Here is a 528,389-nt window from a genome sequence, read left to right as displayed (position 1 = left end):
TTGGCTTCGTTACTGTTCCCATTTTATTATCAAAAACTGATTATTGTACCTAGCATAAAAATACCTGTTATATTCAGGAACTGCTGAAGGTATAGAAAATTAAAAACGTTGTTACGGCAGCCACACACGGTGCTCAGTTACAAATGAGCCGTGTTTTTGTGATGTCACATGGAACAAGCGAAAGTGTTTTGCTTTTACAACTTCATTGTTGCAGAAGATATTTACAGCCTTAGTTTAACAATTGGTCAGTGGTGTACCAGAAATTTTGATAAGGGAAAGGAGAGGGGGAGCTCGTATGTTCCACTTTTAACTGCATCAACACCTAACAGTATAGTTAATATAAAACGAAATTTTCTTTGGAGGGGGCTATGCCCCTCCCATGGTTGCACCTATGCAATGGTTCGCATTTTTTTCTGTGGCACTATGAGAACTCAATCTACATACCTTCAAACAAGTACACTACCACACGTCCACGGTCGTCTGCTGTATATTTAGGTCAGGGCTTTTCTACAGATGACCTATTATTGTTGGGAACTTGGTGTTAGAAGAACCTAAGACTGTGGATTAAGCTGACCCTGATGGCATCACAAAGAGCATCTAGCCACTGAAATTCAGTTTCATTTAATAGTAGCATAAGCAAGGAAGACATCAATAAATCGTGTCAAAGGATGAATTTATATATTTTTATTATAAACAGTGAACAAAATCGCCAATCCATCAACGCAGTTAAGAATTTTACAAAATATATTCATAAATAAGACTAATTTTTTTTGTTTACATATTTAAAATAAATAATTTATTTTAGTTTAAATTCATGAGGATTTAGTTTAAATCCAAGAGTATAAAACGAAATTTTCTTGGGGGGCTGTTCCCCTCCCACGGTACAAGAATTTTCAAGATTGTTTAAGAAAATGCAACGCGGTCACTTAATATAAAAGTCATGCAAAGAGCATGAAAGACTGTGTGTCCATGTATAAATGTGAAGGCTAAAACACAAGTCAATTGTAACATAACAGATCACTAAGATAAAAAATTAATAAAATAATTTTCTATTATTATTTTAAGTTTGTAGATTTTTTGTCGATTATTAAAATTTAACTATTCAAAAAATGTGAACTACTTCCCCCCAACACACACACACACACACACTCATCGGGTCTAAAACAGAGGAGACTAATATAATGATTAGAAATACACATAAAGTGCGAACTTAAAATTTTTAAGTTAACTTTTTAAAAATTAATAATTTTTTGAAAGATTACATTTTGTAAAAATATTAAAGCACTTAATGCATATTATTGTCATAAAGCGAAGCAAATTTGATCCGTTCCAATTGCATCGTAAAAAATATCAGAAGAAACATTTATTCATTCTAACCCCCTCCAGGACTGACAGTAGTTAACCCCGGCGGCTCTAACTATGGCCTTTTTTTTTTTTTTTTTTTTTTCCAGTGGTTACATGCTGCAAATGCTATTGGGCCCAGAGGATGATCGCTGCCTAGGCGCCCGGCTGGTCCGCCCTTCCCCTCCCTCTCGCCTCGACCAAATTTATAAATCCTCCTTTGATAAAGCGACTTGCATTCAACACTGTGGAGTTGCGGAAGAGGGGTCTACTATATACAGTATTTGAAAATTGGAAAGGAATGATAATAATATAAATATAGAATGAAATAAGTAAGAAGAAAAGACATAATGCCTAAAGAAACAGTTAAGATTCACTATTATTTTATATTTGTTTTACCATATAATTTATTTTTAATTTACTTTGAAGGATATGTGGACTAATTATGCCTCGGGTATTCGCTCACCTTTTTATCTTCCTGCAGATGGATCATCTGTTTCGTTCATTATATAACTTCATTGATCAACTCCTTCCCTTTTGGCTTCTAATTTAGTATTTCCTCGTGATTCGCAATCTGTTGTGTCTAATCCTTGTTCCTATTTGAATTCAGTAAAAGTGTCTAGATTTTTGTTCATATCAATTTTGTATATCCGGGGACCAATCGCAGCAATTTCATCTTAGTTGTTGTCGTCCTACTTTGATGTTTGGTTGATTGATTTTACGCCAAGGCAGCTAAGGCAACCAGACGTAGTAGTAGTAATCGTGGTGGCATGTGATGCAAGAAAGCATGTGTATGAGCTTATGCAGCATCAGCCAAAAAAAAAAAAAAAAATCACACCATTCTCTCCAAATGCCTGTCCAGATCCTCCTTAAATTTATTCAACCTATCAACTTCAACAACGACAGATGGAAGTTTGTTCCAGCAATTAACCACCCGCTGGCTAAAGGCAAATTTCCGCACATCTATTCTACATCTGTCCTTTCTTAATTTGAATTTATGCCCCTTAGGTTCGTAATCTGAACAAGTGGAAGGATCCCATCAGAATTCAGCGTGCTCAACCCATTCAAGGCTTTATACACCTCAATCAGATCACCGCGCAGTGCATAGTCTCCAGGCACTGCAATTTGCAGAACTTAAGCCTCTCTTGGTAAGAGGATCACAATACACATTAGTGTATTGTGTTCGTAAACTGTATTCTATGATCGTTTTTGCGTGTTTTTTCGGATAAACAACCCAAGTTTATGGGAGAAACAAACTTGGAACTTTCACTCCAGACCAACTAAATCGGTTACGATTACGATGAGAGAAAAAAAACCACATCAAGTTCCTTCAGTCGAGATCCTTTTTTGATTACTACTTTTAGTGTTGTTTTACCAATACCATTAAATAACTCATACCAATAAAAAAAATTTTGTTAAAAAATGTGAAAAAATAAAAAACTCATGAACTATAATAAATACATAAATAACAACGTATAAATACAAATAATAAAACACAAACCATAAAATGATATCAGATTTCATCATGAAAAAACAATTACACTGAAAATTTTAAAGTTCCATTTAATCTTTCGAATTCTCATTTAAAAAATAATTTCAACTAATTTACTTAGACCATAAAATTGTTTTGTTTTTGAATAATTCAGTTAATACTTTTCATCCTTGTGAATATATTAGGAAGTTATGCATATATTTGCTTCGTATTTTTAAATGTAATTTATAGGCCTACAGTATACATAAGTATATTATGAATGAAGCATCATTTATCATAAAAAATGTTTTATTATATTTTTATCAATAAATAGTGTAATTTATATCACTTTTTTTTTCCTGTGAAATGCTAACCATATAACAAGGTGAATCGTACGAAGATTTTTAAAAGAAATCTTGCGATTAATTTATTAATAAAATTTATTTAGAATTATATTACAGTATATGGTAAACCATCACACACATCAACGATATTTATTGAATTTAATAACACATTGAATTTAATTTAATAACACAAATGCAAAATGGTTAAAAGAAATATTTTAAAACTATATCCATCATTACCGAATTATGTTTTTTGGAGGTGGGAACATCTCGAAACTTTATGGCTCCATGCAGGATAACTTTAGAGCAACGGTTTAACCGTTACTTAAGCCATTGCTCTGTTTAAAAAATATATAATAAACAAATAACAGCAAATTATAGCAATTACCAATAGCAACATAATAATAAGCAGTGATTTAGCGTTGGGCTGCCATCTACTATGTTGCATAACAATAGTAGGATCATAGATAAAAATATGAAAAAAATAAATAAAGAAAAATATTTTAATAAACACACCATAGTCTAATACAGGCAAGTATATAAAAAAAATTTCAAATCTACAAAAATATAAACAATTAAAGCAATATAAACACCCATTGCAAGCCAGGGAAAACCAGACTTTAGGTGCTACACATCAAGGTAAAAAATTCCAAATCTACAAAATTATAAACAATTAAAGCAATATAAACACCCGTTGCAAGCATGTTCAGTTTCAGGGCAAACCAGACTTTAGGTGTTACACATCAATGTATAGTTTTCTTTTTTATTTATTTCGTGTGAAGTGAAAAGTGCATCTAAAAATACTTAAAAAGCTTGAATGTAGCCGGAACTGGGTTTTACTACTCTTAATATCAGGACACTCCTCCACAGATAGTTGGTCACGTTCTAAACAAGCACCAAGTGTCAGACTAACTATAAATATGCTCGTAAGCCTTTGAAGTGACAGTAGTGTGAATGAAAGATGCCGCGATCGATGTAGTCAGCAGACTTCCACCACGAAATGATAATCGGGTGCCATAAGCAATCAGTCTGTACGTGACATTTCAATGACAATGAAGATCTCTAGGTCGACGATTGGCGATGTGATCTGTAAATGGGAGCAGACTGATGCTGAAACCATCAGGAAATAAGCCGAAAAACAACCTCCAAAGCTGACCTGGAACGAATCGCCCACTCGGAAGGCAGGTCAACGTTGGTGCAGCACAGACAGTGAGACGATTGGGATACATGTCAGCACAGTGCGGAGGACGATGCATCATATGTATCTTGTGGTCACGTAATGTCCACCAGCTAATAATGATCCCAAATAATGCCAGACGCCATCTAGTTTGATAATCTCTTCCTTTTCCAAACATAGAACAATAGAAAGCTCAATTTTGTAGTGACGAATCATGGTACATAGTCTGACGGTCGTTCTCAGGTGTGGCGGATGTCCAGAGAAAGCTACCTGCTGGAATGTATCATCCTGACAAAGTTGGCAGAGGTAGTGTGATGGTCTGGGACTGTTTTTCACGATTTGACCTGGGATAATTGATTTTTTGAACAAAACCATGATTGCTGTCTAGATGTCCTGGACAATAATGTATTGTCTAGGTTGTGACAACGTGTCGGGAACAGCCCATACTTCCGTCAGCAGGACAACATTCCATGTCACACTGCACACGTTGGGACAGAGTTCTTTGAGGACAGGGCGTAGAAAAGTTGGACTGGCCAGCGCAGACCTCTGACTTCAACCCTATAAAGAACCTGTAGAATTCAAAACTTGTCGCTATTTTGAATGCCGAATGGCAGAAAATATCGGAGGCATTCAAAAAAAAAAAAAAAAAACTGGTAGAGAGTGTTCTACATGGACTAGAGGCTGCCATAAAGGTTTCAGCACACGTTAGCAGTTTTTCTGTAAATAAAAATTATTTGTAGATATGCAGGTGTTTGGATATTAATGGTAGGCCAGTGCATATAGTATTAGGCATAAAGAGAAGTTCACATTTGAAAGTGCAAGATTTATCTTGTTAATCGATAAATCGGTGTCTTCTGTATTATTTTATCAGTTATTGCCTATAAACAACGATTATGTTAACTTACACTCCAAGTTTAGTTTTATTTTAATAGTATCTTAAAGTGGAAATGAATAAAACCAATAGCAAGACGTCTAACGATTTGAAATATATGAAATTCTTGGAAGAGTGAATATCTCCTTAGCGCTACTATACGGTAGAGCAGGAGGCACAATATGATCTAAGTCACTGACACCAATAACAGTAGCGCGAGCAGGGGCTTGCGCTGCTGTATAGCATTTACAATATTAAAAATATAAGTTTGAAAAGTAAAAATAAATTGAGTGGCAAATTTATTAGGTACACCTACTCTTTCCATGAAACAGAGCGCTCCTTCAACCACAACATCACGTGTTCTTACCATACAAAGGAAATGAACAGACACGTAGGGATGCGTATGTGTGCAAGTCAGTGCGAGATTAGGAAATGTAAAAGATTTAAGTGACTCTGAATGCGTCATGGTTGCAGTTTCCAAGATACTCATACCAGCGCGTCTGGCGCAGCTATGAGTCAAAATTTCGGATGTATCGAGATTAATCCAATAACGAAACCAACATTCAGCCAATGGCGATCCTGATGTTGGAAAAAAAAACTCGCTGATGCAAGAGAGTCTGAACACATTCCGTCAGGGTAACAGAACAGTTACAGTCAATCCAATAACAACCCAGGACAATAGTAACAAGAAAATAGGAATTTCAGAACGCACAACTCGTCGTACCTTGTCACGAACGGGGAATCACGGCCGACAAATCGGGTTCTTTAAGCAAAACACAAAAAAGAATGGAAACAGAAAAGAAAAAAATGGGGGGAAGGATGGTAAACAATATGAATCCTTGGACTCATCCTGTTTTCCGTCCTGCTAAGTGTTTGCATCTTGGTGTTTTCCATCCTGACAGGTGTCAAAAGTTCAGCCCTGTAGGGATGTTGTAATAGTGTGGGGAGGATTTTTCTGGTGAACATTCCCACTAGGTGCATCCCATGGCGACTGTAGTGTAAAAGTGTACTTATGTGCAAATCGATTCTTCCAACAAGATAACGTACCTTGATGAATTCGGTCTATTGCAGTGGCCAGTCGCCAGATCTCAATAAAATTCAGCACCGACAGAATGAGATGGAATGAGCTCTTCGGAATATAGATGTACAACTACGCAATTTGCAACAACTGTGGAAATGAAATGAGTCAACATGGACCAGCATTTCTGTGGCACACTTTCGACAGCTCATTGACTCGCCCTATGGCGTCAAAGAGGGATCGTTGAAGTCATAGGATATGTACATACATCCAATGTATATTTAAAAAAAAAAAAAATGAAATAGGCAATATGGAAAAGGTGCGGAAAAGAGCGAAGAAACGAATAAATAAACGAGGATGGAAGGAGAGTGGAAGGAATATGTATCTAAAATTTTGAAAATAATAAATATATGCAAATATAATAAAAGTTATAACCCAATAAATAACACATTTAGGACGGCACACTTTACCACATCAAGGCCAAAAAAAGTGTGAAATATCACAAATACAATATGAGAAACCTACCACAAAATAAAAATAGATATAGGACAAACAACGCAAGAAATAAATAATAGACGACCGTTGTAATAGTAGCAGTACAGTAATCGAGGCATGTGATGCAAGAAAGCAAGCTTATGTAGCATCAGCCCAAAAAAAAAAAAAAAAAAAAAAATTTCACACATCCATTCCCTTTAATGGCTTGTCTAGTTCCTCCTTGAATTTATTTAAGCTATCAACTTCCACAACGACAGATGGAAGTTTGTTCCAGCAACCGACTACCCGCTGACTAAAAGCAAATTTCCATACATCTATTCTACAACTGTGTTTCCTCAATTTGAATTTATGCCCCCTCAGGTTCGTAATTTGAGCAAGAGGAAAAATCCAATCAGAATTGAGCCTGCTCGACACATGCCAGGCCTTATACGCCTCAATCAGATCACCTCGCAAGTGCCTAGTCTCCAGACGCTGCAATTTGCAGAACTTAAGCCTTTCTTGGTAAGACCACCCTTTCGTTCCCCTCACTAATCTTGTTGTTCGCTCAAGCAACTGAACGTCCTTCCTAAAATAAGGCCTCTAGACCTGTACGCAGTACTCAAGTCGTGGCCTGAAACAAAGGGATAATCTCCTTTTCCAAACTAGCAAAATTCCTGTATATCATTGACAAGACCCCATGACCAGCTCTGGCACCCTGTCTGTACTGTTCAGAAGATTTCATATCTGACTACACAATTACTCCCAGGTCTTTTTCATTTTCTACCACCCTAAGTGTAGTACCACACAGTTGGTACATTTCTCTGGGTTTACTTCTACCAATATGCAGTACTTTGCATTTGTCAATGTTAAACTTCAGTTGCCACTTCTCAGCCCATTTGCCCAAATTTTCTAGATCCTGCTCCAGTAGCACACTGCCATTACTGTCACTAACAGTAATGGCAGTGAACAATAAACCCTGCCAACCTTTGTATCTGATGAGATTGTGCCCAATCTCACCAGAGGTCCCCTGGATACAACAGTCATGAATATTATTGCATTATGCTCATGCAGCACTTAGGTTTGTATTCATCTTTTTGTTTATTTGTACTGTATATTCAGTCTATATATATGTATATATATATAAATGATTGTTGTTGTTGTTGTAGTAGTAGGGTTTTTGAGGCGTATCAGCGACTGAGGCCGTATTGCTCCATGTATACTGTCTGGAAATTGCGTGTGTTCTGTGGTCGATTTTCTGTTTGCTGACCGGAAACTTCTAGTTTCCAGTAGAGTCTGTGAGCGGTAGCACAGTGGTATCGCCACTCTCCTCCTCACACCGGGTGAAAAAGACCCGGGGTAGAATCCCGTCGATGACTCCAGGAAGTTTAATGGGCTTTTTTCACTTCGTGGCTGAGTTAGTCGATCTCAGGGTAGATAGCAGGGTTCCTCCCCCCCCTGCAACTCGGGTTTTTCGTCCAGAGAAAAAAAGACAAATCGACCATAGAACCCACGCAATTTAAGCACATAATACACAATGCACGGCAGATGAATTTAATTATTCGGGTGGCCTAAAAATAATGGTTTAGTTTTCAATAGAAAACTATGCTATCCTCGCCTAAGATCGATAACTCTGCTACGTTGTGAAAAAGGCGCATAAAAATTCCTCATGTCATCGACAGGACTCAAACTCAAGTCTTTTCTATCCGGTGTAGGAAGGACAGAGATTCTTCCAACTACTACCCGCGAGGGCTTGCATCATTTGTCACAGCTAATACTTATAGTAATATAGTAAAGTGGATGTAAAACAGACGTAATTAATAATTAAAAGTTAAAAATCAGCAGTAAAAATTCTTTAAGATGCTCATCAACTAATTGATACAGTAGAATAGCTACCATGAGGTACTGTGCGTAGATTGTGGCTAGTAATCGGAATGAAGAGTGAAAATAATGAACAATTAGACAAGACAACAAGAAACACAGGTTGAATCCTGTAAGCATTGGATCACATTATAACCAAACTAAAAATCTTAAATAGCCACGCCGATCGGGCTAGCCGGGTGAGTAAAGTGCCTGCCTAGCAACCCAAAGGGCGCAGGTTCGAATCCCGCCTCGGCCTTGGATCAGAGTAGTGCAAAAACCTTGGGAGGTGCATTATGGCCACAGAAGCCGATGCGCCAACAACTAACAAAAAAAAAAAAAAAAAAAATAGCCACATATCAGAGGAGATATCAAAACTAAAATCGAATTAGTTTATTGTAAAACCATTCTGAAAAAAAAATTAGAGAGTCTGAAGACTAAAATATGATAAAAAATAAGTTCCAAATCTTATTCATAGCTGGACGGACAGAAACAGGCATGCCTAGGTTGGTCTAGCAAGTCCACGCAATGAATAACAAAGAGGTGGTTTCAATTTTATGATATAACTCACTGTGAAACTCCTCTTTCTTGTCAATTGGATGTTTTTTGCTAGATATACCTAGAGTCACCTCTTTTTGATCTTTCTAGCAACCAGTTACCGCAGATACTCGACTATAAACCGAATTCGGGTATAAGTAGATCCTTCGATTTGGGCCTCGGGATGTTATAAAATGTATTAACTCGTGTATATTCCAATATCAGAAATTGTGCTTTCAGAGTATAGCCGACGCTGCACGATTTTGTTTATTTCGGAATAACTAAATGGTGAAATTTGCAAAACTGATCTAATGATCCAAAACCCTTTTTTAAAGTAGATGGATGGAATATTTGAATTAATGATATCAAAATTACTATTTATCGATTACCTTAATATTAAATAATTATGCAAATGTTTGAAATCGTTGGAAAAATTATTTTATTGACAAAAACTATGAAAATGCAGTTTTACTCAATTTAAAACCACCTTCATATGACACTCGTTTTCGATTTATTTCAATCATACTTGCACTTTTTATGAAAGAATTGATAAAATTAGTTTTACGTGATTACCACCAGTACTCTCAACTGCACTTCTGATTAAAATATGTTAATTAATGTACGCAGTGCGTTAAATTTCAGGTGCATTCGATTTTTTTTCTGTGATTAATAGAAGTGAAAGGTAAATATAGTTATCTCCTTATCAAATCACTAAGAGTATAACTTTATACAAATAACACTTAATAAAACACTATTTTTGTTCTCTAAAACTTAATTATAAATATATTTTCATTTTTAATTACAATTGTATTTTCATTTTTAATTACAATTGTATAATATTTATTGCTCTTCTCCCATATACTCTTTTTCTCTCACACACATATATATACACCGATGAGCCAAAACATTGTGACCAGCGAGTCGTTATGCAAATCGAAGAAACTGCAGATGAACTATGGTGCGTGCGCGGGTCGGGACACGGTATGAAAAACACCTGATACTGAGCTCCGTTAATCACTGTTGCTGTTGTTCTTCAGATGGAAAAGGCAGCGACTTGAAGCGAGTTTGACAAAGGCCAAATTGTAATGGCCAAACGACTGGGTCAGAGCATATCCGAAACGGCACGGCTGATGGGATACTCACGGTCAGCCGTGGTTAGTGCCTACCGGAAGTGGTCCGAGGAATGAAAACCCACGAGCCGTCGGCGAGGTGTTGGACAATCACGGCTCATCGATGCTCGAGGTGAGTGAAGGCTTTCCCGGATGGTACGTGGCAACACAAGGGCGACTGTGCCGCAACTCGCCGGTAATTGGAATGCTGGTGACGGTAGTAATGTGCACAACACACAGTACATCAAACCCTGCTGAAAATGGGGCTGTGTAGCCGCACGTTGCTCCAAGTGCCCATGATAACCACGGTTCACCGGCGATAGTGCCTACAATGTGCACGCGAGCATCGAAACTGGACCTTGAGTGATTGGAAGAAGGTCGTCTGGTCCGACGAATCACGTTTCCTGTTACACCATGTGTACGGCCATGGACGTGTGTGTCGTTTATCTGAGGAAGTGATGGTGCCTGGATGCACCATGGGCGAAATCATGCCGGTGGCGGGCGGCGGGCGGCGGTTTCATGCTTTGGGCAATGTTCTGCTGGGATACACTGGGTCCAGTCATCCATGTGCCGAGCACTCTGACGTCTACCGCCTACCTAAACATCACTGCCTAATGGGGGAAACTCCAGCTCTGCTCAGGCAACCCAAACACACATAAACATCACCTCCTGGCCGGTAGGCAGGAATATGTCGCCTTCTCCAAGTTTGCTGAAGACTTGTACAGGAGAAGATGGGACCTGAACGCACACTAGCCACATGATGGCTAGAAGCCAAAATGTGCACAACACCAAAGATGACCTACCGAGAAACCACGAAGATGGACAAAAGATCTGAATGAAGGATGAACAGCAGCCTTTCTGGTGGCCTGAACCAAGCACTGGCCTGGCTCTCCTTTAACAACCGTTCCTGGCAGGGGGATCAGACAACCGGTCGCCTGGCCTCCCTGCTACCCCACCTTTCCTTCTGGTGAGGCCTGGGCATGCCTCACTGACCACCAGGGGGCATCTCCTCTGTCACCACCATACTTCTGCTTTCCATCCCCCAATCTACCTATGCAAGACACGAATGACCTACACACTAAATTTAATCTAGTGCAAAAATAATCTTCACCCACTCTCGGCCTAATTATCCCACGCATGGATTGCCCTGCTCCTGCCATATGAATGCATGCACACGAGCTGTATGCAAACATCCAAAGTAATTACGACTGCATGGATGAGTATATATATATTTATATATACACCTGTGCTGCCACTTCATTAGTTACACCCCCGTTGTGCACACAAATGGTTTGTCCCACAACATTGCAAGTCATATGACCACAGTTGTGGATAAAATGCAGCATAACAACCTTTCTAATATCACTTAAGCATAAAAATCGTAGCAAGAATGGGGAAAAGGAGTGATCTAACGGACTTCGAATGTGGCATGGTAGTAGGTGCAAGACGTGCAGGACAAAGCATCTCTGAAACGGCAGTTCTCCTCAACTTTTCACGCACCACATTTTCAAGGGTGTATCGAGAATGGTGCAACGAACAGAAAACATAATCCCAGCGACACTCCTGTGGAAGAAAATCGCTTTTTGATGAGGGATTTCAGAGGAGGATGGCTAGAATTGTACAAGCAAACAGACGGGCCACAATGTCGCACATCACGTCAGAATACAACCTTGGTGCACAGAATAAAATATCACAACGGACCACTAGTGGCACTTTGTCGCGAATGGGCTTCCATCAACATGAATTCCATCATGTTGATGGAAGGCTCAGAATTTTTCGAAAACAACATGAATCCATGGACCCGTCATGTCTGACTACTACTGTGCAAGGTGGAGGGGAATGTTTTCTTGGCACACGTTGGATCTATTTATACCCATAGATTCAAGTCTGAATGCCACATCGAACCTAAACGTCGTTGCTGACCAAGTGCATCCGTTCATGTTGACGGTTTATCCTCAGTCAAGAGGGTTACTTCCAGCAGGATAATGCACCGGTACACAAAGCTCGAATCACTATGGAATGGTTCCAGGAACATGACAATGACTTTTCTTTGCTGCAGTGGCCCGCTCAGTTCCACGGATCTCAATCCTATTGAACATCTTTGGGATGAGCTAGAAAGGGCTGTTCACTGCAGACCTACACCTCCGTCGAATCTCAAGGAACTGCGTGACTCACTCATGTCTGCATGGTACTCTGTTTCTGCACAAAATATTGAGCATTTTGTTCAATCCATGCCTAGACCAATTCAGGCTGTTTTGAAGGCTAAAGGAGGCTCAACACACTACTAGGTAGGTTTACCTAATAAAGTTGCAGCACAGCGTATGTATCACTGTTGTGTATATGTGCATGTATATGTATGTTCTTATATGTTTATGTGTACATAAGTTTTTTTTTTTTTTTTTATAGGTACTAGCCGCTGAAACCTCAGGAAATTACATGGCAGGACCTGCCAGAGTAACTTAAGACTACTGGGTTTCTAGTCTCCCTCCAGGGTTGAAGGTGGGACAACGCTGCGCGCCAACAGGAGTCCGGCGGCTAAATGACCAGATGATCAACGGTACACGACATTACACAGGTACAATACCCACACACTTTTAAACCTTTGGCATTCCCAGCAAACTGGTACGCCCACAAAGAAAGCAACGCAGAGATAGGGGAAAGCCCTGGTGCCGCATGACAACAATATACCTTACACCTTACCTAAACATCATTGCTGACCAGGTACACCTTTCACCGTCTTTCCCTCTGGCGGTGCCGTCTTTTAGCAGGATAATGCGCCATGCCACACAACGCCGGGATTGTTCGAGACTGGTTCGCGGAACATGAGGAAGACTTCCAGTTATTGCCCTGGCCATCAAATTCCCCAGACATTAATCCCATCGAGCATCTGTAGTTTGTGTGGGAACAGCAACTCCGATCTGCGGCGTCTCAACCATGGACCTTGCAGGAGTTAAAGTATCTGCTGGTTACGTATTGGTACCAGATACCACAAGACATATTTATAAATCTTGTAGCGTCCATGCCTCGCCGGGTACGAGCTATTTTGGCTGCACTTGGAGGACCAATATCATATTAGGTAAGTGGTCATAATGATGTGGCTCATCGGTGTATATGCAACTCTTTACAAGTATTAACTCGTCCTCGAATTCTTTCATAACCATACATGTGAAACGTGCGGACCGTCTAAAGCTAACAATACTGCATCATTAAGACTACATTAAATCAATTAATTTCTTTTTTCCATACAATTTGTATGAAAAAATAAATAAATATTAATTGCCTTAAGTATTAACTTAGGCTATGTATATAAAGTGCTTAGCATCATAATACACAGCCATTTCTGTATAAACAGAAAATTTTTAAGGTGGCATCGTTTTAGGTTATACAGAAATGGCTGTGTATTATGATGCTAAGCACTTTATATACATAGTCTAAATTTGTTCGCAGCTTGAGGCTCTAGCCCTAAATGCGCCTTAGTATTAACTTAGGCTAATTTAAAAATAAAGTAAACTATTGCAATTGGAGAACGCACAGAAAAACGGATTCATGCTATCGGGAACAGCCTACTGCAGCATTTTGTGGCAATCGGAATTGTTGAAGATCTATCGTTCTTTGTAATCCCTTATAAAATTCATCGTTTACAAGCATGACTAACAATGACCATTGTGTATATTTATCCCCATATCTATCTATCTATATAAAAAGAAAAATAAATAAGAGATAAAGAGGGAAAGATAAAAAGAAGCGAGAAAAGATATATAATTTAATTAGGAAGGGATATTGCTGTACACCTCGCAACCCCGACGTCTTCATCAGGTGTCAACTACCGCAATTGCAAGAAATAACAGCAACATTAATGATGATGTAAAATTCGTGTCAATTCTGTTTGTTTCAGTTCTATTTCTAATGTAAAATTCATGCTAATAAGGATAAAAAACAAGTTAGTTTCTGCTTTTTATTTTATAATAATTCAGTCTGATATTTGTTTGCATAAATAATTTAGTCCTATATTTGTCACCATTAATTTATTTACTTTTGCACGTTTTATGACATTATAAGGTTAATTCTATTTTTCTTTCTTTTTCACTTTATAAATTTAGACATCTACCTTAATATAATTTCAGTTCTATATTCAGCTTTATATATATATTTCACACATTCGTAACTATAATTTTTTAATATATATATATATATATATATATATATATATATATTCAGATCTATATTTGTCTCTATTGTGTCAACTGCCAAAATACATGCCATATAAAATTTTTCCCCTTCTCTCAGCTATTATTTTAGTTTCTGTTCTTTCTACCAATTTTAATCTAGAACTAACTTTTCTTCTTCATCATCTATTCATTCAATTTCCGTTTTCTGAAATAACCTTCCTTCATACCTATTTCCTAAAAATTACAATCTACAGAAATTCAAGTCTAATGTCAACAAGTATCTTCCTTCTTTCATCATCTCAACCTTCAGCCCACTAGATGCTAATGCGCCATAAAACAAACAAACCTTCAGCCCATGTGCGGTACGAAGTACTATAGGTTCTAATACCTCTCTATTTGAGGATTTCATTAAAAAAATAATAATAATAAATAATCTAAAATTTATTTTTATACTTATAACTTGCTTTTACCCTTATCTGCATGAATTTTACTTTGCATATATATATATAATTATCTCCCTCTCTTTACCTCTTTTCTCTTTCTCACTTTTTTCACTCTTTATCTCTGATCCTTTCTCTCCTTTTTTTATCTTTTTTCTCTTTCGCTTCCTCTCTTCCTTATTCTCTCGTCTCTTATTCTCTCTCTTATTTTTTTTATTATCTGTGCATTGTTAAGGTTTAGCATTAGCTGTCTTGGGCTACATTCACTTTCTTTCTTTCTTTCTTTCTTTCTTTCTTTCTTTTTTTAAATCTTTATCTGTAAAATAAAGAAAATGGACATGAAAAACGTTTGCATATTCCACTAAAAGTGAGAAAAATATGTATAAAAGTCAGCAGTCAGGTCAGTATACAAGACTTTACTTATTAGGAACACCCTTAATTTTGCGCAGATTGGATACACACTGTTGCATTGGGCATACACTGATGAGCCAAAACATTATGACCACCTACCTATTATGATGCTGGTCCTCCACGTGCAGCCAAAACAGCTCGTATCCGGAGAGGCATGGGCGCTACAAGATTTCTAAATGTGTCTTGTTGTATCTGGTACCAACACGTAACCAGCAGAAACTTGAACTCCTGTAAGGTCCGTCGTTGAGACGCCGCAGATCGTAGTTGCTGTTCCAACACAAACCACAGATGCTCGATGCGATTGATGACTGGAGAATTTGGAGGCCAGGGCAATACCTGGAAGGCTTCCTCATGTTCGGCGAACCAGTCTCGAACAATCCATGCGGTGTGGCATGGCGCATTATCCTGCTGAAAGAGGGCACCGCCAGAGGGGAAGACCGTTGCCATGAAAGGGTGTACTTGGTCAGCAATGATGTTTAGGTAGGTGGTAGACGTCAGAGTGCCCGGCACACAGTAGAACATCGCCCAAAGCATGACACCACCACCACCACCACCGGCTTGTGTTCATCCCACGGTGCAACCAGGCACCATCACTTTCCCAGGTAAATGATACACACGTACTCGGTCGTCCACATGGTGCAACAGGAAACGCGATTCATTCGACCAGACGACCTTCTTCCAATCACTCAAGGTCTAGTTTCGATGCTCACGTGCCCACTTTAGTCGCTGTCACCGGTGAACCGTGGTTAGCATGGGCACTCGGAGCGGCCTGCGGCTACGCAGTCCCATTTTCAGCAGGGTTCGATGTACTGTGTGTTGTGACACATTACTCCCATCACCAGCATTCTAATTACCGGCGAGTTGCGGCACAGTCAACCTTCTGTTGCCACGTACCATCCGGGAGAGCCTTCACTCACTTCGAGCATCGATGAGCCGTGGTCGTCCAACACCTCACCGGCGGTTCGTGGGTTTTCCCTCCTCGGACCACTTTCGATAGGTACTAACCACGGCTGTCCGTGAGCACCCCACCAGCCGTGCCGTTTCGAATATACTCTGACCTAATCGTCTGGCAATTACAATTTGGCCTTTGTCAAACTCGCTTAATTCCACTGCCTTTCCCATCTGAAGAACAAGAGTAACATTGATTAACGCAGTTCAGTATCAGGTGTTTTTATACCGTGTCCCGACCCACGCACGCGCCGTATTTCACCTGCAGATGCTTCGATTTGCATAGCGACTCGCTGGTCATAATGTTTTGGCTCATCTGTGTAGACTGCAATAATCAGGAAGCAAAATAGTTGATGTTTACTGCAAGCAGAGCCAGTGAAATCCCCTATGAAACTCAGTGCAACATTGCAAGTTTTAATGGAAACAATTTACTTCAAAACAGAATTCATTATATTAGGTGATGCATCCACTGCACATGCTTAACGCCAGCTCTGACTACAAGACGGCATTTCTGAAGTTATTCAATAAAAAGGCCATGAACATCTTTTGATAGGCAGAGGAATATTATATACATTGGAGTCACATTTATATTATATATATTGTGACCCCAATAGCACATAATGTAACATAATCTGGCATATTGATTAATGAGATAATCTGAAGACAGAAGCGGATTGACAGTAACGTGTGTCACAGAAAATATTTTGAAGGGCCATTCACTTTTTATTAACCACAGATATCCTTACTAATCTGGGACTACGGGCTGGCTAACCCCAGCGGGAAGTACTTAAAGAAAATAAAGGTTGGGGGATTATGTTCTGTGCTAGTTTGAAAATACAGATGTAAATTTTAAGCAACAGAAATAGGGAAAATTAGTAATGATAAAAATATGCAAGTGCTAAACTTACTAATCCAAAGAAGACTATGCACAAGGCGGATACTCTGGTAAATGATAAAGGACATTTTTCGGTGGAAAGGCTGGATGCAGAGGAGATAAATGCAATGGAACTTGCTTCGGATTTCCAACTGCTCATCACGTGCAAATCGGCCTATGAACACATATTTCGATCATAAGACAGGATAAACCATATGAACCAACACATTATGACCAAAAGCAGTCGACGCAACAAAATCCCCACGAAAAAAACAACCGTAATACATTTGCAGCCAGCATTTTTTTCATAAATTTATCTTTTAATAAACAGTTATCAGTTTATTGATTGGTATTTCAGATACAGTAATACCAGCCAACCCGGACAGCACTCGGATTAGAAGGGTTTACATGGCAGGATTAAAATTACCTACATAGAGAAAAAATTGCATACTAATCACAAAAGAAAATATGCATCAGATAATATTATAGCTTTCAATAGCCAGATAAACATCATGTTATAGGAACACAAGAACGCGATGCAACAGAGTTAATAATAAGAAACGAATACTTAAAGTGAGGACGCGTAATATGATAAGCACAGCTACATATTGTAAACAGTTAGGAAACCATATAAATCATTAATTTTTAGGAAGTCGAGAGAAGATTAATAATATCCTCCACATAATTCTATTCAGTGGCATAGAAAGATTAATTTCAAGCTTATTTATGAGATTCATGAAACGATAAAAGAATCTATCCATGGAATGGATTCTACTACGCAGTGAAGTTAATTTTCGTTGTAGGAGTGTCCGAAGTTGAACTGTACAATTTAATAAAATATTTCATAATTTCCGTTTGAATAAACTTGTCGATGGGTGTACCGCTGCTCAGTTTCTATAAATATGCGGTCTGGATCTGGTGTACTCAAATCTGGAATTTATCTTAATCCACTTAATAGTGTACTCTACTGAAGAGATGTCATTAAAATTAGAATTAGCAGCAGCAGTCCAGATCTCACCAAAATGAGATTTTACATATTTCATTACGGTGTATACAGTTGAGACATTGGAAAGATTTTGTTTAAGAGCCTATACCCTATTCAGTGCATTACTCTTTAACTTTCTGAATATGTAATTTAAACAAGAGCTTTTCGTCAAAGAAGTCTTTGTGAACAGCAACTTTCTTGATAGTCTGATTGTATTAGCTGGCGATTAAACAAATGAAGCAGCTTTTAAGGGATGGTCATATGTGATATAATTTTAAGGGAACCATGTACTTTAAACTTAATAGTTGCAAGTATATGCGTACCTACAGGGGCCTTATGGAATTGAACACATTTTGTTCTATACTTTGTTCCGTATTTATTCTGTATTAAGTTCCACGTTTTGACCTAGTTCTAGTTATTGACCAAATTTTTTCAAGTCGTGATATTTGCAGTATTTAATATACTGAACTATTCAGCGGGGGGGGGGTATATATTTATGTATATATATTTTTAAAAATATACTTTCATAGGCATAAAATAGCCTACTAAATGTGCCTAACGGGGTAACGGCCCTTACACTATCAGTTAGCACACACTGCAAAAACCGCCCGAAGTGCAATTACAGAATTCTTTCGATCTCGAACTAAATCAGACCGATTTCTGAAATACACAGCCATCTAAATTATAATGGATAGGGCTTACAATAACGAGATTCCGGGATCCCTGTTATTTTTTTTTTTAAGGAATTTAAATACCGGTATTGATACAAAAATGCCTGTTTTTCGGTACTAATTTATAAAATAGCTGTTTATGATTTATTCGCATAAAGGTTATAAAATCGACAACAACTTGCATTACTGAATATTATTGAATTTGTAACTGAGGGATTGTTATACACAATATAAATGAAAACGTCATGAAACCATAAGGAAAAGTGTTACAAATATATTTTTCTTAATAAGTATAGTGTGTGGAAGTAAAGCACTTAAGGAATAAAGAAAACATCATTACGGAAATATTTCCATTAGTCAGAGGTGGTCTGGTAGGGCACTTAAGGAATATGGTAAACAATTGTATGGCAGGTGCAGAAGGATTAAAATTAAAAGCTTCAGAACAACAGTTTAATCCCTCTATTACACCGCTACTTGAGGACGCGACACTTAGTGCATTTTGGGAAAGTGTGTCGGCATGGAACAGTTCAAAAGTATCATCAACAGGTGATTTAGAGGTAAAGGATCCCGTTGTATGGGACCCTTTACCCCAAATGTTTTTCCCACACAACGGGAGAAGAGTGAGTTTAAAGAATAACAACGTGATTCAGGTTAAAATCTGATAGGTAGAGATAAGAAAATGAGATAGAAATAAATAAGGTTGTTGTCCTAAGGGGTTGCAGACTTGCAGTGGTAGTTCTGGTTCATTTCGGAGTCCAGTTCTGGGAGAGTCCCGCTGGGCATGTTCCTGTGCTAGAAGTTAATCTGTAAGCTGAGTAACAAGCCAGTCAGATAGCTCCTTGAGATCTACAGCTGCTATGGTAATTTCCTTCAGTATTAACAGAGAACTATTCCCGAAAATAAGACAGTACTGGAAGAGCTATAAGTAGAATTCAACTAAGAAGAAAGACCTCACAAAGATTTCACCGCACTCCGTGGAAGGAATTATGTGTGTGTGTGTGTGTATAATATATGAGAAAATCCCTCAGCTCCTGGAAATTCTGATATTTTGAGGCATTCAGGCACTTTATGGGCCTTAGGGCTTGAGAGGAGCTGTTGTACAAAAATAATAACAACAATTGCTACTGACAGCGATACTAAGGTACAGGGAAATAAAAATAAAAATTAATAAATAAATAATTCCCCGCCCACAACTGAGATTTGGTTTCCTCACCAAGCTTAAATGTCAATCCCTTTCTTTTGTTAATACGGATATGGGGCAAAAAAAAGGTCAAAAAGGAAATATTTTTTAAATTTTTGATAAAAAAGGAAATAAGATTTTTTAAAGATGAGGGAATGAGTGGGGGGGGGTTAACCTGCAACTCGTCTATGGCTATCTCAGTACAATAGCACCGTCCAGCATAGTATCTAAAAGGGCGTTTTCTTCCGCTAATCAAATTATGTACCAAAATTAGATCCATTTTAAACGATCATACTATTGATGGCTTATAGGTAGCATAGATGCTTAAACATAACGAAATTTGCAATATCAATATATTTTGTTTTTAGAATAACTGTATGTTTAATAATTTTTTATCAGAATATTTATTATTGTAATAAAGGTTTGATTTAAAACATGAATTTAAGTAATTTCTTGTTTTTTCCTTACTTTATTGCACTTAATTGTTATCAAAATTTATGGAGAAAATTTTTTTTTTTATTTTTTTTTATTTATGAAACCTGGATACCGCTATTAATACTGGTATCCAGGTTTCATAAATTAAAAATACCGGTATTAAAATTTTTACCGGTATTGTGAGCCTTAATAGTGGATCATCTTAACAGGTATGGAATTATGAAATATTAACGAAATTACAGCATGGGATTTATGCGCAGTAACAACGGAACTGATGTAAATAAAATTTTGATTTGTGTATTTAGATTTCAGTAAAGCTTTTGACACTTTCAAGCGAAAGACTACTTGACAAATTGGAGTAATGTGGCATTAGGGGAAAGTTATAGCTATGGATAAAGTTGGGCGGCAGAAGTTGAGCTGCTATTGATAAGGTTGAGTGGAGGTTAAAGGTTGTTAGTGGACTCCCTCAGGGTACAGTGCTGGGTCCGTTACTGTTCACAGTATTTATTAACGATATTAATGAAGCAATATCAATCTTATTGTCTAAGATTGCAGATAATACGAAGGTGGCAGGGTGCTTAATGGCAGGAATTAAGGCTACTACTTCAGCAAGACCTAGAGAAATTAGGCAGATGGTCGAGAAGTGGCATTTGGGATTTAACATTGATAAATGCAAAGCATATATATCAATGTTAAATCAACTACATATGGGCAGCGAGATTCCCAGAATAACATACCAGTTAGGTGGTACCACACTCGGGATGGGGGAGAACGAAAGCGACCTGTGGTAATTGCATATTCTGACGTGTTCTCTGAGCAGTGCAAATGGGCTGCGAGGGCAGCTCATGAGTTTCTGTTGATAACATATAGAAAAATTAGCAAACAGTTACAAGGAAGTGATCATCCCATTGTATAAGACAATGATCAGGATACATCTTGAGTCTGGAAGCTTGATTTAAGAAAGATGTGGACCTCTTGGAACAGGTGCAGAGAAGAGCAATCAGATTAGTCGAGAATACAAAGGATACTCTTACCACAAAACACTTCTGTTCTGCAAACTGCGTCACATGGAAACTAAGCACTTGCAAGGAGACTCGATTAAAGTGTTAAGTGGATTGAGTAAACTTATTGATGATGGTATTCTAACTCTTTCTCGGACAGCACACACACACACACACACACACACACACACACACACACACACACACACACACACACGCGCGCGCGCGCCCGCGAGGATATAAACTTGAACTAAGAAAGGATGGCTGCAGAGTAGATGTACGAAAATTTGCGTTCACTCGAGCAATAAGTGATTATTGAAACAAACTACCATCGGATATTGTGGAAGTGGATAGTTTGAATAAATTAAAGGAAATATTTTACCCATACGAGGGGTTTCCGAAAAGTAAAGTAACCCATTTTTTCTCTCGCTGATGTTTAATAATACAAAGTTGAAATTACACACCAAGAAATAAGTGAACATGCACTACTTCTCCACAAACTCTCCAGTTTTATTGATGCACTTGTCCCAACGATGGATCACTTTATCAATACCAGTACTGAAGAAGTCCGTGCCCACACGCAGTAACCAACATCGCACCGCCTGATGAACATCCTCATCCGTGGTGAAATGCTTTCCTGAAAGGTGTTTTTTCAGAGAGCCAAACAAATGGAAGTCTGAAGGCGCTAAGTCTGGGCTGTAGGGGGATGTGACAGAGTTTCCCAACGACGCAACCACTCACGAGTGGTGTGGGCAGTGTGTGGAGTTGCTTGGTCGTGTAGCAAAATCACACCGCTTGTCAGGAGTCCTGGTCGTTTGCGCCGAATGTTGGCTTTCAGTTTTTCCAACGTTGCACAGTGCATTGCTTGTTCTTCCCTTCGGCAAGAAATCCACCAAAAGAACCTTAGCCTTAGCCTTAGCGATCCCAGAACAATGTGGCCATGACATCAGGTTTGCCGCCTGATGTTAATATTCAATGTCAACACGGCCCACTTTGAATTCATTGCACCAAAAACACATCTGTTTCTTTGTCATGGCCTTTTCACTTGTAAAAAGCGAATAACTTAACGAACACCTGTTTTGGACCACACTCGCACGGTAGCCGCCATTTTGCAACTGGAATCTGCTGTGAGAGGACAGTACCACAACACTGCAATGGCGATATTTGTGAACATTATTAACGGGTCTATCTGTCCACCGCGTTTCATCTCATTCCCTTTCCCCATTATTAAGAAAAAAAATGTGTTACCTTACTTTTCGGAAACTTCTCGTAGTATTAGAGGGATTGGACAGATGATGAGGTGGGAAGTGTTTTTATTGATTGCCAGTCCTACTATTACTGCTGCTACCACTACTAATACTACCACTAACATTAATACTAACACTAATAATGATGCTACTACCATTATTAACAATAGCAATAATAATAAACTGATCGGAAAAGTGAAGCTCATCCTAAAGAAAATAGCACCAGGAGCAAACACGAGACCAAGAATCAGAAGATAGAACTGTACCTAGATTACCTAAAGCAGTAGCTTCCCGCATCCAGCAAGAGACTACACCAATACACCGAGAGAGAGAGAGAGAGATTAAAACAAACAACCAGATCTTTAACGAATACCAAAAAGCCTTGTTGTTGTTGGTCTATATAATATGTCTGTAAATTACGTGTATTCTGTTGTCGGTTTGAGGGACAGAAAATCTGAGTTTCCGGGAGAAAAAACCAAACCATAATACCCTTGCCTTAGACTGACTAACTCGCACTCAACTAAGCTGCGAAAAAAACCTCCAAAAATTCCTGGCGTCAATGACGAAATTCAAACTGGGTCTTTTCTACCCGGTGTAGGATGGAAAAGACTGAATTCTCCAACTGTCCTACCCACGAAAGCACTATTTAAGTATACAAATAAATTTCGTAAATTGCAAGTTTACTGTTCATGACAAGACGTGGTTAATAGCCTACAAATGTTGACGATATATATAATTATTGATAAAACAAACCAAATAAAAAGATAATAAGATATTTTGAATAAGAATCATAAACAAAAAATTAATAACAAAAAGTAAAAATAATAGATAAAATAAAGTTAAATTTTAAAATAAAAAAATAATTAAAAAAACCACACAGAAGTGAAGTTTGATTGAGTTTGTGTAACATTGAGATAAAGAGCTCGGCCTCAATCAGCGAGAAGAATAAGATCTAAAATACAAACAGAGAATTTTTAATCAGTAACTGCTATCCACAGCAGCAAATCTGTTCAGGTCCATATCAAGATTCGGTGTCTGATTAAGAATTTGATACGGCAAAAATTGGTTAGTAAGATGAAATCTTGTTGAGCACTGGAAGAGCTAGGATTGGCCCTTTAGGCAGCAGAGGAATCCTTCAGCCACAAGTCGTTCAGAACGAAAATAAAATAAAAATAAATTTTCTGCTTATACTTGGAGAGAAGTATACTCCGCTTAGAGGAGTTCGCAATACAAGAAACAGCACCGTATTTAACGCTTGTCGCTGGAAGGCGCTGAGCATTAATTATAGTGTGAAGCCATTGGATTCCCAGAACGTTAGTCAGCTCGGTACAGAAGGTTGTATTTATTGTTGGTCCAATACAAAAAAATAGCATCTCCTATATATCACTAATAATTTGATAATAGTGAGGTACATTAGAACAGCCATCTTTCCACCATTACTTTATGCATTTAAGATTTGAGTCTCACTGGCACAGACGACAATTAAACCGTTCTTAGCCATGACATTCTGGCTCTTGAAGTAAGTGTAAGTGTAAGTGTGTGTTGTTGTCTTACGGCACCAGGGGTTTCCCCCATCTCCGCGTTGCTTTCATTGTGGTGAACCAGTTCACTGGGAAATGCCAGAGATTTAAAAGTGTGTGGGAATTGTTCATGTGTTGTGTTCTGTACCGTTGTTCATCTGGTCATTTAGCCGTTGGACCCCTATTGAGGCCCAACGTTGTCCCACTTACGCCCCGTGGAGGCAGACCAGGAACCCAGTAGCTGTAGATTCACTCTGGCAGAGTGAATCTACAGCTACTGGGTTCCTGGTCTGCCTCCACGGGGCGTAAGTGGGACAACGTTGGGCCTCAATAGGGGTCCAACGGCTAAATGACCAGATGAACAACGGTACAGAACACAACACATGAACAATTCCCACACACTTTTAAATCTCTGGCATTTCCCAGTGAACTGGTTCACCACAATGAAAGCAACGCGGAGATGGGGGAAACCCCTGGTGCCGTAAGACAACAACACACACTTACACTTACACTTACTTCAAGAGCCAGAATGTCATGGCTAAGAACGGTTTAATTGTCGTCTGTGCCAGTGAGACTCAAATCTTAAATGCATAAAGTAATGGTGGAAAGATGGCTGTTCTAATGTACCTCACTATTATCAAATTATTAGTGATATATAGGAGATGCTATTTTTTTGTCCGTTAGAGTCTTGAGGTACGCCTGAGGTGCACCTAAGTGAATATTAAAACAGAGTTGGGGGCAGGAACACTACTCTCATATCGCTATGACTGGAGACAATCAGGATGAGAGTACTGTTGACCAACGTTCGGAATGATGACTGTCCGGCTCCGGTGACTATACCATGAATTCGGACTTTGCAGGACTGATTTTTAGCACAAACTGTTCCAGAGATAATATGCTGATGTGGTGAATGTATTATTAATTTCTATTTTTACCAAGTCCACGTTTTTAAGTGGATTGACAGTAGTGAGTATTTTATTGTTATCTACATAGCTTCGCAAGCATTGAGTGTTTGTAACTAGTGGCGAGATTACAGCAGTAAACAGAAGGCCAAAGAGAACACCTGCTTGTGATCTCCTATGGATCGGATCGTGTTAGGATTCGATCCATCGAATGAAGTTTTACTACCTTGTTTAGCAAAAGAGATAATAAAAATGAAAGCGTGTCTCCTTTGATCTGATAGTGGTTTTCTAGTATGTTGAGAATTTAGTACACTTGGAACAGCATCGAAAGCAAACTGGATTTCTTAGTAAGTGGCTACTTATAGCATTTCCTGCATCTATATGGTACATTAGAGCAGTGTTTCCTCAAGCCTTTTTGTTCGCGTACCCCCAAAGAACCACGTTCTTATTTTTGTACCCCTATATATGTCTACTATATTTTACTACAAGTAAATCTCTACACTTGAATTCTAAGTGCTTACAGTGAGACAATTTTTTTTGTACTTATATAGTAAAACAGATGATAAGACCCCCTTTTATGCACATGTTTTGTGTCGAAATACAGACATTTATTCTCATTATAATATCGCTTCTACAAAAACAAAAGAAATGCAAACATTGATTCTCATTATAAATAACAAATATTAAAAACTCAGTGAGATTGTTGGGCTTGTTTTGTTGAAGTCCACAGTTCAATTCGTGGCCGAGTAAAAGTTAGGGGAAGAATGATCAACCTACAGTAGTATCAGAAGTTGGTATGCTTTTTATTATGTTTGAACACTTTTTGTCTAGCATTTTATCAGTGATAATTAAAGCACCAGGAGTGTTTCAACCGCTGTGTACGCCTTTTTATTTTTAGCAACCAATAAAGCTAATTCGTAAGATGTTTCTAAAGCACCTTTTGAATTCGAAATTTGAATTCAAAACTTTATTCGAAAACTTTGAATAAAGTTTTGATTTTTTATTACAAAGTTAGCTTTCTGCTTAAAAAAAATCAATAGCTTTGTCTTTCAATTCGACATGATTTGTTACAAGATGTCGTTCTAATAGAGAAAGGGCTTTATGCCATTATTAGACAAAATTTGATTGCATATTACGCAGACTGTAAGAGGTGGATCACACTTGTTCGAAATGAAATCATAATTAACATAACTTTCGTCATAATAACGATATTTGGGTTTAGTCTCAGCTTTCAAAGATTTTGCGGTATTATGTTTAGTTTTAATAGATTTTCCAACGACATTATCAATACCATTGTCTTTCAATTCGACATGATTTGTTACAAGATGTCGTACTAATAGCGAGAGGGCTTTATGCTATTATTAGACAAAATTTGATTGCATATTACACAGACTGTAAGAGGTGGATCACACTTGTTTGAAATGAAATCATAATTAACATAACTTTCGTCGTAATAACGATATTTGGGATTAGTCTCAGCTTTCAAAGATTTTAGTTTTAATAGATTTTCCAACGACATTATCAATACCATTGGGTCCAGATGAAGGAGTAACAAGTGTGACTTCATTAGACCTTTGCAATTCATTATTTTCACTACATACAACGCCGTTCTCACTTTCACGTTTTCGCTTTAAAATAAACTTATCCGTAATGGGATATTAAAATAATCACATTAGCATTAGTAGAGGCATTTGATGGAAGAAAGCAAGCTTATGCAGCATCAGCCAAAAAAAAAAAAAAAAAAACACTTCCACTTCACCCCTCTGTTCGTTCGAAATACCTGTCCAGCTGAGCCTTAAACTTATTTAGGCTATCAACTTCCACGACATGGGATGGAAGTCTTTTCCACCAACCAACCACCCACCCACTGGCTAAAGGCAAATTTCCGCACGTCTATCCTACATCTGTCTTTCCTCAATTTGAATTTATGCCATCTCAGGTGATTATTCTGGGCAAGAGGAAAAATCACATCAGCATTGAGCATGCTCAAACCATTCAAGGCTTTATACACCTCTATCAGATCACCTCGCCCGTGCCTAGTCTCCAGACACTGTAATTTGCAAAATTTAAGCCTTTCTTTGTAAGAGCAACTCTTTGTTCCATTCACTAATATTGTTGCCCTTCTCGTTTCAGCAGCTCTACATCCTTCAAATGAGGCCTCCAGACCTGTATGCAGTACTCTAGGTGTGGCCTGACCATTGCAAGGGAATAATCACCTCCTTATCCCTGCTAGAAAAATTCCTATATATCATCGACAATACACCATGAGCTACTCTTGCAGCCCATCTGCACTGCTCAGAGAACTTCATATCTGCCTGCACAACCACCCCAAGTCCCTTTCATTCTCTACCACTGTCAGTGTAGTACCACAGAGTTGATACGTTGCTCTGGGGTTGCTGTTTCCCATGTGTAGTACTTTACATTTGTCAATGTTAAACTTCATTTGCCACCTCTCAGCCCATCTGCTCAACTTTTCCTGCTAATTCTTCCAACATGGAAGAATTAGCAGGAAAAATTACCACACAACTGCAACCGTGCGTGCACAACCGTGCCCACGAGCTTATAGAGAAGAACTAAAACAAAATAGATGGTGAATGGCTGGAAATCCAACAACCATCGGACACAGTTCGAGTGATTTCGTAAATATTCGGTAGTACTGGCAAAATCCGATTATACACACATTACGTTTTTGGAATAATTAAATTTGATTAAAAAATGTGGCTAAGAACAAAATTGGATTATATGTATTAATACCCCCCAAATTATGGGGCAGTAATTTTTTAACCACTAAATTAACAATAATTAAAAAGAATTTTTATTATAAAGTATCAATTATACTTAAAAATATCATAATTTCTCATTTCTTAATAGCAATATATATATAGAGATAAATTATTTTTCTATTAGATAATCTAATCATGCATTTCGTTAATTATTATCTCCATAAAGTCTTAAAACATCATTTTTTTTATAAATTTTTCGAAAATATACATCATCTCAATCAGAATTTTTACCATGCACTCTTACAAAATTTTTCCATTCTCTGTCTCATGGACGTTCAATTTCTGCCGTGTGCTTTTTTCTATAGACAGATAAAAGCAGCAGTTACGTGCAAATAACCGAATGGTGAGCACGATTGTTACAGACGTTCGATTGGTTTCATATAGTGCAACAGACAACGAAATGGCCAGTAGATAACATCTGGATGACTTTACCCGTTGTTGAATAATTGGGAAGGTCGAAGTGCGAGGAGTGTGGCTGCAGAGTACAGTATCGCCCATAGCATCGTCTCACGTGCGTGGTCGGCCTTCACAACAACAGGTACAGCTGTTCGAAGGACCAGTGTTAATCGATCAAGAAAAACGACGCCCAATGATGACCGCTATATACTCCAACAGGCCAAGAGAGACCGATTAAAGATAACGGGATCCATTGCAAACCAGCTGCACAGGACGCAGGATATCGCGGTTTAATGTGGCCAGGCAACTCCACAAAGGTGGACTGTTTGCCCTACGGCCATACGCTGTGTCCCTTTAACACTGGCCCATCGGAGACATCGTTTACAGTGGTGCATCGAACCCAAGGACTGGACAGCAGTGCAATGAAATAAGGTACTCTTTACTGATGAAAGTAGATTCAATCTCAGCAGCGATTCTGGACGTCAGCTAATCTGGCAAGAGGTTGGCACACGGTATCACCCCGCAAACATCACTGAAAAGGATCGATATGACGGTCGAGGTATTCTCGTCTTGGGAGGCGTTATCTAGGATGGACGTACACACTCCAGATACTGGAAGGCGGTACTGTAATCGGTGCACGCTACTGTACTGAGGTAATCCTTCCCCATGTGCGTCTGTTCCGAGGTGCCATTGGCCTCGAGTTCGTGTTAATGGATGATAACACCACATCCCATCGCACTGCAGTTGTTGATATGCTTTTGGAAAGTGAGGGCATTGTTCGTGTGGATTGGCCTGCCCGTTGCATCGATCTAAATCCCATCGAACACATATGGGACGCTCTGGGGAGACGCCTAGCGGCACGTCCACACCCACCAGAAAATGTTCACCAGCTGAAGATGGCGCTGACAGAGTAATGGACGATGTTACCGTAATAACTTATCAACAACATTGTTCTAAGTATGGACAGCCAGTGAAAAGCCTGCATCAAGATTAGGGGTGGCTATATCTCCTACTGACGACCACCTCTTCCCTTTGTTCCATCTTTGGCAGTGATGCATCTGTATCATGGCAGTCAGTGCTATGTTCCCATTTTTGAATAAAGTCTCTCCGTACCGTTTTGTTTCAGTTGTTGCGTCGGTGTTGTTTCCTTCATCATTTCTGCGCCTCACAAGGTTCCTTTGGTATGCTTTTCCCATATCCAGGCCACTCCTATGAGAAGCTATAGGTGCAAACCTGACTAGTCCTTAAGTTTTGCATACCAGTGTAGTAGTAATGGAGGCATGTGATGCAAGCATATGAGCTTATGTAGAATCAGCCAAAAAAAACCAATTTCACACATCCATTCCCTTTAAAAGTTCGTTCATTTCCTCTTTGAATTTATTTAAGCTATCAACTTCCACAATGACAGATGGAAATTTGTTGCATTAGCATTAGCATTAGTAGAGGCATTTGATGCAAGAAAGCAAGCTTATGCAGCATCAGCCAAAAAAAAAAAAAAACCCACTTCCACTTCACCCCTCTGTTCGTTCAAAATACCTGTCCAGCTGAGCCTTAAACTTATTTAGGCTATCAACCTCCACTACAAGGGATGGGAGTCTGTTCCACCAACCAACCACCCACCCACTGGCTAAAGGCAAATTTCCGCACGTCTATCCTACATCTGTCTTTCCTCAATTTGAATTTATGCCCTCTCAGGTGATTATTCTGAGCTAGAGGAAAAATCCCATCAGCATTGAGCATGCTCAAACCATTCAAGGCTTTATACACCTCTATCAGATCACCTCGCTGGTGCCTAGTCTCCAGACACTGTAATTTGCAAAACTTAAGCCTTTCTTCGTAAGAGCACCCCTTTGTTCCATTCACTAATCTTGTTGCCCTTCTCTGTACTCGTTCCAGCAGCTCTAAATCCTTCTTGAAATGAGGCCTCCAGACCTGTATACATTACTCTAGGTGTGGCCTGACCATTGCCTTATACAAGGGAATAATGACCTCCTTATCCCTGCTGGAAAAATTCCTGTATATCATTGACAATACTCCATGAGCTACTCTTGCAGCCCGTCTGCACTGTTCAGAGAACTTCATATCTGCCTGCACAACCACCCCCAAGTCCCTTTCATTCTCTACCACTGTCAGTGTAGTACCACAGAGTTGATACGTTGCTCTGGGGTTGCTGTTTCCCATGTGTAGTACTTTACATTTATCAATGTTAAACCTCATTTGCCACCTCTCAGCCCATCTGCTCAACCTTTCCAGATCCTGTTGCAGCAGCATAGTGTCAGTAGTGTCCTAGACAACCCTGCCAACCTTTGCATCGTCTGCAAACTTGGACATTAAGCCCGATATACCATCATCAATATCATTTATAAATACAGAAAACAATAATGGACCCAACACTGAGCCCTGAGGGACTCCACTAATAACATCAGTCCACGATGAGCAGTGTCCATTGATTACCACTCTCTGTCTTCTCCCCCTCAACCACCCCTTTATCCATAGCAGCAATTTGCCTCCAATGTCACACTGCTCCAATTTGTGTAGCAGTCTTCCATGTGCAACAGTATCAAAAGCCTTTCTAAGATCCAAGTATATAATATCAAAGTTATTCCCTGCATCCAGTTCTTTTGTGACTGCATCATAGTATCCAATCAAGTTGGTCAGGCAAGACTTCCCCTTAACAAAACCATGCTGTGTCTGAGCTATAACTGAAGTCTTGTCTAAATGATCCTGCAGTGCTTCTTTAACCAGTGCCTCCATTAATTTTCCTGGAACAGAAGTTAAGCTCACAGGTCTATAATTACTTGTGTCAGCCTTTGATCCTCCTTTGTGAATTGGGGTCACATTTGCACATTTCCAGTCTATGGGAAGCTCTCATAATTATGGCTAAGGGTTTGCTTACTTCCTTTGCTGCCTCCTTTAATATAACTGGATAGATCCCATCCACCCCGGGTGCCTTTCTTCTGTTTATCTTCAACAGTTTCTCCTCCACTTTACTCCCAGTTATTTCAAGATTCTGTAGCTTACTGCTAGAGTTGCGTACACCTCTGGCATTCCCCTCGCTGAATAACTCCTCATGTGTGAATGTCGATGCAAAATATTCATTTAGTTTGTTAGCTACCTGAGCAGGATCATCAACAATTGACCCATCAATATCAAGTGGACCAATCTGATTCATCCCCTTCCTTCTAGAGTTTACATAAGTAAAGAACTCTTTGCTGTTTTTCTTTGCATCCCTTGCCAAGGATTTCTCGTAATCTGCCTTCGCCTGCCTAACCTCCTTTGTAACTTGGTTGCATATCAACTTGTATCTATCATAGGCTTCTGTGTCATGTGTTAATTTGTATGTATCCCATGCATTTTTCTTCTCTGCCATATGCCTCATTAGTTCATCTGACATCCATTTTGGCCTAAACCTTGCATCCCTTGCCAAGGATTTCTCGTAATCTGCCTTCGCCTGCCTAACCTCCTTTGTAACTTGGTTGCATATCAACTTGTATCTATCATAGGCTTCTGTGTCATGTGTTAATTTGTATGTATCCCATGCATTTTTCTTCTCTGCCATATGCCTCATTAGTTCATCTGACATCCATTTTGGCCTAAACCTTGAACAATATTTCTTAGTTGGTATGTAAAGCCTAGTAGCTTCCAAGATAAGTTCTTTGAATGCTTCCCATTATAACCCTTCCCTTTACCCCTAATGGTAGTTACTTCTTTGAGTAAATCCCACTTCAGCACACTGTGATCACTGCCACCTAGTGGTTCATTTATCTGCAGATTCTTAATGCATGAAGAATCACTGCTGATAATCAAATCAAGAGTACTACTCCCTCTAGTTGCCTCCCGAACATGCTGCTGCAGAAATCAATCATCCAATAAATCTGCAAAAGTCCTGCTAGTGTGTGAGTAACCAGCCCCCAAATTCCAGTCAATATCTGGGAAATTAAAATCTCCCATTATAAGACACTCTGATTTACTGGCCCACTCTATTTCCCTGTACAGTTTCTTATTATACTCATCAGAGTCATTAGGCCTATAGCACACTCCTACTCTCAATTTTGATCTCCCAATGTTTATGTCACACCAAACTGACTCCACACTGCACTGTCCAGCGATGTCGACTGGCTTCACTTCCTTGGTTTTTATGTGTTTCCTAACTAATAACATAACCCCTCCTCTCTTCCTATCCTGTCTATCCTTTCTGTAGACGTTGTACTCCCCAAATTGCAGTTCTGCATCCCTTATATCTGTGTGACACCACGTCTCTGATATCCCAACAATATCTGCCTTCGATGTTTTGAGCAATACCTCAAATTCATCAAATTTATTTACTAAAATATCTGGGAAATTAAAATCTCCCATTATAAGACACTCTGCAGCAATCAACAGCCCGCCTCTGGCTAAAGACAAATTTCCACACATCGATTCTATAACCGTCTTTCCTCAATTTCAATTTATGTCCCCTCAAATTCATAATCTGAGCAAGCAGAAGAATCACATCAGAATTCAGCTTGCTCAGTCTAATTGATTCACTTATACACCTCAATCAGATCACCTTACAGGTGCCTAGCCTCCAGCCGGACTTCAGCTTTTCTTGGTAAGAGAACGCCTTAGTTCCCCTTACTAATCTTGTTGCCCTTCTCTGTGCATGTCTCTCAAGAAACTCTACACCATTCTCTCAAGCAACTCTACATCCTTCCTAAAATGAGGCCCCCAGACCTGTAGACAGTACTGAAGGAGTGGCCTGACCATTTCCCTATACAAAGGGACAATCACCTCCTTTTCCCACCTATCAAAATTTCTGTATATCATTGACAATATCCCATGGCCTGCTCTTGCAGCCTGGCTGAATTGCTCAGAAAACTTCATATCTGACCGCACATTTACTCCCAGATCTCTTTCATTTTCTACCACCCTAAGTGTAGTGCCATACAGTTGGTACAGTTCTCTGATGTTACTTCTACCCATATGCAGTACTTTGCATTTGTCAATGTTAAACTTCAATTGCAACTCCTCACCCCATCTGCCCAAATTTTCTAGATCTTGCTGCAGTAGCACATTGCCATTACTGTCATTAACAACCCTGCCTACCTTTGTATCACTGCAAATTTCGGCATTAAGCCTGAGGAGCCCACATCTGGTAATTATGGGCTTGGCACACCCAAGGTCCTGAGCTGAATATCATAATTTTTCTCTTTCTTAATGATTCCTTTCTACTTCTGACTCTTTTTTTCTCTTTTTTTTTTTTTTTTGGCGGGTAAAGCATATGCTTCAGGCGTCCTTGCACCATAAGGCTAATAATCATAATAATAGTAATAATGTACCTTCTTCAATATAGTTGAAAAAATACAAAACAACAGTCGGCCCATCTCCGGATCCTGAGGGCACCCCTACTAACATTAGTCCATGAAGAGCAGCGTTCATTGATTGCCAGTCTCTATCTTCTCCCACCCTTTTATCCATTGTAGTAACTTACCCTTAATACTATACTGCTCCAATTTGTACAGTACTCTTCCATGTGCAACGGTGTCAAACGTTTTTCTGAAATCAAAGGAAATGATATGAAAATTTATTTTTTCCATCCAGTTCTTTTGTAACCACATCATAGTATCCAATCAAATTTGTCAGACAAGACTTTCCCTTAACAGACCCATGCTGTGTCTTAATTATTACTGCAGTCTTGTCTAGATGATCCTGCAATTCATCCTTCACCAGAGATTCCATTATTGTTCCCAAACGAAAATTAAACTAACTGGTCTGCAATTACTCTTGTCACCCTTCTATTCCGCTTTGTGAACTGATGATACATTGCACATCTCCAGTCCGTGCAGACTTCCCTCGAGTCCAAGGATGCTCTCATATTTATGGTTAAGGGTTTGCTTACTTCCTTTGCCGCCTCCTTTAATATAACTGGATAGATCCATCCACTCCAGGTGCCAAACTTATGTTTAACTTCAACAATTTCTCCTCCACTTTGCTCCACTTTCCTGCTATCTGAGCAGGATAGCAGGAAAGTGGAGCAAAGTGGAGATAACAGTCGAACCATCGATATCAATTCCACCAATCGGATTTATCCCCTTCCTTTTAGAGTTTATATAAGTAAATGAGCCCCTGCTGTTTTTTTAGCATCATTTGCCACGAATTTCTCGTAATATGCCTAATCTCCTTTGTGACTTGATTACAAACCAGCTTACATGTGCTAACACTTTATTAGGTACACTTAGCTAGTAGCGTGTTCAGCCTCTTTTAGCCTTCAAAACAGCCTGAATTCGTCTAGGCATGGATTGAACAAGATTCTGAATATTTTCTGCAGGAACGGAGTACCATGCTGACATGAGTGAGTCACGCAGTTCCGTGAGATTCGACGGAGGTGTAAGCCTGCAGCAAACAGCCCTTTCCAGCTCATCCCAAAGATGTTCAATAGGATTGAGATCCGTGGAACTGAGCGGGCCACTGCAGCAAAGAAAAGTCATGTTATGTTCTTGGAACAGTTCCATAGTGATTCGAGCTTTGTGCACCGGCGCATTATCCTGCTGGAAGTAACCTTTGACTGAGGTAAACTATCAACATGAACGGTTGCACTTGGTCGGCAACGACGCTTAGGTACGATGTTGCATTCAGACTTGAATCTATGTGTATCAATAGATCCAACGTGTCCCAAGAAAACATTCCCCTCCACCTTGCACAGTAGTCGCCAGACATGACGGGTCCATGGATTCATGTTGTTTTCGAAAAATTCTGAGCCTTCCATCAACATGATGCACCAGGAACTTCGACTCGTCAGACCAAGCAACTGTTTTCCAATCCTCGGTAGTCCAGTGCTGGTGTTGCTATGCCCACAGGAGGTGTGCTCTCTTGTTCTTCATTGATAACAAAAGTATGTGATGTTGCTGTCGACTGTTCTACCTCATTCGCGACAAAGTGCAACTAGTGGTGCGTTGTGATATTTTGTTCTGTGCACAAGGTTGTATTCTGACGTGATGTGCGACATTGTGGCCCGTCTGTTTGCTTGCACAATTCTAGTCATCCTCCTCTGACCTCCCTCATCAACAAGCAATTTTCTTACACAGGAGCGCCGTTGAGAGGATGTTTTCTGTTCGTTGCATCATTCTCGATACACCCTTGAAAATGTGGTGCGTGAAAGGTTGAGGAAAACTGCAGTTTCAGAGATGCTTATCCAGCACGTCTTGCACCCACTAACATGCCACATTCGAAGTCCGTTAGATCACTCCTTTCTTGTTACGATTTCTATGCTTAAGTGATACTAGAAAGTTGTTCTCCTGCATTTTTATCCACAACTGTGGTTATGTGACTTGCAATGTTGTGGGACAAACCATTTGTGTGCACAGCAGGGGTACCTAATAAAGTGGTAGCACAGTGTATATCTGCCATAGGTTTCTATCATCTGATAATTTATATGCATTCCGTGTATTTTTCTTCTCTCCCACGAGTCTCATTTTTTCCTCTGTCATGTATTGAGGAGTAAACCTTGAACAATATTTTTTAATCGGCATGAAAAGCCCAGTAGCTTCCAAGATTAATTTCTTGAATGCTTGCCACTTAGAATTTGCTGGTGGTAACACCATCAGTAGGTCCCACTGTACAGAATTTAAAAACTGTCTGAGACCACTGTAGTCACCTTTACGGAAGCAAAAACCCTTCCCTTTATCCTTGATGGTAATTATAAGTAAATCCCTCATCAGTAAACTGTGATTACTGCCACCTAGTCGTTCGTTGATCTACAAATTCTTAATGCCCGATTGGTCACTGCTGATAACCAGATCAAGAGTATTACACTTTCTGGTTGCCTCTCAAACATGCTGCCGCAGAAAACAATCATCCAATAAATCCACAAAACTCTTGCTAGTGTGTGAGTGACCAACCCACAAGTTCTTGTTAATATATTGGAAGTTAAATTCCCCAATTATAACAGTGTGATTTACAGGCCCATTCTATTTCTCTGTAAAATTGTTTGTTGTACTCATTAGAGACATTAGGCCTATAACATACACCTGCTCTCATTTTCCCTTTCCCAGTGTTTATGTCACACCAAACTGACTCAACATTTCACTGTACAGCTATGTCAACTGGTTGCACTTCCTTTGATTTTATGTTTTTTTTTTTCAGAAACCCAATTTACAGGCATATTACATAAGGCGCCTATGTTGCTGATTCGCCTAAACCCTTCTACAACAACTGTCTCGATATAACAGGGGCAATAACTGTAGCAAGATTCTCACGCAGTGTTAAGGCCAGGCGCTTCCGGTTGTTTCCCACATCTGCTCAAGCTCTTCATTCAGGGCAGATGCTCTAGAAGTGCATCACCATTGAGCCACTGACTACGAGCAGCTCTTTAGAGTGCATGTTTGTCTACAGTCGTTGCTTGCCAATAATCTGAGGCATTACATATCATGTAATCAAATCTAGGCTGCGTTCTTACAATGTGGTTATTTTGTATTTGCCTCTTTTCTTTTAAGAGGTATACGTACCTCCGTACATATACCTCTTACACCTAACAGAATAGTAACGGTCGCTGTGTGTCCAGATCGTGTGTAAAACACCTGGATTTGAGTTCTCATCTAGAAGTGAGAAATTTTTATGGGCTTTTTTTTTTTTTCACACCGTATATGAATAAATTGATCTCAAACGATAGTTCGATCAATTTAGTTTCCGGGATCTAGGGTTTTCATCCAGCAAGCAGGCGAACTGACTAGAAACGTAATAGAATGGCACCCTATGGGATCACTTATTATGTCTATAATTAGTTATTGCACATGTTAAGTTCATAACTAATGCCACACAACTTTTAGCATATGCCTACTGAAACTTCATTAAAAATCTGTTTGTACTTGTTTATTGAACTTTATTATCACAGAAATAAAATATTTACTCAACGCAGAAATGATTTGAATTGCAGAGTTGGGCTATCGAATTACAGTCTGCGCAATAGGAGCACGTGTCACTAGTCGATAAACCCTAGGTAGAATCGCAGTCCTCCCCGCACTGAGTGGAAAATACCCGAATTTTTATGGGTCTTTTCACAATGTGGCTGAGTTAGTCGGTCTCAGGCGACTGTAGCATGGTTTTTTCTCCCAAAAACTCAAGTTTTTCGTCTAGCAAACAGAAAATCTAATTCAGAACACATGCAATTTACAGCCAAAATACACGGGGAAACGTGGTCTTAGTTTTCGATGCTCCTAAAACCCAACAACTAGTCGATAAATTGTCTAGTTCTACAGCCAGAGAAATTAAGGTAACTAATAGCCTGTATTTGATTTTGCATTATTGTGGGCAGCACAGTTTTTATGTTCATTCTCGATCCTAAAAGCATGGAAAAGGCCTAATTTCGAATTTTGCCAAGATATGAAGAATTTTTGTGAGATTGAGCTATTCGCTATCTGACAAAAGTTGCACAAATTTTCTTTAGACAGGTTTGTTTCTTCATCCAAAAATAATCGCACTAATAACAAATAAATGCAATTTACAGACAAGTTCACTGATACGTCATAAACTTACTTACCCTCTAGCAAAATAAAACAATTCTCTTTTGATCTTCAAGGAAAATGCCTAAGTTCTAATTTATCTATTTTGCTTATACTTTTTAATGATAATAATGATAAACATACCTTTGATCCATGAGGAATTTGGAGATTATGGGCAGATGGTTGATTTAGCATTTATTTACTTGTATTGTTATCTTGGAGTCTCGTCGAAAAATTCATGGTCTATAATTTTTTAAAAATTTAAACGTTCGCTGACTGTATTCCCCTTTGCTCTTCTGATCTTCCTCCGATGGTTTGCAGACAACAATCGGGGTGCCAGCAATCTTAATGTTACAATATTGTTAACATATATTATTGTTAAAGATACCTAGAGAGAGAGACATGTAAAGCGAACAAATTGGAGAATGTAGATGCATCAGAATAAGGGTTGGAAGAAAGGACGTTCATTGCTTGCAGTAATAAAAAAAAAGAAGATTTGTCCTTTATCCTCCTATTGCTATCACCTTGCATTTATTCTGAGACATCCAATCACCCTTTCTTGTTGATATTTATCCTTACACCGTAAAAATATTAAGAATTGGGGTTTTAGAATCATAATATTACAGTCGTATTATTACAGTCATAATAATTTTCAAATATATGATTATTGAAATATAATAATCAAATATTGATATATAATTTAATGTGATATAAGATATTAAAATATAATTATCGTATTTAGAAAATATGATCATATAAAAAATAAATCTTTTAATGTGTCCATATTGAATACCGTGCTCTTTATATTTATGACTATCCTGGCATATACAATATTTTTTCTTAAGCTTTTAAATCAACTGTCTTTTATTGTTGTTTTATTTTATTTATTTATTTTTATTATTATTATTTTTTTCTCTCTCAGTACATTTATACGGCTCGTTCATTCTAATAACCTTGGTACTGTTTTATATATTTTTTAAATCCCTTAAGAAATAGGGCTAATATATGATATTAATTAAGGGAATAGGTATGACAACAAATCACATGGGCGGTTACGAAATGTAGTTATTTAGTCCTCACGGAGATGAATAATGTGTTATAAGTTGATTTATAATGTAAAATAACAGATATATTTAAAGTATATAGTGCTATTTATATAACTACACTTATTTGCCTATTTATCTCTGTGACTGCCAAATATTCTGCGTAAGTTTCGTAATGCATATTTTCAAGAAGGATCCGTTTCATCATATGGATGGGGGACGTGAGTATCTGATATCCATAGCTTTGTTTTGAAGGCAGTGTTATGAACGACGTGTATGTTTTGAAGGGTTGTTTTTCAGTCGGAGAAATAAGTATCCTGGGTGTCGTTACTTGTGATAGTAATTGATGTAATTTGGAATGCATCATGGAGGAAGCGAAAGAATCATTAAGGCGTCGTGTTTATTACGCTGCACGTGATGGAATGGCAATTACACTATATGCTTTGCTAGCTGATAGAACTACTGAAGAGCTTCCGGAATATTTGGAGTGCTTAGTCGAAGAGGATGGACAGAAGTGCACGCCGTTAATAATTGCTTCTAAAAATGGACATGATAATGTGGTAAAAATGTTGTTAAATAAATTTGATCCGAATATCGAGCAAGAAGGTACTGTCCAATTTGATGGTTACGTTATTGAAGGCGCAACATCTCTTTGGTGTGCTGCCGGAGCAGGTCATTTTGCCGCCGTGAAAACGTTAGTATGTCACGGTGCTGATGTCAATCATCCTACATGTACCAACTCAACTCCATTAAGGGCAGCATGTTATGATGGCCGTTTAGACATTGTTCGTTTTCTTGTAGATCATAATGCTAATATACACATAGCCAATAAGTATAATAATACTTGTTTAATGATATCGGCGTACAAAGGCCATTTAGACGTTGTGATGTACCTCTTGGATAAGGGTGCTGATCCAGATACGAAAGCACACTGTGGGGCTACAGCAATGCATTTTGCTGCAGAACATGGTCATTTAGAAATAGTTCAAGAACTTCTGAAATGCGGTGCGAGCGTTACAAAAAATGTTATAGGTATGTCCCCTCTTATTGCTGCAGCAGAGAGGACAAAGGCTGAGGTTGTGGAATTTTTTATTAACCAGCCATGGTGTACAAAGATAGAGAGAATTGAAGCATTAGAACTTTTGGGAGCATCATATGCAAATGATAAAGATAATTATAATCTAGATAAGGCATTTTATTATATGGAATGGGCAATGAAAGAAAGGTATAGTGAGGCATATAATTCCGTACCAAAGCAGGTATTATCACCAATACCTGCATACGATAACAGAGTTGAATGCCAAACTCCGTATGAATTACAGTCAATACGCTACAATCCAAATGCACTGCACATGGAGTCCTTAATAATTCGGGAACGTATCTTAGGTCCAAGTAATCCTGAAGTACCACATCCGATAATATTTCGAGGTGCAGTATTTGCTGATGGTGCGAGGTTTGATCGCTGCATCCATTTGTGGCTCCATGCCCTTAGGCTAAGGCATAAAAATAATATGACAGTTCGAAAAGATCTTTTGAGATTTGCACAAGTTTTCTCCCAGATGATATATATTAGTGTTGATTTACCTTTTGTTTATGCAGAGGAAGTTGTAGAGACAGCTGTGAAAGAACTGGAGCGGAATCTGGCAAGTATTCCGACTTGCTGTTCAGGAATGTTAGAAGCACATCAGGAGGAATTAGAAGATAATATTCACACAACATTATACTTGCTTGTAATAATTACAAAATTATTGAAAAGATGTTCTAAAGAACAAGAAATGCATATCTTCCAGCTTGTATATAAAGTCAATCGCTTATCATTAAGAACACGAGACGGCTCAACATTACTGCATTTGGCAGTTAATGCTGATACACCTGTTGATGACTTTCATACAAAAAATGTATGTAGTTTCCCCTGCTCAGCAACAGCTCGATTGTTGATTCAATGTGGTGCTGATGTCAACTCTGTAGATTGTGACAGAAATACTTCACTTCATATAATTGTTGGATATCAAAAACCTATTAGTGACTTCTTAACATTGCATTCAATCATCACAGCCTTAATAGAAGCAGGAGCACATATGGACTCGGTGAACAGTAATGGAGAGACCCCATTTGATGCCGCAACCACTGGAGTAGCAGAAATAATCCTTCGGACTCAGGCAAAGTTAAGTCTGAAGTGTATTGCAGCCAAAGCAGTTAAAAAATATAATCTTGCATATGAAGGACATGTTCCACACACCCTTGTTGGTTTCATAGAAATGCATGGAGTGCCAACTAAGCCGAAACTAGGAGTATGTTAATATATAGAAACTAGATATTAAATATTTTCTGTTTCTTAGGATAAATTTAATTATTATATATTTTTTTTTTGTTGGAATTTTTGAAACTGTCTATTTGAATATCTTTCTTACCATATCAAGGAGTGTTCGTAGGTTTAAGTGTGTAGTATTTAATCTAGTTTTGTAAAAATAATTTAAGAGTAACATGTATATGTTTGATAACAGCTGTGAATTCATTTTTTAAAAACATCAGGAAAGTTCAGAAAAATAACTGTAAAAGATTTTTAACATTAGAATAGAGTTGGAATATTTAAATCATAGTCTAGATTTTTATCTTCTATGTGCCTGTATGAAGTTTAGACTTTCATGTACATTTGCACTGCAGTTTTATTTTTTGAGATTATCAAAGTAAGGTTTTATAGATACTTAGCTTGTTAGGCAGCTGTTCTCTCTTAGTGGTCAAATTGTCCAGTGTAACTAGCCACTATTTGAGTTGAAGTAAACTGTGGAAGATCAAGATTTAGAGAGTGAGAAATTCAGTAAAATATTTTGATACTTTGTGATTCTTCCTGCCAATCAGATTATTTTTACATTGTCCTTGGTCATGCAGAGAGTACAGAATACCTACAAGTTAAGTATGCAAGAATCTAATAAAAATTTTCATCTTTATTTTTAGTAGCCCTATTTATATATTTGCTATTTGGTAATTATATAAATTGTGGTTTCTTGTAATCAGTTATCATTTTTGATTTTTGCTTACAATATTTTGTAATAACCTCACTTTCTTTGACATGTAACACAAGAAGATAAATTAGTGCTTGTCACTCTCGGAAAAGGGAAAAGAAAGTTGTATTTGTTACTTCATATTTAATGATTTGTAGCTAAGGTTCTCCACTTTTTCAGAGACTGTTTCAGAAGTAGACAGCATTAGTTATAAATCACAAAGTTGAAAAATATACGTTCTGGTTAACACTTTCACTACTGGCTTTTCTGGGATGGTTTCAACCCAGGATTGAAAACCATGGGATTGAGGCAATCTGGATTGGAAAGGGCAGAAACATTTTTAGGCTTTCTTAGTAAACCAGCGAGGGGTAAAAGGTAAACTGCAGCCATTATCAATCCACTGCAGGTTGGAAGCCTCCTCAACAATTCAGGTTAGGGAAATGGACTGTAATCTGTCATCCTGGTCCAGTGTGGGTTGGCAGATCGACTATTTAGCAGTCAGGGGCTTGAACCCCAGTCTACTCAGAGCATGTGCCACTGCACTCCTGCCCATGACCACTCAGCTACAGAGGCTTGAGTGAATTAATCACTCAAGTACCCCCTCACTGGGGTACTCAAGTGATTAATTCACTGAGATTGAATTAATCAGCCTCTAGTGAAGGCTGCTTGACAAAAATATCCAGTTTTTCTTCTATTAAAATGGAAAGAAAGTTCTAGAAGTAGGGTGTTTCCCCCTCCAAGTGGATTAAAATCTGAAGCTGCATATTTGTGTTCAAGAAGCAGTGAATGTGTTAAAATTGTTTGTGCCAAATTCTTTACTCTTCAGAAAGCTACCTAAAATATTAGGAAAAATGAGCCCACAGTTATGAACTACAATAAAGGAAATGTGACCATTATATTAATCTTTTTTGGAGATAATTTGTAATTAATATTTACTATTGCGAATGTAAGTTGTATTGCAACAATAACTTACACTTTGGAATAGTGTCAGCTTTAATAAGTCATGTAATAGTTTTTTTTAAATTACTGTATATGTAATTTTAAAAAAAAAAGGATAATTGTAGTATTAGGGTTTCCCAGTCTGTTACATACTTACTTGATATCTGCAAGTTATCCATTGGTTACGTATAACTTAAATAGTTAACAACTTGTTATATAATATAGTACAGCCAAAATGAGTAACTTTTTAATTTTACATATTGTTTGTTAGTGAAGAAGTGTTATGCTTGGAGATTTGCCGACAGAGAGAATCAAAGTATTCGTACTTTCAGCCTCAAGGTATTATTCACGGAGCAGTATATTTTTTTCCATATAGTTTACTTAGAGAGAAAGCAAACCTTTTTTTAAATTAATTGTAGCATTATGAATGTTGAGAACTTTCTTTAAAATTTTTATTTATTTTATTTTTTTACCATCTTAACCAATCAGGCAACTATGGTATCATCAGTGTGATGTAGTCTGATCATCAGTTGTAGAATATCTTAAGTCCCTGATGTTACAATTATACCAAAAACTTATTGTTAAAAGTTTCAGTTAACTGTAAATTAGATGCCATAACAACTTTACATAACTACAATCCTTGGAGTTTGGATTATTTTGTTATTTCTGCTTTATTTTGGGTACATTGTGAATTTAGTCTGTTATGTAGTTTTAAGCATGAAGACAATAAAAAAAAAAAATAATAATAATAAAAAAAAAGCAGTTCTGAATAATGCAAATCTTTTTCTGCATCACATGATAAACTGATTAAAAATTGGGTTACCCCTGTTAGCCATCCATTGTAAACAGTCACGTGTTGAAATTCTAGAATAACAACCATACCCCAAGTTTATTTCTGTTTTTAAAAGGATCATAGCTAATAATCAAAATTACACATGCTTGCTAATAAGATATCATTATATAAATTGAGGAAGAGTGTTGAGCTATAAAAGTTCTTCTTAATGTGTGTTTTGAAAATATTTCAGAGTGATTCTAAATTCTTATAAAATCAGTTTCTTTTGAAAATTTCATACTTCAAACAAAAATACATTTGGGAAATAATCCTCTATTCTTTGGGAGACTCTCATCTTAAATGCATCTATCAAAAATATTTTAAAGAATTTTTTTTTTTCTTTCATATAATTTTATATCATACTTTGAAATGTTATTGTACTTTGATAAGAATTCAAATCAAAGAAGAATCCTAATATAATGAAATTGCATGCTAACAGTAATGAATTATATTTGATTTATTTAGGATTTAGTTGTTCACTGCAGTATTTTAGTCTATTAACTTTCCTACAGAAATATGGATTTTTTTACATACATGTTTCTTGTGGTTAAAATTAGCATTCAAATCACACATAGTAATTTTGGATGAGTCTGCCATAGAGAAGTCAGTTTTTAGCAATTTCAGTTAGCTTTTACTATCATCATCAGTTCTTTTTAATCCACTGCAGGATGAAGGCCTCTCCAGCAACTTTCCAGTTTCTTCTGTTTTGTGCAGTGGCCATCCATTTACTACCCACGAGCTCATGAATTTCATCTATCCATCTCTGTTGTTGTCTTCTTGGTTTTCTTTTAGCTCCTCTTGGGTACCATTCTGTTATTTTCTTAGTCCATCTGTCATCATGTCTTCAAGCTATGTGTCCTGTCCAAGTCCATTTCAGTTCTTTATTGATAAGAATGTCCTTACTTGCATTTGTTGCCTAATCCATGTTCCTCTTCTTATCCAATAGTCTGTTTCCTAATATAATTCATTCCATTCTTCACTGTGTAGTTTTCAGCTTCTCTTCCATTCTTTTGGTGAGTGCCCAAGTTCCACTTCCATAAGTCATGGTGGGGAGTATACACATTGGTTCATTATTTTATGTTTCAGACAAATTGGGATATTGCTCCTCAGTATGTGACTATATTTCCCGAATGCTATCCATCAGAAATTTATTCTTCTCTTGACTTCCAGTCATTTATCATTATTACAGCTAATGACGTGTCCCAGATAAGTATATGACTTCACCTTTTCAATTACTGCTCCTTCAATCATAATTTTCCTTTCTGTGGCATACTTGTTCATCATTACTTTTGTTTTAGCCATATTCATCTTTAGTCCAAAATCCTTACTAACTGTGCATAACTGATTAAGATTTTCCTCTAATTATTTGGGATCGTGGCTTATGACCACAATGTCATCTGCAAATTGTAAATGGTTTAGGTACTCTCCATTCACACTGACTCCTTTCTGCGACCAGTCTAATCTTCTGAAAGGTTCCTCAAGGCCAGCAGTAAACAACTTGAGAGATATTGTCTCTTCTTGTCGAACTTCTTTCTCAATTTTAAATTTGCTACTGTCTTTGTCTAGTCTAATAAAGGAGGTAGCATTCTCATATATTTTCTTCAAAATCATAATGTATGGGGTATCTATGCTTTGTAGCTCATTCTATCCTGCTTTTGCTATACTGGATGTGAACTGCAATTAAAAATCATTATTAGCATTAGCATTAGTAGAGGCATTTGATGCAAGAAAGCAAGCTTATGCAGCATCAGCCAAAAAAAAAAAAAAAAAACCCACATCCACTTCACCCCTCTGTTCGTTCAAAATACCTGTCCAGCTGAGCCTTAAACTTATTTAGGCTATCAACCTCCACTACAAGGGATGGGAGTCTGTTCCACCAACCAACCACCCGCTGGCTAAAGGCAAATTTCCGCACATCTATCCTACATCTGTCTTTCCTCAATTTGAATTTATGCCCTCTCAGGTGATTATTCTGAGCAAGAGGAAGAATCCCATCAGCATTGAGCATGCTCAAACCATTCAAGGCTTTATACACCTCTATCAGATTACCTCGCTGGTGACTAGTCTCCAGACACTGTAATTTGCAAAACTTAAGCCTTTCTTCGTAAGAGCACCCCTTTGTTCCATTCACTAATCTTGTTGCCCTTCTCTGTACTCGTTCCAGCAGCTCTACATCCTACTTGAAATGAGGCCTCCAGACCTGTATACAGTACTCTAGGTGTGGCCTGACCATTGCCTTATACAAGGGAATAATGACCTCTTTATCCCTGCTGGAAAAATTCCTGTATATCATTGACAATACTCCATGAGCTACTCTTGCAGCCCGTCTGCATTGCTCAGAGAACTTCATATCTGCCTGCACAACCACCCCTAAGTTCCCAACCTTATATATACAGTAACACTCAATTTAATGGACTGTAGAGGTAAAGGCAAGTCCTTTAAATCCAGTTGTCTGTTAAACTTGAAAGATATAAATATTGTCACACATTTTGCTAGAATGTTATGGAAAATACTGTACTATTAAATAAAAAAAAAAAAAACATTAAATGTTGTATAGTGGCAGTGGAAACTCCAATTGAAGCTTATTCAATCTGAAATGCATTCCAGAACCCTCATTGGGGTGCTCGAGTGCTCTTCAGATTGAATAAGATGGCACCCACATTGATTTCTGATATGCTGTTAGAACTAGTGTGGGAGTGGGGCTTCCCACTCTGACCATAAAAAAAAAAAAATCCCTCCTCACCCGAAACCAATCTATTGGTTGGCCTTGGGTGAGTTTTTTTTTTTAATTTTTCCTCTGGAAACTAGTTTATTCTGCACAAACAAACAGATCAACACAATAGAATATATAGAATTTAAAGATAAGTTATTCTGACATCTATGGCCTTACATTATTTTAAACACAATAATTCCTTTTGGATTGTTGTGTTTAAAATAATGTAGATTATTGCACTTTTATTTAGTTCTGTGAACTTAAGTGTAACATTTATTTAGCATGCATAATAAATGTTACACTTAAGTTCACAAAAATGAAAGTTTTAGAACTTTCATTTTTGTGCCCATTTTCTTGGTTATTCTTGTGACAATTGTAGCTCATCCTATCCTGCAATTTTCATTTGGTCTGTTTTTAGAAGGTAAAAGTGCTAATCTGTCTACTTCTGTGTGCCCTGAATATTGTTTTTAAGTCTTGAAAATGTAGATGGTTTTCCATTCAACAGCAGCAAAGGTTGTCAGAAATTCTCATCCTGTAACATATTGCATTTCCTTTCTTTCCATCAGAAGACCAATCTGCTTTAACTTTTTGAGTTACCTTATTTATCTACTATCCATACTCAGTGCTTTGCTCTTAGCATAGCATATAACATACTACATGTGATTAACTTTAAGCTGTCATAATTATATTTTATTATCCACTCTTCTAGTTTTTCTTGGTTTGAACTGGACATTATTTTGGTTGGGCATTTTCATTCACATTTGTTCTCCCCCACCACAATGTTTTATTTCAAAATTTCTGTATTCCAACTTTTTTTGTTCTGCAATTCTTTTTGACATCTGTCATATTCATTCCATTTTTTGTCATCTTATTGTCACATTTTGCAGCCTTTTCTATTGCAAAATATTTACCAGTCAGTCAGAATCTGGATTTGTGTTTTTCATTTTTTTCTTTTATTTGTTGATTCACACAATTAGACATTAGAATTCTTGTAGTTGCCATTTCCCAATATAGTGAATGCCTGTTATAGTGGTTTTGAAGGAACTAGCCCTAAAGAGCACCATAATTGGGAAAGTGGTACAAGCAGAATTGCTATTTTTTTTGTATTTCTTCAATAAATTTTTCTAAATAACATTGATATTTCAAGTTTTTTTTTTTTTTTGTTTTTGTTTTATTGCACTGTTTATGAAGCAGTGGCTAATAAATTAAACCCTGCACACAAGCATTTTAAACAGTAGTGCTAGAGACTATGAAAAATGCATGGTATTTCAGAGGATTGACGATGGGACCAGAAGAAAAGAGCATTTAAAAGCAGGAGAACACTATTAAACAACAGTGTTATAATAGGAGTTTACTATATATGTTCTCGGTGCGTGGTTATCATTTTGCCATATACTTATCCTAACATAGATTGCTTGACATACATTTTATTTTGGCTCTAAAATTTATTGATTGCCTTAATGGATTGATGAGAGTCTATGCTGTATAATTCTTATTGATGAAGAGCTGTATTATGTTATCTCAGTTCCATTTTGGAATGTTTCCAATGTCTGGAGAGAATTGTTTTGTGAACAAGCTTTATCCTACCAGTTTCCCATCTCTTCCACTATGCATTTACCCCCCCCCCCCATTTTTTTGTACAGTCAAAAACTTAAATATGCCATAAGATTGTTACATACATATATGTACATTTGAAATTCACATAAAATGTTTCATTCATGAGAAATATGAATAGAGAGGCTGAATATATTGATTGATTCATAAATTATCAATGAAACCATGCTTGACAGAATAATATTAATCAGCATCAGTTAAAGGTCACCATTAAATATGAATTATTTTAAATATATATTAGCAAGAAACTTCCTGACAGTGTTGAAATTGAAAATATTTAATGATTGCTATCATGTTACATATCATATCTATTTTTGTCTAATGCTATCATGTTATTTGCCCACTTAAAAATACTTATTACCATACATGTGTACCCTAATTTAACATCTATACTCAAATAATATTTTTAGGTATGAGTACACATGTACTGGTTCATCTTAATATGACAGAACATACAGCAAATATCTTAGATGACCTTGATAAAAGTCGGCACCATCAACTATTACTGAGCTCTATCTTTGAGCTGGGTACTTTAAAACCACTAATGTTACATTGCACTCCACTTGAAAAAACTTAATGTCAATCATTGCTTAGCCTTTAAAATTTTGACTTTAGGTTTGTTTCCACTACATATGTATGATTTAAATCAAATGTCTAAATTTGCTTCTACACATTGTTATATTAAAATATCAATATTTGTTAAAATTAATTATTTGTCTGTAATGAGTGGGTTTGTATAATTTCCTGTAAATTGTAAATCTCTTTTGGGAAGTATGCTTAATCCAAACAATTTAATGTTAATACAAGATGTCTCCTCAGTGATAAGACAGCTGTGATTTTTAACACACAATATTTATTTATAGGTGATTGGATATGTTCTAGTTTTTCCTGTTCTTATAAAGAAAGAGCTATTTATAATGTATATAATGAAAATCTTTTATTCTCTTCACAAATAACACATAATTGTAGTATTTTGTATGTTTAATTAATATCATTTTAAATGTACTGTTGTAAATAGAAGCTCACACATGGAAAAACTTTCATATAGTCTGCAACTTTTCTCTGAATATGCAATTATTTTATTTTCTAGTTTAATTTCATTTTTAATATGAATTATAAACATTTGTAAATTTGGAATTACTATCGCTAATTAATCTATTTGTGTTTCTAGTGAAAGTAGATTTGTTTTAAATAAAAAAACTAAGCACTGTTAATATATATATTTTTTATTAATTTGTTTGCCAGTCAGCATATGAGTCAAGTTTAAGTTTTAGGAAATTATTTTATTATATTTGGTATTTACAATATTCAGTATCTTTATCAGCGGTGCTTGAAAATTTTATATAAATATTAGCACTTGTAAGACAGTTGTTCTCAATCACTTGTAACCGTCCCACCAACACACTGGGGGGAGATTAGACCTAAGCAGTGATGGGTGTAAAGAACCTTACATATAGAATCTTGAAAACTAAGCCAAAAAAAAAAAAAAAAAAAGTCTGAAATCCATTTTTTTTTTTTTTTTGTAGTTAGAACTAAATCCAACAGCAAACTGTTTAAACAATACAAGCCCCAAATAAATGCAAACATATTTTAAAACATCATTAAAAAGAGCCATTCTAAACCACTATCATATTTTTTTTTATTGTAATTAAAAAGAGTCATCTCAATATGGCTTTTTTTAAATTAGGTTTAAAAATACGTTTGTATTTATTTGGGACTTTGCTTTTGTAAATAGTTTTGGTTTGGGTTGGATTTATTCCTTTTTAGAAAAAAATAATTGGAGTCTAGTTTTTATTTTAGATTTTAGGTACAAGTTTCTTCACCCCATTAATAAGCAATTTCTGACACATCTACAGAAATAACTAAATAGTATAATGTAATTTTATTTTAAGATCTATTATTCATTGGGTTGAAGTCGAGGGGAAACTACTGCTATGATTCCCCTAAGGAGTCTCAAAAATACCCTCTGGGATCGCCATATAATAAATAAATAAATAATAAAGAAACATTGAAATGTAGAAGGAAACTGAGCTTCATACAACCGGTGAGAGGTTGCAAAGTGGTTGATTTAAGTTCATTCAAAAGTTTAAGAAATGCCATTAAGATACAAAAATAACAGTAGCAATAGTTTTCTGTGATAACTGTTCAGTCCAGAAGTAAAACTTTTTAAAATATGTGTTAAATAAATGTTATTAATGATTGTGAGCTTGCACTGTGATCTTTGAAAGTGGTTTGTATTTTTACATTTCTTTCTGTCTAGCTGTTAAGTGAGTGTTTTAAGGAGACTAGAAAATAATGGCCTTCAATGCATTCATGATGAAATAAAATGCTTGAATGTGCCTATATATTCTTGGATATCCAATATCCAAGCATTTTATTTCAGTAAGTATTGTACTATGAACCAGCTAGGTACTCTGACTGTCATGAACCATTTTCATTTATAATAACAGGACAGAATATGTACAGGACTGGATTATGTGTTTTTTAATATTGGCATAAACCCTTCAGTACATAAACATAACACATCACAATAATACATGCTTCTTTTAAAATAAATAGCATGATTTTTAGCAAAGAAAGTGGGGTTAATACTGAGTTGCTTTAATAAGTGAATGTTATTTTTCATGTATTACTGATTTTTGTTTTCTTGCTGTCAAAATGCTAAAATTTATGGAATTAAAAGTTGTTTTTGTGCAATTTGCTATTCAGCACAATATGCCAATAAGCATTTTAACATGCATGCAAAGTGATAAGTAGTTTGTATTTTATGATCAAAAAAGTTTCAACCAGTTTTCTTATCTGTCATGTGTCAGATTGTATCCAGTAATAGATTTTCTGAAATATTTTATATTAAAATTCATTTATGTTTGAAGAAGTGTGGTTATCTTGTATAAGAATTGATAAAAATAAAATACTACTGAATTTTTTTTTTTTTTTTTTTTTGGTAGTGTTTAAAAGAAGTAACTGCTTAAATTTTATTCGTAAGCTGTTCCAACTATTATTCATTCTATCTTTTAGCAAAACAGTTGACAGCTATTCCTAGGTGTCAGATGCAATCCATAGGGGGGGGGGGAATTCAATGTTACTACACTTTTTCCAAACCTCTGCTTAAAATAATACCACTTCATCTATGAGGAATAATAAAAACATTCAGGGATTAAACTAATAACTCAGGTCACTGACGAACAGAATGAGTATTTTGCATCTACAATCACAATCGACGAATTCTTTAGGGAAGGTGATGCCGGAAGTTTGTCAAACTCTGACAGGGAGCTAAATGATTTTGTAAAAACTTGAGAGGAAAGTGGAAGAGAAATTGTGAGTTAAACTTAAGAAAGGCACCCAGGGTGGATGGGATCTATCAAATTATATTAAGGGAGATAGCAAAGGAAGTAAGCAAACTTTTAACTGTAATTATGAGAGCATCCTTAGATTCAGTGGAGATCCCCATGGATTGGATGTGCAAATATATCCCCAATTCACAAAGGGGGATCAAAGGGTGACACAAGTTAGACTTGTTAAATTCTCTACCAGGAAAAATAATGGAGTCACTGGTAAAAGAAGTAATACAGGAGCAGCTAGACGAGGCTACAATTACACTTCAGACACAGCATGGGTTTGTTAATGGGAAGTCTTATTTAATCAATTTCATAGATTACTACAATGTGGTTGCAAAGGAACTAGAAGCAAAAAATAATTTTTATATCATATACTTGGATTTCAGGAAAGCTTTTGATACTGTTGCACATAGACTGCTATACAGATTGGAGTAGTGTGGCATTAGGGGCAAGGTGTTGCTATGGATAAAAGGATGGTTGAGTGGGAGAAGACGAAGTAGTAATTAATGGACATTGCTCTTTATGGACTAATGTTATTAGTGGGGTTCCCCAGGGGTTTGGTTCTGGGCTCATTGTTGTTTTCTGTATTTATTAATGATATTATGAAGGCATATAAAGCTTAATGTCCAAGTTTGCAGATGATACAAAGGTTGGCAGGGTGGTTAATAGCAGTTTGCTACTGCAACAGAATCTAGAAAAGTTAGGCAGATGGGCTGATAATTGGCAATTGAAGTTTAACATTAATAAATGCAAAGTACTGCATATGGGTAGCAGTAACCCCAGAGTAATGTATGAACCGTGTGGTACTACACTCAGGGTAGTAGAAAATGAAAAAGACCTGGGGATAACTGCTGTCAGATACCAAATTATCTGAGCAATGCAGAAGGCTGCCAGGATAGCTCAAGAGGGATTTTGTCAATGATAAATATGAATTTTGCTAGTAGAGACAAGGAGGTGATTATACCTCTGTATAAGGCAAGGGGTCAGGCCACACCTTGAGTACTGCATACAGGTCTGGAGGCCTCATTTTAGGAAGGATGTAGAGCTGATGGAATGAGTACAGAGAAGGGCAGTGATATTGGTGAGTGGAACAATGGAGTGCTCTTACCAAGAAAAGCTTCAGTCCTGCAAATTGCAGCTGACCTGATTGAAACATTTAAGGCTTTGAATGGATCAAGCAAGCTCATTGCTGATGGGAATCTCCCTCTTGCTCAGACCATGCACAAGGGGCCACAAATTTAAATTCAGGAAGGATGGTTGCAGAATACATGTGGAAGTTTGCCTTTAGCCAGCAGTTGATTGATTGCTGGAACAAACTGTTGTTGTGGAAGTTGATAGTTTAAATAAATTCAAGGACTAGAAAGTTATTAGAGAGAATGGAAGGTGTCTTTTTCTTTTCTTTTCTTTTTTTTTTTTTTTTTTTTTTTTGCTGATGCTGTATAAGCTTACTTTCTTGCATAATATGCTAATGCTAATATTTGGGAAATTATTATTCTTATTGGCTATTTGGTTAGCACTCTCTCCCCCTTCAAAGTATGAAATGATTATAGTGCTTCTGCAACTTCTGGAAGCATTCCCATTAGGCTTGTTTTGGAATTGCCAATACTTCCTGTGTTTCATTCTGAATAATTTCCTGTTGTTGCAAATCTGTGACCTTTAAGGAGTTTTTTAAGTTTTGAAAACAAAAGTGCAGGGATCTAAAACTTGTAAATGTGGTAGATGGGGAACCACAGTGGTGGAGCGTTAAACAACAAATTCTTATTCTTGAATGGAAAGTAGAGTGAGTGCAAGGGGAAATTATCATGTATAAGCACATTCAGCCACTTTTCTCTGAATATAACTGCACAATTTCTGTAGAAATGTATTCCTAGTTCACTCTGGCCATGTGGAACTTTTGTAATAAATGATGTATCTTGAGTTGATAAATATGATCATCGCATTTTAATAAAGATGCTATTATGGGCCTTGGAAAAAGTATAATCTTCCAGAACATGGCCTTTGTTTCTGGGTTATAGCCAAACACCTATGGTTCATCACGAGCAATGACGGAAGAAATAAAGTAGGTTAGCAATAGCATGTAGATCACCTGTTGTGAGAACTAGCTGTCCTATGGTCATCCGTGAGGATGCAAGGCATAAACCTAGCTTCAGTGTTATTCCCAAATCTTTTGGTAAAATTTGTTGACATGTCCAATAAGAAATATCAATTTCATTGCAAATTTGTGGATAATGAAATATTAATCACCCCTGATCAGATTATTAACACAAGTGATTGAATTATTGGTTTTTGAATTAGTGAGGATCACCTTCAAAGGAAAGTGGCCCTCTTTAAACTTTGCAAACCGCTGAAAAGTCACTGTTAACATCTCTGACATCTGTCTTGGTTAATAAAATTGCCCATTTCAAAGTGCACTGAACAAAATACTGATTCAACATGCACTAATTTAGACCAACTGCTAATGAATGGTGATTCGTGCATTACTGTGTATAGGTGAGTTATCGAATGTGTGACTTTGTATAAATTGCTACAACACAATTCTGAGTTATAGTCAGTCCCTGAACATAATCTGAGTTGAGATAAAAAAAGATCTCAATTCATATTATGTTCACATGATGTTCAATATTTCATTGTAATATTTTGGTAGGGATTAGAGCAGTGTATGATGCTCGCCTAGGAAACCACTGATCAGTAAGCATTCCTGATAAACATATGCATGAATCTGCACCACAATAAATGCCCAGCCCATTTGTGGTCTTTAGCAGTGGTATGGCAGAAGTAATTTTGACAGGTCTTAAAATGCTAATGGTTCTAAGCTAACAAATGTCACATGCAAACTACGTTGATTTGAATGTGTGTAGATTTCTTTTCACGGTAAGAGGAATTGTTATTATTGTTAGTAGCCATATGTGCAAGGAAGCCTGATGCTGCACCAGCCAAAAAAAAATTCCTAAATTACCCTGTGTGAGAGAGAGAGAGTCAGAAGTAGAAGGGAATCACCAAGAAAGAGAAGAATGATGATGATATCCAGCTCAGGACCCTGGGTGTGCCAACCCCATACTCACCAGACAAGACAAAACACCCCTGGGGTTCTGTCTTGTTATAGTTACCTCCACAAGTTTCCACCAGATGACTTGCATTTCTGTTACCTTTAATGAAGCTTCAGAATAGGTGTGTTTAGCAGTGAGGGCCATGAGGCATCAGTATATTATCCAAAAGCACAATTGGAGAAAGGCAGTAAGCAAAGGCCAGAGAAATATTTAAGGAATTTACAAACCAAGCCAGGCAGGGTTGGTAAGGTTTATTTCCTGGTGATGGGTGCTTAAGACTATCACAATGATGCAAGTACAAGTGTGGATCTAAAGAGGCAGTTGGCAGTTCAGATGTGTATTGTAATCAAAAACATCCCGAGGATTCTTGCAGATTTTAACTTGTGCTTGGGTAGGAAGTCAGTCATATCCTTATTGAAATAATGCCAGACAACCCTTATACCTAAAATCAGGGGAAGTTCATTACCATTGGATTTTTCACTCCTCTGCTGTTTTTCAAAATTTTTGTGCAAAAGCTAAATAATACACTTGAAGCTTACCAAGGGAGAAGAGCTTTTTCAAGAGTTAATGGCTGCACAGCAATACTGATATTTACTGCCTCTAATTTCAAAAGTGCCAAGTTGAGAGATCCTGAGTGAGTAATCTTTGCTGTATTGGGGAAGATGATAAATTGGTAATACAGCCCTTTGCTGTATTGGGGAAGATGATAACATCTTCCACGCCTCTATCATGCTACTGTTATGCTGCTACTGCAACAGGATCTGGAAAAGTTGGGCAAATGGGCTGAGAAGTGGCAGTTGAAGTTTAACATTGACAAATGCAAAGTACTGAATATGGGTAGAAGTAACCACAGATAAATGTACCAACTGTATGGTAGAAAATGAAAAACACCTGGGAGTAATTGAGCAGTCAGATGTGAAATTTTCAGAGCAGTGCAGACAGGCTGCCAGAACAGATCATGGGGTATTGTCAATGATATACAGAAATTTGCTAGTAGCGAAAATGAGATGAGTATCCCTTTGTATAATGCAATGATCAGGCCACCTTGAGTACTGTGTACAGGTCTGGAGGCCTCATTTTAGGAAGGATGTAGAGTTGCTTGAGCGAGTACAGAGAAGGATAACAAGATTTTTGAGGGTAACGAAGGGGTGGTCTTACCAAGAAAGTCTTAAGTTCTGCAAATTGCGGCATCTGGAGACTATGCACCTGCAAGGTGATCTGATAGAAGTGTGTAAGGCCTTGAATGGGTTCAGCAGCCTTAATTCTGATGGGATTCTTCCCCTTGCTCAGATTACAAACCTGAGGGGCCATAAATTCAAATTGAAAAAAGACAGTTATAGAACAGTTGTGTGAAATTTGCCTCTAGCCAGTGGGTAGTTGATTGCTTTAACAAACTTCCATCTGTTGTTGTGGAAGTTGATAGCTTAAATAAATTGAATGAGAAACTGGACAAATGTCTGGAGGGAATGAATCGTGAAATGTTTTTTTTTTTTTTTTTTTTTTTTTTTGCTGAAAGCAAACAAGAAAGAAAGCAAGCTACGTAAGCTTGCTTCCTTGCATCGCATGCCTCTGCTATTACTATCATACTTCCTTTGACAGTGGCATATACAGGTTTCATTGTAAGGGGTGCGTGGTGACCAGGTTCAGGTATAATCGTAAGGGTGGGCATGGCGACCAGGCTTTTGAGTATTTTTTTGACTAAGGCATATGCCCTTTCTGCCCGCCCCTGAATATGCCCTTGCGACTGCCATTCCTCTAGGATTTGTTGATCGCGTGATTCTACACTGGGTATGAAATCATCTCTGAGAAAAATTGGTTTTGGTTCGGCAAGAAGAAAACATTTTTGAGTTCCACAGCCAATATTTGTGCCAAAAACTGGCTGTAGAACTCAAGGACCCTAGCACTTTACCTGCAGTGATAGTCCCTGGCTTTTCTCCACAAGATCTTGTATCATTTGGGCAACCAAAGATAAAAATTTCTTAATCCAGAAAATGACCATTTATAAAATATGCATTGTGTCTTTTACCCACTCCTCCTTGCCTAAAATCCTTATGTGCTCCAACTTCTACAGCAACTTTCTATGAGGGACCTAGTCGAAGCTCTGTTAAGTTATACAGAAGCATAAATAAAGTACGACAAATGTGGTAGTGAATGCAGTTGGCCTTACAATAACGATTTATAATTGATTTTAAAAATATTAAATATTTACTATTTAAATCAGTTATAAGAACTTCTTTTAATAAAAAGTACCACCTTGTAGATGATATAATTATTTTTATAATGTAATTACAATTTATTTTTATGAAAACAAGTGATTTCTGATAGTTGGTTATAGGTGTCAAAATTCCTAGTCGTACTTCTGTAGGTTTTGGCTTTTGAGGTCCCACCCATTTGCCTCTGGGCTGTTTCACGTACTCTTGAACTCTCTTCAAAGTTCTTTGCAACTTTCCCTCACGGTACTTGTTTGCTATCAGTCTCACAGCCGTATTTAGCTGTAGGTAGAGTTTACCACCCACTTAGGGCTGCACTCGCAAGCAACCCGACTCCAAAGAGATCTCAACCAACGGAGATGGCATCAGCTATGGATCTCGCACCCACTCTGGATCACGGCCTTGTTCAGGGCGACTTGCGACACTGTCAACCAGTGGAATACTTTCTCCTAAACACCACATGTTTCAGATGTCTGTAGGGGACGTGGAATTGATGATAGCGCTGTTAGTATAATAGCTAGCCTCCCTGCACCTGGTAGAAAAGACCGAAGTTAGAATCGTGTTAATGATGTCAGAAAAAAATTTTTTTTTTTTTTTGCTCTTTTTCACAACCTGGCTAAATTAGTTGGTCTTGGGTGAGAGTAGCATATTTTTTCTCCTGGGAATTTTTCGCCTAGCAAACAGACAAATCGGGCACAGAACACGTGCGATTTACAGACATAATTTATATGATTAAATAAGACCTAAGTCAGTGATGCACCTACAACTAAGATAATGTAGGTATATAACATTCTTTGTATGCAATTTCTGTGTGATTGTGTTATTGTAGTTCATGAGGTTGGTCAAACAGGATTTCCCTTAAAAAAGTTGTGTTCTGGTCCGTTTAGGATATACTTTTCAAAATTATTCTTAAGAAGAATCACTGACCACAACTTTCATTTACTTCCCTATCACATTTCACACTGACCAGTTTTATTCTTAGCTTCCGTTTTGTTGATTAGTGAGATTTTGGCACTTCACCAGTTCAAGAGATTTCCTGCAAGTCAGCAATGACCTCGGTTTGACCTCAGTACCTGGGGCCTTAAGCACTTTCAAGGTTGGTGCTTTTTCTGTTTAGCTCTTTCTATAATATGAAAATCATTGCCATATAGTTTCCAGGTATATTAGCATGGTGTGGGAGAACAAATTATAATCCCTGTTCTCCCACACCATGGCCAAGGTAATTGAACGAGGCTATCATGATTTTTCTCCTGAAAACTGCTATTTTCATCCTTCAAATAAGCAAACCGTTTTAAATTTACAGAAATAAAAGATGACTGGTCTGGGAGCTAATTGCTTGGATAACTAAATTTGAAATGAGAAGATCGACTGAAGTATCCACCTAGCTCACCCTCCACATGTGCTGGATAATCTATTAACTATTTCCAGCACAGGTGTTATCTGGTTTACTTTTCTGTACATATCTCCATATGAATAAAATTTCTGGTCTCCGTTATTGAGCAAGCTACGATTTCACACATTCAAACTGTCTAATCTCATCTGTGATTTTGTTATAGATCAAATTATGATTATTATATGAGTCTCAATCTGCAATTGTTCTTCATTGGGTTCTGCACTATTTAGAAAGCAGCCCCCAAATGATAATCTCGCTTCCTCCAAATGAGTGTTTGCCAACAGTGGTTGTTGGTACCATGCGCTACAGCAGCTGATGTTTTCCAAGCATCCTACACACCCATACCTGCCCACCTGATTGGTAAAACAAAGTGTCATATCAGGGCCACCACATTTAATTCATCTGTCCATGTGCAATATGTCCATAAATTGAGTGTGTTCTCTGGTCGATTTGCCTGTTTTGCTGAATTAAAAAAAAAAAAAAGTTTCCGAGAGAAAAACCTTGCGTCCTCGTCTGAGACCAACTAACTTGGCCACGGAATGGAAAAAAAAAAAAAAAAAAATCAAAAGTTCCTGACATCATTAACTGGATTGGAACCGGAGCTTTTTCCCCCTGTTTGTGAGGATGGTAATTTAACTACTGTGCTACCGTGCAGACTCCTCCCAAGCTCTGGCTCATAAGAGACATACAACTCATTTGTTTGAAAAACTCGCAACATATAAGTTGGACAATGTATATCAACTAAACAAATGGAGACCACAAATGGTCAATTTAAACTCCTTCAACCATTTAGTCTCCTGGTGGGAACATGCCATCATATCCCACACCAAAGATTACCATCCCCACCACAAGGTAGGTCACTACTATCTTAAAAAGACTCACCTCACAAAACTTGTCACAAATTGACAGAATCTTGAGAAATCCTCTCGAGAGCTGCGCAATACATCCAGTTATGTTCATAATTTAGTGTCCTTTGGTCCAGCTGAAATCTCGAGTACTTATACATGGGATGATATAACAGTGTGGAGGACAGTCGCTAGCTCTCTGCAGAAGTGCAGCTCAAAATTCTCTTGGCCAAGCTGGCATGGTCAAATTGCAGCAAACATCCCAAACTGGAGTCATGGTTGTAACTCAGGTTCACAGTTAGAACAGAGTAGTAAAGCATAAGTCATTCTTTCCTTCTCAGAGTTAGCCCATTGGTTTTCTGCCAAATGGTATCTAACTCATCACTGATGTAATTCTCAGTTGTTAAAACCAAGCCATTGACCAGTAAAAATCAGTAAAGTCTCTCATAATCCATTCGTTATGTGGAAATTTTCTTCTTTCTACAGAAACTATTTTATATATTCGATATCAAACGACACATACACTTTGAGGATGAAGTATACGCTCTACTTCTAGAGGTTTTCAAGTCAACTCGTGCTAGTGCTCTTGGAGTGACGATAATGTAGGTTACTAGACATTTAGATGGAGGTAGCTCGACAGAAAGTGCGGAAAAGATGTGGATGATATTATTACATTTGAGCACAGGGCCCTGTTCGACAGAACAGGTTGAACATGCTTGTGGCTGGCGCTGTACAGAGCTCGGTACGTAGCATTCATATAGATCTCAAGGCCTGTTGATGTCTTAATACTTCTGGTTATTCTGCAGGGATGTCTGACGAGATTGTTATTCTAATCTTCCGAATATCCTATGGTCGCGTGTAGAGCGTGTTTAGTATCAAATGGCACAAGGGGTTTCCCCCATTTCCGCGTGCTATGCATTGTGGTTGTGAAACAGAACACTGTCAGTGCCAGAGTTTTAAAAGTGTATGGATTTTGTACATGTGTCGTGTACCGTTGTTCCTCTGGTCATTTAGCCGCTGGGCTCCTAAGGGGACCCAACGTTGTCCACACTCTGCCCCGTGGAGGCAGACCAGGTACACCACTATTATAGTTATTTACTCTGGCAGGTCCTGCCACCTAATTTCCTGAGATTTCAGGAAATTAGGTGGCAGGACCTGCCAGAGTAAAAAATAAATAAAATAAATAAATAAAATAAATAAATAAATAAAAAAATAATAATAAAAATTAAAAAAAAATAGAAGTACTATTTATGCAAATAAATGTTAAGCTTTTGGGCATAGGGCTCAAGCAATTTAACAATGGTTCAGACACTAATAATTAAAAGAGAGAGAGAGGGGTGGGGAGACTGAAAGCTGGGGGGAAAAAGACAGAAATAAGGCGTCCATTTTGCCATTTCTGACAAAACATTGCAAATCAACCATCCACTCTACTATCCCGAAGTACCACCAGCAGAATTTTTCCTCTTTGCCGAGGTTAACCTGTCCTCAGAGGAGAGAGATTTCTCCTCTGACGAACTGAACGTAATCTATTTGGATGCCTTTGCTGACTTCAGAAAATTTTAGAATGCCATAATAAGTGTATCCATTCAGGTGGTGATTACATTGAATAAAAATACCCCCAAATCAGTGGAGCAGGCCCATACCCCACCAGAGGGAAGAGAGGGGCGGCAAGGAGAGGAGGAGCCCAGAAGTTACCTCCCCCTCCTGCCCGGGGAGTGGAGGCAAAGGGCCACGCAAGGGAGCGTGGCTTAAAAAAAAAATTCTATAGAGTCCCAAAGGAAGGTCTTGTTTCTGGGTGAGAGCCAATTTCGTTGAGTCCAAGGATGGTTAGTTTAGTCGTGGTGCCTGTTCTTGATCCCTGTAGATAGCAATAAGTGTCCTCCTTTGGGTGAACAGTCCCTTGGCGAATTTTGTCAACTCCTTATACTCGTCTTGCTAGTCCAAGAGGTTTGATTCCCTGTCGCGAGGGAAGTAAGTCAGCTTTGTCATCAGGAGGCAGTGGAGATCCTCATAGTTTTCACAGTTGTACATTATGTGAGACCACGTCTCCACTTCCCCACAGACACAGCGGGGATCGTTTACTAATTTAAAACTGTTCAGTTTGGCATTCAGGGCCCCATGACCTGTTAAACGAAAGGGAGTGTACAGTCCAGGGTAAAACCATGATGGTGCTTTTGGGTATAATCTTCCGACATCAGGCAGAAATTTCCTCGTTATTTCCCCTTTTGTGGATTCTGACCACCTATCCTCCTGTAGGTGGGTGGCGAGTTTGTTTTCTCTCTTTTCAGGTTTCCTGTAGGGCCAATGGAGTGGCACAGGAAGGTGTAGGTCGGTCGCATGTAGTGAGTTTTCGTGGCGCTGGTACTATTGTGTTTCCATATCATGATAACATTACCGACTATCGATTTTGGATGTCAGATTTAGGGTGTCAGCAAGTGTATGGAGCTGCAAACAGGAAGTATGACATCCAACAATATATCACCTCTCTAAATATTCAGACAGAATAGAGAGGATAGGAAGGGAGGAGGGGTTATGCTATTAGTTAAAAAACACATAAAATCCAAGGAAGTGAAGCCAGTCGACATCGCTGGACAGTGCAGTGTCGAGTCAGTTTGGTGTGACATAAGCATTGGGAGATCAAAATTGAGAGTAGGAGTGTGCTATAGGCCTAATGACTCTGATGAGTATAATAAGAAACTGTTCGGAGAAATAGAGTGGGCCAGTAAATCAGAGAGTCTTATAATGGGGGATTTTAATTTCCCAGATATTGACTGGAATTTGGGAGCTGGTCACTCACACAGTAGCAAGGCTTTTGTGGATTTATTGGATGGTTGTTTTCTACATCAGCATGTTCGGGAGGCAACTAGAGGGAGTAATACTCTTGATTTGATTATCAGTAGTGATTCTTCATGCATTAAGAATCAGCAGATAAATGAACCACTAGGTGGCAGTGATCACAGTGTGCTGAAGTGGGAGTTACTCAAAGAGGTAACTACCATTAGGGGAAAAGGGAAGGGGTATTGCTTTCGTAAAGGCGACTACAATGGACTGAGACAGAATTTAAATTCTATACAGTGGGATCAACTGATGATATTGCCAACAGCAAATTCAAAATGGGAAGCATTCAAAGAACTTATCTTGGAAGCTACTAGGCTTTACATACCAACTAAGAAATATTGTGCAAGGTTTAGACCTAAATGGATGTCAGATGAACTAATGAGGCATATGGCAGAGAAGAAAAATGCATGGGATACATACAAATTAACACGTGACACAGACGCCTATGATAGATACAAGTTGATGTGTAACCAAGTTACAAAGGAGGTTAGGCAGGCGAAGGCAGATTACGAGAGATCCTTGGCAAGGGATGCGAAGAAAAACAGCAAAGAGTTCTTTACTTATGTAAACTCTAGAAGGAAGGGGATGAATCAGATTGGTCCACTTGAGATCGATGGGTCAACTGTTGATGACCCTGCTTAGGTAGCTAACAAACTAAATGAATATTTTGCATCGACATTCACACATGAGGAGTTATTCAGCGAGGGGAATGCCAGAGGTGTATTCAACTGTAGCAGTAAGCTGGAGAATCTTGTAATAACTGAGAGCAAAGTGGAGGAGAAATTGTTGAAGATAAACACAAGAAAGGCACCTGGGGTGGATGGGATCTATCCAGTTATATTAAAGGAGGCAGCAAAGGAAGTAAGCAAACCCTTAGCCATAATTATGAGAGCTTCCTTGGACTCAGGGGAGGTACCCATGGACTGGAGATGTGCAAATGTGACCCCAATTCACAAAGGGGGATCAAAGGCTGACACAAGTAATTATAGACCTGTGAGTTTAACTTCTGTTCCCGGAAAATTAATGGAGGCACTGGTTAAAGAAGCACTGCGGGATCATCTGGACAAGACTTCAGTTATAGCTAGCAGTTATAGCTAACAGCATGGTTTTGTAAAGGGTACGTCTTGCCTGACCAATTTGATTGGATACTATGATGCAATCACAAAAGAACTGGATGCAGGGAATAACTTTGATGTTATATACTTGGATCTTAGAAAGGCTTTTGATACTGTTGCACATGGAAGACTGCTGCACAAATTGGAGCAGTGTGGCATTGGAGGCAAATTGCTGCTATGGATAAAGGGGTGGTTGAAGGGAGAAGACAGAGAGTGGTAATCAATGGACACTGCTCATCGTGGACTAATGTTATTAGTGGAGTCCCTCAGGGTTCAGTGTTGGGTCCTTTATTGTTTTCTGTATTTATAAATGATATTGATGATGGTGTATTAGCATTAGCATTAGTAGAGGCATATGATGCAAGAAAGCAAGCTTATTCAGCATCAGCCAAAAAAAAAAAAAAAAACCCTCTCCCATTTCACCCCTCCGTTCGTTCGAAATACCTGTCCAGTTGAGCTTTAAATTTGTTTAGGCTATCAACTTCAACAACAAGTGATGGAAGTCGGTTCCACCAACCAACCACCCGCTGGCCAAAGGCAAATTTCCGCACATCTATCCGACATCCGTCCTTCCTCAATTTGAATTTATGCCCTCTGAGGTGATTATTCTGAGAAAGATGAAGATCCCATTGGCATTGAGCATGCTCAAACCATTCAAAGCCTTATACACCTCTATCAGATCACCTCGCCGGTGCCTAGTCTCCAGACTCTGTAATTTGCAAAATTTTAAGCCTTTCTTCGTAAGAGCAACCCTTTGTTCCATTTACTAATCTTGTTGCCCTTCTCTGTACCCGTTCCAGCAGCTCTACATCCTTCTTGAAATGAGGCCTCCAGACCTGTATACAGTACTCAAGATGTGGCCTAACCATTGCCTTATACAAGGGAATAATGACCTCCTTATCCCTGCTAGAAAAATTCCTGTATATCATTGACAAGACACCATGAGCTACTCTTGCAGCTCGTCTGCACTGCTCAGAGAACTTCATATCTGCCTGCACAATTACCCCCAGGTCCTTTTCATTCTCCACCACTGTCAGTGTAGTACCGCAGAGTTGATACATTGCTCTGGGGTTACTGTTACCCATATGTAGTACTTTACATTTGTCAATGTTAAACTTCATTTGCCACCTCTCAGCCCATCTGTTCAACCTTTCCAGATCCTGTTGCAGCAGCATAGCGTCAGTAGTGTCCTTAACGACCCTGCCAACCTTTGTATCATCTGCAAACTTAGACATTAAACTTGATATCCCATCATCAATATCATTCATAAACACCGAAAACAACAATGGACCCAACACTGAACCTTGAGGAACTCCACTAATAACATTAGTCCACGTTGAGCAGTGTCCATTGATTACCACTCTCTGTCTTCTGCCACTCAACCATCCCCTTATCCATAGCAGCAATTTGCATCCAATGCCACACTGCTCCAATTTGTGCAGCAGTCTTCCATGTGCAACAGTATCAAAAGCCTTTCTAAGATCCAAATATATAATATCAAAGTTATTCCCTGCATCCAGTTCTTTTGTGACTACATCATAGTATCCAATCAAATTGGTCAGGCAAGACCTGCCCTTAACAAAACCATGCTGCGTCTGAGCTATAACTGAATTCTTGTCTAGATGATCCTGCAGTGCTTCTTTAACCAGTGCCTCCATTAATTTACCTGGAACAGAAGTTAAACTAACAGGTCTATAATTACTTGTGTCAGCCTTTGATCCTCCTTTGTGAATTGGGGTTACATTTGCACATCTCCAGTCTATGGGTACCTCCCCTGAGTCCAAAGAAGCTCTCATAATTATGGCTAGGGGTTTGCATACTTCCTTTGCTGCCTCTTTAATATAACTGGATAGATCCCATCCACCCCAGGTGCCTTTTTTATGTTTATCCTCAACAATCTCTCCTCCACTTTCCTCTCAGTTATTACAAAATCATCCAGCTCACTGCCAATGTTTACTTTACCTACATCATTCTCCTTCCTGAATAACTCCTCATGCGTGAATGTAGATGCAAAATACTCGTTTAGATTGTTAGCCACCTGAGCAGGATCCTCAACTGTTGAACCATCAATATCCAGTGGACCAATCTGATTCATCCCTTTCCTTCTCGAGTTCAAGTATGTAAAGAACTCCTTTCTGTTTTTCTTTGCATCCTTTGCCAAGGATTTTTCGTAGTCTGCCTTTGCCTGCCTAATCTCCTTTGTGACTTGGTTACAGACCAACTTATATCTATCATAGGCTTCCATGTCACCCATTAATTTGTATGTATCCCATGCATTTTTCTTCTCTGCCACATGTCTCATTAGTCCATCTGAAAACCATTTAGGCCTAAACCTTGAACAATATTTCTTAGTTGGTATGTAAAGCCTGGTAGCCACCAATATTAGTTCCTTGAATGCTTCCCATTTTGAGTTTGCTGTTGGTAACATCATCAGTTCGTCCCACTGTATAGAATTTAAATACTGTCTCAGACCATCATAGTCGCCTTTACGAAAACAAAAACCCTTCCCTTTACCTCTGATGGTAGTTACCTCCTTGAGTAAATCCCACTTCAACACACTGTGATCACTGCCACCTAGTGGTTCATTTATCTGCAGGTTCTTAATGCATGAAAAATCACTACTGATAATCAGATCAAGAGTATTGCTCCCTCTTGTTGCCTCACGAACATGCTGATGTAGAAAACAATCATCCAATAAATCCACAAAAGCCTTGCTAGTGTGCGAGTGACCACCCACAAATTCCAGTCAATATCTGGGAAATTCAAATCCCCCATTATAAGACTCTCTGATTTACTGGCCCACTCTATTTCCCTGTACATATATTATTATACTCATCAGAGTCATTAGGCCTATAGCACACTCCTACTCTCAATTTTGATTTCCCTATGCTTATGTCACACCAAACTGACTCGACACTGCCCTGTCCATCGATGTCAACTGGCTTCACTTCCTTTGACTTTATGTGTTTCTTAATTAATAGCATAACCCCTCCTCCCCTCCTGTCCTGTCTATCCTTTCTATATACATTGTATTCCCCAAATTCCAGTTCCGCATTACTTATATCTGTGTGACACCACGTCTCTGATATCCCAACAATATCTGCCTTTGATGTTTTGAGCAATACCTCAAATTCATCAAATTTATTTACCAAACCTCTAGCATTGGTGTACACGCAGGTATACATGCACCTGTTTCTATTCTTAGCTACCCTAACACAACCCATGTGTTTACTTGTAACGCAATGACTACCAGCAGTCTCTGAAATATCCTGCATCTTGTTTTTCAGACTTCTGCTCATTTGAATAGAAGCAGTGCAAGAATCACTTCCACCTCTGCCAGTGGCTACTGTTAATCTATTAGTCCTTGTATCCCCCCCAACTAGCAGTTTTCCGACCCACCTAACACTGCCTCGACAGCATCAGCAAAAATTCTTGCACCCTTTCTATTTAAGTGTATCCCATCCCTGTAGAAGCAATCTCTCCTGTTAACAAGTACAGTCCAGGCTGAAAAAAATTCTACCCCTTGAGCCTTGCACAATCCCTCCAGGGCCGAATTGATCGACGAGGCTCTCATCATATACTCCCTCCTATCGTGTCTGGGCAGAATTGCAGACACTTTCAAGTTCAACCCTAATTCACGGCTTTTTTTCAACAGTGACCTGTACTTGCTAAGTAATTCCGCCGGTCTCCTACTCTTAATATCATTAGTGCCAACGTGTACAACTATATCACCCTTTGTGCCCTTAAAAGATGATATCCGCTCTACAACGTCATCAACCTTTGCCCCCCTATCATATCAGGCTTAATGTCCAAGTTTGCAGACGATACGAAGGTTGGCAGGGTTGTCAAGGACACTACTGACACTATGCTGCTGCAACAGGATTTGGAAAGGTTGAGCAGATGGGCTTCGAGGTGGCAAATGAAGTTTAACATTGACAAATGTAAAGTACTACATATGGGAAACAGCAACCCCAGAGCAACGTATCAACTGTGTGGTACTACACTGACAGTGGTAGAGAGTGAAAGGGAACTGGGGGTGGTTGTGCAGGCAGATATGAAGTTCTCTGAGCAGTGCAGACGGGCTGCAAGAGTAGCTCATGGTGTATTGTCAATGATATATAGGAATTTTTCTAGCAGGGATAAGGAGGTGATTATTCCCTTGTATAGGCAATGGTCAGGCCACACCTAGAGTACTGTATACAGGCCTGGAGGCCTCATTTCAAGAAGGATGTAGAGCTGCTGGAAAGAGTACAGAGAAGGGCAACTAGATTAGTGAATGGGACAAAGGGTGCTCTTACGAAGAAAGGCTTAAGTTTTGCGAAATACAGTGTCTGGAAACTAGGCACCAGTGAGGTGATCTGATAGAGGTGTACAAAGCCTTGAATGGTTTGAGCATGCTCAATGCTGATGGGATTCTTCCTCTTGCTCAGAATAATCACCTGAGAGGGCATAAATTCAAATTGAGGAAAGACAGATGTAGGATAGATGTGCGGAAATTTGCCTTTAGCCAGCGGGTGGTTGTTAGGTGGAACAGACTTCCATCCCTTGTCGTGGAAGTTGATAGCCTAAATAAGTTTAAGGCTCAGCTGGACAGGTATTTCGAACGAACAGAGGGGTGAAGTGGCAGTGGTTATTTTTATTTATTTATGTTACTTTTTTTTTTTTTTTTTTTGGCTGATGCTGCATAAGCTTGCTTTCTTGCATCAAATGCCTCTACTAATGCTAATGCTAATGCTAATATGCCAGCTCTATTCTATGCGCCATGACGGGTACAGTAACTTGGGTGGGATGGCTAGTTCTAGGGTTTTAGTCACATCAGCAACTTAGGTCATATTGTTGTACTGCATATAGTTTGCTGGATGAAAAACCTAAGTTTACAGGAGGAAAAAAACCATGTTACCCTTGCCTGAGTCTGATTTACTCAGCAACGCTGTGACAAAGGCCCATAAAAATTCCTCATATAATTGACGGGATTCGAACTCAGGGCTTTCCACCGTGTGTGGGGAGGACGTCAATTCTACCATGTCTGTATGGTTACATGATTGCCTAATGCAATCATGTAACCATTCACTGCCTGCAATAAAGATATTATACCAACTGTAATGCCCATGATCACCTCATCAGAAACCCAGTTATTATGACAAATATGATACAGGCAGCGACTAACCACAGCATTATAACGTGGGCAATGACAAATTAATTTCTAATTACAGGTAAGGGCAGAGGTCGTCATTTCAAGAAAGAGTATTATTGTGTGTTAAGAAACTTCACTTTATCAATTGAGAAAATACACAAGCGCAAATATGTTCATACAAGATGTGGCAATAAATTCCCGGACTGATGCTATTGTGGTCATGTCATATGAATAAGGAAATGATTCGTCAAATTCTGCAAGATTTAGGGAAAAGTTAAGATCTGGGGAAAAAAAATTATGCACAGCTGCATGGATAAGTAGAAGCATCGAAGGGTGTCGGGTGCATGTGAAGATCATCCAGACTTGTCAAGATAATACTGTATTGGAGACAAGTGTTGGGTGTTTCGTTATGATCCTGAGACAAAGCGACAGAGCATACGGTGGATTTCAAAATCATTGCTTAGGATCAAGGTGATGCTGTCCATATTTTTCGACAAATGGTGTGATTCAAAAGGAATTTTTAGCTGAAGGGGAGAGAGTGAATGCTGCGTTATACACATGGATGCTTCAAAGACGATTGACGCCCATTTTCCAGGTGAGGCCACAATTTTGAGACAAAGGCAGCTGGTTCTTGTTCCATGACAATGTCCCCATCCATTTCTCACTTGTTTTGAAGCGATTTCTGACAAAACATTGCAAATCAACCATCCACTCTACTATCCCGAAGTACCACCAGCAGACGTTTTCCTCTTTGCCGAGGTTAACCTGTCCTCAGAGGAGAGAGATTTCTCCTCTGACGAACTGAACGTAATCTATTTGGATGCCTTTGCTGACTTCAGAAAATTTTAGAATGGCATAATAAGTGTATTCATTCAGGTGGTGATTACATTGAATAAAAATAAAACCATTTTTGAGCTCCTTCAGTTTATATTCTATTTATTGTACTATTTATCGTACTATTGTACTATTATCTAGTAAGAACCTTATCGCCACACTACGTACAAATATACCAGTGCGTTGGAATCTGGGATTAACATTAAATCATGCACAAGTGAATTCACCCCAATGAGGCGGTACCGTACATGGAGGGATGCCAAGATCAACGAAGTTTATCATCACTGGTTCCCTTCACCAACATGGGACAATGCCGCTCAACAATTGGAAGAAATAAAACCCCTGCTATTTAGTCCCTAGTACTTGTGTGAGATAGCTGTAAGTTCTTCGGTGGCTCTGAGCTATGGCCCAAGTGGGATACAACTAGGGTTGCCAGATTTCAATGACTGCATTAAAGGACACTGAAAAATAATTAATGCTACCACTCACCAACTCTCACTCCACCCCCTCCCACCCCAAAAAAGGAAAATTGAATGCTTTTTTTAGTTAATAATTAAACATTTTGTTTATATTTTTTAGATTTTGGTTTAAAAATTATAGTTTTCATATTGACAATAAATATTTGCAAAGTTTAGTTTAATTTAGAATTTAAAATATTTAATGGTAAACCATGGCTTTCTATGGGGAAGGATATGAATTGATATATAAGGATAATGAATGATATGGATGATATAAAAAGCATAACTTGATCCAAATATTTTGATGCAAGTTTAGTGCATTAATTGACATCAAGCTAAAGTAAGTAATAGGTAGATGGAAAAAAAAAAAAAAAAAAAACGGCACTGGTTTAATAGCTATAAATCATTCACCCTGAACATATTTTGTGCTACTTCGAGTAGCCTTAAGAACTTTGGCATCATTTTTAATTTTCTCAGAAAAATCTAAACAATTATCTTTAAAATTGAAGTAGCTCATATGAGTTGGACAACCATTTTTAAAACTTAATTTGCCGAGTTTCAAAAAAGGGGTATTTTCATTAAAATAAAATTTCTTTCCTAAATATTTCAATGCAACATTATAAAATGCTTTGAAATAATTTATTACTGTGCTTTTAACTACAGCGTCTAATTTCTGAAAATGCTGAGGAACTTGATATCCAAAAAATTCTTGATCAAGACAGATTCTTCAGTGAATTTTTTAGATCATTCATTATATAAAATATATCACGGGCACACGTTTCATTCTTTTCAAGCTCTTTTATTGCTTTGCAAATTATTTCGATCGACTACATTGAGAAAAGAAAATATAATTCTATAATTATAGGGATCCTGTTCAATTTTCATTAATTTGAAGGATTTTAAAAAGCTGTTTGGAACAGGGTTTTGGTCTGCTTATGAAATAAAGGCCCAAAGCCTTCCGTGAAAGCAAAATTCGATCTATACATGGTTGTTAAGAAAGCCATCTAGTTGGAACGTGCCTTAAAATTTCCTTGAACTCTGTTTCGGCAAACTCATGAAATCCTTTAAGGTTATCCCTTCTTTTAGCTTAAACAGAAAAATGACCATATATTTTCAAGACAATATTTTCTATATCAATATCTAAATTATGAATAATGTGAGAATGGCAGTTTGCTCTAATTACGTCTTCATTTAATTTCTTAATATTTTGGAATAAGGATTTATCAATCCCAAAAGTAGTTGCATTGTCTGCACTGAAACTAGACCCCCTTTGCCAATCAAATCCTAAATTACTCATTGAATTTTTTGGGCACTCAAACATTCCATCTGCACTTTCATCAGCATTTTCAAAAAAATCAACTAAATAGTTTGTAGGACCATATTCTTCGTTGAGTACTGAACTGACAAAATAAACATTTTCATATTCTTTCTATTAGAAGCACCAATCTGTAAACAAAAAAATAATGGTGTATCACGATGTTTTAAAAATTCCAAAACAATTTGCAGTGCTTTTTTACCTAAAACATTACAAACAATGGCAGCAGATTTAGATCTTCCACATGATAATATGTTTGGTGCAATTTTTGAATCATTGTAAAGTTTAGAGTCCAATTTCATGCTACAATCTAATGAGTTATATGCAGTGGCGGCTCGTGACTCTGATGTTTGGTGATACTACGTCTTAAAGTTACATTAAATTGCCTTGGTTATAAGACATGTAAACATACACAGTAATAATAATAAGCAAGTTAAAAATACTACAAAACATTAACTAGACATTTACCATTAACAGATTTGAACTTTTATTTAAAAACAAAATCGATTCTTCGGTTTTTATTTGTTGAAAATAGATTAATAATTTTTTCATTCAAGTTTGGTGCACTGTTGACCAAGCTTTTCTCTATTGAAAGCATGGCTTGAGCATTTAGCCTTTCCTGATTCAAAGTGCTCCTTACAAATGTTTTTATTCTTTTTAATGTTGAATAGATTTCGGGCTCAGAAGTAGTCATCGGAATGGTCAAAAGAACTTTTATGAGTTTTGTAAGTTCACCAAGAACTTCAGCTAGAGTATTTTCTGAGTTAAATTTCAGCAAGTCAGTTAATTTGCAATAATTGTGTAGATCATGTCTGGTATAGGAAACTTGTAATTCCGTAAGAAGTTTTTCTCTTTCAATTATGGGATATGCCTCACAGTCTCCCCTACCTCTTCCATGGGCATTTTCTTACGAAGAAGAACAAAGCTCTCCTTGTTAAACAATTTAGCAGCAATTAATTGCTTTGTAAAAGAATATCTGTCACCTACGTCAACACTCATATAGTCGCATACTTCTTTCGCTTCAATTATGAGTGTTTTTGAAGGATTTTTCACAGTACATTGAATTCCTGATTTTTAGAATGGCATTTTTAAAGTTTCTTATATATTCATGTATTTTAACTGCCTGAATTTCTCGAGTTTCCATTTGATTATAAATAACTTCCACGTGAGGCATTATCTGATGGAAAAGTTCTAACCAGAACTCGAATTTTTCATTACTCAAGATGTGCAAAATTCCAGTTGCTTCTGAAATCGTGTTATCAACGTTTGCTGTCGCTTGTAGTTTCCTTATGCACTTTTTTAAGGATTCAAAATTTTCATAAACGCTGTCACGGTGCATATATTGAAGTTCCATCTTGTAGGAGAAGGTCGGGCAACATGGCTGTCCATATGCTTTGTGAGAACAGAGAAACGGTGTGGTGATCTCGAGAAAAACGTTGAAGTCGATATGAGGTTCGAAAAGAATATTCTTGAATCTCGGGTACTACTTGCTGCATTTCTCATAATCAGTTGGTGTGCATAGCAGTGAATAAAATGTGCATTTTTGTACACTTCTTTTAATTTAGCCTGACTCTCCCTTTCTTGCCTTTCATCACACTTGCGCCATCAAATGTCTGAGCAACCAGTTTTTGAGTATTTCCCTCGAGGATTATGTCTAACTGATCTAGGATGCACTTCGATATTCCGTCTGCCGTTTGGTTTTCCGAAGTGAAGAAAACCTCAAAAATGTCTTCATTCAGTTCATAACTCAGAACAATTACCATTTATATATGTTCTGAAACATCTGTTGTGTCACCAGCCATGACAGCTACGAATAAAACTTCTTTAATTTCTCTTTTTATTTCATCCCGGCATATCTGCAGCAAACAGTCAAGAATAGTTCTGAATAATTTTTGAAATTAGCATTAGCATTAGTAGAGGCATATGATGCAAGAAAGCAAGCTTATGCAGCATTAGCCCCAAAAAAAAAAAAAAAACCGCTCCCATTTCACCCCTCCGTTCGTTCCAAATACCTCAGCTCGTCTCAAATACGTCCAGCTCAGCGTTATATTTATTTACGCTATCAACTTCCACAACAAAGGATGGAAGTCTGTTCCACCAACCAACTACCCACTGGCTAAAGGCAAACTTCCGCACATCTATCCTACATCTGTCTTTCCTCAGTTTGAATTTATGCCCTCTCAGGTGATTATTCTGAGCAGGAGGAAGAATCCCATCAGCATTGAGCATACTTAGACCATTCAAGGATTTATACACCTCAATCAGATCAACTCGCAGGTGCCTAGTCTCCAGACACTGTAATTTGCAAACTTTAAGCCTTTCTTTGTAAGAGCAACTCTTTGTTCCATTCACTAATCTTGTTGCCCTTCTCTGTACTCGTTCCAACAGCTCTACATCCTTCTTAAAATGAGGCCTCATATCTCAAACTTCATATCTGCCTGCACAATTACCCCCAGGTCTTTTTTACTCTCCACTTCCCTGAGTGTAGTTACACTCAGTTGGTACTTTTCTCTTGGGTTACTGCTACCTATATTCGGTACTTTCCATTTGTAAATGTTAATCTTCAGTTGCCACTTCTCAGCCCATTTGCTCAACTTATCTAGATCCAGTTTCAGTAGCATACTGTCTTTACTGTCATTAACAACCATGCCATTTGTATCATCTGCAAATTTGGATATTAAGCCTGATATACCCTCATCAATATCATTGATGCATACGCAAAACAGCAATGCGCCCAGCACTAAACACCGGGAAACTCCACTAATAACATTAATTCATGAAGAGCAGTGTCCATTGATTACCACTCTCTGTCGTCTCCCACTGAACCATTCCTTTATCTATTGTAGCAACTTGCCCTCAATGCCATACCACTCCAGTTTGTACAGCAATCTTCCATGTGCAACACTATCAAAAGCCTTCCTGAAATCCAAGTACAGTATATGATATCAAAATTATTTTTCGCATTCATTTCCTTTGTGACATCATAGTATTCTTGTCTAGATGATCTGCAATGCTTCTTTAACCAGTGATTCCATTATTTTCCCCAGAACACAAGTTAAACTAACAGGTCTATAGTTAATTGTGTCACCTTTTGAACCCCCCCCCCCCTTTGTGAATTGGTGATACGTTTGCACACCTCGTCCATGGGGACCTCCCTTGAGTCCAAGGAAGCTCTCATAATTATGGCGGCGCTTCTGTAGCCAGGTGGGAAGGAGTAGCAGTGCGTAGCACACGCTTCTTGATTAGACCGGGGTTCGAGCCCGTCACCACCAAATACGGAGGATGCGGAAAGGTCAGGGAATGACCACCGCATGTCCCGGAGCAATATAGTATTAGTAGTAGTGGCATGTGATGCAAGAAAGCAAATGTATGAGCTTATGCAGCATCAGCCAAAAAAAAAAAAAAATACCATTCCCTCCAAATGCCTGTCCAGTTCCTCCTTAAATTTATTCAACCTATCAACTTCCACAAAGACAGATGGAAGTTTGTTCCAGCAATTAACCACCCGCTGGCTAAAGGCAAATTTCCGCACATCTATTCTACATCTGTCCTTTCTTAATTTGAATTTATGACCCCTTAGGTTCGTAATCTGAACAAGTGGAAGGATCCCATCAGAATTCAGCGTGCTCAACCCATTCAAGGCCTTATACACCTCAATCAGATCACCGTGCAGGTGCCTAGTCTCCAGCCACGGCAATTTGCAGAACTTAAGCCTCTCTTGATAAGAGGATCCCTTCATTCCCCTCACCAATCTTGTTGCTCTTCTCTGTACACGCTGAAGTAAATCTACATTCTTTCTAAAATGAGGCCTCCAGACCTGTACGCAGTACTCAAGGCGTGGCCTAACCATTGCCTTATACAAAGGAATAATCACATCCTTTTCCCTGCTAGCAAAATTCCTATGTATCATTGACAAAACCCCATGACCTGCCCTGGCAGCCTGTCTGATTTGCTCAGAAAACTTCATATCTGACTGCACAATTACTCCCAGGTCTTTTTCATTTTCTACCACCTTAAGTGTAGTATCACACAGTTAGTACGTTTCTCTGGGGTTACTTCTACCCATATGCAGTACTTTGCATTTGTCAAGGTTAAACTTCAGTTGCCACTTCTTAGCCCATCTGCCCAAATTATCTAGATCCTGTTGCAGTAGCACACTTCCATTACTGTCATTAACAACCCTGCCAACCTTTGTATCATCTGCAAACTTCGACACTAAGCCTGATATACCTTCATCAATATCATTGATAAATATACAAAACAACAGTGGACCCAACACCGAACCCTGTGGGACTCCACTAATAACATTAGTCCAAGAAGAGCAGCACCCATTGATTACCACCCTCTGTCTTCTCGCACTTAACCATCCTTTTATCCATTGTAGCAACTTACCCTTAATACCATTCTGCTCCAATTTGTACAATAGTCTTTCATGCGCAACAGTGTCAAAAGCTTTCCTGAAATCCAAATATATGATATCAAAATTATTTTTTGCATCCAGTTCCTTTGTAACCACATCATAATATCCTATCAAATTTGTCAGACAAGACTTTCCCTTAACAAACCCATGCTGTGTCTGAATTATTGCTGCAGTCTTGTCTAGATGATCCTGCAATGCATCTTTAACCAGCGACTCCATTATTTTACCCGGAACAGAAGTTAAACTAACTGGTCTGTAATTACTCGTGTCACCCTTCGATCCCCCTTTGTGAATTGGGGATACATTTGCACATCTCCAGTCCGTGGGAACCTCCCCTGAGTCCAAGGATGCTCTCATAATTATGGCTAAGGGTTTGCTTAGTTGCTTTACCGCCTCCTTTAATATAACTGGATAGATCCCATCCACCCCAGGTGCTTTTCTTACGTTTAACTTCACCAATTTCTCTTCCACTTTGCTCTCAGTTATTACAAAATCATTAAGTATCCTGCTATAATTTGATAACCTTCTGCCATTTTCAAACCTTAATAATTCCTCATGTGTGAATGTAGATGCAAAATACTCATTCAGTTTGTTTGCTATCTGAGCAGGATCATCAACAGTCGAACCATCGATGTCAAGTGGACCAATCAGATTCATCCCCTTCCTTTTAGAGTTTATATAAGTAAAGAAACCCTTGCAGTTTTCCTTAGCATCTTTTGCCAAGGATTTCTCGTAATCTGCCTTCGCCTGCCGAACCTCCTTTGTGACCTGATTACAGACTAGCTTATATCTGCCATAGGCTTCTGAGTCGCTTGATAATTTATATGCATCCCATGCATTTTTCTTCTCTGTTACGAGTCTCATTAGTTCATTTGACAACCATTTAGGCCTAAACCTGGAACAATATTTCTTAATAGGTATGAAACTTTTAGTAGCTTCCACGATTAATTCCTTGAATGCTTCCCACTTAGAATTTACCGTTGGTAACATCGTCAGTTGATCCCACTGTAGAGAATTTAAAAACTGTCGGAGACTACTGTACTCGCCTTTACGGAAGCAAAAACCCTTTCCTTTACCCCTGATGGTAATTAAATCTTTAAGTAAATCCCACGTCAGTACACTGTGCTCACTGCCACCTAGTGGTTCTTTTATCTACAAATTCCTAATACATGAATGATCACTGCTGATAACCAGATCAAGAGTATTACTTTCTCTGGTTGCCTCTCGAACATGCTGCTGCAGAAAACAATCATCCAATAAATCCACAAAAGTCTGACTAGTGTGTGAGTGCCCAACCCACAAGTTCCAGTCAATATCTGGGAAGTTAAAATCCCCCATTAAAAGACATTCCGATTTACTAGCCCACTCTATTTCTCTGTACAATTGTTCATTGTACTCATTAGAGTCATTAGGCCTATAACACACTCCTACTCTTATTTTTGCTTTCGCAGTGCTTATGTCACACCAAACTGACTCAACAGTGCACTGTTCATCTATATCAACTGGATGCACTTCTTTTGATTTTATGTTTTTCTTAATTAGCAACATAACACCTCCTCCCTTCCTATCCTTTCTGTACATATTGTACTCCCCAAATTCCAGTTCGGCATTCCTTATATCAGTGTGACACCACGTCTCTGATATCCCAACAATATCTGCTTTTGATGTCTTGACCAACACTTAAAATTTATTTACTATACTTCTAGCATTGGTATACATGCAAGTATACATGCTCCTACTCCTATTCCTAGTTACCCTAACACATCCCATATACCCACCTGTTTCACGATGACTGCCACCCGTCCCTGAAACCCCCAACACGCCTCGCTCCAGGTAGCTACTTATTCTAATAGAAGTTGTGCAAGAATCACCTTCACCTCTGCCTACGGCTACTGTTAAACTATTAGTCCTTATATTCCCCCAAGCTATCAGTTTTCCGACCCACCCAGCACTGCCTCGATAGCATCAGCAAATATTCTTGCACCCTTTCTATTTAAGTGTACCCCATCCCTGTAGAAGCAGTCTCTCCTGTTAACAAGTACAGTCCAGGCTGAAAAAAATTCTATCCCTTGAGCCTTGCACAATCTTTCCAGGGCCGAATTGATCGACAAGGCTCTCATCATATACTCCCTCCTATCGTGTCTGAGCAGAATTGCAGACACTTTCAAATTCAACCCTAATTCACGGATTTTTTTCATCAGTGACCTGTACTTGTTTAGTAATTCCGCCGGTCTCCTACTCTTGATATCATTAGTGCCAACACGTACAACTATATAACCTTTTGTGCCCTTAAAAGATGATATCTGATCTGCAACGTCAACAACCTTTGCCCCTGGCAGACATACCCTGATCCTGTTCCACCTATCCTTTTTACAAAGGATGTTTCCCGTTTCCCTGACAATAGAGTCACCAACAACTACTAGTTCCTGAGGGACCAGCGCATTCTGCCTGGGGGGTTGCCGCTGTGCTGCGTGATGACCAAGTGCAAGCTCTGGCGTTGATGTGGGCAGCTGAGAGCCTGATGGGCCCCTCAATTTAGATCTTTCGAGGGCATCCACCCTGTCCTTCAAACTCATATAGACCCATAACAACGCTGAGTTGTCACCTGATTTCCTTACATCGTGCACACACAAAGACATCCCCTATGGCAATATCATGTTCCGTTCCAGAAGTTCGGCAAACATTTCACAAGTTGCACATTTTTTTAGGCTGTGATGCGTTGGAGAATCGCTCCCCTCAGTTCTCCCCCGAGTCACAGCACTCCTGCCACTTTGTGCCCGTTGCTTTGCTGCTCTAGTTTGGGGCATGATATTTTAAATTAATAAAATCAATAAATTAAATTAATTAAATGTCAATACTACGCTATCTAATAGAAACAGTGAAGCGTATTACTGTTTCTATAATTATACGTTAGAGCTACCTAGCTACCTCAATTAAAAATTTGAATTCCCTATCACTATATACAAAAACAATGCCTGCAATATTCGAACGCAATAACGGTTTTATAAAGTATTACGTATATTTACAAAAACTGTTTATATAAATTAAAATAAAAATAACCAGCGTAATTAGAACTATAAGACTACGTATTAAGTACAATATAAAATAACAATTATGTAAATAAAAAGCAAACACTTATAGCTTTCTTCGGAGCCTGTAACTCGCAACTGTACTTTCTAAAGAGAGTCAGCGCCCTCCATATGGCCTTAGTTGCTAATGCTCCTAAAAACCAAATAACAAACAAACATAATTATGGCTAAGTGTTTGTTAACTTCCTTTGCTGCCTCCTTCAATATAACTGGATAGTTATATTGAAGGAGGCAGCAAAGGAACTGGATAGTTATATTGAAGGAGTGAGCATCCACACCAGGTGCCTTTTTTGTTTAATTTCAACAATTTCCCCTCCACTTTTCTCTGTTATTACAAAATCATTTAGCTCCCTGTTAGAGTTTGATAAACTTCTGGCATTCCCCTCATTGAATAACTCCTCATGTGCTCATGTAGATGCAAAATACTCATTCAGTTTATCTGACTTTCATCAACCGGTGAAATACCACCACTTTGCTTATTGGAGGCTTGAAGTGGTGAAACCCATGTTTAGTATCTAGACCAAAGTTTCCGGCATCCCCCCCCCCATACTTCTCCTTCAACCCTTGCACGGTACTAAGTACTATAGGTTTTGATACCTTTCGTGTTTGGGGTTTTCATAAAAAAATAAAAAAAAGCTACCTTAGCATGGTCATCAGTAGTCAACCAATCTATGTTAAGTGGTCCAATTTGATTCATCCCTTTCCTTCTAATTTATATAAGTAAAGAACTCTTTGCTGTTTTTCTTTGCATCCTTTGCCAAGGATTTCTCGTAACCTGCCTAACTTCCTTTGTGACTTGATTACAGACTTGTTTATATCTGCCATAGGCTTCTGTGCCACCTGATACTTTATATGCACCCCATACATTTTTCTTCTCTTCCACGAGCCTCATTAGCTTATCTGACATCCATTTAGGCCTAAACCTTGAACAGTATTTCTTAGTTGGAATGAAAAGCCTAGTAACCTCCAAAATTAAGTCCCTGAAGGCTTCCCATTTAGAATTCAATGTTGGTAACATCATCAATTGATCCCACTGTACATAATTTAAGAACTGTCTGAGACCCCTATAGTCACCTTTACAAAAGCAATAGCCCTTCCTTTTAGTTATATCTTTAATTCCCACATCAGTACATTGTGATCACTGTCAGCCAGTGGTTCCTTTATCTACAAATTCTTAATGCATGAATAATAACTGCTGATAATCAGATCAAGAATATTACTACCTCTGGTTGCCTCTCAAACATGTTGCTGTAGAAAACAGTCACCCAATAAATCCAAGTGACCAACCCACAAGTTCCAGTCAATATCTGGAAAATTTAAAATCCCCCATTATAAGACATTCTGATTTACTGGTCCACTATTTCTCTGCACAATTGCTCATTATACTCATCAGATTCATTAGGCCTATAACACGCACCTACTGTTATTTTTCCTTTCCCAGTGCTTATGTCACACCAAACAGAATCAACATTGCATTGTCCACCAACCTCAATTGGATGCACTTCCTTAGATTTTGTTTTCTTAAAAGCATAACCTCTCCTCCCTTCCTGTACACATCGTACTCCCCAAATTCCAATTCTGCACTGCTTTTGTCTGTGTGACACAACATCTCTGATATCCCAACAATATCTGCCTCATATCTTGACTAGCACTTCAAGTTCACCAAATTTATTAACTATACTCCTAGCATTGGTGTACATACAAGTATACATGCATCTGTTTCTACTCTTAGTTACCCTAATACAGCCGATGTATTTGTTTGTTCCACTATGACTCCCAACAGTCGTGAAATCTCCATTGCCTTGCTTTCCAGGCTGCTGCTCATTCTAATAGAAGCAGTGCAAGAATCACTTTTGTCTGTGCCTGCAGCCACTGTTAACCTTTTAGTCTGTGTCCCTCCCAAGCTAGCAGTTTTCCGACCCACCTAACACTGCCTCGATAGCATCAGCAAATATTCTTGCACCCTTTCTAAGTGTATCCCATCCCTGTAGAAGCAGTCTCTCCTATCAACAAGGAAATGCTACATACAATACTAAATATTGAACAATGGGTCTATTAACCTTATCCTATTTACAACAATGTTTATCTGATAATAAAAGTTTTGTCGTTTTTTGCCTTTTAGTTCTGACAGATGTTTTCGAATGCCTTCCAGGCTCTTATTTCTGTAGCATTTATTTTTAGTACTTGGAATAGCAGTTGATTTGAGGGCCCACAAAAACTCCCTTTTATGTTGGCCTCACTGATTCAAGGAAACTTTTGCCCTAAACAGGAAAATCCTAATTTTTTGTCCATCACTTTCACAAATATTTTTTTTTTATCAAACCTAGCTTGATGTGCAATGGAGGTAAATAGATTTTTGACTTATCTACCACAGGAGGATGTGCTACATTTTTCTGGCATGGTATAGTTTCTGAATGGTCAACCATTTTTTTTATCCTGTAGTGTCAATCCTTTGTTTGGCTTTCCCACTCGCATAAAAAGCAGCAGTACTTGTGTATCCATCTTGCAGCTTAGTCAGCAAAGCCACCACTTTTATTGTCAGTACAGACATTCCATTTGCATTCTTAATAGCATATTTTTTGCAAAAGAACCTGTAAGTTCTTGTACGTTTCCTCCACGTGAACTGCACAGACAAATGATAGAGATAGATACTTATTTCCATTATGGAGTAAAACTCCTTGCAAACTGACCTTGGATGAATCAATGAAAATCCTCCACTGCTCAGGGACATGCTCCAAATGTAACTCTTTCATTAATTCCTGGACATTGTTACTATTAAACAAAGCACCATCCAAGGAGTAATAGGTCATTATGTTAGATTGCCTCTTCCTATAAAGACACCTTAACACCCTTTTCAAGAAGATTCCACTGCTGAAGCCATGATCCTAGTAATTGAGCCTTGGTTTTGGAGAGGTCCGAATCATTAAATTCTGCCTGATTAGTTGTGCCTTTGCAGTCTCAAGATTTGAAAATTCTGGATCTGTACTCATTCTGGATTCTGCATCTTCTGAAGAATCCTTTTCCGATCCTGAATCAGAGTCCAGTCCATAAGTTTCTGGTGGCTTTGGCACTGTGCCATTGTGAGGTACCAGCCTAAGAGCAGAAGGTATGTTGGAATACTGTACTTTATCCTTGGATTTCCCAGAAAAACTAGAAATAATGGTTATCCAAAAGTAACAATAACTTATGTGGTCACGTGGTTCTAACCATATAACAGGAACAGCAAAAAGCATCAATTTATGACCACCTCTAAACCAGCCTGTTAATGTCCTTGAACATGAGCCACAGGAAATCTTTGAAGCCCATACTTTATCTTGATCTCCAACATTAGATCACCTGCGCGATCTGATTGAGGTATATAAGGCCTTGAATGGGTTCAGATTACGAACCTAAGGGGGCATAAATTCAAATTAAGAAAAGAGATGTAGAATAGATGTGCGGAAATTTGCCTTTAGCCAGCGGGTAGTTAATTGCTGGAATAAACTTCCATCTGTCGTGGAAGTTGATAGATTGAATAAATTTAAGGAGGAACTGAACAGGCATTTGGAGGCAATGGTGTGATTTTTTTTTTTTTTTTGGCTGATGCTGCATAAGCTCATACACTGGTTTTCTTGCATCATATGCCACTACTACTACTACTGTTACATCCAAAATAGAGTTCATAGGCTCTTCTCATAAGTTGTGACAGTGTCCTCCACTGCAATTTTAATACTACTTGTACAAAAATGTTGCAAAAGCAATTAGGCTTATTTTGGCAAGAACGTGAAATATTTCATATATGGTTGAGGTGCACATGAAATAAGAACTTGTAGATTTTTATTTCTAATTCAATCACAGTTCACGATTTACACTAATGCACACACTTGTTTACCAATCGCTCTATTAAACACACGTACTTTTTTGAAATACAAAAGTGCTTGCTTAGTGCAAGCACTTTTGTATATATACTGGTAGAGAAGTTTCTAGTAGGCTTACAATGTTTCTAGAACAGTCTAGAAACGTCTCAACCTTTCTTCTGCACATAACAATATGCTAGAATATTCCAGAACATTCTTGAATGTTGTAGAAAAAAATAAATAGATAAAATAGATGGAAAAGATGATTAAACCAACTACAGGTCTTGGTTTTCCATCATTAACCTACGATATTTGAAAACTGATGGTGATGAGAACTTTTTAAGCACACATCTCAGCTTTTGTCGAAATTATTTCAGGGAGGAATTTGATGTCAGCAGTTAATAACACTGCTGAGAACATAATGCATAAACATGGAACATGCAGTGTTTTTTTTTTCTTTTTTTTTTAAATTTAAGTTTCCAGCTAGGTTATTTTCCTTGCCCTCAGAGAAATATTCAAAATATTCCAAATTTTTGAGGTGATACTATACTAGTATATGCACTAAGCTATCAAAAGAATCTGGACACTCCTTCTAAAGTAATGTAAATAGTGCAAATAAGATGTACGTAAAGTAGAAACAGGTCTGAGTGTACAGGTAATAGCCCAGATATAAACAGAGTTATTCCAAGGGGTTTAGGTATTTCAAAGAATCTTGATCATCTAATGTCATATCAGCAATTTATCAGTGAATGCCAACAGCTATACATTTGAACCTACAAAATCAACCACAGAAAAGATAGAAGAAAGAGGACAACATACAAGTGTATGTAAATGGTCAGGTAGGCCCAAATTTTTTGGATAAAAAACATCGATTCCTTAAGTGTTAAAAAAAAAGCCGAGCAATGTTCTTGGAAAAAGTCACGCTGTAGCTTCAGATGTCGACAGGAGTTATAAGTGTACCCACAGCAAGATGCAAAGCATGGATTTTCATGGCTGCTAACAAGTCCCACATCAAACTAATGAATACAAGATTTCATTTTCAGTGTTGCCCAGCCTGTCATTTTAGTGGACTTTGAAAACAGGTCCTATGGAGTGAAAAGCCACATTATACCATTTTCAAATCAAAGGAGTGGTGTCAAAGTAGAAAATACCTCTATAGGCCAGAGTGAACTGTTCCCATAATGAAGTCTGGTGCAGATGTGGTCATGGTGGGAGCTACTTCTCATTGTTCACTGTTTCGTTATAGTTCCAAACATCAATGTTAAGTCAACACCTTGGATGATTCCACTGTGCTAGTTCCACAGAAATGGGCTCTCCATGTTCCATCCCAATACAGTGAGGGGTGCAAAAGCCTAGTTTTAGGAAAACAAGACCAACAATGTGGTTGGCTGGCTTAGACTCAAATCTTGTCAAAAACCTTTGGGATTAACCATAATGGCAGATCAGAACAAGGTCAACACAACCCCTTATAGTGGTGACTGCACTGAAGGAGAAATTTGTTCAAAAAATTTTCACAATGGATTGGTGCTGTTAATGGCGCCAAGGGGCCCATCATACTACTGCATTAATTTGTTCATTAAAAATACATGTTTTTTCAAATATGGTCTGAATACATTTTGGGAGATTCTGAGGGATACGTCTAGCAAAAAATTAGCCTCTTTGAACTATGTTTTAAAATTTGAGCTAGTGACACCCAATGAGGATATTTTCAAGTCAGTTATGTTAAAATATTTTTAACATAACTCGGGAGAATTTTAATTATATCTGAAAAAAAAATTGCAACTATTTCAAACTAATATTACATTAAGGGTTGAGTTGGGCTGTTTAGAATATGCACTGAGTCAACTAAGGCCACAAGGTGCCACACCAACTTTGCCAGATAAAGATAAAAATCACATAACCCTTACCGAGGCCAATTTTGCCATGCCATAAAAAGGAAACCCCACAGAATTCACCCCACCCCAAATGAGAGTATCAGGTAAGGAACACAGCTTTCTTTCTGAAAATTTCAGTTTTTATCCCAAAAATAAGTAATCTGACCATAGATTAAAAGCAATTTACAATTACAAAATTTTTCATCTTAACTATCTTCAACTTCACTTTCAATCATGTTCCAAATCTGTTTCTTCCGATTTTTTTTTTTTTTTTTTTTTTTTTTAACTCAGTCATATCAGTCCCTAAAAAGGAAAATATTGACCAACATTCAGCAATATTATTAAAACAAAGAACAAAATAAAAAGACAGAAATTTTATCTAATAAAAATCAGACTCCTGCAATTTCTGAGGCCACAGAATCAATAATATGTAAATCCCAAAAGAGAAGGAACAATAAAAGTAGTTACTTGCCAACTAAAATTTAAATTGAAACATTGCTTGACCAAGAGTCTGTATGAATGTGAATAGCTACTAATGGGCATAGTCCAAGATGTATGGCTGAAATTTAGAATAAAACTCTTTCCACTTCCCTGGGCTAAGATTGATATATACGATGAAAATATGTATTTTTAATAGCTGAACTATATTCAGGAATAACAGTTAAGGGGTTAAGACAATTTTTATTTCGATCACATGTAAAGATTTAAAAATCTAGAATCAAAAACAATTAGCCATTTTTCATGCTAAAGTTATTAACAGTTTCTCCACCTAATTATATAAGTTGTTTGTCTGAATTTCAAACAATATATATTTCTTAATGTTTTAATTTTCAATCTTTTTATTGAAGGGCATTTATTTCATAAGTTTAATAACTACTATTTTATTTGGTCAAGTGTAATATTAAAATAAAGTTTTAAATTAGGGAAATAAGTTTTCATTATATATTATTCCTTAATGATGAATAACTTCAGAAGCCTGTTTAACATCTGATATACCCTGGTATTTCTTGCAATTGACTATCATGAATATCAAAGGTTTCATAATGAATCTTGTTTGTGTATTTCAATGTAAAATTCATAAACTAATTATTTAAAATAATGTTTTATTTTCCCATGATGTTAGCAATGTGGCAGTACTTAAAATTGTGACCTGAAGTTTTAGCAGCTTTAATTCCAGTTTTACAGTAATGAAATTTCATATTTTATAAAGGGATTATAAAAGTTTTTTTCCTATTAACAAACCTAGGCCCATCTACATCATCCTCAAGGCCCATGGTTAGTGAATACAGATTATGAGAACATGACATGCCACATTGTTTTTAATAGAAGCACAACCTATCATTTCTTAACTGCTGACACAGGCTGATGATACATGGAAAAGTGGAATTCATATACAAATACACAAGCTGATAAGCAAGCAATACTCTTAATAACCAGTAAGCTCTGCAAAAGTCTGGTCCAGATCATCCGAGATGGATTTGTATTTCTCCTTTTCATGAAGTAACTCATCTGTAAACAAAAAAATATATATATATTATTAAAACAAAGAACAAAACACAAATATACAGAGAAATTTTATCTAATAAAAGTCAGACTCCTACAATAATTCTGAGGTCACAGAATCAATAAGATTTAAATCCTGAAGAGAAGAACAAGAAAAGTAGCTACCTGCTGAAAACCAAAACAGTATATACAAACTTAATCCCTTTATGCTGAGATAATGCAAATAGACCTTTAGTACAAACAAGAAAGGCTCCTTCCATCCATGTTTCACAGCTATGTTTCAAATAGAAATAATAGCTTCCTAGTTAATCTTTTTCATATTATACAGAAAAAATAAATGTAAAGCCTGTATGATAAGATTATGATTTTTTAAATTTTTACCACACAAGGAGACAAGGTCCTCCAAAATATGATTATTTATTTTAACGTATTAGTTAAAATAGGATCTTACAATACAGTGTAGTGTAGTGTATTTTTTCATCTAACTGTTACTTTATGCATTAGTCATCATTAGGAAATCATCATATTCTGCAGCTCTTGAACTTGAGATAATTAAGGATATCTTCAAACGAAAAACTATGACATTTCTCTTGGTAATAATATAATCTAATTACTTGCTGTCACAATGAAAAAAAGACCTGTCAAAAATAATGATACCACTTTCAGCCTACCCTTACAATTATGAGACTTATTTCGTAATTCTCACAAGTACAGCAGACTCTTGATTTACGGGGGTTCGGATTAACTGGGAAGCAGATTAACCAGGACACTTAAAGACTCCAAATAATTATAAAAAAAAAAAAAAAAAAAATCAGAAATCATAAAATTCAAGTAATAACTAGAATAGGTATAAACAAATGATTTCAAAGTCATAAATAAGTGATGTTATAAGTCGTAATTGGGAGATTAGTGTGCCTATTATCTTGCAACCCCAGCTGTCTTCACACCCACCGCTTAAAAAAAAAAAAAAAAAAAAAGAAAAAAGGACCAAATGTTAGTTTGTTTTAGTGCGTCGATTGTTGTATTCTGCCACACCGCAAAAGGACAAATTTTGTTTTAAGTCAGGGATGTCGGAATTTTTTTTTTATGGAAGCTTTTTCTTTCTTTTTTTTTGTGTTTAGAAGAGTTGTGCTTTCAATTAAACAAAAACTTGAAATTATTCAAAAGTTTGAAAATGGTGCATCTGTTAAATCTTTAATGAACCATTATAATGTTGGTGACCAAACCATACGTGACATATTGTAAAAAATAAAGGGAAACTATTAGATTTAAAATCAACATTGTAAAAAATAAAGGGAAGCATCGCATTGGACACGCGAGTAGTGCATGGTAAGCTTTTTTTTTTTTTTTTTTATCTGTTGCCATACTTTTTATGTAGGTTGCTGAACATTTTTTGATACAGTAAGTCCCCGACTTATGTAGCTTCGGACTTACATTATGTTATTTATATATTTTTTTTATATGACTGAAGATTTCAGTGAAGGGGACACACATTTCACCATAATAACCCACAGTAAATGTGGGTTACCACATTTACTGTGGGTAAATGTGGGTAAATGCGATAGAATTCCAGCTATCGGTATTATCACAAATGCAATAAGATCGAGTTTACTACCTGTTTATAATGAATTGCACTAACAGAAAAGTCCAATAAACAGGAGACTGCAAATTGTTTTTGTTTTATGGCAGTGACCTCCAGAAATGAGCTTTAGTAAAATGTGAGCTCGAGTGAAGTGATAATAGTGAGTTTTTGCCTTAATTATGTGAAGTTCTTTTCAGAAAATTTAATTTTGACTGTTATCATGGTGCCAACTAAGAAAATAAGCGACAGTAGTACAGTAAATCTATCAAGAAAAGGAAAGCAACTCAGTTGGACCAGAAAATTTAAAATAATAAGGATATATGAAAATAGCCAAACATTAACAAGTATCATGCAGAATTCAGATTTGTCAGTGGAAATGATGAACAAAATAAAGGAGAAAGACAGAATATGAGAAGCAGTGAAGTGATCGACACCAATGAACTCAACTATAATAAACAGGGCTATGAAAATACATATCAGTTTTTACAGTACAATAACGTGTTTTTTCTTAATTTTGTTTTCTTTTCTTATATGCCACTCTGGCTACTTCACTGCTGTCCCCAGATAAAGTTGTTAACTGAACTAATTAAAATATTTTCTTCTGAAAATTATTCTGAGGATATTATGTGGTTTTTGTAATTTTGGCATATCAAGGATATAGTAGCAACATTTTTTTTGTCATTCCCGAGTTACGTAAAACTTTACTTACGCAAGAAGTCCGGGAATGTATCTATTACGTATGTCGAGAACTTACTGTATTTTTGGATTAACTGGGAAATCGAATATCAAATGCCTTTAGGCACTTCAGATCACAACTTGGTGATTGTCTCTTCTCCAATGGAACCTTATCTCGTGGCTATTCCCAACCTCGTGTTGTTTGGCATTACAAGAATGCAAAATGGGATGACCTGCGAGACTTCTTTTCTTCTTTTCCTTGGTCGGATTACTGTTTCAAAACTTCTGATGTCAACGTTTGTTCAGATCGTGTAAGTGAAATTATTCTTGCAGGAATGGAATCCTTTTATCCCACACTCCACTTTAAAATCTCGTCCTTTATCTAAACCTTGGTTTTCCAATAAATGTGCTAAGGCTGTTCAAGAGAAGAATGTTGCATATCATAATTGGCTTGTTTCTAATTCTTCAGTTTCATTTTCTGCCTACACCAAAGCTCGCAACAATTGTAAAGCAGTTATTAATCAGTCCAAACTAGAGTTTGAACAGGCTAAGAGTAGAAAATTTGCTTCTTGCCCTAATGGTAGCCGAGCATTCTGGTCTCTTGCCAAAGCTATTGGCCGCAACTTTTGCCCATCTCTGCTCCCACCTCTGTCCAAACCAGATGGTTCTGTTGTCACTTCAGCCAAGGATAAAGCTGACCTGCTAGCATCCCATTTTCTTCCAGCTCATGTATTAATGATCTTGGTAAAACACCTCCCACCATTCCCAACACGGTCCATTCAATGCCTCCTATGGTTTTCCATCAAAAGGATATCAGAAGGATTTTGATGAATCTGGATGCTAAGAAAGCTCCAGGTCCTGATGGTATTTCTCCACTTGTTCTCAAAACCTGTGCTCCTGAACTTACTCCTATTCTTTGCCACCTTTTTTCACTTTCTTATTCCAAAGGTGTTTTTCCTTCTGCTTGGAAATTTGCTCATATCCAGCCAGTTCCTAAAAAGGGTGACAAATCCCTCCCATCCAATTATCGTTCCCATTGCAATTACTTCTACTCTTTCTAAAGTAATGGAGAAATCAATTAACTGCCAACTCTTAAACTACCTTGAAACCTTCCATCTGATCAACGATCGCCAGTATGGATTCCGTCAGTGTCGATCCACTAGTGATATTCTGGCTTATGTTACCCATTTATGGACTAATTCAATGGAAAGGTTTGGTGAAACACAATTAGTTGCTCTTGACATCTCAAAGGCTTTCGATTGTGTTTGGCGTAAAGGTCTTCTAAACAAGCTTCCATCTTATGGTTTGCCAACTGTTTTTAGTAATTGGTTATCCAGTTTTCTCTCTGATCGCTCACTGAGGGTGATGGTAGATGGCTCTCTGTCTTTAACTTCTCCACTAATGCCAGTGTCCCCCAAGGTTCAGTTCTTTCCCCCACTCTTTTCCTCTTGTACATTAATGACCTTCTTCCATTAACTGGAAATCCTATCCATAGTTTTGCCAATGACAGCACGTTGCATTCCACTTTCCATTTTGAGAAACCTTGCCCTGCTCACTCAGCTTCAAGTTCTTGAAAATCTGCTACCAATTCCTTAAATGCCGATCTTCAGGTAATTCTCCAGTAGGGCAAAGACAACTTAGTTGATTTCAACCCTTCTAAAACTCAATCTTGTCTTATATCTCGCAAAAAGGATTCTTCTGCTCCTATGCTTATCTTTAGTGACACTCCAATTTTTAGGCAAAATGATATATCTCTTTTGGGGATTACCCTGACTTCTAATCTCTCTTGGTACAAGCACATTACAAATATTGCTTTCTCTGCATCTAAAAAACTAGGTTTTCTCTTTCGCTCTCGGCTTTACTTTTCTTCCAAACAGCTGCTTACTCTGTATAAATCGCAAATCCGCCCTGCCATGGAATATTGTTCCCACATCTGGGGGTGGTGCCCCCAAAACCTCTCTCAGGCTTCTTGATTCCATTCAGAAGAGGGCAGTTAGGTTAATTAATGATTCATCTCTAACAGAGTCTCTCCACTCGCTTTCTCATAGACGTACTGTTTCTGCTGCATGCCTCTTCTACAGATACTTTCATGGGCACTGTTCTTCTGAATTGGCTTCTATAATTCCCGCTCTCTCTTTCAAAACAGTCCGAACACGTGCTGCCAGCAGCCAACATCCATATACTGTCCAACTTCAAACCCACAGAACCAACTTTTCATCTTCCTCATTTATTCATTCAACTGCTGTTTTCTGGAACAACCTTCCTTCATATGTATTTCCTGAAAATTACAATCTACTGAAGTTCAAGTCCAATGTCAACAAATATCTTCTGTCTTCTCAACCTCCAACCCAAGCACGGTACTAAGTACTGTAGGTTCTAATACCTCTCGTGTTTGGGGTTTACAAAAAAAAAAAAAAAAAAGTTTCTAGTTCCCCAGCTTGGCCTAAAACTGAGGAACTAATGAAAACTTTGTCTATTTGAGTCTTTCCAGTTGTTGTGAATGACAAGGGTGGGAGAAGCCACTTGCAGGTGAGGGCCGTGCAAGACTGTGCAGGCGCCTCCCCACCATCATCACCTCAACACTGGCTCTCCTTGCTGGAACAACCCCAGCTTTGAAAATTGTTAAAAAATATTTCTCGTCGAAAAATTTATAAATGACCTTTATAGAATTATTATCTAACTATTTAGCAATCTTTTTGTCACCAAAAGGAGAGTTACTTAGTACAAAGAAGTGCACTATCCAAGTGCAATAAAAATTTTTTTTTAATTTTAACACAAAAAGTAGATGATAGATTTCAATCGGAATAGTTTTCCCTTGATAAGCATAGAATAACGCATAGCTAATGCGATTTTTAAATTTTTAGCTCCATTAGCGACAGAAATAGAGAGGGGGGGACACAAAAATTACTCACATTTTCCTATCTGGTGCCGCCATTTTTAATTTAAAAAATATTTTAAAATTTTAAACCTACTCGTTGAGCTCTTTCCAACTGTGCAGTGTATAATAAGCTATAGCAGGGGTGGCCAACAAGTCGATCGTGGATTTAATTTCGGTCGATCACGAAGAAATTTAAATATACAGTCATCCCTTGATTTGTGCACCTTGTGCAATGAAATTTTTGAGATGGTAGATCGTGGCACATTTTGAAGGAAAAAGTAGATCGCATCACAAATTAAGTTGGCCACTCCTGAGCTATAGGTTGTCGACAACACTTTTTGTTCCCCCACATTTACCACCCCCACATTTCTCAGACAAATTTTGCCAACAATGATCAATACGGTGTTATGTTGGCCCACACGATGTACAAACCCATGCAAAATTTCAAGTCAATAGGTTGAGTGGTGCCAGAGATACAATGTTGTGACAGACGGACGGACAGACAACCAAGTGGCATTATAAGGATCCTTTGTTAGACTTCGAACCCTAAAAAGTACCTGTACATAACAATGGTCCTTGAGAATAAAAAAAAAAAAAAAAAAGTACAGAAAACATTTAACATGATATACTATAAGATAGTAAACTAATTATAAGGAATTGTGGGGAATGTGGTTTCTTTCTTTGGCAATTCTTTACTTTTTATTTAATTTAATTTTACTTTGTTTATTATTAGTTATATTTTGTAGTTTACAATAATATGCCTATGTAAACCTAAGTAGAAGCCATTATAGAATTTTTAGTGCGAACCCCCTGGAATACTTTTGCAAACCACCGGGTGGAAACCGCTGTCCTAGTGGAATGGTACACCATCATGCAACTTCTTTGCCACTTCATCTTGATGGCTTCATATATTTTCACTATTACCTGCTTAATATTGGCTGGTGATCTGCATCCCCAATTAATAAACTCCCTGGGAATTCTAAAAAAAATGGAGATTATCTGATTACCTTACCTGCTGAATGGGCTGAATTTTTTCAGTGGTGAGATGTGCATTTCCTAGGTCACATTTTGATGACTGGACTTGGGATTAAAGTGATTGCACCCATGTCATATCCTTAGATATAAACAAAAAAAAAAGTCTTCGGGTTTTCACCTAAATCTCTCAAAGATATTTTGAAGTCATCACTTGGTGGGTGTGAAGCCTAGGAGGGCAATGTGCACTGCCTTCAGATATGTTAACACTCAGCAATATGTCTATTCACAGTTCATTCACTGCCATTTCTTCCAATATTGCTATCATTTCTGAATTGACAGGAAACTCAAATGATACTAGTTTTGTTTAACTCTTTCACAGTTAAAATTTGCTACCAATTAGCAAAAGTAGAAAAGAATAGCTGCCAGCACATCAGGACGAACCTCTGTTGCAGATATATCTTTTCAACATGAATACTTCATATGAGAATGAGGGTCAGATTTCTCCATTGTGGTATTTTAAACATACATGGCTTACATATATTCCTGAAGGAAGGAGGCCCTACTGTTAGTACAGTGATACCATTACACAAAGGTGCATCTATTGAATGACATTCATTAAACTCACATTTTCCTGCACATAATATTTCAAAAACTTTTTTAATCACTCTTGGTGTTATTTGGTTTTTAGGAGCATTAGCAACTAAGGCCATATTGCTCCAGGGATATGCGGTGGTCATTCCCTGACCTTTCTGCATCCTCCATATTTGGTTGTCACGGGCTCGAACCCCGGTCTAATCAAGAAGCGTGTGCTACACACTGCTGCTCCTGCCCACCTGGCTTGGAGGCGCCAATCGATCACTCTTGTATTACTTCAACAGCTTAGAAAGTTTATAATTTGATTCAAATGTATTTCTGAAAGTTTCTCAGCAATGAGAGAAAAGGCACAACAATTAGCATTAGCTGATCATAGCTCCCTTTGTTCATTTTTCTTTCAGATGGTCTTCTACCTTACTGATACGTTTGGGGGGGGGGGAAAGAGAGAGAAAAATGAATTAATAAAATCCATCAATGAAATCTGTATGTAACACTGGGCCACCCTATACATTGGTTATGTTAATTTTTAAACATATCAAGACTATATTAATTACTGTTAGAGATAATGTAGCTAAACATGCAGATTATGTTAATAAAAAATGTATCACAACTGAATTAAAACAGAATACAGTAAAATCCCATTATAGTGAACTTTTCAGAAGTATATAAATCATTTTGTCCTCCGAAATTTTGTTAAATGAATACTAACTCAATATTATCTTAAAACAGCCATTATTTCTTCACATAACTTCTAATGCACTTTTCTAACATATAGAAGTAGTAGTTTCTACTTTTATTATTGGTTTAAAAAAAAAAAGAGTAATAACAAACAATATCCAGAAGTGGTACCAGATATATAACTTATCACCAATTTTCAAGTAATAATTAAGAAGCCAATTTTTGTTTATAAAGTTTACTTTTTTTTGTGGACTAAAATTCAATTTTAGTACATTCTAAAATGTGTGATATGAGAGTCCACTAAACTTGAATAAGATTAATTGTAATGCTTTTTGTCAAGCAAAAGGCTTTAAAAACTATGAAAATTAGGCCTCTTATGTTATGGTCTCCACTGGGGAATAACAATATACAAATCTGTCTCACAGCTATCATCATCACACATTTTGTTGAAATTATGCCAGCACCACTGCCACACACAAGCATTAAATTAAGTCTTCAAGTGAATGTTGTTTATGTTTCTTCACAATTCTTTCCTAAGCCGCATTTACAATATGCAGTGTATTTACATTTGAAAGTGTTTCATATAATGAATTGTGCACTACAACAAAACAAAATTAGTATTTATTTGCTCCTGCACTCATTCATGATTTTCACATACATTTTATACAGTTTTTTTATTTTTTGAAACCAATAACACGTTTTATTCATTATAAGGGAAATTATAACCTGGAAATATATTTGTTAAAACAGTATTCACCATAACAGGATTTTCACTGTATATATATGATTTAAGGGGTGGCATCAAATTAACTTCAATGCAATATTTTAAAAAGAACAACAAAATGCAAATCTGCTAGTTTATTTTAAAATATTAAAGTTTAAGACAATACAAAAACATGCTGTAAATCTAGCATTAAAACAGATTATGAAATCAGGCATGGTTAAGTGATTAATTAAAGAATAAATAAAAAGTAATAGTATGATATAAAATTTAGTTTGGTTACATATATATACATGCAAACCTTCTGGGCAGCAGGATTTCATACATCAACCATCACATTCACATAGACTGAATATCTTTCAAAGTTGTTTCCACCTCTTCCCGTAAAAGGTGGCTCTTTTCCTTCTCTGAAACTAATTCATCTGCAATACACATAAGCATGCATCATATATTTCATATAATATTACATATAAATTCTAATCAGATGACAGGAATTTCCAATTAAAAAAAAATATTAAACAATTCATAATTTATTTATACTTCTTAACTGTATCTAAGTGGAAAGATTTATGGTTTTACAGAGAAGTGAGTCTTTCAGAAATTGATTCCGTCACCTAAAGGTGAAGAGTGGATGATGTGCACACGCAACTTCATTTTAAATGCAGCATCATGTATCTGTACTTTAAACTTTTCACAACAAATAAATTTTATAAATGAACATTTAAATTCAAAATGGATTTTGAACTCTAGTAGGATAGGAAACCTTACCCTCCAATCTGTCCACTTCCTTCTGCAACTTCTGCACTGATCTTTCAGCAAATTCAGCACGGGCTTCAGCCTACAAATTGAATAAAGATTCATATATTTTGAACAAAACCACATGGATTTACATGTACTCTGTTACAAATAGCAAAAAAAAAAAAAAAAAAAAAAGATTCATTTCTATATTTGAATAGCAGCTTGTAATTTCAATTCATTAAAAATGATAAATATACAACCTCAATAATAAAATATGAGGGATGGTCAAAACATTCTGAGAATAGTGTATATACAGTGTATATAAAGTATACTAATAAATTATAGAATAGTTTATTTTGATAAACTATTGTCTTTTAAAATCACATTTTTTTATGTTGGTGGGTGGAAGAAGAATGAATATCCATCAAACTGAGCATCATTCAGTAATAAAATCATTAACCAAAGATGACAGAAATGCTAAAGAAACCCATGAAAGAATGATCAGAATGTTTGGGGAAGTATCACCTGGTTATGCCACTGTTGCAAGATGAAGATAGGAGTCAGCTGAGGATGATCCAAGGTCCAGCTGGCCACCTGAAGCAATTAGTTTTGAAACAATTGTCATCATTAAAGAAAAAATTTAGAAAACAGAAGAATTAAAGTGTCATGAACTTGTACACTTGTCTCACAATAGGAGAACTACAATCGCTCAGATCAACTATTAAACTGCTTTTAATTACATTATCAGATGGTGCTAGAGAAGGAAAAATCCCATTTAATAAACCATTATGATGATAGTGTCACTCGTGAGTTGAATGGAGGAAATAACTTTGACAGTGCATTAACTTCAGCAAAGCATTTGACTCTCATATAGGAGATTTCTATATAAACTGGAACTATCAGAATCATGGATAAAATCCTTACATGGCTACACAAAAGGAAGAAAATGGTTGGAGCTGTGACTGTTCCTATTTCTGATATTCTTAAATGAGATTATTAAAGAGAAAACAGGGCATGATGTCAAAATTTGTTGTTCTCCTGATGTGAAGATCAAAAGAACAAGGAATCTTTGCATCTTTGCATCTCATTATCTGAAAGAGTCTGGAGGCTCCTAGTGGTATAAAATTAAAATTAAGTTTATGACTTGCATTAAAAAACATACACACTATCCAGTCAAAACATTATGGCTACCCCTGTGTTTTAGCAATCAGCCGTTCCTTCCCACCTGGTGGCATACAGTCACAGCATGAGCCAGTAAATGTGATACTGCAGGTTTGTGGCAGGGGGTCCAAACGAAGTGCACAATCAATATGGTCAAGGGATGTGATCTGACAGACCTTGAAAAAAAGGGTTGATGACTGTCAGATATCGGCTGAAGAGTGGCAACATTATGGAAATTGCAAATCTCGTGGGCTGTTCATGAAGTGCTGTAGTTAAGGTGTTCCAAGAATGGACAGAGCAGCAGTTGCTGGGTCAATTGACAAATCTGGCAAACTTAGGCTATACCACCCTGTGCAAGCCAATAGATGGAAAATGGTAGAATGACTGACTGTGAACTTGAAAAAGGGATGACTAGTGGTGTTTCTGAGAGCACAATCCAATGAACCCTTCCCCATATGTACCACTGGAATAGGTGCCTGGTCAAGGTGCCAGTGCTTATGGCCAGCCATTGCCAATGATGCCTAAAGTTTGCATCTGAATGGTGTTGTTGTACCAACACCATTCAGAATGCAATTGATGACTGGATAAAGTTGCCTTTTCCAACGAATCATGCTTCCTGCTATGCCATATGGCTGGTAAATAGAGGGTACAGCAACAAACTGTGGAGAGGAATCACTCCAATGTTCTGGTCCAACAGAAACAAGCAGATGGCAGCTGTGTTTCAGTATGGGGAATGTTTTTCTGGGAATCATCTTAGAGCTCTCATATTCCAAGACCGCACTCTGAATGCTAACAACTACCTATTCATTGTGGTGGATTAGGTACACCCTTTGCGGTGCCTGTCTTCCTGGATGGTACGTGTGTATCTTCCAGCAGGATAATATGTCCTGCCATGTTGCCAGTATTGTTCAAGAGTGGTTCGCTGAACACAAAAGTGACTTTCAGGTGCTATCTTGGGCTGCCGAATATCATAAAAACATCTCTGGGATTATGCGAATTGACAAATCTGGCATCTGGATCCTTCAGCACATACTATCATAGAACTAAGGGATGCAATCCCAGTGAAAGTTCAGTAGCCTAACAGAGTCTGGCTTGCCACATGACGACGGTACTGGAGTCAAGAGGAAGACATACCCACTATTAAGTAGGTGGTCATAATGTTTTGACTGAACAGTGTATATGACTCGTATGTATATAAAAAAAATAATAAAATAAAATGGGCTTAAACACTTGCCTGCATAGTACTAACTCATGGATAAGTGTCACTTCTAATGTGAGCATAAGCCCAAATCTTGATGGTTGCTGTTAACGGAGGAACCAAAATGCCTCTTCCCCTCACTCAAGGAGAGAAAATGAATGCAGATATGCATATAATTTTCAAATTAAATTTTTACAGCAGAATAATACTGCTACAAGATTAATCCTTACAGCATTATAAATATCACTGCAAGATTAAATCGCCATGGTAGAAAAAGTTCCTTTACAATATTAACACTTATAGCAGATCAAATAAGATTAAAACATACTGATATAGATGAGGTTGAAACTCACCTCCTTTAGTCTGGCAGTCATTGTTCGAATCTGGTGTTCATAAGTTTCTTCTCTTTGATGAGCCTAGAAAACATTATTATTAAAATTAAAAAAGAGCAAGAAAGGAGAAGCTATTTTTTAGCAAGGCATTCTTAATGCAGTTAACAAATCTTATTTACTAATTGTTTAGAAAAAATATTTATTTTTTTCACACAGTAATTCACTGTCCTGGTGATTCATAAAAAGGTCAACACATCCAACTTTTAGAAACCATACTAATACCAAGAATTTAAAGGGACACAACTCTGGTTCCACCATCGCTGACTCAGTGATGAACAGCGGAGTTGTTTCTGCTCAACCCAATCTTTGCCATAAGAATTAGCAAACTGACAACAAAACATGCAGCATTTATTTAAAAAACAGCAAATAATATGAATGCAAATAAATTCACAGGAACAACTCTTAGCAATGCTGAGTAAACTATTGACAACTGACAAGATTTAATGACTTATCTTTTACATTATGCGGATGGTATGAAACATGCATGACAGAAACATGAGACAACAGACCCTAATATACATGGTGAACAATATAGGAGCTGGTAAACTGATATCACAGTCAATGTTCTGTTGAGGATCCCTGATATGCATGTAACAACACCTTATGGCCATGGACCACTTCAACATTCTTGCAAATCCTATATACTATGCCAGTCAGTCAGAAATGTGGAAATGAAGATAGCCTATTTTCGGCTCATCACTTCCCTTAATCTCAACAAAACTAAACATTTATGAGGTGTTTAGAAATCTGGTTAGGGTATGGATCTGCTACTATCAGCCACACTACAGATACAAAACTGCAGGCAATATGGCAAACTACAGCTCAGATAGTAACTCACCATCTCATGGAGCCAAGGCCTAGAGATGGCCAATATAATAATAGATCGCCAAATACAGTAGAATCTGTATAGATTCTACTGTATAGAATCTATACAGATATAGATATAGAATCTCTGTATAGAATCTTTGTAGAATCACAAAGGAGGATCAAAGGGCAACACAAATAATTATAGACCTGTTAGTTTAACTTCTGTTCCTGGAAAATTAATGGAGGCACTGGTTAAAGAAGCACTGCAGGATCATCTAGACAAGACTTCAGTCATAGCTCAGACACAGCATGGTTTTGTTAAGGGGAAGTCTTGCCTGACCAATCTGATTGGATACTATGATGCAGTCACAAAAGAACTGGATGCAGGGAATAACTTTGATATTATATACTTGGATCTTAGAAAGGCTTTTGATACTGTTGCACATGGAAGACTGCTGCACAAATTGGAGCAGTGTGGCATTGGAGGCAAATTACTGCTATGGATAAAGGGGTGGTTGAGGGGGAGAAGACAGATAGTGGTAATCAATGGACACTGCTCATCGTGGACTAATGTTATTAGTGGAGTCCCTCAGGGTTCAGTATTGGGTCCATTATTGTTTTCTGTATTTATAAATGATACTGATGATGGTATATCAAGCTTAATGTCCAAGTTTGCAGACGATACGAAGGTTGGCAGGGTTGTCAAGGACACTACTGACACTATGCTACTGCAACAGGATCTGGAAAGGTTGAGCAGATGGGCTTCGAGGTGGCAAATGAAGTTTAACATTGACAAATGTAAAATACTACATATGGGAAACAGCAACCCCAGAGCAACTTATCAACTCTATGGTACTACACTGACAGTGGTAGAGAATGAAAGGGACCTGGGGGTGGTTGTGCAGGCAGATATGAAGTTTTCTGAGCAGTGCAGATGGGCTGCAAGAGTAGCTCATGGTGTATTGTCGATGATATATAGGAATTTTTCTAGCAGGGATAAGGAGCTGATTATTCCCTTGTATAACGCAATGGTCAGGCCACACCTAGAGTACTGTATACAGGTCTGGAGGCCTCATTTCAAGAAGGATGTAGAGATGCTGGAACGAGTACAGAGAAGGGCAACAAGATTAGTGAATGGAACAAAGGGGTGCTCTTACAAAGAAAGGCTTAAGTTTTGCAAATTACAGTGTCTGGAGACTAGGCACGGGCAAGGTGATCTGATAGAGGTGTATAAAGCCCTGAATGGTTTGAGCATGCTCAATGCTGATGGGATTCTTCCTCTTGCTCAGAATAATCACCTGAGAGGGCATAAATTCAAATTGAGAAAAGACAGATGTAGGATAGACGTGAGGAAATTTGCCTTTAGCCAGCAGGTGGTTGGTTGGTGGAATAGACTTCCATCCCTTGTCGTGGAAGTTGATAGCCTAAATAAGTTTAAGGCTCAGCTGGACAGGTATTTCGAACAAACAGAGGGGTGAAGTGGAAGTGGTTATTTTTTTATTTATTTATTTAATTTTTTTTTTTTTTATATTTATTTATTTATTTTATTTTATTTTATTTTATTTTTTGGCTGATGCTGCATATGCTTGCTTTCTTGCATCAAATGCCTCTACTAATGCTAATGCTACTGATAAGCGTTAACCAATCAAAATACAATATCTGGATAAGAAATTCGTGAATAAGAAAATTTCCCCTGTACTAAGTTTGGTTTCTTAAGTGCCAATTTCAACTCTATATGTTGTAATGTATTATTTTCCAGCGTAAGAAGTTTCCCGGGTAAAATGTTTGTGATAAAGAATAAACAGTGGATTAAATGACGTCTTCCCACTTAAGACGTTTTTTAAATATAGAAATTATTTATTTTTAATATTAAATATATACATTTGGTAATCGAACAAGTTAGCACAAAGCATCAATTTAGTTCATAGTAAACCACCGAAGTAGGTGAAATGGCATTGTTTCTGTTATATTTCATATTGTGAATGCCTTCACAATGAGTTGCCCTGATATTGCACTACCCCCAATAAGCAACGCTTCACCAATGGAGAAGACTAATGTTACTTATTCTCTGTGGATACCACCACCCAACCACCTCTGGGCGATATCTGCCGAGAATAAGTAACATTAGTCCTCTCCATTGGCAAAGTGTTGCCTGTTCGAGAATCCATTGTCGAAGCGTTGCTTATTTGAGGTAGTTCAATATCAGGGCAACTCATTGTGAAGGCATTTGCAATATGAGATATAATAGAAAAGATGCCATTTCATCTACTTCAGCAGTTTACTCGAATTAAAATGATGCTTGGCACTAACTTGTTCGATTAGCAAATTTTCTGTAGTCTAAGGCTTTCAAGCCCTAAAACCTTTTTAGTATAAACATTTTGATATAATGGAAGTGACATATTGCAATTGTTTTCATCAAAATTCATAATTGGATACATAGACCACATTTAAGTGTTAAGTTCTGATGGTTGTGAAGTAATTCAGAAGTAATTCAGTTCTCTGAATTACTTCGTGGATTGTTGTTCTGTCTTATTGTAGTTGTGACTTTTTAAGGTATGTTTAAACTCCAAAGGAGCTTATTCTTCCAACTTGGTAATGAGTTTAATGAACAGAATGTTAAGCGATTAAAAATTATAGAAATCCTCAGTTTAAAAATTTCCCATAAGCAGAGTAAAATATTTATAAATTCTGAAATAGTACTTAAAAATCATCTTTAACTCATGTATATGTATCTTTTCATTTTTTTTTGTGTAGTTAATATTTCACACCCTTAGGTCATTTCCCTTCTAAGAAGTTCTAAACCTCCAGTCCCTTGGAAAACTTCTTATCCAGGTTCTACTGTATATTTTACAAATGAAATGTTAGTCAAGAAAAAACTTGGCCATTACAAATCTATTGAAAGAAAATTTACACATAATTTAGATTTATTATCTTTTATGCAGTGTTTTAAAAATTTTTAAATTTAAAAAGGCTATGTACAAGTGATAATTAACATGCCTACATCAGTCATATAGGAGAACTAGACACAAGGATGAGTAGATTATGCACACATTATTTTAAAAGGAACTCTTGCATGATATAGTGTATAGCTGGTGTATTCTACAGCAATAATGTCTTAAACAAATGTGGTAAACCATGCTGTGTGCTTCGACCTGAAAAATGTTATCCAGTAATCAAAGAATGCTCTCACTACCAAGACCCGGATTTATCAACAAAATACACAGAGAAAACATTATCTCACTTGTAGAAAGAAGTGAGTGTTTTCTCTATAATCTTTCTTATTGCAATAAGAGATAAAAAAATTTGATAAGATGACTGGGATATATTAATAACGTCCCTTACCTAAGAGAAGTGATAAAAAATGCCACATGGTGTGAGTTCAAATATCTCTATTTGATGAAAGAAGATCTATGAGATTGCAGATAAAATTGAGATTTAAATGAGTTATGAGAAAAGGGAGGAAGTTAATTGCTAGTGTGTGCTATTTGGTGCAATGATTTTATTGATCATAAACAGTTACCACCATTCAAAGTCATCTTGAAAGAAGGACAGCCTACAAGTTTGGGTTTAATAAAAATTAAACAGGCATATTTTTAACAAATCAATAGAGAAACTGTGGCAAAAAAAAACACCTTTGGAAAGCATTGAGTTCTTCCAGAGTGAACAGAATGGTCTTCTAGTGAAGTCAGAGAGAAAATTAAAAATAATAATATAGAATGGGGTCAAAATGATCCCACTGGTGAGTTAAAGGCCTCCTTTAACTCACTAAAATATACACAAAAAAAAAAAAAAAAAAAAATACATTCAATGTAATATATTCTACACAAAAATAGCTTGGAACAGGTAAAAAGGACCAGGAATGTATTGTTTTAAGGTGTATAAAAAGAGAATACACAGTTTATTCTTCATTTATTATAATATTTTAGTTATTTTGAAGCATTTTAGCAGTTAATCTTTTTTTTTATAAACTCCATTGCTCTGCTTTTATAAACTCCATTGAACTGTGTTTTCATTCAACTTCGTTAAAAAAAGTGATCAAAATTATCCTTACGCAAATAGAATTTTTGCATGACCAATGACAAGTTCATAAGCATGAACTAAAACAAAATGAGAATGAATGAAAACAGTAATGCTACAGCAGAACTTAAATTCACTTCTAATTAAACACTTGAAAATAATGGAATTTAGGGAATGGCATACCAAAGCAACAAAATTACCACATTCACATCACACTCAAAAGGTAGCAAATTTTTCAAATTTAAATTTTACAAATGTGACAAATTTGAAATACAATTATGGGCACAGGGTGGGTAAACTGACCTATGAAAAATAAATAAAGAAATAAATACCCTGTCTAAAACTATGTTCTGAAGCACTATTCATGAAATCATTTGAAAGTATTGTAGCAGTAAAGTGTTCTTTTTGTGTATAGTTCAGGATAATAAAACTAATAATTTTAACAACATACTGTTCTCTTGCTGTTTTAATAATGAGACCCCAATCCTAAAATAACATTGCAACCCAATGTTATTTTAGGATTGGGGAAGGAAGGGGTCTTAAAAAAAAAAAAAGAAAGAAAGAAAGAAAGAAAAAAAAAAAAGGAAAATTTAAACATACCTTTTCCTCACTAACTTCAAGGGATTTCAAGTTATTGCCTACAACCTTTAGTTCTTCTTCAAGTTCTACAATTTTGCTGTCAAGCAAGAGAAGAGCAAATTAAAATCATCAAAATTACTGAATAAATATTCACCAAATACAGGTATCAGAATAAAATTACCCATTTTATTTCTGTAAGAACTGCTTTCCCAAAACAACTTTGTCAGTTTTTCTTTTTATCTTTTTTTTTTTTTTTTTAATCAACATAAAATTAATACTGATGAAGTTCCTCCAATGAGAATTAGATATGACTGTAGAGGAATGACTATTTGCTCATTTAAAAAATGGGGAGGGACAACTGCAGTTTTAACATTTCGCTCAAAAAGCAATAATGCCACAATACAAAAAAGAAAAAAGGTCACTTTTTTTTTCCATCTTGATTTGTTTCACCTTTTTTTTCCATCATGATTTGTTCATCTTGATCATCACACCTGATCAAAATGAACAAATCATTATTTGATATTACCAATGGCTGAAATACTTCTCTTCAATGCAAAAACAAATAAGGTCCACAATAATGAAAACACAACGTACACATGGTTTTATCAACAAATGATTAATCAAATTAAACACTTTTTATACTACACAAAGGAAATCCTCTTAACTACACTAATTATGTTAGTAAAGAATGAAATCCTTTTGGAATTCACAGGGCATAATTCATCAAATGCCTATCAATGAAGCTGTAACTCTAGTTCTCCTAACTTTCTTTTGGTTTATGATATTATTTCTTTGATAGCAGATATCAGCATGTGCATTTGGGTTTGTGCACAGTTTCCTTGCTCATTCCAGGTTGAAGTTTCACCTAGTACAGCAGAATTATGTGCTATTGTACTTCCCAGAGTGAGTACTAGTTCTTTCTTATGAACTTTCTCCCCCGTCTTTTGGTAATTTTATTTAACTGCTCAATTTATTTTACTTTATTAATCTACAGGTGACAGTGGCACCTTGAAGCATAAAGTTGCAGCTGCAGCAATTTCCACCTGTAATATAGAAATGTTTAATTTGATTGATCATAAGATATCGCAATATTTAAATTTGAATCTTTAAACTTACTACTGATGATGGTCCAGTGTGGCTGGGAAATGCCAATTCAATATCACTGTTTTATTATTGCTCTCTTTTGTCAAAGCCTTTAAGAGAAGCAAGTTATCTTTAATGACATGGCTACAAAATGTCTACTACAGGTCTACTACTATGTAGAAAAATTGTGTTGTTTACTGATAGCATAATTCCAAAGATCCCCAGAACCTTTGGAATTATGCTATCAGTAAACAACACAGTTGCAGGATCTTGATTGCCTAAATCTTACTATTATGTTTCTATTTAGTTGTTTTATCAAAACAACTAAATAGAAACATCTGGTGAGATTGAGCAAAAGACTGTCCTTATGAGGAAAGAAAGTTATTGTTGGTGACTATTGTCAGGGAGACAGGGAATATATTATGCAAAAAGGATAGGTGGAAGAGGACCAGGGTATGTCTGCCAGGGGCAGACGTTGTTGATGACATTCTAGGGCAGATATCTTTTAAGAACACAAAAGGTAATATTGTTGTACACATTGGCACTAATGACCTTAAGAGTAAGAGACCTGCAGATTTACTTAACAAGTACAGGTCAATGCTGAAAAAAAAATTAAGGTTAAATTTAAAAGTGTCTGCAATCTTGCCCAGACACGATAGGAGGGAGTATAAGATGAGAGCCTTGTCAATCAATTCGGCTCCGGAGAAATTGTGCAAGGCTCACCGGGAAGAATTTTTTTCAGCGTGGTCTCTGCTTGCTAACAGGAGAGACTGCTTCTACAGGAATGGGATACACTTAAATAGAAAAGGTGCAAGAATTAGGTGGGTTGGAAAACTGCTAGCTTGAGTGGAGTCACAGACTATTTTTAAATTTGAATCTTTAAACTTACTACTGATGATGGTCCTGTGTGGCTGGGAAATGCCAATTCAATAGATTAACAGTAGCTGCAGGCAGAGTTGAAAGTGATTCTTGCACTGCTTCTATTGCAATGAGCAGCAGACTAGAGAGCAAGTTTCTGGGGATTTCAAGAGCTGCTGGGAGTCATCACGGAACAAGTAAATACATTGGCTGTGTTAGGGTAACTAAGAGTAAGAACAGGTGCATGTATACTTGCATGTACACCAATGCTAGAAGTATAGTAAATAAATTTAATGAATTTGAAGTGCTGATAAAGGCATCAGGCACATATTGTTGGGTATCAGAGACATTCTCTCAGATATGCCAGACAAGCTGTACTTGCTACCTGGGAGTCTAAAACGCTGATGGAACTGATATTCGGGTGACATTCGAGTCAAGCGGACCCAATTTCAGCGAAGTCTGGACGGTGTGTGACAGCCAAATCCTCTACTTGCACCTTCACAATGGTGGGACTGTTAGTAATCCTGGGTATGACCTCCATGCACAAGCACTGTGGGTTACCACTCAGGTTTGAACCAACGTAGCAGGAGTCGAGTTGTGGCGCCCACACCACATGGAGCAATGTCGCTCCTCTGTGTTACCAGGCAATACTAGGTGGTAGATGACTCTCATCAACCGGTGCAATACCACCACTTTGCTTATTGGAGGCTTGAAGTGGTGGAACCCATGTTTAGTCTCCAGAGCTAAGTTCCACAGTCAACCCTTCCCCATCTTTTCCATAATGAAGTATGACTGATGACTTTTGAGATTATGATGAACATTATGGCAAGATCCAATCTTCCTTATATTTTGAGGGTACAGCTCTAAAATGGTGTTCGAAGGCCGGCCGCTAGTTAGTACGCCGGGCAGAACCTATTGGTAACTCTCTAGGAGGCTTCCGGATCAGCTAGTGTATAATCTTGCTACCTCTACTCTGCCAGATAGTGACTGGAGGGAGTCCAAGTAGTGTGTATGGGGGGGGGGGCATTGTCAAGGATCTGGGTATATTCTTACCATGTGTATGCCATATCCAAAAATTTCATTATTTCATACAGCACGTCCCCCCCCCACACTTATTCTTACTATTGAATACACCACGAATTGTCAAACTAATAGAGTAAGCTTCTCTGTGAAAAGATCTAAACCTCCTAAACACTTCATAATTCATTTCACAAATATACGTGGTTTCAATTCTAATCTCAACGATGTGCATTTCCACTCGAAGTCTGCCAAACCCCCACGTACTTTTTCCGACAGAATCTCAATTATCGGTTGATTCAACTACGGCTCATCTCAGTTGCCCAAATTATTCGCTGTATGATTCCTTTCGCCTCAAAGATGGTACCTGTGCATATGTCCGTTCTGATATTCCCCGTCAGAGACTTGGCAATTTGGAATCTCCTCTCTTCAATCTTCTCTAGCTTAAAATCTCTCTACCTCATTGTGTCAAATTCATCTTTTGTCTCTACCATTCTCCCAACTCCACTAATCACTTGGAGCGCTTTGACTTCTCTTTGCAACTTGAATTTCTCCAGTCCAACTTTCCTAACAGTGAGGTAATTTTCCTGTGATTTTAATGTTCACAACTTCAGCTGGCTTCCATTTTCTAGTCACACTGACTCAACTGGTCGAGATGCTGAGGCTTTTGCAATTACTGACCTTGCACGGATCGTTCATTTACTTACAAGAATACCGGACAATCCTAACCATACAGCCAACACGCTTGATCTTTTTCTCACAAACAACCCTTCTCTAAGTACACGGTCAAAGTGAGTGGTCCTTTAGGCACCTCAGATCACAACTTGGTGATTGTCTCTTCTCAAATGGAGCTTTTAACTCATGCTATTCCCAACCTCATGTTGTTTGGCATTACAAGCTCTCTCTTTCAAAACAGTCCAAACACGTGCTGCCACCAGCCAACATACATTTACTGTCCAACTTCAAACTCACAGAACCAACTTTTCATCTTCCTCGTTTATTCATTCAACTGCTGCTTTCTGGAACAACCTTCCTTCGTACGTATTTCCTGAAAATTAGTCTACAGAAGTTCAAGTCTTAAGTCAACAAATATCTTCTTTCGTCTTCTCAAGCTCCAATCCAAGCATGGTACTAAGTACTATAGGTTCTAATACCTCTTGTGTATGCAGTTTTCATAAAAAAATAAAAAAAAAGTGGAGTTCCCCAAGGATTAGTACTTGGACAATTGTTTTTGATTTCTTAAATGACATCGATGAAGGAATATACTAGTGTGAATATACAGGTCTTCACAATTCTTAATTGCCAATCAATGTGATCTTAAAAAAAAAAAAAAGGGCATCTGGCTAGTGGCATACACTTTAAATAAAAAGCAATTTATTTCTCCGTTGAAACAATGCTTTTTATTTAGATACCAAAGCAACCCATGGCAAAGTGTCTCCATAATGAGATCAATGCACGGCAAACTCAGTTTCTCACAGCAACGTGTAGAAAGAGGTTATATTCAAATGTACAATGCCTGTTTATAGCTTTCACAGCCTGAGGCCTTATGCCCAAAGCGATTATGTTACTTATGTTACTAGTAATTATAATACTGTATTTTATTGAACTTGTGGTGTGAAGTAGAAGAGTTTGAAATTTTGCTGTGCTATACGGTGGAATGTAAGTTCTCAGTAAAGCTTATTCAAAGTCTGAAGAGCTACTGGATACCCTTGCTGAAGGTTCAGGTGATTTCCTACTCATGCCCGACCTGCTCGGCACTGCGATGAAGATGATGAAAATCCCGGCTTCCTGACACTCTGCTGTATTGTGAAAATGTTTAAATTGATAAGAAATACTATCAGACTAAAGAATTTATATCACCAGGTCCCATACAGATAAAGCCTGGTTCAGAGGATGCTGTCTATTGTTTCTGAAATCTGATAAAATAAGGGCTTCTTACTTTATCAGATTTCAGAACCTGATCTATATTAACCGGGGTTAAAAAAAAAGAAAGCACATACAAGGTGTTTTATAACACATGGACCATACTTGTAGGATTGTTGAGTCATGGCTAGAAAACAATGATAAAAAAAAAGTTTATTATGCTGCTGCAGAAAACAAAAGCTTGCTAGTGTGCAAGTGACCAACCCACAAGTTCCAGTCAATATCTGGGAATTTAAATATCACATAAGACATTCTGATTTACTGGACCACTATTTTTCTGTATAGTTGTTCAAACTCCTACCCTCATTTTTGCTTTCCCAGTGCTTAAGTCACACCAAACTGATTCAACATTGCATTGTCCATCTATGTCAGGGGTCGGCAACCTTTTTGAGTTAAGAGCCATTTTTGATCTAATTAAAAAAAAAAGAGAGAGAATCCGAAGAGCCGCACCTCAGCTCAAGGACGGTGGAAGTTTTTTAAGAAATGGAATAGAATGGGAAGGTGTTTTATTAAAAATATATATATTTTCAAATATCATTTATTAATACTGAAAAAACAAACATCCAATTAAGTACAAATTAATGTGACTTTTGCTGCTGAACTTCTTGAGCTAGTCTCTCAACATCAGGCGAGTATGCCGTAATTTCCATCTTTAAACATACTGAGAGACTCTCATTATTCGCATGGTTTCTTGATTTATTTTTAATATAGTTCATTTCGAAAATATTTGCCCGCAGAAATACGTCCAACCAAAAACTAAGAGAAGTCTAAACACAAATATTTTAAAATTTATATACTTGTCTGGTAAGTACTCCACACATCGAACACAATTTGGTCTTGCATTTTCAACTCATCTCTCGTTGTCCATTTGTGTAGAATTGCAAGGGCAGCCTTTTGCCTCTCCAAATCCTCAATTTCATTTTTAAAGGTATTTTAGTCTTGCACTCCACATGTCCTTGATTTTTAAGTCCTCTTAAGTCCATTTCAAATTGTGCTTCATGTGAACTAAAAGTTAAAGAGCCGTAGTTACATATTCAAAGAGCAGCATGAGGCTCGCAAGCCCAGGCTGCCGACCCCCGATCTATGTCAACTGGATGCACTTCCTTAGATTTTGTTTCTTAACCAACAGCATAACCCCTCCTCCCTTTCTATTCTTTCTGTACACATTGTACTCCCCAAATTCCAATTCTGCATTCCTTATACCTGTATGACACCACATTTCTGATATCACAACAATATCCACTGTTGATGTCTTGATCAGTACTTCAAATTCATCAAATATATTTACTATACTCCCAGCATTGGTGTACATGCAAATATACATACACTTGTTCTTACTATTAGTTAACCTAACAGCCCATGTATTTACTTGTTTCATGATGACTCCCAGCAGTTCCGAAAATCTCCAGCAACTTGCTTTCCAGGCTGCTGCTCATCCCAATAGAAGCAGTGCAAGAATCACTTCCCTCTGCCTGCGGCTACTGTTAATCTATTAGTCTGTGAATTCCCCCAAGCTAACAGTTTTCCAACCCACCTAACATTGCCTCAATAGCATCAGCAAATATTCTTGCACCCTTTCTATTTAAGTGCATCCCATTTCTGCAGAAGCAATCTCTCCTGTTAACAAGCACAGACCATGCTGAGAAAAATTCTACCCCATTAGCCTTGCACAATCTCTCTCTCTCCAAGGGCTGAATTGATTGAAAAGGTTCTCAACATATACTCCCTCCTATCGTGTCTGGGCAAGATTGCAGACACTTTCAAATTTAACACTAACTCTTGACTTTTTTTCAACAGTGACCTGTACTCGCTAAGTAAATCCACAGATCTTCTACACTTAATGTCATTAGTGCTAATGTGTACAACAATATCACCTTTTCTGCCATTAAAAGATGATATCTGCTCTACAACGTCATCAACTTTTGCCCCCTGGCAGACATACCCCGGTCCTATTCCATCTATCCTTTTTTAAAAATATATTTCCTGTTTCCCTGACAATTGAGTCACTGACAATAACTAGCTCCTGTGGGACCAGCGCATTCTGCCCTGATGATTGTAGCTGTGTTAACTGGTGCACAAGAGTGAGCTCTGGAGTTCAGTTGGGCAGCTGAGAGCTTGATTGAGACCTCCCATTTTAATTCCTTCAAGGGCATCTACCTGGCTCTTCAAACTCTCATAGATGCTCTTCAGAATGCTAAGTTGCTGCCTGACTTCTTGACACTCTCTGCACCTGGCACACACAAAGACATCCTCCATGGCTAAATCACATCCTGTTCCAGAAAGGTCTGTAAACACTTCACATTTTTTTGGACTGTGATGCATTGGAGAATCACCTCCTTCGGTTGTCCCATGAGCCACAGCACTCCAGCTACTTTGTGTATGTTGCTTTGCTGCTCTAGTCTGGTGCAGGATTTCTGTTTAATTACAATTTAATTAACGATAAAAATTAATAAGATTTATAAATTTAATTGATTAAATGACAATACTATACTAAGCTAACAGATTCCTAACACAGTGCTATGTATTACGCTATCTGGTTTTACATTATACTACAATGGCGGCAAGTTTCAAACGGTAAAAGGTTCTGTCACAATAATAAACTCGTACACCAACCGTTTAAATTGAATTAAGAAAATTAATTTTAATACTGTAAAATAAAATATAGTACAATCTATTTACAATAAATATATATAACCTTTAAAATATATAATAAGATAAAAGCGCTAAAACTAGACTGTAGCTTTCAGAAGCATCCACTTCCTTTCTCAACAGTGAATTAAAACTTACACAACACATCCTTAAATAGCAGGCTAACGGCACTTCCACACATGGTGCGACGAGTGCATGGGCGGTACTCCTTTCATACGTATTAGAACCAGAAGTGGCTCGGGAGCGAGGAAAGCAAAACCGTTCATCCATACTGAGGACCACAGCCTCAAAGAGGGGATGCATACGCATACCCCATCTCTGTTAATAGTATTATTGTCTGATGAACAGATTCGCAAGCTCTTGAGCCACTTGCGGTTCCAGAACCCATGCACCAGGTCAACGATAACCGAATCCTCTGGGGAGATCTGGTGCTGCTTCTCCCAAAAATGTTCAGCCACAGCAGACTTTCCATAATCTGCGGCTTTTATGGCATTCATGTGCTCCCCCAGATGATCCTTGAATCGCCGCCTGGTTTCACCCACATAACACTCCCCACAATCCGGGCACTTTATCACGTATATGATCCCACTACTGAAATCATTCGTTATAGGGTCCTTAAACCTGGGACACCACTGTGTGCAACCTATGCCTTGACAGCTGCACACAGCGTGTCTGGCATTCACGAAGCACTCTTGTTATACGCTCAGTAAGGCCCGGATAGTAGAGAATGCATGCAGTGGCAACTGGCACAAACGGTTCACTTTGCCTGGGCATCACCCCTCTTATATATTTGTCCATGACCCTCTGGGGGTAGCCGCATTTCTTAAGGTCTGCTGTGACTCATCTAATTTCCTTTTCTCTATCCTCAGAGGTACTGCAGTGGAACTCTACCCTATCTAATAATGACTTAGCGATGCTGTTCTTATGTTGCATAGTTTGCACTGAACTATAGTGGATGTATTGGCTCCAGCACATAGGTTTTTTAAACAATGTTGTTTTAAGCCTATGGCTCCAGCACATAGGCTTAAAACAACATTGTTTAAAAAACCTATGTGCTGGAGCCATAGGCTTAAAACAACATTGTTTAAAAAACCTATGTGCTGGAGCCAATACACCCACTATAGTTCAGCACAAACTATGCAACATAAGAACAGCGTCGCTAAGTCATTATTAGATAGGGTAGAGTCACACTGCAGTACCTCTGAGGATAGAGAAAAGGAAATTAGACGAGTCACAGCAGACCTTAAGAAATGCGGTTACCCCCAGAGGGTCATGGACAAATATATAAGAGGAGTGATGCCCAGGCAAAGTGAACCGTTTGTGCCAGTTGCCACCACATACATTCCATACTATCCGGGCCTTACTGAGCGTATAACAAGAGTGCTTCGTGAATGCCAGACACGCTGTGTGCAGCTGCCAAGGCATAGGTTGCACACAGTGGTGTCCCAGGTTAAGGACCCTATAACGAATGATTCCACACATCGTATACGTGATAAAGTGCCCGGATTGTGGGGAGTGTTATGTGGGCGAAACCAGGCGGCGATTCAAGGATCATCTGGGGGAGCACATGAATGCCATAAAAGCCGCAGATTATGGAAAGTCTGCTGTGACTGAACATTTTTGGGAGAAGCAGCACCAGATCTCCCCAGAGGATTCGGTTATCGTTGACCGGGTGCATGGGTTCTGGAACTGCAAGTGGCTCAAGAGCTTGCGAATCTGTTCATCAGACAATAATACTATTAACAGAGATGGGGTATGCGTATGCATCCCCTCTTTGAGGCTGTGGTCCTCAGTACGGATGAACGGTTTTGCTTTCCTCGCTCCCGAGCCACTTCTGGTTCTAATACGTATGAAAGGAATACCGCCCATGCACCCGTCGAACCACGTGTGGAAGTGCCGTGAGCCTGCTATTTAAGGATGTGTTGTGTAAGTTTTAATTCACTGTTGAGAAATGAAGCAGATGCTTCTGAAAGCTACAGTCTAGTTTTAGTGCTTTTATCTTATTATATATTTTAAATGTTTTATATATTTACTTTAATCCATTAAGTTTTATATTTATTGTAAATAGATTGTTTGTACTATATTTTATTTTACAGTATTAAAATTAATTTTCTTAATTCAATTTAAACGGTTGGTGTACGAGTTTATTATTGTGACATGAGTTTTCCCAACCTCAGAGGCCTATTTCAAGGTAAAAGGTTTTACCAACACTAAGTAATAATCAACAAAATAAACTAAGTAGCATAACTAGGACTATAAAGCTACTTCTAGAAAATAAATTAATATACCAATTAAACAGCAAAAATTGAAGAAAATCTTATCGGTTTGTTGAAGTTATAAAATCTTTGCCTCCACGTGGATAACCTTGTTCCTCCAGTTTTGTCCACATATTAAGCAAAAATAACTATCTTCCCAGACAAGGAATGTTAGTACTTAAAAAGTAAGTAAATTTAAATTAGCTGATACTGTTAGCGCGCGTGTGTGTGTGTGTGTGTGTGTGTGTGTGTAGTATTAGCAATGGCCACATGGTGCAAGGAAGCCTATGGCTTATGCTGCACCAGCTAAAAATAAATAATTAATAAAAGAAAAGGAAATAGACAACCTATGCCAGTGGTTTGACTATTTTTTAATAACAGCACCCCTAAGTAATTTATTTTATTTTGTGGCAACCCTACTCAATTTTCTGCTTATGAGATCCGATTCTCTCTCTCTCTCTCTCTCTCTGTGTATACACATACATACAAATAAATACAAACTTGTATATTTGTATTTATTTTAATTTACATTATTTTTACGCTGCATAGGGACTACCTTGTCTACTAGTATTACGATAAAGGCTGCATATTTTCTTCCCTCCCTTTCTAATACTACAGAAAAGTTTGAAAATGTAGTGCCTGGTACATGGTCAGGAGTAGTCCCCTGATGAATTTCTTAATTATGTATCTTGTTTTCATCTACTATATTCAGATTTTGCATACTTGCAATCCCCTGATTCAACCTCTTGCTAAAATTGCCCACCCATATCTGAATATAGTGTGATTTATTTATTTAGGTTTTTTGCTTCCTCTGTCCCAGTTCATTTTTATACTAGGTTTTTCAAATTCTTTCACCTGTTTAACCACTATTTCACATCCACTTTCAACTCTCCCTTAAACTTCTTAGTTCAGGCACCTTGTGTACTTTTCATTTCCATTTTCACAGACACTATTATCTATTTTACAAACCACACATTATTTATTTATTTATTTATTTATTTATATATATATATACATACACACATATATATATATATATATATATATATATATACACATACACACACATAAATGTTTATTTTCAGTGTAATAATGATAATCATTATTATTTTTATGTTAATCTAATTTAATTTCAGGTTATCTGCTTTTACCTAGCTGGCATTCTCAATTTTTCCATGGTGATTACACAATTGACAGGTCAGCACCCCTACACAACACACTGAAAATAAGCATTTGTATATATTTCATTATGGTTGCCGGGTATTTCTACCATAATTAGTAGTGCCCCAGATCCATAACCCAGTTTAATAATTTAATACTTTTTCTTGCTTGCTTAGTCATTCAGTAATGTGATTAAATCCTATTATTTTTATCAATATTATACACTGTGCTGCGACTTTATTAGGTACACCCTGCTGTGCACACAAATGGTTTGTCCCACAATGTTGCAAGTCACATGACCACAGTTGTGGATATAAATGCAGCAGAACGACCTTTCTAGCATCAGTTAAGCATACAACCCGTAGCAAGAATAGAGAAAAGTCCAAGACGTGCTGGACAAAGCATCTCAGAAACAGCAGTTCTCCTTAACATTCACACACACACACCGCAGTTTCAAGGGTGTATCGAGAATGGTACAACAAACAGAAAACATCCTCTCAATGGCACTCCTGTGGAAGAAAATCGCTTCTTGATTAGAGAGAGGTCAGAGGAGGATGGCTAGAATTGTGCAAGCAAACAGATGGGCCACAATGTTGACATCACGTCAGAATACAACCTTAGTGTGCAGAACAAAATATAGCAACGGACCACTAGTCACACTTTGTCGCAAATGGGCTACAACAGACGACAGCCACATCGTGTACCTTTGTTATCAATGAAGAACAAGAGAGCACGCCTCCTGTGGGCACAGCAACACCAGCACTGGACTATCGAGGATTAGAAAACAGTTGCTTGGTCTGACAAGTCGAAGTTCCTGGTCCATCATGTTGATGGAAGGCTCAGAATTTGACGAAAACAACATGAATCCATGGACCCATCATGTCTGACGACTACTGTGCAAGGTGGTGGGGGCAGTGTTATGGTGTCGGGAATGTTTTCTTGTCACATGTTGGGTCCACTGATACCCATAGATTTATGTCTGAATGCCACATCGCACCTAAACATCGTTACTGACCAAGTGCATCCATTCATGTTGACAGTTTATCCCCAGTTAGATGGTTACTTCCAGCAGGATAATGTGCTGGTGCACAAAGCCCGAATCACTATGGAATGGTTCAGGAACATGACAATGACTTTTATTTGCTGCAGTGGCCCACTCAGTCCGCAGATGTCAATCCTATTGAACATCTTTGGGATGAGCTGGAAAGGGCTGTTTGCTGCAGGCCTACACCTCCATTGAATCTCAAGTCCTGCGTTGAGTACCATGCAGACATGAGTGGGTCACTCAGTTCCTCGAATCTCAAGGAACTGCGTGACATACTCATGTCTGCATGGTACTCCATTCCTGCAAAACGTTTTCAGCATCTTGTTCAATCCATACCTAGATGAATTCAGGCTGTTTTGAAGGTGCAGCCTAATAAAGTGGCAGCACAGTGTATATATATATATAATATATATATATATTAAAAAAATATGTTATATGATAATTACAATAATATAACTATAAACAAAATTACAATTCACAATACAAATTATATATATATATATATAATTTTATTTTTTATATAGAGGTACTAAATAAACATCGATTATAGATCGTTACAAAATTAAAAAGATACCATATACCTTTTATAATGAAATAAATATATAAATAAAAAAAATAAATAATAAAAGTTTAAATAATTTAAATCCAAATTATGTGGCATCCCAGTTGAAAACTACTGACCCATGCATTTCCTCCCGTAGGCTGACCTTTGAATTTCCCCAAACTGCGAGCCTCTACCATTCATGTAGGTAACTTATTACAGTAATTTATAACTCGCTGGCTAAAATAGAACTTTCCACATTCCAGTCTAACCATCTCCCCTGTAACTTAATTTATGGCCCCCCATAGTTCTAGAATCATTTATAACCATGAAAATTTTTTCCTCATTCATTTTACTTCTGCCTCTCAGAGCCTTAAGCACCTCAATCATGTTTCCTAGATGCCTAGATTCCAAGCTCTGCAATCCCCATTTCGAAGTCTTTCCTCATATGGATACCCTTTTGCCGATCTCACCAGGTGAGTTACCCGTCTTTGGACCCTTTCAAGAAGCGCTTTCTTTAGGTGCAATCTCCATACTTGAACACAGTGTTCCAAGTGTAGTCTAACAATAGCCTTATATAATAAGGCTATTGTTAGGCTAACATTCTATTTTGACACCTTTCTGTTAGCCTTCTGAAATGGGAAAATTTTAACTTAAAATCTTTTAGTATTAGTAATGGCCACATGGTGCAAGGAAGCCTATGGCTTATGCTGCACCAGACAAAAAAATAAATAAATAATATTAATAAAATAAAATATTTTATTTTATTTTATTATTATTAAAAAATAATAAAATAAAATACCAAAAAATACATAAAATATATAAAATAATAAGAAAAACAAATTAATAATAATAATAATAATAAAAATTAATAAGAGAAAAGGAAATGGACAACCTATGCATTTCCCCTCCTCTCTTAGGTAATTATCCAGCTGACCTTTGAATTTCCCCAGACTGTCAGCCTCTACCACCTATGTAGGTAACTTATTCCAGTAATTTATAATTCGCTGGCTAAAATAAAACTTCCTGCAATCCAGTTTAAACATCTCCCCCCATAACTTGAATTTATGGCCCCTAGTTCTAGAATCATTTATAACCATGAACATTTCATCCTCACTCATTTTACTTATGCCTCTCAGAGCCTTAAGCTTAAACACCTCAATCAAGTCTCCTCTAAGGTGCCTAGTTTCCAAGCTCTGCAACCCACACATTCAGTCTTTCCTCATATAGACGCCCTTTTGCCGATCTTAACAGGCAAGTTACCCATCTTTGGACCCTTTCAAGAAGAACTTTATTTAGGCGCAGTATCCATACTTGAACACAGTATTCCAAGCGTAGTCTAACAATAGCCTTATATAATGTGATTATGACATCCATATGTCTACTAGCAAATGTTCGATAAATCATCGATAGGACACCATGGGCCTTCCTTGCAACCTGTCTACAATGCTCGGAGAACTTCATGTCTGACCGTATCGTAAAACTGAAATCCTTTTCCTCCACCACTGGCTTTAGTTCAATCAGTTTTGCTGAAATCCAAATAAACAATGTCAAAATAGCTAACCAGATTAGTTAAACATGATTTCTCTTTTACAAAACTATGCTGAGTATCCTTCAGAATTCCATTTCTATCTAAATGATCCCGAATTCCACACTTGATCATTGCCTCCATGATTTTCCCTACTACCGAAGTTAGACTAATATAAGTTGAAAAGGTTGTTTATGCATGGGTAATGTACTTACATAAGTAACATTAGTGTTCTCCACTAGTGAAGATTACTTATTCAAAACAGTGCAATACCTAGGCAACTAGTTGTGAAGGTATTCACAACAAGATAAAATTAAACGATGCAAGCATATTACCTGGGTAGTAGAAATGATGGAAGTGCATTACCCATGCATAAACAACCTTTTCATATTCTTAGACATCTAGTCAAGAAATATATTAAGTGTACAGTAATACCCCGAAGTTACGCGATAGGTGGGTCCGACGAAAATCGCGTAAGTCGAATTCGCGTAAGTCAGGGTACAACTTTGCATATAAATACATATAAATTTTGCTTAATTGGGACCAAGGACTAACAAAAACACTAGTTTAGAAGAAAAATATTAATAAAATTGCAGTTCTTTATACATATTAATACAAAATATGTATTAAAAAAACAAATGACTTATGTTAAAAAGTTATTTCGATGTCGATGGCTTCATAAAATCTAACAAATTCATCTGACGACACAGCGCGTTCTTTTTTTCACGCAGAATTTCTTCGTAGCAAGCTAATAATTTTTTTATTCCTTGCTTTGTAGCTATAACGAGTTCTTCATTGGAGTCGATGTTTTCTAAAATTTTTAAGCCCTTTACAATTGAGCCCTTTTCAATTTTCAACCTCTCAAGTTGCAATTGTCATGTGCTTTTCGTCGTTGCTTCATTTAGGCCTGTAGCACGTGCAATATCACATGGTCTTTCATTTCGCTCAAAGCGTTTCACAATTTCATATTTTTTCTCTATCGACAGAGGCGGACTGGCCATAAGCCTTACCGGGGAAACCTCGGTGGGCCAGTGTGATTTTGGCCATAAACCATAGTATGAGGCCACTATAAATTTTCCCGGGTAAGAATTTTTGATCCAGTCCGCCTCTGTTTATCGATATTGCTTTTCTTTTTCTCTCTGAATCTGCAGTGTCTTCACCAGGACGCTTCCTTTTCACACCTTTTAATTAAGTATTTTACTCATTTTTAGGGAATAAAGCACAATTACAAAATGAGGAGGCACGCTTGATAGGCATAAACAAAGCTGCGCGCATGTAGCAACTGAATAAACAACACCATAAAGGCAGAGATACACTATTAACACCTCAAATTTCTAGGGGTTACTACCATAAAACAATAAAAATCCAGTTGCATTTCTGCTAGTGAAATCTGTTATAAACTGGTAGTAAATTCGATCTAATTGCATTTGCGATTATACCGATAGCTGGAATTGTGTTGGTTTTTACTTTATTATGGTGAAATGTGTTTCCCCTTCACTGATATAAAAAACATAAAAGCAGCAAAGTTGAATTTTGTTCATCTTTCGCTCTCATTCTCCGCCGTCGCACCGTATATCGATAACATATGAAAAACGACCTTGAAGATAGTGGGCGGCAGCGTTGCCAAACGAAAAAATCAAGAACCGCGTAACTCCGAGTTCGAGTAAGTTGGGGTAGCGTAAGTCAGGGTATTAATGTACAAGTTATTTTGATGTTACCGTTCCCCAAGTAATGCCTTACACTTTGCTGGATTAAAACATAGCTGTCATTTTTCTGACCATTCCTGAAGTATATCTAGGTATCTAGTATCCTTCAGAATTCCATTTCTATCTAAATGATCCTGAATTCCACCCTTGATCATTGCCTCCATCATTTTCCCTACTGCTGAAATTAGACTGACTGGCCGGTAATGTCCCACTTCACTCTTAGAACCCACTTCTTATTTATAAATTTCCCAAAACCTTTTCCTTTTCCTCTGGAAAAGGAAAAAGTTTTGGGAAAGTGTAGCTGTAACTGTGATGTGCTGTTCAAGTTTAATGTGCATCCAATAATATTTTACTTTATATGCACTTTTTTAAAATTTTATAAGACAAAGATTAACTCCAGGGAAACAAACCACATTTAAATGTACAGTCAGTCCTTGTACTGCACGATAGTTGTGTTCCTAGAAACCCTCGTGCAATATAAACAAGACCTATGGGAAAAATAGGGTTAGGTGCTGGCCACCCAAGATTGAACACACATTTGTAACCAAAACATTACCAAACACAATAAATAATCATAATAAAATATTGCTAATGCTTTTGCTTCTATCATAAGGAAACTTGTTTTTTGTTTGATTTTCTATCCAAACAGATGACAGCTGTTCCATCTCTTCCAATTCTTTGTGTCTTAATCTAATGGATTTTAATTACACTTTGAGTTGTTCCTGCTATGAAAATTGTTTTTATTTTCTCTGCGTTCTTTGTAATTCTCGGTGTTGCCTCATTTAGATCTGTAGCACGTGCAATATCACATGGTCTTTCATTTCGCTCAAAGCGTTTCACAACTTCATATTTTTTCTCTATCGACAGAGGCGGACTGGCCATAAGCCTTACCGGGGAAACCTCGGTGGGCCAGTGTGATTTTGGCCATAAACCATAGTATGAGGCCACTATAAATTTTCCCGGGTAAGAATTTTTGATCCAGTCCGCCTCTGTTTATCGATATTGCTTTTCTTTTTCTCTCTGAATCTGCAGTGTCTTCACCAGGACGCTTCCTTTTCACACCTTTTAATTAAGTATTTTACTCATTTTTAGGGAATAAAGCACAATTACAAAACAAGGAGGCACGCTTGATACACATAAACAAAGCTGTGCGCGTGTAGCAACTGAATAAACACCATAAAAGCAGAGATGCACTATTAACACCTCACATTTTACTAAAGCACATTTCTGGGGGTTACTACCATAAAACAATAAAAACAATTTCCAGTTGTGTTTGTGCTAGTGGAATCTGTTATAAACTGGTAGTAAACTCGATCTAATTGCATTTGTGATTATACCGATAGCTGGAATTGTGTTGGGTTTTACGTTATTATGGTGAAATGTGTTTCACCTTCACTGATCTAAAACACAAATACATTTTCAGAATCTTCTCTTCATTCCTATCGTGTTTTGCGTTCAGTTGGGGTGATTCCGCGTTCAACTGCCATTTCTTGTAAACACAAAGACGAATCGTGCATAAGCGAATTCGGTTCGTGTTATATAAGATATCGTTCCCCTATTTATAAATCGTGTATAATCGAATTCGTGTAGTGTAAACACGTGTTATACGAGGACTGACTGCACTTTAAATGTTATATGTACAGTTCTTCTGTCAGTGTTTTTGTGCATTTATTTAACATGTATTCCTAGTTTGTGTTTAATACCGTTCCCTTTCACTGGTGCAATTAAACTTTAACAGAAATATCTGAAGATATGTTTACTCAACATTTGAATAGGTATACCATGTACCAGTTGACATCATAACGTCTTGTATTAAGACTGCTGTTTCCAAATTGTGACCAGTGTACGTCGCACTAATATACCTTAAAAAAAATCTAGTATTCAGATTGTATGCAGTTTTGATTAAACATTTTTTTTTATCTATCAGGGCAGTATTTTATTTGAAGTTTTATACATATATAACTCTAAATTAACCTGCTTTTCAACTAACGCCAATTAAATGAAAGTACACTGTACTTTCTTCTGAACGTTTACAATGAAGAAAAAGCATAGCAATTAAAATTTTGGAAAACATAGTAAAAAATACATATCCACAAGCATCTGATTTCTAAGTAGTTAAGTTCAAATAACAGAAATTAGCACCATTCACATAATTTCATGATTATACACAACATTCTACTTTAATTTAAAAAATTATTCCAATTAGTGAGTAAAAATTAACACAATACAAGTTATGTTTTTGGTTATATATAAAATTTAATGCATTAACATTTCAAGAATCCTAATACAAATTTCCATCATCAGATAACTTGGACAATGACATATCATGGATTAATGAAAATTTCCAATGAATTAAATTTAACATGTATCCAACATAATGTATAGTTAGTTATCAGGTGATATTTGTACATAATGTTGTAAAAACTTATATCAGTCCCAATTAGTGGTTAATTTAAATCAAGTAATGAACAAATGCCTGATTTTATCTCACCTCTCTCCACTTGTTGCCTTTTCCTCTGCTCTCTCTAAATCAGCTTCCAACATGGCAATTCTTCTAGCCATCTAAATTACCATGTGTATACATGCACATGCATAAAGAGTTTCATGGCACAGTCAGGAAAATAAATAAATGAAATAAATTAGTATGAACACTCACATGCATCATTTATATTTACACAGACCTCAGAGAAAAAATAATGCTGACTTCTAAAATTCACAGAAAACGATAATATAGTTAGCAATAAATATTAAAAATCAGCAGCTTAAATTTTATTCATTCAGGCTATATGACTAATCTGTTAGTAATGCCTATACAAGATTTCGAAGTCAGCATTTTTTCTCAACTCTTAAGGCCAACTTACGATTCACCCGTCTCTGCACGCTCCTCTGCACGTTCCAGATCAGCTTCAACCATAGCCAGTTTACGGGCAACCTGCATAAGCATAATGTAATTTCAAGATGATATCGAATTTTCATAAAGAATACATTTAACCAGTCTATAACCTTTACGTATTTCAATGAGTATTTATAATGAAATAATTTAGAACAAACGCTTCAGGCTTACTAAAGTTATAAACTATTAAAAAAAAAAAAAAAAAAAACACCAGTACTTTCTGTACATCTTCATAAGAAAGTATATAATATCTATTTCCTATATTTTGATATTTATACTTAAAAAATTATTATAATTTTTCATAAAAAAATCTTATACTTTTAAATTCAAATTTGTGCATTTTTAAAATGTATACAAATACATCAATGTTTAAAATAAATAAAAATTTTAAAGGCAATAAACCCAGATGAGAAATAAGATAATACTTGTAAATGAACTCACCTTTTGTAAAACTGCTTGAGGAAGTGATGAATAAAAAGCTGAATTTTAAAGGGGATACTGAACATAACTAACGAGCACATGAAACCAAGGCTAGTGTTAATCCACTTTAATCCACATAAGATGATAAATAAAAAACCTGGTTGGGTCAAGAAACCTAAATGTGAGGTCTTTGACTGGTTTTGCATTCAGTTGATTCTCTTCAGTGGGCATAATTTTAGTTGATGCCATAGTTCCACAGACTGCATTTGCTGCCTAGTCACATACGTTATACCTTCCTGTTCATTATATGTAGCTTGCAGTTTATTTTACTGTAATTTTTTTTGAAATTTTCACTTTATTAATGGATAATAAAAGAGAAAGTGAAAATAACACAATATAGAACTGCATGACTCATATATGAATGGCCACAGATAATTCCTCTAGGTCAGGAGTTCACTACTTATATAGCCTGCAACACATATTCCAAGGTCACTTGTACAAAGGGTACTAGGAAAGTTTTGCAATACAGCTTTGTTTATTTAATTTTTTCAAAGTAATTTCCTCTACATTCAATACACCTCTCCATCCTCCGAAACCAATCTTTAAACCAGTTCTGCCAAGTTTCACTAGAGAGTAAAGCACACTCATTGTCCCAAGCCCGTAGAAGGGCCTCATCACTGGAAAACCGCCTCCCTTTTAGCTTCATTTTCACATGCAGGAACAGTGCAAAGTCGCAGGGAGCAAGGTCTGGACTGTAGGGAGGGTGCTCGAGAAGTTTCAGTCCTGTCGTGGTCAAATATTCGGTGCAGGCTTTGGCGCGGTGAGCTGGAGCATTTTCGCGATGGAGGTACCAGGTGTCCATTCTTGACTTTGGCCGCAGGTTCTTCATAGATCCAATGACTTTAGGCAGGCATTGTTCAGTACACCACTTAGCTGTGACTGTCTTCTGCGTGTCCAAAACGACACGTTCCACAATTCCACTCGATTTGAAAAATACAGCTATCATTTTCTTCTTTACAGATCGGGATTTTCTGACAATTACGGGTGTGTCGTCATCATCAAAGACCCAAACTTTGTTTTGAGCCTTGGTCGGCAGATCGTAATAGTACAGCCAAGTCTCGTCACCTGTCACGATGTTGTTCACATACCGAGATTGTCCCTTATCAAACTTTTTTAACATCTCCCGGCACCAAGTCACACGTCGTGTCATCTGCTCTTCAGTCAGTTGATGCGGAACCCAGAGAGAACAAAGTTTCGTCACGTGCAAATGATCTTGCAGAATCGAATGAATTGCTGGTGCATTTAGGCCCAAAGTATCCTCTATCTGTTGGTAGGTCACTCGCCTGTTTTCGTCAAGCATTTTCCTCACAGCAGTAACGTTTTCCTCAGTAACTGACGTTCGTGGCCTTCCCGGCCTCTCAGAATCCTCCAGAGTGAAATTTCCCCTTTGGAATTCTCTATACCACCTGAATATCGTTGTGCGATGTGGACAATCATCATCTAGTGCAAGAGTCATTTCTTCTAAGCACTGGTCTATGGTTAAACCACGCACGAAATTATACCGCAAAACTGTCGTTATCTCATTTCGTGACCACGATGCCATCACAAGCACTTTACACTCTCACTACTAATGAATAACTGAGCCCATCGACTTGGCACGGCGGCTACTATGCATGTATGAACATGTCTCAACATGCAGCAACAAGCAGCTTCCTGTGATTCATTGTTGCGTCATATTGCAAAACTTTCCTAGTACCCTTTGTAAATCATACGTCTGGAAACATTATCCATCTGTGTCCCAGATGTATGGTGTAGCAAACAAAACAGATCTTGGTACACTGCTGGTTGAAACTGACTCACTGAGAAAGTGGAGCAGATGCCCTAGATTTGCTCTACGTTCCCATACCATTCACATGAGAATCTACAGCAAAAGATACTAGGCTCCTTGTCAGACATTCAATTATCCAGTGAAATGACACACACACACAGGCACACGGCCCTGATTCATGCCTCCTTGGGGAGGGGGAGAATTGTGAAGTGCAGACTGCTATGGTTCAAGAGGATGTAGTTTTATTAGGGAATTACTTGAAGGGTGTCTGGCATGGTAATTCATGATGTAACAAAGATAATTGAACAGAAGAGGTGCAAGAGCCTTTGCTAATGTCACAGATGAGGTAGCAATTTAAGGGGTCCAAAAAGACTACTTTTTAGATAATTAATATGGAAACTAACAGCACTTATTGCACATGAATTGATTTTGTGAATAAATATAGGGTAATGCTGAAAAGAATGCTACATGTTAGGTCAGAATGTATTTGTGCCTGCAATTCTATCCAGGTATGATACAAGGAACTATATTTTCAAAGGCCTTATGGATTAATTAAAGACTCGAGGGCTTTACAAAGAGCTTCTGTGAAGGAATTTTGCAGCATGGACTGTTCTAGTTGGCAGAAGGACTTCTTTAACAAAAATAGGAAATACCACCTCCTCCATTCAAATGAATGGAGGAGGTGATATTTCCTAATACCATAGAGGCGACCTTAACTGGGAAGGAGAATTAGGAGTATCACTAGAAATATTCAGATTAGTGGCATGGAATAAAGGTTACACCTACTTGTATACAACTTTAAATTACCATATTCACAGAAAGAAGTAATGAAATAGGCACACAACTAACCAGCAGATATGGTCTACAAGAGAAAAAATTGCTTAAGCAGCTTTAATAGACGTATTAGAATAGTAAACGGTATTTAAATATATAATTTAACCTGTTCATACAGTAACAACAAAAACATTGTAAATGAAATGAAAGAAACTGAGCTTATGATCAACTAACACTGTATGATTAAGACAATACAATATGGAGATAAGGGAAGAATTTCATTATGGTAAATACAATGTGCTTAGGAAAAATGAACAAAGATAATGAGGTGGGGCATTACTTTACAAGGGCTGCCTGTAAAGAGTGGAATAAAAATCTCTTTAACACAACTTGAATGGGAATGCAAGTATAGATGCTTCATTACGAGTGACTTTAACTCACTCTTACAGAATGCTAACTTAGAACTGGACACCAAGTGGGATCAGATATTTGATTCTTTAAAATAAAAACAATTGAACCAACTGAAAAGTAATAATTTAGTTCATAACCTCAGTGCCAGATGACACAAGTTCCAACTAGGTTATCCACATAGCTAATAGAAGATATAAGATTATGTAATAATTTAAGATGAGCTTGAAGATTTATTTCTTGCATTTCCACTGACTTATTTATGGAAAATCTTGATTTCATCAGCAAAGTAAGGATTCCAACTAGATATTAAGAAGATGAAGAGAAGATACCAGAGAAGGTGGAACCTAAACATGGTAGAAAGAAACTACTTGTTTTTAAAAAAGGAGACTTCTATTATTAAATTATATTAATTTAATTTAATAATAGAATTTAAATTATTAATTTAATTTAAAAAGGCAACTTCTATTATTAAATGTTCAAATTTGTACTGATATTTTAATAATGGTAAGTCCATTATTAAAAATGGACATTTATGTGTACAAATAATGTACAAAAAATGTGTTATTTGGATATATTAAATAGATTCAAATTTATTGCACATTTTATCCATCAGTCCAGTGCGCAATGCCCTCAAGTGCTAAATGTATTAGTATTTTTGATATAACACTTCACTTTAAAAATGACTAATAAAAAGAGAGTTCAGTGTTCAGGTGAAAGTATTGTAGAGAAGCATGGCAGAAAAACCATCATATTAGAAACAAAGAAAAAAAAAAAAGTGATAATAAAGTGAGAGGGGATCATTAAAATTCAAAGGTCAGCTGGAATAGATAGGGGTTTTTTTTATTTTATTATTTATTTATTTTATTTATTTTTTTGCTGGGATAGCAAAAGCCTTGGGCTTTTCAGAATGCAACTGAACATTAATGGTATAATGCTGCAAACAATTCTTAAAGAAACATTTAATAATATCTATAAAAAGTTGCATATTGTCAGAAGAACTGGCCAGAATAATAACCCCCAATTAGATTAAATCATTATTTATATTGAAAAATTCAATAATTTATGCCACATTTTCTAGAAATGTAATTCAGAGGAATTCTCTAAATGCAATCCTGCTGTCAGTCAAAGGACTTGCCTACATCCACCATTTAGTTCATATCCTATTTTCTTTCATGAACCATTCAGTTCATAAAAGAAAATACAGGTCTAAACTGATCCTACAAACTATTTTCTATGCAACTTAATGCCTCTGAGATGTTCCAATGCTCTAAACATTAAAACTTTATGCATTGGCTAGATCAGTGTGAAACTATATCAATCATATAATACTGTACATGTGTATGAACTTTAACTTATGTCACTGTTTTCTATTTCTATTATAAACCAAGTTCCTATGGGAGCAAAATTTCATGAGTGTCACAAAACAAAAACACTATATTATTTGCTTTAAGGGAGAATAAAATCGGTTCATTTGGGTTGTCACTTGATAATGATAATCAAAAGCAAGTTTAGCCTTTTCATAAGCTGAAAGTTAAATCTGTTTACTGTAAAATTAATTTAGCTGTTCCATGCAAAACATGTGGACATCTGAATGACCAATATTCCAATATATAACTTTACTATGAGATTCGACATGAAAAATAAGTCATTTATGCAATTTCGACTTTAACTGAAAACTTCCTATTCATCACTTCAAGCAGCTGTACAGATAAAAAAAAAGTACAAGAATTATATTATTTCTTATCTGTGAATTTGCAAATACAGATATTAGAATTTCCATTAACCCCCACTAAGAGGTAATAAGCATTAAAATTAAATATGTTAATTTTTTTTTTCATGCATATTTTGGAAAAAACAATATTGCATGCCTGTTAATTTTTTTTTTTTTTTTTTTGGTTTAAATTTCTGATGAGGAGGTTACAGAGACGGACAATGCCAAGTGCTTAGCATTCAGTACTAACATGGAATAAATACACACCTTCAAACACACTTTTCATTTATTATTTAATATAATTTAAATGTTATGTAGTTAAAAGTAAGCAAGCAAAGTAAAAAAAATTCAAACCTCACAGTTCAAAATTATATTAAGTAATTCTGAAGTATAACTTTGTTACTTCCAGTGTAATATCTAACTGAAAACTTACTTCACATTAGAAGCAACAAAGTTATCAGAATACTGCAAGCTAATCTACCTGTAAACCATCTAGCAGCATGCCATTAGATTATCACAAAATAGAGGTCAGTGAAAGGGATGCTCAAGGCCTGGTATTATCAACTATTTTGAATGTCACCTCATCATATTTCCTGTCAGCTTCCTCTGCCATTACTCTGGCTTCCTTCAACTGACCTTCCAAGCCATCCATACGCTCTTCATCCCTAATGCTTGTATGTTCCAACATCTTCCGCATACTACCAGAATAAGAAAACAGCACTAATGGTTACTTACATTTGGTATATTTTAATTTGTAACTTTTATTTTATAAAAAAAAAAAAAAAAAGAATAAAGCAAACAGCTTCATAAACAGCTTCATCCTTATTTGGGCAAGCATATCTGACAACAGCAAAAAATGCTGAAACAGTCAGAATTTATTTGCCCTGTATCACATTCTCTTGAAAAATGATAAAGATCTGAAACTACTATTTTTTGAACTGACATTTTTGCTTCATCTGTCAAAGGTCTGGAAAAAAAAATTGTTATTAGCTGTACTGTTACCACTCACCTCCTCATACTTTTTATCTGATTCTTCAGCAATTGTACGAGCCTGTCCTAGTTGGCTTTCTAACATAGTTATCCGGTCATCTTCCATATTTGTACGATTTTCCAAGGCTTTTCTGATACTGTATTTAATACAGATATATATTCAATATATTTATTTTTGATGTATATTAAAAAAAAAAACTATTATAGCCTGTGTCATTAAAAAAAAATGAAGAGGTTTAAAAGAGACCAGTGAAGGAATTATAAATGTATTTTTACAAACTACATTAAACAGTATGAGCATTTTAAGAATTCCAAGAAATATAATTACAGCAGAATAATTTTATCTAAAAATCAATGTTAAAATATACTTCATAGGCAATGTTTTCTGGCTGTACATTTTTAGATCTGAAGCACTCCACAACAGAAGTAAAGAAAGAAATCTAAAAATACATAATTGTACTTATACACCGATGAGCCAAAACATTATGACCACCTACATAATATGACGTTAGTCCTCCAAGTGTAGCCAAAACAGCTTGTACCTGGCAAGGCATGGACACTACAAGATTTCTAAATGTTTCTTGTGGTATCTACCAACACATAACCAGCAGATCCTTTAAGGACCGTGGTTGAGATGCCACAGATCGGAATTGCTGTTCTAACAAAAACCACAGATGCTCGATGGCATTGATGTCTGGGGAATTTGGAGGCCTGGACAATACCTGGAAGTCTTCCTCATGTTCCGCAAACCAATCTTGAATAATCCGGGAGGTGTGGTATGGTGCATTATTCTGCTGAAAGACGGCACCGCCAGAGGGAAAGACCGTTGCCATGAAAGGGTGTACCTTGTCAGCAATGATGTTTAGGTAGGTGGTAGACGTCAGAGTGCCTGACACATGTATGACTGGACCCAGGGTATCCCAGCAGAACATCGACCAAAGAATGACACAGCCGCCACCACTTCCCCAGGTAAATGATACACATGTACCTGGCTGTCCACATGGTGCAAGAGGAAACGTGATCCATCGGACAGATGACCTTCTTCCTATCACTCAAGGTCCAGCTTCGATGCTCGCATGCCCATTGTGGGCACTGTTGCCAGTGAACCGTGGTTAGCATAGGGACTCAGAGTGGCCTGTGGCTACACAGCCCCATTTTCAGCAGGGTTCGATGTACTGTGTATTGTGACACATTACTCCTGTCACCAATATTCCAATTACCGGCTAGTTGCACCACAGTCGCCCTTCTGTTGCTGCGTACCATCCAGGAGAGCCTTTGCTCACCTCGAACATAGATGAGCAGTGGTCATCCATTATCTCACCGGTGGTTCATGGGTTCCCTCTCCTTGGACCACTTTTGGTAGGTAATAACCATGGCTGACTGTGAGCACCCCACCAGCCGTGCCATTTTGGATATGCTCTGACTCAGTTGTCTGGCCATTACAATTTGGCCTTTGTCAAACTCATTTAAGTCCACTGCCATTCCCATCTGAAGAACAAGCGTAACACTGATTAATGGAGCTCAGTATCAGGTGTTTTTTATACCATGTCTTGACCCACGCACGTGCCATAGTTCACCTGCAGTTGCTTCGACTTGCATAATGACTCGCTGGTCATAATGTTTTGGCTCATCGGTGTAATATATCTAAACATTTTATAAATTAAGAATAAACAGAAGATGATTGTGTAATGTGACATTACAGAATTTTCCTTTGAATGGCAATCTACTTAATAGTAATGAAAAATAAAAATGTAATAATAAAGTTAGTTCTACTTTAATTAACCTTTATGGCATAAACAGGATGGTATATTCAAGCTTGTCTGCATCAAAGAACACAAACAATGCAGTACACATTTCATATTGTACTGCTACACAAATTTTCTCAAAAAAATTAATTCTTATTTTACTCTTTTTAGTTATAGTTTAATACAAGGAAAAAATATTCCTTATTTAACTATGCAGCCATTATCAATCCACTACAGAATGGAAACCTCCTCAACGATTCATGTTGAGGGAAATGGACCATAATCTGTCAAGCTGGACAAGTGCAGGTTGGTTGACAGATCGACTGTATTTAGCAATCAGGGGCTTGAACCCCAGTCTACTCAACAAGCACATGCTACTGCACTCCCACTCCTGACCACGTGGCTATGGAGGCCTATATTAGACCTTAAGCTCCCTAAACTTAAGCTTCAATTTTCAGAAAAAATCAAAAATATATAAATGTGTTTATATGTATCTACATATAAAACCACATTTTTCACTGAATAAGAACATACAAGGAATATTATTCACTATGTTGCAAGCAATTAAATCCTATTGTTTACCAGTAATATTTTCTAATGGATAAAGATCTCAATCTTACTTTTGTATAAGAGAAATGTACATAGGAACCACAGGGCTGATTACTGCCATAAACAAATTTCAAAATATATAACAAACAATTTAATCACTGAATGATACTGTTATTGACTTAATGATCTAAATGATATAGAAAGAATTACAGGGTGCACCACACTGCAATTCTATTAAATTTTTATCTTGTATCTACTGTCCAATTTTGCCCTAAATCATAGATAACAAAAAATAATATTCAACAACCATAAAGTACATCTTTCCTCAACCTACAACTTGTGAGCAGTGTTGTGCTCTTGGTCAGCCAGGTGGTATTATACTACAGTGCATGCTTATTTAAAACAGTGTATGAAAGTTTTGGTTAAGCTTTTTTTTTTTTTTTTGCGCTTCGTTTTAATATGCAAATAGTTTGATATCAAGATCAAAAACAGAAACCTCTATCCATTCAATATACTGCTATCAGATCATCCCTTAAGTAATGTCTTTTAAAAACTCCCTTTTCAAAACAAAAACACAATTACAACAAAATCAAGTATATATTTTCCTTTGCTTTCAAAAATTTTCTGCTGCCTTCCTACAAGAATTTTAATACTATATTTATAAAAAATTCTTTTGGTTTTGAAGCAAAAGAATGCAGGCTTCTGAAAGTACTCAAACTTTCAGAATTTCTTTCATTGAAATAAACATACTTCTGAACAGTGCTATGATTTAATTAAAAATCAAAACATTTTCCTATCATCGTGATACTTGTTTCCCATGTCTTTCACAAAATCTTCCCAAGAATTTCCTTTAGTTGCTTTCATTCATATCTCAGCCCTCATACTTTTCTTTACATTGCAGCCAAGTATTTCTTCTAATAGTTTTGCTTTTCTTTAACTTCCTTTGGGTCCAGATATGTCTCATTTTATCTTTAAAGACCTTCCCACATACCTCTTTTGCAGCTTCCACTAAATTTCTATTAAATTTTTGCTATTCTTAGTGATCATTTTGATTCTGATGATTCAGTGATTTAATTTTTAGCAAAAAGATGTCTATATGAAATGATTACTCTGATAAATCTGAGAGCATTCCAATATTTTTTATTTTAAGACCTCTTTTTATAACACTTATTTTTGGTAGTGATTAACATTTTTCAATTGTTCAATACACGATAATATTTCCTTCCAATCTCAAATTCTTTACATACCTTTGTAACAAATTATCTGTTCAAAATCATTTTCTGTAAAGACACAGTAAATTATAACTTTATTTTGAAAAACTTTAAAATTGTATGCCATCAATCATTCAATCAAGCCCAAGCCTTGGTATTCAAAAGTCAGCTTCTGTCACCAAACCAAAGCATCCCCAAGATAGAAACCACATAGAATTATATACATATATTTTTACTTTTCTTTTCTGTTTTTTTTTTTTTTTTTTTTTTTTTTTTTGTATACCATTTCCTGTATAAATTCAAATTATTTTAAAGCAAGAGTTTGTTTCTCATATCCATATTGTATATTTTGTATGTACAAGTGCATATCTGTGGACCAATATGTATGTGGTGCAGGCTGAAAAATCAGAAATAACTCAAGTAGAAAACTGACTTCCTCCACCTGAGATTAGATAACTACAACCTCAATTGAAGAGGACATTAGAAACTCTTCCAGTCATCAACAGAAATTGAACCCAGAACTTTTCAAATGAGTGGCTGATGTCGATGTATTGCTCCAATTAAGCTGCCACTAGAGACATTTCCAATTACAGTAGGCCCTTTCCACATGGTTTGCTATTCAGTTTGGTCATTTGTAAAAAATATCTTGATATTGTACCCTGTCCAATGCAGGTCAAGTGTTTTCAAATCATTTTATCACTTCCATAATGCACATGTAGTTAGATGTGAAAGAATATATACATGTTCCATTTACTAAATGAATCATTCCTTGCATATTTTAAGCAATAATTCCTTCAAAAGAATATTCTTATTATGAAGAATATCCAAACTCTTCAATAAGGAAAGCTCTATATCTCTACTCAGTAACTACACTTAACAAAAATTAACTAAAATTAATGGTTAGTAAATGTACTACGTATATTTTATACAAAAATATCTCATGAGGCCTAGCACCTTTTCTCATAAACTTTGTAAGGCAGGTGCATCCAACCTTTTTTGGCCAGGAGTCAAAACAGATAAAATGCTGAAGGTCACTGGCTGCTACGGCAAGCAGACCTAGACCGAGCACAGTACTAGTTTCTTACCACTAACTATGCATTTTTTGAAACAGAATTAAATTTTTGTTTTCCACATTCATATTCACATATGTTTTTGTTTACATTTAATAATTAAATATAAAATCTAGCAATTATTACATAATACTAACAACAATCCTATTATAAATAAATAAAATTTTTTGTTTATACTCCGGGACGACCAAACGGTCAGAGGAGTTCACAAGATAGACAAATTACAAGAAACAGCACCGTATTCAGCAGTCACAGACTTGAACCCCAGTCACTAAAGGCACGTGTACTTATGCACCCGCGCACCTGACCACTAGGCTACGGCGGCCTTGTATAGTTATAATAACATTGCTCAATTCTGAGGAAGATATAAAAAAACATGAGAAAGCAATATAGAAAAAAATTGAATATTATTAAAAATGAATATTTTCAAAAATCAATGTGAAACTATTTTATGACACTAGTTTTAAACTTTGGGAGTGCACAACACTTGAAGACCATTTAAGTGGCCACAACGTGAAGGAGTGGGCTGTGGGACACAGGTTGGGCACCTGTGCTTTAAGGCTTGCTGCTGTGGGCAACTACAAAGATATCCATAACAGCAAGCATAAGAGATTGTGTTTATTCTTTCAACAATCGCACGTGCATGCATACAATAAAAATAATAAGGGAGAGAAAGACAGAGTAAGGAGATGAAAGAAAAGAAATAGAAAAAAAATTGGAAGGAATGACAAGTGAAAGGAAAGAAATAATGGAGGTAAAAAAGAAGAGAAAGAGAGAAGGAAGGAGAGATAAAAAAATAAATAAATAAAAAATTATATAATACCTGTAAATTTAATCAAGAAAGGATGTTGGTTAATAATTCAACCCCGGTGTAGTCATCAAGTGTCAACAGCCAGAACTGCAAACAATAACAGCAACATTGTGTGACTATTTCTGATGTAACTTGCATGCCAATAAGGACAACAGCAAGTTATAAGTATAAAATGAAAATAAAATAATTTGGTAGAAATTTTAGATTAAAATTAATAGAAACCAAAATATATATAAAAGAATATATATATATATATATATATATATCTGATAATTAAAATAAATATGATATTTAAATAAAATCATCAGCCAGTAGTACGGCAATAATGCAGAGCGAAATGAAACGCAAAATAATATAAAATAAACAAACAGGGAAGGGAAAGTAGAGATAATAGGACAAAAAGGTAGTCGATAATCCCCTGTATAATTTAGTCAATTAAGTCATTAAACCTAATTAATAAAAAACGATATAAATTTAAATAATGTCAATTATAAATAATTTAGCGGTACCGCCCTTGAAGGTACCAGTTCCAAAAGACGTGAAATATCACCAAAAAAGGGTTAAAGAACTACCAAAAAACTAAAATATCAAAATAATAGACTGACCATCATGCCCCATATCGACAGAGGACCACGAGGCCAATAATGGTCATGGAATCGCTGCATTTCAATCGTCATACAAATCATCGCAAAGGCAGAAATATCGAAGAACCAAACCACCCCTCCATTCTCCGATAGATCAACCAATGCAGAGGATTTGCATGGCGGTGGTCCTTATGCAGCGAAAAATAATCTATAGAACAGACAGCACTCTTGATCAGAGCCACACCACTGACATAATGCAAGCTTAACCAGCTTATATAATAAAAAGGAAAAGAATAGATGGCGGCACAGGTGCTGCTTATTTAGCATATCAACCCACTACTACCACTAATTTATATTATGTGAGGTAAAAGTTAAGTAAAAGTAATAAAAATAAAAATAAATAAATATGGCTATGTAGCTATCATTAGAGGCAGCAAATGCACATCCTCCACATGATGCCTAATTATATCTGATAATTAAAATAAATATGATATTTAAATAAAATCATCAGCCAGTAGTACGGCAATAATGCAGAGCGAAATGAAACGCAAAATAATATAAAATAAACAAACAGGGAAGGGAAAGTAGAGATAATAGGACAAAAAGGTAGTCGATAATCCCCTGTATAATTTAGTCAATTAAGTCATTAAACCTAATTAATAAAAAACGATATAAATTTAAATAATGCCAATTATAAATAATTTAGCGGTACCGCCCTTGAAGGTACCAGTTCCAAAAGACGTGAAATATCACCAAAAAAGGGTTAAAGAAACTACCAAAAAACTAAAATATCAAAATAATAGACTGACCATCATGCCCCATATCGACAGAGGACCACGAGGCCAATAATGGTCATGGAATCGCTGCATTTCAATCGTCATACAAATCATCGCAAAGGCAGAAATATCGAAGAACCAAACCACCCCTCCATTCTCCGATAGATCAACCAATGCAGAGGATTTGCATGGCGGTGGTCCTTATGCAGCGAAAAATAATCTATAGAACAGACAGCACTCTTGATCAGAGCCACACCACTGACATATGGGCATGATGGTCAGTCTATTATTTTGATATTTTAGTTTTTTGGTAGTTTCTTTAACCCTTTTTTGGTGATATTTCACGTCTTTTGGAACTGGTACCTTCAAGGGCGGTACCGCTAAATTATTTATAATTGGCATTATTTAAATTTATATCGTTTTTTATTAATTAGGTTTAATGACTTAATTGACTAAATTATACAGGGGATTATCGACTACCTTTTTGTCCTATTATCTCTACTTTCCCTTCCCTGTTTGTTTATTTTATATTATTTTGCGTTTCATTTCGCTCTGCATTATTGCCGTACTACTGGCTGATGATTTTATTTAAATATCATATTTATTTTAATTATCAGATATAATTAGGCATCATGTGGAGGATGTGCATTTGCTGCCTCTAATGATAGCTACATAGCCATATTTATTTATTTTTATTTTTATTACTTTTACTTAACTTTTACCTCACATAATATAAATTAGTGGTAGTAGTGGGTTGATATGCTAAATAAGCAGCACCTGTGCCGCCATCTATTCTTTTCCTTTTTATTATATAAGCTGGTTAAGCTTGCATTATGTCAGTGGTGTGGCTCTGATCAAGAGTGCTGTCTGTTCTATAGATTATTTTTCGCTGCATAAGGACCACCGCCATGCAAATCCTCTGCATTGGTTGATCTATCGGAGAATGGAGGGGTGGTTTGGTTCTTCGATATTTCTGCCTTTGCGATGATTTGTATGACGATTGAAATGCAGCGATTCCATGACCATTATTGGCCTCGTGGTCCTCTGTCGATATGGGGCATGATGGTCAGTCTATTATTTTGATATTTTAGTTTTTTGGTAGTTTCTTTAACCCTTTTTTGGTGATATTTCACGTCTTTTGGAACTGGTACCTTCAAGGGCGGTACCGCTAAATTATTTATAATTGGCATTATTTAAATTTATATCGTTTTTTATTAATTAGGTTTAATGACTTAATTGACTAAATTATACAGGGGATTATCGACTACCTTTTTGTCCTATTATCTCTACTTTCCCTTCCCTGTTTGTTTATTTTATATTATTTTGCGTTTCATTTCGCTCTGCATTATTGCCGTACTACTGGCTGATGATTTTATTTAAATATCATATTTATTTTAATTATCAGATATAATTAGGCATCATGTGGAGGATGTGCATTTGCTGCCTCTAATGATAGCTACATAGCCATATTTATTTATTTTTATTTTTATTACTTTTACTTAACTTTTACCTCACATAATATATATATATATATATATATATATATATATATATTATTTCTTTTGGTTTCTATTAATTTTAATCTAAAATTTCTACCAATTTAATTTTACTTATACTTGTTTTTACCTTATTTGCATGTATTTTACATCAGAAATAGAGACATGATGTTGCTGGTATTGCTCGCAATTCTAGTAGTTGACACCTGATGACAAAGTAAGGTTATGATTTCTATAGCATCACCCTTTCTTGATTAAATTTATGTTTTATATATATTTATTATACAATTTTTTTTACCTGTCATTCCTTCTCACTTTCTCCCCCCTTTTATCTCTTTTTTCCTCCATTATTTATTTCCTTTCACTTGTCATTCCTTCCATTTTTTTCTCCTTCTCTTCTTACTCTCCCTTATTAATTTTATTTTATTCTCTGTGCATTGTTGGGATTTAGCAATGGCTGCCTTGGACTGCATTAGTTTTACTTTTTTAATTCCTTTCTTTCTTTCACTCATTTTTATATCAAGAAAGTTTTTATATCAAATATATATATATATATATATATATATATATTTTTTTTTTTTTAATCATCAGCTTCTATTTGCTTAGAAAATTATTATTTATGTAGGATAATTCAAAAGTAACTACAAGACTACATATCTTGACTTTAGTAAAATATATAGCTGGGGTTGAAAAGATTTGATAAGTGGTTACAAGTTTTGCAGTAATCAGCATGTATGTGATGAAAACACAACAAATAGTTATTTTCAGTAGAAAAGAATGGGCATAGTGTTTTTTTTCTCTCTTTGAACCTCAAATCTGAAATGCAATTTTGATTATCTATTGGAAGATTGTTTTCCACATCACAGAAAAGTGCTTCCTGGTAGATATTCCATTTATAACTGAAACAACTTTTCTTCACATAAGTTTTTCTTTGCCCTATTCCAAAATAAAATAAAATAAAAAACTGGAAGAGCAAAAGCTGTTCTTGTGTTTTTGGAAAGCATGAGAACACCTTTTGTCTCCCAGTATTAGAAAATCAATATATCAAGCTAGTTATCAACTCTAGCACATCTTACTGTATGGAGAATTTTAAGGAAACAGCTGCATCTTAAACAGTGTAAGATAACAAATGCTACAACCCATCACAAAAAATAACAGGGAGAAACATCAAAATTTCCATGTCAACATTTTGTTTCAGATGGACAATAAAGACTTCATCACATGACTGGATGTTTTCCATCTCTTTTAAACAATGAGTGCACTTCTCATCTGAATGGTCAAAACTGAATAAACAAAATGTTACAATCTAGGAGAGAGAGAGAAACTACATGCTTAGGCTGCAGTTTATATATATATATATATATATATATTTTTTTTTTGTCCTCACTTTTTCCCATTATATACAGGGTCAGCGTTTTTTTTTTTTGTTTTTTTTTTTGTTTTTTTTTTGTTGTTTTGGCATGCAATTTTTACGGCCAGATGCCCTTCCTGATGCCAACCCTCACCCTTTATCTGGGCTGGGGATATGCAGTGGTTGTTCCCTGACCTTCCGCATCCTCCGTATTTGGTGGTCACGGGCTCAAACCCCGGTCTAATCAAGAAGCGTGTGCTACGCACTACGACTCCTGCCCACCTGGCTACGGAGGGGCCTTTGGCTGCAGTTTATATATAACATTCCCAAAGTGAACATTTTTGTTATTTTCAGTCAAACTAAGATTTGTGGTGCATTTTTTTCCATAGAAAAAACTATAACCAGGGCTTTTTTTTTTTTTTTTTTTTTTTTTTAAATGTAGGAAACTTTCTTCTACCCCATGTCGCCAAAAATAATTCAGATCATCAGACCATAATATATTAACAAGATAGCATACTTTCTCATATTTCTCTTTTCATGTTGTTTAATCACTAAATACAAACTTTACAATAGATGCATGGCATCAGGTGGTCTGATTCCAAGGCCAGCAAAGTTTCTAGACCTTGCACAGTTGATTTAGCTCTGAGACTTTTTAAAGATAAGTTTAATGATGTAATACCTGATATTTAAGAGTATGCATAGCAGGCCATTTGCTTTTTGCTTTTTTTTTTTTTTTTATGGAAATCAACTCTAAACATTAAAGGCGTAAGAACCTATAGTATTGGTACCGGTTCATGGGTTGAAGGTTGAGAAGATACATCTCTTGTTGACATTAGACCTGAATTTCTGTAGATTGTAATTTTCAGGAAATAGTACAAAGGTTGTTGTTATTTGTTATTTGGTTTTTTTAGGAGCATTAGCAACTAAGGCCATATTGCTCCGGGGATATGTGGTGGTCATTCTCTGACCTTTCCGCATCCTCCATATATGGTGGCTCACGGGCTCGAACCCCGGTTTAATCAAGAAGCGTGCGCTACGCACTGCTGCTCCTGCCCACCTGGCTACGGAGGCACCTATGTGCAAAAGGGAGAAAACAGAAGTTGAAGGGATAAACGAGGAAGAAGACTATTTACTGTCCTACTTCAAAATCATCATTTGAAGTAGGACAGTAAATGAACACTGGCTGGCTGCAGCAGTCAGCAGTCAGCCAATTCAGAAGATTCATGGAAGTATCAATGGAAAAGGCATGCAGCAAAAGCAGAATGCCTATGAGACAGAGAGTGGAGAGACTTTTTTAGAGATGGGTCATTAATTAACCTAACCACTTTTGAATAATCCAGAAGCCTGAAAGAAGTTATGGGGACAAGATCCCAGATTTTCAGAGAGTGAGTAGCCATTTAAGAGAAAAGTAACACCAAGAGCAAAAGAGAAAAATTCAGTTTTTTTAAATGTGGAAGAAGCATTAATTCAATGTCTTATGCCAAGAGAGATCAAAAGTCAGGGTATTCCCTAACAGAGAGTTGTGAGCCTAGAAATCTGAGTGTCATCGAAGATAAACATAGAAATAGAAGAATCCTTTTTGCGAGATAAGACAGGACTGAGTTTTAGAAGGATTGAAATCAACTGATTTTAAGAACAAGTGGAGAAATACCATCAACCTGGTACATCAAGATTGTTCAAAATTCTTCTGACATCCTTTTGATGGAAGGCCACAAGAGACATTGAATGGAGTGTACTGGGAATGGGAGATGGTTTACCAAGATTGTCAATACAAGAGTTAAAAGAAAAGTAGGATGCTAGTAAATCAGCTGTATCTTTAACTGAGGTGGCAACAGAACCACCTAATTTTAACAGAGGTAACAGTACAGATGGGCAAAACTTGCAGACAATGATTTTGGCAAGAAACCAGAATGCTCAAACTTTTGGATGCAAACTTATCTTGAACAGCCTTAGCATATTTATTGAAAACCAAGGTTTAGATAAAGGTGACATTTTAAGGTGGAGTGTGGAATAAAGGATTTCATCCTTATAAGAACAATTTCTCTGACAAAATCTGATCGGATGTAAAACAGTAATTCAAACAAAATAAAAAAAAAAATAGAAATCTCATATATCATCCCATTTTGCATTCTTGTAATGCCAAACATTCTCAAAATTCTCAGCCAAACATGAGGCTGAGAATGGCCATGAAAGGAAGGCTCCACTGGAGTAGAGATCATCATCACCAAGTTGTGATGTGAGGTGTGTAGAGGACCACTCATCTCAACACTTTACTTGTTCATGAGAAAAAGATCAAGAGCATTGGGTGTGTGGTTAGGATTGTCTGTTATTCTGGTAGGTAAATGAATAATCTGTGAGGGCATTAATAATTGCAAAAGCCTCAGCATCTCGACCAGCTGGGTCCTTGTGACTAGAAAATTGAAGCCAGCTGGAGTTGTGAATATTCACAACTCCAGTTGGCTTCAATATTCATAATATTGAAGCCAGCTGGAGCCTTAGGAATATTCATATCGCCAAGGAAAATTACCTCACTGTTAGGAAAGTTTGACTGGAGAAAGATGGATTTCAAAGAAAAGAAGTCCAACAGTTCTAAGTGATTAGTGGAATTGGGAGATCAATAGAGGTAACAGATGAATTTGACAGACTGGGTTAAAGACATTTTAACCAAGAGAAGATAAAAATGAGGAGATTCCAATTTACTAAGACTGTGACAGGGAATATCAGAGTGAAGATATATACAAGTTACCACTTTTTAAGTGAAAGGAATCATACAGCAAATTAAAACAATTGAGATGAGCAGCGGTTGAATTAACTGATAATGGGGATTGTTCAGAAAAACAATTACAGAAACGGTCATCACTGAGACCACATATATTTGCGAAATGAATAAAGTGTTTAGGAAGTTCAGATCTTTTTGCAGATAAGTTTGTTCTATTGGTTTGACTGTTCATGATGTATTCAGTAATAAAGAAAAGCTGTTGTATGAAGTAATGAAATTTTTGGATGTGGCATACACATGCAGCAATATATCCAGCTCCTTGACATAATGTGGCCTCAACAATGCCCCCCTTCACATATACACTATTAGTATATGTCTCCCTCCAGTCACTATCTGGCAGAGTAGTGAGATTATACACTAGCTGATCCAAATATCTCCTCCTACAGAGTTGCCAACAGGTTCAGTCCAGTGGACTATATAGCAGCCAACCTGCAAACAGTTTAGAGCTGTATCCTTGCAATGTAAGGAAGACTGGATCTCGCCATCATAACACCAAAAGACACAAATCATACCAAATGATGGAAGAGATGGAGGTTGCATGAGCTTTGCTCTGTTGACTAAACATGGATTTCACCTTGCTTCAAGCCTCCAATAAACAAAGTGGAAGTATTGCATAAGTTGATGAGAGTCATCTACCACCTAGTGTTGCCTGGTAACACAGATGTGGCATTCCTCTATCTGGTGTGGATGTCACACTTTAACCCCTGTTTACGTGGGCTCACACCTGGTGGTCACCTCCAGTATACTATTTGTTGTATTTTAGGAATTACACATGGAGGTTATACCCAGGGTTACTAACAGTCCCATTTTTGTGAAAGTGGGAACTTTCGCTAGGATATATGTTTCTATGACTGATGGTAATCACACTGAGGTTTTATTGCTACCAATAAAAACCAAGTTCGTGGCTTTCATTTAGTGCACAGTATATTTTCCTAATTTCAAAATACAAAAAAGGTTTCAAATGCGTACCTACTACTGTTTGAGAAACACTGTTGTAGATTGATTGGGGGACTAGTGATCAAATATTATTATTATCATTAGCTATATGGTGCAAGGAAGCGTGAGGCTTTTGCTGCACCAGCCACAAAAAATCCTGAGTTACTGAGAGAGAGAGAGAGAGAGAGAGAGAGAGATGCTAAAGCATATTGAAATAATGACTCAGTATTAAGCTTTTAAATTAATTTTGCAGAAAAGGACTAACATTCTATTTTGACACCTTTCTGTTAGCCTTCTGATATGGGAAAATTTTAACTTAAAATCGTTTAGTATTAGTAATGGCCACATGGTGCAAGGAAATCTATGGCTTATGCTGCACCAGCCAAAAAAAAAAATAAAAATAAAATAATAATAAAAAAAAAAAAAAATACAAAAAATACAGCCAGGCCTCGCATAACGCGAGTTCGATTAACAGATTTGAATCGCACGTTAAGCTTACCATGCTCGGACGGGTAATAAACAAACGTTTGTTTGCTGCCTGCCTCAGTGTGTTCCATCAACCATCGGAAGAAAACGTGTTACTTGTTTGTCTCCCGCTAATAAAGCCAATGCAGACTTGCATTTAAAAATTCAAATTTTTAAATGAGCCAGATGAAAACGTTACCGCAAAGGAGATAACCGTAAAAGAACTAGATGAAATCTTTCGTATCGCAGAGAACCTCAAACCTTTGGTTTGAGGTTCTCTGTGATATTTATTGTGCCAGGGCCCAGAGAAGCTTATTGTCGGCTATCGGAAATTGATTGATGAAAAGAGAAAGTCAACGCTGTTCAAATATTTCCGCAACAGTCATTTCTTAATTGTGTATTTTATGTCACAGGTTCCCAAATTTTCTCGGTTCACGGCGCCTTAAAGTGTCTCAGTAATTTTCACAGCACACCTAGACCAAAAGAAATACCTAACAGTTCCATTTATTAAGTAGTTAGGTCCAAACAACTTAATAAGAAATGTTGAAACTGTGAACTACCTTGAGCTAATAGTTTGCGTAGTATCCGACTAATGTCAAGTATTGCTGTGTTTCCCTCGAAAATTTAAAATATTCCGCAGCACACAGTTTGGGAATCACTGTTTTATGCAATAAACATTTAATTACATAATTATTTTCATTTTCTTTTACATTGTATACAGTTAAAAAGTTATTTAAAAGGTATTTTTAAAATTCTTTATGGACATTCCAGAAGGTCAAGGACCAATTATAATTTTCCCTATTGGTTATTATATTCGATTAACGTGTTTCCGTTTCGCACGATGCGCTCACGGGACGAATTAATTGCGTTAATCGAGGCCAGCCTGTATATAAAATAATAAGAAAAACAAATTAATAATAATAATAATAAAAATTAATAACAGAAAAGGAAATGGACAACTTATGCATTTCCCTCCTCCCTTAGGTAATTATCCAGCTGACCTTTGAATTTCCCCAGACTGTCAGCCTCTACCACCCATGTAGGTAACTTATTCCAGTAATTTATAACTTGCTGGCTAAAATAAAACTTCCTGCAATCCAGTCTAAACATCTCCCCCCCCATAACTTGAATTTATGGCCCCTAGTTCTAGAATCATTTATAACCATTAACATTTCAACCTCACTCATTTTACTTATGCCTCTCAGAGCCTAAAGCTTAAACACTTTCTATTAGAATAAGTAGCGACCTGGAGCGAGAGGTGCTGGGAGTTTCGGGGACTGATGGCAGTCATCGTGAAACAGGGTATATGGGATGTGTCAGAGGGAATAGGAATAGGTGCATGTATGCTTGCATGTATACCAATGCTAGAAGTATAGAAAATAAATTTGATGAATTTGAAGTGTTGGTCAAGACATCAAAGGTGGATATTGTTGAGATATCAGAGACGTGGTGTCACACTGATATTAGGAATGCAGAATTCGAATTTGGGGAGTACAATGTGTACAGAAAGGACAGACAGGACAGGAAAGGAGGAGGTGTCATGCTGTTAATTAAGGAAAACAAAATCATAAGAAGTGCATCCAGTTGATATAGATGAACAGTGCACTGTTGAGTCAGTTTGGTGTGACATAAGCACTGAGAAAGCAAAAATAAGAGTAGGAGTGTGTTATAGGCCTGATGACTCGAATGAGTACAATGAAAAATTGTACAGAGAAATAGAGCGGGCTAGTAAATCAGAATGTCTTATAATGGGGGATTTTAACTTCCCAGATAATTGACTGGAACTTGTGGGTTGGTCACTCACACACTAGTCAGACTTTTGTGGATTTATTGGATGATTGTTTTCTGCAGCAGCATGTTCGAGAGGCAACAAGAGAGGGTAATACTCTTGATCTGGTTATCAGCAGTGATCATTCGTGTATTAAGAATTTGCAGATAAAGGAACCACTAGGTGGCAGTGATCACAGTGTACTGATGTTGGATTTACTTAAAGATATAATTACCATCAGAGGTAAAGGAAAGGGTTTTTGCTTCCGTAAAGGTGAGTACAGTGGTCTCAGACAGTTTTTAAATTCTGTACAGTAGGATCAACTGATGATGTTACCAACAGTAAATTCTAAGTGGGAAGCATTCAAGGAATTAATCGTGGAAGCTACTAAAAGTTTCATACCTATTAAGAAATATTGTTCCAGGTTTAGGCCTAAATGGTTATCAAATGAACTAATGAGACTCGTGACAGAGAAGAAAAATGCATGGGATGCATATAAATTATCAAGCAACTCAGAAGCCTATGCCAGATATAAGCTAGTCTGTAATCAGGTCACAAAGGAAGTTAGGCAGGGGAAGGCAGATTACGAGAAATGTTTGGCAAAGGATGCTAAGAAAAACAGCAAGGATTTCTTTACTGATATACACTCTAAAAGGAAGGGGATGAATGTGATTGGTCCACTTGATATCGATGGTTCGACTGTTGATGATCCTGCTCAGATAGCAAACAAACTGAATGAGTATTTTGCATCTACATTCACACATGAGGAGTTATTAAGGTTTGAAAATGGCAGAAGGTTATCAAATTGTAGCAGGGTGCTTAATGATTTTATAATAACTGAGAGCAAAGTGGAGGAGAAATTGTTGAAGTTAAACATAAGAAAGGCCCCTGGGGTGGATGGGATCTATCCAGTTATATTAAAGGAGACAGCAAAGTAACTAAGCAAACCCTTAGCCATAATTATGAGAGCCTCCTTGGACTCAGGGGAGGTCCCCACGGATTGGAGATGTACAAATGTATCATCAATTCACAAAGAGGGATCGAAGGGTGACACAAATAATTACAGGCCAGTTAGTTTAACTTCTGTTCCGGGTAAAATAATGGAGTCACTGGTTAAAGATGCATTGCAGGATCATCTAGACAAGACTGCAGCAATAATTCAGACACAGCATGGGTTTGTTAAGGGAAAGTCTTGTCTGACAAATTTGATAGGATATTATGATGTGGTTGCAAAGGAACTGGATGCAAAAAATAATTTTGATATCATATATTTGGATTTCAGGAAAGCTTTTGACACTGTTGCGCATGGAAGACTATTGTACAAATTGGAGCAGAATGGTATTAAGGGTAAGTTGCTACAATGGATAAAAGGATGGTTAAGTGCGAGAAGACAGAGGGTGGTAATCAATGGGTGCTGCTCTTCTTGGACTAATGTTATTAGTGGAGTCCCACAGGGTTCAGTGTTGGGTCCACTGTTGTTTTGTTTATTTATCAATGATATTGATGAAGGTATATCAGGCTTAGTGTCGAAGTTTGCAGATGATACAAAGGTTGGCAGGGTTGTTAATGACAATAATGGCAGTGTACTACTGCAACAGGATCTAGAAAATTTGGGCAGATTGGCTAAGAAGTGGCAACTGAAGTTTAACCTTGACAAATACAAAGTACTGCATATGGGTAGAAGTAACCCGAGAAAAACATACCAACTGCGTGGTACTACACTTAAGGTGGTAGAAAATGAAAAAGACCTGGGAGTAATTGTGTAGTCAGATATGAAGTTTCTGAGCAATGCAGACAGGCTGCCAGGGGAGGTCATGGGGTGTTGTCAATGGTGTATAAGAATTTTGCTAGCAGAGAAAAGGAGGTGATTGTCCCTCTGTATAAGGCAATGGTCAGACCATGCCTTCAGTATAGGTCTGGAGGCCTCATTTTAGGAAGGATGTAGATTTGCTTGAGCGTGTACAGAAAAGGGCAACAAGACTGGTGAGAGGAATGAAGGGATCCTCTTACCAAGAGAGGCTTAAGTTCTGTAAATTGCAGTGGCTGGAGACTAGGCACCTCCGCGGTGATCTGATTGAGGTGTATAAGGCCTTGAATGGGTTGAGCACGCTGAATTCTGATGGGATCCTTCCACTTGTTTAAATTACAAACCTAAGGGGGCATAAATTCAAATTAAGAAAAGATAAATTTAGAATAGATGTGCAGAAATTTGCCTTTAGCCAGCGGGTGGTTAATTGCTGGAACTAACTTCCATCTGTCATTGCGGAAATTGATAGGTTAAATAAATTTAAGGAGGAACTGGACAGGCATTTGGAGGGAATGGTGTGATTTTTTTTTTTTTTTTTTTTGGCTGATGCTGCATAAGCTCATACACTTGCTTTCTTGCATCATATATCACTACTACTTCCTCAATCAAGTCTCCTCTAAGGTGCTAGTTTCCAAGCTCTGTAACCCACATATTCAGTCTTTCCTCATATGGACACCCTTTTGCCGATCTCACCAGGTGAGTTACCAGTCTTTGGACCCTTTCAAGAAGCACTTTCTATAGGTGCAGTCTCCATACTTAGAATACTGTGAATTAGTTAGACTAATTCACAGTATTCCAAGTGTAGTCTAACAAAAGCCTTATATAATGGGATCATGACATCCTTTCTAGCAAATGCCATCTCTACTAGCAAATGTTCGATAAATCATCGATAGGACACCACGGGACTTCCTTGCAACTTGTCTACAATGCTTGGAGAACTTCATGTCTGACCGTATCGTAACACCCAAGTCCCTTTGCCCCACTACTGGCTTCAGTTCAACTCCATCAAGTGTATAAGTTATTTTGGGGTTACTGTTTCCCAGATGTAATACCTTAGGCAGCTTTGCTATCTATATGTATTTCTTTCAACTTTAAGTGTAAGGTGAAATACCTTACACTTTGCTGGATTAAAGCATAGCTGCCATTTCTCTGACCACTTCTATCATTCAGAAGCTCTGCTTGGCAGAAATCATTAACTACTCTACCAATCTTTACATCATCTAGAAATTTAGACATCACTACCTCTATCCCTTCATTGATGTCATTTATGAAAATCAAACAACAATGGTCCTAATACTGATCCTTGGGGAACCCCACTTCTTACATCAACCCAATCTGAGGAATAACCATTTATCACAACCCTCTGCCTCCTGCCCTGAAGCCACCCTGCTATCCATCTAAGGACTTTCCCTGTGATTCCAACCTGTTGCAGCTTATAAAGTAACTGCTCGTGTGGGAATGAGTCAAATGTTTTGCTGAAATCCAAATAAACAACGTCGAAATTATTCCCAAAGTCCAGCTCTTGAGTGACCCTGTCAAAATAGCTAACCAGATTAGTTAAACATGATTTTCCCTTTACAAAACCATGCTGAGTATCCTTCAGAATTCCATTTCTATCTAAGTGATCCTGAATTCCACCCTTAATCATAGTCTCCATGATTTTCCCTGCTACTGAGGTTAGACTAACTGGCTGGTAATTTCCCACTTCACCTTTAGAGCTGCCCTTATGTATTGGATATACATTGGCACTTTTCCGATCCAACGGAATCACTCTTGAGTCCAGTGATGGAATTTTAGATTCAGAGATTACATAAATGTTACCTTCTTGCTAACAAAGATTAATAAAAGTAAAGTGAAGGCTTTTCTGCATGAAAATAGTAGCACTCTGCCACCAGTTGTCCCTATTCTGTGGGAACAGGGCACCTGATGGCAGAGTAGTGCTGTTTCCTCACTGTCTCCTCTTGCTTGCAAATCAGCTGGAGGTTGGTGGATGTGGGTTGGTTGGGCTGTTTCTTACAGGCAGACTTAATCGTGGTTATATCAAATGTGAGAGAATTCTCTATGGAAGAGTGCTGTATGGCAGGCTGTGTGGTGACCATCCATCCACCCACATACGCAAGTAACCGAGAATGAATGACCTGTGTGGTGAGCCATTGGTTAGGAGCAGGGGCAACTAGGGAAGACGAGTAGAAATAGAGCTAGAGAAAAGGATTTTCACATGGTAGAGAGTAATTCTGCCCCCACCACCATTCCTACTGATATTTTTGTGGGAGGTCCCTTCAATGATAAGTGCTTCTTTCTTTCACTCACCCTGACAGAATTAGCATCCCTTCACACCCTCCACCAGGGCAGTGCCGAGCCATTTTAGTACCTGAGGCAAGAATGAAAAATTGTGCCCTACTGTTAATCATGGCAATATTGGCAATTATTTAATCTTTCTTTTGGCGCCCCTTTCAGCTTTTAACCTGAGGCAAGAGTCTCGTTCACCTCACCCTTGACATGGCTCTGCCCTCCACTATGGTTGTCCCCATGGTGGAGAAGATGAAAGAAGCTGGATTTGGGTGATGTAATATCACTCCTATCCAAATATCTGTCAATCAGCATTTATTCACAAAGAGTCCTCCCAACATCTGAGTCTGACCACTAGTGCCTACCTTGCTTCACTAGACTCAAAGGATCAACTAGGATCACTGACAGGCAAGAGCATTTCAGTTAATCCATATATACCAACCTCTCGATTAATTCACAAGCAACCAGCAGAAGAAGTAAAACAGCCCCCAAACAAGAGTAAACATCGGTGCTCGGCACCAGACGTTCCCATTCCTAAATTTCCACAGAGCCTTTGTTTCACTGTCACTCCTCTTTGTTAGCAGGAATGTAGCAAACAAAACTGCAAGTGTAAACGTTTAAGCTTAAATTTTCTCATTTCAGAAGAAGGCATATAGAGAAGTACCAAAGTGCAAGATCTTTTAGTGGTATTGTTAATTTTTTTAAAAATTTTCAAAATTAAACAGTCTCTTAATGCAAGAGAAGTGTCCTTATTTCAGCAGTCTAACATCTGCATTAAATATACATTTTCAAAACTATATTAGATGTTAAAGCACATTTCTTGTGTAATAATTATAATAAGCAGTACTTCTTTTATAACTAATAATCATATACTCCAAATCTGAACTCCCACAATCTGGGTTTTTTTGATTTATTCAAAGTTTATTTTATTTTTAACCTTTTATTTAATAATTACACTTAACATAATCATGAAATTAACATTCCAACACTTCCATGTTAAGAAACTTAAGATCATTAAATTAATGTGTAAGGCCCAAGAGCCTTGAAGGTTGCTACTTTCTGTACAGCAAATCACAGGCTAAATGTCATTATACAAGGTGTGACTACTAAATAGACTGTTGGAATAAAATAAATATAATGAAACATTTCGTACCTTATAAGATATTCTCTTCGAAATAATTGCCTTGGGCATGCACACTGTTCCACACATTTCTTCCAACCACAGAAACATTCCTGGAAGTCATTTTCTCTAAATCCTTTTGACACTTTGGTTTTTTTTCTCTGAATGTCTTCAATGGACTGAATACTGATTCCCTAAGTACAATTTGCAGTTTACGGAAGAGAGAAATGTCACAAGGGGACAGGTCTGGCAAGTAGGGTGCATGTTCACACACAGGGATTTGTTTTTTGGCCAAACCAAAAAACAAATCCCTGTTTTACAGTCATACAGCCAATTTGCATGTTGTATGGGCTGAAAAAACTGGAATAACTCACTGGGATATCCTACAGCTTCTGCCTAAGATTGGCTAACTATAGCCTTGAATGAAAAGGACTTCAGAAAGAATTCCTCCAGTTAGCAACAGAATTCAAATTCAGACCTCTTTAAACAAGTGGCACATGGCAATGTATCATGCAGATAAGGCTACCACATAGCTTGACACTGAGACAGCAAGTCTTCATATTTACTGGTGTTATGTATACATTCAATTACAGAGTAAGACTACCAAGCTATTCTTGCACTGCACTGACAGAGCTTGAAGTAGGTAGATATTCATTCCTGTTTGCCAGCGTGGACAGCAAATTATGCTCCCAGAGTATGAACTTCATAGTCTTCAATTGTGCACTTTTTACTTTCTTTCTACTAAACATTTCAACATTCTGGACTATTAGTTATATAGCACAAATTGCTATATAACTGCTTTTGACAACAATGCAATGTCTAGACAAAACACATAAATAACAATCAATACACACAAACACATGCAAACTGCTGAAAGAGTTAAAGATTACCCAATTCATGAAGATGGTAATGTGTAAACAATTTTAATCTGACCTTTTATATACTAATATTTTGTTGGCTTATATTATTATAAAAGGGGAAAAAAATATATATATATTTACCGTTCACTCTCATCATTTGCATGTGAGGCTTCTTCTAGCTTTTGAGTTGCAATCTTGAGACGTTCTTCTGAGCGTTCCAAATCTTCTTCTATAAGTTGAATACGTCTGTTCAAAGCAGCAACTTCACCTTCTGCCTGTAATACAGAAAACAGTTCATTCAGTGTTTGCTTAGTTCTTGTTTATTAGTATAAGACAGTTACGATGCTCAATATGTTCTACATTGCATTTCAATATTTGTAGAAGAATAAGAGAAATTTACCTCAATATGATACATAGAACACTTCCTAATGACACTCTCCAGCAAATAAACAAAAATAAAATTAATGTAAAATTATTACAGTAATAAAATTAATAAAAAAACAATTAAAAAAAGTTAAATGCAAATTTTGAAAAAAATTCATATTGAGGTAAATTTCTCTTATTCTTCTACAAATCTTATATAATCTGATCCAAGGGATGTCAATTTCAAATCACTCGGCAAGTCATTCCTTGTTTAAAAGATGCTTATAGGTCAAAATTTTAGCTATTCATCTGAATTTACCTATCTATGATTCTTTCAGTGGAGGTGGTTAAGCCAGTATATTTTATTTTTAATTCATGTTTTTAACTTTAGGCTTATTTGAACTACGCATTATCAAGAGATTATTCAAAATTATTGGGTAACAGGACATTATAAAACATGAACAATTGCTTACTGGCAAGGTAAAAAAATATTAAGTGGTAAATACCTCAAGCCTCATAATGATAATCATTTAAGAATATAGGGAAAGCTTATTTCTGTTTTTCAATTCACTTCTCATTTCATGTAGTTTGTACTTACAGGCCTGAAGTAAAAGGTAATAAAAAAACAAAGATTTAAAATAGTATCCCCTTTGGAAAGAGTATGCACATTTTCATGTTTGCCAAAATAAAAAAAAAATTCCCAGAGCCAGCACAATAATAAAATTAGCTCAAAGTATAAATTAAATATGGTGTGATAATTAAAATCACTCATATAATTTATAAAATTATTGCTGAATGCAACAAGAAATCTCCTTGCCTTTTATATGCCATATAAGAGTGGTTTTAATTTACAAATTATTAGTTTATCTTAAATTGTTTTTCAACTGGAAAGGTAAAAAAAAAATATTTTTTTTACCTTGATAAAATGGCAATATCTTGGCTTATATTACTCATCACTGGACAAATTCTATAGAAAATTTCAGAGGAACAAGTAGTTTGCTCTTGAAACTGCACCGGTAAGGTTTTATCTAGAAATAATGCCATTGTTGAGCTTCAATAATGGCATTACATCCAGAAATATTTCCAAACCATGTTATATAACTATTTGGTAATGTCACCTGGCCACTTCAATCACTATCTATCAGTGCAAGATTTTTATACTTGGGTTTACAGAAATAATCCAAGAATAACTGAATTTCTTAAAAACACAGAAAATGCAATAGGTAATATGCATCCAAAACAGCACACAAGAAATTCTAGTAATCTCAAAGAGATTCTTCTATAATCCTATTCCTTCTTACATTTATATTATATGAAATTAAATTACTGTTCAATATTTTGTATGCCATTAAAAATCCTTGATTGTTCAAAAATAAAAAAATCAATCAATGACTCTCATTGTCTCAACGTCTCTCATTAGTTTACCACACACACTTAAAAAAAAAAAAACTGCACGCCAAGCACGCTAGCGGATGTTAAGTGAAACTTCTTTAGGTGAACATTTGTCACTTGACCGAGGATCCCGTATTGACTGTATGAATGCTGCAGGCGACGAATCTGCACGAATGGGAGCCACGGAGATATGAGATATTCTGTTACCAAATCTAGTTTCGGCAAGTGCTGTGGCATCATATGATATTTAAAACCATTTGACTTTGATAGAGCCAGAATCGCTTTGTTCTTGAGAGAGCCATGACAGCTGTTACAGGTCGACATTTGACTTACATCCTCATCTGGAAATGCTGTTTGCAGAAGAACGTGCTACAATCTTCACATTCTTGAACCAAAGCCGATCACACATGGAACAGCCTGAAATTGTACGTTTAAACTTTGTGTGGATGCTTCGGTGTTTCTTAAAATCCTGTTGCTGCTCCTGCTGTATATTACACCCACCATGTTTTGAACAATTTAATGGAGTACATCTGGCAGTCGGTTTCGGCTTCTTCGCCTTTCATTTATGATTGGGCTTCAAGGACCCTTCATCATTTTCATTTGCAGTATCAACTTCGAATTCACTTCTAACATTTCTGGGGAGATTTAAGGCTCTGAAGATGAGGATGGACCTTCTCCGGCTTCTTTGCTCAACTCCATCACACGCTGTAATTTCTTCGACTGTTAAAATAGCTTAGATCTCTCCTTTGCACTCAATGGAGGTGGTATCAGTGGTCACATTGCACATATACGTGCTTTATATATATATGCCTTACAACACTCGCTTTTGGTCTTCAACACGCTTCAAAGCATGTGGAAGACTAAAAGCGGGTCACACATTACAGTAGTTTATTTCATGCAGCTACAGTAGTTGTAGCTGCATGAAATAAACCATAATTATTGACATAAATTTTGAATTATAAATTTTTTATTAAATATTAGGTGCACCTTCCTCAGAATTCATCAATATTATTATAACCGTATAATAGGTATGTTATTAGTATTATGTAATGATTGTTGAATTTTTGTATTTAATTATTAAATGTAAAAAAAAAAAAACTAAACTATAAATACAAACATAGATAATGAAAATTAAATTACATTTCAAAAAATGCATAATTAGTGATATGGAACTGGTCTTGCAGCCCAAAATCCACTTGCCATGACAACTAATATACCTTGCAAACTTCAGCATTTTGTTTAGGCTTCCACCCAAAAAAGGCTGGATGCTCCTAGTTTAAATATTTTAAAGAAAGGCAAGTTGGATGTAGCAGATAATTCTCAAAGTGGATGATCAAAAACAATTTCCCCACCCTGAATTGAACAAAGTGCACAATTTACTAGCAAGTGACCACCAACGATTAACACAGAGAATGTTAGCAAGTAAGTTAATGTGCATAAGGAATCTGTAAGGTGCACAATTACCAGACTTTAAAAAAAATTGCAAAGTTTGTTCCGCACTGTTTGTGTGATAAGGAAAAATTTATACAGTGAGATGTTTGCAGAGATATTGTTCAAACAGATGACAGTGAACCTAGTTTCCTGCACAGCATTAGGCTATAGTAGCCTTTTTTCCATTTCCAAAGTTTAAACTGAAATTGAAAGGATGCCAATTTGACAGCATTTATCGAGTTCGGAAGAATGTGACAGCAGAAATAAATATCATCACAGCAAACGAATGTTCTTAGGCTTGTATGAATAGAGTAACAAGTGTATTCGGTCCCTTGGGAACAATTTGGAGAAAGACGAGTAAGAAAATATCTTCCTTATCTGTATTTTGCCTTATTTGAATTCACTTTCATTACTTTTTTTATCACTGTGTATATACTTCAACACATTTAATCTCAAATATTGAAATAAAATTGATGAAAAAAATTAAATTAAATAAAATTGAATTAAACCACCATGTGCCTCTCCAAAAAAAAAAACAAACCAAAGTGTGTCCCCTAGGGGGTCACACATTGCGAACCTCTGAGTTGGATTAATTAGACCAAATGAATCTGGGTCAATTAAAAAGTAACAACATTAGAATACAAAAGTGAACATATATAAGCATTGTGCATATAACCACTGAATATATAAAATCACTGTCCCTGTTGATTCACAAGCTGACCAATGAGTGCACATTATAAATCTGGCTGGCAGCATTCCATGCAAATTGATGAGTGACATATTGTTACCGAGAATGGGTTTATGGGAGTTAGACTGCTTCCATTTGTTACTTCTATTGTATACCTCATAATAATGTTATTAGCGGAGTCCCACACGGTTTGGTGTTGGGCCCACTGTTGTTTTGTATATTTATCAAAAATATTGATGAAAGTGTATCAGGCTTAATGTCCAAGTATGCAGATGATACGAAGGTTGGCAGGGTTGTTAATGACAATAAAGGCAGTGTGCTACTGCAACAGGATCTAGAAAAGTTGGGCAGATGGGCTGAGAAGTGGCAACTGAAGTTTATAACACTGACAAATGCAAAGTACTGCATATGGGTAGAAGTAAGCACAGAGAAACGTACTAACTGTGTGGTATTACACTTCGGGTGGTAGAAAATGAAAAAGACCTGGGTGTAATTGCGCAGTCAGATATGAAGTTTTCTGAGCATTGCAGACAGGTGCCAGAGCAGGTCATGGGGTATTGTCAATGACATACAGGAATTTTGCTAGTAGGGAAAAGGTGATTATCCCTTTGTATAAAGCAATAGTCAGGCCATGCCTTGAGTACTGCCTCATTTTAGGAAGGATGCAGAGTTGCTTGAGCAAATACAGAGAAGGGCAACAAGATCGTTGGGAGGAACAAAGGGGTCCTCTTACCAAGAAAGGCTTAAGTTCTGCAAATTGCAGTGCCTGGATGCAAGGTGATCTGATCGAGGTGTACAAGGCTTGAATGGGTTGAGCAGGTTCAATTCTGATGGGATTCTCCCCACTCCCTTTCTCAGATTAAGAACCTGAGAGGGCATAAATTCAAATTGAGGAAAGGCAGTTGTACTAGAATAGATGTGCAGAAATTTGCCTTTGGCCAGCCGGATAGTTGATTGCTAGAACAAACTTCCATCTGTCATTGTGGAAATTGATAGCTTAAATAAATTGAAGGAGGAACTAGGCAAATGGAGGGATGCGTGAAATTGTGGGCTTTTTTTTTTTTTTTTTTTGGCTGATGCTACATAAGCTCATACGCTTGCTTTCTTGCATCACATACCTCTACTACTACTACCATTTCTAAAATCAATGTTCGTCTCCAAAACTAATTTGAATAAATATCACAGCTAAAGTTTAATTCCTAATTTAAGAAAATAACGTTGCTTCCTCTTCATTCATACCTTCTACTTTTGTTGATCAGAATAAAAGAAGTTTGTGGACAAAACTAATATTTGGATGGATCTCTCAAAGTAATCTCCTCGAACTACATACACCAATTCAAATGTTTCTACAACTTCTAGAAGCATATCTTTTCCTGATATGCTTCTTTTGGCATTACTAATAGTTCCTGTGTTGAATCAGGAATAATTTCCTATCATTGCAAATCTGTGAACCTTTCAAAGGAGCTTTAAGCTTTGGAAACAGGAAGGAAAAAAAAAAAAAAAATCACAGGGCAGTAAATCCATTGAGTTTGGGAGAACAGGACTACAGCGATGCTTCCAAATTCTTGAACAAAAAGCAACAAGTTAAAAGGGCACTGACATGATGCAAGCACCAGTTTTCTAGCCATTTTCTCCAAACAGTATTACTCAATCACTCTAGAACTATTTGGTGATATTCCTGGTTCATTGTTTGACAGTGTGGGCCAAATTCATAATCAAATATCAACTTTTTGACTTGCAAGGCATCATTGCAGGACAATTTCAGTCAACCTTTGACTGAAATTGTCCTGCTTTTCTTAACCTTGGAGAAAATCTTCCACTGAGAGAACTGCCTTTGTTTCTGGGTTATACTATACAACCATGATTTTTCACCACTAATTATAGAAGAAACAACGTACGGATCAGCAACAGCAGCACACTGAAGAAGATCCTATCATGCAAGAATTTTCGACCCTCGATGATTATCAGTAAAGATGCAGAGCATAAACTTTGTTGAAATGTACTGCATTCCCAAACATTGTGTGAAAATTGATTGACATGCTTCACAAGAAATACTAATTTCACTAATAACTGTGAATAATTAAATATCGCTTCTTCCCGATCAGATCATGAAAACAAGAAACTGGATCACTGGTTTTTGAAGTTGAAAGGTAACCAGTGCAAATATCTTAAACAGACAAGCAGCTTTCTTTGAACTTTACAAACCACTGAGAATCTCTGAATGACACAGTATCTTCTCAGAAAGATAACATTTTGTGGGTTTCTGTTCACTTTTCTTTAACTTGAAACATCTGATGCAAATTTGGAGTTTAGTAAAATCATGCATATTAAAATGTAGCAAAACAAAATATCTTCCACTCAATGCACGCTAATTTGGACTGATTGCAGATAAACAGGTGAGTCATGCATTTCTATGTCTAAATGAGCCATTGAACTCATTGCAGTTATACTAAAAAAAAAAGTGGGATCTAGCAGCATTACCTACAGTAGCCGCATGAAATAAACTATAATTATGGACATTCAAGTCTGACACTTATACCCACTATCAGTATTAAAATGTGAGATTAAACTGAATCTCACAATTTTTCCATATTTATATACATATATATATATATATATATTTTTTTTTAATTTTATAATCCACAAAAATTCAAGTTCAATGCTAAGTTTTCCTTTCATATCATTCTTAAATTCACACAATTCCCACAATGCTGTAAGTTCCATAATCCACTCTTTGGCATTATAAGTAAAAATAAAGGTGTAAAAAAAAAAAAAAACCCATAATTCTGGGTGGCAAAAAGCTATTGATAGCTATTAGAGTGGCTTTTTCCATTAGAGGTGCTTTTGCAAAATTAGTTTGAAAAAAAATAATAATAATAAATAAAATAAATGCCAACATATTCTATGTACTCAGTCTGGTAAAAGCAAGTTACTGTAAACCGTTTTTTCATGGAAAAATTAGTAGAAATCGTTTTAAACAATAATGTGAATAACACATTTCAAAGTGGAATTAAAATCCATAACAATCAAAATATGAAATGGTACAGAAAAATCTATAAAGGTGACAATATTTTATTAATATTATCATAAATTCTTTAAATTTCACAAAATCGAAAATTTCTTAATCGCATAATACAGTTCCGAAGCAGGTGTCTAAAATTTGATTTTCAAAATGGGAAATTAAGATTTAGTTTTCCGAAAGACTGGACTCTTTCGGAAAACTAAAACTAAGATGAAAGTGAATAGAATAATTACTAGGAATAACGACCCAAGGCTGGGAGCAGTCAAGCATTAATAGTACAACCATCTCATCACCTGTTATTACGGGAAGTTCCTGTGAACCAACTAATCCTCTATAACCTTAATAAAAACAATAATTCGGTGAATGAATGAAAACACATCAAACAACAGCGTATTATTACTTCATGTTTAATTACGTTAGCTGCTTCACTTGTTGCTGCTTCATATAAAATATTTAACAAACATTTCTTTACCCTTTTTGGTCATTAAGAATATCAACCAACTTTTAAATTGTATCATCATGTAATAAGTGATATAAATTAAATTACAAAAAAAAAAAATCAGATTTTGCTATTAAAAAAAAATAAAAATAATCGCCTAGTGAAGGGTTTGATGATTTCTGACTGTCACATACAAGGAGTTTTTGAAGTATGGGTCAACAGATAATGAGTCTAAAATCATGGTTTACAGGTATGCATTTAACATACGCACAAAGAGATAACAAACATAAACATAAACATAAAAATGTAACAAATTTATAAATATAAAAATTTCTTCAAAGATGTTTTAGCTTTATTTTAGAATATTTTCTGATCAAGTGACGGCCCATTTAAAAGCTTATGTCTACATTTTAAAGCCTAGAGGTTTTAAAATGTAGACATATGGAAAAATTCCATTTTTTTTTTTTTCGCAAGCCCTTAGAAACGCCTCCCACATCCTTTGAAATATGCGTACAGGGGCAAATAAATTTGAAATCGGCAAATGAATCATCAATAATGCTATATTTGAGAAAATTAAAGGACATAATGATTAAAACACACAATGAATTCAGCTTACAATCAAAAGCAGTATTTAAATTTTTTCAAGAAAAGAATTATTCACAGGTTATCGGTTTACATAATTTCTTTTAACCTTATGAAACATTTTAAGTCCTTTGACCTCGCATCAATGAACTGTACACCTGCACGCGCAACACATAAAGGCGGCATTGTATCAAATTTTTCACATCAATGGCTACCAATCATACCGGCATTCTATCATGTTTATCCATATATACAGGACATATTTATATGCCACCTTAACCTGGAAATGTTCAATCTGATAATGGACATTTAATGTTCGCATTTGTATTATTTGATAATAACACGGTTTACAGATCCTTCTTATATTCCTTTATTCTTTTCTCTCTCTCTCTTTTTTTTTTTTAATTTTTTTAAAATGTACTCTTAACTCACTTCCTCCCGTCGACGAATTTCCTCCTGAAGGCGTGCCTGGGCTTCATCGACAGCTTCCTTTGCTATTTCCAATTCTTCTTTCATAGCTCTCATTTTTTTCTTCAGTGCCTCCAGTAATGTACCTTGTTGTACTGAAGCCATCGTGCTGTATTAATTTAATTCAACTTTTTCAAATGAAAAGCGTGCAACTCACGTAAATAGCAAGATGCTCTCAACGTACTAAAATTTGCTCAAAGCCACATAACAAGCAGGGATAGCCAACCATACAGCGGACTGGTATGAAATATGAAGGCAAGTAAACGCTTATAAAACGATTCCGCAAATACAAGTAGGGCACAAATGGCGTTTCATGTCAAAATTTCGGCATTTCTGTAATTTTAACTAAATCGCGAGCAGTACTTTTGTTAGTAGGAAACGCTACGACAGCAAGCGCAATAGTAATAAGAAACCGTCATGCGGCGATCTAAAAGAATCACTATTAGAGTACATACCGCCGTTTCACACATGGGTGGAGACGATGATCACGTGACTCTCCATGACTTCGCATGTATGCCAACAGGTGTCCGTTGCGCTCGTAGGTTAAGTCACACAACCTAACCTCCGCTAAGATTTGCAATCAAAACACGTTTTCGCGATGTCAAAATGTTACCGCGCGTTTGCCAAAAGTGGCGGCTTTAAAACAAAGCCTTTAAAATTTTTAGAACTATTTGCTTTCAAAGTGCACAGGCTCACAAACTACTAACTCAAAAGTACGAATGAACCAATTAATTCATAAATCGCTATAAATTTTAAAATACAGGGTCTCCCAAAAGTCACTATCTATTTGGCTAAATAAGATGAATTTCATAAAAATGTCCAAATGACAGGATTATACCCATATTTTTCTAGAAAACATAGATATTTACATTGTTCTACAACTTTTCATAATTTATTATTATTTTATCTTTCCAGAACCACGTATAATACTGGCATTAAAACATTTTTTTTTTTTTGAAATTCGCCTTATTTAGCCTAATAGATAGTGACCTTTGGGACACCCTGTATAAAGTTTATGACATTTTATATTACTGATAACGCAATGATTTAATTCATTTGGTAAAGTTGCATTTGTACGCCATGAGAATCGGAGAGCAGCGAGACCACCCAATCTGACCTAAGAAACAGCGGAGAACCAACAAGAATTTTTTTTTTCTTATTTATCTTTCTCTGGTTATAAATAGCATCATATCAACAACACATAACCTGAAAAATAAGTTCAATAAATACTTTCTGCAATTACTCTGTCTGTTTGGAGGAAAAAAGTAATCATGGAAGGTAGCGAAGTGCTTACCATTTTTGGAGGCGAATGTGTGTCTGGGGATTGAAGGAATTTGTCACTTCCCTTCCCCCCCCTACTCTCAGCCTACACCCTACTGAAACATTTTCGCAGGAAGGCATTGTTGAGCGTCGCCTTAAAGTTTCGGTCGCTTCACGGCAGATTTCTCCTCCCGCTGTACTCTGACCTGAAAAAATCCTGAGTCAAGTTACTCCACGTTCTTTCCCCTCTCTTACAAGAGAACAAGTAAATTAAAAAATCTCTATATGAGGGGGAGGGCACAAAATATTGCATCAGCTCGCAATCTTCCATAACGAAATTTCCGAGTGTGCTACTTGTTAAAATGAATATATAAGTGGAATTAACGCTGTAATTTGAAATTTCATCTTAACAGTATTTATACATGAATGTGTCAAGATTTTTGCGTTTTTTTTTTTTTTTCCATTGTGTTTCTAATTTGCCTGTTATGCAGCAATGTGCTTAATACATTCCATTAACCTGTTACTGAATTATCTAAAAATAAATTAAAATCAATTAGAAATTCTGTTGTACATAGAAAATAACCTAATAAAAAAACGATCCAATACTGCTTTGCTCTCTTCCTTCCAGTACTGCTCTATTTTTTGTCAAAGCTTATTCTCAACTGATATGCTGTGTAGAATGAATGTTTTTAGATTATTACAATATACTATATGATATCTATTTTATCATCACTTCAAGATCTGATGAGTCCTTGAAGTACAGTTATATGATAACAAGATAACTGGATACAAATAATAATTTTAATATGATTTAATTATCATCATTGTTGAGTCCTGGAAGTATAGTTGTGTTTAATCCATTCATTATTATCATCACTATTTAGTTATCATAGTGGCATCCACAAATTAATTTACATCCATAGTCTGGATAACTAGGCCTGCCTAGTCCAATGCCCTATAGCAGCACAGTTGGTATAATCACCTCCCCACACTGAATGGAAAAGACCTGAGTTTGAATCCCATCAATGATGGCAGGAATTTATAGGCCTTTTTCACAATGTGGCTGAATTAGTAAGTCTCAGGCAAGGGTAACATGATTTTTTTTCCCTCCTAAAAATTCAGGGTTTTTAATCTATCAAACAGCAAAAGAAATTTAAAAAATATGGAAAGAATATTACCAAACACTGTTCAAAGGGGAAGGAAAAAACACTCTTGCCTTAGATAATAGAAGAGATAAAGCATCCTTGATAACAAAAGAAGAAGTTCAGAAAGCAATTAGCCAAATGATGAATGACAATGATGGTATCCAAGCAGAACTATGGAAATTTGGAGGCGATGCAATGTTAAAACACCTCGCACAATTGTTTAATTTTATTTACAGGTGATATACCAGAAGACTGGAAAAGTGGAATAATAGTACCTATACACAAAAAAAGGAGATAAAGAAAATTGTCAGAATTATAGACCCATTACCCTTTTAAACCATATATATAAAATATTTATAAGGATCTTACAAAATAGGATACTTAAAACATATGAAGAAACAATAGGGGAAGAACAAGCAGGATTTAGAAAAGGCAGAGCAACAAGAGACCAAATATTCACACTAAACATCATTGCAGAAAAATATTGGAATAAGAAGAAACCTCTTTATCTGTGCTTCATCGATTTCAGGCAGGCATTTGACTCTGTAAACAGAGAAAATTAATAAAGCAACTAAAAAAAATCCCACTTGATCATGAAGTAATCATGTTTGTAAATAATTTCTATAAAAATACAAGAGCAATAGTAAAATTCAACAACCTTAAAACAGAGAAAGGAGTCATGCAGGGATACCCTTTATCCCCATATCTATTTAATATCTACCTAGAAGAACTAATGAAATCAATTGAATTAAAAAGAGGCACAATAATAAATGGAAAAAATATAAACCACATAAAATATGCAGATGATATTGTGATTTTAACAGAAACCAAAGAACAACTAAAAGAAATATTAACAAACATCAATAAAGCAAGCAACAATTATGGAATTAATATAAATAAAACCTAAGTAATGCAAATCGGAAAAAAACATAGAAGACATAAACATCAAAAATCAAAAAATAGAACAAGTACAAAAATTTGTATACTTGGGCTCTCTAATAACCGGAAACCTAAGTAATATTGACCAAATTAATCACAGACTGAACATCGGATGGACAAACATGAACAAACTCAAAAACATATGGAAAAGCAATAAAATCTCAAATAGTTTAAAAATTAAACTAATGAAACAATCATCATACCCACAGCAACATATGGATCAGAGAATTGGAGAATAAATAAGAAAGAAAGGCAAAAAATAATGTCATTTGAAATGAGATGTCTAAGGAAAGTCAATAAAACAAATTGGAGAGAATATAAAACTAATGAACAAGTAAGGAGAGATCTAAATTTTGAATACAGAATAATAGAGCAGATATAAAAAAAAAACAACTTCAGTGGTTTGGACATGTGAACCGGATGAAACAACACAGGCTGCCTAATATAGTACTGACAAGAATAATTGGAAATAAGAGACCACCAGGAAGACCCAAAAGAGAATGGCTCCAATGCCTAAAGGAAAACACAGGCTTTCAGAGTTATCAACAAATGATTCAAGAGATCGACAACAATGGAGGACGATATCTAAATAGGGACTCAACCCGTGCCAAACGGAAGAGTAGAATGATGATGATGATGAAACAGCAAAAAACCATAAACACACAATTTACAGATATATATATATAGCACAATATGACCTAAGCTGCCTAAAATCCTATAACAACCAGCAGTCCAATTCTGGAAGCAGATCAGCAGAAATATCGGAATTCATACTGAGGAACAGAGACCATAACTAACTGTAGACTACTAGTTTTCCTAAACGAGGATAAATATTGGAAGCTTCCAGCCAAAAACTCTGCCATCCTTGCCCAAGATAAACAAACTTGGCCTTTAGGGCCTTGGCCAAAGGACCCAAGAGACAATCTGTCACCAGGCCACAGGAATGTTGAGAAATTTAACTCCCAGGACTGAGGCTTTGGCAGAAAGGCCTCAGTCCTGACCCTTCTTGCAAAAACCTAGAAACAGCATGGTTATAGTATCCAACATTTCCTTCAAATGGCAGGGGGCAAGTATAAAACTGACCTAGCCAGAACAGACATGTTCTTCCTTATGAAAGTTTGATGGCAAAAGCAAGCCTTCAACAATCATCTGCTCTGAATTATGCTATGTACACTGGCCACTTTATTATATACACCTACCTAATTGTGAGTAGATTCCCTTTGCCCACATCAGCCTTCAGAACAGCCTGCATTCATTGTGATATGGACTCAAATAATGCTAAAAATTCGTTTTACTACTTTTTCTAACTTTTTTTTTTTTTGGCTGATGCTGTATAAGCTTGCTTTCTTGCATCGTATGCCTCAACTAATGTTAATCTCCAGTTTAAGACTTTTGAGTCTTAAATTGAACTGTATATACAAAGAAATTTCACTTCCTGACTTTCCATTTCAAATTTTGCCCATATAACTACACCAGATAATGCTTCCCAGCCAGTGCATGCTAGATTTAGGCACAATCCAAATAAGACATGGTTTGGGGCTTTGTTATTCAAGATGACTGCGATTTCTTTTTGTGAGAATCAAAATCTATAATTACATATTTTGGGGCCTCTTCACTATGTTTTGGCCTAGAGCAGTGGCAATGCATAGAAAGTCCACCATGAGAAGGCACACTTTCTATGCATTACATGAAACACAAATGAGTTACACAGAAGTTATAGATGATTATGAATCAAGTGGAATGCATGCAGACATATTTTTAATTTTATATTTTAAATCTTTGTACTTGAAGTGTGGAAGGGCAAATTTTGAAGATGAGTTAGAAATATTTTTGTTTGTCAATCACATTGTTTTATTACTGAGAATAAAACAAACAATATTATAATTGGGGAGGGAGATATCCACCAGTAAAGCTAGGAGCCAAAAAGTATCTGGACCAAAAAAGTTTGTGTAACACTGGCTTAGAGCCTCATATATCTAAATCAAGCCCAATTCCCATCCAATACAACTTATAAAACTAGTTATAAAACTGCTGCTACATTTTATTTTTTCATTTTAAAATTACATCTAGATACATTATTAGCCACAGTTTCTTTTGATGTCTCCAAGCAGGTGGATTCACTGTCACTATTCCAAGCTGCAGGTATTAGGTTAATATTCCTGCAGCATACAATTGCGTTGTTCTGACCTTGGGGTCCTAGAGCAAGCATGCCATTGGACCTCAGTAAATTTGGTTTTATTAACTTCTCTGGTTATAATGTGTCAGTATGTATGATAAATGTGACCTTTATCATATCTGTATACATGTGTTCACAGGCTGATTTGGATATACTGCAGGCTGGAAAACCCAGAATAACTCATGGTCAATGGTGGTGGAGGAGGAGAAGAGAAACAGCTATTCTCTCTCTCTCTCTCTCTCTCTGATCGTCTACTACCACTCTGGGTCAAAAGAGTTAAGAATCTCTTCAGTTTCCAACAGGATTTTAATCTCGACCTCCAAATGAATGATAAGTGGATCCACTATACTATAACAAAGGATGATTTGGTCCTCTAGCTGAAAAGGGCAATAAAAGGTCATTGCATATAGACATTCTAACAACTATACCAGAGCTGCTAGCAACATCAGTATATGATGGGGGGGAGAGAAACAGCTATTCTAAAGACAAGGAATAGCTTTTAAATAAATTGTATTCATTTTTGCAGTCAGTCCTAGAACTAATACATGTATTGCACATTCTCTCTGCCAGCATCCATCTCTTATGATCTTAAACACTTAGATTATAAGAATGAGGGCAGAATCTACAAGTATATATGAATGAAACCAACCGGCATCCACAGAAGATAAAGTATGTATTCCGTTATAAGATTAAAACATGCTACAAAAAATTAAATAAGTTATCATTTTAAAAGAGAAAAAATAAAGATATTCCAGTGATGGTGAAGTTCATTTCATAAAATTTTATTCCTTGCTAGTTTTAACTTCTGGTTAAGCTTAGTGGAACTTAGCTTTCTTAGTATTCCACATTCATAGCAGTATTATGAGGTTTGGTTTTTTGGGTTTTTTTTTTTTTTAGGAGCATTAGCAACTAAGGCCATATTGCTCCGAGGATATGCGGTGGTCATTTCCTGACCCTTCCGCATCCTCTGAACTTCTGTAGATTGTAATTTTTGGGAAATACATATGAATGAAGATCATTCCAGAAAATGGAAGTTGAATGAATAAATGAGGAAGAAGAAAAGTTGGTTCTGTGAGTTTAAATTTGGACAGTAAAAGGATGGTGACTGGTTGCAGCATGTGTTTGAACTGCTTTGGAAGAGACAGCAGGAATTATAGAAGCCAATTCAGAAGAATTGGCCATCTATAGAACAGGCATGCAGCAGAAACAGAACATCTGTGAGACAGAGAGTGGAGAGATTTTGTCAGAGATGAGTCATTAATTAACCTAACTGCCCTCTTTTGAATAGAATCTAGAAGCCAGAGAGAGGTTTTGGGGACATTGCCACAGATGTGGGAACAATATTCCACGGTAGGGCAGATTTGTTGTTGTTGTTTGGTTTTTAGGAGCATTAGCAACTAAGGCCATAATGCTCCGGGATATGCGGTAGTCATTCCCTGACCTTTCCGCATCCTCCGTATTTGGTGGTGACGGGCTCGAACCCCGGTCTAACCAAGAAGCGTGTGCTACGCACTGCTGCTCCTTCCCACCTGGCTATGGAGGCGCCGTAGGGCAGATTTGTGATTTATATAAAGTGAACAGCTATTTGGAAGAAAAGTAATGCCAAGAGCGAAAGAGAAAAAAACCCAGTCTTTTAGATGCAGAGGAAGCAATATTTGTAATGTGCTTATGCCAAGAGAGATTAGAAGTAAGGGTTAGCCCCAGTAGAGATATATGACCTTAGAATAACTAAGAGTAAGATGCATGCATATATATACATATGCATGTACACCAGTGCTAGGAGTATAGTAAATAAATTTGATGAATTTGAAGTGCTGGTCAAGACATCAAAAGCGGATACTGTTGGGATATCAGAGACATGGTATCACACAGATATAAGGAATGCAGAACTGGAATTTGGGGAGTACAATCCTCCCCAAATTTCCTATCCTCCATCCTTTCTGTACAATGTATACAGAAAGGATGGAGGATAGGAAGAGAGGAGGGATTAGGCTGTTAGTTAAGAAACAGAATCTAAGGCTGTGCATCCAGTTGACAAGGTGAACAGTTCAATTGAGTCAGTCTGGTGTGACATAAGCACTGGGAAAGCGAAAATGAGGGTAGGAGTGTGTTATAGGCCTAATCATTCTGATGAGTATATAGAACAACTGTACAGAGAAATAGAGTGAGTCATCAGAATGAGAGAGAGAGAAATAGAATGAGTCATCAGAGAAATAGAATGAGTCATCAGTGAGTAAATCAGAATGTCTTATAATGGGGGATTTTAACTTCCCAGATATTGACTGGAACTTGTGGATTGGTCACTCGCACACTAGCAAGACTTTTGTGGATTTATTGGATGATTGTTTTCTACAGCAGCATGTTTGAGAGGTAACCAGAGGAAGTAATACTCTTGATCTGATTATCAGCAGTGATTATTAATGCATTAAGAATGTGCAGATAAAGGAACCATTTGGTGAGAGTGATCACAATGTACCGATGTGGGAATTACTTAAAGATGTAACTGCCATCAAGGCTAAAGGGAAGGGCTTTTGCTTTCTTAAAGGTGACTACAGGGATCTCAGACAGTTTGTAAATTCTGTACAGTAGGATCAACTGATAATGTTACCGATAGCAAATTCTAAATGGGAAGCATTCAAGGAATTAATCTTGGAAGCTACTAGGCTTTTTGTACCAACTAAGAAATACTGTTCAAGGTTTAGGCCTAAATGGATGTCAGATGAACTAATGAGACTCATGGTAGAGAAGAAAAATGTACAGGATATATATAAATTATCAGGTGATACAGAAGCCTATGGCAGATATAAGCTATAGAAATTCTTAGAAATTGCTTCAATTAGAAATAGTTAGCCATTCTCAGGTGAAGGAAGTAGGGTACTCCTACGAATTATATTGGGTTTTTCAGGATGGACAATATGTAGATTGGTCCATAAATACACAATAAAGTTCATGGAACAGCATGCCACATGAAGCAGTGCACTATGCCCAAAGCAGCTGATGTGCACAACCTTCCAAAACAATAAAAAAAGGGGAAAGAGATATCAGTATTTATCAGAGTATTCCAACTTCTTATATGTATTTTGTGATTTAAAAAAAAAATGATTCCCTGCTATTTTGGAGTGTGCTGAAGATGAGTATTTTACAGTTTGATGCCTAAGGCAGAGATTCCCAAACTTTCTCGGTTCACGGCACCCTTAGTAGTAGTAGTGGCATGTGATGCAAGAAAGCAAGTGTATGAGCTTATGAAGCATCAGCCAAAAAAAAAAATCACCATTCCCTCCAAATGCCTGTCCAGTTCCTCCTTAAATTTATTTAACCTATCAACTTCCACGACAAATGGAAGTTTGTTACAGCAATTAACCACACGCTGGCTAAAGGCAAATTTCTGCACATCTATTCTACATTTGTCTTTTCTTAATTTGAATTTATGCCCCCTTAGGTTCGTGAGCAAGTGGAAGGATCCCATCAGAATTCAGCGTGCTCAACCCATTCAAGGCCTTATACACCTCAATCAGATCACCGCGCAGGTGCCTAGTCTCCAGCCACTGCAATTTACAGAACTTAAGCCTCTCTTGGTAAGAGGATCCCTTCATTCCCCTCACCAATCTTGCCCTTCTCTGTACACGCTCAAGCAAATCTACATCCTTCCTAAAATGAGGCCTCCAGACCTGTACGCAGTACTCAAGGCGTGGCCTGACCATTGCCTTATACAGAGGGACAATAACCTCCTTTTCCCTGCTAGCAAAATTCCTATATATCATTGACAAAACCCCATGACCTGCCCTGGCAGCCTGTCTGCATTGCTCAGAAAACTTCATATCTGACTGCACAATTACTCCCAGGTCTTTTTCATTTTCTACCACCTCAAGTGTAGTACCACACAGTTGGTACGTTTCTCTGGGGTTACTTCTACCCATATGCATTACTTTGCATTTGTCAAGATTAAACTTCAGTTGCCACTTTTTAGCCCAACTGCCCAAAGTATCTAGATCCTGTTGCAGTAGTACACTGCAATTACTGTCATTAACAACCCTGCCAACCTTTGTATCATCTGCAAACTTCAACACTAAGCCTGACATACCTTCATCAATATCATTGATAAAGGTATATCAATGATATTGATATTAGTGTCTCAGTAATATTTTTCATGGTGCTCCCAGGCCAAAAGCAATACCCAACAGTTCTGTTTATTAAGTAGTTAGGTTTAAACAACTTAATAAGTAATGTTGAAACTGTAAACTACCTCGAGCTAGTAGTTCGTGCAGTGTCCGACAGATCTTGAGTATCGCTATGTTTCCCTCAAAAATTTAAAATATCCTGCAGCTCCCTGTGAATTTGCTGTGGCTCCATGGGGTGGCACAGTGCACAGTTTGGGAACCACTGGCCTAAGGTGCAAACCAACCAACATTTAGTTCCAATAAAATTGCCTTTGAAAATTTTCAATTAATCTATTAACTCTTCATTATTCATATATTTATCAAACTACAATGAAGTATGAACTACTACTGGTACAAAACAAAATATGACTGAAAACAATAATTAAACATCAAGTGAGATTAGTATTGGATGCATACGCAATAATGACTCTTATAAAAAAATCATTCTATATTATCTAACTGTAAAGATGAAAACTATGACTCTTAGGGGTTTGACATATTTAGGAAGACAGCCAAATAAATCACCATTATAATAAGCATTTATCAGTTATTTCAATAATGTTTAAATAAATGGCCCAATTATGTTCGAAAATGTAAGATAAGCTCAAGCATATAAAGAATATCAATTCATCTTTATCTGCCTGGAGCTCACCTTACTTTAGACTTATGTAACAATAAATTCAAAGTGCTCCTAAACCTACTTCTTTTATCGACTGTATTGGAATTAATACAGGCGATAAAAGAAGTAGATTTATACTGGTACTGTATTAGAATTAAAATTGCAGAATGCTGCAAGAAAGCAATTCTTATATGTTGTCAACCATAAAAATAAATAAACAAATAAAACTAATAAAATAAAAATGAGTTAAAATGTCTTCAAAGTTTCATATTTTATCTATTTTTTAATAAATATTTATCCAATCCCTCTTTAAATCTACATAAGCTGTCTGCCTCTACAAGGCTATCGATAATTTGTTTCAACAGTTGATTGCTCCTTGACCACAGGTAAATTTTCTTTCACCCAATTCACGATTATTTTTTCCTAGTTTAAATCTATGCCTCTTGGTTTGTATTATCCTAGAAAGAGAAAATATGTCTCCATCATTAAGTTTGCTCAAATCATTTAAAACCTGAAACAGCACAGTCAGATCCTCATGTAGATGATAAGTTCTGAAATTTTGCTTATAGAATTAGATTCTCTTCCTTTAGGAATATCTCTTTGCCTTCTCAACTAGTCTCATTGTCCTCCTTTTTATACTTTTAAGAATGTTGATATATTTCCAGAAATGAAGCCTTCTGCCTTATATAGTATTCAGGATATGGTCTGACCACTGATTTATACGGTGGAATAATTACCTCTATCTTTATTGGAAAAATTCCTGTCTATCCTAGACAGTACCACATCCTTGCAACCATGCTATACCGTTGAGAAACTTCATATTGGACTATATTACAACCCTCAATACTTATCAAAATGTGTGTCATTTCAAGTTAGTAATTTAACTTGGGTTACTGTACTTTGCATTTACTAGCATTAATGCTTATCTACCGTTTTATAGACCAGTTGTATAATTTTTCAAGTCTTGTTGTAGTAAAAACATTTCCTGGTTCTTCTTAACAATCTTGTCCACCTGAATTCATCAAATTTTAAAAGACAAGAAACTTATGATACTATCATCAATATCATTAATGAAAATTAAAAACAAAGGCCCTAGAACAGGCCCCTGATGGAACCCACTTGTAACAGTGACATTGATTTGGGGCAACGTTACAGAGCCCATTTATAATCTCTCTATCTACCAGTTAACCATCCCTTTACCCACTGTAGCACCTTACCCCCAACTGTCTTACTCTTAACTTACGCATGGGGAATTCATGTGGGACTGTGTCAAAAGCCTTTCTAACATCTAAATAAATTATTTCAAATTTATTCCCTGCATCCAGTTTATTTGTGGCTACTTTAGAATACCTCACTAGATTTGTCAGAGAAGATATTCCCTTAACAAAACCATGTTGAAAATCTCTTCTAATATTATTACTGTGGAGGTGAGCATGTACGGCTTTTATGCATCATGAATTTCTGCCCAATTACTACTTAACCTGTCTAATTCAATCACCTATCGATAATTTATAGAGGAAAAACTTGTACAAGACCTCTATAAATATTATAATAACCAAGTTTCATTCATCTAAGAACACAATATTTTACACCACAGATATCAGACTTATATGTCTATAATTGCTTTGAAACTACCTTTGTGCATCAGAAAGATATTTGCAAACTTCCAATCTTCATTAATTTCACCAAAGCCTAAAGATACCTCCATTATAACAAACAAGAGTTAATAACTACTTTAGCCTCTTCTTTCAGTATAAACAGATAGAATCATAGATAGTATTAGTAATGTCCACATGGTGCAAGGAAGCCTATGGTTTATGCTGCACTGGCCAAAAAAAGAAAATAATAAAATAATAAGAAGAAAATTTAAAAAAATAAATAATTAATAAAAGAGAAGGAAACAGACAACCTATGCTTTTCCATCTTCCCGTAGGTAACTATCCAGCTGACCTTTGAATTTCCCCAAACCGTCAGCCTCTACCACCCATGTGGGTAACTTATTCCAGTAATTTATAAATCACTGGCTAAAATAAAACTTCCTGCAATCCAGGCTAAACATCTCCCCCCCCCATAACTTGAATTTATGGCCCCTAGTTCTAGAATCATTTATAACCATGAACATTTCATCCTCAGTCATTTTACTTATGCCTCTCAGAGCCTTAAGCTTAAACACCTGAATCAAGTCTCCACTAAGGTGCCTAGTTTCCAAGCTCTGAAACCCAAATTTTGAAGTCTTTCCTCATATAGATGCCCTTTTGCTGATCTCACCAGGTAAGTTATTCATCTTTGGGCCCTTTCAAGAAGCACTTTCTTTAGGTGCAGTCTCCATACTTGAACACAGTATTCCAACACAGTATCCTTATCTCTACTAGCAAATGTTCGATAAATCATCGATAAGACACTATGGGCCGCCCTTGCAACCTGTCTACAATGCTCGGAGAACTTCCTGTCTGACCGTATCATAACACCCAAGTCCCTTTCTCCCCCACTACTGGCTTAGTATTAGTATTAGTAATGGCTGCATGATGCAAGAAAGCCTATGGCTTATGCTGCACCACCCAAAAATAAAAAATAAAAAAACCCGAATAAAACAATGATAAAAAAAAAAAATAAATAAATGACAATAATTAATAAAAGAAAAGGAAATTAAACCTATCATCCTATGTGCTTCCCTCACCCCAAGGTACTATCCAGATGACCTTTGAATTTCCCCAAACTGTCAGCCTCTACAACCCAGGTAGCAACTTATTCCAGTAATTTGTAACTCGCTGGCTAAAATAAAACTTCCTGCAGTCCAATCTCAACATTTCCCCCAGTAACTTGAATTTATGTCCCCTAGTTCTAGCATCATTTATAATCTTGAAAATTTCATCCTCATTCATTTTACTGATGCCTCTCAGAGCCTTAAACACCTCAATCAAATCTCCTCTAAGGTGCCTAGTTTCCAAACTCTGCAACCCACATATTCGAAGTCTTTCTTCATAAGGACACCCTTTTGCCAATCTCACCAGGCGAGTTACCCGTCTTTCCACCCTTTCAAGAAGCTCGATGTCTTTCTTTAGGTGCGGTCTCCATACTTGAACACAGTATTCCAAGTGTGGTCTAACAAAAGCCTTATATAATGGGATTATCACATCCCTATCTCTACTTGCAAAAGTTCGATAGATCATCGATAGGACACCACGGGCCTTCCTTGCAACCTGTTTACAATGCTCAGAGAATTTCGTGTCTGACCGTATCATAACGCCCAAGTCCCTTTCCTCCAGTACTGAGTTTAGTTGAACTCCACCAAGTCAATAAGTTATTTTGGGATTACTGTTTCCCAGGTGTAATACCTTACACTTTGTTGGATTAAAGCATAGCTGCCATTTTTCTGACCATTCCTGAAGTCTATCTAGGTCTCTCTGAAGAAGCTCAGCTTGACAATGATCATTAACTACTCTACCAATTTTAGCATCATCTGCAAATTTATATATCACGCCCTCTATCCCTTCATTAATGTTGTTTATGAAAATTAAAAACAACAGTGGTCCTAATACCGATCCTTGGGAAACCCCACTTCTTACATCAACCCAATCTGAGGAATAGCCATTTATCACAACCCTCTGCCTCCTGCCCTGAAGCCATCCTGCTCTCCATCTAAGGATTTTCCCAGTGATTCCAACCTGTTCCAGCTTATAAAGCAACCGCTAATGTGGGACTGAGTCAAAAGCTTTGCTGAAATCTAAATAAACAATGTCGAAATTATTCCCTAAATCCATGAGTGACCCTTTCAAAATAGCGAACCAGATTTGTTAAACATGATTTTCCCTTTACAAAACCGTGCTGAGTATCCTTGAGAATTTCAATTCCACCCTTGATCATTGCCTCCATGATTTTCCCTACCACTGAAGTCAGACTGACAAGTCGATAATTTCGCACTTCACTCTTAGAGTCACCCTTATTTTAGTTCAACTCCATCTTTAGTTCAACTCCAGCTTTAATATAATAAACTTTAGTTTATTTTAGTTCAACTCCGGCTTTAGTTCAACTCCAAGTGTATAAGTTATTTTGGGGTTACTGTTCCCCAGGTGTAATACCTTACACTTTGCTGGATTAAGGCATAGCTGCCATTTCTCTGACCATCCCTGAAGTCTATCTAGATCACTTTGAAGAAGCCCTGCTTGGCAGTAATCATTAACTACTCTACCAATCTTAATGTTTTTTATTTTATAGTACAGCACTTTTTTATAACATTTTAGCAGCTTTGGTATCTATACGTATTTCTTTCAACGTTAATGGGCAATCAGATTTAGCAGATTTTTAAAATTTGGCCATATTATTATAACTGTTATAGGAAAATTGAACAACAGATATATTAATATGAAATAATTTTAAAAATATATAAAAAGTAATGCAAATTATTGTTTCAAAGACTGAAAACGTGTTTAAGACTGATCTATTTTCTTCTTCACACACAAAGTGAAAATGCAATGCCACAAATTAAATCAAATATGCATAATATTACACCTTAGTTAGACATGATTAAATTTCTCTCTTGAGAAATTAAATTTATTATATTACAATTTAGCAATGCATTACTTTCCATAAATATGCTATTTACACTGGTACTGAATACTCTCCCATGATATTCAGAGAAACAACACTTTATAATATTGTATTAGTAATTCTTCAGTTTTCTGTAAAATAATGTGTTAGTAATTGTAGAATGCCATCTGTTTACAGGTTAAATAATGGAATAGGTTATAGTTAAATAATGGAATAGGATCCAAATTATTCATTTGGCAATATTTATTATGAATAAATATAATATTACATATTTCATTAAACTATCCTCAGGGGCTCATATCTGGTGAGTATAGGCTTGGCATATCCAGGGTCCTGAGCTGGATATCATCATTCTTCTCTTTCTTGGTGATTCCCTTCTACTTCTGACTCACTCACTCACTTACACTCTATCTCTCTCTCTCTCTCTCAGGGTAACTCAATTTTTTTTGGCTGGTGCAGCATAAATCTCAGGCTTCCTTGCACCATATGGCTAATAATAATAATATATTATATTCTTAATATCACTCATTTCTAATCCCAAGGAACTATAAGAAAAAAAAAAAATTTTTTTTTTTGAAAAATTCATACTTTCAGAGTCAGGGCAAAAGTATGGCGGTACCCTGGTACCTTGAGGAGGTACCAGGGTACCTCCTCAAGTGTAAATCTGGAGGAAGGGGAGGAAAATTCAAAATATCTGCCTCAGGTGAATAAATATCTTATCCCAACTCTATCCAAGTTCATGCATGGTCAAGATCAGTCATTAAAAATTAAAATTATATATACCTGAAAGATTTTATTAAATGAAAAATTTTGTTTGTATTTATATATTAAGTGCTGATAATAATGATCTTTGATAATTCTGATTTTTCTGTGTTTATGATTCAGAACTTTGTTTGTGGCAAAATTTAAAAAAAAATGCAAAACTGTGTATAATATTATTTATGGTTGTAAAAAATAATAAATAATTTACTTTTATTTTTTAAATGATGTCACATAAAAAGTTGGTAAATGCAGAAAAGAAGAAATTCTGTAGTTATGTGTGAAGGAAATAGTTTTATTCCACCATTATGTGAAACAAACACAAAAATTAACAGTCAGAACTACTGAATAGCATTACACATGAAGATCCATAGAAGTGAAACCAGAGATTCTATATACTTCATTAGTGAGTAAAAACTTATAGAAAACATAAGAAAATATCCTATTTTGTGTAAGTTTTTATCAGTGATGAAGTATAGAGTATATTGTATGGAACATTTTAGGCACCTGCTTTACTCATATGGATTGTCTTTTTGTGCTCGTCACCTAGTAGTTTTGAATATTGTATGCACTTGTCTTATATCCCAGAAGAATAAAACTTGAGCATTATAGCCATAGTAGCTTATGTGCCATTAAACTCCCATAACAACGAATAAAACTTATCTCCAGATGTAGATGCAAAACACCTTCTTTCTCACATATACAGTATTAATTACTTAATTTCTATTTGTTACAGACATTTTATACAGTTAAATATAATCTCTGCATTCATGAGTGGCAAGAGCAGGGAGTTCACCTGCTCTGAGTCTGGAAATCATGTGGGGAGGGGGGGGCAGACAGATCTTGGAAACTGCAGAAAAGAGGAAATGGGGCAAGCAGTTCTCTGGGACCCATGCTGGCTCTTGATGCTCCAGACATGGGGGCAATCTGTCAGTGGGTTCCAGAATATATAGTTCCACCACTGGTTATACATAAACAATAAATAAAAATCAAGAAGTTACAACAGGTAGATTATGAAAAGGACTTGACGAAGAAGCCCAAGAAAGACAGTAAGTAGTTCTTTTCACAAGCAGCAAGACAATTTAAAACTTGTCTTGCTTGTGAAAAAAACTAATACACGAAAATATTTGTTTGCATTGAACAATTTTTTCATTCATATTCAATGTTTGAGTACATATAACAAGGACTACAGTCTTCTCTGCTTTTCAAGGGAAGAAAGCTATTAGTCCAGCTAGCAGTTATTCAGCATTAAAAGAATTTGTGATAACTGAAAAAATCTCTACAGGAGAAATTCTCAGGTGTAAAAGTGAAGAATGCACAGGAAGCTGATGGTATCTATCTAGCTATACTGAAAGTTATCTAGATGGATACCATCTATCAAAGGTAGTTACTAAACCCCTATCTATAATAATGGAGGCATCCTTAAACCCAGATGAAGTTCTAAAAGATTAGAAATGTGCAAAAGTCTCTCCCATACACAAAAAGGATGCAAGGAGAGAGAGAGAGAGAGATTCAGAAAGCTATAACATCTGTGGAATATATGATTAAGGATAGAGTGACCTTGATAATGATATTATAAGAGTCTCACCATTGTTTTGTTAAGGGAAGGTCATATCTGACCAATAAGGGATTGTGAGGTAGTCACAAAGGAAGTGGATGCAGGGGAGAATAACTCTGATATGACTTAATTAGATTTTAAAGAAGCTTTTCACACAATCCTACATGAACACCTTGTGCATAAGCTGAAGTGACATTTGGGATAGGGTGCTACAAAGGATAAAAGGATGACTGGGTACTCAATAGTAAACTTCAATAATGAAGTAGGTAGTACAAAAATCAAACACAAAATACTCATAATTATGAAGTGCATTCAAATTCCTTTATAGTCAGATGCTGACAAGTATATGCATAATCTATTCACATGTAATCATTACGGAAATGACATTTTGACTATCTATTCGAGTGATTCTCAATCAGTTGGTTCTAAAGGATGTGTCATGACATGCCACAATAAATTAGAAACACAAAAATGGCTTTCAAATAAAGAAGAAGAAATAAGCTAGTTATAACTAGTAAGGGGTTGCAGAATATTCATGGATTGTGGTTTATTCAAAAAGGAACTGTCACAAATTAAGACACACTGATCTATGATGATAAAAGTTGGAAGTTTTATTCAGATTTCAATGATTACAAGTGGATAGTACTCCAAATGGACCAGTACAATGACAGAAAAAGTTTTTAGTTCAGAGAGTGTCAACCAGAATTGAGTTTTAATTTCTTTTCACTAGTTACTTCTCAGAAGTTTTTAGTCATCATTGGTGTGATGATGATGACTAAACAGTGAATGATCCCTCATATCAAAATCATACAGAATCTACAATCATAGAGAAAATAATATATTACAGTGATAAAGTTTTGCATCAAAAATATTTTAGAATCATTTAGCTCTTTTTATGGAATTCAGACTTGGAAATCAACTAGCAGAAAGAAGACAGATAGACAGACACATATACACATAAAAAAAATAATAATAAATTAGTCAAAAGCAAATATAAAATAGACAAAATCCATAGCTGGCATTTCAAAATAAATCAACATAGCCTGTGCTTCCAGACATGTTATTTTACAAAGGTACTCACAATATTCTATATAATTTTCAGTATTCTGAAATCCAGAAACTGCTAAAAGCAGAACTCAGGAGTAGTTTATAAAACTACTGTTTGTGCAAAAGCTTAAACACCAGTTGATTCATGGCCATTGAGTTATGTAGTTTTTTGGATTGTAATTCTTTAAAACACAGCATGGAAAAAACATATAAGATCAAATAACAACAATAGTTAAGTTAGAAGTAGTATAAAAATCAGAAAATACTCACAATTATGATTAAAATTTAAATTCCCTTAGAATTATATGCTGACAGTTAAGTGCATAACCAATTCACATGTGATCATTGCGATGTTGACATTTTCACTATTTATGCATATGATTCTCAATCAATTGGTCCTAAAGGATGTCCTATGGGTCATGACACACTACAATAAATTAGAAACACAAAACACACTCTCAAATAAGGATGAAGACAGTTATAACTAGTAAGGCTGCTGCAGAACATTCAGTTTTTGGTTTGTTCAAAAAAAGTGTAGTAACAAGTTGGGAGATGCTGATCTTTGATATATATAGAAGCAAAACAATGTGAAAAGTTGAAGATTTCAACTCCAATAAAGGAACTCTGAAGCACAAGGCCAATCTGCAAACTTGGTTGTAATATCCTGTGGGTGGTTTCAAGAATACCAATTCCTATAGTGAATGAAATGGCCTTGATATCTCTCCCTTCTTCCACCCTAAGCATTTCAAAATCTATATAAAAATCTATTTACTGTACCACTAATCAGGATTAATTCATCAGAACATCATGTTTAATGAATTACTTGAAAACAATTTTTTCTAAATACCTAGAATTAGTACAATTATTGTTATATAGCAGAGATACCAAAATAATTACATTACGGTAAATTACCTGATCAGTAATTAATTGTCTTTAAACCAACTAGCAAGCATAACCATGCAACAATAAATATAAAATGATAAAATGGCAAAATAAAACAATTTTTATAATGTTATACCAATCAGAATCTGTATTTACATTTGGGTATGAGCAAAGTGTAAATATAAAATATTTATTTTTATGTTTTTACTCTAACTTCATGTGCAAAGTAATTTATGTGTATCATTGGAACTGTTATGGTTATTTGTTTATATCTGTTAGTAGTGAATGGATATAAAATGTATATGTAATTCACAAAACATTTGTGAATTGTTTATACTTTGTTAAATCTATTATAAAGTGCTTGTCAGTTCCATACTAAAATCAAAGTACAAATGAAAGCTTTCATTTGATCATAATATAGGAAAACTGCAAGCTTTGTTTTTAGAGAATTAACTTTTAAAACCCAAGAAAACAGTAACCCAGTTGTTTTATGAAAGCAATTAAAGGTTATTTCGTCTACTGTTTCAGCCAAACTTTGCTTGTACTAGCTGTGTGACACAACTGTACTGATATTACCAACTAATAAACCTTCATAAAGAGGTCTTGGAACGTTTTTTAAATGTTATTTTGGTTTTATGAGGTGTGGCTAATTAAAACTTTCATTAAAAGTTTAATTGAAACTATTAGTTGAAAATATTAAAACTTGTAATGTTGGTCACCAGAGTTTGTGGGGGAAGGTGAGGAACCGAATCTGTTACCAACCTTCAAAAACAAGGTCTTTGTAAGTTTATATCAATTAATTTGGTTTTGTGATGTACTGCTAAATAAAAATTCACAAGTTTCGGTTAACGGAAAACATTAAAACTTAATATGGTGATCACCAAAGTTTGTAAGAGAAACGGGGGGATTAATTCTATTGTCATTTGATAAGTACAAATTCATAATCTTGATAATTTAGATAATTTTGTTTTATTATGAAGGTAGCTGAATAGGACTGCTATTTACACAGAAGTTAAATAATGTAGTTACCCTTTTCAGTTGTACATTCATGATATTATGAAGTTCGTTTGAAATAATACTAAACTTCATCATTGTTCCCGAAGTAAATAAAGATGAGCCAAATGCTAATCCAGGATATCCGGCACTTGGCTGCCTATTTCGTCTATTTCGTTCGCTAATCACTTCCGTTTGTACACTAGAACAACGTAATCGTGCCCAATCTTCGTTTTCTGGATCTTCAATTTCATTTCCATTTGTTATGGAATAAGAGGATTCTTCTGTTGAATGCACTGGGTCTTCAGCACCATCAGCTGTTCTATCAATGATGTTTGCATCATTTGATGCAACCGAAGTGACCAAGGGATTCCTCCTTTGCCGACTGGTTACTTCTCCAGAATCTTTCATAATTTCAAAGTTTATTCAGGAAATAATAAAATGAAAATATTTCCTCACCCCCAAATGTTATTGTGATGTCAAGGCAAGCGTCATATATTTCTGATTACATACCAGTTAAAAGGTATTGAGTTCCTCATTCATATTAATGAACATTAACTAATAAAAACAATTGCTCAAGTGTTTACTTAAGTCGTGGACATCTTTACAACTTCACTTCGACATATAAAAAAAAACTTCAAACAAAACGCGTTCCCATTGACTAATCCATCCCGATTGTGAGCCACGTGTAAACAAATTGAGTCAAAAAAATAAAAAAAAATAAAAGGCACGTAAATCACATAAGCCTAAAAGTTGATCGTTACGCCCTCGCTGTAAAAATGATAGCAACTCGAGTCAGGTGATAGAGACAGGAAATTCTTGAAAGTTTCCTAGAATAAACGTACTGCGTTCTACGCATACGCGAACAAGTATTCCATCAACAACTTCCCACGAGAGTGCGCAAACTCAATGCAGGATAACTTATGCGCAGACACAAAATGGGGCGGCGATGCGATGCAATAGAAACCGTCAGGCAAGCGGCGGTTGCCAAATAAGGAAAAGAAATGAGTTATTTTAAGACGTTCTGACTCTCTCTCTCTCTCATTACTAACTGCCTAAGTGAAACTGCAAGTTACTGGGTACACGTTTAGGCACATTTTCACATTTCTCTGCAAATCTGCCATTCAGTTAAAACTGAGAAAGCTCATTTACTTTGGTACTAGATTATTTTAAATGTACTGTGATCACACCATCTTGTCTGTAAACCTTTTATTTCAGAGCATATTTTAGAATTCTAATAATTTTTGACACACTTCAGGTATTGCTTAAAAAAAACGAATTGAAACACTTTTCTGGTGCGTATACACAGCGCAATGTCGTTGTGCATGCAACTATCTTCCCTTAGGTGCTTATTATCAATAAGATTGTCTGTTTCGTAACGTATTGCAGTACGTACTTTGCTTGACCTAAAGAGTAAATGGGTCAGACAGAGTCAGCCGATATTTAAGTATCAACAGTTAGTAGCACTGGCTAGCATTCCTAAAAGAAATAGTGCTCGTTTTGCATTTAATTATTTGAGATTAAGGTTTTGTGTATTTTGGTAGAGGCGATGCTATAAATTGGGCCCCTGCGAGATTCCGAAATTCCCACAAGTAATTATACCAAGCTAGCCTTATGCTTCCGTAGCAATCGGGAGTGCAGTAGCACGTGCTCTTTGAGTAGACCTGGGTTCAAGCTCCTGACTGCTAAATACGGTCGATCTGCCAATTCGCACTGGACTAGCGTGGCAGATTATGGTCCATTTCCCTCAACGTGAATCGTCAAGGAGGCTTCCATCTGCAGTGGATTGACAATGCAGTTTACCTTTATAGCATTATGCGCACTCACCTCCCCCCCCGCCTCCGACTTAGGACTTGGCAATGTGGTAGTTTGGCCGCTGTTATTTTGGACACACTAGCAACAACAATGGAGCCTTTTCGGCTGTCCAGTTGCTTGCAAAACGATCAAGCAGGTTTGGATTGAGGTATGTTGGTGTCCTTGGTCAATCCCTTTAAAGCAAAACCCCCCTCCCCAAATCGAAAACTTGTAACAATAAGAAAGGGCGTTCTTCGCATACTGTCTCAAACCGTGAGATAAAAGTTTGATTTCCGTTGCTGATGACAGGAACTTGAGAATGTTTTAATATAAGAATGAATTAGTATGTTCTAAACAGAGGTAGTAGGATTTTTTGGCGAGTTAGCATATATGCTTAAAGCGCCTATTGCCTTCACCATGTCCAACCATCCCATGTAATAATTGCACGAAATTTTATATTTGGTTCCTTTAGAAAGCTTTGTCGAGCCATCCAAAATTTAATTAAAATCGTATAAATGGAAATCCTGCAATTATTATTATTATTTTTATTTTTTTTTTTTCATGCATATCACATAGCCATGTTTTTTTCTGTGCACTCATTGGTTAAATGAACGGGCAATATGGCGAATGCACAGAAAAGAAATGTTCTTGGTTCGTGCATATTATTATTATTATTATTATTATTATTATTAGCTATATGGTGCAAGGAGGCCCGAGGTTTATGCTGCACCAGCCAAAAAAAATTTCTGAATTACCCTGAGAGAGAGAGAGAGAGAGAGAAAGTAGAAGGGAATCACCAAGAAAAAGAAGAATGATGATATCCAGTTCAGGACCCTGGGTGTGCCAAGCCCATACTCACCAGATGTGAGCCCCTGGGGTATGAAACTCATTTGTTAATAAGTCTTTTTTTTTATTTATTTATACAGTACAACATTAGGTTACTGAACATATAAATCATAAATTATTGCCATTTTCTTTCCATAAGTAGTAATCTATTTTTCACTTCTAATAGGAACGTGAAATTCTTTCAGTTGGCATTAAAATCTAGGAGGAAATAAAGTATTACAAAACGTTGTGAGATATGTGCGGTGCATTAATTCAACTCCACATACCTCACAATGAAGTGAAAACAGTTACTTTTATATAATTATAATTTTAGTTAATTAATTAGCACTTAATTGATAACAAGATAATTAGTTATTTATTTTTCACTTTATTAATCAAAAAAATAAAAAATTCAAAGAATTTATGAAATAAAAATCTAACGCGTCTGAAATGTTATGCGCACATCATATAATTTGTTTTATTTTTAAACCACCTAGAAACCGTGGTTTTAACTTATAGATAAGCAAAACGACTGAATTTAAATGTCACTTGAATACTGAAAAAACATAAATAAATAAATAATAATAAATCTAACTCAAAGGGTTTATTCGCGAGGGTTACACGCCGAATAGATCGATCACTCGCTCATTCAATCAAACTGGTGTTTTAGCTATTGTCTCTTCATCACCTGATGACTAGGCATTAGTACCGATTCTGAAAATTAGGTGCTGAAATCAATTCACAATATCAGAGATACTAAAAGGGATAAAATATTAAAAAAATAAAGTTAAAGTTAGAGGCAAAGGCTGCAGGCATACAGGAACCATAAAATATTTATATATATAAGTTGGCAAAAGCCTGTCCGTTTGGGTATTGACACACCATAAACAGAATCTTTCTCTCTTTTTTTTAGAGAGAGAGAGAGAGAGAGAGAAGTGCTGTTTATGTGAAATACAAGACCGAGATAATGCATTTTGTAGCAAATTTGCTGTCAGCTACGTACACATTGAGATGTTTACCAATTCATGGAGATTAATGTTCTATAGATAAAACGTTAATATGCAGTGTGCATGAGTTGGTAAAAGCTTCTGGTCTAAATTTACTTGGATCAATTAGGAATCTTAATAGGCCAAGTTAAGTTGGTGTCTTCATTACATTAGGTTATAACAATAAAATGAACATTTTATTAATTTATTAACTTAACTCGCCTTGTCGATTATTTACGTTACCTACTAAACGAGGTGAATTAGATTAAATGAATTTTGGCCAAGTACAACATAGCAATGCCTGAAATGTAAAGGAAATGAATCTGTACCGCAATCTGTTTTCTTATAAATTCCATTTATAATGTATTATGGCTCCAAGAAACCAGAGGAGTTTCCAATTTCATCGTAGTAGTTTTATTACAGTTGATATACCAGCATAGTTAACAATAGACACTGCATTTTTTGCTTGATCTTGCAATATATGTATCTATGTAGTAGTAGTAGTAGTAGTAATAGTGGCATGTGATGCAAGAAAGCAAGTGTATGAGCTTATGCAGCATCAGCCAAAAAAAAAAAAATTCACACCATTCCCTCCAAATGCCTGTCCATTCCTCCTTAAATTTATTTAACCTATCAACTTCCACAACAACAGATGGAAGTTTGTTCCAGCAATTAACCACCCGCTGGCTAAAGGCAAATTTCCGCACATTTATTCTACATCTGTCTTTTCTTAATTTGAATTTATGCCCCCTTAGGTTCGTAATCTGAACAAATGGAAGGATCCCATCAGAATTCAGCGTGCTCAACCCATTCAAGGCATTGAACCCATTCAAGTGTCCACGTGCATTACTCCAGAACTATCTACCAGTGTTCCAAACTAACCAATAAGATGAATACTGCGTACCGGTTGATTGGCAGCATGGATGGTGAATCACTGATGGCACATTTTCGGTTGAGATCGGACCGAGTTTTCCCTCATCTCAAAAATGATAATAAAACCACAGTAAATAATACATATATACAGCACTCTCCTGCTCAACTTCGGGATTGTGTTCAAACGATGAATATTCTGAAAGTGAGCTGTTGAGTTAAACTTCTTCAAATTTTGAATGTTTCCACTTTAAGTAATATTTCATATATTATATTTTTTGTTATTTTTTGTTGCACGAAATAGTTATAAATTCTCTTATAAATACCTTTAGTCTGAATGCATGTCATATCAACAAACAAGTGATTTCCACCGAGGATCAACTACATAAAGACATAGTTCACCCTGTCAGCGGCATGCTGAATACACTGAAATAACTCATCCTGAGTTTATACCTTCAGGTCTGTTGTTTTTAGGTGTTTCTACAAGTAAAATTGTAATGGATTTTGGAGAGATCATGTAACCGGTCCTCCATGAGATACTATTGATATTGATAAAACTAGCAAATTTTTAAGAAGATTTAGAAGAACGCATTTTCTGCTCTATCCATTCATCCTGGTCCTCAACACACTCCCAAAGTTTGGCAAAATAAGTTAGAAATCACTTTAAATAGGCAGGACTCAGTATAAATTTATGGATTCATATACACACACACACACACACACACACACACACACATATATATATATATGTATATATATATGTGCGTGTGTATTTTTTTTACATATATATATATATGGAAGAAATTTCATGAAATTTTATTTTTAGCTCTCTTAGAAAAATATGTCAAATCATTTCAAAAATCAATGAAATCGGACAAACAGAATTCCGCCATTATTATTATTATTATTATTTATTTATTATTATTTTATTATTATTTTTTTTTTTTCCATACATATCGTATAGGAACTGCTGAAGCCCTGAATATTGTGTTTGTTGCCATGAACTTATTGGAGAAATAAATGATATATGGTAGATACACGGAAAAGAAGTTTTCTCGGTTCCCGCAAATGAAACTCTTTTTTTTTTTTTTTTTTGTTATCAGTTTACTAAGCATATAAAGCATGAATTACTACTATTTTTTTTATTACACTAATCACAGTAGAAACTGAAATACGTGTTATATTTCAATTGTTATTAAAATCCAGAAGGAAACAAGCATATTACAAAATCTTAAGCTGATGTTTTGTTGTGGTACGTGCAATGAAGTGATAATATTTACTTTTATATATTATTAGTTAATTAATTACTAATTAAGTGATAACAAGCTAATTAATTATTTAATCTTCACTTCTTTTTAATCACAGAAATTAAATATTCGATAAATTTAGGGAGAAAATAAATCAAATGCGCCTGAAATATAACGCACCGCGAATATTACCTAATTTGTGTCTTTCTTTCGGACACTCCCATCGCTGATATATCAACATAACTTATGTTTATTTAACAGCAATATAAATCTAAAGCGGTCTCTTAGTAAAGTAAAAGTGGAGCTCTCTTATCAATTTTGAATGTCTAAACATGGACTAAGCAACTGCTAAAGCTTGATAGTTCTCAAAATTGCACAAGACTTTGAAAGATAATGTAATGAGAAATGGAATCGTATATCCATCCTGAGTAGGGCATATTTGTATATATTTTCTGAAGGCCTGTTATAAAATAATAATAATAATTATTATTATTATATGTTATAAAGTTATAATATTAATTTAATATTATTTATTAACTGCATCTTATTATCAATTTAAGAAAAGCATTTAGCTGGAAAACTGAACATTGGCATGTCCCAAGTAAGATTGCGAAGTATTGTGACTACCAGATTTACTATTGAAGTGTATCATTTTTCTTTTCTTTTTTTTTTTTTTTGAAGGTGGTGGGTTAACCTTAGCATGAACTTGAACAATGATAATTGTTCTCTTCATAGCGTAGGAATCCTTCGTGATGGCATGACACAATCATTCGGTACGAAAATCCAGGACAGGATGTTGCGCATACATTTAGTGACGGATGTGAGAATAGCAACAACATACATCTATAGTTTTGGTATATCGGTCACCTAGTTCGCAATAATGTCCTCAGGTCTGTGATTGTACGGAGGCTTCCATGATATACTCGAGATTTCAAATAGCTCCACGTCAGGAATCTGCTGACATGCTGAATCTCATTGACTGTGAGTTACTAGTTTCGCTTCAGTTGGGCTGGAACGTCCTTCCGGTTGCTCAGTTTACTTTTTAAAATTAGCTCAAAGCGTTCCTTTGATAAATTTCTCCTAATTTTTTTTTTCTAAAATGCTAAATAAGATTAGCATTGCAAATTAAAAGTTTCAGCACAATTGTAATTATTTGTGATATGAAATGGTGATATGAACCAATAAGAAATGGTGTATGAAGTTTTGCATGTTTTGTCAAAAGTTTCTTTTGACAAAAAATATATTTGGTCTTATTATTGTTACCAAATATTAGCATTCCGGTTGTTGATATTTTCCAATTCAAGTGTTGGTGCATACTATCTGATTATCCTTCGCATGCATTAAGTGCGGCCGTCTCTTTAAAACCTTCTCGTTAGATCTCAAAGTCCAGGATTTAACGATGGATAGAAAAATCTTGTGCTCCTGTCTTAATTGTTTATTCATTAATCAGTTAGAGATTCTGGTACACGTTTTTGATATAAAATAATCTGACCTCAAGACTTCCACTTTACTTTAACACTTCAGATGTCAATTCATTTCCTTGAAACGGAATTAAATATCTTAATCGTTGTACATACTGTACTATTTGATTCAAATCGGCATCCTGCTCACAATAAGACCATTGGGGTAGTAGTAGCATGGTCAGTGTAGTCAAGTGGTTTTTAATCTTTTTTGTTGAACCCTTACGGTTTCATCAAAGAATATTGAACCCCGCGTTATATATTTTTTTTTCTGCGAAATTTGTGCTTAAATTTCTTTTTGAGATAATCCAGGTTTATAATACCGATAACGGCGAATGAATTAATACAAACACACGATTAACACAAATAAATTTTCCAAACTTATAAATAATTCCTGAAAATGTAAATTAAACGTGATATAATCAAATCATCATTTACAAAATTAAACACTATTATACCACTTTGCTGTTGTGAACTGTTGAAGGCATAAGAGGTACCAACTGTATCTCTTAAGCCTTCATTCGAGCGAAATTCAAAAAAGTAAAATTCACCTGTTGGTTCAGGTACAGTGGGAGCTGGAGAGCTTCCTCACTTGTTTCCAGCAGCAGTTACATTATTCTATACGCAGGAGCTCAGGCCCCTGCCCATACTCACCCAGTTTTATGTTTTATTTGGTAGTTTAGTTTTTTGTTTTTTTTTAATTTACTTGAATGAAGGTGACAGTTGACGCATCTTCAGCATTACCTGTTGCAGTTTGCAGCAATTCCTTTAATGTACTATAATAATAGTGTTTATTTTTGTAAATTATTATAAATAATTTTTTAGTGAACCCGATTTTGCATGTCAGCGTATCATCCCCTGAAAGAACTTCTCATACTCCTAGAATATATATACCACCGGTCGAATACCATTGGTGTAAACAATGAATGCTGCAAACATTTGATTGCCAAGCTGATACAGTTCTGTATCCAAGAGATCCATTCCATCGAATGCACAATATACACCGATGAGCCAAAACATTATGACCAGCGAGTCGTTATGCAAATCGAAGCAACTGCAGGTGAACTACGGCGCGAGTCGGGACACGTAGAAAAAACACCTGATACTGAGCTCTGTTGATCAATGTTACTCTTGTTCTTCAGATTGAAACGGCAGCGGACTTAAGCGAGTTTGACAAAGGCCAAATTGTAATGGCCAGACGACTGGGTCAGAGCATATCCGAAACGGCACGGCTGGTGGGATGCTCACAGTCAGCCGTGGTTAGTACCTACCAAAAGTGGACAAGGAGGGAAAACCCACGAACCGCCGGCGAGGTGTTGGACGACCACGGCTCATCGATGCTCGAGGTGAGCGAAGGCTCTCCCGGATGGTACATGGCAACAGAAGGGCGACTGTGGCGCAACTCGCTGGTAATTGGAATGCTGGTGACGAGAGTAATGTGTCACAGCACACGGTACATTGAACCCTGCTGAAAATGGGGCTGCATAGCCGCAGGTCGCTCCGAGTGCCCATGCTAACCACGGTTCACCGGCGACAGCGCCTACAATGGGCACGCGAGCATCGAAACTGGACCTTGAGTGATTGGAAGAAGGTTGTCTGGTCCGATGGTTCATTTCCTGTTGCACCACGTGGACGGCCGGGTACGTGTGCGTCGTTTACCTGGGGAAGTGATGTCGCCTGGATGCACCGTGGGACGAAAACAAGCCGGTGGCGACGGTGTCATGCTTTGGGCGATGTTCTGCTGGGATACCCTGGGTCCAGTCATCCATGTGCCGGGCACTCTGATGTTCACCATCTGCCAAAACATCATTGCTGACCAAGTATACCCTTTCGTGGCAACGGTCTTTCCCTCTGGCGGTGTCGTCTTTCAGCAGAATAATGCGCCATGCCACACCTCCCGGATTGTTCAAGATAGGTTCGTGGAACATGAGGAAGACTTCCAGGTATTGCCCTGTTCACCAAATTCCCCAGACAGTAATTCCATCGAGCATCTGTGGTTTGTGTTGGAACAGCAACTCCGATCTGCGGCGTCTCAACCACGGACCTTACAGGAGTTAAAGGATCTCTTGGTTATGTGTTGGTACCAGATACCACAAGGCACATTTATAAATCTTGTAGCGCCCATGCCTCGCCAGGTACGAGCTGTTTTGGCTGCACGTGGAGGACCAGCATGATATTAGGTAGGTGGTCATAATGTTTTTCTTTCAAATTTCTTTTAAAAATTAAACACGATCTGTCAGTTCTAGCTACGAATCAGAACTGATTCATTGTAATCCAAGAATCCCTGAAGTAATCTAGCTTTTACAAATAATCAATTCTTATTTTTTCTGGTTTTTTTTTTTTTTTTTTTTTTTGCACCGTTTCTGCACCGACTTTTTTCATATTAGGAGCCACTATTATTATTATTATCTTTTTATTTTAATTTTTGCTGTTTTTTATCACATGTTTTAGTTCCCTCGGCTAATCAAAATTTCCCTTTTGTTTAAAATCATCACTATATTTTTAATTTTGTCTTTTTATTGAAAGAACAGTAATGGATTATTGTTATTCAGTGAAATAATGTTCAGTTGATTATGTATTTGTTTATTATTATTATCGTTATTTATCTTGGGACAGCCCTGCTTCAATAAAGCCGATTTCAAATATCATTGTATTCCTTGAAAAGACCCCGCTTCCCCAGGGTTACGTGTATCTCTATGGATATGGCTGGTGTAGAAAATGAATTGCTCCTTTCACACTCCGGCGGAAATAGTGCTGAGGCCAAACGAGTGGTTTAGTTTTGAACGTCCTGTTGGACTGCCGGCCACCATCTTTGTACTCTGTGTAATGTATTTATACTTTTCGAAATATTTTTCGAATACATTACACATTTCTAGTTAACACGAATGTGTAATTGACCTGCCTCTATAATGTTTTAAGAAATATTTAAAACTAGGAAAATTGTACTATATGTACTCCTTTCTTATTCATTATTTTTTCATTAATTATTCTTACTTTAGAATATGCATTCCCAATTTGAGCTATAGACGTTTTTCATAGATAATATTATTTTATATACCCGACAAAGATTTTATTTATTTAATATTAATATACGAACATTCAGGCGTTTTTTTAATTTACAAAATTTCATTAGCTTTTAATTTATATAATTTCACGTAATCTTTGAAAGACACTCAGGAACAAAATTTTCAGAGGAACTCCTGCTGAAGACTCGCAAAACACTGACGCTAATGACCTCAATTAAGCCTAAAAGCAGGAACTGGTTCTGCAGATTGTAAGAAAGGTCTTTAACTTTATTTTTCACTCTTAAAAAATGAATAGATGTTTTACATCTTTGGATTTTTTTTAGGAAAATAAAGCTGCAAAGTTCAAAGAAGTGAGAAGTGGTAACTTTCTGGGAAAAGGGAAGTTTGGAGTAAATGACACCTAACATGTTTATTTATTTGTTTATTATATATTTTTTTGTGTATTCTTTTTGGCCAGGCTTCAGAAAATGAGAAGGTGAACACCCTCTTCTTGAAATTCTTGTGAATGTATTCTAGAAGGATCTTGATTTCTTTATAACGCAGAACAACTTAAAAAAAAGTAACTAACGTCTAAAGATGCTATTTTGAAAGGCGAAATTAAACTGTGATGTTATCTAATAGAGCAATACTGAAATGTTCTTTAATTTAACCTTACCGCTCACTACTCTGGACATGTTTTCATATTTTTTCATCTCTGGCCCGTTTACTACCGAAAGCTTACAATGTCTTATTACCGAATAATCCCTGCTAATATTTCTATAAAGTATGTATATTAGTAAAAATTAATTTTCTTAGATACAGGATCAATGTAATGTTTATAATATTTTTGGACATGTTTTCACATTTTTTCATCTCTGTCCCGTTTACTTTTTATGAAAGCTTACAATGTCTTATTACCTAGTAATATCTGTTGATATTTCTATAAAGTGTGTATGTCAGTAAAAACTAGTTTTCTTAGATACAGGATCCATGTAATGTTTATAATACATTACTAAGCTTTTTGAAATGCACTTGCTAATCATTTCATTTTATGATTAACAAATTCAAAAATACATGTACACTTACTCTGTTGAATAAACATGTTTATTTTTGCAAACATTTCGAATTGGTTATATTAGCCCTCCTTCAGTGCTTTGAAACAATGAACATGAAAAAATTTCATCAGTGCTTGGAAACGATAAACATGAAAAATTACCTCAGTGCTTGAAACAACGAACGTGAAAAAATTACACACGCCAGACGCATAAGCGACTTAGATTACATTGCGCCAGTTTGTATTATGTCTGTGTTCATGGATCGATTTCCTGTTGTACGGCTAAAAGCTCGGAATAACTCACGGGGGAGTCATATTCCCCCCGCTTGAGCTCTGCTAGCTACAGTTCTGATTGAAGATGCCTTTAGAAATTTCTCTGTTCTAAGATGAGACTCGAATCCGATCTCTTCGAACGGGTGACAAATGGGGAAATTACTGTTTAGAACAGATGCGTTTTTGTGATGGATCAAATGCTTGTTGACTGTCAACAATAAGTTACCTTGGCGAAAATGAAAACGAACTAGAACGAAATCCACATTAATTCAAAATAATACTTGATGTATCAAGCGATAGATGAATACAAATTACAAAAATAAGTAAAAAAGAAAAGAAATGAAGTCACTTCTTGCATTTAACCGATTAATAAATAATAATCAATAAGGCGAATTCAGTATAAGCATTTTGAATAGCTGCTGTATGTGATACAATTTGAAACTGGGGCATTGAATCTTTGGCTTCTGAACAGAGATACCATAGCTCTAGGTTCCTGATGCTACTTCTTTTTTTTTTTTTTTTTTTTGGAGAAGAAATGTGTAATTTTATCCATCCAACAGCATGTCTAACGCCTTGTGCCAAGAAAATCAGGATAGCAGACGTGCCCCTTCTATATCCATTGAAAAGAATAATGTTAAGTATCACTATTGAGTTTCTTTTGGCAGATGATCAAGGAAAGTGCTTACCTTGAGCAACAAATCCAATGTATTTTAGCTATCTTGACTGAATTCTTTTGGCAATCAGCATCGATGCAGTTTAAAACCTAGAAAATGCATTTCCAATTGCATTTTGCAAGGTATAAAATTAACGAGTTGTTCTTGAGGAAGACATCAAAAGAAACAGAGAATTGAGAATTTTATTTATAAGAAATTATAATTTTCAGGGCTTAAGAAGTTAAATAACTAAGAATAAAAATAACTTTGAGGAATAAAATGGAAGGATTAGCGTAGAACTGATTATAATTCAAAACTTATTATGTTTGCATTAAATGTGATTTTTTATGATATGAGACTTACGGCCAAAAGGGTCTTGTCCTTTTCTTCCAACTTGAGATTGGTCTGAGCGAGCTGATCAGTTGTCGAATCAAATTCGTTTTCAATTTGTGAGATCTTCTTCTGCAGTGCTCTGACTTCCTCCTCGGCCTAGTGAAAGAAATATTGAAATAAGTGAGAAGAAATATTTTGAAACAATAACTTTTTACGTGTATTCAAAGGCAGAACCAGAATGTCGTTATTGAGGTGATTATTTCCCCCCTCCCCTCCAAGATTATTCTAAAAGCATACTTTTATATTTTAATGCTGTATTTTTGTAAACAGAACACTTTTCATATACTGTTACTGCACTCTCGAAAATTGAAGTATGACAACATTGTAAAACAAAGGAGCATCCTTGTTATTTTCCATGTTGTTATCCTTCCCCTCCACCTCAAATGAAGGATGGATCTGTTCTTGCGTGTACGTGATACCTCACTCTTGTGAATAGATGTTTCAATATACAGTAATTATTTAATCATAAACTTATACATTAAAATGTGTTAAAGAAAGGATGACAATAGTGGATTTCTTAAGTATGAATGAATTAATGATCTCCCATACAACGGATCTGGAGGTGTTCTTTGGGGAAAAATAAGATGCTTAATTTTCTATATTTATGAAACTCTTCGCTCTCCCACCCCATTGTGGGATCTGCGGGCTACCTGCTACTTCACCACCCACCCTCCCTCAAGAGAATTTAAATGCCAAATTAGGAATTACGCTTTGGAATCCCAAAGACATATTTCAGATCTGGAAACTTCGAAATTTCCTAATTGATATTCGGAATTATATTGGTGCGGGGGTACTATACTTCTGACGGCTTACCACTAGCTAAACTAAAATCGAATTACTTGGGGGAAGCATCATTCTTTAATTCATTAATTCACACTTTGGGATTAATTTTAAATGAATAATGATTAAAAAACCTATATGTTTTCCATTGTTTTTCTGTCTCTATATTATTCATTACATATATTTCACGAATCAAACTGAAATGTATTCAATAATTGAGAAAAGAAAGTTATTAATTTTTAACTTTTATGAGATATTTTTAAGCAATGAATGTGTGACGCTGCAGTCGCATGTATGTTTTGTTAACTGATGGAAGTGTTATTTACTAGTTATATTTTCTTTAAAGAACATGTTTAATGGTCTACATTTCTTAAAATTAGGCAAGACGACTCGACTCGACCTCTTAGTTCTACCGTCACCGTAAGTTTAAGTTTGCGATTTCCTCATATTTTCTGTTTATTCAACACTCTTTTAGGCTTAGTACCTTAACTCTAAGCCTTTCGATGCTGTTCGTGATATGTGTAAAAATGTTTTTTATAAGAAGCGTTGCTTGTTTGATGGCAAAAGAAATTTCCCTAAAACAGGAAATAATGGCCAAAATAGAACCCCCAACAGCAAAAATAATATGCTGTTTTTCTGAGATTGTCGAAATAATCAGCGTAGGGATGACACGTTCACAGTGATCGCTATGAAGCACTTCAAATACTTGTGCTATCTGATGGAACTTCGTTTATGAATTGATCAAATAGCAATGATGTTAATGTTATATCAGTGTCATTTATTACATACATATTTGCATATATTTATTTTTACGATTCGGCTTATTTATTTTTACGATTTGGCTTTAACTAAATTATGAGAAATACCGAGTGAAATAATGAATATTGTAATTAATTTCTCAATTTATTTAATTAGGTTATTTATTTCATACCCATTTTGAAACTTTCACAAATTTTTTTTATAAGAAATAGAATCTGAAATTGTTCTTCGGAATTAGGATTGTTTTATCTTTTATTCTTGAATATCATTTATAAAGAAACAAAATAAAATTAAAATAGATTTTATTATTAATTTTTAAAATAAACCATATTAAACTTTCTAAGCCAATGAAAAGCATTTCACTGGATTAGAAAGATAACGAATAATATTTCGAGTTTCTAATTATATTATATTATAACAGTATAAAATACATGAAATAACAGTAGATTAAAGCGATTTAAATTTTTTAAGATCTTGCAGTAATATAAATGCATTGTAAAGGAAATGATATAGATAAAATTGTGAAGTTAAGGCAAATGATTTTGAGCATCATTTCTAATAACTTTTCGGTAAACTTTTAATTGGTTTATTTTGAGACCTAAATTTTAAAAAATAACAAAATATAAATAAATATAATATTCAAAAAGTTAATATAAAATTATATACGCTGTGTCTTATAATGAAACCGAATATAAATGGAACTATTTCAATTGTGGATGTGTTAAATATACACGTTTGTATATATATTAAGAAACAACATTAATAAATTTGATAATTAAATGGAAATGTGGTTATACAAATGTATGAATTTGAGTAACGAGAAATAGTGAATGTGTTTAAATTGTTATTTTAAACAGAAAGTTTAAACGATATTTGGATTTGGGGATTCTGCGCATTTCTTTTCAATCCGCACGATGTCACAAATACTCGACCCGAGAATACATGACTAATTTTTTGATAAAATCCTGTTTCTATCTAATCAGGCATCACGATTATGCAAATCATTACTACATTGTATTCATTTATTGTAACCATTTTTAAGGATACTGATACCAATGGCTGTGCATTAAATAATAAATAAGTAATATTTATTACTTAATAAATTCTCAGTAAATTTATGTGACAATCCTTGAAGAAGGTTCTGCAGCCAGCCTAATTACACGATTCCCCAATTTTCATATATAGCTTATGTGTCATCTAAAAATAAAACTACTTCATCTGCCCCTTGGTGTGCTGTGCAAAGCACATAACATTTTTAGTTATGAGATTCGGTAGTATATCCGATTGGACTACAGTTTTCATGACGTTTACTCTTAATAGCAAACACATACATATATTAACAAAACACCTATTTTTGCACATTTATAAGTAGTTCTTACACATACAGAAAATGTAGAAATGAAGTTGACTAAAAATATTTGTAAACGTTAAAAATTAGGATTTCTGTGCTGTATTAAGCGGTTGAATTTTGTAAAATAGTATTTGTATAGCCAGTGTAAAATTATTTGTTAACATTTTTCAGAATTGAGCAATTATATAATTAACATTAAGATTTTAATTATTGTAATTTAAATTTTATGACATTCCACCTTATAAATATAAAAAATAATTCAGACACGAGTATTTACCAAATTATTTTAAAGTAGTTTTTTTTAAGCTTAGAATAATTAAATTTTTTTGTATTTTATTTATATCAGAGGTTATCAGTTTTTCAGGAATTATTACAAATTTAATAGTTTATAAATTTAACTTGGTAATTTTAATTTCATTGGAACTGTTCTTTTACAATCATATGCTCACGATTAGGATCATTTTCATTGGTTAACATGAATGGGATTCTTCTTCTTAACATAAACAAATTCGAAGTCAGATTTTATAATTTTTCTTTTTATTCTTAAGAAGGAAAAAAAAATGAAAAATTTTGGATTTTACAGTGTTTCAAGTTTATTTTCCGTTGCTTAGTAATGAATATATCTGTATACTAATTAACAGGCTTTGTTTTATAGCCGTATGGGAATGACTTACTTTATAAACACGGAGTTCTGCCTCGCGGGCTTTAGCCTCTGCTGTGTCTGCTTTATCGCAAGAATTATCCTTCTCCAACTTCATAGATGCCATCTTCTTCTTGATAGCCTCCATCTTGGCGGATTATTGGAGTTATCCTGTGCTAGAGAAGAACCACAGCAAGAAACCCAGCGAGCTACTAACCCGAGGAGCAACAGTAGCAACTGTGCCGAGATGCTGAAGAGACGCTAAATGCTAGCGCTACTTTGGGACGTCCCAATATACTTTTCCCTCTCTTCCTTCTTCCTATAGGATGACCCACACATGCACGAGAAGGTTGGAGCTGTACGACGGGGAGTGGAGGGGGGATAGCGGGGGATATATTATGTTTCCGTTGCTGTTTCTGGAACTCACCTCCTTTTGATTGGCTTTCTAGCCCATCCTCCCAATAGTGAGTGGATCTCTGACAACACGGCGGGCAAAATGTAAGTGTCAGATTTCCGAAAACTAAACATAACGTGAATATGGATGGAGTGCAAAGGAATAATAAATGTTAATACATTTACGTTCAAGCACTATAACTCTTATTACTAAAGGCAGTTTTAATTGGGAGTTTGTATCAAGAAGATTATAAGTGAGAAAATGGATGTAAAAACTTTTATTGCTTTCCTATTTTTTAAAATTATCTTACGTTTCATAAAAGTTTTATGTTTAATTAAACATAAATGTGTAATGTTTTATGTTTATAAATGTTTTATGTTTAATTTGATAATTAAACAAAGATTTAATTATCATCATGTGCTAACATTTTGAAAGTGCTTAAAGATTACCTAATATTATCTCAATATTTTCTGTCTTTTAGAAACGTAGCTACGTGTGTTATGACAGAATGGACAACCGAACGTAGGAGAAAAAAACAAAAAAAAAAAAAAACGAAAACTATACTCCTTGATATATGCCACAGAGGTAAGCTTCTTATTTGTAAGGTTTATATTATCGAATTTAGAATAAAGGTCAGTATTTGTATCTGAAAGCCTAATGATTAATTTGTAAATAGAATATTATTTATCTCTAGGAAATGTTGCATATTTCGAAAAATATATATTCTTCGTCCTCATTTCGTTATACGTTGAGAAAATTGATAGTAAGTAATGAATTGCCTTTTTTATTTCGTTTGATTATTTTTTCAAATAAATGGCGTGTTCCTGTAAAGACAGCTCGACCGCATAACAGTTCAGTAATGCAGAATCTTTCTCTTAATTAACAATACGATTTGACTTATTATTAGTTTTTAACTTTCACTTAAAAATATTCATATAGGGGCCCGAACTACAGAAAATTTAATTCCTTTTCAAGTGTTTCTTTACCGTGCATCTGTATCATTTAAGAATTCTGCGGCGCTTTATATTTGGTCCTGCCTTCGCTATGTAGGTCAAAATTGACAAACCGCAATGTTGCTAAAAATACTATACTTAGCTCTAAATATTACAGGTAAATGCAGTTAGCAGGGACTAAGGGCATTAATTATCAGTTAAGGATTCTTTATAATTCCTCAGATATATTAGGAATTTAAAAATGTTTATATTTAGAATTATTACAAGCCAATGTTTATATTCTATGAATCGGAATTTCAGCTGACCTTGAATTTCGAGGCATCACCTGACGTAATTAGTTTTCAAGATTTACAAACCAACTAATTATTTTATCTATGTACGCTTATCCTCTTTTAAAATTTTAATTAAGAAAATGACTTAATTAATTTCTGTTACTTTCTTCTTTCATTTAGCAATTTACTTGTATGCAGAATTACCGAACTCAGAAATAATTGGAGGCAGCTCCAACACATCTCTACGGTCTGAAGTGGCTACAGCACTCCTTTCTTAGTTTTCGGTTGGTAATAGCAGGATACTTCGTCTGCCAATTCCTTTTCAGAAAGGATTGTTACATCTCTTTCATAGCATGAAAGACGGGTATTTTGCCTACTTTCCAAAAATTAAAAGTGGGCTCATGAGATCACTGTGCTTCGGTCTTCGAGAGTCTGTTTCAATCCCATAACTTTTATGTTTACTGTCTGATCAACATATTTATAGCATAGATTTTATTGCCAAAAGTATCCGTACACCTCAACAAATCGCCCTAGTAATTTGGAAAAAAACCCGCCATTCATTAGCGATTTCCAGCGGAGTCATCATAGGATGACATATTAGCAATCAACCTGTTCGTGGCATTACAACAAAACTGCAGTACCCCAGATGACATAATCATCCGATGGCCACAGTTATAGTGACCCCATGGAACCACTATAGCCGTGAAACGTTCGTGTAGGCCGCTGAAATAAGGGAAAGAGACTGGAGGACTATGAAACTGGAGTTGAAAATGGCTGCAGAAACTGATATTAGCGCAAGGATGATACTTGGATGAATTGAAGCACAAACCAAGCGTCATAGCACACAATGCGTGGACTTGCCTGATGCACAGTCAATCATAATTGGCCCCTGGAAAGTTGGAAATGTTATGGAGTTAAGAATCACGGTGTACAGGTTTCCGATCTGATGGTCGTGTTTGGATTTAGCAGATGCTGGAGAACGTTATTTACCACAGTGTGTCGTCACAGCTGTGAATTTTGGAGGAAGTGCTGCCATCATTTGGGGTTGGTCCTCTTGGTTTGGCGTTGCATTGGTCGCTGTTCTTGAATTCCATGCAATGAATTCCATGTGGTACATTGATCTTCTAGACAATTCGTTTCCTTCTACACTGTGGCATCAGTCTGGGAATGGTGTTTTTCTGCTTCAGCATGACAGTGCACCATGTCATACTGCACAGTCTGTGGTGAGTTGGTTTGAAGACATGGGAGTGCAAAAGCTTCATTGGCCTGCCCATGGCACCGCTCATAACTCCACTGGAACATTGGCTTTGAGCCAGGTCAACACGCCCACAATAAGTTGCTTATTTGGCGGCAGCGTTTATGGAGGAATGAAACAAAATACCTCCTTCCTAATCAAAAACTTATTCTGAATATACCGACGAAGTTACAGTATGTAATTAAAACCACATCGGCTGGGAGATTATTAAATATTGTATAAATAAAACGTTCATTGAAACACGTATATGTTCGATTACCTTTCCTATATATATTGTATGTGAAAGGATGCTAGGCTACCTTGACGAGAATGACTATACAACAAAGCCGTGAAAATGGATCCTGATTAAGATGTCTTCCTGCTTAGGAAGTCCAAAGTGATATTGACGAAGGGCATGGTGCCAAACTTTGCAGATGACTTGAAGGTTGGAGAGTGGGTAATGGTGGGCGTCAAGAAGTACTCCGTGCCGACATAGATAGACTTCAGGTATGGTCAGATAAGGAGTCGTTGCATTTTAGTGGCGCAAAGTGGAAGGATTTACACTTGGGATATAAGAACTCCAAAATAACATACACTATGAAGGGATTGAATTAAAAACGGTAGAGGAAGAAGGGGATTTTTTGTGAAGACATGTGAAAAGGAAAGTCCACATTGTGTTTTGTCGATTATTAAAAGGGCGGTTATAATTCTACTGCATAAAGCAATTGCGAGACCGCACTTGGTCTTTTAGCCACATCTAAAAAAAAAGACATCAAGTTTTTTTTGAAAAAATTCCAAAGACGGGAAACACGCCCGGTGAGGTCGAAAAAAAGAGAACCCATATGAGAAGAGGCTTCGAATATGTGGGGTACAGAGCTTGGTAACCAGATACCTTAGAGAGGATCTAATTGGGTTATGAGAGGAGGGCGGTAAAATGAATGAAGGTAAAATTTTCATGTATTATGTGACACTAGAACAGAGCCCATAAATTCAAATTAAGGGGGGGGGAATTATAGACTGGACTGTAGAAAGCATCTGGTCCAAAAACTATCTTAATTTATGATGGATTTTTTCCTATTTAAAATGACACCCCCTTAAGGGGATTACCCTCCTAAGAAATTCATAGCGGTGGTGACACACCGACATTTTTGTCATATAATGTATTTTTTTTATTAGTCTGAACATTGAATACTGTAAATGTTAGTTTATCATGCAATATGTTCTTTTCCTATTCGAGACGTGCAACTCATGTATTGCATTAGAAATGAAAATATGTTTCCTTTGTATAGGTTTCTCTTATGGAACACTCATAACCATCACAGTGAGTTGCCTTTGTATTACACTGCTTGAAATAAACAGCACTTCGCTATTGAAGACAAGCCTATCTGATACCACGATGTCCTGATTTTCCAAATTGTGGAAAAATCCTGGTTTCGAAATTCGTCAAGGTGAGAGAAATATGAGGAATTCTTTAGGGAAATGGATGCCAGAAGTTTATAAAACTATAACAGGGAGCTAAATGATTTTGTAATAACTGAGACGAAAGTGGAAGAGAAATTGTTGAAGTTAAACTTAATAAAGACATCTTGGGTGGATAGGATCTATCTAATTGTATTAAGGGAGACAGCAAAGGTGGTAATCAAACCCTTTTCTGTAATTATGAGAGCATCCTTGGAGATGTGCGAAAGTATCCCCAATTCACCAAGGGGGATCAAAGGGTGACACAAGTTACAGACCTGTTAGCTTAAATTCTGTTCTAGGGAAAATAATGGAGTCACTGGTTAAAGAAATAATGAAGGACCATCTAGAGAGTGCAGTTATACTTCAGTCACAGCATGGATTTTGTTGGTCTTGTCTGACCAATTTGATTGGATACTACGATGTGGTCACAAAGTAAATGGATGAAAAAAGTAATTTTGATATCATATGATTGGATTTCAGGAAAGCTTTTGATACTGTTGCACATGGAAGACTGCTGTACAAATTGGAGCAGTATGAAATTAAGAGCAAATTGCTACAACGGATAAAGGGATGGTTGATTGGAGAAGATAGAGAGCGGTATCAATGAACACTGCTCTTAGTAAACTAATGTTATTAGTGGAGTTTGTCAAGGTTCGGCGTGGGCACATTGTTGTTTTCTATCTTTATCAATGATGTTGATGAAGGCATGTCAAGTTTAATGTCCAAGTTTGCAGATGAAACAAAAGTTGGCAGGGTGTGAATGACGGTAATAACAGTATGCTACTGCAACAACACCAAAAAAAATTGGCAGATGGTCTGAGAAATGTAATTGAAGTTTAACATTGACAAATGCAAAGTACTGCATATGGGTAGCAGTAATCCCAGTGTCAATAACGTGTCAACTATGTGGTACCACTGAGGTTAATGTAAAATGAAAAAGAGCAGTGGAGACGCTGCCAGGACAACTCATGGGATTTTGTCAGGAATTTTTCTAGCAGGGATAAGGAGGTGATTATCCCATTATATGAGGCAATGGTCAGGCCACACCTTGAGTACTGCATATAGGTGTGGAGGCTGCACTTTAGGATATAGAGCTGTTGCAACGAGATTGGCGAGGGAAAAAAAAAGGTACTCTTACCAAACTTACATCTCTGTTGCGGAAGTGAAATGCTTGAATGAATTCAAGGAAGTACTATACAAACTATTGGAGGGGATGAATAGGTGAAATAGGAATTTTTTTTTGTTTTGGCTAATGTTGAATTATTCTAGGGTTGAAAATAAAAAAAAAAAAGCAATATAAACTTGCATTCAATTCTGAACGGTTAAGAAATTTTGGCAATTTCGATCTAAAAAAATGACTGCAGAATTTTTAATTCAAAAAATTATAAAAGTAATAAAATTTAAACAATAATAAGCAGGTATGTACCTAGATAAAATGTTTATAAATATGTGTTGCTTATTTCAATTTATTATTTAAATTTTTTTTATGTTTATTGTTTTTTTTTTTTATTATTCCATTGCCATTTAAAAAAAAAATTAGAACAGCCATAACCTTTCAGATTCGCACACATGTTTTTATGATTTTTTTTCTTGTTCTAGATCCAAAAATACGTCAACGAATTTTTTGCACTTTAAGAGACAAGATAAAAGTTCTTGAGGATGAATCAGAACTCAGTAAAACTTCAAATTATCCATGACAAAAATGAAACTCGAAAAACTAAAAACAAAGCCAGGAACATGAAAGTTGTTTTTAAAAAATCAACAAAATTTAAACTACAAAGGTTGCTGCAGGGTTTTAGTGCATAGCACACGCTTCTTGATTAGACCGGGGTTCGAGCCCGTGACCACCAAATACGGAGGATGCAGAAAGGTCAGGGAATGACCACCGCATATCCTCGGAGCAATATGGCCTTAGTTGCTAAGGCTCCTAAAAATTAAATAACAGCAACTAACAATAGCAGGGTTTTAGACGCATTAGCGACTTAGACTATATTCATATACAGTGGCGGACAAAAAAACTGCATCACCTTAAAAAAAAGTAACATTTGTAGTGAAACGTATAAGATATTGTTCGATTCATTTTGTTTGTCGCAAAGCAAAGGTATTGCGTCAGATAACGCTTCTATTGCATCAGACACTAATTGCAAGATATTGCATCAGCCGTTTCTATAAATACGGCGTTGGAATGGTATACACGCTCATTAGTATTCTGTTTAGCAGAGGTGTAAGCATGGCTCCATATGTTCAGTTGACACCAAGAAAAAAAAAGTGTAACTGTTGCTCTGTCCCAGGAAGGGCTTTCTACGCATGCTATTCCTGATAAAATAGGCTGCCACCAGCCAACAGTATCCCGGGTGCTGAAATTGAAGCGTGAAACCGGTGATGTGAAGAGAAGACCTGGATCAGGCCGCAAGAGAGAGTGACTACGCCTTCCTAAGATCGATATTTGAAACATCTAATACAGTTTTAGATCTCCTGATCTAAAACTGGATTAGCCGTTTCGGCCCAAGAAGAAGCCTTTGTTGACCCAACAAATGAGGAAGAAGCGACTTGCTTGTGCTAAAACGCATGTTTCACGGACAAAAGAGCATTGGGACACCGTCATCTTTTCTGATGAATCGAAATTCAACCTGCATGGTTGATGGAAAGCGATATATCAGAAGACGAAAATCGGAGGCATACCATCCTGACTGCATAACACCAACTGTAAAGTTCCCTGTCGATCAGATGGTCTGGGAATGCATAACAAGTAAAGGGCTGGGGCGAATTAAGTTTATTAACGGAGCGGTGAATGTAGAAACCTACACTGCTATATTGGAGGAATGCCTGAAACCCATTATTAGGAATCACTACGCATACGTCCAAAACTGCATTTTTCAACAGGACTCAGCACCTTGCCACACAGAAAAATTGGTAAGTTTTATGCTATTTGTATTTAATTATGAGTTTGTCTTCTTGTCTCACAAGGCTTAAAACATACACCAATGTTTTCCCTCGTTTTTCTCCCTTAAGTTGCAGTCATACCTCAGAAATTCTGGTATTACAGTGTTGGACTGCCCCGGATTTTAACAGTCCAGATTTGAACCTTTTTGAAATTTGCTGGTACATAACGTTGTCTAAAATTGCTCAGAAGAAGCCAACAAGTAAGATTCAGCTACAGGAGAGCATTGTAAGGGTGCGGTACCACGAAATTGGGTAACCGTATATCCAGAAGTTGATTAACTCTATGCCAGATCGTTGCAAGGCTGTAATTGCAGCTCTAGAAGGAACAAAAAAATATTGAAGACTTATTTTGCTGATTCACAGTACATAATACTATTACGTTAACTTCACAGTACATAATACTATTACGTTAATTATGTCGCCCTAGACCGACTAACTTAGCCACGTTGTAAAAAAAAAAAAATAATAATAAAATAAATAAATAAAAATTTCTTGTACGTAATTCTAACTCGGACCTCTTTCAGCCGTTATCGGGAGAACAGTGTTTTTATACGCTGTACTACCACAAAGGCACGAAAGGAGTGCCTTTGTGGAATGCCAACTGAATAACATAACAAACTGTTATGGAGTACAACAGTGCAAAATTCCGTTTTGGGGTTCTCCCAGCGGTTTCCCCCATAAGAATGTCAGAGGCACTGAAAATAGATCTCCAAAATAGACCAGTTCACCTCTGATCAGTCACAAACTTCTTGTTTGTAAAATGGAATTATATGAGTACGAGGGGCATCAATTTAGGGATTAGTGCTAACGTTTCTACTAAGTCATACGGGGAGTGATGCGCAGAATCAGAGACAATATGGCGTTCACAGTGACGAGTGCATCCAAGCTAGCGCAGCTCAGCCTTGTTCAGTATCGTTGCAACAGAGAACTCTTCAGCAGTAGAAACTGATCGGTGTATAGAAAAGGTGTACATCGATACTCTGTCACGCCTATTAAATGGTAAAGTATACGAATGATCAAACCATTAGCGTAAAAGGAAGAAAAAAAAAAAAAAGACTGGACGATGGTTCTCGGACAGGACAAGCTCACACAGTTGTGACAGAAATAAATGTTGTCTTGGTAGACAATGTCATCAGAATGAATCGAATCGGTGTACAGCGCTTGCTGACGCCCAGGAAACTAGTCGTAGATCTGCCGTCCATGATCCCTAAGAGATATTAGTTTAGCAAAGTATGTCTGAAGGTCTCAAGTGTCTCAATGAAGAATGGGAATTTTGTGATACACAAAATTTCTGTGCTCCAAACGCAGTATGAAGAGGAAGGAAATGAGTTCTTAGTTTGCATAGTGACTTTGGATGAGATGTGGTGCAAGTAGTTTGAACTAGAATGCAAACCAAATATCAATCGTCATCACGACCAAAGAAATTCAACATTTGCGACTGGAAAGATTTTTCTCATTTTGTTCTTCAACTCACAAGGATTGCTGCTGTGCCGCTTCATGTGTAGAAGTGAAACAATTAACTCGTAAAATTCTGCTTGAATCTTCAAAATTGAACTGCGACGTGCCGTTGAAATGTAAGTTGTGACATCTAAAGACTTATCTTTGGGACACTCTTTTAGAGTTTTATGCATGCTGCCCCCATTTCATCGGAAGGGAGCGGGAAATAGAAATTTTGCCACGGGCTCTACTGCTCTTAACTACACTGTGGGCTGTCCTTTACATTATTGGCCGAATTCTTTTGGTGAAACTCGTATGCCATTGAACTTAATGCCAGTATGAAAAAAAAAAAAAAAAAAATCAATTTTATATATCAAAAGTTGGTAGAATATTATTCTGTTTTAGCGTATTCTGTTAACTTGAAGCGTTTTGTATTTCTGGATGTTATGTTTCTGTAGTAGTGATATTCAACCTCTAGCTTTCTCCTCGTAAAGATGTTTTCTTTCTTTTTTTTTTTTTTTTATTTGTTCAGCTATAATCTTGCTCTTATTCCATTCCGTGCTATTTATAGCCGTTTATCCTTTGCAATTTCTATTTCTGGTCACTTCACACTTCGCATATTCTTTCTATTTTTCCATAACCGGTTTCTTGTTTTCCTCTTTCTTGTATGCTTTTCCTTTTCACTTTCCTGTGAAACAGGTCAAGTTCTTTAAAGCAGCGGTCCCGAACCTTTATGCAAGTGGGCTGTATTAAATGGTCAAATGTGTAATGGGACCGTGCCTCCAACCGGAAATATGAGGTCAAGGCCGCACCTCCAAACGAAAATATGGCCACCATCTCGAATATTTCTGTGATTGTGTGTACGTTTGTGTGCGTGGGGGGATTTTCCATTACGAAGTCCAGTGTCTGTTGTTGATATTATTAAAGGTATGAAAAGTATATACACAATCCAGGAGGACAAAGTGCCCCCTCATCTTACTACTCACTGACAACACCCACAGACGGAAGTGTAGGCATGTCTAGTTAATAACATAATCGCCAAATTAGAAAATTTATGTGAATACAGTTGTCTGCAGAGGGAAACAGTGTTTTGCTGTTTTCATCATAACAGTGTTTCTGTTTTCACCTGTTATCAATTCAATATCTCCATAGTTTTCTTGATTTTATTCTTTCGGGTGCCTTTTTCATTTAAGAAAACAATATCTTTTCACCATCATACTTTTTGCCTTTGTTTACATTCTTTTTGACCTCCTAACTACCCCTGCCCCTCTTTATTTCCCATGATTAATTACGTCTTTTGTTTTATTTCCTGCACAGGTTCAAGCCACTCTCACATAACAAATGGTCTTCTGTTCCATGTTCCAATCCGATATATGCTGTAGTATTTCCTCACTTCTTTTCGTTGACATTTTGGCTTTTTTTGGCGAGCACCTCTTTTTATTTTTCAACGAAACTTTTCTGTCACGTTCATTTTTTTTAAACTTTCTTACTGGGAATGTAACAACCTAATAGCGTTTATTATTTCTGTCTTTAAAGTTTAATAAAATATTACGATTGCTTTTTTTAAAAAAATGGATGCCGTATTTAATAATGCATCTTAAATTCTGATTTTGGTATATTTATCACTGAAATTTACTGAGAGTTTTCAGAAATAGTTATTTAAAATGAGAAAAATTATAGATTTTCACTAATTAGTGAACTTCAAACATACTAATGTCACATGTACTGATTGAATGAAGTAAAAGATAATCCTTCAGTATACACAATTTTACCAAAAGTTCGAAACACTGGAAGGAGCAGACTAGACTTTGAGCATGGACAGGTGGTAGAACAACATGCGATTTGCGACGGATTTCAGAGTTTTTCAACGTTTGGAAGATCTTTTGGAACATCGTACGTTAGGATAAGGCATTTGGCCAAGCCAAAGTTAAATTTCGAACACGGAGACTGCATATCTTGAGGAAATCTCTGATGAAAACCGCACCTAAAATTGCCGGAAGAACACCCAGGACGCCTGGGAATATACAGAATAAGAAAGTGCCATATGTCCAGTGCGCATATTGCACACAGTTGCACCCATAGGACATAGTTGCTGCTCATAACTCTTTCATCACGAAAAAAAAAATGTAACACAACGGGTAAGTGATGCCTTGCTTGGAGTAACTGGCTGTAGAGGAGTGGAAAAGGGGTCTTTGAAATGACGAACCTTGGTATACGCTTTTATTTATCAATTTGAGGAACTTGGTGTGGTACCATCTCTGGGAAACATACGATCCCAACGATGCAGCAAATTGACGGCAGTGTGGTGGTTTAGGCTTGCTTTTTATGGTATGGTGTTAGACTGATGGTTTTTGTAAATGGTATGTTGACAGCGATATTGTGACGTATTCGATAGCGCCGTTCTTCTAACAGTGGCGCAACACCTTGCAGTTTTCAACAGTACGATTCCCCTCTATGAAATATTGGTATGTATGGAAACTTAGTTTAGTGAGAATAATATGATATTGATAGACTAGTGTCCTGGGCGCGATAGAACCATTGCTACACGAACTGGAAAGACGTGCGAAGCAATCATCCACAAGGATTGCGGATGATTGCTTCCACATCATTTGTCCAGTCAGAATCTGTTTGATGAAGGGGTGGAGAAATATTTAGGTCGATACTTGTCATGATTAATGAAACATGTTGAATGCGTATTACAGGCCAAAAAGAGGCTCTACGCCTGATCCTAAGCTTGTGGTCTTTTGATTTTATATTATGTACGTTCATTCTGCAATATAATGTTTGGGACTTAATTATTATATTTTATATGGTCTCAGTTTAAGTCGAAAATGCTGACAAATTACATTTTCGATTTCAGATTGTAATAACACCCTGAATAAATGTTAACCCGCATGAACGGATCCAATGAACTTGGAAGATTTATGTCATTTCCCATATACCGCACAATTGCGATTAGCGATTAAATAAAGAGTTTGCTAACAGATTGTTGGCTACACGTGTAGGTAGAAGTGGAAGTAATGCATAAAACACATATAATTTGAATAAAAGATGTGTAGATTAAAAATTTATTGCAGAATTAATTATGTAGTCTTAGTAACACATCAGGCATGAGATCGTAATTAAAGAAATTAACACTGCTTTACGAAGATTAAACTGCAAACAATTACTATAAGATTAATTATTTCTTGTTTGGTGGTTTAGGTCTGCGTTTCGTGATATGGTGTTGGACTGATGGTTTTTGTAGGTGGTGCGTTGCAGAGAGACTGTGACATTCGATAGTGCTGGTATTAAAATATCTCAAATTGCGTCTAAAATCAGAAAACTTCACAGTGTAGTGACTGGTTGTGACAGTGTTCGGACTGGTTTCGAAGTGAGAGAGGACAATTAAATAAGCCAATTCAGAATAGTGCCCATGAAAGTATCTATAGAAAAAGGATGCCCAGCAGAAACAACATCTATGAGACAGAGTTTTTTTTTTTTTTTTTTATGAAAACTTCAAACACGAGAGGTATTAGAACCTATAATACTTAGTACCGTGAATGGGTTAGAGGTTAAGAAGATATTTGTTGACATTAGGCTTGAACTTCTGTAGATTGCAATTTTCAGGAAATGAATGTGAAGGAAGGTTGTTCCAGAAACCGGAAGTTGAATGAATAAATGAGAAATAAGAAAAGTTGGCTCTGTGAGTTTGAAGTTAGCATTAGCATAGTAGAGGCATATGATGCAAGAAAGCAAGCTTATTGAGCATAAGTCAAAAAAAAAAAAAAAAAACCCCTTCACACGTTCATATCCATTCCGTCTAAAAGGTTTATCCAGTTCGTCCTTGAATTTATTTAAGCTATCAACTTCCACAACGACATTTAGAAGTTTGCTCCAGCAATCAATTACCCGCTGGCTAAACGCAAATTTCTGAACGCCTATTCTACAACTGTCCTTCCTCAATTTGAATTTATGTCCCCTCAAGTTCGTAATCTGAGCAAGAGGAAGAATCCTATCAACACTGATCCTGCTCAAGGCCTTATACACCTAAGTCAGATCACCTCTCAGGTCCCTAGTCTCCAGGCACTGCAATCTGCAGAATTTCTTTCTTGTCATTTCAGTCTTTCTTGGTAAGAGCACCCCTTTGTTCCTCTCACCAATCTTGTTGCTGCGTCATAAGTAAGGGCTGGTTGAATACATCGATAAATTGTGTGTTTTTATATTTTATTTTGATTATTTAGAGTCTCTTGTTACCTATAGAGTTACCCATGGAGAACATTGTGTGCTATAGATTTTGGTGTAGTGGGAAGTAATTCCGGTATGTTGTAGGTCTATTTGATTATTTAGATGGGCCTGTCTGATGCAGGTTTTTCAATATCATATTGGACCACAGATGACTAGCTGAATACTATAAAATTGAACTGAGGATACGAGACAATACATAAATAAATTTTTACTTTATGGTCTAGGACAGTTGTCTCCGAACGTTTTTGGTCGCAAACCCTTATTTTACTTAAAAGGACTAGCGCGCACCCGGAATAAAAAATTAAATATATATAATAATTAAATAAAAAATTAAATAAAATAAAGTTTTTTTTATTTATAAATTCATGAAAGGCATTATATCTAAAATGACATATAATTTTAAAAGATCACAAATAAAAAAATACAAAACAAAATTAAATTGAAGTTCAAGTACACAATGCATGTACTTGAATGTGCATGATCGATGGCATGATCAAATAAAGCCGTGCGATCAAACAAAGCCGCATATTGAAGTATAAAAAAAACATTTATTTATAATTTTTATTTTCAATTACGTTTCGAAAAATTAAAGTTTTCATAATTAATAAATATTGATTTATTGCAGTTTATCTCGCGCACCCCTAGGGGTGTGTGCACCCACTTTGGAGACCAATGGTCTAGGACATACACATAAGATCAAGGAATTTGAAAGAAGTTAGCAAACGTTTCCCAAACTGTTTTGTGTTACTATGTGAATTCGAACATACACTCCCGCCTAAAAGTTTGGAGACACAGCATATGACAACAGTTTTGGTTAAATTTTTTGAAATTAGCTATAACGATATAAGGTTTAATATAAAAAACAACACACTACAAAATATTTTAAGATTTTTTATTAAGCATTGAAAAACTTACAGCAAAAAATATTGAAATGGTCAATATTAACAACCATATTAAGTTTTCATCAAAATACCCTCCATGGGATCTTTTCAATGCCTTACACAGATGTGCCTTTCTGGATTAATTTTATAATAGCGTCTTCACTAATATTTATTCCAAGCGATCTGCAAAGTTTCCTATAAAATTTGTGAAGATGGGCAGACTTCACGGACTTAACGGTCTAGATCAGCGTTTCCCAAACTGGGGTCCGTAAACCAGTTCCAGGGGGGTTCGCGAAACGAACCCTCTGGAACTGGTCAAATTATTCGTTCTGTGTATAGCAAATTGATGATAAATAAAGTTATTATTATTATATATTTATGTAAAAAAAAAAATAAAGTTGAGGAGTTGTTTTACACATAAAGCTTTGAATTTTCTTTTTATATTTTTTTCCTGACTATCTATTTTCTATAAAATAGATAGTCAAATAGACAACCATTAATGACCCCAGAACATGTCGACGACAGTCGAATCGGATACTAAGAGGATATCAAAGACACACTCAATAATAAGCTGACTCAAAAGACAGTGGACCGAACTGGAATAAGTGTAGGACCACCAACCATCCGAAAAACATTTTAAAAATTGAGTTATCCTGCTCTGGAAGCTGCACGTAAGCCTTTATCTCTGCAGCATCTTATGTCACCGTCTGTCCTGGTCTAACAATGTGGCACCATTTTTTCTTTACGTCTCACATAAACTCGACGCTTGGATCCAAAAATTTCAATTTTTTGGATTCATCCGTTCACAGTACATTTTTCCGCTCTTCACTTTTCTAATGTTGATGGCTCTTAGCTCAAGGCCAACTGTTTCTTTCCATTTTCCGGTTTTAATAAGGGTTTTGGGATTGCTACACGACCATAAAGTTCTACTTGTTTAAGACGAAATTTTACAGTGGATGTTGACACGGGAGTTTCTCTGTTTCTATTGAACTCAGCTCGGATATCAAGTGCAGTAAATCGTCGATTACTTTTAGAAATCAGTGTTATAGTCTTATCTTGTACCTCCTTTGTTACGTGCTCTCGCCCTAGTCGTGGCTTGTCCTTTAAACTTCCAGTCTCCTTGAATCGCCGAATGGTAGTTTGTGTTCCTTTAAATGAAAACCTATTGATCACCAATAATTTTCATGGAATAACTTTCTTTATTCAGAGTTATAATAGCACTTCTTTTTTCAACACTCAGTTACTTATTTTGTTGCCATGTTTATCACGAAACACACAAAACTTACATGAAATACTCTTTCTGAATGATGGGTATTCAATTTTTTGTTTCAGCTCTTTTCCCCAATTTATATTATTGCAGAACACTAGAATCATCTACAGTCTTCTATCATATTGAAACAATACTGCCACTTTCTAGTATATTCTGGAATTGTCTGCAACTTTCTGTGACATTCAGGAATCTTCTATACCTTTCTGGAATATTCTTAAATATTATTTCAGTTTTTTGATTTTTATACATAACAGAAAATATTTTAATAAAAATTGGCAAACAAGTTGGTCCTATTCTAATAAGAATTTTGAAAATTATAAAAAATGAAATGTGATTCCAAACTTTTAGGCGGGAGTGTACTTGGTGCATAACTTTGTATTTTCACGCTACTCGGCTACTGACGTACTAGTATTATTTGTATATCGTTAACAAAGTTTTCATTTCGGCCAAAAAACTAATTAATTTGGATTTAAAAATATCAGTGAATTTTCGGGGAATTTTGCGCTCCCTAAATTGTGGTGCCCTGTTCAGGCTGCCTATCATTTGTGTGAAGGTGTGTGCAAGATGTATACCTTTTTTATATAGGTATTTGTACAAGATTGACGCTACGAACATTGATAGAAGAATGAAAGAAAATATGACTAGAACGATCAGATAGAAAGTTATCTGATAATATACCGCAATAATTCAGTTTGAAAAGCGATAAATAGAGATAGAATCTTGTTTAAAATATTCTAGGGCTCTGATACGTAACATGCATAATGCAAAACAGGCGTTTCCTGCTGAAAAGAGAGGTAGGTGGTTAGTGCCGCTTTGACCTGACTACAACCCTGTTAATAACCATAAGAAGAGTTATTGTACACCAGTAACCTCGTATACGAAACAAATAATTATCCGACTGGTTACCTGATTAGAAATACTTTTATTCGTGTGTTTGTGACCAGCTCTTAATATGACGGCATAGTGTTTGGGTTGGGAGCGCCTCCAGTGGTTTCTCACAGCTGCGCCGTTTGCTCTGTGCGGTAAAACAGCACTCTGTGAAAGCCAGAAGTGTGAGTAGTGTGTGGTTTTATTAAGTGTAGTGTTGGGATGTGTTGTCATCTGGCTTTTCGCCGCGGGACCCCTGATGGGGCGCCAGATTGCCCACCACTAACTTATGGGAGGTAGCCTGGCAGTCCCAACATCTCTGGCTGGTCTCTGCCAGGGTCGCCTGAGCTTCCTGACAGAGACCACAGAGAGAGAGAGAGAGAGAGAGAGAGAGAGAGAGAGAGAGAGAGAGAGAGAGAGAGAGAGAGAGAGAGAGAGAGATGATGTTTAGATGTTTAGATTTTTAGATCCAGTGGTCGTCCGATTGTTAAAAGTTTATGTCCTAGACAGGGTTTTGCGCTTCTCGAACAGGTCCTGGGCGAAGCGGGTGAAGGCAATATAGTCTTCTTTGTTTTCCAGTACTTGGTGCTCAAGGTTTTTTGGAAGATAGTGTATCGTTGTGGGAATAGTGCATCTTATATCCTCGTAGATTTCACAATTGTACATAAGATGGTCCCAGTTTTCAGGGGAGCCGCAACGGCACAGGGAGTCGTCAATGATACCCAGCTCTTCTAATTTTGCTTTAATTGATCCTGGTGACTCTGGGTAGGTTCTGGAAATTTCAGGGATGAATATGACGGGTGAGATTTAAAATGTAATCTAAGCGGGACAGCAGAATCCATAGATCTAAATATGCTTAAAATGGCAGCAGTAACATTTTTCCATGCCAAACATAGTATACGAACGAATTTTAAAATAAGTAGAATTTAAAAGTTTTTCTTTTATGAGGAACACCCTCCCATCCTTCAAGCTATTATTTAATTTTGAGATATCTAGCGGTAGCGAGATTCTACTAAAACGTGATAATAAATACTTCCTAGTCAAATCCTTTGTTTATTTCTTTTCACTTGATTTTATGAACTTCCCTATGTACCAACTATTGCTGAAGTCTGGTACAAGTTTGGCACCTCTTTATATTTTTTGAGATTGGAAAACATTAGGATAAATTTAAAGCTTTTTTATTTTACAGATTTAGAACTGATTTTGGTTTTGAAGGACTTAGTTCAGTCTGGAAAAAAGAGTTTAAAGCAATAAAACTTGAGTTGTTATACAGGGTGCGGCACGGCGAACTAGTGTGATTTTTATTTTGCGAAATCCGTTGAACAAATTGGTATAACTGTGAAAAAAAAAAAACTTTATTTAATAGTATCACTAATGCAGTTTACCCTGATTTCATGTGGCATCTCCCTTTTTTAATTCAGCGATGGCCCGTACGTATTTCGAAGGATAATCACGAAAAATTCTTTCCTTCAGATATCCCGACCATTCCAACTGGGTTCAAAGAAATCCTGCAGAACTTTTGGAGAAACTGCAAGAAAATCTGTTGCGTTGTCTGAGGGTTACAGTGTAGTGCGGTGTTGAAACATACGGAGCCATAGGTTTGTTTTTTGCGGAGGACGTAACAGTGAATACAGGACAACATATTAATTTTTTTCAGACCTTTTACAAAATGGACTTCAAGACTAGGGGCATACCAGAACAATATTTATTCTCAAAAAGACGGGACAATGGGGCTTTCATAGTGGAACTTCCCGTGTCTACGTAAACAATATGATTGCATCCTAATCATATTGTTTCAAGATTTCGCGGCGTTGCACGGCCTCCAGGTTCCCCCAACTTCTGCGAAAATGATGTTTTCTTGTAGGGATACGTCAGCCTATTCAACTAATACTGGAAAAAAAAACAAAAAAAAAAAAACACGGTAGTTCTCAGTGTCGTCCCCTGTATTTAACAGTGACCTTTATGAGGACCAGAAAGCATTCGCGATTTTATGATAAGGTGAAATTCTTCACCTATTTCACTTTATCATAAAGCAAAGAACGTGGAGGAAGAACGGCTTGGAATCAGGGTGTTTGGAGGATATTAAAAGAGATCTAGGAAGCTCCAAAGGGGAAATTATCCTCCGCACGCACGGACTGATCAGAAAGCCATACAGCAAAGTCTAGAGAAGTCAGTTAAGCAAATAGGATTGGGCGGAGATTTCAATGTCAAGGGCATATCGAAGCTTTGTGTCTGCCTACTTTTCAGGTTTTTTCCAGGATAATTCCCGGAAATCGTGCGTCTTTTATGGTTCTACGGAAAGTTAATTTTTTTTCCAGATTTAATTTAAGTTTGTGATATACAATAAGTCAAAAAGAGCAGAACGAAATTCGGAGAATCTCTGTAAAATAAAACGCCAGTCTGTTTTAGTCTTAATATATGGAAAAGTGGGTTTTTTCTACGAATAGACTTTTAGTGTGGGCATTCTCCAATTCTTTCATGAGAGAATTTCGCCACTTGTCGCTCGTTTGGAGAGGTTTGAATTCAAATTCCTTTGGACCTTTTAATCGGTGCTGTAGTTGGTCGATCTAAGACGGACAGAATAATGAGTTTCCAGTGAGTTATTCATGGAGATAACTTATTCCAATATTTCACAACTCGCTTGCTAAAAGAAAATTTACTATAATCCAGTCTATACCTCTTTCACATAATTTGAAATTTTCGTCCCTAGTTTTTAGTTTCCTAGTTTCCTAGTTTCCTAGAAATTTTAAATTTTAAATCACCGTAAAAAGTTCACCTTCATTTTGATTTTATTTCTCAGATCCGTGTGGGCCTCAATCAGATTTTCTCTACGGTACTTAGTTACCAAACTCTGTAACCAACATAGTCGAAGCCCTACCTCATATGTGTGTGCCCTTTTGCCAATCTTAACAGGCACGTTGACCCTCTTCGGATATTTTCAAGAAGTTCAATTTTTTTTGTCAGGTGTAGTTTCCATACTTGGACATAGTTCTCCAAATGCGATCTTCCATATATGGAACAGTATCCCAAGTGCGGTCTTACAGTTTTCTGTATTGCTATATGTAGCTGGATTATGATTTTCCCATCTCTACTGGCAAATGTTCGATAAATCATTGATAGATTCTATGCCGCCGCCTGTTTCCACTATAGGAAGAACTTCGTATCTACCTGTATTGTAACTCCTAATACTGTGAAACATGCAAATCGCCCATCAACACATCAAATATACAATATATATGATAAAAGACGAAAATAACTAGTATACCAGGTGGACGGAGACTGGAGAATTGCCATCACAGTCGGTTCCCCCAGAAATCCCCCAAACAAACAACAAAAATTAAAACGCCAAAAAAGAATGTGTCACAACGAAAAAGTAATGTGTTAAACGAGTCTATTAGTTAAGCGCCAAAGCAGCTAAGGCTGTGAGGCTATAGGATATATCATGTCTGTATATTGCGTATTCTGTGATCGATTTGCTTCTTTGTGGACCAAAGTTTCCGGGACAAAAACCACGCAACTCTTGCCTGAGACTGATAAATCAGCCACGTTCTTAAAAGATGTCCATAAAAGTCTCTCGTTGCATCATTAGTATTAGTAGCGGAAAAATGCAAGACAGCAAGCTTATACAGCATCAGACAAAAAAAAAAAAAAAAACCACTTCCCATTTCATCTGTCCATTCCCTCCAATAGTTTGTCTAATTCTTCCTTGAATTTATTTGAGCTAGCAACTTCCACAGCAACAAATGGAAGGTTGTTCCAGCAATCAAACAACCACTAGCATGTGCGTAGTCTGAGCAAGAGAAAGAATCCCATCAGCAGTGAACCTGCTCAGTCCATTCAAAGCATTAAACACTTCAATCAGATCACCTCGCAGGTGCCTAGTCTCCAGACGTTGCAGTTTGCAGAACTGCAGTTGATACAAAGGTTGCTCTTGGTAAGAGCACCCCTTTGTTCCCCTCACGAATCTTGTTGCCCTTCTTTGTACTCGTTCTAGCAACTCTACATCCTTCCTAAAATGAGGCCTCCAGCCGTGTATGCAGTACTCAAGATGTGACCTGTCCATTGCCTTATACAATGGGATAATCGCCTCCTTATCCTAGCTAACAAAAGATTCCTGTATATCATTGACGAAACCCCATTAGCTGTCCTCGCAGACTTCGTCTGCACTGCTAATGGAACTTCATATCAGACTGCACAGTTACCCCCAGGTTTTTTTCATTTTCCACTGTCCTGAGTGTAGTACCACACATTTGGTACGTTACTCTGGGGTTACTGCTACCCATATGCAGTACTTTACATTTGTCAATATTAAACTTTAATTGTCATTTGTCAATCCATCAGCCTAACGTTTCTAGATCCTCTTGCAGTAGCATACTGTCATTGACCAACCTGCCAACCTTTGTATCATCAGCAAACTTGCACATTAAGCCTGATATGCCTTAATCAGTATCATTGATAAATATAGATAATAACAATGGGCCCAACACCGAAACCAGGAGGACACTACTAATAACATTGGTCCACGAAGCGCAATGTTCATTCATTACCACTCTCTGTTTTCTCCCACACAACTATATTAACCATAGCAGCAACTTGCCCTTAATGCCACACGCCCCCCCCCCCCACACTTTATACAGCAGTCTTGTATGTGCAACAGTATCAAAAGCTTTCCTGAAATCCAAGTATATGATATCAAACTTATTTTTTGCATCGTACTATCCAATTAAATTGGTCAGACAAGAGTTTCCCTTAACAAATCCACGCTGTTTCTGAAGTATAACTGTGATATTGTAAGATGGTCCTGCATTACTTCTTTAACCAGCGACTCCATTATTTGTCCTAAAATGGAAGTTAAACTAAGGGATCTGTAATTACTCTTTTCGCCCTTTGATCCTCCTTTGTGAACTGGGAATACATTCGCACATCTGCAGTCTGCGGGGACATCTTCCCCTGAATCCAAGGATGCTGTCATTATTATGGCTAAGGGAATGCTTACTTTCTTTGCTGTTTCCCTTAATATAATTTGATGAATCCCATTCATTCCAGATGCCTTTCTTATGTTTAACTTAAACAACTTATCTTCCCCTTTCCTCTCAGTTATTACAAAATCATTTATCTCTCTTTTAGAGTTTGATAAACTTCTGGCATCCCCCTCCCTCCCTCATGTGCGAACGTAGATGCAAAATACTCATTCAGTCTGTCAGCAATCTGAGTAGGCTCATCAACAGTAGAACCATCGATATCAAGGGTATAAATTTGATTTATTCTTTCTAGTGTTTACATAAGTAAAGAAGTTGTTGCCGTTTTTCTTTGCATCCTTTGCCAAAGATTTCTCGTAATCTGCCTTTGCTTACCTAACCTCCTTTGTGACTTGATTACAGAATAGATCATTGACGGGATTCGAACCCAGGTCTTTTCTATCTGGCGTAGGAAGAACTGTGATTATATCCACCAAAGAGTAGTAGGATGCATCTCGTATTTTGTATGGTTTGTAGGTACAGTATGTTACATAATATTTACCTTTTAATATCGTTTAATTATATATTTGTTTCTGGACGTAGCACTAATTAATCGTTTTGATTCTTTTAAATCCTGAATCCCGTTCCTTCCCTATTTTTATTCTCTCTGAATAAAAATAGGGAAGGAACGCAAACAACTTTCGTATTAAGATTTATAAAATCTGGCAGGTAGGTATTTTACAAAGAACATGATATCACTTCTTATAAAAACTATCTTGCGCATGCACTGAATTAAAATAATTCCCGGTAGGGATTGTAATTCTGCCGATGTATTTTGTCACACCTGAACAGAACTGACACTGAAGAATTTTTTCTGACAATGCAGTATTTCATTTGAATAACTGTATTAATAGGAAACAACAGTCATTACTGGGACCGTACCAACCCTCGCATTGTCAAAGAAAAATTTTACGATGTCATAAGGTGACAGTTTGGGCGATGCCGCCCGTGTCGTGATCAGAATAGAAATTACCACGAGTGGGTGAATGACTGAGTTACATTTTTTCTATTCGTTCTGTGAAATAGGTACGGCGAACCTACAGCACGCTAGACGAATTTATTTGGCAAGCCAATATATTTTGTTTCGCCATCCATGCTCTAAAATAACACATATTAATTGCGTAAGAATTTTTCGTTACACAGTTTTTATCGTTCTTTATTATAAATAAAATCGCACAAATATTAAATTTTGTATTATATACACTACTCCTATAAAAAGTATTTGGACACCTTTCCAATTTTGTGAACGGAACGAAGAAGATATATGCACATCAGGAATAAGTTTAATCAGTGTGTGAGCAATAAACTCCAATTTCTGACAACAGGAAGGCGCTATTTTGGTTCCTTCTTCCTTCAACACACAACTCTGAACTGAGCTACTGATTGCGAGTTTATTGGTCTGGCCGAAAGCCGACATTGCAGTTCACTCCTAAGATGATCAGTGTAGTTAAAGTTGGAGCTCAGGGCAAGTTCTTGAAGGTTTTGTACGCCCATGTCTTCAAACCAGGTCAATACAGGCTGTGCATTATGACATGGTGCATTGTCCTGCTGAAATAGAAAAGGATCCTCATACTGCTGCAAAAGTGCAGGAACTACAAAATTGTCCCGAATATCAATATACCGCATGACATTTATTGTTACCGGAACGACGACCACTTGTCCAAACACAAACCAGCACCTCTACCAAATTTCACAGTTGAAAGGACACATTTTGGTAAAATAATGTTCTCTAGGCATCCGCCAGATCTATATACGACCTTCGCATTGGAAAACTTTGTACCGTAATTCTTCACTCCGTTGCATAACTTACCAACGTTTCACATACCAATTTCGATGGGTTGTACATCAAGCAAATTGATACTATATATTGCGTGTTGGGATGTTTTCAAATGGTATCAGGCTTGTTATTATGAATAGCACAATACATTTATGTTTCGAAATATTTTTGCGACATAGCGGACATAGCAATGCAATACAGTTCACTTAGCCACAAATACAAATAGCAGACTACAGTGTGTGTGTGTATGATAAGCGCCAAAACAACTAAGTCTATGAGGCACCAGTATTGTGCCTGTCAATCGAAGTAAGAAAGACCATGTAACCCTCTCCTGAGACCAACTAACTCAACCACGTTATGAAAAAAAAAAAAAAAAAACATAAAAATTTCTTGCAGCATTGAGAGGATCCATTGTTGTACCTCTGAAGGCTTCAGACAACAATGCTGAGAGGTCTCGTGTAACGTTGCATTACTTGAGAAGTATTTTTTTTGAGATTTTAAAAGAACTGAATAATAATATCAACGATAATTTACCAAGAATTGACTTGTTAAATATCAGTTACTGTGGTTAGCTCTCTGAACTTTTTCTTGGTGGTATTCGATGAGGACTGGGAGCAGCCACATTCCACTTTCCAGAGCAGAAAAGTGGTACTCAGCTTTCGTCATTTCTACAGTCTATTTTCATTTGGTGATACGTCAGCCACCATTTATCGTTACGTTTTGCTGCAGTTCCATGAACAGAATGATTGCTAATATGCCATTTTACAATCACTTTCCATTGGAAGTTGCTAAGCTCGACGCTTCAACCCACCTACTGTATTTCATTGATCTAATTACTTCTATCGTGAATGCAGTTGCTTTATACCTATTACTGATTTTGCTGCACAGCCGGTATGTTCCAATTTTTCCAAACCTCAAAATTGTCGATACTTTCAATAAGATAGTGTAGGTTGGTACATATACACATTTGGGATATCAATATCAGATGTCGATTAGTATACATATAGGCTACAAAAGACAATCAATCAATCTGTGTCTAAGATACATTCTATCAACCCTTTTTTTCTTCTTGGTGGCCTCGTGGGTAGCAAAGTGGATATAATTACCAGCCTCACCACACCGTGTGGAAAATACGCGGGTTTGAATCGCGTAAATGACGCGATGAATTTTTATGGGCTTTTTTCATGCAAGGGTTACATATAACTCTCGCATAAAAGAGTAACTAATTTATATTTTTCATGTAAACCTCGTGTGACGGTTTTGTCACGAAAGCTCGGGTTTTTGTGGTGGATTTACTTAGAAACAGGCAAATACATACAATATACATTGCAATTATTTAATATACCGGCGCCTCATAGCCTTAATTGCTTTGGTGCTTAGCACATACACACTCACTCACTCTTCAGGTACAGTTATTTAGATTCAAGTTCATTAATCTTTTCCACACATTACTCTTTCCTAAAAACTCTATGCCTCTTGGAACTGACGTATACGTGTATTTATTTATAATAGTGTAATTAAATAAATTAATATTAAAATAATTACTTTTTAGAATACATAATTATATTAGATAATTTGATATTGGATATTAGATAATTTGATATTGGATAATAATATTAGATAATTTGATATTGGATAATAATATTAGATAATTTGCTATAATTTCTGCTAACTGTATTTGCCATATTTGTTTCTGGTATGCAAAATTCGCCAACTGGAGGTTTAAGTGTAATTTAAAAAATTCTGAAAAATCATCGAGGTGAGGGAGAAGATAGGGGTGAGGGGGAAGATAGGGAAATAAATATGCCAGTATGTCCACTATTTTAAGACACCAAAAATATAAAATAACAGGCAAAATACATCTTAGCGAAAGAAAAGAATTAGTGATTTTATTATCACAGTTGTACAATTTTTCGTTCTTTATATTATAAATTTTGTCTTGATTAAAATTATTTTGTTTGCTTAAGCAAGATAGGACAATAAACTTCACTCGCTGGAAACTGAGTAGATATAGCTATATTTATATAATTTGCGTTCATGCTTATATTTATTTATTTTTTTTATTTATGATATTCAAAAAGTTAAGCCTAGCTGTAACGAGTAAAAACTATTTTCTTCACACAGAGCGAGCACACACAAAGCATGTGGGAATGCTGCCAATACTTCACCAACAATGCACTTGAACTGCATTTCATTAATGGTATCTCTGATGTCCCTGAAATAAGGTCTCTTTAAATTTGGTAGTGGATAAATAAAATGTTTTTAGATGATTTTTCAAAATGTAACTTTATCTTCTGAAGACACGTAGCACTTATTCTATTTAATTAATTAAATAAGTATTATATATTTACAATAAATAAATAAAAGCAGTCGACCTTGATAAAAGGCATAAAAGGAATTCAGGAGCGCTTACTGCTAAATATTTTTAGACTCTGGTGGGTTTTGTTCAGTATTTTGGGCATGGCGAATTGTTATGTTTCAAACTATTCGTTTTTATTTTTCGTTAATGTTTTCAGATAGTAATTAACTAATAAAGTTGGCAACTTAAAATTGCGCAGAAGGCTGTCATCGGCTGTCAGTATAAATGAAGATAAACGACCTCTATAGGCAAGTTAGAATTTAAATGAATTTAAAATATTATCAGATTCTTCTTCTTTATCTTCGCCTTCTTCCCACGTTTATATGGGGTCCGCATTTCCGTCCTTAATTCTTTTTCTCCATTCCTCCCTATCCTGGGCTTCCTCTCTCCTCCATTCTCTCTCTTTTAAATCCTCTGCCACCTTGTCCTTCCATCTCAGCTTAGGTCTCCCTCTGTTCCTCTTTCCTATCACCCCCAACTTTTCACACCTATTCCCCACATATTCCTCACTTCTTCGTTCCACATGTCCAAGCCACCTCAGCCTAGATTCCTGCATTTTTTTACTCAGAGGCCCCACCTTAACCGTACCTCTGATGTAGTCATTTCTTATCCTGTCCTTCTTCGTTACACCACACATCCATCTTAGCATCCTCATCTCCGCCACTTCCATCTTCTTCTCCTGGGCCCTTGTAATCGCATGTCTCAGCACCGTACATCAATGCGGGTATAACCACAGCTTTATACACTCTTCCCTTCATTCTACAATTTACTTTCTTATCACACAGAACCCCACTCATCTTTCTCCAGTTCAACCATGTATTTCTGCAGTCAATCCTCCATCTCTCTCAACGTTCGATCCCAGATAGTTAAATTTCGAAACTGATGGTAGCTTTTCGTCCTGCAGTTTTATAGAACTCTCATCTTCTCCATTCAATACCATATATTCTGTCTTTGTTCTACTTATCCTCATGCCTCTCTCTTCCAACGCTTTCCTCCATTCCTCCAATTTCTTCTCTACCTTTCCTTGGAATGGTTCGCACAGTACGATATCATCTGCGAACAGCATACTCCATGGTGCTCTACTCTTCACTTCGCTCACCAACACATCCATTACCAGATCAAACAGATATGGGCTGAGAGCTGATCCCTGGTGCAGTCCAACTTCTACAGAGAACCCCTCAGTCATACCTACACTACTATTAACCTGATTCGCTGCTCCCTCGTACATTTCCTTCACAAGCCTTACGTACATTTCTGATGCACCCTTCTCCCTCATGCATCTCCATACCTCTTGTCTGGGCACTCTATCATATACTTATTCCAGGGCGATGAACATCATGTGCAACTCTACTTGCATCTCCCTGTATCTTTCCATCACCTGCCTTAAAGCAAAGACCGCATCTGTTGTTCCTCTTCCCGGCATAAAACCAAACTGTTCCTCTCCTATTTCCGTCTCCTGCCTTATCCTTCCTTCCACAATTCTTTCCCAGATCTTTATCGAGTGAGACATTAACTTTATTCCCCTGTAGTTCTCACATTCCTGCACATCACCCTTTCCTTTATAGATTGGCACAAGTATACTTTCCCCTCCACTCATCGGGTATCCTCTCCTGCTGCCACAGTTTTTCCATAAAGTCCCATAGGATATCGATCCCTTCTTCGCCCAGACTTCTCTATACCTCTACTGGTATCTGATCAACACCTACTACTTCCCCCCCTCTTCATTTTTCTGAGTCCCCCTTTCCACTTCTTTCCTGCTTATGCCTTCCACTACTATTTCATTCGTCTCTCCATCCTCGCATAATGCTCTTGGGTTTTCCTCATTTAATAACCTCATTTAATAAAATATTGTCAGATTAATCAATCGAAAAAGTCCTAGGTTAAAAAAATGGCTTAACAATGTTTGGGGTAAGTGAAAAAGTGATAACAGCTACGAAAAGTCATAGAATAGGGTAGTGTATAGTGTGTTTAGGGTCTAACGGCACCAGGGGTTTCTCCCATCTCCACGTAGTTTACATTGTCGTGTGATACAGTAAACTGTACAGGCCAGAGATTTTAAAGTGTATGGATATTGTGGTATGTGGCGTTGTGTACCGTTGTTCTTCCGGCCATTTAGCCGCTGGGACCGTAGTGGGTCCCAACGTTGCCCACACTAAGCCATGTGGAGGCTAGGTGGCCTACCCAGATCGCCAACTGGCGAGGTGGCAGCTTAGCTGCATTCAAAGTCTTGGATGGAGATTGTCCGATTCGGTGATTTCCTTGTCTTATCGTGGTAAGAAGAAGATGGGACTTCAGTCTTGGCTTCAGCCGGCAAAATGGGTTTCACAAGGTGTCCAGCCTGGGCTGCCAACTGAAAAGGCGGCAGCATAGCTGTGGTCTGATTGGAGAGTCAGTTTCGGTGTTTGTCTTGTCTTATCGTGATAAGAGGAAGATGAGACATCAGTTTTGGCTTCAACCAGCACAGTTAGTTACATGTAGTTTTGATCCTGATGGGAGAGTGTCTAGTTTAGAGTTTGTTACATCAGATCTTTGTAGAGGAAGCGATGAGTCCGTTCAGTTTTGTGATCAGATTGGGTAGAGTATATGGGAGAAAAGCCATTTTCTGGTTGTTGTTGCGGTACACACCAGTCCTTCATGAATTTTAGGAGCATCGACAACTAAGGCCATATTGCTCCTGTATATTATCTATAAATTGCGGATGTTCTGAGGTCGATTTTCTGTTTGCCGGACGGAAAACCATGCTACCCTCGCCTGAGACAGACTAACTCAGCCACGTTGTGAAAAAGCCCCATAAAAATTCCTCTCGTCATTGACGCGACTCGAACTCATGTATTTTCCACCCGGTTGTTGGGGGGACGGCGATTCTACCAACAGTGTCCCAGAGCCATCGCAAAGGTTTAATGCGCCCTAAGCGAGACTTAAAATTTGCACCCCGGTTATATTCTGTACCATCCATCTATCTATCACCCTGCCATCTATACTATCTATCCATTACCCTGCCATCTGTTGGAAAAGACCCGGGTTCGAATCCCGTCGATGACGAGAGGAACTTTTATGGTCTTTTTCACTCCGTGGCTGAGTTCGTCGGTCTCAGGCGTAGATATCAAGGTTTTCTCCCCCCCCCCCCCCCAGAAACTGGATTTTTTCGTCCAGCAAAACAGGCAAATCGACCAGAGAACACACGCAATTCATAGACACAAATACGGGTTTATGTAATGAATGATTGGTGACCCTAATATAATAATTTGATTTTTTTGTTTAATCTTTCTATCCACGGATCACTCTGATTTTTGACGTCTGGAACTCCAATCATAGTTGCTAACCAATTTCACCCTAATCTTTCCAACGGTGGTGGAGATTTTAATATACCTGTCTCAAAGCATACTCAGCCCTTTCGGATTTGACCTCAACTTTAAGCGCCCTTGAATTCAAGAGACATCAGACACTACCAACGAGAGAAAAGATCAAGTGTGGGGGGGGGATTTATTGTTTTTATTATATCCCCTTATTTTAACCCCTCCCACTTTAACACCTGACTTGATTGATTTCAGAAAATTCCCAGACTCACGGGGACCCCTAATATATTAAGGTATTCTTCCACTGGACTGGCTGAGTTTAGAAGTGACAGACACACACACAAGAATGTAGAATATACAAATTTGTTTTTTATTGTCATATTATATATAAGAAAATTACAATAACCTTTAACAGAATACAGTATTTAGTTGGACACTTGTTATTTTACTAATTTTTAAATGTGTATATATCTTGTAATTTACAGTCAACCTTGTTATCAAAAGAACTACTAAATCCTAATACTTATATACATCTACATATATATATATATATATATATCACTGTGTCTCTTCATGTTGCTCTACAAAGATTTCAGTAGGTCCGGGCATTTATTACCCCTCACAACGCACAATCTGTCTCTTTGCTCCTTAACAGTCCATGTAAGTCAATAAACCACCATCAGCCAATGAACAGACAAAATATAATTTCATAAGTGCTCGTTTCCCAACTTATTAGGAAATACATATATATTCATTCAAGAATCCTTCCTTGCAGACATGTCACCAGTCAACAATATCCAACCAATTTACTTAGTTACCTTTCCGTTCAATTAATCCACTATTTCACAATTAGGGCTAGATGCTCATTTAATTGTTTACCAGTTTAATCATTTTCTACCCCAAATAAGTCATACTCACAGCAATTTAACATTCACAATAATTCAAGGACAAAATTTTTACTTCCTACTACAGATTAACTTACTCTTAAATTGCATTACTCTGATCTCTATACTAAATTAAATTATCACTCCTTAAGTATTACACTCGTTCAAATATATATGTATATATATTTAGTACTTTGACATTCTCTCTTAAACTTATAGCGTCCTCCTAGAGTCCTTTTCATTATTAAATTAGTTCCCCTTTTTTTTACAAATTATATTCTCAGTACTTATTCTAACACTTACGCAATGGTCTGGTATTCCTCCCTGCTCGGTCTCTCTTCCTATCTGTTCGGGGTGAGGACTGGAAAGCGAAAGGTTGCTCATCCGGGGAACACAGTAATCTATCCTGGGTTTCTCTACCGGGTACGGCACGGCTGAAGATAATACCGGATCTTATCTCCTTTCTTCTTCCATCTGCGTTGCGTCCGAGGACTGGGATACCTTTCGGGTCGACTAGTCACTCAACTGCTCAAACGAGAAATTTGCTTCTAGGGCGTTTCACCATTCTTCCTCCATAGACTGCATTAACTTCTTCAAGGGAACGATACTTCCGACTCTAGACTTTCACAAAATAAATTCTTATAATCAATTCTCCCACTACAGCTTCCATCTCTCCAGGACTGCTTCCACCACAAAAACTCCTCTCCGAATGATCAGTATCAATCTTTTCTTCCCTTCTCTCCTTTCTCTCAAATTTCCCACCGCTTTCTTCCTGGCCAATCGTTGACTTCCCTATCCTTTCCTTCGTGATCCTATTCGTCTCCCTTCATTTCCGTGGGCGTGCTTTCTTTTTCCTAGTGTGACCGAACTTCCGATAATCTGGAAAATACTGGTAATTTCTCGAAATTAAACGTAAGTTCCGGTCAGCTAAGAGAGTTTCAGGCTTTCTTTGTGACCTCACCCCCATATCCATTTCTAGTCGCCCACACCTGCTAGAGGTCGAACCGTGAAATCTATAATAGGGCCACTTCCGCACTCAGTGCCCTTTCTATAGAGTATATGCTCCTGTCTTAAGTGGGATTTGTTTCGGTCCATTATGATTGCTTTTACTGACTCGCTTAAGGAATTTTTCCATACAACCGAGATTTAACTAACTGGGTGTGTTTGGACTAACCTTCGAATTTCAGTGTTTCTTAACAAATGATACTTGTCTGAAACTAACTATATACGCCACAATTAATTCTTCCAATATTTAACAAACTTTATAATTTATTGTAAGGCTGGGTCCTTACATTGCATCTCTCTCCCCCTAAAATTTATATCCCATATATATAAATTTTATACAGGTCCTCAGGCGGATGTGCCTTCTTCCAGGGCCTACTTATTAACTACAATCTATCCCTCCTTCTAAATTTTCTATATACAATTATATACATGACATTACTTAAATTTTTTTTTTTCTAAAACTATTCCCATCCCATGTTTTCATTAAATACTGCTCCTAAATACATTTGTTGTAGTCTGTTTGTCTCTTTCAACTTGAGGGCCCTTTCCCCATAGGAAGTTTCAGTTCTGTGGTTCCATGGCCATTCGATTCTCTTCGACTCTGTTGATTCATTTACCCAGTTGTCATTCTTTTCACCTCCACTTTCTTCCACTTTATTTAACAGTTCGCTATCTTCATGTTTCTCTTTATCTTTCTCCTTTACTTCTAATGTTCCCACGTGTAGTGTTTTGGTCCTATTCCGCCGTCTAGGTCCCTTCTTTCGCCCTTTCACATCAATTTTTTCAGTCTCTTTCCACTTCTTTTCTTTCCTTTCAATTGCCGAGCTTGATCTCTTGTCGTTTCTCTCACTTACCGGACTTCCATAATTCATCTCTCTCATTTCTGGCCTATCCTTGCACTCTATTGGACCAAATATGAGGTTTCTTGAGCGCCAAGGATAAAATCGACCTCTCTTGATCTTCCATGACTTTCTGGGATCAGTATTCCCATACTTGACTCCCTGATCCACCATCTGAGTCCGGCAGAATCTGGCTATATGCCCATATCTGCTGCACCTATAACACTTCACCTGGCCTTGATGATTCCATTTATGTCCTCGATTGGCCAAAACTATTGGTTCTTTATTCATAAACTTACTTCTATGTGTGAGGGGCATCGTCCTTGTGCTGCCTGATTTATTCCTCCCTTTTTCACAGGAATTATTTTTCCAGTGTCTAAGATGCAGAGCATTCATACTTATATGCTGCCCTTGATTTGTGCCCCTGTCTTGGCAGTGTTCATTTCTGTCCCCGTGATATCTATCCCTATACCAGCAGTCTTTGGCCCAGTGATTGCTTCGCCCGCATATATAGCATTTCTTTCCATATCTTTCTCGCCTAACTTCTTTGACTTCCCCTTTCCACCCCTCTGTGTCGTTGTACTTACCTCTTGTGCTCTGCCCCGTTTGCGGTCTTTCACCCCCCTGCCTATTATTTTCATCTAGTGCATTGTTTTTTGTGTTTAATTGCTCTAATAATTTATTTAACTTTATTTCCATTCCCGCTATCTGTTTTTCTAGCCCTTCTAACTTAATTTCGCCTTCCCTTTCTTTATTACCTTTCGGTTTTGTCCCTTCTCCTGTGGCTAATACATTTATGTCCCCTCTTATTGCCCCCCGACCTTGGAGATCTAGCTTTTCCTCATCAGTGGCTAGTTTCATGGCCTCGGCTAATGAATTGGGTTTTCTCCTTAGAATCTCTCGCTTATATTTATCCCTGACCCCCATCAAAAATTGTCCCATCAGGATTTTGTCAAAGGCGCTATTTTCTTTTTCTGATACTTCTGTATTTAATTTTACTGTTAAAAATCTTTTGTAATAGTCCTCTATGCTTTCGCGATTATTTTGACTGTAATTATTTAATATCCCGATCCCTTCCAGAAACGTGATCTTTGGGGAAAATAACTTCTTTAATATCTTTTCAAAATTATCTAATGTTTCTATTTCCATCCCTTGGGTTTCCTCTAAATACCTAGTCTGGGCCCTGCCTTCCAGTTTGAATTCCGCCATCATGACTATTTCTAGTTCCGTTAATTCTTCCTTTTCCTTAATCATTTTCAGTTTTCTCAGAAAATGTTCCACATTTTCTGATGGTTCCCCTTTAAATACTTTTAAAAATTTGCTTAACTTAATTGGGCCCCTATTATCATTCCCTATACTAACAATTGCTTCTCCTGATATCTCCTGCCCGTTGATATTTTCCTCCCTTTCTCTATCCCTACTGCTGTTCGCTCTCCTTGTAGCCATGACTTATCTTTCGAGGTTGGGGTTTAATCTAATTAACTCGTTATTTGTTGTCAATACCTTTCTTATTCTATAACTTAATTCACCTAATTCTAAACACAAGGAAATTCTATTTCAGTACCCACTTTAACTACTTACTTTTTCACTTTTCACTTTCTGGCTCGCCAGCTGAATTTTTTTCTATCAGTTTCAGCAACTGGATTACATATATATATACATGTATATATATTTTCCTGTCGTTCTGAACTCAGCCTTCCGTTGTGCAGAATTATCCTGGCTTACGCTCGCCAATTGTGGGGGGGGGATTTATTGTTTTTATTATATCCCCTTATTTTAACCCCTCCCACTTTAACACCTGACTTGATTGATTTCAGAAAATTCCCAGACTCACGGGGACCCCTAATATATTAAGGTATTCTTCCACTGGACTGGCTGAGTTTAGAAGTGACAGACACACACACAAGAATGTAGAATATACAAATTTGTTTTTTATTGTCATATTATATATAAGAAAATTACAATAACCTTTAACAGAATACAGTATTTAGTTGGACACTTGTTATTTTACTAATTTTTAAATGTGTATATATCTTGTAATTTACAGTCAACCTTGTTATCAAAAGAACTACTAAATCCTAATACTTATATACATCTACATATATATATATATATATATATCACTGTGTCTCTTCATGTTGCTCTACAAAGATTTCAGTAGGTCCGGGCATTTATTACCCCTCACAACGCACAATCTGTCTCTTTGCTCCTTAACAGTCCATGTAAGTCAATAAACCACCATCAGCCAATGAACAGACAAAATATAATTTCATAAGTGCTCGTTTCCCAACTTATTAGGAAATACATATATATTCATTCAAGAATCCTTCCTTGCAGACATGTCACCAGTCAACAATATCCAACCAATTTACTTAGTTACCTTTCCGTTCAATTAATCCACTATTTCACAATTAGGGCTAGATGCTCATTTAATTGTTTACCAGTTTAATCATTTTCTACCCCAAATAAGTCATACTCACAGCAATTTAACATTCACAATAATTCAAGGACAAAATTTTTACTTCCTACTACAGATTAACTTACTCTTAAATTGCATTACTCTGATCTCTATACTAAATTAAATTATCACTCCTTAAGTATTACACTCGTTCAAATATATATGTATATATATTTAGTACTTTGACATTCTCTCTTAAACTTATAGCGTCCTCCTAGAGTCTTTTCATTATTAAATTAGTTCCCCTTTTTTTTACAAATTATATTCTCAGTACTTATTCTAACACTTACGCAATGGTCTGGTATTCCTCCCTGCTCGGTCTCTCTTCCTATCTGTTCGGGGTGAGGACTGGAAAGCGAAAGGTTGCTCATCCGGGGAACACAGTAATCTATCCTGGGTTTCTCTACCGGGTACGGCACGGCTGAAGATAATACCGGATCTTATCTCCTTTCTTCTTCCATCTGCGTTGCGTCCGAGGACTGGGATACCTTTCGGGTCGACTAGTCACTCAACTGCTCAAACGAGAAATTTGCTTCTAGGGCGTTTCACCATTCTTCCTCCATAGACTGCATTAACTTCTTCAAGGGAACGATACTTCCGACTCTAGACTTTCACAAAATAAATTCTTATAATCAATTCTCCCACTACAGCTTCCATCTCTCCAGGACTGCTTCCACCACAAAAACTCCTCTCCGAATGATCAGTATCAATCTTTTCTTCCCTTCTCTCCTTTCTCTCAAATTTCCCACCGCTTTCTTCCTGGCCAATCGTTGACTTCCCTATCCTTTCCTTCGTGATCCTATTCGTCTCCCTTCATTTCCGTGGGCGTGCTTTCTTTTTCCTAGTGTGACCGAACTTCCGATAATCTGGAAAATACTGGTAATTTCTCGAAATTAAACGTAAGTTCCGGTCAGCTAAGAGAGTTTCAGGCTTTCTTTGTGACCTCACCCCCATATCCATTTCTAGTCGCCCACACCTGCTAGAGGTCGAACCGTGAAATCTATAATAGGGCCACTTCCGCACTCAGTGCCCTTTCTATAGAGTATATGCTCCTGTCTTAAGTGGGATTTGTTTCGGTCCATTATGATTGCTTTTACTGACTCGCTTAAGGAATTTTTCCATACAACCGAGATTTAACTAACTGGGTGTGTTTGGACTAACCTTCGAATTTCAGTGTTTCTTAACAAATGATACTTGTCTGAAACTAACTATATACGCCACAATTAATTCTTCCAATATTTAACAAACTTTATAATTTATTGTAAGGCTGGGTCCTTACACAAGCCTTAGAGATACTTTTCCACAAAGTACTGGATCTATCAAGTTTGTCGAGCTCATTTTCTTTCTCCTGTGACCACTCGTCAATTACCTTTAACCCCACCTCCTAAGAATATCACGCAAATTGAAAATAGGTCCCCAGACGTCTAGGTTCATGTTCTCTATTAAATTTCTTTCAGAAAATATGATTATTTACCTTTGCATTTATAATTGGGTGGGTCTTTCCTCAAAGACAATTGAAGAGGAAACTCAGCGTCTTCCGTATACGACTTTATAGTATGGCGACTTCGCTTTTGAAGTATTGTTTTTCTTCCATATTTGCTCTTTTGAGATGTGGAAGAACCGCATGCTTTCCAGTCATTAAAAACCTTTGAGATGGTTTATTTTGAGAAACCAGTTTATGTTTTTCGTTTCTTGAACCTTGGCTCCTGCTAAACGTGCGCCCACGATAAGACCTATTTTCAAAATCTGATAGTTCACGTGTTTTTCCTGTTCTGGTTTCAGATTACTGCAGTCGAACAGCCTGTGCAGGCATACTGAACGAGGCAACACGTCCTCCCCCCATGTCACTCATTTCTTTGTATCTATTTCCATTTCTGTCTGTGACTGTCATGATACAATGGTTCATATTTTTTTTGGCCAGTATATGTATTATGTAAGCTTCATTTTTCTTTCCCAATTAGGCTTTACGAAACCGAAGCGTGTTTCAGACACTCTTTTTCGAGATCCAGCTTCTTCGTCAACGGATTTTTAATTGTTTTTCAGGCAGTATAAAATCTGTTGATATTGATATTCTGGAACCTTCCGCATTTCAAATCCCACTAAAAAATAATATACAACATTTAAAAAATATATATATAATAATAATAATCTCAGGGAAATTTAATGTTATTTAGAAAATTTTGTTTTTATTCTACTGTAAATTGTAAAATTTGATGCAACATGGACTGTATTGCAATTGCTGTTGCACATTCAGCTGATTGTTACATATTCTGTAGTAGTGGGGTTTTAGGAGCATCAGTGACTAAGGCCATATTACTACATACATAAACTGCTTAATATGCTTTCTCGTGGGTAGCACAGTTGGTATAATCACTTTGCTTCTCACATCCCGTTAATGATACAAGGAATTTTTATTGGTCTTTTTTACGACGTGACTGAGTTAGTCGGTCTTTGGCCAGGACAGCAGTTTTAGTTCCTCCCCGGAAATTGGAGTTTTCCGTCCAGCAAACAGCAGATCGGTCATAGAACACACGAAATTTACAGAAATATTATATATGGTGCAATATGGCTTAACTTGCTGAACCGCCTAAAATCCAACAACAAATACAAGTTTAATATGCTTAATACTTAGAATAAAGGAAATGAATTGTTATTATTACATAAGAGGGGAGTCAAGGATAAGCCGTATAGCTATATACTTAAACTTTGTTGAATTCTGAGGCTTTTGAGATTTTGAATTCCGTAATGTAGGATGGCCACCAAAAAAAAAAAAAAATGTAAATTTTTACTTCCTAGTAAGTTTTGCGCTTTTTCCGACAGGAGCCGTACATGTGGTAACCCTTACTGCTTTCCACAGAAACTCTCGCCATCGCAGTTAGCACAATGGGTACAATCACCGCCTTCTACACCTTGCGGAATAAGCCTAGGTTCAAATCTCGTTTCAATGTGTGTAATTTTCACATGGCCGGGTTAGTCGGCGGGCGAGGGTTGCATGACTCTATTGCCCGGAAACTCGGGTTTTTCGCCTATCAAGCAGGCAAAATCTGACCAAAGAATACGCACTATTAAAGACACAATATATTGACCCTTAAATAGCCTTAGCTGTTTTTGCACATAATACACCACCACCACCACCACAGAAAAGCACACTTAATTTTTTGCAGTAAAGTTTTGTCTTTTCGCTTTCAGTAATGGTTGGTGAGTTTTAAGCGCATCAGCAACTTAGCGCATATTGTGCCATGTCCCTAAATTGCGTGTGTTTGATGAGCGATTTGCTGTTTGTTCAACAAAAAAACCGAGTTTCTGGAAGATAAAAGATGTGCTACCTTCTCCTGAGACAATAACTCAGCCACGTTGTCAAAAAGACCCCTAAAAATTCTTCACGTCATTGACGGATTCGAACTCGGCTCTTGAACGGTTTTACCCGTTGTAGTGAGGACGGTGATTATGCTCACTGGGCCACCAGTGAGGGTTCCTTCTATAATAAAGTTATTGAATAAGGAATTTTTGTGATTCTTTTGTAGACTGTATTTCGTAACCTAATGCATATGTATCTATCTATACATTGAAAAAGTTTCCCTCCTAGTGATATTTATTCGAGTCAATTACGTCACTACAAATGCAATTAATTATTGACAACTGCTTCCATAACGTTCACCAACCTTGTGCACGTGATTCACTGTTTAACATTTGATGTTCCATTGTAACGTTTTTCAGCCGACCGGGCTAGCCAGGTGGCTAAAGTGCCTGCCTGGCAACCCAAAGGTGGTGGGTTCGAATCCTGCCTCGGGCTTGGATCAGAGTTAAAAATGCAAAACCTTTGGGAGGTGCATTATGGCCACAGAAGCCGATGCCCCAACAACTAACAAAAAAAAAAAGAGTATATTTTGTATATTAATTAATATTATATAGTTTGTAAATATTTTAGTCCTGCTCTTTCGGATGCAACAATATTTCTCATGAATTATGAAACCAGAAGCAAAAGGCCTTTTCCTAAGTGATAGTGTAAACGCCGGTAAATAATCACACAGTGATATTGGCTGAAGTCCAGTATAGTATACACTGGCAGGTAGTTCGATGAAAGCGAGGAAGACAGCAATAATTAATAATTGACATAGTGTGCATAGTGTTGGGGGAAAGGCGCCTCCGGTGGTTTCCCACATCTGCGCCATATAAACTCTGTGGAGACAAACAGTATTACTGTGAAAGCCAGAAAATTTTTGGGGTTGTAAATGAAGTATTGTGCTGGGTTCTGTTGGGTGTCCTGGAAGACAATCACGTATCAAGAGATACACGGATGAAACAATTCAAGCGACCTGAGTGTCAAGTTCAGTAGCTAGAAGTGGTCACAATCTAGGTGAAGATGTTCAGTAGCCGACCGGGCTAGCCGGGTAGGTAAAGTGCCTGCCTGGCAACCCAAAGGTCGCGGTTTCGATTCCCGCCTCGGGCTGGATATCACGATGGTGCCGAACCAATCGGTTGGTTGGATATCCCGGCCACGATACACGAAGGAAGCAAGAAAAAACTGGTTCCTTCGCGTATTGATCACATCATACGAAATAAATAAAATAAAATGTTCAGTATATGAGAAAAGGGTATTGATCAATGTGCATTAGTTCCAGGACGTTGTACTAGTGATCTTCTGGTGAAGAGATCATGGGTGAAGGCAGAGAAAGCGTGGTACTGATCTTCCTCATTGATCAGAAAATGTTTTCATTTCCTCGAGGCATTGCATGTATTTTTGATATGAGCATCGTTCGCAGGTCCTCGTAGAGCGGGCAAACATAGAATACGTGATCCCAGTCTTCGTTTTCACCACAAAGACAGCGATGGACATCCACGATGTTCATAGAGGCAAGTTTGTGATTTATGGATCCATGGCCTGTAATCAGGAAAGTGGTATATAACCCTGGGCTGTACCATGCTGGAGCTTTAGGGTAGATCTGGGCTATTTCAGGTAAGAATTTTTTAGTGATGGAACCTTTGGGGTGGTATTCCATCTGTTTTGCCAGGCATTAAGAAGGTAGACTGCAAGGCGCTTTTTTTCTTCTTTGATGGTGTTTGCTGAGTTTGTAGTGAAATCCAGGATGGTGGTAGGGAGTCCCTTTGTGAGCCGGTAGTGCACGCCTTTGCGAATTATCTGCAGGTCCAGAAGGAGAACTCCTGCCAAGACTTGGAGCGCTAGGTTGCCTACTGTGCAGCAGGCACGGGTGATAGAAGGATATTACGCTGGATGGAGGTGAGCTTCCTTTGGTTACAAACAATGAGTGCACGATGATACCAGACACCTGCACAGTAGGTTATAGTGGGAATAAATACAGCTTTGTATAGCATTTGCAGTGAGCAGCGATTTAGGCTCCAGTCAGACCTGCTGATCCTCACTACCATTGCCGTGTAGTTCCTGACTTTGCGATGAAGGTAGTCTATATGCGGGTAAAACGTGAGCTTGGGGTCGAGAATTACCCCAAGGTTCTTCATCTCAGTTGTCAGTTTGATGGTTCTACCAGCAATTTTAATCTGCGGCGGCCTGCTTATATGAAGGAAGGGTTCCTCTGAGTAGAATTGAAGTAGTTTTCTCAGGGGATATATGGAGTTTATGGAGGCTGCACCATTCTTGTAGCTTTGTAAGGGCTCTGTTAGCTGTTGTTTCCTGGGAAGCTCTGGAGTTTCCAGTGACTGTCAGTATCAAGTTGTCTGCGAAGGCTTGGGTGGAAACATCCCCCAGGTCTAGGTTCAGGAACTCGTCCATGACCACATTCCATAGGAAAGGACCAAGGACAGAGCCCTGGGGGCTCTATAGACACTTCTGGAGACTTGTCGATAAGCGATAATTGACAGGTGAAGGCATCTCCTTTTCTGATTGTTTTGTGTCGTCGAGGCGGGGGGGAGGATTAGCTTAGATAGGGTGCTTTCCCCCATCCCGCTGTTTTAAAATGGGAAAACGAGTTCCCGATTAAAAAACAGCGGAAAATGTGGGGAAAACACCATAGGGATATCAACCTAGGAGGACAGTGGGCAGAGAAAGCAGTGGCATCTGCCAATCACTGCTTTGTTCCTGTCCGTTTGTCGAAATATGGGGGTCACAACTTGTCAGTCATTGCTTTCCCACTGTTTTACTTGCCGCTATGTTGGAGGGTGTACACCGTTCTGGATTTTTACAGTGATATTTATTCGACTTTGAGAATGCCGCGCACTACAAATGCACAGATAAATAATTACATAGGTCATTTCCTGATTAGATATTGATCAGTGTGTTTCGACAGGTGTGTCTTTTACGTGGAAAAGATTTGACTTACTCCGTATACCTCTACATTTTACATAGTAAAGCGTGCGCGGGGGTGGACGAGCAAAGCGAGAAGGGGATGAAGCTTTGAGTTTGAGTTTGAGTTTGATTTGGGTTTTATTGGCGCATTAGCAACTTAGGCTATAATGCGCCAAGACCAGGGGGGATGAAGCTCCCTAGTGTATATTAAAATTAGATTTATGGGAATATATTCATGTTCAATACAATTAGTTAATAAAACTCTTGCACCATGACGAGATTGAATTTAATTTAGTTTCTTAAGTTTCTACAATGTAGAAAAATGTGCTTTTATTATTATTATTATTAGCCATATGGTGCAAGGAAGCCTGAGGCTTATGCTACGCCAGCCAAAAAAAAATTTGAGTACCCTGAGAGAGAGAGAGAGAGAGAGAGGAGAGAGAGAGAGAGAGAGAGAGAGAGAGAGAGAAAACCCCAGGGGCTCACATCTGGTGAGCCCCTGGGGTTTTCACCAGATGTGAGCCCCTGGGGTTTATGACCAGTATTGCCATTTCATCAATTTAAATATTGCAAGCGACGTTTCAGGAACAATTTTGGAATCCTGCCACCACTCCAAAATAAATATATAAATTTAAAAAATAATAAATAAATAAGATATATTCCGACAAGCTAGAGAGCGACAGCTTCAGATGAAATCAAAGTCACTGAGCAGTTGTAACTTTGATTTGGTTAGAAGTGCTCGCCAGTTAAATTGATTTATGCTTGTGTTGTTCATCTGTATAGCAGAAATGGATGACTTTATAATTCCCAAACATATTAAATGCCTTTTACACTTAAACACGTTCTCAAGACATGCTGCTGAATATCAATAAAATGCATATCTTGCACGTTGATTGAGGCATAGAACTAGCACGATCTTATGCGACAATGGATTGAACGATGAACTTCTGGGCTGTGTGAGTGGAATTAATTCTGGCTGTATTTTAAATAGTTTTTTAATATCCACCAAGCAGTAGACTTGTTTATCAGACATTACAGACTGTGTAGCTAGACATTAACTACTCTCGTTTCCAAAATTAAGCAACCGACCTACGAGGTGCTACCTAAAAGTTTCTCTACATCCTTTACCGTGGAAACATGGATGATGATGATGTGAATTATTGCCATTAGATTGTGGCGTGTACATCATTGTGTTCTGTTTGGCGTTAATTCCAATCGTCTAACTTCAGTGTTGTTTTGCGGGCCTTCCATAAGATCGTATTGAGAACCTTTCCGATTTCTGTGTTTTTTCTACGATAACAGGCTCGAACAAAGCAACATCCAGATCACGAATATGTTCGGGATGATGCAAGGTCATCACAGCAGTTCTCCTTAGTGAAGAAGTCTTTCACCTTTGCTCCGGTAAAAGACCAGACAGATTTGTTTGAATCCTGTTTTTTGATAGATAGTTCCTTGTGATTTCCTTTTATATCGGAGACTAAAATTAAACTCAAATGGAAGAGGGAGCACACATGCTTCAGTATTGATAGAATTACTAGAGTGACTAGACTATAACTTTGCATGAAGACTACTTAAGTGTATATTAAAGAATTGTTTGTTTGATGTAGAGTTTTTAAGGCGCGTCAGCGACTAAGGCCATACTGCGCCATATATATTGTCTGTAAATTGTGTGTGTTATGGGGTCGAGTTTCTGTTTTTCTGGACGAAAAATCCAGTTGCCGGGAGAAGAAACCATGCTGCCCTTGCTTGAGACCGACTAACTCAGCCACGTTATGAAATAACAGGCTCATAAAAATTCCTCGCATCATCGACGGGATTCTAACTCAGGCCTTTTCCACTCTGTGTGGGAAGGACGGGAGTATACCAACTGTGCTGCCCACAGTTGTTATACTCCCGGGGCTATTAAAGAATTAAATTATTAGTCATTAGTCTTTTAAATTATACATATTCATAATGCAACGCCGTCTATTTTAACTAAAAAAAATAAAGTTTATTTATTAAAATCGACAGTACTATAGATGGATATGTATGATTGAAGTGATTAATAGCTAATACATATTTCTAATTTTCAATCTCTCCCACTCTCTTATATATACTGTATATACATTGTATTATTATTATTTTAAAATGTTTTTACTGACTCCAGTCTACTCGCCTTCGCCAGCGTACGGCGTAAGTAAGTAAAGTCTAAAAAAGGGGGGAGGGGGAATAAGTAGTAATTTATTTTGAGTCACGTTACGAAGTGTGTTTCATTTTATTGTATTTAAATATTTTCACTGAACCGTGCCCAATGAATTAACCTTTTTTTGTTATTTTTTACGGTCGTCTCATACAAGTCTTGTTCATTGTGCATTGTTTAATCGGAAATTAAATTACGTAATTGTGAAATTTTTTCGAACTTCGAAGGTAGGGGGCGAATATTCGTAGTTGTATTATCTCCAAGGTAACAGATTTCTTAACGTTCCGTACACCTTTACAGTATTCTTTTGCACAAGCACGAATTTACACGAACATTTAAGCGACACTGAAGATTGCCTATTGTAACGCTAATGATCGTTTAACTTTACTTGGTAATTGCATATTAATTTAAAACTGCATTATGTAGAAGACAGAAAATCATCGAGTAGTTAATCCAGAAAATTTTTGAAACCTACCAATTTTATCTTAAAAATGTTAATAGTGCAGAAAATATTATATAAAAATGTTAATTAAATTTAGGAGATAAAAATTATCATGTAGATCTTTCACTAGTTAACAAATGAAATTTTCTACGATAAAAGCATTTATTTTGTGCTATTGGGAACTTACCTACATTTTCTTGCCAATTCCTCTAAAGTTACTTAACAGGGAGGAAAACAACTGGTGGCCCAAGTGAGAGGTCAAATGAGTGAGTGACCTTGAGCCTCCTGTTTTTCTCCCTGCTATAGTTTATGTAGCAAAGAACAAGCTGAGCCGCGACAAAACTTTTAAGGGCTTAAATACTAAAGTAGGGTCGAATGCGTTTTTAAAAATTTATTTCTCAGTGAAACTGTTATATATGTCTTCTCCATCTATTTAGAGATTGACTTCCAGGAAATACTAAACGCAGATTTTATAAATGCCCTGAAATCACACAGAAGCCAAGCTCCTTAAACCTCAGTCTCAAAATAGCATTGACAGGATCTACTGATGCTAGTTTTGATCCTGCTTGTAGTCGCACCACTAGGTAGGTTGGCACTATAAAGACTTGAACAACCCAGTGACGAGATATATCCATAATATGTGAGACGCTGTAGCAAGTAAAATAAACTTAAGTAAATTTAGAACAAAAGCCACCTCATGCTACGAGAGCTATAAAACATTGTTTTTTTTACAAAACCATTGGGGCAGTGTTTTTTGTTTAGAGTGGTGCAATACCAAGGCAATTTGTGGCGAAGTGCCCCCACAATATGAGATCGAATCACTAAATAGCAAACCCAGTTTGCTCATTGCTACTCACATAACGAGACTATACCCTACATGAATAATAATGCTTTTTAACTGTTAAAAATAAACGTGATCTAATCAAATTAATAATTTTTATGAAATTAAAACACTTTTATACCACGTTGAAGAGATAGTTGCAACTGCAACCGGTAATGAAGATGGGGTGCTACTTGCCATCTGCTGGACTGCCACTCATCGCAGCCGTATCATAAAAGTAGGCTATAGCGTCCCTTGTACAAAAATAATGTGGATTTTTTTTTTTTTTTTTACTGTTACTTTTTACTTGATGATAAAAGCTCAACAATTCCTTGGAACACTACTTTAAGTCACCCCTCCCCGCTTCCTTCAGAAAATCCTGGGCCACCACTGGCTGTGGTTATTGGATTTCTGTCAGTGTGTGCCTTTTTCCGTAACCGGAAGTACTGTTTTCTAGCACGAAGGGAAGTTGGTAACAACGCCAAACTATACATATTACTTTTACACTAATTGATTATTTCAATCATTTATTTGGTTTGCTGACACCACAATAGTTTAGTGAATTGCGATTTCATTGTGCGAAACGGCACAGGAGTATTCTTACTTTCTTTCTTTTTTTTTTTTTTTTTTTTTTTTTTCCATAGTAAATTCTGAGTTTATTTGTTAGAGTTTGCACTCCAATCGGAGTATTCCACTAGAGAGATAAAATATAAAATTTGTTTTACATTTACAAAAATGACAGTTTAAAGTGTAAAGCAAAAAGTCCTGTTATGCAGACTCATTGGGATCAGCAGATATTTGGGTCGCTGAATTTGTTTGGATTTTTGAATAGAACTCAGGAATAACAGAATATTGGATCTCAAGAAATTTACCATGGGCAGCGGGTTGTCGAACATTGGAATAAGCAGCCTCCCAACATGGTGGAAGCAACAAGTCTGACTAAATTTAAAGCAGAATTGGATGGTTACCTTGTGGAAATGGGAATAGCATGAATATTCTCTTTTATTTGAATTATTATTATTATTATTTTATTTATTTATTTTTGCTTCCTTGCCTTATTCGGCCTTACTAATACTAATACTAAAAATAAACTACTTATTTGACTGCCTTTTTACGTAGGTACCTGTCCATGTGACTTCTGAATTTCCCAGCTATCAGCTTAAACCACCTATGGAAGCAACTTATTCCAATAATTAGACAACTCGTTGGCTAAAAGTTGTTCTCATTTTCGGGAAAAATGGCTCCCAAGATCCTAGAAAATCATCTACAAGGCTCGGGAACTTGAAATAACAGTTCCTGTCAAGAGGACTTTTAGGGACAAGTGGATGTGCACAAACCTTTCACAGTGAAAATTAATGCGCAGCGACGGGTGTATTGCTCTTAGAATTAGTGGCTGAAAACGTGGAAAAAAGGAACTTCTCTGGCATACAAGCGTGTGCCTTTCAGTTTTATGCTGACGAAAAATATATTAAAAATAAATCGACCGATTGTGTATTTAAATATTAATTTGTTTTATATCTTTTTGTATAATTAGCATTAGCATTATTTGAGGCATATGATGAAAGAAAGCAACAGTGTCAGCGAAAAAAAAAAAAAAAAAACCCTTCCCATTTCACCCAAGTGTAGTTCAGCCTTAAATTTATTTAAGCTCTCAATTTCCACAACAACAGATAGAAGTCTGTTCCATAAATCAACTACCCGCTGGCTAAAGGCAAACTTCCGCACAATCTATTCTACAACTGTCTTTCCTCAATTTGAATCTATGCCCCCTCAGGTTCTTAATCTGAGCAAGCGGAAGTATCCTGTCAGCATTGAGCCTGTTCAAACCATTCAAGGCCTCATACACCTCGATCAGATCACCTCGCAGGTGCCTAGTCTCCAGCTGCTGCAACTTGCAGAACTTAAGCCTTTTTTCGTAAGCGCACCCCTTTGTTCCTCTCACCAATCTTGTTGCCTTTCTCTGTACTCGTTCTAGCAACTCAACATCCTTCCTAAAATGAGGCCTCCAGATCTGTATACAGTACTCAAGGTGTGGCTTGACCATTGCCTTATACAAAGGGATAATCACCTCCTTGTCTCTACTAGCAAAATTCCTGTATATCATTGACAAAACTCCATGGCCTGCTCTGGCAGCCGGTCTGCACTTCTAAGAGAACTTCATATCCGACTGCACAATTCCCCCAGGTCTTTTTCATTCTCCACCTCCCTGAGTGTAGTACCACACAGTTGGCACGTTTCTCTTGGGTTACTGCTACCCATATGGAGTACTTTGCATTTGTCAATGTTAAACTTCAGTTGCCACTTCTCAGCCCATCTGTCTAACTTTTCTAGATCCTGTTGCAGTAGCATACTGTCTCTACTGTCATTAGCAACCCTGCCAACCTTTGTATCATCTGCAAACTTGGACATTAGGCCTGATATACCTTCATCAATATCATTGATAAATACACAAAACAACATAGTGTGCATAGTGTTAGGGTCGGGCGCCACCTGTGGTTTCCCACATCTGCGCCATATGTACACTGTGAAGAAATACAGAACACTGTAAATGCCAGAAAAAGTGTAGTGTGTTGAATGTGTAGTTTTGTGTTGGGTTCTGTTGTGTGTCCTGGCATTTGGCCGCAGGGCCCCTGGTGGAACCCAACGTTGCCCGCACACACCACTAGGAGGTAGCCAGGCTGCCCATAGTTCTCTGGCTAGTCTCCGTCAGGGTCGCCTCAGCTTCCTGAGCGGAGACCAAGTAAAAAAAATAAATAAATAATAATAAAAAAAAAATAAATAAATAACAACAATGGGCCCAGAACCGAACCCTGGGGGGGGACTCCGCTAATAACATTAGTCCACGTAGAGCAGTGTCCATTTATTACCACTCTCTGCCGTCTCCTACTCAACCATCCCTTAATCCATTGCAGTAACTTGCCCTTAATGCCATACTGCTCCAATTTGAACAGCAGTCTTCCATGTGCAACAGTATCAAAAGCTTTTTTCTAAGATCCAAATATATGATATCAAAATTATTCTTTGCATCCAGTTCCTTTGTGACCACATCATAATATCCAATCAAATTGGTCAGACAAGACTTCCCCTTAACAAACCCATGCTGTGTCTGAACTATTTACTGCTGTCTTGGTCACCTAGACAAGACAACAGTAATAGTTCAGACACAGCATGGGTTAAACATAATATTAACGACTGTATAAATTCTCTTTTAGGAATTACTGTATTTATTTATGTTGGGTTTCTCCTTTCAAAGGGACTATTGGCTTTAGCCAGTTGAAACTTTTGCTTGGACTTTCTTATGTTCTGAAGATTTCTCGTATTTTAGTTTTATGTTATCAAATGTGTATATAACGTATCGTTTATGTCAATGATGAAATAATCGATTCCATTACAGCATGGACATTCATAATTTCATCATCTCGTCAGCTTCATTGCATACCGTTGATTGTAAACCCAGCACAGGCATTTTTGCTCTGATGTTTGTCACCTCTCTAACGACGGCCTACTTCAGATCAGATGCCTTCATTCCGATTTTCTCGTAAGAACCTTAAATTAGTCGATGTATGGTTGGTCGAGCACAATTCAGGTTCAACTGTTAAGTATCAAAGCAACTAAGCTATGAAGCTTCAGTATGTTATATCTATAATTGTGTGTATCCATCGGTTGGTTTGGTGTTTGGTTTCTCGTCCAACAGTTTCCGCGCGGGGGCACCATGCAACCCTCTCCTGCCACGTCTTAAAAAAGGCCATAAATATTCGTATCAAGGACAGCTCTAACCCTTTCCACTTGGTGTGAGCGGAGGGTGATTATAACCACTGGGCTACATGCCATGGCACAGGGTACAGTATTCTTTGATGGCTCATGGCATATTTGTCGCCCACTACGTCTCCATATATACCCATGAAGTAGGTATATTAAGCTTAACCTGTCAATTCGGATCACAAAGTTCTTGAAAGGCATGAACAAAGGCTTGAAAGGCATTCAAGGATTCAAATAGGAAATTTTTTTTTGGTGGTGAATGAATTTGAACGGATGCGTACCATGCCCACGTACGCTACCGCAGGATCATAATCACGATCCTGCGGTAGCGTACATAGATTCCATTATGTACAGTTTTCAATCTTATTTTCACACATTTACCTGCTTGCTCCATTTGGAACTTTGCCCACTGAGAAACGGCTCTAAATTTACACTGCACCATTGCAAACGCCTACCATGCACTTCCAGCATCGCATATTTCAGTGACGGTAATTTTAGAGAACCTTATCATTATTCACTCTTATTAAAAGCCACCCGTCGGGCATCCTTCCAGATTCTCTTTTTTATTATTATTATTATCAATAGTTTTCGTGTCACGAAATAAATGGGGAAATTTTTAAAGTTAAAAGAATTCATTTATTCTTCACGCGTGGTATTTTACTAAAAAGGAAATTACCTGGTAAAAAGTAAAGGCTTGGGCTACCTAAAGGTGTGTATATGTGTGTGTGTGGGGGGGGGGGAAGATCATATAATACTGCTGACAGAAGAAAGGCTTATCTGAATAGTAATCAATATTTATGATGTACCTAAAAAAATCTCTTCTAGGCGGCTTGCCCCTAACCTTGACTACAACTTTAGGTAAATATATGAAGAAAAAACTGGAAATATGGAAGAATAATAATTTTTTATTTGAATATTCTAATTTCTTTCCCTTCTATATTGACATTCTTTCTTTGGCACGGACAAAATAACAGTTAAGAGAATCTGAACGACAAACAAAGTTCTGTCGTATCCTTTATATCCTTACAGAACAGCAAATAAAAGATTCAAATGAGGAGTCAGCTTTGAAGATTATACTAAAATATCTAGTGTTGCATAAAAATAATTTTAGCCATTGGAAATAACTGCAAGAATCAAATCCATATACGTGGGCTGTTTGAAAAGTAAGATAACAGATGTTTTTCTGAAAGAACATTTAATCACAGAACCATAAAACAACATTAAATGAAAGCACAGTAGTACCTTATCACACCCATCATATTCAGGCACTTGGCCCACCAGGGAATCTAACTCATACCTCTGTCATAAAATTCAGAGACGTTTTCATTCAACCAGGTTTCAATGCGCCATTTAACTTCATCATTGATTAGATTTCCTGCCAGATATTTTTTCATAGGCCCAAATAGATGAAAATCAGAAGGAAGAAAGTCGGGACAATGTAGTAGATTAGTAAGCACCGCCCATCCATAACGCTGTAATAACCACTGTCTTGTTCGACGTTTGCTCAGCCTTCTTGGACTGATTGCTTCAAAAAAGCTTGTTTCTTGATCACTGTTAAGACCATAGACAGCTCACAATAGTTGATGAAATTCTATGGACCTATGAAATTCAAAAGGGACCAACTCTTTAGAATGCCGAAATGAGATAAATGCATGGACTTATTAATTTTTCCACATTTCAAGTTATGACAGCCATTTTTGTTTACTCACCTAACGTCAACAAAATTCCTGAAGTCCTTTATTCATGTGAAGTTTTATTCATGTGCCTTTATTCATGTGAAGTTTTACTTTTGGGGAAGGCACGGCTCAATCCATTTGATGCCTTACTTTTTTTAAACAGCCCTCGTAAGAAGGCAGTTTTACAAGCTGCATTCTTACCAGATTTTACGATGAATCTATGGTTTTACTTGATGAAAACCATAAATTCAAACAGAACAGAAGAGGTACTTTCTATTCCATTGTGAAAAACAAAGTACAGTACTTATTTTGAAAATGTAAAAGTCTTGTTATAAAGACTCATTGGGAATAGCCAGTCGTCCGGGTTGCTGGACTGTTTGGACGTCTGTGCGAATTCCTGAAAAACTTGCTTACCGTATTCCGAAAATATTGTATTACTGTGCTGTAGTGTTCTGTATATCATAATGTATTGCAGTAATTACAATAATTTTGATTATCGTAATTACTGCTTTCATTAATTTTTATTATTTATCTATTCAATTTTTGTATTCTAATACAGTATAATTGTATATTAAACTATGATTTTATATGCGAACTGCAATTACCGTCCACAAATCTCTCTAATGGGAAAATACCTATTATTTTTCATTTGGAGTGCACTCAAGGGTGTTGTGCCAAATTGTTAACAACCGGTTCGGTCCGTCTTTCCCGAAGGGGCGGTTTGAATTATCATCTTCTTAGACAGCTATTTAGTCTCAAATTCATGATGGTCATGAACCCAGAATTCGTCACCGAAAAGATATGTGATTAATAATAAACCCCACCTAGTTTTGTGGGGGGGGGGTGAAGTTCGTTTAAACTTAAAAGGATTGGACAACAATTTAGAAGTAAAAATACAAATAGTTTCCAAAGTATTAGTAACAATTCGTAGACTGTCATCTAGAGATGTGTTAGTCTCTGGATGAACCTGTTAACCTACCTTCTCACTGTTTACATGCTAACAGAGCCCTCTTTATGCGCAACGTTTATGAATTATTACCTGGTTATGAACAATTATTTTTCTCCTCCCGTACTCAAAAATTCGAACGCAGCTCTCTGCTTGTAATGGGACTCTGATATCCGCCAACTTCCTGCTACGTGCGAATACACCCCCCTTCCCCTCAGTAAAGGCGAAAAACTACACCAACGGTGATGGAAAATATAAATAGTTCCTTCCCTGAAGATTACATACAGTCGCAGTAACCGGCACTGTGGCAAAAAGAGAGAAATGGGTTCATTGCTTTTGTGGCAACTCTCTTACATACCGGTATATTATGCTCAATCTGATTTCTAAATTAGGTATTTCCAGCTCCACAAATTTAGAATGTAGATCAGAGTAATAACAAGGTTACCATAAATGTATTAAGGAGTTGATTAATTTATTATAGTGTTCGTAAGTTCCATTTTCATTCCTCATTTGGCACGATATTCACGAAACATATGGTCTAGCCCTTGATTGGTTGGTTATTGTAGGGTTTTAGGCGCATCAGCAACTTAGAGTCTTAGAACCATATTGCATCGTATATATGTCTGTTCTTTGTCGATTTGCTGTTTGCTAGACGAAAAACCTGAATTTCCGGGAGAAAAACCATGCCACCCTCTCTTGAGACCGACAAACTCAGCCACGTTGTGGAAAAGGGCAATAAAAATGCCTTGCGTCATTGACCGCATTCGAACTTAGGTCTTTTCCACCCGCTTTGGGGAAGACGGTGATTATACCAACTGGGCTCTAGAGCCCAGTTGGTATTAGGGTGTTAGGTTGGTATTATATGTTAGAGGGTGGATATGTAGACACGTGTTATATCTTATGCAGAGAGGCACTGGGACGTTAGTTCCACTCCGCCGTGGTACTCTGTGTTGATATAGAACTCTGTAAAAAGACCAGAAATGAGTTTAGTGTGTGTGAGCCCGCGCGCGCGCGACTGGGAACCAGTGAATACTTTCCATGCCACGAGGAAGCGACCATATCTAAGCATGTACTGTCCTTGCTGTTCTAACTGTTCTATTAATTAGATAGGACAATACTAACGCTTCCTTGTTAAGGAAGATTTGTTTCAACAATCAATAACCTTCTTGCTGAAAGCAAATTTTTACACATCTATCCTGCAACCATCCTTTTCCAATTTAAATTTCTGTCACTCATATGCGTCGTTCGAGTAGGGTAAGGATACCATCAGCATTTAGGTCTCCTGGCAGCAGGTGCCTAATTTCCAAGCACTGCAATTTATGGAAGTGAAGCCTTTCTTGGTAAAAGTACCTTTTTGTGCCCGTGACTAATCTTGATGCTCATTCCTTCCTCTTTTCCAAAAGATCAACACCTTTCTTAAAATATAGCTTTCAGACTTGTAATACTAAAGATTCGGCATAACCATCGCCTTATACAGTGATATAATCAACTCCTTGTCCATGCCGGTAAATTCCTCTACATATGAGCCCGTCACCACCAAATACGGAGGATCCGGAAATGTCAGGGAATGACCACCGCATATTCCCGGAGCATATGGCTTAGTTGCTAATGCTGCTAAAAACCAAACAACAAGAACAACAACAACCTCTACATATCATTAACAGAACTCCATGAGCTGTTCTGTTCATTCTCTGCACTGCCACAGAGAATGTTTTATGTAGGATTAAATTTACCCCTGGGTTCTTTTCATTCTACATTGCTTTCTCTCGTGGATAGCACGATTGGTATAATCATCTTCCTCCCCACATCGGGTGGAAAAGACTTCACTTCGAATCCCGTCAATGACGCGAGGAATTTTTATTGGTCTTTTTCACAATGTGGTTGAATTAGTTGGTCTCAGGCGAGGGTAACATGGTTTTTTTCTCCTGGAAACTCGGGTCAGTATGCTGAACTCGGGTGTTCAACATACTGACCGCAGAACACATACAATTTTATGGACATATTATATCTGGCGCAATATGGCCTAAGTTGCTAATGCGCCTAAAATCCCACAACAATAACTGCTCTACTCTGAATGTGGTACTATCCAGTTGGTATGTGATTCTGGGATTACTTATACCCAAATGGAGTATTTTGCATTAATCAATGCTAAACTTCAGTTGCCACTTCTCATCCCATCTGCCTAGTTTCTCTAGGTGTAGCCTTGTTGCAGTAGCAAAACTTGATTCCTATCTTTAACTACTCTGCCAACTTTTGCATCATTAGCAAACTTACACATTAAACTTGATATACATTAAACTTTATATGCTATTATTATCTTTAATAAACATTTAAAACAGTAAGGGGGTCCGGAACTGAACCCTGAGGGACTCTACTAATAACATTAGTCCATGAAAGAACGAAAAGTGGCCATTAATAATCCTTCTTTGTCTTCTGCAGCTAAACCATCCCTTTATCCATGGAAATAACCTGCTCCATTTCCACACTGCTCTAATTTGTACAGTAGTCTTTCATGTGGAACAGTATTAAAAGATTTACTGAAATGTTTACTGAAAAGATTTACTGAAAAGATTTACTGAATTGGTGACTCTATTGTCAGGGAAACTGGGAACATGCTTTGTAAAAAGGATAGGTGGAATAGGACCAGGGTATGTCTGCCAGGGGCAAAGGTTGATGACGTTGTAGAGCGGATATCATCTTTTAAGGGCACAAAAGGTGATATAGTTGTACACGTTGGCACTAATGATATTAAGAGTAGGAGACCGGCGGAATTACTTAGCAAGTACAGGTCACTGTTGAAAAAAAGCCGTGAATTAGGGTTGAATTTGAAAGTGTCTGCAATTCTGCCCAGACACGATAGGAGGGAGTATATGATGAGAGCCTTGTCGATCAATTCGGCCCTGGAGGGATTGTGCAAGGCTCAAGGGGTAGAATTTTTTTCAGCCTGGACTGTACTTGTTAACAGGAGAGATTGCTTCTACAGGGATGGGATACACTTAAATAGAAAGGGTGCAAGAATTTTTGCTGATGCTGTCGAGGCAGTGTTAGGTGGGTCGGAAAACTGCTAGTTGGGGGGGGATACAAGGACTAATAGATTAACAGTAGCCACTGGCAGAGGTGGAAGTGATTCTTGCACTGCTTCTATTGAAATGAGCAGAAGCCTGAAAAACAAGATGCAGGATATTTCAGAGACTGCTGGGAGTCATTGCGGTACAAGTAAAACATGGGTTGTGTTAGGGTAGCTAAGAATAGAAACAGGTGCATGTATACCTGCGTGTACACCAATGCTAGGAGTTTGGTAAATAAATTTGATGAATTTGAGGTATTGCTCAAAACATCAAAGGCAGATATTGTTGGGATATCAGAGACGTGGTGTCACACAGATATAAGTAATGCGGAACTGGAATTTGGGGAATACAATGTGTATAGAAAGGATAGACAGGACAGGAGGGGAGGAGGGGTTATGCTATTAATTAAGAAACACATAAAGTCCAAGGAAGTGAAGCCAGTTGACATCGATGGACAGGGCAGTGTCGAGTCAGTTTGGTGTGACATAAGCATAGGGAAATCAAATTTGAGAGTAGGAGTGTGCTATAGGCCTAATGACTCTGATGAGTATAATAAGATATTGTACAGGGAAATAGAGTGGGCCAGTAAATCAGAGAGTCTTATAATGGGGGATTTTAATTTCCCAGATATTGACTGGAATTTGTGGGTTGGTCACTCGCACACTAGCAAGGCGTTTGTGGATTTATTGGATGATTGTTTTCTACATCAGCATGTTCGTGAGGCAACAAGAGGGAGCAATACTCTTGATCTGATTATCAGTAGTGATTCTTCATGCATTAAGAACCTGCAGATAAATGAACCACTAGGTGGCAGTGATCACAGTGTGTTGAAGTGGGATTTACTCAAGGAGGTAAGTACCATCAGAGGTAAAGGGAAGGGTTTTTGTTTTCGTAAAGGCGACTATGATGGTCTGAGACAGTATTTAAATTCTATACAGTGGGACCAACTGATGATGTTACCAACAGCAAACTCAAAATGGGAAGCATTCAAGGAACTAATCTTGGAGGCTACCAGGCTTTACATTCCAACTAAGAAATATTGTTCAAGGTTTAGGCCTAAATGGTTGTCAGATGAACTAATGAGACATGTGGCAGAGAAGAAAAATGCATGGGATACATACAAATTAATGGGTGACATGGAAGCCTATGATAGATATAAGTTGGTCTGTAACCAAGTCACAAAGGAGATTAGGCAGGCAAAGGCAGACTACGAAAAATCCTTGGCAAAGGATGCAAAGAAAAACAGAAAACAGTTCTTTACATATTTAAACTCGAGAAGGAAAGGGATGAATCAGATTGGTCCACTGGATATTGATGGTTCAACAGTTGAAGAACCTGCTCAGGTGGCTAACAATCTAAACGAGTATTTTGCATCTACATTCACGCATGAGGAGTTATTCAGGAAGGAGAATGATGTAGGTAAAGTAAACATTGGCAGTGAGCTGGATGATTTTGTAATAACTGAGAGGAAAGTGGAGGAGAGATTGTTGAGGATAAACATAAAAAAGGCACCTGGGGTGGATGGGATCTATCCAGTTATATTAAAGGAGGCAGCAAAGGAAGTAAGCAAACCCCTAGCCATAATTATGAGAGCTTCTTTGGACTCAGGGGAGGTACCCATAGACTGGAGTTGTGCAAATGTAACCCCAATTCACAAAGGAGGATCAAAGGCTGACACAAGTAATTATAGACCTGTTAGTTTAACTTCTGTTCCAGGTAAATTAATGGAGGCACTGGTTAAAGGAGCACTGCAGGATCATCTAGACAAGAATTCAGTTATAGTTCAGATGCAGCATGGTTTTGTTAAGGGCAGGTCTTGCCTGACCAATTTGATTGGATACTATGATGTAGTCACAAAAGAACTTTGATATTATATATTTGGATCTTAGTAAGGCTTTTGATACTGTTGCACATGGAAGACTGCTGCACAAATTGGAGCAGTGTGGCATTGGAGGCAAATTGCTGCTATGGATAAGGGGATGGTTGAGTGGCAGAAGACAGAGAGTGGTAATCAATGGACACTGCTCAACGTGGACTAATGTTATTAGTGGAGTTCCTCAGGGTTCAGTGTTGGGTCCGTTGTTGTTTTCGGTGTTTATGAATGATATTGATGATGGGATATCAAGTTTAATGTCCAAGTTTGCAGATGATACAAAGGTCTGGAAAGGTTGAACAGATGGGCTGAGAGGTGGCAAATGAAGTTTAACATTGACAAATGTAAAGTACTACATATGGGAAACAGTAACCCCAGAGCAACGTATCAACTCAGCGGTACTACACTGACAGTGGTGGAGAATGAAAAGGACCTGGGGGTAATTGTGCAGGCAGATATGAAGTTCTCTGAGCAGTGTAGATGAGCTGCAAGGGTAGCTCATGGTATCTTGTCAATGATATACAGGAATTTTTCTAGCAGGAATAAGGAGGTGATTATTCCCTTGTATAAGGCAATGGTTAGGCCACATCTTGAGTACTGTATACAGGTCTGGAGGCCTCATTTCAAGAAGGATGTAGAACTGCTGGAACGGGTACAGAGAAGGGCAACAAGATTAGTGAATGGAACAAAGGGTTGCTCTTACGAAGAAAGGCTTAAGTTTTGCAATTTACAGAGTCTGGAGACTAGGCACCGGCGAGGTGATCTGATAGAGGTGTATAAGGCTTTGAATGGTTTGAGCATGCTCAATGCCAATGGGATTCTTCATCTTGCTCAGAATAATCACCTCAGAGGGCATAAATTCAAATTGAGGAAGGACGGATGTCGGATAGATGTGCGGAAATTTGCCTTTGGCCAGCGGGTGGTTGGTTGGTCGAACCGACTTCCATCACTTGTTGTTGAAGTTGATAGCCTAAACAAATTTAAAGCTCAGCTGGACAGGTATTTCGAACGAACGGAGGGGTGAAATGGGAGTGGGTTTTTTTTTTGGCTGATGCTGAATAAGCTTGCTTTCTTGCATCATATGCCTCTACTAATGCTAAAATGCTAATGCTAATGCTAATGTAGCTAAATGATTTCAAAATTATTTGTTGCATCCAGTTGCTTTGTGGCTATGTCACAATAGTTGTGGCGATATGGGAGGGATTCGAGTTTATAATTTTATAATTTGTGAACAGTCCCTATGTTGTGCACTCATACAATACTTAACATCAATCTTGCTCCACTAGAAATTTTAGATTTAATATTAAGTGATTATATTTTCTTTTCCATCTTTTAGCGATGAATATTTTAAACTAAAAATTATATGTAGGCTGCCTAAGTAATCCAAGTGTCCTGAATGAATAAAAACATATACTAATATCTGATTTAACTGTTTATTTCGCTGTTTGATACAGGTTATTATTTTAAACTACATGTATTAATACTGATGTTAGCTTTATAAGGTCAGTTATGCAATGAAGATGTGACAAGTTTGAAGTATCAGATTAGTGACACAGAAAGAGAGCAAGAGCGTGGGCACTTGAAGGTATTCCAGTTTTCTTAAATAACAGCGTAGTAGGCTGAAAAGAATTCAAAGGATAACTGTTATCGGGCGTACAAAGTCCAGGGTGCTGTCAATAATGTTGAGGCTGGCAAAAGCAAGCCCAAGTGTTCGTTAAAACAGTCAGATGATATCACCATAACAGGAAGTTCACTACTTCCTGGTGGAAGACGTTGGTACCCAGGCGGATGCACACAAAGCCATCTTCGTTTTGCAACATTCTGTTTCTTTGATGAGGTGAATTTTTTTCCTTATACAGATATAGCTATATATGGCGTGTAGCTTAGTCTCCTGACAATTTTTTCTCCTTATTCACCATGTTTGAACGAAACAGTATTTCATTTAAATAATTAATTAATGATAGAAATTAAACAATTATTTTTGAATCTGTCTTCTGTTTCTTTTTTTACTTTATATGAGGAATAATTCGTCAGCATTTATTAATTTTAAAATAAAATTAAAATTAGATAAAGAAAATTAAAATTAGATAAAGAAAATTAAAATTAGTCAACTTTTTGAGTTTTCTGTCATAAATTAATCGTGTTCGTTTACTTATGACCAATCAGTATGCACACATTTCTTTTAAGCAAAAGTCTCGTGAATGATGCCTCTGTTATGGTGAGATAAATATTTGTTTTTCTTTGTGTGTGCGCGCGTAAAACGCCAAATGATTATGACTCTTTTTTAGTATCAAAAACTATTTGCTTAGTACCTCATTTTGTTATTTATTTATTTATTTAGATGAGTGGTCCAGGAAGTAGCCTTTGAAAATAAACGAAGAATAACTTTTACAGTAAGTAAATACGTGAAGTAGTTGTGCTACAAAACCTGTTCTTGGGGCAATGCAGTGGAAAGAGAGTAACAAAAAATTGAAAGAACAAATAAACATTTTTCCAGTAAGGCGAAAAGGGGGAAGTAAAGCTGACACGAGTAGCGCCTCATAGATTTTTTTTGGTACTTCTTTTTAAAAAAAAATGGTTAGAATAACACCAAGCTAATCAATTGAGTATTGATGTGTTTCCCTACCACGCTTAATTTATACAAAGATCCCACAGGAGGTGTTATTAAAAAGTTTCGGAATGTATCAAAAAATATAAAGTACAGGGATTATATGCTATCACCCCCGAAATAGTGCCCAAGAGGATACAACAAGTCCACTAATTCTGCTGCTATGAAAGCATTTTCATTGCTTCTGTTTTTTGTGGACTCCTTAAGTACCTCCTAATATATTTTCTGTATCTCTGAAAGGCTCCGACCTTTGAGTGCAAATGTTTAGTTTTTTGGAAAAGAAAGAAAACTTATAGAGCTAGATCTGAAGTATACGAAGGCTGGGAAACAGCAGAATGTTACTTTTTATCAGAAATGATTGCATATCAAGCTAGCATGAGCGTGTGTGTGTGTGTGTGTGTGTGTGTGTGTTAAGCGCCAAAGAAACTAAAGCTAAGGCGGAGGAGTCAGTATATTGTCTGTAAACTGCTTTCATCCCATGGTCCTTTTGCCTGTTTGCTTGACGAAAAACCCGAGTTTCCTGTGCTAAAAGCCATTCCACTCTCGCCTGACACTGATAACTCAGCCACATTGTGAAAAAAGCCCGTAAAAATTCCTCGCGTCACTGACGAGATTCGACTCCTTTTCCATCCGGTGTGTGTGGGGGAGAAGGTGATTACATCCACTGTGCTACTGCGAAGGCACGAGCATGAGTAGAAGCGTTGTGATGCACTCACTAATCTGCAGCACTTTCAGATTTTTCATAATACATCTTTCAAAAGCCGCTGTATAAATTCTGTGTATAAATGCAGAGTAGCAGTTTGGCTTATTCTAATAAATTCTTAATAAATGTCCATCACTCCAATCAACGCGATCAACCTGCTCTTTTGTGCGGGCCTGCCCATGCCAGCTGAACATGTGCTCTCTCAGTTAGTACGTGAGTACGATTACCGTACTTCCACACCTTATGGAAAAACGACATGGTTCGAATTCCGTCGAGAAGGAAGGAACTTTTGTTCGTTTTTTTCACAACGTGGACGAGTTAGTCGGTCTCAGGCTGCATGATTTCATCTCAACTCTGGAGTTTTTCGTCCAGCAAAAAGGCAAACCGACTGAAGAATACAGGCATATTATATTGTTGCCTCATAGCCTTAGCTACTTTTACGCTTGGTACCACACCACATGAACGTGCGATAGTTTCTGGGTAGAACAACGTGGTTTGTAGTTTCATGCCGTCTAATTTTCAGATATAGCTTTTCGCGATTTCTCCTTGTTCTCGGAAACAAAATTTGCATTGAAAGGGCAGAGATTCTTGATGCTTTGTCGGTTCATCAAAATGGCAGAACATGCTGAAACAAATCAAAAAAATTCTTCGAACAGTGACAAAATTGGTGGATTCGCTGCACCTTCTCAAGAAGATTACCCCAGGAAAGACAGCAGGAAATGCCCGGAAAGTAACAACATTTTGATGTAAATAAAACCCATAACGAATGATAACATAAAGCATTTTGGATAAATTAAACATTAATTTTAATTACAAGCAAATTCCGAAATATTTGCAAGAAATGGAGATCATTTCTATATTATTAAATCTCGCAACACAACTGTAGTTTCAAAAAAAATCAAGAAAACTAGCCGTTATTATTTATTTTATTATTTTTATTCTGTGGCCAGTTTAATTCTGTCCAGATTAATTTTATTAAACAAAAATATGCTTGCATTTTTTGGTACCTACACACCGAGTTGAGTTGTCAATTATTAAAACAGTAGCTGAATGGGCAAACGCGAGGTTACAGTAATACCTTCGTGCAGTTAACCGTGATACTAGACTGTGAAATACGGTACTGTTCTTAAACAGCACTGTATTTAGCATCACTTTATTTATATTAAATTTTAATATCATTTAATATTAAAATTTAATATAAATATATTTAATATCATTCAAAGTCCAATTTTGGAATAAAAGATAACGATGGTGTGATTTGTAATAAATATTTTATCAGGAAATACTGTATATATAAATACGTGACGTTTGCATTAATGTAGATGGCGCTTGAGAAGGTTTAGGTTTTTGCAATATTGAGTATTACGTAACAGTATAGATAAAGAATGTGGCAGCACATTCCATTGCTGAAACAAAAATTAAATGCTGATGAAATTATTGGCTAAAAGAAGTCTGATGGCACATTTTTTTTTAAATACTCCATGAGATTTCCTAAAACAAAAATTATATATCTGTACTTTTTACAGTGAAATTGTGTCAAACTCCTTCCTTGTTTTCTTCAAACAGTACTGCCTGGGGTGCAACTATCAGTTAAAGAATTATCGTAGCCTAGTCGGCGTTGGAGGAAGAGAGAGATTGAGAGAGAGAGAGAGAGAGAGAGAGAGAGAGAGAGAGAGAGAGAGGCACAATAACTTTTCACCGTGACGTAGCTAATAAGGAATGATCACGACTGTAGCAGTGTTGTTTCCAGTTTAAGAACTGCACCGGGAATCCTGTTTCGCTGTTCTGTAAAAGGTGAGGCCTCCTAGGGTCTTGCGGTGTAGAACTTGGCTGCGGATAAATATAGCTCTGAACATGTCGTTCGCCAACAGACTGTAGCAATTGCCTCACGGAAAACGTGAACTCCATTCTGTGACTACGGAACAGCTGCTCTTTTCTCATCTTGCAACACGAACTCTTAACGCAACGGAAAGAAAATGTCCGTAGTTTGTTATTTATTTATTTTTTTTTCCTCGTATGAAATAGGTTGGGTTATTTTTCAATTAACTGTAAAAACCATATTCAAAGTTACAAGATTACCAAGAAGCTGGAAAATAGTTGTGATATTAAATAATGAAATAAGTTTTAGTGGTTAAAAAAAATAATTATTTCTAAATAAAGAAATGTATTGTTATTATCACATCATACAATAAATAATAATAATATACAGCAAGCAGATAAATATAGATGAATGGATAGACAGATGAATAGGAAAGCTTGTTGGTAGGCAAAGTGATGGATAGTACAGAATACAACTGGGGCACAAATTTTAATTCTCGCCTAGGGCTTGTGCAATCCTTGCGCTGGCTCTGAATGCTAAATATTGATTTATTTTGTTTCCACAATACGCGATGTTCATTATGGTGAATTTTAAATATAGATTTTGGAGGCAAATTTACTTAGTAATTTGCTTTTAAGATACTTTTAGAGATAAATTTACTTATTTTAGAGTATAAAATATTTAAGGGCAAAAGCCTCATGCTACGAGGTAGACTGACTAACGTATAGGTTAGTACAAAAACATCATTTTAACGTAGTCGTCTACCAAAGTAGTTAAATTAATTAATTAAATTGGCATCGTTTTGGTTATATCTCATATTGGGTTGTCACTATTGCAACACCAGGTTACCTGCCCACCCACCGAGGAGAGCAACAAGCTTTGAAACTCGTTTGGGTGATGGTATCCGCTGATAATAAGTAACAGTAGTCTTCTCCACTGGTGAAGTGTTACTTATTCGAGGTAGTACAATACCATGGCAACTCGTTGTGAAGGTATTCACACTATGAGATATAACCAAAACGATGCCAATTTAATTAATTAATTTAACTACTTTGGTAGATGGCTACGTTAAAATGATGCTTTTGCACTAACCTATATGTTACTTATTTTAGAGATGAATAAACTCCAATTAGTTAAATATGCGAATATTTAACTCTGCTGTAACGAGCACTGCATTTGAGTTTTAATAATGGCAAAACAATAAGATGTTTTAAAATGAGTGAGAAAGCAATGATTTCGTTTTCAGATTTTTATTTTATTTTTCTCGTATCAGTTTGGGAGTGTCCCAGGAACATAATTACACTGCTTGACAAAATCAACAGAACAAAATGTTTTTCATGTATATTTTATTGTGAACAGTGTCGTCGAAGGCGATTAATTGATGTAATAGACATCCTGGCAAGCAAATTCCGAGTATCCAATAGAAATCGATCTAGTACCTTACAGAGCTGCACATTATGCAAATTATTCATGCCTATAAAAACACGGGTTGCGACAACATCATTCCATTTCCGTTTTTTGGCATTTTGGTTTGCTTAGTGGGATAGCCACATCTCCAGTACTCAGGATGATAAGTTGTCGTTGAGACGATTCTTTGAGATAACAGGCCGTTGGACGACTTGAAGCTGGGGAGTCGCAGAAGGAGTTGGCACATTGGCTTAATGTGTCACATAGTGTCGTCTCGGCACTATGGAAGCAGTTTCAGGAGACAGGAAACCATTACAAAAAGAGCTGGCATTTTTCTGGTTGGTACAGCCCTCGGGCTACATCTTGCTGTTAGAGCTAGATAGTGGTCTGTTCTGATTGGTATAGCCCGAGGGCTACACCAAACAGAACAGACCACTATCTAGCTCTAATAGTAAGACGGAACCCTATGATATCCTGTCATAAACTATCTCTTGAGGTTGCTGCGGCAACAGGTTAAGAAGGTTCAATTTAAGTGGACTCTACTCAAGGAAGCCAGTGGTTTGTATCCCATTAACCCCAAACCACTGCAGAGCTCGTCGAAACTGGTGCCATGAATATGTGACTTGGAGCCTTGACCAATGGGGTACAGTTCTGTTCTCTGATGAGTGCCGTTTTAGTCGATAAACAGATTCTAGTAGTTATTTCATCTGGAGACAACGAAGAATGCATTACCATCCCTTCAACATCAGAAAAAGGGACACTTACGGTGGAGGCGTTGTTCTTGTGTGGGGCGGAATATTGATAAACGGCCGCATTCCTCTTCGTGTTTTTGAAGGGTACTGTTATTGTGCAGAAATACCGAGGACAGATCATCAGACCCTATGTGCGACTTTTTAGAGGTGCGGTTGCCCAGATTTTCTTTTCATGCACGACTACGCCACTGCAATAGAGCTTAAGTGGTGTAGGAATACAGTATATTGAAACTGACGATATTCAACGACTGCCGTGGCCAGCATGATCATCAGACTTAAATCCGATCGAATATGTGTAGGACGCCCTTAGGCATTGCAATGCACGCAGAAAGCTAATTGCTCTGTCACTTGGTGAGCTAAGATCTGCGGTGGTAGAATAATGGGATTTGTTGCCATAGAATCTTATAAACACTTTTATATCCAGCATGGTTCACCGCTGTCACGCCTGTTTAACCGTTGAATGGGATCATACGCTGCAGTGATGTCATGTGGCCATATTTTCGAGCATGTTGTATCTGTAATGTGACTTTTTTTTTGGTAATTCTTATACAACCCCTATAAACGTCCCCTATACCTGTCCAAAGTTTCTCGCTGTCTCCTAATTTCAGCGTTATTCTATGGTACACCATCATACCAAATTTTTCCCGCTTCATTGCAAGCTGCGCGAGTTAACACCACGTTTTCTACGTGCTCTGTTTATTTTTTCGAACAGTGTAGTAGTAATAGTAGTACTAATGGAAGCATGTGATGCAAGAAAGCAAGCCTATCAGCTTATGTGCATCTACCAAAAAAATATATATTTCACACATCCATTCCCTCTAAAAGTTTGTCCAGTTCCTCCTTGAGTAGCCTAGTTGTCAGGCGCGCGGGTGCATAAGTACACGTGCCTTGAGTGACCGGGGTTCAAGCCCGTGACGGCTGAATACGGTACTGTTTCTTGTATTCTGTCTATCTTGTTAACTCCTCTGACCGTTTGGTCGTCCCGGAGTATAAACAGAAAATTTAATTTAATTTATTTAAGCTTTCAACTTCCACAAACACAGATGGAAGTTTGTTCCGGCAATTAACCACTCGCTGGCTAGGCAAATTTCCGCACATCTGTTCTAAAACTGTCTTTCCTTAATTTGAATTTATGCCCTCTCAGGTTCGTAATCTGAGAAAGCGGAAGAATCCCATCCCATCAGAATTCAGCGTGCTCAACCCATTCAAAGCCTTATACACCTCAATCAGATCACCTCACAGGTGCCTAGTCTCCAGCCGCTGCAATTTGCAGAACTTAAGCCTTTTGGTAAGAGGACCACTTCGTTCCCCTCACTAATCTTGTTCCCCTTCTCTGTACGCGCTCAAACAACTCAACATCCTTCCTAAAATGAGGCCTCCAGACCTGTATGAAGTACTAAAGGCGTGGCCTGACCATTGCCTTATACAAAGGGATAATCACCTCCTTTTCTCTACTAGCAAAATTCCTGTATATCATTGACCTGCTCTGGCAGCCTGTCTGCATTGCGCAGAAAACTTCATATCTGACTGCACAATTACTTCCAGATATTTTTCATTTTCTACCAACCTAAGTGTAGTACCACACAGTTGGTATGTTTTTCTGGGGTTACTTCTACCCATATGCAGTACTTTGTATATGTCAATGTTAAACTTCAGTTGCCACTTCTCGGCCTATTTGCCCAAATTTTCTAGATCCTGTTGCAATAGCAGGCTGCCATTACTGTCATTAACAACCCTGCCAACCTTTGTACCGTCTGCAAATTTCGATATTAAGCCTGATATACCTTCATCAAAATCATTGATAAATATACAAAACAACAGTGGGCCCAACACCGAACTCTGGGGGACTCCACTAATAACATTAGTCCACGAAGAGCAGCATCCATTGATTACCACTCTCTGTCTTCTCCCACTCAACGACCCTTTTATACATTGTAGAAACTTACCCTTAATATCATACTGCTCCAACTTGTACAGTAGTCTTCCATGCGCAACAGTGTCCAAAACTGTCCTGAAATCCAAGTTTATGATATGAAAATTATTTTTTGCATCTAGTTCCTTTATAACCACATCATAATATCCATTTCAACAAACCAATGATGTGTCTGAATTGTTATTGCAGTCTTGTCTAGATGATCGTGCAATGCATTTTTAACCAGTGACTCCATTATTTCCGCCGGAACAGAAGTTAGGCTAACAGGTCTATAATTTCCTGTGTCACTCTTAGATCCTCCTTTGTGAATTAGGAGTACATTTGCACATCTCTGATCCGTTGGGACTTTCCCTGAGTCCAAGGATGCTCTCATAATTATGGTAAGGGTTTGCGTCCTTTGTCGCCTCCTTTAATATAACTGGATAGATCCAATCTACCCCAGCACCTTTCTTATGTTTAACTTCAACAATTTCTCCTCCACTTTGCTCTCGGTTATTACTAAATTATTAAGCACTCTGTTACAATTTGATAAACTTCTGGCATTTTCATTCCTTAATAACTGCTCATGTGAGAATGTAGATGCAAAATACTCGTTCAGATTATCTGTTATCTGAGCAGGATCAATAGTCGAACCATTGATATCAAGTGGACCAATCTGATTCAACTCCTTCCTTCTAGAGTTTATAAAAGTAAAGGAGCCTGTTTTTCTTAGCATCCTTTGCCAAAGATTTCCCGTAATCTGACTTCGCTTGCCTAACCTGGTTGCATGATGCACCGCGTTACAAGGCCAGAACTGTTTAGAACTGGTTCCAGAAACATGAAAGCAAATTCAGCCTGCTGTGATGTCCTCTTCAGTCACCAGATCTAGACCCAGTTGAGTGCCGGGATGAGGTGAAACAAGTGCTTTGGAGTAGAGATCCGCAACTATTTGGTTAGCAACAAGCAGTAGTTGATGCAGCACAGATTAGCATCCCTGTGGCACGCTTTCTGCACCTCGTTGAGTCCATGTTGTTCTGGAGATTAAAGTCAGTTTTGCTTGTTTCTTCTTGGTCTTATTCAGCCGTGAATATCATCCCTCAGTTTTCATCATATACATAAATGAATTGTGTTAAATCCGATTAATATACTATTTTTAACCCTTTTGATTGGATATATAATTTGGCATATTCCTAAACTAATGGAAAATGAACGGCTTTATTTTACCTTGAAAGGGCAGTTTTCCCTTGAAATTATTCTACTCCCATGAGAAAGTTTTTAACATAATTTATATTTAAAAATACGGATTAAAGATCTTCCTAAAAAAATATTTAAATTTCTGATAAATATCCCCTAACAAAATATTATTTGTAAGAATTAGCAAGGTATAAAATATTGAGCAACCAGTCTTAATTTCTACGGTTTATCTAAAATAAACACTGTTACAAAAATTAATAGTGTTTATTGTTCCAATAAACACTTTGATTGATTGTTCCAACGATCAATCAATCGGATGTGCAGAAATCTGCCTTCAGCCAGAGGATGATTGTTCCTACAATCAATCACCCTCTGACTGAAGGCAGATTTCTGTACATCCGACCTGCAACTATCCAACCTGAATTTAAATTGCTTCCCTTTCATGTATGTATTGATAACCATTCTGAGCAAGAGGAAGGATTCCACTAGTACTGAACTTACCCAATTTCAATTCAAGGTCTTAAACACCTCAATGAGATCAAAGAAACAAGCAAATCAAGGTCTTCAACACCTCAATGAGATCTCGCATGCGTCTAGTCTCCAGACGCTGCAATTTGAAAAACTGAAGGCTTTCCTGGTAAGAGCATCCTTTTTGCTTTCCTCGCCAATCTTGTTCCTCTTCTCTGCACCCGTCCAACAGATCTACGGCCTTTCTAAAATGAGGCTCCTAGATTTCTATGCGGTATTCAACATGTGGCTTAACCATTGCCTTATACAAAGAGATAATCACTTCCCTATTTCTGCTGGCAAAGTACCCGTATATCATTGACAAAACCCTTTATTTTAATTGTCCACCTTCATTCTCCACTGCCCTGAGTGCGGTACCACACAGCGAGTACGTTAATCTGGGATTGTTGCTCCCAATGTGAAGTACCTTGAATTTATCAATATTAAACTTCGATTGCCACTTGTCAGCCTATCTGCCTAATTTGTCGAGATCTTGTTTCAGTAACATACTCTGATTACTGTTATTAACTACCCTGCCAACATTTGTGTCATCTGCAACTTAGACATTGATCCTGATATGCCTTAATCAATATCATTAATAAATATAGAAAACAATATTAGCTCAAGAAGAGCAGTAAATTGCCCTTAATGCCACACTGCTCCAATTTGTATAGCAGTCTTTTATGGGCAACAGTATCAAAAGCTTTTCTGAAATCTAATTCCATTCAATAGGATTCCATTAAATTCTATTTAATATTTCCATTCAATGGGAATATTAATGTAACAAATACAAATGCAAGAATGATTTTGATATATTTTTTGTAGTACATGAACACTTTTTATATAAACTGAAACAAGTAGGAAGATGGTAAAAAAAACGCAAAATGCTGGAACAAATTTGTAATCTTTATTTATTATAATAAATAAATATTATTATTATTTCTCCTCCTCGGGGAGAAATAATATGAGAAATGATAGCAGTGTTACAGTTGGTCGAAGAACTCTGACTATCCTACAGGTGTTCAGGCTTGCGACTTTCTGGAGTTCCTTCTAGGTGTTCTCTGGGAGACCTATTGCTGCTAGGCTGTGATGTAGGGCCTTTGGCCATCCCTATCATCGTTAGGACCATCCCTAACGATGATAGGGATGGTCGTTATGCCACATCTATTTGATCTCTTGTCTTAGGTTCGTGTACTTCCTGATCTTTGCTTGGTGGGTTTTCTGGAGGTTGCCAGCGTTGGGCACCGCTACGTTAATCAGATAGATAGCCTTTTCCTTCTTGTCGACAAGGATTATATCCAGTCTGTTGTGCGGAATTATCTTGTCCGTTATTACGGCGCTGTCCCAGTACAGTTTCTGGGTTGGGGTCTCTAGTACTGCATGGGTTTCGTACTTGTAATGCGGTACACTTTCTTTGATCAACTACACTGGTGTGCAAAACTTAAGGACCAGTCAGGTTCTCATAGGATCGGCCTGGATATGGGAAAAGCATACCAAAGGAACCTCGTGAGGCACAGAAATGATGAAAGTAAAGCAACACCGACACAACAACTGAAACAAAACGGTACAGAGGGACTTTATTCAAAAATGGCAACATAGCAGTGGTTGCCATGATACAGATGCATCACTGCCAAAGATGGAACAAAGGGAAGAGGTGGTCCTCAGTAGGAGATATGGCCACCGCTAATGTCGATGCAGGTTTGCACCGCCTGTCCATACTTAGAACAATGTTGTTGATAAGTTCTTGTGGTAACATCGTCTATTCCTCTGTCAGCGCCATCTTCAGCTGGTGAGCATTTTCTAGTAGGCATGAACGTGCCGCTAGGCGTCTCCCCAGAGCGTCCCATATGTGTTCGATAGGATTTAGATCGGTAGAACGGGCAGGCCAATCCATGCGAACAATGTCCTCACTTTCTAAAAGCATATCAACAGCTGCAGTGCGATGGGGTGTGGCGTTATCATCCATGAACACGAACTCGGGGCCAATGGCACCTCGGAACACGTACATGGGGAAGGATTACCTCAGTACAGTTACAGTACCGCCTTCCAGTATCTGGAGTTGTGCACATCCATCCAAGATAACGTCTCCCCAGACGAGAACAGTTCGACCGCCATATAGATCCCTTTCATTGATGTTTGCGGGGTGATACCGTGTGCCAACCTCTCGCCAGATTAGCTGACGTCCAGAATCGCTGCTGAGACTGAATCTACTCTCATCAGTATAGAGTACCTTACCCCATTGAGCTGCTATCCAGTCCTTGTGTTTTATGCACTACTGTAAACGGTGTCTCCGATGGGCAGGTGTTAAAGGGATACAGCGTACTGGCCGCCGGGCAAACAGTCCACCTTTGTGGAGTCGCCTGGCCACAGTAAACCGCAATATCCTGTGCAGCTGGTTTGAAATAGATCCCGCTGTCTGGTGTTGGACCCTCTTGGCCTGTAGGAGTACATAGCGGTCATCGTTGGGCGTTGTTTTTCGTGGACGACCACCACTCGTCCTTCGAACAGCTGTACCTGTCGTTCTGAAGGCCGACCACGCACGTGAGACGATGCTATGGGCGATACCGAACTCTGCAGTCACTCTCCTCGAGCTTTCCAATTATTCAACCCCGGGTAAAGTCATCCAGACGTTGTATACTGCCCATTTCGTTGTCTGTAGCACTGTACTAAACCAATCGAACGTCTGTAACAATCGTGCTCACTATTCGGTAATTTGCACATAACTGCTGAACTGCTGCTTTTATCTGTTTATGTGAGCCCTCTCGTCACGATTCAAATTTTTGCATATGCACCAGCTTTCTACTGAGTATGCAAATCGCCACAGGCTGTTTAGTTTGATTTTGTGGTTGCAACCTTTAGAAATAGTGTTGGTCCTTAAGTTTTGCACACCAGTCTGGTATTTCCTCGCTAGCTTCTGATGTATAATCCCAGATACCTGGTTATTATTATTATTATAATTCGCCAAAGAAAATTAGCTCCTTACTGGGCTTAATAAAATCAGTGAAATAGAGTGGAGAGTCTGTGATTGAATTTACATTTTTTTTTGTTAGTGCACGTATCGCCCTTGTGGATAACACAGTTGATATAATCACTGTCCTCCCCAAACCGGGTGGAAAAGACCCTAGTTCGATGACATGAAGAACTTTTATGAGCCTTTTTCACAGTGTTGCTGAATGAGTCGATCTCAGGCGAGGGTAGCATGGTCTTTTCTCCCGGAAACTCGAATTTTTCTTTCAGCAAATCGACCACAGGACAACAGCTCACATATTTAACTTTGCTTGTTAGTAATTTCTTCCTCAAAGCTTACGCGTACACTTTTTTTTTATCAAAAATTTTACGGGAACTGTAAAATTATGATACGCAAAACGAGTTTGTCTGATTTTAATTTTAATTTAAAGTTTAATTTAATTTTATATTTTTTATTGGATTTTTTTTATGGTTTTCAATCTCAAAAGGTCCCTTATGCCTGTGTAGGTTGTCTTTGTATAATCATACAGCAATTAATGATAATAATTAATAGTAATAACAATAAACTAAAAACAGTAATACATGTGCACAAATTAAATCGAAAAATGAATGATAAGAATTAACGAGATATTTGCCAAACCTCTGGGATCCCATTGCAAAGAAAAAAGTTCTCCAGGGAACGCACCCTGAAATCCCTGTTCTAGACAGTTCGGAATCTTGGATATTTCTTAATTCGTATTAAAATATTGTTATACGATATATATCCTAAAATCTCTCAGATTTTTTCTTTAAAAAACAAAACGAACATAGCAAAGATTGTAAAATCTTCTTTCTCTCTCTTTCTCTCGTTCATTAGAAATTTCGCGGAACCCCAACAAGCTCTGAAACCTATGCTTTAGACAGTCTCACATCTAAAGCTGACTGTTCTCCGACTGGTTTCTAAGAAATACTGAAATTCCTAAGAAACTACTGGTAACGATTAGCAAGGAAGAAAGCGAAGACCGAGAGCTAGAAAGAAAACATAGTCTTTCAAAAAGCCAACAGGAGGGCAAACAAAAGTTCGCAACTTGAATGCATAGAGTTCAAGGTTGTACTTGAGGAAATAAGTTCCTAGCACGAGGATTGTAATAACTGCGAACTATGTAAATACATTTACGAGACAACTCAGAGAATAATGGACAGTTACCAAACTAAAACCAAGATGACCCTTTCTCAGTCGTTACTTTTCCCTGAAAACTCAAATTACTCATACTGAAGACCTTGAATGAATTCCTTTATAATGAGAAATCAGAGCTGGCCAACATGAGAATGCAATACGGGTTTAAGCACGTATCTCAGCGAAGAGGAAAAAGATATGCAACTTAGGGGAAGGGGGACAGCAATGAAATCCAGAGGGAGAGGATGTGGTTTTGTAAAAGTCAGAGATATTTATAGAAATAAATTTTATTTTCATTTTATTTAAGTGACAAATACTTTGATAGTTTTAATCAAATTATGAGTTACGTCATATTATGAGCTGCATTGTATATCTTGGACTGTGACTAATCCACATATTTATTTAATATGTACGATGTTCTTATGTATATGCACGTGTGTACATGTATTTGCCCTGCCATTTAAAGGCATCTAAGATAGTGCTTGGACCTTAATATGTTTGGCTTGTTGCCAACACAGAACTGTATTCTGCTACTCCATCGCTTAAACACACCAACACCGTTCTCGTACCATGAAGGACATTTTGGTACTTGCCTCGTTGAATTCCATGTGGCAGTTAATAACTACACAAAAAAGGAAAATTATTTAAGTCTTGAAAATTAACACCTTATTGGCATATTCACAAAACTACAAGTTGTACACAAATCTATTTATTTATCTTTTTAACATACGAATTTAGCTTGCCTTTCGATATTGGTATGCTATATGTTAGGACTGATTGTATTTCAATTCGTTTGACCCCTTTCTGAAAATCGGAACGATCACCTATATTCCCTCCCATGATCAGATCAACTAAGAAACCCCTGGAAAGCTTGCAATATTTATCTGATTATCTGATTACATGTTGTACACAAATTGTGACAACTTACATTTGCATACTGTACGTTTAATTATCTGTCAACGTCAGTTGTAAAGGTTTCTAATTTTTTGGCCAGTTAGTATACAAGGACAAACCATATGACTGGCATACGCGTCAAATATTTGATCACATGGCGGTAATTACATTAAGCAAAAGCATGGCAATATGTAAGTAACCTCCTTGAGAAATTATACAATTTTAATGACAACTTCCGCTATAAAATTATTGTCAATGCCATTTATGGGGGAAAAAAAACCCAGCTTTATACATTCTGTTTTGCACAGTTTACATATTAAAAACAGTTGAAATTGCGCATTTCTTATAGTTTTTTATTTATTTATTTATTATTTTTGTATGTAATATTTGACGATTGTAGGCTAGAAGTGTAGCCACCACTTAAGTAAAATGTTAGATTACACTTTTAAATTACATCTCGCTCTCAGAATTATTTTAAAAAATGACAGGAAGGCTTTCAAAGAGAACAGGAACTGTCAAGAATGTCAAGGTTATTCGAAAGTACCGAATGGAAATACTTTCGTGGGAAGTGTATTTTTTTCTTTAGAGAGACCTCAGGATATGTGCGGATGGTGACGTATATGTTCATTGAACTATAAATTATCTCCACTCCCTTACCTACGTAGGTTATAATAGCCCCCAGAGAACAGTTTACTGTATTTTTCAAAACGAGTTCTAGATATCCTGGAAGGTATTTTCAGGGTTATAACATCCCGAAAAAAAGTCGTAAAAATACTTTTACAACTTTTAATTCCTTGGTATTGCATTACTCCAAAAAAGAGGCACTTCGCCATGGTATTGGACTGTTCCAAATACCATGAAAAGAAGGATATTTTAAATATCCTTCTCCAGTGGAAAAGGATATTGCTGTTTTATTTAAACAGCAATACTTTATTATAAGCGGTGGCCAAGCGTTTTTTTTTTACGTGGCTTTGACCAGACTCAGTTTGCTATTGATCTTGTATTGTGGAGACACATATGAGATCAATAGCTGATTTCTTATTGTGGAGGCCACTTCGCCATCTGTTGTTCCCTACTCACTTCTCTTTTTAGTATTCTTGATGGTTTTTTTTAAACTTTTTGTTAAGTAAATTTTTTTATTTGTATGTATTTATTACTTTTATTTATTTACTCCTTTTTTTTGTGTGGACATGTGTTTTTGTGAAGGGCGGCACCTAGAACGTCTGTTCAACTCTGTCTTGTGTCACTGTGAAGAGTAGAATCAACTGTAAAAGGGCCCAGTAATGTGTTGTTGTAGGTTTGTGTGTATTATATGTGTGTTCTGTTCTGGCTGCTTGGCTACCCAGAAGCATCAATCACCAGTAGAAATGATTCTGGGTACTCGTCCACACCACAGGAAGGTGGGCCAGTCTTAGTAAAGCACGTACTGTCTCAAAAGAGACTCTGACCCACCTGGTGTTGCCAGCAGATGGGCCAGGATCCTCTGGGGGGGGGGCATTCCAGAGGGACAGACAAAACAGGGAAGAGAGAGGGGGAAAAACATCCGTGATGCAGGTCATAAAAAGAAAATAATAAATAAATAAAATAATGATAATAAAAAATAAATAATAATCATCAATAAAAAAAAAAAAAACTACACTGGAGTGGCTGACTCCAAACAGAACGCGAGGGGAAAGAAAAAGGATATTGGCATAGGTAATATCCTTTTTGAAATAAAATATTTCAAATATCCTTCTTTCCATGGTATTTGAAACATGTCCTATGCCATGGCGAAGTGCCTCTTTTTTGAAATAATGCAATACCAAAACGGAAAAATAAAATAACTAAATAAATAAATAAAATATAATAAAAAAATAATAAATAAAATATAATAAAAAAATAATAAATAAAATATAATAAAAAATAAAATAAAAAAATAATAAATAAAACAAAATAACATAGCTACACTTGAGGGGGGGAAAAAGATAAAATAAAATAAAGGAAGAAGAAGAAGAAAAAAAAAAACCTATCTAATCTACTTCAGGCCCAATGCCGTGGGTGTTGACCAATCTATATGATTTTTTTCTTTCGAGCAAAGACCTCCGTAGCAAAGTTGTGAATATCAGATAAACGTTCAGGGGATAGAAGTACCTAGTCTAATTGATTTTCAGATAGTAGTGGCATAGTATTTTGGGTCAGGCGCGACCGGTGGTTTCCCACATCTGCGCCGTATGTACTCTGTGATGGAATGCAGAACAACTGCAAAGACCAGAAAAAAGTGTAATGTCTGGTTTATGAAGTAGTGTGTTTTGTTCTGTTGCTGTATCTCTGGCTGCTTGGCCGCAGGGACCCTAGTGGGATCCTACGTTGACGGCCACCACCACTGGGAGGTGAGCTAGGCTGCCCATTATACTCTGGCTGGTCTCTGCCAGGGTCGTCTGAGCTTCCTGACAGAGACCAAGTAAAAAAAAAACTTTTTGTTGAAGAGTTTAGGAATTAGAGTAAGAGTAGAGTGGGTCAGAATGTAGGGTAAGAAACAGAGATAGACCGAGGTGAAGGGCCCACCCGGTGATTTAAAGCGAAGTGGGGGAGAGGGTATATAGGGAATTAAAGTCACAGGGGCAGGTGCCCCCGTATGGGAGCGATTGGCCTTGCGCTCTGAAGGGATATCCCGCACTCAGCAGAGTGCCAGCAGCATAGATTCTGCACCCACAACAGTGTACCAGCATAATCCTACCCCAGAGTGGAGTTTGCATGATAGCTTGGTTGCTATAATTTCCTGCACACTAGGAATTAGAGTAAGATGTGGGTAATGCATTTATTCTACCCCTGTTGAGGTTTGCAATGGTGGTGGAATGTTCTGGTCAGGCCTGTTATGGGTGTGATAAACCCGTCTGGTGTTAATAACTGCCTGTGCAAATCGTGTGAAGGCTCCATAAGATGCTTCATCGTTTATGAGGATGTGCTGTTGTTGGCAGGGGTTGGATTCTATATCGGTGAAGAGTCGTAGGCGGTAATCATCATATGAGGAGCACTCGTACATGACGTGGGCCCAGGACTCCTCATCTCCACAGTGGCAGTAAGGATTGTTTTCGATACCGATCGCTGTTAACTTTTGCTGGAATGGGCCGTGCCCAGTAAGCAGAAAGGCTTCAGATATTGGGATGGTGTTCACTAAATCTTGCCTCAGATCTGCGTACAGAATACAGTCAAAAAGGAGGTGACGCCAGTTTTTCTTGGCTACGCAGTAGCACAGGTCAGACGTGTAGAGTTTTTCATCAATAGAGCCAAGTCCTGTAACCAGGATGGAAGTCTCCCTGGTGAGGGAAAGCCAAGATTGGACAGAATTAGAGGATGTAAAGGTGGCGTCGGGAAGGAATACTCTAGCAACCATCCCAACCTGGGACGTATTCCAGTGGGTCTGCCAGATGTTCACTAACTTATTGTAGCATCTAGCTTTCTCAGCCTTGGGTTGGCGTCAAGATCAAGCTCGATGTCAAGGAACTTAATGGGGATGTTGTTTTTAATTCTAAATACTAGCCTCTGTAGGTGGCATACAGATCCAGAGGAAGAGTTCTAGCTATGACCTGGATGGCTGCTGCAGATACTGTTCTGCAAACTCTAAGGGTTGCCACCAAGCCAACTCTGTGAAACCAGGCATCGTCCGCATAAGTGACGATCGGCAGGAAGACTGCTTTATAGTAGAGACGAAGCGTCCTCTTGGAAAGGCCCGTCATACCTGGAGATACGAATAATGGAGCCAGAGAGCTTCTTGACTTTTGATCTGAGATGGGTGAGGTGTGGCGGGAAGCTCAGTTTGTGATCAATAACCACTCTGAGGATGGTTACTCCTTTTTTTGCTGGCACCACCGGTTTGGGCTCCCAGTGGATGCGGGATTCTTACCTGTCACTTTCTTTTGACAGTACTCGTATTGGTGTAGCCCGGCTCCTTGTGGCGTGGACGGGTACTAGAGAGCAGTCATCCTGGTGGTCGCTGCTCTCTAGTGGCTAAGTCGCCAGAAACAGCAAAATAACAGAACAAGACACACACTTTGCAGACACAAATTCAAATTATTATATTAGGGCCACTCGTAATTTCATACCCATATATTTATTTATCTGTAAATTGCGTATGTTCTGTGGTCGATTTGTCTGTTTGCTGTACGAAAAAACCCCCAATTTCTGGGGGGAAAACCTTGCTATCTACGCCTGAGACCGACTAATTCACGGAGTGAAAAAAGCTGACAAAACACAATACTGATATCTGGTCATTTTAAAGAGTTCTATATTAATCGCAGTGTACCATGGCGGAGTTGAACTAACGTTTAGGCGCTGCCATACATAAGACACAACACATGTCCATTTACCATAAATTCTTTGGTATTGCATTACTCCAAAAAAGAGGCACTTTGCCACGGTACTGGAATGTTCCAAATACCATGGAAAGAAGGATATTTGAAATATCCTCCAGTGGAGTAGGATATTATTGTTTTATTTAAATAGCAATATACTTCTGCTCAGACTGAAGTTTTAAATTTTGGAATAAAAAGAAACATAAATGCTTTTCTAGTCCTTTTCTGGCATATGCACTAATTATTGAGGAAAAATCTATTCGGTAAACTATTTTGAGATCCCTTCTGTGCTTGAAGCGCAGGCAAATGGCCCTCATTCATCCTATCCGATTGGCTTTGGTAATAGCATCTGAACAAAAGCAAATGGAAATAAAGATTGACAGAAGTTGCGACTAAGAACTTTACTAAGGTATGGCTACCCATCATTCGCATCCATCCCTCAAGACTTCCGGCTAGAGGTTTGGGCAGATTATATTACCTGATTTGGCCTTTCTTCATCCACCGATGCAGTGCCTATGTTTGAGGACTTCATGTTGTGACATGCTGTCTGAAATCTCAATTTCATCTTCCGACTTAAAGTGGCTACTTCTCTGCAATGGGACCGGATGGTATCCCCAACTGCTGCTGCCTCAAAACCGACTGCTTTTTCTTTCTAGACATCCTGACAACTCTTACAACTGAAATCTCACTCAAGCTTATGCACCTCACTTCTAGACTGGAAATGCTACTGAGTTACTTCTGATCCCAAGCGTGTAAAACCACTGGAGCCAAACGATTTAAGGCCTATTCCTATTTTATCCTCTTTATTAAAACTTTAAGACAAAATTTTCTTTGAAACCACTTTATAGGCAAATTTTTTCTTCTAGGACAGCATCAATTTACGATGTGATTTCAGCAGGTTCGACTGAAATGCACCTTCTTCAACTAATTTTCACGAGTTACGCAACTTGCCAGAAAAAGGAAAATCTACGCCGCTTCTTTTTTGATGTCACTGTTGCCTTCGACTCAGTTGCTGTTGGTCTCCTGATATCTCTGTTCCAAAACTGTTACTGCATCTCAGAACCCCTGCTGAAAGTGGTTCAGCAGTTACTTTATGATCCCACTCATCTTCTCTAACAAATCCGCAACCTGTAAGTTGTTAGGCCTGCCCCAAGGAAGAGCCGTCTTGGCGTTGTTCTTTTCGGCCATGCTCTTTTCAAGTCACCCGAACTTCAGCTCTTATGCTGCTGATATTTTCTTGAATTTTTCAACTCCTTCCGGCAATGTCAGCCTTTTCGATTAATCGTATAAGGCTCAACAACTGATTGACTATTTTGCATGTTAATCTCTCGAAGATCGAGTATCTACCGTTTGCTCCTTCCACAGTCTTCTCTTTCCTACAAGTTAGAATTTAGTCTAAGTTAATTCCCCCCTGTAAATCAGATTAAATTCTTAGGAGTACATCTGGATTCACTTCTTCTATGCATCACTAATCTGTTCTTTTATTTCAAAATCCGCCCTTTAGTCTATCATGTCTGCTGAAAATTTTCTCATCAGATGGTTAAATACCAAGCTTGACATCCTGTTGCGTGATCTCGACATCAACTGCACCACCAAATTAAGAGTGCCTGTTACTGTTCGCTGGCAGTACAAAGCCATTCGGTGTTTTGTAACTCTGATCACTGGCCAAAGTGATTTCTTTAACATATAGGACTTTCTTTAGTGGCGAATTCCACCTAAGACCCACCAGAGCCACTCCATCTCTTCAGTCTAAACTCTCTAGAACAAACAGATTTGATTTTTCATTTATCAGCAACTCCGTCAAGCTAACCACCTGCTTTGATCTTGACCCTAATGTCTGGATTCATGACAAGGTGTACAGAAAGGAATTTTAGATTCTCTCATATCTAACTTTTAAACTTTCGCATACTTATTGTTTCCAGTTTCATTGAGTTTTTTCCATTTTTATTTTCTGTTATTCCTTTATTAAAGCTACATTTACTTATTTTACGCTTGCCCTTACATTTTTGGATGGCAATAAATGATTTTATATATACTATTCAATCCTGAAGCAAGTACTGTACTGTGATACGAAATTTCATCTGGTTCGCTTGGAGGAATACACCATATGGTGTATTTTCCTTAAGGGATTTTCAGGGATTTTTTTTTTTTAAAGTACTGTGTTATGAGGACTTTGACCACCAACTTGAAAAATTCAGCAGCGAGTTAAAGCTTCAAACCATAGATGTTTATAACTAATGGTTCAAGTTGTTTGGTTAAACGAGTTGTTTCTCTTGGTGCCAAGGCAACTCAGGCCACCAAGTTGTGCTGCACCCGTTAACTGTACATCAATGTGCTGTGTATGTTAATTGTACTGCATTCTAAGACTGGTTTGTCCGTTTGCGAGATAGAAAAAACAAAAACAGAATGAAAAACTATAAGTTTCGCTTCCTGTCATCATCATCTAGTTTAGCGTTTCCAAAATTGTGAGATGCAGTCTTCAAGGAGGATACAGGTAATTATTTTCTGAATTGGTATTAAAACAATAAAAGAATTTAAAACTCAATTTTATTAACTGCGCTATCATAATTTTTTTTACTTAAAAGACCTTTATCATTACTGAAAGCAAAAATGTATTTTAAATTAATGATTTGGATTATTATAAAATTATATGTAGAATATCTATAAGAAAAAAGGAGGAGGAACACACAGATAATGTCCATTATTTTAGGGGGATGGGGATGTAAAATACAAAAAGTTTTGGAACTGAAATCTAACTCATTCCACGTGGCTTCAACAGATTCTCGACAACTGATAAAATTCTGTCAACCACGAGAGTCCAGGAAACAAGAAAAGAAATAGTCTCTTGATTTCAGGAAACGTTGAGATCTTTCATGCTTTTATTTGTTCTTGTTTGTCAATGCCCACGTTACTGATAGATAAGACTGATTTATATATTCGGTCACAGGGAAGTAACTTGCTTGACTGGTCGATTAAAAGGCATAAATTCTCCAGAGAGAGTATTGTAATTACTGTTACACTTAAAGTTAATCTGCTAGTTCTCATATTCACTGATTCCGGCGTAATGATTTCGTTTATGCTAAGATAAAATATTGGGCAATGTATCTGAATGCGCATGTAGATGCAATTTCCACTTCACGAAGTTCATAAGTATAAATTACAACATTCAGATTATCTTCTGTAACAAAGTTCAGTTTTGCCTTGTGGTAACGAACCTCCACTGATCGCACGTTTTGGGAGATCATGAAATCATTTAATCAATCAGGAACTACAGTAGAACATGTAAGTTGCATTGTTTGAATATAGTTATCACTGCAGATAACAAATAATCATATTTTTTTTCAAAACGAAAGAACTTTTTTTCTCTTGAACCTGAATCTACAGTGTCCTTTCAAAAAGTATCCTGGCACCTGTTGAAGAAAATAAAAATTTATTAAAGATATAAAGAAAGTGTTGAATCTACCTTTGGCCTGAATAGCAACACTAGTCGAAAATCTACTACAACATGATCCATTTGTGGAAGATTTTCGACCAGTTAACGAATGGAATTTTGCTCACTTACTCCTGCAAGACAATCAATCGCCTTATTCGGTATTTATGAAACAAAATTTCTCTCTGGCCCTCTAAAAAAAAGCCTGGGCTTCTGCAGAGGCTTCAGTAAGGAACTCTCAAGCCTCTGAGATATCGAAACGAGATCCTTGAATCTTTTGTAGGAAGTTTGTCACGAACCTTATAATGCATGTCCTCAGTGAAGCAGCACTTTTTGGACGGAGAGTATAATCCATATAAATGGTCAGCCACATCCTCAGAACTTAAACAAATAGAGCACTTCTGGGATGTTCTGCCAGGAGCATCCCACACGTATTCATTCCTTGCATCAGCTTGCGTAAGCCTTTACGCAAGAATGGATATTGATATATCCAGTACTAATTAACAGTCTCATTCTCAATATGAGCTGTTCTGACGACTGTATTTCTAACCAGGCAATCACTCCTTATTAGTTTGTTTCTATGGCCCTCGTGGGTAGCACAGTTTGTAGAATCGCCGCCCTCCCCGCACCGCGTGAAAAAGACCTGAGTTCGAGTCCCGTCGAATACGTGAGGAATTTTAATGAGCCTTTTTTTCCCAACGTGACTGAGTTAGTCGGTCTCAGGCGAAGTAGCATAGTTTTTCCTCCTGAAAACTCAAGCTTTTCGTCCAACAAAACTGAAAATCGACACAAGACCACACGCAATTATTACAGATAGCATATAAAGAGTAATATGGCCTTAGTCTCCGATGCGTCTAAAAAAAAAAAAAAAAACTAATACTTCTACTTGTTTCTATGGGTTACCGACGCGCCATTTTTAGCCGTTCATGAACTCACTTGCGTAACTAATTATGAATTCATAATGGATTCTGTTTAATCTTTGTGCATTATTAAGGCATGTTAACAGAAATGTCCCTTTAAATTTTAGTCATAACGAAAGGTTTCTGATTTATTTACAATTTTGCATTTGTTTTAATTTGAAGCACCAGTATAGTTAGTATTAAATGATGAAAAGAAGTGGGCTTTTCTGTATCAGCAAAATAAAGAGAGGCAATTCCTCAATCACTCATCAAAAAGTCATCATCGAGTTAGTCGGGCTCAGGCAGCATGGTTTTTTCTCCCGGAAACTCGGGTTTTTTGTCCAGCAAAGCAGAAAATCGACCTTAGAACACGCGCAATTTACAGACAGTATATGCGGAGCAATATGGCCTTAGTTGCTAATGCTCCTAAAATCCCACAACAAAAACAACAACAACAACCATAAATTCCTATCTGTCAAAGTTTCCAGTCCACACCTTTTTGACCTCCCTCTCTTAGAAATTCTAATTCTAGATTAATGCAGTATTTCAAGTGCAGTAATCACCATTATCTTATATAGAGAAACAATGACATATTTTCCCTACCTTGAATGGTCGGATAAGTTATTGATAGGATGCAATGTACTTACGCCTGTTTGCATTATATGACAAACTTCATTTCATACTGATCCCTACTTAAACCCTTCCTTTTCATCCTGAATGACCTTTAACGCTTCCTGACCTAGTCTGTAAGTTACTAGAGTTTCTGTTCTCTAGGTGGAAGGTCTTACATCTGGTGTCATCAAAGCTTACTTACCATTTTTCCGACCGTATTTATAACAGTTCCAAATCTACTTTGAAGTAGCTTGGCTTGGTTTGATCACTGACTACCCCCCCCCTTTTAAACCTTCAAATTAATAACAGGCTGACAGCTTTTCAATAAGAAAAAATAAAATAATAAAATAAACACAAATGCATAATAAACGCAAAAATCTAATTCAGTTTTTAAGATAGTAATTAAAAAAAGTTAAAATATAAATTATTGCATAGTTAAAAAAATACGAATTAATTTATGAATAAAGTTAATATAAACAGTTATATAATAAATACAGGGTGTCCACAAACCTCCTTTACAAAACTAAAACGTTATTGTGTGAATAGACAGAAACCTGAAACCACTTCCAGATGATAGAGGATATCTTTAAGTTTTTATTAAACAACTAGAAAATGTGCGTACTGCAACAGATAGCAGCCTAATCGCACAACTATCATGTTATAATTTGGCCGTTTGACGATGAATTGTCATAAAGTGTACGGACCTTTCTACTTTTGGAGAAGCTAGCTGTTCCCACAGGCATCGTGTATTCTGGATTATACACTTCCTTATGCCTCAGCTGCAGAATGACAATGATAGCGACTTGATTTTATAAAAAGACGGAACTCTGCTACATTACCACAAAGAAGTCGTCCATTCCTGAACAGTGTTTCCTGGGAAGTGTATTGGGAGAGGACCGATTTTGTGTGCCCCCACAATCCCCTGATCTGACTCCTTTAGATTTTATTCTCTGTGGATTCGAGAAAAAAACACGTATATGTTCCGGCTATGCCAGCAACCATTATGGAACTTAAACAATGCACTTGCAAAGCAACCGGCCTCGTTAATACGGATATGTTGTGCCAAATATTGGAGGAATTGGATTACAGGTGATACATCTGCAGAGTAATTAAAAGTTCTCACATCGAAAACTTGAAATTAATACTTGTGGATATCCTCTATCAACTGGACATAGCTATAGGTTTGTCTTACGTACACTATTCACACAATAACTTTTTAGTTTTTTAAAGGTTTGTAGACACTGCATAAACAATTAACATAAAGTCAATGAGGAAATGGTCACATGCTTTTAAAGGCGTGTTTTAAGCAGTAAAAATTTAATATGATGTTCAGAGTAGCGAATGTTTAATTGCGGTTGTGAATAAATGGGGCCATCCCATCACAGTATCCCAGAGGAAAACCATATAGGTTTCCCTTTAGGATAATGTAACCTTCTCCCTCCCATATCAATATACCACTGCTCGTATACTCTTGTGTCATTAAAAATGCTTCTTTAATTGGTTGAACTTGCACTTTAGGTCGAAATAATACCTGAACACTAACATCGGCACGCTCCCCCCTCTCTCTTTTGCAACGATGCGTATTAAAATGAATTTTGTACATAACGCTTGGCAGTATATTATTGGACAGTTGGAAGAAAATAGGTGATTCATGTAGTCAACGAGAACTATTGTTTTAAGAAAACACACAATTAATGAATCACTAGAAGAAGGAAGTTAGAATACAAATTGCTAGCAACTTATGGACTAACATGGATACTGCTTGAGATGGAAGCAGATGTTATGTAAAAGTTCTGAGATAAGGTCGTTTAAGAATAGGAGTGTTAGATTTTGCTTATCGTTATATAATAATGAGTTTCTCACTTTAGAATTTAAAATGATTAGAATCGAATGAAAGTATTTTATTTTGATTGAACTCCATATATTAGAACAGGAGATTGTGTAATCAATAAATATTGAGTTTTCAAATTATTAGGAACCACACTAAAAGTAATTCTTTTTTAAATTATTGGTTACAAATATTATAGAGTGCAGCGTTGCAGAACAGATGTATAAAACGACTGTACCATTCCAACTGTGGAGGACGATGGTGGCAATCTGATGGTAGAAATGATAGTAATAGTATTGGCCATATAGTGAAAGGAAGCCACAGACTTTTGCTGCAGTACCAAAAAAAAAAAACCAACCACCAAGTAAATAAGAAAATCGTTTTATATGCTCCCCTCCTCATACAGGTACCTATCTGGTTGACCTTTGAATTAATCAGAATAACGTCTCATCATGGGTCAGTGTTATGGATGCAGAAAGGTGATGGGTGAATGTGGCCATCAATGTCTCTCCTGCATTGCTTCAGACAACCGGAGAGCGGCAGTGGCACAAATCACAGTCGACGACTTCAACGAGGGAGTTGCCAGAAATGTCTCCACCAAGACCATCAGGCTATCATTAGCCGCAAGAAGTTATGAGAGCCGCTGACCCACCAGACCCACACTGCTAACATTATGACACAGGACTCTACACCTCAACTGGGTGAAGAACATCAGCACGGGACTTTGGATGATTGGAGCTGCGTCTCCTTGGCTGATGAGTCCCGTTTCCAGTTATTTCGAGGGGATGGGAGGGTGCGTATCTGGCAGAAACTACACGCGTGCGGTTGAGGCCATTAAAAAAATAATGGCCCGAATTGTTACATTACATCCACAAACTATTGTTTTATAATCAGCAGTTGTACATGGAAAAGAATCCATATTTGTTGGTAGTTTCAGATTACATATTCCTACGCCATAATGTAAAGATGTAAGAAACCACCATCTGTAGTAAATTTATGAAACAGTATTTTCTATAATTCATTTAGATATCGAACATAATATCTAAATCATTTTTCAATGTTTTAAAACTACAGTATTTGATTCTTGCATTTATCAGTTATATTCACGATTACTGCATATGAATAGCTACTATTCCACGTTGGAGAAATCCATTTTGGAAAAATATAACTAAACAATAGATAAATCACTGGAGTCAATGGGGGAATTGTATTCATAATTTTAATTGTTAATGTAGAAATGAGTCGTAAAATTACTTGTAGGGGAACGCGATAGAATGGAAGTGTTTTTCAACTCAAATTAAAGATGCAATTGTAAATTTAATCTGACAATCCACTTAAAAGCTATAGTTGGCATATTTACCATAATATTCAATTAACCAAAGAAGCTGCTCACCCCAACTATATTTACTTAGCTGTTATACACTGATGAGCCAAAACTTTATGACCACCTACATATGATGTTGGTCTTCCACGTGCAGCCAAAGCAGCTCGTACCCTGTGAGGCATGGGCTCTACAAGATTTCTAAATGTCTTGTGGCATCTGGTACCAACATTTAACCAGCATATCCTTTAACTTCTGTAAGGTCTCTGGTTGAGATGCCGCAGATAGCAGTTGCTGTTCCAACACAAACCACAGATGCTTGATGGGATTGATGTCTGGGAAATTAGGAGGCCCAGGGCAATACCTAGAAGTCTTCCTCATGTTTCATGAACCAGTCTCAAACAATCTGGGCAGTGTGGCATGGCGCATTATCGTGCTGAAAGATCGCACCACGAGGGGAAGACCATTGCCACGAAATGTTGTACCTGATCCACAATAATGTTTAGGTAGGTTGTTGTTATTTGGTTTTTAGGAGCATTAGCAGCTAAGGCCATATTGCTCCGGGGATATGTGGTGGTCATTCCCTGACCTTTCCACATCCTCCATATTTGGTAGTCACGGGCTCGAACCCTGGTATAATCAAGAAGCGTGTGCTACGCACTGCTGCTCCTGCCCACCTGACTATGGAGGCGGTGTTTAGGTAGGTGGTAGACATCAGTGTCCGGGACATGGATGACTGGACCCAGGGTACTCCAGCAGAACATTGCCTAAAGCATGACACCACCACCAGCTTGTTTTTGTTCCACAGTGCATCCAGGTGCCATCACTTCCCCAGATAAATGACGCACACGTAACCGGCCGTTTACATGGTGCAACAGGAAACGTGATTAATTGGACCAGGTGACCTTCCAATCAGTCAAGGTCCAGTTTCGATGTTCGTGTGCCCACTTTAGGCGCTGTCACAGGTAAACCGTGGTTAGCATGTACACTCGGAGCAGCCTGCAGCTACGCAGCACCATTTTCAGCAGGGTTTGATGTACCACGTTTTGTGACACATTACTCCCATCACCAGCATTCCAGTTACTGGCTAGTTACGCCAGTCGCTCTACTGTTGCGACGTACCATCCGGGAGAGCCTTTGTTCACCTCGGGCATCAATGAGCCGTGGTCATCCAACATCTAGCCAGCAGTTCATGGGTTCTCCCTCCTCGGACCACTTTTGGTAGGCACTAATCATGGCTGACCGTGAGCATTCCACTAGCCGTGCCATTTCGGATATGTTCTGACCAAGTAGTCTAGCCATTACAATTTGGCATTTGTCAAACTCGCCTAAGTCCACTGCCCTACTCATCTGAACAAGCGTAACACTGATTAACATAGCTCAGTATCAGGTGATTTTTATAGTGTCCCGACCCATGCACGCAAGCAGTTCACCTACAGTTGCTTCGATGTATTAAATAAAAAAATTGTGATTTAGGTGGCCACAAGGATAAAGAAATTTGTCATGTTACCACAGTTGATAGAATCACAGTCTTCCCAACACTGGCTGGAGAAGACGAGTTCAAATCCCGTGAATTTTTATGGGCCTTTTTTGTTTAGCTGAGTTAGTTGGTCTCAGGTGAGAACAGCAAGTTTTTTCTTCTTCCAGCAGCTTGGGGAGTTTTTGTCCAGTAAAACATGTACACCAACTAGAACAACACACAAAATTTATGGATATAATATAAGAGTAGATGGAGTTTTCAGTTAACTCTAATTTGACAGTATCAAAGAGTACACTTAGACCACTATAGGAAAAAATTGCTTTGACAGTTCAAGTAAAGCACTTTGTTTACTACCAGAAAGGCTAAAATAATTAATAATCACACAAATAATAAATAATACTACATGAATTGTTTTTTGAACCTCAGGTGAGATGGAAATAGCTGTTTTAAAATTATAGAATAAGTGATGAGAAGCACTTGCAAGCAATGGTGGAATTAAGGGCAGAAAAGAGGACAGAAAAAATACCACTCTGAGAAATTCTAGTAGCACACAGATTTGTAATAAGGAATTGTTTGAATGTAAAATGAAGATTCTATGGAGGAGGGGATTCTTCCATAAAACCTTGTAGGAAAAATAGTTAATTACCTTCTATTCATAAAATTTTGCCATCTAGTTAACATATAAAAGAGAGAAAAAAAAAAAAAACCTCAGATTTAAAATGATAATATTCCAAAAGCAGTTTTCAGAGTTAGAATTTAATAGCAAAGCTATAGTTTGTGTGTTTGTTTTGTTCACTGGCTTGCTAGATATGAATATCATTACTGTCAATGTCAATCCTGTTCAGGATCACAACAAGCTAAACATTTTACACCCTACATTGGCCTATAAAAAAAGTTTTTAGAAATGGAAATACAAGAATTACACCACGTTATAAATGGGAGCTAAATGAATTTGTTACAATTGAGAAGAAAATGGAAGAGGAACTGCTGAAGCTAAAAGCAAACAAAGCACCTGGAGCAAATTGCATCTATCCAATTAAAAGTAGCAGCAAAAGAGCAACAATGAATGTATACCCCATCTGTACGGGTAAACATGCACCGCTGCCAGATGTACCTATCTGCAACAATATTCATATCTGCTCTGATATCCAGTACCATCCAGTGGGATCATGAGATCAAGTGTATGCCAAAAAAAGAAAAAATAAACAAAACACGTTCCACAACTTCATTTCCTTCAAGAGTCTGTACCACGAATGCACAACAGAATGGTCCCTGTGCCTCAAACGGTTTCCTCCAACTTGAAGTCTTCCATTCATATGAAAAGTGTAAATTGGGGCTTGCTAGACCGTAAGACATGCCTCCACCTAGTCAGTATAGCCTTCTCCAGTTGGTGTCCAAGATTAGCTTCCACTCCTGTAGTGCATTTTTTGCAGTAGTATGGGTCTGATTCTTGATACATTACTGCACTAAATGCAGAAGTTGTGTTAATGAGCATAAGCTCATAAAATGCTCAAGTTCAAATGATGATGTCCTTGCCATTATTGAGCTGGTTTATAGTAAGTGGCAGCAATAAACCTTAAAAATGGCAACCTACCCTAGTCCACTGGCTATAATTTTGAAACCTTTTCAATAATCAGCTAGATCCTCCAAGTTAACTAGTATCCTTATGCATGCCAGTCGACATTACTGGAGAGTGCAGTGTCGAGTCAGTTTGGTGTGACATAAGATTGGGAGATCAAAATTATAGGCCTAATGACTGATGAGTATAATAAGAAACTGTACAGGGAAATAGAGTGGGTCAGTAAATCAGTCTTATAATGGGGGATTTTAATTTCCCAGATATTGACTGGAATTTGGGGGCTGGTCACTCACACACTAGCAAGGATTTTGTGGATTTATTGGATGATTGTTTTCTACATCAGCATGTTCGGGAGGCAACTAGAGGGAGTAATACTCTTGATTTGATTATCAGTAGTGATTCTTCATGCATTAAGAATCTGCAGGAAAATGAACCACTAGGTGGCAGTGATCACAGTGTGCTGAAGTGGGATTTACTCAAAGAGGTAACTACCATTAGGGATAAAGGGAAGGGTTATTGCTTTCGTAAAGGCGACTACGCTGGACTGAGACAGTATTTAAATTCTATACAGTGGGACCAACTGATGATGTTACCAACAGCAAATTCAAAATGGGAAGCATTCAAAGAACTTATCTTGGAAGCTACTAGGCTTTATATACCAACTAAGAAATATTGTTCAAGGTTTAGGCCTAAGTGGATGTCAGATGAACTAATGAGACATATGGCAGAGAAGAAAAATGCATGCGATGCATACAAATTAACACGTGACACAGAAGACTATGATAGATACAAGTTGATCTGTAACCAAGTTACAAAGGAGGTTAGGCAGGCAAAGGCAGATTATGAGAAATCTTTGGCAAGGGATGCAAAGAAAAACAGCAAAGAGTTCTTCACTTATGTAAACTCTAGAAGGAAGGGGATGAATCAGATTGGTCCACTTGATATCGATGGGTCAACTGTTGATGAGCCTGCTCAGGTAGCTAAGAAACTAAATGAATATTTTGCATCGACATTCACACACGAGGAGTTATTCAGCGAGGGGAATGCCAGAGGTGTATTCAACTCTGGCAGTAAGCTAGAGAATCTTGTAATAACTGAGAGTAAAGTGGAGGAGAAATTGTTGAAGATAAATACAAGAAAGGCACCTGGGGTGGATGGGATCTATCCAGTTATATTAAAGGAGGCAGCAAAGGAAGTAAGCAAACCCTTAGCCATAATTATGAGAACTTCCTTCGACTCAGGGGAAGTACCCAAGGACTGGAGATGTGCAAATGTGACCCCAATTCACAAAGGAGGATCAAAGGGCGACACAAGTAATTATAGACCTGTTAGTTTAACTTCTGTTCCCGGAAAATTAATGGAGGCACTGGTAAAAGAAGCACTGCAGGGTCATCTAGACAAGACTTGAGTTATAGCTCGGACACAGCATGGTTTTGTTAAGGGGAAGTCTTGCCTGACCAATTTGATTGGATACTATGATGCAGTCACAAAAGAACTGGATGCAGGGAATAACTTTTATATTATATACTTGGATCTTAGAAAGGCTTTTGATACTGTTGCACATGGAAGACTGCTGCACAAATTGGAGCAGTGTGGCATTGGAGGCAAATTGCTGCTATGGATAAAGGGGTGGTTGAGGGGGAGAAGACAGAGAGTGGTAATCAATGGACACTGCTCATTGTGGACTAATGTTATTAGTGGAGTCCCTCAGTATTGGGTCCATTATAGTTTTCTGTATTTATAAATGATATTGATGATGGTATATCAAGCTTAATGTCCAAGTTTGCAGATGATACGAAGGTTGGCAGGGTTGTCAAGGACACTACTGACACTATGCTACTGCAACAGGATCTGGAAAGGTTGAGCAGATGGGCTGAGAGGTGGCAAATTAAGTTTAACATTGACAAATGTAAAGTACTACATATGGGAAACAGCAACCCCAGAGCAACGTATCAAATCTGTGGTACTACACTGACAGTGGTAGAGAATGAAAGGGACCTGGGGTGGTTGTGCAGGCAGATATGAAGTTTTCTAAGCAGTGCAGACAGGCTGCAAGAGTAGCTCATGGTGTATTTATCGATGATATATAAGAATTTTTCTAGCAGGGATAAGGAGGTGATTATTCCCTTGTATAAGGCAATGGTCAGGCCACACCTAGAGTACTGTATACAGGTCTGGAGGCCTCATATCAAGAAGGATGTAGAGATGCTGGAACGAGTACAGAGAAGGGCAACAAGATTAGTGAATGGAACAAAGGGGTACTATTACGAAGAAAGGCTTAAGTTTTGCAAATTACAGTGTCTGGGGACTAGGCACCAGCGAGGTGATCTGATAGAGGTGTATTAAGCCTTGAATGGTTTGAGCATGCTCAATGCTGATGAGATTCTTCCACTTGCTCAGAATAATCACCTGAGAGGGCATAAATTCAAATTGAGGAAAGACGGATGTAGGATAGACATGAGGAAATTTGCCTTTAGCCAGCGGGTGGTTGGTTGGTGGAACAGACTTCCATCCCTTGTCGTGGAAGTCGATAGCCTAAATAAGTTTAAGGCTAAGCTGGACAGGTATTTCGAACGAACAGAGGGGTGAAGTGGAAGTGGTTATTTTTGATTTATTTTTTTTGGATGATGCTGCATAAGCTTGCTTTCTTGCATCAAATGCCTCTACTAATGCTAATGCTATCCAGGTATAAACAAACTTTGTTCATGTAATTACTGGTCAAGCTTTGACCAGTAACGCTCAATGACATAGAGAAATACAAAGTTATCCAATTTATGAAACAGGCAGGTTATCCAAGGGTTATCTACTTAGTAGTAATGGGCATAATCAATCATTTTGATCGTAGCAAATCATTTGATTTGATTACATAATTTAAATGATATAATTGAATGATTAGCAGTTAGTAATTACTGATTGTTCAGTTGTGCCCATCATTAATTACATCAGTACAGTGTACCACCATACAGTACATTCTTTAATACATAGCATAATTTCTTGCATGCACCGACCAAGTGAAAAGAAATTTAATACTAAGTGAGAGAGTACACACAGTAAAACATAAAATAGAAACTGACAAAGTACAGATATTCAAGAGATAACATATATTACAATTTAGCACAAACAAAGAACACAATCTGTGCTAAATTTAATATGTTATCTCTTGCATATCTGTGCAAGAGTTTCTATTTTATATTTTATTTTACGTTTCTATTTTATGTTTTGCTGTGTGTACTCTCTTGCTTAGTTTTAAAATTCTTTTTACTTGGTGCATGCAAGAAATTATATTATGTATCCAACCCTAGACCTCATAGAGTTCTTCAGTCACATTCTTTAATGTTGTTAGTATTTTTTATAAATCATCATCAAAGTGGTTTTTTGTAATTTAAGTGCTTGTAATTTAAGTCTTCAATATGTCCTGGAGAACCAATTTCTTTAACACTCAATTTCATTTCCAAAGAGTGCTTTCTGGTTTGGATATAATTTGTGTATTACTTTATCACAATGAGTAATAAAATGATTGAAAATTAATGCATCACTCCTGTGTGGTTTTGCATAGTGACACAATCTACATACCGAAATAGCAAGGTGTGGGGTTTTATTCTGATGCAAGCATTGAAATATAATATCATTCATATAGTATGGTACACTGCATTCTATTTTTCTATCTCTGTCTCAGGGTGCCCTGTATTTCACTGCTTGCTTTCTATTTTAATGTTTCTCTGGGGCTTATGCTCACTTCAGAAATAGCACTTATACATGAGTCGACCTAAAATTATTAATTACATCATTATTAATCATTTTTAACTTAAATCATATTTAAAATAAGCCCAAGTGAGACAATAAAATAAAATAAGAGATGAATTTGCTATTCAGTTACAAGCTCCCAAGCACAGTGGGGGTAAGTGGCCCCTCATCAGATGGAGAGTGGCTTCAATTAACAGCCTTATTGTTCAACAGCGAGTAATGTATCAGGTAAAGTAGCAATGCCATATCCTGAAAAAGGCCTCTGAGGTTGGGAAAATTCATATTTTAGTATTAAATCAGCTCACACCAACCATAAGAATAAGCATTTACTGTAACTAGAATATTTATTTACATATTAAAATAAAATAAATATTTACAAAAAACTGCTATTATATTAAATATACATGTAAAAACATTAAAACTGTGATAAAATCCTTGAGATAAAATACACTAAAATAAACCGGATTAAAAGCGATAAAAATCTCTGGAGCTTTCGGAAGCTTGCGCTCCCTTCCTCAACAGTAACAAAACTTCCTGCAGCACGTCCATATATAACAGGCTCACGGTACCTATACACGTGGTGCAGTCGGCGCATGGTCTGAACTGGAAGCGGAAATAGCTCGGGAACGTGTTAAGCAAAACCGTTCATCCGTACTTAGGATAATAGTTTCAAACAGAGGATGCATACGCATACCTCTGTCCCTATTCATAATATTGTGGTCGGATGAACAGATTCGTAGGCTCTCGAGCCATTTACGGTTCCAGAACCCATGCGCTCGATCCATGATAACCGCATCCTCTGGGGAAATTTGATGCTGCTTCTCCCAAAAATGTTCGGCCACAGCAGATTTATTGTAATCAGCGGTTTTTATAGCATTTGCATGCTCCCCCAGACGATCCTTGAGCCGTCGTTTTGTCTCGCCCACATAACATTCCCCACAATCCGGGCATTCTATCCTGTATACTACTCCACTACTCAGGTCCTTTGCTATTGGGTCTTTTACCTGAGACAACACAGTGTGCAACCTCCGCCCGGGAAGCTGCACACAGCGTGTTTTATAGCCCCGCAAAATTCTAGCGAGATGCTCAGTAACGCCCGGATAGTAAGGAATGTATGCGGTAGCGACAGGAACAAACGGTTCCTGACGGTTAGACTCTATTCCTCTACTAAATCTGTCTATGATCCTCTGGGGGTATCCGCATTTTCTAAGGTCTGCTGTGACCCGTCTAATTTCACATTCTTTGTCCTCAGAGGTGGTGCAGTGTGACCCTGCTCTATCTAGTAGAGCTTTCACTACACTATTCTTATGCTGCCCAGCTTGTGCTGAACTATAATGGGTGTACTGGCCTCTGCACATAGGTTTTTTAAACACAGAAGTTTTTAGCCTAGGGCCTACCCTAGAGACCAGTACATCCAAGAAAGAAAGGGTACCTCCTGTTTCCACCTCTGAGGTAAATTGTATAAATTGGGAGAAGCTATTAAGCCAATGGAGTGCATCATCCTCTCTCCCCTTCTGGACCACGGTAAAGGTATCATCAACATACCTTTTCCATTTCTTTATGGGAAACTGACATCCACTAAAAACCCTCTCCTCTAACTCCTCCATGGCCAGATTGGCCACGATGGCGCTAATAGGAGATCCCATGGCTGTACCGTGAACCTGTTTGTACATAACACCTTGGTACACCATAGTGGTGCTGGCCAGACAAAGTTCCACACCCGAACAAATATCCTCTACGTTTAAAAGCGATCTACTACCCAAAGAGACATCATTACTCAAAGATCTTCTAACACAATATATTCCATGTTTAATTGGAATGCATGTGAATAGTGACACCACATCAAAAGAAATCATGCTCTCGTTTTCATTTACAGTCAAATCTTTCACAAAATTCACAAATTCTTTACTGTCTTTTATGACATAGTTGGACTGGCCCACTATAGGCGAAATCAATTTAGCCAAATACCCTGACAAAGCATATGTGGGGCTTCCTATAAATGATACAATAGGTCTGAGTGGGACTTCTGTCTTATGAGTTTTTGGAAGTCCATAAAACCTCGGGAGTTGACATCCAGTAGCATGTAAGAACCAAAAGGTCTCCCTGGAAATCTTCTCTGCCTTTAACCAATCCTGTACCAGTTTATTAACTCGCCGCTCTAGGCCAACCAACGGGTTTCTCTGAGTAACTTTATACGTATTATTGTTCTGTAAAAGGTCCATTGCTTTTTTGTGATAGTCTTCTTTGTTTAGGACAACCGTCGATCTGCCCTTGTCCGCAGGTAAAACCACAATTCCATCGTCTCTTCTCAGTTCATTCAAGGCCTTTCTTTGACTAAAGTTAAGATTCGGAGATACTTTCTTTACCTGGCTCAAAATAACGGCAGATTTAACCCGGATCTCATTAGCTAGGGCCTCCGGTAGCTTGCTGATGGCCCGTTCAATACCCATTGCTATCTCCGCAATGGGAGGTTTGGGAGGTACAAGCGTAAACTTAGGACCTAAATTTAAAACTCCCTCTTGCTCTTCCGTAAGTTGCCTATTACTCAAGTTGTAAACAAAATTAGTACTTCTATCTGTACGTTGTACTGTACCTTCTCCCAACAACCTATTAAACTTCATAATCTGCCTCTGTCTATAGGTGTCTGCTATCCTAATAACTTTATCCAAAACTAATCTTCTAACGAGAGCCAAATGTCTAGAAGATACACTACTACTAATAACATCCAAGTACATACCTATTTGCCTCCTAGTATCTCTTAACTCCTCATGTAACTTACGGATCCAAATATTCATGATCTTCTTTTGATAACACAAAGTAACCCACTTTAGTCGGTCATCCTGAAATGGTGTTTTGACTCTAAAGCCATATGGTATAAGTCCATGCGTTTTGCATCGATGCGCAAACCTTAGATGCTGCTTCTGTCTGGCCTCTTTTATACAATACTTTTGATATTGTCGGACGTGTTGCACTACAAATTGGCCGTAGCTGCTAACAATATCCTGAAAAAGGCCTCTGAGGTTGGGAAAATTCATATTTTAGTATTAAATCAGCTCACACCAACCATAAGAATAAGCATTTACTGTAACTAGAATATTTATTTACATATTAAAATAAAATAAATATTTACAAAAAACTGCTATTATATTAAATATACATGTAAAAACATTAAAACTGTGATAAAATCCTTGAGATAAAATACACTAAAATAAACCGGATTAAAAGCGATAAAAACGATAAAAATCTCTGGAGCTTTCGGAAGCTTGCGCTCCCTTCCTCAGCAGTAACAAAACTTCCTGCAGCACGTCCATATATAACAGGCTCACGGTACCTATACACGTGGTGCAGTCGGCGCATGGTCTGAACTGGAAGCGGAAATAGCTCGGGAACGTGTTAAGCAAAACCGTTCATCCGTACTTAGGATAATAGTTTCAAACAGAGGATGCATACGCATACCTCTGTCCCTATTCATAATATTGTGGTCGGATGAACAGATTCGTAGGCTCTCGAGCCATTTACGGTTCCAGAACCCATGCGCTCGATCCATGATAACCGCATCCTCTGGGGAAATTTGATGCTGCTTCTCCCAAGAAGACAGGAGCAGCATCTAAGGTTTGCGCATCGATGCAAAACGCATGGACTTATACCATATGGCTTTAGAGTCAAAACACCATTTCAGGATGACCGACTAAAGTGGGTTACTTTGTGTTATCAAAAGAAGATCATGAATATTTGGATCCGTAAGTTACATGAGGAGTTAAGAGATACTAGGAGGCAAATAGGTATGTACTTGGATGTTATTAGTAGTAGTGTATCTTCTAGACATTTGGCTCTCGTTAGAAGATTAGTTTTGGATAAAGTTATTAGGATAGCAGACACCTATAGACAGAGGCAGATTATGAAGTTTAATAGGTTGTTGGGAGAAGGTACAGTACAACGTACAGATAGAAGTACTAATTTTGTTTACAACTTGAGTAATAGGCAACTTACGGAAGAGCAAGAGGGAGTTTTAAATTTAGGTCCTAAGTTTACGCTTGTACCTCCCAAACCTCCCATTGCGGAGATAGCAATGGGTATTGAACGGGCCATCAGCAAGCTACCGGAGGCCCTAGCTAATGAGATCCGGGTTAAATCTGCCGTTATTTTGAGCCAGGTAAAGAAAGTATCTCCGAATCTTAACTTTAGTCAAAGAAAGGCCTTGAATGAACTGAGAAGAGACGATGGAATTGTGGTTTTACCTGCGGACAAGGGCAGATCGACGGTTGTCCTAAACAAAGAAGACTATCACAAAAAAGCAATGGACCTTTTACAGAACAATAATACGTATAAAGTTACTCAGAGAAACCCGTTGGTTGGCCTAGAGCGGCGAGTTAATAAACTGGTACAGGATTGGTTAAAGGCAGAGAAGATTTCCAGGGAGACCTTTTGGTTCTTACATGCTACTGGATGTCAACTCCCGAGGTTTTATGGACTTCCAAAAACTCATAAGACAGAAGTCCCACTCAGACCTATTGTATCATTTATAGGAAGCCCCACATATGCTTTGTCAGGGTATTTGGCTAAATTGATTTCGCCTATAGTGGGCCAGTCCAACTATGTCATAAAAGACAGTAAAGAATTTGTGAATTTTGTGAAAGATTTGACTGTAAATGAAAACGAGAGCATGATTTCTTTTGATGTGGTGTCACTATTCACATGCATTCCAATTAAACATGGAATATATTGTGTTAGAAGATCTTTGAGTAATGATGTCTCTTTGGGTAGTAGATCGCTTTTAAACGTAGAGGATATTTGTTCGGGTGTGGAACTTTGTCTGGCCAGCACCACTATGGTGTACCAAGGTGTTATGTACAAACAGGTTCACGGTACAGCCATGGGATCTCCTATTAGCGCCATCGTGGCCAATCTGGCCATGGAGGAGTTAGAGGAGAGGGTTTTTAGTGGATGTCAGTTTCCCATAAAGAAATGGAAAAGGTATGTTGATGATACCTTTACCGTGGTCCAGAAGGGGAGAGAGGATGATGCACTCCATTGGCTTAATAGCTTCTCCCAATTTATACAATTTACCTCAGAGGTGGAAACAGGAGGTACCCTTCCTTTCTTGGATGTACTGGTCTCTAGGGTAGGCCCTAGGCTAAAAACTTCTGTGTTTAAAAAACCTATGTGCAGAGGCCAGTACACCCATTATAGTTCAGCACAAGCTGGGCAGCATAAGAATAGTGTAGTGAAAGCTCTACTAGATAGAGCAGGGTCACACTGCACCACCTCTGAGGACAAAGAATGTGAAATTAGACGGGTCACAGCAGACCTCAGAAAATGCGGATACCCCCAGAGGATCATAGACAGATTTAGTAGAGGAATAGAGTCTAACCGTCAGGAACCGTTTGTTCCTGTCGCTACCGCATACATTCCTTACTATCCGGGCGTTACTGAGCATCTCGCTAGAATTTTGCGGGGCTATAAAACACGCTGTGTGCAGCTTCCCGGGCGGAGGTTGCACACTGTGTTGTCTCAGGTAAAAGACCCAATAGCAAAGGACCTGAGTAGTGGAGTAGTATACAGGATAGAATGCCCGGATTGTGGGGAATGTTATGTGGGCGAGACAAAACGACGGCTCAAGGATCGTCTGGGGGAGCATGCAAATGCTATAAAAACCGCTGATTACAATAAATCTGCTGTGGCCGAACATTTTTGGGAGAAGCAGCATCAAATTTCCCCAGAGGATGCGGTTATCATGGATCGAGCGCATGGGTTCTGGAACCGTAAATGGCTCGAGAGCCTACGAATCTGTTCATCCGACCACAATATTATGAATAGGGACAGAGGTATGCGTATGCATCCTGTTTGAAACTATTATCCTAAGTACGGATGAACGGTTTTGCTTAACACGTTCCCGAGCTATTTCCGCTTCCAGTTCAGACCATGCGCCGACTGCACTACGTGTATAGGTACCGTGAGCCTGTTATATATGGACGTGCTGCAGGAAGTTTTGTTACTGCTGAGGAAGGGAGCGCAAGCTTCCGAAAGCTCCAGAGATTTTTATCGTTTTTATCGCTTTTAATCCGGTTTATTTTAGTGTATTTTATCTCAAGGATTTTATCACAGTTTTAATGTTTTTACATGTATATTTAATATAATAGCAGTTTTTTGTAAATATTTATTTTATTTTAATATGTAAATAAATATTCTAGTTACAGTAAATGCTTATTCTTATGGTTGGTGTGAGCTGATTTAATACTAAAATAGCAATGCCATATTTGTAAGTGAATCTTCTGATTGAATAATAAAGTTATGAGTAATTTTAACTACTAATACTGGTCCTAACACAACAAATTAACAAAGGTGCAAGGTTTTATTTCAGTGCAGGCTGTGAAATAAGATAATAGCATGATGCATATGATACACTACATTTTATTTTTATATTTCTGCCCCAGGATGCCATTTTCTCCACTGATAATGAACAAGGCTTGGACTTGCACTCACTCCACGAATTGAATAAAATTACTAATACTGTTTGTAATTTGAATAATCACCAAACGAGGCAATTTTTTATTATTCAATTAAAAACCGCAAGGCATGACAGGAATAGGGCCTTGGGGCCTTAATGTCCCTCATCAGACAGTAGGTGGCGTCAATTAGCAATCTTGTGCAGAACAGAGAATGTTTTTGAAGTGGGCATAAAACCAAGCCTGTAAAATGCTGAGAAACAGAGCATTTCCATATGAATACAGAAAAATGGAACATGGTATAACATACTTTTATCATAATATCTCAATGTCTGTGCTGAAATAAAACATTGCACCTTTACTAATTTATTTTTTTATTATTTTTTTTTTAGTTAGTTGTTGGTGCATCGGCTTCTGTGACCATAATGCACTTCCCAAGGTTTTTGCAGTACTTTGATCCAAGCCAGAGGCGGGATGCGAACCCGCGGCCTTTGGGTTGCCAGGCAGGTACTTTACCCAGCCCGGTCGGCCTAATTTGTTATGTAGGGCCAAAGCATCCCAATATTAGGACCCCAGTGAATGTGAAAGCAAAGGGCATGTGGTCAATGAAAATATATTCCATGGTAATTTGCAATGTTAACAGAGTTTCAAGCAATAATACTGCTGACAAAAGTATGAAATAATATTCAAAGTTAATTCCATACACTGCTCAATACAAGACTGATAACTGATAGCAAATGCAAATTTTCTTCTTTCAGTGATGCTATTCAAATTATACATGATGTTAGTAATTTTAGTTCATCCCAAAGATGAACTAAAATTACCACTATTGATTGGAACAAAGGATCCACAAACAAAGACAAAAAAATTGAATGCAGTGTAATCATATTATATACCTTATTATACAGAATTGCACTGTTTCATTGAATAAATGAAAACAATTCTGGTACATCTTTTTTTAATATACACAAGGTATACATAATTTCACTATACTAGAAAGTTCGCTCACAGAGAAACCTTATAAATATTGATCTCAACACAGCAAATGACAATGAACATGTTATGAGAGCAGGAAAAGTTTGGCTTTCTCTTAAGTGTACATTTGTATGTTAATATAAGCATAACTGCCAAGTCACTTCTATTTTAAGACAATACGTTTTGCCACCAAGTTGTCATGTGAGACACCCAAGGAAAGCTAATGTTAACTGTGTACATTAAAGTGTTGAGCTTGAGAAAATGATTAGGCAAATTCTCCTGATCTCAAGGACAAGTTGCAGCCATTAGTAACTGCAAGATTTTACTCATAAATCTTTGACAGATTTATGAGCAAAGTCTGTTACACTCAGTGGTTTGCATATAGTACAAATCAGACCTTCTGACATCAGTCTTACATTTTATCAGGTTTCCTCTAGCTTTCCCTCTACCTTTAGCTCTAACTAAATAAGTCCTCTTTTCACTAATGCATGATTAACATGTCCATATAAATTTGCTTTGCTTATCTTTGATTGAATATTTATCTTCTCACTTGTAATATTGTCTTGTCATTGCATCCATTTATTTTTCTTAAAAATCTCATTTCTGAAGATCCTAATTTTTGATCAGTTCCTTTTTCTTATTTCTTACCATGCTCTGAGCTATGTACATTTAAAAAATGGCTTAAAATCACATTATAAATGGCTAATTCCTCTTCTGCTCAAATTGACTTTAACTGGCCCTTTCACTTCATACTTTAGTTATTCTATTCTGCATTTCCATGTCTAATCTTCCATTTTCATCATTAAAGGTTGCTCCTCGATCTACATACACAATTTTTGGTTTAGTCTACATCTAAATTTTTTATGTTACTAACGACTTTCATAACATGTGTGTTTATGTAACTAACTGTCATGCCAAATTTCTACTATCTTTATTCTATTTATTCAGAGATTCTCGAAGACCTTGCAAGCTGCTATTTAGCAACACAATATAATCAGCATTGCTCATTTTTACTTCTGCCAGTAAAGAATTTTGCATTACCTTATTCAATTAAAAGAGCTATGAAAATTATGAAAAGTTGCAAATAAGGTACAGCACCATCTCATTTCAAGTTTAACCCTAAACCAGGGCCATCTAATCTTTCTTAACCATTGGTTAAAAGAGAGAAAATGTAAGAAAAGATGACTGAAGGCTGCATGGATTCTCACAGGAAGTGGGTTATGGACCACAAGGACAGTTCTTTACCACTAATTATGCATTTTTTTTTCAAAATAGGATTTAATTTTTGTTGATCAATGTTTAATTTTTTATGTATAATTAAATACAAAAATTGACCACTATTATTAAATTCTGGCTTTTAAATCTATATACACCTAAATAAATTCTTATGACTGAAAAACAGCTCCCAATTTTTTGAAGATGGTGGAACAGTTTTCCAAAATCCTGTATGATGCTTCACCAATGCATATACAGGCATACTTCAGGCTGGTACATTTTTGGAAGTGAAATTAAACAGAACAAGAGCAAGGGCATCCAACCTTTTTTGACTTGGGGTCCAAAACAGATAAAACGATGGCCATGGATTTTAGTGGGAAACTGGTCATGAATCAAAACAGTTCATTACCATAATAAATTATGCATTTTATAAAATAGAATTTAATTTTTGTTATCAACGTTTATATTTAGTTTTTTTTTTTTTTTGCATTTAATAATGAAATATGCAAATCAACATTTATTACATAACATTTAATGTAATAAATTTAACAAGGTTATTATTTCACTGTAATAATAGTTAAATTACTGAGGAAGATAAAAAAAAACATAAAAGAAAACAATATTACTAGAAACAGATATTTTCAAAAGTCAGGGTGAAACTATTTTGTGACAGGCTAATTTTAAGTCAGTGTGTGGGGAGGAGGTAGAGAACATGCACAACTGCCTACATCACTGTGGGCCACACAATATGAACTGGCTGCAGAGTTGCGCAAATTGGACACAACTATGTCTAAATGCTTCCGTCTATCATCACTATAAATTTTTCACTTTTATGCAGATTTTTGTTCCCCTTAAAATATTATTTTTTTTTAGTGCAAATATTTGATCCTGATACCCTCCTGTTTGACCCAAATATGATGTTTGCGCAGATTTTACTTGGTACATCAGGAGGCAAAATTCCTCTGTAATTGACACTTTCAACTTTATTTTTGCTTATATATACTGGTGAAATGAATGTTTTGTTTGTAAACTTCCAGACTTGCACTTTGGAAACAACCTCTGGATTATGCATTATAACCACTGATAACAGTATTTTTCCTTTCAGTATTTCAAGTGTAATTTCATTTTCAATATTTTTTTATGGATCTTTTCTGTTTCAACAACAGAGATAGTACCAAAATTTTTCCCACTTAATTTCTTTTTCAATGACATCTTCAGTTCCTTACATAAATGTAAGGGAATCAAATATTAAATGTTTCTGAGAATTTAACTAAATGACTAGTGTTATCCCTATTTTTAATGCTTGTTTTTCAAATTCTTTAGCCTATTTCAAGCATATTAGTATTAACCATATAATGTAAGGAAGCCACAGGCTTTTGCTGCACTAGTCCAATAATAATAATAATAATAATAAACATAAAATAAATAAATAAAAAGGTAAATAAACAACCTAGTGTTACCTGCTTTACAGAGGTAACTATTCAGCTGAATTCTGAATTTCACCAGGCTGTTGGCTGCCTCTTCCACCCATGAAAGTACACTGTGCTGCAACTTTATTAGCTACACCGCTGTTGTGCACACAAATGGGTTGCCTACAAGGTTGCAAGTCACATGACCACAGTCACATGACAACAGTTGTGGATATAAATGCAGCAGAACAACCTTTCTAGTATCAGTTAAGCGTACAAACCATAGCAAGAATGGGGAAAAGGAGTGATCCAACGGACTTCGAATGTGGCATGGTAGTAGGTGCAAGACGTGCTGGACAAAGCATTTCTGAAAAGGCAGTTCTCCTGAACTATTCACACACACCACTGTTTCAAAGGTATATCGAGTATGGTGCAATGAACAGAAAACATCCTCTCAACAGCACTCCTGTGGAAGAAAATCGCTTGTTGATGAGAGAGGTCAGAGGAGGATGGCTAGAATTGTGCAAGCAAACAGATGGGCCACAATGTCGACACCACGTCAGAATACAATCTTGGTGTGCAGAACAAAATATCGCAACAGACCACTAGTTGCACTCTGTCATGAATGGGCTACAACAGCCGACGGCCACATCGTGCACCTTTGTTATCAATGAAGAACAAGAGAGCATGCTTCCTGTGGGCACAGCAACACTAGCACTGGACTATGGAGGATTGGAAAACAGTTGCTTGGTCTGATAAGTCGAAGTTTCTGGTGCACATGTTGATGGAAGGCTCAGAAAACGACATGACTCCATGGACCCGTCATGCCTGACAACTACTGTGCAAGGTGGTGGGGACATTGTTATGGTGTGGGGAATGTTTCCTTGGCACACGTTGGGTCCATTGATACTCATAGATTCACGTCTGAATGCCAAATTGTACCTAAACATCATTGCTGACCAAGTGCATCCGTTCATGTTGACAGTTTATCCTCAGTCAGATGGTTCCTTCCAGCAGGATAATGCGCCGGTGCACAAAGCCTGAATCACTATGGAATGGTTCCAGGAACATGACAACGATTTTTTTTGCTGCAGTGGCCTGCTCGGTCTTCGGATCTCAATCCTATTGAACATCTTTGGGATGAGCTGGAAAGGGCTGTTTGCTGTAGGCCTACACCTCCACTGAATCTTAAGGAACTTAGTGACACACTCATGTCTGCATGGTACTCCATTCCTGCACAACGTTTTCAGCATCTTGTTCAATCAATGCCTAGACGAATTCAGGCTGTTTTGAAGGCTCAACACGCTACTAGGTAGGTGTACCTAATAAAGTGGCAGCACAGTGTAGCTTATTCCAATACTTAACAATTTGCTAGCAAAAGAAAAAAATAAAATACATAAAAATAATAAATCCTACCAATACAAACTTCTTTTCCCAAATTTGAATTTATGGCCCTAGTTTTAGAATCATAACACTGATAATTCCATCTTCATCCATTTTACTATCCCATTGCAGAGCTTTACAGACTTCACCTTCAGGTCACCTCTAAGGTGACTGGTTGCCAAGTTCTGGAAGCCCACATATTCCCAAGTCATTTCTCATCATATGGGTGCCCTTTTGTAGATTTCAACAAACAGGATGCCTGGTTTTGGATGCTTTCAAGAAGCTCAGCTAGATGTCTTTTTTTTTTTTTTTAGGTGTGGTTTCCATACTTGGATGCAGTAATTCTAGTGCCATCTTATAATTGCCTTATACAGCAGGGTTATGACCTCCTTATCTATACAAAAAAAATTTCATAAATCAACAATACGATACCATGGGCTTTCCTTGCGGCTTTTCTGCTTTCTGCATTGCTTGGAGAATTTCACATCCACCCATACCATAACTCCCAAATCCCTTTCTTTCTCTACTGTTTTTAATTCAACCTCACCAAGCATATATGTTATTTCGTGGTTGTTATTCCCCAAGTGTAAGACCTTGCATTTTGCTGCATTAAATAACAGCTGTCACTTATCTGACCATTTTTAAAGCTCATCCTGAAAGATGCACTGTTTGGAGCTAACCATTAACCACTCTCCGAATCTTGATATCTTCAAATTTTGACATCATGCTCCCTATAACTTTAGTGTCATTTATAAAAATCAAAAACAGCAGTGGCCCCAGAACTGATCATTGTGGACCCCATTTTAGAAGCAGAGTCTTCCAAGACCAATATGTAGAGTAACTATTGATCACAACCCACTGCCTCCTGTTCTGCAGCCACCCTGTAATCCACTTTAGAATCTTACCTGTGATCCCAACATGTTCTGGCCTGTTATAGAGTTACCTCTCATGAGGGACTGAGTCAAATGCTTTGCTAAAATCCAAATAAACAATATCAAAATTACTTCCTACATACAGTACATGAGCCTAAGCTAACCAGGTTAATTAAACATGATTTTCCCTTAATATCTTAGCCTTCTTACTATTCTATGGATCATTAGTTTTATTTGCCAAAAATTTCTTATTTTTTCCCTTTTCTCTACCTGCCTACTGAATTTCATGCATATTTTCTGAATTTCTGTTCATCTTTAAAATCAAAAATAGGCCCTTTCTCCACAGTTCTCCAATGTTATTAAAGTAATGTTAGCATCAGGATTGTCATTCAGGCTTTGAGCAAGGAAGTTTTTATATTTAATGGTTATTAGTAAATCTTACACTTAACACTTTAGACATTTAACACTTTGATTTCAGTTTTAGCATTTTCCCATGAAGTTGATGATAATTTTTATTAGTTTGAAAGAAAATCCCGATGTACTGCTCAAAATTTGTATGCAACAAAACCTTCAGTTTTATTTATGAGTTTGTGTAGATGCTTTAATCTGCTAACTCTGTAACTCCGCTTTTCAGTAAAATATAAACACTTACAGAAAACCTTTGGAACAAGCATCACAAGGAAGATCTTTTCAATTTGGTATTATTGATATTTAGAGTTCATGGCTGGTGGACAACACTCCAGGTTCAAGATTACAACTATTTGCTGAAATAACTCTTGGCAAAATAATTTTAAATTCATTTTGCTCAATGACATACAAATAACAATCAAAAGAGTATGAGAATGTCTGTAATGATTGTAATCAGGATTATGGCTATACTAGGTACAGCATAATAAAAAGAAGTATATGCAGTTATAACTAAAAATGAATTACAACTGATGCAAAAATTTTTATTGAAAAAAGTGTAAAACATATCAGTAAAACATTTTTACAGGATGATGGGGAAAGGAGCTATGAAAATGCATAGGGATAACGTGAAAAAAATTTTACACACCTCATCACTTACAATCACAAACAGTCAATATCTTGGTGATTTATATTAGCACAACATATACAACCATCACCAAAGATAATCATAAAATGCCTTTAACCTATTTGCAATGTAGGTACACATAATACAATCATATTCAGAGTTATAACATCATGAAAAAGAATGAAAATCTGATGCTTAAATCAGAATCCTGAAGGCACATTATCTTGCAAAAAAAAAAAAAAAAAAAAAAAACTTTTACTTTTTGCATTGCTACTATAACCACTCTTTAAAATCATGACGTTGAAGAACTTAAACTGTTGTTATAATAAATAGTATAATTGATAAGTAGTGTTTTTTTTTTTTTCAGCCAACACAAGTTTTTTTTGATGATATGATAGGAACTGATTACTATACATAGATATATATATATATTAAAAAAAAAATGCTAATTACATTAAATTGCTTTTCTTTGATATTCTGGAGGTGCAACAATATAATCACTAAGACTAAAGAGGGTTGAATTTCTTGCCAGGTATCTAGAAGCAAAAAGAAAGTTATATATTAATAATTTCATTATAAAATAATAAGTATCATCACTTTATTGGCACAAAAATTCAAGCACTATATCAAAAAATTAAATTACAACTAAAGCAAGAAATAGACCTGCCCAGATAGCACAGAAGTCAGGGGGCCTACACCATCAAGATTAAAATAACAATTCTTCAATGATACACAAATTCATGCAATCCACCAATTACATAGTAAAATTTTACACACCTTTTATGTAGACACCTTTTATTTTAAGCCTCCAAGAATTCTGACATCTAAGTTTAATTACTGTATTTTAAAGCCCCAAAGACACTTTTCTAACTGGAAAATGTTGCCTAAGATTCTCCAACATCTTATGGTTCAAAGGCATAGCAGGTGCATGCAGTGTTGAATTTTTTTAAGATCAGACCGTGCACTGTTGTTGTTCTTTGAGGATATATGCATGTCTCATAAGAAGTTATCCTTTATTTTCAAGAAAAGATCAATAAAATCCTACTTCTTTCTAAAACCTGAAGTCTTTTCGGAAATGTAATATCATATTTACATGATATTACATGAATGAGCAGAAGCCTGAAAAACAAGATGCAGGATATTTCAGAGACTGCTGCGAGTCATTGTGGTACAAGTAAACACATGGGTTGTGTCAGGGTAGCTAAGAATAGAAACAGGTGCATGTATACTTGCGTGTACACTAATGCTAGGAGTTTGGTAAATAAATTTGATAAATTTGAGGTACTGCTCAAAGCATCGAAGGTGGATATTGTTGGGATATCAGAGATGTGGTGTCACACAGATATAAGGAATGCAGAACTGGAATTTGGGGAGTACAATGTCTACAGAAAGGATAGATAGGAGGGGTTATGCTATTAGTTAAGAAACACATAAAATCCAAGGGAGTGAAGCCAGTCGACATCGCTGGACAGTGCAGTGTCGAGTCAGTTTGGTGTGACATAAGCATTGGTAGATCAAAATTGAGAGTAGGAGTATGCTATAGGCCTAATGACTGATGAGTATAATAAGAAACTGTACAGGGAAATAGAGTGGGCCAGTACATCAGAGAGTCTTATAATGGGGGATTTTAATTTCCCAGATATTGACTGGAATTTGTGGGTTGGTCACTCACACACTAGCAAGGCTTTTGTGGATTTATTGGATGATTGTTTTCTACATCAGCATGTTCGGGAGGCAACTAGAGGCAGTAATACTCTTGATTTGATTATCAGTAGTGATTTTTCATGCATTAAGAATCTGCAGATAAAGGAACAACTAGGTGGCAGTGATCACAGTGTGCTGAAGTGGGATTTACTCAAAGAGGTAACTACCATTAGGGGTAAAGGGAAGGGTTATTGCTTTCGTAAAGGCGACTACGATGGTCTGAGACAGTATTTAAATTCTATACAGTGGGACCAACTGAAGATGTTACCAACAGGAAATTCAAAATGGGAAGCATTCAAAGAACTTATCTTGGAAGCTACTAGGCTTTACATACCAACTAAGAAATACTGTTCAAGGTTTAAGCCTAAATGGATGTCAGTTGAACTAATGAGACATATGACAGAGAAGAAAAATGCATGGGATACATATAAATTAATACGTGACACAGAAGTCTATGATAGATACAAGTTGATCTGTAACCAAGTGACAAAGGAGGTTAGGCAGGCAAAGGCAGAATACGAGAAATCTTTGGCAAGGGATGCAAAGAAAAACAGCAAAGAGTTCTTTACTTATGTAAACTCTAGAAGGAAGGGGATGAATCAGATTGGTCCACTTGATATCGATGGGCCAACTGTTGATGATCCTGCTCAGGTAGCTAAGAAACTAAATGAATATTTTGCATCGACATTCACACATGAGGAGTTATTCAGCGAGGGGAATGCCAGAGGTGTATTCAACTCTGGCAGTAAGCTAGAGAATCTTGTAATAACTGAGAGTAAAGTGGAGGAGAAATTGTTGAAGATAAACACAAGAAAGGCACCTGGGGTGGATGGAACCTATCCAGTTATATTAAAGGAGGCAGCAAAAGAAGTAAGCAAACCCTTAGCCATAATTATGAGAGCTTCCTTGGACTCAGGGCAGGTACCCACAGACTTGAGATGTGCAAATGTGACCCCAATTCACAAAGGTGGATCAAAGGCTGACACAAGTAATTATAGACCTGTGAGTTTAACTTCTGTTCCAGTAAAATTAATGGAGGCACTGGTTAAAGAAGCACTGCAGGATCACATGGACAAGACTTCAGTTATAGCTCGGACACAGCATGGTTTTGTTAAGGGGAAGTCTTGTCTGACCAATTTGATTGGATACTATGATGCAGTCACAAAAGAACTGGATGAAGGGAATAACTTTGATATTATATACTTGGATCTTAGAAAGGCTTTTGATACTGTTGCACATGGAAGACTGCTGCACAAATTGGAGCAGTGTGGCATTGGAGAAAAATTGCTGCTATGGATAAAGGGGTGGTTGAGGGGAGAAGACAAAGAGTGGTAATCAATGGACACTGCTCATCGTGGACTAATGTTATTAGTGGAGTCCCTCAGGGTTCAGTGTTGGTCCATTATAGTTTTCTGTATTTATAAATGATATTGATGATGGTATATCAAGCTTAATGTCCAAGTTTGCAGACGATACAAAGGTAGGCAGGGTTGTCAAGGACACTACTGACACTATGCTGCTGCAACAGGATCTGGAAAGGTTGAGCAGATGGGCTGAGAGGTGGCAAATGAAGTTTAACATTGACAAATGTAAAGTACTCCACATGGGAAACAGCAACCCCAGAGCAACGTATCAACTCTGTGGTACTACACTGACAGTGGTAGAGAATGAAAAGGACCTGGGGTTGGTTGTGCAGGCAGATATGAAGTTCTCTGAGCAGTGCAGACGGGCTGCAAGAGTAGCTCATGGTGTCTTGTCAATGATATACAGGAATTTTTCTAGCAGGGATAAGGAGGTGATTATTCCCTTGTATAGGCAATGGTCAGGCCACACCTTGAGTACTGTATACAGGTCTGGAGGCCTCATTTCAAGAAGGATGTAGAGCTGCTGGAACGAGTACAGAGAAGGGCAACAAGATTAGTGAATAGAACAAAGGGGTGCTCTTACGAAGAAAGGCTTAAGTTTTGCAAATTACAGTGTCTGGAGACTAGGCACCAGCGAGGTGATCTGATAGAGGTGTATAAAGCCTTGAATGGTTTGAGCATGCTCAATGCTGATGGGATTCTTCCTCTTGTTCAGAATAATCATCTGAGAGGGCATAAATTCAAATTGAGGAAAGACAGATGTAGGATAGACGTGCAGAAATTTGCCTTTAGCCAGCTGGTAGTTGGTTGGTGGAACAGACTTCCATCCCTTGTCATGGAAGTTGATAGCCTAAATAAATTTAAGGCTCAGCTGGACAGGTATTTCGAACGAACAGAGGGGTGAAGTGGAAGTGGTTATTTTTGATTTATTTATTTTTTTTGGATGATGCTGCATAAGCTTGCTTTCTTGCATCATATGCCTCTACTAATGCTAATGTTAATATCAATATCAGCAATGCCCATGATGGTACTTAAGAAAGTAAAAGTTCATATCATAATAGTGGTAACGAAGAGTGTGACAGCAGTGAATTTTTAGGATCCCATGATGAAATATCAGAAGTTTATTAACTACAGGTATGGTTGGGGGGGGGAATTTACTTGACTAAAAAATTTAAGGAAGAGATAATAATTAAAGGGGGTTGACTGATGTTTCAAAAGCCATTCTATCTTTCTTATGCTAAAAGAAAAACAATTATGGAAGAGGAGAAAATGTACTAATTCCATAAAACCTAGAAAATGGAAATAATTCATAATTTACAAACTTAGATCTAGCATGAAAAGCAGGTAAACATCCTGTAGTGTTCACACATGCATTCCAGCAGTCTATAATAATGCATGTGTGAACACACGAGGGCCCTTAGTCTAGGTAAACAACATACATCACCACATATCGGAACAACATGTAGTCTAAACTGGCAACCCCCAAAATTATAGCAGTCATCCATAATAAAAAATGCAGAGAGCTCATGAGTCTGGTGGATTGAAACCAGCCCCCTATGTGAACTACAACAGTTCACAAATGCCAACATACTCCTCTCCTTGACACCCAGGAGAGGATCACTATCCAGCTGAAGGGAGCGCCTACCCTTCTTGCAGGATGGCAGAAGTAAGTTTTGAAGGGATGAAGGATGGTAGAAAGTTTTGAAACCACACTCCTTCACAAGAAGTTCCTTTTGTTTAGCTTGTGACTCAGCAGAACACCATTTAAAAGCTTTCTAGGTTAATTATTTTTTATGAAATCAGGCAGCCAGAAAAATGTAACATGCCATTTGTTTTTTTTTTTGCACCATTTGGAAAAGGCTTAGGTTCAAATCCCATAAAAACAACAGTAATTTTTACACAATTTTTAACTTTGTGGCTAAAGCTAGCTGGTCTAGAGTGAAGGGTGCACAGCTATCCCACTCTAATTGCACAAGGAAAACATTTCATTAATCCTTCAGTAGTTGCATGAATGACAATAGTCATCCATGGAATTTTAAACTGGTGATGCCAATAAATAATAATTGCACTTGCAGCTTTCAGTACCTTCCTGTTTTAAGCTAATTTACTGTTTCTGCGTGAATCAAGGTCAGTTGGCAGATAGTTTTTCTGAGTAATTTGCTCGCAAATTGTCCTGGAGGACAACAATCATCCACATAACTAATCATGTTAAAATTCTACTCTCCATTGCACATTGGTGCATTCTGATTCCCACAATTATTTTATTCTGTCCTTGTTATGATTTCAGTTTTTGTTTAGATTTTAGAGCGCAGTGTTTTCGTTTGCTCTCATTTTATTTGTGTAAGTAATTTTGCTATTTTGTATTCTAAAAGAATTCAGAGTGATTTTAGTGCTGATAGTGAAGCACAATTGTTACAGTGGATAAATGGGTGTATATATACACAATATAGTAAATATTCTGTATATTTACTGTAATAAAATATCATTATTTTCTCAAAAGAAATACTTCAAAATATATAGTAAATATATCATGGAAACCAATATCTTTACTGTAACGAATGGGCCCAGTTTAATATAATAAAATAAAATATACAATGGCAGAAGCTTTCAAGACTGACAAGTCTCTTTTTCAACTGATAATATGATTTGAATACAACGGATAAGTGCAATGAGTTGAGAGTGAGGCACATTATTCATTTCCTATTGTTGTTGCACGGATGTGCGCTGTGTTTTTACTCCAGCATCAAAATGGTTGTCTCCAGGATGGGGTGCAGACGTGTGCCTTTGCAGCGGTTTATGGCCTTTGGATTGTTTAATATATTAAGTGACTCTTAGCCATAGGCGGTGATGAAAGTGTCGTGAGTGGTCTACTATTTCGAAGTCACATTTGGGATCAAGATCGTGGTTGGTGGTCCAAAAATGTTCCGTGACTGCGGATTGGTCAGTTTCGGCAAGCCGGATTGCTTTATCATGCTCTGTAAGGCGATCTTGAAGACGTCTTGATGTCTCTCCTATGTAGCAGCTCTCACAGTCTCTACAGGTGATGCGATATATTACATTGCTGCATAAGAGAGGGGTCTTCACACTGGAGACAAGTGAACGTAGGTTTCTGCAGGGTAACTGTACTCATTTGATGTTGTAATTTCTTAGAATTTTTGAGATCCGTCCTGACACGTCTGGATAATAGGGAATGCAGGCGGACGGTATACCATCTTGGTTCGGTGGTCTTGAGTAGGATGTGAGTTCTTGTGCCTGTAATAGGCACCTGTTTAGCACATGAGATGGATAACCACATTTGGTTAGGTCTGCCTTCACACGGGAAATCTTGTTACGTCATATTATCAGTTGAAAAAAGAGACTTGTCAGTTTTGAAAGCTTCTGCCATTGTATATTTTATTGTATTATATTAAACTGGGTTATCATTGTATATTCTTCACAATATCTTTACAATATGTGTTTAACACATATGAAATACTAATAAATATTCTATTAGTACTGAATATCAGATTATTCCATGATAACCCTTCTATTATCTGCTGACTGATAGAATATATGCTCGACACATATATTCTATCAATGTTGAACATTAGATGATTACTTATGATTGTCCTTTTCTCCCAGAAATTTAAAACCAGTGTATAATGTCACTGAATAGATCAATAAGAACACATATTATGAAATTAGAAGGGTAAAAGAAGTTCACAAGTTTAAAATGAATTTCAAACTGGAGGACAACAGTCATCCACGTGACTACTCAAGGGTTAAGAGAAGTGGAACCTGATTACAATAAGATATAAAATGCATTGATATTTCAAAAGCCTTTATTGACTTTTTTCATTAGAGAGAAGTGAGTGAAGAGGTGTGTAAATGCTTTTGAAGCATAAGTGGCATTGAATATATTTTTAATTTAATATTTTGTTCTATGCTTTAATGCATAGAACAAAATATTAAATTAAATTGACCATAGCAAATCAAAAGAGACATTTCTTCAAAATATATAGTGCACATGTCTATCTACCTAATGTTGTTTTGAAGGTACAGTGTATAAAAACAGTATCTCTTAGAATTTATTAATATCTTGCTAAAGTGACTTTAGCTTTGTGGATTATTTATTAAAAATAAAAATAGGGGATGTAAGTTTTCAGCTGAGCACCTATCCCCTAGGTGTCTGAAGAGGATGATATGGGGAGGAAAAGGAAATATCATGGTAAACTTTGTGGAAAGTTGCCAGATTTTACTAAATTCTAAATTTGACACTTACCTTTCCAAATCATACATCGATCTTGAAGAAATTGTTCAAAATAATTAAAAACACATGAAAAAAGGTACTGCACTTTGGTTTTTAGTATTGTTTGTTAAAAATAAAAACAGAGGAAAGATATACATCAAAACTCATATTATATAAGTTTTCAGCCAATCTGTCAGAGTGGGAACAGAGTGAAATGAGAAGAGAAAGGAAATACTGTACCAAACTTTTTTGATGGGAAGTCATGTACTTGCTAAATCAATGTGAGTTCTCATTTCGAATTTATCCTGTGCAAATATGATGTATTTAAGAGTCTGTCTGTTTAAAATGTCTGCTAGTAGTCTAGCATTCAATAAAGACTGTTGAACTGAAATGTTTTAATGACCAAAGCTTCATTAAGTTTTAACATATTTTTTAATCCATTAGCAGAAGTATGAGGATAACACTGGCTTCATTTATCTAAGGAGAATTTTTGGCGAGTTTCACTTAACTGTTTAACTCTGATAGTGAAACTTATAAGCTCTCTTTTTATAATCAAATGTTGTACTTTCAAGGACAATAATTTTAAATATACAATAACTTATAATTTTTGAATGTCTCAACAGTTTGTTTGATACTACTGTATTTTCTTCTTAAAGTATCAGTTTATTTCAATAATGCAAAAATCAGAATAAAACTCCTTATTTACTAGTTCAGAGTAGTTTGTCAGATGCAAAACAATTTATTAATTATGTAGGGCATGACTATGCAAAATACAATAGTTTTTGCTTTGGTTATGAAAATTTTGATTATCTCCAGCTCCAAACGCTGGAGATTAGGTATTTGTAGGCAGGATGCAAACAGGTTTTTCTGAAATCAACACTGCACTGGAAATTTAATTTTACTGACAAAATACACATTTTACATTAAAATACAGCCATAGGATTTTTAAAAACCAGTACAGCATGCCTTTAAACATTAGCTTACCTAACGTTTTTCAGATTGCAGATTTCTGCCTGGACTTTGTTATGCATCAACTGATTATGACTGCTCCAAGAAAGATGCTGTTACAGACTTGACCTATCTTCAGAAATGTTGAGTTAGAGTTTCGTTGGTAACAATAGCACTGCTGTTCAGAACTTCATGTCAAGAGAATTTCCAAAACTTTACCAGAAAGAGAAAATCCAAATTCTGTTTTATTTTCAACTGGCGGAATATTTTCTGATAATCAACATTGCTATGGAGGAATTACTAAAATGAAAGTATAACTTGTTATTATTTCATACTTCCTTGTTCACTTCTCAGTTCCTTGACCAAGGTATATCATTCCTTTCTTTTTTTCATAACAACATCTTATAGGTTCTTACAATGAAGTTGGCAGAATTGATCTGCAAAATATTTATTTTGTTACCTTCAGTGATATTGAAAAATACTGGAAACTGTTATAATTAAGTTAAATATGAATTATTATATAAATAAAATGTTAAATAATATGAGGAGAGGTTGAAAAGTTTCTAGCCTCTCACAGAAGGAATTCTGGAAAATTCTGAAAACCTATTTCTTTTTCAGCATAGTCATTAGCCCTTAAGTCAACACACTTTCTAGCACATCCACTAGCTTTCATAACCTGCTTAAATAAAATTCAGATTTTGACTCAAACCAGTTGTTGACTGCATTCACCACAGCACTGTCACTATCGAGTTTTTCTCCTTTCAAGTCCTTTTTGAGATTTAGAAATATAAAATATAGTCAGAAGGAGCCTGAGTCACAAATGTTGTGTGTGCTGGTGCAGTGTCTTGATGCAAAATGCCAATTTCCCACACCTCTTGTGCTTCAATTCCTCATGGAAACATCTCAGTAGGTTACAATGCACTCGGTATTAACAGTAGCACTTCATTCCAGGAAATCAACCATGTTCACTCCTCTTGCATTCCAGGAGGAGTGAACATGGAAATTGAGGAGTGAGTCATGGCTGGGATGCCATAACTCCCAGCTGACTTCTGCACTTGAAACTCGTTCCTGCTTGTGATCTGCCTTCTGCAGATCAGAAGCAGGAACCACCTCAAAGAAACCTTGTTCATTGCCCCACAATACTGTGAGCTCACTCATGAGAGATGCTGAATATCGTCTCAATGTGCTTTGATTTTATTCTGCACTCTTGCATGATCAGGTCATGAATGGTACTCAATGACTGCATGGTGCAGTCATTGAGTACCATTCATGACCTTGCCATCTTCATTCACCCTCCACACTTCAATGCTCTCTGTAAAGGAGAAGAATAGTTACAAACCTGAAATTTTCTGTGAACACACAAAGAGTCACTGCACAGTGACTATGAACTCTGGAGCTAGTAAACTCTTGAGTGCCATAAGGAAACACACTTTGGTCTTAGAAATTCATAAGAGAAAGTTGCTGGCAATCCCATGAAACTCACAATTTACCAAATTTATTCATAAAGTCATACAACTGCTGCTATGGTTGTATCAGCACACACATCTTGATGGTGCAACATGTAAAATTGCACTAATGATTGTTTTTTTTTTAAATTGTGTGTACAATAACCTTTACCCTACAGCAAAGTTTTGCCGACAATCTGTTTTCACCTTCAACAGGTATTGTTTCTCACTGGTCTTTTGTAACTGTGACTGAAAAGGTAGGTGGCCTTTTCAATCAAAATTTATTTAACACACAATTTACTTTCTTTGAAAATAAGAAAGTAAATTGTGTGTTAAACGGCTAAACAGCCCTCGCTCAGCTGTTCTTAATTTTTGTTCTTAATTTCATTAATGAAATTAAGAACAAAAAATTCTGATTTTAACAGTTTTACTATTTTTTGGGAAAGAAAAAGCATAAGCTTCAGGCTTCCTTGCACCATATGGCTAATATTAATAATAAGCTTTAATAATATTAGTTTTTAACAGACTAACTTCTTGTAATAATCTTTACAATTTTCTAAATTGAGAGACAGTATCATCCCTCGCTCAGCTGTTCTTAATTTCATTAATGAAATTAAGAACAAAATTCTGATTTTAACAGTTTTACTATTTTTTGGGAAAGAAAAGGATGGAGAGTTGATAGCTATGATATAGAAAATAAATAAACACAGTCCAACTACTTACCTGAGAAAGTCATGGATGTGAGTCAGGAGTAATTGAACACTTTTTTCATCTAATGGTGTATATGCCAACATGCTACCTAATTTCACTATTAAAAAGAAATATAAAATGAATTTAACATTTAAAAATTCCATATATTAGCATTATACCTTAACTGTTAGAGCAGGAGTCATATAATTAACAATTTTTTTTTTAAAAAAAAGTTACATGAGCAGATTTAATGTGTATGCATAATTATTACATTTCGTTTGGTCTCATGTATGATATTAGTTTGAAAATTACTTTATTTGGGCACAGAATACTGATAAATCATAACATTTTTAAGAGACAAAACATAAACAGACTTAAGAGTTTCCTTTCACCAGTTTGGCTAAAGGTTAAAATATATCAAGTGCTGGTTATTTCCTGTTTGTTTTTCTATGTTTTTTAAATTTTGGTTTATCAAAATTCATAGATGGCAGCATTTTAGCCTATTAATAGCAATCTCATTTCAGCTGGAATATTCTGGAATTGTTCGCATGCCTTCTGAACAGCATTTCCAGACTTTTCTTTCAAGTTAATAACCAATTAATGCATATAATATGCATTACAGCAGGTAAATTATGTCTGCATATCTGAAAAATAACAAAGTTGACAAAAAACTGCAAAAAAAAAAAAAAAAAAAAAACCAGGAAGCTCACCAGATTATTTAGATTTTTCCAAATAAATTGCATAAGATGCAATCAACTCTTTGTGAGCTATACAAAAAGGATCTATAAGCAACAAATTGCCTACCAGCTGCCAATCCCTGCATTAGAGTATTACTGATTATAACTTCAGAAAAACAATGTACAGCTCATTCCATTATAATGCATGATATACACCGATGAGCCAAAACATTATGACCAACGAGCCGTTATGCAAATCGCAGCAACTGCAGGTGAACAACGGTGCATGCGCGTGTCGGGACACGGTATAAAAAACACCTGATACTGAGCTCTGTTAATCAGTGTTACTCTTGTTCTTCAGATGGGAAAGACAGCGGACCTAAGTGAGTTTGACAAAGGCCAAATTGTAATGGCCAGATGACTGGATCAGAGCATATCTGAAACGGCACAGCTGGTGAATTGCTCATAGTCAGCCATGGTTAGTACCTACCGAAAGTGGTCCAAGGACGGGAAATCCATGAACCGACAGCAAGGTGTTGGATGACCACGGCTCATCGATGCCTGAGGTGAGCAAAGGCTCTCCTGGATGGTATGTGGCAACAGAAGGGTGACTGTGGCGCAACTTTCCGGTAATTGGAATGCTGGTGACGAGAGTAATGTGTCACAACACACAGTAAGTACATTGAACTCTGCTGAAAATGGGGCTGCATAGCTGAAGGCTGCTCTGAGTGCCCATGCTAACCAGAGTTTACTGGCGACAGCACCTACAATGGGCACGCGAGCATCGAAACTGGACCTTCAGTGATTGAAAGAAGGCTGTCTAGTCCAATGAATCAGGTTTCCTGTTGCACAATGTGGATGGCCTAGTACGTGTGCCATTTACCTGGGGAAGTGATGGTGCCTGGATGCACCGTGGGACGAAACCAAGCCGGCGGTGGTGGTGTCATGGTTTGGGCGATGTTCTGCTGGGATACCCCGGGTCCAGTCATCCATGTGCCGGGCAGTCTGATGTCTACCACCTACCTAAACATCATTGTAGACCAGGTATACACTTTCATGGCAACGGTCTTCGCCTCTGGCGGTGCCATCCTTCAGCAGGATAATGCGCCATGCCACACCACCTGGATTGTTTGAGACTAGTTTGCAGAACATCAGGAACCCTTCCAGGTATTGCCCTGGCCTCAATTCCCCAGACATCAATCCCATCGAGCACCTGTGGTTTGTGTTGGAACAGCAACTCCGATCTGTGGGGTCTCAACCATGGACCTTACAGGAGTTAAAGGTTCTGCTGGTTACATGTTGGTACCAGATACCACAGGACACATTTAGAAATCTTGTAGTGTCCATGCCTCGCCGGGTATGAGCTGTTTTGGCTGCACGTGGAGGACCAACATCATATTAGGCAGGTGGTCATAATGTTTTGGCTCATCGGTGTATGTTCAAAAAATGTGTTCTGAAAATGTGCATGCTATGGCATATATATAAAAAGAAAAATAAATGTTATATGAAAAATATGAATGCTGTAGCATTCACATTTTTCATATAACAGTCAGGAACAGATTCCATAAAAGCTATATTATCAATATTTATCCTAGACTAATTTTTATCAATACATATTACATATTGAATGGTCAATAACATGTTAAAAAATAAAAAAAATAATAAAAAGATTATTTAAATAAAAAGTTATTGGAAAAAAAAAGCAACAAAAATCAGTTATTTATCATGACTAATTTTTTTAATCAGAGAAATTGTGTTAGTGTGTGTGTGTGTGTGTCCCACCCCCACACTCTAAAAGAAGTCTGTACCTACTCATCAGATTATCCAATATTATACTGAATGTACAGCTTTCAATGTTCAGATCATGTTGGAAACCACTTTTGTCAAAACTTTAAAAGTCCTATTTTTATTTCAATATTTAATGTTTTCTAATTTTCTGAAACATTATCATCTTTTTTGCACTCATTGTTTACAATACAGGAAAGAAAGAATATGTATACATAGGAACTGTATATATAGACATGTATATATACATTAGAAATGTCATTGTGGTAGCAGAGCAGTTAATGTTTGGAGAAATAGATTTACTCTACAATAGGATTTTCAAGTCAACCAATTTTGTGGGTGCTACAGTGGAACCTTACAGGGTTATTTTGCAGGAACTTGCAAAACGCAAGCAGACCAAGTTGGGTTTCTATTTCAAGAAGACTACTACTTCTTTGGCTACAGAGGAGCAACAGCCTCAGTTTTCAACATCAAAATGATCTAATTATTTTAAACAAATAAATTTTGCTGCTTTTCACTGCAAAACCACACTTGAATTTCTAAGCTTCCATGAACTTAGGGTGGGGGTACTCATCATCATCAGCCATTTTCAATCCACTGCAGGATGAAGGCCTCTCCAGCACCTCTGTAGTTCCTTCTGTTTTGAGCACTGGCCATCCATTTACTACCCAAAAACTCATGAATTTCATCTATCCATCTCTGCCTTTGTCTTCCAGGTTCTCTTCTAGCTCCTCATTCTGTTATTTTCTTAGTCCATCTGTCATCATGTCTTCGAGCTATGTGTCCTGCCCAAGACCATTTTAGTTCTTTAGTTTTGATAAGAATGTCCTTTACTTGAGTTTGCTGCCCAATCCATGTGTTTCTCTTCTTATCTAACAGTCTGATTCCCAATATAATTCGTTCCATTCTTCGCTGTGTAGTTCTCAGCTTAGCTTCCATTCTTTTGGTGAGTGCCCAAGTTTCACTTCCATAAGTCATGGTGGGGAGTATACATTGGTTCATTATTTTACGTTTCAGACAAACTGGGATATTGCTCTTCAGTATGTGACTATATTTCCTGAATGCTATCCATCCAAAATTTATTCTTTTCTTGACTTCTAGCCATTTATCATTACTACAGCTAATAACTTGTCCCAGATAAGTATATGACTCCACTTTTTCAATTACTGCTCCTTCAATCATTATTTCTCTTTCTGTGGCATACTTGTTCATCATTACTTTTGTTTTAGCCATATTCATCTTTAGTCCAAAATCCTTACTAACTGTGCATAACTGATTAAGATTTTCCTCTAATTCTTTGGGATCGTGGCTTATGACCACAATGTCATCTGCAAATCTTAAATGGTTTAGGTACTCTCCGTTCACGTTGACTCCTTTCTGCAACCAGTCTAATCTTCTGAAAGCTTCCTCCAGGGCAGCAGTAAACAGCTTCAGAGATATTGTGTCTCCTTGTCGAACTCCTTTCTCGATTTTAAATTTCCTACTGTCTTTGTCTAGTCTAATAAAGGAGGTAACACTCTCATATATTTTCTTCAAAATCATAATATATGGGGTATCTATGCCTTGTCTTTCCAGTGCCCAAAACATTGCCTTATGCTGTATGGAGTCAAATGCCTTTTCATAATCCACAAATGCCAGGCATAATGGTGTTTTATATTCATTTGCTTTCTCCATTAGCTGTGATATTACGTGAAGGTGATCCATAGTTGAGAATCCTGTCCTAAAGCCAGCTTGCTCTTTCGGTTGATTCTCATCAAGTATTCTTTCTAATCTGTTAGTAATGACCCTTGTGAACAACTTGTAGATGTGGGATAACAAGCTAATTGGTCTATAATTTCCAATTTCTGATTTATCTCCTTTCTTATGCAGCAAAACTATGATTGCATTATTCCACTGCTTAGGCGTCACACCTTTTCTAATGCACTTTGTGAAGAGCCTTGCCAGTTTTTGTATTATGTCTCTTCCACCCAATTTTAACAACTCTACAGTAACTTCATCTTCCCCCGGACTTTCTGATTCTTCATTTTCTTCAATGCATGTTCTACCTCATCAGGAAGAATATCGGGTATGTCATATGTGTTGCTACTTTGCAATCCATCTTCCCCACTGCAGGCATCATTCCCTCGCTCCTTGTAAAATTCTCTATAGTAGTCTTCTGCTATTTGAATTACGCCTTCTCTGCTGTTTATAAGTACACCCTCGCTATTCTTCAGTTTCAGTATCATTTGTCTTTCTGTATTACTGCTCATGGCTGCTGATTTAAATCCTTTGTTTTCCCTTAATACTTTTTCTACTTTTCTTGTGTTAAATCTTCTTATGTCCTCTCTGAGTCTCTTTCTAATGGCTTTGCATAACTCAGTATACTCAATTTTCTCCCTGTCAGTGTTTTTCTTGCTCTTCATTTGTCTTCTTTGGTTCATCATGACAAGTGTTTCTTGACTAATTTTTTCTTCTTTGGATTTCTGTTTCCCTATAGGTTTCTTGGGCTTTATCATTTTCAGAAAGTTGTAATATTCCTCGTCGATATCTTGGTCCTGAGCAGTCTGCAGAAGCTCAAACTTGTTCTTAAGTTCCAGTACATACTGCTTTTTCTCCTCCTCTGTTATTTCAAAGACCTTTGTATTATTTACTCGAGTCAGTGTTTTCCTTTCCTTTCCTACATCTATATCAAGTGTACATCTTACCATTCTGTGATCACTTCCAACATTTACCTTATTCAGGACGGTAACATCATTCACAATATATCTTCTGTTAGTGAGGATGAAGTCGATTTCATTAGTTGTTAATCCATTTGGACTTTTCCATGTCCACTTTCTGTTCACCCTTTCCTTGAAAAAAGTGTTCATTACTGACAGTCCTTGAGATTCTGCAAATTCCACAAGTCTTTCACCAATTCCAAAATTTCCTATAGTTCCTCTTTCTGCGCTATTTTGCCCTTTTCCAACCTTAGCATTGAAGTCCCCCATAATAATAGTGTAGTGGGTTTTCTGCTCATCTAGAAGACTCTCAATTTCGGTGTACATTTCTTCAACCTCTTCATCATCATGGCTCGATGTTGGTGCATAAATCATTATAACCTTTAGCTTGTACCTCTTAGAAATCTTGAATATTAGTCTTGACACCCTTGGTGATGTACTTTTGAATTCCAAAATGTTGTTTTTAAAATCTTTATGGACCAGAAACCCAACTGCACCTTCACTCCTTCCACACTTTTTGTACAGCAGATTTCCACTTGATAAAATTATAAGTGATTCATTTCTTCTTCTTGTTTCAGCCAAACCGATGATATTCCAATTCACATTTTCTAATTCCTTTTCCAGCTCTAATATCCTGTCTTCACCGATGAGTGATCTTACGTTATAACAGGCCAAGTTCAGTTTCTGTGCATGGCAGCCTGGTTATACCCAGAGATTCTTAGCACCCTCTGCTTCCACTCTGATTCTCTCGCTGCCGTAAGAGGGAGAGTGAAAGCTGCTGGGGACTGAGGGCCATTTGCTTTGTTGTGCTGTCATATGCTGGAGGGTTTGGTCTTTTCCTCTTCACGCTGACCAGGCGTCTTGAAGAGAACCACTCTACATGTTCGTTGCCACCTAAGTGACGTAACAGGGCTTACCATCGAGAAGGTGTGAATGAGTGGATTTTAGGGAGGCAGGCCAACCGGACTTCTCCTAAATCTTCTGTAATAGAGAGATATTGGATCCATCAGTGTTTTAGGCTGAGTGTCTGATAACACACAGGATACCTGTTTCCCTCTAAGCCCCTTTTGGGGTACTAAATATCCCCAATTACTCGATTTAAGAGAGTTGCAAAATAAGAGATGTTTTTATAGAACTAATTAATCTTGCAAGTTGGGCCATCACTGTATTTAACATTTATATGAACAAGTCATAGCTTACATAATGTCCATAGATACGTATATTACAGTATAACTAGTTATTTCTATACTATTTTCAATAACGGAAATGTTAAGGGATAAATGAATATTACCAAACAGTCGCAACAGGTGGATTGCTCCGTATATCTGAGACATGGGAACATCAGTATGTTCAGTAAGTATCTAAAAGAAAATTTAGATAAAAAATACATTTTAAATAAATGCAAAAAAAACAAAAAAAAAAAAAAAAATGCACATTTCTGGAGATCACAACCATAAAACAATAACACCAATTTGCATCTGACTGCAGGATTCTGAGATAGTTGAGGGATTTCTGGCTCAAGGAGGGTTAAGTATTCCCCCTCAGATTTAATACTTATAGCAGCAAGCAAGTGTCAGTATCTATGGATAACTATAAGTAATAAAATTTGGTAAAAAAAAAAAAACAATTTTAATACATACTAATGAATAATTACAATGTAGACACATATCTATACATTTGACAATTTCATAGGATTTATACACTTGAAGGGTTAAGGATAACCAATTATCCACAACAGTATAGTAGTAACTATGTATTCTTTACTTAGATATTCTCTTCTCGATTATCAGTGGGTTGACTCTTACATCATACACAGTACATAACTTATTATATGTACAATATTTGTGTAATGGTAAGTATACATGAATATATTTTATCAGGTAACTTTTAATCATAACAGTTAATCTGTTCCACAAAGAACTTCCCTTTAGAAGTCATATGCTTTTAATTAGTCATACACTTGATTAGTTTTAAGGGTATCTTACTTCTCATTGATTTTTTTTTTTTTTTCACCTATTCTAGTATACTACCAACTTTATATATTGAACATTATATATTAACTTAATATATTAACGTTACTTCAACTATAGCACATGGTCCATCATATACACTCTGCTATTTGTTCTTCTTTGGGTGTATATATAAAGCATATGTGTATAATTTGTAATCTATCAAAGTAATATATTCTTATTACTTTGGATGCTACACTTTACAATTTCTGTCATCATAATCCATCCCATTGTTGTTCCACTCTTACAATTTTAATAGTTCATTCTGCCCCTTAACATAACTATTTAGAGTCATTCACTTACTTGGGATACCCTTCCCTTCTTGTTGGAATTTCAACTGGCAGTTCCTTCTGGAGTTTTAGAGATGTTCTCATAGAGCAAGGGTTCTGGATTTCAGCACGATTACGATCATTGGCATCCATGGGTGGCGTACATCTTGGTGATGCTGTATACATTCAGTGAAACAGCCATTACCTGCATATATGACCTGAATTTCTTGATTCTCTAAGCAGCTTTGTTATAACGCAACGATTTTCTCCTTATAGGCAGATACTTACCATTATCCTTCCACTCTAACGCTCTTTATCATTTCGTTTCATTAGGGCCTTGATTACACTAAAAAAAAAAAAAAAAAAAAAAAAAAAAACTCCCCTTCTCCATAACTGTTTTTTTCTACCGTACACCTTACCAAAACTTTCCCCGACTTAATGCAATTCTGTTAGTGCAATAAACGGGTAGTAAACTCGATCTTATTGCATTTGCGAAAATACAAATAGCTGGAATTCTGTGTTCGTTGAAGAAAGAGTGAATTTGACTGTAAAAGATAAGTCATGAACTATAGAAACGCACGATAAATTAAACTTAGGCAATATGCCTCAAAGGGAAACGGCAGTAAAATTAGGAGTACCTTAGTCGTCTTTATCAAAATTATTAAAATCACATCACACATTAAACACTAATGTGATTAGTGAAACCAGAAAAAGGAAGAGTGAAGGGAAATGCCAAATAGTACATGAAGCTCTGTTCATTTGGTAAAAAGAGGCCAGCTCATTTAATGCACCAATCAACTGTGGCATTCTTCTTGAAAAATGCTAATGATTTTGCTGAAAAACTACACAAAGAATTTAAGGCGATGGATGGATGACTGACAAGATGGAAGGAAAGGCATGATATTGTTTACAAAAAACTTCACGAGAAAAACAGGATTCCGATTGTTCCGCAGCAGCCACCTGGTTGAAAACCTCTTGGCAAACTGTGTTAAGCACTTATAATGCTGAAAACATTTTTAATACAAATGAATCAGGGTTGTACTACAGGGCTACCCCAGGCCACTGCATGATTTTTAAAAATTCCTCTGCGTCTGCAGGAAAGAAGATAAAGGACAGGATTACAGTTCTTTTAACATGCAACATCACAGCAACAATCAAGATGAAGCTGTTAGTTAACGGCAAGAGTAAATCGCCTAGATGTTTTAAAGGAGGAGTAAAACAGCTGCCTGTTGAATATGCCAATAATAACAACACTTGGATATGACAGCTTTTTTATTTGAAGATTATCTTCATAAATGGGATTTGCAATTGGATAAGAAAAACAAAAAAAAAAATTGTATTGGTTTTGGACAACTGCCCAGCTCATCCAAAGTTCACTTTCAAAAACATTGAATTAGTTTTTCTACCTTCAAATACCATATCACTGAGGTATTCGAAGGTGAGGAGATGGTGCTGACTCTCTTTACAAGTGTCAGCTGAGAATTACAAGCTCCAAAAAAGATCAGTGTTTTGATATTATATTTACTTAAATGTTATATACTATATTGTACTTTATAAGTAGAAGTAGCTTTATAGTGCTAGTTACTCTTGTTATTTTTATTTTAGATAGAGTTTTTGTAGATTACTACTTAATATATGTAAAACCATTGTTTCATTTGAATCTTGCATCCATTGTTTTTGTATAGAGTAAGTAGTAGGGAATTCGAATTTTGAATTGCTGTAAATAGGTAGTTCTAATGTAAAACTACATAGCATAACACAAATCACTGCATTTAGGAATCTATTAGATAGTATAGTATTGATAATTAATTACATTTATTAATCTTATTAATTTTCATTGTTAATTTCATTATCACGCCCCAGAATAGAGCAGCAAAGCAACGGGCACAAAGTAGCAGGTTGTTGTTGTTTGGTTTTTAGGAGCATTAGCAACCAAGGCCATACTGCTCCGGGGATATGCGGTGGTCATTCCCTGACCTTTCCGCATCCTCTGTATTTGGTGGTCACGGGCTCGAACCCCGGTCTAATCAAGAAGCGTGTGCTATGCACTGCTGCTCCTACCCACCTGGCTACGGAGGCACCCAAAGTAGCAGGAGTGCTGTGACTTGGAGGAGAACCAAGGGGAGGGGGACAATTCTCCAACGTATCACAGCCTAAAGAAATGTGCAGCTTGCGAAATGTTTGCAGAATTCTCTGGAACAGGACATGATCTAGCCAAGGAGGATGTCGTCTTTGTGTGTGCTAGGTGCAGAGTATGTCAAGAAATTAGGTGCCAACTCAGCATTCTGATGGGCACTTGCATCAGGCAAAACAGCGACAATCTCCAACGCAGAAAACGCTGGTCCCACAGGAGTTAGTTATTGTCGGTGATTCTACTGTCAGGGAGACGGGTAATATATTGTATAAAAAGGATAGGTGGAATAGGACCAGGGTATGTCTTGGGCAGGACACATAGCTCAAAGACATGATGACAGATGGACTAAGAAAATAACAGAATGGTAACCAAGAGGAGCTAGAAGAAAACCTGGAAGACAAAGGCAGAGATGGATAGATGAAATTCATGAGTTCGTGGGTAGTAAATGGATGGCCAGTGCTCAAAACAGAAGGAACTGGGAAGTTGCTGGAGAGGCCTTCATCCTGCAGTGGATTGAAATGGCTGATGATGATGTCTATCATGGGCAAAGGTGGATGATGCTGTAGAACAGATATCATCTTTTAAGGCACAAAGGGTGATATTGTTGCACACATTGGCACTAATGACATTAACAGTAGGAGATCTGCAGTTTTACTTAACAAGTACAGGTCAATGCCGAAAAAAAATTGTGAGTAGGGTTAAATTTGAAAATGTCTGCAATTCTGCGAAGACACGATAGGAGGGAGTATATGATGAAAGCCTTGTCAATCAATTCGGCCCTGGAGGGATTGTGCAAGGCTCATGGGGTAGAACTTTCTCAGCGGTGTCTGTGCTTGTTAACAGAAGAGACTGCTTCTATAAGGATGGGATATACTTAAATAGAAGGGGTGCAAGAGTGTTCGCTGATGCTATCAAGGCAGCATTAGGTTGGTTGGAAAACTGCTAGCTTGGGGGGATTCACGGACTAAAAGGGTAATGGTTGTTGTTGTTGTTGTTGTGTTTTTAGGAGCATTAGCAACTAAGGCCATATTGCTCCAGGATATGCGGTGGTCATTCCTTAACCTTTCCGCATCCTCCGTATTTGGTGGTGACGGGCTTGAACCCCGGTCTAATCAAGAAGCGTGTGCTACGCACTGCTGCCCCTTCCCACCTGGAAAGGGTAATGGTAGCCGCAGGCAGAGGTGAAAGTGATTCTTGCACTGCTTCTGTTAGAATCAGCAGCAGCCTGGAGGGGGGGGGGTTCGGGGACTGGTGGGAGTCATCAAGAAACAAATAAATAGATGGGTTGTGTTAGGATAACAGAATAAGAATAGGTGCATGTATATAAATGCTAGAAGTATAGTAAATAAATTAGAAGTGCTGGTCAAGACATCAAAGGCAAATACTGATGGGAGCTCAGGAACATAGTGTCACACAGATATATGCAGTGCAGAATTCAGTGGGCACAGAAAGGATAGACAGGATAGGAAGGGAGATTGGGTTATGCTGTTAATTAAGAAAAACAAAATCTAAGGAAATGCATCCAGATGACATAAATGGACAATGCAATGTTGAGTCAGTTTGGTGGAACAAAAACACTGGGAAAGCAAAATTAAGGATAGGAGTGTGTTATAAGCCTAATGATCGTAATGAGTACAACAAACAATCGTACAAAGGAATAGAATGGGTAAGCAAATCAGATTGTGTTATAATGGGTGATTTTAACTTCCCAGATATTGACTGAAACTTGTGGATTGGTCACTCACACACTAGCAAAACTTTTGTGGATTTATTGAATGACTTGCAGCAGCATGTTCGAGAGGGAACCAGAGAGAGTAATACTCTTGATCTGATTATCAGCAGTGATTATTCGTGTATAAAGAATTTGCTGATAAAGAAACCACTAGGTGGCAGTGATCACAGTGTACTGATGTGGGATTTACTTAAAGATATAATTACGGGGGTAAAGGGAAGGTTGTTGTTGTTATTTTGGATTTTAGGAGCATTAGCAACTAAAGCCATATTGCTCCGGGGACATGCGATGGTCATTCCCTGACCTTTCCACATCCTCCGTATTTGATGGATCACAGGCTCGAACCCCGGTCTAATCAAGAAGCGTGTGCTACGCACTGCTGCTCCTGCCCACCTGGCTACGGAGGCGCCGTAAAGGGAAGGGTTTTTGCTTCCGTAAAGGTGACTACAGTGGGACCAAGTGATGATGTCACCAACAGCAAATTCTAAGTGGGAAGCATTCAAGGAACTAATCGTGGAAGCTACTAGGCACTTCATACCGAGAAGAAAAATGCATGGGATGCATATAAATTATCAGGTGACACAGAAGCCTATGGCAGATATAAGCTAGTGTAATCAAGTCACAAAAGAGGTTAGGCAAGCAAAGGCAGATTACAAGAAATCTTTGGAAAGGATGCCAAGGAAAACAGCAAGGACTTCTTTACTTATAACTCTAGAAGGAAGGGGATGAATTAGATTGGTCCACTTGATATCAATGGTTCAACTGTTGATGATCCTGCTCAGATAGCTGATAATCAGAATGCATATTTTGCATCTACATTCACACATGAGGAGTTAAGGAAGGAAAATGCCAGAAGTTTATCAAACTGCAAAAGGGTTTTTAATGATTTTGTAATAACTGAGAGCAAAGTGGAGGAGAAATTGTTGAAGTTAAACATAAGAAAGGCACCTGAGGTGGATGGGATCTATCCAGTTATATTAAAGGAGGTGACAAAGGAAGTAAGCAAACCTTTAGCCATCATTATGAGAGCATCCTTGGACTCGGGAATTGCCCATGCACTGGAGATGTGCAAATGTATCTCCAATTCACAAAGGGGATCTAAGGGTGCCATGAGTAATTACAGACCAGTTAGTTTAACTTCTGTTCCGGAGAAATAATGGAGTCACTTGTTATGATGCATTGCAGGATCATCAAGACAAGACTACAGTAATAATTCAGACATACAATGGGTTTATAAGGGAAAGTTTTATCTGACAAATTTGATTGGATACTATGATGTCATTACAAAGGAACTGGATACAAAAAATAATTTTGATATCATATACTTGGATTTCAGGAAAGCTCTTGAAACTGTTGCTCATGAAAGACTACTGTACAAATTGGAGCAGTGTGGTATTAAGGGTAAGTTTCTACAATGGATAAAAGGGTGGCTGAGTGGGAGAAGACAGAGCGTGGTAATCAATGGATGCTGCTCTTCGTGGCCTAATGTTATTAGTGGAGTCCCCCAGGGTTTTGTGTTGGGCCCACTGTTGTTTTGTATATTTATCAATGATATTGATGAAGGTATATCAGGCTTAATGTTGAATTTTGCAGATGATACAAATGTTGGCTGAGTGGCAGTAGCACACTGCCATTATGGCAGTGCTACTGCAACAGGGTCTAGAAAATTTGGGCAGATGGGCTGAGAAGTGGCAACTTAAGTTTAACGTTGACAAGTGCAAAGTACTGCATATGGGTAGCAGTAACCCAAGAGAAACGTAATGTGTGGTACTACACTTAAAGTGGTAGAAAATGAAAAAGATCTTGGAGTAACTGTGCAGTCAGATATGAAGTTTTCTGAGCAATGCAGACAGGCTGCCAGAGCAGTTCGTGGGGTATTGTCAATGATATACAGGAATTTTACTAGCAGGGAAAAGGAGGTGATTATCCCTTTGTATAAGACAATGGTCAGGCCACATCTTGAGTACTGCATACAGGTTTGGAGGCTTCATTTTAGGAAGGATGTAGAGTTGCTTGAGCATGTAAAGAGAAGGGCAACAAGATTGACAAGGGAAATGAAGGAGTCCTCTTAAGAAGAAAGGCTTAAGCTCTGCAAATTGCAGCGGCTGGAGACTAGGCATCTGAGAGGTGATCTGATTGAGATGTATAAGACCTTGAACAAACCTCAGGAGCATAAATTGAAATTGAGGAAATACAGTTGTAGAATACATGGGCAGAAATTTGTCTTTAGCCAGCAGGTGGTTAACTGCTGGAACACACTCCCATCTGTCGTTGTGGAAGTTGATAGCTTAAATAAATTCGAGGGACTGAACAAACTTTTACATAAGCTCATGCGTTTGCTTTCTTGTATCACATGCCTCCATTACCACCACCAGGGAATAATAAAAACCCTTTAAGACCATTTATAGATCAGATATGAGGTGAAGAATCATCCAGTCTATGGATGAAGGTTTTGGGAACATCATCCAATATCACAAAACAGATAACTGTTTTAGATGCACTTCATACGACAATGAGTGCCTGGAATGAAGTTTCTGAAACCTACATTAGCAAGTGTTTCAAAAAATGTGGATTAATATTCATGGTCTACTAAGTCACAATACTGATCACGTTGAAAAGCATGAAAACATGGGTGAACAGAAGTTTAATGACTGGGTGGACATAGATAGTGATCTACAAGTCACTACAGCTTTAACAGAGGAAGAAATTACACAGTCTGTTACTGATAATTTCGCCAAGGAGGGGGAAAATGAAGAGGAACCCAAATGAATTTTACTTACAAAATGGCAAACTCGTGAAGCTATAGCTCTCCTGAGAAGAGTGTTGGAAGAAACTGGTGCAAGTCATCATAAATATAGTATGTTATACAATTTTTAAAACCTATAGACTTTATTGTGATAATTTAATGCAATCTAAAATAAGTAACTATTTCAAATTATAATCATATTACAAAGTGTTATGTTCAATTAATGTGTATATTAATTTAGCTATGTATGTAAGTATAAATTTATTTTTATACTTACGATTTTCACGTGTCATTTAATTGGTGATAAACCTTTGTTACGTAATGAAGTGTAAATTTATATCTTTATATCTTTATTTTTATAGTCTGTGGAAAAAATTTGATTTTCGCTTATTAGAATCACCATTTATTAGAATCAAAGTTCAATATGCAAATGTGATCACTATAACTGGCACTTAATATAAGTACCATATTTTTAATTTGAAATTCCAGTACATAATAATGTGTATTTAATCATAATTCTATAATTGTGTAGTGGCTTGAGAAATACAAGCATGTAATTTTTCATTTAAAAAAGAAAATAAAAAAACCACTGATCATAGAGTTTTTATGCCAAACTAGTGGTTTCCAATCTTTTTGGTGCATGTTTCCTTTTCTAAATTGTGAGGGGAATATTTTACACTGAAATGTTTGCTTTTACAAATTCACACCACTTTAATAGGTATGAATCTAGTCATTATAAATTAATAGTATCAGCATTAGAATGGCCAAATGATGCAAGGAAAACACCTAAAAAAAAAAAAAGACTTCCCAATCATCCATCCTGAACTACAAACTACTTTCTATCTGAAAAGGTAACTTATTCCTATTATCTAAGAGATGCCACCTGAAGGTAAATTTCAAGAGTCTTCTCTTCTGTTACTAACATTTAATGTGGCAATAAGGCAGCAGTATTAGTATTAGGCCAAACAATGCAAGCACTTTTTTTTGCTGTATTGAAAAAGAAAAAAAAACCATTTCCCAATCATCCACAATTTAAAAGTCACCATCCAACTTTGGGGAGTAATTCATTTCAATAAGTAAGCTATAACATAGTGCCTAAAGGAAAACTAAAGTTTACCTTAAAATGAAATCCAATCTTTTGTTATTCCTTAAGTTTTTATATTTGCTTACCCTGGCTCCTATCAGTGAGAACATACCTCCCTAATTTGGGTTAACATCTATGAATATGAAGGCCACTATACATATACAGCCCCCTACACATCCCAGTCTGCTTTCCAAAGGCGTCTACAGTTGTCACGTTTTGCAGTCTGCATCTTATTATTTCTTCAAAAATAACAGACAAATATGTTCCCCTCACCAACCTCATTGCCCTTCTTTTTTTAAAGCCTTCAGACCAGAATACAAAATTCCAAATGTGGTCTCATTTTATACAGATGAATAATCATATCCTTCTCCCTACTACTTGAAAAGGTTTGTTAAATCACTTATGAGTTTACCATGCACCTTCCTGGTGCCTGTTTGTATACATGTTTTATAATGACTTGTTTTATACAAACAGTACAGTAAAAATCCTCGATTCAATGGACTATTAGGTGGACAAGGTGTCCTTATTGCTGAATGTCTGTTGAATCAAAATTTCTTTGAAATCATTTTTACCCCATATAACAAATTGAATTGTTACTCTGTATATGTATATATTAGAAATACTGAAATAAAGTTAAAACAATAAAAAACAAGTTTGTTTACAAACTTCATTGCTTGATACATCATAAATAGCCATGTAGGAGATTATTTATTTTGGCCATATAGTGATGCCTCGAAAAACTATTCAGTCAGGGCTAAGAAGTCAAAGCTTCAATACTAGTGAACCTTGCAGTATTCACAATGCATTCGGTTAGTTTCTTACCAGTTGAACTTGCTTCAACACTATGTACATTTATACTTATTTGATTGCTGCTGATCACTGCATCTTCGTTAATGATGGTTACCACTTTCATGTGCATTTTATTGCACAAACGTTGGAAAACTTCCATCGGCACTGTACATTAGTGAAAACTCCTTAATCCTGTGGTGTTGGCACTGCACCTGTGAAGATCCTCTTGAAAGTAATGAACCTGCATTAACTGCAACTAATCGTGAAGGCAGTTTTTTCTGATGTGAGAATAAAGACCATTGCATTAATGCTATGTACCTTGCAATTCAAGTACTGCTTGGTTTTAGACTGTCTGTAGTTATTTAATAAATTATTTAAATTTAATAAATGGGAGATGCAAAGCTTGTTCTGCTGTGTGAAATGAAGAATAGACTGCCTGTAGTTATTTAAACTTAACTTTGCTTTTTACAATATATGATACAGTTTATTTTTTCACTCTCATCTGTTAAATAAAAGGTCCTTTAAATCGAGGTCTGCAAAATCAAGGGTTTACTGCACTACATGTTTTACTAAATTTTACAAGGAAATATTAAAATATTATTAATTAAAAAATGAATGCATTTAATGAATGAATAATAATTAATGTATTCAGTAGACATTCCCAAATCTTAACATAACTTTAGAAGAATGGTAGAAATTTAGGAGAATTTAAGGGGATGCTGCCAAAGAGTATGTGAGGAGATCTGTAAATACAGGAAATTCAGAATGTTGTGGCAGATTAAAGAAGTTAAAGAGACAGAGAAAAGAAAAAATATTATATGAAATTTTGGAAAATAAATCAAATTCCATTGGAATATGCAAAAAAAATAAAGAGGACTATGATATGTGTGAATGATGTCAAAGAAAATCTTCAGAAGATTTTGGCAAAGATATGGAAAACTTGTATCACATAGGTGGAAAACTATAACAAAAGTAATCAAAAATGATGTGTATAGCTAATAACAGAAGAGAAGGATATTTTAGAAGTACAGTCTGTCCTCGTATAGCACGATAGTTGTGTTCCTAGAAACCCTCGTGCAATGCAAAATCGTGCAATATAAACAACAGGCCCTATGGGAAAAGTGGGGTTAGGTGCCGACCACCCAAGATTGAACACACATTTGGAACCAAAACATTACCAAACACAATAAATAATCGGGTAATTTTAATCGTTATAAAATACGTAAGTATTTTATAACGATTAAAATACGTAATAAAAAATATAATATATTTTTTATTATAATATAATAAATATTTTTTATTATATTATAATAAAGTATTTTTAGTATTTTTAATGCTAAAAAAGTATTTTTTACGAATAAAATACGTATTTTATTCGTAAAAAAATTATATTAAATAAAATAGTCGTAATAAAATACTTACGTATTTTATATACGTAAATATTTATAAAATAGTCGTAATAAAATAATTACGTAAGCTAATGCTTTTGCTTCTATCGTAAGCAAACTTGTTTTTTGTTTGATTTTTCTATCCAAACAGACGACAGCCGTTCCATCTCTTCCAATTCTTTGTGTCTTAATCTAATGGATTTTAATTACACTTTGAGTTATTCCCGCTATGAAAGTTGTTTTTATTTTCTCCGCATTCTTTGTAATTCTCGGCGTTGCCTCATTTAGGTCTGTAGCACTTGCAATATCACATGGTCTTTCATTTCGCTCAGAGCGTTTCACAATTTCATATTTTTTTCTCTATCGACAGAGGTGGGCTGGCCATAAGCCTTACCCGGGAAATCCCGGTGTGCCGGAGGCCGGTGTGATTTTGGCCATAAACCGTAGTATGAGGCCACTATAAATTTTCAAGGGTAAGAATTTTTGACTCAGTCTGCCTCTGTTTATCGATATTGCTTTTTTCTTTCTTTCTCTCTCTCTCTCTCTCTCTCTCTGAATCTGCAGTGTCTTCGCCAGGACGCTTCCTTTTCACACCTTTTAAGTAATATTTTACTAATTTTTAGGGAATAAAGCACAATTACAAAACGAGGAGGCACGCTTAATACACATAACAAAGCTGCGGCGTGTAGCAACTGAATAAACAACACCGTAAAGGCCGAGATACACTATTAACACCCCACATTTTACTAAAGCACATTTCTGGGGGTTACTACCATAAAACAATAAAAACAATTTCCAGTTTTGTTTCTGCTAGTGGAATCTGTTATAAACTGGTAGTAAACTCCACCTAATTGCATTTGCGATTATATCGATAGCTGGAATTGCGTTGGTTTTTACGTTATTATGGTGAAATGTTTCCCCTTCACTGATATAAAACACATAAATACATTTTCAGAATCTTCTTCATTCCTATCGTGTTGCGTTCGGTTGGGGTGATTCCGCGTTCGACTGCCATTTCTTGTAAACACAAAGGCGAATCGTGCATAAGCGAATTCGGTTCGTGTTATGTAAGATACTGTTCCCCTATTTATAAATCGTGTATGATCGAATTCGTGTAATGTAAACACATGTTATAGGAGAACCGACTGTATGGAGTACATAGTTTGATGATTTATTAAATAAAGGAGCTGAAGACATAAATGAAGACAAATGGATCCTAACAGTGAACTACATGTTCATAAAAGTTAACAGAGGGGTGAATGATATGCTTGTTTGCTACAAAGAAATCTACAATGAAAAGGAAAAAGCCACCATCCAGTCATCCATTAGTATGTTCTTTCGTAAGGTTGAGCAGCCAACCCCCTTCTAAATCCCCACAGCCTTCAACCTCCGCAACGGCATACTTATCAGCCGAACACGCCGATTCTGGCAACGATGCTCGAGAGGTAAATCTTACTGACATTATGCCTGTCTCCTCTCTTTTTTTATAATTTTATCATTTTAAAATATTTTTAAATTGCATGCTTTTGTAATTTTTCCTGGGCATGAGGTAAAAAATTGAATAAATACAATAAATAATTCTATTCGCATGTTCATTGAACGTTTCTTTTTTGATTCAATCAATTCAGAAAAGCACAGTTGTGAGTGTTGGAGGGGGAAATACCCCGACTTAAATTCCCCATAAAATCCGACTTACATAGCATTCCATGGAATGCAACTTTTGTGTAAGTCGGGGAGTTCCTGTACAATAAATAAAGCATGAAGTGTGATAGCCGTTAAATTAATTTAGAGAAAATAAATAAATAAATTAGCCAAAAAAACAAAATTAGCCCGTTCATAAGTTTTTAGGATTATTTTAACATATGGAGCATGTTGTTGTTATTATTGGTACTGAAGTTTAATGGTGTGGTGCAAGGGTTGCTATGACCATACTGCACCTGTTCATATGCAGTATGAACATACTGAATACGAACCATATGCAGTATAATTCCATATATCTATGGAAAATATATTCCATATATCTTTTTCCAAAGGAAAAAGATATATGGAATAATTAAAAAAAGGATCAAAAAGGTGAATTTTTTCCAAGTAACTGAATAATTCAAGTAAGCTGGCATTATTTTCTATGATGTGGTGTAGTGATAATGGATTAGATAAATTTAACAATACAAAGGCTGCAGTTGTGTTAATATGGTAGTGTGGACAGTATATGAGGATGTTCTCCCCTACAAGAATAGAGATGTGCAGTGTTGCCATTTTAGCGGTTTTCCCGCTAGATTTAGCGGAATTGCTTCAGGTTTAGCGGATAAAAATATGAAATAGCGGATAGCGGATTTTTTAGCGGGAAGAGTATAAATGTTTAGCATTTTATGTATTTTGGCAATGTAACATTTATATTAAGAAATATTAAATTAATTGTTCAATTAATTATTTAATTAACAATAAAAATAATTCATAATTGAAATAGTAGGGATATCATATTTCATAGTTTTTTTTTTTATAAAGCGAAGAATCGGTTTTATATTATTCTGGATTTCCCTGAGGAGAACCCCAACAATTTTACGTAGTTACGCTCGCGGTCAAACGACCTGATCATTGGGTCATGGCTTTAAATTGTTGAATCAAATCTAAAAATGTGGAAAAAATTCTAATGACGCCTTTTTTTGAAACAGCGAAGGAATGGCATTGGATAATTTTTCTTCGTCGTATTTGTTTGGCTTCCGAGAAATGCGATCCGAATTACCGACATCTCTTTCAACGTTTCTAATAACCACAGAGCAATAAGTAATAAGAGTAATAAGTAATAATTATTTCTAATAACCACAGTGTAATAATATCTTAGTATAGTCAGTCCTCGTATAACACGATAGTTGTATTCCTAGAAACCCTCGTGCAATGCAAAATCGTGCGTTTAGTAAATCCACCAGCCGACAAAATCAATTCAAATATTTATACAGTGCCATAAACGATGGTGCAGATCCGAAAAAGATAGTGCATTCGTGTCAAACAAGGTGGTTATCCATTGAAGTTGCTATAACAAGAATTTTAGAACAGTATATTGAATTAAAAGCCCATTTTGAAATAATTCGTTTGACTGACAAATGTTATACTGCAGAACTTCTTTATTCAATGTTCAAAGATGAAAGTAATTTAGCGTATCTTTTATTTTAAAACCTATCTTATCTGAAGTACAAAGAGTAAACAAATCTTTTGAATCAAATACTGCCGATCCTACATTATTACTACATGATTTAAACATGCTATTGTCGATGATTGCCAATAAAATGTTTTTACCAAATACACATATTGAAAGGATAGAAGAGGACATTAATAATTATTTAGACCCTAAGCCATATTTAGGTTACCAATTTGAAAGAAAAATAAATGAATTAATAATGAATAAACTTATCACAACAACAACAGATGAAATGGCAATAACAGAGAGAGATGCCGTAATTTCTTGATTGATTTGTATCCACAATTAAAACAACGCCTTCCGGGCAACATAAAAGAATTAAAAAAAATGTCTCAGTTAACAATATATTAAAGCAACAAAACGAACCACTGATAAATTTATTACAAAATTTAAAATTGTCTGAAGTAGAAATTGAAAAAATTGAGCAACAGTATATAAACATTACTCTCGTTAAATGGGAAAACATCTACAATACAATGAAGTTTTGGTCAGAAGTTTCGAAATATCGAGATGCAAGCGGTAAAAATCCATTTAAAGAAATTAGCGAATTTGCATTGGGTATTTTAATTTTGCCATTATCCAATGCAGATGTGGAAAGAATATTCAGCAACTTAAATCTAGTAAAAAACAAAACACGCAACAGAATGAGTGTTGGCACGGTTAATGCAATCTTATTAGTACGATACGGGCTCAAAAGAGTTGAAAAGTGTTGTAAAAATTATGTTTTACCTGAAGAAGTGCTTCGCAAAATAGGTACACAAGAAGCATATGATGAGGAGGTATTGAATTTCGAAATTAATTTAGATTTTTAGATATTGATTTTATATTAAAAACAGAAAAATAAATAACTATTTATATATACTATTTGTTTGTTTGTTTTTATTCACTACAAAGTACGAACAAATGAAAATTTAAAAAATTTGGCGGGTCAAGTGCTAAAAATAGCGGATTTTGAGTATGCGGCTAGCGGGAAATATTATTAAGAGTTGGCAACACTGGAGATGTGTCAGATGGATGTGGCCAATTCATGTTCTGGCAAGAAGAACTTTGTGTCTATTCTTTTAAAAACTGGAGTTTCTCAGTGTGGCTCATGTTTAAACTGCAACAGTTTATTATTAGTCTGAGATTGCTATAGCTGCTTTCATTGCTTGTGGCATTCTTGTTGAATGAGAGGTTCGTAGTCTGAATACAGGATCTGTTCTTGTGCATAATACTGGCTGACTGTGTTTGGTGACTTTATCTGCATTTTCATTTCTGGGAATTCCAGTGTACCCTAAAATCCAGCTGATCTTTACTAATTTTCTTCATTTTAATTGTCAAATTTTATCATGTGGGCCACTAAATCAGATTGTCTTATAATGGGAGGATTTTAATTTCTCAGATATTAACTGGAATTTGTGAGTTGGTCACTCACAACACTAGCAAGGCTTTTGTGGATTTATTGGATAATTATTTTCTACAGCAGCATGTTCGGGAGGCAATTAGAGGTAGTAATCGATATCAAGTGGACCAATCTGATTCATTCCCTTCTTTCTAGAGTTTACATAAGTTATTTTTGTTTTTTTTTTTTTAGGAGCATTAGCAACTAAGGCCATATTGCTCCGGGAATATGCGGTGGACATTCCCAGACCTTTCCGCATCCTCCGTATTTGGTGGTGACGGGCTTGAACCCCGGTCTAATCAAGATGCGTGTGCTACGCGCTGCTGCTCCTTCCCACCTGGCTACGGAGGCGCCTAGTTTACATAAGTAAAGAACTCTTTGCTGTTTTTCTTTGTGTCCTTTGCCAAAGATTTCTCGTAATCTACCTTTGCCTGCCTAACCTCCTTTGTGACTTTGTTACAGACCAGCTTATATCTATCACAGGTTTCTGTGTCACCTGTTAATTTATATGTATCCTATGCATTTTTCTTCTCTGCCACATGTCTCATTAGTTCATCTGACATCCATTTAGGCCTAAATCTTAAACAATATTTCTTAGTTAGTATGAAAAGCTTAGTAGCTTCCAAGATTAATTCTTTGAATGCTTCCCATTTTGAATTTGCTGTTGGTAACCTCATCGGTTGGTCCCATCATATAGAATTTAAAAACTGTCTCAGACCACCATATTCACCTTTACGAAAGCAAAAACCCTTCCCTTTACCTCTGATGGTAGTTACCTCTTTGAGTAAATCCCACTTCAGCACACTGTGATCACTGCAACCTAGTGGTTCCTTTATCTGCAGATTCTTAATGCACGAAGAATCACTACTGATAATCAGATCAAATGAGGTATAAGAAAAATGTCAATATGATCGAGGGATAATTTAATTTCATACAATTCAGCAGTGAGATATAGCTATTGCAGTTGTAAGGAAGTCTACTGCTACACCCCCAGCAGCATAAGTTTTAGATTCACGAAGTATATATATATGTGAATACAATGTAAATTTTCTAACATATATGCTGTATGTAGCTGTTTGAGTCACATTTGCTATAGAATGTTTTCCCCATTTACAGAATGTAATTATCACAAGGTGGTGAATATAGAGCCATGCAGGATTTGGTTCAAAGTCTCCTGGAGTATGCTGCTTAGGTACATTCTGCATTTCACTAGCTCTTGCAGCCTTACTCCAGCAAATTTATTTTCTTTAGGCTTAGTGCTATAATTAATTTTCTACTGTGGGTAAGAGATACGACCACATGGGATGAGTTGGCAGGCTCCATATTCTGGAAGCATAATTAACGAATAGCAACTGTCTCCTTAGACAAAGTGGTGGCTTATTTGCTTCCACGTATAAACTATGAATGGAGAACATTCAAAAGACACCAAGGGTTATCTGTAAGGTTCAGAAATGAATTTTAAGACATGAATGAAATTAACATTACAAATGAGGAAATAAAAAAAAAAATATATATTCTTGGGGAATATCCAATTAAAGGTAAGTGAAACAAACTTAAGCTGGCATAGGCATGTAGAAAGGATGAGAGAAGGCAGATATCTGAAACAAAAATGAAGTATCAAGCATAAGAAGAAAAGAGTACTTATTGCGGTCTGGTGAACTGTACATCCACTGGGTATAACAAATTTGGATGATACAATAAGTTACTAAAATAATTTTAAAAATAGATAAAGAATAGTAATTCACACACATTCTTATCACTAAAATGAATCAATAAGTATACAGTTGTCAGGAAATTTAAAACCTTTATTATAAGCTTACCTCTGCATACTGTGGTCTTTCAAACTTATACAACAATTGACTTCCCAACATAACATTGAAGTATTCCTTTATGCCATTTGTAACTTCTATTACTGCACTTTCCCTAAAGTATGATAAATATACTAGCACATGTAAAATTTCAAAATAACACATAATAAAAAGTAGTTTATTCTACATAAAAAACAAGAAATCATTTCACCAGATCATTTAAAAATTTCCGGTATATAAGTGTGGATTGTGGAGATGTCAAATAAATACAGTATACCAGTTGCTTATTGTGATCACAGGTAACGTTATCATTCATATATCAATGCTAAGAAAAAATTATGTTTATTATAATCAATGTTTCCATTTTTGTTTACTTTTTTGTCTTATTGCAGTTTATGAATGTGCAGGACATATAACATCCCGATTTGTTCTTGAACTTCAATACATTATGCATCTAGTACTGCTGTTGTTCCATACAGTCCACATGGTTGTTGGTGCTTTTATTCCACGAAAGAAAGTGCTGTATCAGTACTCCTAAAAATCTGAATATTTTAGTTTTAATTCTTGATTTTAATATTTTCTTTTAATGGTTTGTATGGCTTTCCAGAAACATTACAGCAGTTTAATTTTCATTGATAACTTTCTCAAAGAAATAGTGGACAGTCAAATTAAAGTATTTTGTATTGTTTGCTTTTAATGTTTTATTTCTGTCTGCCTTCAATTTTTATGTACCCATTTCCACTCTGCATTGCTAAAACAATGCTAAACAGTTGAATTCTTGTTTCATTGGTTATTGTTATCAATTAAGCTGTGTCCTGAAGTGATTACAATCAGCAGTATCCACAGTATATAAATAAACTTATCACAAGCTTAAATTTAATAATGCAGTAATTTAACTTTAAATGGAGTATAGACATAGATGTATGTTTAAGATTGTTTCAAATACAGGCAACCCCTGTATAACACGGTACTTCTACAACATGGTTGATAAAGTGCAACAATCCTTGCACAGTGCGGTACTCATATAACATGGTTAGAGAATTGTGGCAACCTCGCATAACATGGTATTTTTGAGCTTTTGTGCGGGAAAACCCTACTATGTAATTTTTCAACACTTCCATTATTTTTTGTGAATCCCCGCTTTTGGCTGACTAATTGTTATGCAAATAAAAAAAAAAAAAATATTGAGAAATCCCCGTGTTAGGTTCTGTGCTATTGAACTTGTAGAAAAATCTAGATTTCAAAGTTTTACTACTATTGGATAACGTGCCAGGCCATCCAAAAGTTTTAAGTCATCCAAACATTGAAGTGATGTTCTTTCATCTAGAACAACTTCTTTAATTAGATCAAGGAATCATATCTACTTTTCAAATTAATTACATCAGAAAATCGTTACAGTGGATTTTGGAAAAAATTGATCCAGAATTTAATTGATGGAAAGTTGAAGTGGAGGCATGGAAACATTTTTCAGTTGCGGACTGTATCGGAATCATAGCTTTATTGCTCAAAGAAGTAAAAGTGTCAACGTTAAATGAGTGTTGGAAAATGTATGGTCAGAGTCAGTTCATTCAGGAAATATGGTCGAATTGACAGAAAACGGAATTATGCGATAGTAGAAGTTGCTAAGTCAGTAGGAGGGGAAGATTTTGATGGACTACAGTACTGAAGCACTTGTGAATAGCAGTAGCACAGTTTAGAATTGCTGTCATCCCCACACCGGGTGGAAAAGACCTAAGTTTGAATCCTGTCAATGATGGGAGTAATTTTTATGGGTCTTTTTCACAAAGTAGCTGAGTTAGTCGGTCTCAGGCGAGGGTAGCATGGTTTTTTTGTCCTCGGAAACTCGGGTTTTTCGTGCAGAAAAACAGAAATCAATCTCAGAACACACACACACACACAACACCCCCCCCCAACATAGTCTTAGTCGCCAATGTTCCTTAAAAAAAAAAAAAAAAGGATACAATTACTGAAAGAAAAAGAGGCTGGTGAAGAGGATTTGGTGGAAATGGCATCGTAGGTGAATCAAATAAATTCAGAGGATGACAGCGCAGATGGAAATTCTGAACTTATAAATTTTACACTAAAAAGTATACGGAATGGCATAAAGTTAGCTGAGCAATTAGAATCTTATTTTTTGAATTCAGATTGTTCAAACGAAAGGAGCCCAAAGTTCAAAAGGGAGCTTCAAAAATGCTTAGTTGCATAAGCCGAAAAAGGCCTATCAAGCAGAAGCAAACAAACCCAGATTAATGATTTTTTTAAAGAGAGCAGAAGATACACGAAATCAAAATGGTGTATTTTTGTTAGCTCTTAGAATGTAACCCCCTTTTTGTACTGGTTCTTAGTCCCATATAACACGGTTTTGCACAACACAACATTTTATAGGAACCTAGCTACTGTGTTATATGAGGGTTACCTGTAATGCTTCAAAATACATTACATTACAAGTAAGTGATGTAATATTAGAAACACAGATAAAAGATAGTATCACTTACTAGAAGAATTGTACAGAGTTTATAAAAGAGGAGATTGCACCAGTCAGCCGCAGTTCGATTTTGGCTTATAGCTGTAGTTCTCTGGAGCTCAGATCCAGAATTTGATGAAATTGAATCAAGCAGACAGTATTAAGTCAAAAAAACAGAATTACAAGTTTTTTTATGAATTTTTAATGATTTTTTCCCTAATTCTTTTATGAATTTAAGATTTTTTTTTTTTTGTATTTTAAAGAAAATTGATTTGATTTTGGTATTAATTTCACTCTAATATTGGGAAACAAGTCAAAATAAGAACAAACTAATATTTAAAAGCAAGTACAAAATTTTAATTTTTATGAGCCTTCAAAATTTCATGAAGAAATTAACTCCAACAAAGTGCACTAACGAAAAATCAGGGCTTGGGCATGTTCAAAAAACTCACTCTGGAAAAGGTCAAGCAAGCATGTAAAAAAAAAAAAAAAAAAAAAAACAAACACCCCGTGTCCCCCTACTAAATTTGGAATGATGATCAGAATGTCATAAAACCATTTTCAATCATAAATGATGCATAAAGTCCCCCTGAAAGTCTGCATTTCATAAACTACATATATTATCTTGGCTTTTGACATATTTTGTAGCTCACTAATAATTAATAAACAAAGTCATATGAAATAAATCTTCAGGGATTATTTTAAGCAAATGTATTGATGATATCTCATTAGTAAAGTAAAAATTTAAAAACCTTAGGATCCTTTAGTTAGGGTGAAATCAGATGCTTTCTGTTTTTATGTGAAACATGAAGGAACTAAAGAAACTTGAATGACTATAATAAAGAAAAGGAAGAAACTAAACTGTAATTTATCTTGTTTTAGTCACTATTTATATGCAATATATTAATCCTTCCAATACTATGTCTAAATGGACTTGCATTTGCTGCAGTTCATATTCAGACAGACTGAACATTTTTATAAAGCATTTGGATTGTTTCTGTTCATGCTTGTATGTACCAAAGACATCTTATCTTATCTTACTCTGTTAATCACAGATAAATATATTTTAAAGAGAAATACAATGCAGAGAATTATCATGTCAATTACACAAATTAATGTGTTGTTACAAACGAGATTAAAATTAATTATGCAATTTATTTAAAACGAATTCCAATTATTTATAAACATGCATTGGTTTCTTGGATACTAATTGCAGCCCAATAGCAGTTAAAATATAAAACCAAAAATTAACAATTCTTACTTATTGGGAGAGATTCCTTTGGTTGATGTTTTCTGTTTTACATATTCTGCTAATATTTGGTCCACAGTAACTCTGGATGGAAGTTGCACCAACTTAAAAGAATTAAAACAGGTGCACAAATGAAATTTTGTTGTTAATAATTTAAGTTTAAGCAGGTATTTAACCAGGTTTAGAAACATATTGTTACAATTTAACCAATCTTTAAATGATATCTCATGGGCTGTGGGCATTTCTGCTTAGCCAAAAAAAGCAAGAATGCCCACAGATTACATTTAAAATCCTACACTGGCCTCTTGATCACATGAATGGCATTACAGGAAAAACAATAACAAAATTGGATGTCTGCTAAGTGACAGTTACCATAAAACTCAGGTGGTAGATGACTTTCATCAACCGGTGAAATACCACCACTTTGCTTATTGGAGGCTTGAAGTGGTGAAACCCATGTTTAGTCTCTAGAGCAAATTTTCCGGCATCCCCCTCCCCCCATACTTCTCCTGCAACCCATGCACGGTACTAAGTACTATAGGTTTTGATACCTTTCGTGTTTGGGGTTTTCATAAAAAAAAAAAAAAAAAAAAACCACAGAACCCACAATTTATTTTTAAGGCTATATGCCAACCTCTTGTTCTCATGCATAACAAAAAAAATCAAATGAATTGGTGTTTATGAAGTGAGCAGAAATTGTTAGCAGGTATTCGGTTTTCTGATTTCTTCTGTAATGTGATGCATGAATAGTCTTACACCACATTCATTAATATGTTGTTGTTATTTGGTTTTTAGGAGATTTAGCAACTAAGGCCATATTGCTCCGGGGATATGCGGCGGTCATTCCCTGACCTTTCCGCATCCTCTGTATTTGGTGGTCACGGGCTCGAACTCTGGTCTAATCAAGAAGTGTGTGCTATGCACTGCTGATCCTGCCCACCTGGCTACGGAGGCGCTACATTCGTTAATAATAAACCTTTATACTATGATGTGAAATTATTGAAATGGCCATTTTGAAAGATTTATTCATTGTTTTCTCATTTGTAGAAGAATAAGAGAAATTCACCCCAACATGATACGTAGAATACTTCCATATGATACTCTGCAGAAAATAAAACAAATAAAAGATTAATGCAAAATGATTACAGTAAAAAATCAATTGAAACCAATTCAAAAATTAATTTTAAAAAATTGTTTTATTTTCTGGAGAGTATCATACATAAGTGTTCTACGTATCATATTGAGGTAAATTTCTCTTATTCTTCTACAAATATTGATATCAGGGTAGAACGTATTGAGCATCACGGCTCTATTATATACTATCAAATGTTTTCTCATAAAATTTTAATTATTTCCCTGAAACTACTGAAGTTCCCCAAAGACTTCAACAGTTTGTGACCTTGTCTCTGGCTAGTACTGCAGAGTGAATCCTGGCAATAAGGTCATTTGTAGTGTTCTGGCCAATAGCTTTGTAACCAGAAGAAGTGATGTATATTTTACAAGTAAATAAAATGGTGCATGTATGTGTGTATTAGGTGGGGGGGGGGGGAAACATGTTGATTTTGATATCCAGCCAGTTCCTAAAAAGGGTGACAAATCCCCCCCCCATCCAATTATCGTCCCATTGCAATTACTTCTACTGTTTCTGAAGTAATGGAGAAATCAATTAACTGAAAAACTCTTAAACTACCTAGAAACCTTCCGTCTGATCAACAATCGCCAGTATGGATTTCATCAGTGTCAATCCACTGGTGATATTCTGGCTTATGTTACCCATTTATGGACTAATTCAATGGAAAAGTTCAGTGAAACACAAGCAGTTGTTCTTGACATCCCAAAGGCTTTTGATCATGTTTGGCATAAAGGTCTTCTAAACAAGCTTCCATCTTATGGTTTTGCCAACTGTTTTTTGTAATTAGTTATCTAGTTTTCTCTCCAATCGCTCACTGAGGGTGATGGTAGATGGCTCTCTGTCTTCTAACTTCGCCACTAATGCCGGTGTCCCCCAAGGTTCAGTTCTTTCCCCCACTCTTTTCATCTTGTATATTAATGACCTTCTTCTATTGACTGGAAATCCTATTCATAGTTTTGCTGATGATAGCATATTGCATTCCACTTTCTATTTTGAGAAACCTTGCTCTGCTCAATCAGCTTCAACTTCTCGAAAATCTGCTACCAATTCCTTAAATGCCGATCTTCAGGTAATTCTCTAATGGGGCAAAGACAACTTAGTTGATTTCAACCCTTCTAAAACTCAATCTTGTCTTATATCACGCAAAAAGGATTCTTCTGCTCCTATGCTTATCTTTGGTGACACTCCGATTTCTGGGCAAAATGATATCTATTTTGGGGATTACCCTGACTTCTAATCTCTCTTGGCACAAGCACATTACAAATATTGCTTCCTCTGCATCTAAAAAACTTGGTTTTCTCTTTCGCTCTCGGCGTTACTTTTCTTCCAAACAGCTGCTCACTCTGTATAAATCGCAAATCTGCCCTACCATGGAATATTGTTCCCACATCTGGGGTGGTGCCCCCAAAACCTCTCTCAGGCTTCTTGATTCCATTCAGAAGAGGGCAGTTAGGTTAATTAATGATTCATCTCTAACAGAGTCTCTCCACTCGCTGTCTCATAGACATATTGTTTCTGCTGCATGCCTCTTCTACAGATACTTCCATGGGCACTGTTCTTCTGAATTGGCTTCTATAATTCCTGCTCTCTTTCAAAACAGTCCGAACACGTGCCGCCACCAGCCAACATCCATTTACTGTCCAACTTCAAACTCGCAGAACCAACTTTTCATGTTCCTCGTTTATTTATTCAACTGCCGTTTTCTGGAACAACCTTCCTTCATATGTATTTCCTGAAAATTACAGTCTACAAAAGTTCAAGTCCAATGTCAACAAATATCTTCTTTCATCTTCTCAACCACCAACCCAAGCACGCTACAAATACTATAGGTTTTAATACATCTCGTGTTTGGGGTTTACATAAAAAAAAAAAAAAAAATCCATATCAAAATCAAGAAAAGTACAAGAGGTTCTTTGTCCTCTCCTGCATTTTCATGGCTGGCAGAGTTTATGCTACTTAACAGATAATCTTGGAGCTGACTACCATAGCAGTGCCTCATCTTTTCAATAAATGGTGAATTAGTCATTACAAATTGCTATTTTTTTTAAGTGGTGAAATACTAATAATAAACTAAGTGCAATAAGGAAATTTATATACATTTCATATGGTAGCATGTGAAGTTTATTCTGCTATGAACATTAAGGCCTAAACTACTGAAACTATAAAGTTTTCAACTCACTTTCTTGAGGTCCAGTAATTTTCCTTCTAACAGTCCTGATGACAACAACCAGTGACTTCCCAAGATGCCAATATGACTATAAGTACAGTCCATTCCGGTTATTTGGGACACATTGGGACTAGTGCATTTTGGCCCGATTAAGCGGCTGCCCCAATTATCCGAAGTTTCACGTAAATAGTTCAAAATACAATGTACCCCCCCCCCCTTTACAATTGGTTCACTGTACAACCAAATCACGGTAAGACGAACTCGACATAGTAAAGTACCGTTCACTATACAATGTGTAGTAAGCGCCAGTCATTGTGATCATGTTTGTGAATTGAATTTTAACAGCGATTCTAATTAGCGAAAATAGGAGGAATATTATCCACAGGCTATAAAAGCAAACATATATTAAGCACAAATTTATCCTTTATTACCTTACCAATTAAAATATTAAATGATACGTGATAATCGGAATAATTAATATGTACTGTAATATGTACATACTAACTAATTGACATTTCTGTTCACTGACATTTGTGGGTGGAGGTTAAAATTTAAAACAATAAAAAGATAAGCAATCAATAACAAAGAACACGGCCCACACATATTGCAAGTAACACAATACGTGCAAGTGAGAACGGAGTAACGAATTACAAAGCTTTAAAAAATAGGAATGAAGAGAAGATCTGAAAATTAATTTTTTTATATGTTTGAAGATTTCATGGAAGTGTCAACACATTTCACCATAATAACCCACAGAATTCCAGCTGTCGGTATTATCGCAAATTCAGTAAGATCGAGTTTACTGTCCGTTTATGATAGATTTCACTAACAGAAAAGCCAATAAACAGGTGACTGCTAATTGTTTTTATTGTTTTATGGTTGTGACCTCCAGAATTTCGACCAAACCACGTGGTACCGGCGGAGACAATCGTAGGGTAATCTCCAGTGCTGCGGTCTCCTGCCCCGATTAAACGGCATGCTGTCCCAATTAAGAAGTAAACCCTGGCTGTTTTCTCGATTGGTTTCTGTTTTTTAAGATTTTCCCCAAATAAACAGCTGCCCCGATTAACCGGTGGCCCAAATAACCGGAATCCACTGTATTTATACTGAAGTGTGTTTGCACTTATTAGACAGTTAAATTCTTACTGGCCATAAAAAAAACACAAGAAAATGAGGTCCACCAAATTACATGATTATTTATCTTACAGAAATGAAATACAATATAAGCTGCACTAATATATCATGTATAACAATTAATCTGTTTTATTGAAAATGATACACTTTAATTGAACACACCTCAACAGAAACATTTACACAGTTTGGCAATGTTTTGAGAAGTCACTGTTTTTTTGTCATCAGGACTGTTAAAATGGCTCCTGGATTGATGTGGCATGAAAACTATTGAAACTCAGTTTTCATTCCACATTCCTGAGTTCAGTAATTTTCATTTTAACAGTCCTGATGACAAGAGCCAATAACTTCCCAAAATGCTACCAAATTGTTTAAATGTTAATATTGAGGTGTGTTCAATTAACTTCTTGTAACATTTTTCTGCTTGTATTTTTATTTTCAAAGTTCATCTTAAAGTCTGTGAGGGGGAAAAAAAAAAAAAAAAAAAAAAACACATTGTTTACTTGGATTTCAGCAAAGCATTTGACTCAGCCCTGACTGAGAGGTTACTGGATAAGCTGGAATATGTTGGAATTGTGGGTAGGATTATAAAGTGGATTTCAGGGTAAGGAGGCAGAAGGTTATGATTAATGGTTATGCTTCAGATTGGGCTAATGTAAGAAGCAGCATTTCCCAAGGATTGGTAGCGGGACCTCCATATTGTTTTTGATTTTCTTAAATGATATTGAGGAATGGATAGTGGGAGTGATGTCAAAATTTGCAAAATTTTCAGCTGATGTCAAGATTGGTATAGACAGAAGTTAATGATCAATACCAACCAATGTTCTTCATGATGGTTTAGACTTCAATAACAGTTAGAAAAGTGGCAGCTATGTTTTTATGCAACAAAATGTAAAATGTGACACTTGGTGAACAACAATCTAAAAATAACTAAAATTACGAATTAAATAAATTCATAATTTAAGTTATTGATGTATTAAACATTTGCTTGTTGAGATGGGGAAGTTATTATCTAAGTGTGTAAGGCAATTGTAAGACCACACTTGGAATACTGCACTCAATGGCCAAAATGCTGGACAAGCAATGCATACAGTGATCAGCAAAAAAAGGTTGCCCATATGCAGAAAGACCTCAGATATGTAGGCTACACAACTTGGTAAATAGGCACTTTAGAGGGGACCTAACTGAGATGTATAAGGCTATGAGAGGAAAAAGTAAAATGAACAAGGGCAAAATTTTTACTGTTGTAAGTGATTATAGAACTAAGGGCCATAAATTCAAATTGCAGGGAAGAGGTTTAAACTGGACTGCTGGAAGTTCTCTTTTAGCCACCAATTGTTAATTGTCAGAACAAGTTACCTTCATGGGTGCTTGAAGCTGTTTTTCATATGGATACTGATTAACACTCATCAATACAGTTGCCCTACTTTGAACCCTCTCTGGAAGGGGCTATTTCTTTTTTTATGTGCAGCTTCAATATGCAAATACAATATTCCAAATGTGGTCTTTCCATCTTATACAGAGGGACAATGTTATCCTACTCCCTACTTGTAAAGTTCATATAAATCATAGATAAGACATTATGTACATTCTAGCGCCTCCATAGCCAGGTGGGCAGGAGTGGCAGTGTGTAGCACGCTTCTTGATTAGACCGGGGTTTGAGCCCGTGACCACCAAATAAGGAGGATGCGGAACGGTCAGGGAATGACCACCGTATATTCCCAGAGCAATATGGCCTTAGTTGCTAATGCTCCTAAAAAAAAACCAAATAACAACAACAATGTACATTCCTAGCTGCCTGTTTACATTATATGCTAAATTTTATATCTGAGTGTATCATTATCTCTAAAACTCTTTTATCCTACACCACTTTTGATGTCTCTCTACTCATATGAAACTCCCAGGTTTCTGTTCTTGAGGTGCAAAACTTTACATTTAGAAGTATTAAATGTTAGTTGTATTTTTTCAGGCAATACCTGAAATTTATTCAAGTTATTTTGGAAATTTATTCAAGTTATTTCAGTATTAGGAGTCCAATTACCCTTTCTGATTTTCCTTGCACCCTTTCTGATTTTCCTTGCACTCCACTGCCAATATCATTATGGAAAATCAGAAACAGCTCATGGACCAGGACTGATCACTTCTACTATGGTCCACCCTGAAGAATACTTATTTACAACTACCCCACCTCCTATCTTTCAGCCAGTCTCTGATCCAATGAAGGAACTTACCAGTAATCCCAATTTGTTCCAGTAAATGCTCCTGTATTCTATCCTTAACCACAAACCTCATGATCTTACCCACCACAGAATTCAAGCTTACCGGTCTACAGGAAGTTGCTCTCTACCTCTTTTTGGATTGGAGATACATTTCATGGGGACTGTACAGGAAGCTAATGATGATCTGACTAATATTTCCAATGAGTTGATGCATTCCATGCAGCTTTAATTTCCCTCAACCTCAGTAACTCTTCTGATATCATTACATCATTTATTTTACAGTGGCCACTCCTTGTCACCATTCCCATTGTTCAAATGTACTTTGAATTGCAAATAATGTTCTCAGCTACCTATTTAACTTGTCTGCCAACTTTGCTGGGTATTCCTATAAACTTCCACTTTGATCAAGTAAGGTCTGCTTGATTCACTCTTTTCTGTTTTGTATTCCTTGTCCCCACTCAGCTCTCTTTGCTAACCATTTCTTGTGCTCAGTTTTTGTTTGTCTTACCCATTAAACGTTTCGTCACATATACGTTAATAATACTCTATCAGCCAGTGTCTTGTAATAATCTTAACGGTTCCAAGACACTAATGACGCTTTCCCTACTTTTCAATTAAACCCCCTAACCTCTCATCATCTATTTTGGCATCTTTCTTTCACAGAAATCCACTGGGACCATCCATTTGTTGCTTCCAGGATAAATCCCATAATGAACTCTTATCACAGAGGAATCCAAGAAATACACAAATCTACTATGTCCCCAGATTGGAAGGCCTCACCTTTTTCTTTTAACAGACATTTCTTTCAACATTACGAATACTGGTTTTTGTACTCAAGTTTTTTTTTAGGTACTATGTATTCTTGGTGAAAGAACACAAAGTCGAAAATATTAGAGCCTCTTGAACTCTCTGAACAAAGTGGAAGACTAAAGTCTCTCATAACAAGGTAAGCTTTTTTGTCCATTCAACTTGGAGCTTGATTTTTGGCCAATAACACCCCTCACTATAATTTCTATTATATTCAATTTAATACAAGAAGCCATCTCACAAATAATGCATTATATGTGAGATGCCCCCCCCCCCCCACACTTATCTGACCTTCTTGATCCACTGAAAAAAGTCTGGACACTTTCATGCAGCTTCTGATAACTCTTGTTATCCAAATAAAGGCAATTTATAAAAAATATCTATCATCAGTATCATTAGCACTATCAATAATCATTATGTTAATTAAACTAACAGAGTTCGCAACGTGTTCAATAGGCTCATCAGCAAAATATCTGTTAAGGATTAATCACTGTAAGATTAGTGTCAGTTACACACTCTCTCTCTCTCCCACCTTCCTAAATATACACACAATGTAGGTAAAAACTGTTTCTTATTTCGTCTGGGAAATTGCTCAGAAATGAGAGTAAAAGTGGGAGAGAATCATGCCGCCACCGTATAAATATAAGAGCAATATAAATGCAACTTAATATTCTGTTATGTAATTCCGCAGAAGTATAATTGAAAACTTTTTTTTTTTTTTTTTTAAGTCTGAAAACGGCAAAGAACATGATTTTATAACATAACTATATAACACAACACATAATGTAATTATACAGTGTAGTATTACCTAGGAAAAGTGGCATTATTATAGTATTTTCATATCTTTCACATTATATTTAAACTAAGTATATTTAATGTTGTGGTATATTTAATTTAAATTTAAGCTGAAATCATGCTTCAGACTAGAGAAGTGAAGCAATGCAAAGCAAAGTGCTCAAAGTAGGAATGCTCTGGCTTGTGGCGGAACTGCCAAGGGCAGTTCTTGTAAAAATCAGGTTTTATAATGTTTGCTACTTGTTGCTTGCTTGCTTGCTTGCTTGCAAGGCTACCTACAGCAGGACATGATACAGCTAAAGGGTATGCCTTTGTGTTTTTATTGCAAAGAGTGTGAAGAGAGTAAGTGGAAATTTGATGTTCTGATATGTGAATATGAGAACCTGAAGAACAGGATTGATACCCTCGAAAGAAGTAAAATGAGTGACCCGACCAGCACTCAGCTTCCCAGTTCAATGCTACAGCATATGCTCATGCATCAGACACCACAAAAGAGAAAAAGCACTGGTTCTACAGGAAACGTCTATTGATAGTGACTATTGTCAAGGAAAGGGGAAATATGTTGTGCAAAAAGGATAGGTTGAATCAATCACAGCATGATTGTAGAACAAAATGTTAATGATGTTGCAGGACAGTATCATTTAAAGACACAAGAGGTGATATTGTGGTATATACTAATAATCAAGGCAGAGTTAGGTGGGTCAGAAAACTGCTAGCTTGGGGGGGGGGATACATGGACTAATAGATTAACAGTAGCCGCTAGCAGAGGTGAAAGTGATCCACACTGCTTCTATTGAAATGCAATTGAGCAGCAGCCTGGAAAGCAAGGCAACGGGGATTTCCAGGACTGCTGGGAGTCATAGTGGAACAAGTAAATACATGGGCTGTGTTAGGGTAACTAAGAGTAGAAACAGGTGCATGTATACTTGCATGTACACCAATTCTAGGATTATAATTAATAAATTTGATGAGCTTGAAGTGCTTGTCAAGACAAAGGCAGATATTGTCAGGATATTAGAGAAGTGATGTCACACAGACATAAGCAGTGAAGAACTGGAATTTGGGGAGTACAATATGTACAGAAAGGATAGACAGGACAGGAAGGGAGGAGCGGTTATGCCGTTAGTTAAAAAAAACACATAAAATAAGGAAGTACATCCAATTGATGTTGGTGGACAATGCAATGTTGAGTCTGTTTGGTGTGACATAAGGAAAGGAAAAATGAGCAATTGTGCAGAGAAATAGAGTGGGTCAGTAAATCAGAGTGTCTTATAATGAGGGATTTTAACTTCACAGAGATTGACTGGAATTTGTGGGTTGGTCACTAACACACTAGCAAGGTATTTGTGGATTAATTGGCTATTGTTTTCTACAGCAGCATGTTCGGGAGGCAACTAGAGGGAGTAATACTCTTGATCTGATTATCAGTAGTGATTCTTCATGCATTAATAATCTGCAGATAAAGGAACCACTAGTTGGCAGTGATCACAGTGTGCTGAAGTGAGATTTACTCAAAGAGATTACTACCATCAGAGGTAAAGGGAAGGGTTTTTGCTTTCGTAAAGGTGACTACAGTGGTCTGAGACAGTATTTAAATTCTATACAGTGGGACCAACTGATGATGTTACAAACAAATTCAAAATGGGAAGCATTCAAAGAATTAATTTTGGAAGATACTAGGCTTTTCATATCAACAAAGAAATATTGTTCAAGATTTAGGCATAAATGGATGTAAGATGAACTAATTAGACATGTGACAGAGAAGAAAAATGCTTGGGATACATATAAATTAACATGTGACACAGAAGGTATGATAGATATAAGCTGGTCTGTAACTAAGTTACAAAGGAGGTTAAGGCAGGCGAAGGCAGATCATGAGAAATCTTTGGCAAAGGATGCAAAGAAAAACAGCAAAGAGTACTTTACTTATGTAAACTCTAGAAGGAAGGGAATGAATCAGATTGGTCCACTTGATATCGTCGATGGTTCAACTGTTGATGATCCTGCTCGGGTAGCTAACAAACTAAATGAATATTTTGCATCTAAATTCACACAAGGAGTTATTCAGGGAGATGATAGATGTGTATTAAACTCTGGCTGTAAGTCAGATAATCTTGTAACAACTGGGAGTAAAGTGGAGGTGGAATTGTTGAAGATAAACATAAGAAAGGCACCTGGGTTGGATTGGATCTATCCAGTTATATTAAAGGAGGCAGCAAAGGAAGTAAGCAAACCCTTAGCCATAATTATGAGAGCTTCCTTGGACTCAGGGGAGGTATCCATGGACTGGAGATGTGACCCCAATTCACAAAGGAGGATCAAAGGGCGACACAGGTAATTACAGACCTGTTAGTTTAACTTCTGTTCCAGGAAAATTAATGGAGGCGCTGGTTAAAGAAGCACTGCAGGATCATCTAGAAATGACTTCAATTATAGCTCGGACACAGCATGGTTTTGTTAAGGGGAAATCTTGTCTGACCAATTTGATTGGATATTATGATGTGGTCACAAAGGAACTGGATGCAAAGAATAATTTTTATATCATACATTTGGATACTAGAAAGGCCTTTGATATTGCACATGAAAGTCTGCTGCACAAATTGGAGCAGTGTGGCATTGCAGGCAAATTGCTGGTATGGATAAAGGGATGGTTGAGTGGGAGAAGACAGAGAGTGATAATCAATGGACACTGCTCTTCATGAACTAATGTTATTAGTGCAGTTCCCCCAAGGTTCAGTGTTGGAGGGTCCATTGTTGTTTCTGTATTTATTAATGATACTGATGATGGTATATCAGGCTTAATATCTAAGTTTGCAGACAATACGAAGGTTGGCAGGGTTGTTAATGAAACTAATGACAGTATACTACTGCAACAGGATCTAGAAAAGTTGAGAAGATGGGCTGAGAGGTGGCAACTGAAGTTTAACGTTGACAAATGTAAAGTACTGAATATGGGAAGCAGTAACCCCAGAGTAACATATTAACTGTAACATATTAACTGACAGAGGTAGGGAATGAAAAGGACCTGTGGGGCAATTGTGCAGTCAGATATGAAGTTTTATGAGCAGTGTAGACAATCTGCAATAGTAGCTCATGGTGTCTTTTCAATGTTATACAGGAATTTTTCTAGCAGGGATAAGGAAGTGATTATTCCCTTGTATAAGGCAATGGTCAGGCCACACCTTGAGTACTGTATACAGGTCTGGAGGCCTCATTTTAAGGATGTAGAGCTGCTGGAACGAGTACAAAGAAGGGCAACAAGATTAGTGAATGGAACAAAGGGTTGCTCTTACAAAGAAAGGCTTATAAGTTTTGTAAATTACAGTGTCTGGTGACTAGGCACCTGCGAAGTGATCTGATTGAGGTATATAAGGCCTTGAATGATTTGAGCATGCTCAATGCTGATGGGATTCTTCTTCTTGCTCAGAATAATTGCCTGAGAGAGCATAAATTCAAACTGAGGAAAGACAGTTTTAGGATAGATGTGTGTAAGTATGCCTTGAGCCAGCAGGTGGTTGGTTGCTGGAACAACCTCCCATCTGTCGTTGTAGAAGTTGATAGCTTATATAGATTCAACGCAGAACTGGACAAACATTTGGAGTGAGTGGATGGGTGAAATAAGAATTTTTTTTTTTTGGCTGATGCTATATAAGCTTGCTTTCTTGCATCATATGCCTTTCCTAATGCTAATGCAAATAAATATACATTAAATGCACACTGGTTAGGTTAAACATACTTGCAACTTACACCGGTAGGAGGATGAGAGACAAGTACCTATAAATTTTATGAGAAATGAAAAGGATAATGGTGTTGACCAACTATACAGATCAACAAATTGTATTTCATAAATAACTGGGTATACTTAATTAGGCATAAATTTTTTTGAAAAGGAAAGAGGTATTATTCAAGTCCCTCAGCTGTCAATACTGTTGTCGTGTGTAGCCCTAGAATTGAACTGCAATTAAACTGCTCTTCTCAAAAGAGAAATATAATGTTATTAATTTGTAATATGATATAAACACCCTGATGTCAATTTCAATGGTTAATGCCAACTTACTGGCGACTAGCCAGGCACCAGATTCATTTTAATATTAGAAAACTTGGTGAAGGGATCAGAGAAATCTGTTCCAAAGAAGGGTGGAAAAGGGTTCCGTGTGAATAGTAATTGAATATGGGCCAGTCAGATTTTAAATCCCACGAGCTGACAAATGATGGCTGGTTTAAAAAGAGCTTATAAATATCTCTTCATGTTTTTTGGAACAGATATTTATTATTACTTTGATGAAGACTTTGAACAAGTTGCTTTCTTTGACTGCAGTCAAATAAGATATTAATAAAGATAGATATTAATTATTTACACTCTTTACACCACAATACAATCATTTATTATTCAGTAATAGATTATGGCATCTTTATCAGAGATTCAATTGGTTGCAAACAGTTTGCAAGTGATAAAGGCTCTGGGCTCTGATAAAGGTGCTGTAATATATTATTGAATAATAATTAATTTTATTGTGGTGCAAAGAAAATCAGTAATTGATCTTTATTATTATTTTGTTTCCCCAAAGAATGGGGAAACAAAATAATAATATAATGCTATACAATGGGCCATATTTGCAACATATTAATCAAAAATCATACTTACCTTTTTCTGTCTGGTTACAAGGTCCCAGTCATCTACCAGCCATGGTTTCAGCTCGTCCGGAATCTTGACTTTTATCTCTACTCGGGTCAAGAAAGCCTCCTCCTCAAACACAAACAAATTCCAATACTCAGATATACTTAACTGACTATAAGTTTCGAAATCAGCACAAATTAAAGTTACCAAGAATTTCTAAAACTAATAATTAGTATGTATTAATACATAAACTAAATTATGTGATGCTCGTGTGTATCTGAAATATGAATAGCAATTCACAAATGTTAAACTGTTTCAGTGATGCTTATTTAGAAATGATAAATGCTAACTTGTTTATTGAAGATATTGTGTAAGCCTGCAATACAATGAACTACTGAACAAGTGTTTCAGCTTCCATTATTAAGAGTGATGATTGACTGATTCAAAAATTTAGGACAAATTAAACTTTGAAAAGTTTAAATTTGTTCTCTCAATTCAGTAGAAGCCTTGGTCTCATACTGCAGATCTAATAATCATGGAAAGAAGAAAATTATATGCTTAGGGCTAAGAGTTGTTCTAAGAGAACAACTTATTTATCCATTCACAATACTTGGAATAACTACAAATATGTCATCAGTATACTTCTGAAACAAATGTAAATCAATTTTATTTGGGGGGGGGGATGGTTTCAGCATGGGGAGATGCAACATAAATGCCCTTATACAGCCAGCTGTTATGTATAGCTAAATGCATGTACTAAAGAATGAATGTCACATACAACCACTGTATACCCCCCACACCACAAATAAGATCAGAAATTTTCGAAGTACAGTGATGACGTTTTTAGACTAAACCAAAGAGGAACAAAGTTCTTGTTGAGAAAAAGGGATATGGTTATGCAAAATTAAAATTTAGAAATCAGAGCCTAAATGGGTATTTAGGCTCTGATTTCTAATTTAGTCCAATTTTAGACATCAAAACTTTCAGCCCAAATATAACAAAAATGGTCCTGACAACAAATAGTATACATCTAAAACTAAAATTAAATAAAGTGAGTATGAAGGAATGCATTCCACAGGTTGTGGCTTTCCAAAGTATTACATAATTGATGGGGTGGGGGGAGATGCAAAGTCTGATACAGAATGTACCCCGGCCATATTACAATATTTTCTATGGAAACTGATTTTCAAGGCTACCGTGTAATTGTGTAACTTAAGGTACTGTTACATAAAAAAATTAAAAATAATATATATATATATATATATATATATATTGTTTTTTAAGGCTGTTAGAATGTGTGGCCTTTGATTTCATAATCTAGATGTTCCTTATTTCCTATTTATGTAGTACATTGTAAATCAGATTCCCTGTAAGCATGTCTGATTTTGAAACATGGAATTTCTATAAGAAACCGACAATCTTGAAATTTTTATTTTAAAGTATAGCATTATTAAAAAACACATAGTAAGAGTATATTTGTCATTTAAAATAATGAATGAATGAATTACACAATGGAAAATTCAATGGATTAATTTATAAGATATTTAATGACAAAAAACATAACACAGAAATTTAAATATGGCAAACAATTAATAAGATTATATAGGTTTTAAAGTGGGTGAAATAAGTTTTAACTCTTACAACCTTTTTAAAATGTTTTTAACCTACATTGCAAAATTGCACTGCAGTGTAATTTATTCTCTGACCGATCTGTTTTTATATATTCATGAGCAATTGTGTCAAAAAAGCTTACCAGGTTGTGTGTGTCCTTCAGAATGCCATTTGTATCTAAATGTCCCTGAATTGCACTTAATCACTGCCTCCAAGGTTTTCCTTACTATAGAAGTCAAACTAAACCAGCAATAGTTACTGACATCACCCTTAGAACCACCTTTATGTACTGGTGATGCATTGGCACTTCTCCAATCCAAAGGAATCTCTCCAGAGTCCAATGATGCTCTTATAATTAACCTCAACAGTTCAATACACTCTCTGGCTGCCTCCCTCAAAATTACTGGTTATATGCCATCAACTCCAGGAGTCTTACTTGTCTTTAGGCTTTAAAGTATTTCTAATAAAGTCATCTGTAATTTTGAAGTCAATAATTTCATGTGTCTCACTTGCACAGCTTCTCAGCACGAAGGATCTTTTGTCAGTGAACACCGATGAAAAGATTCAACCCATCAGAAACATCAACTTGGTTATCTAAGACTTTCCTATGTCCAGTTTGTTATTTGGTTATTAGAAGCATTAGCAACTAAGGCCATATTGCTCCGGGGATGTGCGGTGGTCATTCCCTGACCTTTCTGCATCCTCCGTATTTGGTGGTCACGGGCTCGAACCCCGGTCTAATCAAGAAGCGTGTGCTATGCTTCTTGATTAGACCTTGCTGCTCCTGCCCACCTGGCTATGGAGGTGCCCTTCCTATGTCCAGTACACAAGGGTGCGATCCAATTCATTTTCTTCTCTTTGTATTCACATGTGAAAAACTGCTTGTTACTATTCTTTGCTCTCTTAGCCAAGGCTTTCTCATACTTAGCCTTAACCTCCCTAACCTTATTTGTGGTGCTATTACATAGTCATAGTATATTAATGTATGTATGGTGGCACCAAGACTTAAAGTCCATCTCCACCATATGATCAGTATCAAGTAGAACATCTACCAATAGTTAAAAAAAAAAAAGCTACTCTGCCACTGGGGAGCAAACGCCGATTGCTTCCCAGTGCCCATCCCTAGAGCCAGGACTGGATCAACTTTTCCTGTCTGTGCACAATGCATGAACTCCACACCCATCGGATGAAGTGAAATACCGATAGGTGTCACCTTCCCTGTATCGTGGCTGCCCACACCAGGAAGCACACAAACAAAAAAAAACATGTATGCAAGCAGTCTGGAGTAAATCTCACATCAATTCATGATGCCAGCAAACAAACCCCACCCCCCCTTGACTGCCTGCAAGAGAGAGAACCCCCACTTATCTAGACTGACGCAGCAATAATCCCGCATCTTAGCATTATAAGACGCCAGAAAAAAAGAAAAAAAAAAAAAAAAGCTGATGACAGCATAGATAAGTGTATAGAAAGAAACTGCTACACTTAACCACTGTCAATCAGTACATTGCCTCCTCTTCTGAAAAGCTCTTCTGGCAAACTCCTGAAATGCCTGAAAATAATCAAAACTAAATAACAATTTATGTTCATTACCTCTGCATAAATCAACCACCACATTTACCAGATTAATTCTGATCTGATTGTAAACTGAACAATCAAATAACACATAGTCCCAAGCCTGACAAACACAATATGGGTCAGACTATCCCTAGCTCGCACAACTTGCCCTTCAAGGATTCATTACCAGTTAATAAGAAAGAAGTCTCCATTCTCAAATTAAACCACTTGTTCTTCTTATAAAGTAAAGTAAAGTAAAGTGCAGCCATTATCAACCCACTGCAGGATGGAAGCCTCCTCAACAATTCACGCTGAGGGAAATCTATATTAAAAGTTACATCAGGAATAAACCTCCTGGTCACAGCTCCGGTCACACTGGAATTCCATCTTTCCTGCCAAATTTCTATTAGTTTTAATGTTTTATCTTCTATGTAAATTTCTATATCTAGATAGGTAGCTGTATTGGTACTATGCTTATTTGTACATTCTATCACTAATTTGGGTGGGTAGAGCTAAACTACATCTTTGAGAAAGTTGGGTTCATTTATTACTATTAGATCATCTATGTATTGGTAAAGTATTAGGTTTTGTTTAAGTTTCGTTCAAAATATGCAACTCAATGTATCTATATATCAATAATTAGCTATATAATCATTATTGTATTCTATATTATATATTTATATTACATTATTGCTAATTATATGTTTATTTCTAAGGTATGGCAATGTAGACCAACACAGGCTATCTTAGTCTTTAAAAGTTCTTTTGGCCTAACGGCACACTGTATATTGTTATGCCTATGTTTAAATACACTTTCAGCACCTATATGTATCTATATATCAATAATTAGCTACATAATCATTGTTGTATTCTATATTATATTATTGCTAATTATATGTTTATTTCTAGGTTATGGCAATGTAGACCAACACAGGCTATCTTAGTCTTTAAAAGTTCTTTTGGCCTAATGGCCCACTGTATACTGTTATGCCCATGCTTAAATACACTTTCAGTACCTATATAGTACATATTATACTCTTACTATAGTAATTATATATATATATATATATTTTTAATTTCAAGGTCTTAATTTTAGAAGTGTGACATATTTGGGCAATTTTATGGTAGGCTAGAGGTCAACAAATTATCATACAATAAATTTTATAAAAAGAGAATGTTAAATTACATACAGATTCCACATGGGGATCTAACCGACTTCTCTTCTTTCTCTGACTTTCTGCTGAAGTTGGCTCGGACGGTTGTGGTGTAGATGCCACTGCTAAGACATTTCAAAAAAATTACAAACATTAACGGAAAGGTAAACAATATTCTAACACATACAGACATTTTACAAATTCACAGCAACTCATTCCACAAAATTTGAATTGAGAAAACGAGATATTTAAATCAAAAATACACAGTATATTCTTAAAAGATTAAGTTAATGGTTTAAACCTTATGCACTAAATATTCACAACTAATCAAGAATGAAAAAAACCTCAATTCTTTACAGCACTCATTCTCTTCAATGCTGTTGATGAAACTGTTTATAAAAGAATATGAAAAAAAAAAAAAAAAAAAAAAAAATTCAGAAATAACGTGAATATTGCTTGAATCAATTCTATTTAAATAAATAACAGCCATTAAAAACACTAACAAATTACTATTTGGAAGAACCATCACCTGCGTATGTGTAAATAAAAAGAGAAATAAAAACAAAGATTTTTCTGTAACAGACACATTATTTTGAGTGAGCAAGTGATCTGAGCAATTCTCATTCAAATGGGGGGGGGGGGGATCTTGGAAATTTCTAATGGAGCATGAGCACTGATTGAACAATAGCAATGTTAGCATTTTGTTAAAAATTTCCAAGATATGTCTCAATCATATCCATTTTCCTCATCTGGATCATAATCACTCAGAGTCATGCAACCACTTAAAGTGACACATGCCTCCATTATATATAAAACCTTTGTTTTTATTTCTCTTTTAATTCACACAATGGTAGATGACAGTTCTTTTGATAACTAGTTTCAAAGATAAAATTAATAATAATACCATGTGAAAAATAAGATTAAGAATCTTTACTGAAAAACCTCAGTACATACTCTTAATGACCAGGCTACATTTCAAGACAATGTTATACCTTTGGGCCAGCAATAATTAAGAAACTGATAAAAGTAAACTGTGGAACTAGGATTAATGTTAATGAAATAAATAAAGCCAAGTTTCAGGCAAATTTCTAGTCTTAATATGAAAAACTCCCTCTCCTAATTGAAACTGAACTCTTTATCAGTAAATTCAGAAGAACCTTTCCCAGAACAACCAATTTCTTAAATTAAAATCATGGATATGCTACACCGAAGGGATTTTCTTAATATGGAGTAATGGTACAAGAAACTCTCATAGTTCTTCAATAAACTAAACAGTTTCCACAACAATCAGTTTCAAGATGGAATTTAAAATCAACAAACAATTTCTATTTCTGGACATTCTCCTTACAAAAAAATCCAAAACAACCTTGTCAAATTCAAACTTACAGTCACTGGCCACATCCTAAAATTTCTTTCATTCCATCCCTTCTCTAGTAGAAATGGCGCCAAGTCATACACTTAAAGTGTGTGACCAAGTAACTTGACTAAGGACTCTGCAATATCCACAGATACCATTCATAAATTCCATCAATCCTTCGCAAAGACTGAACCTAGTACTCAAGTCAGTGAAGCAAATGTTACAAAAGATCAACAAAAAAAAAAAAAAAAAAAAAGACAACCCAAGAGGTCCAAGTTGTAATATTTCCTACAGTGATCATGCAACTGCTTATATGCAGGCAAATCTTACAGAAGACTTGGCAAAAGATTAGAACACACATGCCTTGGATTGTATAGGAACATGGGACTTTGACATTAAAGTCCTTTCTACCAACGCCTATCACAGAAGAATATTCAAAGAAGCCTTTAGAACCACCACTATAAATAAAAAATAGGGCGAAACCATCAAGGGAGCCTATCTCAACTTATTGCAAAAGTAATGAAGTTTAAGAAACAGCACTCTACAAATAATCCTCACTGCATCTTCCATCCAATTATATGGTCCCTATTAACAAAAATAATAAAATAATTTAACTGTTCATATTGGCTGCATCTGTATTAACTCTACAAATTTTTGATCAGCTTTGTAAGTTTGTTCTTGGAAAATAAACATTGAAGAAGGCCACCAACCAAAACTTTTTATTTAGAGATTAACAACAAATTTTCTTCAAAATTCAACATTATAGAGAAATTCAAGTATATAATAACTTTGTATGAACCTTCTTAAAAAAATAGCAATAGTTTTCATGAAAATTATGCCTGTTCAGGAAACTAATATGTGCACTCACTGTTGGCTTTAACAAAAACTGTGATCCTCCTGGGAATACTTTTAAGCCCAACCAATTTATAGTGGTAGGCAGCTGCAAAAAGAGATAGCCATTCCTAGATTCAGTTCTCCAGATCATTGCATAAGTTCTAGTGGATTTAGGTCAGAAGTCTATAACGGCATTTTTCTCAAACTATGTGCCTAGATTTATCAATATTTAAAAAGGCCACTCAAATAAAAACCACAAAGGTTAAATAAAAGTGGTATTTCACAAACAACAAGGAAACCATGCATATCACTTTTTAATGTAGCCCCAATTACATTAAGAGTAATGAAGCACTTTTCACCTAAGTGAGGTCTAAATATGCTTATTTTCAGTTGGAAATTGTTAGATCTCACATAGGCTTTTTAAAAGTATTTCATTTTTCTTTTAATACATTTACATTACCTACGCACCATGCCACTCAATCAACATCTAAGTCTCCATTACATTCAAGCAAAGCTGCACTAATGCCTGGATTCCTCATGAAAGTTTTGTGGTCGGTGTTGAAGCCATTCATGCACTGCTGCTTTGAGCTCTTAATCTGACAAGAAGTGATGTCCTCTTAGTAAATCCTCCATTTTCATATTTTGAAAAAGGAGGACAGGGTAATACCTAAACTTCATCTTTGAGGACAGCAAACTGAGATTTTTCTTTTGAATTTCTGGCTTTAAATGGTTCAGAACACATTAGTGTTGGTCACTCATCACTGTTTCTCCCTTCGGCAAATAAGGTTCCAGAATTATTCCTTTATGATCCCAGAGTACAGTGAGCAACACTTTTCAGGATGATGCTTTAGTTTCAATTTTTGTCGGTTAAAGCAAACCCACATGGTGTCACACATTTTCCTTTCTGGTGTGTAATAGTGAATCCAGAATTCATCTCTGGTCACTATATGTTCTAAGAAGGAATCATTTTCTTGGGAATACCATTCAACAAGTGCAGAACACATATTAAGTCACCATACCCTCAGTTCTGGTATTAATTGCTAAGGAATTCAGTGAGGATACACTTTTCAAAAGTGCAATCCCTCACTAATGACAGTATGCACCAAACCAACACTAATCTTGGATGCAGTGGCAATATCTTCAATAGCAATTCTTCCACTTCCACTTTGATTTTTTGTTTCACAATACAATGTGCTTGCCCTGGTCAAAGATATCTCAACACTGCTCTTGTTATTCACCCACTTAATTAAGCACAGAATTGAATTCACCCTTCACTGAAATCTTCAAGCATATAAAAAACATATATAAATTTTCAGAATATTCTCTTCATTCCTTTTTAAGTATTACAATGTGAAGGGAAAGGGACCAATGGAAAGTACAAGTGCTGGCAGTGCTAGGAAACAAAACAAAATTGATTTAGAAATGAAGATGATTAATTAAGAAGTACAAAGCAGGATAAAGTTTGTCATCTATTGCACGGAATTAGGTCTCGCTACTTCAACAGTGAATACTATTTTAAGGGACAGTGCACGTATAAAAGAACACGTTAAAGGATCAATGCATTTAAGATCAACAGTGATCAAAAAACAGTGTTTGGGTGCTATATCGAAGATGGAAAAGCTATTAATAATATGGATGGAAAATCAGATTCAGAAGCAAGTGCCCCTGAGTCTAATGGCCATTCATGCAAAAGCAAGAAGTATTTAGATATTAAGGATAAGTACGGTGAAGTCACCAGTGCCGATTCTGCACCCGCAGAGAAATTTTGTGATGTGTTGGAAAAAACCCATTCTAAATCTCCAAAGCCCTCAACTTCCAGTGTCGTGCTTATCAGCTGGAGAGTTAATTCTGGCAATGATGCTTGACAGGTAGAACCTGCTGATGTTATGCCTTACTCCTCTCTTAATTTTGTAATTTTACCTGCGCATGAGATAAAAAAATTCAATAAATAATTCTATTTACATGTTTGCTGAACATTTCTTCTTTTCTTCAATCAAATTCAGTGTGCACTGTTGCGAGTGCTGCATAAGCATTTAGGGAAATTCCGACTTACGTAAAATTTGACTTACGTAGAGTTCCACATAATGCAACCCTTGCGTAAGTCGGGGAGTCGCTGTATGAATGTTGCTTAGCACAAACTACAAAATGCAAACATTACTTCCCTTTTCTAATTTCAAAAAAGGGTAATATACATGCATATACACATGCAAAATGTTATCTAACTTGGTAATAAAGAAAAAACATAGCTTAAAATTATTTTATATATTTTTAAATTTTTTCTCAATATATATATATATATTCCTTTGAGTTCAATACATTTCCTCCATTTTGAGAGCAAAGAGGAAATACCCAGAAAAAAAGAAGCCTTTATTCTAATCACTGAAAAACCATTTACAAAGTTTTGATATTTTGATCACTTGAAATCAATGCAATGAAAATCTACTGTAGTATGAGGACTTCTACTTTGACCACCAACTTGAAAAATTCAGCAGTGATTTAGAGCTTTAAACCATAGATGTTTATAACCCCAGGGGCTTACATCTGGTGAGTATGGGCTTGGCACACCCAGGATCCTGAGCTGGATATTATCATGCTTCTCTTTCTTGGTGATTCCCTTCTACTTCTGACTCTTGTTTTCTCTCTCTCTCTCTCTCTCTGAATAACTCAGAATTTTTTTTTTTTTTAGCTGGTGCAGCAAAAGCTTCAGGCTTCCTTGTGCCATAGGGCTAATAATAATTACTGATGGCCAGGTTTGAACTGCAGGGGAGTAGTTTACCTCCCAGAATCTGCATCCCTCAATCACTTTATTATAGTTGTGTAGAGGAGCATTGTTGTCATGATGAAGCAAGACAGCAATGTGAATTCTCTCTTCCATTTAGTTCTTTCCCAACCATCCAAAGTGCTGATAATGAACACTAAAGACTGAACAAATGACAAGGCTATAGTGAAGAATTTTAAATAATTGAAAAGGGAAAAAAAAAAAAACCACACAGCATCAGCTTTTAAATGCATATAATTAAATTCAATAATTTGCAACAACATACATTCATTTTAAAAATAATACAAACTCAATTAAACTTGTTTGAAAACTTCATGATTATTGCAAAACTTCTGACTAAATCAGAAGAATTGGCATGTAGGCATTCCCCCTCAACTTGGATTGAACATCTTTGTTAGATGACAACTCAATGAAGCATATTTTCTTACTTGTTTATCGTCCATATATTGTCCATTTCTGGTCTTTTCAGTTTACTGAATTAGTCAGTTACAAGCAATGTGTGTAACAACCTTATTGATATACCATTATTAATTTTGTTTGAACGTCTTCCCCACCAATCACTCGTGAGTCCCAAGGCAGCATGAGAATTTAACTCCTAGAAAGTAGTAGTAATTAATAATCAAGAATTAATATGGTTTAATACATTTTTTTATAAATTACCTTTTGGCTTTGGTTGCTTTTCTTGTGATGGTGTAACTGACCTCTCTTTTTCTGTTTCTTTTTTGGTTTTAGGTGCTTTAGGCTTCTTTGTTTTTCTGTAAAAAAAAAAAAAAATAATAAATCCATTATTGATTTCTTTTCCATTTAAATTGATTTCTTGAGTGGCGAAGATGTTTAAAGCAATTAAATATTAAGAGATGGAATAACTATCATTTGAAAGTACAAAATACAAAAAAAAAAAAAAAAAAAAGATTAAATAAAACCTCATAAATCCAACTACACCAGGTCTCAATCTATGCTGGATTTTCGAAAATTCCACCTTTCTGAAACTTAATATTGTACAGCTCCACTGGTAGTAAAGTGGACGTAAAATGAACTACTGCAGAAAGATTATGGCATGTTCTAACGGAGCAGCAAAGCAACTCTGCAATTTCATTAAACTTCACTTTAGAAACTTTCCTAAATGTCACTTAATCTAACTCAAGGGTTTCTACAACGATAGAAAGCTGAACATGGAAATAAAGAACGAATTAAGTAAAGCAAGAAGTGTAGGAAACCAGATAAATTCTACTGAAGAAGAGAAATTTGTTATCTATAACACAGGTTTTAAGACAAAGAGTTCCATCGTTAAAAATAAGCTTAAAAGACATGTGGAAGCCTATACAGCTTAGGTAAGAAATAAAGATATTGAAATAATTACACTTAAACACCAGCCAAGCGGTTAAAAATTTTTACTGTAAAATATAATAAAATAAAATAAATATGATACAAATAATGGTTAAACTAGACTATTACAATAAATACAATAAAATAGTTAAAATAATTAAAAACAATGCTAAAATCGTTAAAATATACTAAAATACTGAAGCTTTTGGAGACCGCTGTCTCTGTCCTCAACAGTGTACTATTACTAGCACAACACATCCTTAAGTAAAAGGCCCATGGCACTCAAACACATGATTCACCAGGCACATAGTCGGCATTTCCCACTTGCGCAGTGAAAATGTAAGTGGCTTGGGAGCGTGCCATACGAAATCGATAATCACGTCTGAGGACAACCGCCTCAAACAGGGGGTGTAAATGCATATCCCTGTCGATAGTATTATGACTAGATGCACTGACGGGAGACGGGGCGACGTTTAAAAAACCAGGGAGTATACGACCGCTATAAAGACTGCGCATTATGGGAGGTCACATTCTGTTCACCTTCTGTTCAAATTTACCAATTGCTTTTACTGTTTTTAGGTTAATGCATTGTTAAAATGGAGAAGATGGAGCACAGAACTTGCGTCAATCACTCAGACAAATTCTGCTATATTTGCGGACACTTAACCCCAAAAAACCCAGAGAAAGAAAATATACAATGCCACGAAAGTTGCATATTCATTGTACTTCAGCTGCAAGATCGGGGACCAAGAAAAAATTGGGCTCCACATATCTCTTATATTACTTGTACAATGAACTTAAGGATGTGGTTATATGGCAAGCTGAAGATAAGTATGCCAAATCTAGACAAGATGCAGCAATAATCCAGACACAGCATGGGTTTGTTAAGGGAAAATCTTGTCTGACAAATTTGATAGGATATTATGATGTGGTTACAAAGGAACTGGATGCAAAAAATAATTTTGATATCATATATTTAGATTTCAGGAAAGCTTTTGACACTGTTGTGCATGGAAGACTATTGTACAAATTGGAGCAGAATGGTATTAAGGGTAAGTTGCTACAATGGATAAGAGGATGGTTGAGTGGGAGAAGACAGAGGGTGGTAATCAATGGGTGCTGCTCTTCGGGGACTATTGTTATTAGTGGAATCACACAGGGTTTGGTGTTGGGTCCTCTGTTGTTTTGTATATTTATCAATGATACTGATGAAGGTATATCAGGCTTAGTGTCGAAGTTTGCAGATGATACAAAGGTTGGCAGGATTCTTAATGACAGTGTGCTACTGCAACAGGATCTCGATAATCTGGGCAGATGGGCTAAGATTGGTTGTTTGTTTAAGGATTTTATGGCACATTAGCATCTAATGCTATAATGCGCCAAGTCAAAAAGGTTGATCGATTGATTGATTTTGATTTTATTGGCACAAAAACGATTACGGTTATACTGCGCCAAGAAAAAGATGGGCTAAGAAGTGGCAACTGAAGTTTAACCTTGACAAATGCAAAGTACTGCATATGGATAGAAGTAACCAGAGAAACGTACCAACTGTGTGGTACTACACTTAAGGTGGTAGAAAATGAAAAAGACCTGGGAGTAATTGTGCAGTCAGATATGAAGTTTTCTGAGCAATGCAGACAGGCTGCCAGGGCAGATCATGGGGTTTTGTCAATGATATATAGGAATTTTGCTAGCAGGGAAAAGGAGGTGATTGTCCCTCTGTATAAGGCAACGGTCAGGCCACGCCTTGAGCACTGCGTACAGGTCTGAAGGCCTCATTTTAGGAAGGATGTAGATTTGCTCGAGCGTGTACAGAGAAGGACAACAAGATTGGTGAGGGGAATGAAGGGATCCTCTTACCAAGAGAGGCTTAAGTTCTGTTAATTGCAGTGGCTGGAGACTAGGCACCTGCACGGTGATCTGATTGAGGTGTATAAGGCCTTGAATGGGTTGAGCACGCTGAATTCTGATGGGATCCTTCCACTTGTTCAGATTACGAACCTAAGGGGGCGTAAATTCAAATTAAGAAAAGACAGATGTAGAATAGATGTGTGGAAATTTGCCTTTAGCCAGCGGGTGGTTAATTGCTGGAACAAACTTCCATCTGTCGTTGTGGAAGTTGATAGGCTGAATAAATTTAAGGACGAACTGGACAGGCATTTGGAGGGAATGGTGTGATTTTTTTTTTTGGCTGATGCTGCATATGCTCAGACACTTGCTTTCTTGCATCACATGCCACCACTACTACTACTCTTAACGTCATTGATGCCAATGTGTACAACAATATCACCTTTTGTGCCCTTAAAAGATGATATATACTTTACAACGTCATCAACTTTTGCCCCTGGCAGACATACCCTGGTCCTGTATCCTTTTTACACAATATATTCCCTGTCTCCCTGACAATAGAGTCACCAACAATAACTAGTTCCTTTGGGACTAGCGCATTCTGCCTTGGAGATTGCCGCTGTGTTGCCTGATGACCAGGAGTGAGCTCTGGCGTTGGGTTGGGCAGCTGAGAGCTTGACAGGCCAAGTACCTCAAAGGTGGTATTTTGCACAAGTACCACCTTTGAGGCAAAAGGAATCATACAGTGAATAATTTGGACAACTGAGATGAGCAGTAGTTGACTCAAACTGATAAATGAGATTCTGTCAGAAAAAGTACAAGGGGTTTGGCAGACTGCAAGTGGAAATGGACATTGTTGAGATTAGAATTGAGACCATGTATATTTGTGTAATGAACTAGGACATGTTTGGGAGGTTTAGATCTTTTTGCAGATAAGCTTACTCTATTAGTTTGACAATTCATGGTGTATTCAATAGTGAGAAAAAGTGGGGGGACATGCTGTATGAAGTAATGAAATTTTTGAATATGGCGTACACATGGTAAGAATATACCCAGATCCCTGATATAACGTGGCCTCGACAATGCTCCCCACCCATACACACTATTCGGACTCCCTCCAGTCACTATCTGGCAGAGTAGAGGTAGCAAGATTATACACTAGCTGATCTGAAAGCCTCATAAAGAGTTACCAATAGGTTCGGTCCGGTGTACTAACTAGTGGCTGGCTTGCGAACACCGTTTTAGAGCTGTACCTTCGAAATGTAAGCAGGATTGGATCTCGCCATGATATTCACCATAACCTCAAAAGTCATCAGTCATACTGCATGATGGAAGAGATGGGGAAGGGTTGACTGGAACTTAGCTCTGGAGACTAAACATGGGTTCCACCACTTCAAGCTTCACAGAAATTTGTCAACCAGAATTTAGCAATTTTTAATGGATGATTCTTGCATAGTAGAACTTGTATAACAATTTCTATTGTTTTACAGATTCTGCAAAATACCATATGGGAAAAAAATGTAAAAAGACAATATATGAAATGTGAACAAAATGTTTGAAGACTGACTTTGTAACTTAAAATTTCAGTGCTGTTGCAACGTGTTTGGCGACTCATCTAGACACAGTAATGCATGAATCACCCATTTATCTGCAGTCATTAAATTAGTATACGTTGAATAGAAGATTTTGTGTTTCATTGCATTTTAAATGATCGATTTTTACTGAGCAGCCAGTTTACGTAAAATTTTATTTTAAATTCAGTTTGGCAAGTGTATAGGTTATCGAGTGCAACAGAAACCCAAGAAATGCTAAACACTTTCAGAGAAAATGCTGTATTGTATTATTCAGAGACTTTTTGTGGTTCGCAAACTTTAAAAGGGTCACTTGTCAATGAACATCAGTCTGGCCACCATTCGATGATTCAGTCACTCATGTATTGCTTGGTAACACAGAGGGGCAGCATTCTTCCACGTGGTGTGGGTGCCACACCTCGACCCCTGCTTACGTTGGTCACCCACGGTGTGCTTGTGCATGGAGGTTATACCCAGGATTACTAACAGTCCCACCATCATTAAGATGCACGCAAAGGATCTGGCTGTCACAGACCGTCCGGACTTTGCCGAAATTGGGTCCACTTGACTTGAATATCAGTTCTATCAGCGTTTTAGACACCCAGATAGCAAGTTCAGCTTCTCTGGCATATCTGAGAGAATGTCTGTGACAACCTCAAGGACCAAACTTGCCCTTAATGCCACATTGCTCCAGTTTGCACGGCAGTCTTTTATGTACAACAGCATCAAAAGCTTTCCCGAAATCCAAGTATAGTTTTTTCCGAAATCATCGCACAATTGCCAGAAAACTGTTTTTTAGTATTCCTGATTCGTTGTTTGATGCATCGGACAAATTTGATCACACTTGATTGAGATTGTCTTGTTTCTTTTTTTGTTGGACCTCAGAAAAGATAAGCCTTCCACTGAGAGGACTGGGCTCTTATTTTGAAGTCGCAGTCAAACATCCACAGTTCATTGCTAGTAATCATCAGAGAAACAGGGTAGGTCAGCAGTGGCAACCTGAATTGCAAGAAATCACCACTCTATGATCATCAATGAGGATACAGATACAAGCTAGAAGTGAATGTGTTGCATTCCAAATAGTGTTAAAACTGAATGGTATCTCTCATAAGAAATACCAATTTCACTAGCAATTTTGCAATAGTTAAATGTCAATAACTTGTGATCAGATCATTAACATGAGTGACTGAATCATCGAATGGTGGCCAGACTGATGTTCATTGACAAGCGACCCTTTTAAAGTTTGCGAACCACAAAAAGCCTCTGAATAATACAGCATTTTCTCTGAAAGTGTTTAGCATTCCTTGGGTTTCTGTTGCACTCGATAACCTATACACTTGCCAAACTGAATTTGAAATAAAATTTTACGTAAACTGGCTGCTCAGTAAAAATCGATCATTTAAAATGCAATGAAACACAAAATCTTCTATTCAACGTATACTAATTTAATGACTGCAGATAAATGGGTGATTCATGCATTACTGTGTCTAGATGAGTCACCAAACACGTTGCAACAGCACTGAAATTTTAAGTTACAAAGTCATTCTTCAAACATTTTGTTCACATCTCATATATTGTCTTTTCACATTTTTTCCCATATGGCATTTTTCAGAATTTGTAAAACAATAGAAATTGTTATACAAGTTCTACAATGCAAGAATCATCCATTAAAAATTGCTAAATTCTGGTTGACAAATTTCTGTAGTTATAAGAGGTCAGATCACGAAACCTGAATATAATGCTTATAAATGAATATTAATGAATAACATTTTAATTAAGAAAACTTACAAGTGTGCCTTTTCCAGCTCCTTTTGTTTCTGTAAATTAGCTTCATTGTACTTCAGAACTCTGCTTTCTGGAACCCATTCATCCCAACTACAAATAAACATACATATAATATAAATAAAAAGGAAAAAAAAAAAAAAAAAAAAAATCACACAAAAGGGTTTTGTAAATTTTTTAAACATATCTGATTAGGTTTGCATTTATCATGACTGCAGTATTACATTATTTGATTGTAATGATACATTAGCTAGTAAGAGTATAAAGAAACAAGTTAGGAAAGGAAGTGTACATCAAAATCTCATTACATGCTGTTCCCATGATGGGTAGTCTTCAGATGCGATTTCTGTAGTTATTTTTAGGTGGTGAGGGAATGGGCTGACTCAAGGTTCTCTAACTAGGTTCTTTGAAAAGTTAATGGGATTCCCACTTGGAAATTAACACATATAATGAAATATTTTTAAAAGTACACTGAAACTAGTGTTTCTTTGAGCTACCTAGTTCAATGAGTCACTGCATTTCCAGCAGGGATAAGGAGGTGATTATTCCATTGTATAAGGCGATGGTCAGGCCACACCTAGAGTACTGTATACAGGTCTGGAGGCCTCATTTCAAGAAGGATGTAGAGCTGCTGGAACGAGTACAGAGAAGGGCAACAAGATTAGTGAATGGAACAAAGGGGTGCTCTTACGAAGAAAGGCTTAAGTTTTGCAAATTACAGTGTCTGGAGACTAGGCACCAGCGAGGTGATCTGATAGAGGTGTATAAAGCCTTGAATGGTTTAAGCATGCTCAATGCTGATGGGATTCTTCCTCTAGCTCAGAAAAATCACCTGAGAGGGCATAAATTCAAATTGAGGAAAGACAGATGTAGGATAGACGTGCGGAAATTTGCCTTTAGCCAGCGGGTGGTTGGTTGGTGGAACAGACTTCCATCCCTTGTGGTGGAGGTTGATAGCCTAAATAAGTTTAAGGCTCAGCTGGACAGGTATTTTGAACGAACAGAGGGGTGAAGTGGAAGTGGGTTTTTTTTTTTTTTTTTTTTTTTTGGCTGATGCTGCATAAGCTTGCTTTCTTGCATCAAATGCCTCTACTAATGCTAATGCTAATACACAATGAGCCTTAAAATTTAATTAAATTATCTTTAAAATAAAAACAACTTATAGATATTTCAGTTTGCTTCATATAAAAAACAAAATTCCAACAAGTAGAACTTATGAATTTCTGGAGTTAGCTTTTACAACACCCATAAGTTTCTATTTGAGCCTTGAGACATCTTATTCCTTTTGCAACAGTATATATTCTTTAAGCATGGACACAAAAAATAAATACAGAAATACTATGATCTTGTACTATTTTGTGAACAAGACAGATAAGAAGAAACAGCACCATATTTAGCAGGTGCATAGGCTCGAACCATGGTCACTCAAAGTGCACATAATTATGCACCCTCATGCCTGACCACTGAGATATGGTAGCAGATCTCTGCTTACAGGTAACACCAGTTATCCCAAATATTAAACTTTTATTCCAGGAAAAGCAATCACATCCAAGTCATTAAATATTTATTTGCAAGTAAAACATAAATTACTTTTCAATAACTGTTAAGTTATTTATTTTTTAATTATATTGCCATATAAAGTTTAATTTACTATGAAAATATTCTTTTTACTACGAGTCAATTTTATAACTGCATATTTGACAGAATAAAAAAAAAAATTTCCAAATATTATGAAAAAACTTTATCCCTTTTCTTATATATATAAATATATATATATATATATTTTTTTTTTATGCTGGAATATTATTTTATGTAATAATAATAAAAAAAAACATGTATACCATATTTGCCAGATCATAAGATGCATTCAGATTTTAGAATTTTGAAAAAAATTGTATTGTATACATAATAGTGCAAACTGCTTATTGATTACAATGTCAAACTATCACTTTCTCAGTTGGAGGACCAAAACGTCTTTCAGCTGCTCTGTTTTCACATTCTTTGGCATAGTTTAAACTTTAATTTGAAGCCAACAGGGTACAAAAAACTCTTCTGCCTTGTATTCAATTTGACTACAAATTTACAGCCAAGCTACCATACTGCCCGAAACACAGAAAGGTGAGCTACTAAAGAAGTTTTTCTCCTCCACTGGTGACTCTCTTATTTATAGAAGAAATTACTGATTCTCAAAAACCATGGATGAGGTCAATCAGATGTTTACTAATACTGGTAATTTGGAGCGAATTTCTCTGCTTATTCTTGCACATGTAGAAGCCACGTGAAGAAACAGGGCAAGGGGTGGTAGATGGTAGTTGGTGCCTCATATATTGAAGGCAAAGCAGAACTATTTGGGAATCCCCTATAATACTTTCCAAAAAAAAAAGGTTTCTAAAAGGAAATAGGGTTTTCATTGGTCTCTCTCAAACCACCATGGAAATAAAGGAGAACTACTAGTGACACATGTAACACTTCACTCACATATGCTAAGCATATCTGAGAGATACCATGGGATGGCTAATCTTTTCCTGTAACATGTCACATATGTTGAAAGCGTCAAACAACCCAGGGGCATATCTATAAGCTATAGGAATTAATATCCCCCTCCTGCTGCCGATCTGTGCCACCAGATGTGTTTGCAGTACTTGTTTCTTATCCTCCTGCCAGTGTAAATTACAGGTAAGTCTAACTTAACCAGTGTATATTTATGCATGTTTAACTTTTGTAGTTCATACATAAGGGATCAAGGGCCATCCAAGGGACATACTGCAAACAATCTGTTTGCTATCCTATCCATCGGGCTAGCTGTTTTTATCCTGCTAAATTACATTGTGAAAATATTATCTATAGCTGGTAAAACACAATCATATATGAACAACTTTGCCAATAGAGACAATGAATGGTGCTAACCCCTGAGAATGTGTACATCAGCGTATGGTTGTTAGCTAAGAAGTTTTGTCAGATGATTTACTCTATAGGTACCATTTTGCAGTTTCCTTCTTTAATATTATTGTGTTATATATGTTTTTACACACACGTGAGCACACAAATTCTACTTTTTACTTTTCAACATTGTTAACATGCACAGTTTTTTTGAATATATATAAATTGTCAAATAACAACCTGTTGTACTCTTTTATTCTTTGAGTGCTATGGTGCATAGGTAAACTGTGTTGCTTGAAGATAAAGCACCCAAGCCTACGTTGGTATAATTATGCTTATTTTCAAATTGGAAATATGTGCATAATGGAGTCAACAGTTTTGTGGTATTTTCTTACTCCTTCAGTGACAGCTGTCTTTGTAATATCACCATCAACAAAAGGTCTCTTCAGTCACAAGTTCTTGTGCTACATATTAACATTTCACCACCCCACAAGGTGCAGATTAACCATTGCTTTATACAACATGATAATTACCACTTTGTCCTTGCTGCTTAAATTCCCATATATCACTCACAGAATCCCATGAGCTGTCCTAATAGCTTCTCTGCACTGCTCAGAGAGCATCATGTTGGACAGTAGAATTACTCCAATTTTTTTTTTTTCCTTTCACCATCCTGAACTGGTATGTTATTCTGGGATTAGCCTCAAATGCTACTTCCATCAAACCGGCCAAATTTTTCTAGGTTTTGTCGCAGCAGCAAAACCTGATTTTTGCATTTACCACACCACTAATCTTTGTATCACCTGTTAAATCAGACAAGCTTGATATGTCTTCATCAATATATATATATATATATATATATATATATATATACACACTGTGCTGTAACTTTATTAGGTACACCCCTGCTGTGTACACAAATGGTTTGTCCCACAATGTTGCATCACATGACCACAGTTGTGGATGTAAATGCAGCAGAACAAAATTTCTAGTATCAGTTAAGCGTACAAACCATAGCAAGAATGGGGAAAAGGAGTGATCTAACTGACTTCGAATGTGGCATAGTAGTAGATGCAAGACATGCTGGACAAAGCATCTCTAAAACGGCAGTTCTCCTGAACTTTTCATTCACCACAGTTTCAAGGGTGTATCAAGAATGGTGAAACAAACAGAAAACATCCTCTCAATGGCACTCCTGTGGAAGAAAATCGCTTGTTGATGAGAGAGGTCAGGAGGATGGCTAGAATTGTGCAAGCAAACAGATGGGCAACAATGTTGCACATCACGTCAGAATACAACTTTGGTGCGCAGAACAAAATATCGCAATGGACCATTAGTCACACTTTGTCGCGAATGGGCTACAACATCCAATGGCCACAATGCGTACTTTTGTTATCAATGAATAACAAGAGAGCATGCCTCCTGTGGCCATAGCAACACCAGCACTGGACTATCGAGGATTGGAAAACAGTTGCTTGGTCAATTATTATAGTATGGAAATTCCCAGCCCCATAGGCCTGTTTCAAGATATAGTTGCTTGGTCTCACAAATCGAAGTTCCTGGTGCATCACGTTGATGGAAGGCTCAGAATTTGGTGGCGAAAACAACATGAATCCATGACCTGTCGTGTCTGACAACTACTGTGCAATGTGGTGGGGGCAGTGTTATGGTGTGGGGAATGTTTTCTTGGCACACGCTGGGTCCATTGATACCCATTGATTCACGTCTGAATGCCACATTGTACCTAAACATTGTTGATGACCAAGTGCATCCATTCATGTTGACAGTTTATCCTCAGTCAGATGGTTACTTCCAGCAGGATAATGCGCCGGTGCACAAAGCCCGAATCACTATTGAATGGTTCCAGGAACATGACAATGACTTTTCTTTGCTGCAGTGGCCCGCTCAGTCCTTGGATCTCAATCCTATTGAACATCTTTGGGATGAGCTGGAAAGGGCTGTTTGCTGCAGGCCTACACCTCTGTCGAATCTAAAGGAACTGCACAACACATTCATGTCTGCATGGTACCCCATTCTTTTTTCCTTTTTTTTTTTTGTTTGGTTTTTAGGAGCATTAGCAACTAAGGCCATATTGCTCCGGGATATGCGGTGATCATTCCCTGACCTTTCCGCATCCTTCATATTTGGTAGTGACGGGCTCAAACCCCGGTCTAATCAAGAAGCGTGTGTTACACACTGCTGCTCCTTCCCACCTGGCTACGGAGGTGCCTAGGTACCCCATTCCTGCACAACGTTTTCAGCATCTTGTTCAATCAATGCCTAGATGAATTTAGGCAGTTTTGAAGGCTAAAGGAGGCTCAACACACTACAAGGTAGGTATACCTAATAAATTGGCAGCACAGTGTATATATACACTTAACTTATTTATACATTATTATTTTTAAATTGTGGTCCTACTTGGGAGTGCCAGGTTTGTAGTGACCCCAACCAACCTGCTAGTTATATTTAAAACTAGCCCTGGTATGTATAGCCTTACATATAAAAATATATAAGATACATATAAAAGCAACTAAATTAATGAAAATTAACATTCCTTCTCATGGTCATACCTCTGCTACTCCTCAGGGGCTTTGAGCAGACATATAGTCATACTGGAGGAATGTATTATACATACCGGTTTCTGTAATCTCTATACCAGTTTTGCAGGTTAAATACTTGGTGGATAATTTGAAATTATAAGAGCAATCTTATTGAATATATGTACTTAATTTTATATAAGTACTAAATTTTAAGTAAACAGGTGGTTTTCATATATTACAGCAAACTGTGATAGGAGATTCAAAGCCCTACGGGTATGTACCATATTAAAATATCATAGTATCTCACCTTTTAAGTATTTTACTGATTTTTAGGGAATAAAGCACAATTATAAAATGAGGAGGCATGTTTGATACACATAAACAAAGCTGCGCACATGTAGCATCTAAATAAACAACACCGTAAAGGCAGAGACACACTATTAACACCTCACTAGCTCACATTTTACTAAAGCACATTTCTGGGGGTTACTAACATAAAACAATAAAAACAATTTCCAGTTGCGTTCCTGCTAGTGGATCTATTATAAACCGGTAGTAAACTCGATCTAATTGCATTTGCAATAATACCGATAGCTGGAATTGTGTGGGTTTTTACGTTACTATGGTGAAATGTGTTTCCCCTTCACTGATATAAAAAACATAAATACATTTTCAGAATCTTCTCTTCATTCCTATTGTGTTACTTTCAGTTGGGGTGATTCCACATTAGGCTGCCATTTTTTGTAAACACAAAGGCGAATCATGCATAAGCAAATTCGGTTCGTGTTATATATGATATCATTCACCTATTTATAAATCGTGTATGATCGAATTCGCATTATACAAGGACTGACTGTATCACAATTTAAAAATAATAATGTATAAATAAGTTAAGTACATATACAACCCATGCACGTATAATGTCTAATTGTCCACAGACAATAGCATTAACGCTGGAGTCAATATTTATTTATTTAAACCTAAACATCATTTGAGATAATTCCAATACATATATATATATATATAGAATATCATTAGAAAAAGTAAATCAATCCAATAATAAGAATACCATCAAGGACTTAAGAAAACGCAAAAAAAAAAAAAAAAAAAAAAAAAAATTATTATTATCGCTTTTTACCGACAATCTAGATGACTTCAACTGGGGCCAACCACCCAGAATGAAGGCAAAAAACGACAAGAAGTTCTCTGTTTCTGTGATGATCAATATATGCTAAGTAATTTAAATCTAAACCAAATATAAACCAGTATAGGCCGAACATAAATCGAATATAAATAAATCGAATGAAGATAATTAATTAAGAAAAATTTTGAAATATTAGAATCAAAGGTAAGAAATATAAGTAAAATATAAATGTAAGCATATATTAATCATCGTTGACCCGACAGAGAACGTAATTTAAGGATTAAAACAAGATTAAATATATAATACATACTACATTTGACCATATCTAGGACATAATGTAATAGTCGTCAAAATAATATGTGGTGCCCCCTATGTGATGGATACGGTAAAAATAAATAATTAAATTAAATTAACGCAAAGAGAAACATGCAGATAGTAAGAAGAAAAACTAAAGGAGTAGGAAAAATAGAACCTGAACTCCACAAAGGCGAAAAATAGTGGTATAGATAAGAAATAGTTTCTCCTACGTCCTCGGATTGCCCTAATAATTTCGGAGAAATAAAAATAAAGAGTGTAGGACAGCTTAAAGGCATTACAAGATATAAGTTGTGGCTCGGGTATGCCCGGGATCGCAAACCCGTTCCTATAGTAGGACCCTGAGCTGAATTTGCATGTTATCTCAGCGTGAATTTAAGTAAATTTAAATGAAATTAACTATATGTATTAAAAAAAAAAAAAAAAAAATGATACACTGTAATTTGCAAGCCGGTGGGTACAAGTTTTCTACGCCGTAAGACACCAAGAATGCAAAGTGTATCCTATTTACATATATACATGGCACTAAATATAACGATTTTATTGAAAATTATATTGAAACGATAGGTTCAGAAAACAAATTTTTGAAATTAATTATGCTAATTGCTTTCCTGAAGTGATATTTCAGGTAAGCGATAGGGAAATTATTATTAGTCTAGCCGTACATATAAACAGATAACATCTTCTTCTAATATAATAATTAAAAAATTAATTGCATTGCATAAAAAATTAAAGTTCAAGTATAATAACCTAAAATATCCATTTATATATTGCATACCCAAATTTCACAAAACACCAATTGCTTTTAGATTCATAACATCATGTAGAGATAGTTATGCTAAATTTCCCGGAAAAACGTTAGAAAAGTTACTTAAAAGTATATTAAATAACTTAAATAAAACTATTATAATAAATAATAACTTACCTATTATAAATGCTCTAAAAAATAATAATATTCATCAAATACAAACTTTTGACTTTAACAGTCTATTTACGAGCATTAACCTTAATAACTTAGAAGTCGTCCTCCAGAAACTATATTTAGAAAATAAAAATGCCATAAAGGTTGATTTAACCTATTGGAATTCTCTAATAAAATTATGCATCTTTAATAACTATGTATATGACGGAACATCGTTATATTTGCAAGTCACTGGCACCCCTACGGGAAGTCCAGCATCAAGCATAATCGCAAACCTTTATCTGTATTATACAGAAAGAGAATTTCAAGATAACCTACTTATATACAGATACGTAGATGATATATGTGTTTTTAATTGTCCACATTTTGTCCAGGATTACAGTGGATTATATCCAGGGGAGCTTGTGTTGGAAAAAACTAATAGTTCCGATACTATAGCAAATTACTTGGATCTTCATATAGAAATATTACATAATAATAAAATAGACGTAAACGTATATAATAAAAGAGATGCATTTAATTTTAACGTAGTCAGCCTTACAAACTGGAAATCAAATGTATCAAAATCAGTGCATGCTAATATAATTTTATCGCAATGTTTAAGGATTGCTTATATCTGCAATAGTAATAAAAATTGTTCAACAGGCTTAACAGCGTTGTACGGCAAGTTGATTAATAATAATTTCCCTATCGCTTACCTGAAATATCACTTCAGGAAAGCAATTAGCATAATTAATTTCAAAAATTTGTTTTCTGAACCTATCGTTTCAATATAATTTTCAATAAAATCGTTATATTTAGTGCCATGTATATATGTAAATAGGATACACTTTGCATTCTTGGTGTCTTACGGCGTAGAAAACTTGTACCCACCGGCTTGCAAATTACAGTGTATCATTTTTTTTTTTTTTTTTTTTTTTTTTTTAATACATCATAGTTAATTTCATTTAAATTTACTTAAATTCACGCTGAGATAACATGCAAATTCAGCTCAGGGTCCTACTATAGGAATGGGTTTGCGATCCCGGGCATACCCGAGCCACAACTTATATCTTGTAATGCCTTTAAGCTGTCCTACACTCTTTATTTTTATTTCTCCGAAATTATTAGGGCAATCCGAGGACGTAGGAGAAACTATTTCTTATCTATACCACTATTTTTCGCCTTTGTGGAGTTCAGGTTCTATTTTTCCTACTCCTTTAGTTTTTCTTCTTACTATCTGCATGTTTCTCTTTGCATTAATTTAATTTAATTATTTATTTTTACTGTATCCATCACATAGGGGGCACCACATATTATTTTGACGACTATTATATTATGTCCTAGATACGGTCAAATGTAGTATGTATTATATATTTAATCTTGTTTTAATCCTTAAATTACATTCTCTGTCGGGTCAACGATGATTAATATATGCTTACATTTATATTTTACTTATATTTCTTACCTTTGATTCTAATATTTCAAAATTTTTCTTAATTAATTATCTTCATTCAATTTATTTATATTCGATTTATGTTCGGCCTATACTGGTTTATATTTGGTTTAGATTTAAATTACTTAGCATATATTGATCATCACAGAAACAGAGAACTTCTTGTCGTTTTTTGCCTTCATTCTGGGTGGTTGGCCCCAGTTGAAGTCATCTAGATTGTCGGTAAAAAGCGATAATAATAATTTTTTTTTTTTTTTTTTTTTGCGTTTTCTTAAGTCCTTGATGATATTCTTATTATTGGATTGATTTACTTTTTCTAATGATATTCTATAGACATTGTGGGTGTATTGCATGATTGCTTGCAACTGCATTAACCCATAAATATTAGTTATTGTCTTTTAACTTTCTTGCTTTGCTTTATTTCTTGCTTTCCTTTTATCACTAATATAACTATTAATATATATATATACTAAAAACAGTAAGGGCATACAGCACTAAACTCCAAGGGACTCCACTGATAAATTAGTCCAAGAAGGACAATGTTCATTAATAACCACTCTATCTTCTGCTATTCAACGATCCCTTTATCCGTAGCAGTAACTTGCCCATAATGCCATACTGCTCTAATTTGTACTTGTGGAACAATGTCATAAGTTTTACTAAAATCTACATGTATGATGTCAAAATTATTTTTTGCATCCAGTCTTTTGTTTACCGAATTAGTACTAACTAATCATAGTGATTTAAAAGATCTCCCATTAATAAACCCAGGCTGCTATTACCACGTAACTGCATTCCTGACAAGATTTGTTGTTATGGCAGTTTGATGGCGCATAAGCTACTTCGGCTATAATGTGCCTTACTGAGAAGTAATCATGCATTACTTCTTTAACCATTGACTATATTTTCCTTGGAATGGAGGTCAAGCTTACAGATCTATAATTACTCACTCTGTCCTTTGATCCCTTTCTTGGTGAAGAGGAGAGATATTTGCATATCTCCAATCTGCAGAGACCTCCTGAATAAAAGGATGCTTTCATAATTATGGCCAAAGATTTGCTTACCTCTTATGATGCTTATTGGATAGATTCCATCTGCCCCAGGTACCTTATTTACTTATTAGATGGATACACAGGAGATGGTAATTTTTTTGTTTTTTTGTTAGTTGTTGGTGCATCGGCTTCTGTGGCCATAATGCACTCCCAAAGGTTTTTGCATTTTTACTCTGATCTAAGTCCAAGGCGGGATTTGAACCTGCAACCTTTGGGTTGCCAGGCAGGCACTTTACCCACCTGGCTAGCCCGGTCGGCAGGAGATGGTAGTATGCATTGAAAGATAAGAAATTGATATATTAAATGATACATTATTCAAAAGTTCCTCCAAAATACATAATATATACCTACTTACTCTGGAGAGCCCACATATGAAAAACATGTATTTAACATATTGCAGGTAATGGCTAGCTTATTTTCATGATCTTTCAGGATTATTAGTTTGCATTCCATAGCATCATCGATGGTTTGGCTTTCCAAAGTATCATCTTCAAACTTTCTGCTTTATTGACCAAGGCATGTTGACAAAGGGCATAATTATATTGATACAAGCAGGACCCTTCTCAGAAATACCAATTTATAAGAAGAACAGAGTTGTCCAGAATAAAAGATGAGTATTCATAGCTCATCGAACAGCCATTTCTTTGAACAACCAATGGGTCTAGGCCAAATCACATGAAATAAATACATGCTATTATAGCACACCCAGCCATATATTCATTTAATGCATAAACTCTGAAGTGCATGATTCTTCACTCCATGTTACCTTTTGCTACTAAGTAACGATCAAAGTATTCTTATTTTATACTCCGGCACAACTACCAGGTCAGTGGAGTTTACAATAAATCATTCAATACAAATGTTAATCATATTTAGCAGTTATAGGCTTGAACCCCAGTCCACTCAAAGGGCCTGTGCTACTGCACTTGCACTCCTGACCACTCGGCTATGTCAGGCCTACCATACTATAATTCATGATGGGCAGTTGCTAGAACTCTGTGTGACAGTTCGGGAGCGAGCAATTACAGTCATGGTATCTCATCCTGTGCTGCATCTTTAAGATGCAAGTTTCTCTGATAGCCATTCACTCCCCTACCCCAAATTTTATTTGTTGTTATATATGCAAGGTATGATCAAAATGTTTGGGGACTGACTGTACCTTTAAACTGTGGCAACATGAAGAGTTGCTTGTTGCAAAATAATCATCCACTCATCTCGACAAAATAACACACAAATCACCCATTTATCTGCATTCAGCCTGAATTAGCACGCACTGAATAGACGGCATTTTATGTATTTTGCTGCATTTTAAAATGAGTGATTTTAATAAGTAGCAAATTTTCATCAAATAAATTATTTCAAATTAGCGAAAAGTGTAATAGAAATCTATGAAATGTTAAAAGCAGCTTCTGGAGAAGGTGCTTTGTTTTGTTTGAAGTCCATCAAAGATGATCCTTGTTCTGAAACCAATGATTCAATCAGTTATGTTTGTGATCTGATCACAAGTTACTGACTTTGTAACTATGAAGTTGCTAGTGACATTGTTATTTCTTATGGGGCATGCCAATCAATTTTAACACAAGATTTTGGAATGCAACATTTCACCCTCACATCTTCATCTTCACTGATGATCCCAGGGACTAGGGAATTCTTTCATGTAATGGTGATGACATGCTTACTCTTTCTCCTATGATATGCATAAGGGGAACATAAATTTAAATTAAAGAAGAATAGTTGCAAGACAGACGTGCAAGAACTTTATTGAAGTGCTGCTGTTGGTTCAACTTTATTTCTTTCATCATTGCTGGTGACAGGGGTGTATAGCTATGACCTGGAAACAAAAGCCCAGTCCTCTCTATGTAAGACTACATCTTCTTAGGCTAAAAAAAAGGAACACAATCGCAATCAAATGTGAAGATAATGCTTATTGTCTTTTTTAACTTACAGGTGTTGTTTATTATGAATTTGTTGTACATGGTCAAGAAATAAACCAGAATAGTGAAAAACAATTCTATGGTGATTACACGATACTGATCAGAGAAAATGCATTGAAAAGTGGGCTTCAGGGAACTAGCACGTGTCATAATGCCCCAAACTCAGTGGTCTCCATTCAAAAATCTCATGCAAAAGCATTCAAATTCTGTGATCACTTCCTCATCCATCATAACCACTGCATTTATCCTTTTGATTGTCAAGGAGACTCTTTCGAAGGAGATTCACTTGAATAGCCAGTAGCTTCGTAATCCCACAAATATTAGCCCAGTCCCTGAACTTTTTGATCACACCTCAACATCTCTATCTCTATCTCCATCACATCTCTATTAAGAAAGCTAAAATGTTAATACACGTTACAGATGAAATGACTTAATTTTTCATATAAAATAATCACTCGAAGGTAGTGGAAGTGATTATAAGGTAGTGAAGATAATGAGCATTTCTATGAGTACATTCTGTATCCAAAGAAATAACCATTGTCAGAGAGAATTATGAGGATTAAAATATTATTTCAGTTCTTTTCAGTAGGACCAAATGTTAATTTTACAAGAGCCTACATATGAAAAAATACAAATTTTACACAAGAAATGTTTGATAATGTAATTCCAAAAAAAAGTGATCTTAGTAGCAGGAAAGAATCTAATGAGATGGGATGAGTACAAATTTATGAGTATAAATTTATCTGTTAAAGCGACTCAACAATAGCAGTGGTAGCATTAGAGCTAGCTGTAATCCTAATGCCATAGTCCTGGGGTAAGAGGCAGGGGATGCCAGGAAAGCTGGCTGGGACCACCTAGTACAATAATAATAACAATAATAAAAAAAGTCCTGGTGTAAGATTTGGATATGGTAGGACCCATTGCACTATGAGGCAATATTCTTCCACAAATAACACAGCTCACTGTAAGCCATTGTGCAAGTATATTGGCTGTAATGTAACAAAGTTGTAAAATCCTCTGGCTGAGGTGGCCACAGAGACTATTACCAGAAATTCAGTACAGATGAACCAAAAAGAAAAAGTGAATTATATGGTTCAGCTAATATAATTTTAGAATGGATGGCCAAAAAACTGATGAAATTGTACCTGCTGAAAGACTAAAAATGTATAGATAAAAAAAAAAAAAAATTTAAATAATCCTAAAACATTTGCTATAATTTTAAAATATTTATTGTACTTACTTTTTATTCCATCCACTATAATGGATAAAATATTTTACTTGTTTGTCTTTTACTTGAGCCTTTATACACTGAAGTAAATATTACAATAAAGATTAATATTACTATCTTTAACAAGAAAAAAACAAACAAAAAAAAAAAAAAAAAAAAAAAAAACTTCTTTATAAAATGATATATAATCACCATATTAACACACCATACATAATAAATTTTTTAAGAATGACATCAGTAATTTATATTCTGTATAGATTAACGTATGGCATTATAATATTCATATAGCAGTGTTTTCCAAACTTTTTTAGTAACAGAAAACTTTTCATCTCACAATATATTTATGGAAAACGTATAAAACATAAGTTTAGCAGGAGCCAAAGAACTATTTGCTAATATTTTATTATATACAATGCATCAGGGGCACTTTATTTCCAACACATGTAAAGCCGAAATTCAAATTCATACTTTCATTATACAGTCATACTTTCGTTTTGGTCTTTTATTCGTTGGTTGCTGTTTTTTCTCTTCGGATTGGGGGTGGGGGGTGGGGGGGAGGCTGCGATTGTTCATCCTCACTTTGAAGTGTGACAATATTGTGTTCATTTTCATCATACAAATGACATATTACACCACTACATTGCTACTTTTTTCTTAGATATAATGATACAAAAGTGGTGTATTCTACAAATATGCAAAACGTATTTATTTTATTTTTTAAATTATTAATTACGATTTTTAGTGGAACACTTGTTCATATTTCACGGAACACAGTTTGGGAAATGTTGCCATATAGTATGAGTGTATGAAACTAAAAGAGTTTGCAAACCTTAAAGATAAGTAAGCAGCAGACAAAATGAAATGAAATGTGAAAAACAGAAGGATTGATTTGCATCATTTCAGTGCAGTAACATCCCATTACAATGAAGGCTTTTAATGAATATTTCATTGTAATGCAAGTACAGTAGACAATGCTTATTGTGATCACATCAAGACTCATCTGAAGTGATAACAATAAATGACTGACAATAATAATCAATGGAACAAGAATGCAGCTGGTCAGTGCTATTTATGGAGAACAGAATAATGTACATAAAAATGTGGAAGTGGGCAGTAAAAAAAAAAAAAAAAAAAACGATGAAAAATCAATATAAAATATTTTACTTTGATTGGTCATAATTCGAGAAAGTCAACAATAAAAATGAAACTGCCACAACATGTCTGTAAATCCATAAAAATCATAAAAAGACAAAAACAAAAAAATAATAATAATAAATATTAAAATCAAGAAAAGGGTTAATGGACTACAGCAAAACAGGCAGACTAGTAGGAGCACAGATACACTACTTTCTTTTCCAGAATAACGACATCAAAAACCAATAAAACTATACGAAGCAAAATCAGTAACTAGCCAAATGTGTCAGAATTCAGAAAATCAAGTTTCAAAGAGTTCCAAGTGATTAGTGGAGTTGGGACAGCTACAGAGGCAACAAACGAATGTGACAGAATGGGGTAGAGAGGTTTAAGCCTGAGAAAGATTGAAAAGAGGAGATTCCAAATTAATAAGTTTCTGACAGAGAATATCAGAGTGGACATACACACAAGTACCACCTTTGAAGGGAAGAAACCAAACACATAGCAAATAATTAGGCAAACTGAGATGAGCAGTGGTTGAATCAACTGATAATTGGGATTCAGTCAGAAAAAGTGGGACCTGACAGTTTGTAAATAAAAATGGACATCATTGAGATTGGTACTGAGACCACGTATATTTGTGAAATGAATGAGGAAGAGTTTGGGAGATTTAGATCTTTTTGCAGATAAGTTTCTTCTATTAATTTAAGTATCATGATGTATTCAGGTAGTAAGAAAAGGTGGGGAGGAAATGCTGCATGAAGTAATGAAAGTTTTGGATATGGCACACACAGAGCAAGAATATACCCAGCTCCTTAACACAACATGGCTTTGACATGCCCCTGCATACACATTACTTGCAATACCTAAAGTCACTATCAGGCAAAGTAGAGGAAGAGAGATTATACATTATCTGATCTGGGTGCCTCTTGGAGATTTACCAACATGTTCAGTCTGGTGCAGTGGTTTTCGACCTTTTTTTAATAATAGCACCCTTAAGTAATTTATTTTATTTTGTGGAACCCCTACTTCTGCCTATTAGTTCCGATTGTGTGTGTGTGTGTGTGTGTGTGTGTGTGTGTGTGTGTGTGTGTGTGTGTGTGTGTGTGTGTGTGTGTGTGTAATAATAAAAAGCTATATGATAGTTATTATAGTAATATAATTATTAATTTTAATTCAAGTATTAATTTTATTAATTATTTAATTTAAGTATTGATTTTTTTTAATTTAATACTTAAATTAAAAAAAAAAAAAAAAAAAGGTTCACATAACTTAAACCCAAATTACGTGGCGACCATGTTGAAAACCACTAGACTCTAGTGGCTGACCTGCAAACATTGCTTTAGATCTGTACCCCTGAAATGTAAGGATTGGAGATTGTCGTGATGGCTATCATACCCTCAAAGAACATGCATATTTTGCATGCAAGTTATTTTATTTATTGATTTGAACATTGATAGTTAAACTGACAGCAGTACAGTAATAAACATCAAGCAATTCTTCTAAGGATGCTAGTATAAAACTGAAAGATTATTAAAATACAGGTAATGCATTTGTGAACAGACCTGTACAGATAATATATAATAAACCATATGGACTGGTGTACAAGACCAATTTAGTGAATCTGCAAAAACTCCCTAAATATCACAACCAAGATGATCTAGACCAGTGTTTCTCCAGTATTATTAATGACCTGGGGTTCCATGCTGAGTCATAAATCTGTAACTAATTTATTTATTAATATTATTTATATGAATACGAGTGAAATGTTATTTAGTTAATTTTCTGGATTGTTTTTGAATGAATGATTTTCATTGTTTTTAAACTAAAGATTTATATACATTAAAATGTAAAGGAAAAAAAATTCATATATATACAAATGTGTTTTGGTGCTCCATCTAAATAAAGGGATACTTTGCAGCACTCCACAGTTGACTGAAGGTTGAGACACACTGATCTAGACAAAAATGTGGAGCCTCTGATTAGTTGTTGTGGTCTGCTGTGCCAACCACCAGCATTATGGAGGTCAAGTTATATTCTACAGTATTCTCTATTCTACACTGTATTCAAAGGGAATCTGCAGAAAGTCATTGTTATAGCAGTGAAACAGGAATACTGTGGTAATGTAACTGTTTAAAAAGGTGGCAATGAATAGGAGCTCCTGATGAGTATAGTGTGCTGTGTTGGAGAACTCACTGCTATATAACTTTGCAGTGGTACTTAAAATGATGGGTGCTGCTAAATATGAGCTTTGTACCCTCTAAGGAAGGGTGGGTTAGACTTTGCTCGAGACAGTACTGTATTTTGCGAGACTCTGGATCCTCACGAGATCTGTAATGATGTGGTCTATCAGAATGCTTGAAGGATTAGCTGATTTCTCCCCTTGTTCTTTAAACCTGAGAAGCTCTATAATTAGCTGCTATTTTGAGTTGTCTTTTTACACCTTTATATTTTCTGCCAAGAAAATTACGAAAAAAGTGTGACGAGCAGCAGTTATCCCAGAGTAACATGCCAATTGTGTGGTGTAACACATTCAGGGTGGTGAAGAACAAAAGAGACCTACAGGTAACTAAAGAGGCCAACATTACAGCACACAACAGACTGACAGATCATGGGGTTCTGTCAATGATATACAGGAATTTTTGCCACATGAGATGAAGGTGATTATTATATTGTATAAGACAATGGTTAAGCTGCATCTTGAGGACAACATACAAGTCTGGAAGCTCATTTCAAGAAGCATGTTTATCTGTTGGAATGGGTGCTGAGAAATTTTGAAATATTTAAAGGAAATGGATTGGGTAAACTAAATTCTGATTATATCCTTTACTATTCCTTGGACAACACACAAATAAGAAGATATATTTAAATTAAAAAAGGTTGGTTGTATGATAGGTATGCAAAAATTTGCTTTCAGCCAGAGAGAGAGAGATTGATTGTTAAAATAAACTTCCATCTCTTCCATAGATGTTACTCTAGACAAATCTCAGAACCAGTTCAATGAAACTAAAGCAGTTTCTCTTGGCATTTCAAGCAAAGCTTTTGACAGGAAAGGCTTTTGATCATATTTGGCATAAAGTCTTATATTTCTTCAAACAGGCCTCTGAGGTTGGGTATGTTCATATTGTAGTTTTAAATGTTTTTCACCAACCTTATGTAGAAATAAAACACAAAGAAAACAAAAACTGGAATCTTGATAACTGTATTTATAATAAGTTATATTTGTCTGTATTTACAATAAATTATATTTAACTTTACAACTAAAATATATACATATAAAATATACATTAAAATATACTGGGTTAAGAACAATAAAATACATTAAAATATACTAAATTAAAATCGATAAAACCAAAGCTTTCGAAGGCTCCTGCCGTCTTCTTCAGCGGTATTTTCTTTGTTCTGCGGTGTGTCTTTAAATATCAGCAGGTTCACGGTACTCATCACGTGTTTCATTCCCACATGTTCCGTTCTCTTGTGTTACGGAATCGGAAGTGGCTCGAGAGTGGGTCATGTGGAACCGTTCATCCCTTCTGAGGATAGTAGCCTCAAAGAGGGGATGGATCCGCATTCCTCTATCTCTATTAATGTTCACTGTGGAACAGATCCGCAAACTCTCAAGCCACTTCCGGTCCCAGAACTTATTCGCCCGATCGGTGATGATAGTCCGGGGAGATGTGGTGCTGCTTCTCCCAAAAATGCTCGGCCACGGCGGACTTACCATAGTCCGCACTTCTTATTGCCTTAGTGTGCTCCCCCAGACGGTCTTTGAGACGGCGTTTTGTTTCCACTACATAACACTCCCCACAATCCGGGCATCTAATACTGTATACGACCCCACTTGCATTCTCTTTCTGAATGGGGTCCTTTACTCGTGACACGATTGTGTGCAGCCTCCGCCCTGGAAGCTGCACACAACATGTCTGATAATTTCTTAGTATTCTAGTTATGTGATCGGTTAGACCCAGATAGTAGGGAATATATGCAGTGGATACTGGCGTAAAAGATTCGCCTCTCCTCTGATTTCCTTTAATATATTTTTCTATAATCCTCTGGGGGTGCCCACATTTTGTAAGATCCGTCGTGACACGTTCATACTCTATTTTCCTATCCTCGGAGGTACTACAGTGTGATTTTGCCCTGTCAACAATTAAACACTAGAACACAATTTTTTTTTTTTTTTTTTATGAAAACCCCAAACATGAAAGGTATCAAAACCTATAGTACCCAGTACCATGCATGGGTTGAAGGAGAAGCATGGGGAGAGGGGGATGCTGGAAACTTTGCTCTAGAGACTAAACATGGGTTTCACCACTTCAAGCCTCCAATAAACAAAGTGGTGGTATTTCACCGGTTGATGAAAGTCATCTACCACCAATTAAATTTAGAGGATATTGAGAAAGGTACAGAATTATGCCTCTCAAGCACCACTATGGTGTTTGATAATACTATGTATAAGCAGGTTAACGGTACAGCCATGGGCTCCCCCATTAGTGCAATTATAGCTAATTTAGCTATGGAGGAGCTCGAGGCTAGAATATTTAATGTTAGTGTTCTCCCTATGCGCCCCTGGAAAAGATACGTAGATGATACGTTTTCAATTATTCGAAAGGGGAGTGAAGATCAGGTGTTGAATATTTTAAATGGCTTCTCCCCATTCATACAATTTACCTCGGAGGCAGAAGGAGTTTTGCCGTTCCTAGATGTGTTGGTCTGTAGGGAAGACCAACAACTAAAGACTAAGGTCTATAGGAAATCGATGTGTAAAGGTCAATATTCGCACTACAATTCAGCTCAGGCCAACCATCATAGGAACAGTGTGGTTAGTACATTAGTTGACAGGGCAAAATCACACTGTAGTACCTCCGAGGATAGGAAGATAGAGTATGAACGTGTCACGACGGATCTTACAAAATGTGGCTACCCCCAGAGGATTATAGAAAAATATATTAAAGGAAATCAGAGGAGAGGCGAATCTTTTACGCCAGTATCCACTGCATATATTCCCTACTATCCGGGTCTAACCGATCACATAACTAGAATACTAAGAAATTATCAGACACGTTGTGTGCAGCTTCCAGGGCGGAGGCTGCACATAATCGTGTCACGAGTAAAGGACCCCATTCAAAAAGAGAATGCAAGTGGGGTCGTATACAGTATTAGATGCCCGGATTGTGGGGAGTGTTATGTAGGGGAAACAAAACGCCGTCTCAAAGACTGTCTGGGGGAGCACACTAAGGCAATAAGAAGTGCGGACTATGGTAAGTCCGCTGTGGCCGAGCATTTTTGGGAGAAGCAGCACCACATCTCCCCGGACGAGGCTATCATCACCGATCGGGCGAATAAGTTCTGGGACCGGAAGTGGCTTGAGAGTTTGCGGATCTGTTCCACAGTGAACATTAATAGAGATAGAGGAATGCGGATCCATCCCCTCTTTGAGGCTACTATCCTCAGAAGGGATGAACGGTTCCACATGACCCACTCTCGAGCCACTTCCGATTCCGTAACACAAGAGAACGGAACACGTGATGAGTACCGTGAACCTGCTGGTATTTAAAGACGCACCGCAGAACAAAGAAAATACCGCTGAAGAAGAAGGCAGGAGCCTTCGAAAGCTTTGGTTTTATCGATTTTAATTTAGTATATTTTAATGTATTTTATTTTTCTTAACCCAGTATATTTTAATGTATATTTTATATGTATATATTTTAGTTGTAAAATTAAATATAATTTATTGTAAATACAGACAAATATAACTTATTATAAATACAGTTATCAAGATTCCAGTTTTTGTTTTCTTTGTGTTTTATTTCTACATAAGGTTGGTGAAAAACATTTAAAACTACAATATAAAGTCTTATAAACAGACCTCCATCTTATGGCCTTATTTCTGATTTTTGCAACTGGGTAGCCAGTTTTCTCTCTAGCTACTAACTGAAGATGATGGTAGAATGGCTCTCCTATTTTCTAATTTCCCAACTAACTTTGGAGTTTTCCCAAGTTTTCTTTCATCCACTCCTTTCCTCCTGTGAATTCATCTGTAAACATGAATTGAACACACAGGAGGAAATCCAAAATACAGGTGAGTGGATTTCAGACAAAAAAGTGAGCTCTAAATTTTACACAAAATATTAACCTCACATAAATTTATAGCTCATTTTTCTTGAGTACATATGCAAGGTATTTCAGCTATCTTTTAATTAATACTATACAAACAATATGCGTAGTAACATAGTGGGTTAATGACTTAATAATACATTAGCTCTTTCCTTCTTTTAGTCTACTTTCTTTTAATATTTTTTAATATGCATTTTGAACTGCATAACTGAAATGGGGATTTTTTTTTTTAGCTGATGCTGTATAAGCTTGCTCTTTTTGCATCATATGCCTCTACTAATGCTAACTGAATACCTCATAGAAGGACTTAAAAAGAAGGTCTCCAAATTTTTCGAATAATTTGAAATTACCATACTACTATCTACAACTTTATATGTAAATCAAGAAAAATATACTTTCACAGGACTATTATTATAAATATTTACCTTTGCTTCATAAAGGAGAGGCCCATGGAAACATAACACCTTTTCACCTAAAAATCAAATGAATATAACTATAGTAAATTAAATCAAAAAAAATAATAAAAAACCACTTTTTTGTTTTCATATTAACTATACATGCAAGTTAAAACATGAATACTGAATAAAGTAAAATGTAATTAATAGCTATTTATTAGACAGTGCAATTGAGAAGGGAAGGGATCTAGAGGGGCAGTAAGTAGGTATTAATTATACAAGCTTGGCTGGAATGAAATTCTTTGACTACTTTTCAATCTAAAGCATACACTACTAATTTTGTATTTTGTTCAAATAAATTTCTAATTTTGTATCTTATGACTATCTCGTTTCACCACCAAGAAACTGGTGATGAACAAAGATCAACTTCTCACAGCTGTTCTGCAGTCACTATAACAGTTCTTGAAGAGTAAAATGATAATCAAGGTACTGAAAGTTATTAAAATTGTGCCATGTTTGTCCCTCTTCCTCTTGGGGTACACCAGTAGCAGAACACATTCATAAATCCATAATAAATGACATGGCCTTTAACTGTGTGAGTGAGAGAGAGAGAGAGAGAGGAGGGGGTTGAAAGAATCTAGGAACAAAGAGGAAAATAACAAAAAATAAGTTTTATGTAAGACAGAACACTGTTGACATGTAATTAAACTTAAAATTGGTATAAACTATGAAATTTTAATTAGCTTTCTATAGAGCTAACAGTGCAGTTCAACTAACTGGTATAACAAGACATTTCATTCATCTGTGGCTCACTATATGTTCTGTGCATATGCCATCAATTAGATCCCTGGGGATCTAATTAATGGCATATGCACGGAATATAAATCAAAACAGAACAGTCAAGTGCCAATAGAAAGAAAAGTTCAAATGCATAAACTTAAGTATACCCTGATTGTCCAGGGGGATGAAGTAAACTATCTTAAATCAGAAGAAACTGAAAAAAAAGACAGCAAGTGACATTCAATGTGTCTCATTTCTTCAATGATGGGTAAAAAGTACCAATGGCTACCAGACATATTTCTGTTACTTCTCAACAATGAACAAACTACACAGAACAACACTGGCTCCTGTGCTACTCTTTCAAATTCACAAACAACTTCTTCAGCTACCTGGCTATAAAAAACCAGAAAAGTAACAAAAAATATGTTTAAAATAAGATATAAAATAGAAAAAACTGTCTGATAGAATTAATTTAAAATGAAATGACAATGAAATGTATATAGGAAAAATAAACAATGGAAGTAAAAATAGATATCAGATATATAACTTCAAAAGAAAACAATTTGCATAAATTTGTGGGTTTAAGTATTTCAAAGTGCACAACTAAATGAAATTTTCTAATAGCTGCTGAATATGGAATTGTAATAAAGGTATAAATAATATTCAAGTTTAAATGAGAAGATGCCTATTACAATGAGAAAAAGATTAAAGTATGTTGACAAAAACAGTAGTCTCAGACAGTTTTTAAATTCAATACAGTGAGACCAAATGAGGATGTTACCAACAGCAAATTCTAAATGGGAAGCATTCAAGGATTTAATCTTGGAAACTACTAGGATTTTCATACCAACTAAGAAGGTTGACGGTTTAGGCCTAAATGGATGTCAGATGAATTAATGAGACTCATGCCAGAGAAGAAAAATGCATGGGATGCCTATAAATTATCAGGCGACACAGGCCTATGGTAGATATAAGTCAGTCTGTAATCAAGTCACAAAGGAGGTTACGCAAACGAAGGCTGATTATGAGAATCTTTGGCAATGGATGAAAAGAAAAACAACAAAGACTTCTTTACATAAACTCTAGAAGGAAGGGGATGAATCAGATTGGTCCACTTGATATCAATGATTCAACTGGTGATGATCCTGCTCGGATAGCTGACAAACAATGAGTATTTTGCATCTACATTCACACATGAGGAATTCTGTAGGGTAGTGGAGGACAGAAATTTATAAAACTTGAACAGGGAGCTTAATGATTTTGTAATAACTAGAGCAAAGTGGAGGAGAAATTGTTGAAGTTAAATATAAGAAAGGCACCTGGGGTGGATGCGAATTATCCAGTTATAATAAAGCAGATGGCAAACACCCTTAGCCATAATTATAAGGGCATCCTTGGACCCAGGAGAAATCCCCACAGACTGGAGGAGTGCAAATGTATCCCTAATTTACAGAGGATCAAAGGGTGACACGAGTAATTACAGACCTGTTAGTTTAACTTCTGTTCCGCCTATTATAGGAAATATAATGGGCAGAACATAATAATGGAGTCACTGGTTAAAGAAGCATTGCAGGATCATCTAGACAAGACTACAGTAATAATTCAGACACAGCATGGGCTCGTTAACAGGATATTATGATGTGCTTACAAGGGAACTGGATGTAAAAAATAATTTTGATATCATATACTTGGATTTCAGTAAAGCTTTTGATACTGTTGCACATGGAAGACTACTATACAAACTGGAGCAGTATGGCATTAAGGGCAAGTTGCTACAATGGATAAAATGGTGGTTGAGTGGGAGACAACAGTGAGTGGTAATTAATGGACACTGCTCTTCATGGACTAATGTTATTAGTGGAGTTTCCAAGGGTTCAGTATTGGGCCCCATTGTTGTTTTGTATATTTATCAATGATATTGATGAAGGGTTGATGACAGTAAAGACAGTATGCTACTGCAACGGGATCTAGAAAAGTTAGGCAGATGGGCTGAGAAGTGGTAACTGAATTTTAACATTCACAAATCCATACTGCAACATATACTGGAAGTAGTAATATCACAGAAACATACCAAATGTGTGGAACTGCACACGGGGTGGTAGAGAATGAAAAAAAAAAAAAAAAAACCTGGAAGGTAATTATGCAGTCAGATATGACCTTTTTCTGAACAGTGCAGACAGGTTGCCAGAGCAGGTCATGGGGTCTTGTCAATGATATACAGGAATTTTACTAGTAGGGAAAAGGAGGTGATTTTCCTTTTGTATAAGGCAATGGTCAGGCCACGCCTTGAGTACTGCGTACAGGTCTGAAGGCTTCATTTTAGGAAGGATGTAGAGTTGCTTGAGCATGTACAGAGAAGGGCAATAAAGATTGGTGAGGGGAAAGAAGGGGCCCTTTTACCAAGAAAGGCTTAAGTTCTGTAAATTGCAGCAGCTGGAGACTAGTCACCTGCGAGGTGATCTGATTGAGGTGTATAAGACTTTGAATGGGTTGAGCATGTTTAATTCTGATGGGATTCTTCCGCTTGCTCAGATTATGAAGCTGAGGGGGCATAAATTCAAATTGAGGAAAGAGTTGTAGAATAAATGTGCGGAAATTTGCCTTTAGCCAGCAGCTGGTTAATTGTTGGAATAAACGTCCATCTGTCGTTGCGGAAGTTAATAGCTTAAATAAATTCAAGGAGGAACTGGACAAACTTTTAGAGGGAATGGATGCGTGCATTTTTTTTGGCTGATGCTACATAAGCTCATGCGCTTGCTTTCTTGCATCACATGCCTCCATTACTACTACTACTCATCCGAGGGGACAAATTCAAATTGAGGAAAGAAAATTGCAGAATATGTGCAGAAATTTACCTTTAGCCAGTGGGTAGTTTATAGTTGGAACAAACTTCCATCTGTTTTAATGGAGGTCAACAACTTTAAGTTCAAGGTAGAACTAGGCAAACATTTGGAGTGAATGGATGGATGAAATAGGAAGGTTTTTTTTTTTTTTTTTTGGCTGATGCTATATAAGCTTGCTTTATTGCATCATATGCCTATACTAATGCTAATAAGATCATATTATGTTTCATCAAAGAATTCTTTATTCTAAAAGTAAAAAGAAATGCAGATAATTTGCCATGAAGTGCCATGAGTGCAAGGTTTCACTGTTGGAAGTTGTTATAAAATTTTTAGTTTGTGCATGTGATGATGTTTTCTTCAGCCTTGGTTACAGACAGTAAATATTAGTATTACTAGCAGCAAATGATGCAAGAAAGCAAGCTTTAACAGCATCAGCCAAAAAAAAAAAAAAAAAAAAAAAACATCCTATTTCACCTTTCCATTTCTTCCAATAGTTTATCTACTAGTTCTTCCCTGAATTTATTTAAGTTATCCATTTCTACAACAGATGGAAGTTTGTTCCACCAATCAATGATCCACTGGATAAAGGCAAACTTCTGCACATTTGTCCTGCAACCATCCTTACTCATGTTGAATTTGTTCCCCCTCATGTGTGTAGACTCAGGAAGAGAGAATCCCATCAGCACTGAGTTTGCTCAAGCCATTCAAAGCCTTAAACATCTCAATTAAGATCACCTCACAGGGGCCTAGAGTCCAGATGCTGCAACTTGCAGAACTGAAGTCTTTTATAAAAAGAGCCCCCTTTTGTTCCCCTCACCAATCTCATTGTAGCTATTGAAGGCTTCATAATTCTCATCACTTTGTAACTTTCTCATGCCACATTTTTCTACTGTAATACACTGGCCAGCTCTGTATTCATCCATCTCAACATCCTCCTTGTGCTATATTTTGTTAATTGTATATACGCATTTGTGGCTTAAAAATTATTCCATTTGCCCTCCCTCTGCAATGTGCCCAATTCATTTACGCAAAGTAGTATCTTACACTACTTTAGTCTCCTTTTCTGAAACCTGTCTTTACCTTCAGCTACTGCAACATCTTTCTTCATCCTCCAATTAATGACTGCATTATCACTACCAGCCATATTGTTCCTCTACTGTAAGTTCTGAGATGTCATCTGATTTCTGAGTAATGATGAGGTCTAGAATATTCTTACCCCTATTATTTTCTCTAATGTGCTGGTACAAATAGCAATCAACTAATTTATTTAAAAATTTTGTTCCCTATGGCGGGTTTACACTCCCACTTATTCTACTTAATTAGGTTGTTTTTATTTGGTTTTTAGGAGCATCAGCAACTAAGGCCATATTGCTCCGGGATTTGCGGTGGTCATTCCCTGACCTTTCCGCATCCTCCGTATTTGGTGGTGACGGGCTCGAACCCCGGTCTAATCAAGAAGTGTGTGCTATGCATTGCTGCTCCTTCCCACCTGGCTACGGAGGCGCCTATTTAATTAGGAGCAAACTGAAATCACTCATAAGTCATTCACACTTGCTCTCCCATCTGCACATAGAGACTCCTGTAATACTCTTTACAATTTTCTAGCCCGTAGATTACTCCAACTCTCATTATACCTTTGCTTCCAGCAAACTCACACCACACAGATTCTATGCTGGCAGGCAAACATTTGCCTAAACAAAGCTCTTTTGCCAAGAAGCATTACCTCACCACCACTTCTATTTTCCATATGCTTCCTAAATACATTGTACATACCAGAATGGAACTCATCATCCCCAATATCGGGAAGGGAACTACATTTCTGTTAGCCCTATTATGTCAGCATTAGTTGTCCTAATTAAAAAGGGAAGTCTGAATTCTCCCCTTTTTATTAATAACACTCCTTACATTACTGAAGACACAATTAACACTAAGTATTCTTCTATTGTTTACCACCCTGACACCCCTTGAAGTTCTTTAGGCTTGTTTCCCCCAGCTTTATCTTCTTGCTCATTTGAAACATTGCCACCCTCAGCTTGCCAACGTTGACTGTTGTGGAAATAAACAAGAATCCTTAAGATGTGACCAAGTATTACTTTGACCCATATTGTCAGATAAATGCATGTCTATATTATCCTTCTCCCCATAACTAACAGTTTCTCTGAACCCTTAAGGTATCCACAATGATACCAGCAAAAACCCTTGCACCACCTTTGTTCAAATGAATATCATCTCTACAAGATAGATTTCTTCTACATAAAGATGCAGGCCACCCTGATAAAACTTTCCCCCTCAAAAGCTATTTAGAGTCCCTCACAGGACTTTCAGCATAAAATCCCTCCTATCTGGGCAGAATTCAAGACACACACATTCTGACCTAACTCATGGCATTTTTTCAGCATGGTCCTATGTTTATCCAACAAATCATCAGGTCATGTTCATTTAATATCATTAGTCCCCCCCATGAATAATAATGCTCTCTTTATCCCCTTTAAATTCTAACAATCTATTGGTAACATCATCAATTATTGCTACTGGCAAACACACCTCGGTTCTAGTCTGTCTATCTTTATTGCAAAAAATGCTATCTGTTTCCCTGACAATTGTTTCCCATTGAAACTAAGTCTTCTTGAACTAGAGAAGTATGCACTTGACTACTTTGTTCTAAGACCAGAATTGGGGGGGGGGGGGTCATCACTTGGCAGATCACTAGATAGGTTGAGTCCCTGACCCAGTTTTATTTTTCTCTAGGGCAAACACCCATTTCTTCAGTGACTCAAATTCTAGTAATGAACCAAGTTTTAATGCAGGGTTAGTGCACTCCTTGCATCAAGTGCAAAGAGAATAGAATCATCAATTGGGGTTGGTTTACTGCTAGACTGACCTTAGAATACATGCCACAGGCAATCAAATGCTTGCAAGTATTTCTGCCTGAGTCATGATATCCTCTGATGACGTACTGAAAGCGGATCTTGTAACAACCATTATTTAGGTAATTTGAATTAAAAAAAAAAGACTACAACAGTTAAATGTAAAATACATCACAGATTTTAAATTTAAATTAAACTGTTACCAAAACTTTATCCCTAATGATGTTAAAATTAAGCTACTGAAGTTTATCGGAAAGAACGTAACATGGCAGAAATACTTTAAAAAATTTAAGAATTAAATTTACAAATATTGTAGAAATTAATTTCACTAAATTACTGACATAAGGTTTAAAAAATTCAGAAAGTAAATATACACAAATTTTAAACAAAAAATTTGTCTACTAGACACCTGATATTAATCCCCTTCAGTTAATCTGCTGGAGCCAACTTAAAACATGCCTGCTCTCTTCGAATGCCTACAGCAGAATTACAGCAGGAACAATTACTGACACGTATGATATATTTAGGAACAAGGATAGGTAAGCAGTTGGGGGCATGTTATAATTAAATGCAACTCCAGTATTTCCTAATAGCAATCTGTAGTAGGCAATTTTTTTGCTGTTGTTTTCTTTTAAAGTTTTTTGTCTCTATCACTAAGAAAATAAGGGGCATAAGGAGGATGCTGAAATGGACAAATAAGAGGTTGTCCAATTCAAGAGATTAGGAGAAAAAAATGTTTTGATCTGTAGTACTACACAATGGTTATACTGGAAAAGGCTTACTCATCGTGAGAAATTGCTTGGTAAGAATGAATCAGACCGAACCTTTACATAATAGATGCAGGAAAGTCTTGGATAAACCAGCTTAAGTTGCTGAAAAACTGAATGGGTACTTCACATCGATCTTTACGGACAGAAGACCTTCAGGGTGAGGAGGAACTGTGCTAGTGAAGCTGAGCAATACGAAATTAAAGGTATTGAAATTACAAATGGTTGTATTAGAAAAACTTTTAGGCCTAAAGGCAAGTAAGGCACAAGAGCTGATGGCACATACCCAATAATTCTGAGGGAATTATAAGAGACTTCTCTGGATTGAAAAGCACCAATATATACTAAGTAGACATTTTTCACTTCACTTTCAGAACTAAAAGTGAGGTGAAAAGCTACAGACCAGTCTGTCTGATTTCAGTTGTAGGAGAAAAACCATGGAGACAAAGATTAAAAAGAACGCAATATTCTTAATGTACATGAGTACCTAGACAGAAATGGTATTTTCAGGATATGAAGCAGTATTGTTCTGTAAAGGGAAAATCTTGCTTAACTATTAATCAAGTAAAGAAGCAAGGTACTATTTCAATGCAGTTTGAAATAGTAATCCATTATTTTTTAATATAATTTGAGAAATAATGCTTGCACCACATTCCATTTTTCTGTCTATACTGCTGGGGGGCTCATGATGTCCTTCCTGAGACAGTGACCGAACTTCAGCTTAGACTCTTCAGAAATTACTATATTATCCACAAGTCAAGCTAAAGTAAATAATATAATTTTTAATTCAATAACATCATCCAGTAGGTGCATCTATCATTCATTAAAAACTCAAAGACACTATATGAACAGTTTTGGAACTATTTGGTTATGCCATTAGATGACAGATAGCCCAATTAGCAATCTTGAGCTGAGGAATGAAAAAATGAAGAGTCTAAACAATAAAAAATTAAAAATCATATTAGTTACTTTTGGTCAACTCGTGGATAATGCGGTCATTTCTAAAGAGCCAAAGCCCTATCATTGTCACAGGAGGTCAACATAGTTCTCCAACATACAGACAGCAAAAGAGAATACAGCATGGACACTACTTCTCAAACTATTTCCATATTCACATTGAACTAGTAACCCGCTCCTTTACTTGAACCAAATAGTTCAGAAACTAGTCACAACAGTGCTTACTGGGCGATATTATTTGATTAAAAATAATATCAGTAATTTTGGATTGACTTGTGAATAACGTAATGTTTCTTAAAGAAACTAAAGAAAAATGAAATACAGTGTGTGCATTATTTCTCAAACAATTTGTTAAAATATTATGGTTAACTAATTTAACAGTATCATTATGAGCTGGATTTAGGAAATAAAATTAACAATGTGAGAGGTTAACTGTAAGTAAAATATATTAGGATCAAAAGTAAAATATGATGAGAGATTACATGATAGTTGCAGAATATTAGTAGACAGCAGAGGGTGTGACTAATGGATACTTTTCGGATTGGGAAGCCACAACAGCCCAGCACCAGTCCCCAAGGACTGGTGCTGGTGTACTATTTGATAACTGCTTCCATATTTTACCAACTCAAATTTTGGGTGTTGATCTTTTAATTGCTGTAAAATTATAAAGTAAAAATAGAGCAGAAATTTAAGTAACAGAAAAACAATGCGTGCAGCACATTGGCTGTGTTGTGCCACCCTGGTCTAGACAAAGGAACAAGCAACATATTCGTCAGTGGGTCAGAGGAAAGTTTTACAGATTAACTCAGGTCAGGTATACATACATATATATATATATATATATACATATATATATATATACACATATATATTCATTTTTAAAGAAATTTTAAATTAAACACATTTTAAATTATGTTAACACAAATGGAATTGAAATATTAATTATATTTCAATTGAAATATTAATTTATAAATCATGACATGAAATTATTATTTAACAAAAGAAAGAGTAAAATGTCAATTTTTGATGAAATGCTTTATGATGATTTATAAATTACTTTTAAGGCCTTGTGCCGACCGGGCTAGCCAGGTGGGTAAAGTGCCTGCCGGCAACCCAAAAGTCGTGGGTTCGAATCCCGCCTCGGGCTTGGATCAGAGTAAAAAAATGCAAAAACTTTGGGAGGTGCATTATGGCCACAGAAGCCAATATGCCAACAACTAACAAAAAAAAAAAAAAAAAGGCCTTAATTTTTTTTGATTTTATATATTCATTTTGGAACAGCTGTTCACATTTATAGGTAGTTCTAATTAGAGACACTTTAGAGATCATTACCCAGTGTCCTACTCAGGACCTACCAAATGGGTGCACTGCATGGTGAATTTAACTGACTGCACGGCTAAAATTTAAGCGATTCTCGGGGTACCGTATTGATACGGCTCACTGATCTCAATCAATATTAATTCGAACATACTATGCAATCGAGATCAATGTGACAGGAGCACATAATGTTAAATTATGCAATTAATTTTAGCTCTGGATCGCTTAAGTCACATTTATAAATAACCAAATTTTATAATATTGTATCGTATTACACTTCCCCACCCGGCTACTTCATAATGCCACCCAGGTGGCAAAATTTTCTGGAGAGAACACTTTACCATAGTGATCAGCATATAAGTCATCCTTATATTTTAAGACAAAAAAATACGTATCTTAGTCATATCCATTGTATAAGTCAAGTTATAATTCTGGAACCCTTTTATGAAGCACATTTACTAAATTTATTCAGTGCCAGTCAACTTTTGGAAGCTAACCTCCCAGGAGCTGGGTAAATACTGCAGTATTGTTTAGAAGCTTGTATCTAACTCAAGCCTTGAGGCATCAGCACCTGTGGACAGTGCCACATGACGCAAGGCCTAAGCCATGGGGCAGTGAATGGGTTAATAATTGCAGATGGAACAAAGGAATAAAACTTCAAATGAATAGAAAATTTGCAATTTTCTATTCATTTGAAGTTTTATTTTCTAACAGCATCATATTGCCTTATTTGTTACTTGTATGTGCTCCTTTAAAATGAATAACCCTTCAAAAAGAATTAGCATTAGCATTAGTAGAGGCATATGATGCAAGAAAGCAAGCTTATTCAGCATCAGCCAAAAAAAAAAAAAAAAAACCACTACTCCCATTTCACCCCTCAATTCGTTCGAAATACCTGTCCAGCTGAGCCTTAAATTTGTTTAGGCTATCAACTTCAACAACAAGCGATGGAAGTCTATTCCACAAACCAACTGCCCGCTGGCTAAAGGCGAATTTCCGCACATCTATCCGACATCCGTCCTTCCTCAATTTGAATTTATGCCCTCTCAGGTGATTATTCTGAGCAAGAGGAAGAATTCCATCGGCATTGAGCATGCTCAAGCCATTCAAAGCCTTGTACACCTCTATCAGATCACCTCGGCGATGCCTAGTCTCCAGGCTCTGTAATTTGCAAAACTTAAGCCTTTCTTCGTAAGAGCAACCCTTTGTTCCATTCACTAATCTTGTTGCCCTTCTCTGTACTCGTTCCAGCAGCTCTACATCCTTCTTGAAATGAGGCCTCCAGACCTGTATACAGTACTCAAGGTGTGGCCTGACCAATGCCTTATACAAGGGAATAATCACATCCCTGTCCCTGCTAGAAAAATTCCTGTATATCATTGACAAGACACCATGAGCTACTCTTGCAGCTCGTCTGCACTGCTCAGAGAACTTCATATCTGCCTGCACAATTACCCCCAGGTCCTTTTCATTCTCTACCACTGTCAGCGTAGTACCACAGAGTTGATACGTTGATCTGGGGTTACTGTTTCCCATATGTAGTACTTTACATTTGTCAATGTTAAACTTCATTTGCCACCTCTCAGCCCATCTGCTCAACCTTTCCAGATCCTGTTGCAGCAGCATAGTATCAGTAGTTTTTTTTTTTTTTTTTTTTTGATTTGGTAGTTGTTGGCGCATCGGCTTCTGTGGCCATATTGCACCTCCCAAGGTTTTTGCAGTACTTTGATCCAAGCCCGAGGCGGGAATCGAACCCGCGACCTTTGGGTTGCCGGGTAGGTACTTTACCCACTCGGCTAGCCCGGTCGGCAGTATCAGTAGTGTCCTTAACAACCCTGCCAACCTTTGTATCGTCTGCAAACTTGGACATTATGCCTGATACACCATCATCAATATCATTTATAAATACAGAAAACAACAATGGACCCAACACTGAACCCTGAGGAACTCCACTAATAACATTAGTCCACGTTGAGCAGTGTCCATTGATTACCACTCTCTGTCTTCTGCCACTCAACCATCCCTTTATCCATAGCAGCAATTTGCCTCGAATGCCACACTTCTCCAATTTGTGCAGCAGTCTTCCATGCGAAACAGTATCAAAAGCCTTTCTAAGATCCAAATATATAATATCAAAGTTATTCCCTGCATCCAGTTCTTTTGTGACTACATCATAGTATCCAATCAAATTGGTCAGACAAGACCTGCCCTTAACAAACCCATGCTGTGTCTGAGCTATAACTGAATTCTTGTCCAGATGATCCTGCAGTGCTTCTTTAACCAGTGCCTCCATTAATTTTCCTGGAACCGAAGTTAAACTAACAGGTCTATAATTACTTGTGTCAGCCTTTGATCCTCCTTTGTGAATTGGGGTTACATTTGCACATCTCCAGTCCATGGGTACCTCCCCTGAGTCCAAAGAAGCTCTCATAATTATGGCTAGGGGTTTGCTTACTTCCTTTGCTGCCTCCTTTAATATAACTGGATAGATCCCATCCACCCCGGGTGCCTTTTTTATGTTTATCCTCAACAATTTCTCCTCCACTTTCCTCTCAGTTATTAGAAAATCATCTAGCTCACTGCCAATGTTTACTTCACCTACGACATTCCCCTTCCTGAATAACTCCTCATGTGTGAATGTAGATGCAAAATACTCGTTTAGATTGTTAGCCACCTGAGCTGGATCCTCAACTGTTGAACCATCAACATCCAGTGGACCAATCTGATTCATCCCTTTCCTTCTTGAGTTTAAATAGGTAAAGAACTCTTTTCTGTTTTTCTTTGCATCCTTTGCCAAGGATTTCTCATAATCTGCCTTTGCCTGCCTAATCTCCTTTGTGACTTGGTTACAGACCAACTTATATCTATCATAGGCTTCCACGTCACCCATTAATTTGTATGTATCCCATGCATTTTTCTTCTCTGCCATATGTCTCATTAGTTCATCTGACAACCATTTAGGCCTGAACCTTGAACAATATTTCTTGGTTGGTATGTAAAGCCTGGTAGCTTCCAAGATTAGTTCCTTGAATGCTTCCCATTTTGAATTTGCTGTTGGTAACATCATCAGTTGGTCCCACTGTATAGAATTTAAATACTGTCTCAGACCAGCATAGTCTCCTTTACGAAAGCAAAAACCCTTCCCTTTACCTCTGATGGTAGTTACCTCCTTGAGTAAATCCCACTTCAGCACACTGTGATCACTGCCACCCAGTGGTTCATTTATCTGCAGATTCCTAATGCATGAAGAATCACTACTGATAATCAGATCAAGAGTATTACTCCCTCTAGTTGCCTCCCGAACATGCTGGTGTAGAAAACAATCATCCAATAAATCCACAAAAGCCTTGCTAGTGTGTGAGTGACCAACCCACAAATTCCAGTCAATATCTGGGAAATTAAAATCCCCCATTATAAGACTCTCTGATTTACTGGCCCACTCTATTTCCCTGTACAGTATCTTATTATACTCATCAGAGTCATTAGGCCTATAGCACACTCCTACTCTCAATTTTGATTTACCTATGCTTATGTCACACCAAACTGACTCAACACTGCACTGTCCAGCGATGTCAACTGGCTTCACTTCCTTGGATTTTATGTGTTTTTTAACTAATAGCATAACCCCTCCTCCCTTCCTATCCTGTCTATCCTTTCTGTAGACGTTGTACTCCCCAAATTCCAGTTCTGCATTCCTTATATCTGTGTGACACCACGTCTCTGATATCCCAACAATATCTGCCTTTGATGTTTTGAGTAATACCTCAAATTCATCAAATTTATTTACTAAACTCCTAGCATTAGTGTACACGCAAGTATACATGCACCTGTTTCTATTCTTAGCTACCCTAACACAACCCATGTGTTTACTTGTACCGCAATGACTTCCAGCAGTCTCTGAAATATCCTGCATCTTGTTTTTCAGGCTTCTGCTCATTCCAATAGAAGCAGTGCAAGAATCTCTTTCACCTCTGCCCGTGGCTACTGTTAATCCATTAGTCTTTGTCTCCCCCCAAGCTAGCAGTTTTCCGACCCACCTAACACTGCCTCGATAGCATCAGCAAATATTCTTGCACCCTTTCTATTTAAGTGTATCCCATCCCTGTAGAAGCAATCTCTCCTGTTAACAAGTACAGTCCAGGCTGAAAAAAATTCTACCCCTTCAGCCTTGCACAATCTTTCCAGGGCCGAATTGATCGACAAGGCTCTCATCATATACTCCCTCCTATCGTGTCTGGGCAGAATTGCAGACACTTTCAAATTCAACCCTACTTCACGGCTTTTTTTCAACAGTGACCTGTACTTGTTAAGTAATTCCGCTGGTCTCCTACTCTTAATATCATTAGTGCCAACGTGTACAACTATATCACCTTTTGTGCCCTTAAAAGATGATATCTGCTCTACAACGTCATCAACCTTTGCCCCTGGCAGACACACCCTGGTCCTGTTCCACCTATCCTTTTTACAAAGCATGTTCCCCGTTTCCCTGACAATTGAGTCACCAACAACTACTAGTTCCTGTTGGACCAGCGCATTCTGCCTTGGGGGCTGCCTCTGTGTTGCAAGATGACCAAGTCCAAGCTCTGGTGTTGATGTGGGCAGCTGAGAGCTTGATGGGCCCCTCAATTTATTTCCTTCGAGGGCATCCACCCTGTCCTTCAAGGTCTCATATAGGCCCATAACAACGCCGAGTTGTCGCCTAATTTCCTTGCACTCCTTGCATCTTGCACACACAAAGACATCCCCCATGGCAGTATCATGTCCCGTACCCGATTGCTCCGCAAACATCAAGCAAACAGTGCATCTTAAAAGGCCGTGATTCAGGGGGCAACCGCCCCCCTCAGTTCTCCCCTGAGTCACAGCACTCCCATTAGCTTGAGCCTTTTGCTTTGCTGCTCTGGTCAGAGTCATGATTTCGATTTAAATGTCAATAAAATTACAATTTCAGAACAAAATTAAAACCTTAAACTTGTATCTTAACACAGTTATAACGCTATATTTATTTTTCGGTATCGAGTGTTATCTACGAGTTCCCTTTATATAACTTCCGTATCAAGTATGTATTAATTATTTGCTACGTTTGTACTCTAAGTCGTTATATATATATAGTTAAAAGTACAATTTAATTGACAATGAAGTTTAACAAGATTAATAGATGTACTGATTAATTGACAATATTATATTATGCACTATACTATACAAAGCTAATGCTATCGAATTCCGGATATGCTGTATCGCGCTTCAGTAACGAGTGTTATCTACGAAATCCCTTTATATAACTTCTGTATCAAGTTATGTATTAATTATTTATTTTTACTAATTATTTATGTTCCGTAACCTAAGTGGTTATATGTATAGTTAAAATTACAATTTAATTGCCAATGAAGTTCGACAAGATTAATAGATTTTACTGATTAATTTTCACGTAGCAATGGCGGCCGTTTATGAACGGTAAACACGTGGATTTGATACCCTTTCCGATACTAAGTAATACCTACAAAATCTCTATCTAAGTTATTTTAACTTTAAGTACCGTAAATAGGAATATAAAGCTGCTCTAGAAATAAGTTAATATGTCAATTTAAACTAATAAAGCAGAAAATAAATCAGAAAAAACTTCTCTATTCCAAGAGCGGCAGAAAGGCACGTCCGCACAGGAAATCCTCGACCTCAGAATTGTCGACCTAAGAATGAAGTACAACAGCTGATTCAAGTTGAAAGCTGTATCATTTTCCAAATGATTGGATTATGTATGGCAAAAAAAGTTTTACCAAAGTTAGAAATATGAAGCCAGCTCCATTGGATATTTTGTGTCAATCTGTGATAATCATGTGGAACAAAACTGATGCTAAAACTGCCATAAACTCGTTCAAAAAATGTGGTATATCAAGTTCCATGGATGGCACAGAAGATGATGTTTTGTGGCAGAATGATGATGTATCAGATGAGTGGGACCTGTATGATGAAAATTTTATTTAAACTGAAGAGGAGATTATAACGCATTTTGTTATCTGATAGTGAAGATTTGGATATGTAACCATGTTTTTGGTATATTGTATTAGTATGATAAGTGTATTGTATATTTCATTTTATTTTTTAATATAATCTATTTATAGCCTTATACATGCAAATTTTTTTATTTTTAAACAAGATTTCATTTGTGTAGTATCTCTCTCTCTCTCATTTGTTACTGATATTTAGGTTCAGATTGTAGTCTGAACCTGGTAAGTCGACCCAAGATTTTAAGGATCATATTTCAAACTTCAAATCTCGACTTATATGCCAACCAATATGGTATTATGGAAAATTATGAAAAGAGGATATGGCTCCACTAACAAATTCAGAGAAATAACAGTAAAACAACAACAAAAAAAAAAAAAAAAAAAAAAAAACACGATAAATGCTACTTATTTTTTATTTATTATTTATTTTTTTTGTTGTCACTATATGAATCATAGAAGGTTAAAATTTTCTTGCGGAATAAGAAACACAGGGTTAACACTATTTTTTTTTTTTTTGGCAGGTCATGAAAAGGATATGCAGGCCAAGAGCGCTGCTTATCCTTGGTCTAGACTCTCACTTTCTTTTCTTTGTTGCCTAAGACTGCAGCACTGAATAGCCAGCACTATAGGATGAAGCCAGAGAATCTGACAGTTTTCAGTATACTACCATTGAAGACAGGATGGAATAAACAAACAAAAACAATTAAATTATTCTATGCCATTTACATACTTTTAAAAATATTTTCTAAATTTTATTTCTCATGCAATTTAAACAATCTCATGGCCTTTGCCTAATGCCTAAAATTCATTACTTTCTATAGTCGAGTCACATCAACCACAAAATATCATCATTAAATTCAATTAAGATTTTCATGGGTGTTATATAAGGCATTTTTCATATACTTTTGATTTTAGATATCACCACATCAAAAAATCAATGCAGGAAAAATATACTGGCTAGTCAAAACATTACGACCACTGCTGTGTCAATGGCCTTTCCTCCACAATGGCGCTGTGTCAAAGGCAATGGCCTTTCCTCCAGACCTGGTGAGAATCAATAAATGTGTTACTGCAGGTTAGAGGCATTTGATCCACACAGAGTACTTGATTGACAGATTTCAAAAAGAGATGATTATCAAGTACCAAGTGAAGGGTGGCAGTATTACAGAAACTGAATCTTGTAGGCTGTAAGCAGAGAGGTGTAATTACGATGACCCAAGAGTGGATGCACAGGTGACAGAGCAGCAATCACTGGGCCAAGGGCAGTCACCCACAGCTCATCAATAGTGAATGTAGGCTGTCCCACCATGTGCAAGCTGACAGATGTAAAACAATGGAACCCAGGACTTTAACCAGAGGTTGACAAACTGTGTTCCAAAGACCCCACGATCCAACAAACTCTCCTTCTTATGGGCATACAGAGTAGGTGCCTAGTCAAGGTATGTATGCCTACAGATACTAGCACCAGTGATGCCTAAAGTCTGCATCTGAAAGGAGTCATTGGATCACTGACGACAAGAAAAAAAAGTTGCCTTTTTCAACAAATCATATTTCCTGCTATGCTGTGTAGGCAGTATAGTACTAAACTGGGGTGAAGAATCACTCCGATGTTTCCATGGGAATCGCTTGGAGTTCTCATATCCCCAGACTGCACTCTGAATCCTAAAAATTATCTATTCATTGTCACTGATCAAGTATGCCCCTTCATGGTGACTGCCTTCCCATATGGCACTGGTGTGTTCCAGCAGGTTAACATGCCTTGCCATGTTTCCAGTTTTGTTTGAGAGTTGTTTGTTAAACACAAAAATGCCTTCCAGGCAGTACCTTGGCTGCCAAATTCAGATGGTGTGAATCCCAGAGAACAACTCTGTGATTATGTTGATGAACAGATCTGTAATTTGGCTTTTACACCACAGACTATCACAGATTTACGGGAAGCAATCATGGTAACATGGTACAACATTAAGAGGCCTTACAGAGTCAGTCCCTGGCCATGTGGCAGAGGTACTGATGGCATTACATTACATTACATTTAAGTGAGCTTCCATCCCAAGTTGCCACCGGGATTTTTACCCATATGCAACTTAGTTTTCATTCGTATTTCTTCTATCAAATCGACAGGTTTTAATTTCACAAAAATAAATACGAAGACCTCTACTGGTCAACCCAAAGAAAACAAAATAACAATTAGTTTGTTAATCTATCAATCGACCGAGGTACTGATGGCAGGAGGAAGACATCGAAATGTGTTAGGCAGGAGATTAGCATTAGTAGAAGCATAGGGCGCCTCCGTAGCCAGGTGGGAAGGAGCAGCAGTGCATAGCACATGCTTCTTGATTAGACCGGGTTCGAGCCCGTCACCACCAAATACGGAGGATGCGGAAAGGTCAGGGAATGACCATCGCAGAGCAATATGGCCTTAGTTGCTAATGCTCCTAAAAACCAAATAACAAACAAACAATAACAGTAGAAGCATATGATGCAAAAAACCACACTTATACAGTATCAGCCAAAAAAAAAAAAAAAAAAAACACCTTTTCACACAGCCATTTTCTCTAAATATTTGTCCAGTTCTTCCTTGAATTTATTTAAGCCATCAACTTCGACAGATGGAAGTTTGTTCCAGTAATCAACTATCCATTGCCTAAAGGCAAAATCAGATCTCCTCGCAGGTGCCTAATCTCCAGACGGCACAAATTGCAGAGCTTAAGGGATAAATACCTCCTTATCCCTACTAGCAAAATTCCTTTCTATCATTGACAAGATCCCATGGGCTGAACTGGCAGCCTGCCCATACTGCATAGAAAACTTCATATCTGACTACACAATTATGCAAAGGTCTTTTTTATTATCTTCCACCCTGAGTGTAGTACTTACTATTTTTTTTTTTTTTTTTTTTATATGAAAACCCCAAACGAGGGAGGTATTAGAACCTATAGTACTTAGTACTGTGATTAGGTTGGAGGCAAGAAGACGAAAGAAGATATTCGTTGACATTAGACTTGAACTTCTGTAGACTGTAATTTTCAGGAAATATGTACGAAGGAAGGTTGTTCCAGAAAACAGCAGTTGAATGAATAAACGAGGAAGATGAAAAGTTGGTTCTGTGAGTTTGAAGTTGGACAGTAAATGGATGGTGGCTGGTGGCGGCAGGTGTTCGGACTGTTTTGAAAGAGAGAGTGGGAATTACAGAAGCCAGCTCAGAAGAACAGTGCTTATGGAAGTATCTGTAGAAAAGGCATGCAGCAGTCACAGTATGTCTATGAGACAGTGAGTGGAGAGACTGTTAGAGATGAGTTCACTAATCTTGTTGCCCTTCTCTAACAGAGAAGGGCAACAAGATTAGTGAATGGAACAAAGGGTTGCTCTTACGAAAAAAGGCTTAGGTTTTGCAAATTACAGTGTCTGGAGACTAGGCACCGGCGAGGTGATCTGATAGGTGTATAAAGCCTTGAATGGTTTGAGCATGCTCAATGCCGACGGGATTCTTCCTTTTGCTCAGAATAATCACCTGAGAGGACATAAATTCAGATTGAGGAAAGACAGATGTAGGATAGATGTGCAGAAATTTGCCTTTAGCCAGCGGCTAGTTGATTGGTGGAACAGACTTCCATCCCTTGTTGTGGAAGTTGATAGCCTAAATAAATTTAAGGCTCAGCTGGACAGGTATTTCGAACGAACGGAAGGGTGAAATGGAAGTGTTTTTTTTCTTGTTTTTTTTTTGGCTGAGGAGGCATAAGCTTGCTTTCTTGCATCATATGCCTCTACTAATGCTAATGAGTCATTAATTAACCCAAATGCCCTCTTCTGAATGGATTCTAGAAGCCTGAGAGAGGTTTTGGAGGCACCGCCCCAGATGTGGGAACAATATTCCATGGTAGGGCAGATTTGTGATTTGTACAGAGTGAACAGCTGTTTGGAAGAAAAGTAACGCCAAGAGCGAAAGAGAAAACCAAGTTTTTTTAGATGCAGAAGAAGCAATATTTGTAATGTGCATGTGCCAAGAGACAGGGTAATCAGGGTAATCTGCAAAAGAGATATATTATCTTGCCTAGAGTGTCACCAAGGATAAGCATAAGAATCCTTTTTTACGAGATATAAGACAAGACTGAGTTTTAGGATTGAAATCAACTAAGTTGTCTTTGCCCCATTGGAGAATTACCTGGAGATCGGCATTTAAGGAATTTGTAGTGGATAATCGAGAAGTTAAAGCTGATTAAGCAGGACAAGGTTTCTCAAAATGGAAAGTGGAATGTAATGTGCTATCATCGGCAAAACTATGGATAGGATTTCCAGTCAATGGGAGAAAGTCATTAATATACAGGAGTAAAAGAATGGGGGAAAGAACTGAGCCTTCAGTGACACTAGCATTAGTGGAGAAGTTAGAAGACAGAGAGCCATCTACCATCACCCTCAGCGAACGATCAGAGAGAAAACTGGATAACCAATTACAAAAAACAGTTGGCACATCATAAGATGGAAGCTTGTTTAGAAGACCTTTATGCCAAACGCGATCGAAAGCCTTTGAGATATCAAGAGCAACTGCTTGTGTTTCACCGAACTTTTTCCATTGAATCTGTCCATAGATGGGTAACATAAACCAGAATATCACCAGTGGATCGACACTGACGGAATCCATATTGGCGATCATTGATCAGATGGAAGGTTTCTAGGTAGTTTAAGAGTTGGCAGTTAATTAATTTCTCCATTACTTTAAAAAGAGTAGAAGTAACTGCAATGGGACGACAATTGGATGGGAGGGATTTTGTCACCCTGTTTAGGAACTGGCTGAATATGAGCAAATTTCCAAGCAGAAGGAAAAACACCTTTGGAATAAGAAAGTGAAAAAAGGTGGCAAAGAACAGGATTAAGTTTAGGAGCACAAGTTTTGAGAACAAGTGTAGAAATACCATCTGGACCCAGAGCTTTCTGAGCATCAAGTTTCGTCAAAATCCTTCTAACATTCTTTTGTTGGAAGACCACAGGAGGCATTGAATGGTACGTGTTGGGAATGGTGGAAGATCATTTTACCAAGATCATTAATACAGGAGTTGGAAGAAAATGGGATGCTAGCAGGTCAGCTTTATTGTTGGCTGAAGTGACAACAGAACCATCTAGTTTTGACAGAGGTGAGAGCTCATTTGGTTTTGGTTTGGTTTTTTTTAGGAGCATTAGCAACTAAGGCCATATTGCTCCGGGAATATGCGGTGGTCATCCCTGACCTTTCCGCATCCTCCGTATTTGGTGGTCACGGGCTCGAACCCCTGTCTAATCAAGAAGCGTGTGCTACGCACTGCCCGTGAGAGCAGAGATGGGCAAAAGTTGCGGCCAATAGCTTTGGCAAGAGACCAGAATGCTCGGCTACCATTAGGGCAAGAAGCAAGTTTTCTACTCTTAGCCTGTTCAAAATCTAGTTTGGACTGATTAATAACTGCTTTACAATTGTTCGGAGCTTTGGTGTAGGCAAAAAATGAAACTGAAGAATTGGAAACTAGCCAATTACAATATTCAACAGCCTTAGCACATTTATTGGAAAACCAAGGTTTAGATAAAGGACAAGATTTTAAAGTGGAGTGTGGAATAAAGGAGTTCATTCCTACAAGAATAATTTCACTGACGCGATCCGAGCAAACATTGACATCAGAAGTTTCGAAACAATAATCCGACCAAGGAAAAGAAATCTCGCAGTACATCCCTGTATTGCCAAACAACACAAGGGTGGGAACAGCAATGAGATAAAGGTTCCATTGGAGAAGAGGCAATCAAGGTGTGATTTGAGGTGACTAAAGGACCACTCACTTCGACCATGTACTTAGAAGGGTTGTTTGTAAGAAAAAGTTCAAGCGTGTTGGCTGTATGGTTAGGATTGTCTAGTATTCTGATAGGTAAATGATCAATCTGTGCTAGGTCATTAATAATTGCAAAAGCATCAGCATCTCGACCAGCTGGGTTGGTGTGACCAGAAAACGGAAGCCAACTGGAGTTGTAAACATTAAAATCACCTCAATGTTAGGAAAGTTGGACTGGAGAAAGTCAAGTTGCAAAGAGAGGAAGTCAAAGAGCTCCAAGTGATTTGTGGAGTTGGGAGAACGGTAGGGACAACAGATGAATATGACACAATGAGGTAGAGAGATTTTAAGCCAGAGAAGATCGAAAAGAGGAGATTCCAAATTACCAAGTCTCTGACAGGGAATATTGGAACGGACATATGCACAAGTACCACCTTTGAGGCGAAAGGAATCATACAGCGAATAATTTGGGCAACTGAGATGAGCAGTGGTTGAATCAACTGATAACTGAGATTCTGTCAGAAAAAGTACATGGGGTTTGGCAGACTGCAAGTGGAAATGGACATCACTGAGATTAGAACTGAGACCACGGATATTTGTGAAATGAACTGGGAAGTGTTTGTGAGGTTTAGATCTTTTTGCAGATAAACTTACTCTATTAGTTTGACAATTTATGGTGTATTCAATAGTAAGAAAAAGTGGGGTGGGGGTGGGGGGTGCTGTATGAAGTAAGGAAATTTTTGAATACGGCACACGCATAGTAAGAATATACCCAGATCCTCAACATAATGTGGCCTTGACAATGCCCTCCACATACACACTATTCGGGCTCCCTCCAGTCACTATCTAGCAGAGTAGAGGTAGCAAGATTATACACTAGCTGATCCAGAAGCCTCCTAGAGAGTTACCAATAGGTTCGTCAGGTGTACTAACTAGCAGCCGGCCTGTGAATACCGTTTTAGAGCTGTACCCTCGAAATGTAAGGAACATTGGATCTTGCCATGATGTCCATCATAACCTTAAAAGTTATCAGTCCTACTACATGATGGAAGAGATGGGAAGGGTTGACTGGAACTTAGCTCTGGAGACTAAACATGGGTTCCACCACTTCTAGCCCCCAATAAGCAAGGTGTTGGTATTGCACTGTTACTGTACTCTGAGTTACTGCTACACATATGCAGTACTTTGCATTTGTCTATGTTAAACTTCAGACATCATGTAAAAATCATTATGGGAATCTTATAGTCTTGAAACTTTTTACTAGCCATACTGGACAGACGACTTGTGTAGCCAAGACAAGCTAATATTCGTAAAATCTACAAATCCTAACTTATTGTGATTTTCTCTTGTATCGGATCTGTGTCCTCATTTTGAATTTAAAATCAGTGGTGTAAATTTAAACCAAGTTAAAATAAATGGAAATATTATAGAAATATTAAATTTTAGAAATATTATATTTTAAGTCAGAAATTATCTTACCTGAGATTTTTTCAGGAATGACTGCATCCAGGTTAGATGTAATTAGAATGGTATTGAAAGACCTGCCTAGAGATAAATAAACCTTGCAAGAGTACAAAGGAATAAAAGCAAGCTTTGACCCTAAATCTCTGCATGGCAAATAATTGGAAGTATAAAGGGAGATGAATTCCTGAAGCTTGAAGTATCGAAGGCTGGGCCATATTCCAAAAGTATGGGGGGGGGGGGTTGAGTAGGTGAAAGGAAGAGAAGGATAGAAGGAAAATTCATGCCCCCTTGTATTTCACTAATAGTTTGGGAATTTGAAAATTTAGAGATTTAGAACAGCTTAAAGGTTTTTTTCTGGAGAAAGAACATGGAAGTCTCCACTCGGAAATTCGGGTGCATGACTACCTATCCCTGTTAGTAGAGGTCCTGCATGGGGGGTAGGGCTGTTTTTATTAAATCTGAACTTGTAGGACATTTGTTTTAGATCCCACTCCTCAGAAATTATTAATTGATATATTATTATTATATAATTATTAATAATATAATAATAATTAATAATTTTATAATAACAATTTAATAATTTAAATACTTTAATATTCTAATTTTAATTTAATAAAATTTTAAGTTTTAATATATTTTTAAATAATAATTCTTATTAAAATATTATTAAAAATGATATTGTTATTATTCAAAATATTATTATTAGAAAATACAGTATTATTAATCATACATAGACCAATAATAATTTGAGGAGTGGGATCTAAAACAAATGTCCTACAAGTTCAAATTTAATAACAAAACAACCCCTCCCCCACCGAAGACCTCTACTAAAGGGGATAGGTAGTCATGCACCCGAATTTCCGAGTGGAAACTTCCATATTCTTTCTACAAAAAAACTTTTAAGCTGTTCTAAATCTCTAAATTCTCAAATTCCCAATCTATTAGTGAAATATGAGAGGGACGGGAATTTTCCTTCCATCCTTCTCTTCCTTTCACCTACTCAACCCCCCTATACTTTTGGAATATGGCCCAGCCTTCGACACTTCAAGCTTCAGGAATTCATCTCCCTTTATACTTCCAATTATTTGCCATGCAGAGATTTAGGGTCAAAGCTTGCTTTTATTCCTTTGTACTCTTGCAAGGTTTATTTATCTCTAGGCAGGTCTTTCAATACCATTCTAATTACATCTAACCTGGATGCAGTTATTCCTGAAAAAATCTCAGGTAAGATAATTTCTGACTTAAAATATAATATTTCTAAAATTTAATATTCCTATAATATTTCCATTTATTACTCTATTATGACTTCGTTTAAATTCATACCATTGATTTTAAATTCAAAATGAGGACACAGATCCTCTACAAGAGAAAATCACAATAAGTTAGGATTTGTAGATATTACAAATATTAGCATGTCTCGGTACACAAGTTGTCAGTCCAACATGTCTTAAACAACTTCAGTTGCCACCTCTCAGTCCACCTTTTCTAGATCCTTTTGCATTAGCGTACTGTCATTATTTCCATTAACAACCATGCCAACCTTTGTATTATATGCAAATTTGGACATTAAGCCTGATATACCTCCATCAACATCATTTATAAATACAGAAAACAACAATGGGCCCAACACTTAACTCTGGGGGACTTCACCAATAACATTAATCCACAAAGAGCAGTGTCCACTGATTACCACTCTCTGTCATCTCCCACTGAGTCATCCCTTTATCTATAGCAGCAACTTGCTCTTAATGCCATACTGCTCCAATTTGTATAGCAGTCTTATTTGCAGTAGTACCAAAAGCTTTCCTGAAATCCAAGTATATGATATCAAAATTATTTTTTGCATCTGGTTCCTTAGTGACCACATCGTAGTATCCAATCAAACTGGTCAGACAAGACTTCCCCTTAACTCAAGCTTTGTCTCAACTATAACTGCAGTCTTGCCTAGACAATCCTGTAATGCTTCTTTAACCAGTGAGACCATTATTTTCACCAGTTAAATTAACAGGTCTGTAATTACTCATGTTACCCTTTGATCCCCCTTTCCTTGAGTTGGGAATACATTTGCACATCTTCAGTCCATTGTTAATAGTTTGCTTAGTTCGTTTGCTGCCTCCTTTAATAATATAATAGAAACCATTCACCCCGGGTGCCTTTCTTATGTTCAATTTGAACAATTGTCTCGATGATCATTCATTGCTTCTTTATATAAATAAATAAATAAGATCTTTATTGTACAGTTCACCGGTACACGCAGGTACCACGACCATACAATACCCTTCACGGCACCATGCCAGGGGTTTAACCAGTGATTCCATTATTTTCCCCAGAACAACAGTTAAACTAACTGATCTGTAATTACTCGTGTCACCCTTAGATACCCCTTTGTGAATTGGGATACATTTGCTCATCTGTCCGTGAGGACTTCCCCAAGTCCAAGAATACTATCGTAATTATGGCTAAGGGTTGCTTACTTCCTTTGCCGCCTCCTTTAATATAACTGGATAGATCCCATTCAACCCAAGGTGCCTTTCTTATGTTTAACTTCAATAATTTCTCCTCCACTTTGTTTTTAGTTATTACAAAATCCTTTAGCTCCCTGTTAGAGTTTGATAAACTTCTGGCATTGCCTCCCTAAATAACTCCTCGTGTGAGTGTGGATGCAAAGTACTCATTCAGTTTGTCAGCTACCTGAGCAAGATTAACAACAGTTGATCCACTGATATCAAATGGACCGATCTTCTTCTAGAAGGACCAATCTTTCGAGTTTACATAAGTAAAGAAGTCTTTGCTATTCCTCTTTGCACCATTTACCAAATATTTCTTGTAATCTGCCTTCACCTGCCTAACCTCCTTTGTGACATGATTACAGACTAGCTTATAACTACCATAATCTTCTCTGTCACTTGATAATTTATATGTATCCTATGCATTTTTCTCCTGTGCCATGAGTCTCATTAGTTATCTGCCATCCATTTATGCCTAAACCTTGAACAGTATTTCTTAGTTGGGACAAAAAGCATAGTAGCTTCCAAGATTACTTCCTTGAATGCTTCCCATTTAGAATTCACCGTTGGTAACATCAGTTGATCCCACTGTATAGAACTGAAATACTGTCTGAGACCACCATTGTTACCTTTACGAAAGCAAAATTCCTTCCCTTTACCCCTGATGGTAGTAACATCTTTAAGTAACTCCCACATCAGTACACTGTGGTCATCGCCACCTAGTGGTTCCTTTTCTGCAAATTCTTAATGCATGAATAATCACTGCTGATAATCAGATCATGAGTATTACTTCCTCTGGTTGCCTCTCAAACATGCTGCTGTTGAAAACAATAATCCAGTAAATCCCCAAGTCTTGCTTGTGTGTGAGTGACCAACCCACAAGTTCCAGTCAATATCTGGGAAGTTAAAATTCCCATTATAAAACATTCTGATTTCTGGCCCACTCTATTTCTCTGTACAGTTGTTCGTTGACATCAGTCAATAGGCCTATAACACACTCCTACCCTCATTTTTCCTGTCCCAGTGCTTATGTCATACCAAGCTGACTCAATTTTTCACTGTCCACCCATGTCAAGTGGATGCACTGCCTTAGATTTTGTGTTTCTTAATATCATAACCCCTCTTCAATTCCTATCCTTTTTGTACACATTGTACTCCACAAATTTCAATTCTGCATTCCTTATATCTGTGTGACGCCACATCTCTGATATCCCAACAATATTTGCCTACGATGATTTACTATACTCCTAGCAGTACATGCAAGTATACATGCACCTGTTCTTACTCTTAGTTACCCTAACACAGCACATGTATTTACTTGTTCCATGATGACTCCCAGCAGTTCTTGGAATCCCCAGTACCTTGCTTTTCAGGCTGTTGCTGCTTATTCCAATAGAAGCAGTGCAAGAATTACTTTCACCTCTGCTTATGGCTACTTTTAATCTATTAGTCCAGGAATTTCCCCCCCCTCCCCAAGCTAGCATTAGCAAATATTCTTGCACCCTTTTATTTAAGTGTATCCTATCCCTGTAGAAGCAGCAGCCTATCCTGTTAACAAGCACAGACCACGCTGAGAAAAATTCTACTCCACGAGCCTTGCACAATCTCTCCAGGGCCGAATTGATTGACAAGGCTCTCATTATATACTCCCTCCCATCATGTCTGGGCAGGAATGCAGACACTTTCAAATTTAACCCTAACTCGCGACTTTTTTTTTTTCAAAATCGACCTGTACTTGTTAAGTAATTCCACAGATCTCCTACACTTAATGTCATTAGAGCCAACGTGTACAACGATATCACCCTTTTGTGCCCTTAAAAGATATCTGCTCTACAACGTCATAAACTTTTGCCCCTGGCAGACATACCCTGGTCCTATTCCCCTTATCTCTTTTGCATAATATGTTACTGTCTCCCTGACAATAGTCACCAACAATAATCAGCTCCTGTGGGGCTAGTGCGTTCTACCCTGAAGATTGCTGCTGTGTTGCCTGATACACAAGAGTGAATTCCAGCATTGAGTTAGGCAGCTGAGAGTTTGGTGGGTTTCTTACTTTAATACCTTCGAAGGCATCTACCCTACTCTTCAAACTCTCATAGATGCCCATCAGAACGCTAAATGTTGGCACCTAATTTCTTGACACTCTCTACACCTAGCACACAAAAGTCCACAAGCATTTCACAAGTTGCATGGCATTGGAGAATCGTTCCATTTGGTTCTCCCAAGAGCGACAGCACTCCTGCTACTTTATGCTCATTGCTTGGCTGCTCTAGTCTGGGGCATGATTTCCATTTGAATTTAATTAACAATGAAATTTAATAAATTTAACTAAGGAATTGTCAATAGTACACTAATCTGATATCAAGCATACTAAGCCCTAGCAGCTTATGCACCATTAAATCTCCATAACACACACTAATCTGATAGATTCCTAAATGCAGTGATACGTATTATGCTATCTAGTTTTACGTTATACTTTGTGCTAATAAGTTTGGAATATACGTTACACTATACTGTAAAGACCAATGTTAAATTATGTCCATATCTAAACACAAAGATATATGCCCAACAAGTGATTTAGAGTTATAAGTTAATTATAATATATAACAAAATTATCCAACTAACACCAACCTAATTGTTTCAAACTTTAGATCTACCTATTTACCACAATTAACAATTTGAATTCCCCTACCGCTCATGCTATATCAATGGCAGCAAGATTCAAACAAAACAACGGTTCTGAGTATATTAAGTAGTAGCCTTCAAAATTTCTAGTAAAAATAAAAATAACAAGTGTGACTAGGACAATAAAGCTATTAGGCCTGACGTAGCCGGGTGGTCAGGAGCGAGAGTGCATGGCACGCGTTCTTTGAGTGGACCGGGGTTCAAGCCCGTGACTACTAAATACTTGTATTGACGATTTATTGTAAACTCTGACTTTGTTGTCGTGCTGGAGTATAAACAGAAAAAAAAATTATTTATTTATTTATTTACTTATAGAGTACAAAATAATATGATAGTTAAGTCATTAAAATGGCAAAATATCTTCAGAAAGATTTATAATGAATTTTATTTTGTTTGTTTGTTTTATTGTTGTAATGCTCTTCATTGCCAATACTTAATAGATGTTGCAAATGGAAACTCCAGTTAATTGCTTGCATGACTTATAGTTCTATTTATTAACTCTCCATAATTTTATTCACATTAAATGCAAAACTTTTAATTTTTTTGTTCAAATAAATTATAATCTCATAAAAATGTTCCCTATATTGCTACTTCTGATTTACCTCAGATAACAGAATTTATGCATATAGCATAGTGACATGATCTTATTTCACTTCTTCCACAAACCATAACAGTGAGTTCAATTCAGTGTAATGCGAAGTTAGAAATAATATTTTTTTTCTGAACATACAGAAGAATGAAACCATACTGAAAGTGATTCTGCAACTGATTACAAGTTAACTTGCATGGAATATATCCATATTTTTCTTTGGAGTGCATTTTGTTCCCAGTTTTCAACCCTGAAAACCTGTCTGAGTGCACTATATAACTTTGACCCTATTCACTGTATAACTAGGTCACTCTAGTTATACAGTGAATAGGGTCAAAATGACTTCCAATAGTGGCAATATCTTGTACTCAATTTCACACAATTGCCTGTGGGTGCAAATATTGGTCTGATTAATAGATAAGGTTTGCTTCCCCCTTTTTATAAAGGAAATGTTTTGGTAGATGAGCGTGGTAATGTTACAGAAACACAAAAGAGATCCAAAGCAACGTAAAAAAGAGCACTGAATATTTGTCCCCTCCAACACAGGTTGAGGAGTAAAAAAAAGAGCGTTGAATATCCCCCCCCCCACACACCCCCATCCAGTAAAATGTCCATGTGCAATGCATTTATAAGGAAGAATATTTGAAGGACTGGACATTAACCAAAAAATATGACATTGATGACAAGTTTGAATACATATTGTGTATGACATTGAGTTTTGGACATTCTGATATAAAGCTTGCTTAACACAAAGATCATGCTGATATAAAAGCTTGCTTAACACAAAGAAAACGGAAAATTCATTGACTGCTAAATCTTAGTTCATTCCCCACAATTTTGTTTTTATTAAATAAAAATGTGGCTCATAAATCTATAGTTATTAGAACAACAAGCAGCTCAATGAATATCCAAAGTAAGCACATCAAAATGATTACAATTAAATTTAAAAAATGTATATAAGCAAATTTCCTGAAGGACAAGCATGTGCATTCACACATACTCTCATTCCATATCCAAACCAAAGTGAAATCAATACCACAATTCTAAGTTCTAAACCGTATAATCACAAAATTGTTATGATCACATTACCTGCACCGCTCCACTCATTTTCCACTAACAAACATAAAACTACATCATATAAAATAGTATACAGCAACTAGCATTGTAAACAAGAACTGAAGAAATTTTGCCATACAAAAATTTGAATATACAGGCAACACCCATATAACACAGTACTTCTACAACACTGTTTCGCTCTAACACGACTGATAAATTGCAGCAATCCTCACACAACACTGTTTCGCTCTAACACAGTTAGAGAATTTCGGTAAACCTCGCATAACAGGGTATTTTTGAGCTTTTGTGCGGGGAAAACTATTACGTTGGATCCAATTTTTCAAAATTTCCACTCTTTTTGGATCCCTGCTATTGATTCGTTAGTTCAAAAAAAACAATAAAATAAAAAAAAATATTGAGAAATCCCTGTATTTTATTTTGTTGGGAAATCCCCATGTTACGTTCTGTGCTACTGAACTTGTGGAAAAAATCTAGATTTCAAAGTTTTATTACTATTGGATAGCACACCGGGCCATCCAAAAAATTTAAGTCATCCAAACATTGAAGTTGTCCCTACCACCACAGTGGTACTAGGTAAATAAACTTCGTTCATTTAGCAATTAGATCAAGGCATTTATATCCATCTTTAAAACTCTTTACAATGGATTTTAGAAAAAATTGATTCCGAATCTACCGAAGTAATGGAGGCATGGAAACATTTCTCAATTGTGGACTGTATCACAATCATAGTTTTATTGCTGAAAGAAATAAAACTATCAACGTTAAATGCAAGTGGAAAAATGTATGGCCAGAGTCAGTTCATTCAGGAAATATGGTCGAACCGGCAGAAAACAGAATCAGTGCGATAGTAGAACTTGCTACGTCGGTAGAAGGGGAAGGTTTTGATGATATGGCTACTTTTTTTTTTTTTTTTTTTTTAGGAGCATTAGCAACTAAGGCCATATTGCTCCGGGATATGCAGTGGTCAATCCCTGACCTTTCTGCATCCTCCATATTTGGTGGTGACAGGCTCGAACCCCAGTCTAGATATGACTACTGAAGCCCTCGTGGGTAGCACAGTTTTTGCAGGAGGAATTTTTATGGGTCTTTTTCACAATGTGGCTGAGTAAGTTGGGTTCAGGCGAGGGTAGCATGGTTTTTTTTCTCCAGGAAACTGGTTTTTCGTCCAGCAAAACAGGACACATGCAATTTATAGACAATATACACAGGGTAACATGGCCTTAGTCTCCTATGCCCCTAAAAAAAAAAAGAAAAAAGTATGATTACTGAAGACATTTAAAAATTACTGGTAGAAAAACAGGCTGGCAAAAATGGCATCGGAGGTAAAATCAAATCAATTCAGAGGATGATAGTGCAAATGAAAATTTTAACCTTCCAAATTTTACACTAAAAAGCATACGGGAAGGCATAAAGTTAGCCGACCAATTAGAATCTTATTTTTTGAATGCAGATTCTTGAATGAAAGGAGCCCAAAGTTCAAAAGGGAGCTTCAAAAATGCTTAGTTCCATACAATGAAATTCAAAGATTTATCAAGCAAAAGCAAACAAACCAGATTACTGATTTTTTAAAGAGAGCAGAAGATACACAAAATCTAGAATGGTGTATTTTTGTTAACGAAAAAAAAAAAATGTATTTTTGTTAGCTTTTGGAATGTAACCCCCCTTTTTGTACTTTTTTTTTTATTTGCATATAACATGGTTTTGCACAACATGAGATTTTATAGGAACCTAACTACCATGTTATACGAGGGTTACCTGTATATATATAAATTTCTATGTAAGCACAGAGCAAACTGTTTCCTTTTGTCACTAGCATTTAATTTTGTAATACTTAAGATTTTTCAGTTTCTGTAAAACCATAAATGACCAAGCATTCAAAATACATACAAGAGTTAACTATCAGACATCTTTCTTAACAAGTGAGTGTATATCTGCTATATTATAGCAGGATATACACTCAAGTTGTTAAAATTATAACTGTGAATAAACTTGCAAGGAAATAGCTGTGGTTTCTATATTACTGTATTGCTCTATAGACAAACACCATCTCCCCCTCTTAACAGGTATAAATCGTATTAATTTGTACAGAGTACCACAATTATAACAACTGTTCTAATTGTTACAGCAATATTATTGAAATATGGCCAACTCCTGTCCTAAGAGGAAGATGGGCCATGTTTCCCATTGTTGCTATATTTCTTGCAGTTTGAGTGAGTGAGAGTGCTAACATGATGGTGAATTCATAGCTCTTTTCTTTTGATTTCCCTTAGAAAATGGCCATATAATTGACTAATTTATAATGCAAATTTAAGTGACATGCTTGATCACCATTCAAACTCAAACGTACAGAAATAAGCAATCTACATAGATATCAGTATATATCATCATCATAGTTTATTTACAAAATATATGTAAATAGGGAAAGAGCGTACATATAAACAGAAATTTATAAACAGCATACATTTCAACCATATATACAATCAAATCAATTCAGAGGATGATAGTGCAGATGAAAATTCTAAACTTCCAAATTTTACACTAGAAAGTATACGGAAAGGCATAAAGTTAGCCAAGCAATTAGAATCTTATTTTTTGAATGCAAATTCTTGAATAATTTATAAACAGCATAAATATAAAACCAAATCAATTCAGATGATGATAGCGCAGATGAAAATTCTAAACTTTCAAATTTTGCAATTTTTTTTTCTGCAAGCAAACCAGCAGTTCTAGCATAAAAAATCGGGTACAAGAAAAGTTTTTATGAGCAAGAGCCAAGTCTCTCGGTTTTGTGCTAATTGGAATATGTCAGTAGGAGATAGTTACGCATTCATGAAGATTTTACTGATGTACTGCCAGAATTGAATTTTGGGTCTCCCTCAATTCCTATGGCAATTTGTTGGTTTGTAAAGAACAAACGGAATAAAGTGAGCTGCTGGCGGATGTCTAAGTTGGTGTCCAAGCCATCTCAGTTGACTTTTTTAGAGAATCATTGCCAAAGGTTCCTGAAGACTTTCTTCTAAATTGTTGCGTTGGTAATATGGGTCCTCCTCGAGTACCCTAGAAGAGTTCTAAAGCAGGAGGTGCCAAAACTACTGATAATGTTGGAAGCTTTTTTGGTAGAAACTTTCCAGGTTTGTGCACCATATAGGAATAAAAACAAACTAGTGCTCTTAAATAATCTTATTTTTGTATCTGTAGTGATTAGCCGGCATTTCCATATTTTATTTTTTAAAGTCAAGTGAAACTGCAGAGCCTTTTGCTTTCGTTTGACAATATCATTTAGTGCACTTATAAATGCACCTAGGTGTTGGAAATCTTTTACTTCTTCTAGTCTATCAGTTCTGTTTAACTGAACTGATCCTTCTAATTGATTTATGAGAATTTTTGTTTTGCTGCTGTTGATTTTTAGTCCAAAGATTTCTGCCATTTTGCAAAGCATGTTGAAATGTTTTTGTAGCAATGTAATGCTGTCACCAATAAGCATGATATCGTCTGCAAAACTGAGATCATGTAAGGGAAACTGACCTGAAGAATCCTCTAGGTTGATCCTGAATTTGTTCCTTGTTAGCCTGAAAATATAGTTTAGGTTTATTACAAAGAGAAAGGGAGCTAGGGTGTCTCCCTGAAGAACTCCTGAGGTGATGGAAAATTTTTCAGTTTTTACATTGTTAGTGAGGACTCGGGCAAAATAATCCTGGCAGGATGCTGCTATTGCTTTGAGAATTTGTTCAGGAATTCTGTAGAATTTTAATATTTGAAACATCCTTGACCTGTTAACTGAGTCAAATGCTTTGGAGACATCTATAAAGTTTAAAATCAGTGGAAGATTTTTGTCATTGGCTCCTTCAAGTAACCTTCTAATACGTAGATATACATGGTCATTTCCTACACCTCCCTACGTAGCCATACATGGTCATTTAAAAAAAAAAGCAGCATATGTAGCCTGTACACACGAAATATGCTTTATTTTATGTGAAAACATCCTTGGCTTGAACAAGGTTAAAGGGTTTTAGAAATGAAAATAATCCGAACACATTTAACATTTTAAGGCATTTATTTTTTTTGGACAGTTTCATCAATTTAAGGTTGCAATACACGTTCAATAGGTAATTTACTTACAATGGGTTTGTATAGCTAAAATATGATATAGCTAAAACACTTGAGACTATAATGAGTGTAAATATCTTTGAAACAGCATCAATTATAGTTCAATGATTAGTAGTCGATACAGATCTAGAAGTATTTAAAATTAGTCCAAATTTATTTTCTAAGAAATCGGTCAAAGATTTGGATTGAGTATCTGCAAAATTAATGTTAAAATCTCCAATAAGTATCATTGGTATTCGGTTGCATTTTTCGTGAGAAAATTGTTGTAGCAGTGCAGCTCCTTCAATTGTGTAACGAAATAAAATGAAATGTAAATGACTACCGACAATATCGTTTGACCATCAGGAAGAAGGCATTCAGCCACACAAATGTCTCCAACAGGTCGAACAGTCACTGATTTTCTAACAGTGTCGATAAATCACTTCCATATGAGAAGTAACAACATGAGTATGATTTTCTCTCTTACAATAAACTGCCACACCGCCAGATTGTTGATCTTCCCATTTGAATTAAATGACACAATTGAAGTTACATATGTTTACTTCATTGCTATTTAGCCACATTTCAGAAAGTAGAAGAAAATTGGATTGTTGGGAGACTGCATCAGTGAGATTGTCAACGTGAGCACGTAAACTTTGACAATTTAATGTTAGAATGGAAAGACCTTGTTGTTTACTGATGAACTTGTATAAAGTATCTTACATGGTAAGAACAAGAATTCTTGACAACCTAGTCATTTCAGCTTGAAGTGCAAGAGTGGATGTAGCGTTTTTCGGTCCACGATAAAATTTCTTTTCTCTATTTGTAGCGATAATGTAAAGATCATTGATATCGGTAACTAGAGTTAATGCAACACAAACTGGTTGTGTTTGTAATATTTCTCATATTCATAAACTATGGAAAAGAAAGTGCCTCCCTGAGATTTACTGATGATAATAGCACAAGCCGGTATTAGTGGAAAATGATTTTCTTGAGCTGAGATCGTTCTGTTGTTATTCAACGGACCACTCGTATTTCTTTGTGCAATCGGTACGGCTTCTAAATCAATTTCTCAAGTCATAGCAAACCGACAGGCCTTCGTTCTAGCAATCAACCCACAGCAGGTGATCCTGGAAATTTAAACCAAATTTGTTTAATAGAATGTCTCTTCGTCATATTCAGTACATGCCAATTTTCCTAAAGCTCTGTTAGCCAGACCATCGGACACATCAATATTAGTGGTTATCAAGTATGGTTTGCCAATAAGGAAAGGAAGTTCATACAGTATTCCACCAGTGTCTAATACTGTCATTTTATGAAGTTTTTGTCGCATGAGTCTCATGTTCTGCACCCGACAAATATGTCTTAAGCAATTGACATTACCGTATCCGAAAACAATTTTAAAAGAGAATTGTTATAATCATTCACAGATTTTTCAAACATAAATGAACACCATCAGAACACAAAATGTCCACTTCTTCTTTGCTCACAAATCTCAACTTGATAAGTTTCTCAGCCTCCGTAGCCAGGTGGGCAGGAGTAGCACACGCTTCTTGATTAGACCGGGGTTAGAGCCCATGACCCACCAAATATGGAGGATGTGGAAAGGTCAGGGAATGACCACCGCATACCCCCGGAGCAATATGGCCTTAGTTGCTAATGCTCCTAAAAAAAAAAAACCCAAAAAAAAAAAAAAAAAAACCAAAATAAGTTTCTGTTCGTCGTTGGTTAACTGAACACCATTTCCAATTTTAGTCAACACTCCCAAGAATTCTGAATTCGACTGCATTGTCACTTTGTTGAGTTCTTAATATTGTAACACATGCCAAAGACTGGGGCTTGCGACGCATTGCTTAATCTCTTTATAAATAGGCATTGCTCATAATGGGAGGCATCTGTCACAAATCAACAATTAAAAAAAAAAGTCTAATCCACCAAAATTATGATCTACACAGCTCGCAATTTGGCACAGGTGAACATCTATTTTAGATAAAAGTTTAGCTCCAATAAAACTAACTTCATCGATAATTAAAACAAGTATATATTTGAAAAGAGTACGATATTGTTGAGCAACTTCATAAGACAAAAGTAAATTCTTTGTTATCGAAATTTTCAATGTGATGTGTACAGTAGTACCATTAATAGCTACAGTAGCTTTTCCAGTAGAAGCACAAGTTATATAAGCATTAAAGAAATTATCAGTGCTAGTAAAACGATTATAAACTTCCATCAATAATCTAATCACGAACATGTTGCCATAGCCAGCAGGGCCAGTAAGCAATATTTGGATATGTTGACGATTAGGTTGAAGTAAAGTATAAATGGCATGCAATAAAATTCCTTCCTGTCTTTGACCTCCTAGTGAAGCTGCTGGCCCCCCAGTTTAGTATCACTGGGATCCAATGCCCACAGCCATATAATTTCCAGGCTAACATCAATGGAATCTGATGTGTTTGCCGTGCACTGTGACCCGTGGAAATTCAGAAAGGGGGATCCTGGTGGGTGAGGGGCCCAGTTTTAACACACCACTTTGGCCCCTGCCCTCATGGTCTGAGGGACAGGATTCAGGAGCAGGTATGGTGTCTGAGTAGCCCTCGTGTCCCACTCCCGAGCACATTTATTGCTTGCTGGGTAGTGGATGTCCCTTGAACTCGTTCTTTTTTAACACAAGAGACTTTGAAGCTTTTATTCTTGCATAATATTATTATCAGCTGCTTACTTCACCAAATCAACGTTAGTGACTGAGTTAGCATAATTAAGAAGTTTCCGTCTCTTAGCATGAACGATGTAATGTTTTATTCTCATGCGTGCTACTTACTCTACTGACTTACTCTAGTGACTGAATTAGCATCGTTAGTGCAATTTAGGAAGCGATGTCATTTGCACCATTTCCATAAGAAAATTTTGTTACCAACTGGTTTTGCTTCGGTCCGAAAATGTAGCAGGTGCCGCCAAAGATGTTTTCACATCAAAAGTAACAGGAAAAAAAAAATACTATACTCAAAAGTATTTGTATTTAAATATCCGCCTGTTTAATGCAGCAGACCCAACCATCTACATCAGAGGTTCCAAAACTTATACTTTGTGTCTAACACATTTCATAAATTTTACACTCTCATCCAGAACAAGTGCAAATAAACATTTTTGGACATAACGTAGCAGTGAGTTAAATACAGGAACTCCCTGACTTATGTAAGGGTTGCGTTCCACGGAACGCTACATAAGTTGAAATTTCCCCCATGCTTGTGCAGCACTTGCAACTGTGCTCGTGAATTGATTGAATAATAAAAAAAAAAAAAAGTTCGACAAACATGCGGATAGAATTATTTACTGTATTTATTCAATTTTTTTTATTTTATGCATAGGAAAAATTACAAAAGTGTGCAATTTAAAAAAATTTCGAAATTATGAAATTACAAAAAAAAGAGAGGAGACAGGCATAACTTCAGTAAGTTTTACCTCTCAAGCATCGTTGCCCAAATCAATGTCTTCAGCTGATAAGTATGCTGCTACGGAGGTTGAGGGCTATGGAGATTTAGAAGGGGTTGGCCGCTCAACCTTACGAAAGAACATATTAATGGATGACTGGACGGTAGCTTTTTTCTTTTCATCATAGATTTCTTGGTAGCAAGAAAGCATATCATTCATTCATCCCTCTGTTAACTTTTAAGAATCGTTCGCTGTCAGGATCCATCTTCTCACCTATTGCCATTGCCAATGCAATTTCTCTAGTGATAACACCTCACTTGGTTCATCTTGAGCTTTGTCGGCATTTTCTTCTTTCACTATTTCTGCCAGCAAGTCAATAAGTTCTTCGTTAGATAATTCCTTCTCTTCTTCCTATTAACTCCTCCACATCTTTCGTCTTTGGCATCAGCCTCCAACTGAAGTATCTCTGCAACATTTACAATCTTATCTGTAACCTCTTCATATGATTTGTCTTTTTCAAATCCTTCGAAGCCTTTTACGTGCCGTGGGCATATTTTCTTTCATGTGACATTTAAACAACTTTTAGTAATTTCCACCCAGGCCTTATTAATGTTTAAGATAGCATGGTAAATATTGTAAGAATTCTAAAAGTCCCTTAGAGTAATATTTTTCTCACAGTCTACTGAAGACAATGCCTTAGCAAATGTTGTGCGTAAATAGTATGCTTTTAAATTTGAAATAACACCCTGATCTACAGTTTGGATGAGTGAAGTTGTGTTTGGCAGGAGAAATAATCTAGATGTGTAGGATGTCCAGGAGCATTATCTAATAGAAGCAAAATCTTGAAAGGAACGTCGTTGTCTTTATAATATTTTTTAACCTCGGCAATGAAGCAGCATTTAAACCAATCCTCAAAGAGAAATATTGTTATCCATGCTCTCTGGTTCAATCAGAACTGCACAGGTAGGGTAGCTTTATTGATGCCCTTAAATGCACAAGGATTTCCAGAATGGTACACCAATAATTTTTCTGACACAACACAATATTTTTCTGCAGCTGCAGAATCAGCACTGGCGACTTCACCGCATACTTTAACACTGTGGAAACCAGCATGATGCTTGAACCTATTAAACCACCCGCTGCTTGCCACAAACTTGGGCTGGGATTCGCTGTACTTACCCTTAATATCTTTATAAATAATTCTTGTTGCTTTTGCTTGAATGGTCATTAGACCCAGGGGCACTTGCTTCTGAATCTGATTTTCCATCCATATTATTAATAGCTTTTCCATCTTCAATATAGCACCTGAACACTGTTTTGTGATCACTGTTGATCTTAAGTGCATTGAGCCTTTGACCCCAGGCTCACATCTGTTGAGTATGGGCTTGGCACACCAGGGCCCTGAGCTGGATATCATCATTCTTCTCTTCCTTGTTGATCCCTTTCTACTTTCTCTCTCTCAGGGTAACTCAGAAATTTTTTTTTTTTTTTGGCTGGTGCAGCAGAAGGCCTCAGGCTTCCTTGCACCATATAGCTAATGATAATAATAATAATGTTCTTTTATACGTGCACTGTCCTTTAAAATATTATTCACTGTTGAAGCAGCAAGACCTAATTTCCTTGCTATAGATGACAAACTTTGTCCTGCTTCGTACTTCTTAATCATTTTCATTTCTAAATCAATATTGTTTCGCTTCCTGGCACTACCACCACTTGCACTTTTTGTGGTCATCATTGTAATAAGTAAATAGGAATGAAGAGAAGTTTTTGAAAAGTTGTTTTTTATATGATTGAAGATTTCATGGAAAGAGAAACACATTTCACCATAATAACGTAAAAACCCACACAACTGAGAGTTATCGGTATTATCGCAAATGCAATAAGATCGAGTTTACTACCTGCTTATAATTAGCTGCACTAACAGAAAAGCCAATAAACCAGAAAGTGCATACTGTTTTTTGGTGGTGACCTCCAGAAACGTGCTTTAGAAAAATATCACAAAGGCATTAAAAATTAATTCTTATAACAGGAACATATAACGATGAAAGGGTAGTGCGATTTCCATTATAAATACAGCAATACCCCGCATAGCACAGATAACTGGTACTGAAACTGTTCAGTGTTATGTGAAACCGTGCTGATTGAGGTATAATTATAATGGGATTTAACTGAATACGTACCAGAGAAACAGTCTATAAACAAATTATAATAAATCTAGAAACAATTTGCACTTGATAGCCAATTAAAAGGATTTGAAATAAAAGAATATTGCAAAAATTTTATTAATTAAAAAGTTAACATCATGAGAGATGAGAAAAAAGCTTTATTGTTTATTTAGGTATTTCAATAATGAAGTCTGGTGAAGTTGTCTCTTCTTTTTCTCAGTGTACAGGTCTTTGTAGCATTGAATCTCATCTTGTAAAATTTGTCGTATCTTGATGTTCAACATTCAGATCTCCATTCATAATTGCCTAGCAGGCCATGTCAACTCCCCGAAAAACTTTCTCCAATTCTTCTGCTGAAAATTCTTTTGATGCCACTTCAGTGTTATCCATGTCAGAATTGTTTTCCTCTTCTTCATATGCAGTTTGGTCATCAATTTCAATGAGAGTTGCATCATCTAAGTCATTTGCATGTGAGTCAATGCAGTTATGTACATTGGCAGTGTCCAAAGTTTCGAACCCAAAGTCTTTTCCGATCTTCACAATGTCTTTGGCAATTGTCTGAACTTGCAATTCTAAACCAGTGAAATCATTTGCCAAATAGAGCAAAAAAAGCTGCCAAACAGAATGCATATGTTGTTGGCAGTGATTTCTAGCCAAGATGCAGATATATTTTCGATCGCATTCCTGATGTTATAATTTTCCCAAAATGTTTGTAAAGATGACGATCCCACTGTTGAAGCTTCAATCGCTTGGGAAAAAGTTCGCCGCAGATAATATGCCTTAAATGTAGCAATCACACCTTGATCCATGGGTTGTAAGACAGACGTTGTGTTAGGTGGAAGAAAGTATATTTTTGTTTTCATTGAGATCAGAAATTTCAGGTGGATGGCCTGGTGCATTGTCTAAAAGCAACAAAATTTTGAACTTCATCCCTTCATCTTTGCAGTAACATTCAACCGTCAGACAAAAATAATTAGTGAATCATTCTGTAAAAATTCTCTTGTAATCCATGCTTTCTTATTGGATCATCAAATTACGGGCAATGTGCTTTTTACGCAACCCTTTAGAGCTCTTGGGTTTTCTGCTCTGAACACAAGTAGAGGCTTCAATTTAAAATCCCCAGATGAGTTTCCACCCAACAAAAGTGTTAAACGATCTTTTGATGCAGGTTGCGTCTTTCCATTTTCAGCTAAAAAACGTTCGCAAGGACATTTTTTCCCAGGACAGTCCAGTTTCATCGACGTTGAAAATTTGTTCGTCCTTGTAGCCACCTTCCTCAATGACGTCTTTCAATTCACTGGGAAATCTTGCAGCAGCGTCTTTGTTTGCACTTGCACTTTCACCTGAGATGCCAACACTGTGAAGCCCAACACGGTTTTTAAATCGGAAAAACCAACCACAACTGGCTGTAAATATTTCTTTAGTCTCCTCTTCATTTTCTTCTTTTACCTTCAGTGTGTTATAAAGGCTCATGGCTTTTGCTTGATTTATGTTTTGACTCAAAGGAATTCTCTTTTGATTAATCTTCTATCCATATCAATAAAAGACGTTCCATATTAATCAATAGCGGACTTCTTTGCTTAGTTATCACTTTTGTCACGTAAGATGCTTAGAAATTTCCTGCTCTTTATACTGATCCTTCTTTCCAATGATCCTTCATTCATTCCGTTTTCACACGCGATTTTAGCATACGATGCACCATCTTCGTGGCATTCGATAATATCAAGTTTTTTTTCTAATGTAAGCCCATTTACGTTTAGTACCTTCCGCTGCTTTCATTACTTTTCCTTTTTTGACTCTGTTTCATATTTAAAGGAGTAAAAAAATAATTTGTGAAATAAAAAGTTTGAAAAGCTATTACCGTATTTCCCCATGCATAAGATGCACCTTTTTTTCGAAAAATTTGGGGTATAAAAACTGGGTGCGTCTTATACAGTGGTTGTAGATTTTTTTACTTGCATTTCCCGCTTTTCGCACTTGTTGTTGTTGCGCTCATTGTTTTGCACTTGTTGTCGTTGCGCTCATTGTTTCGCACTTGTTACCGATATATTAGGTTACGTTTTGCAACGTTCTGCCCAGAAATGGCTCAGAAAAGATTTTCATACAGTGCTGAATTCAAGTAATGAGGAATTGTATGAATTTTATGATGAATAAAACTTGAGTTCAATAACTTTATGTAATACATTTTTTTTTCAAATTTCGGGCCCCAAAATTAAGGTGCGTCTTATACATGGGGAAATACGGTACCTTGTCTCATCAGGATGGAACACTGTTGCCGCTGACTGCCTGAGGAGTGCTATTGGCACATGTGCATGTGAGACAATAGAGTTGGCACCATAGCATACTATGTATATGTACTTAGGCTACAACAATGCAGCATATATGTGGAGTATGTGTCTAGGCTATTACTGTAAATTTGACTTAAACTTAGTCAAAGTTTATTGCTTCTTCTGAAAACTAATAAATTTATTATAAGTTAAGATACAAAAATATAAACAAACAGGAGCTTTTGGGGCGATGGAACATTATAGTCATAAAACAATAAACTTTATGACTATCATGGAACCCGATAATAAAGGCCTTGTCGCAGACTTAAACTTAATTGAAAACCGTGTTATAGTGAAACCTGTGCTGTATGAAACCGTGCTAAGCGAGGTATTGCTGTATGACCTTTTAGAGAGATGAATAGCTTAGTAAGATAGCGAAATTTTCAACTTCCAAAGACTTGGAACGAATTAAAAAACACAATGTGTTATTGGGTTCACATTACGATATTTTCACAATACCTCCATATTTATCCCTACAGATGCAAAATACGTTTCCATATTTTTCTCAGTTTGCACTAGCCGACAAGAACTTAACGTAAAGTTGAATTTGCGTAAGTCGGAGAGTTCTTGTACATTTAATCTCAAAGATAAATAAAATGCTTCATACTTAGATTAGTGAGATGGTTTGTTTTACCTATTTTGTTCAAAAAATGCCTCATAAAAACCATCTAGCCCAGAATGGGCACCAGGAATGGCCATAAAAGTATGAAGTGAGAAAGGATTTTGTTCTATACATCTGCCACATTGCCCATTAATTCCTGCAATCAGTGCAGAGCAACACACATATACGAAGTGCTTCAAATACAATATACAGTCATGAATAATCTGTGATGTGAAAAAATAATAACTGCCAGCTCGAAAATTTTTTAAAACAACCAAATATAAAATTTTATGAAATCCATCCACTAGGAGTTGAGCTATTACATGAAGACAACAGGCACTTCATGCAAACATGATTAAAAAAGGTAGTAAGAGCAGTAGTTTCATATGTTATTAATTTCCTGAATAAACACTCATTCTTGTGAAAAGTACTGATACTGAAAACCTGAATGCACAAGATGTTAAGGAGAAGGTTAAATAAAGGAATTCATTTTATTTTTTTGTTTCTGGGTAATGATGAAACATCCAACATTCACCATTGGTTATAAATTTCTAAAGTGATGACTTCTGAAAAGAAATATTTTAATTGTTTGTTTCTGCTATTAACTCCAAATCCATGGAGAATCATTCCTTATGTTTAGCATCCCATTAAAATTAGCTCATGTCTTTTGTTTTCTATTAAACTGCATTACACAAGATAACAAATTTTCAAAATGGATCTATTTATCTCATTTTTTTTGTGTTTCTTTATCCAAAAATCAATAATTTGATATACAGGCAACCCTCGTATAACACAGTAGTTAGGTTCCTCCCTAACTACCTAAAGAAAACTGTTATATGAAAAACTGGAAGCTGTCTGGCTGGTATGAAAAGGCTACTTAACCTTAGTCAGAAATGTTAATGGAATGAGAACAAACAGATTTGTTACAGGTTGTCTCTTGAGAAGAGACCACTTGTAGCAAATGAAGAATTAATGTCTACAGGCAAAATATGTAAATTGTGTAAATAAAAGTAATTACAATTTTATAATTAAGCTTTTGATGGCAAACAGGAGATAGCAAGTGAAAAGGCCATTACATGAACACAATTCCTGAAGAAATCACTAGACAAACATCTTTTTAATATGTTGGCAAGATAAGGTATATTGATGATGATGCTGTGCCACTGACAACTTTATAATAAACATATGAAACAGATAAGGATCAGTTAACAGTATTATAAAAAATATAACAAAAAGCCTTTACAAGGTCTGGCAATAAAGTTTCTAGACTGTGCTGTGCAGTCATGTTTAATGGTTTTGAAAAAAAAAAAAAAAAAAAACAGAAGTGTTACATTGTGGTTTGAATTTCCACCAACAGATGGCGGTACAGAGATTATCCAGTAGGGTGACAAGTGCAAGCAACTAGTTTCATTAGAAGCATTAATATTCCATGTTGTGATTTTGAAATGGAAAATAAATAAATATCAAATTTTGCTTTAAACTGGGAAAATCAGCAACAGAAATGTATGCAATACTATAAATTGATCATAGTAACAGTATTAGCCATGTAGTGCAAGAAAACCACAGGTTTTTTTGTTGAACTGAAAAAAAAAAAAAAAAAAAAAGAGCCGAGTAGATAAGAAAATACAAATTATTTGCTTCCCTCCTCACATAGGGAACTATCCAGTCGACCTTGGAATTTATTCAGACTGTCAGCATCAACTACCTACAAAGGCAACCTCTTCCAGCAATCAGCGACTTGCTGGTTAAAAGAAAAAAAAAAAAAAAAAAATTCCTACAATCTAGTCTAAACCTCTTCCTCTGTAATTTGAATTTAAGCCCCCTAATTCAGGATTTTTTTATAATGGTGAAAATTCTGCTTTCATTCATTTTAGTAACTCCTCCCAGAGCCTTATAAACCTCAATCAGGTCATTTCTGGGGTGCTTGGTTGAGTATTTCCTCATATGGTTGCCCTTTTGCCAATTTCAACATGCGACATGCCCGTCTTTGGACCCTTTCAAGAAGCTTGATGTCTTTTTTCAGATGAGGTTTCCATATTTGAACACAGTATTCCAAATGTGATCTTACAATTGCCTTATACAGTGGGATTATGACCTCCTATTGCTGCAGGATAACATTTGATATATCATTGATAAGACACCACGTACTTTCCTGCCTTCCTGTTTATACTGTTCAGTAAACTTCATATCTACCCTTATCATCACTCCAAGATCCCTTTCCCCCTCTACTGTTATTTCTACCCCACCAAGTATATAATTTGGGATTAGTACTGCCCAAATGTAAGACCTTGCATTTTGATGCATTAAAATATGGCTGCCACTTCTCTGACCATCTTTGAAGTCTGTTCAAGTAATCCTAAAGGGATGCTGCTAAGCACTGATCATTAATGACTCTGCCAATCTTTATGTCATCTGCAAATTTTGACATCAACATCTTATATCCCTTCGTCAATGTCATTTATGAAAATGAGAAACAACAGAGGTCCAAGAACTGATCCTTGAGGGATCCCCACTCCTGATATTACACAAATTAGAAGAATATCTCCATTAATCACCACCTTCTCTCTCTCTCTTCTGCACTGCAGCCACCCAGCAATCCAATCTCAGAATCTTATCAGTAATCCCAACCTGTTCAAGCTTATATAGTAACCTCTCATGAGGGCTGAGTCAAATGCTTTGCTAAAATCCAAAAACTATGTTGAAATTGTTTCCTAAATCCAGCTCATGAGTAACTGTGTCCAAATAGCCTACTAAGTTAGTTAAATATGATTTCTCTCTTAACAAAGCCATGTGGCATGTCCTTCAGAATGATAAATATCTAAATGTTGCTGAATTGTACTCTTAATCATTGCCTGTTAAGATTTTTCCTACCATTGAACTCAAACTAACTGGTCTTTAGTTACTAACTTTACCGTTAGAACTTCCTTTATGTATTGGTGTTACACTGGCACTTCTCTAATCCAAAGGAATCTCTCCCGAGTAAAAAGATGCCCTCATAATTAACTTCAGTGGTTCAATACACCCCTTTGGTGGTCTCCCTCAAAACTAATGGGTAAAAGCTGCAGCCATTATCAATTCACTGCAGGATGGAAGCCTCCTCAATGATTCACGTTGAGGGAAATGCCACGTTGGTTCAGTGTGGGTTGGCAGATCGCCCATATTTAGCAGTCAAGGGCTTGAACCCCGGTCTACTCAAAGGGCGTGTGTTACTGCACTCCCACTCTTGACCATTTAGCTACGGAGGCCTCCTTACTAACAGGTGTATGCCATCCTAATTAATGGGTATATGCCACGAACTCCAGGAGCCTTACTTGCTTTCATGCTCAAAAGCTTTTCTAATAAACAATCACCTGCAATTATGAAATCAAGTGGTGGTTACTTTGAATAAAAATAAAACCATTTTTAGCTCCTTCGCTTTGTGTTCTTTTTATTGCACCAGTTCAGGAACTTTATTGCCACACCTCATATACTGCAACTTCTTTTTATTAGAATTCTGTAATTGAGAGGGAAGAAAAATTACAGCTAAAGTGAAAAATGTTTTTTACCAATAAACAATTTGATCACAACAGGAAATAAACTGTGATATGCTACATGAATGACTCCAATTGGGTTATATTGTATCTTTCAATATAAACAGATATGCATATACCAATTGGTCAGGCAAAACTAGTCATTTATTTTGCAAAGAATGCAATTTGGATATTTCAGTTTCAATATTGTACAAAGCCTTTCTCAGTGAAGAGCAGTGTAGGAAGGCTGCTTCTTGTTAACTGAGGGCTATCTATCAGTGGTCTGATTATGTACACTTTAATTGAATTAACATAAAAGGTTAACAAGCTGAAGGACTGATAGTAGTGGTGGCAAAATTTTCTCACAGATGAAGTGCTGTGCATGCTAGAATTTATAAACAATTTCTTATCGTTATAAATGGCCCTAGTCATTTGTTTCAGAAATGACTGTTGTTGACAGCAGCGTAGGAGGAATACAAAAAGGGAAAGAAAAAGATAAGCAATGGGCCATAAGTGGGTCACTATAGCAGGAAGGAAACTTACTGGCCCACTGAGTGTGAAATGAGTGATGTACAAAGAAGTAATGAGAACAGAAATGGTGAAAATAATTAAGTGTGATAAATAAATGGGAAGTTAAGATGAAATAAGAGTGTTATGGAAAATTAACTGATTAATGAAAACCATACAAGTGTTGCAAATTTAACACAATTTGAACTACAAGCTTATCAACCAACCCTCACTGAGATTACATTACAACACTGGCAAACACTAAAAGGGCTGCTTAAAAGGTGATACTTATGAACTAATCCACTCCAATATTTTCCCAGTGAGTGCAAATTAGGAAGTCTGAGACTATAATCTAGGAAGTCTAAGACTATAATCACTCACTGGTCAAAAAATTAGAAACATTTTGCAAGTAGCATCAGCAGATAATTAAATGTTTGGCAAGCAAATGCAAGTTATCATGTGGTATGATCACAAGTTCCTTGGTATCAGATAAATACCGAAGCTTTCCTGGGCTTCTCAGTCAATCCAGTGAAGGGAAGACAGGTGATCTTTCCTCAGGAAGGCATTATTGCTGGAGCACAATTGAGAAAATGAAGAAAATCACCAGGATGTCAAAAGCAATCATCTCAAAAGTATATGAATGGAAAACAAAAGGAGAGTGCAGCTCTAAATGGAAGAAATGTAGCAGAAAGTCAAGACTGACTCGAATTTAAAGCGAATTGCACATCAGAATAGAAGGTCCAGCGTGTAGAAATGACTGGACAATTCAATTTAGGCAAAGAAAGGCCCATTTCCAACTGAACTATGCAGTGGGAATTGGAGAACCTGGTATTTGGTATTTGTGAGTCTATAAAATAGCCACTTCTTTCTGTAAAAAATCGAAAGATTCGACTGCAGTGGTGCTGCTGCCACCAATGCCAAGACCAGCTTGCAGAACAGTAGAAAAAGATCATGTTGTCTGACAAGTCTCAATTTACACCTTTTTGTACCAATGGTAGGATAAAAGTGTGGTGTGAACTTCATGAAACCATGATTTGTGTCGACCACTCAAGCAGCTGGGGGGTGCATGGTATGGAGTATATTCTGTTGGTATGGACTGGATCTGCTCATACTGTTAGAAGGTCGTGTTATTTCCAATGAATATCTTTCTGTCATAATCGGACCAACTTCACCCTTTTAAATATTCAGTTTTATCTTAATTGCAATGGATTCTTTAAAGATGACAATGCAACTATCCATGGTGCAAAAATTGTATCTGAATAGTTCCAGGAACATTCCTAAGATTTCTAATATCTACCCTGGCTGGCTAATTCTCCAGATATGAATCGAGATGAAAATGTCCAGGATATGTTGGAAAGGGCAGTTCAGCTTTGCAGCACTCTAATGACCACAGTACAACAGCTAATAAATATCCTGATAGAAGAATGGTTGAATATGGAGCTAGACTTCCTCAGACACCTAAGGTGGCTTTACTAGATACTGAATACAGGTTTCTAATTTTTTGGCCAGTGAGTGTAGAATCTCTCTTCTCTCTAAAGTCTCCGTAATCAATTGTCTCAAATTTAGTTGCTGTCTTTATCACTGCCCTGAATCTACAAATCATTAGAGCTTTTAATTCTTTCCTAGAATTTCTAATTTTTCCTATCTCATGTCTTTAACAGCAATACCCCAGGGGCTCACATCTGGTGAGTATGGGCTTGGCAATCCCAGGGTCCTGAGCTGGACATCATCATTCTTCTCTTTCTTGATGATTTCCTTCTACTTCTGACACACACTCTCTCTCTCTCTCTCTCTCAGGGTAACATGGGATTTTTTTTTTTTTTTTTTGGTTGGTGCAGCATAAGCCTCAGGCTTCCTTGCACCTTATGGCTAATAATAATCAATCATAACCATATCATTGGTGATAAAATGCATAACTCCATCTGGCTTCAATTTATTTTCCTTTCTTTTTTAATATTACTAACCCATTGGTAGGGAAGTTTAGTCTTCTATTGTCACTAATTGCTTCATGTTAATTATTCATTTACCCCATGCTATATCAGACAATCCTCATCATTCACTTAATACTCGATCGTTTCTTCACTAAAACAAACATACATAGCTATAAACATGTAGGCTATATCAGTGTAACTCTATATCAGTGAAAATCTGGTGATGTTCTCCTCTCCACGAGGGGAGATCAACATATCTATGGAATTACAATAGTGCTAAATGGGACAATCTCTCTGATTTCTACATTTGCCTTCCTTGGGTGGGAGAGATATAGAAATCACAAAGATGAAAACAAGATTTTTCATCTAAACTTAATTTTCTCAACAAATGTGCTGCTAAAGTAAAGGGAACAAAGTAAAACATACTGCTTGCATCAGATTTCTAGCTTTGTTTTGTGCTTACACCAAAGTTTGTAATAGTTAATAAATTCAAACTCAATCTGGAAAAGCTAAAGAGTAGGAAACTGGTCCCTTGCTAAATCTTCAGTAGCAGTCCAGAACCTTGCTAACACACTACATAACTAATGCTGAAACGTCTATCAATCCTTACTTCCATCTATTTTATATTGGTATGGTTCTACTCCAAATTTACCCAAAGACAAAGCTGATTTGCATAAATCTTACTTTTCTATAATTTCTGCATTTGTGATCAGTAAATCTGGTATTATATAGAACAGAACTCACTGTGAAGATCTCTTCACAGCATGTCTTTCACTGTTTTTAAAATCTGTGCTTCAGACTTGTCCAGTTTTTTTGCTTTCTTACAGACTTATTTCGTTGGTCTTTTTTTCCCCTCCTTTAGCATAGAAAATATGCTAATATCCAATCAATTTAAAAGAAACGAGACAATATTTCTCATCGGTTATTATCCTTTGCTCTTATCTTGGCCCATTCTAAAGTAATGGAAAAATTCACTAATTGTCAGCTCTTTTATTATCCCAACTACTTTCCATGTGTGATCATGTAAAAAGTGGTTGAGATTAAAGTATGGTTTCCAATATGGTAATCACAATATGATTGCCAACAGCATCAATCTACAGGTGAGCTCTTAGCTTACAAATTCTGTAGAGAAGTTTGGAGAAACTCTGGGCATAATGGCTGACAAGTCTCTATACACTATGGAGGAAAGAACAGTAATGAGCATGAAAGACCACATACTGGCAAAATGCTGAAAGTAACCAGATTAATTTCATCACCAGGATCAATAAAGATGCATTAACAAAGAAAATATTATGCTGGGAGAACAGGCTGTTTGAAACTGGTTTCATAAGAACTGACCAAGTTTGGGAAGCCATCAGTGCAGACAGTCTAATGTGCAAGCATTAAATGTAATAGTTAATAAAAATGTGGAACCATAGAGATCGCTTTAGAAATGGTCAATGGTTCCTAATTAAGTTGCCATGTTCACAATTAGAGATCACGTGAAAAAAAATCAACTTAAAAGCATACTGCTCAGAATTTGAAATGATATGAAAAATGATGCTCATATAGATACCTTGGAGCATGTCTTTAATGGCCCATTTCTCCAGCATTAGTCACACCTATGTCAGTCATCACTTTCACTGCAAACAACCAATACATTTGTTTTTTTTATGTGGGATAATTAAGAGTTTTACTTCAACTTTCCTAAAACCCAAACTTGTTTTATTCCCCCCCCCCAAACTTGTTTTATCCCCCCCCTGAGTGTTGTGAATGGTGAAGATGTACCAAAAAATCTGGTACAGCTTCACCATTCACAACACTCAGATTTTTAAATAATACCTTCTTCAGTTATCTTCTAACTGTTCTTAGCATATCATACATATGACTAACTATGCACCATCTAAAAAACTATGTTGGTTCTCTCTTTTACACTGAGTGCTATTTTCCTTCTAAGCAACTGTTACCTCAGCACAAATATCCAAAACCTGCCCAACAGAGGGAGACAAGATTAACTGATGATTCTAACAAACTCACCCCCATTCTCCATAATACAGGCATCCAAATTTTTTTGGGGACCCTTTCTACAAACATCTTCATAAGCAATGTTCAATCTCACCATAAAACAAACACAGGCAGCCTGTCCATACTGGGTGAATTTGATACTTTAGGTAATCACCTAAAGTATCAAATTTGGAGGGGGGGGGGAAATCAAGTTAAAATGAATATGAAAAAGATAAAAATAAAAAAATGAAGATACTATTATTTCAATTCCTGTATGCATATGGAGAGAATATGCTATGAATCATAATTCATTTCCTTACATTTCTTAGAATTTATTAATAGGTCAAATCTTTTATTTACTGTAAAAATAAATAATATTTTGGAAAAATTCTTTTTTTTAATTTGCAATATAGATTCAGGATGGCTCTCTCAATAATTTTGGTAAATAATAACTCAGCCACAATGACTCTTTCACTCAGAAATTTCAGTTTACCAAAAACCTCAGCCTACAATTCCATAAACACAAATTGCATGGTTTTCCAAGAATCCCAGTTGCTGGAAGCTAATCTAGGGCAATTTTTGAAGTTAAAACATTTTTCCATATGAATATTACTATAAAATAGGGTTTCATTCTTGATAAAATAATATATTTTCACAAAAGTTGCCTGTTGGACAACGTTGTTCTACATAAATAGAGAGGCAAATTCATTTCACAAATATATGTGGTCTCAATTCTAATCTCAACGATATCCATTTCCACTTGCAGTCTGCCAAACCCCATGTACTTTTTCTGACAGAATCTCAGTTATCGGTTAATTCAACTACTGCTCATCTCAGATGCCCAAATTATTCGCTGTATGATTCCTTTCGCCTCAAAGGTGGTACTTGTGCATATTTCCGTTCTGATATTCCCTGTCAGAGACTTGGCAATTTGGAATCTCCTCTCTTTGATCTTCTCTGGCTTAAAATCTCTCTACCTCATTGTGTCAAATTCATCTGTTGTCTCTACTGTTCTCCCAACTCCACTAATCACTTGGAGCTCTTTGACTTCCTCTCTTTGCAACTTGACTTTCTCCAGTCCAACTTTCCTAACAGTGAGGTAATTTTAATGTTCACAACTCCAGCTGGCTTCCGTTTTCTAGTCACACCGACCCAGCAGGTCGAGATGCTGAGGCTTTTGCAATTACTAATGACCTAGCACAGATTGTTCATTTACCTACAAGAATACCAGACAATCCTAATCATACAGCCAATACGCTTGATCTTTTTCTCACAAACAACCCTTCTAAGTACAAGGTCGAAGTGAGAGGTCCTTTAGGCACTTCAGATCACAACTTGGTGATTGTCTCTTCTCCAATGGAACTTTTATCTCATGGCTATTCCCAACCTCATTGTTGTTTGGCATTACAAGAATGCAAAATGGGATGACCTGTGAGACTTCTTTTCTTCTTTTCCTTGGTCGGATTACTGTTTCAAACTTCTGATGTCAACGTTTGCTCAGATCGTGTCAGTGAAATTATTCTTGCAGGAATGGAATCCTTTATCCCACACTCCACTTTAAAATCTCGTCCTTTATCTAAACCTTGGTTTTCCAATAAATGTGCTAAGGCTGTTCAAGAGAAGAATGTTGCATATCGTAATTGGCTTGTTTCTAATTCTTCAGTTTCATTTTCAGCCTACACCAAAGCTCCAAACAATTGCAAAGCAGTTATTAATCAGTCCAAACTAGAGTTTGAACAGGCTAAGAGTCGAAAACTTGCTTCTTGCCCTAATGGTAGCCGAGCATTCTGGTCTCTTGCCAAAGCTATTGGCCGCAACTTTTGCCCATCTCTGCTCCCACCACTGTCTAAACCAGATGGTTCTATTGTCACTTTAGCCAAGGATAAAGCTGACCTGCTAGCATCCCATTTTTCTTCCAGCTCATGTATTGATGATCTTGGTAAAACACCTCCCACCATTCCCAACACGCTCCATTCAGTGCCTCCTGTGGTCTTCCGTCAAAAGAATATCAAAAGGATTTTGATGAATCTTGATGCTAAGAAAGCTCCAGTCCTGATGGTATTTCTCCACTTGTTCTCAAAACCTGTGCTCCTGAACTTACTCCTATCCTTTGCCGCCTTTTTCACTCTCTTATTCCAAAGGTGTTTTTCCTTCTGCTTGGAAATTTGCTCATATCTAGCCAGTCCCTAAAAAGGGTGACAAATCCCTCCCATCCAATTATCATCCCATTACAATTACTTCTACTTTTTCTAAAGTAATAGAGAAATCAATTAACCGCCAACTCTTAAACTACCTAGAAACCTTCCGTCTGATCAACGATCGCCAGTATGGATTCCGTCAGTGTCGATCCACTGGTGATATTCTGGCTTATGTTACCCATTTATGGACTAATTCAATGGAAAGGTTCGGTGAAACACAAGTCGTTGCTCTTGTCATCTCAAAGGCTTTTGATCATGTTTGGCATAAAGGTCTTCTAAACAAGCTTCCATCTTATGGTTTGCCAACTGTTTTTAGTAATTATCCAGTTTTCTCTCTGATCGCTCACCGAGGGTGATGGTAGATGGCTCTCTGTCTTCTAACTTCTCCACTAATGCTGGTGTCCCCCAAGGTTCAGGTCTTTCCCCCACTCTTTTCCTCTTGTATATTAATGACCTTCTTCCATTGACTGGAAATCCTATCCATAGTTTTGCTGATGATAGCACATTGCATTCCACTTTCCATTTTGAGAAAGCTTGTCCTGCTCAATCAGCTTCAACTTCTCGAAAATCTGCTACTAATTCCTTGCTCCAATGCCGATCTTCAGGTAATTCTCCAGTGGGGCAAAGACAACTTAGTTGATTTCAACCCATCTAAAACTCAGTGTTGTCTTATATCTCGCAAAAAGGATTCCTCTGCTCCTATGCTTATCTTTAGTGACACTATGATTTCTAGGCAAAATGATATATCTCTTTTGGGGATTACCCTGGCACAAGCACATTACAAATATTGCTTCCTCTGCATCTAATAAACTTGGTTTTCTCTTTCGCTCTCAGCGTTAATTTTCTTCCAAACAGCTGCTGACTCTGTATAAATCGCAAATCAGCCCTGCCATGGAATATTGTTCCTACATCTGGGGTGGTGCCCCCAAAACCTCTCTCAGGCTTCTGGATTCCATTCAGAAGAGGGCAGTTAGGTTAATTAATGATTCATCTCTAACAGAGTCTCTCCACTCGCTTTTTCATAGACGTACTGTTTCTGCTGCATGCAGAAATAGTACGTCAATGAGCAGTACGTGTTCGGCCGCTGGTGGCGGCCGAACACGTGCCGCCACCAGCCAACATCCATTTACTGTCCAACTTCAAACCCACAGAACCAACTTTTCATCTTCCTTACTTATTCATTCAACTGTCGTTTTCTGGAACAACCTTCCTTCATACGTATTTCCTGAATATTACAATCTACAGAAGTTCAAGTCCAATGTCAACAAATATCTTCTTTCATCTTCTCATCCTCCAACCCAAGCACGGTACTAAGTACTATAGGTTCTAATACCTCTCGTGTTTGGGGTTCACATAAAAAAAAAAAAAAATTCCTGAGAAGTCTGTCTACAATTGCATGTAGTATAGGTTTGGCTTTCATGTGAGCAGGAAATCCCCAAACCCAGTTCTGAGGAAAAAGGGCATTTACATAGGATTCCTGCAATGTGCACTACGAAACTCAACCATAAACTTTTTCTAAAGATGGCAAATGACAAAGCAAAAGTTTCTGCAAATTATTTCAAATTAGGTTCCAATTAGTATTTATAAAAAGCAAAGTGATAAAAAATTGTAGTCTTTTGATCTTAGATGGGTTGTTAAGGTATGCCAGCTTAACAGCTGTCAGTCAGTGGTTTTAGCTAAACTAAAGAAGTTTAAACAGCTACTTTCCTCTTCACCATTAAATTATCTTGTAGCAAATGCACACGTATATCCCCCATGTCAAATGGGGTCAATGAAATTTCTGGACAATTTCTAAATATGTATATTTATACATATAATTAAATTTCAGACAAAGTCCAAACGTCTGAATCTTCTGATAACACTGGTTGTCAGCACTTTATAATGAACAGTTTCTTCAACAGACTACATTGCAGATTCACTATTGTTATTCCAACTCGAGGTCTTCACTGGACATTGATATTTATTAGTTAAAGCGGTCCCAGCCAACCAATGGCAACCCAACTGTCAGTTCCACAATTTAGCAGTACTCTTATATACTCCCACTCCTGTTTGCCCAAGTACAGGGAGGGAAAAAACCTGCCATGACCAAAAAAGGTTGATATGAACAAACTGAAAATAATCAAATTACATAAAAAATAAATATACATATAATTAAATTTCAGACAAAGTCCAAACTTCATTGGAAAGAGCTACATCTGTTCACGTCTGTTGGAAAGCCAGCAGCACCAGGAGCTGCCGAGAACAGAAATGCCAGCACAAGGAGCTGGAGTTGCAGTGGATATAGTAGATTCAAGCCTCCACGATTTCACAGAACTTTAGGTAATTCAGCACTACACCATACCGCATTACAAATCCAAGTCTTCCAGATGCAGAAGAGTCTTCCGCCTAAAAATATTGTAGTTGCAAAGGCTTGGAAAGCCAAGAAGTTCTCCTGTTTATCAACTAGAATTGTCTCACAGAAGACAGATTACTAACCCGAGATACCAATTCAATTCGTAGATCGCTGTACTCTTCACAGTTGTACATATATGTTCCCATAATTCTCTTTCGTCACAATGGCAACTAGAGCTTTCAGTAATTCTTAAATCATGAAACTTTGCATTAATCGAACCTTGACCAGTCAATAAGAACATAGCTTGTAAGTTTGGGGCAAACCATTTGAATTTTATCGAGGCTGTATTTTTTAAATCTGGGAAAAAATTTTGTGTAATCTGCCTTTTATCACAAACACTCCAATGCTGTTGCCAGACTTTTACCAAAGCATCCCAGATTCTTGCCCTTTCCTTTCCTTCCTGGGATCTGCCAAGATGCCCACCTCTATATTCAGAAAATAACAGGGAATGCCACGACGGATGAACTAAGCCAATGCACAATACACCAAATGCAGATCGATAGGCAATTTTCCAGTCACAATCTGCAAAGCTGGGGTCGATAGGATGTACACCATGCCATGTACATCCTAAGAAGCATTACTCTTTGAATGGAACTGTGCTTTCTAGTAAATACTTTTCCACTTACATGCTCAAACCAAACTGGTGCACCATACGTTACCATGGGGATAAATACACATTCATATAGCAAATTCAGCACCTTAGTGAACTCTACGCCAACTGTAGTGATTCAAGTAATCATCCCAATAAATTTCCTCACCTTTTCTGATAGATATGTAACTTGTGAGTTGAAAGTCAAAGATCTATCAAACAATACCTATATATTTTAATCGCCTTGCCAATTTTAGGCTCAACCCATTCATTCTCATAACTGGGGGTCTTCTACTCGAAAAATGACCCTTGAAGACCATTGTCCTTGTTTTGGTTCCTGATACAGTCAGTTTATGTAACCTACACCAGTTATTAAGTTTAAGCAAAACCTGGTTTCTAGTTGCATCTGCGAATTTCCTTCAATAAGCAGCACAAGATAATCGGCATATGCCACCATTTCTGTATGCTCAAAGTCCCTATGCAACCAGTCCTCCAAAACTAGGTTCCACATTTAGTGGTCCAAAAACTGATCCTTGTGGGCATCCCCTGGTCACCTCTCGTACAATAGAACCAACCGATGACTTAACAGTCACTGTACGGTGTGTGAAGTGGTCCTTTACTACCCTAAAGATCTTAGCTGAACAGACTGCGAGTCTCAACATCATAAGAACGCTGCTCCATTGAATGTAGTCAAAAGCACCCTCAAAGTCAATAATTGGACAAAATGCTAAATGCACTTTTCCAATTGTATATTTTCATTCACTTCTGCAAGCCTCTGCCATAAGGGAGAAAAATCAGAAGTTTTCTTCAATCGCCATTCAATTCAAATTTATATAAAGATCTATTTTTTTGAGTTCCAAAGTGATATATTTTGTAATAATACCAATTTTTTTTAGATATTTCCCCATAAATCAACTTTCCTATGCAAGTTTTCTAGTAGAAATTCTACTACCAGGGATCCACACTTGTCTTAACTACTTCCTTTCATGAAATCACATTTCATGTAGCAAAGAGATCCATGCAAAACATTCTACACTAAGCAAAGTGGAACATGATATATAATTTTTATCTTTAATTTTATCTTGTACTATAATGCCACAAAGAAGAATATCATTTACTATGACCTATTTGAGAAATTCTGAAAATCAAAATAAAATTATATATCCATAGGTAAAGAAGTGCTAAAACATGCTACTCATTTTCACACTTATTTTCCCATTTGCAAAGTGAAACCAGACCATGGTAATTCACTGTGCTTCAAAATGGGCACAATTCTGGTTTAGAAAAATAATCAGAGACAAATAGATCCAAGGTAAGCTTACACAAGTTATTAAAACTCACCATAACAAATTTTTGGCAATAATAACATAAACAATGAATTACACAAAATGAAAACAAAAACCTGAAATAAATATTCCATACCACCTATAATATAAAATTACTGCAAATAAAATATTACAGAAAACTAAAATAGCAGAAGCAACCAAATTTGTGACCTGAATGTAATGCACTATTATCTAAATATGTTATTTTTATCTCTTTGCCATACTTCAAGAAAATATGTACAGCAGTCCACAACCTTCAGCTTGATCATAGATAGTCTACTATAATAACAGCCTTTTTTAATGGAGATGATTGGCAAACACTCCTACCTGTACTAATTGAAGAATCGCTGGGACTGCGGAATACTTCTTGAGAGATTTTCCCCATTACACTCTGCTTCTTTTATGTGTTTGTTTGGGGATCATCAGTTCTTTAGTTTACTGTAGGCTTTACTTCCACGTGATCATCCTGATATTGTAGTTCCTAAGAAAGACTCAATATGCATTTTCTGCATATATGCATTTTACTCTACATATATATATGCATATATGCAGACTCAGTATGCATTTACTGCAATTACAGGTGTCCACAAAACAATACATACATGTTCAAAGTTAAATATAAATACATGCATATCATAATGCCATGCTTTTACTGTAAGTTAATCATTGCTGATACTCACATTTTTCTTTCAGAGTTTATTTTAGATTTCCATGTGGTCCTTGGGCCTTTCTACATTTTAAAAAGCAGATATAAAAACAGATAATCTGTACAGCAGCCTGCCAATAAAGCGTAAGTTATATGCATATTCTTTTCTTCATAAATGACCATTCAAATATGCAACAATTTCTGCCTGTAATGGTGACCATGTTAAAACATTTATTTCTGCACTTTCCTACAAAAAAGATGACAGGAATCCCATTGCTGATGCATCAAAATCAAAATGCAATCCCACCAATGATACTCTGTTTTCCATTTGAGCCTTGAAAAATTTTGTAACAAGCACAATTCTTGTAACCTGAAATTGCAATGCTTTCATCATGACATAATGCAATTCTCAACTGACTACAAACTTTGGAAAAATGTTTATGTCTGGGGGAAGGTAGGGAGAATGAGGCACAGAAATTTACACTTATGTATTTAATTTGGTAATAGTATCTCAAGGAGAGCTGAGCAGGGGGGGGGGACAAAATGCAAGGTCATACAAAAAAAAAGAAAAGAAAAACTAACAATGTATGTAATACTTCACTAGCCAACTGAATGTGTTTCACAAAATTAGTACATAAGACAACTACAAAAGTGGCATTTCAATAGGAATCACATTCTATAAAGAAAATATGAACTGCTAAATTTTCATAATCTTGGAGTCAAACTGATTCAATCCATATGGGAAAAAAAGCAAGAAAGAAAATGCAACATTCCAGCTGTGAAGTAATGATGCCTTTGTTTTCAGGTTTGGACATTTATCTACTGGGTGTCTTCTGTTAAGCATTCATTATAAAAAGGGGACAATTTTGTCTCTCACTGTTTTTAAGGATAAAGTGCCCTAAATACTGTGATGCAGAGCTGCATAAATTTTTAAATACTATAATAATGAATTTCTTGGTATAAATATGTTTACTGCAAATAATGCAAAAGTTAGTGCTTTCGAGCTTCTTCAGCTGATATGAGTTCCTTAAGGAAACACTGGGACTAAGATGGTTCTCTCACTTCAAATGTCCAATGTAATAAGAGTAATGGCACAATATCAATGTCAAACATAGTAATCTTTAATGTATGCTGAACTATTTGTTATGGCATTTGACATTTATGCAATTTTAAGCAAAATGATTCTTGGCAACGTGCTACCAGTCCTACTCAATTTTAAACTTGTTCATAAATAATGTTTGTTTTGTACATGACAGACAACTGTTTCTGTGGTTGTCTTTAGTAAAAAAAAAAAAAAAAACTAAAAACAGCTTAAAGCCAAAACTAGACAAGAATGGAGGTCAAGTTGCCTACTGCTTACATAGGGTCACATTATATAGATATTTTTAATAAGAGGAGTCATATATATAAGAAGTAAGAAAGCAAAATCTGGAACGACAGGATTGAAGGCATTCCAAAAGAGCAATACGAAAAATGGTTTAGCAGATGGTTTGAACTGAACAGAAATTAATGCCAATCTACCAGCCACTTCTTCGAGTTCACTGGTGGGATGCATCTATATACTACTATGTGTACTCTCAGGCTGCTACCTTTAATTCCCACATTTGGTCAAACTAAGAAAAAATAAGTTTTAAAATAGCATACTGGTATAAAGAAGTAAGTGCAAATGCCTAAAAATTCTGTAAATTTGTTTAGTGTATTAATTCATACGTAGCAGAGTCAAAAAGTTTTGAAACTCCCAAAATAGCCAACAAAGAAGACAGCTACTGCATACACTGTCATGTTTGTGCCACGAAGTGCACAGATAATTTACAGGTTCGGGAATGCATCCTTCAGTCATTCCGTGGAGGCTGAGAAAGGTGTGGGTGCATTTAGATTTCCGTTGGAATGAGTTATTTTCATTTAGTTTTAGCAACTCATGGTACCCCTGTTCTCCCACAATTTACTCTTTGCCATTGCCAGATCTAAACCCTGCTGATTACTTCCAGTTCCTCAGAAAGAAGCAACTCTTGAATGAATGCAAGTTCAAGTTTGCAGAGCAGATGGAATGCACTACTACACAGACACGAGGGGAAGTCACAGGAAAAGGCTGCAAGGATTATTTCCACTGGCAGAAGTGTGTGAGAACAGCAAAAGGGAATTACTTCAAAGATGACATGCAGTAAAACTCCTTATCACAATAAGTAATATTACAAGCATAAGTTCTGGAACTTTTTGACTCTATACGTAAACATGTGATAACGTACAGATATTTATAAGTAAAAGAAAGCATAGATGATTTTCTTATCCTGACTTTGAATGGTACTACCATTTATAAATTTTGTAGGCTTAAAACTCATAATATTATTATGAAACTTTTTACCGTGATCAAATAAGTTTGTTCTGTTTAATCTAAATTATAGCATTCACACATTCTTTGAAAGACCATGGTGTTTTCTGTACAATCTGTAATAAGGACAGAATTAAGTTGCTCTAGATCAGCAGAAAACAAATGTGACAATGAGGCATTAGTACATCATGTCTCTAAACCAGTGTATGCTATGGTTGGTTTGTCTGTTTTACAAAATGAAAACCCTATATCTCTGTCCAAGACAGCTGGGAGTTCTTCAGAGGGTTCTACTATCAACAGGATAAATCATTCAGTCAAGTGAGAGAAACTGACCATTGACCATTCCAAATGAGAGACAAATGGCATAGCCTCTATATTACTATGGATAGCCATGTACTAGGGTTAAACAAAATAATATTTCATGATGGTTATATATTAAGTCTCATTTATTATCCAACTGACTGAAAATGTTAGAAATATTATCAGGGCAATCAGTTTGGGGAACTTACATATATACACACACCACCTCCCATATTGTTACCTGACTACTGAAAATGGTGAAAATATGCAAAATAATCTTCTAAACATGGATTCTATGATAAATAGAGGGATATGTTCTTAAGAATTGTCAAGAAAGCATTTATCCTGTGGTAAAAAATGCTATGAACAATTGTTACATATCATAAAATAAGAAATAAAACTGCATGCATACTAGCAACTGTTACAAATTGGAATGTACATTAAAACTTTTAACACAGATCTGCCTTTCTGTCAGAAAGTCTCTTACAAATTAATAATAATACTTATAAATATAAGCATGTAGTTAACAATAGAATTATATCTTTGTGAAGCAGACTGTTTTAATTTTTTATTATTTTTTTCCCTGGTTAATTAGTATTAGTATTAATAGTAGCAAATGATATAAGAAAGCAAGCTTATACAGCATCAGTCAAAAAAACAACTTCACCTACCCATACCCTATAATAGTTTGTCTAGTTCTTCCTTGAATTTATTCAAACAATCCAATTACACAGATTGGCTGAAGTAAAATTTCTACACATCTATTCTGCAACCATCCTTCCTCAATTTGAATTCATGTCACCACATATGCAGAGGCTGGCAAGAGGAAGAATACCATCAGCAATGAGTTTGCTCAAGCCATTCAAAGGCTTAAACACATCAATCAGATCATGTCGCAGGTGCCTAATCTCCAGGTGCTGCAATTTGCAGAACTGAAGCCTTTTTTGGTAAAAGCACCCCACTATTCCTCTCACCAATCTTATTGCCCTTCTCTGTACATGTTCTATGTTGCAGCAGTTCTACATATAAAATGAGGCCTCCAGACTTATATGCAGAGCTCAAGATGTGGCCTGACCATTGCCTTATACAATGAGATAATCGCCTCCTATTCCCTGCTAGCAAACTTTCCAAATTTCATTGACAAAACCCCGTGGGATCTTTGTGCTTTTCTTGGCATTTTTTGCATTCTTTAAAAATTTTCTTTAACATTCTTTAAAAATTTATTTAATGATTTGATTAACTGGCTTTTTATCTTGATTATAGTAAGAAACTGAATTAAAAGAAATAAATGAAATATGCAGCTCTCTATTATAAAATGGTTTAGTTTAAATGCAGATTATTTTTTACCACCAAGATTATGCAGGAAGGGCTCTTATAACGCAGTTATATATATGAAAAAATAATAAAAATAAATAAATAAATTATCTTGCTTCGAGGACCTAATGCTTTCCCATCATTTCTCCTCCTCCATGTCCATCCATGCAGTTGCTAACTTGGAATGTTTTTAATTTGCATTTATTTTATAATGTGATACACAATTATTCTTATTTAAGATTTTAAATCTCACTAAAATAATTAATTTATTAAATTTTTTCATTTGAATTGCCATACTGGAAATTCATATTGCTTATTGTTCTTACAGCATTAGCAGAGGCATATGATGCAAGAAAGCAAGCTTATATAGCATCAACCAAAAAAAAAAACCCCTTCCATTTTACCCATCCATTCACTACAAATGTTTGTCTAGTTCTGCCTTGAACTTATTTAAGTTGTTGACCTTCACTTACAACAGATGGAAGTTTGTTCAACTATCAACCACCCGCTGGCTAAAAGAAAATTTCCACACATCTATTCTACAATTGTCTTTCCTCAATTTGAACTTATCTCCTCAAGTGAGTAATATGAGCAAGAGGAAGAATCCCATCAGCATTGAGTTTGCTCAAACCATTCAAAGCCTTATACACCTCAATTAAATTGCCTTGCACATGTCCAGACACTGCAATTTGCAGAAAGTAAGCATTTCTTGGTAACAAGCAACCCTTTGTTCCACTCACCAACCTCGTTGCCCTTCTCTGTACTCGTTCCAGCAGCTCTACATCCTTCATAAAATTAGGCCTCCAGGCCTGTATGCAGTACTCAAGGTGTGGACTGACTATTGCATCTTATTCCTGCTAGCAAGATTCCTGTATATCATTAACAAGACATCATGAGCTACTCTTGCAGCTTGCCTGCACTGCTCAGAAAACTTCATATCTGACTGCACAATTACTCCCAGGTCCCTTCCATTCTCCACTACCCTAAGCGTAGTACCACCCAGTTGGTACATTGCTCTGGGGTTAATGCTACCCATATGCAGTACTTTGCATTTGTCAACGTTAAACTTCAGTTGCCACCTGTCAGCCCATTTGCTCAACTTTTACAGATCCTGTTGCAGTAGCATACTATCATTACTGTCATTAATAACACTGCCAACATTCTTATCATCTGCAAACTTGGACATTAACCCTGATATACTTTCATCAATAAATACAGAAAACAACAATGGCCCAACACAGAACCCTGGGGGACACCACTAATAACATCAGTCCATGAAGAGCAGTGTCCATTGATTGCCACTCTGTCTTCTCCCACTAAACCATCCTTTTATCCATTGTAGCAACTTGCCCTTAATGCTATAATGTTCCAATTTATATAGTAGTCTTCCATGTGCCATAGTATCAAAAGCTTGCCTAAAATCCAAGTATACGATATCAAAATTATTTTTTGCATCCAGTTCCTTTGTGACCACATCATGGTATTCAATCAAATTTGTCGGACAAGACTTTCCTGTAACAAACCCATGCTGTGTCTGAACTATAACTGCAGTCTTGTCTAGACGATCCTGTAATGCTTCTTTAACCAGTGACCATTATTTTCCCTGGAACAGAAGTTAAACTAACAGGTCTGGAATTATTCGTGTCACCCTTTGTGAATTGGGGACAGTCCATGGAGACCTCCTCGAGTCCACAGGAAGCTTTGGTAATTATGGCTAAGGGTTTGCTTACTTCCCTCGCTGCTTCCTTTAATATAATTGGATAGATTCCATCCACCCACAGGTTTCTTATGTTCAATTTCTCCTCCATTTTGCTCTGTTATTACAAAATCATTTAGTTCCCTGCCAGAGTTTGATAAGCTTCTGGCCTCCACTTCCCTACAGACTTCAAGTGTGAATGCAAAATACTCCTTCAGTTTGTCAGCTACTCAGCAATCGAACTATTGATGTCAAATGGACCAATCTGATTCATCCCCTTCCTTCTAGAGTTTACATAAATAAAGAAGTCTACTGTTTTTTTTTGCATCCTTTGCCAAAGATTTCTCGTAATCAGCCTTTGCTTGCCTCACGTCCTTTGTGACTATCTTATATTTACCATAGGCATCTCTGTCTCCTGATAATTCATATGCGCCCAATGCATTTTTTTCATTCAACTACTGTTTTCTGGAACAACCTTCCTTCATATGCATTTCCTGAAAATTACAGTCTACAGAAGTTCAAGTCTAATATCAACAAATATCTTCTTTTGTCTTCTCAACCTCCAACCCAAGCACGGTACTAGGTACTATAGGTTCTAATACCTCTCGTGTTTGAGATTTTCATAAAAAAACTCAAAGTCTTACTACTTCATCTGACATCCATTTAGGCTTAAACCTTGAACAGTATTTCTTAGTTGGCATGAAAACCCTAGTAGCTTCCAAGATTAATTCCTTTATTTCTTTGCTTTTGCAAGAGTAAACCAGTTTTTTTTTGCGATTCTTTTCTTGTTAATCCATTATTTTTCCAATTATGTAATCTCTGATTAGTTGGAAAATTCATTTTTTTTAAGTGGAATTTTTTTTTTTGAAGTGTTTAGTATTTTTTAGTTTTGTGATAATTCTGTTGACTTAACTGCAATTTTTTTTTATTTATATTTATTGTAATAACTCTTTATTCACAATGGACTAAAGTGACAGTGATACTCGATCAAGTTTAGGCCTTTCGAGCCTTGAAATATCTGTGAAAGCTGGACCTTCGGGAATAAATGAATCCATTATGGCAAATATGAAGATAAACTTCTCTCAACGGTCTTTTAACAACATTACAAAATTCATAATTCATGCTACGGTTCCTCTGAGAACTTAAATATTTCTAAAGCTGGTATAAAAGTTATCAGCCATTATAATCTCAGACATCGAAATGATGATTTATTCAACAATAGTATTTCTCATAAAACAGGAACTTAAAGAAGTAAATTTTATATGTATGATAGCTAACATCTGGTGTTGTAGGTTTTGCAGTACACATTCCTTCGATACAATCAATTGCTGACCTTTTAGATGACATCCATTCAGATTTCAGTCTAAATTCAACAAAAATCGTAGCAATCATTACTGATAATGCTTTAAGCAATTTCTTTAAAGCATTTAAATATTTCGTTGTAAAAAGCAAAATATTTGGAAAAATCTGAAGACGCTGTAAACCTTTCAGAAAGTGGAAAAGACTTGAATGATGAAGATAAGGAATATTTGACAACTGATGCCGATGAGTCAGCCATTGGTAGCAATGTGAACATCTCATGACAACAAATATTACCTAGACATCTATGATGCAGTGCTCATACTCTAAATCCTTGTGCTTCAGCTGATTTGTGCAAGACATCAAAAAAATTTCCACAACTGCATGCCATACAAAAGGAAGTAATAGAGAAATGTAATAAGCTCTGGAAAGCAGTGGGATGCCCAAAATCAGCCTAGGTTTTGGAAAGAGTATTGGGTCATACTTTTCAGGCCGGGAGAGATCAGATGGAATTCCTTAGATGAGTCAGTTAAACAAATCCTAAACATTTGAGAAGAAGTGTTCGATTATATAAAGAATTAAATTTAACAAATTCCTCAAGGAACTATGAATTCGATTACCAATCGGAACATGCAAACGTGTATATGGCCATTAGCAAAAGCCCTGGATACATTGCAGGGGGAAGAAAAATATGTACTGCAGAGTTTTCATACAGTGCCTTTTAGCATTACAGAAATTTTAAAATCTTGTAAACCGTGAATGGATATATTGTAAACAGTTGAGCGAATCCTTACTTAATACAGTTACTTGCCAATTAAATGATTTTTTCAAGTGCCAAGGCAGAAAATGCAGCTGTCACTGCATTTTTTATCCTCATTTTAAGGACAAATGGTTTGTCTGCATGGACCCTTCTATCCTTCTATACAAAGATGATTGCTTACTCTCTTTAAGCAAACTACAACTGCAGAAATCACAATGCAAGCCAAAAAAGAACATACATTCTTCAAAAGAAAGTAGAGGTGACAACTTTTTTGATTTTGGGCTAGACATAAATCACCACGTAGAGAAAAATTCGACATCAAGTGGAAAACTGAAAAAAAGCACTGCACTTTTTTAAATGACTCAGACGTTGATATAAACTGTTTAAAGAGATGTCCGGCTGTGAAGAAAGTATTTCTTTGATTTAATACACTGCTTTCTTCTTCTGTGCTAGTAGAAAGACTTTTCTCTTTTGCCTCTATTATCAATGATCCTAAGTCTCATAGACTTCCTGATGACTTCTTTGGAAAAAGGGTAGTATTGAAAGCAAATTTGGAACAAATGGAATGATTATAATGGATGGAAATGGCAGTATAAAGAGGCTGGCCACTATAGTCATAAGCAAAGTCAGAGATTATAACCAATTCAAACACAACAAATGCCTTTCTGATTATTCTAATTTTTATTCTTAAATAATTTTTTCAACCATTAATTACAAATAAATTCCTTATTTGTGACTAATTTTTTTTTTATTCTTGAATAATTTTTATTTGTTATTCAGCAAATAAAAATGCATTCTAAAAACAAATAAAAGAACATTTTATTTCATAATGATTATTTTATTCATCAATTAAATTATTTCTTATACATGAATAAATGTGTTTTTATTCATTATTCATCATTTGTCATTCTGAATGAAATTTGCCCAACACTGTTATCTACCATAGGCTTTACTGTATCACCTGATAGTATATATGCATTTTTCTTCTCTGCCACATGTCTTAATAGTTCATCTGACATCCATTTAGGTATAAGCCTTGAACTGTATTTCTTAGTTAGTATAAAAAGCCTAAATTTTCCTGAATGCTCTTCCCATTTAGAATTTAAAAACTGTCTGAGACTACTGAAGTCTCCTTTACAAAAGCAAAAATCCTTCCCTTTACCCTCAGTAGTAGTTACTTCTTTAAGTAAATTCCACATCAATGGGATTTACATGGGACACTATCATCACTGCCACCTAGTAGTTCTTTTATCTGCAGATTCTAAAGAAGAATCACTGTTGATAATCAGATCAAGAGTATTGCTCCCTCTTGTTGCATCTCTAACATGCTGCTGTAAAAAAATTCATCAAATAAATCCACAAATGTCTTGCTAGTGCATGAATGACCAACCACAATTTCCGATGAATATCTGAAAAGTTAAAACCCCCCATCATAAGATATTCTGATTTACTGGCAAACAATTTCTCTGTACTATCAGAGACATTAGGCTTGTAACACACTCCTCCTCTCATTTTTGCTTTCCCAGTGCTGGTGCCACACCAAACTAACTCAATATTGCACTGGCCACCCATATTGACTGAATTAGATTTTATGTGCTTTTTAACTAAGGGCAAAACCCCTCCTATCCTGTCTGTCATTTCTATATGCATTGTATTCCCGATATTCAAGTTCTGCATCCCTTATATCTGAGTGACATCACGTTTCTGATATCTCAGCAATGTCTGCATTCAATGACTTGACCAGCACTTAATTTATCTACTATGCTCCTAGCATTGGAACTAGGAGAACAGAGTTAATAAATGAGAATTTTTTATAACCCACATTGTATTGGTGAGGTTTTCCTGTATATAAACATGCACAAACATCATGATTTTGTTCATAAATTGGAAGCTGGTATAAAATTAGACACACTGACACAGATGAAGGTTTCTTGAGTAACTGTCTCCTCCTTGAGAAAAACTAAGTAATGATTCCTACTGGTCAATTAATCTTGATGAATGAAAATAATACTGTATTTATTGTATTTTAATCATGTGATCTAGCCATGCAATCCTATGAAAGCAATCTTGTCACATGTTTTGGTTATCATCTTGGCCACTTCGATAACAAGACCCTTAAACTTTACCAGCTTCTTTTCTTTTATAACTTCTTTCTAAGAAATAAAATATAAAAAGGTGTGAACTGTTTCTGAACTTCATCCACTGCTATATGTCTTGTTTCATCATCCTTCAGAGACAGGATGAAAGGAAATTCACAATAATCCCATTCAATTTTGAGTGGCAACTTACTGCAGACTAGCAGAATAAATCAGCTTACAGAGCATAAGAATGTATCCCCCTTTTGCTTTTCTTGCTGTTGCAAAAAAATGAAAATGTATAATCGATCTGTGCTAGTATATAGCACAGATCAATCAACATTTCCACTGTTCAAATTCTTAAAGCTTAAACTCACTTATAATTCATCCAGTAGAATCACATACCAAGACATGTATGGAAAATAAAATTTGCAAATATCTGTATTTTATCATCATAAAATGTCATGACAATGTAATAGATCTCTAAATCTGTATCATTGACTGCAGAAGTTTTATCAAATGCAGTTTTGTGCAATACAGCAGTTGCTTCTTTGCCACCTCTGAATTTGAAGAAATTTTCCTAAACAACAATTGGTTATTTTGGGCATTGCCTTGGTGTATCAACTCCTCTGAACATAATGAACTGAGGAGTTGATACATCAACTCCTCTGAACATAATGAACTGCTTCAAAAACTAGTGACTAAAGTCTTGAATGAAGAGGCCGTTAAGGATTTTTCTGGTCACAAATGCTATTCAAACCAATACTACTTCTTCAAATAAGTGATAAGTGGCAAACCTAGTCACAGAAAGTCTAATATAAGGGACAAACAGGATCAGCTAGGAAGATTATGTTCTACCAAAAATTAAGTGAAAAAAGACAATGCTGTTTACAAAATTCAAATCGGCAAATATTTCCTCACTCAGAGAAAAGCTTTTGTTTGTGTTGCATCTTCTTGTAATTTATATAAGACATGTTTTGCACTAGAAGATACTTTACTGCATTATAGATGGCAGTTTTCAAACGATATATATCATCCCCCCCCCCTTTGGTGGTTCTCTTTATTAAGCATTAATTACCCTAGGAACCAACTAAATTACACAAAAAAGGTTAAATTTTTTTAAACAAATGATAAAGCAAAAAATTAACACACTTTGCTAAGAGGTCTGCCATAACATACAGTCCTTGATATTCTGAGAAACAGAAGAGAAGGAAGAACAAAGAACAGCATTCATTTCGAGGTGGTGATTACACATTTGTGACTCAGAATGGGAAAGGTATCAATGAATATTGTACAACTCAATTCAATATAAATTTTAGCATCAAAGTCCATGTTGGCTGTAAATAATAACAGTAAGAATTTAACTGAAAAACAACTTCTTTTAGCATTTTACAGTATTTACATATAGTGGACATTTATAACATGATCTAAATAAATACCCAATTCTAATATTTGTAACTTAAATTACATCAATTTTTTCCTCCTCTTTTTCAGATGAATCAGAATCACTCATATCCAATTGATTAAACTGACAAAATTGATATAAATTAACAGAAACACGCAGAAAACAAAATCCAAGTGATTGCAACGTGCCAAGCATCCTGGTCTTTTGCCAAAGTTATTGGCCACAACTTTTGCCCATCTCTGTCAAAACCAGATAGTTTTATTGCTACTTCAGCCAAGGATAAAACTGACCAGTTAGCATGCTATTTTTCTTCCAACTTGTGTATTAATGATCTGGGTAAAATACCTCCCACCATTCCCAGAGATATGCTCCATTCAATGCCTCCTGTGGCCTTCTGACACATCTTGATGCTAAGAAAGATCCAGGTCCATATGGTAATTCTCCATTTGTTCTCAAAATCTGTGCGCCTGAACTTACTCCTATTCTGTGTCACCTTTTTTTCACTTTCTTATTTCAAAGGTGTTTTTCCTTCTACTTGGAATTTGTTTATATCCAGCCAGTTCCTAAAATAGGTAACAAAATCCCAACCATCCAATTATCATCCAACTCAAACTATCTAGAAACCTTCCATCTGATCATTGATCAGATGGAAGTCAATCCACTTTTGATATTCTGACTTTGTGGACAAATTCAACAGAAATGTATAGTGAAACTTAATTGCTCTTGACATTTCAAAGGCTTTTGATCACGTTTGGTACAAAGGTCTTCTAAATAAGCTTCCATCTTATGGTTTGCCAACTTTTTTTTTGTTTAATGGGTATCCAGTTTTCTTTCTGACTGCTCACTGCTGGTGATGGTAGATGATAGCTTTCTTCCAACTTCTACACTAATGCTGGTGTTCCTCAAGGGTCAGTTCTTTCCCCCACTCTTATCCTCTTGTATATTAATGACCTTCTTCCATTGACTGGAAATCCCATCCACAGTTTTGCTGATGATAGCACATTGCATTCCACTTTCCAGTTTGAGAAACCTTGCCCAGCTCGAACAGCTTCAACTTTTTGAATATCCACTACTGATTCCTTATTTCCTTAAATGCTGATCTCCAGGTAATTCTCCAGAGAGGCAAAGATAACTTAGTGGATTTCAATCCTTCTAAAACACAGTCCTCTATTATATCTCACAAAGGAGGATTTCTTTGTTCCTATGCTTATATTCGATGACACTCCGATTCTAGACAAGATCATATATCTCTATTGGGGGTTTACCCTGACCTCTCTTGGCATAAGCACATTACAAATATTGCTTCCTCTGCATCTGAAAAACTAAGTTTTCTCTTTTGCTCTTGGAGTTACTAAGGGCAAGTTACTTTTCTTCCAAACAGCTGTTCAATCTGTACAAATTGCAAATCCACCCTACCATGGAATATTGTTCCCACATCTAGGGTGGTGCTCACAAAACTACTCTCAGGCTTCTAGATTCCATTCAAAAAATAGCAGCTAGGTTAATTAATGACTCGTCTCTAACAGTCTCTCCACTTTCTGTCTCACCTGTTTCTGCTGCATGCCTTTTCTATAGATACTTCCACAGACACTTCTTCTGAATTGGCTTCTGTAATTCCCTCTCTCTTTCAAAGTAGTTCGAACACATGCCGCAACCAGTCAACATTCTTTTACTGTCCAATTTCAAGCTCGCCGAATCAACTTTTCTTCTTCCTCATTTATTCATTTAACTTCCATTTTTTGGAACCTTCCTTGATAAGTAGTTCCCAAAAATTACAATCTACAGAAGTTCAAATCCAATGTCAACAAATATCTTCTTCCATCTTCTCAACCTCCAACCCATGCACAGTACTAAGCACTATAGGTTCTAACACGGCTCGTTTTTGGGTTTCCTCGTGTAAAAATTAAGTTGGATGTTGAGGGAGCATAAAATTTGTCTAGGTAAGAACTCTTGAGCAAAATGAACAGGGTGGAAGTTACTTTATAACACCAGTCCTCATTTTACGAAAAGTTCTCTGAAGTTTTTACTGCTGGTAAACCCGAACTACATTTTTAATGGGAATTTCAAGAGTTACTTAAAGGATCGATTGAATGATTGAAGAAATTTGCTCTATCGTTAAAATATTTTACAAAAAAAATAATAATAATAATATATAAATTAATTTAAAAAAATAATAAAATAATAATAAATAAAAAAAATACACACACACACACACACACACACACACAAGTTCCCAAAATGTATTTATAAAATAAATTAGACTCACCCTGGGTCTTATTTGCCACTATAACCTTCAAAGTAATCCCTTGAGAGCAATCCAGTGCTTCTCCCATGATTTAAATGCGTACCGAAAGTTCTTCTTCATTAGTGTTTAGCACCGCATACGATTCGGTTTGGATATCCTCTACACTGTCAAATCTTCAACCCTTCAACTTGATTTTCATTCTTAGGAAGAGGAAGAAGTTGCAGGGGGCTAGGTCTGGTGAATAAGGCGGGTGGGGGAGATTGTCATGTTGTTGGATGCCAAAAACTGCACCACAGCGGGGGATGTGGGCTGGCATGTTGTCATGATGAAGGACCTAGTTCTTTGTGTGTTACTTCTCTGGCCATTTCCTTCTGATGGCTTCCCTTAAACGCATCAGGATGTAGTAGAACTTTGCATTGAATATCAGTAGTAGAACTTTGCATTGACTTTTGCGACATTTTAAACATTTTTCACATGGTTTAACCATTTTAAAAACTGGCGTTTTTAAAATGGTTAAACCAGTAGTAGGTCTGCATCTGGCCTAAAGCATTGCCACCAAAAGCTTGTTTTAACTTCTTATGGGTTTCTGCTACTGTATCGTTAAGAAGGAAACAAAACTTGATGCAAGCACATTGCTCTCTCACGTCATCCATCACAAACTACATGAAACATGCTGCCAAAGAACTGTCCAAAAAATTCAATGACTCTATCCAGCCCAACACCACGTGGCACACTGTTCGTAGTTCCCATATTGCACGCAGTGCAATATGGGAACTACATCTAGTACATCACAAGTCTGTACTAGATGTAGTTCCCATATTGCATGCTTCTGATTTATATGTATTTTTACAAGTAGGTTATTTTTATATAATATTACCAATATAAACATGTCAAAAGAGAAATATCAAAGGCTACATCCTCCTGCCAGGCTGAAAACTGCATTTCTTACATATATAGACTTGGTTAAACCGAGAGCAAAGTGCAGGATAAATTGAAGTTAAACATAAAAAAGGCACCTGGGGCAAATGGAATCGATCCAGTTATAATGAAGAAAGCAGCAAGGGAAGTAAGCAAACCCTAAGCCATAATTATGAGAACATCCTTAGTCAGGGCAGGTCCCCATGGACTGGAGATGAGAAAATGTATCCCAAATTTACAAAGGAGGTTCAAAGGGTGAAACAAATAATTATAGACCTGTTAGTTTAACTTCAGTTCCGGGATAAATAATGGAGTCACTGGTTAAAGAGGTGATACATGATCACCTAGACCAGTGGTCTCAAACTGGCGGCCCGCGGGCAGCATCCAGGCCCCGAAGCAATTTTACACGGCCCGCAAATACATTTCAATTATGTATTTGTTGTAAATACGGTGCTTATAGTTTTAAAGACACAGAGATATGGACTGAGCTTATGTGCACGACTGCTATTGAAGGAAAAAGAAAGAATGAATAGGTTGGGGCTTCTGTCTTTGTCACTGTATGCTTGTATGCCAGGCCAAGTGACTGGGGTAAGGTGGGAGAACTTCCCACGTTGGTACAATCAGTAAATTTAGTTTGCAAGCCGACAGTTGGTGGCACTTCAGTATTCTGGTGTTTCTGATTTTTTCTATTAAGTTGGTACATCTGATATATATTTTCCTTGAGTCAGTCACTAGTTGGTTAGGATGCACAGCTGCGCAGTTCATATTGCTATATAGATGGAGACAAACTAACGTACGGCTTATAAAACCTGTTTATTTGTGCTTGTTAGATCTACAATGTAGATCTAATAATAAACGATAGGTATTGATATAATGTAGATTCTACATTATATCAATACCTATCGTTTAGAATTGTGCATAACTTTTGAGTGTTGCTTTCAAACGAAAATTCATCTTGTTAAATTAAAGTTGTAAATAAAATTATAATAGTGATTTTAATTAAGAGATTAAACTGCAAGCTATGCCTTTAACAAAGGGTAAAAGAAAAGTGGACAAAGAAGGACGTGTTTTTCAAGATAAATGGGAAATTATGTACTTTTGTGGTGTTGTGTGCAACAAAATTATGTTTTATTTGTAATAAGGGAATATCAGTTCCAAAAGAATACAATTTATGTCGCCATTACGAAACGAATCATAAAGAAAATTTTGAAATGTTGGAAGGCAAATTGAGGGAAGAAAAGTTACAGTTTCTGAAATCTGGCTTACAATGACAACAAAATTTTTTTACTGAAGCAAATAAATCCAATGAAGCAACAGTTCACGCAAATTTTGCTGTCGTGCACATCATTGCAAAACGATCAAAACCATTTACTGATGGTGAATTCCTTAAAGATTGTTTGATTAAGTCTGCTGAACTTCTTTGTCCTGACAAACAACAATTATTTAAAAATATTAGTTTGTCAGCCAACACAGTAGTGGAACATATTAATGAAATCGCTAGTGATTTATGATGTCAGTTAAAAGAAAAAAGTATAGATTTTGCAGCATTCTCAATAGCAGTTGATGAGAGTATTGACATCACAGATATAGCACAACTTGCCGTTTTTGTACGAGGTGTTACTGATGAATTCGAAGTAATTGAGGAATTATTGGAAATAATTCCTATGAAAGGAAAAACTGGTGCACAGGATATTTTTTCTGAAATAAAAACTGTAATAGATAAATATAAATTAAGTTGGGATAAAATGGTTGGATTTGCAAGTGATGGTGCAGCTGCTATGGTTGGTAAAAAAAACATGGAGTAGCAGTAAAATTAAGAAATACAGTGAAAGAAAAATTTCAGAATAATTTTTGCACTATACATTGCATTATTCAACAAGAAGCACTTTGTGCCAAAAGTTTGCAGATGGCTAATGTTAATGGAAACAGTAACTAAAACAGTAAACTTTATCCTTTAAACTTAATCATTGAGAATTTGTTGCATTGCTTGAAGAAATTGAAAGTGAGTATGGAGAAATGATTTATTATAATGAGGTGAGGTGGTTAAGTCGAGGAGCTGTATTAAAATGGTTTTTTGATTTAATAAATGAAATCAAAATTTTCATGACACAAAAAAATAAAACCATCGACGAGCTACATAATGATACATGGATAACAGATTTAGCATTTCTTGTTGACTTAACAGGCATTTAAATATTCTCAATAAAGAGCTGCAAGGAAAGAATAAACTTATCACTGACATGTATGCTTGTATTAAAGCCTTTAAAGTTAAATTGCAATTATGGGAAACACAACTGGAATCAAAAAATTTCGTACATTTCCTACATCTTAAATCCTGCCCTATTATTTCAAATGAAAAATCTCAAGAATATGCGAGAAAAATAGCATTATTATGACAAGAATTTGAAGAAAGATTTAAAGATTTCAATGATTTGGAGACTGATTTTACATTATTTTCATTACCATTAAAAACGAACGTGAATAACGCACCAGAAAATTTACAAATGGAGCTAATTGATTTACAGTGTGATATAAATCTTATTCAAAGATTTGAAGATACAGATTTGATTAACTTTTATATTCATACTTGTCAAAAGATAAATACCCTCAGTTACGAATTTTTGCAATAAGAATAATCGTTTTGTTTCGGAGTACATTTATATGTGAACAGTATTTTTTGCAGTTGAAAATTAATAAGTCTAAGAAAAGAACCCGATTGACCGACGAGCATCTACAATCCATGATGAAGATAGTTTCTAGTAATTTTTCTCCAAGGCTACAAACTTTATCAGAATCGAAACGCCATCAAGTGTCAAGTTGTAGTAAGAAATAAAGAAGTTTATAATTATTTACATACAACCATATGTATTTTTTCTGTATGTGTCGAAGAAATATTTAATAAATAAAAGAAATAGGTTGTTATTATTTATTCTCAAGTTTTGTCCTACTTGGAAAGTTTTCATAATTTGTTTATTTTTAGTTTAAGTTAAAATTAAGTTATTTAGTGGTTAATTCAACATATTAGAATTATTTGAAATAAATGTCAGTCTGAAAATTTAATATTTAGCCGTCAATACGTTTGAATTACAAAGTGTAACCAACAGAAATTTCTTGCAGGTACCAACCTTTAGATTTCAGATAGAAAATAAATATAAATTTGAATTTTTTTCCTTTGCATTATTATTATTGTTTATGTATGTTTTGATAACTATTTAGTAAGTGATTGGGCATCTTATTTAGTTATTTATTTTTTTTTTTTTTGTTTTTATCATTATTTTATTCGGATTTTTTTTTTTTTTGGCTGGTGCAGCATAAGCCATAGGCTTTCTTGCACCATGCGGCCATTACTAATACTAAATCTAAAGAAAATAGAAAAGAAAATTTAACCGAAAGAAAGAGTCTCATAATTTTAGCCAGGGAGAGAAGGAGAAAAATATAAATTTGAGAAATAAAAAGTAAGTATAGAGAAAAACATTGCAGAAAATACAATTGAACACTATTGAAATAAATTTTCAATTAAACCATGTTCGAGGCAAATTAAATTTTAAAAGTAAAATTTCCAAACTTATAAACTTAGACGCACGCAACACACCAGGTTATAAAGGGGTGGTATCCATATATTAGGGGTAAGTACGGTGCAATATATATATATATTCACTCACTTTGTTAAAAAAAAATTCCAGCTGCTTTCAGATCGTGCATTCGGCCTGCTTGCATTTTGAATTTGAGACCACTGACCTAGACAAGACAGCAGTAATGACAAGACATGCAGTTCAGACACAGAATGGTTTGTCAAGGGGAAGTCTTGTCTGACCAATTTGATTGGATACTACGATGTGGTCACATGGAACTGGAGGCAAAAAATTATTTTGATGTTCTGGGATTTCAGGAAACTTTTGATACTTTGGACGGGGAAGACTGCTGTACAAATTGGAGCGGTATGGCGTTAAGGGCAAGTTACGGCAATGGATAAAGGGATAGTTGTGTGAAAGACAACAGAGAGTGGTAATAAATGGACACTGCTCTACATGGACTAATATTATTAGTGGAGTCCACCTGGGTTCAGTGATGGGCCCATTGTTGTTTTGTGTATTTACCAATGATAATGATGAAGGCATATCAGGCCTAATGTCCAAGTTTGCAGATGATACAAAGGTTGACAGGGTTGTTAATGATAGTAAAGACAGTATGCTACTGCAACAGGATCTAGAAAAGTTATGCAGATGGACTGAAAAGTGGCAACTGAAGTTTAACATTGACAAATGCAAAGTACTCCATATGAGTAGCAGTAACCCAAGAGAAACATACCAACTGTGTGGTACTACACTTGGGGAGGTAGAGAATGAAAAAGACCTGGGGTAATTGTGCAGTCAGATATGAAATTCTCTGAGCAGTGCGGACAGGTGCTAGAGCAGATCATGGAGTTTTGTCCATGATACATAGGAATTTTGCTAGCAGAGACAAGGAGGTGATTATCCCTTTGTATAAGGCAATTGTCAGGCCACACCTTGAGTACTGTATACAGGTCTGGAGGCTTCATTTTCGGAAGGATGTAGAGTTGATAGAACGAGCACAGAGAAGGGCAACAAGATTGGTGTGAGAAACAGAGGGGTGCGTTTATGAAGGTTCTAGAAGTTCTGCAAGTTGCAGCAACTGGAGACTAGGCACCTGCAAGGTGATGTGATTGAGGTGTATAAGGCCTTGAATGGTTTGAGCAGGCTCCATGCTGACGGAATACTTCCGCTTGCTCCGATTAAGAACCTGAGAGGGCATAGATTTAAACTGAGGAAAGACAGTTGTAGAATAGATGTGCGGAAGTTTGCCTTTAGCCAGCAGGTAGTTGATTGCTGGAACAGACTTCCATCTGTTGTTGTGGAAGTTGATAGGTTAAATAAATTTAAGGCTGAAGTAGACAAACATTTGGAATGACTGAATGGGTGAAATGGGAAGGTGTTTTTTTTTTTTTTTTTTTTTTGTTTGGCTGATGCTGTATAAGCTTGCTTTCTTGTGTCATATGCCTCAACTAACGCTAATAAGAGTGCAAGAGAGGTGTACCTTACTACTCATATCGCAGCCTAATTTTCTGAACTCCAGTATGTTACTTAGCTGCTGTAATCTGGGCATTTATTGTTTCCCAAAGAATTGCATGCTACATTTTTAATATCAATCCAAGCATCTCGTATAGTTTAGTATGGGAATTCTTCAAATACTGCATATAGTAGCAGCTTGCAGACAAAAAAATTCCCGCTTTGACTTTTTCATATGTAAGAAATGTGAATTTAGTGCAAATGTACTATGAAATAATTTCTGTTATTCAAGGCATGGGTGAACTGGTTCACTAAACCTAGGTTTATATGCAATAGAGATAACATCAGTTTGTTTTGGTCTACTAGCGATTTATCTTTAATCTTCTTTGAAGCTGGTGTCACAGACCACCTCAGTGGTCACACTTTCCTTCCGCGATGTTCACTTCTTCGTCAAATTAATGGAGGCATTGGTTAAAGAAGCACTGCAGGATCATCTAGACAAGACTTCAGTTATAGCTCGGACAGAGCATGGTTTTGTCAAGGGGAAGCCTTGCCTCACCAATTTGATTGGATACTATGATGCAGTCACAAAAGAACTGGATGCAGGGAATAACTTTGATATTATATATACTTGGATCTTAGAAAGGCTTTTGATACTGTTGCACATGGAAGACTGCTGCACAAATTGGAGCAGTGTGGCATTGGAGACAAATTGCTGCTATGGATAAAGGGGTGGTTGAGAGGGAGAAGACAGAAAGTGGTAATAAATGGACACTGCTCATCGTGGACTAATGTTATTAGTGGAGTCCCTCAGGGTTCAGTGTTGGGTCCATCATTGTTTTCTGTATTTATAAATGATATTGATGATTGTATATCAAGCTTAATGTCCAAATCTGCAGACGATACAAAGGTTGGCAGGGTTGTCAAGGACACTACTGACACTATGCTGCTGCTGCAACAGGATCTGGAAAGGTTGAGCAGATGGGCTGAGAGGTGACAAATAAAGTTTAACATTGACAAATGTAAAGTACTACATATGGGAAACAGCAACCCCAGAGCAACGTATCAACTCTGTGGTACTACACTGACAGTGGTAGAGAATGAAAAGGACCTGGGAGTAATTGTGCAGGCAGATATGAAGTTCTCTGAGCAGTGCAGATGGGCTGCAAGAGTAGCTCATGGTGTCTTGTCAATGATATACAGGAATTTTTCTAGCAGGGATAAGGAGGTGATTATTCCCTTGTATAAGGCAATGGTCAGGCCACACCTTGAGTACTGTATACAGGTCTGGAGGCCTCATTTCAAGGATGTAGAGCTGCTGGAACGAATACAGAGAAGGGCAACAAGATTAGTGAATGGAACAAAGGGGTACTATTACGAAGAAAGGCTTAAGTTTTGCAAATTACAGTGTCTGGGGACTAGGCACCGGCGAGGTGATCTGATAGAGGTGTATAAAGTCTTGAATGGTTTGAGCATGCTCAATGCCTATGGGATTCTTCCTCTTGCTCAGAATAATCACCTGAGAGGGCATAAATTCAAATCGAGGAAAGACAGATGTAGAATAGACATGAGGAAATTTGCTTTTAGCCAGCGGGTAGTTGGTTGGTGGAACAGACTTCCATCCCTTGTTGTGGAAGTTGATAGACTAAATAAATTTAAGGCTCAGCTGGACAGGTATTTTGAACGAACGGAGGGGTAAAGTGGAAGTGGGTTTTTTTTTTTTTTTTTTTTTGGCTAATGCTGCATAAGCTTGCTTTCTTGCATCATATGCCTCTACTAATGGCAATGCTAACTATCCCACTCACACAGAAAGTAAGGCATTTTTTGTAACCGAGATGTTGGCTAAGTAGCAGACTAATAACTTCGAAATCTCACACATCAGCCAACTATATCCTTGTACTGGAAGGATAGGCCTTGAATGGGTTGAGCATGCTGAATTCTGATGGGATCCTTCCACTTGTTCAGATTAGCATTAGTAGAGGCATTTGATGCAAGAAAGCAAGCTTATGCAGCATCAGCCAAAAAATTAAAGTAAAATAAATAAATAAAAAATAACCACTTCACCCCTCTGTTCATTCGAAATATCTGTCCAGCTGAGCCTTAAACGTATTTAGGCTATCAACTTCCACGACAAGGGATGGAAGTCTGTTCCACCAACCAACGACCCGCTGGCTAAAGGCAAATTTCCTCACGTCTATCCTACATCTGTCTTTCCTCAATTTGAATTTATGCCCTCTCAGGTGATTATTCTGAGCAAGAGGAAGAATCCCATCAGCATTGAGCATGCTCAAACCATTCAAGGCTTTGTACACCTCTATCAGATCACCTCGCTGCTGCCTAGTCTCCAGACACTGTAATTCGCAAAACTTAAGCCTTTCTTCGTAAGAGCACCCCTTTGTTCCATTCACTAATCTTGTTGCCCTTCTCTGTACTCGTTCCAGCAGCTCTACATTCTTCTTGAAATGAGGTCTCCAGGCCTGTATACAGTACTCTAGGTGTGGCCTGACCATTGCCTTATACATTACGAACCTAAGGGGGCATAAATTCAAATTAAGAAAGGACAGATGTAGAATAGATGTGCGGAAATTTGCCTTTAGCCAGCGGGTGGTTAATTGCTGGAACAAACTTCCATCTGTCGTTGTGGAAGTTGACAGGTTGAATAAATTTAAGGAGGAACTGGACAGGCATCTGGAGGGAATGGTGTGATTTTTTTTTTTTGGCTGATGCTGCATAAGCTCATACACTTGCTTTCTTGCATTACATGCCACTACTACTGCATTTTTTTCCGTAAGAAGCTTAACATTTTCATAGTTTTCTTTCACAGAAAATTACAGGAATGGGCTACAGAAACGTATGCATTTTTTTATATTATGAAGGAGAATTCATATGAGTCTTTGCTCCACACTTAGTAGATTAGTTGGCGAGTAGAAAATTCTACTAACCACACTTAGTTGGTTAGTAGAAAATTCCACATATGAAAAATAGAGATCCAATTCTTTTTTCACAATGTCTGTATCATGAAAAGACTGTTCCTGGGTCCAGCAGATTCTTGGCCCCAAAACTTCACAGATCCTATGGGCAGATTTAAATCTCTCAGGAGGCCAACGAATTCACATTGTGTAAATAGCTATTTTCCAGAGTTGTGAATTTCTTCATCACAATAGTTTACATAATCTTCTAGATCACAAAAGTCAGATTTGGAATCTGATGGTATATATTCAAAAATTCTGACTTTACAACTGAAGAAATGTAACTTGCTACATTCATGGAACAAAATTTACAGTCATTAAGATATTATCCTGAGGTTCCCTCTGCAACATGGGAGTGGCAAAAGTCATGGCTTTCTTTTTACCACATATTTACAATCATTAACCCTCCACACAAGGATAACACACTTCATGGGAAACCCAACTTTTATCTCGGTCACCTAATTTAATCCGAAATATGCAGCTTGTACATTTTTCACAAATGGTGTTATATCCTGCTTTTGTTTCATCACACACAGTTACTGCAAATGTAACAAAATATATTTGGATTGTCACAACCATGAGTTGCCTCTATTCAAGACATAGAATATGAAAAGCATGTTAAATCAAATACTAGCTAGCATGACTGCAACAGAAATAACTGAATGTGGAAGAAACACTTCAGAGGTTTTTATATATATATATATCTACCCCACTTACATGTCTTGACATATCCAAACATGTCTATACCTGTCAGTCACCAAGGAAGTAGCATGTGCATATACATGAAATGTGAATGTAAGAAAACAATTCTCACAAAAGATGTATATGATATGTAAAAACAATTTGGATTTTTAGAATTATCTCTAAAACAAATGCTATGACTTTTGGAAACATCAAAATTGATGCAGACCAGTGTAATTTTTGGAAGTATACTCATAACTGGAAAAAGATAGCAGTACAAGATGCATCGTTTGAGGTAACAATGTGGGCTGAATGCCTGCACTCCCAAAATGGAAATTCACACATGTTATGTCACAATAAAAGTCAAGTTTTAGCCTGCCAAAAAGATTGGTCCACTTGATATCGATGATTCAACTGTTGATGATCCTGCTCAGAGAGCTGATAATCTGAATGAACATTCACACGAGGAGTTATTAAAGGAGGAAAATGCTAGAAGTTTATCAAACTGTAACATGGTGCTTAATGATTTTGTAATAACTGAGAACAAAGTGGAGGAGAAATTGTTGAAGTTAAACATAAGAAAGTCACCTGGGGTGGATCGGATCTATCCAGTTATGTTAGAGGAGACGGCAAAGGAAGTAAACAAACCCTTAGCCATAATTATGAGAGCATCTTTGGACTCAGGGGAAATCTCCGCAGACTGGAGATTGCAAATTATTATTTTTTTTTTTGGTTTTTAGGAGCATTAGCAACTAAGGCCATATTGCTCCGGAATATGCGGTGGTCATTCCCTGACCTTTCCGCATCCTCCGTATTTGGTGGTGACGGGCTCGAACCCCGGTCTAATCAAGAAGCGTGTGCTACGCACTGCTGCTCCTTCCCACCTGGCTACGGAGGCACCTGGAGATTGCAAATGTATCTCCAATTCACAAAGGGGGGATCTAAGGGTGACACGAGTAATTACAGACCTGTTAGTTTAACTTCTGTTCCAGGTAAAATAATGGAGTCACTGGTTAAAGATGCTTTGCAGGATCATCTAGACAAGACTGCAGCAATAATTCAGACACAGCATGTGTTTGTTAAGGGAAAGTCTTGTCTGACAAATTTGATAGGAAATAATGATGTGGTTACAAAGGAACTGGATTCAAAAAATAATTTTGATATCATATATTTGGATTTCAGGAAAGCTTTTGACACTGTTGCGCATGGAAGGCTACTGTACAAATTGCAGCAGAATGGTATTAAGGGTAAGTTGCTACAATGGATAAAAGGATGGTTAAGTGGGAGAAGACAGAGGGTGGTAATCAATGGGTGCTGCTCTTCTTGGACTAATGTTATTAGTGGAGTCCCACAAGGTTCGGTGTTAGGTCCACTGTTGTTTTGTATATTTATCAATGATATTGATGAAGGTATATCAGGGTTGTTAATGACAGTAATGGCAGTGTGCTACTGCAACAGGATAAAGAAGTGGCAACTGAAGTTTAACCTTGACAAATCTACACTTAAGGTGGTAGAAAATGAAAAAGACCTGGGAGTGTAATTGTGCAGTCAGATATGAAGTTTTCTGAGCAATGCAGACAGGCTGCCAGGGCAGGTCATGGGGTTTTGTCAATGATATATAGGAATTTTGCTAGCAGGGAGAAGGAGGTGATTGTCCCTCTGTATAAGGCAATGGTCAGGCCACGCCTTGAGTACTGCGTACAGGTCTGGAGGCCTCATTTTAGGAAGGATGTAGATTTACTTGAGCGTGTACAGAGAAGGGCAACAAGATTGGTGAGGGGAATGAAGGGATCCTCTTACCAATAGAGGCTTAAGTTCTGCAAATAGCAGTGGCTGGAGACTAGGCACTAGCGCGGTGATCTGATTGAGGTGTATAAGGCCTCGAATGGGTTGAGCACGCTGAATTCTGACGGGATCCTTCCACTTGTTCAGATTACGAACCTAAGGGGGCATAAATTCAAATTAAGAAAAGACAGATGTAGAATAGATGTGCGGAAATTTGCCTTTAGCCAGCGGGTGGTTAATTGCTGGAACAAACTTCCATCTGTCGTTGTGGAAGTTGATAGGTTGAATAAATTTAAGGAGGAACTGGACAGGCATTTGGAGGGAATGGTGTGATTTTTTTTTTGGCTGATGCTGCATAAGTTCATACACTTGCTTTCTTGCATAACATGCCACTACTACTACAGTCAAAATCAGTTACAGCAATCTTTGAAATAACAAAACTCTGCTGTAGGCTCCTCTTGCCTCTGCTGTAGGGTCACAAATAAATACTTCAAACTTATCTAAACCTCCCAAAAAGCTTCCTTATTCATTTCACAAATATAATCACCAGTTGCCACAACCACTATTCATCGCAGCTGCTCTAACGTTTGTTCTGTAATTCCTTTCAATTCAAATGTGGTACTTGTGCGTACACCTACTGTAATATTCCTTGATGGTGACTTTCCCATCACAAATCTTGCACTTAACATCTCTATATCACATTCTGTCATATTTATCTGTTGTTTCTATTGTTTTCCAACTCTTACTTATCACTGCACTCTGACTTCCTATCTTTAAAGCTCAACTTTCTGCAGTCTAATGTTCCTAAATGAGATAATCTTCTTTTGTAATTTTAATGTTCACAACTCCTGCTGATTTCAATTTTGTTATAAGGATTCAAGCTCTTTGGAATACTGAGGCTTTTGTGATTAATAATGACATCATACAGCCTGTGCATTTACTTACCAGAATACCAGAAAATCTTAACCATGCTTAACACTTTGATCTTTTCCTTACCAACAACCATTCAAAATACAATCAATGTTAGTGGTCCGAAAGGCACCTCAGATCACAACCTGGTCATGGTCGCTTCTTCAATGAAATCTTTCATAGCCTTACATTGTCTGGCATTAAAAGATGTCTGGTTTTGCGGTGCTATACCACCACTTTGCTTATTGGAGGCTTGAAGTGGTAGAACCCATGTTTAGTCTCCAGGGTTAAGTTCCAGTCAACCCTTCCCATCTCTTCCATCCTGCAGTATGACTGATGTCTTTTGAGGTTATGATGGACATCATGGCAAGATCAAAACTTCCTTACATTGAGGGTACAACTCTAAAACAGTGTTCACAAAGCAGCCACTAGTTCGTACACTGGATCGAACCTATTTGTAACTCTCTAGGAGGCTTCCAGATCGGCTAGTGTACAATCTTGCTACCTCTACTCTGCCAGATAGTGAATGGACAGAGTCCGAGTAGTGTGTATGCGGGGAGCATTGTCGAGGCCACGTTATGTCAATGATCTGGGTATAACCCCAGGGGCTCACGCATCTGGTGAGTATGGGCTTGGCACACCCAGGGTTCTGAGCTGGATATCATTCTTCTTTTTCTTGGTGATTCCCTTTCTTTCTCCCTCTCTCGGAGTAATTCAGAAATTTTTTTTTTTTTGGCTGGTGCAGCATAAACCTCAGGCTTCCTTGCACCATATGGCTGCTAATAATAATAAAAATAATATTCTTACCATGTATACGCCATATCCAAATAATAATAATAATAATATTCTTACCATGTGTAAGCAATATCTAAAAATTTCATTACTTCATACCCCACCACCACACTTTTTCTTACTATTATTATTAGCTATAATGGTGCAAGGAAGCCTGAGGCTTAGGCAAAAAAAAAAAAAAAAAATTCCCAAGTTACCCTGAGAGAGAGAGAGAAGGGAACCACCAAGAAAGAGAAGAATGATGATATCCAGCTCAGGACCCTGGGTGTGCCAAGCCCACACTCACAAGAGAATGCACCATTAATTGTCAAAGTAATAGGGCAAGCTTATCTGCGAAAAGATCTAAACCTCCCAAACACTTCCTATTTCATTTCACAACTATACATTTTTTTTTTTTTTTTTTGTTAGTTGTTGGCGCATCGCCTTCTGTCGCCATATTGCACCCCCCAAAGTTTTTGCATTTTCTACTCTGATCCAAGCCCGAGGCGGGATTCGAACCCGGGACCTTTGGGTTGCCAGGCAGGCAGGCACTTTACCCACTCGGCTAGCCCAGTTGGCACAAATATACATGGTCTCAGTTCTAATCTCAACAATGTCCACTTCCACTTACAGTCTGCCAAACTCCATGTATTTTTCTGACAGAATCTCAGTTATTGGTTGATTCAACCACTGCTCATCTCAGTTGCCCAAATTATTTGCTGTATGATTCCTTTTGCCTCAAAGGTGGTACTTGTGCATATGTCTGTTCCAATATTCCTTGTCAGAGGCTTGGTAATTTGGAATCTCCTCTTTTCAATCTTCTCTGGCTTAAAATCTCTCTACCTCATTCTGTCAAATTCATCTGTTGTCTCTATCATTCTCTCAACTCCACTAATCCCTTGGAGCTCTTTGACTTCCTCCAGTCCAACTTTCCTAATAGTGATGTAATTTTCCTTGGTGATTTCAATGTTCACAACTCCAGCTGGCTTTCGTTTTCTGGTCATACACACCCAGCTGGTCGAGATGCTCAGGCTTTTGCAATTACTAATGACCTTGCACAGATTGGTCATTTACTTAACAGAATACCAGACAATCCTAACCATACAGCCAACACACTTGATCTTTTTCTCACAAACAACCCTTCTAAGTACACAGTTGAAGTGAGTGGGTCTTTTAAGCATCTCAGATCACAAATTGGCAATTGTCTCTTCTCCAATGGAGCCTTTGTCTCATGGCTATTCCCAATCTAGTGTTGTTTGGGATTACAAGAATGCAAAATGGGATGACCTGCAAGATTTCTTTTCTTCTTTTCCTTGGTCGGATTACTGTTTAAAAACTTCTGATGTCAACGTTTGCTCAGATCGTGTCAGTGAAATAATTCTTGTAGGAATGGAATCCTTCATTCCAACACTCCACTTTAAAATCTCATCCTTTATCTAAACCGTGGTTTTCCAACAAATGTGCTAAGGCTGTTCGTGAGAAGAATGTTGCATATCATAATTGGCTTATTTCCAATTCGTCAGTTTCATTTTCTGCCTACACCAAAGCTTGCAACAATTGTAAAGCAGTTATTAATCAGTCCAAACTAGATTTAGAATAGACTAAGAGTAGAAAACTTGCTTCTTGCCCTAATGGTACCAGACCATTCTGTTCTCTTGCCAAAGCTATTGGCTCCAACTCTTGCCCATCTCTGTCAAAACCAGATGGTTCTATTGTCACTTCAGCCAAGGATAAAGCTGACCTGCTAGCATTCCATTTTTCTTCCAACTCATGTATTAATGATCTTGGTAAAACACCTCCCACCATCCTCAACACGCTCCATTCAATGCCTCCTGTGGTCTACTGTCAAAAGGATCTCAGAAGGATTTTGATAAATCTTGATGCTAAGAAAGCTCCAGTCCTGATGGTATTTCTCCACTTGTTCTCAAAACCTGTGCTCCTGAAATTACTCTTGTTCTTTGCGGCCTTTTTTCACTTTTTTATTCAAAAGGTGTTTTTCCATCTGCTTGGAATTTTGCTCAAAACCAGCCAGTTCCTAAAAAGGGTGACAAATCTCATCCATCAAATTATCGTCCCATTGCAATTACTTCTACTCTTTCTAAAGTAATGGAGAAATGAATTAACCGTCAACCCTTAAACTACTTAGAAACGTTCCTTCTGATCAACGAGCAGCAGTATGGATTCCGTCAGTGTCGATCCACTGGTGATATTATGGTTTATGTTACCCATCTATGGACAAATTCAATGGAAAAGTTCAGTGAAACACAAGCAGTTGCTCTTGACATCTCAAAGGCTTTCGATCATGTTTGGCATAAAGATCTTCTAAACAAGCTTCCATCTTATGGTTTTCCAACTGTTTTTTGTAATTGGTCGTCCAGTTTTCTCTTTAACTGCTCACTGAGAGTGATCATAGGTGGCTCTCTGTCTTTTAACTTCTGCACTAATGCTGGTGTTCCCCAAGGTTCAGCTCTTTCCTCCACTCTTTTCCTCTTATATATTAATGACCTTCCATTGACCAGAAATCCTATCCATAGTTTTGCTGATGATAGCACATTGCATTCCACTTTCTAGTTTGAGAAACCTTGCCCTGCTCAATCAGCTTCAACTTCTTGAATATCCGCTACCAATTCCTTAAATGCTGATCTCCGGGTAATTCTCCAGTGGGGCAAAGACAACTTAGTCGATTTCAATCGTTATAAAACTCAGTCCTGTCTTATATATTGCAAAAAAGGATCCTTTTGCACCTATGCTTATCTTTGGTGCCACTCCGATTTCTAGGCAAGAGGATATATCACTTTTGGAGATTATCCTGAGTTCTAATCTCTCTTGGCACAAGCACATTACAAATATTGCTTCCTCTGCATCTAAAAAACTTGGTTTTCTCTTTCGCTCTTGGCGTTACTTTTCTTCCAAACAGCTGTTCACACTCTGTACAAATCGCAAATCCACCCTACCATGGAATATTGTTCCCACATCTGGGGCGGTGCTCCCAAAACCTTGCTCAGGCTTCTAGATTCCATTCAGAAGAGGGCAGTTAGGTTAATTAATGACATCTCTAACAGTGTCTCTCCACTCTGTCTCATAGATGTACTGTTTCTGCTCCATGCTTTTCTACAGATACTTCCATAGGCACTGTTCTTCTGAATCGGCATCTATAATTCCTGCTCTCTCTTTCAAAACAGTCCAAACATGTGCCGCCACCAGCCAATATCCATTTACAGTCCAACTTCAAACTCACAGAACCAATTTTTCATCTTCCTTGTTTATTCATTCAACTGTCATTTTCTGGAACAACCTTCCTTCATACATATTTCCTGAAAATTACAGTATACAGAAGTTCAAGTCTAATGTCAACAAATGTCTTCTTTCGTCTTCTCAACCTCCAACCCAAGCACAGTAACAAGTACTATAGGTTCTAATACCTCTCGTGTTTGGGGTTTTCATAAAAAAAAAATAATAAATAAATAAAATACAGTGATCTGAATAATTTGTACTCCTCTTGGTTGGATCACTGCTTTAAATATTCCAATCACAATGTTTATGTTTGCACAAATTGTGTCAGTAAAATTATTCATATAGAGATGAAATTCTTTATTCTGCCCTAAAATCTCATCCTTTGTCTATATAAAGGATGAGATTTTAGGCTTTCCCATAAATGTGCCAAGGCTGTTCAAGATAAGAATGTAGCGTTTTGTAACTGACTAGTATCTAAATCTCCAACTTCATTTCCTATCTACATTAAAGCTCATAACAATTGTAAAACAGTTATTAATCAATACAAACATGATTATGAACAGAACAAGAGTATAAAGAGTTCAAGATACGTACATATATTTATTTCAATGTGTGCACTCTTACGTATCACACTTTAACTTTACACATCAACTGCTGAATTAAATTAAATGGGTGGTCCAGTTAACATGAATTATGAGCTAAAGGGATTAACATTCCACAATTCGGTGGTGTCATTAAAATCTATACAATCACCTCTCCCACATACTGTAATGAGAAGTCGTGCTTGTCATAACCACACAACACAGCGGCCACAGTCGCACACTACCCTTATATGAATATGTACAGTTGTCACTAGCTGCAATGGCAACCTAGTGGTGTTGCTTTTTATCAAACTCTAACAGCATTGCTGCAACTACCATACAGGCAAACAAAATATTTTCAAACGACTTGATTCATATTGCTGCGGACAAGGAAGATCGATATTTTTCTTATGATTTTTGTGCATTTAGTTTTCATATATTAGTCAACAAATAGAATGTATCAGAGGTCAGAGTTTAATACTGAATATCACACTGTCCCACTAGGGTTTCCCCCGGGTAAATCTTATGGCCAGTCTGCCTCTGACTGCATGAGGTTTAATATGCTTTTTAACTAAGAGCATAACCTCTCCACCTCTTCTGTTCTGTCTATCCTACCTGTATGCATTTTCCCCCCTATTCAAATTCAGCATCACTTGTGTCTGAGTGACACCATGTTACTCTGTTTTAAAAGCAGATCTACATAAATTTCTGAAACATGTCCCAAACAAAAGCACTGATTTGCCCGTTTAGTGTGTTAAAATGATGTAGCTATGTAATAAGGGATCCGGCTCTTCCGAAACAACTAATAAATGTTTCTCTGAATTTGTGAAATCTGCCTCTGTTTGAAGTTCAGTGCAATAGAAAAGATATTCTGACACTGCACCATACAATTTGGATTTGGCAACTGCTAATTTTTCTCTATCTGTCCAATTGGTCACGAATTTAAATATTACTCAAAAAACCAAGACTAATGAATTTTAATTTGATCAAGGTTGAACGCTTATAATGGATGATTCAAAATTCGCACAACCCAATTATCAGTAATTGAAATGCGTTAATTCTTTACTATCAGAATATGCAATTAAAACAACTATGATATTAATTGTAATACAGGTCAACCGTCACTAATCCGGCCATCGGTAATCCGGTTCCACCGCTAATTTGGACATAATTTCTGCAAATGTAATTTCAAATTTCCCGGGTCGGTGCACCGACCTGCCACTACTGTTTTGGTGACGTTGGCTGCAGCATCAGCTGTTGGCGCAAACTCGTAAACACTGGCAAGCCATTCCTACTTGTTTTTCTGCATTTACTATTATAACCTGCACACATTTAGCCCCAGCCATGGTCCGAATGCATAAAGGAAGTGCTTCTCATGGTGTAAAGTGCAAACACTGTACATTGTCTATAACAGATAAAGTTGAACTTCTGAAAAAACTCGACAGCGGTTTCTCTGTGAGAAGTTTAACTCCGCTTAGTTGTAAATTCCAGCAATTTCTCTCAGTTCCTCTTATTTTAGTAATTTTCTTTTAGCCATTCCTTTTTAGATTTATTTTTATTTTATTTTTTTTTACAAAACACTTGTACAAACTTGCGGAAAAACACAACAAATGTGATAATACAGTGCGCTAATGAACTTGTTTTCACAAAATCTCTAACAATACTGACAAACTTATTGCGATATTTGAGAGTTTATTTTATCACAATTAGTTTTATTGCAGGGCTCACCGTGCATGCAATAAACTAACCACAAACAACCTTCATATGCATGCCGCAATATGATAGTATGAACCAGAGCTGTAATGCTCAATACGTTCTACATTGATATCAATATTTGTAAAATAATAAGAAGTTTACCTCAATATGATATGTAGAAAACTTCCGCGTGATCCTCTAAAGCAATTAAAACGAAAAAATCGAAAATCTCACATTACAGTAAAAAATAATTAAAAATCAATTGAACACAATTAAAAATTAAATTAATTAATTAAAAGAAATTTAACAAAAAAATTGCAAGGAAAATCGTTTTGCAATTTAGGGAAGGAAAATCATTTTGCAATTTTTTCATTAAATTTCTTTAAATTAATTTTTAATTGCATTACATTAATTTTTAATTGTGTTCATTTGATTTTTAATTATTTTTTACTGTAATGTGAGATTTTCGATTTTTTTATTTTAATTGCTGGAGAGTACCATATGGAAGTGTTCTACATATTATATTGAGGTAAACTTCTCTTATAATTTTACAAAGTATGCCGCAATAGCGTCACACGTATGTGGCCGACACGGCTTTTCCAGAAATAAAGTAACCCACATATATGCAACAAAAAAAAAAAAAAAAAACCTCTTTTTTTTTTTTTTTTTTTTTTTATATTTTAAGCGAAAAAATGACAACACTAATAATTACTAATCAAATTATTTGCTAAATATTTTTTGGCCTCTGGGGAATTTTTTTCTTAAACTAGCTTTGGCAGTCAACATACTAAAGGTAGGATGAGGTGGTTAGCTGTTGGGTAAATTGTATGTGCTAATCTAACCACCGGGTGATTCGGCAAACTTACTAATCCAGCACCCTACAGGTCCCAACACTGCTGTATTAGTGACGGTTGACCTGTAATAAATGTAAAATTCGCCATCTTTTTTTCATATTTGATGATTCAAACTTTTGTTTTACAAATGTTAGAATCAAGAATAAACTAGTTAAACATTTTCTGGTGGGGGGGGCAAGGAACTATCCTCTCTTGTTTGGGGGGGGGGTGGCTTCCGTAGGAGTGCCTTGAAAGTTCAAGGAATGCAAAGTGTAATTGTCTGTAACCTTGTGTGTGTTCTACAGTTGATTTTTAATCTGTGAGGGGAAATCGGAGTACCTGGGGGAAACATCACTCCACAGCCTGAGATCGACTAACTTGGTAGAAAATGGCAGGAAAACTTTCCGAATACCTTCTGCTGGTCCTTCCACTCAGTGAACAAACACGCCAGTGGTGTATCCAGGTATCACTGTGGGGGGGCATGGCAACCAAGCGTTTGTTTTTTTTAGAATGCCTCTTGCATTCTTTTTCTTTAACTTCATATCTTTGGTAAGGGAAGGAATATGCCCCCTTTGCCCATCCCTGAATACGCACCTGAAACACGCTACAACTGTGCTACCATGGACTGCACAAACAGTGAGCACAAGTCAAGTTATATGCTTTATAGTCGCCCGTAATAGTGGGATTGTTATAGGTAAGTGAATCATTCATCTTGTGATAGTACAAGCAATTTAAAATTGTGAACCTGAAATATCATTAATCAAAATGTGTTAATTATTTTACTTTTGGATCAGGTAATCATAAAAATTTATAATAAACACTGCAATCTTCCAACTTCTTGAATACATGCATGAAATCTTTTCATCATATTTGATGAAACCTCACTCCACGGCCTGAGATCAACTAACTCGGTAAAAGGCAGGAAAACTTCCTGAACACCTTCTGCTGGCCCTTCTACTCAGTGAACAAACACGCCAATGGCGTATCCAGGTATCATCATAAGGGGGACATGGCAACCAGGCTCTTGCGTTTGTTTTTTTTAGAATGCCTCTTGCATTCTTTTTCTTTAACTTCATATTTTTGGTAAGGGAGAGCATATGCCCCCTCTGCCCACCCCTGATACATGCTACAACTGTGTTACCATGGACTGCACAAACAGCAAGCACAAGTCAAGTTATATGCTTTATAGTCTCCCACAATGGGATTATTATAGGTAAGTGAATCATTCATCTTGCGATAGTACAAGCAATTTAAAATTGTGAAACTGAAATATCATTAATTAAAATGTGTTAATTCTTTTACTTTTAGATCATGTAATTATAAAAATTTATAATAAACACTGCAAATATCAAACTTCTTGATGTTGTTGTTGTTGTTATTTGGTTTTTAGGAGCATTAGCAACTAAGGCCATTGCTCTGGGGATATGAAGTGGTCATTCCCTGACCTTTCCGCATCCTCCGTATTTGGTGGTCACGGGCTCAAACCCCGGTCTAATCAAGAAGCGTGTGCTACGCATTGCCGCTCCTGCCCACCTGGCTACGGAGGCGCCCCCAAACTTCTTGAATACATGCATGAAATCTTTTAATCATATTTAATGATATCTTTTGTAAGATTTTTTTATTTTTATTTTTGTGTGTGTGTCACAAACTTTAATGTGTTTCACAAAAACGGGTTAATAATCATGAAATTGTTGATTTGTTTGGTTCTAGCGAATCTTGATATTTGCTCGAAATTCTGCTTTGATGTTCGTATTTTTATTTTTGTGATTTTGGATGAATTTGCTTAAGTGTAGTATTACAACCACTGCTCTGCATGTGGATATATATATATAGTGTTGCAGTCTGGTTGCACAGTTGGATGATATTCAAATATTATTATTAAAGAAGGCTATTGATTATATTTCAGAACAGCTAGCAAGATAACAGCTCTTCATCTTCTTCCTTCATTAATGTTGGTGTTCCCCCTGGTTTAGTTATTTCTTCCACTTTTTTCTTGTTATATATTAATGACCTTCTTCCACTGACTGAAAAGCCTATTCATAATTTTGCTAATGATAGTACACTAGAGTCCACATCCAGTTGAATTTTGCCATGCACAAACAGCTTAAACTTCTCAAATACAAATCATTAATTCCATCAATGCTGATAATCCTCCAACAGAGTGAATAAAACTTAAGCCCTGTCTTCTTTATCACAAAAACAGGGTCTACCATCTCCTATGCGCATCTTCTACGATACTCAGAATTCTAGAAAAGATCACTATTAGGGATTACCCTGACTTCTAATTTCTCTTGGCATAAGCATACAAAAATCGAGGCTTTTTTTTTTTATATGAAAACATCTTTGGCAGCACCTACTAAATTTCGGAATGTAGTAAAACCAATTTGTCACGATTTTGAAATGCGGAAATGATGTCATTTCTGAAAAATTCATTTCCGGGTTGGTATTCGTCATTTCCGATTTGAAATCTTTGGCAGCACCTACTAAATTTTGGACTGTAGTAAAATCAATTTGTCACGATTTTGTAGCGCTAAAATTATGTCTTTTTTTATGCCATTTCCACTTTATCGATTTGATTGGCAAACCGGAAATGATGATTTTGTAACATGGAAATGATGTGTCACAGAACAGTGAATTCCAAGAGGATGAAAGGTATCAATCAGAGGTGCCAATGAGAGGAAATGATGTTATTTCCAGTTTGTCGATTTGATCGACAAACCAGAAATGCTGATTTTGCAACACAATTCTGTCGACTTGAAGGACCATTCATGTAACAAAGCATGGGTTGTCTTCAATTCAACATGTCTGTCATTTATCCGGCATTATTTTCTTGTAACACGTGAGCATATTTGTGAGTTTGAAGGTTGATGCTCCCAAAGCCTCACTAGCAGAGACAGACAATAACATCTTTATTGTAAAGTTTACCGGTATATGCAGGTACCACAACTCTACAATACCCTTCATGGCACCATGCCAGGGCACACATGTTGATTAGTGTGTGTGTGTACTAACTGCGATGTTGAAATTCTATGTTCATATTTAATATTTCTGACTGAAGTATGACGCTAATGTTACTATCATAGATTCGGTAGACTACGTAGCGATCGTGAGCATAAAACTTTACACCGTTCATGTCTTCATTCACTGCCATCACCTTCTGTATGAAGTCCATGTTGCTTGCATCATCCTTACTAATGATGTGCCCCTTATTCTGTAACTTGTATAATAACTGAAGCAATCACAGCCAACCAATTTCATTGGCTCTCAGAGTCAAGAACATTGTAGATTTACCAAGCTGTGTAATCATAGAGAATAGATCGTGCTTACATTGAGCCCAGTAGTATGTCGAGTTTGGAATTGTCCTTAGAAAGGCCAAATTGTTTTCGATACATCTGGTAATGTATTGTTTGGATTGAACTTGCTCACGGGTCAGTTTTGTATCTTTACCTATGTATTTGAAAGCCACCATCACAGTCTCAATCTCATTATCTTCATTGCTAGGTAAATGAGATGATATGGAGTACCACCACCACGTTGGTCAAATCATCTGAGCTCGCTTGTTGCCATCATCAATGGAGTCATGCGTAAATTCTCTCTGAACATTCTGAATTGGCCAAGATAAATGCTGGGAAAGGACAGTTCCTCTGTATGCTCATCAAACACTGTTCTGTAGTAGGTTAGTTTCTCCTGGAGCGATTCTAAGATATTTATCATTGCTCCACAACAATGTTTGCTGTTGGCCAATAAAACTTTCCTCGATCAGAACCACTTCGCTTATGTCATCTTCAGTCAAATTAACTTCCATGTGACTGTCATTAAAGAATTGTCGATTTGTCGTGATTTGATACAATCAACCAAATATAGAAGCCATGGTTTAACAACTTGCTTTCTTACTAACCTGATCAAATAGCTGGGCTTGTGTATTTTTTTACATGTTATATGCATGTTTATACAATGATTGTCATCAATCTCCCTTGGCAAACGATGACCATCATGTTGACTGAAACAGGCACATTGATCACTTGGCCTAGCATGTCATATTGTCAGTATGCGTGTCTCAGAATTTGCAGGAATGGTAAGCAAGGAGGAATAAGCCTCTCTGTCACTAAATCCAACTTCGTTAAATGCGGTGGAATTTCTGGATAGACAAACCTGTTCGACTTACATAACGCTGGAATGGTGTTGTTCTTAGGTGATCCTCTGCAGCTATTACACACAAGGATCCTGTTGACGTCAACATCGGGAAATGCAGTGCGTATTAATGGTACATCTTTAGCAGCTGGTTTCTTTATGTCCTTTTCGAACCACAGACGATCACAAAAGGACCATACAGAATAGAAATCATTTTTCATAAATATCCTTTCAAACTCTCTATGCACATTCTTATGTAAATAGTAGTTCGTTAAGGTAAAGGAACCTGATCGTTCAAACTCATTTGCTCTGCAATTGGAGAAATGTTCCATTGTATATAATTAATACTCACTTCGGGATAATCATTGTTAGATGGAGTGGCATTGCTGGTTGAAAGCACTGCTAAATCTAACGCTTTTTTTTTTTTCTTGTTAGTTGTTGGTGCATCAGCTTCTATGGCCATAATGCACCTCCCAAAGTTTTTGCATTTTACTGTGATCCAAGCCGAGTCGGGATTCGAACCCGCGACCTTCGGGTTGCCAGGCAGGCACTTTACCCACCTGGCTAGCCCGGTCGGCAATCTAACACTTAAGTTTCTGTTTGTCTTTAACGATTTTGATAGTCTTTGTCATTCTCGCACACTCAATTGCTACCTCCATCTTATTTTATTAGGTTGGTTTGCTTGATACTCTCGACAATGCTCTCCATATGACTTCGACATCACTGAGCATAAAGGATATAGCAGTGTGGCATTCAGTCCCTTTCACTGCTCAGAAAATTATTGATGTGAAAACATCTGTGGCAGCTAACAATGAAATGTAGCGAAAATGCAGATTGCAACAATACAAACATTTGTATTACTGCAATCATACTATTCAACAAATGGCTACAATCAAATGGGTAATTAGGCTATTGGCTTGGATTTTGCTAACCTCTTCCAAATGCTGATTCTGTACAGTAAGTAGCGGGCACGTGCGTAAAACAAAATCATTCATACTAAATATTTCGGACTGAAGTATGACGCTAATGTCACTAACGTAGATTTGGCAAACTAAGTAGTGGGCACGAGCATAAAACTTTACATCGTTCATGACTTCGGTTCTGCTGATTGCCTTTTTTTCACAGATGCTTCCATGGACACTGTTCTGAACTGGCATCTAAATCCCTCACTTTCTTACAAACCATTCTCTCTCTCTCTCTCTCTCTCTCTCTCTCAAGCTTCCAGACTGTTCAAAAGTGGGCAATCGGGTTAATTAATAGTTGGTTTCCATTTCATGGCACATTTGCAGCTAAGGTCATAATGTGCCAAGCCACGTTAAACAAAAAGACATTAAAAAAATATATTTGGTAACCCAAGCAGGTTACCATGTCAAAACAAGGAAATGCAGATCAAATGTAAAAACGCTAAATTCAAATACGAGTGTACAAGTTAACAGATTGTAAAAAGTTAAAAATGTCAGCCAAACAAACATGGTCATATAAAATCTGGCTGAGTGTAAAGGGTTCAGCCAAGTTAATAAAATGCATAAAATATAAACATCATGCATTGATAAAAATGGAAGATTCTATAAAATAGGAGCAATGGTTATAACAGTTTCACAGCTCTCACATGTAGGTAGGTCATCCACCCTCAGCAGAAATGAGTGTGTCAGATGACTATGAGCAATGCGGCACCGAGCAACAATAACTTCCTCTCTTCAGACTCTGTGTAGACTGGAATGCCACCACTTGATTACAGATTTAATATGGCATAATTTATTTGTAGCCTGTCCAATTAATTAATGGCCTATGTCCTACAAAGCCTCTCGGTCTCCCAAAAGTTGTTTCTGCTGATTGCCTTTTTTTTTTTTTTCACAGATACTTCCATGGACACTGTTCTGAACTGGCATCTAAATCCCTCACTCTCTTCCAAACCATTCTGAACACATGCTGCAGCCATTCACTGGCCAAATCCAAATTCACATAACCAACTTGTTTTCCCTCTTCCTCAATTATCCCTACTACTTTTGTTCTCTGAACAACCTACCTTCACATATATTTCCTGAAAACTACAATCTACAGAAATTCAACTTAAATAAAACATTACACTAAGTATTATAGGATCCAACAGCTTCCATGTTTGGAGTTTTCATTAAAAAAAAAAATTTTTAAAAATAAAAGTCAGTTAAAAAAAAATCCATGCCATTTTACCTTTGTCCAAATGTTATTCAAAATTTCCGTACCTCTTCTGTAACATCAAACAGTATAGTGTATTTCAGGTACTAAGCTTAGATCACTGAGCAAATGATTTTGCTCTCAATACCACAGTGCTTGTTGACAAGTGTTGCCCTCAAAACCATTCATACTCTTTAAGTTGTTGCTTGTTTGTTATTTGGTTTTTAGGAGCATTAGCAACTAAGGCCATATTGCTCCGGGGATATGCAGTGGTCATTCCCTGACCTTTCCGCATCCTCCGTATTTGGTGGGCATGGGCTTGAACCCCGGTCTAATCAAGAAGCATGTGCTACACACTGCTGCTCCTGCCCACCTGGCTACGGAGGCACCCATACTCTTAAGGGTGGGATTATGCAAGGTTCCCCCTGCTTAGACCCCCCTACTGTTTAATGTTTTCATCAATCATGTAAGTCTAGTCCTTTATGAAGACTATGTCAAAATCTACTCAATTATTGAGTAGTTTTTCATCAATGATTATACACAACTCTAGACAAACTCTCATTTCGGACTAAACTCAATGGATCCCTGTAAATCCACCGAAATGTTGGTATATATATCTTTCTCCTCTTGGGTTTTCTTAAGTGATTAACCTTTCATATATAATAAACTCCATACAAAAGGAGTCAAGTCAACATCTAGGAATTTTCTTATGCAATGAGCATTTTGATGTGCATATGCAACAAGTTGTCAGCAAGCACTTCAGAATCAATTAGGTTTAAAGACGACAGATATGCAGTCATATCCTAAAAGTCAACTATACTTCCAATCCTCAAATTTGAGGATTGGAAGTATAGTTGGAAGTAAACAAAAAAAAATAATAATTCTTTTCTTTTACCCAGAGAGTTATTGATTACGAGAACAAGTTGTCTTCACAGGTAGTAGAGACTGACAGTTTAAAGAAATTCAGATGTCAACTAGATAGTTACGTACATGAGGAGGGAAATGCATAATTTGTAATTTATCTACTTCCTTATTTTGGCAGGTTCAGCAAAAGCCTGTGCCTTCCTAAGTGATTAAAATGGCTAATATTATTACCAATACTAAATCCCTACTGGAAAACACTAATAAAATCAAAGCAGCATAAAGGAACTTTATTTGATATCAGACCTTCAGAAATTCTGCGTTTTACCTTTCTATCTACTATCATTCACTCTATTTTAGTCTGAAACTTCTCTGCTTTAGAAAAACAGCAGACATCCAACTTCTGGTAAAAGCAACATCATGAACACAAAATGCCCCTGAGTCCATGAAGTAAACTTCCTCATGTCCTCAAGAAATATTTGGAATATAACTACATTTCATACCTCCTCTTTGAATTCTAATATCAAAAATAATCCTTAACAGTTACCAACTCATTCAACATAGATTTCTTCAGCAATCCTCAAATAATGCAAGTTAGTGAACATACCAGTTATTTAGTTATCCCAAGTAAATTTCACTATCCCAATAATGCAATTAGTGAACATGCCGGTTATTTAGCTATCCCAAGTAAAGCCATACATATCCAGTTGTATTCTATTATTTCTTTTAATTTTGTTTTTTCTCAATTAAAATTCATGAAGCGACATCATGAATACAAAATGCCCCTGAAGTCCTTCATGAAGTAAACTTCCTCGTGTCCTCAAGAAATATTTGGAATATAACTACATTTCACACTTCCTCTTTGAATTCTAATATCATTAAAAGAGTCCTCCTTAACAGTTGCCAACTCATTCAATGTAGATTTCTTCAGCAATTCTCAAATAATGCAAGTTAGTGAACATATCAGTTATTTAGCTATCCCAACAATGCAATTAGTGAACATACCAGTTATTTAGCTATCCCAAGTAAAGCCATACACATGCAGTTGTAATCTATCATTTCTTTTAATATTATTTTTTTCTTAATTAAAATTCTGACACTTCTGATAAGCTAATTTGCTCTTTTAAATAGGTATTCACAAATGTAAAACTGTGCAGAGTTCTGTTAAACACATACTGTCAGTTTCACTCTTGTGTATAATTATTTTAGTTATACATAATATGTGTATAACATTAAAACAGCAATCACAGTGCTACCTGGGATGGCAATTTTCAGTACAAATGTGGCCCCCTAGTTTCCATGGGAAGGCAGAGACATTTCTGAGGATGCATCCTCTCTTATTGTTCACAGTAAAGTACATCGTGCTTCTAAATAGTCTGCATGAAAACTTCTCTAAAGCCCTAATAGTAGCAAAGAGTGGCAGTGTGGAAGGGCTTGCCCATCACTGTGAAAGTTATTCTGCATAATCCAGTAGAATATGCATTTTAGTGGAGGGTTCTTGGAGTGCATGTGAACTGCATATGCAAAGCTCTAAGCACAAGGCCCTTAATGGCTCCTACCTTGATACCTATTGGTACTTGAAGAAATAGTTCTTTAGTTTTCCTGTATCTGTAGCTTTTCTATAAACACTTGTAGAGACCATTCTGTTGTGTCTCAGCATGAAGTCTATGAATGGAAGAGACTTTTCAGTTTCTTTTCAATGAGTGGATTAAATGTTTGCTGTTCATAAATGTGTGTAATTCACTAAAGGTCACTTCTCTTTGCAGCCAAGTTAATTTATAAATTACAACCAGATTACTAGTTATAAGTGAAATTCAAGTAGGAGATTCTGATAAAAATCACTGATAAATATCCCTGCTAAGATGGAGAAAAAGAGGATTACTGTGCTGAAGTCTGGGTGTTGCTTGTAAATTTAATTATTGTGTTTTAACCCTTTCACAAGTATGTGCATATATCTGCTTTTAGTGTTATGGATGAACAAGAATACTCACAAATACGTTTTTACAAGGTTCTTTCAAATCCATTTCAAATAACGTTTTAGGATCAGCTACCCATCTGCTTGCTTATTTCTTCAAACTGAAAAGCATCTTTAGTACATAGAGAATATGAGGTTAATTATGAAATAGTTCAACTTTGCTCATCTGAGGATTCCCATGCTGAGGCATGTAAATTTGATTGTTGATATAACACGTTCTGAAGAAGAAACACACGGACATTTCTGTGATCCATAGATGGGTTCTGGAAAAGCCAGGATTATGCAATTTTTTTCTGTCCTGGCTCTTCTAGGACACCCCAATATTAGCAATGCTAAAGTTATTTCATAAAGCAGTATGTATGAAAAGATCCATAATTTCATTTTTAGTTCAAGTAAAATTATCAATCAGTTTCAATGTGGTAGATGACTTTCATCAACCGGTGAAATACCACCACGTTGCTTATTGGAGGCTTGAAGTGGTGAAACCCATGTTTAGTCTCTAGAGCAAAGTTTCCGGCATCCCCATACTTCTCCTTCAACCCATGCACGGTACTAAGTACTACAGGTTTTGATACCTTTCGTGTTTGGGGTTTTCATAAAAAAAAAAAAAAAAAAAGTTAACTGCAGGAACACAAAAAAAAATAAAATAAAATAAATAAATAAAAATACACTTTAAATTAAAAAATATCAGATAATGCTATTTCACAACTATTAGTCATTTCCTTCATTAGATCCCATCTAGTTTAGAAAATTTTCTGTTTTCATAAAACAGCTTTATAACTCTGGACAGGACTAAAGATCTAATAGGAAACAGAACAATGTGGAAGAAAAGGGTGATAAGTTCAGTCTGATTTGTACAACCCTACCCTCAAAATCTAACATTTCCCTAAGGTGTTCTAATTGGTCTGAAGTTCAATTTAATTCCAAAAGATATCATACATGTATGGCTCCAAGTTTATATAGTCTACAATGTACACCCAGCAGGTTGATATTTTTCTGAATGGGAATAGCAGTGATGTTATATTCACCATTGGAGCTTAATTCCATGGCACATAAAATGAAAGAAGAAACTTATTGACATTAGACTTGAATTTCTGTAGAGTGTAATTTTCTGGAAGTACATGTGAAGGGAGGTTGTTCCAGAAAATGGAAGCTGAAGGAATAATGAGGAAGAAAAAAGTTGGTTCTATGAGTTTGACATTGGAGTAAAAGGCTGACTGGTTGTGGCATGTGTTCAGATTGTGCTGGAAGAGATGGGGAATTACAGAAGCCATGAAAGTATCTATTGAAAAGGAATGAAGCAGAAACAGAACATCTATGAGACAGAGGTCAGAGACTTTGTAAGAGATGGGTCATTAATTAACCTAACTGCCCTCTTTTGAATGGAGTCTAGGAGCCAGAGAAGTTATGAGGGCACGGTTCCAGATGTGGGAACAATAAATATTCCATGGTAGGGCAGATTTGAGATTTGTACAGAGTAAGTAGCTCTTTAGAAGAAAAGTAATGCTGAGAGCAAAAGATAAAACCCAGTTTTTTAGATGCAGAGGAAGCAATATTTATAATGTGCTTATGCCAAGCAAGAAGTCAGGGTAATCCCCAACACAGATATATGATCTTGCCTAGAAATCAGAATGTCATCAAAGATAAGCACAGGGGCAGAAGAATCCTTTTTGCAATATAAGACAGGACTGAGATTTAGAAGGTTTTAAATCAACTAATTTATCTTTGCCCAACTGGAGAATTACTTGGAGATCAGCATTTAATGGATTTGGTAGTAGATATTCGAGAATTGAAGCTGTTTATGCAGGCCAAGGCTTCTCAAACTGGAAGATAAAATGCAATGTGCTATCATCAGCAAAACTATGGACAGGATTTCCATTCAATGGAAGATCATTAATATACAAGAAGAAAAGAGTGGGAGAAAGAACTGAACCTTGGTGAATGCCAGGATTAATGGAAAAATTAGAAGACAAAGAGCGGTCAGAGAGAAAAATGGTTATGCAATTTCAAAAAACAGTTGGCAAACCTTAAGATGGAAGTTTATTTAAAAGACTTTTATGCCAAACACAATATAAAGTCTTTGAAATATCAAGAGTAACTGCTTGAGTTTTAGCATACTTTTCCATTCAATTTGTCCATAGATAGGTAACATAAGCCAGTATATCACCAGTGAATCGACACTGATAGAATTCCATAATGGCAATCATTGATCAGATGGAAGGTTTCTAGATAGTTTAGAAGTTGATGATTAATGGATTTCTCCATAACTTTAGAAAGAGTAGAAGTAAGTGCAATGTGAGACATTTGTCACCCTTTTTTAGGAAGTGGCTGGATGTGAGCAAATTTCCAAGCAGAAGGAAAAACACAAGTAGAATAAAAAAGTGTAAAAAGGCAACACAGGAGAAGTAAACTAAGGAGCACAGGTTTTGAGATCAAGTGGAGAAATACCATTAGGAACTTCCACTTCCTTGGAATCAAGACTGTTCAAAATTTTTCTGACATCCTTTTCATAAAAGATCACAGGAAGTGATTTACCAATAACACTGATAAAGAGTTAGAAGAAAAGTAGGATGCCAGAACGTCGGCTTTATCTTTAGCTAAGGTGGAAATAGAACCATCGGGTTTTAGCAAAGGTTGCAGTAATGATGGGCAAAAGTTGTCTGGTATTTGGTAGGTAAACGAACCATCTGGGTGATGTTATTAATAATAATTGCAAAAGTCTCAGCATCACAACTAGCTGGGTCCATGCGACTAGAAAACGAAAGCCAGTTGAAGTGAATGTTAAACTCCCCAAAGAAAACCATCTCACTGTTAGGAAAGTTGGGCTGGAGAGCTGGAGAGAGTTGTTGTTATTTGGTTTTTAGGAGCATTAGCAACTAAGGCCATATTGCTCTGGGATATGCGGTCGTCATTCCCTGACCTTTCCGCATCTTCCGTATTTGGTCTGGAGAAAGTCAAGTATCAAAGAAAGGAAGTCAAAATGCTCCAAATGATTACTGGATCTAGGAGAATGATATAGACAACCGATAAATTTAACAGAATGGGGTAGAGAGATTTTAAGCTAGAGAAGATCGAATAATGGAGATTCCAAATTACTATGTCTCTTACAGGGAATATCAGACCAGACATATGCATAAGTACCACCACTGAAGCGAAAGGAATCATACAGTGAATAATTAGGACAAGTGAGACGAACAACTGATAACTAGAATTCTGTCAGAAAAAGTAAGTGTCGCTTGGCAGACTGCAAGTGGAAACAGACATCATTTAGATTGGAACTGAGATAAAGTATATATATTTGAAATGAAAGATTAAGTGTTATGAAGGTTTAGATCTTTCAGCAGATAAGTTTGTTCTATTAGTTTAACTATTCATGATGTAGATTAATTAAATGTAGATTAACTATTCATGGTGTAGATTTACCTCCATCATTCTCCTAGATCCAGTAATCATTTGGAACATTCTTTCTTTGAAACTTGACTTTTGCCAGTCCAACTTACTAACAGTGAGGTGGTTTTCTTTGGGGATTTTAACATTCACTTCAGCTGGCTTTCGTTTTCTAGTCACATAGACCCAGTTAGTTGTGATGCTGAGACTTTTGCAATTATTAATAACATCACAGATGGATCAATGGGTGAAAGAATATTTGCTGATGCTATCGAGATAGAGTTAGGTGGGTTGGAAAACTGCTAGCTTGTGGGGATACACAGACTGCTAGATTAAAAGTAGCTGCTGGCGGAGGTGAAAGTGATTCTTGCACTGCTTCTATTGAAATGAGCAGCAGCCTGGAAAACATGGTGCAGGCGATTCCAGAGACTGCTGGGAGTCACTGCAGAACAAGTAAATACATGGGCTGTGTTAGAGTAGCTAAGAATAGAAACAGGTGAATATATACTTGTGTGTGCACCAATGCTAGGAGTTTGGTAAATAAATTTGTGGTGTTGGTCAAAACTTCAAAGGCAGATATTGTTGGGAAAACAGAGATGTGGTGTCACACAAACATAAGAAATGCAGAACTGGAATTTGGGGAGTACAAGGATAGACAGAATAGGAAGGGAGGAGGGGTTATGCTATTGATTAAGAAACACAAAATCCAAGGAAGTACAGCCAGTCGACATGGCTGGACAGTGCAGTGTCGAGTCAGTTTGGTGTGACATAAGCACTGGGAAAGTAAAATTAAGAGTAGGAGTGTGTTATAGGCCTAATGACTCTGATGAGTATAATAAACTGTATACAGAAATAGAGTGGACCAGTAAATCGGCATCTCATAATAATTGGGGATTTTAATTTCCTAGATATTGACTGGAATTTGTGGGTTGGTCACTCACACACTAGCAAGCCTTTTGTGGATTTATTAGATGATTGTTTTCTACAGCAGCATGTTCAGGAGGCAACTAGGGGGAGTGATACTCTTGATCTGATTATCTGTAGTGATTCTTCATGCTTGGGAATCTACAGATAAAGGAACCACTAGATGGCAGTGATCACAGTGTGCTGAAGTGGGATTTACTCAAAAAAAGCAACTATCATCAGGGGTAAGAGAAAGGGTTTTTGCTTTCGTAAAGGTGATTACGATGGTCTGAGACAGTATTTAAATTCTATACGGTGGAACCAACTGATGATGTTACCAACAGCAAATTCAAAATGGGAAGCATTCAAAGCTTTACTAGGCTTTTCATACCAACTAAGAAATATTGTTCAAGATTTAGGCCTAAATGGATGTCAAATGAACTAATTAGACATGTGAATTAGACAAATGAACTAATTAGAAGAAAAAGAACTAATGAACTAATTAGAAGAAAAATACATGGGATACATTTAAATTAACAGGTAACACGGAAGCCTATGATAGATATAAGCTAGTCAGTAACCAAGTCACAAAGGAGGTTAGGCAGATTACGAGAAATCTTTGGCAAAGGATGCAAAGAAAAACAGCAAAGAGTTCTTTACTTTTGTAAACTTTAGAAGGAAGGGAATGAATCAGATTGGTCCACTTGATATTGATGGTTAAACTGTTGATAATCCTGCTCAGGCAGCTAACAAATTATATGAATATTTTGCACCTACATTCACACATGAGGAGTTATTCAGGGAGGGGAATGCCAGAGGTGTATTAAACTCTGGCATTAAACTAGATAATCTTGTAATACTGAAAGTAAAGTGGAGGAGAAATTGTTGAAGATAAACATAAGAAAGGCACCTGGGGTGGAATGGAATCTATCCAGTTATATTAAAGGAGGCAGCAAAGGAAGTAAGTAACCCTTAGCCATAATTATGAGAGCTTCCTTGCACTCAACGGAGGTACTCATGGACTGGAAATTTGCAAATGTGACCCACAATCCAAAAAGGAGGATCAAAGGATGACACAAGTAATTACAGACCTATTAGTTTAACTTCTGTTCCGGGGAAATTAATGTAGGCACTGGTTAAAGAAGCACTGCAGGATCAACTAGACAAAACTTCAGTTATAGCTAGGACATGGCATGGGTTTGTTAAGGGGAAGTCTTGTCTGACCAATTTGATTGGATACTATGATGTGGTCACAAATGAACTGGATGCAGGGAATAACTTTGATATTATATATTTGGATCTTAGAAAGGCTTTTGATACTGTTGCACATGGAAGACTGCTGCACAAATTGGAGCAGTGTGGCATTGGAGGCAAATTGCTGCTATGGATAAAGGGGTGGTTGAGGGGAGAAGACAGAGTGGTAATCAATGGACACTGCTCATAGTGGACTAATGTTATTAGTGGAGTCCCCCAGAGTTCAGTGTTCGGTCCGTTGTTTTCTGTATTTATTAATGATATTGATGATAGTATATCAGGCTTAATGTCCAAGTTTGCAGATGATACGAAGGTTGGCAGGGCTGTTAATAACACTAATGACAGTACACTGCTACAACAGGATCTAGAAAAGTTGAGAAGGTGGGCTGAGAGGTGGCAACTGAAGTTTAACATTGACAAATGTAAACTACTGCATATGGGAAGCAGTAACCACAGAGTAATGTATCAACTCTACACTGACAGTGGTAGAGATTGAAAAGGACCTTGGGGTAATTGTGCAGGCAGATATGAAGTTTTCTAAACAGTGCAGATGGTAGAGTAGACACCATGAGCTACTCTGCAAGAGTAGCTCATGGTGTCTACTCTACTGTCTGCAAGGTGATCTGATTGAGGTGTATAAAGCCTTGAATGGTTTGAGCATGCTCAATGCTGATGGGATTCTTGCTCAGAATAATCACCTGAGAGGGCATAAATTCAAATTGAGGAAAGATGTGCGGAAGTTTGCCTTTAGCCAGCGGATGGTTGATTGCTGGAACAAACTTCCATCTGTCGTTGTAGAAGTTGATAGCTCAAATAGATTCAAGGCAGAACTAGACAAACATTTGGAGTGAGTGGATGGGTGAAATGAGAAGAGTGTGTGTGTTTTTTTTTTTTTTTTTTTTTGGCTGCTGTATAAGCTTGCTTTCTTGTATCATGTGCCTTTGCTAATGCTAGTAAGAAAAGGTAGGAGGGCACATATGAAGTAATGAAATTTTTTGATATGGTGCACACATATAGCAAGATACACTCAGCTCCTTGACATAACATGGCCTGTCCCCCACTATTCGGACTCCTCCAGTTACTATCTGGCAGGGTAGTGGCAGCGAAATTATATATTCTCTATTCCTGATGCCTCCTAGAGAGTTACCAATAGCTGGCTACTAGGTAGTCCTGTGAACTACCTAGTGGCCAACATGCTAATACCGTTTTAGAGGTGTATCCTCAAAATGTAAGGAAGATTTGATTTTGGCAAGAAGCCTATCATAACCACAAAAGGCATCAATCATACTGCATGACGGAAGAGAATCTACTCTCTTATTTATTTTTGTTTTGGTGTACCTACCAGAGAGTTAATTAACCTGACAGTCCTCTTCTGGGCGGGGTTCAAGAGTTCAGAAGGGGTGATGCCGTTAGTTAAGAAACGCAAAATCTAATGAAATGCATCATCCAGTTGACATGGGTGACAGTGCAGTGTTGGATCAGTTTGGTGTGACATAAGCACCAAGAAAGCAAAGTTGAGAGTAAGAGTGTGTTATAGGCCTAATTATTATTATTATTATTAGCCATATGGTGCAAGGAAGCCTGAGGCTTATGCTGCACCAGCCAAAAAAAAAAAAAAATAATAATAATAAATGAACTACCCAGAGAGAGAGAGAGAGAGAGAGAGAGAGAGAGAGAGATAAAAGGGAATCACCAAGAAAAAGAAGAATGACGATAACTCTGATGAGTACAGCAAACAACTGTATGGAGAAATAGAGTGGCCCAGTAAATCAGACTGTCTTATAATGGGGGATATTAATCTTTATTGTGTATAAAAGGATGTATACAATTTACCCTTCAAGGCAAGAATGCCAGGGGCTGGCATTCCTGCCGTGATATAGACTGACTTATATAACGTGATATTAACCTCCCAGATATAGACTGATTTATGGGTTGGTCAGTCGCACACTAGCAAGACTTTTGTGGATTTACTGGAACAATTTAAGAAGTTTCACATGCACCATTTCATATGAAAACAATATTTGACAATAGGGTACATCAGTAATTTGTATAGTCAGCACTGGTTTAGAAGAAAGTAACAGTTTGTCTGCTTCTGTGTTAATTTTCCTCTTGTTTTGATTTCAGCTTCAACTGAGAGTGAAAAAGGAAAACTCATTTTCTGATGCAGACTATGCAATATTTGTGATATTCATATAACAAAAAAGGTTCAAGCCAGGGTTATTCTCAGTAATGGAATGAAAACTTCCCAAATAAATTTGAGTGTTTCTGAAGATGAGCATAGGAGTAGTGTCATATTTTTTTACAAAAAATAAGACAGGACTAGATTTTAGAAGTTTCAATGATAACTTAATTTTCTTCTCTCATCATCATCATCAGCCATTTTCAATCCACTGCAGGATGAAGGCCTCTCCAGCAACATTCCAGTTCCTTCTGTTTTGAGCACTGGACACCCATTTACTACCCACAAACTCATGAATTTCATCTATCCATCTCTGCCTTTGTCTTCCAGGTTTTCTTCTAGCTCCTCTTGGATACCATTCTGTTATTTTCTTAGTCCATCTGTCATCATGTCTTCGAGCTATGTGTCCTGCCCAAGACCATTTTAGTTCTTTAGTTTTGATAACAATGTCCTTTACTTGAGTTTTTTGCCTAATCCATGTGTTTCTCTTCTTATCTAACAGTCTGATTCCCAATATGATTCGTTCCATTCTTCGCTGTGTAGTTCTCAGCTTCTCTTCCATTCTTTTGGTAAGTGCCCAAGTTTCACTTCCATAAGTCATGGTGGGGAGTATACATTGGTTCATTATTTTACGTTTCAGACAGACTGGGATATTGCTCTTCAGTATGTGACTATATTTCCTGAATTAGCGCTATCCATCAAAAATTTATTCTTCTCTTGACTTCCAGCCATTTATCATTATTACAGCTAATAACTTGTCCCAGATAAGTATATGACTCCACCTTTTCAATTACTGCTCCTTCAATCATTATTTCCCTTTCTGTGGCATACTCGTTCATCATTACTTTTGTTTTAGCCATATTCATCTTTAGTCCAAAATCCTTACTAGCTGTGCATAACTGATTAAGATTTTCCTCTAATTCTTTGGGATCATGGCTTATGACCACAATGTCATCTGCAAATCGTAAATGGTTTAGGTACTCTCCGTTCACACTGACTCCTTTCTGCGACCAGTCTAATCTTCTGAAAGCTTCCTCAAGGGCAGCAGTAAACAGCTACGGAGATATTGTGTCTCCTTGTCGAACTCCTTTCTCGATTTTAAATTTCCTACTGTCTTTGTCTAGTCTAATAAAGGAGGTAGCACTCTCATATATTTTCTTCAAAATCATAATATATGGGGTATCAATGCCTTGTCTTTCCAGTGCCCGAAACATTGGCTTATGCTGTATGGAGTCAAATGCCTTTTCATAATCCACAAATGCCAGGCATAATGGTGTTTTATATTCATTTGCTTTCTCCATTAGCTGTGATATTACATGAAGGTGATCCATAGTTGAGAATCCTGTCCTAAAGCCAGCTTGCTCTTTCGGTTGATTCTCATCAAGTATTCTTTCTAATCTGTTAGTAATGACCCTTGTGAACAACTTGTAGATACGGGATAACAAGCTAATTGGTCTATAATTTCCAATTTCTGATTTATCTCCTTTCTTATGCAGCAAAACTATGATTGCATTATTCCACTGCTTAGGCGTCACACCTTTTCTAATGCACTTTGTGAAGAGCCTTGCCAGTTTTTGTGTTATGTCTCTTCCTCCCAATTTTAACAACTCTACAGTAACTTCATCTTCCCCCGGGGCTTTCTGATTCTTCATTTTCTTCAATGCATGTTCTACCTCATCAGGAAGAATATTGGGTAAGTCGTATGTGTTGCTACTTTGCAATCCATCTCCCCCACTGCTGGCATCATTCCCCTGCTCCTTGTATAATTTTCTATAGTAGTCTTCTGCTATTTGAATTATGCCTTCTCTGCTGTTTATAAGTACACCATCGCTATTCTTCAGTTTCAGTATCATTTGTCTTTCTGTATTACTGCTCGTGGCTGCTGATTTAAATCCTTTGTTTTCCCTTAATGCTTGTTCTACTTTTCTTGTGTTAAATCTTCTTATGTCCTCTCTGAGTCTCTTTCTAATGGCTTTGCATAACTCAGTATACTCAATTTTCTCCCTGTCAGTGTTTTTCTTGCTTTTCATTTGTCGTCTTCGGTTCATCATGACAAGCGTTTCTTGACCAATTTTTTCTTCCTTGGATTTCTTTTTCCCTATAGGTTTCTTGGGCTTTATCACTTTCAAAAAGTTGTAATATTCCTCGTCGATATCTTGGTCCTCAGCAGTCTGCAGAAGCTCATACTTGTTCTTAAGTTCCAGTACATACTGCTTTTTCTCCTCTTCTGTTATCTCAAAGACCTTTGTATTATTTACTCGAGTCAGTTTTTTCCTTTCCTTTCCTACATCTATATCAAGTGTACATCTTACCATTCTGTGATCACTTCCAACATTTACCTTATTCAGGACGGTAACATCATTCACAATATATCTTCTGTTAGTGAGGATGAAGTCGATTTCATTAGTAGTTAATCCATTTGGACTCTTCCATGTCCACTTTCTGTTCACCCTTTTCTTGAAAAAAGTGTTCATTACTGACAGTCCTTGAGATTCTGCAAATTCCACAAGTCTTTCACCTCTTTCATTTCTTTCACCAATTCCAAAATTTCCTATAGTTCCCCTTTCTGCGCTGTTTTGTCTTTTTCCAACCTTAGCATTGAAGTCTCCCATAATAATAGTATAGTGGGTTTTCTGCTCATCTAGAAGACTCTCAATTTCGGTGTACATTTCTTCAACCTCTTCATCATCATGGCTCGATGTTGGTGCATAAATCATTATAATGAAATTACCTGGGGTGGATGGGATCTATCCAGTTATATTAAAGGAGGCAGCAAAGGAAGTATGCAAACCCCTAGCCATAATTATGAGAGCTTCTTTGGACTCAGGGGAGGTACCCATAGACTGGAGATGTGCAAATGTAACCCCAATTCACAAAGGAGGATCAAAGGCTGACACAAGTAATTATAGACCTGTTAGTTTAACTTCTGTTCCAGGTAAATTAATGGAGGCACTGGTTAAAGAAGCACTGCAGGATCATCTAGACAAGAATTCAGTTATAGCTCAGACGCAGCATGGTTTTGTTAAGGGCAGGTCTTGCCTGACCAATTTGATTGGATACTATGATGTAGTCACAAAAGAACTGGATGCAGGGAATAACTTTGATATTATATATTTGGATCTTAGAAAGGCTTTTGATACTGTTGCACATGGAAGACTGCTGCACAAATTGGAGCAGTGTGGCATTGGAGGCAAATTGCTGCTATGGATAAGGGGATGGTTGAGTGGCAGAAGACAGAGAGTGGTAATCAATGGACACTGCTCAACGTGGACTAATGTTATTAGTGGAGTTCCTCAAGGTTCAGTGTTGGGTCCGTTGTTGTTTTCGGTGTTTATGAATGGTATTGATGATGGGATATCAAGTTTAATGTCCAAGTTTGCAGATGATACAAAGGTTGGCAGGGTCGTTAAGGACAATACTGACGCTATGCTGCTGCAACAGGATCTGGAAAGGTTGAACAGATGGGCGGGCTGAGAGGTGGCAAATGAGGTTTAACATCGACAAATGTAAAGTGCTGCATATGGGAAACAGTAACCCCAGAGCAACGTATCAACTCTGCGGTACTACACTGACAGTGGTGGAGAATGAAAAGGACCTAGGGGTAATTGTGCAGGCAGATATGAAGTTCTCTGAGCAGTGCAGACGAGCTGCAAGAGTAGCTCATGGTGTCTTGTCAATGATATACAGGAATTTTTCTAGCAGGGATAAGGAGGTGATTATTCCCTTGTATAAGGCAATGGTAAGGCCACATCTTGAGTACTGTATACAGGTCTGGAGGCCTCATTTCAAGAAGGATGTAGAGCTGCTGGAACGGGTACAGAGAAGGGCAACAAGATTAGTAAATGGAACAAAGGGTTGCTCTTACGAAGAAAGGCTTAAGTTTTGCAAATTACAGAGTTTGGAGACTAGGCACCGGCGAGGTGATCTGATAGAGGTGTATAAGGCTTTGAATGGTTTGAGCATGCTCAATGCCAATGGGATTCTTCATCTTTATCAGAATAATCACCTCAGAGGGCATAAATTCAAATTGAGGAAGGACGGATGTCGGATAGATGTGCGGAAATTTGCCTTTGGCCAGCGGGTGGTTGGTTGGTGGAACCGACTTCCATCACTTGTTGTTGAAGTTGATAGCCTAAACAAATTTAAAGCTCAACTGGACAGGTATTTCGAACGAACGGAGGGGTGAAATGGGAGTGGGTTTTTTTTTTTTTTTTTTTGGCTGATGCTGAATAAGCTTGCTTTCTTGCATCATATGCCTCTGCTAATGCTAATGCTAAATGCTAATCTTTAGCTTGTATCTCTTGGAAATCTTGAGTATTAGTCTTGACACTCTTGGTGATGTATTTTTGAATTCCAAAATGTTGTTTTTAAAATCTTTATTCTTCTCTCAAAGTCACAATATCCCAGTGATCAGCATTTAAAGAATTGGCAGTGAACATCTGAAAAGCTAGAGCTGCTGTAACGAGTACAGAGAAGGGCAACAAGATTAGTGAATGGAACAAAGGGGTGCTCTTACGAAGAAAGGCTTAAGTTATGCGAATTACAGTGTCTGGAGACTAGGCACCAGCGAGGTGATCTGATAGAGGTGTACAAAGCCTTGAATGGTTTGAGCATGCTCAATGCTGATGGGATTCTTCCTCTTGCTCAGAATAATCACCTGAGAGGGCATAAGTTCAAATTGAGGAAAGACAGATGTAGGATAGATGTGCGGAAATTTGCCTTTAGCCAGCGGGTGGTTGGTAGGTGGAACAGACTTCCATCCCTTGTCGTGGAAGTTGATAGCCTAAATAAGTTTAAGGCTCAGCTGGACAAGTATTTCGAACGAACAGAGAGGTGAAGTGAAAGTGGTTATTTTTTATTTATTTATTTTACTTTATTTTTTTTTTTGGCTGATGCTGCATAAGCTTGCTTTCTTGCATCAAATGCCTCTACTAATGCTAATGCTAAAGCTGTAGTTGGAAAGAGGTTTTGGCCACTGGCTCTGGAAACATAACAGGACTGACTGGCAAGCAGTAAATTTTTTACACTTGGGCTTTTCAAAATGGAGTTTGAATTTATTCAAAACCTGTTTGCACTTTGAGCTTATTAATTTAATAAATATATTTATTAATTTATTTAAGAGCTGTGTTGTTTCATAATGGAGATATACAATAATCATTCCTGTTGTGCACACTGTTCATATTAAAGAAAACTATGGAAATGTAAACCATGCATTAGAGAAGATGAAATATGAGCAGTATAAATGCAATGTCTGTTTTCTCAATTTGCAATAAGTTTCCTTGCTTTAAGGAGAGTATATCAGCACTACAGAAGAAGAGAATGGTCAACCAAAATAGAATTTCAGCTTAGCAAATGCGCGCGCGCGCGCGCACGCACACACACACACACACACACACACACACACACACACACACACACACACACACAATGTAGTAAAAATTTCCTTGGTTCCAAAAAAGTGTTGCTTCCGCAAATCCATATCAAGCTGAGACTGGTCAAATAATTTGTTAAAACACTGGATTCTCAAAGTGATGCTTTCAAACATAGTCTGTTTTCAAAACTGCACAGTGCAAAAGTGAAAGGTGAAACATTTATTGGAGCAACAAATATTCAAAAAAAAACTGAAGAAAATTTAAGGCTATATAAGTGTGTAGGGCAGCTAAGCAATATTAGCTTCAAAAGAACTGAAATAAAAAATGACTAATATTGAGCCAATGCCCTGCCCCTGCATTCATTTTGCCTTGTAGTGAATGGTTTTTCTTGATAATGTTAAGAAAAACATACATCTATGTTTCCAAAAATATGTAAAACTGCAGGAAAAATAGCATGTAGAATAAGAATCAAGTTCCATTATTTGCACTCTCACCCAGATTTTATTCAGCCCCAATATGGGCAATATTAATCAAGTTTTTTTTTTTTTTTTTCTGGTTGAGGAAAGTTTATTCCACCAGGGCATACTGTCAGTGAAATGGAGATACGAGGAAAGGTGAGATAACCACATGATAAACAAATTCATCTAGTTTGTGGGTTGTGACGTCACACTGACCACAAAAAAAAAAAAAAAAAAAAAAAAAGGATATTCAAGGGTACATTTTTAAGAAATTTTTCTGATTAACAAAGAGGGTTTCTACATTTTAATTTCTAATTTTTTTAGCTAACTACTTGTAACAATTAATCTGATATAATATGATGCAATTTACTTTTCTTTAATTTCTGGGCACAATATTGATACTACATAAAAATTAGAGTCATATTCAAAACTAGCATACTCAATTCATAAACAAACACCATGAAATACAGAAGAGAACCCTTTTGAAAACTTGTTAAATTCATGATTCATATATTTAGTAAATCAGATAGCGACTGGAGGGAATCCGAGAAGTGTGTTATGTGGAGGCACTATCGAGTGCCAAGTTATATCAAGAAGCTGGGAATATTCTTGCTGTGTGCATATCCAAAAATTTCACTGCTTCATACAACATGTCCACACCTTTTCTTCTACTAAATACATCATTAACAGTCAAACTAACAAAACAAATTTATCTGGGAAAAGACCTAAACCTCCCAAACACTTCCTTGTTCATTTCACAAATATATGTAGTCTCAGTTCTAATCTCAATGATGTCCATTTCCACTGACAGTCTGCCGAGACCCATTTGCCTTTTCTAACAGAATCCCAGTTATCCAGCAGATTTCACTACTCATCTCAGTTATCCTTATTATTCACTGTATGATTCCTGTTGCTTCAATGGCAGTACTTGTGCATATGTCTGATATTCCCTGTCAGAAACAGTAATATCGACTCTGCTTTTCGATATTCTCTGGCATAAAATCTCTCTCTCTCTCTACCCCATTCAGTCAAATTCATCTGTTGCCTGTATTGTTCTGCCAACTCTAGTAATCACTTGGAACTCTGACTTCCTTTCTTTAAAACTTAAATTTCTCCAGCCCAACTTTTCTAACAATGAGGTAATTTTCCTTAGTAATTTTATGTTTACAACTCCAGTTGGCTTCTGTTTTCTAGTCAAATGGATCCAGCTGGTCGACATGCTGAGGCTTTTGCAATTACTAATGATCACAGACAGATTGTTCATTTACCTACCAAAATATTAGATAATCCTAACCACACAGTCGGGGTGAGTACCTCAGATCACAACTTAGTGATAGTCTCTTCTCCAATGGAGCCTTTCTTGTTGGGGCCATTCTCAATTTTGTGTTGGAATTATAAGAATGTGAAATGGAATGATCTGCAAGATTTCTGTTCTTCTTTTCCTTGGTTGGATTACTGTTTTAAGTCTTCCGATGTCAATGTTTGCTCAAATTGTGTTGGTTAAATTATTCTTGTAGAGATGAATTCCTTTATTTCACAAACTGAGAAGTCAACAAAGTTAATAAAGTATTTCAGCAAATGCAATCATATTTAATATAATTTACAGTACCAAGTAATATAGGTTCTAATACCTTTCCTGTTTCTGGTTTTCATTAAAAAAAAAAAATTAATTTTTTTTTTAGAATTTCTAAAAGCAATGACTTTCATATGTGCATTGCCCAAACTGAGAACATTTATTTTTTGAGCATCTGCTATGTCCATTCAGTCTTCCAATCAGTACAGCAACAACCATAATATGCCTAAATATTAATAACTGATAAAGGAGATGTTAACTCGTAGCAGACAGTAACAGCCACGAGGAAGCAAGTTAAGTGCAAAACTGTCATAAACATTACTTCAAGAATTTAAACTGAACAGTATTGATATAGTGAACAAAAATTGCATTATTTGACCCTTTGAAAAGCAAGTATAGATCATTAGCATTAGTTATACAAATAAATTTAATACCATTTTTACTGACCAGTACAAATTATTAATTCTTTTCTCCATGAGGTATTTTTACTAACATAATTAATGCTGCTTCCATTGATACACAAATTATTAATCATCAGCAGGTAAACTAATTTCACATTTTGAATTTTCAGAAAATGCAATCATATTTAATATAATTTGCATCAAAAACCACAAGCATATTGAAAACAATGGCTATACATTGCCATTTGCAACAGCAAAACCTATTCAAAACATAGTTTACTCCCCTTTGCCAATTCTATTAAATACACAAGGGGGCACTCAAAGTGTTTTGCAACTCTGGTATAAATAAGTTAGTTACAAAAATTTAAATTTATGAATAATATATCTATATTTCTGTACCTAATATATGCAAAAAAAAAATCAACTCAAAATATTCAATGAAAGACTATTATTCTCTAGTAATGGTAATGATAATCCTGAAACAGAAATATTAGCATCTGTCAAACTTGTCAGGAAGAAACCAACAATAAATCAGGTGGCATAACGAATTTAAATATGGATGGAAATCTAATGAAGATGTTCAATGAAGTGAAAGACCACCTGAATAAATGCTAAAACAATTGCTGGTATAGAATAAGTAATCATAAATGATCAAATTTTAGAGACTACTAGAGGTAGACAGAACTACATGTTTAAAATAGCTACCAGATGGGTTTCACAAAACTTGAAAATGTGCCTAATCACAAGCACAGAGCTGGTCAACATGCTATTGAAGAATGTCTGTATGAGCAGCTATAAACCACCCAGAATGAATCCCAGTAACTATTATTTGTTCAGAAATCTTAAGTTTAAAGTTGTGGAACAGGTTTTCAGAAGCTAATGCTGTTAATGACTATTTTGAGGAGAAGTTAATTTTATTTAACAAGTATTAAAAATCTCCAGGAAAAAATGAAACTTTTATATACATATAAAGTTATAAGTAATAAAGTGAGAGATCCATATTATATATTTGAGTTTCAAGCTTTTTGAACATGCCCCTCCTATTTGAGCACCAGCTGTATATACATACAAGACTTATTAAATGTATATACAGCTACAGACATTTCAACACATAATTACAGATATTTTTAAACACAATAAAATGAAAAGCAATTTTGTGATTTATCACTTCAAAGTTTAGAAACAACCTTATGAGATATCTAGCTGAGAAATTTTTTGACACCGTTAACTACTATTCCTGCAGTGTGAAGAGCAGAAGGTTGGGGGGGGAGACACTGACTGTGGTGACAGTAGAATGATTTCTAGTGGAATCCCCACAGCATAGCACAAGTTATAAAAACAGGTGAATAGTAAAATATATTCGGTGATCAGTGAATTGTGACCTCCCATTCCATAATGGACTATGCTGTATAGCTTGCAACAGAAAAAGACAAACAGCTTCGTATGCCAGAGCAGTCGTAATATGCATCTGGTCATGCAAGTCAAAAGTGATAAAGCAGCAGTTATGGGACAGTAAAGATTTCATGGAGTTTCAAAAGGGCATAACTCGTGCATCAGGTCTTTCCATATCAGAAACAGAATGTCTTGACTGTTGCTCATGGTCCACTGTGGTTCAGGTGTACAAAGAATGGTGTTGAACAGGTCAAACTGTAAAGGATTATGCAAAGTGGATGTTTGTGGCAAGTGAAGGGTGCAGTGCAGTGCAGTGACTGTACGGGCTCAATGTCAGGTTACTGTGTGACAGCTAACATCACAACACAATATGGGGAACGCAAGAATATCCAAATGATAATGCGCTGCACACTCAGACATAGTGGGTTCCACAGTAGATGACCCAAGAGACACCTGCCTACTTACCACTGACCATTGCAAATAGCAAATGCTGTGGTGTCAACAACACACTGGAGGACTGGAAATGAATGTGCTGGTTGGATGAGTCTAAATACCTGGTACTAGGGCTTAAAATACCAGGATCCCGGTCATTTTTTTCCGGTATTGAAATACCGGTTTTTCGGTACTAATTTAAAAAAAAAAAATTGCTTATAATTTTATCATATAAAGGTTATAAAATCACCTTTATGTGATTATGAAGTCCTTATCTCTACTAGAAAATGTTCGATAAATCATCGATAAGACACCATGCAACATTGCGATCTGTCCACAATTCTCGGACAACTTCATGTCTGACCTCGTATTTCCCAAGTCCTGTTCCACCACTACTAACTTTAGTTCAACTCCACCAATTGTATAAGTTATTTTGGGGTTACTGTTCCCCAGGTGTAAGACCTTGCATTTTGCTGAATTAAAGCATAGCTACAACTTTTCTGACCATCTCAGAAATCTATCTAGGTTACTCTGAAGAAGCTCTGATGGGTGGCGATCATTAACTACTCTACTGATCTTTATATCATCTGCAAGTTTAGACCTCACGCCCTTCATCCCTTCATAGATGTCATTTAAGATAATCAAAAACAACAGTAGTCCAAATACTGATCCTTGGGGAACCCCACTCCTTACATTAACCCAATCTGAGGAATAACCATTTATCACAACCCTCTGCCTGGTGCCCTCAAGCCATCGTGCCATCCATCTAAGGATTTTTCCTATGATTCCAGCCTGCTCCAACTTATAAAGTAACCACTCATGTGGGACTGGGTCAAATGCTTTGCTGAAATTCAAATAAACAATGTCGAAATTATTCCCAAAGTCCAGCTCTTGAATGACCCTGTCAAAATAGCTAACCAGATTAATTAAACATGATTTTCCCTTTACAAAACCATGCTATGTATCCTACAGAATTGATTTTTCATTTAAATGATTCTGAATTCCACCCTTGATCATTGCCTCCATGATTTTCCCTACTACTGAAGTTAGACTGGCCGGTTGGCAATTTCCCGTTACACTCCTAGAACCGCCTTTATGTTACAATTTATACCAATCCAACGGAATCTCTCCCGAGTCCAGTGATGCTCTCATTGAACCATGCCTTAATGGTTCGATGCACTCACTTGCCGTCTCTTTTAAGATTATAGGGTATATGCCATCAACTATAGGAGCCTTACTCGCCTGTAGGCTCGAAAGTTCTCATTAAATAATTAGCATTAGCATTAGTAGAGGCATTTGATGCAAGAAAGCAAGCTTATGCAGCATCAGCCAAAAAAAAAAAAAAAAAGTAACATAAATAAATAAAAATAACCACTTCCACTTCACCCCTCTGTTCGTTCGAAATACCTGTCCAGCTGAGCCTTAAACTTATTTAGGCTATCAACTTCCACGACAAGGGATGGAAGTCTGTTCCACCCACCAACCACCCGCTGGCTAAAGGCAAATTTCCGCACATCTATCCTACATCTGTCTTTCCTCAATTTGAATTTATGCCCTCTCAGGTGATTTTTCTGAGCTAGAGGAAGAATCCCATCAGCATTGAGCATGCTCAAACCATTCAAGGCTTTGTACACCTCTATCAGATCACCCCGCTGGTGCCTGGTTTCCAGACACTGTAATTTGCAAAACTTAAGCCTTTCTTCGTAAGAGAACCCCTTTGTCCCATTCACCAATCTAGTTGCCCTTCTCTGTACTCGTTCCAGCAGCTCTACATCCTTCCTGAAATGAGGCCTCCAGGCCTGTATACAGTACTCTAGGTGTGGCCTGCCCATTGCCTTATACAAGGGAATAATCACCTCCTTATCCCTGCTAGAAAAATTCCTATATATCATTGACAATACACCATGAGCTACTCTTGCAGCTCGTCTGCACTGCTCAGAGAACTTCATATCTGCCTGCACCACCACCCCCAGGTCCCTTTCATTCTCTACCACTGTCAGTGTAGTACCACAGAGTTGATACGTTGCTCTGGAGTTGCTGTTTCCCATATGTAGTACTTTACATTTGTCAATGTTAAACTTCATTTGCCACCTCGAAGCCCATCTGCGCAACCTTTCCAAATCCTGTTGCAGCAGCATAGTGTCAGTAGTGTCCTTGACAACCCTGCCAACCTTCGTATCGTCTGCAAACTTGGACATTAAGCCTGATATACCATCATCAATATCATTTATAAATACAGAAAACAATAAAGGCCCCAATACTGAACCCTGAGGGACTCCACTAATAACATTAGTCCACGATGAGCAGTGTCCATTGATTACCACTCTCTGTCTTCTCCCCCTCAACCACCCCTTTATCCATAGCAGCAACTTGCCTCCAATGCCACACTGCTCCAATTTGTGCAGCAGTCTTCCATGTGCAACAGTATCAAAAGCCTTTCTAAGATCCAAGTATATAATATCAAAGTTATTCCCTGCATCCAGTTCTTTTGTGACTGCATCATAGTATCCAATCAAATTGGTCAGGCAAGACTTCCCCTTAACAAAACCATGCTGTGTCCTAGCTATAACTGAAGTCTTGTCTAGATGATCCTGCAGTGCTTCTTTCACCAGTGCCTCCATTAATTTTCCGGGAACAGAAGTTAAACTCACAGGTCTATAATTACTTGTGCCAGCCTTTGATCCCCCTTTGTGAATTGGGGTCACATTTGCACATCTCCAGTCAATGGGTACCTCCCCTGAGTCCAAGGAAGCTCTCATAATTATGGCTAAGGGTTTGCTTACCTCCTTTGCTGCCTCCTTTAATATAACTGGATAGATCCCATCCACCCCAGGTGCCTTTCTTGTGTTTATCTTCAACAATTTCTCCTCCACTTTGCTCTCAGTTATTACAAGATTCTCTAGCTTACTGCTAGAGTTGAATACACCTCTGGCATTCCCCTCGCTGAATAACTCCTCATGTGTGAATGTCGATGCAAAATATTCATTTAGTTTGTTAGCTACCCGAGCAGGGTCATCAACAGTTGACCCATCGATCTCAAGTGGACCAATCTGATTCATCCCCTTCCTTCTAGAGTTTACATAAGTAAAGAACTCTTTGCTGTTTTTCTTCGCATCCCTTGCCAAGGATCTCTCGTAATCTGCCTTCGCCTGCCTAACCTCCTTTGTAACTTGGTTACAGATCAACTTGTATCTATCATAGGCGTCCGTGTCACGTGTTAATTTGTATGTATCCCATGCATTTTTCTTCTCTGCCATATGCCTCATTAGTTCATCTGACAACCATTTAGGCCTAAACCTTGAACAATATTTCTTAGTTGGTATGTAAAGCCTAGTAGCTTCCACGATAAGTTCTTTGAATGCTTCCCATTTTGAATTTGCTGTTGGCAATATCATCAGTTGATCCCACTGTATAGAATTTAAATAATTTAAACAGCAAAGAGTTCTTTACTTATGTAAACTCTAGAAGGAAGGGGATGAATCAGATTGGTCCACTTGAGATCGATGGGTCAACTGTTGATGACCCTGCTCGGGTAGCTAACAAACTAAATGAATATTTTGCATCGACATTCACACATGAGGAGTTATTCAGCGAGGGGAATGCCAGAGGTGTATTCAACTCTAGCAGTAAGCTAGAGAATCAATGTCTCAGTCCATTGTAGTCGCCTTTACGAAAGCAATACCCCTTCCCTTTACCCCTAATGGTAGTTACCTCTTTGAGTAACTCCCACTTCAGCACACTGTGATCACTGCCACCAAGTGGTTCATTTATCTGCAGATTCTTAATGCATGAAGAATCACTACTGATAATCAAATCAAGAGTATTACTCCCTCTAGTTGCCTCCCGAACATGCTGATGTAGAAAACAATCATCCAATAAATCCACAAAAGCCTTGCTACTGTGTGAGTGACCAGCCCCCAAATTCCAGTCAATATCTGGGAAATTAAAATCCCCCATTATAAGACTCTCTGATTTACTGGCCCACTCTATTTCTCCGAACAGTTTCTTATTATACTCATCAGAGTCATTAGGCCTATAGCACACTCCTACTCTCAATTTTGATCTCCCAATGCTTATGTCACACCAAACTGACTCGACACTGCACTGTCCAGCGATGTCGACTGGCTTCACTTCCTTGGATTTTATGTGTTTTTTAACTAATAGCATAACCCCTCCTCCCTTCCTATCCTGTCTATCCTTTCTGTAGACATTGTACTCCCCAAATTCCAGTTCTGCATTTCTTATATCTGTGTGACACCACGTCTCTGAAATCCCCACAATATCTGCCTTTGATGTTTTGAGCAATACCTCAAATTCATCAAATTTATTTACTAAACTCCTAGCATTGGTGTACACACAAGTATACATGCACCTGTTCTTTTTCTTAGCTACCCTAACACAACCCATGTGTTTACTTGTACCCCAATGATTCCCAGCAGTCTCTGAAATATCCTGCATCTTATTTTCCAGGCTGCGGCTCATTCCAATAGAAGCAGTGCAAGAATCACTTTCACCTCTGCCAGTGGCTACTGTTAATCTATTAGTCCTTGTATCCCCCCAATCTAGCAGTTTTCCGACCCACCTAACATTGCCTCGATAGCATCAGCAAACATTCTTGCACCCTTTCTATTTAAGTGTATCCCATCCCTGTAGAAGCAGTCTCTCCTGTTAACAAGTACAGACCAGGCTGAAAAAAATTCTACCCCTTGAGCCCTGCACAATCTTTCCAGGGCCGAATTGATTGACAGGGCTCTCATCATATACTCCCTCCTATCGTGTCTGGGCAGAATTGCAGACACTTTCAATGTCAACCCTAATTCACGGCTTTTTTTCATCAGTGACCTGTACTTGTCAAGTAATTCCGCCGGTCTCCTACTCTTAATGTCATTAGTGCCAACGTGTACAACTATATCACCTTTTGTGCCCTTAAAAGATGATATCCGCTCTACAACGTCATCAACTTTTGCCCCTGGCAGACATACCCTGGTCCTATTCCACCTATCCTTTTTACAAAGCATGTTTCCCATTTCCCTGACAATAGAGTCTGTTAGTTTGTTATTTGGTTTTTAGGAGCATTAGCAACTAAGGCCATATTGCTCCGAGATATGCGGTGGTCATTCCCTGACCTTTCCGCATCCTCCGTATTTGGTGGTGACGGGCTCGAACCCCGGTCTAATCAAGAAGAGTGTGCTACGCACTGCTGCTCCTTCCCACCTGGCTACGGAGGCGCCTGACAATAGAGTCACCAACAACTACTAGTTCCTTTGGGACCAGCGCATTCTGCCTTGGGAGTTGCCGCTGTGTTCCGCGATGACCAAGTGCAAGCTCTGGCATTGGTGTGGGCAGCTGAGAGCTTGATGGGCCCCTCACTTGTAATCCTTCGAGGGCATCCACCCTATCCTTCAAGCTCTCATATAGGCCCATAACAACGCTGAGTTGTCGCCTTATCTCCTTACACTCCTTGCATCGCACACACACAAAGACATCCCCCATGGCAGTATCATGTCCCATACTTGACTGCTCCGCAAACATCAAGCAAATAGTGCATCTTACAAGGCTGTGATTCAGAGGCCAACTGTCCCCCTCAGTTCTCCCCTGGGCCACAGCATTCCCATTAGCTTGAGCCCTTTGCTTTGCTGCTCTGGTTTGAGTCATGATTTAGATTTACTTTCAATAAAATTTCAATTTCTGTACAAAATTAAATCCTAAACTTGTATCCAAACACAGTTATAATGCTATATTTATGTTTCAGTAACGAGTGTTATCTACGAAATATTTACGTTTCAGTAACGAGTGTTATCTGCGAAATCCCTTTATATAACTTTCGTATCAAGTTATGTATTAATTACATCCTACAGCTCTACATCCTTCTTGAAATGAGGCCTCCAGACCTGTATACAGTACTCAAGATGTGGCCTAACCATTGCCTTATACAAGGGAATAATCACCTCCTTATCCCTGCTAGAAAAATCCCTGTATATCATTGACAAGACACCATGAGCTACTCTTGCAGCTCGTCTGCACTGCTCAGAGAACTTCATATCTGCCTGCACAATTACCTCCAGGTCCTTTTCATTCTCCACCACTGTCAGTGTGGTACAGCAGAGTTGATACGTTGCTCTGGGGTTACTGTTTCCCATATGTAGTACTTTACATTTGTCAAATCATTTGAAATTTCAACATCCTTAATTACATTTTTTTCAACTTCATTCCATAATATCTCATTGACACAAAGGGGTTTTTTTATGTAAATATCGATGCAAAGTAACTGTTGAGTTCATCTGAAACTTCACCTGTGGTAGTAGTAGTAGTGGCATGTGATGCAAGAAAGCAAGTGTATGAGTTTATGCAGCATCAGCCAAAAAAAAAAAAAAAAATCACACCATTCCCTCCAAATGCCTGTCGAGTTCCTCCTTAAATTTATTCAAGCTATCAACTTCCACAACGTCAGATGGAAGTTTGTTCCAGCAATTAACCACCCGCTGGCTGAAGGCAAATTTCCGCACATCTATTCTACATCTGTCCTTTCTTAATTTGAATTTATGCTCCCTTCAGTTCGTAATCTGAACAAGTGGAAGGATCCCATCAGAATTCAGCGTGCTCAACCCATTCAAGGTATGTAATAGCATTAGCATTGGCATTAGTAGAGGCATATGATGCAAGAAAGCAAGCTTATTCAGCATCAGCCAAAAAAAAAAAAAAAACACACCACTCCCATTTCACCCCTCCGTTCGCTCGAAATACCTGTCCAGTTGAGCCTTAAATTTGTTTAGGCTATCAACTTCAACAAGTGATGGAAGTCGGTTCCACCAACCAACCACCCGCTGGCCAAAGGCAAATTTCCGCACATCTATCCGACATCCGTCCTTCCTCAATTTGAATTTATGCCCTCTCGGGTGATTATTCTGAGCAAGATGAAGAATCCCATTGGCATTGAGCATGTTCAAACCATTCAAAGCCTTATACACCTCTATCAGATCACCTCGCCGGTGCCTAGTCTCCAGACACTGTAATTTGCAAAACTTAAGCCTTTCTTCGTAAGAGCAACCCTTTGTTCCATTCACTAATCTTGTTGCCCTTCTCTGTACCCATTCCAGCAGCTCTACATCCTTCTTGAAATGAGGCCTCCAGACCTGTATACAGTACTCAAGATGTGGCCTAACCATTGCCTTATACAAGGGAATAATCACCTCCTTATCCCTGCTAGAAAAATCCCTGTATATCATTGACAAGACACCATGAGCTACTCTTGCAGCTCGTCTGCACTGCTCAGAGAACTTCATATCTGCCTGCACAATTACCCCCAGGTCCTTTTCATTCTCCACCACTGTCAGTGTGGTACAGCAGAGTTGATACGTTGCTCTGGGGTTACTGTTTCCCATATGTAGTACTTTACATTTGTCAATGTTAAACTTCATTTGCCACCTCTCAGCCCATCTGTTCAACCTTTCCAGATCCTGTTGCAGCAGCATAGCGTCAGTGGTGTCCTTAACAACCCTGCCAACCTTTGTATCATCTGCAAACTTGGACATTAAACTTGATATCCCATCATCAATATCATTCATAAACACCGAAAACAACAACGGACCCAACACTGAACCCTGAGGAACTCCACTAATAACATTAGTCCACGTTGAGCAGTGTCCATTGATTACCACTCTCTGTCTTCTGCCACTCAACCATCCCCTTATTCATAGCAGCAATTTGCCTCCAATGCCACACTGCTCCAATTTGTGCAGCAGTCTTCCATGTGCAACAGTATCAAAAGCCTTTCTAAGATCCAAATATATAATATCAAAGTTATTCCCTGCATCCAGTTCTTTTGTGACTACATCATAGTATCCAATCAAATTGGTCAGGCAAGACCTGCCCTTAACAAAACAATGCTGCGTCTGAGCTATAACTGAATTCTTGTCTAGATGATCCTGCAGTGCTTCTTTAACCAGTGCCTCCATTAATTTACCTGGAACAGAAGTTAAACTAACAGGTCTATAATACCTTGAATGGGTTGAATATGTAATTCGTGGTATCTAATACTGTCCCACGTCCATTACGTAAGGGGTCCAATCTGATTTGTCCTTCTCTTCTTTGAATTTATATATGTGAAGAATTCCTTAACTGCACTCTTTGCTCTCTTTATTCCTTATCCCCACTCTTTGCTCTCTCCCAGACTCAGTAAAGATACTATAGTGAAATTTATACTTCGCTTAATAAAATGCCTTTCTCCTTCAGAAAATGATGAACATAATTCAACCAGGGAAGACCAACATGGAACAGAACATCAGTGTTCTGCAAATTCTTTCCAAAATAAGAAATTACCTGACTCAAATGAGATTTTAAAAGATGAACTTGAGTCGGAAATTAATGAAATACTTTTAACTATTTTTGCTAAAAAAGTTCAAAGTCTAGAAAATATGGACTGAGATCATCTACGATTATCTCAGTACAACAGTACCAGAATAGAATCCGAAAGGGCGTTTTCTGCCGCTAATCAAATATGTACCAAAATTAGATCCATTTTAAACGATCATACTATTGATTGCTTATGTTTCTTAAGAGCTCACTTCATTCGGTCAGGTAGTGTGGATGCTTAAACATAACTAAACTTTGCAGTAACAATATATATTTTTTGTTTTTAGAATAACTGTATTTTAATGATTTTTTGCAGAATATTTATTATTGCAATAAAAGTTTATTTAAAACATGAATTCAAGTAATTACAGTACTTGTTTTTTTCTTTACTTTATTGGACTAATTGTCATCAAAATTTATTGAGAAAAACGTTTTTGGAATATCGGTATTAATACCGGTTTCATAAATTAAAAATACCAAAATACCGGTATTAAGATTTTGACCAGTATTGTAAGCCCTACCTGGTACAATATGATGATGGATGCCTTCGCGTCTGGTGCAAACGAGACAAGTCCATGGACCCAACATGTATGGTGTCCACTACCCAGGCAGGTGGCAGTGGTGACTTAATACGGGGCATGTTTTTCTGGCAAGTAGGACCCCTGATGGGTATGGACTAACGTCTCACTGGTGAAATCTACCAACAGCTTTTAAGGTACAATGCACACCCTGCCATGTTGCATTTTTTCCAGGACAGAAATGGGATCTTCCAAGATGATGTGCCATGTCATCAGGCCTGCACTGTGTATGAGTGGTTCGAGAAACATAGTGAAGATAGAAGATATCCATCTTTATTGGCCTCCAAATTCCCCAGACCTCATTCCAATAGAATGCCTGTGTGATTGTTTTGGGATGGGAAGTGAGATGTATGGGCAAGAAACTATCATCCATTCCGACAATGGAAATTCCTTGCAGGCAGAATGGCTGCAGATGTCTTCAGACACCTAGTGGAGTCACTGCCTAGGCAAATATTAGTTTTATCCATGTGAATGGCAGCCCAACATTGTATTAGGTGGTTGGTCATAATTCAGTGATCACTGAGTGTATATATTAATTAGAGATCACAAGCATACAGAAACAGTAATGACAGTTTGTCTGATTTGTAAAGATGCCAATGGCAGCATATTATTCAAATAGTAATTTTTTGTCAAAAGTGTGACTGTCAAATTCTCACTCATCAAAATTACAACACAATTATGATGTCTGAAAAAAATATTAAGAACTACGCTAAACTAATATTATGCAATGTCTCCAATTTTACAATCAATATTATTTTTCTATGACAAAAACATTCAAATAAATAACTGACTGTTTCTAAATAACACTTACTTTTAAAAACACATTTTTTTTATCCTACATATATAATAAATATTGCTATCACAATTTCTATTACTATTTCTATTAATAACCTTTCTATTAATAATTAAAATATTTAATGTAGTTATGGAGCATAGAATACTTAATAAATTAATAATGAACCATGACACTTAGAATGAACTAAAATGCATTCATTTTTGAATAAGTGTATATAAAACAATGTTTAAGAAGAATCACACTAAAAATTCATAGAGGTAACTGAACATACAAAATATCAATGCCATTATGAACAATCCTTTTTAGCAATAAAAAAAAAAAGCCTCTTTTCAAAAGAAATACACAAATTAATGTGTTGTGAGGCATTACATGATTGTTCTTAAGAGATTAATGTGAAGTGTGAATAACACTAATTATGAATGCAGGCTAGACTAGCTAGACATAATGCCACAGATGTGTGTTTGTGAGTTGTTGTTATTGTTATTTGGTTTTTAGGAGCATTAGCAACTAAGGCCATATTGCTCCGGGATATGCGGTGGTCATTCCCTGAATGACCTTTCCGCATCCTCCGTATTTGGTGGTGACGGGCTCGAACCCCGGTCTAATCAAGAAGCGTGTGCTACGCACTGCTGCTCCTTCCCACCTGGCTACGGAGGCGCCTGTGTGTGTGAGTGGTGCGTGCGAGGGCAGAGACAAAGTGAAGGAATTCAGCAGAAGTGTTTAGCATTTTGTTGGGCAAATTTCAGTTCTTGAAGAAGGTCACAGCCTCAAAGGAATTAAATCAGGCGACTTGTCAAACACTAAACTGTCCACCTGAACATTAGTGCCTACCCTCTGCATCTGGTCCCACAGTAAGTAGTTATGAATGGTGACTTGTCAGAGAAATGAGAAATATTTTATGGAGTAAGGATCATCTTTCACTAGCAGACATACCCTGGTCCTACTGTAGAACAACTATCATCTTTTAGGGGCACAAAATGTAATACTGTAGTACACTAATGACATTAAGCATAGGAATTCGAAGATTTGGCACTAATGACATTAAGCATAGGAATTCGAAGATTTTACTTAACAAGTATGAAGTGATATTGAGACAAAGCCACATTTGGGCCAAATTTGAAAGTGTTTGAAATTTTGCCATGACACAACAGAAGAGAATTTATGAAAGTCTCGTAAATCAGTTTGGCCCTGGAGAGACTGTGCAAGGCTCGTGGGGTAGAATTTTTCTCAGTAAGGCCAGTGCTTCTTAACACATAGGGCTTCCTACAGGAATGGGATAGAATTTAATTTAATATGTACTGTATTTTATAAAATACAATTATACAGAATGGGTAAAATAAAATTTACTGATAATATTGAGGCAGTATTAGGTGAGTTGGAAAACTGATAGGTTGGGGGGAAGGAAACAGACTTATAGTATAACAGCAGGCACACATGCAGAGGTGAAATTGATTCTATTTTCATTATTTCTATTTTGATATGAATTAGCCTAAAAATCAGAAGGGAAAGTACTCTTACACAGCCAATGTAATTGCTAGAAACCAAAAATACAGAGGTATATGTTTACTTGCTTGTACACTAATGCTAGGAGTGTAGTAAATAAATCTGATGAATTTGAAGTATCAGTTAAATCACCATATGTTGACATTATATAGCCTAACATAAACACAGTTTCACTCTGACATCAGAGATCTAGAAAGCCAGAAATCATAAAATATATATATGGGGTAGGAAAGGAAAAGTATTGAAATAAGCAATAAATTTTGACAGATCATTTTAAAAATGACAGATAAATATTAACCCTTAATTGGTCAGGCTACTGTTTTTGATAATTGCATGCACTAAGAAAATGTTACCCACTTATAACCTTAAATATCAATAAGAAATAATTCAAAATTGTTCACTTTTTGATTCATTTTTATTTCAATTTATTATGAACACAACTATGAAAAATACATTTTTATTTTATATTATATTTAAATTATTTTTTAAAATAAAAACCCCTCTATAGTCCTTTAGAAACATTTGCATTGATGTTTTTTTTTTTTTATCATCTCCTTTACTTGGAGAGCTATATATAACTCAAAAAACTTGCATGCTTCAACAATTGAACCCCACACAGACTTGCCAACAACACAAGGCTAGACAATGTTATAACTGGAGGAGCTGCCATAAAATGTAAAGCCCGTGTGCTTCAATAATTTGATGTAAAGGATGCCACTAATTTTAAAGACTTATTTTTCAGAATGTGCATATAATAATCAAGAACAGGCTTAACTCCATCCTGAATTTTTCCTGTTTGTGTAATAACTAAGAGATTTATGGATTTTCAATGGAAAAATCAAAGATACCACTTTGCTGAAAGTTACTAAGAGTTTCTTTTCAACTGTATGGACCAAGTAGATGAAGAGCACATCACTGAAATCACATGGGGTCATAAAGACCCCACATTCCCAGCTCAGGTTTAAATTGGATGTATGCAACAGACATTTCATTACAAATAAATAAAAATAAACACAATTACTGGAATTAAGATTACAATAATCAAAGTCAGATGTGCAGTCTTAACAAAAATAGCAACATGATGTTCTTTGTAAATCTTTATCAGGAACTTCTAAGTTTCTATTTATTTTCCATATTCTACATAACTGAAAAAATACGGCAGAAATTCAGTTACAGGTGCACCCTCCAGACTGTCAGCGAGGAGGCATAAATTAGTTTTCCCACCCTCGACATTGATTAAAAATTGGAAAACTAGCCACCCCCTCAGTGCTGGTTTAAAATCGGGAAACAAGTCCCCCCTCCCCTTGGTGCTGAATTAAAACCACCAATCATTCACTGCCTTCTTCCTTTTCTTACATATTATCTAGTAATAAATAGGCGAGAAGAATCAGTGATTGTATGTGATGTTAATTTGTGTTAGTTGTCTTAAAAAAATTGCTGTTTTACCATTTCTTTTTACATACGACAAAATGGCATTTTGGAGGGTGCACCCATAACTGAATCTTTAAAAAAATACTAGAAATATTTATACATATATGGAGTAAACTTTAACCCAGACAATAAACAAGCGTGTAGTTACATGATAATTGAATGCAAGTTCTCAGGACAAATCAAGAAAACTCCCTCATTACGTTATATGTGGAAATGTTCTTGACAGATACTGAAAAGTGGTGCTGTTTTCAAGATTCATTGGGTAAATTTTACCCTAATATATGTGCTCACAAGTTAAAGTACTGAGTTACAAATGGGTGAATAGTAAGCTATAAGGGTGCAAAAGAAATTACAAAAAAGGGGGGAGGGGGTAATAATTGGGTTAAAATTTTCTATATTTAGCATTTGGAATTATTTGATTACTAAATCTTTTAATTACTGTAGTTTGGTCACTTTTACTTCAAAAAAGAATGTGTGAAATAAAATGCAGTAGAAAGTGTTATGATTCAATTTTAATATCCGAACATTCACGATTGTGAATGTACAAACACGATCAATGACCTACCAGCTGACTACGATAAGATTGACATGTGCCAAGTATAAGCACGGCCAATCACGCTCAGTGAGTGTGACAACGTAACGTTGTTCTTCAGAAAAATGGGAGGCGCACCGAGTCACGACAGCGCAGTATTAATAACTTAAATGATTAGCGAACTAAATATACGACTTGGAAGAGTACGATCGTTTATCCGCTGTCTATAGCTACACCATTTCCTGGTTCAAAACCTAGTCGATTTAATTTTAGATCGATGCCTGTGAACACGATATTTGTTCAAATAGTAATAAATTTACTGGTAGTATTTCAAAGAAAAAATAAATAACAGGCAGTACTTCCAATACTACAATAGGACAAAATGAAGGAATAGCAAAACTCAGAACATATAAATGAAAATCACACAAATAAAAAAAACCTTCGACCCACAAATCTACCATACATAACAAAACAAACACGCAAGGCACCATCAATTATACACAGAAGATAGGAAACAAATACATCTTTTTTCATAATTTCCAATATCGTATGCAACTAAAAAATCGGTAAAACAATTCACAGGTTCTCAAACGAGGCCAATTATCTATTATTTTTGTATTCTTGTGTGATGTAGAAAACAAAACTTACTTTCTTGAAACCTAAACTTTGGCGCCATGTCCAAAGACGCTCTTATACAAAACACTAAAATCTTTAACCACCTTTATCAGCTACCGCGGTAGCTCTGCAACAAATAAAACATAAAATGCTTTTTGCAATGATCAGAGATCTAGCCCAATAATAGCCCCCAAAACTGCTGCAGACAGTTGCTTCGTCTGCTATTCTGGAAAATTTTTAATTAGTTGGATTTCGTTTTTTTTTTTTTTTTTTAGTTTTTGGGTGAGCGATGAAGAAGAAATATGTGTAAGAATAATTGAATCGAAAATACTTCTTCAATAATAACAGTACGAGTTATCTAAAACAGCTCTCTCTCTCTCTCTCTCTCTCTCTCTCTCTCTCTCAGTACAGAGCTGTTTTCGAGATTCAAAGCGGTAATTTAGTATTTTTTATGGAGGAATTTGAATGCACGAAGACAACAGTTACGTCCTCTTGCAGGAATTAATTCAGTGGACTCATTACTTAGCTGCCCGCCACAACACACTCTTACGCATTTAGCTGCACAGAAAATAATATACCTTCGTTTATTACTCGAAATATTTGAGTCAAAGTGTCTTTCCATCTAGTTGGAAGCTAGCATTATTAAAACTTATCCCCAAGCCAGAAATGATGCAAGTATTATCGTCCAATTGCCTGGTAGGCTAAAATAGGGAAGCTTCTGGAATGCCTCATGGATTCCAGATTACCCATTTCACAAAGGGGATCGAAGGATGACACGAGTCATTACAGACCAGTTAGTTTAACTTCTGTTACGGGTAAAATGATGGAGTCAATGGTTAGATTGTAGGATCATCTAGACAAGACTGCAGCAATAATTCAGACACAGCATGGGTTTATTAAGGGAAAGTCTTGTCTGACAAATTTCATAGGATATTATGATGTAGTTACAAAGGAACTGGATGCAAAAAATAATTTTGATATCATATACTTGGATTTCAGGAAAGCTTTTGACACTGTTGTGCATGGAAGACTACTGTACAAATTGGAGCAGAATGGTATTAAGGGTAAGTTGCTACAATGGATAAGAGGATAGTTGAGTGGGACAAGACAGAGAGTGGTAATTAATGGGTGCTACTCTTCGTGGACTAATGTTATTAATGGAGTCCCACAGGGTTCGGTGTTGGGTCCACTGTTGTTTTGTATATTTATCAATGATATTGATGAAGGTATATCAGGCTTAGTTTGCAGATAATACAATGGTTGGCAGGCTTGCTAATGACGGTAATGGCAGTATACTACTGCAACAGGATCTAGAAAACTTGGGCAGATGGGCTAAGAAGTGGCAACTGAAGTTTAATCTTGACAAATGCAAAGTACTGCATATGGGTAAAAGTAACCCCAGAGAAACATACGAACTCTGTGGTACTACACTTAAGGTGGTAGAAAATGAAAAAGACCTGGGAGTAATTGTGAGTTTTCTGAGCAATGGACACAGGCTGCTAGGGCAGGTCTTGGGGTGTTGTCAATCATATATAGAAATTTTTCTAGCAGGGAAAGGAAGTGATTGTCCCTCTGTATAAGGCAATGGTCAGGCCACGCCTTGAGTATTCCGTACAGGTCTGGAGGCCTCATTTTTGGAAGGATGTAGATTTACTTAGCATTAGCATTAGCATTAGTAGAGGCATATGATGCAAGAAAGCAAGCTTATTCAGCATCAGCCAAAAAAAAAAAAAAAAAAAAAAAAAACACACACCACTCACATTGCACCCCTCCGTTCGTTCGAAATACCTGTCCAGTTGAGCTTTAAATTTGTTTAGGCTATCAACTTCAACAACAAGTGATGGAAGTCGGTTCCACCAACCAACGACCCGCTGGCCAAAGGCAAATTTCCGCACATCTATCCGACATCCGTCCTTCCTCAATTTGAATTTGTGCCCTCTGAGGCGATTATTCTGGGCAAGATGAAGAATCCCATTGGCATTGAGCATGCTCAAACCATTCAAAGCCTTATACACCTCTATCAGATCACCTCGCCGGTGCCTAGACTCCAGAGTCTGTAATTTGCAAAACTTAAGCCTTTCTTCGTAATAGTACCCCTTTGTTACATTCACTAATCTTGTTGCCCTTCTCTGTACCCGTTCCAGCAGCTCTACATCCTTCTTGAAATGAGGCCTCCAGATCTGTATACAGTACTCAAGATGTGGCCTAACCATTGCCTTATACAAGGGAATAATCACCTCCTTATCCCTGCTAGAAAAATTCCTGTATATCATTGACAAGACACCATGAGCTACTCTTGCAGCTCGTCTGCACTGCTCAGAGAACTTCATATCTGCCTGCACAATTACCCCCAGGTCCTTTATATTCTCCGCCACTGTCAGTGTAGTAACGCAGAGTTGATACGTTGCTCTGGGGTTACTGTTTCCCATATGTAGTACTTTACATTTGTCAATGTTAAACTTCATTTGCCACCTCCCAGCCCATCTGTTCAACCTTTCCAGATCCTGTTGCAGCAGCATAGCGTCAGTAGTGTCCTTAACAACCCTGCCAACCTTTGTATCATCTGCAAACTTGGACATTAAACTTGATATCCCATCATCAATATCATTCATAAACACCGAAAACAACAACAGACCCAACACTGAACCCTGAGGAACTCCACTAATAACATTAGTCCACGTTGAGCAGTGTCCATTGATTACCACTCTCTGTCTTCTGCCACTCAATCATCCCCTTATCCATAGCAGCAATTTGCCTCCAATGCCACACTGCTCCAATTTGTGCAGCAGTCTTCGATGTGCAACAGTATCACTTGAGTGTGTACAGAGAAAGGCAACAAGATTGGTGAGGGGAATGAAGGTATGCTCTTACCAAGAGAGGCTTAAGTTCTGCAAATTGCAGTGGCTGGAGACCAAGCACCAGCGCGGTGATCTGATTGAGGTGTATAAGGCCTTGAATGGGTTGAGCACGCTGAATTCTGATGGGATCCTTCCACTTGCTCAGATTACGAACCTATGGGGGCATAAATTCAAATTAAGAAAAGATAGATGTGCGCAAATTTGCCTTCAGCCAGCGGGTGGTTAATTGCTGGAACAAACTTCCATCTGTCGTTGTGGAAGTTGATAGACTAAATAAATTTAAGGAGGAACTGGACAGGCATTTGGAGGGAATGGTATAATTTTTTTTTTTGGTTGATGCTACATACGATCATACACTTCTTGCTTTCTTGCATCACGTGCCACTACAAATACTACTACTACTGCTACTACCTTTGAATTTCTTCTGTATGCTAATCTAATCTCACTCTTCCAATACGCCTTTTAGGCTGGAAGATCTAGTAATGATCATTGGTTGATTTTGTAATCTTTATTATTCTTCCGACAAATATGTACTCGCCATCTTTGTGGATTTCGAGAACACTTTGACTTCCTACGGTGGTAAAGCTCCCAAGAAGACTAGGCCACGCCAATTGTTCTAAACAGTTATATAAATTAATACGAATTTTTTTCTTGTTAGGTCCACTAATCTGGAACATGGTCCTACAGGAGTGGTTAGATAGAGCTTTTAAATAAAGTCATTTTATATGCCGATGATTTGCCTATATTAATAGGAGTTAATTCTAGAGTCTTCTATAAATACAGTCTTGGAGGTTCTTTACATTCATTCATTCATTCATTAATTTATTTACACACACATACACACACACACAAAGTTTGTGTACAATTCCAAGATAAATATACAAAAAATTTATATCGATAATCAACCCCAGGGGCTCAGACCTGGTAAGTATGGACTTGGCACACCTAAGCTTCTGAGCTGGATATCATCATTCTACTATTCTCGGTGATTCCCTTCTACTTCTGACTCTTTTTCTCTCTCCCTTTCTCAGGGTGATTCAGAAAATTTTTTTTTGGCTGGTGCAGCATACGCCTCAGGCTTCCTTGCACCATACACCTAATAATAATAATAATAATAATAATAATTTATACAGCTATTATTTTTAGGCCATCCGAATAATTGAATTCATCTGCCATACTGTGTATCTTATGTCTGTTAATTGCGTGTGTTCTATGGTCGATTTGTCTGTTTTGCTGGAAGAAAAACTCCAGTTTCTGGGAGAAAAACCTTGCTCTCTACGCCTAAGACAGACTAACTCAGCCACGGAATGAAAAAAGCCCATTAAAGTTCCTTGCGTCATCGACGGGATTCGAACCAGGGCCTTTTCCACCCGGTGTGAGAAGGACGGTGACGATACCACTGTGCTACCGCGCAGACGGAGGATATATACAAAAACAAAAACCAAACTATTCTATTTAGGCCGCCCGAATAATTAAATTCATCTGCCGTGCTGTCTTATGTCTGTTAATTGCGTGTGTTCTATAGTTGATTTGTCTGTTTTGCTGGACAAATCTTGTTATCTACACTGAGACCGACTAACTTACCAACGGAGTGAAAAAAGCCCATTAAAGTTCCTCGCGTCATCGACGAGATTCGAACCCGTGCCTTTCCACACGGTATGGGGAGGATTCCGCAAGGCCTTCGACTCCGTACCTCATGGCTGGCTAATAGATACCCTGAAGATCTACAAAGTGAATCCGATAGTGACAAACCTCCGAGGAGCAACAATGAAGAAATGGAGTATCACTGTTAAGGTCGAGAACATCACAACCAGGTCAATCCCCATTAAAAGAGGAATCTGCCAGGAGATGCTATGAGCCCACTATGGTTCTGTCTAGCATTCAACCCGCTATCCACCATGCTCAACGGCAGCAAGTATGGATATAACCTGAAAGAAGGAAGAAAGAACCTGTACACCCTCACCCACCTGATGTACATGGATGATATCAAGCTCTACGCAGCAACTACTCCGAATCACCAAAGAATTCAGGAAGGCCATCAGGATGGAATTTGGTCTAGAAAAATGCAAGACCTACACACTGCACCTGGGAAAATTAGTTGGCCGAAACTACCAGCTGCCAACTGGTAAAGAGATCAAAGCTATGACAGAAAGAGAGACCTACAAATACCTACGGATGATGCAGGCTGAGCAGTTGGAACACAAGGAAATCAAGAAGGGCATGACAGCAAAATGTCATCAGAGACTCAGAAGCCTACTGAAAGCGAAATTGACCGGAGGGAACACAGTAAAAGCCATAAACACCTATGAAGCTCCAGTAATAACATACACATTCGGGGACATAGATTAGACTAAAACCGAGCTGGAAGATATCATGCGAAAGACAAGGACAATGATGAATAAGAGTCGCCAACACTACCCAAAGTCAGCAGTGGAGAGAATAACAATACCTCGGAAAGAGGGAGGAAGGGGCCTGATAGACCTGACAGAACAACAGAAAACAGCGAGAGTTAATCTGAAGGATTACTTCGAGAACAACACAGCACCAGGCCATAAGGAAGATGGATAAGTGGTATAGCCTACTCAACCTAAGCGAGGAAACCCTTCCCGCCCAAATGGTACAAAAAACGAAGATAAAAAGATGGGCACTTTAGACACTAAAATGACCTCCATCAAGATCACATCGATAACATTGCGTCCAATGCATGGCTCACAAGCTGGACGCTCTTCCCCGACACTGAAGGATTCATGCTGGCCATCCAAGACCAGGTAATCAAAACCAGAAACTATAGAAAATACATCGCAAAGGAGCCCGGAATGTCAGATGACATATGTCGACGACGCCACCTGGCCTCAGAAACGATCCAACACATCACCGCGGGGGGGAGGTGATCACCCAGGCTGAGTGCACTCATAGACACCACCAGGTAGCCAGGATAATACATCGAGGAAATACCAGTTGACCAAAGAAAGTGTACCATACTACAAGTACGAACCCCTGGCAGTACTAGAAACCCGAACCCATAAGGTGTACTGGGACCACGCCCCATAATAACCGATAAGACCATCCTCCAAAACAGACTGGACATAACCCTTGTGGACAAAATGGAAAAGGCTACCTACCTGATTGACATAGCCGTGCCCAACACTAGCAATGTCCAAAAAACCCATGAGGAAAAAATTAGGAAGTACATGAACCTGAGACATGAGATCAAGGAGATGTGGCATATGCAAGAAGTATTAACCATCCCAATCATCGTGTCAACAACCGGTATGGTACCAAAGACTCTACACAGCAGCAATAGGTCTCCCAGAGAACACCTACAAGGAACTCCAGAAAGTTGCAATCCTGAACACCTGTAGTCAGAGATTTTCTCGACCAACAGTAACACCAGACATTACAACCACCCTGTGTACTTGGTAGCAGTATCCGTCATGGAGTGGAATCCCCAATCAGGGAGAAATAATATAAGAGCAACAATAATAATAAGTCCATGTCATTCCAAGTCAATTCCTACAATAATTAGCAGGGGAGTTTATAATTATTAAGAAATAGTTTTAAATAAGTTTCAATAGTCAAAAGTATATACACTGAGTGATCACTGAAATATGACCACCCCTATGAAAACTGAATGCGACCCGCTGACCACGTGAGGTACGACGGTGCGAAATTAGTCCACCTGTGTAGCATGGATAAGGTGTCAGTGGTTCAGTAGGTAGTAAAATTCCAAATGTGATGAATAAAAGGAAGAATTTATAGGACTTTGATAAAGAACAGATCGTGGATGCTCGACGAGCTGGGGCTTCGATTTCCCAAACGGCTGAACTGGTGGGGTGTTCGAAACCCGCCGTAGTTAGAGTGCAGCAGGACTGGCGTTAAAATGGTCAAACAACGACCCGACAGCAAACTGCAAAGGTCAGCGAAAGGTTGATGTTAGAGGTGAGCGCCGGGTCTGACGACTCGTACAGACGAATAGGCGCAGCACTGTTGAAGAGTTGACTACCCAATACAACGTGGGCCAACCCTAAACAATATCTGGCATGACCATGCGTGGCAAGCTCGCACTTATGGGCTATACCAACAGACGACACCTACAGCATCCTCTCCTAACCAAGGTTCTTTGACGTAAAAGACTTGCCTGGTGCAAAGTGTATGCAAGTTGAACGTTAGAAGACTGGAAGAGGATGTGCTGGTCGGATGAGTTACGTTATTTACTCCACACCGTGGATGGTCGTGTACGGTTTTGGCGTCAACAACATGAGGTTCTTGATCCATCATGCATGATATATGAAAAGTGCAGGCCGGTGAAGATAGTTGTATGGTGTGGGGCATGTTTCACTGGCAGGAACCTTACCCCTGGAGCATGTGGAACAACATATCAGTGGTCTCCACTATCGTCAATTGCTTGCTGACTGTATACACCCCGCTATGTTACAATATTTTTCGCGAATGGCGATGCTGTCTTCCAAGATGACAATTCGCCAGGCCATCGGGCACTTGTTGTGCAGGAATAGTTTGAGGAACACAGTTCTTACTTCCAGCATATCGATTGCCCTCTGAACTCCACCGATATCAATCCCATAGAGCACTTGTGGGACACTATGGAAAGGCATATCAGGCGTCTGAATCCATCAATCTCCTCCATACCTGCATTGCTGACCGCATTACACACAGCTTGGTTGGCCACACTTCCCAAACGCTCCCGACATCTTGTCGAATCAATGCCTTGTCAGACAGCTTCTGTACTGAGGGAAAAAGGAGGAACTACGAAGTATTAGGTAGATGGTCATAATTCAGTGATCACTCAGTGTATGCCTTACAACATAGCAACAAGGTCCTGAACGGTAGTATGTTTAGTCACAATCAAAGCTTTTCAGAATCTATGATGAGGAATAAGCAGTTAACATCTTTCACAGGGAGAACACTTCAAGTTCTTCTAGTGCTTGCATTTTATTTCTGGAGGTGATAAACACTTTTTCTTGCACAGGAATAACAGGATCAGTGGTGAAAAATAGTCATTGTCTAAGCGTCTCATATGCAGGGCAATTAAAAGGAATATGGAGCAAGGTCTTCAGGAAGGCCACAGAAACAGAGTAGAGTTGTGGATAAATTAAAATAAAAAAGCTTCCTATTAATAGAATCATGGCCGGAAAGTAAGTAATAGATGAAGAGATGTGGGGTTAAAGGTTCCTTAGTAAAACGAAGTAGGAAAGAACTGATAAATGATTCTGCATTTAGAGGAAGAGGACAATCGCTCCTGCCAGCGAGAAATCATAATTGAAAAAAAAAAAAAAAAAAAATTTTGCAGATGCTTCCAGCCAATCCGAATTCAATTGGATGACCCTTCTGAATGTAGAATGAAAGTGCTCTGAAGAATAAATGAAGATCAAGGGGAAGGGTGCCAGCATGAATTTGGAGAGCAAAAGCTGCCTGTAGATCTCCCCAATAAAACGTTGGTCCATACGCTGCAGGGGATCCAAGTTCTTGCCAGCAAAACATGTCCCATATTAAGCAACCACGCCACCTTCCTGGACAGTTGGCACCATGAACTCATCTTGCTGGCGCCACACACGAAGCATCCACCTTCGTGTTGAACCAGGTAATTGGACTCATTCAGCCAGCACATTGTGTCATTATCAGTGTTCTGGTGTCCAATGTGTCGTTGACAACACGTCACTCGCCGTGGGCGATGATCAGCGGTGAAGAGAGGGTGTCCCTTGGGTTATCTGCAATGAAGCCCCATATATTTAACTCCAGGGGCTCACACTGGGTTATTTGGCACACCCTGGGTCCTGAGCTGTATATCATCATTCTTCTCTTTCTTGGTGATTCCATTCTACTTCTGACTCTCTGTCTTTCAGGGTAACTTGGGAATTTTTTTTTTTTTGGCTGGTGCAGCATAAGCCTCAGGCTTCCTTGCACCATATGGTTAATAATAATAAATAATAATAATCTCTGAGTGGTGTATGCAAGTACCATTAGTAGTAAGTTAGTTTTTCCCACACTGGGTGGAAAAGGCCCGGGTTCGAATCCTGTCGATGACGCGAGGAACCTTTCTGGGCTTTTTTCACTGTGGCTGAGTTAGTTGGTCTGAGGTGTGGATAACAAGGTTTTTATGGAGTGCAATTTTTTTCATACAGTAAACCAGGCAAACCGACTAGAGAACACGTGCAGGTTACAGATACAATACACATGGGTAGTTGAATTGACTTTCTATGTGACCCTAATATAATAGTTTTGTTTACTTCCCCCAGGGGATAGAAAATGCCCAGGTTCGAATCCCATCAATTAATAGCTTTTTTTACTCATGGCTGAGTTAGTCGGTCTCAGGCATAGATAACAAGGTACCTTCCCCACCCCCGGAAAACTAGGGTCTCAATGCTTCGCAGGAACCTTCCTTGGATGCAAAATTAGGGTTGCCCGTAATTGAATACATTAACCCGTATTTGTGTCTGTAAATTGTGTTCTATGGTCGATTTGCCTGTTTTGTTGGAAGAAAAACCAGTTTCTGGGGAGAAAAACCTTGCTATCTACACCTGAGACCGACTAACTCAGCCATGGAGTGAAAAAAGCCCACTAAAGTGCCTTGCGTCATTGACAGAGCTCGAACCCGGACCCTTTCCACCCGGTGACGATACCACTGTACTACCTACGCGGACTACCCTGGGTGCAAGATTCTGCTACAAGAGCCTCATGGTTTGCATGCTTCTGCAAACCCTTCAGGGTGGGATCACTGCTTACACCTCCTGTCCTGGCAGACTTACTTCTTCCCAGACATTTTTGTTTTGTGGGGGAACTCTGGTATCACTCAGATACACAATGTCCATATAATAAATCAGATAGCCAAATGCATACTACTCTCAAGCAATGTAAAATTGCTATATATGCCCATGCTACTGACCAATAACTTTCCAATGATTCTTATCTTTTCTATGGCCTTAGTCCAATCTGTTGCATTTGTCAAGACCCTTGAATGTACAACTGAATTCCATTTTTACTAAGCAAAATTTTCTACAAAACTAGGAGGGTCTAGTGTAAAAAAGTTGTCACCTTTTAAATTTCTCATTCCACTGGTGTTTTTCCTTCTGCTTGAAAATTTGTTCATATCCAGCCAGTTCCTAAAAAATGACAAATTCCTCTTCCACTTATAATCAAAATGCACTTATCTCTACTCATTTCACAATAATGTTGAAATCCATCAGCCACCAATCAGTTTCCAATGTAGATTCCATCACTTTTGATCCACTTCTCATATACTGGCTTATGATACTTATCTTTAAACAAAAATTCAATAGAAGTTTGGTAACACTGAGGCAGTTCACACAGCACAAGTGGTATAACACTGTCTTCCCCACACTGGGTGGTAAACATCTGAGTTAGAATCAAGTCAATGATGAAAGGAATTTTTATGGGTATTTTTCACAACATAGCTGAGTTAATTTTCTCAGGCGAGGGTGACATGGTTTTTTCTCATGGAAACTCAGATATTTCATGTTGCAAACAGTGAACTGACAACAGAATACAATTTACAGACATTACATATGGTCTAAAATGTAGGTTAGTGCAAATGCATCATTTTAACATAGCAACGTAGTTAAATTAATTAAATTGGCATCGTTTTGGTTATATCTCATATTGTGACTGCCTTCACAAAGAGTTGCCATGGTATTGTACTACCTCAAATAAATAACACTTCACCAGTGGAGAAGACTGTTGTTATTTATTCTCAGCGGATACCACCACCCAGACGGCACCATTTCAAAGCTTGTTGGCTTCTCTTCAGTGGGTGGGCAGGTACCCTGGCATTGCAATAGTGACAACCCAGTTATGAAGTATAACTTCACAATATGAGATGCCTGATGGTGTGTAGTTATTTATTTGGTTTTTTAGGAGCATTAGCAACTAAGGCCATATTGCTCCGGGATATGCAGTGGTCATTCTCTGACCTTTCCACATCCTCCGTATTTGGTGGTGATGGGCTCGCACCCCGGTCTAATCAAGAAGCGTGTGCTACGCACTGCTGCTCCTTCCCACCTGGCTACGGAGGCGCCTAATGATGTGTAGTGATATAGATTAAAAAGTATTTTAGGGCAAAGGCCTCATGCTATGAGGTAGAATGACTAACATGTAGGTTAGTGCAAATGCATCATTTTAACATAGCTACAGTCACAATATGAGATATAACAAAATGATGCCAATTTAATTAATTAATTTAATTACTCTGGTAGATAGTTATGTTAAAATGATGCAATTGCAATAACCTACATGTTAGTCATTCTATCTCGTAGCATGAGGCCTTTGCCCTAAAATACTTTATAGTCTATATGGTCTAAGTTGCTGATGTGCCTAACAGTTCTGCTTGACATTTCTAAGCCTTTTGACTGTTTTTGGAATAAAGGTCATCTAAACAAGCTCCCATTTTACGGATTATTGACTGTTTTTTGCAAGTGGACACCATATAGTTTTGTCTCTGACTGCTCACTGCAAGTAATGGTAATGTTTTTCACATTTTTTTTTTTTTTTTTTTTTGTTACCTGTTGGCGCATCAGCTTGTGGCCATAATGCACCTCTCCCAAAGGTTTTGCATTTTTACTCTGATCCAAGCCCGAGGCGGGATTCGAACCCACGACCTTTGGGTTGCCAGGCAGGCACTTTACCCACCTGGCTAGCCCAGTCGGCCCATATTCTTTACTAGTGCTGATATTCCCAAGGTTTGATTCCTTCTTCCACATTCTTCATCTTATTCATTAATGACATTGTACTTAACAGAAATTCTGTTTCATAGTTCTGCTGACAGCTCAATACATCTTGCCTACCAGTTTGAAACCCTGCCCTGCACAAACATCTTCAACTTCTTGAATAACCATTATGAATTTCTCAAATTCTGAAATAAATCTCCAATGGAGTAAGAAATTAAGAACAGATTTCTAGACAAGCTAGCATCTCTATTTGAAGATCACCTTGACTTCTAATCTCTTTTGGCATAAATGCAAAATATTGCTTCCCCTGCATTAAAAATTGGCCTTTTCTTTTTGGCTCTCAAAATTAATTTTCTTCTAAACAACTACGCTCTCTGTACAAATCTCAAATATGCCTTACATAGAATACTGTTCCACATCTGTAGTGGCGTCCCTAAAACCTCTCAAGCTTCTAGAGTGAGAGTGCATTCCGAAGAGGGCAATTAGGTTAATTAATGACCTGTCTCTGATTAGCATCTCCTTTGTAGGGGCAACTCCCAATGATTATGATCCCATTTTTTTTTCCCAACAGTAACATGCTATAAACACTATTGCCCCAGTGGTCTCACCATTGGGGCAAATAGCATTTGAATTGGCGGCCAGGAAAGTCCTTCCCAGCCACTCTTTCAGTTTCTGCTCCATGTCTTTTCTATTTACTTGTATGGGTTTTGTTCAGAAGGGTATCTGTAATTTTGTCTCTCCCAAGCCAACCAGAACATGCTACAACTAGCCAGTATCTATTCACTGTCCAACTCTGAATTCACAGAATCAACGTTTCCTGTCATTTATACTTCATTTTCTGGAACAATTTTCCTCCGCACGTAATTCCAAAAAGTTACTATGTACAGAAATTCAAGTCTAGTATCAACAACTACCTTCCATCTTCTTAGCTTCCAACCAATTAATTGCACTGTGTTAAAGATTACATACGTTATCTTGTGTTTGAGTTTTTCAATAAAAAAAAAAAAAAAACACACAATTGTTGAAGTCCCTGAAGTTCAGCATTAATATCCATGTCTCCCATCATAAATCTCTATGGGCTGGACAGAATGACAAATACAATAATATTTTACCCATTTCGCAGCTTTTATTCAAACAGCATGACATATTTTGCAAAATTTTGTTTTCTTGACAACTGGATCTCCTGCTGTGGTCATAGGGTTTTAGATGCATTGGCAACTTAAACTATATTGCACCATGTTTTGTTTTAAGTTTAGTTGCTTTGTTTTTGTATGATTTGACTGTCCAGTCTAAACATTACAACCAATCCACACTATGGTAATTTTTTGCCACTCTTCCCTCTGACTTCACAATAATCCTCCATTGGGTTGGTCCTCAGATAATTTTGTGGTTCTAGTTTTTATAAATAATTCATTGCCATACGACACTGAAAGATTGGAATTAAAATGTTCAACAGACAGCAAAACGTGAAGAGATGAGTTATTTGATGTGGAAGATTCGTGCAATGAAAATTGTTGAACCTCCACCTGATGAAATCCAAAAATTATATCACAATGAAATTTCCTGTACTGATTTTTAATTTGTTGAAAGATTTACAGCACACAGAAAAAGCTAGTTTATTGTATAAAGAAAAAAGATATGTTTCCCACCACTAGGATAGCAGAAATGTACAAAATTATGATATGAATATATATTTTATTATATTTTCTCTATTTGATTATTTTTTGAATTTTTTTGTATTTATATACAATAAAATATTGTTACTAATCAATTTCTACATTATTATTATTGATGTGTAAAATGCAGGTCAGGTTCAGTTCATTTCTGCAAGTGCATGTTGGGTATGGATCTAATACAATGGACCTGCACAGGACTGTACTCCATGATGTCATCCAAACATGGCAGTACAATATAAAGAATCCCCATTGTAAATCTATTGTTGTTGTTATTTTGGTTTTTAGGAGCATTAGCAACTACAGCCATATTGCTCCGGGGATATGCGGTGGTCATTCCCTGACCTTTCCGCATCCTCCATATTTGGTGGTCACTGGCTTGAACCCCGGTCTAATCAAGAAGCGTGTGCTACGCACTGCTGCTCCTGCTCACCTGGCTACAGAGGTGCCTTGTAAATCTAATTAATCACTCCAATGTGTCAGCAGATTTCCCTATACATTGGAAAAATTTGAAATGTGATATTCTAAATTTGATATTTTTAGTTAAAAATCATACTAAAATAAATGCAGTTGAAATGCACACAGCAGCAAAAAGTACTGAATGATTAAAAAATTTCTACATACTATAGATACAAGTTAAAATTTACAATCTGATATCACTAAATTTTGCTGTATATTGCTTACAGCATTGATACTAGCCAAATCTTGACTGTACCATACACACTATATACGTACATATGTAAAGTAAACCATAGTTGGGTGTGTAGTGGGAGATAAAAGGATTTCACACCAATTCCTGTTTTTATTTCTTGAGTAATTTAAAAAGGAATGAAAACAGTTGTATTAAAATATAAACATTGCATGGAATCAATTTAGTTTTCTTGAAATAAAAATAAAAATTGATAATGTTGATAAGAGACCATATTTAAAAATTATTTTTAAGTGTCATTTGTAAGTGATGTCACATTACTCTGGAGGTGGTGGTAGGATGGGATTTTGCATCAATCACCAGTTTGAGATTAGTGACTCTTCCTCTGTCTAGCCTCCTAAATATACACAAAGTTTCACAAGCAATGTGTTAGTT

The 528,389-nt window shown here is 36.9% G+C and overlaps 3 protein-coding genes and 1 long non-coding RNA gene across 13 annotated transcripts; 2 read left to right on the top strand and 2 right to left on the bottom strand.

Annotated features, from left to right (window-relative positions):
* The first annotated feature begins 38,827 nt into the window (after positions 1-38,827).
* On the top strand, positions 38,828-40,980 carry Fem-1 (protein fem-1 homolog B). The gene has a single exon (XM_090374505.1). It carries the CDS (start codon positions 39,046-39,048, stop codon positions 40,978-40,980), a length of 1,935 nt encoding a protein of 644 aa, XP_090230631.1. The 5' UTR covers positions 38,828-39,045.
* Positions 40,981-84,612: 43,632 nt separating this feature from the next.
* Positions 84,613-193,324, bottom strand: LOC150085263 (tropomyosin-like). 8 transcript variants are annotated; one of them, XM_090373956.1, is made up of 10 exons: positions 193,027-193,323; positions 189,433-189,558; positions 148,576-148,709; positions 126,837-126,954; positions 120,652-120,722; positions 102,046-102,121; positions 96,583-96,645; positions 93,901-93,970; positions 93,434-93,554; positions 84,613-85,035 (listed from the first exon to the last, which is right to left on the bottom strand). In XM_090373956.1, exons 1-9 carry the CDS (start codon positions 193,138-193,140, stop codon positions 93,472-93,474), a joined length of 855 nt encoding a protein of 284 aa, XP_090230082.1. In that variant the 5' UTR covers positions 193,141-193,323; the 3' UTR covers positions 84,613-85,035; positions 93,434-93,471. The 8 variants fall into 8 exon arrangements, with proteins under 8 accessions (XP_090230082.1, XP_090230079.1, XP_090230080.1 ...); XM_090373953.1 differs by lacking the exon at positions 126,837-126,954 and adding an exon at positions 126,408-126,525 and having other exon boundaries at positions 193,027-193,312; XM_090373954.1 differs by lacking the exons at positions 93,434-93,554; positions 120,652-120,722 and adding an exon at positions 120,282-120,352 and having other exon boundaries at positions 193,027-193,324.
* A 206-nt stretch (positions 193,325-193,530) lies between these two features.
* Positions 193,531-251,724, top strand: LOC150085262 (uncharacterized). Its single transcript, XR_016546966.1, has 3 exons — positions 193,531-193,653; positions 193,868-193,971; positions 249,934-251,724. It is a non-coding gene; the product is annotated as an uncharacterized LOC150085262 (long non-coding RNA).
* Positions 251,725-252,824: 1,100 nt separating this feature from the next.
* LOC150085261 (mortality factor 4-like protein 1) lies at positions 252,825-514,183 on the bottom strand. 3 transcript variants are annotated; one of them, XM_090373949.1, is made up of 14 exons: positions 514,109-514,183; positions 440,652-440,805; positions 383,669-383,715; positions 376,005-376,072; positions 362,549-362,635; positions 356,676-356,770; positions 351,082-351,170; positions 346,751-346,852; positions 333,867-333,958; positions 330,154-330,256; positions 312,897-312,966; positions 306,481-306,565; positions 296,522-296,604; positions 252,827-252,859 (listed from the first exon to the last, which is right to left on the bottom strand). In XM_090373949.1, exons 2-13 carry the CDS (start codon positions 440,707-440,709, stop codon positions 296,523-296,525), a joined length of 978 nt encoding a protein of 325 aa, XP_090230075.1. In that variant the 5' UTR covers positions 440,710-440,805; positions 514,109-514,183; the 3' UTR covers positions 252,827-252,859; position 296,522. The 3 variants fall into 3 exon arrangements, with proteins under 3 accessions (XP_090230077.1, XP_090230075.1, XP_090230076.1); XM_090373950.1 differs by having other exon boundaries at positions 346,751-346,849; XM_090373951.1 differs by lacking the exon at positions 440,652-440,805 and having other exon boundaries at positions 252,825-252,859; positions 514,109-514,166.
* Between the last annotated feature and the right edge of the window lie 14,206 nt (positions 514,184-528,389).

Source organism: Mastigoproctus giganteus, chromosome 5, assembly GCF_048544385.1.
Source record: "Mastigoproctus giganteus isolate SK-2022 chromosome 5, ASM4854438v1, whole genome shotgun sequence".
NCBI classification, from domain to species: Eukaryota; Metazoa; Arthropoda; class Arachnida; order Uropygi; family Thelyphonidae; genus Mastigoproctus; species Mastigoproctus giganteus.
Note: the sequence above shows the minus strand (reverse complement) of the source record. Positions and strands in the feature narration are given on the sequence as shown.

Bases quoted from the DNA above. Each gene is read 5' to 3' on its own strand.
- Fem-1 (XM_090374505.1), top strand. From the start codon at position 39,046: ATGGAGGAAGCGAAAGAATCATTAAGGCGTCGTGTTTATTACGCTGCA.
- LOC150085263 (XM_090373954.1), bottom strand. From the start codon at position 193,140: ATGGAGGCTATCAAGAAGAAGATGGCATCTATGAAGTTGGAGAAGGAT. The intron at 148,710-189,432 runs GTAAGTCTCATA...TCTGTATTACAG, and splicing joins AGGACAAGACCCTTTTGGCC to GCAGAAGGTGAAGTTGCTGC. The intron at 126,955-148,575 runs GTAAATATATAT...TATTAAATACAG, and splicing joins GCAAATGATGAGAGTGAACG to TATCAGAAAAGCCTTGGAAA.
- LOC150085261 (XM_090373949.1), bottom strand. From the start codon at position 440,709: ATGGGGAAAATCTCTCAAGAAGTATTCCGCAGTCCCAGCGATTCTTCA. The intron at 356,771-362,548 runs GTAAGTTTTCTT...TTTTTTTTACAG, and splicing joins GAGCTGGAAAAGGCACACTT to AAAAACAAAGAAGCCTAAAG. The intron at 351,171-356,675 runs GTAATTTATAAA...GAAATGTCTTAG, and splicing joins AAAGCAACCAAAGCCAAAAG to CAGTGGCATCTACACCACAA.